Here is a 576,716-nt window from a genome sequence, read left to right as displayed (position 1 = left end):
CAGTTTTGAAAATGACATGTCCAGTACCATGTACCTAAAAATGACAATCATATTTCTCATCATACTTCTTTGGTCCAAAGACTCTTTTAAGAATTACTCCTCTGCAATAAGTTTGCAGTATGTATTGAGACAGTGATTAGACTCTGTTATGACATATTCATAGAGCTTTACACATATTAAATTCACTTTTACATTCAACTTCAAATGAAGCACAGAGAGAAGTGAAAAAAAAATGTGATGAGAGATCCGTTATCCTGCTTTGCAACTTGCACTTTACCACTTGAAAGGATGCAAGTGCTGGGAGGTTTCTTCCCTGCCGTGCATACCTCCTCGTTCTGGTATGCTGTCACAGCTATAAACTGCGTCTCTGGGAAGGAATGGCTGGTGATCATCCGCTGCGGGCCACCAACTCTCACTATATGAATCCTAGGCTCATACTTGTGCAGGGAGTTCAACATGATCTGTGAGGAAATGGATAGAGAAGTTAAGCAGTGATGGAGCAGGGGCAGATCACAACCAATGCCGAAAGCACTTAAAGTAACTCATGATCCATCTTTCCAGCAGAAAAGAAAGAGGCAGCAAGTCTCAGTAAATCCTCAAGTTGAAGCCATAAGGAAAAGAAAACACCTCAGCCAGACACCCGAACTTTTGGCTTCGTTATCATCATCCTGTACTTTTGACAGGACAAATTACAGTCAGAAACATGGTGATAAACAGCCAGGAAGGTGCATCTGCACCACTTTCAGCACCAGACAGTCAGGCCAGAAAGACATAAATAAAATAAAGCAAAACATCAAGGAGCCCACCCTTTGCCAAAAGCTCACTCCTGCTGGAAAAAAAAATGGAAAAAAAAAGAAAAAACAGAAACGGAAAACGCAGTGCTGGGAAAAACAACCAACCAAGCATCCCTCCCCCCCGCCCCCCAAACACGCTGTGACAGCGGCCGGCAGGCGGGAGCGCCGAGGGCAGCCGAAGCGGCGGCTGAGCGCTGCGGGCGCCCCGGGCCGGGCCGGGCCGAGGCGAGCCGGGCCGGGCCGCTTACCTGCCCGCCGCCGTTGAGCTTGTTGGTGAGCTTGACTTTGCTGAAGGAGACGGGCGCCTTCATCCAGTGCGCGCCGAAGTTGGGCGAGTCGGGGTGGATGTAGACGCAGCTGGGCGCCTGCGGCTCCGGCTTCCCGCCCGGCACCCACTCGCCGTTCACGTACTTCCAGCGGTGCCCGTCGGCCGCCACGAAGTCCAGCAGGAAGGAGTACATGGCGTTGGGGTCCAGGCCCGACACGCTCACCTTCAGCACCGGGAACATCCTCCTGCGGGGCGACACGGAGGCGCGAGGCACGGCGGAGCCCCGCGCGGGGCGGCCGCGGCCCCGGGGCCCCCGCCCGCCGCCGGGCGCCCCCCGCCCGCCGCCGCCGCCCCCGCGGCGCCCCTACCTGCCGTTTTTGGTGACGATCATCTCGTTGGTGAGCTCCTTGAAGCGCAGCCACAGCTCGTTGTCCTCCAGCGTGACGCGCAGCTCGCGCTCCGTGGGGTCGCCCTTCTCGCTGCCCGCCTGCAGCTCGCTCTCCACGGCGCTCAGCAGGTGGTCCACGCGGTACTGCAGGGGCTTGCCCGCGCCCTCCGTGCCGGGGGAGCTCATCGTCGTCGCCGCCGCCGTCGCCCCCCGCCCCGCAGAGCCCGCGCGGCGGCCGCGGCGCGGGGAAGCGGCTCCTTTAATTCCACTTGACCTCCGCGGCCGGAGCGAGCGGCGGCGGCGGGGAAGGGCCCGCAATTATACCCCGTCATAAACACCCCCGTGGTGACATCACAATGCCTGCGGGGGGCCGGCGCTGATTGGCGGGCGGCCGCTTTGATGTGTCCGGCCGGCCCTCGCGATTGGCTCCCCGCGGCCATATCAGAACGGGGCCCGGGGAAGCCTGTGATGTTAATTGCAGCCCGCGGGATTAAACGCGGCTATTTTATGTAAATCTGCCCCCAAATGTTTGCACCTCTATCAAAGCCGCCGGAGCGGGGGCTTCGGCAGCCGCGGAGGAAATGGCCCATCTCGGCAACAGCCTCATAACCTGTGCGCAGCATCCTCCTGCCTCCCCGGCAGCGGGCATTAATGGGTCCATTGACACTCGGTGCAGAGCCCAAGACGGCAAACCTGGGGACTGTTATACACATCATTTCTAGACCAGCCAATCCTGAAAAGGAGACACCCCTGTCACGGAGCAATATTTAGGAAAAATGAAAAGTCCTTCTCTCCACTCTTCGGCAGAGAACTGTCGCCGCGTGCTTCCAAAGCCGCTCGCAAGGCAGTTCATAATTTCTCACATTCATATTATCGCAAATTGCGGCACTTCTGCTTAAGGGAGGATTGAAATTAGCAAGGACAAACCTTGCTGATTACTCAATAAGAAGTTAGGAACAAAAATCTAAAATCTCTCTATAAAGTAGATGACCAGAAAAGTGGCATAATAAAAATATCTCCCGCCTCAGGCTACTTGTTCTCACTGAAAACTTTTGCCGTCGTCTCCCCTCCCCCCTTTTTTTTCCTAATCACAAGAGCCCAGTGCGTTACAGGAGGTTTAAATTTGTCTCGTCTCTAATCTAGATAGTGCCTTTACCTGTGAAAGCAGCCGATATGCGCAATCACGACGGTTTCGAGCCAAAGTACCTAAATAAAAAGTATTGCTAAAAATTGGATCGATACTTGGAGGCTTCATTTCTTATAACAGGAGAAACTTCTGCAAGTTTCTGCTGGAAAGACTGAGGTTTGCCTCATGGATGAAACTTCGCAGCGTATAGAGTTTATTCTAAAGTTGTTTGGCGCAAAAGCGAGAGATACGGAGAGGGAGAGGAGGGATATTTTGAAACATTCCCTCCCGCCGATGTTTTTAATAGTTTGAATTCTCAGGGGCTGCGGCGGTCTGTGGTGTGAGGGAAACAGTTTATTACCTTTCTGTGAGAATCTCTGGATAGAGGGCGAGGGGGGGAGAGGTGACAATGAGCAGGAAATAGTTCAATGGGGTCTCTTTAAACAATAACAACTTCTTTAAACGGGAGCAAAGGCGAGGGAAAAGAAGCGGCGCACTGTAAAAATAAGGTTTTCTTTAAAAATGCGCTTATTGCCATGCTCCAGACACTGTGCCTCATTGCTACTGGAATTGTTAAGATTTTATCTTTAAGAAAAAGTGTCAGGAAAGCGGTTACGCTGGCAGGTTCTCGGGAAGCACAAGCTGGAACTAAGGTTTAGTACGGGAAGGTGCGCTAAAGGGGTCCGCCTTACGGGATGCAAATAGCTCGTCAGTCAGGCATATGCTCTTTCTGCCAGCACGTAGGGCTTGTCTATAAAACCCTCTGTTTCTGCTCTCTGTACACATCGGAGCAGCAACCTGAGAGTGCCTACTTTAACTTCAAACAAACCGAATACTTCCGCTATTATTTCCAGTTTCTATTTAGTTTAGGAGCTGCGACTTACGGCTCTATTTTCATTACACAGCACCATCGAGTTAATACAGCATTAACTTACTCGATTCCGAACAGTTTGTTTTTTTCCCCCTTTAAACTATTATTTTAAATGCCGAATCTCAGCTTCTCAATTACCATCCAGAAAAACACCAAAACAATCCCTCTTGTTTAATTACTGCCTTAAATTTTCCTAAAGATTCTTTTTCCTGAATACCTGCCGAGCACTTTTTGTCACCTTTAGATGGGCAAAGCAATACTTTCAAGAGATAACAGGCGAACTTTATTAGGCATTTATTTCTCTTAATGTGCTCCATTAAAAACAAACACAGAGGCGTCCCAACAAAAGCCATGACAAACTTCGAAAGACGGCGGCAAGCTGTCGACCGCCTGGCAGTACTACGTTGCTTTGCGTTTTGTAGTTTGAAGGCGAAATTTCAAATATCTTGACACTGAAAAAGTCCAGCACCATAAGAATTGAATCCCAAAGAGGGACACGCACTGAGACTAATTCTGGGCAGGTGAAGGGGAAAGAAGGAACTTTTAGCCCTCTGGCAAAACCCGTTTCCCTTTCAGGATACGGTCGGGGCGGGAGGGGAGGTGGGGGTGGAAGTGGCAGTTGTTGTTGTTGATGTTAGGGATTCAGTGTAGGGCAAATCTCAGTCTCAGTCCTTCCTCAAATCTACTTCACCTAGCAATGAATATATTTAAGCGCTGAAAGTTACTACTGAAAACCGGAATTGAAAGCGACGGGGCCGTTTTAGTGGGAAATGAACGATTCAGAAAACGAAAAAGGAGTAAAGCTAATCTGGACGTGTATTTAGGAGATCTGAGTTTTTAAAATGTTATTCTAATTCTCCCGAATTAATACTTCAAGGGATTGCTAATTCCTACTACACACACACACACACACACACACACACACACACACGGAATGATACACGGGAAGCGAGCCTAACCCCTTCAGTAACAGAAATGTTAGCTGATTACTATTTTTCGTCCTGATCACTCTCTTTAGGCAAAGAGAGGGGAGTTGAAATTGAATTGAATTCGATGTATTTCATTTTGTCCCGACAAAGTTAATTATTTCATTTTTTTGTCGCCCGAATGGCGACTGAGCCATTCAACCCAGAGAAATCATGTATGCACTCAAAATTAGTTGGTCATTCAAAGTCTATCTAGCCTTACATTTTTAAACTACAACAAAAATGTTTCCAGAAGTAGTCTGTAATCTTTAGAATAGAAAACAAAATACTAAGTTTTTCCCCTCGGCTTGGATTTCTGCCTTCTTTTTTATTTTATTTCCTTCTCCCTCTTTCTGATCTTAATTGCACTTTGGTTCTCAGCAGAGAAAACTCCCCGCTCTCATAGCCTTTTCAGCGAGAGCTGCAGTGCATGACAGTTTACAGCCAAAAAACTTCCTCCAGCCGAACAGCTATAAAGACTCCCGATTTATAGCAATACTTTCCTTCTTACATGGGGTGAGCAGTAGCCTCCAGCTGTTACCCCGGGTTCATAGGACCTGTCCATCACTCCCTACCTTGTGTCCCCCGGGACAGCCTCGCAGGCTGGGAAGCAGCCCGTGTCCGCTCTGGTAGCTCTTGGGCACCGGCTAGCAAACGTGCTGCCAGCAAAGGCTTTACTCGCCTGGGGATGCCAAGCAAAACGAGCGCGTGATTCGGTATCGGAGGTATTTGTTAAATTATCTTTCAACTTGCAGTTCAGGAGGACGCGCAATTCCCAGCGCCCTTCGTGCTGGCTGCGGCTCCCGCAGCCGCCGGCTCCCGCGGCCGCCCCGGCTCCGGCGCCGCTTCCCCCGGCTCCGCGGCCGCCCGAAACCGCCGGCGGCAGCAGCGCGGGGCGCTCGGCGAGCTCCGAAATTCAGACGTGAATTACGCGGGTCAAAACCTCCCACTCCTGAAAAAAATAAACGCCTGCTTCCTCATGACCTGTCTCATTTTTCTTTCCTCTTCCCGGAAAAATGAATATACTTAATATATAATAAATACTTACATCTCTATATACTTCTACTTGTCAGTTGCTTTTTCTTGGGCACTAGGAGGAATATTCAAATGGTACCACTATGCAGGCACTGAATAATAATGTAAATGCCGTTTTCATAAGAAGCGTCTGGATTTTGTTTTGTTCTAGCGTACTTCCCCCTTATATACAATGCTTAAACAAGAATAAACTTAAAGATTATTCTGAAAGAGCTCTTCAAAAAAGTTACTGTTTTGAACCCCAAGGTACTAACATATAGCCTACATAGGAAAATGACGACGTATGAAAGCATACAATGCTTTTATTGATTTTAAGTTTATATACTACCACTGTTAAAGTCTGGAATAATTATGTTTCATGTATTCTGTTGTTAAAAGTGTTTTTAATCTTTACAAATAGGCCAGTTTTTCTACAAAAAAAAGGCCATATTTTGAAAAACCGTGCTTCTCAAGCAGTCTGAATGAAGCAAAACATGTTGATTTTGATTGGTTTTGCTTTCATCCCTTAGCATTTGGAGCACAAGGCAAAGGCAGAGTGCCATCTTGCATTTTCTGTAGGTGGCAAAACTCCCGTTGACTTAGTCAGATCTTTGCTTGAGTACTGCTAAGTACCCTCTCCCCCTCCATCTCAAATGCTCAGATCCTGAGATTTCCCTCATGAAAGTCAACGATCAAACTTCCAGTGACTTCAGCGCCTGCCACATTAGACAGCACCAACTGGGGAAAAACAACAAAATAAACTGAAACTCACTTAAAAGCCCTAATGTGAGAGTCTAGCCAAAAGATTGATTAAATCAGCAAAGCTGAAAGCAAAATATTTTTGCCTGAACCTCAAAATTTCTAGTCAGAATATCCTTTTCAAGATCTTAATGATGTTGCTTAGAAGACTAGAACTATCTAAATCAAATAATCTGGAGTGAGCTGGTGGGGGCAACTAGATGACACAAATAACAGCTATCCAGCACTCTTAATAGCCCATTTCTTTAAAAATTGCAAGGAAGAACAGGCACAATGGAGTCCACTGGGTTGCAAAGAGAAGTAATAGAGTAGGATATTGTTTACTGCCTTATCCTGGCCTCAAGGACAACCTTGAAGAAAGAAGAGTGCCGACCTATTCTGCTTCAGAGACCACAGCAGTGCGACGTAGAGAGTTCTTGCCTGGCCTCATCATAAACACTCTAGCTGGAGTCCTGTTGAGAGTTCCTGTCATGAGCTTCAACCCACACAGTCCCCAAAATCTACTAAAGTCAACAGGGTATTTTTTCTTGCTAGAATATGTTTAAGTGAATTTAAAAACTAATGTTCAAGCCTCAAGTGCAAAAATCCTCAAATTTTCTGACATTTTCATTGATAATAAAAAAGTCTATATTTTTACTGGGAATATTCAACTTTGCCTTGAATATTATATCTTTTTATCAAAGTATATACAGTGCTAGTCATCAAACAGACCATACTTTATATTCGCTCTGCAGTCCTTTTAATATCAGCAAGAGATTTAAGGCAGTAGGGAATCCCTAGTTTCTCCTTTGAGGCTTACTTACAACAAACTAGGTGCTTCACTGCCACAGAATGTTAAGACCTCAAATATTTTATAAATAAGGATAACATTTCTAGTATTCAATAGGCAACTTGTGCCTAAATATTGCTTATCTCGTGCTCTGGCAACAGTAATTGCTTTGAATGTGACTTCAGAGCTTACAGCAAATTCTGAGCCCTTTACTGCTAAGATTATTTTCTGGTTCTGTTTGTTCTGGTTTTATTTGGTTTTTTTTTTACTCTAGGTATCCCCTCATCATACAGGATTAAAGTACCTGGTCAGCTTTTGCAACAAGGGACTGCTGAAATCAAATTCTCTGCCTGTCTCATCAGGGCAGTAGTCGTATGTGTTTGTACTAAAAAAGAAAAAAAATCTAATAAATAAGCTATCTGATAGAAAACTACTTTCTTCTTTTCCTTGTTTGAGTTAATCCCCACTGACTGATACCAACAATTCTGCATAACTCTCATCCTGTCTGTAGTTTTTCATCTTAATGAAGCTAGCTCACAGGAAAGGACTGAAACTTAATCTAGGTATTACCTGGACCCCCAGAAGCATGCTTTTATAGCAACTGACTCACTTTTTAGGCCCATCCGTTGTCTCCTCTATTCTGCTTCTCTGAACCAAACTAACTTCTACTTTCTTCCAAGCTCTGCGTTGCCTAGTTCCCAAACTTTAATCCTACCTGCACCTGCTTCACCAATGAGGACAGCTTCTCCACATCCCAAAAAATAATTTCTTATTATTAAGAATGTGAAAAGTTCCCAAAACATCAAGTTACCATCATATCTTCCTGCAAATCTTTTTTACCATTAGGCATGCAGCATTTACGTTAGGCATCATCCTGTGCAGGTCTCATAAGAGACTGCAGTGGAAGGACCATGCATAGCAGAAGAATAGGTCTGCAGTGCCAACAACCTTAAAATCTGAGCAAGAAATAAATAGGCAACACTCAATAGAAAGCAGCGATTGTAGAGAAAGGAGAAAATTACTCCTTAAAAAAACCCTGTTGGTCTTTGCAGGGAGCCAAAATATAAACTAATGGCAGCTTCTTACTGCCCTACAGAGCTAAGACTTGGAGAGCAGCTTCCAGAATGTGCAAACATGCATGTGTCTCTATTTCATGACCAGTAGTGTATGAACTGGACCCATCAGTCCTACTGGGGCAACATTCAGTCTTTTCCTATTAAACGTACCCATCAAGCTCTGATAAATAGAAATGCTTCCTGTCATTCCCTGTTTTGAGCTCAAAGGTTAGTTGAGTCTTGGTCATTTTTTTTTCTCTGCCTTATGCCACCTAATGTGTTTAGCTCTAGGAAGATTGTTTATTTAACATACAGCACAAGAAACTGGAAATCAGGAAAACTGACTGAGAGCTCCACCACTGACTCACTGTCTCACCTTGGGCAAGTCCTCAGTATCTTTATTTTGGTAAGTAAGCCTCTCTATTTAATACTGAAATTTTTCCATAGAAATTTTTATTAGTAGTATTTTCTGACATTTCTTACAGAAATAAGTATCAGAGAAGCTAGTCACGGACAGTAAAAAATAATTACGTATCAAAATAAAAATTCATCTTCTCTGTTCTCAGGTAATGCAAGTTTGGTTTGGTTCTCTTACAAGGGAGTATTTTGCCTGCTAGATGCTTTCAGAACACCTCCACTTTTGCCAAACTGCTTTTTTTATTCTCACTTAGTTCCAGCATCCTACAGACACTAGTTTGCTTCACACTTCCGATTTGTTAAGGAAAAAACCTCTGCATAGTAAAAAGGGCCATCTCATCACTTGAGCCATCTCATCTTCTCCAGCCTCCAAGCTGTCTGTACCATGTGAGGATACGACAGAGATGACAGCGTGCAGCAGATGATGGACTCGTGGTGATCCCATCCCGTACTGATAAGCAGTGCAGGTGCCACAGGAGGCGGTGCTAGGAATACCTAGCCCACACTACAGCCGCCCTGACCTCTCTTTGAAATCCGGGCATGTTAGACACTTTCCCACAAAGTATTTCTTGTTCTTACTAAGTAAATGCCACTTGTGGCCTAGGACTCATGGTCTATATAGTTTCGTGTCCTGGGTAACATTGGCTAGTTATTACACAGGAACATACGATTCTTCACCCTTGGTTATGCAGATTATTTTGTAATGTTTTTGATCAGACAGGTCTTTGTGGCTCTAGTGATTCACTTACTCTTCAAAGCATGAAGACTTAAAGGTGCTGTACTTCTTGAAAGCCCATTTAACTTTAAATGTTTCTCTTACCCACTTGTATTCTGACCATTATACTAATTAAAACTTCTTTTTCCTGTGTAGCTACTATTTTACATGTAGCTCAAGTCAGTAGATGATCACTATATTCCTGAATTATTGTATGTATAATGTATAGGCACCTTGTGCTAAATCTCTGTATTAAACTCGAGTGGACTCAATTAGTTGCTAACTTTACAGAGGAACAATTTTAATAATGCAATGTACTAAGCTTCTTACTTTCAACTCTGATTCCAACAGCCTAACATCAGATTCTTGGGTAAGAACAACTAGACAGCACCAGATCTAATGGAAACAGCTATTTCTTTTTACACCCTTGGTTTGGAGTGAAACTTCTTCCTCAAGCTTCTTTTCATCATCTCATAAGTGCTCTTATACTCCCCTGTGGACGTGAGATAATTGAAGAATTATGAAGCGAGTCATTTATTTAAAAGTTAACAGCAGAACAACAGGTTAATTCACTCAGATCTCCAAAAGACAAAAAAAAAAAAAAAAAAAAAAAAAAAGAGAGAGAGAGAGAGAGAGAGAGAGAGAATTCAGGTGTACCCAACTTTATTATTGTTAGGAATTTAATTGTATAATATCCTTCAATAACAACATGGTTGTTCTCTCCTCAGAAAGCTGACAAGCACAAGCTGACAATTTTTGGTGGCTTGCTAGTCAATGTTGTGCTATACATTTCTTGCACCAAGATAACTGACTGGTGTACTTGGCTCGCTACCTTGGTGAATACAGGAGTGAACCCTCAAGCCTTGTGCTGACATTTTCTTTACAAATGTGCATACCTAAATTCTGCATGGGAATAGAAGAGACACGATCCCAGTCGTGTCTAGTGTACCAGTACTTTTGATATCTTCTAACTCAACAGGAGTTTTGACATTTGCAAGTTACTTCCAGCAGCCTTAGTGCCCTGCTCAATGACCTACATACGTGTTTGCAACGTCCTTTCTCCAGCTCCACCCCCCCCCATTCTGCGCAAAGTTTATCCAAATAAGCACCGGAAACTTTTGACGTAATTGCGGTGGTGTTCCAGAGCATCATCAGCCAAAAGGCTGAAGGATTCAAAGATACATGAGTGAAAAAAAAAATCCATTATGTAAGAGATCCTAAACATTTTAATTTGTATTACATTTCTGTTCTTCCAGAGGTACTCAGGTATCATAGAATCAGTCAGGTTGGAAGGGACCTCTGGAGATCATCTAGTCCAACCTCCCTGCTCAGCACGGTCACCTAGAGCATGTTAGACAGGGTTGCATCCAGGTGGGCCTTGAAGATCTCTAGAGAAGGAGACTCCATCTAAGAACTCCTCATAACTGCAGTCTACTTGTGCTACCTGCCGTGCTCATTTAAGCTGGTGGGCTACTTTCGATCATGAACTTGCATCCCTGTTGAGGTAATAAGCAAATTAATAATCTTCTAGGTACACAGAAAAACATTTAATGTCCTTCTTGAATTTTTAAAGAGTTGTTAACTCTGGGTTAAATTAAACGAAACCTCAACCAGGATTGTTCTTCTATCCTATGAAAATGCACCACAATTGAAGCCTTTTCAGATTCTATGCCACAGGCAGGTTATTTAATATTGGCTTTGTGAACAGTCTGCTAGAAACCAGAGGGAAATTTTCAGTAATGTCAAAGTCTTTAATTTAAAGTGCATTGATCACTTTCAAAATCTAATGAAAGAAGAAGTCCTGTATCTCTAGGAATTCATTTTTGACTCTACCTTTCTAGATTTTAAGGAGAGGGCCAGTTTATGTGATTAATCTGAGCAGCAGAAAAAGAACTACTTTACCCACTCCAAGGCACCTTGCTTAAAAAAAAAATCACTTAAAGTAGTCCAACACATTGACAGCCTTCATAAAAATAGAGTTGAATTCAAGACTTCACCTTTGGCAGAGGTCTCCTCTCACACATTAAGTTGTCTATACTTATGGTACATAGATTTCTACTCAAATAGCAGCTGCTGTGATGCACTTAACCTAGCCTTCAAGATTTACTCAGGTTTGCTCTTTGAAAAAATTTTATACTTGTTTTATATTTAAAATACACTAATATAGTTAAGTCAGGGTACATGTTTCTGATCAAGAAATTAGAACATCTGCCAACTCATCTTATTAATGAAGTCTTATGGTAGGACAATTCCTATGCATCAGTTAGAACCTATAGCTTCTACTTAGGTAAAACTTCTGTAGAAGATAAAGGAAGTATTTCATGAGTAATACAAGTAAGAAGAAAGCTGAATAAAGAACAAAAACCTCCACAATTCTCTCTCTCTTTTTTTTTTTTTTTTTTTTTTGTTCTCAGAACAACATCTGGTTTTTTATATATATTATTTTGATATATTTGCTCCGATTTGCATCACGAATGACAGTGTAAAGATAACAAGTGTAACAAGACAGAGTGAATATATTCCAAGACTTCCTTCCAGAAAACACAGGATTGAAGTTAACAACTCCAGATTTTTTTTTTTTTTTTTGGCTTTTCTTTAAAACGCCATGTGTTGCCACAAGGAGTTTTTGGCAACAAAAAACTTTTGGGAAGAGGGGGGAGGAGAAGGAAGAGTAGGGGAGGAACCTAGAAATCTCTACCTTTTGGCTGTCTCAAGTACTTGTCTGCCTGGAAGCTCAATATGATGCAATTAATGAACAGCAATCCTCCACCTTCAGTGCTTCCTTTCCTTTCTCGAGACAGATGTGCTGACAGTATGGCACCTTCTTTAAAGGAATTCAGTTTTATGGAAGCTGATCTCTGTCAGGAGACACGAGTGGCTAGAAGCTTTTGGCTGCCCTATGTATTCTCAAGCAAAATCACCAGGTCTCATGCCAAATATCTAGAGAGAATATCACAGAAAAAAGATGAAAACCATTTCTCTGCAGGGTCCAAAGGCTCCTTTTTTCCAGATTCCTTTTAAATGTTTGTGTATGCTGAAGTTTCGTTTGCTTGCTTTTGAAAACCAGTCTCTCAGACAAATATGTATGTTGCTGGCAAGGCATCTTTACTCCCCAATATGCCACACAAGGTTTATTCTGCTTAACTCCCATTCTATTCTTCCTAGACATATTTCCATAGACAAACTAAGGGTAAGCACCTAATGAGTTACCTGTTAATCAGTGGTGCTAGATACCCACAATTCCTACCAAAGTCAAGAACTTTTGAAAAGTAAGATAGTTACTTAACCCCTAGCCCCCAACCTCTTCTTCTCCCCTGCCCCCAGATACAGAAAGGTAAATATATTCTGAACTTTATTCACTCAAGTAATTGTATTAGACTCAGTAAGTATTTGTTTGAGCAAAGCAGCTGCAGAAATTAAGTTCTTAAATTGTATTCGCATACCCAAAGTTAACCACACAAGTTTGATATTTTTGTCTTAAACACTTAAAAAGAATTAAAATGAGAAGAAAGAATACACAATTCTACTATAATTATACCAATATCTTCAGTCAATAGACGTACTTTAAGAAAAAACGCTCTACAGCAAATTCTTAAAATCAACTACAATACACTAATTTGGAATCCCATGAAGTCTACTGGGAAACAGCTGCTGTTGTAGCTTGTAGTGAGGGATGGCAGCAGATAGCACTAACAGAGACATTAGAATCCCAATCTTCCTCCCAGTAGGAAGTACGTCCCCAAAAAGCACTGCAAATATTTCTCCCTACTCTCGCCCAGCTGTCATGAGAGGCAGAGCTACGGCATAGCTGTCACCTCCAGGCTTTGATTCACAGAGCCTTACCAAAGCCATCTGAAGGATGGAAACAGAATAAAATCCTTCCTCCAACACAGCATGTCACATTAGGGATGAGAAAGTTTTTAGCTTAAGCTACTAACTCCTGTGAAAACAGCAAAATACCATCTCTACTAGGATTTTACAGATTTTCTTCCCCTTCCTCTTAACTGTGCACATTTGTGTGCATTCTTGAGTGTACAGGCAAGTCCATAACTGAAAACTGGCTAGTAAGGATGGATTTATAATTAACAGTAGTAGTTCCGGGTTTGCTACGAGGTCTCAGTTATATTTGAAAACCAATAAATGTGAATTCATGAAAAATACATTCTTCCCCCCTCTACATATTACAAGAGGAATTAGACCACTTTCTTCTGATTATGATACACAAACCACTGAAATATTTCTAGGCTACGAAACATCATAAAGAGTTCAATCATACTATAACTGTATGTTATGTGCAAACTTAAGCACCTTTGTTATTCTAATCTGCATTTTTAAATAGATAAGTTTAATAATTTATCATTAAACTGTTTTAAAATGTGATCTGTTATTCTAATTTTTGGAGAATATATGTTTCAAAAAATAGTTACAGCACTAGCTTGGAATAGAAACAGAACTAAAGCAAAAGGAGTTGATTTTTATGTATAATGTAGTGTTTATTTTTCATATTCCACTACTGAATGAGCTTAATTTTTGTACTTCGCTATCTTTCCTCCCCTTTACTTTCATATCCCATTGGGGGTCAGATACACCATAAGTTGTCAAAAGATATTCAGTCTTCTTGGAAATCTAGACAATTTTCAAATTTTCAGACTCCTTTCTCCTCCTTTCCTCTTTATTCTGCATGTGAAATCCACATCAACAGCCAAAGGCAAAGAGCCATGCAGGATAAAAGTCTAAGCTGAACAGCTAATCATAAAGATTTTGACAAAACTACAATTTCGTAATACTGTCAATGTCTTGCTTCAGAGAAAAATTAAAGGAAAAGAGTAACTTCCAGAATATTTAAAATAATTTTGGGGGGATTTCTTTTGTTTGTACATTTTGAAGTCTGGGTTAAACCTCAAGCATTATTCAAAAGAAGATTCATGTTACGGAAACATATTACAAAAAGTAAAAGCTTTCTAGGAATTGTCTCAGATTTAAGCACTGTAAACTTCTACTCAACACAAATAGTTCTCTATAGGTCAGGATGGATCTTTTCTTGAATTAGCATTGAACTATTGAAAGTAAAATATTAGCAGCTTTAGACAAACTGATGCATCATTTGAGCAGATAGACAGAACATCAGTCCCAAAGAAGGGCAGAAGGACATTTTCAGTGGATCTACTTGAGATGTCTCAGTCCGGAGATTATGACACTAAAGTCTCAGAAACTCTATTTTTATTGCAATGTTTTGTTACTAGGCTTCAATGCAGAACTCTTGCAGTGGAAGCAGAGGCACTCTCTTCCCTTCGACGTGTGCCTGAAGAGCTTTGCACATGGCACTGAGGAATTCCTTCACTTCCCAAAACAGTCTTGGTGAGAGCCTCCTTCAAGAGGATACGCCCATGAAGGCTTCAGGTGGGGAAAGGCCATTGCCCCTTTCCCACTTGTCCTGAAACTAATTTCTTCAATCTAAGCAGAGTGTCAGCACTAAAAAGCAATGCATGAGAAGGAGATGTTTTTATGGGTTGCCAGGAGCTGCACTCCCCAAGCAGAACTGAGTGAAGATTTTGCATAAAAAGGCAGTCATTACATTATTCTGAAAAGGGAATGCTGACTTGGCAACTAGCATCCTTTAAATATTAATCACATATAGCAAGGCAATTTTTTTCTTAAATATTTCCTCCTTTTTCCACCAACCTGTCATAAACCGCGGGGGGACGTAGGGGATGGGGAAAGGATGTAAAATTCTTTTACTGGAAATATCTTCCCTCCAAAGCAATGTGAGAGTAGATGGCTTGAGAGCCTTGTTTCATGAGCAGTTATTGTCATTTGAAGGTATTTCCCTTGCCAAAGGTGTCCAGATTAAAGAAAACCATCATCTTTGCTATAAATGTTTATATAATAAACAACATTTTTTTTGGAGATTTAACTTCAGACTTAAAGCCCACTGGGTAGTTTAAGTTAAAACTTAGAAGTTGAGTCAATTCGCATCACTATTCATCAGTAGCCAGATAAATAATTACAATACAGTATAATGAAATACTCTTTTTCTCCCCTTCTCATTGTTCCCTTGACTCCTTTGAGTGTATTCTCTATTAGTCTAGCAAAGGAAGCAGATGAATATTAAGCTCTATTTTTCTACACAGATGTCCTTTTCATTAAAGAGGCTATATTCCAAATTTAGTTTAATTAAAACAAAGTAAAATGTTAAGAAGATACATTAATTCTATTATATAAATTAGAGACTCTCTATAATTTTCCACCTGACTGCAAATTCATTAAAATATCCTATCAACTGTCTCAAATTCACTATGTTTTTTTTACTGAAGTTAGCTAATTTAGGTAAAAATATCCTTCTCTTCAGTGAAAACTCACTGTGAATGATCACTATAACACTCTTTATTTCCAAGTCATTTTCCCAGGAGCGTAACAGGACCAAGTAAGACCAATCTAGATAAATCAGTGTACTACGTCCCGGTTCGCACTACAACATTCAGTTTCCTAATTTCCAGTCTTGCGTTCCTATCTTTGGCTTATATTTGGCAAATATCTGCCTTACTTTCACACATTTCAGAATAGTGAAATGATATGTGAAAAAAAAAATTAAGCTATTTTCTTTTTTCTTTTTTTTTTTTTGCCAATTGTTTCCTGTGAGTCACATATTTTAGTTTTCAATATTATCTTGAACAGAGTTCAATTTGGAGAGACCAGGTTAGTTGCTTGGCAGGGTGTTTGAAGACCAGACCATGGTATGGAGAAGCTCAATACATGTACGTGCAAGTTCAGAATTTAGTCTTACAAATGAGAATATGTTTTTGGCTTCAGTAACACTAGAAGTTACCTAACAACTACAAGTAATGATCACAACCCTTATAGGAATCAACAACCCAGTCTGAAAATCCACCTGCACAAATTCAGGTTGCGTAAACTCTTCAGATACGCGAAGAGTATTATAACATTATAATGTTATAACATGACTCCTTAATTAACACAGTTGCTCTGTTTTAAGCAAGTTGCAGTACAGTAGATCGACTCAGCCTTTCGTAAGTATATTGGTATTTGCTATTTAATCAGATTTTCTCTGTTCTTAAGCGTAAAAGCACAAAGCAACATCTCACAAACTATGTCATCACGTTGAGATGTTTAACACCTAAATAAGGCAATACGATACCAAGATTTGGTGACATTACAAGTCCCTTGACGTCCCTAGCTGTTCACAAAAGAGACATGCAGCAGACGTACCTTAAAACACAAAACCTAGTAACTGAGCACTTCTAGGTGACTGTGCTGGTGGCTCAGCAGTAGTCTTGGGGGTGACAGCTGCACGTTAGTGCAGAAAGCCTGAAAGACATTGACCAAAACCAGAGACCTTGAGGGCTGCACTGCCTGTCAGATAGCATCTCATCACAAATACGCCACCTTCTCCGCAACAGGGTAACTTACCTTTCAGGCAGGGGCTACTCACACATCTTGCTGCTTTCCTGGATGAGCTCAGTGCAGGTACCTTAGGTGGGCTCAAACACACCTGCTGTGGAGCAAGGCTCTCTACAAGCAATGCTAAAGAGTGAAGTTTCAAAGCAGTCAGCCCTGCCAAGACAGTGAGTGTAAAGGTGACCTTCTGGCAATTAAGGAGGTTACCTGCCTTTGGTTGAACTGTATCCACCTGCAGCCTTTCAAATACTGAGAAACCTGGAGAGGGACAACTGAAGTCCATCTTCACTTGCTGTATCTAAACCCTTTGCCTCCGTAGAGATTTGTTTCTTTCCACACTTACTTACGGGTTGTTCTGAGCCTTCTACAGCTCCGCAACACCTCTGCAATTGCTAGCAGAAGGCAAACTCACTGCTGTTGTGCCTGACTCATTATGGAAGCACCACCAAGAAAGGAGAAAAAGGTAATTGCTCCCCAAAACTTTAGCAAATAGAGTGTACTTTTTTCCCCTTGCTCTTTAAATGTCCCTTTTTAAAGCTCTAGCAGCTGGTATTTACATTTTGCACGCAGAGGAATTTGTCTCTGAAAGTTCTCTATGAACTGACTGCATCCAATAGTGAGGTAAGTTCCATATATACATATATTTATATATATATGGGGGGGTCTAAATAATCTGCTGGATGACTGCAATAAGGATCTTTTTTGCTCAGCAGCCCTGTTAGATGACTACTGTATAAAAAAGCCTTGTAGAATTTCCAGTTATTCCAGCATCTCAGCAAGGAAGCTGAGAGTCAAATGTCCAGGGTTTGTAAGACTACAATGGTAATGACAGAGCAGCGACTGATTGAGGAGGAACAGATAGAATTTATGACAGTTATAAGAATTACATGATTTCAAAAATCAGTCCCAAATATATAGTTTGTTTTCTTTGTGATGCTTATCTGAGTTCTAAATTACTAATGTTTTGTTTTGAAATGTATTTTGAAACAATGATTTGTTTCTGGTTCTTACTGATACACAAGAGTAGAAGTTAGAAACAACATAATCTTTTGAAGACAGGATCAGTTCTTGAGTTATATTCTTGTTTTTTTACATTATTTGTCTTCTTATATTACCATCCTTGTACCCTATTTTGGATTACATTTAATTAGGTGCAAATAATAAAAGCATGATTTGAGATTGGTCCCTCAGCTCTATAATAAAAACTTCTAAATTCTCAGTAAAAACTTTTAAACTTTCCTTGGAGACTACTGGGGCTGCTAGGGTGCATTCGTGCAGTCCTGTGGAAATGCTCTCCTAACTACATGAGTGGCTGCAGTCTGCAGTGATTTTGGTTTCCAAATGACTTCAGATATGATGTCAGGGCTTCCAGATGACAGAATAACGGCATACTTCAGCACAACTGGTGATCACTAGAATTTGTTCAATATTGAAAGAGCAGAGGAATCAGAAGATGAGGACATAGTTATCTAGGCAATTTTCTTGGCAATGCAAAATTTTCTCCTGTTACATACTGTAAATTGCTAGGGAATTGCTGGAAAGGATGATGGCATTTTGTCACAGTTGTGATTAAAAGGCTGAGCCAGCTTTGGAATCCATAGGGCCCCTTTAAATTGCCCCTCGTGTTGCCCTGATTCAAGTAGAATTTCACTGTTTTGAATCAGGGTGTGATGATTTTCAGGTGGAAATACTCCTAGCAAATTTCTGCTCTGTCTCAAGGAGTAGTGGATTGCTCCCAAGGAGCAATCAGCAGGAGTGAACTTCTGGAGGAATTCTGTTAGCGCCTCTTAGTGCTTGCCGACTTTCATAGCTACCTAAGGAAGCATGAGAAGTCTTGTAAAAAGTCAATATAACGTGATGTGCTGCGGAGCAATGCTTGACTATTTTGATCCTCGATATTAGGTATGGGCATCTGTGGGCGTCTTCAGTTTCCACAGCACTGCCGGGGAGCCCAGGGGAGCTTGTTCCATAGGAGGACGACCAGTGTGGCGTGAGCACCACTCACTCCGTTTAATGGGTGAGAAGTAATGGGTGGCGATTATCTCAAGCACAAACTGGAAGCAAGCAGGATTTTTAGAACTGCTAGATGAACCTGACTGAAAGGAAAGACACTTCATTTGCAATCATGCCTGTCTTAAATGAGGTGAAATATATAGGAGAGACGCACTTACTTAACTTAACAATTCTTTCTTGGTTGCTTAAGCTTGGTTTGAGTTAATCTTGTAATCTTATTTGGTGGTTAGCAGCTTGTTTTTTATAGTTTTAATAACAAATTTGGAGTGCTTGTATTATCTCTCCAAATCTGGGAAAATGACCGTTGTGCTTTTCCTCAGGTTCGCGTTGCCAATCCGAGGCCTTTCTGTACTCGAACAGCCAGTTCATCGCTAGACGTTCTTAGATGGATTTGAAAATGTGCTCATTCTTTGCACATTTGAAAACTTTCAGGAAACCTGATGAGGTACTTTTAAGCATAAATTGACTCTTCAGTTTAACTCCCGCTCACTATAGATATAAATGCATTTTTTAACGCTAAAAACGCGTTAAACCTGTTACGACAGGAAGGTCCTTAATTCTACACAAACGGCTTAAACAGCAATGTCTCCTGACCGCACGTGAGCTGCATGTGGCCCAGCAATCTGTCTTGGTACTCCTGTATCTCCTGACTGAAAACATGGCTGTGTTTTATAATAGCATTTTGCTGATGCATATGGTGATTCCTTCTCTACTCTGTTGTCCGCTGTCAGTGGGACTTCAAATGTTCCAGGTTCCCCCACTCGCAAAAAAAAAAAGAAACGGGGGGAAGAAAAAGAGAACTCGGCGCCTGCTGCACAGCTCAGGAGCGCTGCGGGGACAAAGAGGCAGCGGCGCTAGTGAGGGAGGGCGGAAAGCAGGGAGAAGAGGCAAGAGAAGGGCAAGAAGGTGGGGGAAGGGGCCGTGGAGCGGGGAGGGACTGCAAGCCCACAGGAGAGGAGCTTGAGCAAACTGAGGAGCAGCCTGGTAGGAGAAACTTCTTTGTTTAGCAGAAAGAACAAAGGGGAAGGGGAAGGAGAGAAGGTGGAAGAAGCATAGCTTTCAGGTTGGGATGAACTCAGTATTCATACCCACTCCTAGCCAGTCTGCCCACCAAGGGGCAACACACAAACACACAGAGGGAAATGTTTAGCCTATGCAAAGAAACGTGTTTCTTTGCTTTGGTGGTGTCAATTATTTTTTTTTCTTTTTTGCTTCTCATGGCACTTAATTCACTTTGGATAAAAACAATTGGATATGAAAATATAAAGCTCAGAACTCATGATAAGGCTACAAATATTGGCTTCTATTGCTCTTGTTAAGCTGATCTAAATAAACATATTTTATCAGCTCACAAATATTGCTTTCTCTTCAATAGAGATAACTGCAGCAAAAAAACCTAACTTGACTTACAGTAATCTGAGTTTCCCATAAATCTAAAACTTAAATTTGTGATGTTTCCTGCTCCAGTTCTCATGATATGCTGGAGGTTTAGCAGGAATAAGTTGACTTTTAACGTCAAACGTTTTGTATCATTTATATATGATGCAAACTGCTCTCTTTTAGGTTAAAAAATCTTTGTAGAAGCCATGTACTTGTGGAAAATACAAATGCCAAATATTAATGGGAAATTAATATATATGCAGTTGTCAAGAAGAGCATCTAAAACAGCAGAAATAGAGTAATACTTATCTATTCTGTGCTAACAGTTAACTAATATTAATTCTTTATGGGGTTGAATGTTTTTCTCCACCAATATTACAGCAGAGTAGTCAGCATTTCAATGTAATCTGCACTACAATGCCCTATGTTAATGCAGAGAGATACTTCAAAAACAGAACAACATGTTAATGGTCCCTCTCATATAACTCTTGGGCTTAACAATTAGGTAGGCACTTTTATTAGCAGTTAAGTGCAGAAATATACCATTTAAAAATCCTACAACCTTTGTTTTGGATTTTAGGTGAATTGACTTAAACAAAGTGTTTCTTTACTAATCCCTTTTGAAATCTTGCTTGTCTGTTGTAAATAGCATTTTTATTCTCTGGCTTGCTGTCTGAAGTATAAGGTAAAGAAAGAGGACACCTTGGTTTACTAAAACAGCTTGCTTCTTTTTTAAAATTTATTTTATGATATGAATAATGGCTAACACGATTTCTTTACTAGATTTTTTTTTTCCCAGTGCCTTAGGTGTTGAATCTGGAGCACTGAAAATAGTAGTTAGAAAGGAAGTTACTTACCTTGATATGACTGGAGTTAAACTCTAAACTGTTACAGTAAAAAGGCCAGATTAAACACATCAGTTTCTTGACCAACCCTGAAAAAACAGCTCAAAGGAGAGCACTGCCTGTCAGCTTCAGGAAGGTTTTATGAACATGGACTATTTAGCAGAGTAACCAGGCTCTTGCAAAGTGAACTAACCAGTTCTACTTTTGTCATTTTGTAAAATGTCATCACTGGCTTCATCTTCCACGTACTTACTGGTTTTAGTTGGTTCTGTCTTAAGGTATTTTGGTTGTGTTCTGCACAAAATACACATAACGAGCAGCCATTCGTGTAAGTAAAGCCATTTTTGCTCTCTAGATTCCTTTTTCTGTAATGAAGTTTACGCTGCACTTACATAGGCATCGCTGGTCCTGCCAGCAGCCAGGGTGACAACAAGCCTTAAAGCCAATCTCTTCTGCGTGGCTGCGCTGCGGCAAACACGCGGCAAAGCTTTGCTCGCTTAGCGGTGGCAACTCAGCTCTCGTCCTTTAACAGCCGCAGAAGGCCCTCTCCCCCCGCGGCTGGACGGGGGAGTGGTGGGACCTGGGGTGGGGACGTGGCGGCGAAGGGACGGCGAGTTGGCCCCTTCGGTCACAGGGACCGCGGAGGGCGCTTACGCACCTCCCCAAACTTGCCCTGCGGTTCCCGGCTGTGACGGGAAGGCGGATTATTCTGAGGGGGCATTTCATGCCCTAAAGAGAGAGGGAACCAACTCGTGTGCATACACAGCTTTGGAGGGGTTTAGGTAGATTAAACTTTTGGGGGGTTACGTATTTGCCTCTCTTTCCTAAATGATTATTAACTTTTTCGACTTTGTTGAAAGTCCCAGCCCTTAGTGGCCTCACTGACTTCTAGACAGCTACTGTGATCCATCTGTGAGGTTTTTTCTTCTCCACTGACCTTGCTTGACTCTCTAAGTATTCTTGTCTCTCCCCTCTGCAGTCCTGTTCTCTCTCGTACTGTTGAGTGTCCTGTCTCCATGGCATGAGTCTGTAATCTGCTTATTTTTCTGAACAGTTACTGAGGATAAGGCAGCCTACTCTTATGAGAGGTGCATTCATTAAATTGCATTGAGAACAGTTTTCTCCAAACCACCAAGAAAATGAGCAAACATCTGAATTCAAGTATGTTTAATATTCTGTTTCCTCACAGCCTTCCTTAATTGTTTCATATTCAGTCTTCTTACGCATACTGGTACATGGAAGACTTTACACTGGAAAACATTTGCCTCTAGGTTTGTAAAAGCACAAAATTTATTTAAAAAAAACCTCTATTATTGTGATTTCCAGTATTGTAAGTGCATTAGCTCAGACTGAGAAATTCTGATTTTATCATATCGATATAATCTTCCAGTTACAGTAATAATCAATCATCCAGAAAAATTATATTGCAGATTTTCTACAGAAGAAGATAACAAAAGCACAGGGAAGGACAAGTTTCAGAGAAAAAAGATCTATTTACCACATTTTGAAATGTTAATGTTAGTTCTTTGATCAAATACAAATCTGATCAGTAAACAGCAAAATTCTTTTCTTCGTGTAAGGCCAGGACGATTGTTAGTAATACGCTGACTTCCAAGTATTTACATATAGTCTGTAATTGATGCAACCTTTTGAAAAATTAAAAAAAAAAAAGTAATTTCTACTGTGAGTTTCTGCATTTTAGTTGTTCAGTTGTTCAGTCGTTCCAGTTTAAGGAATTTCTTCTTTATCTGCATAATTAGTCTGGTAAGTAACGACTGATTTAGCTTCCTAGAGATAAAAAAAAAAAACAAGCAGAAGTTCACCATTGTACTGAAGAATTCAGCCATGTGCATTTATATAATCAGTCCTGAACAAGAGATTTATCATTTTAGTTATAATAGCTTATTATAAAATAATTCAGTACTACAAATAATGTTAGAAATTAAAATTTGGGTCAATGTACAACTTCTGATAAGGGTTTGATGGAATTTCTATTTGCTTATTTAATAAGTGGAAAAGTGTAATATTTGCAGAAGTAAATATTTTCACAGCATGTTCAATTTCACATGGAAAAATCAGGACAAAAAATGCAGTTTTATGTCAAATCCAAGGCCTAACATTTCAGTGGGTTGAACTGGTCCCAACATGGGGGCTAAGCCCAACACCTGCCCCTTTATGAGACACTTCCACCCCCAGATGATGGCTTATTCCCACTGGCGCTGCCTTGGCTGGACCTCACATCCCATTTTAATATGTGATACTGGATGTGGGAGTCTGACACAGGTAGTCTGAGCTTCTGATTTCATGTGAGTTACAAGTCCCATGATCCAGAAGGACAAACTAAGATAATCTAGAACATTTTGTGTCATTCCAACAAACTGAAATAACATATTTTGATCCAGGAACATCAATGTTTCAGTTGCAGGATAGGTTTGTTTGTTTAATCAAAAAGCAGCCAGGCTGAGTCAGAGTTCAAAAGCTGTGCATTCTCATTTTTCATCAGCTCTAATTCTGATGGACCAAATAATACTATAGTATTGTCATGTCTTAAAAGAATTTTAACTCAAAAACAATTGAAATTAAAATCCGTGTTAAAGAGGAAGACATCCTCTATTCTCTCGCTGCAGTGGCTGGTACTGTTTTTAGAGTAAAAGCTAGAGTCTGTGTCTTTATATCTACAATCACACAGGCCGATAGAAGTAAATTAGAGGAGCCATCTTTTTAAATACCATTTCCTCTATGATTAAAATTTTAGATAAGGGAAATAGAAACTAGGTTTTTAACTTTAAAGGAAGTAAGATTTAACAGTTATGAGAAGTAAGGGAGTCATCATGGATACTCACTAAGTATCCATGTACTTCTAGGGTTATTAAGCTATTTTACAGCTTAATAAATTCCTTAAAAGATATACCTTTAAAATCCCTAATATTGTCTTTAGGGAGCTGGTGCTAATAGTGATATGCACATGCCTATACACAGAAAGTAGGGCTGGAGACTCTGTCTTGTCATTGTATTGAGATTTGAGAGCGAAGTCAAACACAAATCTCTCTTTAGCAGCTCAGAAATTGGACAAAGCCTCCAGTTGTGGTACTTGATGCCCCCAGTTTTTATGGAACTGAATATGAAGATGTAGAATAAATGAGGGCCAACATACCAGCACTGGATGTTTCAGAGCCACGTCTTCAAGGGTTAGAGGCACAGCGGTCATTTCACGTGGGGCTAAAGCACTGACACTGGATTTCCGATCCTCTGGACTGCAAGATGCACCAAAAACTTCTCTGAAAATGTTTACTATAATTAATTCAATGGACCCAATTTTCATGTCCACATCATAGTGCTATGTTTACAAAATAATTGTATTAGATACCAATCTTCTGTTATAATATTTTTTATTTTAATTTACTTAAAACATCTCTTCTTAGGTAGTATAATTTCGCACCTTCTCCCCTTCAACTGAAGATAAACTATTAGTAAAATGTTAACTTCAGAACAGCAAAACAAATTTATCTAAAAATGAGCTGTGAAAATTTTATTTGCATGTATTTCTGCATTCAGAGAAACTCAAAATCCATTTCTTTTTACAGTACCAAAGTTGGCACAAATGGCACACATCCCTGGAAGGTAAATATGTGCCTTGTTCTGTTTGAAGAAATCTGGCTTCAAATTAACCAACTTATGGACTTTTTAAAACATGCATCCTGGTTTGCACAGCAGGTTTTTCTTAACTTCAGAAGCAAACACCAGGATGTGATGTTCTGAATATTCACTTCCAGTATATTTGAAAGCTCACACCTACTTGTATTTGAATGTGTGATTACTTTAAGAACTGCATTGTTCTTAATCACAGTTACAAAAGGAAAAGGGGTTGGAGACCTTACTGTTATTATAAAACAGGTTTCTGCTTTCAGTCTGCACAAGGGAATACAGGCGTTTTACTCACAGGAACTATTATTACCCTTGTAGAAATAACCATTAGATAGGGCTTCCTTCAAGAATGGGGGTGATCTAGAAAATACACTGATTCAAATCATTATGTAGGGAAAGCGTACTCACATTTCAGTGCCTCCACTACCTTCAATTCTCATTTCTTTGAAAACTTTGTGTACTTTAGAGGATCTCTTGCGATACTGTTCCTGCTCTTTCCTTCCTGCCAAGCCTGGAAATATGTTTTCCTCCATCTCTCTCTCAGTGGCAGATGGTGATTTACGTTCATTGGGAAATAAATAATTCATCTTGGAATAGGAGAAACAGAAAATCACTGTAAGTAATATAAAGTAGCTCTGCAACTTTGCAGGAGAATACTGCAAACAGCTAAAAAGCATCACATACGGTAAAAATCAACAACATATTCAGGACTGAGTGCATCATTACCTCAAACTTTAGAGTCAGTATTGCAAAAACTATTGCCTGCCTTTGAGCCTGGATACTAGTTTTAGATTGAATTTTGAAATGCACAAGAGCGTACATTTCTGGCAGTTACTACGGGGACATTCACGGCTAACTCAATTAGAAGTCAACCGTCTAAGGTTCCTCATTAGTCAAAGAGGGTGAATAGGTGTAGAGATTCACCCTGCAGAGGAGCCTGCCTTGCACGCCTGCCTCTGAGCGGGGTAAACCGTCCACTGACGCTGCCTGTCTTCCCCCGTTGACTGCAAAATGTGAGGTGTCTAACTTTAAAAAGAGGTAAGATAACTACTGCCAAAAATAGCTGGTTTACGTGGGTTTGCTTTGACAGAGCAATGCTCAGACATAATACCTATGCACGCTATCCCTTATGTACAGAATACGAAAAAAAAATCAGAGGAATCTTTCAGGAGAAGCCTGTGAAAGACCAATGTTGAAAGCTTTTGCTTGTTTAAGAGCCGTACTTCCCTGAATTTAGTAAGAATGTCCCAGAACATCACAGCTCCATTCATGGATTATGCTGGTTTTCCTATTTTTCAGTAAAATATTAAATAAAGGAAGAAAACATTCATTTATTGCTTATTTCTTTTTATTTTCTTCTATTGCTTGAAAAAAATTTGATTAAATATCTTTTATTCATATATAGAAAAATCAGATGTTCATTTTGAACAAAATGGGTCTAACTTTCAAATTCTCCCTTCATCTTTCATATATATTATTCATAGTAAGTATCTAACATTACTGTTTATATTATGTTAAAACCATTGGGCTTACTCCAGGTCCTTGTACAGTTAATATTATTTTGGTTTTCAGAATAAAGTTATGAAATACTGGACTCTTAGATAAGCAGAACTTCTGTAATAGCTTTAAGAACGTAACTGCAGTGTCATAAAGAGGCTTTTAAAATTCTCATTTTAATGCTCTGTGACATACTGTTCTGACAGATTATTTTGCTATTGCATTTTGCCAGAATTTGAAGGAATCTACAGATGGGAAATATTTTATATACATTTTATCTATTTTTCTAATTCACTGCTAAATTATCTATTGGCAAATAGTGTTTTATTTTTGTCCCTCTTTAGACCTGCACTGACCACAGAAGATACAGATCACAAAGAAAGGACTTAAGTTGATCGTACGTACATGGAAAGTGCAAGTACAGTATGGTATGGTGAAATATAAAAAGTTCTTAATAGTTTGTGAAGTCAGTGCAGTGAGTACTTTCAGGAATTTCTGTTAGAAGAACATTTCTCTCTAGAACTATCACTTCCTTACAAATAAAAGGTCTCACAGCATATGGGTTGTGTTCAGTTCTAATAATTAAAATTTGTAGGTGAAAAATGAGATATGAAGATATTTTCACAAAATTTTTTTATGAATCCATAACAAAATATATTAACTGGGGTTATTTTTTTAGGAAACAAACCTCTCTTTCAGTTAACTTTCAGTTACTTCTCAAAGGCACACAGCACCCACAACTTGATTTTTGCTACCTAAATCTTAAAATCATTTGCTTGAAAGGTTTTTAAGTGGACAGTAGGTATCAGTGGATATTAAAACCCAGCTTTAAAGCCTGCAAGTTCTAGACAAATTAGTCACATTTTTTTTTCTGGTTAATACCAAGAATGGAACATTTCTAACATGTAAGGTGACAGAAATGTGAAATTTACATCCAACAACTATTTAAAATATATACCTTGATGCACATGGCCGTTTTTTTTTTTTTTCATTTGATTTCTATCAACACAGCAGAGAACAGATGATGCCATTGAACAGCGGCACCACTAAGCCACCTGAACTGGCTGTAGTTACAATACGGACAGGACCTTATTCCACTCTCTCTGCAAATACCTGTGTAACCAGGAGAGGTTGCAAATAGAAGATGTAAACTTCTGCCCATCCAGTGCTCTTGGCAGATTTACCACTGACTACCAGAAGTGGAATTTCACAAGGAACCTTTAAAACAAAGCTTTTGCTTAATTTTAGCTATGATGAGAACAGGAAGTTTTAAGTACTAGAGGGCATCCAAACTACTGTCCTTGTCTGCCTATGAACTATTCACTATACTTCTGCTGTTTCAGTCCATCATATCAGTTATGCCAAACTGCACAGTGGTCTAAATGCAGAAGTTCTGTGTGCAAACTCTCTGCCTACCACTTACTACAAATCTGTTTGTCTGCTATGAATTTTAATTTGTTTTAATTTACACACACACACACACACACACAGAGAGAGAGAGAGAGAGAGAGAGAGCGCTTAACAATACTCTGGAAAGGTGCTTTAGTCCTTATTCTGCTTTGTAGACTCTTCATTAAAAAGCAGAGGCACAGAAGAAAGCTGTAATCGTTTGATTACTCACCAGTTCACGGACACTGTACTCATTTTCAACAGCTGCAAACTGGTGGTTTTGCTCCAACCGTCTGTTCCGGGTAACACCAATAAAGAAACAGATTTGGAGGAAAGCAGTAAAGGTCATCAGTCTCTGAATACATAGCAGATACGATCATCACTGTCAAATCATTGTCCATTTTGCCATATGGCATCCCTGGGACCTAACTGCGGAGCTACCTTGAAAAACTGCATACGCTGCTTGTAGTGTTTCTCCCTTGGTGTTAAAAATAGATGGCTGCTTTGCTAAAGGGCTAAGGGTCTTCTGTGATGAAAATAAATGCTACAACAGAGCTCAAATAAGGAAACAAGTTTTCCTGGGCTGGGAAGAGCAGAGGGATCAGGTGTAAATTTTAGATAACTTAGCTAAGACAGAACCTCACTGTAACTTTGTGCTTGAGGAAAACATTACCAAGTATGAAGGACCACCAAAACACTAAGCTGATCACCATCTGAAGGAGACAATCTTATTGTCAGGGAAGCTATTTGTATTCCCAAGTGTTTTTGAGAAGCGTAAGCAAGATGTTTGCCAAGAGATCTATCAGCTTTGCTAAAATGAGAATGGAGGTCCTATGAGGAGAAGACTCTCTTAATGAGAACAAATGGAGGCTGTCACTCTAGTCCTCTGGGTTCTGGACTGATCTGTGTTACTTTTCTATGTTATTGCATTAGTAGGTGCAAAAGTACTTTGAAACAGGAATACAGAGATCTGAAATTAATGTAACTGGGATTTTCTGTAAATGTAAATCTGGTCCTCTCTCTCTAAGGCCGTTGAAACTCATTCATTCATGCAACACAGGCTTGAAACACGGCAAATTTATAAGCTTACTTTGCCAAAATTTGTTAAATATGGGGAAATAAATTTGAAGTTTAATCAGTTTTTCATATGCATACTTGTTAATCTTTTTTTTTTCCTTCTGAACACATGGTTAACATGGGGCCAATATAATCATCTCATTTTTAATGATCAGAGGTTTGTGACATTTTAGCTCCATCATTTACGTACTCATAGATTAACAACTCTGTATAAAACCCAGCCATCATTTTTGCAAATGAAGAAGCCAAAATAAATGCCCGTAAAACAAATGTCAGTCTAAAATTCAGCAGAAATTTGTTAAATAATGGAACTGTTTGCTATCTCTGAGGAAACTCAGGAGACCTGAAAATACCTTCAAATAAATTAAAACGAAAACATGATGACAGTAACTGACCTCTTAGATGATGCCATATTAAGAAAGGCACGATGATACATATGATGCAAGTGAAAAAGATGCTTTTTATGATGGAAATATTTCTTACTCATTTTAGAAATTCTATACTGTAGGTAGAAAAAAATATTGCATCATTGTAACACATTATACAAACTGTGAGCTTACTTAAAGGAATTTTCATATTTAAATTAAATAGAAGAAATACATTATCTTTACAATCCTGTATAACCCTTGATATTTTAAGACCTGAATTAGAGTTATAGCAACATAAATCCGAAGTAAAAATACTGAGGTTAAATTCTTTTTTGTATCATATCAGGATAGCTCTAGTAACATTTAATGTTCTTTATAAAATATATATATTACATATATTAAAATAAATGAAGTTTGGAATTTACCTATTCAACCTCAGCTCTATGTTTAACTTCCCCTATTCTTCTGACTAGTCTGGTGAGCAAAGATGACTTGTAACTATATATCTCCGTGTTTCACTTATTTCACTGTGTGACTGTGTCACCTTTACATGTAGTGTTCAGCTCATAATCTGCAATGAATGGATACACTATCATCGTTAATGAGTTTGAGCAGCAATTTTTAATTGTAATAATCTTTAATTTTTGTATGTGTGTGCTTTGGCCAGTTCATCTAACTCTTAATCTTGCCTTTCTATATGAATTCAGCAGTTTTCTTACCTGCTGAAGGAAGCAGCTCCAGTCAAAATCAAGAAGGTATTTTATTTCTAATTAGAGTTATTTGAACTCTGGAAGTCTTGAGCGACTTAAGGACCAACTCAGGTTGGCCCTAAGGCCATAGGAATTAGTCTTCAGGAATCAATGCAACTCTACGCAAGATCCATTGCTAATACATGGATGGACATTGGTGACTCATCACACGGCACCTTTCACATGCTGCTGTTTGCTAGAGTGAACCTAATGCAACTGGTGTGACTGTAAAAATAAAACAAGCGTAGAGCCTAAACCGAGCAATGTGCTTAGTGGGCTGCTCACAGCACTAAGCAACAGACAACAGCACTGTGTGGGCTGGCTTTTCTGTCCCATATACAACCCTAGGCGAGAACTTGTAACAGAACTCCTGAAATAGCAAATGAAATCAGATGCAATAGTATAGCCTGATGTCGTCTTTGGAAATAACTGAAACCAAAGGCTAGTATATTTGGAACTATGTTTAAGAAGAACAAACTTGACATGCTATGGCCCTGAACCTCCAATAAGCTTTGAACAAGTAGAAGCCTGAACGTATGTGGCGTTTGGGTGACTTTAGTGACTTGTTCATGCATAACTCTTTGCAGAGCCTCATAAAAATAAATCTTTGCTATGAAGAACATCAGAATGGTAAATTTTCATCTGGAACTTCTGTTCTCAGGCCTTTTAAAAGTTGTATTCTGTGAGTAGCATATCATAATTATTTGTAGCACCTATAAATTTAAATACATACAGCACTAGTTTTCTGAGTAATTGTATGGACTCCGATAGGGTTGTTCATGTACACTGTGTCTTTGGAAGACTGGGATTGAAAGAGTAAATGCTCCCATATCTGCCTACCAGAAAATATGTTTTTTTACTTTTATTATTATGTTTTTAAAAAGTGTCACCAAAATCTTCTCACACTTTGCTAAATTATTTTGTTTTGCAGTAGCAGACCATATCCATCATTACTAAAATCTCCTCTCCTTTCTCACAATTTTGTCCTTTGTCCCATCTGAAAAGGAAGAAACAAGGTGGGGGGATCTGGGCTCCTGGGAAATAGAGAGTTAATGTAACCCAGGCTTGTTGCCATGAATAGGAAATAGCTTAACCCTGCAGTCAATTTGCCTAATTGATTAAAAGCCTGATTGCATGCCTGAGGGGTGAAATCTCCTGAAGGGATATGCATGCAGAGGCTGCAGGGCAGCTTAGCAGAAGGGGAATCTTTGGTGTTTCTGGAGCCCAGGCTGTGAACCACTTCTGGAACAGAGCTCATGTCCATCTCTAGCATGATGCCAAATGCAAAACCGGCTGGTAGATTTGAGAAGTGGGGGCCAGCAAGAGGTTCCAACCCCTGCCTCCTACACCCAAGTGCCAGGGCATGAGCAGTGCTGTGGGGCCCAGCTGGCAGCCTGCCTGGGAGGATGCTCACCCCCTGCAGGGAGATTGCAAGGCTCTCCAGGAGAAGAAATGTTGCTTTGCCCAGCTCAAACATTCCCCATCTCTAAACAGTAAACCACAGAAAACACTTCATTTCTTTAGTCCTTTCTTCACTTTCATTTTTCAGGAGTAAGAACCAGAAATGCCCTAAATGGCAGAAATCCTAAAGCTTGGCGAGCTCCCCCGAGAGTGAGAAACAACAGAAGCGGCTCTGTAGTTCCCTAATCAGCTTAGTAAAGTTGATTTGTGAAACCCAGTGGCAGGAAGCAGTTTATAGTACAGTAACTCAGCCCATTGTCTGTGCTTTTTCAGTTTGGCTTCATTACTATTACCATGATAAAGGCCAGTACTTTTTTTCTATTTCCCTTTTACCCCTTCAAGTCTCTACTTGCTCTTGACTTTTCTGAATTTCACTTTGATACTTTGACACCTTGGCTGTTCTCCCAGACAGATATAATTACAAGAGCTCAAATAAACCTTGTTTGCTGGTGCTAGTGGTGGGGTTTTTTCTTTTTCTTTTTCTTTCTTTTTTTTTTAGGAAATAAGGAGAAACTAAGGGCAACAAAGGGATATCGTGAAGATTTACTGGGAGAACTCACCTCCTCCTGAGTTTGGAGCAACTCTTCAGGTCTTTTCTGCAATTCAGAGAGCCTAGAAAACTGCAACTGTGGTACAAAATCCAACATTCAGGTTTAGCATATGACAGAAACAGCAAATAGTGAGCCCAACAGGATAAATATAGCTTGCAGCCTGCCTATTGTTTTAGTGTGCAATGCTCCACTGCGGTCCAGTGAGACCTTGCAATTCTTGTGTTGAGAAAGAATTTGGCAACAGTTTAAATTTAAAAGGGAAGAAATGCCTGTGTGAAGGCTCATTCAAAGCATCACACTGTGAAACAGTATGCTTGCTTACAGTCTGCTACAGCACTAGCTCCAACCTGATGTGAAGGAAAACACTGCCTATTTTATCATATCTCCACTATTTGCCAGAATGCCTGAACAGCTTTCCAGTCAAATGCAACGTGCTCCTTTTAACTTGTGGGATTTAGTGATTCCAAGCTACTAGGGCTGCAAGGTAAAAAAAAAAAAAAAAAAAAAAAAAAAAAAAAAAAGTGTCTGTAGAGCCCCTTATGAAAAGAAATATCCTTGATCTAGACATCACAGAACTATACCCTACTTTCCTGAGAGGAGAAAGCGAATCACAAATTTTGTTATTGTCCTCCTGAGAGCAGCTTAAGGAGATTCTCCTTTATGTCAGTAGAAGAAAAGGCGGTCAGCTACACACTCATTACCCAGTCTCTAATCCACAGTGAAAAGAAGAACTATGGGAGTAGGGACTTGTACTCTGATGCCATGCACAAACCACGTGGATCTAAGATGCATGGGAAAAGTAGCCCAGCCTCAACAGAATAATTATTTCTCTTATCTCCAGTTCACTGTCTAGTTCAGTCACAACCACATTATTAGGAAGTGGGGCTGTAATTCCACAGGAAGATAGATCTTGTTGCATTGTATCCTGTTATTACTTCCCAATTCCATCTTTTTTCTAGGCCTCAAGTCCCTGTACATCCATACACTTCACTAGCATAGCTCCTGATTTAGTATTTCAAGGGCCACTGTTAGAACCACTAAACACAGCATTAGTCCTCTCAGTAAAATATATTGCTTTATATTCCCCCCAAATTAATCTTAGAGGCTATAATACATCAGCTGCTGACCTGGATGACAGAATAGTGGATGCATTTGTTAACTCTGCACATGATACCAAGTAGGGAGAGATGGAAACCGGGCTTAGACTCCACAAAGTGATCCTGACCCATTGAAAGTGTGCTCCGAGGAAGCGGCAGCTTCTCCAGCACAGACAAACGCAAGACAATGCACATAAGCAAGGACAGTCCACTGCACGCGGACAGGACACAAAGAGCTGGCTGAAGCATGAGCTCTAGAGAGAGGAAAGACGAGCGGCTCAGAGGGCTGCAAGCTTAGCTAACCCAAATGCTGCAACAGGAACTATAAACGTAAGCCCGCCCTGAAAATCATAAGATGTAATCGTTCCACTATATGCTGCTTTATAGCCTCAAGGGGACACTGGACGTGGCTGTGCGGGAGGCACATCAAGAGAGATGCAGAAAAAATGAAGAGAACCGAAGTCTAGAAAGTGCAGTTAATCAAAATGGTGTTTTAGCTTAAGGAGAAGAGACTGAAGGGAACATGGTACCCTTCTGACACGGCATACTGCCAAGAAGTAGATTGTAGTTTATCTACTTATTCCATGATGGAAAATGCAAAAAGGAAGGGGCTTAAACTGCAGGAAGAAAGTTAAGGTTCCATGTTAAAAAAAAATAATACTTAGAAGAGATCAAGACTAGTTTGACAAGGATAGCAGGTCTCCAAGAGGTCCATGAGACAAGCTTAGACAAGTATCTGTCAGGAATAAATAGGTGTATCTGAGGTTGTGTTGGGCAGAGGGATGGATTAGATTATCTTTTCAGGTTATTTCAGTAAACCTAGAAATTTTGCAGATAATATCATTTTCTGCGATTCTCATCCCTCCCCCCAAATGTGCAGGTTTTGCCAATGTTTTCATAAAAATAAAACAAAAACCTTGTGAGCTAAGCTACCATTTCACCCATAGTATAACATCTTCTACAAAAAGTTGTTATGTGTACATATTTAATTGTAATATGATATCAGGATATGTTTTTTTGCCTGATGCTTGCTAAGCAAAGAGAGCAACAACCCATAAACACCAGATACATTTCTAAGGCCATTCATCTATATAAATGACTTCTTAAAACACCATGAGATCTGTTTACACTGCCTGATCTTAAAAAAAAAAAAAAATCAACACTCCTAATTGTGAGACGTATCACCTCCAGAGAACCAGTTGTCTGCATGCTCTCATGTAGGCTTTTCTGTTAATGCATATGCCTAGAGACAGAAAAACTAACACTAGAGAATGACAGGCAGATCTATTATTCTCTATTAAAGGATTCTGGAGAAATGAATATTAATAAACTAATTTACATAAATAATTTTCTTTGCCTACTGTACAAAATTATGTATTTCAATTATAGTTTATAAATATGAGTTAAAGCATTCTTTTTAATTTTCTGTTTTAAAACTATCATCTGAAAAACATCAGAAGAAAAGACAGACTGGGAAATATTTTCTAAATTAATGTTATTCAATCTACCTGTGTACAACATGCATGCTTTTGTGATCCTTTCGCCCTTTTACAAAGTTTTTAAAACTCACTGGACCAGATTCAGCTCCTGTATACATTTCTATTGGCTTCAGTGGATTTATACCAATATACAATGACTTTTTTTTTTTATTTCCAAGCAAAGAACAGCCTCAGGCCTATTGCAGTTACAAACCACTATGAAGTTTTTTGTCATTAACACTGATTAATACTGCACCCATAGACTTTACTATGCTGACTGCACAGCAGCACAGTAGGTCATTTTGTTGTTGTTTTTTTTAATCTGACAATATTTTTGCAGTTCTAATAAATTCCCAAATAAATTTTCCCATATTTAAGCAATACTGAATGCAATCAGTTGACTGTACAGTCTTTTAAGCATCTCATACAACTTCTCAACTTGGCAGACAGCTCATTCAGATAGTTCTGAATGAAAGTACTATATTTATTACTAAAATTATCAGTTACAACATATTTTGTATCTGCTTTCTGAGAGAATTTGCAGCACTTTAAAATTATTTTGGTTTCCTTTTCTCTTTTCAATTTCAGTCTTCCATTTGGAGCACTGACTATATATGAAGTAGAATACCTTTGCCAAATTTGCAGCAGAAATATAAGACACTTTGAATTTGTAGGTCTCCTAACACCTACCATGAGATATTACTCCTGTTGCATAGGCAAGAATATGCAAATAAATGGAATCCCCCTTACAAGAAACACTTGTTTTATTTCCCTATATGGGAACAAATAGAGAAAATAGATTTCCTTTTTTCTTAAAGCATGTTTAAGTGCAGCTCTTTTTAGTCAGAAAGTACATCTTAGAAAAAGCGCTCCTATGTTTAAGGATCTGACCCTAACACAGACTTTTAGCATCAGTGTACTTACTCTTGATTTACAATCTTGTAAATTAAATAAGTGTGGTTCCTACAGGCATGAACAACTACTGTTTCTATTTTCTCTTATCTGATCCCCTAAATGCACTTTAATGTGAATAGAAAACACACAGAACATACTAGTCCAAAATTAGCTTTTGGCCTCTTGAAGACACATAAAAGCTTGGTCCCTATAGCAACTGCAATTCTTCTACATAATCCTTCAGACTAGGCTTTCAGCTACAATAACGAAAAATAAAAGTAAATTGCTCAAGCTAAGATATTGACCAAAAGTTAACACTTTAAAATAAATTGATTCAAAAAAAAAAAAATCTACCTATGCACCAAGGAGCTATGGTATGGTTGCTCAAGGAATCGTAACTATGAGTTTCCTGGCTAGTGTGTGACCAAAATCGTAACTTTTAACACTGCATTAATGTGTTTTTTCACACTTGAAAGGCAGAGTTAACTTTAGTTCAGGGATTCCCAAATGGAATAAACTGTTTCTCCTGACATTCATGCTCGTATGTTAAACTTAACCAAAAAAGGGTTAGAGAGAAAGAGAGAGAGAGAAAGGAGTTAGATAGAGATGAAACCATACATTTTGCTTACAGTATTACCTTCAGCATTTCCAACCCCCCCCCCTTTACGTTCAAACTGGTGGCCAATAGCTCAATGTACCTGAGACAGCTAATTAAAAAAGGAAGTGGTCAAAGTCATGCCTTTTTGTAGACTTCAAAGGTGATCCCTCTCCTTCCTCCTCTTTACATTTTACTGTCTGGCTTTCTGCCCATCCTGCAGCTGTTGGCTGAGCCTGTTTCATGGCGTCAAACCTGCCTCCTCACGGTCCATAAAGTTACAGCAGGGATCGTGATACGCAGGTGTGGAAAAGAGGGAAGTGCAAGATGGGCCCGTTAATGATTTTTCTGGCACCCCATGCTGAGCTGCTGAAGAAAGAGGGCAGCTTGCAGAAGGCAAGCGACTCTTTGTTTGCAAAGGTATTCGAGGCCATATTACTTCTCCCACAGCAAAGGTGTTGGGTTTTCACTTTAAGGGCTGTTTACAGAAATGATTCACCTTTTATAGAGCTTTTAAAAAATGCTTTGAGGCTTTAATTGGACTTAAGAGTTGCATCACACCAGTATGAAAACTCTTACTTTTCATTTAACCTCCCATTAAATTATTCAATAATTTTGTTCAATGATAGGGAGCCAGTTCCAATTACGTGAACTTAAGAAAGGAAACCAGAAGTCATATATTTTGGGTTTGGCTTATATCACAAACTTTAATCTGGAATTCCTGCACCTATTTACATTTGGATAATGAAGGCAGGGGATACTGACAGTTGAAAAAAAAACAGGACAAAGCACAACAATTTGCTGTTCTTCTTGAAGTAACTAACCAATTTAATAACTAATATCTAAATCTCTTAGTTTATAAAAGTCACTTAAAAGTCTTCTTTATTTTAAACATTGCTCAAGTCGTTGCCTGAGTTGCACCGAGTGGATTTGTATGCTCATCAAGAACAACTTCAAACAACTCCGGCTCGAGATTTTACAAAATAGGTGCCTGAAATTAATTGCCTACAGGTAACACTTTTTGAGAGCACACAGGTGACATAGGGTACTCCGGGCCATTCAGAATCAATGGGACTTAAACTTGCAGATCACCCAAACACTGAAGCATGGCCCAGTTCTAAAAAAATATTTAGTGCCTCAGGCTCCTACTGAGGTTAGAGCCTGAACAGTTGCAGATGGGCTTAAACTCCATTCCCAGGCCCACAGCTGGGTATACGACATTCAATACTTCTACAACCTTGAAGTCCTACGTCTCCTAGCACCCTAATCTTTAGGCATCTCTTTTTTAACTCAGGTCTTTCGCATCAGCATTTTAAAGCTGGGCAGTGCTTTGGTGCTAATGATGGGTGAGCAGATTAAGTGCTGAGGAAAGCAGGAGTGAGCAACATATTGTTGGGATGAGATAGAAACTTCAACAAGAACTGCTCAAGCAGACAAGTGGAGTCTGCACTATGTCATCTCTGCTGCTCATCTGTACATTAGCTATACTTCAAAAGTTTAGCAATCTGCAAGACTGCTGATCTGTAAGAGAGTTACATTTTTTTTAATTCTACAGCTCCTAAAGGTATAGTTGGTGTTGCTGGGCACTGCCCAAAGCTCAAAGATGCAAGCCTAGTTCTGGACCTTCATATCTGTCTTGACCTACAGTATGGATATGCCCCCTAGAGCAAGTAGCAATAAATGAACTTCAGGTAATCATAGCACACATATTTTTTCTTCCTAATATTATATTTTCTCCAAACAACCATTTCTTGTACAGTGGTTCCCAGACTGTTAAACCAAGACTGGGAGCAATCACAAATCTGAAGAAAAAGAGTGCCAGACATAGTTGAGCCAGAAGCAGGAATATTCTGCTGCTGCTATCACTCTAACATTTGCTTGTGCCACTGACTGGAATTTATAAAATAGTTAGGAACTCTATAAAATAGAGTTATAAAATAGTAGGAATTTCTTTAAAAAAGGTCAGTATGGATGAGAATAGTGTTTGTAGTCTGCAACATTGAAGAATGCAGCTTGGTTTCCTCTGTGCCCATAGTTAAAACTTATTTAGAATTGTCATGGCAGGGCTTTGCTGGAAGGAGGATCTGCATCAGGCACACTTTCCATGGAGCTTTAGGAAATGAAGTACATGTGTTTCACGCTGCTCCTAAATCCAGTTCTGACAAGAGAAATTCAAGGGAATTTTATACATGCAAGATGCTATTTTTCCTCTCTTCCAGTAGCCATCATGGAAACTGTGCCCGTAGCTTCAGCACATAAATGTAACACATGCTGCTCATCCCAGAACTCCACAAAGATGAATTTGTGCCTAAATGTAACCAAACAAAATGAAGCTCAAAACCTAACTCAGGAAAAGAACTGTCTACGAATACCTATGTAGAGCAGCAAAATGGAGAAAGAGACATAGTGAAGGTAACAATTCCATATATTTTTGCTAGAAACTTGTTTCCTAGTTGTCAGAAGGAAGAGTAAGGTGAGCTCATGAATAATTTACTTTGCTGGTTCCCTTGAACACCAGACTAATCTTTGCTTACTCATCCTGCAGCAGTTTGTAATGACCTCCCCCTTCTGTTTGAGTGGATACATTTTAACAGCAAAGTGTGAGAAACAAAATCTTTTAAACTCAGCAAAATCTCAGTATGCATTGTGTGTACTCACAAGCCACCTAATTACGTGAACTGGCCTTTCTCATCATGTCTCTGATATCCAAAAACGTCTTCCCGAACGTATGTTATGTGATTCATGAAAACTATTTATTCTGTTGTCAGCTTTCCAAGAAAAAGTATTGATCTTGCAACTCTAGCGTGCCATGAGCCAGGCTTAGTGATTGCAGAGCAAAATAAAAAATGCAACATAGAAACTGAAAAGCAGACGGAGATTGTACATGGTGGGTGGGCGCTACAGGATGCTATGGTAAATTATCTGCTCTGCCCCACACCTCATCAATGGCCCTCAGCATGCTACACAGCCTTTTTGCACCAGAACTCCTCTCTGGTGGGGGCAGCAGTACAATCCCCATCTCACAATGAGGGGCTGCAATGAAACAAACACACAATGATCAGGATTGTGATGCGCTCAAATATTAAAATAATTGAGGCAATAGATTTATCTGAGATTAATTTTCAGGTTCTGCTTTTCTCTGGAAATCTGTAAGTTCTTTTATTTGGAGATTCGAAAACCTTTTTTTTTCTGGGTACTGGAAGCAGCAGTGAGAGCCACAAGCAACATCTGGTTTGTTGCTGCACCACAGTCCCCTTTGAAATGCCTCAGATCACAGTCTGGGAAAAGCCAACTACAAGCCTCAAGGAGTAAGCATCTCACTGAGTCATCTCCAAGTGGGTTCACCCATCCTCTGCAGGCATTTAAAGATGCTGCCTAAATTCAGCTGCTGAGCATCCCACTGGAGCTGCTCTTTCAAGCTCACTTTGCCATCCCCAGCTCTGCCTTCCTCATCCTGCCCAGGGGCAGTAGCAAATGCAGCTCCCAGCCACATGCTACTCTGAGATGACTTGCATACCACCAGTGACATGTACCACAGCAGGGCACCCCCTGCCTTATTCATTTCTATAGGCTGCTTAAAAAACATATGCCTTCCACACGATGGTTATCTATGTTGGGTGCTTGCAGAAAATTTTTGCTGACCACTGTTGCCATTTCCACTCTGTATCAGGATACATGTGGAGTATGTTTTGACTTAAGTACCTCTGTGATATCAAACTCTGACTTCTGCCAGTTCATTCACATTTGTCCAACATTTAATCATCAGTCATGTTATTATGACATGGTCCTTCTTAGTTTCCAATGGGCTAGCTATCAAAGGTTTTAAACCTAAGGCTGTATGAGACACAGCACAGTGCAGTGCAAGTTCAGTCTCACCAGGCTGTTTGAACCTGGATGGAGCACCAGGCTAGCAGGGCCATCCTGCGTCTCATACTCCTGCTAGCTTAGAGAACAAAAAGTTTGTAGTACACAAGCTCAGTTGGTTAGAGCATGGTGCTAACAATGCCAAGGTCATGGGTTCAATCCCCATATGGGCCACTTGTTTGTTCGTTGGACTAGATGATCTCCACAGGTCCCTTCCAACCTTACCAATTCTATGATTCTATGATTGATTTTCCTAGATTTGTTTGCAACGATTTTCAATTAAAAGTAATAGTATCTTGATTTTTTTTTTCTTGAATTCTGGTTGACCAGTTTATAGAAACTGTAAGAAGTGTATGCCTACAGCCAAGACTGTACACTTTTATTTTTAATTTGAAATACTGTTTTAAAACTCTAACAATTTCAAAACTATGAAAATGCTTGAAGTATGTGAAATTTAAAATCAATAAAACATATTGTGAAAAACAGTGGAGTTCAAACAGGTTATAAACTCTTCCCACTTCTTCATTTCCTTTTTTTCAATCAACTCAAATCAAAGAAATGCGGGAAAACATTAAAACTCCATAAATCCATGCTAATATGAGAATGGCTAAATCTTGTCTGATCTGGCTAGCCCAGAGAAATGTGTGGGAGGAATTCTGAGGAAATGGCTGGAGTGAGAAGTGAAACTGTGACCACGTTTCACAGGCAGGACCCTGAGATTGTGACCAAAGAGGACTCCCAGGCACAATGAGAAAAAGTGCGACTGAAAGACAAATGAAGAAAATCTGTAAAAAGGAGTCTACTTTGCGCTAAAATACCCCCAAAGCTATTCAAAGAGTAGATTTTTAGCTGTGTTCTCACGACCCAGTCCAGACAATTTCATCCCTTTGCCTAAATTCACTTTATTTCAAATAATGTCCCAACCTCTAGAGTGTATTTCAATGTGCTATTGACACAAATACAACAACAGTTATGACCACATTTCAGGGGATATCCAACCAATGGGAAGCTCAGAGGCTCGATGAACTGATGTTTGAAAAATGTTTGAAAAATGTTACCTCTAAGAATTTTGAAAAGCAAATGGTACAGCTCCACATTAGTAAGAAACAAATTAACCAGCTGAGGTTCTTATTGCTGCTGACAACAACTACAGTCTCTATACATCAGACAAACCACATGACCACATTCGAATCTCCAAGTTGAGTTGTGTTTTAAAACAATAATTAATTCTGTTCATTTTTCTCTTATCTAAAAAAAATAGACTTTTGTTTCTCTAATAAAATGGCGAGGTTTTCTGAAGCATTTTCTACTATGTGGTGAAACAATGATCCTTTGGGTATGATATAGAGAGATAACATGAAGTGACGGGAGGGAAACAAAGTAAATTACAAAAACCCAACAGCATAATCTTCAATTCTGAAGCTCCAATACTGACAATTGTTCCAAGCCGGCACACTTCAGTTCTGGCCCAAAGCCCTCACTCATGTAATTCTTCTCTGGTGCTGAAGGGAGCAGAGACACAATTCCTGAAGCATATCTGATTTTTCAGGCACTGTAATAATATTACGGTGGGGGGGGGGGGGGAGAGCAGCAGTCTATTCCCTAAAACATTTTTAGTGAAGAATTAATTAGAAGGCTTGTTGGAAGACTTGATCATTTACTCTTTGCTAGCACTGGAATTTAAAATATTAAGACTCTATTTTCTTTTCTGCTCCTGAAGTTAGTCATCTTTTTCTGTGAGTAGCATATACGATTTATTTATAGTAACTCCTATAGAGTAATAACTGCTTTTAATGTTCCAGAAGGAGCTGTCATTCTCTCAGGATGGACACTCAGAGGAAAAGTCAGTGAAGGGAAACAATACTTCAATACTTGCCTTTGAGACCACCTCTGATCAGAGTGGCTGGGGTGGAATATTAGGACGACTGTGGTCTGGGCTCTCTGGATGAGCTCAGGGAACCTGTGCAGTGCCTAGGCAGCAACATAGAGGCCACAATGGAGGAAAGGAAAATCGCTGAGGACATTACAAAAGCGAGGCAATCTGAAATATTGCAATGGAGAAGATAAGCTTCAAGAAGCTTTGCAGATGTGAAAAGATGGGGATCCAGTGAGAGATCCTCCCATGGGAGTGACACAACTAAATCAACAAACCCAGAGATTATTTTCGCTCTTATGCTCTGAAGAATGGAAGAACCTGTCCTTGCAGGGGCTGAAGTTCATTATAATAATCAACGTGGGGCAAAATGCAGGCCTGAACCCCCCACACACTGAGGGCCCAGTGGAACAGAGAAGTGATATTCAGAAAAAGTCCTCTCAACATGTACTTACTGGAGGGAAAAACAAAAAATGTGCTATTTCATCCTCGGTAGCAAAGAAGAAGAGCAGCCACATTTTTAAACCAATATAGGTTTTGCGTTTATAAGTACTGACACTTCTAAATTCTACTGATAGCTATACCTTACTGGAAAGCATTAGAAAGGGGGATTTCACTGGAAGGCCTGGAGGAGGGGACCCAGCACTGCCAGTGGCTGAAAGCCCTCCTTATGAGCAGAGCGTGAGCAAGATCTTCACAACTCAAGTGATACATTAGTCTCACATTGCACAGGCCTGGACTTCCCCTCTTATACCTTATGTGCATATGAATGGAGTATGATTAAAGTCAGAAATTGAGCATGGAATGAATTGCTAAGATTTTTTTAATTTTGAAGGACAAATGAGAGAGTTATTAAAACGGAACTGCCACTTTAACAGGTGGGGATCCACAACTTACCAACATTTTCCCTTTTAGTTCAGATAACTTTTCGCTGCAGAAAAATCAACTGAGAGCTTTGAAGACAAACCAAATCACCCACTGACTTATGAGTAACTTTGCATCAAAATGGGTACCAAGTGTGGCTCCAGCAAGGCCATTAGAAACACCACAGACAAATGTGGACTTTATTCCATACATTCAGCTTAGCAATTTTACAGAGAACATCAGCTGAAAGGACCCAGCGAGGGCTGGGATTTTCACACTTACCTTAGGAAATATTTGCTCAGTTTCTTTTGGGGACTTTGTGTGTTTACTTGGATGATGAAGTGGAGGTTGGCAGCACACTGATCCTGATACATTGGCTGAGCTCTGTGAGCAGCAGAAGAAAGAAAACTCAGAAAGATGTGTTTTCTAAGTGGGATATTCAACTAAAAGTCTACTAACTGTCTCATTAGAGTGTATTTGCCCCTTGATATGCCATCTTAAAATGTCTCTTCGCTTGAAAGAAAGGTAACTAGCTTAATGAGCCGGACTATTTTATAACTTATTCAGATCAAACTCCATTCCACCGAAAGAAAAAAAAAAAGACTGCTGAACAGGGTTACCTACCAGTTATTCTGTCCTTCATATCTTTTCTCATGCAATACTTTTTTTCCACTGAGATAGATTTTCCAGCTGAGGGCTGGATTCTGATCTCATTTACATCAGAGTAGATACCGAATAAATGCTCTAGTTTCAGTGGAATGGGTCTAGATTAACATGGGCATAACTGAAGGAGCCCTTTCACAATATCTCTCAAGTAGAGGGTATTGGCAAAAGGAGGTCCTATCCCCAGCCGCTAGTACTTGTACAACCATGCAGTGAGCCATATCAGGAAACCAGCTCAAAATTAACTGAAAGGAAAAGAAAAAGCAGCAGGGGGAACATGACTTTTCTCCAGATCAACACCGAGATGGGACTCCCACACAGGCTGCATGAGTTCCAGTGACAGCAAAAGCAGGGGTGGGAAGGGGGCAACATCTTCACTTCAAGCAGTACACATTCACCTGAATCCAAAATTATCATGAAATCACAGTCCTGGCCCAGTTAGCAATTGAGGAAAGTAAACTAGTAGAATAAAGAAAGAAATGTTACAAAGGAAAAGGAAAAGTGAGTATTTTTAAGCTCTCTGAACTAGCTCACTTTGGTATCAGATAAGCACAAGCAGGAGACCAAGGACATGAAAGGAAAAAGAGCAGGACTTGGCATAGCTGTTATAACATATAACAGACAATAACTGTTAGATCTGCTTAGCTGTAACACCAGACTATCTCTTACAGCATCTGTGGTAAACTGGTAAAAAAGCCCCAAAACTCCCCAAATGATTTTTCATTACTGGCTAGGAAATTACACTGCTTCTTTCTGACATCTTTCATAATGGGTAGGTATACATCAAGATAAAAGATCTAGTTCAGAGGCCAAAAAAGCACCAGAGCTTGGAAACAGAGAATTAATGTCTTGGCAGGCCATGTTACCCCTTTAAAGTCAGAAAAAAAAGAAGAAAACCAAAAGAAGAAAGAGTAGTCTAGTAATCTTTGAACAAAGACTATTCTGATGAAACCTTAAAAACAATGTTCTTGTTTACTCTAGGTGGCTATTACACTTCCCTGAGATCTGCAGTGGTTCAACTGCATTGTTTCACTGTTCTTCCCAATAGTTTCCTTCACCTGCCTCATATTACTTATGGTCAAGAAGCTGCTACCTGCAGCTCTCAGGAGATGAATATGCAAAGCATCGTATTGGAGTTCCAGCAGTGCCTGGCTATGGCTCTGCTGGAATCAACACAGGAACAAGACACTTGGGCATTTTCACTTCCAGGCACAAGCAAAGGTTCATGAAACAAATGAGGTCTGTCATGAGGGAAGCTGATAGCAAGTCTTACACAAAAAAATCAGTCAATGTCTTTAACAGTTTGCTGACCCTTAGATGAAACAGCTCATTATAATGATTTACTGAGTAAACACATAATGAATGCAGTCATTTCTTCATTATTTGAGAAGCTTATCAGTTTGGCTAGTAATGATAACTTTGTGGATGCAAAACAATTTGATTTTATAAGAGATTTGACTTAAAATTTCCCTGTGAAATTCTGATTAAAGATGCCATTGACAGTGGGCAGATTCAGAACTGGTGTGTCCCAGGAGGCAAGTTCATCTAGAAGACCCTAAGCAACCTGATCTAGATTTGAAGTTGGCCCTTCCTGGAACAGAGGTTGGACTGGAAACCTCCAGAGGTCCCTTGCAACCACATTTTTTCTATGTTTCTAAGTGCATATAGCAGTGTATTTGATACCATCACCTCAACAGAGGCACTCTGCTTCACTCTGGATGACATCTTGAAGAATGCATGGTATAACATGGCTAGGCCACTACCTAGGATAGCCCTAGTGCATCTCAGATGGAACTAGGTGGAACTAACTCAGCCAAGTGGGTTAAAGCCTATTGTGGCCAGTGCATCTTTTAGTCAAACACATCTTCTCATCAGCATCATGCTAGGCCAGTCTACATGGTATAGTACTTCTGGCTTAGGTGGAGTACACGGGAGCAACACGAATGCAGATACACAGCAAGACCAAGATCACTTCTCCAGCCACCTTTGAGCATGATGGAGATGAAAAGTGACTGTTCACACTCATGTGTGTAAACACATCCTCAGAGATGGCAAAAAATGGTTTCTGAAGAAGGACTCAGCATACACCTGGCCTGTCCCAAAAGAAATGTTATGGAGTGTGTCAGTCAGTCCAAGGCTGTTCTGTGACCTGAGAAGAAATATAGCTCAAGCTTTCAGGCAATATAAATTGGTGGGATGATAAAAAAAAATAGGAGGTAGGCCTGTGGAGTCACCTGGCTTACTCGTTTGAATGGGTCAGCTTGACAGTATGCACTGCAACACAGCTCCATGCTTACCTAAGGGTGAGGAATGCAGGTCAAACCTACAGAAATGGGAGCAACACCGGAAAGGAACTGGGGATCATAAAAGACCAGAAACTCACCAAGGGCTCCTTACAAGGAACTGAGACTTAGATGAACAGGAAACAGAGTAACTAACAGTTGAAAGAAGTTTTTCATCTCTTCACACTGGTACCCCTAGAATATAGTTCTGACAAAAGAGCAATGAAAAAGATTCTGAAAAATTGGACTGTGACAGGAGGAAGCCAAACATTTTTTAACTGACTGGAGAAAGTATCTCCAGTGAGAGACTGAAATATTACAAACAATTTCAATGATTAAAGAAAAAAAAAAGAAAGAAAGAAAAGTGAGATGAAATCAGGATTATGAAATAATTCCATATGGAAAATATTCCAGGTACCGAACAGCTCTTTAAAACAGCAAACAAAAGCAGAGTAGTGAATGGAAGGAGATACCAGAAAGAACTCCAAACAGCAACAGAGTATACATTTTGAACAGAGAATGACATCAGCTGCTACTACCAAGCAAAGCAAATGTATTTTCCATTTTTGATGCCATCCAACCAAAACTGAATGCCTCTCTGAGCAACCTATACTGGCCAAACCCGAGTCACTGGAGATCCTATGGGTAGCTGAGCAAAATGTAATCGACCCCTTAACAGGAGACTAGGTCAACAATCTGTCAGGTCCTCCTGGCATTTAAACATGATGAGTAAAGACAGGATTAGATGAGGAGATGTCAGGGAGAAAACACCTTTTGAAGTTTTAAGTCTCCTAGAACTATGTTACCCTCTTACAGAATTTGCAAAATAAAGTCATATTCCTACACTTTTGGTGAAAGTTCTTCAAAATACAAGATTCTTGCTCTTAGTCTGGGAAAGGTTTGTGCAACTCAAAGACTATCTACTTTTTCAAACTGATCTAATTACCGAAACCTACAGACAATCTTGTCTATGATTTTTTGACCACATAACACAACACAAACTACTATCAAGGCAGAAGATAACTACAAACATCCCAGTTACAGCAGGCAGTTTAAGAGGCCAGCTGAGCAAAGAGAGGATGTAGTGTACCAGCCTCGCTGACCTAGTGCCAGATGTTAATTGTATATTGTAGTCTGTAAACAACAAAGTAGTTCTCTCTCTGCAGAAACCCAGCACAGCCTGAAAACAACAGTTAAAATCAAGAAAAGAGAATTATTTCCAGCAATCTCTACAAGCATTCGCACCCTGTAGCTCCCTGTCAGATTCATACTGTTCTTACATTCAGTCTTTACATTCAGTCTTAACTCTGAGACTTTCATTGCTTTAACTGTGCATGTTTATTCTTACAAAGTCGAAGTTAAGGAAGGGTCAATCTCAGAGAAAAGATATTAATTATAAGGAGCTCTAATTAATTTCAGTCATGTGAAAAAAATGTAAGAAAAAAAGGAAAATCTTATCAAAATGTGTAGCTAATATGCTTTGAAAAGGGAACTGGCTAAACTTTTTTAACATAAGTAACAATTGTATTTCCTGTATATAGGAAATGAGGGGGAACACAAGACATTCAAAAGCGAAATGATCAGGCATTTTATTTAGTGTTCTGAAAAAGAGAAGTCTCAGTGAGAACTGATCTTTAGGCTACTTGCTGTACGGTCCTGCAAGTCAATGCAGATGCCTACTTCTTGCTTCAGATCTATTTCAGGAGAGATTTTTGCACTCAGCAGGCAAAGTGTGCCAGCACTGGAGTGAGCAGTGTTATCGGGTGTTAGCTGCAGCACTCTGATACATCCTTGAGAACTAGCACATCATTAGTGATACCTTCACCATGGAATGTGTGGGTCTTAGGTCCATATGCCAGACAAAACGAAGGATGCTTTTTCAGGAGAAAAGAAAAATCAACAACTAAAGAAAACTTTATTAACTGTTCTTTTAAGTGTTCCTTTCGCATTTGCTTTCAGCACTCTTACTGAGGTCATCAAAAAAGTTTTGAAAAAGTGACTCTATGCTTTTCTGCAAATTATCAACACAAGAAGTACCTATTGATTTGAAAAGCACACTGAAAGAAAAACGAATAGGAAACATATTCTGCAGTGCAAATATAAGGTATTGCAAATATAAGGTCTGATTCTCTTGTCTCTGCACCTTGGGCAGTCATTGCCACCTCTCTGAATTAGCAGCAGTTTACACCTACTTGCACTGATGTAAATGACAACACAAAGACCAAGGTGAGAGAAAACAGGCCTGCAATGTATAGCTTTAGCCAAACACACCTGCAACCCTTTTACAGAACAACCTATGTATTACATTATGCCTAACTCTCTGTATATGACAATATTACTAAAAAGTTAAATGAAACTACAACGTAAATGACACATTTTCTATACTGTACACAAGAGATTTGGTAATGACCGATACACAAACAGTATTTCATATTTTCACTTTCATATTTTAAAATGCCACTGGAATGTAATATAGTAATTGCTTATCAGGCTGCCTATGTATTTTTCAGCATAGAAAAATAATGTATAGGAAAAAAAAGTTTTTAAATTGTTCCTATATTCCCAAACTCTTTTCTCCTCTCAGCTCTCAGAATTTCCTGTCCAGTTGCAAATTTGCATTTTGACACAGATGAAACAGAATCTGCTCACCCAGCAGCTGTCCTGATGAGGAAAACAGTGAGAGTTCACGCCAATAAAAGACTTGTCAGCACAAGGCATCACAGTTCTTAGATAGCACTTTCTAATTCCCGCAGGCAAGTACCTGTCCTAGTGACAGAGCTTCATGAGCACACCACAAACTACTACTAGATTAAATATGAAACAGCCTGACCACACTGATGTGTGACCTCAGCAGTTACGATTTGTAAACTACACGCATGAATAACTCCATGTTTTCAGAAAAAGAAATGGCATTGTGACTTTCTTTTTCAGTATGAGGTTGCTGAAAGCATCAAGATGTGGTGCTCCCCTAGTTTTCCTTATCTATACTCCTAAAAATGAGCTGGCATGATTCTTCCCTTCTCCACATCTCTATATACATTAGTCACCTCTGCGGGATATCAAGAGACCGGTAATATCATATCTGTGAACTCCTCCACTCATGGAATATTTGTGGTTAACAACTCTAGATTTTTTTTTTTTTTTTCCTGATTACCAAGACTCATTCCAGAAACACTGGAAATACTTGACAAGGAATAACTTCAAAGGGCCCATCTATGCAGAGGTATAACCTGAATAACTACTTCATACTAACTCTGTTTAAAATAGCTTACTCCTTAATATTTCCAGGACTAAAAAAGGAACAGTGAATTCACAATACATCAGCTACTTCACAATGACTTCTGCATAGATTTTTTTCGATCCGTAAGTCCATCTACTTGATAACCAGCAAGCTAGCACAGCAGGGTCTCCCATGAGCAAGCTTCACCAAGAGCACCTTAAACTCTTAATGAAGAATAAAGCTCAATTTCATGAAAAGGCCCACCCGTGCCCTGCCTCTGATATAGTTTTTGAAAAAAAAAAGATTCTTTGCTGAAACATCACTCCACTTTAAAATGAACTACCTTAAGTTGTTCTAAGTAAATGATGATTTTTCATTATTAAATAATCCTCAAACCTCAACCCTTCCTATGAATCTCTTTTATATGCACATTTCTATTTCCCCCAAATGACGCAGAATATCTGATTTTGATCCATACTCTGGCATCTACTCTGGCTGTACATCTAACTACATCTGCTGCTGAGCTTAACAGCCTTAAACTGAAGTAAATATTAACTGCCTGTTAATCTCTGCTGCTGTATCAATAGATTTAAAACAGGAATGGCTGGAGTCTTGCAGACCCTGGTTTGGAATTACCAGTGCAAGTGGAAGATGGGCTAGAAAGGGAAATATGTACAACTGATTACAATTTTCTGGCTGCCAGTAATTGCTTTTCTGCAATTTCTATACCAAAAAGTGAAAGATTATTTGGGTGGGGAGGCAAGGTTGGGTCCCCTCAGAAAATACAGTTCCTCAAAAGCATAAAGGGAGGCTCTGTCTCCTCCTGTTCCTGCCCTGAGAGACCGGCCCCCACATGCACGGACTCCTGCCTCCTTGCTCTGAGGCAGGCACATTTTGGTGATGCTTGTGTGGAGGAAGAGCCAGAAGCCTTTTCAGGACATGACACATACAGTGATACTGCTTAGGAAAAATTGAAGCATGAAGTGGAGAGATTTGGAGGGTTTTTTTGCTGTAATTAAAAACAGGAATGGGAGGAGAGAGACAGGAGTGGTAGTCTTCACCTACTAACATTCAAGTATATCACAGTATCCACCACACACATGAAAAAACAGGTTCTAGACCTTCTTAGATTCTCAAATTTTTGCCTCATCCCTCTGAAGCCTAATACTTCTGCCCACCATCAATGCTCCTTCTTCCCATCAGTGTATTCCTTGACCCAACCTGGCTTCTTCCTTTCCACCTCTTTGTATCATCTGTGATGAGAACTACATGCATCTCATTCAGTTTTGTCCCCTCCTCAGCCCCATTACATGCAGCACTACATTTTCTCCTTCTTGACTTCTGCCCTTCCTCACCCTCCCTTTTCTCCTTTGAAGAAAAGGTTGGTTTTGGTCCCTTGTTTTAAAGTTACCTCTATGCTGTAAGGTAGAGGTATACAATTTAGTTTTAACAAGCCAGTTCAGATACAAGTAACAGCCGGATCTGAGCTGCATAGAGTAAGCCATGGGCACTTCTGATGCCAAGAAAGTCCTGACAAAGTTATCTCTATGTTATATTACAGCCTAGCACATGTATGGATTCCTCTTCTCCTCTAATGGCTCCTCATTCTCCTCTGTCTCTTGTCTCCTGTCTGTGAGAGCTCTTCAAAGCTCTATCTTGGGTCTCATCTTCTGTATCTTATTCTCAGAGAGCCTCCACTCTTCACACTGATATAACTATTACCTTTGGGTAAATGGCTCACAAATCTACATCTCAATACCTAACAGATCTGCCTCAGTTCAGTCCTATATACCTAATAACACTTCTGATGCGCTGCCCTGGAAAGATGATGACTTGTTTAATGCTAAGCTTTGTCAATATTACTGAACAGTTTATATTCTTCTTTCTGTTAAATCCTTTTCTCCATTGCTGTTAACATCAATATCCTTCCCATTTCTGATTTTTTTTCCTTTTTATATGCTTGCTTACCAATGCTGGAATACTTCCTGCTTTTCAGGTCTTCCTTCACAATACAACAACAACAAAAAAAAATATCCAGAGAGCCAACATGCTTGTCCATATTTTGGTCACCTAGGTCTAGGATCAACATTTCCTTTTTCATTTCTTCCCTACTCCTGTCATTCTGGACCTGTGATGGGCTGAATGTTATATATGCATCACACTTTGGGATTTGGTACACTCAGATATAGCAAGTTAATGAGTCCATAGTGACTTTAATTACATTAAAAACGAAGGGCGGCTGCAGTAACTAAAAAAAATTGCTCCATATCTTCTATGATCACCTTCCCTTACCATAAAATTGCCATTTTCTGTCCATTATTCCTAAACTCTACACCAACAGCTGAGCAATGCTTGCTGGCTCATTGCAGTGCCTATGCTGAACAGACCATCAAAGTGACAGAAGAAAACCCCTCAACTTGCACTTCAGTCCCTTCTTCAGATTTGTGCACTTCAGTCTTTTCTTCAGATTTGTGCCTCACTGACTCACTCTCCTTTTTCTGGATACCCATTTTCACAAATCTTTTAATAATCTAAATATACTTGAGGCCTTAATCTCCCTGTAAAACTCAGATGAAACTGGCCAATGTATTCAAAAGTCACTGGGAAGACAGAAAGAAGAACAAATAGACAGCAGCATTACACCAAACCTCATTTCCTTAAGGAAGAGTCAGACTGAAGAAATGAGTAATATGATCCCCAACTTCACACTTCTTACATATACATTTAGTTCCGTTTGTTTTATGCCAATCTTATATTTTCATTTGTTAATGCAACACAGTTTTTTGTCCTCATGACATATCCAAAATTTTCCCAGTTCAGAATGCGGATCTCAGTACTGAGTAGAGAGCAACAGAGCTTCTGGCTAATCAGCAGGAACTTCAGCACTTTGTGGAGTACTCTATAACATTAGCAGGGCTCTTTAGTTAAAATAATTCCAGTGAAAGAGGCAAAAATTAGTATTTTTAAATTGACAACTTTAAATATATTATATACATCTTTTATATATTAGATCTAATTGTCTTTCAGGAGGAATGAAATGAAGGCTGCTGATTCAGGGCATCCTGCTGTTTCAGAAAGGTAATATCCACTACTCTGCACTTGGCATTTTCAATGCTTTCTTCATGTTAGATTACAAACCATTTTTAGGGGCAGCCAACGGTATGTCAATACTAGTAAAATAAGCACGCCCAAGAAAGTTTTCTAGCACAGAACTATGTGTATATGTAAACAAAATTACAGACCGTTGTTCTGAGTCAGAGATGGATTTTGCTAAAACTCTAACACTGCTGAATGTTTAAGCACAGACAATTTCTCTTAGATATAAAAAAATATTCTTAGTAAGAGCAACATCTATTTTCTTGCTGTTCTCTTTCACTTTCAGGATTTATTATGAATGGTGACTTTATCCAAAAGGAAAAAAAAAACCTCTTACCTACATTTTAATTGTTTTAATAGCTGTAAATTGGGAGGAAATTGCAAAAACAGTTTATTTGTAAAATATTTTACATACTGATTTTCTCTTCCATTTTGAGACTCAGGAATAGCATCAAAATGTAAAAAATAAATTTTGAAAGTAGATTATATGATGCATTATATATTCTGACTCCCGTTCTCCTCTATTTTAGGGTTATTCCCTGCAACAAGGCAAAAAAAGTGTTTGTTTTGAAAAGAATTTCAAAAGAGGAAAGAGTAAAAATATTTTTAATATTTTAATATTTTTTTAATTCATGAGGCTGAGGATCTTCATTTAGCCTATAACTGAAGCTCAAATTTGAAACGTTAGAATTGAAAGAGGATGTGTACATGTATCTGTATGATAGGAATAGGTAATTTAAGGAAAGTGAAACAGTACTAATGTATATAAATGTACATTAGCACCGAAGAACACAAGCAAACCTTTATAAAGAGGTTACATATACATCTCTAACCACAGTGGGCAGGAATATAAAACCAGGAAACGCTCTAGGCAACGTCTATGTAAAACCTACATTGATTGCCTCAATCAGTTACAAAATGCAAATGCATTTAAGTTAGTGCCAGTTTGTGAGCAGACAAGGCTTTTGATTGAAAGCCATTTGCATTTCATGGAGAAAAACGAAAGCTTTCTGGGCCTGACTCTCCACAGACTTGCACCAAGCTAGCTAGCTACATGCTGGCTTTGCACAAGTACATTGTTATCACCATGAAATTGCTCACCATTGTAACTATTCAAAAGTACTTGTGTAAATAGAAATGTATTCCTAAGATGCAAAACACTAGAAAATTTTGAAAGATCATTTGCATATGTGCCATTTTTCCCTCTTGTTTTTCCTTCCCCAACCCAAGAACACTTTTAAGATGTCACAAACTGGACACACAAAAATGAGCCACTTCATTTCAACCAATCTCCTTAAATTCTTGGCCTAAACTTTTCTATCTTTGATATAATGTAAGTCTTCTAAAAATATATTGATGGCACTACATTTTCTTTTGCTGTGATTCTGCCAATATAATTGCCTGAAAAAGTGGGGTTTTAAAATTCATTTTCAAGTGGCCTTTTCCCCTTTTCATGTATAAAACACAGTCTCTCCATTTCTCTGCTTTATTTTTCTCTCACATATTTGTGAACAATCACTTCTGCTGCAGTCAAGCTTATAGTAACAAGCACCGAGCTAAGATATATTTGTCTTGGGTCATGCAAACAGGGCCCATGTGGCCTACCTTTAGACTGGGGCAGGATGAAAGGGCAACCAGGCCTCCTCACGGTTTGGTGACATCTCCACTAATCCTCCTTTCGCTTGGAAACAATTACAAAAAGTCACCTGAAAGTGTCTACAAACAAGCCTCTCTCCAAAAACCAAGAGAGGACTTTACCTCCAACATTCACTACTGGTTTTCTGCTGTCACTTATACTGGTAGAAATTCAGAGTGCTTTCACCTAGAAAAATCATTTAGGACTTACTCTACTAAGGGCATAATTTGGCTTCCTTGTTGCTTATCCAGACTAGATAATAGCTCATGCGTGGCCAGTGGTACACAGAAAAGTAAATTATTTATAGGTTTGGGGTTTTTTTAGAGAGATACAAATGATGCTTCTGTGATTTCACTTTTACTCTGTTTATAGGGAAAAATTCACCTTTCTCCCATCCTGCTTTTTGCCAGATCCACACGCAGGATAAAAGTTAACCTAAGTGCTCCTAAAGGCTGCAGCTGGTAGTTAAATCCTATGGTAGTTCTCTTCATTTAGGTATATTTCAACATTTCCACCTTTTTGGAGAAAAAGAACTCACCGAACTAAAAGGAATTTTAAGAATGGACAAAATTATAGTTTATAGAAGCATCATCTATCCAGATAGCAGCACTAGGCAGAAACAAACTTTGCCTTAAAGCTACTTTTAATGGCAATGGCTTCCAAGTAACCCTTCCTATAAATCTGTACAGTAACATGAAGCAGGTCAGGCCCCACTGCTCTAAGTCATCTCCTATTAATCTCAGCAGTTCACTACAAATTACTTATAGTTTCAGCTTGAAGAGAGTAGCTTTCAGACCTAAGGAAAAAGCGGAGTGAAATGTACATACCTAGGCCCCTTTCCAGCCTACAGCCAAATTATATTGCTTAAATATTTTCAAATATACAACGGGTCAAAGATAAGAAGGCAAATGAGTCAAAGAAATGCCCTAACAAGTCCTGTACTCCAGTGCTGAACCCTACCCAGAACTCCAATAACCGTTCATTTATTAACCAGCCACAGCATGCTGTTGATCAGCGGGAGCAATGACTGAGATAACTGAGTACAAGACAGGAAAGTGCTACTCAGTGAAAGCAGAGATGATACTAAGGTAGAGGGCAGATAGCCAGAGAAGGTGACAGGGCATTGCAGGCACCCACTTTCCAGCAGCTGAGGCAGTGCTTGGCTCTGAAATGCCCTGCTGGTGCTGGGGTGGCTCAGGCGCAGGTGCAGGCAGCAGCGTAGCAGTGGGGTGGCTGGGTGATTTGCCGCACCAGGGGCTGTGACAGAGGTGATCCTGCCCCATGGGGCTACTGCTGGGAAGGGGTGTAAGGAACACACAGCTGTTGCACAGTGCTGGCACTTCTTTCTAGCCGTGGAGGCATGAAAGGGAAGCCCTGGCACTACAGAGAAGGCAGTAGCGAGGTGAGTTGTCAGCGTCACAGCTGAGAAACAGCAAATGGCAAGTGTGAACCAACGGGAGAGCTTAAGTATCTTTTCACCACCTTCCCTGTCCCTTCCTTCTGCACTGGGCAAACCCACACCTGGCAATGATCTTTCATATTCATTTTAACAAAGGGGACTTGCACGACTGTGGGGCTTCACTTGTAGGGTACACACAACACACTCCCGTCTAACTGGAAGGAATGAGGTTGGGTCTCAGGCACAGGCAAGAGGCTGAAGCCCTCTTTTGATCAAGAGACGTGCTCGTCATACCAGATGAGCCAGCTCCTCATTGTCTCACATTGTAGGCCACCTTCAAAGCCTTTTTGTTTAAATCCCCTAGCTAAAATCCAGTGCATCACTTGCATCCTTAAAGAATGTGCTGTCTTAACAACAGCAGCTGAAAGAGACCCAAGTGAAGTCTGCAAGGAAGCGACTGGGTATTAGCAGACACACTCTGCAACACAGAGACAGTGCTATCTCACCCATTTCAGGGTGCTTTGGGACTGCTACCACTTGGTGCGAGAAAAAATTGGGAGCTTCTCTCTTCAGGCAGAACAGCAACTTTATAGAAAAGCTATTACAATTGGTAATTTTGTTACTGTCACCTACATAACAGTGATGAATGCATTAGAAATCATGAGAGAGGGGAAAAGCTGTTCTGATGAGCAGTAATTACAGTGATTTCAGTTGCTCTGCAAAGAGAACAAAAGCAGTATCAGGTAAGAACATCAAACGTTGTCTCAAATCAAAAGCAACCAAAAATGGTTAAAGTTCTGTCTCAAAACATCTCCTAACTCATGTTTTTTCTCCCTCAAACCAGATAAACTTGTTTGCAAGAAAATTCATTTCCACTTCCTGCTCCTCTCCACATCGCCTCACTGGAATCAGGGGGGAAAAAAAGAAAAAAAAGAAGAAGAAAAAAGAAATAGTGGGAGTGAGAGATGAAAATCTCAGCTTCTCTTATCACAAAATGACCTTAGCAGATCAGATACACTAGCTCTCATTTTCCTCATTTACAAAACTACTTTACATTGCAGTAACATTGCCAGAATTCACCAATGGATTCCTTCAAATTTGCCCAAAGGTTAAAAGGAGTCTACAAACACTCTGTGTACTTAAAAATAAAACTTTAAGCCCCATAATCAAATAGAGAGGATGAAACTCTTGATCACATATTCTGTAATTCTCAAACCAAAAGTATATAACTTTTCTTGTCTTTCAAACTGTTTCATTGTCTACATTATAATCTGGTAACTAGGCTCTAAAATTAGATGCGTAGAACACATTAGGTACAAAAACTAGCAAATATATCAACTTATACAGCAAATTATATGCCCAAATCAGACAAATTAAAGCACAGGATGGCTGTGTATTTGCATGCATTAAAAAAATCTGGATTTAAGATTACAAGATTGGCAGGAAGAGACTGAAACTAATCACATTTTTCATTCCTGTAGTAAGAGCATTTTATTTTTGTCTCTTGCAACACAGATTACCTCAGTGTGCCCAACATGTGAAATACCTTTTGGACAGAACTAGCTTTATTAAATTAAAAGATAGATGGATGGAAACATTGAGTTCATAATCATAAGACCACGTTTGACTTTTCTCCAGAGCATGTAGTACTTATGAAAAGAATGCAAACTGAAAATTAAATTCTCAGGTATCCTCAGCAACCTGACAGATTGGCCCAAGAAATACTGCTAAGTCTAGCAGATTGGAAGAGCGATGTGCTCATTGCACAGAGGTGTGAAGAACGCGGCCCACCCCAGCTCATCTCACAGGGCACAGCTGGTGAACTGTACACAAGGAGGGGAGACAAGCGGCTTGAGGGGAGGAGGTGAGAAAGGGCCTGAGGTAAAATTTGAGATATTTTTGCCTTCCTTCATACCCTGCTGCTGTTTCAGCCAAGTAGTTCGTATCACCAACTTATTTGAAAAGTATTTTCTATCCAAACCGTTTTCTGTGAACAGTGGAATCAATCTCTTCAATTAACGTAACTGGAACTAGGAATACTACCGAGTCTCTCAAAGACTTCACACATTGTTCATCACTGTCTTTTAAATATGCTCCTTTTGCAACATCAAGCCTTAGACTGTTTGTGCTGAAGTTTTCAATCAAGTGATTAACAATAAGTAACAAGGCAGCCATGCTAGTAAAGCTCTTTAGCCTCGGGAAGAGAAGACTGAGGGGGATCTTACCAATGTGTATAAATACCTGAAGGGAGGGTGTCAAGGGGACAGGGACTAACTCTTTTCAGTTGTCCCATGTGACAGGACAAGAGGCAATGGGCAGAAATTGAAGCACAGGAAGTTCCGCCTGACCATGAGGGGGAATTTCTTCGCTGTGAGAGTGACGGAGCACTGGACCAGGTTGCCCAGAGAGGTTGTGGAGTCTCCTTCTCTGGAGATGTTCAAGGCCCGCCTGGACGCAACCCTGTCTAACATGCTCTAGGTGATCCTGCTGAGTGGGGAGGTTGGACTAGATGATCTCCAGAGGTCCCTTCCAACCTTATTGATTCTATGATTCTTCTCAGCATTTACACTCTTCCCTTCTCTGTGTCACTCCTCTTCCATCTATATCCCCTCAAACTCTTCCTGCCTGAAGGCCACCTAGTTTTTGTGTGGAGGACAGAAAATCTGGATACCTTCACAAAGGCTCTTTAGCTCTACTCTTATTTCCTACCAGCAGCAGCACCCACCTGAATCTGAAACAGACTTTCCTACTCTGAAAGCATCACCCAAATGGTAATTAATATTTTTCTCCTCTAATTCTTGACAGTTCCTCTGCTTCCCACCATAAGGCAGAGTTATTCCTGCGGTATAAAACTAGATATGACTTCACGCTCAGATCAGTAAAATAGAAGGATCATCTTAAGACACCAGAAGAAAAGACAAGAGTGTTAATTCTTGTTCTCCACAACTTGGTAGTTACAAGGGCGAAACGCAACATGCACCTCTTCCTGCTCATTCAGCAGGACCTGGTACCACTCCCAGCTGACAAAACTGGTAGCTGTAATAACACTCTACCAGTCCACAGCAGGGGCCTTGCAGAGGCTCAAGAGAAGGCAGATGAACAAGTTTCTAAAGCTAAGTCCACCGGCAGCCATAATGGTTAGGAACACTGCAGGGAGGGCAGGCAACAATCCCATCACTATCAGGCACAGTAACACTAGCAAAACCCCAGTGAAGTTATAGCTTGACAGGCAAAAACGCTGCTCTACTGAGAAAAGTTTTTCTTCTCAGGGAACATGTATCAGTGAAAGAATTTTTTGCCCCATATAAGATACAGCTTTATCTGAAGTACAGAGGTCTTTGACACAGACTGAGAAGACTCTGGGGCACTGGGTCACCTGCCAGAGTAGACTGGCTTGCAGCACCTGCTTCCACTATTCTTCTGTGCCAAGCAAAGCTCAGATGCAAGAAGCAGCAGCCTTGGATGACTTAATCTCAGCCTGAGCAGCACTGTTTGAAAGCACAAGTGTTTTGTTTAATATAACAAAAATTGCTTACTTTTTTCAGTTTCTCACATCTTTGGCTTAGAAAAACATCAGTTGGACGTGCTGTACTGGTTCTTACATTGGTATGAGGAGGCAAACTTCTGGAAGCAATCACTGTAAAGTCAAAATAAAACCATAACCAAAACCTCATTGCTGATTTGTCACAGGAATAAAAATGGTTTAGCTATAACAGAGATTTCTAACTCTAGTATGCAGTTTTTAGACTGGCATTTATCATTCATTTTTTAATTTCTTAATATCATAATACCCACAGATTTGTTTAAGACAAGAGACTTTGTACTATAAACAGTACAAGTGCAGAGTAACCTATGCTCTAGATCTACTGATGGAGATTGAGACATCTCTATATAAATCAATCAATTAATTTTCAACTACTGATATTTTAATTCATTTATTCTCTGGCAGTCTTACCAGGGAAATTTAGATGAATGGAATAGCTACAAAGAATGAAGTACACATTTGCAGGATCACGGCACAAATTAAGACACAAAACAACATATGGGTGTAAAATAAATAGGGAAATGGTTAAGAGAGGGTCACAGCAGCAAAGACTGAGAACACAATCTATGTATTTCAGTGACTTTTAAGAGGATCAGAACAAGTAAGTGATATTTAAATGATCACAATGACCACAAGTCATTTCTCATCCTAACCCAGTAAAGATTATTATACTTTATAACCATTTTAATACTGTAATAGATTCAGTCATGAAAACAACCTTTTCAAAATGCTTGTTAAGCAGAGTTTCTACACTCTCTGGCATATAGTCATCTTGCTTATTAAAAGAATTGAAAGAAGATTAAATTCTGGTGTTTTATATCTCTAGTCTTTTGTTTTCTGGAGCCTGAGATCCCCCTTTTTTTTTTGTTTAACCAGCATAAATAATGTGATAAGCAGCATTAATCTGAAGAGAAAATATCATGTTGCTGGGTTTGATTCTCATGGGACACAAATGAGCACTGTTGCATTCATTTTAATGAGTTACATCCTTCTACATCACTTAAAAGTCTGACTTCTTTCTTGCTGCTACTTTTTTTTTAAAAAAAAAAGAAAAAAAAAAGCTAAACTGATTAAATATTCAGGTATGGCCAAATGTGAAGAAATACAACTTTTTGATTTTATGTCCTCAAGTTTTCCTTTGAGCTGTGAACTGCGACAGCTCTGGGGAATCAGTTTCCAAAAGTCTTCATAGTCCTGTTGGTTCTTTAAGACTCCATGCCTAATTAGTTCATTCTGTAGTCCTATAATCTGGAAGAGAGAAAAAATAAAACTACTAAATTATTTAATACACACACAAACACACACACAAAACAGATAAAAATAGCAAATAGCTTGGTAGCTGCCCAGAGATGTGTTAAAAACATATCGGGGAATAACACCCTAAAAAATACTTAGCTTCTCCTCTGAGATGGGGCAAAACCTGTTAACTCCTACCTGTAGTGCTTTTGTTGTTGTTTTGGTTTTGTTTTTTGTTTTTTTTAATCACCATCCTTCTACAAAGGGGGGAGCATTTGGGTAACTCTTTTTATAGAAAAAATGTTCTTTTCATATCCCTTCTGGAATTATGAAAAAGGGTTCCCATCTTAGTTAGATGTGCCCTACCTGAGGTCAGCCTGCAAAACAGAAATCTGCCTGGCTGCTTGTCAATAGCAATGTTAGACCCACCTTCCCTCCCTTGCTCTACCACCCAGACAAGCATAAAATAAATACTTAGACCTTTATATCTAAATCTCAGTCTTTTATATTTGATGAAATTTCCTTCAGCTCTAAGCAGTTCCTGATATAGGAAAGCTCCAAATGGTATTATCTGGAATGATAATACTGTATTATCATAAGATAAAACACTGTGTGGACAGTGCACTGCTAAGTTTATACCAAAACTCATATAGAAATGATATGTATATGAAATACAGCTGAAATAGCATTTAATAGTGATCAAGGAATTCAATTTGTCTTGAATTTATTAAAAATTGCTTCAAGAGTCCTCCAACTATAGCACTTCCTCACTTTTTACTGACCCAAATCAAACATTGCTGTATGTTTGAAACTAAAAAGTATAACAACTGACTGCATGTAAAGAGATGTTAGAGGGGCATAGCTGCTTTCCTTCTAAAACAAGTGATTCAATCAAAACCAACCAACCAAACAAAAAATTAGGATGCTAATGTCTTCCTTTAGCCCAAAAGGAAATATTCTTTCACTTTCAAGACAGGTCCACTTCTCTCAGACTGAGACAAATAAGCTAGATTCTACTGTCATCAGACAAAATTTAGACCATAGACAAATCAAGGTTTACCAAGACAAAACGTGCTATATTTTGTTGAAACCTGCTCCCACGTTCAGTCTTGTTTGCCTCTCAGAACATCTCAAATGTTGACTGAAATCTAACATATTACTAGTACAGAAGTTGCTTTCAAATTAACTTTATTACTAACAATCTGATTTCAATTCTTTGCAGTCATATTATGTTTCAACATATAAAGCTGTGTACACACATGGAGAGAGTACAAAAATCTAGAAGCTCTCTTTCAAATACAGACATGCAGACAGAATCAGTTACTAAAGTGGCATATAGGTATTTTTTCTCAGAAGTCTGAGTTGTTTTTTAGGGTTATTGAAATTAAACTTTCCCTAACACCCCCACCCCCAATTAAACAAAACAGCATAGGGGAAACAAATGCATCAAGATTATGGGATTAGGATGTTTTCTCTAGTTCTAATTCTTTCTTGATCAGTAATGAGTGTACATGGTTATCCGCCACAAACTATTCAGTGTCGTAGTTAAAAACAGGAGTTTCACTCCTTTTCCCAGCAGGGAGGCATTCACACCATAGCTGGCACTAACAGGCAGTATTGTCAGGGAGACCAAGGAAAGAACAAGCAAAAGGTCTGAAGCGTTGAGACAGGTAGTTTTAGTCTCTCTGGAGCAGAACGGAAGGGATATCAATAAATCAAATTGTTGCATCACATGCAGTAACTCTTTTTTGTAGGTAAGTTCTGACCATGCAAGTTTTTTTTGGTTTTTTTGGTTTTTTTTTTGTCATTTTTCACAGACCATTCACAAGTGTTCCACAAAAATTGAGATTTATTGGAGAAATGAACATTTCAGGAAAACAGAGAGACTGATATTATTTAATGTATTTTTTAAATGTCTGACCATGCAGAGTCTTGTAGTAGACAAACGTCTATACACTGATATTGTATAATTTTCTTAATTATACAATTAATATACATTATAACAAGTCAGTTAGATAATTTTCCAATTTCAAAAACAGTATCAAAAGTAAATGTAACTTTTGAAGCATACCAGGTAATTACAGGACTGAGGAATAGACTCGAGGTACTTAGCATCGTGAGACAATTTGCAGTATGGCACTTGATGTCCAGGGATACACTTAAAAGCAAAATAAAGTTTTGGTCAGTATTTTTTTTTCCCCCAGTAGCTGGGAAACAAAGCACAAAACAAATGACAAGTAAACATTCAGCCACAGGAAGCCATTAACAACAGTGGGCACCAATTAGGACCCAGCAGGTATTCTTTACACCGCCTGGTGCTCTAGCTCCTCCTCAAATACTTTGGCATAACACTCACAAACTCAGGCTTAGGAAACAACAGGCTGTTTCATTTACTCAGCAATTTGTAGCCACATATTCCTGCTGATAGGCCCATAAACCTGTTTGTAGTCTTCTTCTGTTCCCCTTCAAGTTTGTGTCATTAGAAACTACAATTACTGCCTGCCCAAAGAGAATACTTTTCAGGAAAGAAAATAAAATTGAGATACTGTGACCCCTTTCCTTTTTGTCTCTTTCCTTTTCAACTTTTCTTTGGGAAGGGAATGCAAGACACAATGGCTGATGTCAGCAAAACCAGGCCATGGAGAAAATATTTGCTAACTCAGATTTTCATCACAGACATTTTTCTTTCAAAGCATAGATTTTTGAAAAAAAAGAGGGAGAAAAGATATCATTCTTAAAATTAAGCCATGGCCTTAAATAATTAATAAAATATATTCTACTGCAGCCAAAAACATTCCATAAAATGTATATAATTTTAATATATTTACGTCAACTATAAGATGTTTCGTATCTGCTATCCAAAGAACCTCAAGAAATTATCCAGGCCTTTTAAAGTCATTCATAAATTGTGCTTCACATCTTCCCTTAGGGTAAAAGTACAAATTGTTTCTTATCTTTGGATCTTAAGCTTGTAAAATTTAAAACAAAACAAAAACAAAACAAAACCTAGGCTGCAAACTCCCAAATCAAATTTTAGCCACAATTTTGCCTACGTTCTTAGCGTTATACCCCTGCAAAAATCAGAGGAAAGTCAGAATCCAGCCCAGAGAACTGGAAGCTTTTTTTTAGCATGTGTCATGATAATAAGGTGATAAGGTGGAAAAATCCACTCAGTTCCACTAAATTGATCTTCTTTTTCTCACTCCCAGCAGCTTAGGTGATCACACATACAACTTCTGCTTCCATCATTGCTGCTAGATAAATTTAACCAAAACATTATGATCAGTTGAAGTCTAGTATTTTCTGGATGCTTTTGGTGTTAAAAGACAGCAAAGAATGTATGAAAGCAGATTGTGCCTGCACTAATTCAGAGTTCCCCTTGTCATTCAGGCTCATGCCTTTCAGGTGTGCCTTTCTTTTTTTAATTTTCCTCCCTTTTTCATCTTTTTCCCCTGTCTCTGCCATGCCAAGAAATCAAAGTGAACATCAGTAGATTAGTGAGTTTGTTTCCAATAGCACCTTATGTTAAACCACCACTGGATGTTTGCAAAGTGTGCTTAGTTGCTTCTCACCTGGCTACCTATCAGCACTTCTTCTAACAGTTCTTACAGAAGTTCCCAACTCCCGGCTGCCAGAGCTGTTCATATACGGTCCCTGCATGCAACAGACCCCTACTTGCACTGAAAATCATCAGTGGCAACGGGATAAAATGCAACAGAGTTCCCAGGACTGCTACTGATGGGTTTTGAAGAATAACCAGCTAGATGTCTTAAGCCTTGTGATGTACATCTTAGTTATGACATACAGGTATGCAGTAAAGAAGTGTCCTTGTGATTCCCAGGTACTGTTAGCCCAAGATGCAGAAAGACAACCAGACCCTGCAATCGCCGTGTTATATCATCACTCACCCTGCCAGTGTTCATGTCATGGGAAGCAGCCAGCAAACACCGTGACGGCACTCCAGCTGAGCTCTCACAAGAACTTCTCTGCAGCTCAGCACTTCAGGGAGCCCATGCAGCCACAGAGGTACAGAAACTCCATACCTGCCTGTTCCTCACAACTCAGTGGGGGAACCAAGTGCTGCAGAGTTTTTGCAGCACTGGTTCCTGGTGTGCTGGAGGCCAGGAGTTCTGCATAACTGGAAATTAGTATATTAAGACTTTACAGGCATTGAGGTTCCCTGGGAATATAGAAACACACTATAAATGGGGTACAGAAAGCCTAAGCAACTGGCCAATTGCCACAGATCCAGACATACCACGTAATTTAATAGAGGTGGAAGCTGCTGACCTGCAGCTCCGTAACTGCATGCAAGTTCAAATATTCTCCTTCACAGCCAACTGAACATAGCTATGGCAGAAATGTATCAAATTTTCATAGCAAGGATTACTTACTGCATCTGAGATTAGCTCAGATCAGCCTGACCCATGTACCAGTCTGGTGGCAGTTTTACAAATTACAGTGACATCTACTCTGTTCCTCTGTGGGAAGGGAACTACCCTATCTGCATGATTCTGTTCACATAGAGTTTTCAGCTCTATGTTGCTACTTCTCAGAAATAAATTTGGGGATAAATTATATAAAAATACATGCTCAAGTTCTGATCATTTATGTATACCCAAATCCATGCACAAAACTCCACTTAATACTAAAGACTGTATTTTGCGTAACTATGTGCATATATATTTAAGCAAAGCTTTCAGCACTGAGAAGACATCTTTGAAAACTACAGTTTATATACTGAGAATAAAGGAGGTAGTCTTCCCGGTTTATAGCCACCTAGAAGTCAGGTGGCTGGTCTAAGGATCCTGTAGTCAAGTAAGAGAGATAAGTTCCTCCAAATTGCAATGTAACTCATTCTAAGATAGATCACTAAAACAAATGAGATGAATCATCCTGCCATTGCCAATAACCGTAGGGGGAGGAGGTGCTTTAGATGAATAACTTAGAAGGGATACTTAACTTTTTAACAGCTAATGTTGATGGGTATCCCATATCCAAGAATCCCAAGAGGCTAGGGAGAATCATATAGATTCACAGTAGATATTTGCACACACTTGCAAAAATTTCATATTATAGTTAAATTATGCTTGGGCTTATGAAGAAAGTCAAACTTTAGACTTTCTAAGAAAAAAATCATTATAGTCTCCCTCATACAAGCTGTAGGTCACTGTTTGACTCTATTGCAGTCAGATTTTTTTTTTGCCTGTTTTTCTAAAAAAAAAATGAAGTTTATGCAGTCACATTCTGGATGTTAAGGAATTATTTGTTCCAAACCTTTTAGCTAATTTTATTCATATATCAGAGACAGACACAGAGACAGAGATAGATTAAAAATATATATAGAGAGATTTTGTGGCAGCAAGTTACCAAGGGAAGGACAGATCCATCAGTGCTGGCCGAACGAAAAAGGCCCAAACATACCATCACTCCAGAGCACAAAGATGAAGCCTTAAGAACCATCTTGAGGCACCAACCCACAGGAGGAACTTCTTTATCTCTCGCTCCAACACCGCAATGTCAACCAGACACAGTATAGTTTTTCACATCAGTTGATCTTCAGTAGTGCAAGGTTTCTATTTAGATTTAGCATAATATTCGTGCAAAGAAAAAGAATGGCTTTTGTTATCAATAACTATCAATGTATCTCTTGCAATACTGAAGCAGATAGCATCACTTCTTTCTCTTCATGCTAGGTAAGTAAATGCAGTGTTCTCCATCCAAACAAAAAACTCAACAAAAAACTATCCAGTGTATCAACTGGACACCAATTGTCTTCCACCTCTCTTAATTTGCAAGTAGTTTTAAATCACTAGTATCTACTTTAAATAATGGTTGATACTTAATGCTTTGTTCAGATTCGCACCTGGCATTTTTTCAGGGCTAACTGTCAAAGGAATCGAAAAATTCAGCTTTTGTGCCAGTAACACACAATCTTCAGTCACTAGCATAGTTTCTCCCTTCATGGGAAAGACAACACCCACTTGCTGTCCTGCTTCACAAGTCCAAAATAAACTAAACCATCCAAACAAGCTGAGAAAGAGACACACAGTGCATTTACTGTTTTTCTATGTTCATATCCTACTGTCTTCTCCATTAGAACTTTCCCTTCCTATGTTACTTATTTGCAAAAAGGGGAAGACTAGTTAGCAATGTGACCAAATGATCACCTGATTTAAAGTAAATATAGATCTAAAAAAATAGCAGAGCCTGATCTCACAAACCAAGTAAAAATATAGACATGAGATTTGCCTTTCATTACATTGCTGTGGCCAGCTGAAAAGATTTAGACATATCTGTCGGCACCATATTTAGTTATTTAGCTGTTGATAAGTAGCACTGCAATCACAACTGAAACTCCAGCCTACACAGTATTTCAAACTATGTTACAACTATAATCCTGTAATGCTAATAATCTTACTGAAAAATCAAAATGGTTGAGGAAAGAGCAAAGAGCTTTCATTTCCTTGTCAGTTCATTACCATTTCACTCTATCTAATCCTGGAGTTTAGTGCTGCCTTCCAGTAATTCAAGTACTGAGAGGGCTAGAGAGATATAAAAGGGCTGTAAAACAGAAACACAGACACTACAGAGATCAGGGCACACATTACATTTTCACAGTCTAGTTTCCAGTGATGCTAGCTCACAGATAGTAAAAGGCGGGGGATCTGCAGGCAATGAGCAGAACCAAGAAGCATATACACTGTATATGCCCACTTGCTTCCACTCCGTAACCTCTTGCACACATACATACACAGAGCAACCTTAAGACTAGGTTCAGAAAAGCAGTCAACTTAAAGAAGCATTAAAGCACATATTTAAATGCCTTTCTTCATAGGGGATAAACTTTGTGGGGGTTCTCCTAAAATACTGCAATCAACAGAGAAACAGATATTGTCAGGCATTCTGCTAGAACAAAACCCTGCTCCTGTCAGCAAGTTCTAGGTGAAAAGACAGACTCAGGTCTATATAGCTAACAAAATTCAGTTTCCTCCTTCCTCCTCAAGAGCCTCTGAAATTTGCTCTTCTGAAAAAAAGCACGTTAGGAAAACTTTCCAAATTTGCCTGTCCTTTACTCCTACACTTTTTTTTTATTATTATTATTTTAATATAGACTGGCACAACCTGGCTTGCTGTCTATGTATTATTTTATTTGCTAGAAATAAACAGCTATTGAGATAAAAATGAGCAAATATTTACTCACATATTAAATCATTACATGACTGAGCCAAATATTTTAAAGACCTAAATACAGTTTTACAGGCTCCATCAGTATAAAAAAGCTCCATGTATCAAGTACTTGACACCATCTAATATGTACTGCAGACACTTCAAAAGCAACGAAATTAGCAGATTCTGGGTACACATCTGTGGCCACAGCTACATGAGCAAGAACCACAGTACGACAGAAGCAAAAGCGTCAGTGCTGAGAATCCAACATCCATGCTGAATTTTCACTTTAGGCTACCTCTAATCTGGATCTATGGACTGAACACTCAGTAGCAACCAGTACACACTAGTTGAAGCATATCCTGTAGTTCAGTCTCACCTTCACCTGAAGTCTGGCCTCACCCCTGCTCCGTGCTGTGAGCCGGGGAGTGCCAAGCAGGAACAACCAGAAGGTTCACTTTAAGTACACTGCTGATCCAAACTAAAATGCTCTTGCAATGAACCAGAACCCTCTGTGGCTTACTCCATGGAGCCACCACCACCTGCTGCGTTAATAAGTCCTCAGAACTTTCAGTCCAAAGCATACTGGCCAAATAATGTAACCATTTTGTACCTGTCTAGTCTGCTCATCTAGGATGGTATTAATTCAACACACTAAAAGAATCTTAATATTTCTGAAGAACTACAAAAATGGGTTTTCTGGTGAAGGAAACACTGATATTGAGTAATTTTAACTTGAAAGGCTTTAGCTACATAAGTGTTCTAATGTATCATCTCAAGTATTTCTAAATAAAACCGAGCGGATGAAGATGATTCAAAAGTTCTTTGTTGGTAACTGTGGCCACTTATTTAAATGTGTTTATCCTCTTTTCCACCACTGTTTGCTCCTTCTCTATCCCTGCCATACCTAAAACACTCTGCGGTTCCCAATATGCATGCAGACACTCCTTCCAATTAACATTTAATTTGGCATATACAAACCTTTTCAAAAGAAGAACTGAACTGATCTACTCATCTCTACAAATGTGGTCTGCAATATAGCTAGATCTTGATCAGAAGAAAAATATTTATCATGATTTTTTTTAGTTCATTTTCAGATTATTCTGGTTAGCTTTACCTCCACATATACAATTCACTGTGGAAGATACTCACTTTTAAAAAGCTTGAGATAGTGGATGAACAGAAAATTTAAGTCGGTGTTTCTTTTTAGACTTCAGGGCCCCAGTGACACAGCCCCAAGACTACAGAAATCTGAACACTTTGTATAAGCAGGCTTGGGCAGAGGGAGCCTGTATTTTCTAGTCACCTATGTACTTAGTTGACATTAACATACAGCGGGAAACAGTGATGGGAAACCCCAGAGCAATAATGTGTGAATAACTCCCATAAAAAGAAGCATTAGCATAGTTTTACAAATCTGAATGACAACTTAGTAATTGGATACAGTGATTTTCCACAGGCTTCTAGACCCATTGGCACACAAGCGTGGGAAGAGCTTGCCTGGAGGCTGCTTCCACCATTTCTGCGTGCAGTTAAGAGAAGACACCAGGCTGCAGGCAGTTCAGGGGACACTTTCACTGGCAGTTACAAGTCAATAAAATGAAGGACAAAATGTTTCTTAAAAAATCCTAAACAACTTACAAAATAGGTTCTAAGGAGGTTTGAACAACATAAAGCTATTAGAAACAATTTTTGAAATGTTAAACAAGATTTGTTTGGACAACATTAATAGCTGTTCTGATTTTAAAAACACACACTTTAGTTTCCATTACCACAAAAAATTCTCATCAACCCTCAAACTTCAATAAAATTTCCTATTTTTTTTAAAAAAAAGAATCCCAACAGTGCATGACACAGACTTAATGTTTCTCTAGGCACAAGGCAAAACAGCACAAGCATGGATCTATCCTCTTCCCTCCCCACCTGCATCTCAGCTTGCTTTAAATAAACGCTTTCCCAAACGCAATTACAATTCTGGCAACAGTTACACTACACCTTTGCCCTGTTCATAGAGTGACACAATTTCTCATGATTCATCTAAATGGAAGCGACATCTGGCTTTTCAAAACAGTTTGAACCAAGAGCAGTTAGGGAATTCCCAGAGCCAGTGGCACTGGACTCCGATAAAACCACAGGTGTGTAATAAATAATAGTGGCCAAGAGGCAGTCTAACTACTACGGCAGTCAAGCATGTACACAGGCATCTAGAGAAAAAAAATACACAGTAAGGTTTAAAATTGATGTTGGAAAAAGTATTACAACAGACAGAAATGTGTTGAGGCTGACAAAAACCTATTTATATTTCCAAAATGTAGTGTGAATATAAAATGATAATTACACTACTTGGGAAGCATCTTTCTTTTCTATCTGACAAAATTAACAGAGTTTCTCTTCATCATCTACCTTGGAAAAGGACAGTGCTAATAGCATTAGACTTCAGTCTACATGACTACAACTGCCACAGACTCTATCTGAGTGTTAAGCTGCACTACTTTAGTTAACACTTAAATTCAGCAATTAAAATTTTGAAATACAGTGTTGAATTTAAGTGTAACCCAAAACTTGTGCAAACCTCTTATTTCAGTTTAATAATAGCTTAATAATTCTGTCTAAATTAACTGCTTACTAGTATAGGCTAAACAGAAATAAGTCATTTTAAGTTGGAAAGAATGCTAAACATAAGATTTTTCCACTGCATTATCTAAATCAGTATTAAACCAGCTTAAGAGGTAATTTTCCAGTATATACAAAGCACTAGGTTCTCAGAAACAAGTGTGTTGCTATTGTTTATATAAATAAAACTAGTAAAAGTGCAGCCTTTGAAGTCCTTTTTTATTTATAAAGTTTCGATAAAATACAAGTGATAATAGTCTCTCCACAACACTCCCCTAACCTTTGCCTTCAAAGAAGAAGGTCCCAAATAGTTCTGTATTTTAAGTGACGGAAATTTTATACAAATAAAATAAAATGTCATAATTAAATGTCAAGATTCTCCCCCAACAGTGACTGTGTTGCTCCAAAAATAATCCAATGCAGTATTCCCCTGTTAAATATGGAGAAAAGCATTTCCTTTAGAAGAGGAAATTCTCTTAAGGAAGTTGTTTTAAGATAAATAAAAGTTCAGGATGAAGCCAGCAAAAGGTGTGAAGGATTTCTCTTTGATTTCCCAGCTTGTGTATTTGGGCTCAGACACAGACTACATTTTATGCACATATTAATAGGATGCTAATAAGCCTACAACTCTACTTTAACATGGACCTGTAGAGACAACCTGATATGTGGCACCAGATATACTAGCCTTCTTAAGCAGATTTACTTCCTTTTCGTGCAGGGGGAGAATCAGACTGTATATTTTTAATTTCTAGTTCAGCCAAAAACTCTTACAAAGTTAAACAATTATTTTTGTTAGAATGTTTGTCAGTTAAAATAATCATTAAAAGATCAAGACAGAAGACAGGTCTTTCAGAGTAACTATTACCAGCTTTCATTCCTTATTGGTAACATTATAGACAAAGCAAGGTCACTCAATTGCAAATCTACTTAAAATTACTAGGTCTGGAAAACAATCCTAGGATGAAAACCACAGAGCACTGAAATTGATAGTATGCATTTAAACAGGTTGCTACAACTTGTGGAAATCTTTGAGAGAGAGATTACTCAGTTATAAATATCAAAGATGTTTCAAAGTTAAATCTTATAGCTTTTTTTAAAAAAAAAACACATCTGCAAAAAGGTAGTAGTAAGGCTCATCTCCACCATGTATATATTCTAGCTTACAGCTACCCTTAAAACCAAACAAACCACCCCTTCCAATTAAAAAATTAATTTAAGCACATACTCAAACAAGTCTTATGTGGAAACATCTTCTCCCCCCACCAAAGCAATTTTATTTTTCACTATTTCAACTTTTTCCTTATTTCTGATACAACAAAAATAGATCAAAACAATCCTGTTTTCATCATCAAACCCTAAAAAAGGTATTTTTGCTTTAAAAACCTCCACAAAACAGAATACCCCCAAATGATTTCCATTTGAACTTGAAAGAAAAATCCTTCAAAATATAAAGCTTGTTCTTAGCCTGTTGACACAAAATTTAATTATTACACTATCTGTTATTTTAATACAATTTATAAAATCACAGATTGTTGTTGATAAAAAAATCTAAATGACATAATCCTTTTATAACATTTTTTGAGAATTTATTTGTATTTCCAACCTGGTCAAATTGTCCAGCATGTAAGTGGCCAGATGCTATTAAAAATATGCACAAATATCTTCTTCAGGTCTGGGAGGGTTCTCAGTGGTAAGACTTTTTTTTTGACAGCTAAAGACTGTACAGACTGTAATGTTGGTCCATTTGATTTCATCAGCCAACAAAAATTAGGCAATCATCAATCATTAGTTATCTTTACTATGTTAGCTTGGAGAAAATCTGGGGCCTTTCTATTTTCAACCCAAAAGCCAATAAACTAATACAGTTCTGAAATTACAAAGCAGTTCAGTATATTGAAAGTTGGGCAGTGTGGGATTCCCCTCCCCAACCCCGCCATTTCTACAAAGCGGCTTTCATTTATACACTTTACCTTTTTCTCAAGAGGATGAAAAAAGCAGAGTCAAAGTACCATCCAAAGACGTCTCATGACCATGTTGCGAATGATTCAAAACGCCCCTGTGCCCATGTAATCGGCTTCAAACAATTCTCAAACAAGTAATCAAGTGTATTCCGAAACAATGCTCCTAGCACTACTTCAAAAACACCGTTCCTCATGTACATGACTGCAGTCATCACAGCACAGTGATTTACACAAAGTTGTTCTTTTTTAAATCTTACCTGCTCATGTGACCACTGTGCTGACAGCAAGTCTCTCACCCGCCTTTCACTGGAGCACCGGCTCTGAGAAGACCTGTATGAGACCTTTCCGAGTTTCAGGCATCGGATTCTCTTGCAGACAGAGGAAGGTAACTGTACGGCACACTCACCGCACCTCAAGAGTGCTGGGCTATGCCGTGATTGTGTGACTGGTCACGTTCACAGAATGGCAGCAAGTAATCGCTGGTACTTCCTGCAAAGCTACTTGAGTTTCCCAGTTGTATGACCTAAAAATCCACACTGCAGGCCTGAGGGAGTAACATCTAAACAAAGGCAAGTCATAACCTAGAGCTCAGCCAATAGCGCAGATTGCGTGCACAGGCTTACACATGCTGGTGTAACATACAAAACAGACACAAGCACAGTACTGGTTGAATTCTGCACTGGAGGCAGTGGGACCAGAACAGTACATGCACCTGCAGCAATCACAGAGGTGTTCTCTATCACTTTGGATGTTTTTCAGAGAACACTCCAAACCCACCTTGCCATGTCTGCTCCAAGCAGTATCTTCCGAAACCAGCAGAGTCTGTATTACCCTTTGCCTAACATCATCCTTAATCTTACGAAACTAGTGTGCCAGTACAAAGTCAAGTCAAGTTTAATTCAACAACTTGCCAACCATTCATACAGACCTTAGTGAGATTAGCTCAAAGCTGGACTTGTGGGAGAGCTGTTACAGAGCACAAGGGAAGAACAGCGCTTTAGTTATTTACCATGACCTAACTGAATCCACTTGACCAATGGCTGTATGCTTTGTGGAAGGGCCTGGGATATTTGAACTATTAGGAAAAGCATATTGTCTTTACGCAACATCAACACTGCAAACAGAGCTGAAAGTACAGCATTTCCAGGCAAACACAAGCTAATTTGATTTCAGCAGCAGAGATCCCAACATCAGAGTGGCTGCAGCAGCTCCAGCATTAGGAAAATCTGTGAAAGCTCACCTGGGCCATGGAGGACACCTTACCATTGCTAGCTCCAACCTGTGTCTTGCCTGCTGCCTCTGGTTAGGCCTGAAACCCGAGTCAGCAAAAGATTATCTTCCTTCACCAGCCTGCTCAGGGCTTGTTTTCAGTACATTCTATCTCTCTCAGCATAAACAACATGTATCAGCCACTACAAGGTAAAAACAAAACACACTGTGAAGATGAGACGCTATAACTTTACCCTGAGGTGAAGCTGCTGAAGTCAGCGTGGAGACTAGCCTTGGCAAATTCACCTCATAGTACCTCAGGAGAACTTAAATTTGTGTTTTTGGATCATGGCAACCAACATCTTTTTCATCAGTGAAGACAAACCTTAGCAGCCCACAGGAAGTGACTTAAAGGATCTGGAAACAGTACTGACAACAGTAGTGCCCTCCTCAGTGTAATCACATCAACTATGAGTTACAAGAAAATGAACTGATTTCTGTGGCTTGCATGATGCAAACAAAAAGCAAGGCAACAACAACTTAACTTGTTTGCTCTGGGGATATTTAGGTTTACAATAATAATGTTGGTTTCATTTATGTCAGAAAAACGCATTTTTCGTCTTGTCAGGCTAGTGGATAAATGAAGAGCAAAAATGTCATGTTGTTTATGGAAAAAGACTATTAATTTTAAAAGATAGGTATTATCAGCGAATAAGATACTTCATGCAATTTATAGATTTTTAAAACCTAGAGGATTGAAGTGAAAGCTTTTCTCATTATTTAAAAATAGAAAAATTCCATCAAAGCAGCTTCTGTTAGGAGGGTTTCTCTTTTTCCTCTGATTTTTGTTCAATTTAACTTTTGAAATAACATTTAAGCTAACATCCAAACAGAAAAAAAAATTGCAACAATTCAAACTATACATTTGTTTTAAAATGTCATAGTATCATAGAATCAGTAAGGTTGGAAGGGACCTCTGGAGACCATCTAGGGCCACATAGAGCATGGTAGACAGGGTTGCGTCCAGGCGGGCCTTGAACATCTCCAGAGAAGGAGACTCCACAGCCTCTCTGGGCAACCTGGTCCAGTGCTCCGTCACTCTCACAGGGAAGAAATTCCCCCTCACATTCAGGCGGAACTGCCTGTGCTTCTGTTTCTGCCCATTGCCTCTTGTCCTGTCACACGGGGCAACTGAAAAGAGTTTGTCCCCGTCCCCTTGACACCCTCCCTTCAGGTACTTATCCACATTGATAAGATCCCCCCTCAGTCTTCTCTTCTCCAGGCTGAACAGGCCCAGCTCTCACAGCCGTTCCTCATAGGGAACGGCTCCAGTCCTCTAATCATCTTCATAGCCCTACGCTGGACTCTCTCCAGTAGCTCCATGTCTCTCTTGTACTGGGAAGTCCAGAACTGGATGCAGTACTCGAGATGAGGCCTCCCCAGGACTGAGTAGAGGGGCAGGATCACCTCCCTTGACCTGCTGGCAACAGTCTTCCCAGTGCACCCCAGGATACCATTGGCTTTCTTGGCCACAAGGGCACATTGCTGGCTCATGGTCAGCTTGTCATCCAACAGCACTCCCAGGTCCTTCTCTGCAGAGCTGCTCTCCACAAGGTCAGCCCCCAGCTTGTACTGGTGTGTGGGGTTATTTCTCCCTAGGTGCAGGACTTGCACTTTGCACTTGCCCTTGTTGAACCTCAGGAGGTTCCTCTCTGCCCAGCTCTCCAGCCTGTCCAGGTCTCTCTGAATGGCAGCACAGCCCTCAGATGTATCAGCCACTCCTCCCAGCTTGGGATCATCAGCAAATTTACTGAGAAGGCACTCTGTCCCCTCATCCAGGTCACTGATGAAGAAGTTGAACAGGATGGGCCCCAGTACTGAGCCCTGGGGGAAGCCACTACCCACAGGCCTCCAACTAGACTCCATACCACTGATGACAACTCTCTGAGCTCCACCTTGCAGCCAGTTCTCAAACCACTTCACTGTCCACTTGTCTAACCCACACTTCCTGAGCTTGCCTAAGAGGATGTTATGGGAGACAGGGTCAAAAGCCTTGCTGAAGTCAAGGTACTCAATGTCCACTGCTCTTCCCTTGTCTACCCAGCCAGTCATGCCATCAGAGAAGGCTATCAGGCTGGTTAAGCAGGATCTCCCCTTGGTGAATCCATGCTGGCTACTCCTGATCACCTTCTTTTCCTCCATATGTCTGGAGATGACATCCAGAATGAGCTGTTCCATCACCTTTCCAGGGATGGAGGTGAGGCTGACCGGTCTATAGTTGCCTGTGTCCTCCTTCTTGCCCTTTTTAAAAACTGGAGTGACACTGCCTTCCTTCCAGTCCTCCAGTTCTCCAGGACCTTTCAGAGATGATGGAGAGCTGCTTAGCAATAACATCAGCCAGCTCCCTCAGTACCCATGGGTGCATCTGGGCCCATGGATTTGTGGATGTCTAGCCTGCCCAGAAGGTCTCTAATCCTTTCCTCCTCAAGCAAAGGAAAGTCTTCCTTTCTCCAGACTTTCTCCCTCACATCCAGGGTGTAGGATTACTGAGGGCTGCCCTTAGCAGTGAAGACTGAAGCAAAGAAGGCATTCGGTAATTCTGCCTTCTCTGCAGCCTTTGTCACTAGGGCCCCTGCCCCATTCAGTAGTGGGCCCACATTTTCCCTAGTCCTCTTCTTGCTGCTGATGTAACTAAGTCCCCATAGATGTTAACTGTTGCAAGGTTTGCCTGCGAGAGCTGAGCTGCGAGAGCACTTCACCTATCTTGTCCCACACTGACTGCCATTCTTCTAATTTTTCAGTTCCTCCCTGTCTCAGAACTAGTGTTGTTTCAAGATACTAACAGCAACAGACATCTTGAAAACTGTGAGAGAAGGCTAAAGCATGAGAAGACTGAGACACACTACTAGTCTTCATAGTCTTGAAATTAAAGACATGGAGCTATTAGAACAGTAAACTGGAAATGGAAATTTACAGCTTCAGTACAAATAGCCTCCGTTTCTAGCGTGTGTATTTCTGATATAGACAGCTTGCATCACTAAGTAAGCAGTAGGGCTAAAAAACACAAGAAGAGTCTGAATTAGGAATGTGCCACATAAGAGGTCTCATTCTAGATAGCATTTCAAATGCTTGCTTAACCTGAGGTCTGTAAGTATCAAAGACTGCCCTGAGTAGAGATACTTTCCTTCCCTGAAAGGAAGTGAGAACGATCTCTCAATTCTATAGCAGATACACAATCAAATATTTCCACTAGAAAGGCATTCCATAACTCTGGCTGCAAGTGCTATGTTGATCTTTTTATTATTTTAAAGAATATACATCATGCATCTGTTTTAGTTTCTTTTCTTCTTATTTTCTGTTCTTCAGAGCCCTGGGGCTTCTCACTTCAGCATTTCTTTTATTTTGAAATTTATTTTTTAGAAAACTATGATGTTTGTAGACTTAAAAATAATGTTCTGTTGATGTCTATGAGAAGATTAGATCTGTTTGAAAGAATTTATAATTGAAATTAGTGTAGTTTATCAAAATACTTGGATTTTTTTTATTTGCCAAAATATTCAAGGTAGATATTTTGAACTTAATTTTTGCTAACACACTAAATTAAGAATATTATGGAATTAGGAGTTTATATCTAAAAGTCTTGGATTTTTGCATTTACTTCCTGCCAGGAAGCATCTTAAACCATATCCCACCATAAGCAATGACATCCAAAGAAACAAAGGACAGAACGGGGGGGGAAAAAAAGAAAAAAAAAAAAGAGAATATCAGTCATGATCTTGTGGTATTCATGCAATTACATGATTAAAACCCTCCTAATCAACAAAACATAGCATGGAAGAAATACTGAAGCTCATCACATTGTTGCATTCAGTGCTGCAAAGAGCTGTTAAGAATATCACTGAGAAAAAAAAAACACAAATGAAAAAAGCCCACATAATCCTGTAGCCCACAGCTTCCATATTGCTGGCACTGAAACAGTAGGTAACACTATCTTCACAAACGTTGTTCTCAAACATCCTCTAACATCAAGAGAAGCACAGACACAGCAAACCCACTCGCCTTGCAGGCTCCCAGAGCACAACCCTGAGAACCCAAACAAAAAACCCAGCAACCATCACCACCTAGTGAAGGTCCAGATCATGTGGGATCCAGGGGAGTGGGACTCACATTGCTGGTCTTTGCACTCCAACCTACAAAGGACCTGACACACAATTAATGGTGTAAATTCACAACAAATAGTGAAACATTATACTTCCCAGTGCAGGGAACACCCCTTGCATCCTCTGCTGGGGTAGCTCAGCTCATACTACTTCTTTATAGTGCTCTGGTGCCTATGGATCCACACAAGACTCACTGCAGGGAGAGAGACAGAACAATCATCTAATATGAAACATGAGTACCTCCTCACAATGAAATTACAAAGTGTTGAGGGCCAGGGCACAGGTATCCCATCAAAATGTAACTCCTTATCACATGTCTCATTAATCCAGTAAGCCACGTTGCTGAATATTGGCTGCAGAAAGAGTCAGCTTTCAAGAACTGCCTGACTAAGGCTGAAGAGTTTATACTGAGGTTAAAAACATAAATATTGGTACCACAATATTATCCATTAATAGATAATAAGCACGATATTTTCACTGCATTTCTTCCCCTCCCTCCCTAACTGACCACTAAGGAATGACCAAGAGTCAGTCCACTTCTCATCCGTGTTTCCGTATATTGCTTACACAGTTTATCTACCAAAACTGCACTAGTCCTCCAAGGCAAAGTCTACAGTTCAGGTAAAAGTGCACAGCATAACCAATTCAATTTGCTATTCATCTGTGGCATCTATGGAGATGAACTGAATTTTCACAATTAAGACACAAATGAGGAAACAAGAATATAATAATATACTGCCTACTTATAATTATTTTACACACTTTAAAGAAATGTGTTTTAGTACAGGGTGACAGTAATTGCTTAGAATATCCCACCCCATCCCATTCTCAAATCCTGGCTGTAAGGTGGGATCAATTATGTGCTTCCTGATACACCACTTCCACACGAGAGAAGTGAAAATAGGAGGGGAAAAATATAAGGAATGGAATGTAAAGCCCTGATGGAGGACAATTGGAAATAAACATATAAGTATCTTACACCTGTTTTAGACTTTTCCTGGTTTTTTTTTTCCATAGAAAGTTGAAAAAAACAAAACCCCAACATCCCTACCACCAAGCCAAATCTAACAATCATAAATACAATAAAACCCCAAATCTAACAATATCAATGAAACAAAGCCAACTGCTACAGGAGTGCTGAGTTTGGACTCTATATTATCCATAGGCTTTGTCTGACGCTTTTCAGAGAAGCTGCTGCTCACACTACTCAAACTTTTTTGTTGCAGGTTTCCTTAAACACTGTGGCCAAAGTTTTCCAAAAAAATAGGTGTAATGGCTTCGGACACCTAGTTAAGCGGCTTGTTTCCCAAAAGTGCTGATTACCCAGGAGCTCCTATTCACTTCAAAGCAAGGGATTTGAGAATGTTTGTTACTTTAAGATTTATGGTCTCCCTACATCCTAACTGAGAGATTCAAGAAATTACAACTAGTAGCTCATCTCCATTAAAATTAGAAAGAAGTGCTAGACTGATTTGTGGCATCTATTCCAGAAGCCAACACATTCGTGTCTTCACAGACCCTGCAAGTGGAATAACTGGTGTGAAGAGATGAGGATACCAAAGAGAAACCTTTGCTAAGGGGAAATTACTGCAAAATCCAAGAGCTGACATAAGCAGCAGCAAATAACAGGAAAGGAAGGCAGCTGTTTCTGCCTGCAGGCTAAAATATCACTCAGATGACTGCTCTGAAGAATTTGAGTTTATAAATGTTGTGAAAACTAACTATATTTCTGCCAGTGAGGCAGCTTAACAAGATTTTGTAAACACAGAATCATAAGCTAGGCAATAACAATCCCAGACAGCATGTGTTAAAATTCTTATCTATATATCTATACTAAATAATATCTGCAGAAGTAAGCCTTCCTATATACAATGTGAGAATTCTTAACATATAATAAGGCTATTATACAGCCAAACTGACAGATCTAAGCTACTAAGCTATATATATATATGTATATGTATAAAAATCTAACGTTTATATACTGATTTCCACTGGAATTTTAAATTTGACTAGAAGACTCCTGAAATAATTGTGCTATTTCACTCAAGGCAGGATTGTTCCCCAGTGCTTATGGCAAAGAGGACATGCTTAACAGTGAAAATTCGAGGGCTTTCTCCTCTCCTGAGGGAAAAAGGAGCAACTACTAAGGAAACAGAGTCCATAAAAGGATATCACTGTTAGCAACTTGAGTGACAGACAGGAAGCAGATTTCCACAATTGGCATTTGGTGAATTGTGAGCTATAAAATCTGTTTGGAGTTTGTTGGGTTATCTGTGGGTTCTAGGCACAGCAGTTTAATTCTGTCTGCTACTGAAAGATCCTGTTTTACTACATATATATATTTCAGAATGTATTTGTCTATTATATTAAAGCAAGAAAAGGAAACACATCCACATTTCTTTCCCTTAGTAGGTTATATTTTCAATAACCGTGTGATAACTAGAGAAGTGGTTTTATCATCTCACACACTTCACTTCTTTGCATCTATCTTTGCAGGGGAAAAGGTTACTTATTATTGTACTTACTGTTACAAAACTGCCTTCCTTCCCTTTTATCTCATTTGTCTTATTTTTACTGTGCAGTGTTTTTTGTTGTACACAATCACTTATTATGCTTTTAAATCTGCTTAGTTTTTACTGTTATGCATGAATTGCTAACACATGTATGCATCTATGCTGAAGTTGTGTCTAAATAATTTAGGCCTCCAGAACTGATCTGTCCATTTTTGCTGAACTGAAGATAGAAAGTCCTTTCCAGCACCCAAAAAATGTGCATTACAGGTAGTAATGTCTGAAGTGTGTGTTTGAACAGACTACATCTGCAAAATCTTTAAATTGGAACAAAAGCTTTCAAAGGAAGACATAAGTAAAGCATTTCTGAAACAAAATTTCTTCCACTAATTCAAAAAATGTCACGCCTCCATTGAAGTGGAGGGAGGGAAGAGGTCATTTTTTTTCCTTGCAGCACAAAGACATTGTAAGAACAGATAGAAATTTTGAGAGATACAAATGAATCTTTAATACTTAGTGTTCAGTCATCAGAAGACAAGGTAAAAAAAAAGTTTCGTTTGTTCTCCTTTTAGAGTTGCTACTGGATATGACTCCACCACTGTCTTGTTATGCAATTCTTTCAAAAGGTAATGCACAGTGACACAGTTCAGAGAAAATCTTTCAGGAACACAAGTGTCATTGCTCTGTTCTGGTGAAGAAAGCACACAGCTTGACCACATCAGCTCTGCTTAATTACTAATGACTCTACAAAGGCAGTTTTTTGACATCTGCTTTCAAATTGTCTCTTAATGGGATTTCTCAGTCTTTTTGGGCATTTTGCTTCTTGCAGCAAACTGACTTTCCAACAAAATTCCCTACCTTGAAAAATACATTGATTTCCAGTAATAGCAAGGACATGGAACCTCCCATGAACATTCCAGTTTTATTAACAGTAATAAATATTGGCTACAACCTTCATGCTATGTCACTCCGTCTCCCAGCATCCTCATGTCCCTCAAACAACTTCATACCTTTTTTCTTCTTTGCTGTTCAAGATTTTGCTTGAGCTTATGATCAGACATTTGAATCTGAATTCTCTGCTTTTGAACTTTCTTATTCAGCAAGTCCCGATAATGGACATACATGGCATTTCTCCATCTGCAGAGATCCTTATACATTTCAAGGTGATGCTGGAAAAAAAATGTATCTCTTATGAACAAATTTGCGGGGGGGGGGGAGTTGTTAAATAGATATATATTTTCCATCTTTTACTGAGATATAGACTGTAGACATACACATCCTGGATAGATAAAAGATTCTGAAACAGAAGGCTGAAGTAGTTCAAGTCATTCAGCAAGTTGAAACTGTTTTCAATTATAGAAACCCTTTGAACAGTCATTTCACATACTCGTTTTATAGTAGCTTTAAAGAGACAAATAGAAATGCCATTCTGTGTTATACCTAGGAAATTTATCTGTATAAAATACAAGAAACAGTTAATATATCAAAGAAGATAGAGTATTCCTTTTCTTCGGTGTTATGGGTTTCTTAGGAGCAGATAAATACTAATGCTTTCATTTAAGTAACTACTCTTTGGCTAAACAGGAAAATCAAGATTTCTGAATGTTTTGGGCACAGATTAGGGGGAATACAAGCAATAATAACTTACAGAATACTTCACAATGAAACACAAAGATGGTACAGATTAGCAGTAACTGCTTGAAGATAATTTCCATAGTTACTTTTTTTTTTTTTTTTTTTTTTCCTGGGGAAAGGGGGGTGTACCAACAGGTTTAGTCTATGAGCTTCATTTTCTTCTCCAACTTCTCTTTAAACTCATCTAGAAAAAGTCTAGGCAGGAGACTTTTCTTTATTAGGTGGCAATACACTGCTGGCTTGTGCACAGCTATCTGTGTATATTCAAACTAAAGAATATAAATCTCCTCTGAAAATAGCATTTTTCAGCCGTACACAACTGTCAAGTACTATGACAATCCTCCAGCAGATGGCAACATTGATTAGGCTTTCATTTAGTAACAGTGGGTGCTTGCCCACCTACCCACTCACAGGGAATATAACCACTGCAACAGAACTTCCCTCCTTTGAGCTTCTGATACCTGCACGCCTTAAAGCCCACTTTGGAGTCTGGATTGTTAATAGCCTTTATATATGCTCTCATATGTCACACATTCCCAGAGAAGATGTAGAGATGTGATTTCAGCTACCTTCCATGCTAAATAGCAATGTGCAGTCAGAGATACAGTAGTCCAACAAAGAAAAGTGATAGTATTTAGCTTTCTGAAGAAAAATACATTTGAACTTTTAGCCAAATGAAAAGTGTATTTTACAGTTACAACCTCTGGCACTCCAAAATCACAGCTGCCATGCTACTGCATGCCACTAGCATGCAAAGTTCATGACGGTACTTGAGGTAAAGGCAAGGCTTTTAGCCATCATCAAAATTTGAGCTGAGACCCAAGAAAGTCAGCTTCTGATTTACCATTCCATTCTGCTGGAGGAAACACTAGAGGAAGGCATTAACCATTAGAAGCAGATAATGAGAGAATATCCCATAACATCAAATGCAAAAGGGAAAAAAATGAATTAAAAAAAATAAGTTTTTGTCATACCACATATTTGCATACGTCATTATGTAAATAAGTATTGATGAATACCATTCCTTTAATGCTTACATTAATCAAGGTCAGTCATTGTTTAACACACAGGTAAATATTCTAAACTCAAAATAGCCACATAGCTCTCTACTGGCCTTCCTCTGGAGATTATCATCTGCAAGCTCTTGGAAACATTGAGTGCTGCAGCATGGTAACACCACAATACTAGACCTAAAAACCTCATCTCCTTTCCCCTAGCCTTAATATGTGCGTACAACAGGTTTTTTGAAGATTGTCTTCAGCATTAGGCTATTTGGTCCATTTTTTCTTCCTCTTGCTCACCCAGAGATAAAAATAGAATAAAAGTAAATGAATGAATTAAAGATATAGGTAAAACAACTACAACTGATATCAGAATCAGTACTCTTTATCAGTTAAACCAAGGAATGACTTTGAAACTCCACCAACACAGAAATTATCTTCGCACCTAGGTACAAAACAGGGAGTTCCTGCCCTCATACAACAGAGCTTTACCTTGGTACTTACTTAGAAATCCTTAAATCTAGCAATTTCAGTTATCTGATAACCTGCTATAGTGGCATTACCTGGTCCAGCAAGGCTTGTTTCATCATACCTTCTTTATCTTCCTCACTAAATGCTGATTTGTTGTTTCTCTTTTTCCTTTTGTCATCTTTGATAATCTCATTCTTCTTATGGTTATTCTGGACAGAGAAATATGTGTCAAAAAAGAGGGGCCATACAGTCCTGACATTCTTTCAGTGGTTCAACGTTCTGTGCCAACAAACATGTGCCACATAGCTAAGAATTTTGATAAAACACATACAATTTATGCATCTGTTTGAGCATATAAGTTACTTCATAAATACTTTCCATTTTGCAACTATGAAGCAATAACATAGGATAAAAAACTATTTCAATCTCTAAAGGATTAGTGTGAACACTTTGTATCTAAGGCTTTTAGTGACCAAGCTCAGTGTGCACGCTTGGGTTGGTACTACTAGGTATAAAACTCAGGGCTAACTTCAGTAAACAACCAGAATGAAGCTAGAATGCAGTTGGCCTTTAACGATTTTTTCCATGCTACATATACTTTTTCCATGCTACATATACTTTAAAAACCAACAGCTTGTTTCTAGTTTTCAGGCATCTCTGTTAAATTGGAGTTTGAGTTGTACTTGACCTTATTAACAAGTTAACATTTGCAGCTGACACTCCTCCGCTGTACAGAACAGAGCCCAAATCCTGCAAGCAGCACCAGCAAACCACAAAGATTTCCTCCTACACAATCTAAATCTTGCTGAAATGCAAGGCATCCTGTGCCATGTGTGATACGCTAGTATTTCAGAGACAAGCACACCAGGGATGCAGATAGAACTGGGAGGTAGGACCACGCTGGGCAGATGAGACCTATGGGATATAGGCAACTGAGGTACCTCTAGCTCATACAGAGGGATATCCTACAGCAGTAAAAGCTGGTTGCTCACATGTCCGGAAGGCTTGCCCAAAGTTTTGATACAAAGGAGAAGTGAACTATGTTATTTAGATGAGTGTATGAGTGTTGTGCTTTTTTTTAAAAAAAAAAAAAAAGTCTAGAATTTTATTGAATATCAAGGAATCAAAGCATTGTTTAGAGGACAGACAAAAGTCAAAATAGGAGCTTTTAAAACTGTTTCATCTAAGTCTCACTAAAGTTAGACTTGATTACAGACCATTAGCATCTTACAAAGAAGTATATGTCAGAAGAGCAACAAAATCAAAATAACAGTATACACATAAAAAGTATAAATACAGAACTGAGATACATAAATACATGCATTTTGCCCCCAAACTGTACAACACATTACACTGAAAAAGTTGTATTACCTAGCTGAAGAAGTTTCTGTCAGAGTTTCTCTAAGTTTCAGAAAACGGAAAGCATTCCCGACAAGCACAAAACTCAGGTACGAGACAAGAGCCTGACATGCTCTGATCTTTGAGATCTAGGCTGGCACGGGTCATTTAATAGCATGAGTGCAAAACAAGATAGCTTTCTGTCCTGCACCAACCTGTGATCTCAGCTCTGGCTTGGGGAACTAACATACCAGATAAAAGAACATTTGATGCAATTCAGTGAATTCTGTGTGAATGTTCTTTTTTGTTTGTTTGTTTTGTTTATTTTAAACTACTGACTGTTCAGCATCTAGCTCTAGCTAAATCTGATACTTTCCAAGGCTTACAAATTTCTTGAAGTCTTTCCGGGAAACAAACCCTTTAGAAAGCAATCCTCTCATCCCAGAACAGAAAGCAAACACCATAATAAAGCAAATTATAAGAGGCATAGCTTCCATGACAGTGCTTCGGAGATGCTCCCAAACCAGCGCCCAAGAGGAAACACAAGTCAGTCATGAACAAGTACATTCACCTGCCCTAGCAGGTGCTATTTGAGATTCAGTCTGAACACACCTTTTCTGTTTGTGTTTGTCTACACAGAAAATAATTATCATCTCACAGAAATACTCGGCATTGTTGAAGGCATTTCTGGGGCAACTTAACTTCTCTCTGTTTCACTGGTACAATTTGTTGCTATGAAATCCAAAAATGGCAGAGAACTGATGTTGAAAGTGGGTGATTACTGACTGATACAGTGTATCCGATGAGAAGCTACACAAATGGTGCAGACAGGGCAATAAATAAAAGATAGTAAAATAAAAGTGACTGACAACTAAAGAATAACTTTTTGGTTTGATTAAAAAACAAACAAAATGCCCCACTACTTTCTCCTCCTGCTTATTTATTAAATCCATCTGCTTGGGTAAACACCAAAGTACTGCTCAACAGGCACATTGCTCACAGTGGGAATAATCCCGCTTGCATTGTAAGTAATTCTTTGCTACCAAGGACACGAGCAAACACATAATCCTGGCTGTTTCCACTCTGTGGAAAGATTTGTAGGCACCTATTAAGTTGAGGAGAGTAGAAGATGGCCTTGGCACAGCAACTCACATCCTGCAGTCCCCAAGTTTAGGCAGGAACACTGCCTGGAGCTTAAAAATACACCGAAGTGCTATCAACATCATGAAGAAAGTTAAAAGCAGAGGGTTAAAGAGCTAGGTTTAAAATCAGTGGCAATGATTCCCTGCATGCCTGCTTTCATCTGATTTTAAAATCCAGCACTTGATTTTGATCAGTGTAGTGAAGCAAACATTTATAGTCCCTGTGAAAAGCAGTGCATGGAATTAGCATCGCTTACACTACAGATGCTGATGACTACACTTCCAGACTGAGTTAACACTGAATGACACAGGGACCTCCTGCCTCAGGGAGGAAGAGGCTGATGGATGGTGTGGGTCCCCTCCCCAGAAAGGCAAGATCACTCTGCTGAGAACCATGAGACAGTACAAGATTCATGGGAGAGAAATGGTACAACGCTGTCAGGGACTGAGGCATGGACAATTTCATTCTGTTCGTAGAATCATAGAATCAGTTGTGCCATATCTCTAAGCACCTGCCTACCCTTCCTCATGTCACCCTTATTTTTTCCATTTTCCCTACCTCCACCCTGCAGCAATTCCCTGATGACATCCCATTTGCACCTTCATACCCGCAGAGGCTCCCAGCAGCACCATTCTGAATGAATCTGCAAGCTTCCAGGAGCAGAGTTCATGCCTGTTGTCTACACTGGGCGTTATTAGTGGAGCAGATGTATAGATAAGCCTAGATGAAGAGGGTCTGTTAGGAGTCTGTGGCTATCTACCTACTGCTATGAATACAGCTTCGGAGTTTATTCCTGATCCATACGAAAGGGACTTGAAGATTCACAGTGCAGCAGAAGTGTAGAAAGCAAAACAAAGAGGCGATTAAACCCCCATTTGAAAACTTTGGAACAAGACAAACCTAGGATTCCTTAAGTTTGCGCAACTCAATCCTCCAGCTGTAATGCTTAAGACTTTGTAGGCAGTATTGTTATTTTTACTGGAAGTTTCCATGCCTCTTTCAGCACCTTCTGAGCGGAATTCAGTCTCAAGATAGATGAGCAACAAATCAATGGCTGCTTGTGAAGGAAGGAAAGGAAATAATACAAGCAATCTGAGAAAGACATCACACGAAAGTGAATTGTACTGTGCACCATCCAGTGTGTACACCAGGAAAAACAGAAAAAGTTCAGCAGATGAATAATCATGTACATGTGTTGGTGTACCCATCCGTCCTTTATGCAACCCAGATTTTACCCGTGGTAAATGCAATTGCTGTGAAGTCATTGCAAATGTACTGTTAAACACAAGCGTGCCTTGGCTCATTGGTGTGCTAACACTCTTACTTGATTAGTCACGTGTTGAATTATTGCCTACTGTATATAAAATACTGTCCTGAATTCACACAAACCAACACCACCCCATGTCAATATTGCTTCATTTCTCCCATTGTGTTAGACAATGCAGTGACTACTTTTCTAAAGAATTTAAATGCCATAGAAAGTACACTTTATAGTCTTAACCTCAGTACTTTATCACTTTGCAAATGCAAGAAGATTAAACACAGATTTCTGTTGTGCAAAAACCGCCTGAAGCACAGCACACAAATTACCGCATGGACCTGAATCCACAGAAGTCCAAAGAGGTGTGTGCTGAAGTGTGGCAACACTTGGCATTAACTCATGTAGTTTCAGGCATTCGGCACACAGACTGGAACTCACAAGTCCAAGTCAGACACCAAAACTCACATCAACAGTGTTCAACAGAGCCTGGGGCTCCAGTTCTGAAGATACGCTCCCATCACCAGTGCAAGGACATTTTCCACACCTGGCTGCAGAGATTAAAAAGAAAATCCTAAAGTAACAAGCAGAAAGTACCCAAGATGAATGTTTCTTAAATCTACACTCACAAGTTTCACTACAAACCCTGATTTAGCCATCTCTGTGAGGCTAGGTTCCCTCATAAATAGAGACATTTTTCTGTCATCGCTCTAATACTGAAAACTATCCTTCAAACTGGCAAGCTTTATGCAGCAGGCTAGTAGTCATATGTTCCTCTGCATGAACTTCCTTTACCCTCCAGGAGACAATGCAACAACCAGGCTGTTGACTAGACAGAGAGTATTTTACCTCTCTTCTCTGAGTTGAATTTATTACACCAGGAGAAGAGCATGCACATGAGGCTGTAACACTAATATATGAACCAGGAAGAGGAGTCTTGCTTTTCATTTGCTTCTAAAACTGTGTAACCTCTCTTTTAATTATAGTAATTTGATGAGAAACAGTAATTCACAGATTTCCCCAGTAAGTAAAAGGGTTGGCTCTTCCAAACCCTACTTTCTTTCCTCCACATGAACATGCAGTTTTCCACATACACAAAGCTGCCCCTGAAAATTTAAGAGTTGTTTTTTGAAACTGGGGCTCCATGATACACTGCAGTTTCACAGAAAAACTGTTTACTACTCACGGACAAGCAATAAAATACCCTTTAGGCAACTGTTCAAACTGTTAAAAGAGACTGGGTCACATGATCTTTATTTGTTCCCCTCACACATACAGATTCCTCAGCAGAAGAAATGCAAGAAAGACCCTATTAGCATGCTCAAGAAGCAAAAGCTTAGGTTTGCCAGCAACACCAAAGAAACTCTTCCCTGACATACAGTAACTCTAATAGGCACCTTAAATTTAACAGTGTTAGAACACATCCACATCACCAAATGGTCTGCATATTCAGATGATTTTTAGAAGTTTTCAGTCATCAGTGCAGGGGCACAACAGATTCCCAGGAATGTAACAGCTGTGCAATGAAGAACAGGTCCTAAACAGTAAGTGAAGCTGAGATCACACAGACAAAAAGTATATGAATACATGACTAGAAGAGATGGATTAATTACTTAACAACTGTTGTGCACTTGACTTCACAATTGAGGTGGGTGTGTGTGCATGTGTGTTTAACTTCCTAGGTTGTTCCTTTCAAAAATAAAAAAGTGAATGCCAGCCTTCTTCCCCTCTTCTCAAAAAATATGTTGTATGGCATTACACTGTCTTCCATACTAGCTGTCAAAAGGAGCAGCACTGTCTGGCAGCCAACATAGACCTGAGTGAAGCAAATGACTCTGTTGGCAGTTTCTGTTTGTCAGACACTGGAGGGGCTGAGACACAATTTACTTCTGGGTTTCACAGACTTTTGCCAACAGGATCTCTGAGGGACTCTAAATTCAGTTCCCAATTCTGCTGGCTCCAATAGCTGCAGTTTCCAGCTATCGATCTTCCTGGCTGAGTCTTTCAGTTCCTCCAGCATAGCTCTATCTTGAATCTGTAACATCCTCTCAGGTATCTTGGCACACTTCTTTCCCCGGATCAGTTACCTTCAGTTCTGGTTCTTGTTGTGTTCAGAGGCTGGCAGAAAGGGTACTAAGGGTTTAGGAATGGCTGCTCATGCTGCTATTTCCCACCTCCTTGTCCCAGGAGGCAGCTGCAGCAACTAGCAAAGTCCTGATCAACTCCTTCAAGTCCTCATTATAAATACATTTAAGCAGAAAGAAAAAGCTTTTAGAAAAACTTTCTAATTAATAAAGCCTTTAAGAATGTGTGCAAAGTAACAGATATTCTTTTTAATGTATCAGTTGGTCAAATACAGATGTATATTTTCCTCAAAAGAGCAAAAAAGGCTGATGCTGGACACAGAAAAGCAACAAGTTAAATGTCAAGTTTTTGTTCCAGAGCAAGGAGATACTATACTTGTGTACTGAAATGGATGCACTTCTTTTGTTCTTTGCTAGTCTCACTCTTGAGAATAATTGAACTATTTCTTTTTTCACTGGAATACATACATTATATATATTTATATATATATATATATATTTAAATCTGAAGCACACACTTGGAATACACTTTCATTTCCTCTGGAGGTGGTTTAGGAGTTAAAAAGATAGCATCAGGATCATTGTGCAATCCTAAATAAACCAATACTTTACCTACTTGGATGTTTATCTGGATTAAAACATATCTAGTCAATACTGCAATACAAATATTTGGCAATAGCTACAACCAACTGTCATTATAGAATTATATTAGAAGAAAAGAGAGAGATATTGGTCTCATGTAAATTTAATGTCAGAATATATTATCTGTGACTGCACTTTGCAGCTCAGCATGGCTTTGTGTGGAAGATAAAATGCTGTGATTTACAGCATTATAAATGTTTGCTAAATACCTTAATTACCCTCTCTTCATGCAAAGTGGCACTTCATCATTAGCTTATAAAATGTACCATATCAGGGAGATCATTTCTTCTTAATTCATTATTGATGCCCTAAAAATCTATATTTTGCTAATATTCCTTTGAATAAGAATAGTGTCTGCTTTACCTGAGCAGCCTGTGATGAACAGCTACATTCATTTCTTTGTTACTATGGCAATATTACGTAGAAGGTACAGAAATGGGCGGATGCTTTTATCTTCTCCCTTTGTACTTAGGATATACTCTCTTTCTCCCCCACCCACTCCTTATTTTTGAACAAAACAGCCACAAAGGGGGATGTGAATCATTCAAAGAATCAAAACAAAGGTTATTTGCTTAACTTTTTTGTTATATTAACTGAAGATAAATTGCAAGGGTATGAATACTATATAAAGGCCAACAACCCTAAAACAGGAACTCAAGAGTATTTTCTTCCCTTTGGGTGAAAAAAAATGAAGCACCCATGAGCCATTCTGCTTCCTTGTCAAGCAAAATAGAACCTCTTTGTTGTTTAACAGTACCCTGGCACTGATGATGGTAAAGAAACAGCTCATACAACTTGCTGTTCCCCCAGAAACAACCACAGCAGTTACCTTACACACATTTGTGAGTGGCAGGTGAAATGAAATCTTGCTTTTATGTGATCCTGTCTAAAGGACAATGAAAATAGACTAGCGTACGACTAGCAACAGTACCTCCTCTGTACCCTTTTGCAGAAGCTAACTAGCAGTAGCTTAAGGCCAAGAAAAGCAAAAAGCAGAGTAATCCCTTCAGGTGGTCAATACAGTATGAATAAAGCATTCAGTCATGCTGGGTATAATCAAGAGGTTTACAGCAAGACATTTCGTTTGCCTCTATTAACTAAGTCATCAGCAGAAACTCTCCCTAGTCATATCAGTCAAAGCAAACCAGATGAGCAAAGATCTCCAGCTTACACTAGCCAAGCTGACTGTGAATGCAGTGGGTTAGGGAGCAACCACATAAGCAGCTCAGTCAGCTGAGCCGAGAGCGAGCCTTTGCCACAGCTGGGTGTCAGTCAGTGGTAGCACAGGTGTTTGCAGGCCAGATTTGCTGTGCTCTGCCCATTCTGGTCAAATTCTGTATTCATTCATTAGAAGTTAGTGATACTATTTGTGCCTGCAAAGTTCTTTTCAGATCAGTCATTTGGAAGTTAGGAAAGCGAGAAGAAAATAATGACATCTTGGTATCCAAAAATCAGCTCTTCAAACTCCAGTAGGAAGTTAAGTTTCAGGATTTCTAACTTCGTTTGTTACAAAAGAGCACTAGCACAATATTCATTCGGTTCTCATTCAGGTAAGAGAGCCATTTGGCAGATGGCTTTCTGTAGTCCTTGATTCTACTTCCACTTCAGTACTGCCTTAGACAACACATTTTGCTCCTTTGCCCAAAGAAGTCTGCAGCTTTGACAGTCACACATTCCTCCTCCCCATTCCTGTAGCTTTCAGGATTTTTCAAATAGCTGATCTCAATAATTTGCCAGCAGAGGTAGAGATTCCTGACTAGCATGTTGAAATCTATGGATCATTAGCTTCCTTTTATTTCTGAAATTTCATGAAACCCTTAGAAGTAATCTACAGATTCCACGTATTTTCCAAGCCTTTCAGTAGAACGAGTAACAAAGTTTGCAATAAGGACGAAACCTATATTCTGCAGTTAACTTTCCCAAATATTCCAGGAAGGAAAAACTACTTCAAAAGGTATTACAAGCATCAATATAAATTCAGCATTTGATATTCCACAGTAACTGCCATTCTGCAGTATTGCCAGGTTTAATTTAAGGACATTACAGTGATCTCTAAAAGTATCTCTGTCAAAGTATTTCTCATTTTGACAGAGGCCTATTGTTAAAACTAGAAAGTCAAGAAATTGAAAGTTGGGGTTTAGCATTTTTCTTGTGTTCATAATTTATAGGAATCACCTGCTAATGGCATCTCATGTATCATCTTCCAGATACATTTGGCAAGGCAAATTATTTCTACTCTAAGATGATCTGCATAAAGACACCACACAAAATTTTTCTAAAGTTACAAGCAGCTCAGTGACCACCTATAAACTGAAAAGTTAATTCTGCATAGAATACACGGTTTAATACAGTGATCAGTAAAAAATATTATCACAGCAAATATTTAACTCCAGAGCACCATAACCATCCTTTTAATTTAATTTGGAGAAAGCATGTAACTGTGTAAGAAAGCCTACTTGGCTAAGATCACTCTCAAGATCTGTTCAGCACTCCTAATAACATACAGCCCTGCACAACAGTCTTTGAGAAACAGTTATTCAACTGTTCACACTTTCCTCGTTTGCTAAGAAGATTGATACTGAATGTGGGGGCTGGTAACAAAAAGGGGGAAAAGATGTGTGTGTGTGTGTTCACTATCAGGAATTACATTAGAAATTACAATACTAATCACCACAAGGAAAAAACTGGGGTGTGACTGTGTCATATGAGCTTCTATTAAAATGGCTGCATCTCTTAAGACCTTCAGGAACTAGGCAGTAAAATAATAATAGTAATAATCACAAAACTATAATTACTATATGAACTGAGTTAAAAAAAAAAAACCATTTAAAGCCACAACATCCTATTGAGAAACATTACCTGATCCCTGCTATGAAGTGGCAGGTAAGTATTCAGAATTGGAGGAAATGTACTCTTTCGGTAGCACTGTAAGTTCGTTGCCATAACCATTACAGTCTCCCTACTGGTCTGTCAAGAGAAAGAGTGAAGATAAACAAGACTGTACAAATAGAGAACAATATAACAGCATCTTGTTAGACTAGCGAACCACAAAGCCAAAGTTAAGCACACTCTGTAAGTATTTATTAGCGTTCTCACTGTACTAGTGGCAGTGCTTCATTTTTACCGGGGTTACCCTCCCCAGTACCCAACTCAGCCTGAAGAAAAAAACTAATTTAGGGCAGCGAGCTTCAGGTTGAGGGGTAAGCCGTGGCCACGTTCCCCTCCAGCCTGGCCACGCAGCACCGAGAGACGCGCCCGGCGCCACCTCGGCGCGGGGCCTCGGGAGCCGCAGCCGGAGGCGGCGCCCGGACATGGCGACCCGCCGGCGGGAGCGCGTTACCTCAGGGGCGCCCGCGAGGCCCCGCGGCCGCGCGCCCCGCGCCGGGCGGTAACGGCCGCCGAGAGCCGTTAGGCGGCGCGTTCGTAACGGCAGCGCCCGCCTCGTCTGCGCCGCCGCAGCGGGAAGCACCGCCGGTGCCGCGAGGGCTTGGCCATTTCCAGGGGTCCCGGCACCGCTGCCTCCCCGCGGCAGCCCCTGCCGCCCCTGGGCGCGGAGCAGTCGCGGTTTACCAGCGCCGGGCGTTTGGTGCCTGGGCGCTCCCGCAGACCCGCTCCCCTGCCGCAGCCTGGGGCAGCCGCTGAGGCAGTCACAAAAACTTGGCGCTTTTGTGGGGATTTTTTTTCTATGTTAATTGCAGCCAAGCGTTTTGCGTGCATAGCCTCCTTTCTTGAGAATTTTGCTTTCATGCTTACGTCTATTCAAATTGTAAATAGTATCTGCCGATTTTTCTTTTTAATTTAAAATATCGAGAGTTCTGGCACATAGCGCTGTTCTCGTTCAGATTTTGTACTCGGGAAATGCCCTGACAAGGAAAACGCTGTATAAATCAGCTCCCTTCGGCTCACTACGTGACTTACCTGATCAGTTGTTGGTAAGGCACTCAAGGGCTGCAACTCAACCAGGCAAACATCAAAAAATGAAAGAAAAAAAAAATAAATAAAGCTACTGTCGTCCGCACTAACCGAGACGCTGTGAGCCAGCTTGTTGGCCAGCTTAGAGCAGTTTTGTCCAGCAGGCACAAGAACGGAGGCAGGCTGGGGGTGGCTGCCGGCAGCCAGCCAGCCCCAGCTCCCGCTCGCCGCAGCCGCCTGCCCTTGCCCCGCTGCTGGGCAAGGCTGGTAAAACACAGCCAAGCACAGAGCTGGTTGGCTCAGGCCGCTGTTTGTAGGAGAACTAGCAATCCAGAGATAACGTTACTTGTCCCTTTCATTTGCTTTATTTCTTTGCTTAAATAGGAGCACTTTTTTTCCCCACCTCTTTTTCACTCAAAACTCAGCTCTTACTTGGCACTCAGAAATGTGGTGACAGGAAAGATCATGAAACTGTGACATCCTTAGTCAGGAGCCTGAAAGTTGAGCATCATCTGGCCCTGACTCAACAGTATGTTTAACCACAGTGTAAAACTAATTTGGAAAATGGAAATCATTTTTCATGATTTTATACACATTGTGCTCTCACCTAAGATGTAAGCCCTCACAGTAAGCAGGATCAAAGATCATTATCCCAAGATACCTTATTATGAAACAAAGACTGGGCATTTTTGATATCTTCAGTTAAAATACAACATTTTTAAATTATTCCAAAACTTTCAAGTCTTTATCATACACTGGAAAAAAAAAAAGAAAAAGAAAAAGACTTAAAATCTGCTTCCAAAAAGACTTTAACAACCCTTTCATTAAAGTTGAAACAGACTGAAATACATCAGTCTACTGTCTATGGATTCATCTTACTGCTATTACGGGGAAGCAGTGACTTTCTCTAAACTCCCTGCACGTTATGAGCTTCAGCTCATACCCATACTACATGCATTTTGCTGGCTTGCCCCTGAAGTTATCTCTATAGTATCTCAACATTTTCCCCATATGCTTAGAAGCAGTGAGAGAATCTATAAATAACAAATTATCAGCACATCTATGTTGAAAGACTGTTGCTCCAGGTATTTTTCACTGAAGGAAAAAGAAAATTAGTGTCCTTCTCGTATCTTGGAGGCAACTTCCTGAACAGTATTAATTTTGACTGAGCTAGCAGAAATTATAGGCAATCAGCATCACTTGAGACTTGCCCGTTATACAGATGTCAGCTGGAACTCGAACATTGCTGTAATTGGTTACTGCAAAAATCAGAAAGTAACAAAACAAAACCTTCTTAAAGGCTCTTCTGCTCCTTACAAAACCACCACTTAGGACAGTGGAGCTTTTCTTTAGCAAGAAAACAGGATGTACCTGTAAGTCGCTGGACAAAAATAACCCCCAAGACACTAACTCCCTGAACCCTTCCCTCTCCCTGTTGGAAAGAAAGTGTTGATGATTAAGACACTCTACTTCTAGTACACTCACAGAAGAGCAACTGAATCCTGCTGCTACCTGCCTACCATCCATCCGTCCATCCATTTGTCCATCCATATATTAGGCTCCATTAGGCACAGCTGATACTGGCATATGAGGCTGTTTTACAGCTCACAGGGAGTAGTGCTTGTCTGGGCTTCTAAAGTGTTTTAGTACGGAAGAGAATATAACGGCTGTGCAATAATGAGCTCAATTCAAATTTGAGAAGATACTAATTTTGTCAATGTATCGGTTTTTCTACTCCACCATTTCCCTTGAATTAAATGTGTTATAAACTCACAATAAAATGTCATTCTTATCCTGAAGAGTTACAATAGTTTAGGAATTACTTTGAGGTATGCTGTATATGAATGTCTTGGTAAGTGATACAATTTTTCTTTCTTAAAAAAACTTGTAATGCTTGTTCATTCCGGAATACAGAATGTGCACTCAAGTACCAAATACTTAAATTGTTTCACCTTCCTCACTGACAAATTCAGAGATGGTGTATATAAGGATTTAACATAAACCATCTGTTTAACATAGACCATCCAAAGACAATCTCATACCCACGAAATTTGTAAATGCTGGATTATCCAATAGCATTGGATTTTCTTCAAGAGGAGAGTTGCAGGACTGGCTGTACTTGGTACTGAATGCTGAAATCATATTGTGAGATTTTACTATTTGTGAACTGTGTTTTTGAGGAAGGAATTCAGACCATTTTCGTACATTACCCTGGTTCTGGGCACGGTCTTTCTTTCTGATCACTGAGTTTTCACTCAGATCCCAGCCTGAATTTAGACAGTGTAGGGGTGGAGTTATCCAGCCAGAGAAGTATGAGGGTTAATCTGTGTCTAGCTTCTCAATGCTTGCCCAGAAACTGCAGTACATTTGACAGCATTTAATAGCTGCCTAAAAGACAAAAGACCCAGAGTATGTTTCTTCACTGTAAATCATATCTATAAGCAAATATTGATTATCTTAAACATCCCATGCTACTCATAATTCTCTTTCAGCAGTTAAAAGGGTTGTGAGTTGGAGTCACAGGTCCCCATGCAAGGCTCCTTGAGGATAACTAATACACTGTAAAAACCAAATGTAGTGAATTCTGGTCAGACTGTTAGTTGTTATGGCAAGAGCAGATGTATGCCATCTAAAAGGTATTCCTGAACACATTTAATCTTTTCAAGTCTTTTCATCAGCGCAGAATAATAGCTTTTCAGATACTTATACTGGAGCCTTTGGGCAGCTTTTGAGACTGAGAAATTGAGAAAGCCATTGGTTTAGGAAAGGATCAGGCAGGTTCTGTAGAGACTCCTGGAAAAGTTCTCTTGACCTTCATTTCATACAGATGCAACAAGACTCGTTTCACAGTACTTCCCTTCCATTTGCTACTTGTGCTCACTAGCATGATGCTGTGAGACCACTGCGCACGCAGGGGTGGTCAGGGACGCTTCAGGCAAACCATGAGCTGCTCAGATGGGGCAGTACTGCAATGGGAGTTCACCAAATGCGTGGCTCCTCGGGCTGCCGTCCATCAGCATGTTTGAAGTCTCCTGGAGTCGGGCCCTTGTAGTGGCTGAATCAGAGTTTTGGTTCTTGACACTTCAAAGGGCTCTCAATCTTTTAGCAAGAAAATGACCCGATTAGTTTGTAGTATCATCTCTCTCAACATATAACTTAAATAATCAATCTTAGATGGCATGAACTGTACCACTAAACACAATGAGAGTATATGGAGAGTTTTCACCACTGTCAGAATCTTCACAACTGGGTTTAAACAACTATTATCCTAGATATTAATGAAGTAAGTAACCTGTGTTATTATGTTTAATTTATCTACAGTTTTGAGGTACTAGAATTAATCTGTTCTCTTTTTAACTGAAAAAAAAAAATACCTAGAGGTAAGCCACATGCAAAATTCAGGAAAGTTATTGTATGTAAAGTATGTAACCATTATTTTTTCTGTCCTTTTTAATGTCACATAAGATTTATGGGTCCTTTGGACAGAGATACTCAGAATACAAGGACTACCATTTGACATTAAAAGAGAGAATAAAAGTTAGTAAATCCTGAAACCAACAATGTTTTGTTAAGTTTTAGTGAACAAGGTAGTGTTCCAAGGAGATGTAAGTTACATGACTCTAAAGAGCTCGGTGTTTCTTAATATCTAATGCAAAATCTAAAGGTCCATCTCAGACCATCTCCAATTTTTATGCACAATGAACTACTCAATACAAAAGCCATTAGCTGCATGATTTCTGGGTATCTTTGCTCAAATTCAACCTTTAGAAAAAAAATCAACCCATGCACTTCTCAAGTTCTCAAATAAATTATTCTAGCATGCTTTGAGCATATTCCTTTATTGTCAAAATTGTTTGTCACCTTTATTTTTTTGCCAAGAGTCTGGCTATTAACTGTTTTTTGCTGCTGTTGTGCATTCATATTTATGGAATTTTCTGTTGCATTTCAGATTCTGAACAAAGCAGCCTTCAGTAGGCTCTTTTAGTACTTCATCCTTTAACAGTTCAATCACTTTTCTTTGCAATTGGAGATACTGATTATATTTGGTATGAAAGCATACAGCAGTTTTAAGGAACTTAACATTTGTGAGAGTCAAAGATGCTCCCTTATAAACCAACATCTCCCCCAAAACACAGAGGCAAACTCGGCTACAGTCCCAGCTTTAGGATTTGAACACAGCTATTTTACATCCATGTTATATTGGTTCATCGCTTTTTTCAGTGGCTGTATCAATGCATTTAGTTACTAAATATTATAAATATTTTTTTCAAAGCATCTGCTGTGCCATTCCTGAGCTTAAGAAAAACATACGGGGGAAAAAAAAAGTTTAATCAACTGATCAAAATGAGATACTGCACACAAGTGTAAGACATTATCACAATACCCAATGCAGCCGTAAAAACACATCCCCCAGAATTTAATGAAACAGCACAAACATCCTCTGGAGTAAGTGATTTACATCTCAATGAAATGTGTAATTTCCGATTTGTAGCACTAAATGGTGTTTTACTCTGCTTGATAAATCCAATTTAACATGATCCTGCAGGCTCAAACATTTCTTTATTAGCAAAACGTTCGTCATGCCGTAGTAAATACTCACTTGTTTCTTGTAACTTCCTTAGAAATAATGCAAGGGGGCAACAGGAGCGCGCGTCCGGGCCCCTAAGACTTAGCCTTTCGAGGTGCAATTTTGCTGCACCCCAGCCCCTCTCCCTCCTCCCCCGGCCCCTGGTTGCTGCCAAGCGCCCCAAAGGCGCGCGCGCCGCGGGCCCGGAGCAGCCCGGCCCATTGTTCCCTGCCTGCCGCCCGGCCCATTGTTCCCTGCGTGCCGCCCGCCCGCCCCCTATTGTCCCTCGCCCACACGACTGTGGCCGCCGGTTCCGCGCACGCCACCGCCGCGGCAGGCAGCGCGGCAACAGCGCGTCGCCGCCTGCATCGAGAGGAGGCCCGTTAGGAAGGGCTCGTCGGCACTTGCTCTTCCTCCTCCCTCGGCCACGCCGGGTTACTCATCTCGCCGAGGCCCCCGTGCTGCATTTGCTTGAAGAGGCAGCAGCGATGCAACTCCCACCGGTATCCACCGGCTCCGGAAGGCTTCGTTTGAAACCAGTTGCCGGTGCCCATATAAGCAGCCATCCTAAACGAGCAAGTGTTTAAGCAGCCCGTGCTCTCCGTTATCAGCCCGTCATCCTCGCCTCGAGAGCTCCGAGAGCGCAAACACACCTCCTGTGGCAAACACATGCAGCCAGGCAGACTCAAAACAACCCAAAGCGCAGCTAGTAAGGTGCAGCTATTGCAACACGGGAGTCCAGCCATTTATTCAAATAAATAAAAACGAACTTTATATACAAATATACAAAAGCCAGTATGCACGTCTTATAAAGTCGTTAAAAGTCATAAGGGAAAAAAAATAAAAAAGAGGTGTGTGGGGGAGGCGGCTCCCGGCTCCTCTCTCGGCGCCGGAGCCCCCCTCGCCGGCGGCAGCTCGGTCCCCGCTCAGCGGCTCCCCAGCGGCGGCAGCGGCTCCAGCCTGTCGCCGCCGTCGCGGCCGGCCGCGCTCTCCACTCCGCGCAGCCACTCGGTGCACTTGCGCACCAGCCCCTCGTCCACGGCCGCCGCCGCCTCCTCCTCCTCCTCGTACTCCTCGTCGTCGTAGCGGTGCCGGTCGTTGAGCAGCGAGATCTTCAGCAGGGCGCGCAGGTCGCCGCCGCCGCCGCCCGCCCGGGCACCCCGCCGCGGCGCCGCGCCCACCGCCGCCGCCGCCGCCCTGCCGCCGCGGGAGGCGGGCGGCTGCCCCCGCTGCCGCTCCAGGCTGCGGCGCTGCAGCAGCCGCGCCGCCTCCGGCGGCAGGCTCAGCGAGAGGCGCAGCGCCGCCGCCGCCGGCGCCGCGCCGAGGCTCTCGCAGGAGCGGCTGCCCGCCCCCGGCGCCCCCGAGCGGCCCCGCGGCTGCGGCGGACCGGGCGGCGGCCGCCGCTGCTGCTGCTGCAGCGACGAGCAGGGCCAGGAGCTGGAGACGGGGCCGCCGCGCTCCGGCGGCGCCGCTCGCGCCTTCCGCGCCGCCCTCTCCTCCGCCGGCCGGGGCGCGGCCTTCCTGGAGGCCGCCGCCACCGCCGCCGCCTTCTTGTGCTGCGCCCGGGCGGCGGCGGCGGGGGAGGCAGCGGGCGCGGCGGGCGGCAGCGACATGCTGCGGGCGGCGGCGCCCTCCCGCTGCTCAGCACGGGCCCCAGCCGTGGCCGTGCGCGGCCCGGGCAGCGCGGCGGCGCATCTCGCCGCGGGCGGGCAGGGCCCAGCTGCGCGCCGTGGCTGCAGCCCCATGGGGAGCGGGCTCTGCTCCTCGCCGCCCTCCCCGCAACCCGCCCTCCTGCCCGCCCCGGAACAGCCCTGCCGGCGCCGCAGTAGCGCGGCGGCTGCGCGGCTCTGCCCCGCGCACGGCCCGGCCCCCGCGGCAGCGGCGCCGCGCAGAACACATCACTCAACACCCCGCTTTGCTGAAGGTTTTTTCCCCCTCCTACCTCCACCGGCAGCACAGTGGTACGGAGATACATCACGAAGTTGCTTGCTTATTGCTCAGATGGCTATGACTGAAAAGGGCAGTCTGAAAGCCCTGAAATGTCACGTTTTTCTTCTCCAAATTTCCAAATACTATTTTAATGAGGGTACTAGAAACATACCAAAGGATGCATAGCCTATATGCAACCTGCAGGGCTAACAAGGATCTCCACAAGGCATCCCTGTCATAAGAGTGTATCTGGTGCTGAGGACCCATCAACTCAGAAATTTAGAAATACTCAAGCACAGACAGACATACACTATGAAGAAACACTAGACACTGATGAATGAACAGAGAACACCTGCTTAAGATGCACATGAAGGAAGTGAATCATAAATATTCCAGAGAAAATAACAAAACATATTGTAATGTACAAATGACAAAATGCATGTGAAAGCACATCAGACTTTATTTATTGAACCATTCCATTTTGGTGATCAAATAGCAAAGTGTAAACTTTGTTATTTATCCTACTGCATAAATAAAAAATGACTAATGTAGTTCTAATTTAAGATTACAGTGAAGATGATCATGTACCTGAACAAGTAGTGGAGAGGTGAGAAAAATTCTGAGGCAAACAACGGCCCAGTCCTGTAGTGCCCACTAGTGGGATGGGATCTCCTGAAGGCCCCTTATGGCCAGCAACCCAAGGAGAAAGAGCAACTAGTGAAGGAGTAACCAGCCATTCCCATGACTGTACCTCTCACCACTGAGGCACATACTGGTTCATCTCCAATGCAAACTGCAAACTAAAAGTAACTGAAGGCTAAGTAGATGAGGATGACGAGAATAAATTCACTGGAGGGCCTCACCATCAGAGAGATATAACAGGCAGAGGGAAGGCTGTGGTTTCTGGCTATGATTACAAGCAGTACAAACAAGTCCAAGAGCCTTTTGCAGTATCAGGACTACTTAAGAACTGCATCACTAGGAGAAAGACTGCCTCACTGGCAGTTCACTAGTCAGCTAAACTGCTAATCAAGCAACACCTTTATGGCAGAAATCTCAGTCATCCGTTAGGCAGTTTCCCCAAAAGATGTTGCTATTTTGTGCAACATACCACAGACTTACTATGACAGAATATACCCTGAGGTTCAACAGAAATGCACTGAAATTCATCAGTTCAGCCTGAATCCTGAATACTAAAACACAGGGTTTTTCTTTCCTGAAGGGCTCACTAAGGCTTGCATCTTTTCAAATTTATCTTCTTTTCTAGTTGAAGATTTTTTTGGGGGGGGGGAAGAAGTCAAAACAACTAGGATTTAGAATGCAAGTAGCATGTTTTCAACATGCACTAAAACATTTCCTGTAATACAATATTAGCCAAACAGTAAGGATTTAACTTTGCTTCTAAATGATTTAATAGCCCTTAGCTGCAAAAAATGAGAAGTGAAAACATCTCACTGAAGCTAGGCAAAGTATTAGAGTATTTCACTTTGACATGTAATCAGTTTATGCACACAAACTCAGCAAGTTTTCTAAATACTAATACAAAGAAGCTCTAAAGTAACTTCTGCAAATCTAAAAACAAAATTGGGGTATAGTTATATGGATATCCATGTTTTATTTTCACACTTAGTCAAATGTAATGCAGGAACTTGCCACCTGTATAATAGCTAGCTCTGGTTCCTAAATTAAAAAAAATTTAGACACCTTTAAAATTCATTTATTTCACAAATTATTCACTTATACATTATCCAGTAAGTATTTAAGTCTGAAAGTAAAAAAAAAATGTTTAAAATATTTTTAATAAAATCCAGCAAGTTTAACAACTCTAACATGTTCTCACTAAACTTTTCCCAAAAAGCACATGTATAGACATTTCAAAGCAGCCCGGGAGTTATAACTTATCAATCTTTACAATGTTTATAAAATTCTGTCTTTGGAAAAGCTTACACGAATATGCAAACATAAATGGTACATTGCAAGTTTCAGACAAAATCGTAAATGAAATCTTTGTGCATACTACCCAGACTCTAGCAGCTTGCCTACATTGAGGATTAAACTGTGTTACTGGATACAGTTTTAAATACTTCTAAGAATACTTTTCACACAGTATTTAGATGTACTTCTGTGTTAAAAAAAAAAAAAAAAAAAAAAGCGCTAAAATATCCAGTGTAAAGAAACACACTTCTCCCAATTTATTTTTAAAACTGTTACTAGTAAAAATGATTTAATCCCCCAACTGCAAAAGGCAAGGACAATGCTAAATTGTCACTAGGTATTTCAGGAGTAGAAAAGTATAGTTTTCTGAGCAGAATTCACAGAAGAATAGAAGCGGTCTTTTAAAGTGTACAGTGGTTCTTGTATGTAATTTACTCTAGACAGGATGAGAAGCATTTAATCACAGCATCCCTACAAAAAGAAAAAAAGTCAGTTAAGGTATTTGTGTAATTTCTATACTACTTGTAATTTTGAAGTATAGTATAAAGAATATTAAAATATGTATATATTTAATGGCTGGTGTGTGTAAATAAAAATACAAAACTACCTTAAATTATGACTTAATACTTCCTATGGCAAAACTGAAGCTATAAAAATCTGTACTACAAACATTTTTCTGTAAGGTTACAGGAACACAACAGGAGAACATGAAATGAAAGGATAAACAGAAAATACTTTGTATTCCTTTCTTCCGTTTACCAGGGAAAACCTCGTTAAGTAGGACATATTAGAAACACTTTATTCTGACATTTAAGAATGCACTGTTAGAAAGATCAAACTGCATTAACCTGAAATATTAGAGAAAAATGCATTCTTAAGCTTGTTTACTTGCATGTAGTTTCTCTAGTTTTCTTTCTTACCTTGTGCACAATAGTTTAAAAAAAAAAGAAAGAAAAAGAGAGCATGCCAAAAAGAAAATTAACACAAAGCATTGCTTTTGCCCTTCCTAAAAGTGAGAGGAATTCATTAGCAGAGTTGGCAGCTGAAACTGTCCCTTTTTGCATGCTTCTAACTAAGCAGATCTCTGACTTAAGTTATCTTTAAGTACTGTAAAAACAACTATTGCACCATTTTAAAAATCACTGGAGAATTAAACAATATTTATTTTTAGTGAAGAAAACTAGAAAGAAATTAGAGCTTTAATGAGGAGAACTACATTACACTTTGTATTTATTATCTATATTAAGTATTACTTTGAATTCAACTGTCATTTTCTAAAAATTAAAACATAGAGGAGGAAGTTATGCTTTTTCCACATACTGAATTTAGGGACTAATTTCCCTCACAAAGGTTGCTGACTTTTATTAATATGGAGGCAATTATGCAGACTCACCTTGCAAAAGGAATATATGACAGACTATACCTGAAAAAGAGCAAAAAATACATATGGAAGAGTTTTCACATCTTTCCTAGAGCCCAATTATTTCACTTTAGTCCAGTATTAAGAAAATCAATCTGTCCTAATAAAATTTCAAACAAGATTACTTATTCAATTTAATGCTTACTTGGAAGAAAAAAAAAAAAAAAAAAAAAAGAGGGGGAATTGATAAGAACTAAATGTACTGCTAAGGTTTTCCTGGTTTGCAGTTTCCTTTGTTTGTTTCTTAATGTAGTTCATAACTTCCATTGCTTGTAAGTGCAGCTTAAAAAAAACAAGTGAGATTTACTTATTGCCATGAAATTCAAAAGCGATGGAAATTTCTGGGAAAATTATGCTCGAGACAACAGAGACAGCTTTTTCTAATTTAGAAATCAGTGTATATAGCTATGTACATACACATCAAATTATATTATTAATGTATGCCATATTGTATCACTTGTCAGCTGACATTCCATCATCATCTGAAACTTGCTTCCACAAACCTAAAGGTTATGTTTTATTCTCATGCCTCTCCTGCTCAGGCTCTAGGACAGTTAATAACACGGATCTGCTGGCTGTAAACACGAAGAACACTGCTTTGGCTAGTGGTCTTCCCTCTATCTAGTATCAAGCATTTACCTGGGTCTAGCACAATGCCAAACAATCCCTATCCTGAATAAATGGTTATTTGTCCTCAGATCTAAGTTCAATGTGGCTCCTGCACTCAGGGCAAGTTCAAACAAGAAGGGTGATCACACTGGATCAAGTTAAGAGTTAGTACCAAATAACTCACCTGGGCTAAGGACACTGAGTAAGATCAGCTTTATCTCCATAGAAAAGTCAGTAACTTCTGAAACTGCATGCCCACATACTCCCAGGTGTATCCCTTGGGTGTACCTTGACGTTCATAGTACCTACTGTGCTAATTTATCCCCCTCATGCTCACCTGCCCTTTCCCCAGTGCTGCTGAATATTCTTGGGAGGGTGGGGGGAGGAGCCCCTATGAAACAGGATTTAATTTCTTCCACTTTAAGAATGAAGGTTTAGTTAAAACTCAAAGGGGGAGGTAATCAAAAGCAGGGCATATGAACATATACCTCATGGTGTAACTTTTATAACAGAATATAAAGCTGTTTATAAAGCTAAGTATAAAGAATTTGTGGGTTTGCATATATAATCTATACAGAAGGCCTAAAAGAGTTCAAAGAATAATACATTGCTGGATATATCCAGAATTACAATTTTGCAAGATAACTGCATACAGATTTTGCCGAAGTTATATAACCTAGCTAAAAACACCCATGCTATTTCAGGCTAGCATCAGGGCAGTTACATTACGCAAAGTGTGTGCATATATATAGAGGTTTATGATCATATGCATACAGGGGCAGGGAGAAGTGAAAATGAATTTCAAGTATCTTACCAGGTCATTGCCAAGAACTGCAATATGCAGAATAACAGAGCCAAACCTTTTTTACCCCACTAAGTCAAAACAAAACAAATATTACAAGTTAGTTTATTTTGCATCAGTCTATACTATAAGCAAGTGAAACAGCCTGTTCAGACAAAAATTTGATTAACTGATGATGCCCCTTGTCTTAATTATCCCCTCCTTCCCATTCTTACAATTGATTCTAGTTTCATTTCATCTGTCATCCCCTTAGCACCCAAGAAAGTCCTCTCTAGTTTTGAAAACGTTTAACACATAATACTAACACTTCCACTTTTGTTCATAATACTATTTCTGCAAATAGAAACAGAAGTTCACTTCAGCTACATATTTACTTCTGTGTAATACATAATGATAGCTGAATTATCAAAATGATTGCAATACCTGAAGATACTTTAAGTTTCACCTCTTTTCCTTTGTCTTATCTGTTTAATGTTCTATATCTGTGGTTTTGAAGGACCACTACACATTTTCTAACAGAAATACAAATCACTTCAGGATAAGAATATATTTTAACTTGCTTTTCTTAGCTGTTACTCAAGGGGTCTGCAGACTGAGAACTGATGTTCTAGGTTTTGCATTCCCATCTGCATCACATGGCAGTGGGAGAGTATATTTGCTTTGTAGCCAGCCTGCTCATTGCTCCACCCAAATTCAACGACAGTTGAAAACAAATGCCACAGATTACAATACTCATCTCTCCTTCACAGTTGAACTGCACTGTAAAGCTACAATACAATCAGTAAACTAGCTGAGCTGTAATGCCTATTTAGAGGAATAAAATAGTCTCACTTACCCAGAATACAGCACACAGTGTCAATATTAGAGAAAGCTGGGGGGAGATGGGAAGAAGGTGGGGAGGGGAGAAACAATGAATATTCACATATATAACAAAGCAACTGTAGCACTGCTTTTATGATTTCATTGGGTAATCAGCATTTTCAAAAACTCATGAAACAAGTAGGCACACAGTGACTATATATTGAATTTGATGTAAAACAATCACAGAATGGTAGAGGTTAGAAGGAACTGCTGGATCAGTAAGTTGAACAGTGTTTTCCAAAGCACAAAGGATGTGCTCCACAGTCAGAGAGGCTGGAAGAAGTGCTTAGAAGAAAAGGGAAGCAGTAACTGACTTCAGGAACCAGAAGCAGTGTAACCATATCAGCACGGCTCTATGCTCTTATCTATTGAGAAGTTGCCCAGGATGATAAAATTTGCTTTAATGCAACAAGATAGTCTAGGAACTGCTTGTTTAGCACACTGTTCCGTAGACAGTATCATTTTGAATCTAGTATTCACAACACCAGTATCTGACAAGATAGGCATTTGCACAATGATGAGCAACCCATTATTAAAAACATTCATTCACAATTACTGCATTTGGCAGACACAGGCCCTACTTCTGCCAGTGGTTTTTTTAATCTTCCAATAATAATAAGAAAAAAAAGCCCATTAGGGAGCAGCTGTCTCATACACAATGAAAAAGCTCACATGAAGCTTTATTCAAGCTACTCATGCAGCTCTTTTATACTTTCTCTCAGCTAGCAATCTGTACTTAAAATTGCACATACAATCTCTTAGGATTTTTAGAAAAAAAAGAATTCCTATACATCCTACCCTTATAGTAGTCTCCTATTAAAATACAGCAAAAGCATCTGAAAGTTGGAGTTTCCTTACAGAATAAGTAATGAAGACTTTTGCTAGCAATGTAATCTCTCCCGTGTAAGATCCACAAATGTATTATATATTTTTTTTTTTGGAACATTTGATGGAACATTACCCTGATACAGTTTACCATGCCTAAATAATCACACCATTTGTACAAGCTTAACTACCACTTAGAACTTCTTTTTTTCACTAAATTTCACCTGGCTCTCACCATCTGTCATTAGAGCTAACAAAGCAAAATTAAGTCCTCAATTTTTTATTTTCACTGAAAAGGAAATTTTGGTATTTTGCTGAGGAGAAAAAGAAAGAAAAAAAAAAGGACTACTATGAATTTTTCCAAACATCTTTGCAACTCCTGAGTTGCCTACAATTCTAGCTTTCTGCAAGGCAACTCAAAAGAATAACAATTCCAGATTCTTCTCAGCCACCAAAGGACCTTTGCTCTTGTCAACCTGCACTAGGCCTGGAACAGTTTTCTGATGGGGTGGTGAAGAACACAGCCAAATTTACCAAAAGTTTGCTTCATATGTTTCTAGTTCTTTTCTATATCACTGCAATTTTCCACCCAAATATTCTTAGCTTGCATTCAATGTTCTTGTTCCCTACCTTGTTGGCACCTTACCTGCACAAGTAAGTGGGTAAAACTGTAACATTTTTGCCTACTCTATTATCCTCCTATCTGCCTTATCTCCTCTTGAGATGTCCTGCTTCCATAGCTAAAGCAGGTTATTTTCTATGGTACACTCTCTGTGCACAATGAATGATGGCTGTAGGATAACACAGAAAATAGTTCCTGTGCTGACTCTTTTAGTGCCTGGCTTTGGCCCTCAGCTTGACCAGCAAAAGGCCGGAGAGCTCTAAGTGCTGTGTTTGCTTCTAGAAACAGAGCTTCTAGAGAATAGGAGATATTCTTTTTACTCCATATGTACGAAACTTAACTTTCCTAGGACTGCCAACTTAGTCAAATTTGCCACGGATAGCAAAAAGTTACATTTTAACAAAGTTCAGAGTCCCAGCAAGGATCAAGAGACCTCTCCAAAGAAAGTGGCAAAACACGAGCTTCCTAAATGAGAAGACTGTCATATTTTTTTCATCTGGGTTTGTGAGAAGAGAATATACAATCCACATGGCAGCAGTCGAGAAAAAGTTCATAAAGGGCTTCTTATCCATGCAGGCTGGAATCAATTAGAAAAGGAAGCTATATGACAGAGAGAATAAAACACTCAACTAAACTTCAAAAAAAAAAAAAAAAAAGCTGAGAGAAATTAAAAAGAACAAAAAAAAAGTAATACAAAATATGGAAAGCAACATGGGAAGACACTTTTTTTTTTTCCTTTTAACTAGAGAGTTTTTGGATAGGGATTGTAAGAAGGCAGGGGGGAGAGTTTTTCCTTCCCTCTGGCAAAGAAAATGATGGTCTCAGAAGTGAAGAGCCAAGGACCTGACAATGGAGAAACATGAAATTGAACAGGTGGTTTCCTGGATTTTGGGGGAGACACAGTTTTTCCCATTGCTCTGAAAGTGCTGAACCACTAAGCTACACAGACAGAGCTGTAACCGACAAACAACTTGACTCGGTCACCACCTATTTGGACAAGAGGTTTAAAGTCTTCCTGCAACCCTGTTCTTGAAGAAATCATTTTAGAAAACAAATTAAAAACCAATCAGCTTAATCCTAACATTTAGTAAGAAATATTTAGCAAGGAAGATTTTACTCCAAATGATTAGGTTAACAAAAGCATAACCAACACAAACCACAGGCTCACAGGAAGGAATTAGGTAATCTTAATATACGTAGCTATCAGCTTGACTATTATCATTCAGTATAAACAAGACGGGGATTGAGAAATATTATCCCTCTAGTAAGGCCTCAAGTTTAGCTTTAAAACTAAATGAAAAGCTTTTCAACATGAGGAAGTAGAGAAAAGATAGTAGAATGTACTTTACCAGCATCACACTTGTAGCTATTAACCTCGTTGGCTCAAACATTGCCTTCAATTGTTTCAGGGGCCCCATCAGGAAACAGGTACTATTAGGGACAAATAAACCGAAGAGTAAGTTGCTTCAAAAAAACTTTGCAAAAGATGACAACAGGTAATTAACCAGTTTTCCAGCAGTTAGATCACTATACAAGCTAAGAAAGGCACTTCAGTGTTCAGTGACAGACGCCTGTAGTATAATAGGTCCTTGGAAGACTGTATGTATTGAGTCACACTTGATTATGTCCTTTGAAAGCATTACTAGTTATAGCATAGGGATATCAATTTAAAGTCTAGTAAATTTCATTTTGACACTGTTTTTAAAACTGACTTGCCAAATGAATCCTAACACTAAATATCTGTAGAAAACTTCCACTTAAATTTCCTATCCAGGTAGCTTGCAAGTAACTACAGTCATGATTACAGAGGGGCTCTAACTCTTTGCCCAAATTCAGCAAGCAATCAAGCACAAGAACAACAAAAAACAACAGTCTGCATTGAATCTTCCAGCTTTCCTTTACTGTGTAGTTATATGAAGGAAAAATGAAAATAATCAGCAACTCTGGGCCCTGCCTGTTCATGCAAACCTGAAGATGTGAGCAGGACAGTAGACTTTGGTCTGCTCAGGAATCTGCTCGGAAGAATCCCATGAACATAATCTGGAAGGAAGAGGGGTCCAAGACAGCTGGCTGATTTTCAAGGATCAGCTCCTCCAAGCTCAAGAACTGTCCATCCCAACAAGCAGGAAATCAAGCAAAGGCAGCAGGAGGCCTGCAGGAATGAACAAGAGCTCCTGACTAAACAGAAAGAGAGAAAGAAAGTATACACAAGGTGGAAGCAGGGACAGGTGACCCAGGAGGAATAAAGACACACCATCTCAGCATACAGGGGGCATGCATGGGGTTAGGAAAGCTAAAGCCCATCTGGGGTTGATGCAGGCAAGGGATATGAAGAGCAACCAGAAAGGCTTCTGTAAATACAGAAGCAGCAAACAGAAGGCTAGGGGAAATACAGGTCTGCTGCTGAATGGGGCAGGGTACCTGGTGACAAAGGACATGGAAAAAGCTGAGGTACTGAATACCTCCTTTGCCTCAGTCTTTACTGGTGTCTTCAAGGTGCCCCCTATCCTCAAGAAAGGCAAGAAGAATCCAGTGAACCACAGACCTCTAGATACGTAAGGGAGGGTAAGTGACCAGGAGCATTTAGCACGGATTTGTGAATGGGAAACCATACTTAACCAACCTGATACCCTTTAGCAACGAGATGATAGGCTTGGTGGATGAGGGGAAAGCAGTGAATGTTGTTTATTTTTAGTAAGGCTTCAGACTGTCTCCTCTAGCATTCTCAAAGACAGGGTAATGAATTACAGGCTAAAAAAAAAAAAAAAAAAAAAAGACAGCAAAGAGGACTGAAAACTGTCAAAAGTGCCAGGCTCAGAGGGTTGTATCAGCAGCACCAAATCCAACTGGAGGTCAGACACTAGTGGTACCCCAAGAGGTTGATATTGGAGCCAATCTTGTTTTAATATTTTCATTAATGAGCCAGATGTCAGGACAGAGTGCACTCTCAGCAAGTTTGCTGATGGCACAAAATCTGGGAGGAGTGGCTGATACACCACATGGTTGCCCTACCATTCAGGGGGACCTCGGTAGGCTGGAGAAATACGTAGAGAGGAACCTTACTAAATTCAAAGGGAAATGCAAAGTCTTCCACTTGAGGAGGAATAACCCCATGCACTAGTACAGTCTAGGGGCTGGCCTGCTGGAAACTAGCTTTGCAGAGATGGATCTGGGGGTCCCTGATGGACAAGCCGGACATGGATGAACAACATGCCCTTGTGGCAAAGGCAGCCAACAGCCTCCTGGGCTGTATTATGAAGAGCTTTACAAGTGGGTTGAAGGAGATGAACCTTACTCTGGTGAGGCCACACCTGGAGCGCCGAGTCTAAATTGGGGTTTTTCAGTACATAAAAGACATGGGCATAGTGGATCGAGTCCAGTGAAAGGCCACAAAGATGATTAACGGATAGAAGCATTTGACACACAAGGGGAGGCTGAGATTGCTGGGGTTGTACAGCCTGCAAAACAAGGCAGGAGTGATCTTATCAGTGTTCGTGAATACATGATGGGAGGGTGTAAAGAAGACACAGCCAGGCTCTTCTCCGTGGTGCCCAGTAACAGCACAAAAGGCACTGGGCACAAACTGAAACACAGCAAATTCCATTCAAATGGAGGAAAACTTTTTCACTGTGAAGGTCATTGGGCAACCTGTTACAGTGTTCAAAAAGGATGCAGAGTCTCCATCCTTGGAGTTATTCAAAACCAAACTAAACATGGTCCTTGGCAACCTGCTCCAGGTAACGCTGTTTGAGCAGGGTCAGTTGGGCCAGATGATCTCCATATGTCCCTTCTAATCAAGGCTCTGTGAGCCAAGAATTCACACTCAAAGCAATAACTATTGTAGCTTCAAGGACATAATACCGGTCTCCTCCAAACCTCTTGCTGAAGCCACTACTTTGCAGAACATATTTAGTAATAGAGTGAGAATGATTCTAGCCTTGTGGTCTGAATGCTTCACTGTGGAGTTGGAAACCTAAATTCAACCCTCTCCTAGGTAATTTTTATGAAGTGAAACAGAGTAATTTAGGGAACGAGAACTCTCTCCCAAAACCAAGCACCTTCTAGAATGGAAAAAATATGTGGATAAACCTCCCAAAGAAGAGATTGAACCATAATCCCTCATACTGTATGCTCTCCTACTAGCAGCTTTGTGAATATATCTCCTTCTCCTTATCTAAGGAACGTAAACAGACCATCCACAGAAATCCATAAATTAAAAAAAGTGTTTTCCCAGTTTAACAGGAAAAAACATTTTAAATTCAGTTCAATCCAAACAAACTTTTCTCAATGTTCTTATCTTGGCTGTTCAGCCATAAAATTAAATTATTGAGAAAGACTTTAAGAGACCTGAAGAACTGGAAGTAAATAATAGTCAGCTAGGGTAGGGATAGGGATAACAACATGGTGGAAAAAGATAGGGAGGTTCAGGCCACACAAAAAAGGCAGAACTATAGAAAACAAAATGAATTGATGCTTGCCTGACTAGCATTGAGGGCTAGACACTGCAACAAGAACATCCTCAGAGATGTGAGAGAATCCATAGGGAGCAGAAAGGCTGAAACAAAAATCTAGGGGTTCTCCATTTACACAGGGTATTTCTTATATAAAAGATGTTTCATAGGAAATTGTCCATAGGCCTGGAGAAGGATCAAATAAGCATCACTTTTCATGTTTGTGGCTAGAAATTTATAGTAAAAACAGATTATATACTAGGAATGGTAATGGCATTTTTGTTTTAAATCCACACTTGCAAACAAACATGAAAGTCAAAGTCTCCTTGTCAGCCTGAGGTTTTATTGTCATTTCCTACTGTTTTCCAAACATGTGCCAGCTGACGATATGTAAGGTGACAACTGAAAGGGAAGGGTGCTTCTTTTTATTTCTAATTCTACTTGGAGCCCAGACTAAAGGTTATTTTCATCATTCTCCTAAAAAGAAATCCCATTCCGTAAAAGCTTTCCTCTTGGTTCACTGAGGACTAAATTTGCTGATTAGTAGTGAGTTTAATTTTATTTGAAGCAGTGAAAGCACATCCTGAGGTACTAGGAAAAAAAAAACACCTACATCCTGTATGAAAACCCACACACACGCACACAGAAAAAAGGCACACATACTGGGATAGAAAGGGAAGACTTAATCTCCAATATTTTTTTCATCATTTAATGAGGGATGCATTAGTTAGGCAAAATGATAGACTCTATTCTAGGGGGAAAAAAATGTCTCCAAACAAATTAGTTGAGGAAAAGCAGTACACTACCACATTTCTCAAACACTAATGTCATATTGTCCAAATTTTAATACAGTAAGTCTACTTTGGCTCAGGAGTTCAGTGACTTGACTGAGGTCACAGAGCCCATAAAAGCCAATACAAGAGGTTGAGTCCCATGCCTCTTCTATGCCAAGATAGTAAGAGAAAGAAGACAAACAGAAAACTGAGAATACTTTAACTGACTCATTATTGATGTTCATTAAGATCTCTTCCTTCACCATTTCAGAGACTCATAAGAAGCAAGATTGTTTTAAGTCCTAGAAGTTTTCTTCTGAAGTTACCCACGGAAAACAATATTTGCTATTCCTTTCTCAGAGAAGAAACATTCTGCAATTTCTTAACTGACTGCTACAGGGTAATATTGCAGAGAATTGAGCATAGTGTCACTGCTCAGTGTCACTGAGCATAGAGAGCAAAGTGAACAATTTTAGATTCTGCTTGGCCTCATATTCAATTTCCAGCACCTCTCCTTTTTCAAAGTGTTTTTCAAGAAAAAGGAAAGCATCTTTGTTAAAAGCAAGAAGATTCTTCTAGCAACAAGAGATGCCTACAGTAGGCAGACTACCAATTTGTTGGCAAAATTGAAGTACCTCTGTAACTAGCAGAAGGAAGCTGCAAAAAAAGTCCAAAACACTCAGTCAAACTTGGTATTCATCCTTCACACAGCAATTGTGATGTCTATGAAATAATCATGTAAGGCATAATACTGAGGCAAGAACAAATGAATATCTGATATTCTTTAATTATCTTAAAGCTATACAATAAGATTTTATGCTATTAGCATTTCAATATGAAATCAGTGCTGTTTATACAAAGTTGCTGATACACAAAATAGACATTTTAGAGTAAAAGGATGTAAAAACATAGATAAAAATGACAGTATTTTCTTATCAATAATAAAGAAAGCATACCTGGCTAACGCAGCAATATTTCCCAGGGTATAGAACACTGCAAAAAGTTTGATTCCCTTTGGAAGCCATAGCAATGCTGTTCCCTACACAGGATAGAATATTTGCATGTTTGTAATTAGCTAAGTCATCTAATTTGAAATGTACAGTCCATATTTATTTTCAGAGACTCTGAAGAATATCATTCTAACATACCAGCAATATACCGTTCTCAGGAATTTGTAGTAGCCAATATTAAGCTTCTATTGCCATCTGCTGGCTAAATAATGTATTGATTTAACATATTGCTAAATAGATTTTTACAACTATGCAATATTTACTTAGGTCTTTATGAGACAGTTTCAATTTTCTTAAGATCTCCTACTATATATGACTTATTATACACAAAGGGAAAATGTTATAAGAAAACACACTAGCATCTACAATATATCCTTTTCCTCCAATCAATCATTTAGACTCAATCTAATTACATACAGAATCTGAAAAGAAATACTCTAGAACTAGTCAAGACACCTTATCTCTTAATTCCAATAAAACACTAAAAAAAAGCCCAAAGTTTGCTTTCTTCTAACCAAAACTATTTTTAAGGTGAGGGAGAAACAGAGCCTAAATTACAGTCAAAACACTTTGGATGTCTGCTGTGATGTGCTACATAGTACCTAATTGCAATTTCAGTGGCAATCTTTTCAATCAATTTGCACAGAGTACAGTACAGACAGCCAGAGAAAGTGGCAAGGAAAGATTGTAACAAGCAAAGGCTACTCTCTGTGAAGACTAAATTGAAAGAAAATACACCACTTGTTTGCAATACTGGTCAGCCAACCACCTAATCTATGATTAATACATCTACCTGGCTGCGGACATATTAGATCTAAAGATCAGTTACAGTCCTGCAAGGAACTTCTTGAATATTTCTGTGAGGGCCTCCTTGGTACTGAGGCAAAGATCCACAGCCTGAAATGGAAATGGGAAGTGGGAAGCTCCCAGTTCCATGTGGCAAAGCTTAGCAGGAGAACTGCCTCCAGAGCTCTCCAAGACACAAAGTCCACAAACACAATACTGGAGTCTTGACTGTTATCTATCAAGCCCCAAAAGAATAGAGGAAATTTTTAAAAAGAAGCAAGTGAAAGTGTTTGATCTGCTATCTCCAAGTCTCATGCCACATGATACAAACTAGGTACAATGCTTAAAGCCCCCCAAAACCAGCAGCAAATAGCAACTGCAATCTGTCCAAAAACTGGTGTTAAAACACTAACCTGTTGGGCACTAAAATTCTTAATTATACTGGTGAAACATTTCTTGCTGGGAGAAGGGTGAAGGGAAGTCACTCAGACATCACTTAAGTAACCCTAAAAGCTATAGATTTTAACCCAAATTTCAGCTTCCTCCTTGAGGATTGCAGCTTCTATACAACAGGCACCTGGCCAGAATGTGCCCTGTGCTTAGTACGGATTCAGAATGAAGAATATCAACCTCCAGTTGCTTTACTGAATGGATTATCACTGAAATAAGACCATCAACAGCTCTGGTTATCTCCAGCTCCCATAAAGCCTTAACAAACTGCAAGTCTAGGTAAGGAATCATAGGCTTCCGCCTGCAGGAGAATCCCATCAAGCCGCTATCCTTTAATATTTACCTCAAACAATAAACAGGTTGCTTCTTCACAAATGCTTATTCCTCCTTGTCAAATATCTCTTTAGTTTTAAAACATTTCATGCTAAATGACAACAAAGCAGTAATAATTTTAGCAAAACCAGATGCTAACACAGACAATGACAGACCAACTCCACCTCATTACCAGCACTTACTACAAATCAAGGCAATCTTCCTGGCAGTCACCACAAAACCTGCACACTAGCCAAAGGGCTGCCTACTAGCTCATATCAAAAGACATGCTCTGTGAAGAACAGACATTCAACTGATCCTCACTGAAAAGGCCACATAAGGAAAGAAAATCAGTAACAACTCTCCCCCTAACCCTCAATCCAAATGCTTTACCTAAGCTTATTTCACCTACTGCTGGGACTTTACATGTAGATGAAGAACTGCTCTGTAGCACAAGTTACCTGTGGCATACTTTGCTAGACTGAATCAACTAAAAGATTTTAACTTTTAACTGCAAACCTGAGCCTCCTGCCAACCTTTCAAGTTCAAGACCAGAACAAATGCTTTGCCAACCACAAAACCAACCACACTGCAGCTTTTCCAAGTGTCAACTCGCTACCACAGTCATTATCTATTGATTTGCAAGTGTGAGGCACAATGCCTGTAGTTTCTTAAGGCTTTCCTCCTTCCATGAAAGCAGGAAAATAAAATTTAGTAATAAGCAGAAGCTCTTTCCTAGTATACCACACAGACTACTACATAAAAACTAGTGTATTTTGGCAGTGTTCAAGCCTTTAGTAAGAAATTTTATTACCCTACAATAACAATTTTGTCTCCTTTGAAAGGAAGAAAGATGGTCAAAAATATAATTTATGAAACAGCAGCCCCTACATGGTAATTACACATTTTAATATCTAATTAAATTTATATATACAAGATTCAGGGTTCAGGAAATAAGCATACACAGAATTGTGTATAAAGTCTTAACACTAATGAGGTTCTGCTACAGAACATTAATAAAGTACTAAACTTTACAGAACATTAATAAAGTGCTAGAGAAAACTTTACTTACTAGAATAGAACACACAATGCCAGCAATAAAACATATGGCAAACCATTTGACTCGAGTACCAAAGCTGAGCGTTGAGGCATCAAGGACCTTGAAAGGAAGAGGGGAAAGGAAAGAAAAAAAATGGAGGGGGGAACAGACATTAGAAACAATTTTGAACAGTTTAAAGGACAAGTTTTCTTTACTATTAAAGAACTTAAGCAAGTTAAAGTAATTGTTTTTGGCTAAGACAAATTAAGAAATATGACTGCTTGTGTATTAATTACTTCCCAGTTTAAGAAATTACATTAGCAATTTGGTAAGATATTTACAAAAACAACAACAACAACAAAAAGACGAGACAAAACATCTAAATGCATGGATGTACATCCTGGTACTTGAGCAATACTGTTCCACTATCAAACAGACTTCTTCAACTAATTACAACAACTGAGAATTCTCACATAATTGTTCCAAAAGAAGAAAATGACTGGACCTTCAAGTAGTTTGCTGATGAACATCTTTATGCAGCACTGTACATTCCTAACAATATTATTACTATCATTTTCTGTTACTAGATAGAAAAACTGTTCCTACTAGTAAAAATATTCAGTGCAAGTAATTCTGCTTCAATTACTGTTCCTTACAGGGAGAGGGAAGGTGTAGACTGATTAAATAACTTGTCTCATCTGACAGCTTGCTTGTGGAGAGGTTTGCTTCCTGCTTCGCCTGTGTAACTCCAGCACCTTCCAAACTCCTCCAATGAGCTGGGTGACTCAGCTCCTGAAGCTAGAAGAGAACAACTGCCCCTCTGATGACTTAGGACTATGCTAGACAAATGAGCAAAAGCAGCTTAGCAAGAGTTTAGAAAAGCTGTAGTGCAAGGGAAGAGGCATGGTTCACACCAGAACAACTCCTTTTAACAGCAGTGACTTGTTAGATCTGCTCATTTTTTTTTTCTTCCTTCCCAGTCACGCTGTGCATTTCAGCTTTCTCCAAGTCACTAGAATTAAATACACTCTTTGTTCTAAGCTAGTCTGTCAAGTAGACTGTTGCTTCAATTTACCTAAGGTAATTGTAAAAGCTAACTTTTCATTTTATTTCAATCACATAAGCAAATTCGACCTCTCATTTCTGTTCCTGTTATCTATTCTACAGCTATTTTCAATTGAGTATTATTAATCAAATATACAACAGCAGAGCTTCTCCAACCAGAAAACCAGATGTTTCTCCCATTCTCTTCAGAAACATTTCCTTCAGATAGTGGTAAGCAAGTGAATAAAACATGGTTACTGCTTAGAATAACATCAAATCTGTAGAAATAAAGAATCCGTATCCAGTTTAATCAAAGGGGCCACATACTACAAACATTTATGGGCTCTGATGAATCAGTATCCAAATGTGCTTCAAAAAACAGCTCACTCTACTTCTTTCTACTTACAAAAAAAAAAAAACCCTACCAACCTTATTAAATTAAATATATGAAATATTTGAGGGCACAGAATCAGCGTACTAAGAAGTCTTTTGCATTTGCATACTCACTGAACACAGTGTCAGAATACAATATAGTATTAATTTTTCTTTTCCCCTCTCTCTGCTCAGACACTAAGACCAAACTTTCCAAAGGACTGAGGATGCAACTTACCTCATTGGGTCCAACTCTTTATCCTTATGTAAGCATTAAAGAAATAGACAAAAATAGTAACTGAAAGATGGTTTAGTATTTGAAACCATATTTGAAAACCATATTCATGAATGTCTGTATGGATGGGGAGTGGAGGAAGAGCTGATTGTACATAACTGAAGACGTACATTTGAAGCATGCTTTTAGCTATATCTATTCATGCAATTAACCATGTGTACTCAAAAGTAGTTAAAATACTTTCGATTCTAGCTCAGAAAGGAAGGGCTGGGTGGGCTAAAACTATCAGTACACCCAACGCATCACACACTTCCTGGAAAAGAGAGAGAATGAAGGCAAAATGCTTCAGTTTTACCACACACATTGTAGCTAACGAAATATTGGGATTGGAAGTAAAACAACAGTAGCATTCTTGAAATATCTATTCCTTCAAATAGCTCTAAAGGAATTTTTCATATATATATTAAAAAAAAAAAAGATTCATCTTCATTTAAACCTGCAATGATTATTTAGTGGAAAAAATGCCCAGATGCAGACAAACGAACCATAAAAGGCCCAGGAAAAAGGTCAGATTTAAAATACGGGTTAAAAACTAGTTTAATACATTTTATAGATTTAATTCTTAAAAGCTTGGATTGGCAACGTCATGTGTACATGAACTGCAGGAAGATAAGCAGCAACACGATCAAGGGCTGACAAACCTCAGCAATACATTATTCACTGTAACGATAAAACTAAAGACGACAACTGGCATTAAAATGAACTCTGATCCTCCAACCATTCCTGATACCATTAGTATTTAAGATAAAGATGAACCAAGTTAATGCCACAACTGAAACTGTGGAACTTCAGTTTCTCAACTGCATTTTCTTAAGCCCTGATGCATTTGATTTGGCGAAAGCAATGGAAGCGAATACCTTCTTGAGATATCTGCTTCACCCTTGTGGAGAGGCACCTTGTAGCAGAAATAGAACAAAAGTACTTAATTCAAAAATTTAAAATACAGATTTCAGCTTGTGTTAAAATGCCAGGCTACAACCTGTAAAAGCTGAGGAACTGACCAATCCCCTATCCTGCCATGTCTACAAGAGCAAAAATATCTAAAGTAGGGGCAGTGAGACAGTCAGGAAAAGTAACAGAAGCTTAGTTTCCTCACAACTCAATTCAACAGAGACTATGAACTAAAAAACCTAAGAAAAAGTTAAGAAGTCTAAGCTGCGTTTACCACAAAAACAGTCAACAAAATAAGGATGATTCGCCTATTTTTCTAGTATTGTCTGACATTGGACATACAGCTCATCCTCGATTTCAGATAAAAATTGTTGGCACAACTCTACAGTATTTTAATTAGCCATAGCTTTTACTCAGCAAAATTGACAAAATTGCAATATAGATTCAACATCTGGGGAAAGATTCCCAAGAAGAGCTGTGACGTGAGGTGGGAAGAAGGGAGGGAATTCCCATAAAATCTACCCTTCTTGCTATGCCACTTAGCAGCTTGTTTCTAAGCAATTGAAAAAAAAATAGAAAAAAAAAAAATCAGCAAACTCTCGGTTTTCTACAGCTAGGTTTTCATGCCAAACTCCCGAACAAGCAGCCAAGATTTTTATTCACAAGAAAATATTAGAGCAAAGAAATGACCAAGAGCATTCAGGAATCAAGATGAAATCCGAAGTAGAAACTGGGATCAGGAAGGTAAACTTCCCAAAACATAAGGAATGGTCTTGCAATAGTTTGATACACAAGTTGCAAGTGACAGAAAACTGTATCTCTACTGAATAGCAGACGCTTACTATGGAATCTCAATAATTATTATCAAACAAACAATAACCTGCAAAGCTGCCTTTCACCAAGAACATTCCTTGCATTGCTGACCATCTACCTAGGCTCCCTTCCTCCTTTAAATTAATAACCTTACAAAAGTTTTCATGAGGGAAAATTAAAAAAACCATCTTTTCTAGATCTACAGAAGATTCTAGCAGTTAATTATTTTTTTCCTTGACAGCAAATTTAAGTAACTGAGAAAACTCAATTCCAAAGAGATGTTCAGTAGAGTTGCAGGATCCAGCTCTTAATGTGCTTTCATAGATGTTAATAAAAACACATTATTTTATTTAAAAATAGTTTTTAGTGGAAACAGATGGTTTGATGATATTAATCCTGTTAAGTTCAGGCTCCACAATAACTGATTTCATTATGAAAATTTGAAGTATTTTATCTGTTTTTAAAACAGAATTAGACTCCAGAAACATCTCTGTGCAGGAAAACTGCCATCTTGGTGTTGCAGGTGATATTAAGTTAAGAAGTCAAAGCATGTGATCTTTACAGCAACTCACCAAGCTGGTAGACATATGGCATTTTATATTCCTTTCTTATCACCACACCAACAGCTAACCATCTGAAGAGTTTAAAAATTGCAGGAAGATTTCATTAAATCATCACACATTTGGCTCACTATAAACTTTTCTTCTATTTCATTTAACAAAAATTACTGCTGATGTCATGGCAAAGGTTCTACAAAAATCCAGAATGAGTAGAACAGAGAACACCTATAAATGTAAAACATATGATGGCTACTACACAACTATCACCGATCCCTAAGAAAGGGCTATGAGTTTCCCATTAATAAGAGGCTTATTATCCAATGTTCTAGCAAATACATACATGTTTTGAGGGAAATGTACAATACAGACTGCATAACCTAAATAAACACATAAATTTCTTCTTGACTGGGTACATACTTACTACTTTTAAGCAGATCTTTCTGATTCAGCTTCTCTGCTTAAAGTTCTTTCTGCACTATGCCAAAGGCATATTGAGTTTCCATGTTTGCTTCTATACCATACAGGATAGCTTTTAAATGTGTATGTATGCTTGCTATTTAAAGTCTTCTAAGGCTATAACAACATCACTACACACAATAATCAAACTACAAATAGCTTCACTACTTAGTAACTAACATTTAACAACTGACAGTCTCAGTTCCTTCTTTCTGAGCATATACATTTCAAATGAAAACTAGTCAATGTTTAAGCATGCATGTTGATCACTGCCTTGAAACAAACATCACACATCAAGTCTCTTCTTCACTATTTGTGCTCCATATGAAATGGGCCTGTAAATAGCAGATTAAGGACTTGTTTTCCTGTTAATCTTCACACTAAAAGATGTCGATTCCAAAATAAGAACCTTGCAGACCAGCAGCAACTGTGCAAAGCCAAATGAGGCACATCAGCACCATGCTGCTGGAACTAGTAGCATGTCATAGACACCAACTACACTAAAGCTGTGATGGCCCAGCAGCGTTTATTAGCTGTAGTCCAGATCCAGCTTGCTCTACAGCCCAGTTTCATCCACCACATTCCAGAATCCTGTTGCAGAAAGTATCAAGATGCTCCGCAACAGGGGGCACTTCAGCCAGCAGTCACAGCAGATAACAGACAGTTGACTGCATAAAGCGTGTAATAGTTAAAGAACAAGGTTCTTTAAGAGCATGCTCAGAACTGCTTCAACCTGGAAGTGAAATCCCAGAAATAAGGTACTCAAATGCATTAATAACTGAGGAAGATTCCAGAGGAGAAGGGGAGGAATAAAAATATTTAATAGTATTAAAGAGTACAGAGGAAAAAACCCTTCAAATCAGTAATATACAAAACTACCACTGTCCAAAGAAAGTATATTTCCCTGTTGCGAGTTTAGAAACACATAAAAAAATCAATTTAAATTATTTATCGTTCAACTGATCATCCACTACCAAGGCCATGCAGAAGGAAGAAACAACCAACACAATGAGACCCTGATAACCGGGACCAGGATGCAGAAAACGAAACCGAAGATTCCCAAACCACCAACACGGCAAAAAACTTCTCACTGCAAAACCTCGCCAAAGCCGCCATCGCCCATTGCGCCCCATCAAGTCAGCACCCAAACGGGACTCCTACTCCCCAGCAGAGCTTGCCCCACCACCGTCCCGGTGCCCGCAGCAACCTCTGGTCTCCCCTTTGCGTCGCCTTCTCCCCCAGGTTCAGACATAATGCGCGTATGACAGACCCACACGCACAGACGCCTGTACCAAACACCTACCCCACGGGCAGGGGGACGAGGGGAGGCCGCTCGCTGAGGGAGCGGACACTAGCCCGGGCCCGCGCAGCGAGGCTTCAGCAAGCCCCCCTCGGCAGCGAGGCCGGCCCCCCGGGCCCCACAGCCCCGTACACACACACACCGTGGGGGTGGGAGGGAGACGCGCGACCTCCACGGGCCCCGTGCGCCTCAGCTCGGCGGCGGTTACGGGCGGGCGGCTCCGGGGCGGCAGCAGCCACTGAGGCCCTGGGGATGGAGAGAGCAGAGCGGTACCTGCGCCGTCAGGCCCTGCTCCTCGTCGTCCTGCCCGCTCAGCACCCGCCGCAGCTTCTCCATCCCGTCGCTCGGGCGCGACTCGAAACCGTTGCGCTCCGCCGCGCCGCGGGCCGCACCGGAAGTCACGAGGACACGCAACGGCCGCCGCGCCGCGCCCTCAGGCCCCGCCTCCGGGCGGAGGCCGGCGAGGCGGGGGCGGAGCGGCGGTTGGGCGCGAGGCGCCGGCGGGTTGTGCGCGTGCGCGCGGGGCGAGGCCGGGCGGTCGTTGTGAACGGCGGCGGCGCGAGGGGCGCGGCCGCGCGGGGCCGTTAGGCGGCGGCGCGGCGCGGCGCGGCGCGTTACAGCCGGGCGGCGTGCGCGCAGTGCGTGTGCGGTCTGCGCTGGAAACGCCGGGGCGGAGGGAGCACTTCCGCAGCGCACCCGTGACTGCGCTGCTGCCTTCAGAAGTGGTTTACCTGGCGGTGATTCGCATTAGCTCGGTAGCGCAAGTTGGCAGTTAAAGCTTTTGTGCAAGTATGCAATGTGAGAGCTGTAACGGTATTGTCATGATTACACACGCTGCTGTTGGTACTACAGTTACTTAGTGATCACACTCCAAAGAAGAAAATGATTTGCTGCATTTGCATGCTCATCTGCCGTGTGGGAAATACTATATAACCCGTAGAGCATAGGTCATTCTGGAACAACAGTGGAGCCTGTGCCTGGTTTAGCCATGATCTTCCCACATAGGTAGTGGAAAGGGAGGTGCATCTGGTCATTTGATGACAAGATGGGAGGCAAGGTGCAAACAGATATCTTTGGTGCCTTTTGAATTAGGAGTGCCTGTTCTGCCATGCACAAGGCCTACGAAGAAGTCAGGTGCTTTTGCATCAGGACTGGAATACTGAAGAACAAGTTTTTTTGGCAATGTTGTGCACAGTGCTTTCTGCAAAGTGGTCATAGCACTCAACAGTGCTTGTGTCAGGGTGCTCTCTGCTCACTGGTGTTGAAGGCTATGACTGCTAACTAGGTAAAAATGCCTGAGGTAGAGGGAAATGTGATTTAACTATGAATGCCTTCTGCTCTTGGGTGTGTGGACATGTTAAGAACAGGTTCTCAGTTTGGCTGTGTGTCATATTTACTTGTGCCCCTAGGAAGATGAGTATAGAAGAGGCCTTCATGCTATCCCATGCCTCACCTGCTCATTCAAAGTGGCATTCAAACCACTAGCCCTTTCGGTCAAGCACAATCACTCTGCTTAAGTCTTCGCTGTACTTCATTGTGGTCTATTTAGATGCTGACCTCTACACCTTTCTAGCCATTCCACTTTGGCATGCGGCTTTGCTGCTTCACCAGCCCTCAGAATGCCTCCCAACCCTGAGTAGTCTGCAGGGGAAATGAAGCTGGCAACAAGGGAAAATTGGGAAGGCATTGACAGGAGGGTGCCCTGCTTTCTGCTTCGCTAGAAGCTGGCAGAAAAGAGTAGAGTGGGTGGGAAGGGAAGGAAGAAGCTTGATAAGGGCTGATTAAGCTGCTGCTGGGCAGGTGAAACTCAGTAAGAGCCAGGGTGGCAGAGGGCAGAGCCTCTGATGAGGCTTCCTCTCCCTTTCTCAGTGTCAAAAAAGTGTCTCAGTGACACAGTTGTTCTGTTCCCCTCCCCAAACATCTTTTTAAGCTCTTGAAGGGCTTAGTGATTTTTTCAGCTACTTTTTCAGCTCTTAAAAAGAGTTTCTCATGTGCCTGATACATAAGCTTTTGGGTGAGTCACTTGGATGCTAACTGTGCCTTTCCAACCTCAGGATAACCCATCAACATCTCAGGTAGCCTTAGGCCACGGTGGAAATATGAGTGGGAGAAACACCAGCAGAAAAGGGTGCCTGAAAGTAGCCAAACAACATGGAAACATTGTTTGCTGAGCCAGCCGGCATGGCCCCTACCTTGTGTGAAGCTGTGCAGGGAAGGGAGTGTGTGTGAGGGAATAACGTGCCCTAGAGCCTCAGAAGAGGGAAAAGAAATGAGGAAAATGTTGGAGAATGGGAGCGGGGAGGGGTAACAAAGCCATCCTTTGTGTCCTGGCATGGCCCGATGGATCTACCATTAACAAAATTTGACTATCAGTGGGCCTCTGGCTAGCAGGGCAGGCCCAATGCTTGTGGTGGGTGGGAGGTGGGTGGGGAGAGGCCCAGGCAGTCATGGCTCCACCTGGAGCTTGTTGTCACCCTCCTGATTTGGCTGCCTATTGGACATGGGTGCCTTACATTCAGTAAGGACTGGAGGGGGTCAGCAGAAGTCCTTGGTGACCTCCTCCTCTCCCTCCTCTGCAGCTGGCCGAACAGTGCCAGCATGGGAGTGTCATTTGATGCTCTGAAGGAAAGCAGTCCCTGGCTAGAGGTGCTGTTCCAAATACCACCCTACCAGAGCCCCTGCTCCCAACTCCCTGCCAGCCAGGGCCAACAACTGCTTCCTGGATGATCATGCCAGTGACTCCACCTCCTCAGGGCCTCCCTTCTTCATCAGGGGACCCTGCAGAAGAGAGGAAAGCAATTTCCCCCATTTGCAGAGGGAGGATACAAGACCAGGCTCTGTGGCCTCCAGCTATCCTCTCATGGCCTGTAGCTTCCTGAGGACAGCACTTTCTGCAGGGTTGTGGGAGTACTAGGACAGACCCATTGCTGCTCTGACTGCTGTCTGTGATCAGTGGGGAAGCCAAGATCTGAAGAGTCCGGCCCGCCAGGGCCTAGAGGGCTTTGTCTGTGCCGTGGCCAGCTTAGGCTGGCTCATCCCAGGAAGCTCTCTCTCCTATGGCATGGTGATTTCTGCAGTAGCAGAACAGTGAAAAGCACAATGCATTGGGTGTTGGAGGTGGGGAGCAGAGCTGGTGTTAGGCAGTGGGAGCACAAGTAGCCTTGTTGGGTTTCTGTTGAACGGAGGGGAGGAAGCTCCTGCTGCTTCAGGTGCCCCTGGCAGTGGTTGGTGAGGACCAGTACAGCAGGGGCATCCATTCAGTGTTTGTGCCAGGCTGAGGAGTGGTGCAGGCTTGTGTGCCACAGGGCACAACCTTTCCCTCATCCCCACCTTGAGTCACAAGATGGGATTTCTCCTCATGTCAGTTTTTCAGTGTTCCACCTCACACTGGGTAACATCATAGGCTGTTTTATGGCTGCACAGTGCCAAGAGTTTTGTTTGCTTCATTGCTATTTGCTTGGGCAGAGGGATAGCAAAAACTACCTACAATTTACTTTTACTTGTTCCTCTCCTCTGCAGAAATGCTGTGGGCTCGTGCTTCTGCTGAAAGTGATGGCATGACAACAAATGTGTCAGAGCATGGCAGTCTCGTCCCCACGTCCTCCCAAGTGACATGCAACCTGCAGCAAACATCTTAATTGTGTCTGGCTGGGAAAGTCTCAGGAACAGGACTCTCTCCTGCCCACTACACCTGCAGTGGCCGAGGGAGGGCCACCATGTGCCTTTTCGTGCATGTTGGCATGTGAAGGGAGACAGGGAGCAGGATTGTTGCCGTGAGTGACCACTACATTGGCTGCTATCTGCTTTTGATTTCCAGTATGCCCCCACAAGCTGTTGGTGGGTTCTGAAGTATTTATATGTGCAGCAGCCTTATCACGTCATCAGCCCATAACCCGCTATGTTTGGGTAGGGGAAGGGGATCCCCGCAGAGGCCTTGGCAGGCTATATTGTCATGGCATAACGTATGTGCAGATAATCAGATGCTGAGGCCCTGGTCACTGGTATGGGGCAGGGTCTGGGTATGTGTTTTCTGACTTAGATAGCTTCTTTATAGATTCCTCCCCCCCCAGTTCCGCAGACAACTTTTTTTTTTTTTTTTTTTTTTTTTTTTTTTTTTTTAAGACCTAATGGTCTCTAATGGTCTTGGTGGTAAAACCAGTGATGTATGTCACCTCCCTATAGCTCTGAGACCAGTGCTATAAGCCTCACACACCTCTTTTTTCCCAATGGGGAATAGATTGCCAACTGCTCTCCACTGAGTATGGAAGAAGCTCAGATGACTAGAGCAGATGCCTGACTTTCATTCTGATGAGTTAAGGGTGATGAATCTCACCATTATTTCCCTTAATTTCAGTATAGAGAGGACCAGCCTTTATGCACAACTTCTGCTTACTTGTACAAAAATACTGTGTAGAGTGGGCATGGTAGGACTGTTACTTTAAGCAATGAGAGGATGGATACAAGCTGAGATCCAAAAAGTCCCTGAAGTATTGATGGCATTGATATATTGCCAGTGACTTGTTGGTTACAAATGGATCTTGACTCCACATCATACGTGAGAACAAAGTACAAAAACATGAGTAAAGAGTAAAGATGCAGAAAGAGCTTTCTTGAAACAAGACTTTTCTCCCAGTTATAGATAGATAGAGGGGCATGGACAAATAGACCTGGTTCCACCTTTCGGGTCTCTGTAACTTTATGCAGGAGTGTTTAGCTGTGCTTTGGATTACTGATGGCTTTCTGCTCACACAGTGAGTATGAGCATTTAAACACCTGGCAAAGACTCTGCTTTTGTTACTGTTATATACCTGTGATCTGGCTGCTGCAGAGCAGAGCAGGGCAGTGGGACACAAGCCCCTCAGAGCGAGGGACACTGGTTTGTGTCCCAGCACTGCCCTCTCCTGGTGGTCCCCACCGGGCTGCAGCTGTTTCCCACTGCACCATGCAAAGGGCTGGGTGTGCTTCTCTGCTATTTGCCAGAGCAGACCATTTTCAAAAGTTACCCGCAATTTATTTTTACCATTTTCTCTGCTTCACTGGTGTTCTTAAATTCTCTACACAGGCATGAAACACCCGAGAAACAGGCAACTCAGAATAGGCATGTGTTTAGAATAAGTCAATAGACATACAGTTAGTAGGAGAAAGAAGCTAACAGCACTAGTGTCTTGAGTATTTTCTTTAATCTCTAATTCAGCTCAATTAAAAATCCCTAAAACCTGGGTTTTTGTTGTTGGCCAAAATTAGGGACTGCACACCTCTGGCTGACTGGCTGATTGTGCTTATGTATCTGCCATTTGCTTCTGTATTTCTAAGCTAAGTCAATTTAATTGACTCTTGACCTCACTAGTTTGCACATCCAAACTTGAAGCTAGCTAGAAAATCTGCTGCGTAACATTGCCTTCCCAAACAATACACGAATTCAGCCAGCTTGCTGAATTGGTACAGTTGGTGGCACAGTTCTATCGTACATAGAGCACTCTCTGTCCACCTCAGTCTGAAAGCTCTTTCAGCTGTAAAACTGTAAAGCCATATTCCTTAAAAATCAATTGCTGCAGTCACACTGTGGGGCTCCAATATCCCATATTCCTCCTTTGTATTCTTCACTTCTGGCAATCACAGAAAAGGGGATGTTTAAACAAAAATCACTGAGGAGGTGGAAACTAGGGGTTACAAGAGGGTTCTAAGTAAAACTGAGTAAAGGATCTTTTAAGACACCTGTGATGATCATGGTAGAAAACTAAAAATCTAGGGCTGTTTCAGGGACTTGCCTATTCTAGTTGATGAGACTACATCTTAATTCTGCTCCGTGGTGCAGATGTCTCACGTCAAAAAGCAGCTTCTGAAGTGCACTGAAAGAAGAGTATGTCAGTGGAGAAGAATGGCCCTTGTGTTTTTTGAAGAGATCCCATGCTCCCAAAAATGCAAGGATTATGAACCTCCTCCAACAAGCTTGCCTTGCTGACAGTGACAGCAATGACGTTCCAGAGCTGATTGTGACTTCTTCAGCATTAGAAGCAGATCTCCTTCTTAGGTCTCTGATGTGGGGAGCCAACTGCAGAAAAACAGCTGTCCCCTGAAAAGGTGGTCACAGTAGCTAGGTTTGTTTTTAGTCCACAGTAGCATCATGAGCTACAGAAAAGCCTTGTAGAGAACCTACAAGTAACAACCTGTATTGGATCCTCATGGCTAATATAGCCAATACAATGAATTAAGAAATAGCCTTGTGAGCTTGTCTCTTCCTGTGGCATGGTACCTTCACAGAGGCTTAGTTACCTGATCAGCTATTCAGTAACTTGCCAAATCTTTGAACCTTAGAGCTTGTTCCTGTTCCTAGCAATAAGCTGGCTGAGAGCTGATGCTAATGTTTAGCAGCTTATGCTGCAATGAACACAAAGTATTAGAAAGGTTACTGATCACATTGCTGGCTTTGTGCTTTGCTCCTAGGTGACCCATAACATCAAATATGTACAAAAATATCCTGTAATTGTTGCCTCACGTGACTTACCCCGTGAGCAAACACAATACATACCTTGGGATTTTAAGTGATCCTGGGGCAAAGAGACCTGAGTGTGCAAGCAAGGAGTGTTTACAAGACAATCTATTCAGATACCATTAGTACAAGTTACAATGGGGAGGTTTTTCTGTACAATGATTTTCAGATACAGAAATGAATCTACAGAATGAGAGTCCTGAGGAGACTAAATCTCTTCTTCCAAGAGTCAGCTTTATGATTTCACAGCACCACATCTTCTTCAAAAAATACTAGTCTCACATTGCTCAGTACCACTCCAAGGAGACATCCCTTTAGTTAATACATCCCATAGGGCAACAAGTTTGACATGTATTAAAGCCATATACAATACAGTTCTTCCTTGAGGTAATATACAGGCTAAATTCTTTCAAAATCAGAAGTGGCTTGCTTTGTATAAGCTATGTATTTCTACACAGCGGTCCAGACTCGGCCATCACATAAACTTGTGCAAGTGCTGCTGTACGTGGAGATACTTGCAGTTATACCAAAGGCTGAGTTTGAGTCAGTTATCCCCATACAATAGTGTCACTTAGTGAGAACGACATGACCCAGATTTCAGAATAAATGAATAGGCTGAAAATTCTTAGGCTGGTTGCCATAGTTACCTGAAAACTACTGTTAAAAACAAAAAGAAGAAAGGTATGAATGAAGAGATGGAGAAGGAAGAGGAAGAGAGAGCAATATCATAGCCAGGGTCTGGCCATGAGATCAGGAGAGAGGTGACGATCCTGAAGAGGCAGAACCTATGTGATAGCACTCAGAGTGAGTTATCTGGGAAGCCAGTATTTCTGCGTTCTGCAACCCAGTGCTCTATTCGCTGTTAGGTTGATTCTGTTGACACTGTTGATAAGTGGTACCACAATGATGAGATGCGGTGCACTGACAGCTATTCGATCAGCAAAAGCAGAAAGGGAGTGGTTGGAAACAGACAGACACACATACAGAATCACACGCAGACTTCACAGTTTGTCTTTATTAAATAAACTGCCTGTGCTTAGAACATGAGTCAACTTTTTCCCGCTTTGCAAAGGAAGTGAAGCATGCAGCAGAGTCTTGTTCAATCAGAATAAACTTCTCTTAGCTTCTGTGTAAAGTGACAGCAGAAATACTCTGGTTCTACTGCAGAACTGCAGCAACATTAAATTAGGTAGTTAGTATGGTCCTTCCCTGAAGGTGGATGGCATCGAAGTATCCTGTGAGACAAGGGCTGAAGACCCGAGAGAGTTGACTGTGTGCGTTAGTCTGTCATATATTACCATTTTATAATGTTGACAGCTTGTCATGATACCATGAAAAACCAAGTTGTATTCATACAGATTTTGTACTGGGCCCACCAATGAATACATCTCATTAGCAGGGGTTTTTATTATTATTCTACTCTCTCATCTTTTTATCTCCACTCTTAACTCCCTTTACTTTCTACACTGCTGTCCTCATTCCAGTGGCACCATTGTGCTTTGTATGGAGAACAAAACAACCCATAATGTTATAAACTAGATTTTCCTAGACTTTTTTTTTCCTCTCCAAAAGCTGGCAGGCTGTATAGACAGTAGTCTGCTTAAAGGTGGTTTTCTGCTGGTTTTAGAGTAGGGAGAATTCGATTAAACAGAAATAGAAGCAGAAGAGGAAAGGAGAATATATAGTACACTGCAGCATTAGCTGAAATGATTGTATTAGTACATGACTAAGCATGGAGTTTGAAAAGAATACACTATTGGTAGCTGTTTTGTTATTCTCTTTACAGAAATTTTGAAGGCAATTTCTTCTCCTCTTCTGACCCTAAGTTATGGTTATTGCTTTTTGGTGATTTATTACTCTACTACCAAATGACTTCCACACTTGAATCGTAAATCAGTAGGCTTCCAAATCAAAGCTACTTAATCTTGCAACAACAGAAGAGACTATTACCTATTTTAATACCATTGCAAGCTAAGCAGTCTCCAGCTCCCCTGGAATACGTGGATCAACTGATCTTTTCAAGCCGAGATTTGAGGGGGTGGGGGATGGGAGATGGAAGGAGGGAGAACTGAGCAGGCACTGTCTCCCACTTGAATTCCCAAGGGTGTCACATTCCCTAGCAGCACTTGCTCAGAAATGTGAGAAATTCTTTTCTGTCTGAAAACATGAAAGGAGGCAGCAGCAGCCACTGCAGCGAGCCCGTGTGCATCTCAGTCTTGCTGCAGTGGAGCAGAAGCAGCAGACATACATATGTTCTTAGTGACAGGATATATGTTACAGTTGAAGAGTTACTAGGATTAAAGCAAGCTATGAAATAAAAACCTAATAGCTATTCCAGAAAAACATAGAGAAACAAGCCCTATAATCTTATAAATTAAATGCAAACAGCACTAACTTTGAATTACTATTAACCAGTTTAGCTGGCATAGTCTCACTCTTTTACCTAATGCTACCTGAGTACCAATGGAAGCACCAAAAGGTGCTCAGACTTGATAACATATAAAACTCTCCAGAATCTCTAAAACATTTCTCTATTTTGGGTTACCACAGACAGCACTGTTCCCCAAATGGCCATACACCAATGTCTCAATATTTTGTACTAGATGAATAGGATGCAGATTAGCTATACAATTACTTACTGAATTATTTTCTTTTTTCTCCTCCTTAAGGCTCCTTTTTCAAGTACCTTTACATAAACAAACAAATAATAGGTAAATAGCTTGATAAAAAATTCTGTGAAGGGCGGAATGGCCCACATGGTGGCACTCTGCCTATATAAAGATTTTGTCTCTAAGCAGATTGACAGGCTATACAATGTCCATCTCAGCAGAGTTCCTTATCCCAGATGGTGCCCTGTCCCTTTACATCTCATGAAAGGTGCTTATCACCATACACAGGTTTCCTAAATAAAACCAGGCTATGAGCTATCACACTTCGAACCAATGGCAATGGTTAATGAATGTCATGAATGGTGCAGGCAGCAGAAGGCTGCTATTTCTTTGCCCAGAAGACTATCCCAGACTGTAAGTTAAGGGGAAAGAAAAAGAAAAAAGAAAAGCAGACGTCTCTCAAATATCTGGTACAACACAGAGGCATTCAGAGGACAATTTAATCAAGCTACTGGTCTGTGAGACCAATCTTACAATAGTAGCATTGTCATAGCCATGAGAGACCAAGAAAATAGTTGATCCAATTTGTGGGAATAGACAACTCACTAAAGGACCATCTCACAGCTTCCCAACACCTGAAGGGGCTGCACCTTGAAAAGCTTGTCTGCTTTTTGCCTGCTGCACCAACTGGTCAGACAGCATGATCTATTTTTCCCCCTATAGGCCTTAAAATCCGCATCAGCATTTCCACTGTTTGTTGATCAGCTCCTGCTGGACAAGCTATTTTATGCTTTTAAACACAGTCTGCATGAAGTCTTTTCAGCACCCCCACACATCCCTCTTTTTTTTTTTTTTTCATTTGATCTTGCTTGTGTAAGACCAGCACATGTTTAACCATGTAGAGTTAATTACTTACAAGTTTACAATCTCCCTTTTGTCTCCTATCTGAGAAGGTATCAAATTGCAGCAATCACAGCCTAGCGCTATCAGCAGCTCACAAGTGCTGCTTTGGCCATTCAGCCTTGCATGTCAGGACATCAGAAGTAGCAGCATTACCTAGGTAATACTGAGACTCCATAACACTTGGAGATGGGCTGCTGCTCCTGTGAGCAGCCTCTGCTCAGACCCCCTCAACACCCCTTTCTGTGGTATCTGAAGAGCTATGAAGCCAGTATTATGCACCTCCACATCCCAAACCTCTATTTTTTCCAGAAAAAGAAGGGCTAACATGCATTTTAAGTGTGTATTACCATGAGTGCACTCATTTCATATTCAATTGAGAAACCACAAAGCCATCTTCCTTCCAAAGTCTCTTCTTTATGAACTGCAACTGTAAAAACTTACCTGTATTGTAACCCTCCTCCACAAGTGAAATTGAAACAGAGTGCAGGTGGACACTGGAGTAAGCCAGAGAGAACAAGGCCCATTGCACTCCCCCTTGTTTTGCCTAAGCAAGGGCGCTCGCTTGGATAACATGAAGTAACAGTGGCATAAGAGCCATGTAAATACAGGTAGATCCTGCTGTCTACATCAGTGACAAGCAACAGCATGAAAGGAGACTTTTTGCCCTCACATCCAGCCCATGAGAGTTAAAGGGAGAGCCTGCTTCACATCTGCACAAAGGCCTCTTGCACAAGCCACCCACAAAGAGGCAGCACAGGGGCACAACTGCTCTGAGCAGCAGCAATAGGAGGTCCATTCTTCCTCCTGAAATACAGCCTGCTAGATGCAGAGAACAAGGAGCACACACAACATCTTTGCTTCCCTCCCTCCCCCGCAAGTCATAAAAAGAAAAAAACCACACACACACTTTAGTTTGAAATGCATTTAGTATCTGCACTGCTGAGAAACTATAGGCAAACAGTGTTCAGAGACAGGTGACTGTTTCCAGAACTACAATGGGACTGAGGAGCGTATGGAATGATTCTCCCCATGGATATACTAGAAGTTGCTTAATAATTCACACAGTGCCCTCTATTTACCAAGGATAGGACCAAACAGTCATCAGCTTGATTAATCCTAGTGAAGGGTGATGTTTTTCCAACAGTACATAGGATGTGCTAAAAGGTATGCCACTAAAGAGGCACCACTTAATTCACCAAGCTGCTAATAGCAGCCCCACTATTCAGAAGTGGGGAACACCCCATTTGACATGTGATCAGTTCCAGCTTATGACAGTATTTTGACTACATTTCAAAGAAAATTCTGCTACAGGTGACCATAGGTATGAGAAACTGTTCTGGGGCAAAGACAGGCAATCTCTCCCTCCGCCCCCACCTCCAAAAGAAAAGATACACACCTTGGGCAAAAATGAGTAAATATGAACACTCTCTCTCTCTCTCTCTCTTCTTTTTTTTTTTTTTTTTTTTTTTTTTTTGGCAATAACAGTAATTTAGCTGGCTTCTCATTTTCATTATTTTAGTAGTCAAATGAAGAAAGCTATTTTTGAGCAGACATTCAATTTTCTCAATTTGTTCAATATCTAAACTTTGGCTTTATTCAATGTGTTGTGTGTAACCTTAAGAGGGCCAAAGAATTGTACAAATTAATTCAGGCTGGTTTAAAACCTGGTACTTTAAAAACACTTCATTTGGAACAGTAGAGTGCCCAAACCCATACAAACCACACCTAAGACCACCAGGCTTTTCTCATTCACATTAAGAAAATTAAACTTTTGAGCTATGTTTCACTCCTTTCTCAGAAGTCTACACAGACTAGATTTTTAAACCAATGTTAGCTTCCTATAATCAAAACAAGCAACAGCCCATTTCCCACCTGCAATTCACACTCACACTGCTCTAGAATGAGGAAACTTGCATGAGGGAAGAAAGGAAGAGAGGAAAGTAGAGGAAAATGCATGAGAATATGGAGTAGGCAGCTGCATATTAGGAAAATGAAGACTATTAAACTCTTGCCATTTCCCTAAGTAGGGAATCACATTTGTAAGACAAATGGCAGCTAGAGAACAGTGAGCAAAGCACCATGTGAATCAAAACCTATTTTCCCATTACTGCAAGCCATTTTACCTCCCCTAAGGCTAAGAGGTGAAGTTACTTCACTTGTATGAAGTTGAAACTTGCATGCAAGCCATTTCTCCTTCAGAAATGCCAAGCTCATGTAAATTATACGTTGCTAAGATAATCTGTTATCTTTATTTGTATGCATCTCATGATTCTCACTTATAAATCTAATGCTTCTCCTTTTCTAGGAGAAGAAAGGAGAGAAGATAACTCCTTTTGTGTCTGAACAACAATACTGAAGTGGAAGTCTTATATACTAACTTTTCTAAAGCAGCACTAGTGTCAGTTGTAATGACTCAGCAGGCCATGCCTATTAAGCTTCCTTGTACATCTGTTACAAAGTTTAGCTATTGCATGATTAGAATTAAATGCCTAGGATTAATAAGGCTTTTAATTGATTACCTTATAACTGGCAAGTCTCACAGTACTAGTCCCCATTATTTCAACATACATGCAGCCAGAACATAGAACATACTGATATTTACTCAGATGCATATTCAGAGCACTGAATTCAAGCTTGCCTATAACAGAAATACTCAAACTCAGTAAGTACTCTCTCCTCTCCAGTCTCTAGTTAAGAAAGAAGTTAGACTCTAGGTATTAGCATCCAGTGGACACTTGCCTAACCTCTTCAATGGATAATACCATTAGTTTTACCATCCTGCTCGTTTCCACTTAATGCCATCAAAATAAAAGGACATTTCATACTCAAATTTTACTTCAGGCTCTGGTATCACAGTATGATGAACAAAACTCTTAAGAATTTTGGAAGGATTTACTGTCATTCAAAAAGATGTTTTATTGTTCAAAAACACTGCACTGAAATAAAAATAAACCACATACATTCTTTGTCATCTCTATCTTCAGAGGTATCTTCATCTTTTCAGGCAGGTCAGGCATGAAAAACTCACAATGAAGTCAAAATATTATTGAAAGGCATCTTTTGTCTTTCAGATCTCAGACTCCCAAGAAATTATGTTTTGCCTGAATAAGAAATACAGGTATCTAGAAAGATCTAACAGTTGGAAGACACTAAAATCCATTTAGAACTTCTTGAGGAATAGTGACAGACTTTGTTGCCTTCCTCCAGTGCTAAGCTTTTGCTTTTTCCAATTTTTCTTTACATAATGTGTGACTTAAATACATGTAAATTAAGTCTCTTTACTGAGACAACGCATGCAGTAATGGAAGAGAGAAAGCCGGTCACTTCCAGGCTAACTGTCTACATATTTGTGCTTCTAGATTAGCAAGCCACTGCTGAAGTTTAAAAAGAGACAATAGGAATGAATGCACCCACATTTAGTTAAATGGCTTTTAAGAATGTTAATATGTAGAACAATGATATCGCCTACAGTTCTCTTTTAGTGACCTCTGCTCATGTTTATTTGAAAACAAGTTTTGTCAAACCATCATGGACCATTTACTTTTGCAGACTGTTGGATAAAAGTTCCTTTCCAAATATTGTTTATTTGGATAAGTAACTCATTAGAAGGATAATTAAGGACTTTAAGGCAGCAGGACATTAAATGCAATGGTTTACATTTCTGGATGATACTTTAAAAAGAGGTAAGCTAAAAATTAGTAGACAATTATTAGGGGGCAAGGGGTCACATTCATAAAGGTGTTTCAATTTTATCCCCATTGTAATCATCATAGCAACTGTAGATGGCAAGTCTTCCTCAGTTGTAATTCAGGATGAGCAGACTCACTGGCTTTATTTCAAGTTAAGAAATACTTAGTTCTTTTTTTCCATCCTGCCAAGAGAAGAACAGGTTTTGTAAGAATGAACACTGAACTGCAACTACTAGCACAAATCCAGACTTACAGTAGGACTTTAAAAATGAGGCACCCCTAGCCAGTTATTTATGCAAAATGCTAGCCCACTTGTAGTTTTGCTCAGTCATTTTTGAATTTACAGTTCAGAAGGCTTCATCCTCTCTTTGTTCTGTGTGGACTACTTCTGAGCAGAGAAGAGCCATAGCCCTAACTCATCAGCACTGCTTGAGGCAGTGTCTGCCCTACTAGCTACACAAGGCTGTGGGACTCCAGTCTGCTGGCTCCATTTCGTATGTACCAGAATAACTGGCTTAGAAAGGTTTGGCTTGGCTTCCTTCTGCCGTGCACCCCTTTCAATTTTATGGATATCTTCATCTTGGAAGCTGCTTACCAAAACTGACACTTCTGCAGTGACCAACAGGACAATAAATTAAGCAAAACAACAGCTGACAGCTGCTGAAAGCCAAACCTACATCCATAAACATAAGGGTCTTCAGCCTTCTGTGTGCACTCCCTCCCCACAAAAGCTTCAGTGGAGGTGCAAACCAGCAAATAACATTTCAGCCTACTGGCAACAAGATTGTTTCTTCACTACCTTTTGCAAGCCTATTAAACCCCAGGAGTCTGCACCATAGTTAAAAGCCACTGACAAAGCACTCCAAGAGCCAGTTTATGGTTTCCCCTTATTTAAGTGGGACTTGCCTGTATTTGATCAGTCGTCCTCCTTGAATAAGTTGTGCAACTTCATTAGTAAAGTGGCATGCAAAGAGAAGCCAGTTTCTTGGCTGTACTTTGTAGGCAAATCTCATGAAAGTCAAGGAGTAACAACACAGTGCTGCAAAACATGATAGATACCAGATTAGTTTTTAATAACCCCATTTTGTTGAAGCATCATTTTCATACTCATGGAATGATTAACATGCAGAGTGCTTCTCAGTGGCATGTCAGTTTTCCAGTAGTCCTAAAAACTTGCCCACTTCGAGGATCCAATGCACAAAAAGAATGCACAACAGTGCTAGCTTTTGTAGCACCACTTACACAGCTGCAGCTTTCTGCAAAAATTCATTTCTTCACACACTTCCTCGTGATGCAACTAAAGTCTATCCAGGTTATCACCCAAGCTATCTCTCAGCAAGGGAATAAAGAAAGTCCTGTTAATCCCAATGGGACACAGCCCTTTCCATACAACTGTTTCAACACATTTTCTAGCACAGGCTATTTTTAAAGTAATAGGTAGTTGTTTTACATAAAGTTCTGGCCAGTAAAGTTCTAATAAAGATTTTAAGAGAAGAAGGTTCCCTTCTTCAGGAAGCCATATACATTCAGAAGCATAACGCTTTGTTACCTACTTTCTAGGAAGGCGAGAAACAGCTTCAGTTTACTCTCTAGTCACAAGAGTATTTAAAATACAGGAAATTACAACCTAATGAGTTATTAGCATTGCAAAGGTCAGTTTTAGTTGACAGGCTTAGTCAAAACAAAATTTAGGAAGGGAGCTGTTTTAGGAAAACTGCCTTTTTCAGTACAAACTCTGTAAGAGGGAAAAATTAACTTTTCATACAAGTAACAGCCTACATAAACCTGTTTAAAAAAAAAAAAGCTATCTACTAAAGGACAGTCGCACAATCTAGTAGTAGCAGCACCATCAAAAATTCTACTGCAGGAAGTAGCATAAGCAGAACCTCTTAACAAATGTGATTTTTAACTGGAAATATACGAATTAGCTGTTTGATTATGTTGTTATAGCCCAATTATGTGATAAGATGTGCAGAAACAAAATACTTTTTAAAAAATCTATTTTTTACATCTAGTATTTTTATTTTAGAAAAGAACTTCCTAAAGATGGGTTAAATGGCTTAAAGAGCCATAAGCAATGCCTTTGCAAGTGAAGAGCCTAAGCTAAACACTAATAAAAGCATAGGTAACTATACCCAGAACTGCCTGCTATATCTTTCTGGACTGATTATTCAGCAAAGCTAGAATCATGTCAGCTAGGGAGATCAGGTCAACCAAGCAGTGGCTTATCAGAACCACAGCTGGTACCAAAACAGTACAACTGCACACACCTGGTACAGAGCCCAAGCTGGTAAGCCCTATTCTTGGACTAGCCTGAGTTTCGCACTATGGCACTGACTTTTTATTTTGAATTCATATTATAAAGTCTTGCTTATTACTGTATTAGACAATTATTTGCACCTAGCACACAGGAGTCCCTTTTAGAAGTCCAGTTAAAGTCTGTCTCCACATTTAGAAAACCTTTTAGTTTAAGGACAGTCAAGCAGCTGCTCAGTTTTTATGAACTTCTAGGTACGATTCAGATCAAATCCAGTAACAGCAATAACTAGTTACAACTGAAGTCATTAACAAGTAGAAACATTGCTCATTTCCTCAAACTTCATCCTGTACATTTTTCCTTTCTGAACATTCAAATTAAAGTCCTTTGCTTTCAAGTAGTTAACAAATCAGCAAATGCTCATCAGAAGGAATTTAACATTTCTAGCAAAGATTTGTGTTTGGAAATCCTTGGGTTTGCTAATTAGTTTCAAATTCTACTGCACTTCAAATAAATTTAATCCTTGGACTGTGTGTGCATCCCAGACAGTTATGGCAGCAGTAACATATGATGCTTTTGTCTTAAGTGTCTGAACTTTACTGAGAAGGGCAGTTGCCACCAAAAAGCTATTTTGCAAAACATAGTACAAGTCTTCCATCTCTAAGAAAGAGACTACGACATTGAATTACTCTAAGCAGAATCAAACAAATATAAGCTATGAATTTCCTTAACCCTAAATTATTTGGTTTGGGGGAAGGAGAGTTACTAAGCTATGAACTGAGTTATGGAAGCAAAAGCTATATATGATCGCCTCAAAAAAGAAAAAAAGCAGAGGAGAGTATTGCTTATGCATTTAAAGACAGTTCTCACACTATTACCCATTAAGAGTGATGCTAGCCTTCTGGAACTTGTAGGCAACTGCATCAATCTCTTAAGGTTTGCACCTTAGAGACTAAATATTACCATTTCTTCACTTTGTTAGTGTTGCAATTTAAATTCCATACTAACCACAAAGCATTAATAGTGACTTTGATACAAATAGGAGAGCTGGTAGAAGAGATGCATTGTGAACTAGTCCATACACACAAGAGTTACTAAAAAACCCTTTCAAAGAGAATTCAGTGACATTCTAGTATCTCAGTTTTTGGGTGGCCTCTGAAGTTATATGGGTAACAAGCATCATGATGTACATCTGCTTTGATCACGAGTTTGCAAGCAATTAAAAATACATCATTGCTTCAGGTGTGGAATATGTTTGGTAGCCAGTTCACTGATAAGACGTCTCTCTCCAGTCTTACCAAACGTCATTCGACCACTGATGATTTCTGGAGATTTCTTCATGTCATTAATAGCAGCAAGAGGAAGTCCCCAGTTTGCTACTGGCCCCCAGAAGTGCTGTAAAGAAAAGAGGGAGAAAAACAAAAACAACAAAAAGAGTTAACACAGAACCACACAGCTTCCTCGGTGTTCTTACAGGATAAATATCTACCTTTGTTTTCCTTAACCATACAAAACACCAGAAGCTCAGGGCTAAGGGTAGAATTCCAAGTTAAGACAGAGACAACTTTTGAAATAAAGGAGAAAGAAAACCCTTGTTTAAATAAGATCTGGTCTTCTGGAAGGAAGCAGGTGGAACATACTCCAAGTCATCTTGCAAACTGAAGAGCAACTACCAGTCCTGTAGGGCTACTAAGATGAAATATAATTCTGTGTAATTCTCCTTCAGCCATCATTAAGCAGTCTCATTGCTCTACTCAGTATAACCTCAGGTTTACAGCTCACTCCTGTGCAAAACCTTAGCCTATATCTCTTTCTGACAATATTTCTCCAAATCCAGTGGAAACAAGGAGTAAGTAAAATGAACAACTGTGTTATACTGAGGATCAAGAAGCCCTCAGCAATTGTATTCCTCCAAGTGGGTACACCATCTCTTTGACAGAGCAGGGCCATCCAATCAAACCAAGGTGTTCCAGCAACTGCAGAATGAAAATGTATGCAACTCAGTGGCTGCCTAAGGCTCAATGATTAAACAGATGTAAGAGTAGGGGATGAATTAGCTACAGTGGTGTGCGCATACAGAAAACAGAGACAAGAACTAGAAATAAACAAGTCTGAAGTCAGTCAGAAAACTGACAAAAGATAATATACTGGCTAAGAGAGCCTAAACTGCAACAAAAAGTTTTAAGTCCCATTTCTACTATGAGAAAAAACAAGGCTTCAGTAGAATTTTTCTGCAAAAGAATGCATGCAGCACTTTCAGCAGCCTCTTTTCCTAATGGTAAACTAAAGATGTGCAAGAGTGACTTGAGCCAGATACGGTGAAGGAGATGCATTTTCCAAAATACAAAGCTTTGCAGATACCAACTATGTCTATTCTTTATTCTCTTTCCCCAACTGTAATACCACAGACATTCTAGTGATTTGGAATTGTCAATGGACAGTAAATTTCTTACAGTTACAGAATACCAGACAGACACTCTTCTGCTAGGCTAGATGTTAGCCTGTGACACTAAGATTTAAATGAAAAGCCATACTTTCTTCCTGCAGGTTTCAGTTGTGATTCAGCAAGTGAACTAGAACAAAATGTAGGCAAAAAACAGTGAGGTTAAGTTGCGCACAATTTTGTTAGCTGAACCTTAGTGCAATATTATGCAAGATGCAGTGTAGTATTACTGTCAGCATCAGAAGGTACACTGGTCCAAACTCTGGTTCATAGCAAAAGTAGGTATTTAAAGGTTGTGCAGTAAATATATTTGGTTTTATTTCATTCCAACTGATAGCAGAAAAAGAAAAAAAGTAAACCAACACTAGGGTTGTTTAAAGCTCTCAAGCAGCTCAGAGATTACAAACACCATTTAGCCATGCAACATTTACCTTTATGTAAACATGTGTTTATATAAAGGTATACAGTTGTAAGGAGAAAGGATTGTTGGAGAAATACCTTTATATAAAGGCATACAGTGTTTATATAAAGGTATACAGTTGTAAAGTATAACCGGAACGTAGCTGTAACACCATTATTACACAAAATATTTCCTGTAACAGACAGGGACATTCACAGCAAGAGAAAGTCAGCTGCAGGTAGGATGCTGCTGTTCTGGAGGCTTTAATGCAACTATTCAATTCTAAAGAGCAGGACAAGGACCAGCAACATACTTGATACTTATATTTATTCAACTGCCTTTAGAACATAAACACACATGCACTATAAACAGACCACTCCAAGCTCAAGTTACATGAAGTGATCTTTCAACTCACATCACTGTTGCAGCCAAACAGCAACTTTCCCCTGCTCAACAAGCTAGATACACAATGTTTCAGCTTGAATTGGCCATCCAGTTTTAAGTGCTCCAAGATACGCAATCCTTTGAAGCTTATGTACACAAGAACTAAATTGTATTTATACAGTTTCTTTGGTTTAGAGGAGAAGGGCAAAAGTGTCTTCCATAATGCTGATTCACAGTATGATAAGCATAAGATACCAATCTCCAGTTTCAGGAGCAATATGAAAGGTTAGAAGACAAAAGTCTGCAGTGAGAGTTAAAATATGATAGCATTTATTGCCTGAAGTAAAAGATGGTTAAAAATAAGCCAGGTAGTTCAGGTAAGTTACCAATACAGTTGTGTACTGAAGAATGATTCCACATTGATCTGATTTCCTTAGCAAAGGGTGCAATAAAGTAAGCTCCTTTGATTTTGAAATGAATTCTTTAGGAGATATTCTGTATGATCTACTGTTAAGTAACCTTTACCTCAGACTTGTAATTAAGTTTTATAAGTATATCACTCCTAGAGGTTAGCAATATGGCTTTTCAGATTCAATCAAGTTCTTAGCAGTGCTAGGGCAACAAGATTGCAAGTTACTTGAGACAAATATAAAGTGAAACAGGAAGCCTCCTCCTCTTTCTTACCGTACTGTTCAAGTGGGCCGTCGTTGTTTACCATTCAGAAAGCACATGGAAGAAAAAAAGAAAAAAATTAGTTTCCTTTATAAGCCATATAGAGAAAAAAAGCTTATCACAAATTGAAGAAAGGCAGAAGTCAGAAAAATGCTGCAGAATTAACCTTGATTAAAAGCAGTATGAAAAACCTGTTTCTTTCAAGAGCTGTCACAGAGACATGTTTGCTGCCCAATTATTTTTACTAATAGAATAAAAATCTCATCATGGTAAGTGGAAGATCTTCCTCTCCAGTGGACTTCCAAAGCAGCCATAATCAAATCAAAGATCCCACCCTTAAACAGTTCAGAAGGATGTCAAAACCCTCCAAAGCTTGACCAGAACAACGTTAAATAACTAAGGCTTTTCTGTGGAGGCTCTGAAGAAGTCACTTTGTGTTCTCTGTATACAAAAGTAGGTCAAGCCAAATCTTGCCAGAGTATCTCTCACTGTCACTAAGTGCAGGCCAGTCACAGCTGCACTAAGCAAGAGCAGCTAAACACTTTTTCCATGGTCTAACACAGTTATGTCCCAGCATATATGGGGTTCACTTGATATAGTAACTATATGATCACTTATTACAGATGTTTAGTTATCTACACCTAAAGTGCTAGACTACAGTATATTTATTTAAGATCATTTGCTACAACATCTTTTAAAAATACTCAGACTTTTCAACATTCTTTTTCTAGCAAAGATATTGGTATAATTCAACTGAATTATGATTTTGTTCTTTAAAGATCAGGTACGATCTTTAACAAAGCTTACTGTCAACCAATTACAGCTCATCAAGCATTGTTTTGAATCACAAAACATTATAAAAATAGACACTTCCATCAGACTATTTTCCCGTGTTCTTTAAGCATATTTTTAAAACTTATTTTTACAAGCAAATATGGTAAGTGAACACTTGCATCTGCTTCGGAAAGCAAACTGGATATGCTTTTCAGTGCTTCTTTGTTACTAGCAGCAGGCTGATTCAAGACGATTTGTTAGTGTTTTCCTGATCCGGCTTAACAACTTGGCTTTTTTGTCATCTTATTACCTAAACTGCAGGAACAATTAATGGAAGCTCGCAAGACAAATACATATTTTACTTTTCACACAACCTTAACTAAACGAGTTCAAAGCACGTCACTCAGCACAACGCATTTTGGCCAACAGACGTCAACTCCATGTTAAAATTGGAAGCTGTTTTCATACAAGCAAAAGCCTAAAATAGAATCAGACTGACTGCTGCTAGTCTGCTACTTGACAGAATAGCAAACTGACAAGGCTAAGGTCTTCCAACTGTCCTCATATTCACATGAGACTGGAATAGTTATTATTCTCTAGAACAGGACAGCTCAAGGTTATGGAGACTCATCCAGAAGCAGGCACACAACCCCAAAGTTCTGCAGCCAAGTTATTTCAAACACACTGTATCTAATGAAGAGATCACTGCAAGTGCATGCATATGCACCTGAAATGATGTTGCCACCACAAATTAGTAGTTTCCAAGATTTACATGCAGTCCCTTGACAAAGTCCCTCCCCAGCACACTGCAGCAACAAAACTGAGGAGAACCTAGTTCTCTGAAATAATAGCTTCAGCATTAGTCCAAGGTAGTCCTGTGTTAGATCACAGACTGCTCCATACAATGGGAAAAGAAAGAAGAAGAAGGAAAAAAAAAAAAAAAAAAAAAAAAGCCACTCCACACACCTTTTAGACCAGATTATAATTAAATAGTGATTTATTTAATTTCAGATCTCAAAGCTCATCTCTTCTTGTGCAGAAGAGATTGTACAAGCAGAAGCTGGAAGGGTGTGTTAGTGCCTCTGAAAACAAAACAGAGTCCACCTGGATTAGCAACTTGTCAGGGGAAGTTAGGGTTCTACCTTAAAAGACTGTTTAAAAGATAAAATCTTCGTTCCTAAATCTAGTAGTCTTTGGAAAGACAGACCCCCAAAAAAACATGCAAAATATAGAACTGCATTGAACTCAAAAATACTGTGCCAAGCATACAACCAAACCCTTTCTCTGGATGCAAGGCTATAAAACTAGACCACCTTTGTACTTTGTGTACATTCCATCTAAAGAGAAAGGCAGGTATTTGTCATAGTTGCTTCATCTACAACAACAGGGACCAGTCAGGGAAACCTCAGAACAGTAATATTAAGTATTTTTTTTAAAACACTGAAGAGAAAGAGCACTTTGTACCAGTTAAAGTTTCTAAAACTGGACAACAGTTGTTGATTTATTTACTCATTTATTACACTTTCTGGATAAGCGTCTAGACATTGCAAGAACCACCAACATATAATCAATTCTTTGTATTGCTACTACAATTACTTCTAAAGGCTATACTGGGGTAGATATATTGTTCCAGAAGTTTTATATACATTTCCTCATTTTGTCAATGGACATATCGGGAGGCCAGAGACCATTCTAGAAATGCAGATGAAGTATTACCATCTGTTCCTTCTCCCCTCCCCGTCCCAAAAAGGGTTTTTAGCCTTCTGCAGAAAAAGGTAACTTGTGGAGTTCTCAGAACATACAGGATCCTGACAGTGTTCAGAGTGTCCCTTAATTTCTAGCATGGACCTCTGAAAGACATTTAAATCCCTGTGTACAGAAACAGTTTAAAGATTTACTAATGAGGAGAACTGAAGGTCAGCTAACTCTGGTTATACTACTGACAGTAATTCTTTTCAAGTTCACTTCAACAAACAAAGTCCTAGATACAATTTTAGATGGCTTAGTTCATTCCTTGTAAAGCATGAGTGCTTTTTTTGAATTATGTATCTACTTCAAAAGTGCCCCAAAAGATAAAGCCTCCCCACCTGTTTTTCTGTCCCCAGAGTATTTTGGGACTATTTTCCTCATATAATGAAACATAAGTAATTTAGGTTTCTACCATGAGAAGATTTGAGAGCTTGTCTATAGTGGCTTATGATTCTTCTCTCTCAAAGAAAGATGAAAGCTGTTTCACTGGACATTTTTCAAGAGATATCATTATGTCATTAGCATAGGATATAAGATGTCTCAGTTACTTAATAGTGTCTTACATAACACAATTATAGTGATAGCTGTCACTTCTATGATGCAGAGGGAGGAAAAAAATGCAACTTCAAGTTCACAGTAGAGAGCTTCTGAGCTTTCATATGCTAATTAGCTGGTTTAAAATGCAGCAGTAATATCCAACAAGAAATAGGGAAATTATTTATAGCTTATATTCCTATTGTTTTTACTTTAGAAGTGTGAAGATATGATTACAGTAAAGCTATATTTATATGATTTAGTGATTCACATCTGGCTTCTCTTAAGAGGTGATTAACAGGGATTTGAAACTGTCAGAAGGCTTAATTACTACTGACAGTTCTAAAAGCTATTTATCTTGTTTCTTTGCGCAAGATCCAAAAGCCAACTCATGTTGTAATGGTATTTTAATGCCAGGTATATCCACCTGAAAGATTACTATTTATTCATTATCCTTACTTGCACGATTTCAACCTAAAGTTGAAACTGAAGCTGCTCATTCTGATAGGTGTCCACGTTTTGACTGCCCTAAGCATAATAATGGAAAACAAAATAGCAGCTACTGTATTCATCAGTTCCACTGCTTTGAGGAATTCAGTTATTCTATTCAGAGTGAAGCTTCATTCTCAAAGCAGAAAAAGGAGATGTCACAGCACTAACTCTGTTCCTTGTGTTCCACAAGGAAGTTACATATTTATAAAGCCTTGCTTAATTGTAATGATTACATGCCAATTTCTAGACCTGACAACTTAGTCATGTTCCAACTAAAAAGCTCCAAAAGTCTCTTGCTTTGTAAGCTGGACAAAAAGGGCATTTTCTTCATGATGGGGAAGCAATAGTGTCCCACAGCCCAGTTCGGTAAGGGCCTTCAAGAATTCATCTAGAGATGCAGTTTGAAAGTATCTGCTGTATTCTTTTATGGCAAAAACAAACTGAAGTCTCTTGTTGACAATTATCTGAACTCTATACTCAACACAGAGCACATCAGCAACTTAGACACCGGTCTCTGAGTACAGAGGAAACAGTGCTAGAAGGTCATACTGGATGGAACAACTGACCTCAGCCCTTCATCGCCACACACAGTAACAGAAAGTACAAGTTAAGCATCTTGGTGTGATGGATCTTTTATGGAAAGGATCAATAGTTACACACAAAGGAAGAATCGTGAGGAAAGCTGGTTTTGTACAATCCAGTTTTATTTAGATAGCTTACTTCAAGACCAGAATTAGGGAGAAATACAGCTGAAAATGTTTATTCCAGCTACCTTCTCAGTCATGTACAGTCTACCTTTAGAAAGGAAGATGATACTACTACAATTAATTGTGGTGTTAAAAAAGCAGCCATTATCACTGCTGGATTCTTTTTAAATTCTTTTTCCTAAAAAAAAAAAAAATGCTGTTTTACTGACCATTTACATGCTTCTATGCATTCTGTCACAGTTAACTACTCATTAAGTTTTATCAGGCTTACACTATGTCCTCAAGATTTTTCAAGAGGTCAGTGCAGACACAGAAGTCTGCCCAGGCCTTTCCTCATTTTGCCGAAAAGGAACAATTCTTCCTTCTCTTACTTGGCTCACCTATTCACGTTCTTTGCCCCACTGCTCTGGTGGGGCTTGCTTCTAGAAGGACCAAAGCAATTTCTGTGCTTACCGAGCCTCTACATTACAGCCTCCTCCACACTGGCTTACATCATTTCCTCATATTTCATGTGTTTCTAACCAAGACCAGCTTTCTCAAATAAGCAGGTGTCCTCCTATGTGCTTGCTCAACATCAGACATCAGATGCAATAGATGTAGGTGGCATTGCAAGCCAACTACTAAACAAAAGGCTGCTCAGGGACCTTCATTAAAGGAACCTATTTTTCGAGTTCTGCCAAACTGCTTGTGAGGCACAGATGCCTGAGCCTGCCTGCCTGAGACCGAGTTCTTACAGAAAGCAGGCTGCTTGCTTAAATCTGTCTGGACTCCTGTACCTCTACTGTCTGCGTTTTTACATCTGAACACCCGGGGTGCCAGGGCACAGAGCCTGAAGTCTGACAGGAGCAATCACCTGTTCGGCCACATTGCCATGAAAACGGGACTCGAAGAAGCTTCTGAGAAAAGCGGCTGCCTGCACAGCCTCAGCGCGTAGACAAGTGGCTTCAAGACTCCATCCGCCACAGATCACGCCGCCGCCCGCAGCCCAGCCCAGCTCTTCCCGCTGCCGTTTCCTCCAACGGCCCGCGCCGCCTCGCCACGGGGCTCCCGGAGCGGGCACGGAAGGTCCGCGCCGGGGCCGGGCCTCGCCGCCTCAAGGTCAAGCACCAGCTCCAGCGCGGCGCCGTCCTTCACAGCCCCACGCACCGCGGCCGGCAGCCCCACGGCGGGGCACACCCGCACAACTGCGTGGGCCGGGCCGGGCCCCCCCGCGCCGAGCCCGCCCGGCCCCGCAAGCGCCCGGCGCGGCGGCGGCGGCGCCCCTCACCTCATCAGGTAGTCCCTGAACTCCTTGCTGCGCACGTAGTCCACGGCCTTGCGGCCCAGCGCCCCCGCCATGGCGACGCGGCGGCAGGGAGCCCGCCCGGCCCCACGCACAGCCGCCACCAGCGCCGGGGACAGCGCCGCGCGCGCGACCGCTCGGCCCCGGCTTTACGGCACCGCCCGCGCCGCCGCCGCCGCCGCCGCCGCCCCCTCCGTCACCGCCGCGCTCTCGGCGCCGATTGGCTGCGCGGCGCCGCCTCCCCTCTTCCGAGGCGCCGAGAGGGAGAGGTGGTCACGGGGGGAGGGGCGTCGTAAAGCAACGCCGCGGGAGGAGAGGGCATTGTCGCAAAGCGCGCCGAGGAGGGTCGCCCTTGGCGGAGCCGCTGGCGTTCCTCTGCGGTCTCTGCGGGGAAGAGCGGGGCGGCGGCTTTCTGAGCCGCTATTGGCTGCAAGGTGCCGCTTGGTGACTTCTCATTGGCTGCCGAGGGGTGAGCCCCGCCCCCCGCGGTGGCTAGACCCACCCCCGCAGTGCGTGTGTCAAGGGCACCTGCGAGCGGCGCCGTCGGCGGCGGGTGCGCGCGCGTGTCGTGATTGTGCGGGTGCACGCGTGTGTGATTGTGTGCAAGGGTGACTGTGCGTGTGTGTGTGACTGTGGAGGTGTATGAGTGTGTAAGGGCGTGTGCGGATGTGTGCGCTTTGTGTGTGAGTATGTGCGTGAGGGGAGGGTGTGAGCGTGTGTGTGTGTGCGCATGTGTGCACAGAGGCAGCTCTGCCATGTCACGCGTGTGAGTGCGTGTGTGCACGTGGCGCATGGTAGGATGGGTGAGGGGTGTGTGTGTGTGTGTGTACGTGTGCGGTGCTGTAGCCCCCTCCCCACCTACGGTTTTGGGCGGTGCGCGCCAGGGCCGGGCTTTTGGAGCCGTGGCCTCCCTCCGCCGAGCAGAGGTGCAGCCGTGCAGGCTACGCTCTGCCCCAGCCAGGGCTGAGCCCCCATGTCAATGTGCAACGATGCATCCTGCTGCTCAGCTGTGATAACTGAAAAAATGAAACAAACCTGTGAAATCCAGTCGATTACATCTATTAGAGAAAAGCAAAAGAATTAATCCAACTAAAAGAGAAGTATCATTGAGAGCTACTGTAATTTTGATATGAGCCTTGCAGTGTCTGGACTGTTACTTTCTTTTACTTGAAACCCTCTCCGAGCATCTCCACGTCCCCTCTGAGAAGCAGTATTTTCCCCATAACCATGAGGGATGACTGCATACGCAAAGCCAATGTCTTGTTATGGCTCAGAAAGCAAGATACAAAAAAAGGACCCATAATTGCTTCAGCGATTATTTTAAAAGATAATCCTTTAATTTTTTTTTTATGAGACTGGTGGATGGACTTTGGTGCTGGGAGTGCATGAGGCTTGAGACATGCATGAGGCATGTTGTGGAGGTAAGCACTGCAGCAGTTCATGCTTTCCCCCTGTACCTGGAAAAGCCTCAAATCCCTTCTCTCACATGCACTTTCCATTTCATACCTGGACAGAGGTCACTTACTTAGAGCAGGAGATAAACTCTAACCTTGCTAATACCATCTCCATAAAATTTGGGGTAGGCAAACAGATACCTGTATGTGAACAACTTCTTTTATCTTTGCTCGGCACACCAGAGATAATGAACACGGACGTTTATCTACCGCAACTGGTTTCTAAAGATTTGCAGCCTCAATTTTATAGACTCGCACTGGACCGTGAGCGCAGGCCGAGGCGTACCTGCACTCTGCAAGAAGCCCTGGGGACCGAGGCCACCTCGTTCCCTCTGCTTCCTCCTCTTTGCCCTTCTCCCCCCATCACTTGCTCGGAGCATGGCAGGTTTGAGAAATGGCAGCAGCTTCTCCTTGTTTCTGTATCCCTAACGCATGACACAAACATCCCTGACTTGCCTCTGTGGGAGGAAGAGTTTGATCCCCTTGACACACTGCCTTGTGAAAAGCCAAAATGTAGCCCTGCAGACCCCTATGGAGGATACAGACTTGTCATTTAGTAAAAGAAATGTAAGGGTGAAGGAGATCTCCAGAACAATTTATTCTAGCGAATTGCACCTGTGCCAATGTGGGGAAGGTCTATGGAAATCGGTTCTGAAAGATATTTGTCCAATTTGTTCAATTAAAACACAATCCCGCATGATCGGATCCCACATCCCATGCATAGCCTATTCCAGTCATTAATAATTTCTACAGTTACAATTTCACCTACATGTAAAGTAGCTTAATTTTTCTTTGTTGAAAATTAATCTTTCTTTTTCTTACGTGTTTTGTAAGTATACCATGTGGGACAGTGTCAAAAGCCATACAAAAAAACCCCCTGTGATTCACCACATTCACAGCTTTCTTCTTACCCACTTAACTTGTTGAACAGGGAAATCAGACTAGATTTGACATGATTTTTTCTTAACAAATTCACATTAGCTATGCTTTTGATCATCTTGTTCTTTGCGTGAACATGAACTAATTGTTTATTAAAATATTCTAGCAATTTTTTGGATATCAGAATTCAGCAGCCTGGCTTATAATTTGCTATGTCACCTATTACCTTGTTGCTTAAGACACATGCTCTTCTCCAGCGCTCCAGGATTGACCTGTGTCCTGGAGGATAATCATTGATATCGCTTCTGCAAGGTCTGATGGATCTTAGGGTAAGCTTCATCATGTCCTGCCATGCAGTATTTCTAAAATACATTTCACCTGTTATTTTTGTAGTCTGAACTATGCTTCTATCAACTCAACAATTGATAGATTTTTTTAACAGTTACTTTAGAATTATTTTGAGCTATTAGAGTACTTTTGCATTTATCTGTTATTTACTCTTTCTGCATTATCTCATGGTTCTGTAATTGTCTTATTCTAATTTCTAATGGTTTTAACAAGCTTCTTTTATTATATCTTTTATGTGTCATGTTAGTTGAAACTGATTTCATGCGTTAGCTGTTCTGACTGTGTGTCCTGCAGACTGACACTGTTTCTTCTTTGCATCTATTCATATGTACTTGTTTCTACTTTTTGTACATTCCCTTTTGATTTTTAGTTCATTAGGTACTTGTGAATGAGCCAGACATTCTTCCAGGTAGAATATGAAAATATTCTGTGAAATATGAAATTGGTATAATATCTTTCAAAACAGCTAGGTTTCCTGCAATTTTTTATCACTTAGATTATCTTCCCCCTGAAACCTTACCTGCCATTTCCTGGAATTTGTTCCTGGAATTCCCATTGCTTTCATTTGTTTCTCTTTGTCCTTGTCCTTCTGACCTCCCTGTAGAGATTTCTCTGAAGTTTACTGGGCTCCTGGTTATTCTTGTTTTCCTGCAGCCTTTGCCCAGGTCACTATTTCTTTTACTCAATTATTGACTTTTCTTTCTGGCCACCTTTAGGTTAAACTCTTCCTCAGTAGCTTAGCAAGCTGCCACCCTTGAATTTTCTTCCTTGTATTTAGTGGGTAAACTCTACCTTTGTTGAGTAGTTATTCTACATGGGACACTCTCTAGTAACTGAGGATGTCAAATGTAGACCCATTTATGCAGCCCATCATCATTTGTCCCCGTCACATCTGTTCTTGCTGGAGCTGTTGCCAGCTGGACTGAGGAGAGCATCCCTGGTTCCTCCAGCTTTGCCCCAGAAAGCTGTGATGCTGGCACACCTAGCACTGGCATTTGCACCCACAAGGACACGTATATGTGGTGGTCAGGGCCAGGAGAGCTTTAGTAATGCTTTCACAGTGTCTCAGATTTTGGCCTGGTGAGCAGGTGAAACATTCCCTTCATTTTAATAAATACCCTTTGTTTTCTCTGTGCAGGGGTGGCAGAGGTGAGCTCGCAGCTGTGGGGCGCATTTGGCTGGATCCCTATCCCAGAAATACAGTTTATGAACTAACAGTTTTTTATCTCCATGGATGCAGAGCCAGCTGCTGAGTAAGGTGCCCTGCAACTTTTCTCTTTTTAGGGCAGCGCGTTCTTTCTCTTGTCCTGCCTCTTCAGGCACATGCATGGTAGCATGATCCTGAGAGGGGGAGAGGAATGTACTACTTATCTGGCAGTAAAACTAGCGAAAAAAATGTTTTATGGACATCATAGACCTAAAGAAAGTGTATTTAATGCTTTGCAGCAACACATGGAAGTAGTTCTAAAGGATGTAGCTGTTAAAGCTGTCAACATACATCTTCAGGGGAAAATGACAGTGCTTTTCCACATTTATCCTGTTACCGTGAAAGACATTACAGAAAAACATATTTTGATTATTTCCTGACAGATAAGGGCAAAAACAGTTAAATAGTTTCTGCAAGAAACTGGTTTTGGGACCTGAGGAGTTATTATTTACCTGCTGTGGTAGCTCCAAAGTTGCAGAAAAATATGAAGAGAAGATGGATCTCCATCACAGTTCTCTGAAACATAGAATGAGATATCTCATTAAACTCAGCTCAAATCAGCTGTTATGTAGCTGTGCAGACTGACCAGAGTCATTGTCTATGATGTTTAAGCAGCCTTTTATATCAAAAGGCTAAATGGAGCCAAGCGAGAACAGTTTTATGTGACACCCGCGTTTGTCTTTGCATCTCTGATTACAGATCCATTTTCTTTAGATGCCCATACTGGCATGATGCCTCAGAGGTTTTGTTCAGTGTGGAGCATACAGCAGTAACTTTAAGTGAAGTGAACATCTCAGGATGCTAACTCAGAAGGCTTCCTTACATTGCTAATGAATAATCTCTTTAAAGTGTGTGGTCATGTTTGCATGACGTGAGTGCAGAGACATCCTGATAGAAATATAGATTTTATATAAGTCTAAAGAAAACTGAAGTAAATGCGTAACAACTAGTGACTTTAGAAGGAGCTATATCTCATTTCAGAAAAAAATTCCAAAACATTTTTCTTAGTACTGAAACATATAGCAGCTAGCAGGTAACTGAGCTCGCTCTCTAAATGTGGAACTGGCACAGTGTCACAAAAGATCAGTGAGATGAATAGTTTCTATGGAAAATATGATAAATTAGGACAGATTGTTGTACAATGGAGGTAGATGCATTTCATCGTTTGCAGCTCTCGGTAGGATATGGAGAAGGATCAGGCATCAAAATACAAACAAGTATTTCCAGCTGAGGACCTGCAAATAAGACAGTGAAGTAATATTTATAAAACCACAACAAAAAGATAAACCCTCTTTTAAAAACTGCCAAAGGAACACTGTGATGTAGGAATTATAATGGACAAGGTCGAGAAGTGAAAAAAAAAAAAAAGTTAAACTGACCTTAAAAAGAATTTGTATTGCAGAGACATAAACTTCGGCAGATCAGCAACGGCAGTAATTAGCAAGTACAGCTGGGCAGCCGAGCGAAAGCCGTGCGGCAGGAACTGAAGCAAGAGGCGTTATCCACAGTAAGAAAAGCCGTGCTTGGAGAGAGCAGCCCAGGACCCCACTAGCCCCGCTCCTGCCCCCGGGGTGCTCCAGGTGCTCCAGGGGGAGGGGGAACAGGAGCATTTGTGTTTTTAGATTTTTTTTTCCTAGTTAAAGCACATTGGTCCAGTTTACTTATTCAGCAATGCTTCAGAGGAGATCACTTCAGAGTCAGTGAGTCATTCACCAGTTACTTGAGCTTCCAGCTGTTGATTTGATCTAAATACAGGCACTGGGATACAAGTGTATAGCGATTACTGTGTAAAAATGGACATTTATAGCAGTATTTGTTTTTAAGTTATAAAATTCTCCTTTCTCAAGTGAAGGAACAATTCCTGGCTTACAGCGATAAATGGTCATTTTTTTAAATAGCATGTCCCCAAGTCCATCTGAGAAGGCCCGGCAAACCCCGGTTTCTAACACCACGCCACTGCACTGCCGGTATCCTTGGAGCAATTGCTGGTGTTTCTCGTGGGCTGGGGAAGAGGGGGTGAAGTCTGCTTGTAGAGGCGGGTGCACTCCGTACTGCGCGTCGCCGACGCAGGGCAGCTGGCGTGAGGGAGCCTCTTCCAGTAACGCTGCCTTGCAAAACTCCCCTCCTTCGCTCGCTCAGGAAAAAGCTGCTTTTACAGTTGAACGGCACCTGATCGCTTCGGCGCTGTAGTTGTCATCCCTGGAGGAGCAGGGCACGCGGGCGGCCGCGCTCCCCCGGCACGCCGCACCTCCGAGCAGAGCAGGGCTCGGCTGGACTGCAGAGCAGAGGTCGGTTCCTCCGTTAGGAGCAACCTGCCTCAGCCCTTACTCCGAGGGGATCGAGAAAATGCAGGAGCAGTTTTCTGGGGAAGGAGCGTTAACGACATGGCAATGAGCGATTCGAGCAAGGTTGTGAGGATGGTCTGAGCTGCAGCTTAATGCATCTTGCGCTTGTTTATTTTTCTTTGTTAATAAAACCCCCAGCACAGAACAGCATTCATTTGGCCAGTGTGGCCTGTGGACCATTTGCAACACTGCCTTGCAGATCGCCTCTTGAGACACTTGTAATTCCCGAGGAGAACTGGGCACCTGACAGGATCTCTCCTGAGCTTTCTGTGACCCTCCTCAAGTGCGAGTGTCTTTTATCAGATCTCCCAGCGGTTGTAAGGAAGAGCTTCAAATCGGATCTCCGACTGATGGCAGAAGCTCACGAGGTTAAAGTTGAGCCACGTTGTTAGTTCGGGATGATCATTCCGGCTGTACAACCTCCCCCCGCCATGAGGGCAAATATACCAAAGTCCTTTCCGAAGCTGCTGGGATCAAAGGGAAATAAACACACTAGGTGCCTGCAGACTTCTACAGGGCCGTGTGCGAACTGGCACGGAGTCATTTGGATTTATATGAGGTCTAGGAGGAAAAAATGCTGCTTTCCAAGTTCCAAGGACTGGAAAGGCGTATCCTGATCTTCTGCGCGGGTCAAACCCTCACGGCCCGGCTGCCACGGAGGCAGAATAGCTCTCATTGGACGGGATCTTGAATATTTAGGGGGTTTTTAATATTTTCCCAGAGTAGTTTCTAGGAGAATTGCTAACATTTGCAATTTTGAAGCTCCTATCTGTGTGTGTATGGAGGTTGTTTTCATTGGGGGAGCTGCTTCCTTCACAGTCACTGTGTATTACTGTCAACAGCTACCTTGGGTATTGATTATTTACTTCCCTTCACTCTCTCTCTCTCTTTCTTTCTTTCTTTTTTTTTTTTTTTTTTTTTTTTTTTTTGTTTAGTACCCATGACACTGTGGCTAGGCTCTTGCAGCCTGCCGTTTTGGGGGGATACCTTACGGATGTGCAGAATCTGTGTGAAGCCTGCGAGCTGACAAACCATCTTTTGGCAGGATCCAGACCCCAGGAATTTTAGAATTGGAGGTTTATGGCCTGATTTTTCACTCCCCTTTAAATAGCTTCATTCGAATTGGATGGCTTAGTCAAGATTAAAGCCATCTTCATCCTTTTGTATTGCTAAGTTTTATGCATGCTTGACATCTGCTTGCTTTAGGCCCTCTTGTGGTTCACAGGATTAGAGCACCACTAATGCTATTGCTACTTTGGTTTTCGGTAGGTACATTTTTTGTTTTTATGAGAACAGCACCTACTCAGTCTTACTATACGTTATAAACATACAGTACAAATGGTGTAAAACAGGATGCTCTAGACTAGCGCTATAGCTAAGTTAAACGTCGCCACAAATTTGCGAAGGGATATTCTACTTCGTCAAAGGCAACAAAAGATCTCACAGTAAAGACGTAGATTTAACCAGCCGTTAAAGTTGATTATTCCAGTTGTTGGTGACCTAATGATCTTCTTAGACTTAATCTTTAGAGCTCATCCATCTACCTTAACCTTTTGGAAACATAAAATATTCATTCATTGCTAACTACTGATGGTGGGGTGGTGACTATGCTGAATACATGATATTTATTAGCCAAAAGGGACAATCACACCACTTACACTGATGTTTACATCACTGCAGGCTATTGGAGTCATCCCCTTGCTCCTGTACTTTTGTCTGCTAAGGTGTGTCCTGGAAAGGCACGAAGGGAGCAAACCCCATCCTTGCTTTGATGGTTGCTGCAAGGAGTAATCAGCTGCACTGTTAAAACCATCAGCGCCTTATCTCCCTTATGAAGGTGCCTGGCTTTTGCAGCCAGACATTTGTCTGTTTTTATGCTCCCATCTGGTTTTCTGCACCTCCAGAAATGGGATTATTCTCTCCCCATGAAGATTCTTGCTGACAATAATCAAATCACCCTCATCATCCTCAGGCTGAGCTAAAGATTAGTGTCTTTAACCCTTGCCATGGAGGGCATTTTTGTGGCTTCTCTACATCTTCCTCATTTATTGAGCATGGATTAAAATAGCTCTTTTGCCATTACCTTTTTAATATGAACCTCAGTATTTATTAGATTCACCTGTTCTCCAGATACACTTCCTCATTTTGTGAGTGTAACTTGCCCCTTTTGTTCCTAGGTTTATAACTGCATTCAACTATATTAAAACAAGTTCTATCTGAACAGGCCATTTTTCTGCCCAGTTTGCCCTGCATCACTACCTTACGTGCTACCCTACATTTTTTTTTCTGGTGTATTCAGATTTTTTTAGCAGTGACCTAAAAAACAACAGTGAAAATCTGGATTAGTGTTGAACTCTGAGATGATCCCATTGGAATCCCATTAGAAAACAGCCCAGTGCAGCCAGCTCGCTCTGCAATAATTACCTGTTCAGATCTGTCAGTTAGCGAGCTCTTAACCCATTTAATGTGCTCTCTTAACACTATTTTAGTATTTGAAAAAAACAAAAGATATCATAACTCTGTAGTTACCTTTATCAGTCAAACCCACGATGGTAGTGGACAATGAAGTCAGGCAAATTTGACAAACATGTTTTGCATAAACCCATATTCATAGCCTTTAGTATTTGGTGAGTGGAGTCTATCTGGCGATCTGTTACTTCACCTGGGATAGAAACTGGAATAACTGGCGTCTATGTATCAGGGTGGATCTGCTTGCTCTTTTCGTACATTGGCACAACGTTAACACCTGTCTTCTGGAATTTCCCATATGGTTTTGTAAAAAGTAGCATAATCAATCTCCATAGACGACTTAATTAGTATTGTATGTATCTGTCTTTATTGATGTAACATTTTTAACACCTTTCTTGAGTACTAATAGACTGGAAAAGATTTAATTACCTTAATGTGATACATTACCCTGCTTCAAAAATACAGAGTAAAAATTTTAACAATATTTTCTGCATCATTATTAATAATATTACTATCTCTTCCTAAGAGTTGGCATGTACCATGGTCATTTTTCCAATGTCTCTACTAGTTTTAAAGAGTTTTTATTTGTTCCAGGCTCTGTTAGCCATGATTTTTCCTTGATATTTTCAAACTCCCTTGCGATTTGCTTAACATATCACACCTCACTTCTATTTCCCCTGTGTTCAATCTGATGTGCATTTAAAAAATTCTAATTGACACTTCCATCACTGATGAGAACAGGCTTTTAATCAAAATTGCTTCCTTTCGTAATTATGCTTCCCACCACTGTTATGCTATATTGTTGCTCAGATAGATAGTGTTTATGGCTTGTCCATTATTAGAAATACAGAGAAACAAGATCTCTTCTCACTGTGTCCTCACTTTACTGCTCTAGCATGAATTGATTCCCTTTAAATATATTGAATAATACTAATCAGTGCATTCAAAAAATGGTGGTTGAAGCCTGAGTGACTTTTTTTGGGTGACATTTACTTATATTTAACATATATTCCCTTAATCTTTTCTTCCAGATTTCTTTAGAAGTCAGACATGAAGCTTCATATTACATCAGTGAGGTTTTGCTACATCCTTATAGACTGATTTTTAAGAGTGTCACGTGCTAGCTGATGATATTAGCCAGACGTTTTGAGAAGAATGAAGCACTGAGTTTTAAGCATGAGACATGGCCAACGGCATCTCACTTGAAATAAAGCATAATCTAGAAAAAATACCTCTGTGACTGAGGGAGCAACCCAGCCTGTTTTGGAATCAAAATTTAGCTGCTGACTGCATGTCAAAAAAGGAGGTATTCCTGACTTGAATTGATATAACCAGTATTGTAGCCTCCAAGATTCATACATAAATTGGTGGGCATAATATGCAACTCAGCCTGGCTCAGATGCCCATGCAGCATTTTTCCTAATGGACTGTGTGATGGTAGAAGAACGTGGGGCTACTTGTGTTGTAGATAAGTAGGCCTTGAAGTTTCTCAACTCAAAGGTAACTGGCTAACCATAACCTTTAAGATAACAACATGAGGTCTTCAATATCAGAGCAGAACAGACCAATTTGTAACACCGACAAGTATGACAAACTAGAAGAAGAGCCAAGTCAAGACTTATATGGAAGATCTGGTCAAGATCTATATGGAAGTTCTGGCAAAAAGTGCAACCAAAGGTGCAACCAGTGGTCATCCTGGTATGACACCTACTCCCCACTAGAGACCCCTGCAACCCCAAAAGGCAGCCCCTCATGGACTCAATGCATGCATGTAATAATATGTAAAAATATAAGAAAATTCCTGGAAAAGTAATGAATACTCAAATTAATTCCAAGAATTGTAATGAATATGTATGAGGGGTATCAGATATAGCCTCAACGAATCATGGTCTCGGGGGGCGTATTAGGTGGAAGGATCCCCTACGTTCCCAGCACCTATTAAAGGAATGCCTGCTTCTTAATGCTACATTGGTGTTAAGGAGTTTTATTTTCTGTTTTTCAGTAACACTAGGAGACTTTGTGTAACTGGGGACTGTGCAAGTTGTATGCATGTGTGTATCTAACATCTGACACAGGCTTTCACAGAAAGCTCCTGTTATTCTTTGGCTTGGGAGAGTAATGAGAAATTCGCACCTGAATTGCAGGATAAATAATCCTCACCTTTGCTCAGCTGAATGTGCACTTTTTTTGTGCAGGTCAAAGTATACATCTCAGCTGTATATACCACTTTATTCTTACCCATAAATACACATTGTTTTGTCCTTGGCAGAGTTTTCTCTCACGTGTATTAATCTGCAGAGCCAATACAAAGAGCAGAGCCCTCTCACTGATAGGCAGCTCTGTTCAGACTTTGACAGATGGTAGCAGACAGGGTTTGAAATGAGAACAGAGGTCCAAAGAGCAAAAAATAGACACTTACAAAAGTATTTAAAATCTGACAAATCACTCTTGTCACTTTTCTGAAGTGAAACACAGGCTGTTTCTATTCTTTATGTGTAAGGTTTCATTATAACAGCTACCACTGCTGAAAGCTAGACTATTTTAGTTCCAAGTGGTGAAATAAATTTAGGCCTCTAGAGAAGTCCTGCATGTTTAATACAACAATGTTCTTTCAGTATATTAATTTCGACTTCAAAGGGACATGGTTACCGTCATTAGGTGATGGCCCTCCCACTGTGTCCCATGGCTGATGATTGGAGTCACTCCAGATGATAACGATTAGTAGAGATTTGTATTTGAAATCTACCCACTTATGCAAGCTGAATACTAAAAAAAATAAAAAAGTAAAAAAAAATCCTCCCTTCACACTGACTACCCAACTGGAGAAGCAGCTAGCCTAAAATAGATAAGTAAAGCAAGGAACTGATTATAATAGAGTTTATAATAGGGAGAAGAGATCAGACAATAACTTGGCAATTGAGAGGTCTGGGTAAATGCACTGGAAATCATTGATTCTTTATTAACATGGTTTACTAAAGGGACTGTCATTAAAATTCAAGTTTGCTTTCCACAGCAGGGAAAATGTGAGCTATTTTTGCCAGTGACTGAAGAACCTGCAGCACAGGAAGAATTAATTAGGCAGGAGCAAGCCAAGCCAAAACAACACACAGCCTCACCACAGACGATGAATCACCGGCCTTTTTATAAACTAATTTCCTCAACAAAGAATGGAATTGAGCTCAGTCCAGTGTCAGTTTTTTAGAAAACAGCAAGAGGACCGAGAGGACTGTGACTAGCTCTCCAGTCCACTAGCTGAATGGAGAGACATCCTCTTTCATCTTGCATCCAAAAAGTGGGAGTATGGCAACTTTGGGGGTCAATGCAATAGTGAGTAATCCATGGTTAACTTCAACAACTGCACATAGTACAAAGTCCTTGTCTTCAATTCTTCTCCACAGCTTTAACACTTGCTACTAATAGCTAGTAGTTGCTACTTGGGATCTTTAGGTGTTAGCTGTTATTGTTACTACCTACTGTTCGCCTCACTGTAACGCCTGAGGCCCTCAGCCAGCTGGTCTGCTCCCTTCCAACACCATGCTGTTCAGACTAATGACAAAGACTTTCTGAGCCTAAAGGACAATTCTCATGGCACATGACAAGTGGGACACAAAAAAGTGGTGAAACAGCCAGAGGTGCGCTGGAGGGGGATGAAGTGGAAGGCAGACTTAAGGAGGAAGTGAATGTTGACTAAAGAGCAGAATTACAAGGCAGGGAAGAGGGAGGGAAGGTTTGCCTTTTTTTTTTTTTTTTTTTTTTTTTTTTTTTTTTTTCCAACAGATGCATTCTTCTCCCTCCAGAAGAAAGCAGAAAGAGATGGTTGTTGATGTAGGGTCCCTTCTGAAAGGGCACTGCCTTCTATCAAACACTTCCAGATTATTCAGGAAAGCTGCCCTCCTCTTCTAGGAGTAGCATCAGTGCCAGTGAGCACTACTCCGCAGAAGAGAGAAAGCACCTAAACATCTCATTTACTCCTCTCCTGGAAGAAAGGTTTGAGGGAAGGACTTGCATCTTCCTGCCTAGAGCCTGCTGTGACATGGTGCTTTGTAATCATGTCTTTCGCAGAGTTACTTTTGTCAAAAGCTGGCTTAACTTGCCTTTTTTTGGCCTTGGTCTTCTCACTTCAATGCTCTTGTACACCATCAGGATTCTCCACAAAAGCCCCATTTTTTTTAACCACTAGGCCTATAAAGACAATAGGAAACACAGGAGTCCTTGACCTTCCTACCAGGTGAGATCATAAAAACCCTAAGACAGCAGCTCGGCAATAGAAGGCAGGAATAATCCATGAAACTGGTAGGCCCTGGGTGGAGGAGAAGATGGGGAGGGAGACAAAAGCACCCTAGTGATGAGGGGCCACTAGGGCTAAAGGCACAGAAGGGATCTCTCCTGCCAGGGACAGAGAGAGGAAAGGAAGGATGGAAGTGGGAGAAGGCCAGGAGCAACTGGCAGGACAACAGAGGTGTGAGATCAGCTATGGTCAAAGCAGAAATCCTATGAGCAATGTAACTGAAGTCCAATTTTGTTCAATTATGTTGCTTAGGCCCAAATCATATGCAAATTTTTCATATCTGCTGTCACATGCCATTCCTGTGGGAGCTCTTCACCACCGCGATGCCTTCGGGGCTGGTGGCAGTGCAGGGATGCAGCAGTGCAGACTCAGGTGCAGCAACTCCAGGGAAGCAGAATCAGCCTCTCAAGGCAGGAGAGGGCAACTCTGCTTTTCTGGTCACCAGCAAGTTCAGGAAGCACAAAAAGCTATGCAGGTTGCTTGCCAACTAGTAACAATTTTCAGAAGAACCGTATCTTAGAAGATCTCTAAGAAGTAAGGAAAATCCATAGCAGGCAGCCAATGTGAAAGCTTTGATTTGTCTGGCAAATCCCAAATTCTTCTGGTGAGCTGACTGAAAGCTCAGCGGTTAAAGGCTTATTTATTTGCTGCTTCCCAAATCAGAGGTTTGAGTATCCAGGCTGCACTGAGGTAACAGCTTTAGGTATAAATTGAAAAGGTAACGGTGCAGTTTTACCGTGACTGACACATGGCATTCAAACACTCCTGGGAACTGAAAAGGAATTAGGCAAAAAAAAACAGGCAGGATCCCTTTTTTCTTTTTTTTTTCTTTTTTTTTTTATTTCTTTATAAAGAAAGGAAAGGATGGGCATGCCAAGCCAAAGTGGCAGAGCACAGACAAAGGTGAGCACTGAGGCTTCTCCTCAGGGGCCATCGGCAGGGAACTCCTGCCCCGGCACGAGCGCGCTCCCCGTGCGTGCTCCTGGCGGGACCCCAGCACGCAGCCAGCCCGTCAGCACAACCACAGCTCTCTGAGGCGGCTTTGCACAGTTTCACAACACCGTCAGCCCACGTCACAGCGGGGTGGCAGCAGCAGCTGAGGCCAGCGACAGCAGCAGCAGCAACACTGGTTACAGTGCACAGAAAAAAGGGAGCAGACAGCTTATTTGCAAACAGTTGTATGTAACAATATAGAAAGTCCAAAGATCATCATTCTGCTATAAAAATATTACACTTCATAAAACCATGTACTATAAAAAAAACCTATTCAGAAACGCTGCTAAACATAATAAATATCTGTACACTGGCTGCCCATTTCATATAGGAAACATAAAAAGCATGAGCCTCAGAAATCATTGTTTGTAAACATGAGTATGGAGCCCATAAACAAAGTGCTAGATCATGGTTCCTATTTTGTCTAGTTCATTAAATACTACCCAAGTACATCTCTTGCATGTATAATCACCTAATGGCCAGACTCCACCACCGTATGTGAAAGAGGACCCTGCTCTGAGCTGTTCCCCTAATTTCTCTGGGGCTGCTTCCAGAATAAGGTACTAACACAACAAGAGTAAGGGAGGCAAGATTTGGCTCCGAATAAAAAGTCAGAAACAATCTTTTAGCAACTGCTTATCATTTTCTGCACGTGAAAATGCTTATTACCACTCTCTCCTTTCAAATTTCTCTTTTATCAAAAAGAGCGTGTGTTTTCCTCATTTGCCTTTCAGGCTACAGCAAATTACGACCATCAAACCACCTAGGAAACATAATGGAGCATAAATTAAACTGTAACTACATATAACTAAGTAGGAATTATTGGTTGTACAGCTCAACATAGAACATCATGATTTATACAGGCCAAATTGTCAAATTTTAGTCTCAATTTCATCCTGCAAAACATTTATATGTGCAAGCCTGTATTTACATGCATGATCAGATGACTGGTTACCTAGCTGACTGGTATGTGCTGTCACTCACTTGCATGTGGAAATGCAAGGTCTGTACTCACAAAACTTGTGAACATAGTTTTCTAGTTGGCTAAAATTTGGCTTTAAGAACTAATGTGACTTTATTTGCTATATAACATTCTTGTTTAGTACAAGCTTCTACCTATCCTTCACCTAAATACTAGGAATTTTAGTTATGTACACAATGAGAACGTTCATTTTAAGTTCACTTTATTTTCTGAGTTTAAGCACTCAAATTACTTTTTTTTCTAAATTGCAGAATATAAGAGGATGTGCAATGAGTACTCTTGCCTGCTGTAGGCAGCTGTGGAGCATGGGAGCCAAGCCAGGCACTGTGCATCTGGGCACCCACAGTGACTGGGGCACCAGAAGCAGGTGAGCTACAACGTCTCAGTTTTAGGACAGCAGTCAGCTAGGAGGAAGGAAGACACACTTCTAGCAGGATTTTGATGTATACTTCAAAGAGAGAAAAGAAAGTGGGCTTGCACATTTTTCTTTGTTATGATCTACATAAATGCACCGTATTAAAATATTCCATTTTTTTTCTTTTTTCTTTTCCTTTTCCTTTTTTCTTTTTTTCTTTTCTTTTCTTTTCTTTTCTTTTCTTTTTTTTTTTGTTTTTTTTGTTTTTTTTGTTTAATCTAAGGAGTATCTGAGCTGGCTTGCCCAGTTGTGTTGCTTATCCATCTTTTAGTATTCAGCTATGTGACCCTGGAGCTCACGTGGCTGTTATTTAAAGGAGCACTCTGCAGATGTTCAACAAGAGAACATTGCTTCCAATTATTTGCTTTGGCATTTTCATTATACACCTTAAAAAATAGCTTCAAAAATCTGGATGAAAATCATTTTCCTGTGAACACTATCTGCTTTCCTGCCATGATAATTTGCTTTATCTTCTATAATTTGCCCATCTTAGTCCTACTGGGGCACTAGAAAGTTGTAGCACTCCACAAACACAGGAATTTTCTCTGTAAAACAAATCCAGGGTTTTTCCTATCTTCTTTATAAACTCAATGGTGGCAATAATATGCACAATCATTGTTATTTCTCTGTGGCATGTCATCTGTAACCCTACCCCTTCTGATTCCTGGAAGTTTACATGAGCTTGCAGCAAATTTTCAGAAACCTGGACTTGCCTTGCACCTCTGTGTGCAAAACCTAGTATTCTCAAGCTTCTGTACAAAAACAAAATCATGCATTGCCCTTTCTCCAAGCTACATCAGAAATGGCAGAGGAAAACAGGTGATGCCAAAATTGTAGCCACACTAATGTTTAAGCCAGTGCTGCTGCCAAAAAAGATGGTGCTGCCTTCTGCTGTCCCCAGCTGCTTGTGATGCACAAGCCTTTACGTTGCCTTAGGACGGACAAGGGAAGTTCAAAGGCACAAATGAGCAGCTACGGTCAAAAGAAAGTGACTGCCTTTTTCAGCATTAGGACTAGCATATGCCATCCTGCACTGTCTGTGGATCAGAGGCATAAGAAACCTTTGTGGGATTTAGATTTGGGAGCGGGAGTGGTTTAGTTAGTGACCCAAGTCCTGACACACTTCATATCATAGATACACAGCAATGGCCACACTGGACTGAAGCCCATCTATCCAGAGGTACCAGAGCCTGGTACAAGCTGTTAGAGAGAGCACTGAACTAAGCAGGCAAAACCAAGATGGCCTGTCCCTAAAATATCCCCATGCTGATTTGTAGGAATCTGATCCACCCTCTAAGTCAACAGATTTATTGTGCCTTCCAAACATAGTCTAGAAGCTGTTCAATCATAAGTCGGGCTGAGAAGAGTCCTAGTATTACACTAGCCAAGGTTAGGTGAAGCCCAGGGACACATGGTCCACACACTTGAGCCACTTTGGCCGGATCTCTGCACCTGGCTTGTTCCCAGGACCCTGGGGAATCCTCGAGGAGCTGCTCTAGCTAATTTCTGGAAAAGCAAATTAGGATTTATTTTTTTTTTCTCCTAGATGTAGAGATTCCTTACAAAGTGCCTGTGAGGACCACTTGTGTTCTGATATAGAAGTCAGGCCTTATAAACGCTTGCTGCAGTTAAAACTTGCTTTTTTTTTTTTTTTTTTTTTAAAAAAAAGCAGATTTTAAACAGGCACAAAATTATGAGGGATTGGGGTGAGGGTCAGTCTCCCACTCCTTTGCCACACTCACAAGCTGTGGTGCTGTGCAGGAACGGGTGCACCTCTTCTCACTGCATCAGGGCTATTCTGCTTCTGCAAAGCCCTAGCCCCAGCTCTGCAAAGTGCTTGGCTGGCTCCGCTCTCCTGAGCTGAGCGACAGCTTTCGGAGCGGCTCTCCAGATGAGCTGACTACATCTGTGACACACATGCTCTAGTACTCCTTGGACTGTCATTGCTTTGCACACTTCGATGCTTCAGAAATTTAACTATGTTATTTTTTAATAGCCTAAGGCACTAGGTCACTTTGTGGACTAATTGCCAGCAAGATGGTATTATCTAATTCAAAGTGATTTTCAGACTTACAGGAGTTAGAACATAACACTTCGTAAAAGTCCCTAAAGATTAAAAATATTCTTGTGTATATAGAGAGAGGCTAAGCCTTTTTCAGTTAAGTTTTCTCCCAGAATGAATAAATGCTGAGAATATTGTTGAGCTGTACTTTAGCAAGGAGTCTGGAAAGGAGCTGCTGGTACAAAAGCAGCTGTAGCAGTAATTAGGCCAGGCACATGCATCTTCTGGGTCCAGCTGTGCTGGGGGAAGTAGTGGTTGCTCTCAGTCTGGGATAGTGAGTGCAAAATGCTTATTCCTCCCCTGCTGCCAGGAGCGACTGTCCCTTGGATCTGCTGATGGCTCTTGGGTTTCAGTCCAAGGGAGCTGGATCAGCAAGACTGACTGTGGAAATGGTTGAACTAGGTTCACCTTGACCGAACTAGGTCAGGACGACCTTCCAGGAGCACATCCAGAGGCAAGGCTGCGGGGTGGGGGGATGCCTGCCTGGAGGACTGCAGGGATGTGCAGCGCGGTACGGGCAAGGCTGGAAGGGATCACTTCCTCCCTGGTCACAGCTGCCTGCTGGGTGCAGGCCTACCCGCACCCCGCGTAACGAATGCTGTTTTCAGTGAGAGATTTCCAAGAATACCACAGACAAAACTTCCTTGAAGCATCACTTCAAGCACTCACCGCCCTTGTATTGTCATTTGGACAAGCTGGGATAGCACTTGTTTGCATATGTACTTACATATACACACATGTGCATAAATATTGATACATCGGCAAGAAAATCTTAATAAGCAAAAATCACTGTATCTCATTTATAAGTTTATAAAGTAAAATAACTAATGAGCATCAACATATAACATTCTGTAGTTGGCCCAATCTTTGTATGGTTAATAGCTAGTGGGTTAGAAAGTGCGAATTCAGGAATAGACTCAAACCATTAAACTTCTGGAGGAGTAGCATCCTGTAAGCTTGGCCTATGACAATATTAAGATTAAAAAAATGTTTTAAAAATTAAGACTGAGTGTATCAACAGGGAATCAAATGTCGATGGATTTGCTGTTCCCATTTGCTATGAAGAGAAATCAAACTTAAGCAATGAAAGAGATAAAAACTGTACATACTATAAACAACACTCTTTCTGCCCATATACAATACAATTACATTGACCATTAAAAATACTTTTTTTTTTTTGAAATAGCACAAATCAGTTGGGACCTTAGAAAATCCAGCTCACCCTCCAGATTCGCCTTAGCATCTTTGTGCCTAACTTGCCTTCCTCCAAGATAGAAATCCAGAGAGAAGAGACCTGGCCAGTGCATATCTGCATCACCCAGGTTCTCATGCCTCTGGGCTAGCCTTTCAGTGCGAGCTGATAGCAGAAATATGTCTTCAATTAACTTCTAACAAGAGGAAAGGCGTAAAGGCAGCAAAAAGCTGATACTGAGCCCAGCTTAGCCAGAGTAGAGAATAAGGGCTGCTGTGTATAGAAACATGGACAAACATCTGTGCATGTTTGCACACACCAATTCAAGCCAATTTATTCATTGTGTGAATCTTCACAGCATTGACTATTCTAAAAAAAGAGAAAGGCTTTAAGGAGCTGCTTTGCAGCATTCCTGTGTGCACAGCACATAAACCTGAACATTAAATATTGGTTTAAATTATTAAGAATAAATTTAAATTTAAAAATAGACTAATGCAAACAAGCATAAAGTCCAGATCAACATGAGAACATAGATAGTTTTAGGAAGCATATTGCTATAGCAAATGCCAGCTCCTGTTCTCTTGGACTCTCTGAGGCAATGATCTGGTGAGTCCAGTTCAGCACCAACGTGCACAAACTGCCCAACAAGAAAAATCAAAATCTCCAAGCATACAAAATTCCATGTTCACATTTTTCTTCTTTCCCTTCACAATAGAAAAAAAACAGCACGTTAGCTGCTCCCACAAAGCATTTGAGGTGACAACATTCACTTGGAAAACAAAAATTAACAAAAGCACTAAAGAGAATCCCGATCAGCTTGTGACCACTATAAGCCAAGATGGTTAAGAAAGAGAACAAAAAAAGTTTCACATTCAGCATCACAAACCTTGCTTACTTTCTTTGAAATAAGAGAATGAGAAAAGATCGATTTTGCTAAGATTTTTTTCCCTATACCTGAAAAACACAGATATTGGGGTACAGAACTTTTGTCACACACAAATACATACATACACACATATGTATGTATGTATATAAGCACGGTATTCTCCTTTTTCTTCTCCTAGTTTAGTAATATTAAAGCTTGTTACACAATTAGCTGGACTCTTCAGAAGTGGGTACTCTTTGCACACACATAACACAGGGCATTTAGCTCTGTTAGAGCAGAAGAGTCAGGAAGCGATGCTGAATGTTTTGTGACTGAGGAGGACTCAGGTGAGCAGCCAGGATAGGGCAGGTGGCGATGACCCACCATGGCCTTGGTTGCTTCAGGATAGCAGCTTTGGGCAGCCAGAGCAGATCTCAAGCGGACGCAGTGGGCGGCGTGGGAGGACAGCTGTGCTAATCCACTTGACCCTCTTCAGCCCATCAATCCACCTACACTCTACAGTAAAAACCACAAAAGAAGGACTTTTTGGCATTTTTAAAAGGAATTCCACTTTGGAGCCTAAGCATGTGCATGTTAGTTCCCTTCAGTGATGCTCCCTGCTACATTGCCATGGGTCTTTTTGCCTGCTGTCCTTTGACTCACCCAAGCCTCTCCTTGTCTGTTTAGCTTTCCAGCTCTCTCATCTAGCTTTCCTAGACCTCCTGCATGCTGACAGGATGTAGTCAAGACCAGATACCTTTCCCCTCCTGATCCATAGGCTCCTACTCACACCGTTTTGAGTGAATGCTTTTGCACAGTCTCATAAGTCCCAGTAACCTTCTCAGATGACCATGTTTCTCAGAGATATTTTGCTCTCAGAGGGCCCAACCTCTGTGTAAGTCAGGGCTCATGGCACATGCCCCTAGACTGACTCTGTTCCATAGAGGGCAGGTGCAAAGTGCAAAAGATTTCTTGAAAACACAAGGTATTTTCACCACTCACAACTCTCCATCCTTCATTATAGCACTTGTTTCAAGTAAGGTATTATATATGCGTCTTCACAGCCTTCACTCTTTCGGGACATCTCCATTTGCAGCAGATCAGTAGATGTTTACTGGTGACTGGCACGAGCCACTTCTTCATACCGCCTGCTGCAGCAGTTGAACGTTCAAACCCAACTGCATTCTTCAGAGCAAAAGGTGCTTTTCTTGAGAAATAAAATGAAATCTATGTTCTCACAGAATATCCTAAGGACTCAAAAATAGTATTTTCTAGAGTGGGAAGGATGGAAAGCACTTACTTTATTTGGCTTTCTCTCGGTAAGGAAATAGAGCTACTGGCAAAATTGGCACATCTTTGAGAAGCTGTTAAACTCAGGATCCTGTCTGGAATGTAAAAGAAATGATAGGGCAAAGGAGAACTTTGCCTTATGCTGGGCTTCTGCTTGCTCTGGTGATTTCATGTGCTAGTTGTCCAAAAAAGTTCTACTAACCGAGTGAAGATGAACCTCTCAAATAATAACTGTGAGTTTTCAAAGAGACATTTTGAGGGTACTGCTACAACCTGGTTGAAGTAAGTCTTTTCATCCCCCTCCGCTGAGCCAAATTGGAGGACAATACAGGCTCCAGCCTTGGTGCCTGAGGTGTTCGGTTTAAAGCAAAGTAAGTGGCTGCCATTGCACCCTGTAAAATAAAAAAGAGAAAATGCTGGGATGAAGTTTAATTCTTTAATGCTTTTCCCCTCCATTTTCCTATTCAATCCCCTGGGTGAATGGACAATTTTCATGAGATGATAACACTGTATAGGCTGGCCAACAGCTGAGTGTCTGAATCAGATGGTAGTACTGCATGCACAGAGTCCCACCAGCTTACGACAATGCAGCTGAAAGTTGAGCAAATGATGGGTCAAAAAGCTGGACTGTTAATACAGTGCCCTATTAAATTTGGCCTGTATGGCAAACAGTCTTCCCGAGTCCTCTCTCTCTTTTCAGGATATTTACACAAATCACAGTTCTTTCTCCAAGAAAAGAAGATTCAAGAGTGTAGGACATACCTTCACCAGGTGAACATCCTGTCTGCTGAGTTGATTTTGAGACAGATGCTCCCTGTTCACTATCCATGGATGCCTTAATACTTGGACTGCTGTGAGGCGCTGATGAGGGTCTACGTGAAGCATCTTAGACACAATATCCTGAGTTTGAAAGAAAGAAAACAGTAAAAGGGAAAAAGTAATTAATACCAGCCAAGGTTTTACTAAGATCTTCCCAGTGGCAGTGCCATCACCAGCATACCAATGGAAAGGGGGATGCTTTTAGATACCCTTTATACTTTTTAAGTGTAAAGTCCAAATTTCAAAATTTACAAGTGTAATGTTCAACTCTCAGCTGACTGTCTAGCCAAAAGATAATCTGGAATAGTATTCAGCCTACTGAGTGAGTGTTAACAATTATTGATGACTTTGTAGAGGTGAATAATTCTGGCTAGAGAGGATGCCAACTGGAGGCATCTCTCCACTGACTCCAAAGCATGCTTACAAGACAAGCCTAAAACAGGAATCTAACATATAGGTGGCTAAAATTCAATAAGATCAGTTCTACCACACCTGAACATCTTGATTTCAAAACTGCAGAGTTGATAAAAATCTCACTGTGTGATAATGAGATTCATATGTGTTGGTAGCAAAATGAACAAGTTACTGCACCTTCCTAAAGTTTTGTGATGAAATATGTCAGTATTCTTTCATCGGAAACTACCAGTTAAAACTGAAATCGCTTGTGGGAATGTAAAAATCCTGTCAAAGTTTCTGATTAATACCAGACAACTGGAAATTTGCCCATCATTGGAAGCTTCCTGCTCAACTACCTATCTCATAGGCTAGAGCACAGCCTGAAGCCTAAAAGTCTCAGTACCCACCGAATCCCAGCTCCTGGGGTTTCCAGCCTTTCTGACAGACAGGCAGTCTGAACTGTGGGCAGCACAGGAATTAAAAGTGCTAGTTTATGAATTTCCTGCTTGTGATTAACCAACCTTTTTATCATGAGAAGGATGATTCAGAACAGATCATGTGCTTAAGGCATTGATTAACCCACAGTTATTTTAAAAGTTGAGTTGAATCAAAAAGTTCTGAACTATTTTAACATTAAAAATATTCATAATTGAGGGTGCTATATTATGCTTTAGTTTAATGAATAAACTACCAAAATTCCTAATGTAATATTTCTAGCAGAGTAGTTTAAACATAAACAAGCATGTTCTTATTTCATAAGGCACTGAAAAATAATGCTTCTGACTATCTCTTGAGTTTACCAGGCTGCCAGCCTGTTTAAGAGAACAAGAAAAATATCTGAGAAGTGTCTGCTGACCTTTGCAGTATCAGATACTGAATCCCAGTTTCCCCCTGTAAGTGCATATTTGCCACTGCCAATCCTGGCCAGAATCTCTTCTGGGGTGTCATCTGGTCCATTTGCAAAAGGAGTAAATCTATTAAAAAAAACAACAACAAGAAAAACCTGTAATTTGCAGGTGTATAATTTCTAGGATCTAATGCTAACTATCACTGATAACAACAGAAATTTGGTTCTAGAACAGACCACAGAAAAGGGCTGCTTAATCTTCACTCAAACTATAGAATGCAATGATTCCTCATATGAAATTATTCTGCATAAGAAAACAATGCTCTGTCCTTCTATTTTTCCCCCTTTTTTCCCTCATTTTTAAGAAATGGCATATTTTTGTTAAAAATAAGTTTCTACTTTTTCTTTAATCCTTTTGACCAGGTTTTATTGTCAGTGAAAAGAACCTTGATAATGGTAACAAATAATAAAAATAATAAAGGAGAAAAACTCGGATCTGAGACAGTGAAAACGAAAAAAAATTTATACTCTATTTTGCCCTCCTTTATTAATCATAATGTGTGATTTTGTCAGGCTAAACAAACAATCTGTAAAATGATCTAACCACTCGGTAAGTACTAGTAACATGTACCCAGCTTTAAAAATTACAGTGGGCCATATGCACAGGGCACACTGTTTTCCTTCATCAAGTGACAAATGATGAGATTTTGCAATTGACTAAAATCTACCAGGCAAAATTTTACTCTGCATTCTTGAACAGTTGTGTAGGTTCAGGAGAACTGGGTATTCTAGATTTTAGACTTTTCCTTCCATCTGCCTTTTCTCTTCCAAAAACTTGCTAGTTTGGTTTTATATTGCTATACAGCCCTCTTGGCTGGGCCACAGCTTCTCACCCACCTGGTTTGTAATAATCTGCTAGATTCCTCACACTAATAATATTTTCTAATTTTCAAAAACATTTTAGATTTCACAAAAGTTCAACCCAAAGGGAGAGAGAGAGAATATTATTCCAGTCCATAACTGTCCGAAAGGATGTGCAGAGAGTTAAGCACTGGCTAAAGCCCCGAGTCTGTCCACACTTGCATTAACAGGATCCCGGACTGCTGCTCTAGTCCCTAGCGTACGAGCACTCTCTGCTCACAGTGGTGATAGAAAGCGAATAAAGCACTGGATGCAGGTCATAGTCGGTTCCTATTGCTAGCACTGTCTTTTTGTGCCAAGAGATTATGTTAGTTTGGATTAGGTACCCGACTATCTAAATAACTGCAGCATGTCCTCACTAAAGCAGCAGTACTCTTGAGACTATCATGAGACTTCGCTGCTCACCATGCCAACTGCCCTCCAGCTCTCAAAAGGAAGAACAAGGACGTCCCTAAACACAGTGATGGCTATTAAAAAGCAAGCAGCTATCACCTACTTGCATTATTCTAGTTTTCTCTCCTAAGTGCAGAAAAAAGTGAGCTACAAGTTAATAGCACCTGCTGGGGAAGTTAATATTCACTAAGTTGTACAATTTGTATTTCAAATTCAAATATATTTGGGTTTCCTTTTAGGATCACATTTTAAAACAAAACAAAAAAAATTATTACAATCAGTCAGACAATCTGATGTTGGTATGCTGTTTTAATGTGTTGGTTTTATTTTACTGATTCTGATTGTATATCACCGCAAATCCACGGCATTAGCAAAGCAGAAACAAGTTTTTCAGAGATCATGACAGTCAGGGAGCTGGTTCCAGTGAGTCACACTGTATTTCAGCTAATGCTGGACACACTTGTACACAGGGATGGGATAGAAACTCCTGGCACTTTTTCTGTAATCCATAAGGCAAGAGACACAAGTAACAGGAAGACAAGATCTAACTGTTTTCTGTATAAATCTGGGAAAGTCGTGAGAGATCAGTGGAAAGTTTCTAGCTGCACTTAGTTACAACAAATGTGCGCGTACCATACCCTGCAGCCAGCAAGATAAGTGAAATTCAATGTTTTCAGGGACCTGATAACTCCAAATTGAGTTTGCACACTGAGTTTCCCATTCACTCCTGCATCTTATTCTTATCCTTCTCTGCTTATTTCAATCTCTCTTTCTTTGAGCCTTTTTTCTGCCAGTACTTAGTGTTAGCCAACACATTGGGAGTTTTTTTTTCTGGTACCCCCAGTAAAAAATTTCTGCTGTCTGTTGCTGTTCATGCTGGTCTATTTACTTTCTCCCCTCTCTGCAGTATATTTTCCAAATAGCATCTGAAAACATTGTTTGGACCTTTTTTAAAAAAAAAATATTTAAAGATGTTTAGGTACCTCAATAATAAGAACAGAAGAAGAATGAAGCTGAAGAGAATACATACATGTAGGAACAGAAATGAATACATCTTCTCTTATGGAGAAGATGAACATATTTGGGCTCTTAATATGTGGCTTCTAACATTACTCTTCTAGCATAAAACTTTCATACTGCTTAAGTGGCTGAGCCTTTTAGAAATCTCAGTGAAAACTTAGGCTGTTAAGGACGAAACTACCTGTAAAGTGTCAAAGATACTTAAGTATTTTTGAAAAACTTACCCTAGCTCTAGATCTTGGCATCTATTTTCTTGCCTTATACAACTAAGCACATTTCTCAAAGGTGCTCAGACAATTCAGTGTCTGTATCTATGACTCCTTTCTGGCCTTACGCAGTGTTGAAGTATGCCCACTGGAGACTGCTGCTCTAAGACAATCTCTTCACTTACCCTGCCAGCATCGTATATAATAGGATCCCCAGGCTCCAGATGTCACAAGCTGCATCGTAACCTTGGCGTTTAAGAACCTATGTCAAAGAAAGCAAGAGAAAAATAGGTTAACCCACATTCCTCAATTTTTAGCTTCTGGGCTTCCATGAGCACCGATTTGTGGTTGCGAACTGCTGACACTTTCAGAGCTTGCCCTTGTATCTGGATCAAGCAGATGGCTGCTCTGGGAGCCAGACGTTTGGTAGTGGAGTGCGAGTGAGGTCAGACCCAGGTGGGAGATAGCTAGTTAGTGTGCAAGCCCAGCGTAACTGTGACCTCTGCAGTGACAGATGAACGCAGTTTGTTGGAGGTGCCAGGAGTCTCTCTGACCACTCAAAGCAACAAAGTAAACTAAACTCCCCTGCTTGCTTCATTTTTTAAAATATGTTCCTTAAAGTAAGCTAATTAATAACTTCAAGCATAATCTCCTAAAGTAGAGCTTACTTAAAACACTAGGGATGCAACAAGTATAGGCCTGAGTGACAATGATAAACGTCTGGACCTTATTTGGATCTGATATAGTATATGGATGCTCACTAACTCTTACTTAATGTCAGACTAGTGAAGACGTATGACAACTGAAAAGATAACCTAAAGGCTTACTCTGTGTTTTACTTCAGTATGAAGAAAAGCAGTCACATTTAGATTAGGCTTAACAGATACCATCGAGAACATGATCACTTTTCCCTGTGGGGAAAACAAACTGTATGGTACTCAGCAGAGATCTGCCAGAAATCTGCTCAATATTGGTACAGGATAGAGAGCTGGAGCAGTAAGAGTATAATCTGGATTTCATTTATGCTAATGTGTACCAGAAGAAATGCCTGTTTGAGTCACTGCAGGTCCACGTGAAAGTGAAGTCCCCAAATGAGCCAGTATTGCTGAGATGGAGGAAAACTTCATTTCTATTTGGTTCAGAAAAGGTCATGGACCACCTCTATGGCTTCCAATTCCTTAAAAAGTTTATTTAACTTCAATCTTGACACATCAGAAGAGTTTTGTCCTCTTCTGATGGATCAGTAGATCTTTTGTGAAAGGTGCGCACACATTCAGTAAATCTTTTTCTGAACTGAAGCCTTGTTACTCAGTGGTGATTTCATCTGTTTTGAAGTTTACTGCAAAAAAATCAAGCACTGCTAGAGAGAGAGAGAGAGGAAAACAAAAACAAAAACACAAGACCAGAAAACGTGTTGCCTCAACAGATTTTACAAATAATGAGTAGTAAAGCAACCATCTGCCAAGTATGCTGCTGAGTGAACATTTGTTACCTTGAAAAAAAATGGACAAAAAGCCATCATTTCTTCCTGTCAACAATTCTGGTAATCCTGCTCCTGCCTCTCTCTCCTGCACATCATATATACTCTCTATGGCTATTTTAACTGTGTCTGGTTCTTAAGTCCCTGCATTCACCCTCTCTCTATACACTGACTTTTATGAGAAAATTTGCTTTGCTATTTGTCAAATTCATTTGCTTCACCCGCAAGATTGAATGCCCACCATCTACTTGTGAGTGCGGGCATTCTTGCTGCCCCTTGACCAGTTAGATTTTCATCGTCATCACTTCCTTCCTCAAATAATCAAGGATAACTAAGTCAATCAAAGGCAAATGACAGAAAAATGAGGCAGTGATGATGGCAGTGGGACAAGGTATTAAGGCAGGGGTTACACAAATCCAAAACAAGGGACAGGGGGGTGACAGACAGCAGGTTTCACTGTGTTCCACTATTACTCAGTACGCGGATGCAGGAACTCTGCTAGATAACAGGTACATTCGCTCTGTGGCAGTGTCTAGGGAAGGCCTTGGTGGCGATCACTTTCCATCAACAGCAACTTAAGCCTGTGAATGAAAGCAGTATCTAATGGGGGTTAATAGCTGGTGTCACTGCTATTTTAAAATGTGTCTAGCAGGTCTATGCAGCTCGGTGGTTAAATCAAGAACACTTGGCTGGCAGGAGCAAGCATTGGAAACTTTGGTCAAAAAGATTAGTATTTGGTTTAGTGGCTAGATACTATCAAACAACACGAGGCATTTGTCTTAAAAACAAATCAGCCAGTGAAAAAGCTTTGCAAAACATGCAGTGGTGTCCTGCTCTTAGGGGAGCTGAAAAATATACCATGTATGAAGGGTGTTAAGTCAGCTAGAGAACTCAGTGGGATTTGAAATAACATGTTTGAACTGGCTCTTTGCTCCACACACGACAGGGCATTTCAGTGACAAGGATCAGTCTTCAGCCGGGTTCATTCAGTTCTGATAACAGCTCAGATATTTGTCCAAAACCCTCTTACCTCTGTGGGTTTTGCATTACTGGATTAACAGTGTTCTGAAAATAGGCTTTTCTCAGCTACATTCTGCTTGCAGTTGTGACACAAGCAGGGAAAGTATGAAAGATAGTAAAAAATCTTATACTTTCAGACGCCACTACAGTAGTTCTTCCTGGTATCTGGATTAAATCTGAACAAACGCCTCTAACTTTATCCAAAAGGACCCTACTGCATTAGTAGGGAAACATGATGCTGTGTTTTCCTCCTGACCGAACCTCGCTATTCACTCTTTGCAAACAACGTTATTCGCGCTAGGTGGCAGACTGCTTCTTTCCCTTAGACCGCTTCCATCGTTTCTGACGTTCTCCTCTAAATCCCAGATTAAATGTTTCCAAAATAAAGGCAGATTTAAGTACGTAAACATGTCATCATTCCTCTGCCACTGTCCTCCTGTGTCATCAGCTCAACTGACTTCCTACCTTCTTGTCTGGCTTCTGCGATAAGCATATTGCAGATACTGCAGCGGGGCCGAGACAGAGCACCTGAGCCAAGTCCAGGCTGGAGGGCAGCAGTGTATCACAGGCAAAATGTAAAAGCAGTTAAAGCTCTACGCAATCTGTCCATCAGTTCTGGTAAGGTTTCAATTGATCTCCAACGTTCCCTGCATTAGCAGGACCTCAGTTACTCAGTGCAGACGTCTGGGAGTGTGATTTTGTTTTCGGTTCAAATCACTACAGTTTAACCTGGCAACATTTGTGATTACAGGATCTATACAAAATAGCCCATCATGAAAAATACCTACACCCGCCTTAGGGACATTGTATCTTGGAGAAAATCTCAGTATTTTAATTCTTACAAGTATGATTAATTTTTGGGTTAGAAATTGAACTGCTATGGTGACACAAAACATTTTTTATTTATTTTGATAAATTTTAAACAGCTCATTCCAGTCTCTAGAATGAAAATTTAAATGAACAACAATTAAATAACAAATCAAACTGATTTGTCAGTGGTAGACTTCTACTGAGAAAAGATTTGTTTTGAATTTATACTGACCCCTGGCAATGGCCTAAATTTAATAAATTCTCTTTTTGATGCTGGAGGGCTATGATATCTATATCTTTTGGTATCACAAGGACCACATACAGAAAGTTCACTCCATGTTTCGCTTTGCAGTTACATACTGCACAGCTGAACATTGGATGGAGGGGAGTGCTGGGTAGGAAAAAATTGTTGAACAGTAACAACTGAAAGAAAGTGATATTTGATAGTAGAGGACAGGCAAAGTTTTAAACGGTAATAGCTTTGTATATTTTTTTTAAGAAGCACGTATATTGCAAATACTAAAACTGCTGCTACATCACTACAACAAATGGACAATTAGCCAAGAAATTCACCCATTGGTACTTCATTGGAAGGAAGCAGACAGGAAGGGCTCAAGTGTAATATACAGTGAACAGAAAAAAACACTCAAACAGCTGTGGGAAGCAAAGCCCAGTGCCGTGAGGAAAGGAACAGCGTGAGCCAGTGACACGGAGCCAGCTCTCCACTTGCTTGGGGCGAGCTGCTTAGTCTGTCTCATTTAATCACCTAGAAAAACAAGAAGTAGCACTTTCCTGTCTCACACAGGTGTTGTCAGGGCAACTGAGAGATATTTAGGCTTAGGAGGGATGGGAACCACAAAGTATTGCAGTTTACAGAGGAAGATAGGTCAGTTCTGATCCACTATTTAAACAGTCTATTGCTCCACGAGCAGCTCCATAGAATAAACATGTAAGAAATCGGTATAGAAGAAAAAAAGTCCAGGGCTTTGACACCACAAACAAATTCAGCTACTATCTCCAAAACAAGAGTAAGGACAAACAGGTAGGCCTGGGAGAGAAGAATTTTAAGGCCCAAATAACTTTCTTATCTTTACTTTAATACCTCCATACTCCATAACAGGGAGTTATGGAGTATAACATACCAGGGGGAGGAGGACAGCGCTAGAAAAGCCTAGGAGGAGAAGCGCTTCTTTAGCTCAGCAAAGTCATCAGTAAAGCTCCCAACAACTTCAATGCAGTAAGGATTTCATCCATGGAGTTTTCTTTGGATTCTTACTCCTGATATTAAGATTTCCTTTATAAGCCTTATTCTGCTGTGACAGCGCACTGAAGAGGAAGCAGTCTTAGGAGAAGCAGCTAGATTAAAGATGGTATTTATCCTCCAGCAATATGTCAAAGTATTGTGTAAGTCAGTCCCAGACAGACACTGGCTTCTGTCAGGAGAAAATCTAGCGGCCTGAGAAGACTGACAGGAATAGGAAAGTGATGGTAGCAGAGGCTGTGAAAGCATTTGTAACCTGATTTCTGCTTGCTCCTCTTTTGAAGGCAGGGAGAAAAAGGCAGAGAGGGACAAAAGATTGCTTTCTCTGCCATACCCATTAGTCACAGCTTACGATCATACCTCAGGGGCGACAAAGTTGGCGGTGTAGCACGGAGTCATGAGCAGCCCATTCTCTGCTCTCAGTTGTTTGGCAAATCCAAAGTCACAGATCCTAATGGAATCGGGGTTTCCTGACTCATCCATGTAGAGGATATTACTTGGCTTCAAATCTCGATGCACCACCTTAACAAGAAAGCAGTCAGTAACAAGTGAAGACAGGAGGATACAGAGCATCCAGGGTTTGTTGCCATAGTTTTAAATTTCTGGTTTGTTGTTTGAGGCAGGTCAAGAGCTGTTGCTTAAAATACTTATGGTTTGGAGACAGGTTGCTTAGGAAGGTCAGGTAAATGAAAAAAAAAGAAGGTTAAAGTCTATTAAGATCAGAAAGAGCATGTTCTGCAACCTTTGCTGATATATTAAGACAGAGGCAGATGTTCTAACGGGCTTTTCTGAGGGTTGTTGCAGAGGACTGCTGTACAAATGCAACATATCCTCCTTGGATGCTCTGGAACCCCTTTAAATGGGGCAAGAACTGCACAGTCGCCTGTGACTGCAGCATGTTGTACTTACCGGCCAAACTGTGCCAGTTTGATTTAATGTTTGCATTCTTCTAAGTTTTAAAACTATTGGTGTCACCTAGTGCTCACATCTGAAGGGAGGGATTATTTTTATTCAGTTCCCTTCACAAAATCCTTTGGGTAGCTACGCAGCTTCAGGTTGCTGTGTTTTACTAGAGGCACTGCATTTCTGTCACGGCCTTTATTGATTATATGAACACTGAAAAACTATCATAAAAATGTACAAGCCGAAGCGCAACATGAACATGTTTTAACTATGCAAGTGAAAAAGAAGCAGCTATTTCACTAGCTACCCAAACTGTTTGTCACCAAAAAGTAGAAAAAGATTTTTTTTCAAATTGCTTTATGTAGAAAGCTCAAATGTTAAAAATCAGCTTTCTAACAGCTTGTAAGAAACCCTTCCAATCAGCTGCACAACTAACACTTAGTTTTGAAAACCAAACATTTGATTCACTATCTGCTTATTCGGATATCCTGTTTGAAATTTTGTTAAAAAATCAGATGCTTTAATATTGATTTTGAGAAAAAAGTAAACAAGTAATATCTCAACAAGGTACCTGGGCTTGAAAACCAGTGTAATTTGGGGAAGAAAATGTCATTTAAACACACTGCGAATCAGTTGGAAAATGGCTAAAAAGCTTATGACCCTATTTCACAAACTAAATGTAATTATATGAATGGAAAAGTATTAAACACGTATTTCTTTCAATACTTTTTGAGGAAAAAACATATTTACGCTTCAGAGAAGCAAAATCGCAGCTATTTGCTTTTCCTAGAAGCCAGATTTTGAGAAGATTGATCCAGAGAACCAAAAAAGCAATGCTTACGCCCTGTGAATGCAGGTAGTCCACAGTCCTAGTGATGGTACATAGCACAGCACTTGCTTCTCGCTCTGAGAAACATTTCTGCCGAAGAATGCGGTCTAGCAGCTCGCCCCCTCGCATCAGCTCCATCACCAGGTACACGTACTTCCCATCATCATAGACCTGGAAGAGCAACAGAATAAGTGTATGCTCTGGATTCATTAACTTGGTGAAGGTTGGTTCCTCAGTCACAGTATTGACTTGCTTGAGCAAAATACGCAAGAAGAAAGCGTGAGCTCATGTGGGGAATCTGCTTATTATACTTACCAACAGGAAAGGCAACTTTACGGTATGACTTAATCGTCACTGTTTTACTATGTCTGTAGCAACTTGCTGATTTGTCTGCACAGAAACGTATTTTTCGTGTTCTACTATCATGTCAACAGAGTAGACCAAATTGCTAAAAGCAGCACCACTTCACACAGCTTGAAATGTCTGCTGGCTCTTACCCAAGCCTCCTTCTCAGTCATGTTCTCTCTTTCCAGTTCTACAGGGTAACATTTGCCATTTTAAATATCAGTATTTCCCTCTGACTCATGATCAGCTAAATGAACTGCATTATACTCTTGGCCAAGACTTACTCCCAATGATATCACATAGTTTATGTTTGTAATTTTGGTGACATCAGCATTGTTGACATCAGCTGCAAAATGTATTTACCTTCTACATCAACAGCATGGGGTAAAAGACATTTTTGTCTAAACTGGAAGATGGCCATTTTCATGTCACAATCTTTTATTTGGACTGGAATAACAGATAGTATTACAGTCATCAGTGCTAAACGTTTTTGGAAGGAACATAAAAACATTTTTATACAGACTTTAAGATACTCTCCAACACTCAGCAACTGGTGAGACTTTTCTGAGGACATGTGATTAGAAGGTTTTTTTATACTTTTCTAAGATCTGAATGATAAAGTAATAGCCACTGGCACAAATAAGATTTTGGTCTTTAAACTCTGAATCTGACACAAGGAAGACGATTCTTCATACAAAATACTAAAGAAATGCTCTTCTTGTCTTCTGAGGCTGATTGAGTCAAGTGTAAAGGCTCCTCAGCACTAAAACACCATCAAAGGAAGCTGCAGCGGCCTTGTTAGTTCTCTTCTCAATTAAACAGACCCCACAGGCTGTGTAGGAACTGCTGTTTCTGAAGAAACAGAACCTCCCCTGACCAGCAGCACCACTGTGTGTGTTGAACAATTTATTCTGAAATAGCAGACTGATGAGATCTCACTTCTAAAACTTATTGGCAAACCAAATACATTTTGTTGCTCTCCAGCACTGCGGTCTTTTGGTTTTATCTATAGCTGGTTAAACAGTATTTGGAGAATATACAGCCTGTCTCGTCTTTCCAAGTTTTATTCAGTAATTTGTTAAAGTCATGTTCTTTCTTTGTCAATGGGTCTAGTTTTAACTTTAACTGACAACTGGAACTGGAAATTTTTCCAGCTATGGAGTAGTAGGTGAGCTTGATATTAAAATAAGAACTGTTTAATGCTGAAGAACTCAAAGGCTACTCACATCCTTCAGAGTAATGATGTTTGGATGCTGCCCATATCGCAAGAGGATCTCAATTTCTTCAGAGGGGTCTCTCTTGCTCTTATCAATTATCTGGAATAAACAAAGCACAGTGTAGTAAGATACCGCCTGGCAACACTGAGCATAAAACAAGCAATTTCTACACTTTAAACAAATTAATATTTTAAATTCTTCTCTTAATCATCATTCTAGGCAAGGACAACTCAAACCCTGTGAAAATGAGAGTCATGCTGACTATCTGCCAAAACCAGATGGAGCAGTAATTAGTTTATATTCAGAAGGCGTGGGCCCTTTTTTTATGCCTATAGTTTTGTTTGCTCATAAATAACAGGAATTACAACTGTCACTTAGAAATCAAAAAGCCTGAATAGTTTTTAAGTAATAATAGTTTTGAAATTACATCTTTGACACAAAAATGCATACATTCATAATAGCGTCATATGCTCACATGTCTGCTGATAAATGAACAGGCATTATTTGTCAGGTGGGTTTGTCAGAAATGAAAATGTATAGGCTGATACTGTCATGAAAGAACTGAGCTGAGCCTATTGGTAATCACTTGACTCTCTGGGCCATGGTATTGTGAAGTCCAAGAGAGTGGCTAAAGGTCACGTAGCCAGACTCTGCCCATTCCTATGCTAGAAAGAAATCCCATCCATACATCAGTTTTCTGTATTCAGCAGAGGCATATATTCTTTGCATTATCAGAGAATATAGCGAGGCATGAAAACATTTTGGTCTAAAAGCAGCAGGTCTCAGAAAAACATTGCACCTGCTGCTTAAATGACAACACTGCATGCTGTTAGCTTGGCATTGACTTCTCATCAACACTCTAACCACCTATATTTGAGATCTCACTCAAAGAGCCTCAATCATTGGCCCAGTTGAGAGCACTGCTTAGTGACTCACATCTCATAGACTTAAATGATAAATATGAAATAAAAAATAGCTACATAATAATACAAGAAAGGTCTCTGTATTTTGGAATCTCAAATCCAACTGCACAATAAATGCCAAAAGACTCATTCTATTAGCAACTTCATTAGGAGTAAAGGAAGTATTTTAGCATGAATTTCTCATTGCTAGAAAAACGCATTGGTGCTTTTGAGTAACTGGGTTCTAGAAGAAGGATGGCTGGCATTTTCAGAAATTCACACTTCCGTTATTGGCTTTGAATTTGAAGACTTCCAACCTTAAATGTGATTAGTTCTATGTAATAACTAGGCACTGAACATAGATTTACAATAATGCCATTAATAGGGAAACATCTTTTCAAAGAAGAAGAAAAGATTTTTTAATGGAAATAAATGCCTGGTTGCTTTTGCATACATTTTCATGACTCAATTACAGTGACACGGTTTAAGCACATGTCTAGAATTTAATGTATCATCAGCTGTAAGGCATGTAGGGCATACTTGAATATACATCACAACTGACATGCATTTGCACTGATAATGATGGCCAGTGGTTGTCTATGATTGACATGTGCATTTGGAGCCATATCAGTGATTCAATTCCATACCAGCAGCAGTGTGACAAGTGAAATTAAAACTGGGAGCTGATGGAGGTATATGTCTGTTATTGGCATTTTAATAAACAAAGGGAAAAAAATAGGTAAGTGGAAAAAAAATCTAGCAATCTCTCCTTACAGTAATATTGTTCACCCAGTTTAGTAGAGATGGTCTCAAATCCAACAAAATCCAGGATGAATGACTCCTCATAAATAGAACCACAGCAACTAAATGTGGTATGTCCCAGTCAACCAACAACTCTAACATACAAGAAGATATTCAGGGCGATTTCCTTGGCTGGAGTAAGCTAATGTAGCTCTTGTGAAGCTAACATAGTTACATAAATGTGTGCCTCTCAGGATCTACCTGCCTGGTACAAACCAGAAAAATTTACTGCAGCAAGTATTACTAGATGAAGTATTATTATCACTGTGCTACTGTAGCAAGTGATATATTCTGGATTCTTTCTCCTGTTATATTTTCTTAGGAAAGGAAATATCTAGAGCTGTGGAAAATTTTAAGCAGCTGCTAATAATGCAGGAATATAAAAGTATATATAGGGCCTAAAAAAAAAACCAAACCAAAAATAGTCTCAGCTATTGACCTAAAACTCAAAATAACATAATATGAAGCAGTCTGCTAGTAATTTAATAATAGCCACAGTAGATGATACGCAATGCTTCTAGTTTACAACATGCTGTATAATTATAAATCTCAAAACAGTTCCGCTAAATAGGCATGCTTTTTATTTTAATGTGTGCACCAACTGCGATGCAGTGATTAAATGGACAAGTTGCTGCAAACCACACAACAAATCATTTTCAGAGCCGTGAACAGACTCCCAAATTCCCGTCACTTGGTCCCCTGGGCAGTCTAGTAGGACAGGCTAGAACAATTTTTTTTCCTCCACCGTAATGGTCTGTCACCCTGATAGTCCCTCTCTCCAGTGCACTTGTGACCTAGCCTGACTCTTGACTGACAAAATAGCGAAGGAGGAGCTGCACTTGCAGCACCTGTAGTAGATATTTCTCTTCAATTCTGACTGACTGCAGTATACACAGTTTCTTTATTCCCATGCTACAGTGGCCGCAGGGACAAAATTGTCATTCTGCCTCCTTGAATATCCCCTGTAGCTTCACTGTGATACCTGACACTTCTGGTTTTCCTCTTCAGAAAGCATTCTCACGTACTCTTAAACTCTAGCCTGATTTTCAAAAGAGGAAAGCTGCCTTTTCCAAACAGCGGATGCTACCTGCTTTTGAAAATGTAGACATCTGCATCACAAGAGGAGGTGCTGCATTCAGAGGACATTTGCAAATCATGCCCTAACTAAGTGCCAAAATGAGCTCCAGTAAACATCTGGCCCAGTATGCTTTATCTAAGACAAGCACAGAGGAAGATGCTTTGCAGGGTTCTGGTGACTTTCAAAATCAGCTTTGAGATTCTCAAAAAACATCAGATATGTAAGTGAAAAGGGAATGGTTTCACTAGACAGTTTTTAAATAAACACATTTTGTGCAACCTTACTTCCTGATCTGAAATATAGGCGCTGCTATACGTTTGCTCCCACCAGCCAGCTTCCAGGCTGCTGGAAGTCCTCTGAACGTAGCATTGCTTGTGCTGCACCATCACCACCCTTGCCCTGGTGAAAGAACATGGCTTTCGCTGTATTAATGCAGTAACCACTTTTTTTTTTTCTTTTTCCAGACAGCAGCACCACTGGGTATCTGGTGACACAGCTACCACACTCATGCAGCTTGACAGCACACACGTCGCTCACCTGCCACCAGAGCTACGGGCACAACTGAGTAAGGGCGAAACGTCAGTGGCCTGTACCCTACGGTGCTTGTGCTGTGTCGTGTGCACAGCGAGCTGCTCCTTGACTGCATTAGGGATCTCGGAGACCCCAGTTGACAAGATGGCAGTTTCTACAGAAACTGGCCTGCCTTAGGGAAGATGCAAAGATTTCCAGGCAGTCAGATATCTCTTTGCAGCTCTGAAACACCAAGCAATTTTTTTTTGTCATGACTCTGTCATTTCAGGATTAGCTGAAAAGGGGAGGACTTTTGTGACCATGGAAAGATGTCTGGGCCTGAGTTTTTCCTCCAGTGACATAGCCTGAGACATTCATGTAAAACAGACCATCTGTGTCACTGGCCAAGGAAGTGAGACACATGACACTCCAACATTTACCAACTTACTTATTGCATTAAAAACTCTGTTATTAATGTTGATCCTGTCTTCTTATTAACTACGACTTTCATTTATCCAAACAGTTATTCAAAGGGGCTTCAATGTGAGTAGAAGCAAAATAGTATCTCCAAAACATAGCCAGAACTAGGCAGAAAACTGCATGAGAGTCTAAGATCAACATGAACGCCTCTTCCACAATCCTACAGGTTTATCTACACACACACTCCCAGTACAAACTCCTACCTGGACTAGATCGATGCCAAGATCTACAAGTAATCTTTACAATAATTTGAAAAGTGTTCACCAAGTCAGATCAATTGTCAGAAAAGGTGAAAGATGCATTAGAAAATACAACACTTGTACTTGGCTTCCAGAGATAAATCAAAACACTCTTCTTGCATAGCCTCCTCCAGCTGGGACCAGGCAAGCTTCTCCCAGTCCTCAGGGCCTTTGGTCTTACTGTCCTGAAGGTGCTCACACCTTCTGTCTTGTATTAAGACGGTCTGTCTCTTCTCTACTGCTCTCTACGAAGGCCCACAAACCTTTCTCAGCTCTTTATGTGCACAGAATTATGTCTTTTCTTTAGGCAACTCATCCTGATTTTAACTCAACTAAAATGTATACACAGAATTAAGAGAAGGTTTTTTTTCTGTTTTCTGTTTCCAGTTCTGAGGTTGTGAGTATTGTGAAATGATGCTGCATTTCTATTTCTCTCTGTGGATGTGTGGTGGAGAACAGCAACTTGAAAAGGCATCATAATGTATAAAAAGCTTAAACAACAATATAACAAAAGCTTGTTTGTTCTTTGTCAGAGGAAAGCTATGAAGCAAATGGGTTTTCTATTGTACTTCAGAAAAATAAGAAACTGAGCAAATGGACTTCTTTCCATGTACTAGACACCCAGGGATTTCTTAGAAACTCATCTGTGTTACTGATGGATGAAACAATCCCAGAGTAAAGTGGACTCAACTCATACAATAGTGTCCTTTGTTTTAACAGAGTTTTTTTGTTCTTTGACTAACATATCCTTTGTGTATTTTACTGACTACCTGAAAGAAAGCCGAATATTTTCTCCTTGGAGAACTGAGGGCAAAAACCTCACGATATTTAAAACAAGTCAGGTTCCATCAAAGAATAATACTAAGATCTCTATCAAGGAAGGAAGGATCTAGAGAGAATAAATATTTTCTAAAACCCAGTCAGCAAGCCTGGATAGTTTTACAGGTCTTTTGCATGTAAAAATCCCCTGATTGGTCCTCTTTAATGGGTATTCAATGTCTTCAGCCTTGCCAGAGTGAACTGACGAGTACAAAAAAGAACACTGATACAGTTCTGTGTGGGTCAAACCTTGCCGAAATAAGTACAGCAGCTATATATACATATGTGTGTGTGTGTGTGTGTGTGTGTGTGTGCGTGTATGTACATATTTATATTTATATAGAGAAATTATAAAGCCCTTTATATAACCAGGTAATGGAAACAGTCACCCAAAACAAGGGAACACATGGGTGAAAGGAATTTGTCGGTTATAATTTTTTAAAGGAATTAGTGTGTCTCCAACTGTGTAGATAAATTTCTCCTTCCGGTTCTAGCTATGACATTAGCAGATGCTACATCCTCAGCTGTTTGATACCACCTACCAGCTGGGATTTATGGTCTTGTCCTGCCATAGAAATGGTATGTGAGAGCGTGCCCAAATCTTCTCTGGGCAGAATTAGCCCTTTTCTGAATTGCCTTTCTGAAATTAACCTGGGAGACTTTGTGTGAGGAGGACTACTATGCTTCTCACACGGCATCCTTCATCACTGCTGTTGGGAAACCGGAAAAAGGCATGAGGTAGGAGGCCACAATTTAACTGCCTCTGCTGTCTGGAAAGTGAATATTTGTCTACAGCCTAAAAGAAAGAGAGAGAAAAGCAACAGAGTGAGAAAGAAGACAGAAAAGAAGCATGAGAGGCACTGATGGCAACTGCAGTGAGATGGGCTGAGGAGAAGGGATGGGGCTCTGGCGAGGTGAAGCTGGAGCTGGGAGCAAGGAATCTGCCTTCTGCTCTTTGAGTCTTATGCTTCGGGGGAAAAATGGACTTTGCACAACTTTAATGAACAAACAAGACTGCATTAGAAAAATTGCTTGGCTCTGATTGATTTTTCCTCTTAAGTGGAAAAAGACACAAAAGCTCTGTCTAATCATATCAGTCAAAATGGGCAACAGTAGCTACATCCCCCAGTTTCCCTTCCTGAGGAAAATCAAACAAGTTACACCCAATACTAGCACTGTGGTTTAACCTTGTGTATGCCACGACCATGGACTGCAGCAAAACATTCTCCATTTTGTTTTAGTGGATTTATTCCACTGGAAACCTTCCACTTGCACAGGGATCAACCAGAAGCATTGGGAAGCATTAAAATTGCACTCCGCAGCACTGACATGGTTAAAAAGTAGGTTGGGAGGCTTTGGCGGAGGAGCTTTGGTGGGTGTTGCAGGGGCCTGAAATACAGCTCTCCTTGGCTGCCTTCCTGGCCCCCAGTCCCAAATGGGACTGGTGTCTGTCCTTCAGCTGCCACAGGTAACAGTGTTAGCCCAAAATGACCTTTCCTGGCAGCTTAAACTAAGATACAAGAGTGTGAACTGAGGCACTGGCAGTCCTAGTCTGCTGCTCTGGTGACAGGAATAGAAGGTCCAGAAGAACGTCAGGGCAGACACCTGGGTGTTGTGACACTGTAGACAGCCGCAGCTGAGTTTGCCCGTGTCTTTAGAAAGCAGGACCTCCTAAAGCTCCTTTTAACTGGCACCAGTGAACATACGACAGCCATGTGGAAGAAGTATGGAGGAGGAAGAGAATTTTAAACACCGTTGAGCTTTTTAAAGCTGCTTTAGCTTGTATCACATGCTTTCAAGTTTTCTTTAAAGTCTGTTTGGAGTGCAAGTATGAGTTAATCACATTTAGGAAGAGATCCATATAGCACAGTGTGATGCTATAGTTCCTGTATAATATCCGTTTTGGGAGGGAGGAGAAGAAACTGGGGGGCGGGGATGAGGAGAGGGAGAAGAATTAATTCTATGTCTTTTTGCACACTATTTCTACACCGTATCTACGATACATTTGAAACTCAGGCCACCACTGATGATTACAGATGGGATCTACATCTCTTCTGAAGAAAAGAGGTGTTAACAATGCATGCAGAGATTTTAAACTGATAGTTTCATCTATAATGTTAATTCCAACAGAAGTGACACAGATAAAACTGCAGTTCTGTGCCTCTGGAAAATGTTTAGGTTTCCATTTCAGTAATATTTCCTTCTAAAAATAAGCTCTATTCATGCCAAACATCTGTTTTAATACGGTTCCTTTTTTTGATGTCAAATTACTCAAGCTGGATGAAAATCACTGCAGAAAGACTAACATTATTTAAAAGGACATGGTATACTTTTACATTTACAATGCTCCAAGGAGACCTATTGCAAGCCTAACAGTTTCCGAGGGACTATTTGCTGTGCTATTAATTTTGATTAGCTCCAGAGATTCATTTCCCCCACCCATGCTTAAATCATCCAGAAAATACTGAAATGAATATAAAAAAAAATAGCAATACTAATTAGCAATAACTTTCTGAAATAAGTACTGGCCAACAAATGAAGCTGTGTGCGTGAGGCATTAAGCGCATCGAGCGTGCCCACTCACTGCCAGTGTTTGCTGACCTAGCACTCCCAGATGAAGACTGCAACTGTACTACTTACTACTTAGCATTTATACACCAGAACACATTCTCTAAGTAACATTAAGAAAGTTGTTCCAATAGCACCTGTGAAACAGAAAAATTCATTTTAGATTTAGACAGAAGAAAACTGCAGTTTTGGAGGCAGAATATTTTGATGGGAAAGGCTCTGCATTGATAATCTACAGACTTCGGTTTTAGTGTGCTTTGCACAGCTTCAGTGTATGTCCTTGGATCAGACTGATGAATTTTCAGTCCTTAAAATGGCTTCAGTGCTACTCCTACCTACTTTTACAAAAAGCTTTACGGATGAAAACTGGTGTAATGTGTTCATATATTACAAAATGGGAAAATTATTACATCAGTATGGAATACAAATACATGAAATAAAGTTTAAATGGCCTCAAATGAAAAACAGAGCCACATAGGACCAAATTCTATCCAAAATACTTAGGTATTTGGCAAGTGAGCTAGAGAAGAGAAATATGATCTCATTAAGCTGTAAGAAAGCTTAATAGAAGCCTGATCTTTGGTCTCAAGAAAGATCTAGTTAGCACTGAGAAACACCATCATCTCACATTCCTCAAAAGTGCAGCAGTGCCAAGGGGAGAAGCACTGTGAGCTTTCTGACCAAATGAGAAGGAGGCTATACAAATCCTTTAGCCATAAGAGATATACATCCCACATGTATCTAGGAGATGCTTTAAAGCAGAGCTTAAGAGGTGATCTGTACACATTTCTGTATTTTTATCTGCCTCCTCTGCTTATCTGTTAAACAACACCTTCATCCCATCCAGTCAAAAAATCACCAGTCAGCAATGGCTCTCACTGCTACATAAAAGCTTGCCGCTTGTAAAAGCACACAAGGGACTTCTGGCTCTCTACCCTGCCTTCTTCTGCGAAGCCCTCAAAGCAGAACCCAGCACTCTGTATTTCTCCATCCTTTCTGAGACAGCAGCTCCAGGGATCCTGCCTATTCAAGCTGTGTCTCCTTGGAGAATTGACTTATTTCTATGGTGAGATTATCTGACTGAAATCTGAACAGGTTCAAATGAAAACAGCAGAAAATGAGACTAAGTGAAATTTTGTATGTATTTGACTAAACCCAAATCTTACAAAATGAGGACAGTGTGTAAATTATACCACATTGCCTCTTGCTGTGGTGCGTGCCATGGGAGTGTCCATGGGAGCCAAGGTCAGTGTGGAATTTAAGTGCTTTCATGAAGTTACTCAAAAGAGGAAAACCAGGAAAGCCTTAAAAAAAATCTCACTGATCAGACATAAGATCATCCCAGAAAATTTTCTCCACTTCATTCCTTTGCTACTTCAGCCCTTTCAGCTCAATTACTGTTCCCTCTCCATCACATCTAGAGGACACTGGTCAATACTGGTCATAACCACTCTTACTGTAGCCTCCATAGATCCAAATTTTAGTCTAAGAATTTTTATGCCAGTCCTTTGGAGAGTGCCAGATAAGCAGCACTCTGGAAGACACGTGCAAATCCAAAGAAGCCTAAAGATTTATGGCTAAATCTGCACTGAAACCTGCATCTCCTACATGGCACCCTATGTTCTACTGATTCTGTTGTCACACTACCAACTTAAGCATCCTTTAGACAGTGACAGGTATGGTTGGGGACAAGGATGTCTTGTCATCTCCTTGAAGTCTGTTTTACCCTATTGCTCTTACCATTAACCTTTTTGCTGAGACTCCCTTTTTTAGCTTCAAGACATTCTGTCTCGTATTGCTGTGTTCACCAACAAATGGTTGTCATTCATCTTTCATATCACTTTAGAGATATTTACAGATTTTGTTAGCATCCCACTGGTCTCTTGTCTGTCCTACATCATATATATTTGTAGCTCTCTTGATGGAGCTTGCCTAGCAATGTTTGCATATTTTCTGCTATTCATTCTTCAGATTTTCTCTACTTTGTTAATATCCTATCTTAAATCATGGATATCAAAATAGCATACAGTCCCACAAGGTCAGACAGTCCTAACCAGGTACTATAGGCAAAATCACTTACAGATACATGCAAGCATGTTAGTAAGAGAGAAATCTATTAATTCAATTTTTGGTTTCATTAATAAAGCTATACAAGCAACCAATTCAAGCTACATTTTTCTGATAGAGGTTTAGATCTTCACATGTCCTTCTTAGTAATTAGCTGTGTATATTGAACAGCTTCATTACATAGCATTCAGGGAATGAAAGCAAATAGGAATGGAGATTTTGAGGCAGATTTCAGAGATGTTTTCTCTCAGTTAAATATTAGACAGTATCTTTCAGAATCATCAGTATGATCTTGCAGAGGCAAGTGTTTTGCTCTTCATAAATAAGCCATCTCAGGAAGACCTGGGACAGTAACAGTGCTTTGGAGATACGGATATCTCATTTCCCATCAGTTGGGTAGCAGTTTTAAAATGGGGTCTGAACTCTTTTAATCACATTATATTCTTCCCGACGCCATTTTCCTCCAGTGTGAGGTCTTACAGATCAGTACTCTCATTCATACAAGCCTTATGCATTAATCACTGAGTGCAGCTAAGGGGGGTTTGCATAACTAAGGATCAACTGAAAACTGAGACAAGACTTCACCAGATGCAGACACATTCAGTCCATCCTCCTCCTTCTTAGAGTCCTGTTACTTCTCTGCTCCAGGAGCAGGTAACTGCTGCAGTTCTGCCCTAAACAATGTGAGACCAGGTCACTGTGAAGCTTCTTTCATGGTTAAATTTGAAATGGATATATTTACCAGTGGCTCTAACCTTAAAATTTCTGCACATATGCTGGGTCCAGACATCTGCACCAGGTTCTTTGGAAGATGGAGTGAGGAAAGGTTGGAAGAACAGGGACTGTGTGAGGGTACTGGCACCTACCAGTGCTGACAAGATGGCAGGCTCAGAGCCAAGAAATCTGTGGTTACCCAGCAAACTTTTATTGACCTGCGTACTGGATTTCTAATATATTTATCCATGACCCACAAGGGTACTAGGTACCCCCTAGATAGGCAAAAAAGGACACAAACTCTCCCTGGAAAACTTACAGGCTGTTTCATTCCAGAGGGATGACTTCCTGTGTTCAAGGAGAAATCAATCTAAGCAAAGCTGTCTAGCTTTACAGGTCCCTTGACTGTCAAGATTTAATGACTTCTAGATTGTTTTTCTTTTTTTTTTCCTTCTCCTGTTTTAGTAAATAAAGGCATATGTGTTTGGGATTCTTATTTTCTCTAAAAGAATCCCAGATGATGCGCCACCCTGCAGTCAGTCTTGGAAGACTAGCTTTTTTTGTCATTCATGCTTTTTATATTCAGCACTAAACTCCTAATATAGTCATGGGTCATGAAGGAAATGCTGCAGAGCTTACTAAATACTACCGCATAGCCTCCTGCCTTCATCCTAGTATGTATTGTATCTACTTATGCCAACTGCCTGAAAATGAGCAATTAGGCCCATGAATATCAATGTAAGGGGAAATGGAGTTTAAAAAATTATGAAACAACTGGGATTCCTACAGCTTTCACTTTTCAGTCTATGTCACTTGCTCTCATTAGCAAGTAAATGGAGCTATATGGCAAGTCTGATTACACAGGCCTGCTAAAAAATCTCTCCAGAGTTACTGACTTCTGTCTGTTGATAGCATGTTGACATCATTTCTCTGATATTGTGTTTTTACAGCTAATAAATATGTACCTTCTCTGCAGTCTGTATCTATAAAACATGCCAAGATACATGGACTTTCAGTACTTACTTACAAATTACCATAATTACATACGAACTGTAGGATTTACTGGAACTCCAGCATAAACTAATTTGTATTCCAGAGGCAGACAGACTGCAAAATTTGGCTTTGCTCACAGCTGTGGAACATTTGCAGCCAAATAGTTTGTTAGTGTATTATGAAGACAGGAAAAAGTCATGAAATTCACATCCATTTTGAAATTCAAATTCCACTGTAATATTGCATCTGCAAAATTGGACTTATCATTTGCGACTATCTCTACTGTATGTTTTCTTTATTAGGGGAGGGAGAAATGTGTATGCCATTCTCCTTGGCTCTAATAGCACTGCAAGACTAAAAATCCATAAGATTTAACCAGCTAGGTATTCTTTTTGAAATGGAGAAGAAAATACTTGGCATGGAGCTGTTGAGGCTGGCCCATATCACCCAGCCTTGCAACATTTGTAGCAGAGAGCAAGCTGGGGGCAGAATGGGCCATAGCAGCACCAATTTAGGTTTTGCTATTATCTACCAGTAATCTATCCTGGGGGAAAAATGATCTATATAAAGAAATCTTCAGGGAAAAGAAGATGCAATCAAGTCCTTTGCAAACTTACTTCATCTGGTATCAGTGAGAAGTACATCTGAGAATCCAGCTTGAAAGCCTCACTAGAAGCAGGGATCCAAGTTTGGATCCAGTACAATGGTTTGAAGGAAAGAAAATCTTTTAGAATGTGCTAATTGCATCAAATCTCTGACAGGCATGAAAAATACCAAAAAATCTGATTCACCACTAACTGTGAACTGTGGCATGTGGCCTTTCCTTTACTTTCCAAAAGAGAGCTTTTAATCTTTTTAGGCTTCCATCAAAGATCTTCTTCCACCTATAGAAATCCCTCCTCTCTGTTCTAGCATCATTCTTTTACTTCAATGACTTATTTTCTCTAAATACTGATCTAACTGAAATAGTTTGATCTTATTTTCCTCTGCTTCTGATCTCACAGTTATTACACTGTTTATACCCACCATGCAATGCTTGTAACTGATTGACAATGCCAGTTCCCTTTGCTATTAAAACCCATTATGTCTGCTGTAGTCAGGATGATCAATATTTTAGCAGAAGACTCTGAAACACAGTAGAGATCTGTCAGATGAGAAATGCTTTTTCTCCCCAGATCTCTTCTTTGTACCAGAATCTTATACAACTTTCAGAAAAGAACAATCTATTTATTAGTATTTAATAATTGTACACTATTGTCACTTGGAAATGAGATGAAAAAAAAGGAGTAATAATAAGATTTTAAAAGTACTTAAGAGTATGTACCTGCAGTGGAATGATATAAAGACTCACTAAACCAACATCTACCCACACTGACCCAAGAAGGTTGCTACTAGCTTCTGAGCAGACTCAGTTTGCAAGAAATCTGGCTGTTTACAAGGTTTTCTGTTGCATGGTATTTAAATGGTCTCACTAGTGGAAACATGTAAGTCTGAATTTTTAAATATTGTACTTGGGAGCTGGACACATGTCTAAAATTGATTTAGAGTTTGGTATTAGCATTCCATTTTTGAAGATGGTATGCAAGAGGGGGAAAGATGTTGCAGGTAAATTCTCTTCTGCTACTGCAATGACTGGATTTACAATGGTAGTTAGCTGTCTAAAGCTGCGGATAGGCATCTAGAGGGATTTCTTCAGTGAGTGACATGCCTGAGTCTCACTAAACATTGAAAGGAGTTAAATTACAGACCTGTTCCAGTGCTTTCATACTGGCAGCAAAGCACTTACTTCCCCTGTTAGACATCTATCTGACTCCGTAAGATGGTTTGTTGCAGAAGGCCAGCAAAAGGAAAAGTGATGAAATATTTTGTATTTTAACAAATATGTTCTCCTCTGAGTTAGGGAAGATTTTATTTTCTGAGCCGATTTTCGGTCTGTAGCTCTGACTCAGTTACTCTGGCTCAGTACTCTGCTGTCGCAATATGGCACTTTACAGCGTAGTAAATAAGGCCTGGTGAGTGCATTCTCCGTAAACCCAGAGCGATTATTCACCCCGTAACATTATGTGCATCTTCCTCTGATGATGTATTTTCCGTAACTCTTTCACTGCTGGCAGGTCCTCTGGGGAGGACGCCTGCGGATGTGTCAGCACTCCGTCCTAACGAGGGAGCTCTTAATGAGGCAGCACCAGGTAAACGGGGCAGCTGCCTGCCACACAAACTACCGCTGTACGCGTTTTTTCCTGTGAATGTCACGTATTAGGGAACACGGAACAAATTATATTTACTGAAAGAAATCAAAAGAATCTAATTACATTGATTTTTATAGCGAGAGTTAAGGGATGCATGTCAAAAGGACTGATATATAATTACGTTAATGTTGGCTGCAACTGCTACCTAAGCACCTGTAACGAGTGGCACTGTGCAATCTTTGTGGAAGTGAGCCACTTTGATAACAAAATGATATAGTCTTAGTATGAAATAAGGACTAAAATGAAAGGAAAAAAAAATCAATCTATTTGTAGGAATAATAATCAAACAGGCAGCATGCAAGGTACTGAAATGACAGTATAAACAAAAACCCACCAACTTCTCCAACCCCAAATCTGTGCTGCACGTTTGACTCACATTATGTTAAAAACTGAGATGCATGCTTGTTGCCTAAACTGGTAATCAAAATTAAGACATAGTAGCATGACAAGAAAAGAGTAGTAGGAAGTGTAGGAAGAAAGGAATAAAAAAACATTACTAATAACAGAAAAGAGCTTAAACCTAGCAATTGAAGTGTTAAACTCTTCCGAAGTTTTGAATTTCTACATGCGTTTGGTCGTGTGGACCATTAGTTTGGTCCAGATTCTCCAAGCTACTCCAAACTGTAACTGCCAAGTAGGTGCTGGATCCTCTTGGATTCAGGCACTCAGACATCTTTAGGGACCTAGATCTTTGTATTTTGGTTTCATGCTTGTTGTATTACACTGATAAAACTGTCAGCAATAGATTGAAATAAAATCTTAAACATACGATTTTAATTTAATATGCACTTTGTTCATCACCGATGTCATTTAATTACACAAACCCCATATCTACTATAATATAATGCCATCTGTTGACAAATGAACTGGACATTGGAAAACTGTGATTTTTCCATTCATTAAATATGAAAATCCTAGACTGTTCATGTGCAAGCCCACGGACCTGCTGGTAGGTCTGTGCTTCTGTTCATGGTGTAGGTGTAGCCTAGAAAACTCAGCTGTTATTTGAACAATGACATCCACAAATTGCTAATTATTAGTGGTTTCCAGACTTCTAGGGCCATCACTGAGAGACCTCAAAACTTTTATGGACCAATATTTTATTTTATTACCAGTCTTGTAATGGAAAATAAGACTGAATAAAATGTTTATTAGTATTTTACTGACTATCACTTATCTCATGGACTGCAGAGTTTGTATCACTTCATTAAGCTGTCATCATTAGCTTTCATAACAAAAAACACAATTTCACTTATAAGCTAAGTTTATATTTCTTTTCTAAGTTTTTTAAAAAACTAGACAGACAGTAGTGAGGAGTCCTTCATTTCCTGAAGGTTCAACAAATATATTTCTCTAGGTACTGATTTCAAGAAATTATTTTCTGTCATATGCTAATTTAAGCAATCTGCTCCCATGAGACCATATAGACTAAAAGGATATGATTTTATTGTCTGTTAGTTTTCTCAAATTCATTATTCACTGATTTAATCAAATATTGTCTCATTTTTGATAAAAGAACAACGCCATTAAATACTTCTCTAATCTATGAGAGTTGTAATTACTACTCCTTTTTCCTAAAGAAACTTTAATGTTTTGGAAACATTAATGTTTGGGACTTTTCCTCTAAGATATATCTTCAGAATCACTTCCCACATACCTTGATCTCTTATGGTCTTTGTAATTGCTGGCTAGCATCTATTCCCTAATCTTAACAGGGATTGCAACGTAGTCCTCTGAGTGTGACCTTCCAAAGGAATCCTACTACAAAACCGTTCTTTCCTATCAGAAAAGATCTCTCATACGCATCCTAGCACCTGCTGACCCTCCTATTGCTGCTCGTCACTGTGACTCTGTTTACACAGTATTTCTTGACCAAGACTCAAGTTCACGGATTTGTCTTTAATATCCAACTAAATTCTCCTAAATTATTATTTTGATTCTCTATTGGATCTTGCCTTTTGCTCCCTTTTTATAGCATGTTGTTGCTGAATGTCAAGGAGACAAAAAGAAACCTCATTATTTGAAGGTGACCATGTTACTGTAGATTGCTATTTCGCTAACAAATTTCTCGAATTGTGATACAAAACATCGGAACTTAATAACTACAGAATGAATGAATGAAAAAAAAGCTATTTTGTAACCACAGAGATTCAACATTGCTATCATTTTCTTTATTTAGGATGATTTAAATTTAGGTTCTGTTAAAAATGTATTATCTAGATAGTAAGGAGCATGGCTGAAATGATTAATAGGATTTCCATGCGAGACTGTAAAGGTTTTTCCATTCTGGAATGTTACTTCATGAGATTATGGTGTAAGAAATAATGCAAGGTTTATCGAAAATCTGTCATCTTATGAAGGAAGAAAAAGGGCCACCTGCACCAACAAGAAATGAGCCAAAAATAGATTAACTGGCCCCACGGCTGCCTAGGGTGATAGAGCAGTCTTAACCACATTTCTGGCATTTACCAGAATGATTTCTTACCTTCACTGCAAATTCTGTTTCTGTTGCTTTATGAACACATCTCTTGCACACGGAATAGGAGCCAATTCCTATGTCCTCCTTGATCTCATATCCATCTGTAAAGTGAATATTGTTCCCATGTAACTGCTATAGGAAACACAAAAGAAACAAGGTAATCAGGACCTGGGGAGATAAATGCAAGGACTAGCCTAGTGTTAGTAACAGAAGTGCTTGATGTCACTTTCTTCACAGAACTCTCTTGTTCTTAGGTATTTTCCAACTCCAGTTCAAAAAATCTGAAACTTCTACTTAAACAAATGTGTCTCTTCCTTTTTTAGCACTTTTCAGTCTGTAAGACGGAGCTGTCCATTGGCAAAAGCAGCTGGGATTTTCTAAACTATTTATGGAATGCAGACAGCCACTTCCCATCTGCAATTCAGTGGGAACTGTGTGCCCAAATCCCCTGATGAACACACATATCTTGACAAGATAAACTTGTTTCTAATTACTAAAGGACCACATAGCTTATAAATCAGTAACAGTTACACAGATTTTGAATGAGATATCTCCAATATGCAAAATGGAGGTTTTGTCCAGGGTACATTTCATTATGATTACAATGTGGAATAAAAGTTATTATTTTAGGTCAATCTCACTTAAGAAAATATATTGCTAGTGAAAATAATAGGAAAATATTTTAAATTTTCTGTTTTTATTTATTGAAAGGTATAAAGCAAACAATGGTGACACTAGCGGATACGATTTTTGGAAAATATTTGGGCAGCAGGATTGGTTAGGTGGTGATGGCTTCCCAAAGCCCAAATCTGAGGCCTTGCTGCAAATTCCATTTGAGGATTAAAGAGAAGACCAGCAGCTCTAGAAAGCCTCCAAGATTCTCTGTCTAAAAATGCACCCTCACTAGCTAAACTCTAAACAAAACCTTCTAAATTATAAAACACACACTTGTTATATGCAGTAAACTTTTACAAACAAAACCAAGAAAAAATATATAAATTTTCTGGAATGGAATTGCTTGGAAAACATTTCACTTTCGGTTCCATTAGAAGGTTTTTTAAGAATATAATATATTCCACCATAAAGTACAGATTTTTAAAATAGTGGTGAAAGCTGATACCTCAGGCAAGCCCTCTCCCCTTAAAGCATGTATACCTTTTGCCATGGGTAAAAGAGGAACTTCCTTGTGAGTACATCTTTGAGCAGCACAGTTCTCTCTCTTGATTCACAGCTCCTCTAATATATTGAGCAATTTGTAGCAATTACTTCTGGTCTACATTAGCAGCAAATTGCAATAACTGGAGAGCACATTGTAGGGAAAAGCAGCAAAGAATCAAGCATCTGGCAACTGTCCTTTCCCCATCAAGTTACTCTGGGCTATGCAAATACACACAGGCTCTTGTGCAACAGCAGGAGAAACATGGTACCCTCGTGCACCGGGGAGCTTGGGCTCCACGTCTGTGGGAGTCTACAGCAGTAGCTCGTTAGGCCCCTCTGCCAACACAGACTGCATCACATAATCCAAGACAAAGCTACTACGAATGACAAGATTTCTCCGAAAAACACTTCGTTGCTTGCCTTACATGCACAGCTAGAATAATGTTTCAGGTATTCAGAAGAACTTTCCATCTGATCTGTGAAAAGGTATGGTTCCTCTTTCCTTTGTAAAGGCAGTGGAGATTGCGAGTATGAAGATAAAAGCCTTTCAGAAAAAATTTGCATTTTCTACCTCCTCCAAGCTATATATAAACAAATGAGGGTTGGATAGCTGTGAAGTACCAGTGAGAATTTAAACTGCCTCACAGTTTAAATGTAACATGCACATATGTCTCTGGCCATTAAACGTGAAGTGTAACATCAGCATCAGTACCTGCACAATCGGATGAACTGTGATTTTGTGTACATCTTGCTGTGCAGGCTCCTGCACCAAGTTAGAGGCAACAAAGCTGAACCCTCTGAAAAGATGATGAGCATTAGCACTTGGAGGAACGCCTGGGGAATCTGTAGGAGAAAGAAAATGACCTCATGAGCTGAACAGAAGACCAGAAAATAATAGCATAGCACCTGCAACAGAGAAAGTCAAATCTGCTAGTCAGCAACAGACCCTGCTAAACTGGTAGACACATGTGAATACAATCCACCTTCACATCAAGACTCTGACTTTCTCCCTCTCCTCTGGGGAATAGCAGTGCAATATTGTTTGCAAGGATCTCCCCTCATGAGGGGAAAGGTTCTGTTCACATTGCATTTTCATTTTCATGCAAAGCGCTGCATGTGCCAGGAGTCTCTGTAGAGAGAGAAGGCACAGGCTGGCCAGACTAGGAAAAAGAAGGGACACCTCAAGGCAGGGCCTCCCTGGCTCAGGAGAGATTTTCAAGGAGGTGGAAAAAAGCTGGAAGCTGCTCTCTTTCCCATGCAGCACACCTTGGCTACAGAAATTACAAAGACTGAACTGCTGTCTGGGTGATGTGGTGTGTTGTATGGCTCAGAAGAATGCAGAGGACAAAAAGTCTAAAGAAAGAGTAAAAGTGTGATGGTCCTCTAGTGGTAGTTCCTGGCTTCATAAGGATCTTTTAAGAACAGCTTTAGGAGCTGTGACCCACTTAACTGTAGACATGTCCCCAGGGCAACAACATGGCTGGAGATATCTTAAACAACCTTCATGGAGATTCTCTCCCTGTTCCTTCCCTGGACATGGAAAACGCAGGGCAAGGAGTGACTGAAGTTCAAAGAAGTCTGAATTATTCTACCATTAGAATCAAACAACTAAAAAGCAGTTCCTGGTACCTATGTCACCACTCAGAAACAAACAAACAAACAAACAAACAAAAACTCACATCCTGCCAAAGCAGGAAGAACTGCACTTTACTTAAAGTTGGAAAATCTTTGAAGAGACCACTTCCCCCCAATATATGTTTTATCTCAAGTATTTTCATAAGCAAGTAAGAGAAGAATTTGCAAACCATTTCTGCATAGCTGAATGGGTAATTATAAACCCTGTGCTACTCAAAATTTCTCACCTTTTATTTGTTCTTTTGATTTTTTTTCTTCATATTCTTCCAACACAACACATGATTTACCATGCCAAGGTTAAGTGCTAAACCGCCTGCAGAAAGCTGTCCCCTTGCAGGGAATGGGGTATAAATATCCAGTTTCAATAGATCAAAGAGAATACACCCACTCTGAACCTTGCATCTGACTCAACTGCCTACACCATCAGCACTACCCATTAGTGTCAAGGGCAATGGCATGGAGGATTGAGGATTGCTTGTGCTCCTGAAAATATGTGAGAATGTAAGTATTTCCATGTATAGACATTTTACTTATAAATCTATTTGCCAGCTGAACAGAGGAAGGATACTCACAGCAGTCCTGAACCAGAACATGGTAAAGAGAAATGATCTATCCAGTAATAAGAGAAACACAGACTGCAGCTAATTCTGTATCTCATTACAAAGCAACATCAGCTTTGGTGGAAGTCAGAAATAAGCACAGCAAGTCAGATCTCCCTCCAGTGTTTGTGGAGAAATGTGTTTTTTGGTAAAATGACGTAGGCTACTTGTTTATCTCAATGTATTGACGGGCACCATGCTTACAAACACAGGGATGAATCACATCAGACCTCTCGCATCACTGGGTGCTTCTCACAGTGGCATATACACTACAGTAATTTTCCAGGTTGGATTAATTAAGAAAAAGAATGCGTGTTTTGAAACAGGAATGAAACTAATTCACATCTGAACACTGCTGCACTTTAGAAAAGTTGTGATTCAGCTCCAAACTGTAAGTGCTAGGTCATTTCTATTTGAAAGTAACTGTTCCTTCATGATTCACTGCCAATGTCTTTATCAATCAGTGTAAAAGAACTACTGATTATTTGGTTTTCCATATTAAATACTGATCACCACTGACTTGACATGCCCAGTGTATGAATGTATCTTTAAAACATCCATGTCAAGTGCAAAATCATGTTTAAATCATGTTAATTAAATGCAGTATCTATTAAGTTATGAAATCTAAATAATTTTTCTAGTTTTGACAAATCCAGCATCATCTGATATGTCTGAGTTAGACCCACAACGAAGCACTGATCTTGTAGAGTGGTTATGTTTCTAAATGTGGAAGTCATCATGTTTTGTCTGATTAAAGCAATTTACATTAGAGCATTTCCAAAGGCCTCATAAATCTTAAATAATTTACTTCAGTATACTCCACTGGGGTTAGCAAGCATTATTATCTTATTCGTAGAAGAGGAAATATAGATAATTGAGGTGAAATTTTATATTCTTTTTCTCATCAGTAAAGCCAGACAAAGATGTGCCTGCCTGTTACTTAGCTTACCTACCTGTTACAGCACGCTGCACCCAATACTCGTGACAGTACAACTCTTTGTGGATTGCACTATAAGTTGGATCGGCACAACGATCTTGGTTTGATCCTTGTTCAAACAGTCTTTTTTAACGTGGATCATTTCAGTCCCGTGTTCCTCGTGAGGCACCATAAACAGCTGATTCAGCACAAATGAATCCACAGCAGTGGACTCGGGAAACAAATGCCCAGAAAAAGTGACTCCTCAAGTCAGATGGATCCCTAAGAAAAAAGGTCTGAAACTGTACCTATAGAGGTACCTATGCAGAAAGTGCATCTTTGGCATGCTTAGAACAGAACTTAGGAATACATGGAAAGCTGTTTTAATCTTTGGTTAAAGAAGGATTTCTGTGATACAGCAAATTACTAGACTGGTATGTTACTGGAGCCAAAACTTTGATATAAAACTGCTTCCAGAAGTAGAACACATTCATAAAGACAGACTGCAAAGTGACTGTATATATCTGTGCTTTTCTTTGTCAGTATCTTTCTGACAGCTTCATTAAAACTCAACAACTGCATTATCATCATGAAACCTATGCAATTATTAAAGTGCTTTTTGTCTAGGTATGTTCTCAGTGACAGACTGAGTTTGCACGTGGCCTATGTTATAGAAAAAGCACAGAATAAAAAGAGTTCTTGTTTGATTCCATTGGATTGCTGATGTGCGCCAGCGTTACAACGCTCTGTTATGATATGCTCTCCTCCTGGTCAACCCAACCAGTCAACATCCACTAAGTCAGAAATTCATTGTCACTTGTGATCAGGGCAAGGTTTAAATCCAGATCTTTAGAGGTGAAATGCTACATTAAGTGTATTAAATCATTCTCTTTCAGATCTCCTACACCTTCCCTCACTGACCTTTTCAGGCAACTGTATGGCCCCAGACAACTCAAAACTTCACAAGGGGATTACTACTTGTTTTTCTCTCTCCCATCTGATGCAATTTTTCAGTGCAGCACTGGCATTAGCAAAGAGATGGCCCTGAGACAAAGACTGTTGCAGACGTGACTGGACTTCACTGAGGACTCACAGCAAGGCTCTGAGTGCAGGCAGGCAAAGCAAAACAGACCAGGGCTGCATGTGGGGAGTCCAAGGGATGCAGAACACATGCTGTCAATTTGCAAGGGTCTTTTACCACTCTGGAAGAGTAAATGAGTTCATGCTTACCATTATATCTATTTTGAAATTACAGGGTTAGATTCTCAGGCCACCTTCCACAGTAGCGTGAAGCAGTATCATAGTGGATCATCACCCCACCCTAATCCCCATGCCATGACAAATCTTCCAAGTCAGTATTTTGCATGAAATATCAGATTGAATCAGGCAATACTACAAACTGGTACAGCATAAAATATAATGCAGTATATCAACACATGCAAGAAGTATAAGGTTTTTCAGGACAGTAAAATGAATGTGACCTTCCAAAGCAATCCAAACACTCAATGCTTCTCTGAGATAGCACCTGCTTCCAGTTCTCACAAGAACAGACTGACCTGCAGTCTCCAATATTTTAGAGAAAAGGGCATATGGGTTCCTCTGAAATCTGAATTGAACCTAAAATCAGCTGTGAAATGTCTAGTATCCGAAGATCACTCTCTTCCATGCAATAGGGTAGGAATACCAGAGATAGATGGATGTTCCACCTGGGCCCAAATAAGCAGAACTGTAACTTTTCTTGTGGCTTGTGAAAGTCTGTGCACCCTCACCAAAAAACTAGGAACCAAGAGTGATAACATTTTTCACTAGGTACCACTACTTCCTACCCCATGAAAGGAGGTTTGAGCTAAGATTTGAATAGAGCTAGTTCTAAGGAGAAGGCTGAAGACAGATCATGAAAAGTCTGAATGAAAACTAAAGGAAATCACAGCTCTGATTTACATGCTGTAATACAGAGTTTACCTTAATAAAAACTCAGATCCTTTTATTTTTACTGGAATAATTCTGGGGGAGTTTGAAGGCTGAATCTTGATGCTTTGGTTAATATTACTTGGTTATAACAACTTAGTTATTATAATATTTACAGCATTTGTCATCTTCAAAGTTCTTTAACAAACAATGGCTAATGACATCTTTGTACTTTGGAGACTATAGTTATGCAATATTTTACAGGAACCTAACAAGGGTAGAACAGAAATGTAACTCATTAACGTGTAGAAAGAGGCAACATTATAACCGAGATTACTATTCTGATGTTACTGATATCCTTACTTTCCACAGAGACAGTTTTATACAGTAATTACCTTCATTTATTTATATATATATATATATATATATATATATATATATATATATATATGGAAATTATAAGAACAGCATTTTCCCTGAAAGCGTTTACAAAACATTGTGGGGCAAAGTACTTGTTGGCATAACTTCACTGATCAGAGAACTTGAACATTATCCATCACTGTTAACCATGTATCAACTCCCAATGGTCTGTAGTCTAAGCATTTTCATAATTAAAGAGAATAACTATGGAATATGTAATTACATAGTAACTTGCAAAGATGCAAAGTTACTTGAAGCTGACCTAATTAAAAACAGTTAAATTCAGCTAACATAAACAACAATAGCAATAAAACAACCAGTCAATAGTTATTTTTGCTTTAAAAATGTGAAATCTGTCCTTCCTGAGACATAATCAATGTGAAGTTGGTAAAACGTTTATGAGCTTCTTTCTTTGGAAATTAGAATACTGTGCATCCAGCTGGATATCGCAGAACCCACTAATCTCGCAGGTGATCGGACTCTTTGATTCAGTTGGAATGAGGAGAAAAGGAAGAATGAATTTGCTCACTAAGAAGACCTATCCACTACATGCCATCTTACTAACCTGTCGGGGTCCGAGATGTGAACTCTGGATCAAAATGGAAGGTGTCCTCTGGCCTCCCCACTGCTGGCTTGAAAGGTGGCTTGATTTCTTTCCTATATAGTTTCTACAAAAACAAGAACAGACCAAAGTTAACAAAATAACAACACTCTGTATGTGAAGATAGATTCCCATACTTTGTTTAGGGTGTCCTCTGTGAGCCACCTGCTACACTTGCAGGATTGAGGAAGATGATGTACCTATAGCTCTGGCTCCCACTAGCCAGTAGGATTAAAATCTGTGCCCTAGATGGTCTCTGAAGTTTATAGTTATGAGAACCCAGGATATAAACGCAGATGTTTCAGGTACAAATTTAGTCTGGCACAATATTCCAGCTGGGGCATCTGGAAATTCACTGGTCTTGGAATGTAACACCAGGAAACCGTGCACGGGGGAGTTCAGTGATGCAGCAACAATGCAGCACACAGAACCACTGGGCAACAGTGACTGTTTTAGCATTTATTATTTGTCAAGAACTTGCAATATGCTTGACACTCTGCCAAACTGAACTGAACAGCAGACCTTGCTGCCTGGTGCTCACAACCTAAACAAAAGACTTCTTCTTTAGACATAGCTGGAGAAATAGAAGAGGAGCTGAGAGGGGAGGCCATTAGATCAAATTCCCACCAAACAGAGGTAGGAAGAAAGCTCTGCAGATGGGTGGGGAGTCATGTTAAAGTCCTAAGCATTCCTTGAGCAGGGGAGCAAACTCAAGGAAAAAAATAAGGAACAGAGTGAGGTATGTAACAGATAAGAACTGTTATAGAAGTGAATTTGTGCTGTGGAGTGAGGGGGCACATTGGGAATGATGTAAATAATAGTCATGATAGATGTATGCTAATACACTAACTTCATCTTGTGGGCTCTTTACGAATGCTTGTGCTTACCAATGCTTTACAAATTGCTTCACCGTGCTCCTTTGCAAGCACTGACATACACACACACTCTGGGAGATGAATAAACTGAGGCACATTATGGCTGGATCTGACCCGAAGCCCATGGAGGTTAATGGAAAGACTGCTATTGATTTCTATGAGCTCGGCTTGAACTGGCCAAAACTGAACATCATGCTGATGGCAGCATGGGGAGCAGAACTCCAGTTTGACTCCCTGCCCCACATTTCAGTCCCTAGGCTGTGTTCCCTTTCTAGCAAGAGAACTTCTGTTCTCAGGTTTCAAAGGGCTGAATTAATTGCAACAGACAGCCCTCAATAATTAACATGCTTGAGCAAAAACACAATGTTTCTTTTGAACCTTCAAGCCACAATAAGAGCTTGAATGTTTGATTTTATGACTGACTATATGTACATTTTCAGGTTAACTCTTAGAACAACTTCATAATGAGCTAATTTTTTTGAAATACTTAATGCAGATTAATATATGCTTGTCCAGCTCTTTGCATGCAGGAAGATTCTTTCTGCATGTGGAACTATTGTGGTTTTTGTGGCAAATTAACTTCTCTAATAGAAAGCATGTGGTCAACCTAAGATATATACCCATCAGCATAATTTAAAATTCATTTTGCATAGCTAAATAAAAGTTCTTGAGGCAGGACATTCTGCAGCATAGCATTAGCATTAGCGTAAAGCAGATGTTTGTGGCTGAATTATGATTCCTTGGAAAAATGGAATGGTGAAGCTGGAAATGACACTGCAATAATTAATGGCCATTTCACCATAAAAAGTTCCTGCTTGCGTAAAACTGCTCCATATCTTCTGAGAGAAAAAGAAACGAATAATTGCTGTGAGCCACAATGGAAAGCCAGTCTTCCAAATAATTAAAAGCCAATTGCAATCTTAAGCCGGAAGTGTCACTCACCAGCTGGAAAGTAGCAACCTAGTAATTAGTGTATGCATTTTTCTGTCTACATAGAAATTTAAAGGAGAACTCAGTACCTTCTGAAGGTTTTTCTGTTGCTAGGCTTTTATCTTGAGAAATCTATTTCCCTCCATCTTCCCTTTACTTGTCTTGATACACAACTACACTCCTTTTACCGCACATAGCAGTACGGTTGCACACTCATGAGTCCTCTCTGAATTAAATGCATCCCTCATCCTGTGCGATCCAAAAACTGGCAAATGTTTTAGAATCGTACAGTGTTCAGGAACGTCACTCTCTTTTCATTATTGTAACCATACTCTCCTTGGCTTCTTATTTCCTCCCCCCTATCTGTAGTTTCTTAAATGTTGCTGGAGCTACATTTGTGTTTTGCATCCCTAGGCCACATCCTCCACTACTAAGGAGAGATTTAAGATTCATCATGAGTCACATGCTACATAAAGATGTGTAATCACAAATCTGCTTGTTGGGAGGGGATGAAAACAAAGAACTCTTTTGTATGAGGTAAAGGAACCTGCCCTGAATATAACTCAGATGACAGCCTGTTCTATTTCCTTTTCCATTAGTGATAAAAATTATTTCTGGGGTTTCTGACCAGATCATTAGGAACAGCAAAAAGTAAATTGCCTAAAACATTTTTCCCCAATGCTTTTGAATTGAGTAACTAAATGAAATCATTGAGGAACAAGAACAAGCAGAGCAGCGTCATCTGTGGGCCTTCCCATCCCACACTGGCTCCCCTTCTCTAGGTGAACCACTACAACCGAAGCCAATTCACTAAAGCAAGCTAAAGCATACAGCAGCCCAACACAATTAAATGTGAAAGGTTGCTGCAGGCAGAACACTTCTTCCTTTTAAACACTCTTATCCTGAAGATTGCAATATACAGACAATATTGCAGATAAAAGGATGAACTACCCTTTAAAATGTTTGTCCTCTCTTAGATTAATGGTACAGTGCTAGTGGCTGTAAATGATAGAAAAGCTAGCAGAATTCATACTTTGGGATCAATTTTTGCTGTTGGTAAAGTCTGCAATTAAATGATTCATATTCTTAGTTTAGTTTGATCTCTGATTAATATTGAAGGAAATAATAGAACTTGAGTCCACTTTTTTTCCCACTCTTTCTCTCAGCTGTATTTGATGGAAGATAGTTCACTTTTCAGCATGTCATTTTCTTCAGTTCCAATTTAGTTTGGCACCTGGATTATCCTAAACAAAAACTACCATTAATGTCTCACTTCTCTCATCACAGCCTGCACCAAGGGATTTCACAAACTCAGTGAAAAGCCAGAAGAAACAGTAATAAAAAAATGAGGGGCTGGACAGTGCTTTCTAAAATAACAGTGATTTAAATTTACCTGAAGTCAACTCCATTCGTGTCTGTTTGTCTTGAGGAGAAAAATGGGTGTATGGTGGTAACCATGCAAAACATGTATGAAGGAGCTGGACATCTATTTCCTTCCTACGAATCCCAGCCTTCATCATGACAGATAGTGCATTCATTTAATAGAGGATCTACCTAATTTGTGCCACCATGGCCTACAAAATGCCTTAAAGCAGTAAGACTAGTATTCACAGAAACTATCATCTATTTTTCACCCTGCAAAATGAGGCCCCAGGGCTGCATTACTTTGTGACAATAGCAGTAAAAAAGAGACTCTTTCAGAGATTAGCATCTGCCACAATTTAGTTGTGGCATAAATACTCTATATTCATAGAGTTTATTTAGCCCATAGTTTATTTACACAATAAAAGTTAAACCTAGACTGACTGGAGACTTGTCCTGAATAACTGCACCCTGGGACACAGCATAAAGCAGTGGTATCCACTAGGCGGAAAGTGATGGGAGCAGGACGAGAGGAGGACGATCATCCTCTGGCCACATTTGCATCTTCCATGACTGCATCTATCACCTTCACATGCAATGGTCATATGTTACCAGCACTGCTGCGCTTGCCACAAGCATCTGCAGCATCATAACAGGGCTCTGTTTTACACTGTGTGTTGTTTCCACCATGTGAGCTGCCTTCATCTGAACCAGCTACTGTGTCTGGTTGTGTCTGTTTTAAGACAGTGAAAGACGGGAAACAACTGGGAAATGAATGGCTCCAACAGGTGGACACTTGCTTCAGTGATAAAGGCAATGATCAATCCTTAATCCAGAACCCAGGAGAACAGCTTTGACAGTACTGTGATCTGATTTATACATTTCTGTGATTCAAATGAAAGCTGCTGTGATATTCAGACATCACACACAACTTGGAAAGAATCAGCTAAGTCTCATTTCTGTTTTGAACCTTTCTCTAAACTGAGACGAAGCAACCCGTTGGCTTGTTCCCTGGTTATCATGCCATTCCTACAGTAGGAAAAAGTTGGCTTAACATATGACCTGCACTGGGTTTCTGGAAGACACTAACCTATTCTGATCCATGGCAATATGTGGGCTCTTGATGGAGGATGATTTTATAACAGTCCCTTAAAGTTTTTATGCTGTCAGGTGCAACAGTCCTGTCTATCATAGCTGCCAAGGTAGCTTAGAAGCTCTCCAAGAGCTTGCCTCTTGCCTACTGAGAGCTTTAGGTATTATGGCATATAATGTATCAAAATTCACATCCTGACTCATCGCTATTATCGTTTGCTGACTGCCTGCAAATTGATGCAAGACATACTTGGCAGAAGAACAAAATGTGAAGGCACCCGGGACTCTTTCCCTGCAACAATATAAAGATTGGCACTAACCATCTGTGCCTGAGCCATTTCTGTTCTCTGACCCTGCTCTATTTCTGTTCATGGAGAACTTGTTAACAGTTGGCTGGATCATCATAGTAGGGCAAAGTCCTGGCTTCAACTCTGACTGAGGCTGGTTCACATCACTCTGAAATGCATGAAATACTGCTTCTGTAACTACACAGAGCTTCCTAAGATCTCCATGAGTGACAGTAAAACAAGGATTGAATGAACAAATACATTATAAAGATGATAATCAAAGGACTGAATGAATAAATATAATATAAAGATGATAATTGATGTGTGTAATAATGACATATTTGTCTCCAAGAGAGTGCAATAAGCACTAATTACATTGGATTAAAATGGGTCTTTACTCTATTTGCTCTATTCTACAGCAAAGTTACAGGGCTACATGAGATATCAAAGGGCCATTAAATCTACCTCTCTCTCTCTGGCTCCAAGATGTGTTCAAATATACCTAGCCCTTCTTGGTAGACATTTCTATAACCTAAGTAAAAACTTGTTTAAATGATGGGGGACTATACAGTCTTCCTAGGACAGGCATAAAGTTACTCCTTAAAGAAATAAGCTTGAGGCAACCACCAAGCATCCTGAGGCAAGGTAGTCACAAGGGGTATCATAAACCAGAATGGACCTTGCTGAACCCTTTTCCAAGATGCAAAGCCTTATTTCTCTGTGATGAGTTACTGAGCTGCTCCACTAGCAAATGCAGAAGGAGAAACCCTGCCACTCTGTCAACATCCCCAATTATGTTTGGATATAGGCACCTAACTTGCATTTATTTTGATTGCAAAGCTGAGGACCACAGAGATGTCAGAGGGACACAACAATAATAAAAGCACTCCTTCTTCTGGAGTCTCTACTTTTTTTCAAATGTCCATAGGGCTGATGCTACCTCTCACCTAATGTTTTCATAAATGGAAAATTCTTATACAGAATCTTACAATTAGTAAGAAGCAAATGAGGAAAGAGAATCTAGACTCCAGAAGGTCTGTAATGGTACTAGGAATCAGTTGGGCTGTAAAGGAAAATCTCAGACTCAACTTCTATTTATCATCCTGTAACACACTTATGAGTCATGCTGACTCTTCCAACATTAAATCCTAAGTAGATTCATGATTTTTTCCAAAATAAATGATTCTGTGGGCCTTTTAAAAGCCCCTTAATTGCCAAAAAACATGGTTTCACAGAGGAATTAGCTTAACTGCAAAGTCCTAGGCAATGGTTTGAGAATGGCCCTGTCGCAAATATTCATAATGTTTTACCAGAATCTGCATTTGTATATTAACATTCACCAGTGAATTCAGATCAAATATTAAAAAGACATAATACCATAACATAGGTTGTACAAAACTAGACCAGAAAATTCTAAAGGATCTGACAAACAGAAGCTCTGATGTGCTAGCAGATGCCCAGATGAAGAACAAAAAGTATTTGCCTCCAGGTTTGTCTAAAAATATGTTGATTTGAACAAATCTGATACTGAAAATGTGAGGAGGTTTAACCTATTGCAAGTCTGAATCAAACAGTTAGCTAATCTCTACAGCTAGCTTTATGAGCTGTAACTGATAGCAATTAAATAAATCCTTGTTTACCATTTTACAAATTATGTCAGATGTCTTATTTGAAGCATTTTACATTTGATGAAATGTTTGCTCTTCCAATTTTGAGTGCTGATGTTAAATTAATGAGTCACCACTCATAAGAGAAATTGCTATTTCCTATTCTATCTGTCTGGCTTGTGCACTCAGTGATATAAAATCACTGTTCTGAAAATTCATCTGTGTTACGCTTTTCCGTAATGGAAAGGCCAGATCTTGGCCTATGGTCACTTAGGGTCAAAAGTGATAAGAGACAGTCAATAAAGCTACCTTACTGGAGGATTTATGGTTCCTATGACATAAAGTAGCACAATTTGCCATACAGCCTGCTACATCAGTTCTGCAAATAGCCATCCAGGTCCAGGAGCACCACACTGTGCTTAGAAAAAGGGGGCACCTAGAGGTCTTGAAGCATCTTGGAGCTACTGCCAGCAGCTGTGTATAAGAGAGGACCTGGGACTACAGAAAGGATTCCTGGAGGTCTCTGACATGAAAAGCACAGATCTAGCCTTTAGCTTAGCTTGCCAGACCTGTGAGAAAGGACGAAGTATTTCAATATGGAATATAAAGGAAGAAAGATGGAGGGACACAGAGTATCAGACTGCTTCCCTCCTGAGTATCTCTTTTAAGCCCAGTCCTTCAGCTTGGCTTTCCTCTGAAATTGCAATATTAAAGGAATTCTTTTGTTTAAAGCTATTAAAGCCTATTTTCACTCCAAACTAGCTCCCACAATCAATACATTACGTTTATTAGAGTTGAATGCAGAAATTATTCTATGAAACATTGCAAATAGCCTTAGATAGTACAGTGATAAACCTGACCATTAGACATAACAGAGTCAAGGAGTTGGAAAAAGCTGACAATGCTGAAAGAATTTTCTATTTCTTTCATTTATGGGTATGTGGATAAACACCTTTATGTATGCAAGAGACAGGCACCCATTAAAGGGCTCTAGCTCCCAAGTCCTCTCTATTAGAGTTCACGTAATCTTTTTTCAAGCATGGCAGTTAGTCTTCAAAAATTTAGCAAAGATAATTTAAAATAAAAAATAATAATGCAGTTCCACTTACATTCCAGTCTATGGTAATAAAGAAAGGGTGACGCTTAATTTCCTCAACTCCATCAAATCCAGCACCTGACAAGAGAATGAAAGAACCCAAATAAAGGCATGCTTAGAAAACAGTGCTTCATGACATCCCTTCTCCAAAATTCTTCTCTCATCCCTTATTTTTTTCTGACAAAGCCAAAGTCACCATCTAAATATTTCTAGTCAAAAAACCTTGCACAGTACAATTGCCATTACTGTACATTATGAAATCCAGAAAATTGCACTTAATTAATGAAAATGTAATGACTGAGGGTTTTTCTTGTTTTATTTTGTTTTGTTGTTTTTTTTAAATGAGGCTTGTGCCAAGTTTGACTAGCTGCTCTCTTCAGCTGGAGTCATAGGATCCAGCTGCGGCATAGCACATGTGCCAGCGAGGCTAGGAGCAACCAAAAGACTTCTTGATCCTCCAGCAGTTTACTACTGCTTCCTGATACTAACCACTGATCTTCTATCTGTAGCTGAATTTGAAATCTTTCTAATCCCCTATTTTCCATGAGCAGGAAAAACTGCACTACAAATAAGTTTAGACTCAAAATATAAAAAAGCTCCAAATGATTTAAGGTAACTTGAGGTTTTGAGTTCCCTCTTTTCAAATACTATCTTCAAATTTTTAGTAGTATCAAAACCATCACTGTCAGTGGTACCTTTCCTTCACTGATACTGTAACGTAAATTTCTCTTACATTATTCTATAGGAGATTTAGTGAAACTCCTTTTAGATCTAGTAATGAATCTAATTCTTTCATTACTTTTACCTTATGTCTTCATTTAAGATTGCTTTTTTCTTCCTTTCAGCTAGCTGAATTTATTTGCTATCACAGAAATCAACAGGTGTTCAGTAATAATTAAACAACTGTCAGAGATGACTTAGTGTACCTTTTTTCTGGTTGAGTTGTGTTTATTAATAGCACCTTTCATTTTTCAGTAGGAGAAATAACACCTGGAGGCAAAGGATTTGCATTGCAATTTTGGCGCCAGTTCCTGACAGGTGCTCAGCACCTTCATTACAAGGATGCTGAGCGTCCTTGATTCCCAAAGGACTCAAGGTTAACAAGCACCTTGCAAAAGGCACTCAGCACCTCACAGGACTTAACTTTTTATATGCAATATTTGTACTTCCTGAAGATCAACACGCAGGCCGTTTTTAAATTTGTCAAATCCGACTTTTGTAAAATGTGACATCTGCTTTCCCTGTGTGCAAGACATTACCGATGTTTGTCAAAATGCACTGATCAGGAACGGCTTCCTACACCCTGTTTAACATTTACTGATGAATGGACACGAAAAACAAACACTTTGTGAACATAACATGCAAGGTTGTCTATCAGGCCTACCAGAAAATAACCGAGAAGGAATGGTCTTCTGATTACTTCCCTGCCCTGGTAATCTTCTAGTATATCCAAATGGAAGTGATGCACATGAGCATAAACACTCCTAGCCTGCCCTACCAAATTATGGGCTTTGAGCTGACCACCTTCCCTCAGGAGTGAGGTCTGTGGATTACGATAGACAGTTCTATGAAAACGTAACAGGAAATCAAATCTCAGGGTCGAGCAGACAAAATAGAGATCTTCACTATGTCACTTTAAAAGTCTATGGCACATATCCAGCTCGAGTAGTGAATGCAGTTGATTTCCTTACCTAGAAAAGGCTATATTAAAGTTGGAGAAATCACAAAAAGGCAACAAGGAATGGTATGGAATGACTTCCACATGAAGAATGATTGAGTAGGCTGGGACTTCTCAATCTGAAAATAGATGACTGATGGGGTATATGATTACAAAACTGTGATTGTTCAGAATGGGTGGATAGGGATTAACTGTTCCACATCTTCTCCTCTAGTAGAACATTGCTCCTTAAATGACTGTAGTAGGAATCAGCTTTAGAACCATCTAGAGATGTTTCTCCATGTAACAGATAGCTGTGTAACATGTAGAATTCCTTGCAAAAAGATGACATGGATGCAAAACATTTACATGATTTCAGGGGGACACTGGATAAGTATGTGGAAAAGAAATCTGTTGAAGATTACCTGAAAAACAAACCACAAAATGTTCAGGAAACCCCCCGAGAGCAAAGCAACTGTAGACTTGAAGAGAATTTGGTGAAGTATCATCACATATGCTTGCTCCCTTGGCAGCTGCTCATGGTCACAGGGTACTGAACTAGGTAGACCTGTGGCCTAAACTTGTACTTATGATCATGGAATTTGATGCCAGGGATGAAAAAAATACTAAGATTTGGATAATAATAAGCCTTGTTCTGTCTTCTTTAGCATGACTTTTCCAAATGCAGTCTCAAATCCTTACTAACTGCTCATGGCAGGCTCATTCTGATTTTAGCAATGACAGTAGAGACATCAAGGAAAATTATATTAAATAACTCTTTAGAGAGGAAGTATCTGTGATGGATATGTCTTGTATTCAGCAGTGACGACCAGAAACTGGTAGTAGTTGTTCTTTACTACATAAGGATGAAACTATACCACCAAACTGATTTCAAAAGGTCAGAGATAAAGGCTTCAGGCACTGTAAATTACTAGTAGCATTCCCTAGGCCGAGCACAACAGTTGATGGCTTTTTTTCAAAAAAAAAAAAAAAAAAAAAAACCCAAACAGAATTCAGAACTAATGAAAAAGCCCACTCCTAGCTACTTCTCTGAGTGGAGGATTGCAGCATGCAGTGTAACATGCAGTTGACATGAATATGTTTGAAAAAATAGCATTTCCCACTTGGGGCTACCTCAGAGCTTGGGCATAGAAAGAATATGTTGTTAGAAATGCTATGACATGATTCCATCTCTGGTTAGCTTAACATATTAAAGACATTTAGGATGATAATAGTCTAATTTTGTAAGGAGGGAAGGACTTCCAATACACAACAGCTCATTTTGCACCACAGAGAAGGTTCAGTGCTTCTGCAGTTTTTAATTCCCTCCTCTTCCCCACTGTGAGACCTATTGGCGCAGCCCACAGCTTCCTCTCTGCCTGTGCACTCTGGATTTAGGCAGTGGCGTCTGGCCTCAACCCCGCCTGAAGTGGAGGAGCCACATGGCCCCGGTGGGCATTTGAGGATAGCTCTGCAATGTGCCAGAGGGGCGACCCTGACCCAGCTGCTGATGTCAGAGGGAGAAGTTAGAGACTAATGTTAATGGCCAGGTTTCTCCAGATTAGCTCAGCACATTTCAGCCATTCATCTACCATCTATAAATCTGCAGTGGTACTAGGAAGAGATGTGCTCTCCTGGAGAAAACAGAAGCTCCAAAGAGGTCATAACCGGCATGTCTTACTTCACAAGGACTGACAGATCTTGGAATAAAGATGAAAATTCAGTAGACTGAAGTGTAGCATATGTTGGCACACCGCAAAACAATCTTTCCATCTTCCTCTAGGTTTCGAGCTTTTAAAAAATATACTTTTACTTCAATTTTGTAACCAAGCCTATCTTTAAAGAAGAATCCGTACAATCAGAACCTACTGGCTGCAAGTATTTCTACAGAGCATATAGTCCCATCAGAGTCCAAGAGAAACAGATGATAAATAATGCTTTGAGATGAAATTGCTGGATTAAACACATTATAGGGTGCAAGGATTTATATAAAAGCAGCCTCATGTTAATAAGTGAGAACTTACTTACAAATAAAACATTCTACTGTTGCTGTTTGCAGCACGTTTATTACAGGCATAAAACAATCTTCAGTAATCATTTTTGATTACTGAATCATTATGGACAATGTGAACTCTGAAATGGACTAGAGAGAAAAAGGGAGCCAGGCCAATTCTAAAAAACTGATTATTTGGGAACTCAAAATGAGTAGAAGAAGTTTCCAGATTTTTAGTTTAAGAGAATAAAATTATTGTGGCTCTGCAGCCTCAGAATCTTTTTATTGGGCAGACATTTTAAAATTAATTCTCAAGGTTTACAAGAAAGATGCACAGCCACTCTGACAGGAGAAACTTGTTTTTTTCAAACTCATCATCATTTCATAAAACAGAAAAATAAAATTTTCTATGTATTAAAGTAGAACACATCTTCCCAGAGAGTAAACAATTATGGAAAGAATAACTACTTGCACTTTTACTCAGAGTCTACTGGAACATCCTTTTACTTTCTAGTTTCTTGTCCAAAATTCTCGGTTATGTGGTCTCTCTACCCTTACGCTGCTCAGCAGGGTATGGAGTTCCTGAAATCTTTACAGTCATTTACCTACCTGAATAGATGCAGGTCTTGGTGTAAATGAGAATTAGACCCTTTTGTTGCCTAAGTCACTGGTAATGTGATAAATCAACTTTCTTCATTGTGCGATTTCCTTTCCAAAATGTTTACTCCTTGTTTTCTTGGGTATCCCAATTAATCTATTTTAAGAATTTAAAATTATACCTGTCCATAATCTGTAACTTGTTGTATTTAATGAGAAGAATACTATCATACTATAGTCTACATAGCACCGCAGACTATTTGTACAGTGAAGTATATAGCTCATACTATGCTTGATTCAGAAAAGGTCAGACAGCATTCATCACAAGGGATGCCAAAGAAAGGAAGACCTTCCATTTATAAAATATTTGTAATAAAGCACTAATAATTTAATGGGCACCAGACATAAAAGTAGAAACAGATGAACTGGATTACTAAATTCCTTCTCTGCTTCTTCTGAGTATCTTGCTCCAGTATCTATCCAGTATCTCCTGAGTATCTAGCAGTTTCTTCCATTCATAAACCAAAGCTTCAAAACAATGTTTTGAAATAAACATTTAAAATAGATATTCAACCTTTAGCTATATCTATTAAAACATCGTGATCAAATGGCAAAACCAAAATGGTAGTCAGAATAAAGTGATTTTTTAGGACCAGTATCTTTCAACTTTCCAGAGTTAGAAACACTCTAGGAATAACTACAAACACTTTCCAGACCTTCAGATTTCTGAAACAATGACTGAAAACAAGTGTTTGATCCATAATATTGTTGCTACTTTATTTTAGCACACTTCATTAATTTTCCAAAGATTTTTCAAAACAGGATGCCTAAGCCTTCTTCTCTTTTGACTTCAGACTATCATTCCTTTCCGAGAAAAAAGCTAAAATCTACAAAGCTAAAGTGATCCTTTTACATACTGACTTCTGTCCTGTAGACCAACCAGTTAAGTATTTGTTTTCTTCATTACCAACAATTCTGTTTTCATTACCCTTCAAGCTGATTCTCCATCTGTTAAGACACAACTTTCACAAGCTCTCTACGCCTGTCCCTGAGATGCTAAGATCTACTTTTCTGTTGTGCTTTTAGGTTCTTCTCTTGGATGTTCGTGTTATAATTAATCTCTCCCTTTCTGCTAATCTTTGCAGTATTTCAACAAACCTCAGGTTTAAAACCTCCGGCCTCAGCGTTCCCCAGTACTAAAAAGGAGCCAATACGGCAGCCTGAATCGCCACGACTGCTTTCTAAAATCAAGCAACCCAATCCCTGTTCTAGTAGCTAACTTCTTTTAATGATCAGTATCCAGAGTCTCTCACTGACCCCCCTGGAGCCTCCATCCCTGAACCCCCTGGAGCCGAGTAACAGCTCGTGGGGAGCCACAGACCGAGCAGAGCAAGAGCAAGAGCAAGAGCAAGGGAGGAAACAGCAGAAGGGAATGGAGAGGGGAAGAGTGGCAACGTTTGTATTTGCTGCAGCGTCTTATTCTCCTGAATAAGTTGACTAAACCCAGAAGTCCCAAGACTCTAATTTTCCCTAATGTCCAGCAAATTGCCTGACAACAATTGAATGCGATGGAGAAAATGTGGTTTTGCCTCCGTGGAGCGTCAGGCTTTAAGTGCCGCCGAAGCACCTCCCTTCCGCCACGCGGCCTGCCGGGCCCGTGCAACACGCTCCTCTCCGGGGCCGTGCGGGCATTTGGGGGCTGCAGCGTGCCCTGCGGTGTCCCCGCGGGCAGAGGTGCCGCGGCTCCCGCCGAGGGACCGCGTCCCCCTGCCGCTCGGCCCCCGCGGGCGGGCGCAGCCCCCGGGCGAAGCGAGGGCTTTGGGCTCCGACCGGTCGCGGCGAGGGGTGGCCTGCTTCACGCCGGCTTCTTCCGTGGGAGCCTGGCTGGCCCGGAAAACCGCTGAGCCGCCGCGTCGTACCTCTGCACGAGGCAGTGGCTCCTGCTGCGTTGCTGCCGTCTCATAAAACATCTGCTCACCCGAAGCATCACAGCCTGCTGCTGCTCAGCATAAAAACACAGCGCTGGAAGAGCGCCCGGCCCACACACTGCCTCACCTGAAGCAGTGGCCAGAGCTATCAGAACATCAAAGGGTCGAAAAGAAGCTCGAGGACACCGAGCAGAGCATCCATCCTCCACACGGGTGTATGCACGCACACGTGGACACACCAGAAACGGCAGGATCCACTGCTCAGCCAGATGGTGATAGAAACATGTTGTCAGGCATTTTGCTGTCTGCTGTCTGCCAGACCACTAATACTGTAACTGCTGTGCAGAGGATCAAAAGCGGCATGTAGCAGACCTTCAGCGGTACCACCTCCAGCATTTGAGAAACACTATGTGGATACTACGAGAGGAAGGGGAGAAACCTCTCTCGCACTTCCTGCTCTTTCCACATTTTTGGACAAGTTATTCTCTAATTTAGCATTTTGCTTCTAACCTTACCTCCCCAATCTGAAATAATGTTACAAGCATAAACAGTTGCAAGAGACAACAGAAAATTGCTTTGCACAAGTTCCAAAACTGAACCGATCTACGCTGCTCCCTAAAAGAAAAGTAATTTATGAGCTGCCAAAATTTCCATGTATGACAAGGTCAGTCAAATATGCATTTAAGTAGGACCACTCAGTTCACTTCTTACGATCCGGTTTATAGAATTCAAGGATTCTATTCCTTCTCCTAAGGTCATGTTTTTACAGCTCCTTTTAGCTTCTAAAAAAATGTATGTTCATCTACGAGCACTGACACAGCAAAGCAGGTCCAGCAATCATATAAGATGTTGATAGCAAAGAATTATCTTAACAATTGATTGTGTGGCAGGTGCATAATAAATCACTTGTTCTTTCAGAAATAGACGATTATTCCAGTAGGAAATCATTTTTATTCTGGACTAGTAAGTTCACACAAGGGAATAAACTTCTCCAACACTACCAGGCAAACATGGCTCTCCTCTTGTGAGGCAACCGAATTCTGAATCTTTAGAAATTCTTCTTCCTGTTTTTCAGATTTGTCCAATACAACCCATACATCTTATTATTAGCTTCATAAAATATCCCACTAGACCTAGATCAAAATTAGAGTGGCTACGTGTTTTGTCACCACAGTCACAGGTTTTGGGCTGCTAGAGCTAGCAAATGTAAATGTAGGTAGCAACGCGTACCTACATTGTACTGCGGTCTCAGGGATGGAGTGCATTAGCATGTGGCATTAGCATGTGCATTAGCATTAGCATCTGGATGTGGCAACAGATGAACAGAGCATTTAAAAATTCGAAGAATATTTAAAAATAAGAAGACATGAATGAGTAGAGGATGGCAGTAATGAACGGGTATAGATAGCTTATACATTTGAAGATAAAGAAAAACAGAAAAAATCCAACACAGGCACAAACGAAAAGGGAACTGACAGTAGTATAAAATGTGTATTTTGGAGTTATTCCCTTCTGCCATCTTGGTTTGTCCTTTTCCTTTAGAAACCAATTGTTCCCTTCTTCACCCAAAACACAGCAGAATATGAGAGAGTTGAGGGGAAAAAAAACTTCAATTTTTTTTCACAGAACTAGATAAGATTTTTATATGAAAACCAATACAGTGGTACTATCTTGATATCATTCGCTTGATACGACTTTTATTTTTCCATGTAAAAACTGAAGACCAAATTATCAATGAAAATTACGTACCAGGCATAGTTCCTCACTTTGCCAACGGCAATGATTTTTTAATACAACTCCTGAACAAAGGTAGAGATAGCATATACAATACAATATCTACGATCCAATGCATCCTTTCAGGTTATTACATTTAAATAGAATCTTTAATGAAGGGTGAAAACACCCTTCATAAGAGAGCAGATAATGCATTCAGGGTAACAAAGAAGAATACCTATTAAAATGTTCCCAGTAAACCAAATGAGACAGCAAAGGAAATTTCGTACTAGGAAATAGAGAGTACACAATGAAATCTACTCCCTTTCTCTGCCCACCTCAGATTTAGAGCTAAGTTACATAGAATTAAAATGTATCTGTCTTCTCTGTTCTCTGTATTACCATATGCAGGAGTTGTCTTACACTCTTTGTAAACGGTGGTTTACTCTCTTCATTGAAAGAATTAAGTATAAGCTAATATCATGCTTTGGATTCCAGTGGTTTGCGTGTGCTCCTTGCTATTTTCTCTACTAATGCTCCAGATTTACTGCCAGGAATGCAAAACGCATTTATAATGATAAGGCTAACTATCAGGGAAGATAAACCGGGAGAAATGATCACCACCTTACAAGCCAGAGCACAAATAACAAATGCACAGATCAAATGCACACTCGTACCTAATCTGTTGGACGGATTCCTTTTGAAGAGGGCTCGCAGCAGGCTCTGGGCTTCTATGCTCAAGAACTGTGGCATTCCCAGCTTGGCTCTGAAAGAACACAACACTTGAAAAGAAAATAGATTTTTCAAAATTTTTCTCCGTCACACTGTAGTTTAGAAAGTCGAATTGTAATTGAGACAGGCAGATGCACACATTTGGTCACCAAAGGCATGATATTACAAACTGGGGGCCTAAACTTGTTCTGTTAAAGAAAGTTCTACTGCCAGTTTCACTGGAGGTAGAAGTAAATCCAGTGCATCTCATGAAACCCTGTGAATAGGTTGCAAAAGATTTATTAAAAGAGATCATTTTCCTATGTAAACTTTTTTCAGCTTTTTAGTTTGCTGGAATAAGTTTGGGAATCAAGAAAAATTTAAACACACAAACAAAACTTCAAGAAAATAGTGAAAATAAACGATGTATCAATTAAAAAGAATGAAACTCTTCCCTTGCTGATTCTCTATTACAGAGAAGAAAACGTGATAGTAAGCAAGGATTAGTCTCAAATCCTGAAACCCTTATATATGCACTGAATATTAAATGAAAGGGAAATGTGAAAAAGGAAGGGTTTTGAAACTCTGGAAACAACAAAACATACACCATCCTGCACAAATATGACTGTTCCCTTTTGTGTGTATATAATGCAAGTCTTTCATTAAGGCAGGAAGATACATTTCTTCGGCAAGCCTCTCTTAGTATTTCACTTCCTGCTATTTATTCTGAAGGCCAGTTTAGATCCACATGCAGAGGATTAGCTGTGCATGCCCTACCAAACTCATGCTTTGAAAAACTCATTATGTACACCATCATTTTCAACCCTTCACATAGCTAGGACCCATAGCCTGCCCCAAGGGTAGAGTTAACTATAACCATTAGAAAAACGAAAGAGATTTCACTACTCACTTGAGAATGAGGGCCATCGTCTCCTTTCTGTCTTTCCCCTGGAACGGTAACGATCCTGTCAGCATCTCAAACTGTCAAATAACAATAAAATGGTAAATCAATTAAGTGTTGAGGTAGTCTGCCCAGCTGACCAGACACTCCACACATCTTCTACATATTTCAAACACAGTCGAACGCTCCAGGAATAGAAATTTCCCAGAAAGACGTGGCTTAGAAAAAAAGGATAGTGTAAATCTGTATTTTGCAGAACATCAAGGACCAACATGACAGTTTAGTTTGAGAGTCTTGTTATAAACCGTCCTCAGCAATACGTTCTGAGACGTTTGGGGATAAGTATTATATAGAGTTGCCTTGTTGTTGCTCTTTCTCTGGAGCCTGCCTTATGGCCAATGCTGGAGACAGAGTATTTGGCCAGATGGACCCTTAGTTTGAACTGGTATGGCTGTCCTTCAGTTTTTGAGCTGTGGTGCAAGCAAAGTGAGTTCATTAGTTCGTCGTGCCATTCCCCATCTTTTCAGCCTGGGTCCGACTGCCTTTGCTCACTGTACATTTGCACCACAGAGAGGTGCCAACTGCTACTCTTGGCAGGAGGAACATGCGTAACCCCACATTCCCAAGGCATTTGAGTGTGCTTTTTTCTCTCCTGTTTTGATTCCCCTGGCTGTACTCGCACTGAATTTTGCAAGTGTCAGGCTTAAGTGCACCCAAATGTCAAAGCAAAACTCGCAATCATTATCAATTATTTGCCTAACTCACACCTGAAAACACCAATCGCTTACGGCTTCTCAGAAACTGAGTAATGCCTTCAGGGAATCTGACAGGAACTTAATTTGTAATAAAAAAAATCCAGCTAAGGAAGCTTGCCTTGCGTGGATTCAATACCAGGCTCTAGCCACAGCATTTCACGCAGGTACCAGCGGACGCTGATTCCCTGAGTAAGGGATGCTGAAGGCCAGGTATCTACAAACACAGCCAAGACCCCAGTTCAGTCCTGGCACGAAGCAGGGCAGTGTCCACTGAGGGCAAAGGGAATTGTTACTTGGTCACATTTGAGACCTTTGGATCCTTTCTACAACAATAGCTACCTCCTGGTTAATATTCATTGCTATAATACCTATTAAGGCAGGAGAGACTCTCTCCCCTTTAAGTAGTTTTGGTATCTTATCTCACAAGTGGTTTCACTGCTCTCAGGAATTATGTTTGTGCAAAAACGATCCTTTCATTAATAAAATCTGTGACAAACAGACACACAGCTCAACTCTTCCCTCCTTCCAGTTTAAATATAGCCTCAGTGCTCTATAATTAAACACAGCATCATGTTCTACTCACATTTTTGTTCAATCTATACATCTTCAAAAGTGTTTTGGAAAGCTAGAGATACAATCATTACCACAAAATGGGGCAACTGAGACAAACAGAAGTGAAGGAAATGTGGCACCACTGATCAAGAACAGCAGCTGAACTTGTTTTCTGTCTTTCTTTTCTCAAAGCTGCCTCACCAGCATATCCTTTTATCAGTCCTGACAAAAGTGACAAGATTTAAATAACCTGATCCTAGTTGGTACTATTCACTTAAGAATAATAAAGGCATAGCGAACATCTGATATGTTTCAGTTTAAAACAAATCAGTATTAGACACTAAATTTAATTTAAACATTTAACGTATTACTGTGACATTCAATTTTGGAATCTAAAGGACACAAAAGAGAAAACAAAAACAGATTTTGAGGGATGGCTGTGCTCTATCTGTTCTGGAGGATACCAGGGGCCATTAATGTAAAAGAAAATTTCACATTTTTTTTTAATCTTACATTGAAAGTAATTGGTATTTTTTCTGCCTTGAAATTTAAGAAAATCAAAACTTAAAATCCCCATTTTTCCCAGGAGGAATTTACTGTGTGCAATTACTTCAGTGGAAGGGAGGTCAGCTTGAACTTCTATAACCATTTTGGCATACGGGGAACAGCTTTTTGTGATGATCATTTCTTCCTCCAGGAATTCACACACACAGCAGGCATATAATGGCACATCATAATGAAAGATGACAAGAAACACTCAAACAAGCTGGATTTCCAAGGAAAACACAGCATTTCTTAAAACAAAAACTTTGTGCGAACACCCTCTGTCTTGGTCCATTTCTCCAGGGCATCACAACATGTAATCTGCAAAGCTAAACTGCGTGTTTTCCTCAACGGTATGTTCTGATCTTTTACAAACATTTCATTAAATGTTAGCTAGTTTAGTCCTTTCTCTTTAGGATTCATTACTAAACCTGCAGTTGTTGAAGCTATTTAAACATTGCTGCTTGAAGTGAACTCCCTTTATCTTTACAGAAACAAAATTAAGCTAAATTCAAAACAGTTTAGCAGACATATTGTAACATAGCTCATTTCAAATCTGATGTTCCAAAGTACTGACCTCAGCATGAAGTTTTATAATGCAAACTAAAACAGTAATTATAAGCCAAATATAACCTTCTAAACCAAAATATGACTTATTTGACAGTCTCCCTAGCAAAGTAGCTCGGAAAGTCACACCAAGCAACCAACTTGCTAAGTTACGGGAGGCCTTGTCTCACTTTGAAAATCAGCAAGTGGAATTAATTTCAGAAGGAGCTGCATCAAACTTGTACTGAATACTACTCCTATATGGGATGAATTATCTTGATAAGGTCTTCTCTCTCCCTGTGACTAGGTAAGAGGAATCTAGAGAAGCATTTTAAGCTATTCAAATAGCCAAAACCAGGTGACATTAATGTCACTTTATAATAAAAGGAGAAAAATCTATCAGTTGCTGCTGTTCTCACTCACAGTACTGAAGCCCCCCCCCCCCCAGGTTTTCCTGCTCAGGTAGAGTGAGCTGCTAGAAATGTCACTGCTGGCAGCCACGAAAAACAGCTTTACCGAAAACTGAGAATCTGAATTTTTGTCTCACATTTGAACTTAGAAAGGCTCAGGCTCACTGAAGATTAAAAAAACATGAGCCCTTGTGAACTGAAAAGGGGTCCTACAGTTCCATCTTTAGCAATCATGCTGATCAGCAAAAAACATACAAACAAGCCAAAAAATCCTATAACCATGAAACTGCTATCCTAGTTCTGTGAAGAGGGTGGAGGACAAGATTAGAAGACTGATAACTAATTGACTATAACTAACTGAAAGAGTAATCTGAATTAATAAGTTCTCTGAAGCTACTAAAACACTTAGGGGAAAAAAAGAAAAAAAATTAAATAATATGCCTACGACGGACAAATATAAACAAGATTTGGAAGGTGTAAGCTCCTGTTTGGGCTAGGAACGTCAAGAGAATCGTTGCCTTGTAGAACTACTCTTTTAGAAGGAAAATGATGGAGGTAGAGTTTGTAAAGCTGCCTAAATGACAAAGGTGCTTAAGTCCCATTTCAAAATAACTCTGGCCAGCAAGAGCCTAAGTCCCAATAAAACCATTCAAATATATTGGAGATGAGAGGCAGAGAAAGTTTCTTCTCAAAGCGGTAAGAAAAGTGCTACGTACTGTAATGAATAGGAATCTAGGATAAAATACAAAAGAAACTTGATACCCCTCAGTTTTGGAGAGTAGAGACACACTTGTTGGAATGGCTGGGTTCCTCTCTCAACACTTCCAGTGGTTTTTCAGGTAGCTGGGAGCAAGTCAGTCACTCGGTTTTACCATTTACAAAATGCATTAAGTATTTTATCACTGTATCTATCATTATTAGCTAGGTGTAAAGCACAATGAATTAGTGTTTGCAATGGGCTTGAGTACCTTCACATAGTATAAACATAAAAAAATAATGTTCATTAAGAAGACCATTCCTTGCACTGGGAATAAAACAGGAGTATTATGATGGGATTTTGTAAAAGAAGATACTATTGCTTTGATGTCTAGTATTGATGTTTCCAGCGATGCTGAAGTGAAAATTACTACAGAGCAGAATACTTTCTGTCTGGTTACCAAGGGGATATTTTCTTTTCCTGTGCAGACTTCACTTTATAACTTAAGCATTGGCTATACTGCTGACAAATACGAAGAGATTTCTTTTTATTTGGGACTTCCAGCTGAGGCATAACACCCTTTCTTTCTCTAATTACGGTCCCCTCCCTGTCTACACGTCTCTCAAAGACATCCAACATTTCTCTTGCTGTGAAGAGAGATACAACTTCCAGGAAGTCTGTGACTTTGTAAATCAGCTGGTAAGATGAACTGCGGAAACACTGTTTCAAAAGCCCTTCTAAGAGACACATGCACGTTGTATCAGTGCAGGGCAGCGCATCTGGGGTTCAGGGATGACCGCGTGGGCGTCGGGGCTCTTGCAGTGCAGCTGAAAAGGTGCTAGTCATAGCTAAGGCTTTTTAACAGTTTAAGTCAATTGCTTATTCAGGCAGATTTCCTGATGCAAAGCTTCTCTAGAATACTACCGAAACAAAACAATGTCCTACCCGAAACCTCAGGCGCAATGAAACAAAATGTGTCTAGTCGTGAGAACCACACAAACTTCCCAGTAGGAACCTTTAGTTGGGTCCAGACAGTTATTATCACATGAGGCAGATACTGTCCTCTGTGGAATGCTTGAAAAGGGTGAATTTCAAGATTCATATAATATGACTATACCAGCTGACACATGCCAAACTACCATGAAATGATTCAAACAAACTGAGCAGCAAAAAAAACAGAGCAGGTAACATTTCTGGTTTTGTGGCCTGTGTCAAAGACTGGTGGTAAATGAAGTTTTACTACTACTGACAGTACAACTCACTGATTTAGTAAGACCTAAATTTTATTTTGTCAGATAAGTTTGTTTTGATATTAATAATAATCACAACATGACTTATATGATGTTGCCTTCAAATATTATTCAGTCTGATTAGAGACTGCCTCAGCCAATATAGACTGACAACGTGCTGCTAGCAGTTTCCTAAGTTCTCTTTACATTACAGCATTAACCCCAGTTCATAACACACAAGAAAGTATTTGGTTTTTGGTAGCTCTTTTGATGGCTAGGTTATGAGTAAGTTCATAATTATCTCTTTAATATGCTCCCTACTACAACGAATGTATTTTCCCTCTATTGATCAAGATTTTAGATATGAAAATTACACTATCACATACACTTCTTTGCAAGCTATGCATATGCCACCAACTCGTATATTTTCCATGCATATTTCACACCATACTGCAAATTACTTAGAGAGAAATGCTAGTAAGTCTTTTGCGTATCATTTATCTCTCTTCAGTTTTTCAGAGTGGCATAAAACCCAGGCTTCCTAGCACAACACATTAGTGACAGAAAAGAAGGAGAGATCAGCAAAGGCAAAAGACAGCATTATAAAATCCTCCTGCACTTTTAATGTATGGATATCCCCTTTTCCTACTCCAATATGTTAGTTTTTAAAAAGGAAAAAAATGTTGAAGTGATTAAAGCTGTTTTTTTCTAAGATGACTGGCAGCACTCAATGGCTTAAAGTATCAGCTTACAGTTGCAATGATTTTACCCTTTTTACCTCATCTCCTTTTGCATGGACTCTTATCTTTTCAAATTCCAGTATGTTGAATCACTGGAGGAAGGGATGGAAAAGAGAAAGATTGGGAAAAAATGAAAGTCTAATAAAACATATGCAAAGGAGTAGGTGAGAGAAAAACAATCCACATGCCGATACACCAGCATTTCTTTTAACTAGAGATGGACAGTAAAAAGGCACAGCTATCCCCCAAAACTGAGCATATAATAAAGTATTCAAAGGTCTGTGTATATCTATTATATGAGACTTAACCCATTGATTTCACTGGATAAAGATAAGTGGTTTAGATGTGCTGAGCATCCACAAATGCATTCATGTCCATCAGAAATGAGGATGTTTTGCTGCTTTCAAGTTCAGGTTATAAATTACAGAAGTTATGCTAGACTATCTGCTGTCAACCAGCTGGACCAATGATGCAGACTCCCAAATAAAAATTTTCTCTTGCTTTCACATTGCTTCCTAACCTTACTTCCTTTGGTGACACTGTCTACTTAGAATAAACAAAATTTTAACATACTTTACGTATTGCAGCACATAGTGCAATATATAGCTACCTAAAATAGTTCGGCTATGAGGAACAGAGCTGTGTCAGCACAGCGCTTTGCTACACTAATTTCTGCTTCTACTCTGGTTCTGCAGGGTGAAGCGCAATGCTAGCCACAGCTGCACTGCTGTGGTATGCTCTTTGGGAATCCACATGAAGCTAGCGTGCACGTTTGTACGTGGCTGGGCACTCCACATTTGGCTGGATCTGCAGCCTGCACACTTCAGGGGAGTGCTATCACCTTTGTTATCTGACCATACTGCTACAAGAGAAATAAATGCATGACATCTACACTCAAGAGACAATGCTGCACTTGATAAAATGACTCTGGGAGTAATAGCTTTAAAAACTTGCTGTTCTTCTACTGATTTTAAAGATAAATTATTCCTGTCACAAACCAACCTCTTATTAAGCCTCCTCAGCAGCAGTGGCATTGTGGACTGGTGGGGGTGGAGGTGGCAGAAGGGCCCAAGTTAGTGCCCAAAGATCAATTTTAGATGGCTGATGTGAGAGCAGTTGAATACCTCTCTAGAGCCTTTTCTGGTGCTGCATCTCAGTTCCAGATACTGCAGCACTCAGGAGCATGTTATCAAATCCTTCTCATAAACCAATCAAGCTCCACTGTACTTAGATTTTCCCCACAGAGCTCCTGCTGGAAAGTGTTTTCCAGGGCCTCACTTCTTTGGCAGTCAGAAGCTTTCTTCTGATTCCCAGGCTAACTTTGTTTCATGATGCATTTGCTCCTGTCTGCTCGTGGGCCAACGTTACTCTTAAGCTTAAATAGCTTCTGTCTCTCTGTGGTGTTCTTCCCTGTGATATATTCACAGATGGTATAGATAGTTCTTGTACTAATGAATGTCTTCTTCAGTTAATGAATAATTTCCCCTGCAACACAGCATCAAATACTTTATTGCAATGCAGGCAGATGAGATCTCCTTCATTTACTTTGTTTAGAAAAAGGTGGTTATCTCATCAAGCAAAATAGCAGGTTAATCTAGTATGACTGATCTTTGGTAAATGCATTTTGCTTATTAACTAATTTTGCACTGATTTCTACGTATAAAAAGTCAATTTGCATAGCTTCTAAAATTTGATTCGTCTCAGAAATAGCTTGCACGACTCTTAAAAAGTTAAGCAATAGCAGAGGAAAACTTTGATTTTTGTAGGGTCAACACAGTGCAAAGACAAGTAAAAAAGATGAATTCTATTTCTCTGTGCCAATTAATGCATTTGTGTCTGCTTCTGCTGACTTCCTCCTTGTGAAGAACAATCATTTAAACACTGTTTCATAATCCTCTTTTTAGAGCATCTTCAAGATGTACTCAGGACAAAGCAAACATCCAAACATCATGATCAAGAAACAGCAAAATGGCAGAGAAGAAAGGAGGATGACCAGGTGCCCATAAACATATGTTTTTCTCTCCCATGGGGGAAAAAAAGAAAGCCTTCAGTAACAGTCTCCCATCCACTAAAAAGACTGACAAAAAATCCACTGTTGGATAGTTCAAAAACTACTGAATGTCATTAATTAATCAAGAGTCACTGATGCTGACACGAGGACGAAAGATGAACGGCAAAAGAACCACTGAGGTACAGTGAAACATTCAGAGTGCTCTCTAAAATACAGCATTTTCATTTATACTTTGCGGAAGAAACAGTCAACCTTTGAGTTTCTCTAGGAGGATGTTTCTAACCTCTGCAAATTGCTATTTGAGGAACGATTCACCAACAGGAACCGTGTTACTAATTAGACAGTTGTTTGCTCTCAAATGTTTGCACTCTTCCGAGGTTGCGCTGCTAATTTCTGAGGAACAGAAATATTCATAGCTTTGATAAACAACCGAAACAACAAGCCAGTAAAAAAATGGAATAAGAGAGAAAATCTGTGGCTAAATATTACCTTAAGTATTGTCTGCAGCAGGTAGCATCCTACTGCTGATGCAGTGAAAACGATCAAGCAAACATTAAATATCTACTTTCCTATCGACCCTTAACTGTTGAAAGTGACACTTTTTTTATCTGAGATAGCTGATCACTTCTACAGCCTCTCCTCCCAAACAAATACAACTTCTTCATTACCATGAGTACACCAAAAGACCACCAATCTGCGCTCTGTGTGTGTCCTCGTCGGTTGACCACCTCTGGGGCCATATACTCTATAGTCCCACAGAACGAGTATGCTCTCTTGTCATGGTCGATGGCTTCTTTACTCAGACCAAAATCTAAACAAATTCAAAGAAACAGAAAAAAGACTTCTCAGGTTTTGAAAAAAGATGATTAACATTTTCATACATTTACACTGTTCAAACAAAACACAACTGGAAAAGAAAAGCACACTAACCAACCTAAAAATCACTCTTTTGTTTGCATGCAGCTTTTGCACACAGGAAGGCCACAGGCTCATGTGCACAGAAGCCCTGGCCAAGCAGAGTGCTTGGCTGGCCGTTGTAACTATCTCCTGAAAGCAGGTGTATTATTTTCTCCATTCGTAGCTGAGGTTCTGGCCAAAGCAGAAGTGAGAGTTGAAATAAGTAGAAATACACAGTTCAGATTTGGTGAAGACATTGGTAAAGATTCTTGCTCAGGTTACCACAACATTAAAACAATAATCCTAGATGGACAACAGTTAAAAGGATGGCTAGACAGCATCACCAGTGTGGCAAAGAGATGTTTTCACAGGTGTCCTCTACACAGCACTAATTCAGAGAAATTAACCTGAAATGAGGAGTCGTGCTGGAAGCATCCTTCCATCCATGGTTGCAAGTAGTTAAGCCTGCAAGCTTCAAGTCAGTCAAGAGCCCAGTTTTACCAACAAAATACAATATTCTCCATATGCTGTACAGCACAGGAGTGCTTGAGTAGTAGCCAGAAAAAAGAATGCCAATACTCAAACTCTTCTGGCTTCTGACTTCTTGCAAGCAAACTTTCCAAGGAAAAATCCAAGAAGCATGGAATATACTGTGGAAAAATCAGGCAGCTTGTAGAGATTAAGTTTTTTGCTCCTCACGTACCTGTTATCTTAATGTGGCCCTCTTCATCAAGAAGAATGCTGTAAAGTAGAAAGCAAGCATACATGCATTAGGTAGATACAGAGTGTATTTAACAAACATGAATAAAACATGTTGAAGGCAGGTAAGCAAATATGCATTACTCAAACACATGTGTAAACCCTCAGTGGGTTCTAGGCCTCCAGAAAGAAAAATGATCCTCCAAGGTCTGGCTAATCTCCTATCTGAAGCTGGTACAGGCTGTGGAAGTTGGATAAGGCGCCTTGGCTTTACTCCACAGCATGCTCAGGATGGATATATGAGCTGAGCTCAGACAGAACATGGTGTTCAAAGCAAATAACTCCAGACTATCTACTTCTAGCAAAAGACGGAGCTACAGGTTTTCTATTCTTCTCATAAAAATAGAGGAAAGCACATAAATAATAATGACTTGGCCTCACTGGACCTCAGATGAACTCCAAAGGCAGGTATGTTCATGTTGCAGTAATAAAAGTGATCACAGAGCATAATGAGTTGTTAGAGTTTAACTGCATGGACCTGAGCCCCTGCTAATTTATTCTCTCTGGAATCATAAACGAATATTCATCCTGGAAGCCAAATTCACGTTTGCCACCTGCCAACATTTTTTCTTCTCACAAAGGCACTCCAACATTTCTGTGAGAAAAATGACAGCAGTTTGCAAAAAGCATTGCTAGTTTTTACAGAAACAAGAAAGAATATTGAAATGGGAAAAGAACGATTTTCAGTAACTTCTGTCTAGTAATACTGATGCAGTGATGAGGGTAGTGTTCCTTCAGTTCTAGTTAGATTTAGTATTTTTCTCTAGCCAAACTGACATAGCTACATTTCAGCTATTTTTATATTCCCATTCTCTTAGAGAACCACTTTAACTCATTTATTAAAAAAGAAAATACGACAGCAGTGAAACTAGCACATTGGCATATACTCTTGTGAAAGGTTGTTTCTTGGCTGAAACGTAATTGAAAAGAGATGATCTTCTGCCATTCATGTGTGCATTTGGAACAGGCTGTTATTGTACAATTCATCAAATAAAGGCCAGCAGATGAGTCACTACTATTTGTTCAATAATTAAAGCTTTTTCTTCTCAATAAAAGCTTCTTTACACTCATTGCTTCCCCTAGATTTCTTTAACAGGCATAATCTTTAAGCACCAGCCACGTAACAGACATGTTTAAATGCATTTTGTGATCACACACCCTAAATATGAGGCTGATGCTTTGGAAGAGAACAGAATAATACAGCCGGCAGTTCAGAAGTGAGAACGAATGTATGCACTCTGTAGATATGGCTCTGGAAAAGTGGCAACAGGGAGCACAGTTCACAGAAATCACCCAAAACAGTGGCCCAGGGCAAGCCACTATAAATAACTGTGCAATTCAAGGAGCGTAGTATTTTCCCCGGAAATATCCATTTAATATTTCATGGATTTCCTACACATAACACATGCTGCTTTTTCCTGTATCTAATATACGGTTTTCATACTTTTACCCTCCATTAGAAATATGGAGGCAATAGCAATGCCGTTATCAGACTGACAATGCTATCTTAGGTCAAGTGAACCAAAAGTATACGACAGACTTTGTCACAGACTCACATATTAAATGCTTGTACAACAGACAAAATGAAAGGATCTTGGTTTCCTATCGATGTGTATCCGGTATATCCTGACTCATGGCCACCAGTTTCTTCCTCTGTCTCCTCTTCCCTAAATACCCTTACACAGTACCCTCAGCTGACTTCAGCTTCCCCTGCCCTCAGCTTTCCCTTGCTTAAGTACCGCTTTGGACAGCCGGGCGTCTCTGCATTCGCCATCTGCCAACCCACGTAACTATGTTTATGAACTAAAAATTACATTTGACGCGAAAATAAAATAATATCATAACAATGAGGAAAATGATAATTATTGCAGTGAATTAGCTTTGAGTGACATAAAGAAGCAAAGAACAACGTACCTGCTACTAGGTATCCAGATTACAACAAATGACATTTTTTCAGTGACTGTGGAAACAAACTTATTCTCTGACCATCCTTTCTGTCTTCTCTTTTTAGCTCTATCATTTTACAATTCCTTTTTATCCTATACTGTCACTAATAAAATTTTGTTGTAACAATAATTATTTTAGCTATGCTATGCAGGATCAGTTAAACTGAAATAAACTACTATTACTTTGAGGTAGAAAAAAAGAATCGGAAGTTGCTGATGTGATTTACAAGAAAAATCTTTCTTCTAAATCAATGTTTTGAAATTATAAAAAACACAAGAAGTAGACTACTTTTATAGGTTAAACTAGGCTATAATTCCATTGAGAGAGAATCTCTTACTACTAGAGTTTTCCATATTTACCTGCTTAATTTAAGATTTGAATGGGCTTGCAGGATACTGTGGCTGTTACTTATTCTGTATTTCAACACAATAACAAGATTTTAGCCTAATAATAGTCCGACAAAAGTCTGAACCACTTTCACTGTCCTCAGCTTAAAGGTACGCCTTGAGAGGAGAAAGGTTATAAAACTCCGTGTCAGAGGCAGGGAAGTTACCCCAGTAGCTGTGGAGGGACGAGCTCACAGGAGAGCTAGGATTGCAACCCTTATCAGCCATTCTTTGCCGTAGCTTCAGCACAAGGCGAGAAAGTCTTCTTTATCAGTTGTTGACATTACTACATTACTCTACAGTGTATCTTAAATTAAGGCCATAGCAATTCTCTCTTGTCGTTTCTCTCTCTCTCTCTCTCTTTTTTTTTCTTTTTCTTTTTAATTTAGTCATATCTTCTGGGCTTCACTTTGAACTCCAATATACTCAAATCAATGTGAAGTTCTGTCAAATCTATCCAAGCTGGAACTCTGGATTTTTTGGGAATGATTTAAGTTTCCTTCAGTGTCAGTTCAGTTTTGCAGAAAATTCAACCCATATTTTGTTTTTCAGAAAATGCGGCCAAAATTTCAGGTCAGAAAGAAAATCTGAAACCTCATAAAGGAGTTTAATTTGACTGCAGATTTCGTTATGAAAGGAAAAGATAGATAGCATGAAGTACTAAGATGTCTTCTAAAAAGACAAACTCTGCATCTTTTCTAGTATGTCAGTGTTTACATGATGCCATACTGTCTCACCATGCCGAAAAGCCTCATGCCAAACTCAGCTCCCATGTACCTTCAGTGACAGCAGGGAAAAGAATTTATATTTATATTTATAATTAATTCATAGCTTTAAATTGTTAATATGAATTTTTGCTTGGGGAATCTTAAAAAAAGACTGTTGAACTTGATATTTTAATGGATGGAGAGTTCTTTCAAATGGTCTTAACACTGCTATTTTCTAACTCGTCTTTGACATAAACAATTCAGATGAGTTGGGCCCTATGAACTTCATTTTAGTCTGTTTAAAGAGATGAGTGAAGCAATCTCAAACCTATTAGCAGATCCTTTTGGGAACTTCTGGAGATTAAGAAAAGCATTAAACAATTAAAGAAGAGCAAATGCAGTTCCTGTCTTTTAACAAAAGGAAAGAAGAGAATTAGGAAATCACAAACTAATTAATTTCTCTCCAATTCTAGAAATAGGTCTACAAAACAGAAGTAAACCTCATGCTCTAGTCAGACTGCTAATGCTTCTCTCAAAGATGTATGTGAAATTTTGGATATTGTACTTTGAGGGAGATATGGATGAAGAGAAGCCAAAGAGGAGCAAGGAGAACGATCTGGTGCCTTGAAACATTGACTGGTGAAGACCAGTGCAACAACTGCATTGCTTAGCCTAAAGAAGAGAGGGTAAAGGGAAAGGATATGCCAGCTATCCCAAGGCTGCTGCTGAGAACAGAGTGAGCAATGAACAAAACTGCAATTAATTTACTGAAGTTACAACTTTAGAAATCTATAACATGCATATTTGTTGATGCTGCCTGGCAAATATGGATAAAATAAAAATTCAAGACAAAGCTGAAACCAAAGAGTTGCTATCAGGCAATGATGATGCAACAGCATGTGGCAACGGCAGCTGTGGCGTGACAGCTGCCTACTTGCATTTCATACTATGTAATAAACTCTCTATTCCTCTAGTTGTTTGAGTGAGAGGATGACTTCCTGCATTTGACCAAGGCTTTGGTCTTCAGTTTCAGTTGCATAAACAGATAGGAGTGGAAATTTCGGTCCCCTGTGAAAAGTCTCTAGCCCAAAGGACTGAGAGCTCTGCTTATGTCAGACTGTATGAGTTCATACACCATTACTACTATTACTATTGTAACAAAAACATAAAAGCGAATTTAAAGTTTAAATCACATAGTACTGTGTTGTAGACAAATACTCTCCTTCCCTTCAACTTTTCACACAAAAATCCACCTTCAATTTGCTCTTGGTATCTTATTTTGTCTGTAAGTGTGAAAGCAACAGCACTCCATTTTAAAGAACTGTCACAAAAGGGAAGAGACTGCTCTGCTGTTATACTTTAGAAGTGTAAAATACAGCCAAACTGACTCCTCTCAGTGGTCATCCTTTTAAATGATTGTGACCGTTTCATTAAAAAGGTTGGTAACTTTGAAATATTGCAGCACATTTTATCAGAGCTGGCACACAGAAATGTAGGCAAAGCATCAGGCAAATGGAACAGAATAAAAACAGTATCACATGACTCTCAGTCATTTTACTGTGGGTGTCATTTAGTCTATTGAAGTCTATTGAAGAAATAGAAAAAAAAAAGAAAGGAAAAAACTCCATTATATCCCATTAAGAATAGCAAATAACTGCGCATATAAACTTGAATTGTTCTTGGGAAAATATTTTGGACAGTCAATAAAAGTGCTTTAAAATGTTGATTATTATGTTTGTCTTGAGCTAGTATGGACAACAACAGTATTCAGAGATGCTCAGCTTAGTGGTATAACTGAAAAGAAACGTAAGTAAACACTTCTGATTTGGACAGCATCGGGTTTCCCAGTTCTTACTGGCTCACCTTTAATAATGGTGCTCACCTACTTTTTTATCTATCACAATACCACTGCCTCAGCCACTACCTCAACGTGTGCTTGTTACTTCAACAGTCCCATGCTTCACTAGGGAAAGGATACAATACCTCCCTAAATTATTGACTTTTGCATAGGGACTAAATTTGCTCTTGATGTTGAAACTCTTCTGTATAAAGTCTTAGATACAGGAAGAAAAGTAGAGTCTCTGACACCTTTTACTTATTAGTAGGACAAGGCGTGGAAATGACCTAAAAGCTCATATATTTATGTTACAATTCACTCCTTCTCATTAACTTACTTTTCTGGTTTTAGATCTCTGTAAATAATTCCAAGACCATGGAGATGATCTAAAGCCAAGGCCAGCTCAGCTAAGTAGAACTTGACATCCTCTTCTGTAAACATCACCTAGAGAGAAAGAAAAGAAGAACATGTCAATTTATTAGATAACGGTAGGCTGGCTTGCATTAAACAGACACGGGGAAGGAACTGTCTAACACAGGAATGCTGGAGTGAACATCGTATCAGGTTCAACTTTCCATAATTTGTCTGAGCTCACATTAACAATTCTTAACAGATTCTCCTTAAAAAACAAAACTCAATATGTCAAGTATTTCTCTCCATTCCTTAAAGCATGCTGCTCTCATTCATCCATTTGATCTGTTTAGATGATGTCACGTGACAATAATACCCTTAGCCTTTTGAAATGAAAGGCAAAACTCAATATATTCAGCACAGCCCTTATTGTTTTCATGTATCTTAATTTATGGAAAACCTGGCATTTGGTTCCCAATTTCCCACAAAATAAGATGCAGAAACCTCTTTGGGGAAGTGAAAGGCTTCTCGTTTTAGAAACCGGAACACATTCAGTTCCCAAATATGAACAGAATATACAGCACGGAGAGACTTAAGAGATTGATTTAAAACCCACTCATTGAGGGTTCAAGGAATGTCTTGCCAATGCCTTCAGTGGCCACTGGACTCTAAGGTCATGCCCAGAGTTCCAAACACATCTGCCTCAGGGAATGATACCTGGCTTCTAGATGAGAGTGAGAAGTGGTTTGCAACCACGTTGCTCAGAGTTAATCCTTCTCAGAGCTGGCTAGCCTCCTTCACATCATGTAGTACAGAGCCTGGGTCTTCTCTACACCCTGCATCCTGAGATACAGACAAATTCTCTACGATCCTAGAGTCCCAAGACACAGATATTGATATTTCTTCATGTCAAAATACCCGACAGAGTGTGCCAGCGCTCCTCAGCATGGTACTTTTACCGGGTGACATTAGGCTGCGTATTAAATGACCTGGGTTATCAGATGAGAATGTGTGAAAGCGCCTTTTGGGATAATATTGGCAGACTGTGTGGGAAACAAACCTGGCATGTCCTTGTCCGTAACACTTGTAGGAGGTAGCCCTTGTGCAAAAGAGCTTCTAGTGACTGTGACGGTGTTTTAACTCTGAGAAAACAATAGACTTGCTCTGTAAGAGAACCTGGGAACGAGCGAATACAGATGCAGTGTATATGATGAGGGATCAGGACATCAGGCTGAGCCTTAAGTTATTTGAGGACAGATATCCTAAGCAAGGATGTGCTATCTACCATATGGGGCCTAATGAGATGCAAACTGATGGCAGTTGCTTCTTTTCTATAGCTGATATGACTATCACAAAAAGCTCTGTTTTAGGTGGGAAGAAACTTCTTTAACAGAAAAAACTCTAAGCTCAGAAAAACTGAGCTCAGATGGCAAGAAAACCCTTTAGTTAAATTTAATTATATCCCCGATGACATTAACTTCTCTTTAAAGTTCAGCACATTCAAAAATAATAATGAAGAAAAAGAAGTTTATACGTTGGCTATACAGGCATGAATCTTACGTATGACAGAAGTAAAATGAATCATCTCAATAAAAATCTACATTTCACATGTAAATATAAATACCTACAGTAGAAACTGCAGTTTATTTTTAAAAATTAGGTCTCTACTCTTGGAAAGCAGCAGCCACAATATTTGAGTGCTTTGAGAAGCTGCAGAAGGCTGAGAATAAAAACAGAGGATTCAGAGAACAGGCAGATGTCACATAACTTAATTAAGAATATCTGTAAAAGCTAGAAGGAACAAGGATATAAAAGTAATAATTCTGATTAAAAATTTAATTGATCTGGAACGTAAAAATGGTGTTAGACATCAAAATAAGTTTAAATTATTTATAAGGTTTAAAATAAATAATGTAGGTATGAGATGAAATCAGTAGAATCAGGGAAAATCTAATCTATACACACTCTTTTCCAACTAAAGTCAGATATCTCAGAAACATAGAGCAAATCTGAAACAAAGCTTTGCATGTCCACATGTTGTAGTATAAGAGATCTGACTGAAAGTCCACTGAAATCAATGCAATTGGAATAAGCCCATAATTAATAACTGCAGCCTGCACAAGTTTTCCTGTAATATCTTTCCTTGTGATACCATGGCCCTAGCAGTTAAAAGTTATAGGCAGACAAGATGAGCTGCCAACACTGAAAAGAGAAGTCTGTATCAGGACTGTCAAGCTCAGAGGACAAATTCTTTAGAGCATAAGGCAGAAAAGGCTTGGGAAAACCTAACTTTTTAATAGAGAATGGAATTGGAGCTGTTCTCTTCAGCTTTAAAGCTGTCTAACTGTACAGAACATACAACTACACTTGGTAGATGAGAAAGACTTTTTCTCTCTTCCCTTATGAAACCTGAGAGGTCCTTCCTACAACAGCCTGCTACGTCATTGACAAAGACTGATTTCATGACAAAGAGGAGAAAAACATTTTTGTTTCCTTTAATCTCTGCCCTGCTACTAAAACTGCCACCATGTACTAAGAACTTCTACACATACCGTTACTTGGCATTGTAATTACAATGCAACATAATAGAGTGTTTTCTCACGCTGGCAAACACATACTGAAAGCAAGGGCTCCTGACCTGCAGCACGCAGAGCAGTTAGCTATGCAAACCACTTCCAGTCTGCAGCATGTCACTGGAACAGGAATTGCTGCAATTGCTCTGAGGCCTGGGATGGGGGCTTGGGAACTTCTGAATTAATGGTTTCACAGCTTTTTATTGCATCAAAAACTCTTAAACTCAAGAAACGCAAACACAGCATTTGAAACATCCCTATCATATTTTTTGAAGATGTTACCTTAGGTGGTTCTTGGCACCTCCTGTCTCCCCACTCTGCAAATGGACCAAGAGCTGAGGGCCTTACGTCAGTGACACCAGATAGTGACCCCCTGGGCACAGACAAGGCTCCAGGACCATAAATGCCTCCCCAGGGTGGCTGTCCTGAGGGCGGCAGGGCTGCCTCTGTGAGCGCCACCCGTACTGCCTGGAAGACTCTCCAAAGTGAAATTCTGAAAGCTGCACAAGCGACGCAGGCAGCTGACTCGGAAGAGGCATTTGCAGAAGCAGGCAAGTGGCAAATGAAGCTAGAAAACCCGCTGCTGCCCCTCTCTACATGCATTAGTGAAACTCGAGTTTGGACTGCCTCCTGACTCCCTTTTCTACAAGCAACAGCATCTCCCCAAAGGCAGGAGTTACATAGGACAGGAGACAGGCCGGAGCCGAGGGACATGCCGAAAGCAGCAGCTGCCCCGGAGCAAGCAGGGGAAAGAGCAGGTGAGCTGCCGTGAGAGCCCAACCGCGACCCCCCGGGGCAGCATATGGCCTCCGCTGTGCTCTGAGCCGCTGCCGCAGGAGACAGCGTCCCGTCTCCCCACTCGCTGGGTCATGCTCTGGCCAGCCCCTCTGCTTGCTGCACCCCGAGCTCCAGGCAGCCTCCCACCTACGGCCACCTCTGCCTTCTGCTGCCAGCGATGGTGTTTCTAGAGCAGTTCTGTGCTCGTGTCCCAGGCAAAACGTACTGGGGGTGGAGTTCTCTGACTAATTCTCATCACAGCCAACATATATTTTGCGAGCAACGAGTCTGGGGCTACTTTGCTGTGGGAACGACTTAGTGAATGGCGCAGTTTTCTACAGCCGTGATGCTTACAAGCTATCCACTGCATTACTTACAGTATAATTCAAATATAATTATTAAGAATCCACCTAAAGATGCAAGATGATGTAGCTCTGTTACATATATACAGCAGAACAATTCCCAAGGCCCTTTGCCACTCCCACCAACTTCATCTGAGCTCTGAAAATCCAGGATAGTCATTCATTTCTAAAGTAAAATCTATCAGCTTACCTCTTTGGAGAGTCTTGTGAAAAGGTCCCCTCCCCGCAGGAAATCTAGTATTAGATACAATTTTCCCTCTGTTTGAAATGCTGCATTAGAAAAGGATGGAAGATGGAAGATTAGGAAGGATGGAGATGTTGGAAGTTTGAATCAAGATAAAGTCTCCAAAGAACGAATCTTGTTAACTAACTGTGTGTTGTTCACGCTATCAGCTCTTCTGTCATTTCAGTGCTTTACTTAGAGAACAGAAAAATTTAAATTCTCTCCACAATTAAGCAAACTAGCTTAGACTATGGGGGAAAAATGGTGTCATTTGAGAGACAAAGATGTATTATTAATATATGCTTTTTCCATTCTAAGCACCTCTGAATTATTGTTGTTTTCCGCTGTGCCAGATACCAGGAGAAACTGAGGGCGTAGAGAGAAGCTCCCCAACTGGTGTGAGGTGAGAGCCCAAAACGTCCCCAGAAGACCCTTTGCACTAACAGCGGGGCTCCTCAGGAAGTCAGGCAGCTGGCTAGGCGGAAGGAAGCAATTCTACTAAGATATCAAATTCACATATACAAATTCAAACTGATGATGATCATTAAAATTAGGTTTTATTTAGATTCTCTGGCTTCCTAAATGATTCTTGACTGTAGGTGAGGGAGTTAGCAGATGTATATTCACCAGCTTTCCCATTATCCCACCAGCACAATATATAACATTATATCAAATGTATTTTGATAGAGGAAAGGCTAAGGCCTACTTCTACTGAAATCCTCTTTTAGCATAATGGAAGTATTTCACACAGGTAACCTCTATGATTTTGCTAGAGATACAGTCATATGCAGGCAGGGGGTATCTGTATGAAAGTATAACAGATCTAGTTACAATTCCCCAACCAATTTAAGAACAAACATGACTTGCATTTTATTATAGTTACCATAATGAAGCTTGACTATGAAAGGATGATTCACTTCTGCCAAAATATCTCTCTCCATTTTTGATCGTACCCGATCCCGAACTATAAAGAAAGAACAATAAGAACAGCAACATATTAAGAAGCAGCATGATCCACTGGATACAACACTGGAACGGGGCTCCGGTGATCTGCATTCTACTTTTCTCCCGACAGTTTGTGGTGCAACCTTTGGCAAACCACATCACTCTCTAGGGTGCCTTTTCTCTGTCTTGCCTACGTAAAGTGTAAGTCTTCAGGAAGGGACGGTCTTCCTCTGTAGAGATCAGGCCTTACTAAAAGCACTACAGTATTACAAGCAACAGGCAAATGATTATGTTTTGCAAAAGACAAAGTCAATGTGAAAAGTAAAACTATATAAAATTAGTATCTCATTTAAGATCAAACAAAATTTACCAGCTCTGGAACTGTTAGGTTAACCTTGAATAAACTAACTTATTGCAGCATTGCCAATGCTAGCAGCGTGGATGACTTGCTAAGAATCACTCTCTGATATTGATTTAAATGAAGTATTTTAAGCTTCCAATACCTGCCCCTCCCAAACAATCAGTAAAAAAGGAAAAGCAGTCGCTGTGTTAAAAATAACATAAGAACTATTTTCATGTGTAGAAATAAATTACTGTCAGACAGCAGTGAGAAAAATACTTTTTGTGGTTCGGAGGAATGGAGAGGAATGGAAAAAATAATTACAGAGGTGAACTGAGTTCAAACTAATCAAAACTGAGGCTGAAGATTTCCTGGCAAATACATTTCACAGAATGTTCAGATATTGAGAAGGATTCAAGTTCCCAAATTTTCAGCTCTTCATCTGATAGATGCATTTTTTACTCAAACACTGTTTAACTATTTTTTTAACCAAAGTACTGAAACTTTCTTACTTTTCTCCATTACACAATGCCAATATGTTTTTCAACTGCAAACATCCACAAGGAATGCTATGAGACTATTTTAGGTGGTAACGGCAGAGACCTTACTGAGATTCTGTCATCACCTGCATGTGTTGTGGATCTGCTGAGAAGCTGAGTACTCTGCACACCCAAGCAATGAGCATACCACAAAGAAATCACATATTTTGTCACTGCACTTTGAAAACTGATGCACATAAATAGGACCAAAACAGCTGATCCGAAAACTTTAAATAGGAGTGGAGAGACACTTGGATTTCTAGCTATTTTGATGCTTTATTTAGGTCAATAGCAATGGAAGCCTTACTAGCTCATGCAATCTAAGCCAACTCTTAAGATTAAAAGCAAAACAAAGACAAAGGGAATCAAGAAGGATCTCAGTCTTATCCTATGAGTAAAAATCACACTGCATGCACTCATGAAATGCTTAAATTATGTAGAGGTAGAGTATTTCTCATGTTGTCAATCCAGATTTTTGTGATAGGCAGAGATGTTCCCAGGCAGGCATTCTTGGTGGACAGGTGGGCATTGCTAAACACTTTGTGTAGCTTACTCCCTGCTAAGCTTGGTTAGATAGCCTAATACAAGTGCTTCCCTGCAATCAGATTTACAAAATACAAAGCCCCACCTAGTGACATACACAACATCCACGATTTCGTATGCCAACTGGGTAGTTTACCATGCATGGCGGGGTAACAGTATAAATCACTCTGCAAGGGCAAAGAACAGCTCTCCTATGTGACTCACACCATCATTCATTTACCTGTACTATCCAGCACTTGACTATATGGCTGCATAGCCATGTATTTTGTTTACCTTACATGCTGGATCTTGGTAGCAGCCGTTATCCTACCAACAGTCCAGTGTCAGCAGAGAAGCTGGTGTCTTTCTCTCTGTAATGCCAAAGCACGCTCACACTGCACTAGTGGGAGAACAGGCTGGCAGGAGGGCATGGTTCCCTCGTACCAGAATAATTTCAACTTCTGAAGCGTGTCAGAGCACAGTCTGCTGAAAGCTACTTGCCCCATGCCCCAAGGCCGCCCTGCAGTTGGCCTCGTGGCTTCCCTACCCTGAGGCCAGCAACTCATGTATAAGGGGAAGAAGGGACTCACACAACTATCAGCCTTACTTATTCCCATCCCCAGCCAGGTGGACACCTGAAGGACAGGACATCCTTGGTAAAGCACTTCCAGGCTCCTGCTGTACTGCTGAGGCCAAGATATCTGAGGGCAATACTGAAAGGTAGAGGTTATTTTTCCAGGGGCAAGGAGTTCAGTAATTCAGCTGGGTCTGGCTTGTAGAGGTTTCCAATAAGATTTAAAACAGTGTTTTCTTGGACTGCAGGTTTGGTCATCCTTCTTATTCTCTATTAGACAATGTTGCTTCAAAGCTGATTTTGAGGCTTGGTCAGTCACCAGTGGCACAGCACAGCATATGGGCTGAAAGATCACCTGCGCCAATCTTCCCATGCCCCATGGGACACAATCATCTCAGATATTATCAGATTATTATTACACATAAATGGCTCAGCTTGGTGGTTAGAGGCTGTGGACCTGTCTGGCTGCAATATCACCTTCCTCTCCACGTGCAGACAGCAACCGAGGAGGCACAGCAACACTAAAGAAAATGCTATGTCACAGCAAAAGATACCATGCTCTTTCTGCAGGATCATGTCCTGACAATCCTTTCAACCCTAGTCTCCCCTAGTCTCCTCCAAAGTTGCTCTAATCGCCACTTTCACAGCTACTGCCAAAAGTGATAACCAAAACCTGAAATCAGGGTTACACTTTGACACATGAGTTGGTGGCCTGCCTTCCTCATCTTCCAGCATTGTTCGGCCTGATGTAAATGCTTTGAGGGCAGAAGTCATAGAGACATGGCATCCTACCACCAAAGAATCAATGAATCATATTCTGTAGGAAAATAAATCCATTCTCTTTCTCCCACTGTCCTTCTCTTACCCTGTTGTTTTGATATGCTTGGGCCATGCCTGTTTTTTCATTCCAAAAGAGCCTTCCTAGACCTATCTACCTGCTTGCATCAGCTTACATACCACAGGGTGCCAGTGCTCCGTCACTCTCACAGGGAAGAAATTCCCCCTCACGGTCAGGCGGAACTGCCTGTGCTTCAATTTCTGCCCATTGCCTCTTGTCCTGTCACATGGGACAACTGAAAAGAGTTTGTCCCCGTCCCCTTGACACCCTCCCTTCAGGTACTCATACACATTGATAAGATCCCCCCTCAGGCTTCTCTTCCCCAGGCTGAAGAGGCCCAGCTCTTGCAGCCATTCCTCCTAGGGCAGGTGCTCCAGCCCTCTGATCATCCTCGTAGCCCTACGCTGGACTCTCTCCAGCAGCTCCATGTCTCTCTTGTACTGGGCAGCCCAGAACTGGATGCAGGACTCGAGATGAGGCCTCCCCAGGACTGAGTAGAGGGGCAGGATCACCTCCCTCGACCTGCTGGCAACAGCCTTCCTAATGCACCCCAGGAGACCATTGGCTTTCTTGGCCACAAGGGCACATTGCTGGCTTATGGTCAACTTGTCATCCAACAGCACTCCCAGGTCCTTCTCTGCAGAGCTGCTCTCCAGAAGGTCAGCCTCCAGCTTGTACTGGTGCCTGGGTTATTCCTCCCTAGGTGCAGGACCCTGCACTTGCCCTTGTGGAACCGCACGAGGTTCCTCTCCGCCCAACTCTCCAGCCTGTCCAGGTCTCTCTGAATGGCAGCACAGCCCTCGAGTGGATCAGCCACTCCTCCCAGCTTGCTATCATCTCCAAACTTGCTGAGGAGGCACTCTGTCCCCTCATCCAGGTCACTGATGAAGAAGTTGAACAGGATGGGACCCAGTACTGAGCCCGGGGGGACGCCACTACCCACAGGCCTCCAACTAGACTCCACGCCAGTGACGACGACCCTCTGGGCTCTGCCTTTCAGCCAGTTCTCAAGCCACCTCACTGTCCACTCGTCTAACCCACACTTCCTGAGCCCAATCTAAATTAGTTCTAGCTCCTAACTTAAACTACTGAACCCTGGCTATATAGGGCCTCCTGAAACAGCAAGAGGGGAGATGGACAAGCCCTGAATAGCTGCCTTAATGTCAAGGATGATAATGCCTGAACATTACAGATACCTACTTCTATGCAGTTGATCAAACTTGCATGTCTTTGTTTAGTCTTACTGGGGAACAGTTAATGTGCATCATCATGAATTTCCAAACGGAATTCATTTCACTGGAAATTCATTTCATTGGAAATTAATTTCCAATTCATTTCATTTCCATTCCAATTCATTTTTTTCCATTCAATTCACTTGGAATTCATTTCCAAAATGACTGGATCACCTAAAAGGACCTATTTGTATGCATTCTTTTATGAGTGAATCCCTTTTCTGGTCTTATTAAAGAACCATAAAATAGAGCTGGAGCTGAGTTGGGGAAGAAGCCTCAGGGAAGATGACAGGACAGCACTGTTTAACATGCTCTCACCAGACGGTGAGACGGTTCTTCAGGTTGTGGAACATCCTGTCTGAGTTCACTACTTCTACCCATCTCTTGGTAAAGGGATGTCCATCAAAGACACAGATGAAAGCTCAAACAATGCAGTTGCCCATTCTTTATTTTGCCATTTGTAGGGGTCTCAGTAAGGCACACAGAGTGCAGAATGCAGAAGACTTTGGTGGATAATGCTTCTGGTAAAATAAGGTGTTTACCTATGTAATTAAAATGCTCATTAGTAATACTCTCATTCGCTGAACTCTCACTGACACAAAGTTCTTACGCTTTCTCCCTAGTATCAAGTTTGGTCTGAAAGGTGAGTTTTGCACCTTGTCTTTAAATTACACAACAGACAAAGATGCAGAACATAATCTGGAACAATGAACACAAAGACATGAAGATTGTTTGTTTCCTGGAAAATTAGGTATCCCCTGAAATAATCCCAGGTGCTACAAAACAGAAGGGAGTAGACTAGTGGAACCTCTAACAGCTGAGGAAGCACCTGCTACTTTAAGATGAAAACAATTCCCATTTCCAAGTATTCATGTCGTATGAAAGAGAAGTGGAAGCAGCTGAGGATACATGCAAATAAATATAGTTCATCCACTTCTCTCCGTCTAGCTCTGAATATCAAAGAAGAGGATGTTACCACTTTTTTTATTTAACACTGCATACTTAAGAAGGTTTGTTTGTTTGTTTGTTTGTTTTTTCTACAGAATCACGGGTTGAGGTGGGAAGAGAGCTCTGGAGATCATCTAGTCCAAACCTCCTGCTCAAGCAGGATCACCTGCTCAAGCAGGCACATTGCCCAGGATCACATCCAGACAGCTTTTGAATATCTCCAGGGAAGGAGACTCCACAATCTCTCTGGGCAACCTCTTCCAGTGCTCAGTCACCCTCACATTAAAGAAGTTTTTCCTGATGTTCAGATGGAATATCCTGTGTTTCAGTTCCCATTGCCTGTCATCCTGTCAGTGGGCACCATAGAGGAAAGTCTGGCCCCATCCTCCCTTCACCTATCCTTCAGGTATTTACACACTGTTAAGATCTCCTGTCAGCCTTCTCTTCTCCAGGCTAAAAAGTCTCCAGCTCTCTCAACCTTTTCTCATACCAGTTGCAAGATTAAGTCAATAGACTGTGAAACATGCGAGAAAGTGAGCAGGAAATAGACAGGGCGTTCTTAGGAACCGTACTGCTCCCTGAGTCCCAATTCCCTGCTGCAGGGGAGTTGCTGGAGGATTCTGTGAAGAGTGAAATAGTACAGCACAGCACTGTTGAAGAAGGTTGGAAGCTAGCTGCTTCTCGAACAAAAAGAAGAAAGGCCCCTAATCCTCCTGTAGACCTGGAGTTACAGTTGAAGAACAGGTTTAGTGCACTCCAGGATGAGGAGAACCCAGAGCTGGCCTTGAGGAAAGCAACTGGGCTCTCTGACCCTGTGCCTTGCGTGACCACTCGGAAGAGGCGACGAGTGGTTGTAGTGGGTGATTCCATGCTGAGGGGGACAAAGGTGCCCAGGCACAAGCAGTCCAGGAGGCTCCTGCAATGCACTGATGATAACTTCTTGTCACAAACGGTGGAGGAGCCTATGAGGAAGGGTGTCCTGATGGACCTTGTCCTTACCAACAGAGAGGGACTGGTTAGAGATGTGAAGGTTGGGGGCAGCCTTGGCTGCAGTGACCATGAGATGATGGAGTTCAGGACCCTGCAGGAAAGAAGTAAGGCAACAAGCAGGATTGCAACCCTGGACTTGAGGAGAACAGACTTTGGGCTCTTCAGACACCTAATTGGTGGAATCTCTGGGTTAAGGTCCTACAAGGAAGGGGGGTCCAGGAGAGCTGGCTAGTATTCAAGCATCACTTCCTGCAAGCTCAAGAGCGGTGCATCCCTATGAGTAAGAAGTGCAGCAAAAGGGGCAGGAGACCTGCATGGGTGAGCAAGGAGTTCCTGGCCAAATTCAGACAGAAGAAGAAAATACACAGACTGTGGAAGAGGGCACAGGCTGCTTGGGAGAAATACAGCAGTGCAGTCAGAGTATGTAGAGATGCAGCGAGGAAGGCTAAGCCCCAGTTGGAATTGAGTCTGGCAAGGGATGTCAAGAACAACAGGAAGGGCTTCTTCAAATACATCAGCAGCAGGAGGAGGACTAGGGAAAATGTGGGCCCGCTCCTGAATTGGGCAGGGGCCCTGGTGACAAAGACTACAGAGAAGGTAGAATTACTGAATGCCTTTGCCTCAGTCTTCACTGCTAAGGGCAGCCCTCAGGAATCCTGCAGCCTGGACGTGAGGGAGAAAGTCTTGAGAAGGGAAGACTTTCCTTTGCTTGAGGAGGATAGGATTACAGACCTTCTGGGCAGGCTAGACAGCCACAAATCCATGGGCCTGGATGGGATGCACTCACGGGTACTGAGGGAGCTGGCGGATGTTGTTGCCAGGCTGCTCTCCATCATCTTTGAAAGGTCCTGGAGAACTGGAGAGGTGCCTGAGGACTGGAAGGAAACCAGTGTCACTCCAGTCTTCAAAAAGGGCAAGAAGGAGGACCCAGGCAACTGTAAGCCGGTCAGCCTCACCTCCATCCCTGGAAAGGTGATGGAACAGCTCATTCTGGTTGTCATCTCCAGACATATGGAGGAAAAGAAGGTGATCAGGAGCAGCCAGCACGGATTCACCACAGGGAAATCCTGCTTAACCAACCTGATAGCCTTCTATGATGGAATGACTGGCTGAGTGGATGAGGGGCGAGCAGTGGACATTGAGTACCTTGACTTCAGCAAGGCTTTTGACCCTGTCTCCCATAACCTCCTCCTAGGCAAGCTCAGGAAGTGTGGGTTAGACAAGTGGACAGTGAGGTGGCTTGAGAACTGGCTGAAAGGCAGAGCTCAGAGAGTCGTCATCACTGGCGTGGTGTCTAGTTGGAGGCCTGTGGGTAGTGGCGTCCCCCCGGGCTCAGTACTGGGTCCCATCCTGTTCAACTTCTTCATCAGTGACCTGGATGAGGGGACAGAGTGCCTCCTCAGCAAGTTTGGAGATGATAGCAAGCTGGGAGGAGTGGCTGATCCACTCGAGGGCTGTGCTGCCATTCAGAGAGACCTGGACAGGCTGGAGAGTTGGGCGGAGAGGAACCTCCTGAGGTTCCACAAGGGCAAGTGCAGAGTCCTGCACCTAGGGAGGAATAACCCCAGGTACCAGTACAAGCTGGGGGCTGACCTTCTGGAGAGCAACTCTGCAGAGAAGGACCTGGGAATGCTGGTGGATGACAGGTTGACCATGAGCCAGCAATGTGCCCTTGTGACCAAGAAGGCCAGTGGTCTCCTGGGGTGCATTAGGAAGGCTGTTGCCAGCAGGTCGAGGGAGGTGATCCTGCCCCTCTACTCAGTCCTGGGGAGGCCTCATCTCGAGTCCTGCATCCAGTTCTGGGCTGCCCAGTACAAGAGAGACATGGAGCTGCTGGAGAGAGTCCAGTGTAGGGCTACGAGGATGATCAGAGGGCTGGAGCACCTGCCCTAGGAGGAATGGCTGCAAGAGCTGGGCCTCTTCAGCCTGGGGAAGAGAAGCCTGAGGGGGGATCTTATCAATGTGTATGAGTACCTGAAGGGAGGGTGTCAAGGGGACGGGGACAAACTCTTTTCAGTTGTCCCATGTGACAGGACAAGAGGCAATGGGCAGAAATTGAAGCACAGGCAGTTCCGCCTGACCGTGAGGGGGAATTTCTTCCCTGTGAGAGTGACGGAGCACTGGGACAGGTTGCCCGGAGAGGTTGTGGAGTCTCCTTCTCTGGATATCTTCAAGGCCCGCCTGGATGCAACCCTGTCTAACATGCTCTAGGTGACCCTGCTGAGCAGGGAGGTTGGACTAGATGATCTCCAGAGGTCCCTTCCAACCTTACTGATTCTATGATTCTGAGATATGCTCCAAGCCCTTAATCATCTAAGTAGTCTTTCGCAGGACTTGCTCTAGTAGCTGCATTTCTCTCTTGTACTGGGGAGCCCAAAGCTGAATCCAGAACTCTAGATATGGCCTCACCAGGGCTAAGTAGAGGGGAAGGATCACCTCGCTTGACCTGCTGGTACACTCTTTCAAATGCAGCTCTGGATGCATTTTAAATTACAAATTTCTACTTCTTGGGCTGTTTTAATTTTACTATGAGGGTCTGAAAGGAAAGAGGGGCAAAAGAATATACTCAGAACATCTTCTATGGGTTCAAAATGTTCCTTCTCAAGAAAAGACTAATTGAATATTTTCTGCATAAGAATATAAAACTGTAGTACTGCTTCTCTGTCTAAAGATTTCATAATATTAACTTGGTTGATATTTAAACATGCAAATAAATATTAATTTTCAGTCAATGAGCCTCTTGGCCATATGTCTCACATAAAAACTAAAAGTCAGTGCATATCTAGCCATGTCAAGGAATGACTGGCAGGCAGTGATGATCTAGGGACATTCCTTGATGCAGAGGCAACAGAATTGTACCAGTTCAGAAGGATGTTGAGCCAATCCAATGCAAACTTATGAATTAATGAAACCAAGGTCTACAGGAGCTGTAAAGGGAGAGTCACACTATCACTATCACACATATCACCACAATACTGATAAAAAATGTATAGCTAATTCACTATTACGAGAAAGTAGCTTGTCATACTTCTTGTAATTAGATATCTGAGCTGAAGTCACAGCTCCATGGAAGGTAAACAGCATTCAGCCACTAACTTGAGTGGAGCCAGAATATTGTTTCTGGGATCCTTTTGGCCAAAGAATACCTTCCAAACATTTTTATTCAATATTAGCCTTCTCACTACTGCAAATTAATTACTGCAAAGTAATTCTTAGTTCTACTAAAACAAAATTATCCTTAAGCTATCATCTGAAATTGTGTTTAGTGTGTTGCTGGCCTTTTCTCTGCTTTCAGTCTAATCTGGAGTAAAAGTTGATGTTTCTGCTTCAAGAGAAAAAAAAATCTCTTCTAACTTGCAGGTGTTCTAATTTTTGCATAGGGATTTGGTGTTACAGAGCATGAAGCTGTTACTCAGCCATATATAGGCTAACACATGTATTAATTTATAATGATTGTACATTAGCTTCAATTCTGAAGTGACAAACAAAAATGAAATCACTTTCGTTTACAAAATGCAACTATTACAAACTGATAAACAGTTGAACTGGAGGAAGTTTGTATACATATGTAGGAAAATACACGCACTTGTACGCAGGATACACTTTCTGCTTACAGTGACAAATACAAATAATGCTAAACTCCAAACAACCAAATCCAGCAACTCTACTTTAGTTGCTCAAAACTTTCTCTGACAAGCTCCTGTCGGGGCTGAAGTTTTCTTAAGCTTTGCCTTAGCCTGCGGAAGAACTTGTTCGAAAAGCACGGACATAACCACCTCCACTTTCCCTTGGCAATCATGGCAAAAATCATTTGTTGTGGGACAAATGACCTCTCCTGCCTCTCCACTCCACTCCCTCCCTCCCAGCTTGTTTAACTCCAGAAGGGAAAATGGAAAGGAAGCAGCAAACTGCAAGTCTTCTGGTTTAAGAGCCCTTCCTGGGACAGAAAATCAAATACGAAGAAACTCATTTCTGTAGCTATTGCATTATGGGGCTGTGTTCACTTTTTTGATACCTGCCTTTTGCCAGCATAAATCAGGTTAGCGAGGCAGCCAGAGGCTCAGTTGCACTGTGGGTGGTCACCTGCTGCGTACGGCGGTCCTCAGCCCGGCGTGGGGCCAGCCCAGGGACCTGGGGGCACCTCTGTGCTTGCCAGATGCCAGGAGCACCTCTCACTGGCAAGGCCTTTGATGAGGGTGGGCAGCAGCAGAAACTGGGCCTGCCCACCTCCCTAAGACAAAATCTATCTGGTGCCCGGCATTTATCACTCTGTGCTTCCCCTGGTGCCAGCTGGATCCTGTTGGTACAAAAATGCTTTATGCCAATGCTCCTGTGACTGATACAATTTTCCACTTATGGCTTTTCTCTTTTAAAGGTATTTGTTGAGAAAGATTCAGCTGGGGAGTACTTCTTACAGACATCTTAACAGTCTGCCTTGGCTAAGGACAGCTGATCTGCAAATGGTGAAGTTACAGACTTGATAAACCGCAAAATCTCTAGTGCAGTAAAATCCATCGCAGGCTTCCACACGGGAGGAATTAGAGACAGGAAACATTCAATCCTGCAGTGTGGTGTAGTGGTGGTAAGGGACAAAAACTGAAATACGCTTCTGTTGTGAAGATCAATGCAGGGTAAGAGAGCAGATGTGCCTCCAGACTGCCTGTTTTGGCAGTCTAACCTCAAGAAATCAATAAGCAATTCAGAGCGCCTGTTATTCAGGGCTGCCAGACTTTGCCTCCCTATGCCGACAGCGAAGAGACGTATGTGATATATTCAGGCTTCCACCAGAAGTGACTAACTTAGGTATTGCTCTTACATCTTTCAGCCAACAGCATAGGGAGCCAAAGCCTCTTAGTGGAAATATTCTCATACCTGAACATACTAGTTTAGGTCCAGCACAGTTCTGTTCTGCTTATGACCACAGGCTTTTGTGTGTTCATTTTCCGTGAATGTCTGTGACTCACTAACGCAGGCTCACAAATGCAAACAAAGCACTTGGATGCCCCTGTACCTCCCCAGAGCAAGTTTCACAACATACAACCAACTGCAAAATGCAAAACTCAAACAGGAGAACATTCCTCACAATACTTAAATGACTTCTAGCCTAAATTCTGTTTTAAAAAGTAGATGGAGATAAATTCTGTGAGCTCTGCAAGGTACTTAAAGATGAAGACAGTTCTACTACTCTTCAATAGTACTGAAGTGATGACTCTTTTATTTTATTTTTTTTGAGTGCATGTTAAGCCTATAGATCCCTTTATAATCCTGTTCCCAAGGTGAACTGCATGCTGGCATGAGGCAAAGGTGCCTGGACCCTCCTCAGAGTCCTCTGAAGGTGACAGAGCAGGAGGCTGCTAGGGTTGTTCAGGTGCCTTCTCAAGGTGGGCCAGTCTCTCAGGTGACCAGGCTGAAATTGGCCTTTCGAGTATCCTCCAGAAAACTTTTTTTGGAACCAGGAACAGGTGGTAAGACAGCGGGTGTTTGTTGTTACTGCCCTCTGTCCTTTTTGACAGTTCTACCTAAAGCGCTGTTTAATCACCTGACATGCCACACTGGGGAGAGGACCCCCCTGCATACTCGACACAAGTTCCAGAAAGCTACTCCTGTAGGAGGATACGTACAGAAAATACGTGTATGTCAAAGATTTAACAACCTGGTCAGAAACGTTTGGTGCAATGCACTATTCATTATAAATGATACGCCTGACCCTACCTTTCAAAAGGACCTTCTGAAAAAAAACGCCCCTGCTCGGCCAGGAGCTGGAGCGCTTATTAACTAAAAAAGCAAGAACTATGGGAGTCAGAAACTATTTTAACTGAATCAAATATCGGTAGCGGGAGAAAAACAGTAAATAAAACGATGAATCTAAACTTCATCCCTTACTCTCATCACTTCCCTAGAACTCAGTAACGTGTCTTGAATGTAACAAAGGCAAAATATAACTCAGGCTCAGGAAGATACAATTCTATTTCAAAATTTCCCATGTAGCACTAAAACACACTAATTGTATAGCAAAATTATGTGCAACATTCTCGTCAGTTCTGTCACTTCATTTTGTTTTTAATGCAAGCTACTGCAGATAAAAACAGAGGGCTAAATTCTAATTTTAAATACACATTGCGTTTGTGGAAGATAAAGTACCTCTATGGTGACTGAATATATAGCATACATACAAATACAGGCTTTCCAAAAAAGGATTATAATGTAGCTTTAAGGATTTTGCTTGAAAATACTGTTTGCATTACTATGTTTCTGCTTAAAACTCCTAAACAGTGGCTTTCCATGTTGTATCTTTTCAATGGAGCATATTACAACACAAAAAACACCCAGAAAAGTGTGCTATTGCTACCTAAATGTAGAATTATAATGATAATGGCATGTAGAGATTTTATATGCGTTTCTTTTTCCTTGGAGGAAAGGTTACTTTTCTGGAAGAAAGATCTCCTGTGCCCCCAAATATAGAACCTTTTAGAGATGAGGAAAGAGCCATTAAAAACAGACCTTTACTGCTTAGCCCTAAAGCTGCTGCTGCAAAGGGAAAAACAGATTTACAGAGCATGAGACACTCTTTTGTAGAAGGGCACTCTGAAAAATCAATAAGAACTCAGGCTAGTTTTTAGTAGCGCAAGGTCCAGAGGAGGTCATTTTTTTCCCTGTTTTTTTACATAAAAGAACACATTTGGCTTTTAAGAAAACAGACTTTGGTTTTGTTTTTTTAAAACACAGCTTCAATGCTTCAGTGTTGAAAATCTGGAATGACAGGTGCCTCTGAAATAATTGCAACTTTCAATATTGAACTTCTAGTTATGTTATTTATTGCCTATTCATGAGTCTTAAAATATTTGGGAAAAAATAATTAAATCTCCCAACATCCCTGTGAAGTATCTCTACTAAATTTTCCACCAGAAAAAATAAAATACAGAATGATGAAGTCTAAGACTACAAAACAAATCAAATGGGAGATGTCAGGAGTAAACACAAGTTTCTGTGTTTTCCGATCTAAACACTGGTCAAGCTTAATTTTGCAGATTTCTTAATCAGGACATGTTAACTCCATTGAATACAAATGCAACTAAATGGCAATCCCCTAATCCCCTGCCCCTCAAAGTCCCAAACAACAAACCATAATGCACATGCTTGAAAAAGCTGCACAAACTATTTAAGTGATAATGAAAATGAAGAACAAGTTGTTCCATGAGTGGGAGAGCCAATAAAGCCCATTTCCTACAGTTTTATGACTTATGCTTACAATGTTTCCCCTCACAGTAGTAACCTAAGCTCTTTCCCACATTTTTACGACACGCAAGAAGCAGCCTACACAGGCTGCAGAGCGTATGGAGCCACGTACCTGCTGCTTGGTGGGCTCGCTACTGCCAGATGGAAGGTCTAATGACCGCGACCGCCTTCCCTCTCCTCACGGGACACGAATTTGGATCTCTCTGCCTGGCCAACAAATCTCACAGGCCTTGTTCGAGCTTAACTGTGTTTCAGATTTTTATCCTTCTTTCTTTGAAATTAGCTAGGGGGCTCAAGTATCATTAGAAAAGGACTGACAGACAGATGAACAAAATGATTATATAAACCTCACGTCCTTATGCAGAGGTGAAATTTGATTCTTTATGTATTCTTGAACAAAGATGGACCAACTGAATACACACAGATGCATTTGCACACCACTCCCAGATGAATCCATTCCCACCTCTCCCAAGCTCTGCGAATAGCAGATGTACAATTATATCTAATAAGCCAAACCCTAGAGTGATTTATAACACCAACAAAGTCAGAATTACACCCCGTATGATCACATAAATCAGTTCTAACTAACATATTTACAAGCATACTGAATAAAAGGCTTGATGAAGAGCAGAAAAAGCTGCCAGTTGCTAGCATGGAACATCCTCAAAAAAGCCTAAAATCTACAGCTGGAAATCCATCTGTCCATGACTTGTGCAAAATTGGAAATCTTTAATATCTCTGCATAGCTGCACCTTCGTCATCTTTTTTGATGTAATGCATTTGTTTTATTTAAAATTATTTATCTTACTGGACATGATTTTTCTGTCAAACGATGCATGAAATGATATTTTTGTTTCTTGAAATTTACTGTAAGCTACCTCTGTTTTGTACTGCATTTGCTTTAGTTGAATAGTTTATGATTATTATTATTATTGAAAGCAATAGCAGCAATTACAGTATTAAATCTCACTGACAGGTAATAATTATCCATGCTCTCGGAACAGGTATAATATCAAAAAGAAAAACCAACAAGAAGGCCACCCTTAGTGTTCAGACAACCCAGTAAACACTGTTCATCAATAACTATGTAAAGTGTGATGACCTGAAGGGAGAAATTGGTAGGTATTTCTGAAATAAAGAAAAGTTGCTTAAAACAGCTGTGAGATAGGTTGGCCTCTTTTCCCTCCCAAAATAGACACTTAGCATTTAGTACTAACTTATGGGAATTCAGCAGAGAAATACAGGTACATTTAGTCCTCAATTCTATTCTTAAATGCAGCCAAAAAACGGACTAACTTTCTCCACCAAACTTCTTTGGCATCCCTGTTTCTCCTGCTTACAGCTTCCTGTACAGCTACTGTCATGGTGCAGCGTTGGCTGGTTAGCATGCAGCTGCAAAGGAGCGTCAGCAGCAAGCCCAAGTGTTTCCTATCTGTTGGGCATTCCAGTATTGAGTGAGTGTTTGGTTTGTGTTTGCTATTGCGATGTTGCTAAGTCAACAGGAGAAATGAAGAAATTGTTTTTCTCTTGTCCTGCCTGAGATGGAGATGATAGAGACATCCAGGAACTACTGGGTCTCCCAGGGTAACATGTTTCACCACGGCTTTTTAAGCTGTAAGCCCAGCATGAATTAATCAACTGTCACTGCTCTTTGCTCTTAAAACATACCTGCTTTGTAGATTTTACAGTCAGAGCTGAATAAAGTCAGTAGATTACTTTAGTCTGAAGTGTGAAAACTGACTGTGCTTTCGTTTTCACCACAAATATTCTCTGCAGTGTATCATTAAAGGCAAGAATACAACTGTTATGATTGAAAAGCTTTTAGGAATGACCACTGACTCACTGGTGAAAATGCAAAGAAATGCAGGGTCTAACACTCCCTCTTATACTAGCCCTACTACAGAAAAAAACTTGATCCACATATTTAGACCCTCAGGGACTAAACAGTCCATTCTACCAAAAGAAAAGCTTCTTTTCCATCAGGATCTTTGAGCAACTCACATAAAGCTGCCTTGCACCGATTTCTCTTGCCACTCCTGGCACAGAGCCCACGCTGGCGCTGGAAGGGGGTGGTGAGGTACTCCCAAGACAGCACCCTGGCACGCTAACTCGGTGCCAAGTACCACTGCACAGGAGTGACTTAAGGCCCACCTTAAGCCCCTACTATTTTCCTACGTGAGATCTGCACCGTGCCTTTTAATGGCACAGTATGGCACTTCATGCCTGGGCCAGCTGAGATTTTTATGGACAAGACCAAAAATCTTTTATATAATATTGAGTGAGAATTCCTGGAAGGACTGGAGATGGTGATATTCTCTCTTTCTGTGGAGACTGCATGTACTGGGTTTCTGTAATACGCCACCAAGGCAGTTTTGCTCATAAGCTGAACAAATCCTGGTAAACGATTGCTATAGAACAGCTTGAAACTTGTAATTTTGAGCATTTTCAGAGATGCTTTTGCTGTGGCTTTTGTTCTGAATTGGAACAAAAAGCCTACATTCAGCAATTCTTGCCAAAATGAAATAATGAAAAATTGTTTTGGATGCATCAAAGTACAGTTTTGCTAAGGCTTTTATTTTTCATTTTGATCTACTATTTTTTAAACAGTAATTATAACATACAACTATTAAATCATTTTTAAAAAGAAATACACTCCAAACTGAGCACTCTGTCTGCACTGAAATGCTTACTTTCAATGTTTTCTCAAATGAAATTTCACTTAACAGCCACGTTCCTGTGGACAGTCACTCTACCAGAAAAGGTATGTTGAACTGCATATTCAGAGGAAGACAGAATACCAAACCATGGACTTCATAGGTGCTAGGAGAAGAAAAATATTCACCAACCCCATCAGAGATTTTAAACAAAAAAACAGTATTTTCCAGGTGTAGCTTAATCATACTGAAAAAAAAAAGCCAGGAAAATAAAAAATAGTGGGTTTTAATTACCTTAATTTTAGAGCCCTCTGACAGTTTAGTTTTGATATGGCTCACGCAAGGCTCTGACTGACATGTGTGTTTCAAAACAGAAGATTTTGAATGGATTTGTCATGGAGCACCAGGCAAATGTTAATGTTCACATCGAGCGAAGCAGCAGCTCCGCTCATGACCACTACGCTGACTTTCCACACTAAACACTTGTTCCATTAGGCTGTTTGCACTTGGCAAACACAGAGTCAAACTTATTTCTCTGACAAAATGCTTTGGATGAGCATTTCGGTTACTAAATTCCAAAATCTGTGAAATGAGTCACAAGTATACTTAAGGCATCACTAAAAAGAAGCTGGGACACTAGCTTACATCTAAAACTAAGGACCATAAAGAGACCCTGATACATCTTCTCTTTGTAATCCATACAGGCCCAGGTTTATTAGATTGATTATAACTCAGACCTCTGAACTACTTGCATATCGAGTCAATGGGAATTTCAAACCCATATGTTTCAAGCAAATTGCAGCGTTTACAGTCAACACTCAGGCAAACCCAGCGTTAACTTTGCCCAGCCCTGACACACGGCACAGACCTTCTTAATGAGGCTCAGCTGGTATGTTTGCCTCGTAAAAGTAAATAACCACCTGCAAGACTGCTGCTGTCACTAATGAATCCTTCAATCCAATCAGCAAGTTGTGTGTGAAGTCAAGGCAAGGTCATTTCCTAAACTAGAACCTAAGGAAAATCCTGGTCTTGTGTAATTACTGCCACACTAACTAAAGTTTTCCAATCAACATGCCTTAGGCAAACAAACAGTAAGAATCTGCTTTAAGGGAGAAAAAAAAAAAAAGAAAAAAGAAAAAAAAAAAGAACTAGTCTTTTCTCCTGCAAGGAGGGAAACACAGTGCTCAAACAATTGCAAATTATTTTTCAGCCTGGACTCCATTACTGTATAGGGAGCCTAGTGGAAGATATGACTAAGTTCAGAGAGTCTCTGGCTGAAATCAGGGCCTTAAAAGAGTCAGTAGTAAAACTGCTGTTGACATTAATAGGATCTCACCATCTACATCTCAGACCCTGTGTACAGTTCTGAAAATATATGTAGCTGCTTGAACTCTAACAGAATACCTACCAGAAATCTTCCTTTTTTCTATTTCACTCGGTAACCATCAAGATCTAAATATAAACCTAACTAAGCAATGACTAAAGAGGGACAGGAGGAGATAAGATAAATATTTAAAGGACATAAACATGAAGGACAGAGAAGAATTATTTATCAAAATAAAAGAGAGGAATATAAATAAGAGAAGTAAGTGAAATGAAAAAAGAGGAAACGTAGGCTATGTTAGGCAAACCTTAACAGGATGAACCTCTAGGAGTAGAGTGGAGGGATGTTATTGGAGCCCAATCATTTTACACATTTTCAAATAAAACTAGACAGAAAAAGTTAAACAATGATTTAGTAACAGACCAGCCTGCTCTGGCACCAGGGGAATGAGGCTGCATCTTTTACCGTGTGTTCCTGTGCTGCAGGGATTCCATCCCAACACAGTACACTTAAAAAACCCCACAAACTTCTAGATTTCACTATTATGCACAAGTGTTTGTGTGACTGAAATGAAACAGCCATTTTTACCAGGATCATAATCTGTAAAATTGTGTTAGAGCATTCTGTCTAAGTGAAAGAAAAATAGCAAAGTAAAAATTCATATATGGAATGAACTGTCTTACTGAGCACTGGAACAGGTTGTCCAGAGAGGTTGTACAGTCTCCATTTGTGGAGATATTCAAACTCCATCTGGACATGGTCCTGGGCAACCTGCTCCAGGTGATCCTGTTTGAGCAGGAAGGTTGGACTAGACGATCTGCAGAGGTCCCTTCCAACCTCAACTGTTCTCTGACTCTATGATTTGAAAACCCTGTTAAGAGTATGAATGAAAAGTTTAGTTTTCAGAGTGCTTTTAAGTCCTAGATCTCAGTATTACTAAGAAGCTTAGATCATTACCTCTGTTACCCTACAGGCAGTAGCTGAAGATCAGAGGGCTAATACAGCTTTTCTAAGGTCACCCAGCACAGTGGCCAACAGCCACTGTGGCAACAATTCCAGTGACTACTTGGACAATAGTACTCCTCACGCACGCCGGACAAACCTTCAGGCTTCCTCAAGGGTTTACTTGCAGGAGGAAGTTGCTTATTTTGTTCTGCTTGTGCAAAAGTGCTCTCAAAACCTGTCATGTGACAATCCTCTCTAGCAAACATTCTGAAAAAAAGGGTGACATAATGGCATGGCACGATTTCTGCATATTTCTAATGAAGACACACAGCAAGTGCCCTCTGACTTTGGCAAATCTGAGGCAATACACCTCATGAGAGCCTCCCTTTTGCTCCACCACTCTTACTTGTTGCCATACTTCAGATCTCTTACACCCACCTTGGCAGTGGGGCTGAAGACCATCACCACCTGCCACCTCCTTCTCTCAAGACAAGCCACTGCAGCACTGCCCTGGTGGTGAATAACCCCTTTCCTTCGAGCCGCCCTCCTGGAGTCTCAAGCAGAAGGCAGCCAGAGGACGGGGGAGGCACTGGAGAAGCAGGCAGCCGGCTCTCACCTGTTTCCCAAAGTCACAGAATGAACGGAGGCCAGCTCCAGCCCTGCCGTTTCACGTCTCTGTCTAGCTCATGCCGCCAAGATCGCTCTTCCCTTCGTAATGCCACCTGGAGCCACTTCTGCCTATGATCTGTGATCCTCCTCCTTCCCGGCCCTTCACTTCTCCAATGTGACTCGCAGCTTTGCCCCGTTCGTTGCCTTTCTCTTGGCTCCGCATGAGCCAGGCCATGTCCCCATGGCACTCACCACCCCCCCGTCCCTGGGGGCTCTGGGGATGGCAGCTGCCCACTGTCCCAGCGGTGTCACTCGGGAGCTCAGGGGGTGCCATGTGCCACAGGCAGACCCGTTCAGCCGGGAAGACTGAGGGGCTTCTGAAAAATGGACTGTCCAGATTTTAGTGGGTTGAAGAGTCAGACAAACGAAGAAAGCCTCTGCCTGTTATTCGACTGCGTGTCTCCCTCAGCATGCAACAAGATTAAACTCCTGCAAGTTGCTTCTAATGCCAGACTTCCAGGGAAAGGCCAAGGGGGTTTTCTGCAATGCTTGTTAATTATAGAGAATTGAAAACACTGAAATCCTACTGTATTTGCCTCAGCAATACAGCTAGGCAGTAGCAACACTTTTATCTTCAGAGAACACCCATCACCATTAAACACTTCTCAGGGAAAACAGTGTGGGTGAACATGAGGAGAGCACATTTCAGATAAGCCTGCTGTGAAATAGCAGCACCTGCACCCAGGGCTATGCATCTGGTGCGATGGTTTAGGGACAGCTTCCTGTGTTCCTTGATACACAAAAATGTGCCGCTTAAGAGACTACCCTCCAGGTAAAAGTCTGCCCCAGGCGCTTGCTGGAGCTGCTGAGCAAATACCTTGGCTGGTTTCCTCAACACAGTGCATGCAAGAGCGCACAAGCTGGGGGGATCATCCTTCCCCTTGAATGCAGAAATATTCTAGGAGAGGGAGATGGATGGCAAAGGGGACTCAAAATGTGCGGATGACTGTGCAAAGAACAGAAGTATAATATAAATAGTCTTTCTAAACTCACATTTTAAAACACTTCTTTTGACTGGTAACACACAAAGTTAAAGTTAGCACCTGTATCTATTTATATCCTACCTAGATTTACGACATTCATATTTTACACTGTATAGCTTATTATATCCATAATGAAAATAAAATAGAATTGATTAGCCCTGACAAAAGCTATATAGTTGTTTATCTCATAAACTTGAAACTCCTCCTGAGTGTGAAAAGTAGCTATGAGTCAATGTTGATGATCAGAAATGCCCACCGAATGGGAGCTATCTCACAGCACAAACAATGGCTGAAAGATGACCTGGGACACAGCATAATTCTCTGAGCAATTCAGACTTTGCCCAAATTTACAAAAATAATCTAGCACCGCTTTGAAAATCTCAGTTAAATTACTGCACCACGGAAACTTTTTTAGTTTGTCAGTCACATTCTCATACAGATAGAAAATGCTATAGACCAAATAGAAAGGAGAGGTTGCTGTCGGTTGGTCTCTCTTTGAACATCATTACAAATCCCACAGCCATGAGGAAACCATAACTGACATGGGTAATCCATGCGAACAGTATAAAAACACAAGAAATAACTTGGTTACCATTGAAACAAATCACGGAGGGTAGTCTTCCACACTGTGTAATCTAACTTTTATAGAGAATTAGGCGAGTACCAGCACACCTCCAGCTGCAGTTGTGAGCAGAACGCCTGACGAGATGGTTGGTGAAGATTTACGAGTGATCAAACAGCCATGCTGTGCAGCAAAATTTATTCAGTGTAAAATCTCCTACCTTCTGTGGTCACTCTGACTCAAAATGGCATGAAATGGCAGTGTTGACCTTCCTGTTAATCTACCCTTATGCCTGAAGAGAGATAACGTTTTTTGTTGTATTAGGGGAATCAGTAAAAGCCGTGGGATGCAACTCCCAGAAGATTAATGAATTCGGTTCCCAACCAACTATAAATGTACTGCAGTTGCAGGCAGCTGAAATAGGTTAAATGCAATTATGTTGGATGCTCCAACTGATGCAATTTATTCCATGAACAGAACAACAAGTGCTTTTGCACTACAGATATACATACAGATAACTGCACTACAGCCAGAGATGTTCAGAGTGCATCAATGAGGTTAAAAATCCAAAGGATATTTTGCTATTGTATTTCAAATTCAGTTTTCCACTAAGCCACAAATTTATACGTAAGGGCATTGATTCATAGTTCTGATTATTTCAAACCAAATGCATTATACAGACAAGACATCTCTTAACAATTTCTTGATTTGGATTCTTTAGCCATTAAATTCCATAATGTAGCAGATTGCACTTAAGTAGGGAGCAGTGTTAATAACATCATTAATATCTGGCTATTACTTTCTGTAAGAACATCAAGCGCTATGAAGAGGAGGTTGGCACGATTAAGTTAATTTTACAGATAGGGAAATTGAGAAGAGGAGCAGCAGTAATAGTAACTGGTTTATGTTCATGTAGTGAGCTAGTGGCAGAAACATGAAGAGAATCTAATTCTTGCAACTCCCAAACTGAGATACCAGCTCCTACACTAAATACAGCTTGCCATGAAAGAACAGACTACAAGACATAAATTCAAAAGAGATAAAGATTGAAGCATCTGAGCCTGTATCTGCTGAAAGAACAAATTTTCTATAGTTTCCTGCAATTCATATAGCCTAATGGTATCAAGAGCAAGTTCTTGGGCACAGGGCAGGATTAAAAGGCTCCCAATAGTTCCCTCATACTCTGTGCAGCTGACTTCATGGGTCACAAGCAATAGTTTTGCTTTCTCAGCAGCAGGTCTCTTAAAAGTACAAGCAAACAGAAAGCCTAAAGGTTCCTTAAGGAGAGCTCAGGATATACAAGAGGGAATAAACAAAACCTCGAGGCCAAGCCAGAAGAAAACCAGTAAAGCAGACTTTCATGTGAAGATTCCCATTTGACCTACAGGATGTCAGCCAAAAAAGCAAAGGATAAGGGCAGAAAGCAAGCTAAAAGAGTGACCAATACTATGTTAACACTGGTACACCCAAACTCCATGGGACATGTCCTGCCCACTGATGCTACGCTTAATTAAAAAGCTAACTATATGACAGAAGGGGAACACAGACCAACAGCTATAAACAACTGTGAAAAGCTGAAAACTTTCCTCCAGAAATGTTGCTGTCTCAAACAGCAATGGAAAGAATTGTACTACAAAACTTACCCAAGGATTGATTTTTCCTAGGAACTTTCTGTGAAGGAGACTCCCCAGATTGAAAAACATTAAACAGGTCAACAGCATGACCACTCTACTTTGTTGCAGCAGGACATTTATATCAGTTTAATTAAAAAAACTGATGTGCCAACAATCTACTTAGTACTGAGGGGGCACTGCTGTTACTTCTATACTGATGAATATTCACAGAGAATCTGAAATCTAGAACCTGCAGCCAGAGCAGAGTGCAACTGGTTCAGCAGTTACCTCCGACTGTCCAACTCACCTACTGCTAGCAAGTGAGCCCCAGGGTATAACTAAATCTTCTAAACCAGACATTTAGAAAACATGAACTCTGAGGAAGCAAAGGAAGATGAAAGATCATAAAATCATAGAATCAGTAAGGTTGGAAGGGACCTCTGGAGATCATCTAGTCCAACCTCCTTGCTCAGCAGGGTCACCTAGAGCCTGGTAGACAGGGTTGCATCCAGGCAGGCCTTGAAGATCTCCAGAGAAGGAGACTCCACAACCTCTCCGGGCAACCTGTTCCAGTGCTCTGTCACTCCTTAGTCTAGAGAAGATCAAGGGTACATGTGGTAACAAGCTTCACTGATGATTGCAGAGAGGAAACTGTTCTCAGTGGAAAAGATGTGAACTTATGGTTTCAGCTGCAGCAAGGGTGATAAGGGATAGATGTTAGGAAGTTTTTCCTAATGGTAAGGCTAGAGAAAGCTTAAGAATAGGTTAGGCAAACATCTGTCAGGAATGACAGTAGCATAGCCGAGCCACCCTACGGCAGAGAGGTAATAACTTTTGGAGGTGCCCTCCCACCCCCTGCTTTAGTAGTAGTCAACGTAGAGGTTGCTTGCTGCAGCTCCCATGCTTGTGGGTTTACCTGGTGCAGAACCAGCAGAAACATGAGCTTTTGTCCCACAGAATAGTCGTGCCACCGTGGTTGTTCCTAGGATCAGATGGTCCCTGCTCCCAGGTGCTTGGCACAGTCAAAGCACTGCAGAGAGGCAGCCACACTGGTCTCCCTCTGGACTAGGTCATTCAGCATGAGCTGTATGTCACTCTTCATTGAACTGAACTGTGCTTTTCTCTTTTCTCTCTGTGCTTCCCAGCTATTGCAGGTGAGAGGTGTGAGGCATGACAAAGGCCATCACATTCCCCCTACCTCCGTTCTTTCCTAGTAAAATTGGGATTTCTGCAGAGAAAATGGAATTACATCACTATTGTAAAACTAGGTTAAATGTTTATGTTTAATTTCTGGCTTCAGGACAACTGTAAACATAGTCTATCAATTCCTGAAACTACACCCAACACAACTAGCAACAACCTGCTGCTTGACAGTAGAAAATATCAAATGTCATCTTTTCTGTAGAACAACAACTGATTTGAGATTTATTACTTCTGCAAATAGCTGCCATTATATATACAGCTCAATGATCCTAACAAAAAGCAAAATCCAAGGGAAAACAAGCAGTAGTGATCACAAGCCTGTGATCATGTCTACTCCTTACACTTTAAAGAATGGGTTTGGCTCTGAAGGCTTTCTACTGATGGCCTCTCTAGCAGCTGCAGCTTTAAGTGTTTCCACCATGACTTGTTCACTGTGTCAAGCATATCAGGATCAACTGAACATTTAAAGAGGCGGATGGCAAACTGACTAAAAACTACAAGGTGATTTGGAAAACAACTTTTTATTAATATCAGTGAAATGAGTATGATAGACTACTCACTACTAAATAAAGGGCTACCATTTGGCTGGCTAGAATTGCCAGCGGATAGATTCAAATGCTGCTAGTTTTTTAGATTTTTTTTTTAAAAAAAAGATTCTTTCATATTGCACTGAGAAAAAAGTGTGACTCAACACACGTTTAGAACAAACTTGTACAGTTTGATCACTTGCAAAATATACAGAAGAATCAATTTGTATTGTTTTTGTGCACACACGTTTCTCCTTCATTCTTAGATTTTCCCCATTTTATTGAAAATTTAGTATACTCCTAAGTTTCACCTTTTTGCAGAATGCATTATGCTTTCCTAATGTTCTGCGTAGGCTTGCACTCCCTCTGCCTCTGCCTGAGGTCAGCAGCACACGAGCTGGCCCTGTGCAGAAGCACGATGCTCTCAGGCTTTCTGCAGTAACTGCGCACAACACCCTTGGATTAGAGCTCACTTGAATGAAGCTGGCTTGGAGTGCGGTGGAGCAAGCACAGGCCTGCGTAAGACACACGCCAGGAGATGCTAGACTGCAAGCAGTCTTTTTCTAAAAGCACTGTCTTAAAAAATCCACATCTGAAGCTCCCCAGAGCATACTCTTCTTTTATGTTGTTATTTGTGACAATACAGTCTATATTACGATCAGGACAGTTTAGGTAAAGAGGTTTTTTTTGGTGTGTGTGGGGGGAATATTTGATGTGGAGAAGCTTTGGGGCTGGAGCAGAGGGTCTATGTCGCAGCTGGATTTTGAAAAGTTCTTCTGGGCTCAGCAATGATTTTATTGAGCTCAGAACCAGGACTTTCTGCGAATTAGCATTTTGAGAGGAAAGAAGCCCATACGTAGGCAGGAGCACATAGTGCAGAGGTTCCCGAGGATGTATAGCGAACAGTCTTTCCTCAGAAGGAAGTTCTGCTGGGGGGATCTGGAGGCAGAGGAAACCGGATGTGTCAGGACTTCTCTGGTGAATTGTTTACAAGAAGATAAGAAGAGGCCGAGGAGGATATGAAAAAAATTGAAAAGGCGCTTTAAGAAAAGATAATAAACCAGACTCTAAAGGGTGAACCAAGGGGAATAACAGGGCCTCACACCAAGCACAACAGCTGAGGACAGTAGGAATAGATCCTTTAAGAACCTGGGCACCAAAGAGCTAAGTTTATTCCAAGTGAAAGCTGTTTGAAAGTCTTGCCTTATAAGGTTAAATTCTCTTAGGCTTTTGTTTTGTTGGATTTTTGGTCTCTCAAAACATTGAGAAAGCACTGGTCTTGGATCTAAACAGCACAGTCATTGGAGGGCAACTGAGTCACGTGAAAGGGAAAACTGAGGGAGCTTCCTCAGTTGATGTTTAGTCTAGGCAGCCACTATTATATTTTATCAATGGTGTGGATGAAAATTACTCCACCCAGGTGTTGGCACCTACGTCTAGTTGTTCGATTTAATGCCTAATTAATACCAATGTTGTAACATGCCTGAGAACACCACAAAGTCTTTGTGCGTTAGTAAACCTCCTCTCACAGCTTATTGCATCTATAAACATCACACCCCTAGTCAGCACAACTATAAACCCATAAAAGCCTATTGGCTTAGACTGAGGGAGATGATGCACTGCAAAGCATTTCATCAGGGTGCAAATGCAGAGCATTTGAGAAAACAGATTATCATTTCTAAATGCCATAAGCAGAAACAGGTAGAATCTCTCCATTCTCAGTGTCAAATAGCTTCCTGTGATGAGAGTTAATAGTTAATTACCAAACAAATGGGTAGATCCAAACTATTTCCTTGTGATCCATCACATATTTTTTTTAAGATTGTGACTCAACACTGAAATATTTACAAACTCTGTAAGCATTATATTAATGAACTATGGCTTCATGGCTCTTTCAGTGAGATTACTTATCTTCTGGAGGGATGGGTCTTCACTTCTCGAGCTTCAGGGCAGCCTTCGTTTTCTAACCCAGCAACTTTATGAGCACTTCGCATGTGTTTAATAAAACTTATATTTTAAGCGATCTAAACAGTTCTTGTTCATCAAATCCAGAAGCACCTCCAGTAAAGCTGATGGAGCTTGAGAGAAAGACTGAGTGAATCAAAATAATAAGCCTGTCCTTTCCCTGTGCCTTGGTTTGCTAGTAAAGACAAGGCATACATATACCATACTCAGAATAAACAGCCCCTGTTTTATTTGTTTCCTCACTCTTCCTGTGTATTCAGGCCAGAGAGTCAAGACTCACTGACCTGCTTCTAAGTTTATAAACATACAGATAAGCTTTATTCTCTTTCAATCTTTATCTAAAAATCTGATTTTCAAGAAAACAAAAGTTCTTAGAGCACTAAGAAGACATGAAAGCAATGCTTTACGATGAGATTTAGTAACAATATTTAACAACATTCAAAAAGCCAGAGTCTCATTCTTTGAAGGTTTTCAGTGCCTAAATGTCTTTGAGCATCTGGACTAAAATAAAGGGGTTTATATTTGGAAAGACAGGTATTTAGTATATTGCGTTTCAACAAACAGTGTTTCAAAGTCAGAAGAGTTAGAGTTATACATACATATAGCCTTAAATGTGGTGTAACCCTATCTGGCACCTAACAGACATAATATTTTCAAATGTTTTTTGGACAAAGTTTTCCTAAGATTAATATTTAATAAATGAGATTTGAAACTCCTATCTAGTTTCTTCAGGAAATTTTCTGCTTTAAAAAAATAGACTCCTTTGAAATGAAATGAGGCATGAAGGAATAAGCCTTTTTTTGATGTTTTCATTTACAACCAAGAAGGGGAGTAATGTTTCCACTTTCAAGGATACATGCTGTTGCAGATCCTTATACAGATATACTCAACATTTAATATAAACTTTCATAAGGTAAAGATTAATTTTATTTTCACAAATATTTGTGATTATTTACCACATGCATCTCTGCAAACTTTTACAATCTAAGTCTAATTCTGTCTTCACAGCAGGAGTGGCTCTGCTATTCAGCAGATTTTTCAAACTTAAATCTACAAATGCAATTGGTCTACAAAGCCTATTTCATATCAAACAACTTTTCTGAGCTCAATGAGTTAGAAAATGCTGCTTCTGATTGCTGTACCCCTCTTATGCTAGCTTTTGCTGTTGGTGAATTTGAGGTCATGCTAACAAGGGATAACTAACTACCCTGGAAGGAGGTAGGAGCCAGCAGAACTCACTGGAGGAAGCACTGTTTTGTACTTATGTTTTTCCCTAAACATTCAAAACAGCCACTGCCAGAGTCAGGCTTTTGGGCTAGGTACTCCTGCGTACAACCCACGTTTCCAGAGCAAAGTACAAAGCATGTTTTAACCCCTCACTCCTGAAGGCATTTAACTTCTTCACACTCATCTTTATCCAGTACTGCAGAGAAGAAAAAAGTGTTTGTGATGTTTCTCCTTTTTTTTTTCCATTTCCCCATTTTACATGTTTTTCAAATTTGCTTTGCTATGAAAAAGACCTGCTGCATGGCTCTGTCATAGCACTGGCTCCCAGAGCTTGGACTTGCCCACTCTATGCTCTACTGTGCAGTACAGGTTAGGCAGCAAAAATCATTCAGAAATGTTTCTGGTAGCACATCTTTTGTCAGTAACTACTCAGTAAACACTTTTGTCAGTGAATGCTGTGTTAACAAGTACTTAAGGATTTGCTCCCATTACTTGACACGGTAATAAATACTTCACGTTGGAGTGACTTCCAGCTTTTCTGAGTGTGGGTGGGCAGCAATAATTCAGCATTCTCCTTTAAAGATGAAATTAAGCTGTCAGAAATATTATCTGTGTGCCAAAAGTTACACGGAACCTTACTGACAGCAATTCTCATTTTTGCTCTTTAATTTCTCACTTGCCCTGTGCCAACAGGGTTTTGCCTTCAGTATTGCACTTCAAGTTAAATAGCTGTCAAGTTTTAACTGTTTTGTAGAAACTAGTTTGGACTTTCTCACATGTACAACCTAGGATGCATGTGCTCCTCTTGCACTTATATTTAACAGTATAGTAAAGTTTGTTGCCTGGATCAAACAGCAGTGACATGTCTAAAATAATCCCCACCAATGTGCTAGGTATCTTGAGACTAATGGGAAATCTAGAGCTACTAGTCAGAGGAGTAGGTAGTCTGAGTAGGAGAGAAATGCAACCCAGCTAAGATAGTAAAGCAGTCTCAACTTTGGAACTTGTCACCCATGCTGGAAAAAATAATAAATAGTATGCTGCAAAGGCCAAAGGATGAGAGCCCCCGTGGTTCTGTGGTATACTGAACTGAGGAACATAGGAGGCATCTGCAGGTGCTTATTTTTGATGGAACAGAAACTAAACCACTTTAAATAGTTTAAAAACACCATTTAAATTCTAAGATTTTCTAAAAACTGCCATAACACAGAATATTTTTTTTTCCAGGGGATCTAAAATTACAGATTTAGCTATCACATATTGAGCAACAATTGTGTGTCTGAGGATGCATGAGAAACCCTCCCCAAAGCTCTTCCTGCTAAATGGGCCTCAGAGTTATGTAGAAAAAGAGAGAAAACCCGATTTCCATTTCAAGTGAAAAGTTGTGGGTTCACAGAAGAAACAGCAACAAGCCTGTGATACATGTTCACATCAGAGCAGTCATGTGGTCCTGCTTCAGATGACTTGCATGGCCAGCGATGTTTTCCCCAGTGGCAAAACACACTGACAGTTCAGTTCAGGTGAGGTACTCTTGACCGAGAAGTCAGAGATTACCTCTGTTGCACATATTATATACACAGGCTTGATCTTTTACTTTTTATGTATTAAACCCAGTATTATTTAAGCTGGTATTTACACCATGCTGCTCTACCAGAACAAACTTTCCTACCTATACTCTAAACAGAAAGATCAGCATGTCAGCATCATTTCAAACTAACGTTTCTATGTAAGGTTTTGTTACTGGAAAACACCGAGTAAATTCCCAGCTTTCCATTTCCTCATCTCTCCTAGTACTCAGAATTGGTGCTGTATCTGCCCACCACCAGCTGGCAGGAACATTACTTTACAATTACGGATAGTTTAATTCTTCTTTTGTTCCCCTGCACACTAAAGCAATCTTGATTTTGAAATGGTCAGAACTTTCTGAAAATTAGCTCTCTTCACATTAGGATAGACACTTAGACACTATTATGTGCAAATCTACATCGGCCAAGAAAAAGTTAAAGAGCTGCTCTGGGCACAATGAACACTGTTCACTTCATCTGCAAGAACAGTCAGAGTTTGGAGGGTGAGAAACAAGGTATGGTGCTAGGTTAGGGAAACAAAGTTGGAAGAAGAATGCATCTTTCTCCCTAACTCTCTGGAAGAACAACACGGGCTTCAGCTGAGACCAAACTTATCAGGTTTGCTTTTCAGTCCAGAATGTCTCTCCATTTACTAGGAACTTTTTAATGGTCTGAGTGAGGCCACAGCAGCCAGTGACACAGAAGAGGACAATCAGCTTCAAGCCTCAGTCATTTGCCCTCTACCTATAGAGAACATGCACAGAGTGATCACAAGTTAAGAATACCATGATCTCAACCACCTCAGAAGGATACTTGAAAATATGTTCTCAGAAAATTTTAGGGATCTAGTGAGAAGCATCAGTTGAAAGGCCTTTCTGTCCAATAGGACTCATGTTTTTATTTCAGCAATATACTTATTTAAAAGTACTACAGTGTACTGCAGCAACAAAAAGATATTGACACTCAGATGCAAATTAATATAAACCCATAGGAATTCCTACAAATAACACTTAATAAGTGAAGAAAGCATGCAGTTAGCAAACACAAAATTCTTATCTGTTCTCATATTCTCTACACTGTATAGCCAGCAAAGGTAAAATGACTTTTTTGTGTATTTTTTCAGAACATTGACTACAATGAGGTGGAATTTCAGAGGGTGGCAGAAACATATTTTTGCTTACTTATACTCTGTAAGATAGCAGCAATTCAAAAAAATGACAAAAAAAAGTAAAAGCTAAAATAGCAGAGAGATAAAGACTGCAGCCATTGTCCCAATTCTTACCTTTCAGAGTTGCTTTCTTAAGTACCTTCATGGCATAAAGCTGACCCGCGTCAGATCCCTTGATCTTCCTCACTAGAAATACCTATGAAAAGCAGATACCTCATGTAAATGAGAACTGAACTCTTAGTTGAGAGCATTTGTTGCATTTGACAGAGTAATAGATACTAAGGCTCAGGATTTCTAATGAAAATTATTAGCTGTAAGTATTTCATTTCTATTTTACCCACAATGGCTGAACTAGCTCTGGAAAGCTGCAGTCTTAAGCCAGTACTTCTTCTCAAAGAAGGTACGTTCAACATTATTAATTGCCATTACACAGTAACTTGAAGATGGGTCAATGGGCATAAGCACTGTGTGCACATTTCTTCATTTTCCAAATAGCTCTACATGAAAAAAAGTTATGCTTCATTTGTGCTTAGGAATGTCCAGTTTCTTAAAAGTACTGCCACCAAGGAAACTGAGGAGAAAAAACAGTTTGATGTAATTTATGTCTCAGAACATGAACTGTGACGAGCCTAAGATGCACCTGAAGCAAATAGTTCATAACCACTGATAAGCTGAAATATGTTTGTACATATTTCTCTCAAAAAATGACATAATTAAATAAAAACCTGAAAATCTGTACATGAATATTTAAGGAAAGGTAGGACTGTATTTGATCTATCTATAATCTATAATCTCCATGCAACTCTTTCTTCCTATTTGACATCAGTGCATCTGAGCACAGGAGGGATAGTGAATAAAAGAATCAGTAGTTCAGTTCTGTCCATATAAGCCTTTCAGTCTTTTAATGACTGAAAATAATAAGAACTTTCGGACAGTTTCCAGGACTTACTCTGTCTGCTGAAGTCAGAAATATCAGACAATGCTGTCTCGTTTTTTATTTCAGCACTTTTCTTACTGGACCGAAGCAGGAAGTAAAGCCAAATGCAAAAATAAACATAACCACACATTTATAAGTATGCTTTTTTTATAATATACATACATACATATATATATATATATATATATATATATATAATGTATAAATTAACAAAGGTAGGCTGAAAATATCTAATTGGATTACAAAGATGTGTGAGAATTATTTTAATCATTGCTTTTTTAGGAATCATGCTGCTCTAGCAAATTGCCTCCATCCAAAATACAAAAAGCCGCCCCCCCCCCGAAAAAAAGAAGAGGTGAAGGAATCTGTTTCCAGCACATTATTTGCAAGTTGAAATACTCCGTCTTCTGCAAAAAAATCTATAAGCATATTATGATTTCTTGAACACTCTTTAAGGAAAGGTTTGTGAGGAGAGATAACTTCTATCTAACCAGCTGGAGAGGTTGAAAAAAAAAGGGTAGTTTCTCTCAGAGCAGGTCTCTCCTATCTGAACAGCATCATAGCTGTAGCTACAACACTTCTACACCATGCTCTGACCCAATTTGGTGAGACTTCTAAATTATGAATTGTTCTCAGGATGTTTCCTGTGCATACGAGAGATGCACAGTTCTTCAGCTGAGCTTCCTTGCCTAGCTGGGACTGGATATGTATAGCTTGGTCCCACTACCTGTTTCCTAGTTTGATTAACATGTAAGTACCTTTGGTACTCACAACTGTAGAAACAAATTATGAAACTTAGATGCAACAGGAATGCATAAGACTTTCTGAAGTGTTTTCCATTAATATTCATGATAAAGTGAGCTCAGTTGCTACTGTATTAACAGGAAGTCAATTCATTTAGAAATTCAGCTAAACACAGAGAAAAGTTGGGCTACTTTTCCACCCAGTCCAAGTAGAATATCTAATTCATGTACAACTTTGAAAGGGAAGAGAAAGTCACAAAGCAAGTTTATTCAAACACTACATCTTCAGCTTTATTATACTTCTGTAAACATGGTTATAGGATCTCCATATTAAAAAAAAACTCTCAGACTAAGATAATGCTTTAAAGATGTATTGCACATCAACCAGCACAGCATACTGCAAACAGCAGAAGTATTATTAGGCTCTAATTCTAGAAGTACTGAGGAGAAAAAGTATGTTATCTGCCATGTAATCTTGCAAAGCTTATAATACCCCTGGGGCTGTAGTAAGCAAAATTATCCATTTGTGTTACTAGTCACTTGTCACCTGTTCCCTGTAGCACGTGATAGGGCGTTTGGTCTGCATTCCCTCCAAAACAGATGAGTCAAGAACACTGTGTGCCGTTTCAGAGGACATCAAAATAATCATCAAACCAAAGAGGAAACAGAACAAATGAAAATGAATTGTACTGCAAAATGATGGTGCCCTCTTGATTATTCTTAAAGGAGAAGTCACATCATTCTTGAAACTGTAAAGTGGTCCTAGAGTGCTTACTTGACTGTTAATATGAGTTAAATTACACCAGTTGGCCAGGATACCACAGATATGCAGCTAGGCCAGGATATCACAGATATGCTGCTAAACGTGATTTTCATTTTTTCAGTTTGATATGTATACAAGCACACCTCAGACTATTAATAACTGGCTGCAGAAACAGAACTAGCAAAACTCCCTTTAGCTGGAGCAATGGGTACATTACTCAAATCCCAACCTAGAGAGCTAAGCAAGTGCTATGACTTTCGAACAAAGGCTTCTTCCTTAATCCTATATGAAATAATTTAGGCTGCAGGTGGACAACTTGAAAATCAGCAGCTTGCTGTCTGAGGAGACTGATTTGAGCCATCACCTCAAATACTGAAGTGATGAAAATTTAGCTAGTTGTGGACTGCATAAGAACTACAGACAAGACTTTGCTCCCCTGTGTCTGTGCTGCCCTGGAGAATTTACTGATTTGTTTCACATAAGACAGAAAAGTGACTTGCAGTCACGCACAACCCCAGAGAGGTATGAAGTGTACCCCTCACGTGCAGTGCCATTGAACTAGGTGCAGCGTGTCCCAGAAATCAGATCTTCTTTTGGGAAGCAGTGGCAGAGACCAGACTTTTCACTTATAAAAAGTCTAAAGCTAGAAAGTCAGCACAGATAATTAATAATGAAATGCATTCGTATCTTCTAAGGTACCCAGTGAGCTGTTTCTAAAATATTTATTGCACAAAATCTGAAAACTGGCTAGTCTGCTTCTGCTACTCTTTCAAAAGGGCTTTCTTTTCCTTTTCCTTTTCCCTTTCTTCTTCTTCTCCTTCTTCCTTTTTCTTCTTTCCTTTCTTTTTCCTTTTCCTTTCTTTTTTTCTTCTCACATTGAATCACACAAGAAACATCATGCTGGGTTGTCTGATCTTTCATCTTTCTTTAATATTTGAAACTCAAATAGTATCTTTTCTCCCTCTTGCAATTCTCCAGATCAAAACTTGGAAGTGAAAGCTAAGTCTTCTGAATTCCCTCATCTCAGGGAACTTCTAACAGACTTAATAATATAAGTCTGGAATAGTGAGGAAGCTGCTAAATACTCTAAATACAGCTTCTTTCAGGAATAAAACTGAAGGCCGTCATTTATTATCATGGTGTTCAGCTTTGCACTGTTCACCTCAGCAGATTTTAGATATGAGTCAGTTCCTCAAGTCAGCCAGAATGATCCACTGTTCAAGGCTGGGAAATATTAAGAAAAACAGAAAATAACACACTTAAAATGACAAAGACTTCCATGTCTGGTTTAAATTAGGTTCACTACAGTGTCACCCTTCCAGAGGCTTCAAAGTCTGATTTAGCTAAACCATAAAAAGAATTTAAGACTGAATTGATTCTTCCTCCTTTTTTCTCCATCCTTTCTCCTATTCTCATTTCTACCAGAAGCAACCTGCTGCAGTACAATTGCCTTTGGGATAAAGCAAGTCTACAATTTGTAATGTTTTCTCTCCATAACTTAGCTTGTGGTCACACATGTGGGCAGTTTTTTAATACAAATGCTACATATATTTATATATTTATAGATATACATGCACATGCAGAGGCATATTCAGCAATGAATTATATGAGGAAATATAGGTCTGTGTAGGCATCAAAATTGAAGTAAAAATGAAAACAAATTGTCTCTTAGTTAACTGATGAAAGCTCACAGCTATAAATTGCATCTAAGACTCAGACAGCTGTAGGTCTCACAATACCGCTGTGAGGTAACTATCTATAGGTAGGGTTAATGATGGAGAAGCTAAAGCACTGAAAAGATAGGGCCAACATCACACCCACCTGCCTTCAGCAGCTGACTTTAAACCTCTGAATGTCCCTATTTACATCCTCTAACAAAGCAGCAATAATGAACTCATCTCACTGAAGGCCAGGCCAGAAAAAAGGTGAGGGATCTAACTTAACAGATGATGACAAGCTAATGCTCACTTGTGCTCATTAGTCCCAGTCCAGTGCCATAAGCATTACTTTCTAAACTTTTTTACATATAGGACTGAAGCAAAAGGGCAAAGTCTTTCCGAAATGAAAAGTGGTTTAGTTTTGCTAATCTGCCTTTACAATATAGTTGATAATATAGGCAGTGGTGCCAGTGTAAACGATCTCAGAGAAAGTACATGATAATTTAAATATTACCCTATGTGATTAGACAGCATAAACAATTACCTTTCCATATGAGCCTTGTCCTAACACTTTCAGCAGCTCAAACTGAGAAGGATCTGCTTTTTCAAAACCTTCCTTCACATGATGACTGATGTCTATTTCCTTCACGATTCCTTCATCCTGCAAAGGAAAAGAAAACAAAATAACCCGAATCAGAGCTGTTATCCTAAGCAAAAGTATTGCGTATTAAAATCTCATCTTCTGAGATGCTACACTCACATGTGAAGCTGTGAAATAGAAACTAATGCTTTTCCAAATATCCTGTGAGCCTGTTGTTGTCGGGGAGGAGAATGGCTGGACTGTCAGGACGTCCAAGTCTATTCCTTCTGCTTATGAAACATCAAGACCAGACTAGATAGACTGTATAGATTGAAGCACGGAAATGCCTTGCTGCCATTGCAGAGCTCAGTGTGCTCCTCACAGACTTTGCTAGTAGTGCAATGTAGCCACACCTGTACTACAGAGCCTCCAGCACACTCCTCTCCACACACTTCCTCAGTCTGTCTGCAAGCATCATTTAAATTCATGTCCAAAAGTGAAGCTCTCCTGGTCTCAAGAAGCAATTCTTCTTTTAAGTAGGCAATGAAGAAAGGATATTATTAAAAGTATCTCTTCCTATTTACCTGGAAGCATGGAAAATTACTACCAGCAACCTTCTAAACAGAAAATAAAGATTTAGATGGGGTGATAGTGGGGTGAGAAGGAGAAAAGAATGACACACACTTTTTTTGTTTGCAGGAACTAGCTTTAAACATTTTGCATTTTCCAGTTTCTTTTGTTGAAATATTTCCATTGTCAACAGAGGCACATCCCTTAAAGATGCCAACGGAACTAGGACTTTTTTCTTGCAAGCTGTGACATATGGCATTTATTCATTTGTTCTGTGTTATTATAGCATGTTCCTCTAAAAACAGAGTGACTGGGTCAGATGAGACCCAGAGGGACTATGTAGAGTTTGCAGCAACCCAGAAAGTCACTGAGCTGAAAGGAAACCTGAAAGCAAGGAACTGTTCTTCAAGGACACAGTGGCAGAGGAAGACTATATTTATATGCCTTTCTTATTTCTGTAGTGTCTCATGTACCCGATTATGAAGTTTTAAAATCCAAACTAATTGTTTTAGCTTCTGTTGAACTAAAATGGGGATTTGAGTACCAAAACTTTATTTCCCAGATCTGAGGAAATGGCTCATTTATACTGAAGGAATAGGTCTGAGTATGCCTGTACCTAACAGAAGCTGCTGAAATCTTCTGAACAGTATTTTTAAATAGGACTTTTACTATAAATTCCCTTTTCTCCCCAATAAAAAAATCTCAGTAAAACCTGGAAATGTAATGTTTCCCTCTCCTTCTTAAAAATGAATGTGAGGAAAAAAGAAATAACATTCTAAAACAAGAACACTTTCACAAAGCCACCTGGTCAAAACACATCCATTTTTCTAAACAAAAATAAATTTGACTCCTGTCTTCTCCAAGAAAATTGGCATCATTTTGGACCAGCTATAATGACACACCTGATGCAAGATGCATTACCTAGGCTGCTCTGTACACTGCAGTCTCATCCTCTCTCTTCCCTACCTCATCTTTTTACCCTCACATACTTTGAAAAAGGGTGTCCTTCTGATTTTAAAAACATTTGTTAGTTCAAATTTTTATTCAGAAGAGAAATAATAGTAAACTGATACAAATTTGACACTTTAGTTCTGTTTTTTAAGGAAACCAAGGCTTACGTTGATACTATGATCAGAGGCTCCAGCAAATTATGAAGTAATGAGCTTTCATACTTAGGGACACATGTTTTTACGTAAACCTGAAGCAAGTGAGGGCCTCACACACTGTTAAAAACATAATTTGAGCTAAGCCTCCCCCACAAACACACACAGCTCAAGTCAAGCATTTGGATTGCGTGGATCAGCAGCAATCTCGTTAAGGTGCTGCTCACAAAAGCTAAAAATGACTCCCTGCAATTGCCGGGGGCTCCTGCACTGACCCACCTTTTACTCCCCACGGCAGACTTGACATGCTCGGCAATTCTCCCTGCAGCGACCGCAGACAGAATTTGGGAGGACAAGCTTCTGCGGGCCAACCTTTGTGAACACCCCCCAAAACTGCTCTATGAATGACTTTGTAGTCAGGGTGGCTTAAGAGCACTCAGCCACAGTTCCACAATTTCACCCATCTCTTTTTTTTTCTTGCACAGAAATACAGCAAGTAAAGATCATCCATCAGAACGAGAGGAAACAGGAGCTAGGTCCAAATTTCACACTATATCCAGGAGAAAAATCTCTGCAAAAAATAATCTAACCTCAATTTCACATATATACCAGGTATCTTTCTCAGAACTGTTTCTTCTTTTCACTAACATCTCATCTTTAAAAACTGTAGGTAAGATCTACCTCCTTAAGGGAACACCAAAACCCTTTTCCTTCCTGTTTAGCTAGTATTGAAGCCTAAATCATGTTAATAATTACAGCTACATTTTCAGGTTTAAACAATGAATGAGTTTCAAAATATCCAGTCCTATTAATCATTAGAGTCATAGGTCTACAACCTTTAGCAAGTTTCCCTCTGTGTTATTAAACTAACATAAACTCTTCAGTTTAAAGTGTTTAGTTACAGGAGTATATCAGAACTATTAAGGTGACGATGAGTCTGCTTGCTGGAAGAATGCTGAAAAAAATGAGTATTCCCAGAGAATAGCATAATTAATTCATAATTTGCAATAAAAACAACACTTTAATTATATACACATTTAATTTAAACCACAGAAAAAATATTATTAAAAAGAACAAACTCAGGACTGAATACAAAGCCTAATGTCGTATAGCAGAGAAGCACAGATTTTAAAGATGACTAGAACCCTGTTAGATTATCTGATTTCATAGCAATATACAAAAGGCTGGCTAGAAGAGGCTTCTGGAGGTCATCTGCTCCAGCCTCCTGCTCAAAATGTCACCAACACTTGATCAGGCCAGCTGGTTTTTGTCCACTGTAGTTCTCAGTGTCGCAAACAATGAAGCTTGAGGCATTTCCTACGAAAGATTATTCTCCTTCCATTTGCCTGGCTCAAAAATACCCACAGTCATGTCAAGCTGCAAGCTCCCTGTGTTCTTAGGAGGAAGCAGGATATTTTTCTAGGAAGGCAGAATTTCCTGTGCATTTCCTGTGGTCTCCTCACTAGAAAGGGGAAGCGAAGCAACACTGAAGAACATGCCAAACCGCTCTTAGTAGCTTTACTTGTGAGTGGCCCGAGAGGTAATTAGCATGTCAGCTGCTATGAGAAATCCACCTCCCACTGGAGTAAAAAGCAAACCTTTCAGTGCTTGAGACTGAACACATTCTTCCATTAAGAAAATACACTCGAGTGCACTGTATCTCTGGGTCTCTGACACCATGGGACGAAGTATCTTAAGTTGAGCCAGTTATAAACTCTAGCCAGGCATCACCCAAACCTGCAAATCAGTCCTACTTTCATAGACCCATCAACATGAGGGCTGTCTTCTTAAACCTGCTTAGGAAATGCAACTTGCTGGAACTAAGTAGAGGGGTAAGAAGAATGGGAATCAGAAGTAAAAGCAAAGTAATGACACTAGAAATGCTCCTAACTGAGCTTCCTCGTAGTATTTAAATATACTTTAGAAAGAACCATAGCAATCTAAATTAGCTGTAGTTGCAAAACAGCTACAGCTGTATGTTCCTGAAAAGGTGCTAAAAGAACTTTTGTTTCCTGATTTAATTAGTGTTCAGACAGGAAAGTGTAATCTTATAATAGGACACAAGGAATGAAGTACCTGAACGTACCCTAATTAGTCTAACCCTGCTTAGCTCTTTCCTGAGCTGTTCAGTTGCCTTCTGTACATTTTTATAACAGAACCGGTTGCTAGAAATTGTCACTGGTATTTGTCTGAAGCTATTCAACTTGTTTAGCTAAGGGTTTCTTTTACCTTACTTAAGGGCTTATTTTATCTTACTAGAAAAACAACAGCAGTTTTATAGTTCCATTTTCACATTTTTACTCAGTTGGATTTTGCCCTATCATTTATGTCTTCTTAAATCCACCTGCATTAAAATAAGACCAACTATGGCACACTACAAAGAATCATTTTTCTGGAATATTGTTGATCGGAGTCAAACTCAAGGTATCCATGCACAAGAACTGCGGGCGGATTCTCCTAGCTGTTTTTGCTTTGAGTTGCATCTTAAGAGACCTCTCTTACACAGATTTTTTCACCGGCTCAGGCAGTGCTGTACATATGCATTAGAAATTTGCATTACAACAACTACACTGAGTTAACAGTTAATCACAATACAGATTATGCCTGTCTCTGTGGTCACTACAACTGAAATCAATGCGGCTATTAGCCTAGCAAAGTGCCATAAAAATGATAAAGGTTGGCAGAATTGTGGCTAAAGTATGTCATTTAACCCTATATGGAACAAGCCTTCTGATATTATAGACCACAAGAAGTAATGTTAGACTAGATAAATTGGCTGCACAGTATTTGGAAAGGCTTGTCCTTGATAAACTCAGTAAAATAAAAAGAACTAAAGAAATTTTCAGAATGATACTTTGGAATATGAGCTGAATAGAAACCAAATTGATGCGGGAATGTAACATTTCCAAATCAGATTTGCAGCACTCAAACCCGAACAAAAAGTCAAACTTAAATTACAATGAAGCTTAATCCAACACCCTTCTGTTATGCTTATAAGCAATGTCACAACACAAATAAGCAATGAGTAGGATGCAATTTATTAATTCACAGGCATAGATTATTCACATATCAGAGGAATAGAAAGAAAGATCAATCAATAGTTAGCAAATAAAGCAGAGTCTAAGTACCACCAAGCAATCTGGGCTCTCAACCTCAAGGAGTTTCCTGGTCAGGCATCCCCAAACCAGGGAGGAGGTGACTTGTATCTGTCTCTCCTAGAGTAAGTCCCCTTCCCTTACCTATAGATATATCTGACAGTGATGACCACAAGTCATATGACAAAGCTTTGTTCAGCCGGTGGAACTAAGATGTGGTTCCAGGTGGTCAGTTCTTGGCAGATTGTCCTGCTCACAGGACAATGAAGCTGTCCAAATTCTGCTCACAAGACAATGCAGCTGTCCAAGTCCTATTAATAAAGCAAGTTGTATCAGACCTCAGGTATCTGCTCACATTAATAACAGTGACTGGAGGGCAGCCCGTGGAAGCAGGTGTACTTAATCAATATAACAACGGGGTTCAGCGTAGCCTCCCCTACACCTTCGTGATAACCCTTCCATGTTTCTTGTGGTGTTGGATGCAGCCTAAGGGAATGGACAGTGAAGAAAGTGGGCACACAGTGAAGAAGCTATTTTAATGAGGAGGATTTCAGTTTGGAAAAAAAACAGGAACCAGCTTCCAAAATGGGTGTTATCAGTGGACTTGGAGGAGTCAAAATGAATGTTCCACGGCTTGGTCTTGCAACAGCTGTGCACAGCAGCCTAGGCTCTTGCTCCATGCTGACTTTTCCCAACAGTGGATAAGCAGGAATGCTTGACCTGATGAAGCTTAATATTCTGTAAACTTCTGTAAATATTTATGTTTTCCACAAAAAGCATCATCCTGTGTCAAAAGTGAGATGGATGTTCTTGGCAACTTGAAGAAAGCACATGATAGAGCAGCAAAAACTAGGGAAGAGAGAGCACTGAACTGGAACCTATGATAAAAGAGGAATGGAGAGCGATTCTCTGAGACTAATACAAGAACAACCTATTTAGGGCTTGATTCTATACTGCATTATTCACTTACCCCCTCACTGTCCCTCCAAGTTAGTAGAAGTTTTAGATAAACAAGTAATGCAGGATTTGAATGGAGGGGCCTTTTTTGATTTCCTTTCCTTCGGGACATGGGAGAAGACAGACTCGGTTCTTGCCCTGCAACTGTAGATGACAGAGATGCATCTGTTTTGGTGCTTCCCGGACCCAGCAGGGGTAGAGCAGAAGGCCAGGTGCTCTCTCTAACACTGTTCTCACCTCAGATTTCCTCACACAGACCTTGGAGAAAGAGATTTACTAATGCTCAGTGGTTGCCAAAGAGCAACTACAGGGAACTCTTACAACTATAAAATACTTCAAGGCTCACCGTCACATGTCTGAACAGGGCAGCAAAATGTAAGGGTGTAGACCAGGGAATGGGATATATGGAGCCACGTAAAAGTACAGGCCTTCCTAAAGAGTAGCTCTTACCTCTTCAGCTATATAGCCTCGTATCTCGCCTGATCCACAACCTCTCAGCACACACCTTGGAAAACATTTGCTAGAAAACTGTGGGGTTTAAACTATTTTTCTCACTCTTCTGGCCCCTCCCAAACAGGTTTCTGAAGGACAGGACCTTCAAACCCAGAGACTACCTTCACTATGCATAGTAATTTCAACCACACATGAACTCTTTCCTCACTAAGACTTCCTGAAATGGTGCGAAACATCTGGAGGGGGTCACTTCAGAATTAGCTACTTTTTAGATATGTACAGTTTTACACAAACATGTCACATAGGAGGAAAGGTATAGTGCTAGTGTAAGATGATTATACTTTCACAAAATTTCTATGACAGCACAGAGATTTGTGATCTTTATTCCTTGCCTGGCCTTGTCCCCACTTGTGCAGTATCAGAACTGGCATGCAGGTATTCCTGTAAAGAAGCAATTAGCTTCTTTAAGCAATAGGCTTAATTTCCAAGCTTCATTTTCCAATTAAAATGTGTGCAATTTTGAGAGAAAAATTACACAGGCTCTCCAGTCATCAGATCTGTTAGGCTTGCATGATTTCTGGAGTGAAGTCAAGGAGGAAATGAATGAAAATGTGACAAGAGGAAATACGAAATAATGGCAACTCTAAAGAGAAATATTGCTGTTTCAGAGAAGCATTACTAGTCTATAGCATATGTTCAAGATACAGACTATATTTTGTCACCAGTCTTGCTATTTGGCAGGTTACCACCTAGCACGAGACAAATCACAACTATTTAATGTCCAAGTATCACTGGCAACGTAACATTCCAAAATAATATAGTTCATCAGGGAAGTATAGTTAAAACTCTGATACAGGAATAGTCAGGACAGGTTATGTCTGAAAATGATGAGACCAAGTTTTCACCTCTGTTTTACAGGTTCTAACTTGGTTGAAGCCATAAGAGAGCAACTTTTGTTAAAACATAACAGATCATTCAAATGCTGCCTAGTACAGGAAATGAATTGCTGGCCTGTGTTAGTTCTTTGAGGACAAGTAGCCACATAATATATATATATGTGGACATTTACATATAAGCATTTTCATCAGCTTCCTCCCAAGTCAGTCTCCGGTAGCTGGCATAAAATTTAAAAAAGAAATCTTCCATTTTAAATGGCTTATAATATAAATTCTGCCTTCTGTCATGGTCTGGATAGCTGTAAAATGAACAGTAACACTGCACAAACTTTTGCCCTCTACTCACATTTGGAGTACTGAGTCCAATTCTGGACTCCCCAGTACAAGAAAGACATGGAGATACTGGAGAAAGTCCAGTGCAGGGCTACTAAGATGATCAGAGGGCTGCAGCACCTGCCCTATGAGGAATGGCTGCGAGAGCTGGGCCTCTTCAGCCTGGGGAAGAGAAGACTGAGGGGGGATCTTATCAATGTGTATAAGTATCTGAAGGGAGGGTGTCAAGGGGATGGGGCCGGACTCTTTTCAGCGGTGTCTGGTGACAGGACAAGAGGCAACGGGCACAAACTGAAACACAGGAAATTCCGCCTGAATATCAGGAAGAAGCTCTTCACTGTGAGAGTGACTGAGCACTGGATCAGGTTGCCCAGAGAGGTTGTGGAGTCTCCTTCTCTAGAGATCTTCAAGGCCTGCCTGGACCCAATCCTGTGCAATGTGATTTAGATGACCTTGCTTGAGTAGGGGGGGTGGAAAAGACAATCTCCAGAGGTCCCTTCCAGCCTCAACCATTCTGTGATTCTGTGATTGAATCTTCTAAGCGCTTAAAAAAACCCTACTCTAAGGTGTTAGAAATAATCCAGGCATTAGGACCACCCCAGATTTTGCAGTTCAGGTAAATTAAACATTATCTCTTCTTTCTTCCCCATCTGAAAAATGTGAATAGTTCCCTTCTGTTACTTTGTAGGGATATTGTGAGAATTAACATAGCAAAGATTGTGAAGTTCCCTTAAACTATGTCCCTGCTGAGCAGGGAGGTTGGACTAGATGATCTCCAGAGGTCCTTTCCAACCTGACTGATTCTATGATTCTATGATTCTAATGGATAGTTTATCATTTACAAACCAGCTGAAATGCACAGTATATGATAGTAAGTAGCTTGTAACAATATTCTTATTTAACTTAGATTAAAAACATTTAAGTTATTTCATCTGAAAGTGTCAAGGTTGGTCTTGGAAGATTACTGCTCTTTACTGAGTGATTGTTGTGTATTTACAATGTCAGTTCCTGATTAGCACAAATTCATCCATCACTATGGTTGTGAAAATGCACAGGGACAGACAGCTTCCTATTCAAAGTGCAAATATGCACTCAATTCTTGGTCTAATTTCCAACTCTGAACTCAAATCATTAGCAAAAATAACACTAATTTTTTATGTTAATTTTGGTGCAAGCTGCAAAGGTTTATGTATGTGGAGTGGGAAGTACAAACAGCTCACAAAACACTATTGAATGAAGGGGTTAAAAATCAGAACAAAAGCAGAACCATCTGGTAACAAAAAATACACAGTTGGCCAGCCTTACTCATACAGCAGCAATCTACAAATACTCAAATACATTTGTGAACTTTAACAGAAACAGTCTCAAAATGAGTCACACCATTAAAGAACACAGAACTCGGCTATATTGCTCTGAGCTACAGCAAATAAGAGCAGGAACATTTTCATCAATGTCCTACTTGGCATAGTTCACGTATGTGTCTTTGGTCTTACATCTCAGAAGAGCTGTAAGGTCCGCAACAGACTATTTCTGCTGGTGATTATTCAAAGAAAAAAGCATGGCGCTCATTCACCAAGGAAGAAGAGTAATTAAGGCTGGATCCAGTGCCTAGAACAAATTGTAGTTACTCCCAGAAGGGAAGTATTCTTAACTCCTTAGGATGTTATGTCACCACTAAATAGTGTTACAAAAACCAGACGTGATAGTCGGGACAGTATACATCATCACATAACATACCATTTTATTTAAAATGGCCACTTCACACGAAGGAAGCTAGAATGCCAAACGGCTTTTGTTTTTTACTTTCCCCTGTGACTCAGGTTGTGCTCTCAGGTCAGTGACTGGCCATGTGTGCTCTGATCAGAGCAGGCATCTGACCTGCTTACAAACATTTCACTAGTGCCTTGAGTGGCTCCTGCTGGAGATTATCCCAGGAGTACCGCTGCCTTCCACGACTACCTCCTGCTCCCCAGAGCTGTCTGCCAGCTGCTGCTGGGCTCCAGCACTCACGAGGGTAGACACAGCCCTAGAGCTCCTTCCAGATCTGCACCCAAAGGAAGCCAACACCAGCTCCAACCTGCTGTCTAACCCCTGCACACGCCACCCACACCACCTCTAACTGCTCTCTGGTCAGTTCTTAGACTTCCTGTGGGACCTACTGCAAAGTCAGCTAACTTTAGGGGAAGCCAGAAGGTCTATCTTAAGATATCTAAACAAGGAGTCTAAATTCAGAGCCGAGGCTGCTCTCTATTTAGTTGACAGAGCTGGGCATCCTGCACGGTCGTGATGACAACCTGTTGTCTATGCACTTACGTTACATGGTATAGAAGCCCCCACATACCTCTGGGTCGCAGCTTTCCAGCTGTAAACTGCAAGTAAGAGCATATTCCCATTTCATGGGGGAATAAGGTCACCAGAAAGATTATGAAATGCTCAAATACCATAGCGTGAGGCTCAGAGAAGTAGAAAGGCAGACAGAAAGGTCTATCCGTTCAGGACACTATTCATTCAAAAAACATAAATACTTATTAAACAGTTTTGGTTCCCTGATTGCTATACTCAGTTACTTCACAGACTAGGAAAAAAACATGCCTGATGTTTTACTAGTGCATTTGTGCATGAAATAAAAGCTCCATCTGTACTACGAAGATAAACTGCTTAAGCAAAACACATTTGCAACCATTTCCTCACCGTTTCTCAAATGATCCAAATAAAACACTGCTCACCATAGCAGTGTAAATAGCAGCACAGCACAGTAAGTACAGAATACTGCCACAAGGCCATTGCACAGCTACATGCATGGTGATTTTAAAGAACTGAATCATCTCTAATATGCGTATTCCAGTAAAAATACCACATTTGGTCTTGAACTGTGAGGAGAGTGAACAAAAGACAGCAAGAAGAGTTAATAACATTACTGAAATGTCAGATAAGTCAAATTAGAAAAAAACACTGCAGTCTGTTTAAAAATCATTTGTAGGGTGTAGTAATTTTCATTTTCTCTGTAAGGAATAGTTGCCTGCTAGCACATTTTCCATCCTCCCAATTACTAAATTAAGCATCAACTAAGAATTCAACCTGCTCCTGTCTCACAGACAAGAATACTGTTTTTATTAAGTTAGAGGGGAAAAAAATGTGTTGTAACAAGTACATTATCTTAGTAGTACTTTACAGGCAGAGCAAATAGACTAACATGAGGCCATTATGTGATCGAGGCAAATACAAATCAGTTTTAAAGCTATAGTTCTCAGCTTGGGGGTGTTAGTGAAGGCACTGAAGGAGAGAGAGTGATGGAGCTCAGTCAGGCGGGGAGACGACAGTATGAGCAGAAGGGAAATTCTGCAGAGAAAAAAAAATGACAAGATTAGCAACAAGATGAACAGAGGGACAAGCACCAGAGGACAGAGAGGAAAAGGCACTGGAAAGGACACTGAAGTTACAGCACAAGGGCCACTGCAGCTTTTGCCTGTGCCAACAGAGAAATAAATTGAGGGAAGATTGGTAGAAAATTGTTTTGACATTGCAAACTATCATAACTGTAATATGTATCAACTTGAAAGGTAACACTAGACAGAGAGGGACTTGTGCAGAGCAGGAACGTGCTGCAGCACAGTTAACATAATAGCAAAAAAGGCTAATTATATCGGAAGAGAAGGCAGAAGAAAAAGTGGCTGAGGATTGTCAGCAGAATGGTGTAAGTGGAGAGACCACTGGGACCAGTGGGAAGCTCAGCATCATATATATCATATCATATCCACACACCAGAGTGCGTAGGCAGAAAAAAGGAGAACTGCCAGAGGAAGGGTGGAATCAAACCATGAAAACAAGCATAGGAGAGTGCCTCTTCCACCTGAAGGGCAGATGTTGTGCTGTCTGCTGTCAGGGTAGTTTGTGTGGGACAGGAGACAGTATATTAAATGCAGAATCACACTTCCGTTCTCTCTGTTTGATACGAATCTTCATTTCCTGTTTCCAGGCACAATAACACAGACAGCACCTGAAAATGTACATTCCTACCGGCTAAGGTTCCCTTACCTACAGGAGATCTGTAGATGTGGCAGAGTCACATCACTTCATACCCACCAGCAGTGCATTATAGTCCAGCAAAGGACTATAAAACCTCCCAATTACAGATGACATGGAGGTTGCAGAAAGGCAGATGCTGCAGGCTGTGGCATAAGCCAGTTCACGCCTTCAGCAGACACTGGCATCTCTGAGGGAGGAGTACTCACACCCCTCCACCTGATCACTCTTATTCTGTGGCAGATCGGTAAAGTGTTTATTAAGATATGTTGAATCACACTAAGTTCAGCTCCAGATCCCCAGCTGGCACCGGGATCAACCTGTTTCCAACAGACACAGGAGTCAAACTGAAACATTTCAGGAGCTAGATGGCAACTTTGCAACCAGCCCGGAGCGTGCGGTACACTACAGCAGAGATGTGGTGCTGGCGGTGTCCAGGTTACAACCACGGGCTCCAGTGCTGGTTTTGAGGGAAGGATGGAATATTCCGCCACTTTTATGCAGCAGCTTAGGCCTGCTCGAATACATAGCCATGTGCCCGTCCTGACTGGAGAGAGCGTGGGCAAGCATGTACATAACGTGAGCATCCATGTGGAGAGACCCAGTCGAGAGCTGGGACTTTCTCAATGTGGTAGACTGATAAGCTGCTCTGGCACATTCAGATCTGTTCCCAAAAGAAAAACAGAAATGGAGACCTGGCTTCACTGTACAGCCAGTAAGGGCTCTGAAAATCCAGCCTTACTTAGTAACCCAAGCGTGTTGCAAAAATACAACCATATATATTTAGAGCCTCTGTATCTAGGTTCTTCAACTCAGACAAAAAGCACACAGATAAAATAAAAGATACACAAAGTACCTGACAATGCCTCAGCTCTTGCTGGGCTCCAGTTTTAAGGAAAAATATTTAACAAGAACTGTAGCTCACAATTCAAGCATATTTATACCTTCAGCTGTGTGCTTTTATTACATCCACAGGTGAAACCCAGGGCATTATACACAGAAGTAAGTGTTCCAACGTCTAAGGACTGTTATCACACACAGGTACTTGTCTGAACAGATTTTCAGCAATCTACCAGAAAGCTGGCCTAGAAAAAGGCCCATTACATTTTGTGGTTTTGTAAAACCTCAAGCATACAAAACCTTTGTAAATGCCTCTAGCGCAGTTCTTGTCACTCAAAGATTCATACAGTGAATCTCTAAGGAGCTGGCTTGCTAACTGGTTATCACACATCATCTTTTCTGTGAAGGCAAAAATTGTTTACAGTGTATGCTATACATGCTATACAGTGCCATACAGATGCATATATTGCGCATATACTCCACCACAAATAGATGTGTCTTTTAGGGATGCAAATAAATATAAAGCAGAACATTCACACAGATACAAAGAAACACCTTTGCAACATTGTTCGGAAGACTCTCTCATTTCAAAAAGTCAGATTTCTGCATCAGTCTCAGCCTTTTGCGAAGAATTCCAATACACCATATGCTTTTATATAACAAAAAGAAGGGGGAAATTTGATGGTTCTCAGCTGAATGGGGTCTTGATGAGTTTAATTTATCATTGCAGCTTCACGGCTGCAAAAATTGAAAGCTTTTCATACAACATTGTAACGCCAAATTCCTAAATATCAGCAAACAAAATATTTTTTAATTTTAATTATATTTATTTAAACATATATATTTAAACATAGAAAAGAGCCATTAAAATGAATGTGATCAAATATAGAGATGGATCAACAGTTCAGCCAAAGCTGATCCAAAGTCTGCTGAAGTCTAGAAGGCTTTCCAGGGTAGGCTACATTCAAACATATGTCCACATCTGAGATAGCTGTCTAAACTTCTTTCTAGCTGATAGAAAAATAGGTACTTTCAGGCTTTGATTCATATCCCATAAAAGCAGGCCTTTAAAACAGCTCAGATACAGTACTCTCATTTCTCTCTGCTGACTATAAAAAAAGTCTAGACTCATTAGTTCAGACACAGACTAATTCTCCTTTTCACAGTCCCTCCATGACTCCTCTAACTTTGGCTGGAGCATATGTGCTTTTCAAAAGATGTACATACTGCATTACACTGGATGTTTCCAAGCTAACTTTTCATTTAACACACCTTTTTCTCTGTGGCTTTTCTATAGTCTCCAACAGAACAATGTGAGGTACTCCTATCACTTAATCTCTTTGGCTTGACATATACCTATACCAGCTACAGCAACATCCTTCTGCAGGGAAATTCTTAAGCTGCCTGACTAATGCCATAATCTGCCAGCACAAGTCAGTGAAATCAAGGCATGTCATTGCTCTTTTCAGATTCAAACTGGAGGAAGCTTCAACAAATATGAGAAAATACTGGTTTCTTCAGCCTCTTAATTTAAAATATATTTTATTTTTTAGCACAATCCTGACAATATTCAGGCCCATTAGTTTTACTTATATCAGTCAGGGGACTACCAAGATAGCTTAAAATTGAGCCCAATCACTGTGTTCACCACTACCCATTTGTAAAATACAGAAGACCTGACTTTCAGCAGGATTTTTACTATGCTGCAGCCATGTAAAGGAACCTTTAACAGCTCTTGAATCTGATATTCAATCACTTTATTCACAAAGCTCTGCTGAAAGCATAAATATATGATGATGAAGGAAAGCACTGGAAAAGAGCTCTATCTGTTTAATCCATTTCTGTGGAGAACCCTCCAGTGGTTTAAAGTGTCAAGAATACCAGTTTTGGAGCTCTAGTCTCCATTGTGCAACTATACAAACATGCAGAATGTCAAACTGAGATTAACAAATTCCTGACATGTATTTTTCACTGACCTGTGGACAGTTCAATGTTCTCCTGTTCTAGCCAAAACCTGTTACGACAGATCCATACATCAAATGGATGTCAAACTAACAAATAGAGGGTTTTGTGAAAATAAAATGTAATCCAAATGGCTTTACTGAAACTAATGAGTGGCCTAGGGTCACAAACATTTGCCTCACAACATAAGGCCCATCTTCAGTGTGCAAACAAGACACACACAGTTTTACTGTAAAACTAAGTGATTCCATGTTTTGAGCAGCAAATCCAAAGCCCTGACCAGTTCGAGCCTTCCAGCCTTGCCATATATGTGGGATAGTCTCCTTCTGGTTCACTGAGGCTACTTCAGTCCCAAAGGACAAGCACACTCTGGAGTCCCCTTTGCATTGTAGAGTTAAGGGACCAGGTGGAAAGTGAAGACCAAGCCACACCTATCGTTCTGCTGAACAGATGGATTCGCTCCCAGGTGCCACCCTTACAGAAAGACCAGAGAGCAGACACAGCTACCCCGCTTCTCGGAACGATCGGTGGAGTGGTGCGCAGCCCCACGATATGACCTCTCACATAAGCATATCCCCAACCAGCTAGAGGAGCTAAACACCGTGAGACAGCTGACTGTGCAAGATTGTTCCTATGTCCAGAGCAATCACAAAACATTCTGGGACTTCTGAAACTGGCTAGTTTTCCACTCAGAGAAAAAGGAACGGGCATATACTAATGGCATCTTCCAGTGCAATTATATTTCACTTGAAATATAGCTTCAGTTATCAACCTGAACAAAGATGGATGAGCAGCAAAAACCAATGACATGCTTCACATATACCTAACCCAATCTTTTAAATTCAGGCTAATGAAGGAGGGGAAAAAAAACCACTCCTTGCTGCTCTCTATGACAAACACCCTCACATCGACAGTCAAAATCACTGACTGGCTCCATATGGCTGAGAGCCAGTGAAAGCCTTAACAAAGCTGGGAGACAAAATTCTGAAGGAAAAAATGATGCAACAGTATAATCACCAATTTTTCTGGCCACACAAAAAAGCGGAAACCCACTTGAACTCAGTTATCATCTATGACACTCGGAAGTCCAAGCAATAGCTGCTCATGTCCATTTACAGATAAGGATTTAATGTATTCCTCAGTGAATTCTGAATAATTATATCTGCAGTAGGTTATAGCATTTATACTGAGTCTTGTTTTATAATCTAGTCAAATTATCATATCTGCACCACTTGTAACTATATTAAGTATACACACTTAATATACTGTAACTATATTAAGTAGTAATATCTTATAAATAATAGCATAAAGACAACTGAATGGTAAGTGAAATAACTCAATCAGCAATGACAGGAAGCTGAAATTAATATTATAGACAAAGGAAAACTAAATAATACAATCAGAAGATGGCAAGTGAAAGCCAAAGAGGAAAGCTGAAACCATATGAAAGCCTGACTTCACAGAAGTGCTTGGTCGAACACACGAGCCCAGTGCTCATTTGTTTTCCCCATTTGTCCTGTCATAAGCAATGAGCAATGGCACAGATTTGACAAGAAGCCATAGGAAGCGGAATTTATGTCATTTAAGCCAACAGGGTAAGGAAAAAGTCTTTAATGAAAAACAGTGAAAACTGATTACCGATTTGTCACAAATTTTGCATTGTCGGTAGTCTTAAAGCTATTTACATTTAAAAGACTGTTCTTGTTTTATACTGAACAAGCAGAAGGGACCTGCTGTGCCTAAGCAGAGTTCCAATTTGCTTTGTTAAATGCTCAGCATATTCTCAAAGACATCACATTTGGACTGAGCTTTTTCTGACTGGTCTTTAATGTTCAGTGTTCAATGTTTAAAATATTTCTTTAGCTGTAAAGACTTAGTAAATTGACATCTGCTATCCTTGAACTTTATCCAAGCTTTATAACATATGCTTTTCCTATGGGGTAATATAAAAATCTTTGCTCCTCATAAAACTCCCAATACTTCCAGAGATACACAGGGATATTAGCATTGAGCTACAATTAAGCTGTGTTGCTGGATTCACCTGAAAAGTGAAATAACCCAAGAATTATGGCCCTGCAAATTTGCAATACCTAAACCTCCAGATATGTCAAGCAGTAAGTAAAGCTGAGTCACAGATAATACTGCTGTGTAAACAATCTTGACCTGGAAGTAAGAACAAAAAGAAATAGAAATTCACATCAGTCCCAGGTTTCTATAATGAATTTCAAGTATATTTTAAGGACAATGGAGGTTGATTAGGTGCATTTAGAACTAAAACTCCTGGAATTGCGGAGAGCAGAAGAGCAGTCTAAGTCATTTTTATCACAGTAAAGGGTACTGAAAATAAGCCATCCTGTTGTACACAGGCTGCAAGTTGATCCACAGTGTGTACCAAACATAGCGAGTATTGCAGGAAATACACAACATTATTTCCAATTACTGACAAATAAAAATACATATAACATATGCATGTATATGCATATGCTTTGTCTTATCTAGGGCAAGTTAAGAAGAAAACAACTGATTTTTATTTTTATGAAGAGTTTATCTGAAAATCTAAGGAGTTTGTCACAAACTAAGCAGTGTGTATTAGCTGAAGTTAGATACCAAACACCTCTTCCTCGGTAGTCACCAATGAAAGGCTCTGGGGGGGACAGGTTGGCCTGGTGGGGACAGGCAGGGTGGGATAGGGAGCTCTGCAGAGGAGCCTCCATGCAGCTCAAGAGCAGCACACCAGCCCTGGGGAAGACTCAACTTCAAGTAGGTCTGAAGCTGCTCAGGGCGCTGTATGTTGGAACAGGCTCTTAAACCCTACCTTGAAACCAAGCTGCAGAGTGGCCACAGCTCACGTAGGGCACTCTAGAGCAACACTGATGAAAGGACTTAACAGGTACGGTATTGTGGTAAGCTGTGGAGCAGGCGTAGGACAAAACACACAGGGCACATTCCAGTAAAGCAGCCTCAAAGCAATGGCAAAAGGGTTTGAATTGTTACGATCCATCACTGAACAAAACTGTCATAACCTCCTGGCCTGCAGCAACCATAAATCAACGCTGTTGAACCCTCCAGAGTGATCCCTTGGTTGCTATATATACCACAAAATCCTGAGCAAAGGCAACAAACAGTTTTGTAATCTGTGGGAACACTGAAGATGGGGTACCTAGGCAGTGCTCAGATTTGTTCTTCCAGTCACTGTCCTGTCCACTCTAAGGCTTTGGATAAAACCAGGAATACTGCTGGTCTACACTGGAGGCCATTCCCAAACTTCTAGTCTGTGCATGGAAATTGCAAGCCCTGAAGAAAGCCTATTACAATGCCTGCCTACACCATATAAACTGACTGTGAAAGACTGGAGATATGCACCGAGTTTTACCTACTATATTGATAAAGTCAGAAGCAATAAACAGCATGAAAGATTCAGATTAGACATCAGGAAAATCCTTCTATAGCAAAGGCAGGAAAACGCCAGAGAAGATGCCACTTAAACAACATGAAAGTAGCTTGCTTCCTATCTCCTTTCTACTGCCCCTTTTCTGTTTAATCTTACCATATAGTACATTTTTTTCTGTGTTTCTCAGGTGTGCACAGGGTGTGCACATGGTTGTAAATATAACAAGTACTACTAAGAAATGGTGGCTATTACAAGATTTATAGCAGATATTCAGGATCCACCTTACAAATATAGAGATGAAGTCTAAAAAACCCCACTTTATTTATAGGCATAGCTCTTACTTATGCTTTTAGCTCCATTATGAGCAATATAAGTAGATATTTGAGAAGAAACTGCTCTTGCAATAGTTCATAGGATCAAGCCCTAAAAAAAGGATACAGATGGTGAACACAAGATTTTGAGTGAAAACAACTCTCGCTTTCCATGATGGCAGAATGCCAGTCAGAGTCTGTTGATGATGGTACAAGAAGAGGAGGAACTGTCATGCGTATGTGCCAAATTTACTCATTTAAAAAGTGAATTGGGCATCACCGTCTGTTGCAGCTAATCAACAAAATGAGATAAGTGGGGCAACAAATTATGCCCTTTTTAATCAACTGCCACTGTCACCTCCTTTGTAAACAGGGAGCAGTTATAAATCTGTTTTTGATAAGTATGAAGCAATAAAAGAGGATGGAAATATCCTATTATCAAATTACTAGCTCAATTCAAATACCATCAAAAGACTTCTACAGCTTTAGATCAGGATCAAAATAAATAAATAGCACCAGTCCAGGCATGAAAGTCAAGGATGAGTACATTAATCACTCAGGTTTTTAAAAGTTCTTTGAATAAAGAAGAAATAATTAGATCCTGATTGTGGAAAAGCATACAAGTGAGTTTTACAACCATGTGACTACAATATATTGATGAAAGCATACAGTTTTGAAAAATTAGGCCTTTCTTTCACTTGCTGCTGGGTTGTACCAGTCCAGATAAAAGCCAGATACACTGTACTTTTCCAGATCTTTTTGAAGAAGTACAAAGAAAAACCCAGAATTCCACTCCCTTATTTCCATTTAGAATACAAGTCTCTGAAAAAGATAAATGCTGCTGACTCTTTCTATCTTCAGAAGGATGCGCCTGGATGCACCTGGACCCTGTATTCCTGATGTGAGTATGTGCAGGGGGGAATTGTCAGTGCTCCTGACACAGCACCCCAGACAGAAGAGCTCCAGCAACTTACCCATTTATATTTCAGTACTGTTCAACATGAACCAGTTCACATTCAGAACAGGACAGTACATGAAGAGTACATGAAGAGAGTACATGTAGATAAACTGGATATTCCTGTAGTATGTCCATCCATATATAAATCCATATATCCATATCCATATACATATATGTGTGTGTGGAGATATATATATATATATATATGTATTTTCATACACACAAACACACACACACACATATATATAAGGAAATATATCCATGAAGGTGGCCTAGGCATTTAAAAAAACTTTTTCTGAAGCGATACATGTCTGAACACACAACCAATTAACCCAAACCCTAGATACAGAAAATGGCAGTGAATATCTAGTTTGTCATCCAGATTTGAAAGCTTCTTACACAGAATGCCAGCTGATGCTGCAGTCTTATCTATGATATGCAGCTTTATCAAATCCTGTAAGTCAAAACTAATTTGACTGAGAGGTAAATGAGCAGCTGTACGGTTCGCCTGGTTTACTGACTTGGAATCTTTAGCAATCCAGTAAAAATAGTTTGTCAAACAAAACTACTTTACTACACAACTTGAATACATAACCATAACTTATAAACACATAAGGTAACTGCCTGGGAAGCAGCACAGCTTTGCTTTAGTACCACCATGTCCCTTCACTTGTGCCTTCATTTGCTTTCCCTCTCTTCAAGTCCCCTTCAAAGCTTCCACTATCACCAAAAAACATTTCAGCAGTTTAAATACAGGATTTACTGTGCTCTCCACTAATGCCAAAGGCCCCCAAACCACTTACTCTGAAAGAAGATGAATTTTGCAATTTGTAGCTGCATCTATAAAGCAATGAAAAATTGATGATTTCCTTTTGACTATCATGAGAGCGCTGCTTTGTACAGTTCTTTCCTCAGGGAATACATTGTTAAAATTTTCCATTGGAGAGTTTCTGTATTCCTGCATTGCTGAAGTGCCTGCAACGCTGATCTTATTTGGGTTGTCAAAAATTGGTCACATTTCCAAAAAAAAGAAAACCCAAATAAAATATATATTTGTTACACAATTTTACTCCTTTGATTAGCTATAACTATTTCTGTCAAACACTATGCAGTGTTCTTAAAATTGTTAAAACTTGGGGGCTTTAACTTATGCATTTTTTTTGTCTATAACAAATCAAAAAAGATTAACCTATATTCCATTTTTCTACACTGTTATTATCAACAACACCACCATGCATACACATGGAGGACATCATCCATTGCAGGATGTCCAAGTAACAACAGAAATATTAATCCAGTCTCAGAAAACCCTGCAAGATAGGTAACTTTTAACCTCAGATGCTGTGAGGTTAAGCTGCTCACCTATGGTCACACAGTGAATCTGACAGGATCGGGGATAAAGCTCAAATTTCCTGATTCCCAAGCCCTGTCACAAGACCACACAGATTTAATTGCTAAGTTTTAATTTAACAGTCCGTGCAATTCATATTTCCAAATCTCCAGAGCTTGTAACTGCAAGCATTAATGTTTCACTTTAGGTTCAAAAGTGTAAAACACACTAAAATCTGGTTTTAGTTTAATGGAAGTGAAATGGTCTGGCTCAAAGCATAGTGCTGTTTAGAACATACTTATGCTTACAGGACTATATGGAAGTGTTAGGTAGGCAGTTCGCTAGTTTGATTACTCATACCATTCCAGCTGAGGATCCACTGTTTCGTTCAGCTTGCACAGAGCCACCTCTGATGTTTCTGTACAGCACCTCTTTACATAATATACGCATAACCTTGAGGATGCTCTTCTCCAAAGGCACAACTTGCTTGAAATGCAAGAGCGCTTAGTGAGATTTTGCAGATCTTCAGCGTCTGATCACTAGGTTGTGGATAAGCACCCAACTCAACTCCCTGTCTCCCAATCCGAGCTCTGCTGACAAAAGCATCCCCAGTATCTCTCTCTCTGGAGGAGCCCCAAACTCCTGGTGTTCAGAGGTCCCAGGAACCCTCAAGCACAGGGCGCCAAGGCCGGCTGTGGGCACCCAGCCCATGCTAATCTGTCACTCACACAGGTCACATAAGCACAAAGCAGCACATACACCCCCACATCACCTCAGAGCTGGACAAGCCTTTCGGTACTCCAAAGCTATCGCTGATTAGACAAAAGGTCTTTCCTTCTGGAAAGCTTTGTATCTGCAAAATACTGTTTCCAAATCTGTTTTTAGTTTCCTTGCTTTCATTATACCTTAATCTGTCATGCTGGCTGACCGTCCTTTCCCCATCTTCTTATTAAAACATTTTCCTGAGTTGCGTGTTATACTGGTCTTTTGAATCTTAGTTGTCCTAACCATTTCTTGGGATAAGCCACATCTGCTCCAATAATTAGAAGAAAAGAGATTAACAAGTTAGAGAACAGTCGTTACCTGCAGACATCCTGAAAATAGCTATGCCCACAAATCCAACAGACAGAGCCATCAATTAGGGCAAGCCAGGCACTACTTGCACTGAAAGAGTATTTTAGTTTTACAAGTGCAACCCATACTGAAATATATTTCTCTATTTCTAAAAATGTCAGCTGCAATATTTTAGAAAGCAGATGGTGTAACTGGTGCTTGCAGTATCACTATGTGTAGACTGTGATACGCTTCCACTGATTAATCAGTTCTGCAGTAAGGGACTATTTAGCATGATGAAAGGAAAAATTATTTAGGCAGTAATGGCTGAGGTTCTTATTTGACGATCACCTCTTCATGAACTTAACTTCTGGGACAACTTGCTTGTACGATGTCATACCTGTGTTCAGCATCATAGCCAGAGGCATCAACCTATTCAGGTTACTTGGATAATTCTATAATAAAGACACACTTTCTTGAAGAAATTCAGCCTGATTGTAATATAAGAACACTTTTTTTTTTTTTTTTTTTTACTTCTCAGATTTTTTTTTTAATTTGAAAAATCTTATTGGAAAGAGTATTGTACTCAACAAAGAATCTGTTGAAAATTTTGCTTGATGATCTTGTTTTTTGTTATGAAATTCACTCAGCGTACACGAATAAAACTAAAACTAGACATTTTTAAATCAAATGTATTCTGAAAACATATTTGAGATGGAGTTTCCAATATATTTTAAGAGATGCTGTAAAAATGCCTTTTTCATTTTTAAAAATTCTGTTTTTATTTTGATTTGAAATTAAGCTTAGAAAACAAAAGACTTTGCCTTTTGAGAACATTGTAAGACAAAAACTGAAAAATTATATACAAAAAGCTTGATAAAGTTTGTGAGCAAAAAATCTGACCAAGTGTTGGTAAAATTAAAGTTTTAGAAAACTGTAATAAATGTCATAACTTAGTGACTTCCAAAAAAGTCCCTTCTAGTTAAATAAAAAATGTCCATTTGGAAAAACATGCTGGCTGTTGTTTAAATTAGATAACGCAGCGGTAAACATAGAGTAACAGCAAGAGGCATGGGTAAGGTAAAGATGGAAGACACACATGCGCACACAAATCTGCCAGGTCAGTTGTTACCTTACACGACGGAGTTTCACACTACCTCTCTCTACACAGGGCAGCAGCACAAGACAGAACAATTCATTGCAAAATTAGAAAAATCATGATGGACCTAACAACTCGCCTTGCCAGAGAGCAGATCGGTCATGCTACTGGAAACACTTGAAGTTTCAGGGCATCATCTGGATCGTGCTAGATGACTCAGTGGTTGTCCTAGGAGAGAGCGATATCGCTGTGCAACTGTGCACTCGGTCAGCTCTCAGGTGAGAAAAGTCGTAGATTCACGGAGACAGGTACTTTGCATTAATATTAACGGAAAGCGGGGGGGGGGGAACTTAAAGATCTAAGTAAATTTCAACTTTTTGGAAAACTGCTGCAACAGCCTGGGCATACCAATGTGCATGTTTAAAACAAACAAAAATCCACTGCCTGCCATGCTATACGTTGTTTTCAAGAGACTCTGCACACACAAACCTGTATTTAGGAGATATCCCGCAGAAGTGACTTGAGGTCAGTTAACATTGCAGAAAATATGAATTCTCTTCTTTCTCCCTCAGACTAAAAGTGACAGCACGAAACATTCAAAACCTGCTCAGCCTGAGCTGAAAGGGCCATTTGGAGCTGTGAAGTGATCCGAAGGGAATGCAGGACAATGCTACTCTCGCTCATCTTGGATGAAACACGAACATCCATTTTTAAGCCGGTATAATAGCAGCGATGCCTCTTGGGAAGAGGCAAGTCCTACTAGTAAATAACAACAGGAGAGAGCCTTTAAAAAAAGCTACGTGAGCTCTAAAGGGCAAATACATACATTGGATGCCATATGGCAACAATATAAGGAACCTGATGCAGAGTGACTTAAAGAAAAAAAATTAAGTGGCTTATATAAACCAGTGCTCTAAAACCCCTGAATAAACATAGCTGAAGGCAGCATCTCTCTCACAGTGAGGTTTTGCTGGCTGAGCACTGTGAAGAGAATGAAATTAGGTTACGTAATACATCTCAATAGGCCCAAAATAAATAGTCTAAAATCAGGACTTGCAGTTTGACAGTGATGTGAGCCAAAGGAAGTTTGTGCTTTTGGGTAAAGCCTCTGGGTTTCTTGCTATTACTGAGGCAAACTCAGATCGATCTGGCTCAGGACAATCTGGCAATCAGGCAGCTTTGGTTACAGAAGGGCCAGCGTGCCCAAGACAGGCTGTGCCACCAGACATGGAGCCCTTCCACCCACAGCACTCTCCTGCTCTTGACTCCTTTGTCAAGAAGCAGTTCATCCATGGCCCAGCCTACAGCATAGGGTAAAAGCAGCAAAAAAAAAAAAAAAGGGTTCAGTACAGCCAGGGAATTAAGGCCTGAACTGAAGACAGCTGCAGACAGTCAAGAATAAACTCAGTGTCTTCAGCAAGTTTTCAGTCAGGTCATTGCAGAGCTGTCTTAGTGGGTTATGAACATCTCTGATCACCATCATCTACGTCTCTGATAACCACCACCTTCTTTCATTTCCTCAGGTAGAGATCAACCTGCACAGCCCAAGATTTCTAAGGACTACGCGTTCATTTCACAAACATAGTGTTTCCCAAATAATTCTGAAGATTCGTGAAATGGTGATTAGACTTTCGGACACTCATGTCTACCACAATATCCAATGACTGCAGCTATTGTGTTGAGTTGGCAGCATACAGTTGGGCAGCCTTAGTAACAATGCCGCTTACTGCCCCGAGGCTTGTATCACACAGGCCTCTTTCCAAGGAGGACAGCAGCTAAGAAGCTCACAAATGTGGAAGTGTTTAGAAAAAAAAGTTTATGCACAAAATAAGTCACAAAATTCACTAAATCTCACTAAACCAATTTACTTCTCAAGATGCTTCTTTCTTCTTTGCCTATTCTCGTTTAACTTTTCCATGCAAGTCAGTCAGTTGGCCAGGTGCAGTCTCTGAGCCTACTGTAGCACCTTGTCCTGGTGAACTTGTGGTATGATTCAGTTTAGCAGGGGCCATTGCCTTGGATGTCTTCCCCATCAGCAACCATGCCTCTGCGTGCCATGGGGGAAAGAGCTTTCAACCTCCAAAAGCTTCATCATTCTTCCTCTGCTCCCCACCCAGGAGCTTCCAGTTTCAGATAATGAAGGAGTCAATCAGCACAGCTCTTTAGTGGGAATATGGCCATTTCCATATCCAGGCACGATGGGTTTCCCAGGGAAAACTCAATCTTCCAAAGGTGATGTCAAGACCTATACCAATTATTTGTATAGTACATTCCTCCAATGCAAGTCCTAAGTACTCAGCTACAGACAACTTGTGGTTCAGATTGCTGGAAAAAAAAATCTTTCCCTGAAAAGGGGAAAGTTAGGCAGCTTTGGCTAGGAAGGAATCAGTCACAGAATCAGTTTCTATGTAGTAAAGTCCCTGAAGTATTAATTAATGCTTTTTATTTTTCCTGTGAGTAATGTACTATGCAGAAAACAATAAACAAGCAGTTCACAAGACATAACACATCTAAAGAATATTATTTTCTACATTTTTCTATTGATATAGTTTGTTGCACAAAGTTCATTATGTGGTACTGCTTCAGTTTTATCTGTTGTAGTCAAACACTATCAAACTCATCCATCTTCACTCCTAGCAGAATTAATGAATTTGGTAACTTTTCAATCAGGTAACATTTAAATAACACACACACACCAATTTCCTATTAGCTTTCTCTATAGGGAATTGAATTTAACACCAAAAGAAAAAAAAAGGCCTAATTAAAAAACTTCTACTGAGTTTTCAAAGCTCTGTGCAGTTCCTTCAGACGATTGCTCACAAATTCAATAAAGCACTAGAGATTACTCATGTCTAGCAGCATTATCATCAAGGGCAAAGTAACTTTCTTTTTCCTCTTAAAAAGAAAATGGACTTTTATTATTCTGCTAATCACACCTACACTTTGGGTACCCATCAGTGTTAGAAGCTGAAAGCTATGAGCAAGTTTTAGTTCACATTTTTAGATGATGATAATCTTTTCAGATCACTCCCTCAGACTTTAAAACCAAGGCTATGATTTTACTAAGAGTATCTATTAACTCAATATTAAGTGCCCTTAGGATCCTGTAAAGTATCTTTTTATTTAAGGTTACACTTGATCTCAAACACACATTGAATAAGAATTTCCAATTGCAATTGAAATCTCTGAAATGGAATCTGACACAAAATCTGCAATGTTATATTTGGGAATCATTCAAATACATTACTATCATTTCTTATAAGAAATGAATCATTCACTGCTGAAAATTTCCACTGCACTTTCCAGAAATATATCAGAGAAATTAGAATATCCATTAGGTTCCTTATAGCATCAGAACAAAAATGTTAATGTTTGAACTTGTAATTTTCATCACAGATAAAATTAAGAGGAAGGAAACTCTTTCAAGACCTATATGATGCCTCTTAATCACTCACAACCCTTGGTCTGATTTGTCACCTGCAATGCTGACAAGAAACATTCCACAATAGGCAGCTAACCATGTCCAGAGGAAATTCCTCAAATACCCCCCAAATTTGTTCGTAAGATCTACTACTGACATTCCCTTACATGCTGTCATAAGAGCTTAAGTGGCTTTCCAAAGTTACCAAGATAGAAAGAACACCACTTGCAAAGCAGAAAGGTCCTCAAGCTTTTCTGCAAATCCAGCAGCCGCTAACTGCATCACACACAGCCTAGACACGTCGAACAATGTTCAAGCAAGTCACTGACGAGAATCACAGCATGAGGAGGCCAAGGGTGTAAATGAAAACATTTATTTCCCTATTCTGGACCATCTATTCTTCTCACAGAGTATTCTTTTCTTTTCTTAGAACATTCTTTCCTGAGGTAACTACTCAAAACTTGCCAGAGGTACATTTTTTACTGAGGTTTTCATCTTTTTATTCATTCTCTGAAGCAAGTTTTCCCTGCTTCCAGTTTAGTATTTTCATTTTTCTGCCAAGTATACTATGCTCAAGATAAGTGTCAGGATTTAGTATGGATTGACACAGAGGATGAATTGCTGACAGCAATAACATGCTGATAAAAAATAAAGAGTATATCAAATACCTATTTTATGAAAGAAATAGTAAAGGAGAACAAAACTGTGCATCAGTTAGGTTACTGGTGGTTGAGGATGCTGCTTTTCAGGTTGCTCAGTTTTATCCCACTGTTTCCTTGCTCTCCCCTGCCTGCCCTCATGCCCATCTGTCTCTACCTGCTTCCTGCGGTCCTGCGTGTCCCTGGCGAGCTCCCTGGGCAGGGCCACCCTTTGCCCTGTGCTTGTGGAGAGCCCAGAGTAGCGGACCATGGCTCCTGGCAAGGGTGGCTGCTCACGGCAGTGGTACACGCAATAAGCAATAACATAATGCTGGAAAATTCCATTCGTGTTTCCTGTAACTAATGATTATTAGTCTTCTGTGTTTATATTAGTCTTCTGTCCCTAGGCAAAATCCTGCCCCAACAGTGCTGTCTGGTAGACTGCAGCTGAGCAGAGCAGAGAAAGAAGGTGGCCCCTACAGAGAAGCTGGAGAACTTCTTGCTCATTCGTATCAAGCACCCAGTGCACCTTACGGGCCTTTTGCCAGGTTGTTGATCCTGGGAATTGGACCCCGTTATTGCAGTGAATGATTGCACTTGCTTAGGAGTTCACTGGGTGCTGATCTGCCCATCATGACAGATCTAAATCCAGTAGAAACAAAATGGTTGTATGCATTTTAAAAATGGGCTGTTTATCACACCATATATATTGACTACCTCTTGGAAACATTCCAAGGGGCACCACTTTGGAAGTCTATCTGAAATAAGTATGACCTGAATTTATTCAGAACAGCTTAGATGACGCCTTATTACTAGGCACCTATCTTTTTTCTTTTTTTTCATCCCAAGTTGCACGTGGTTAAACAATATATAACTGTACACATATTAATATCACAGCCTCTTGGCACTTATGAATCATTAAACAGAATTTTAATGTGGCTTATTTCGCATCTGTGCATCGATATTTGGAAAAGTTCAGTTCCCATTCTCTGAGTACTAGACTGCCTTCCAAATTTCAGAACTTGTATCAGCAAAGCAGCTAATGTATGCAGTGAACTAACCCCAGCCATCCATCTATGACCCGCAAAAAAGACTGACAAACGCTATTAGGCTGTAAGATACAGCCTGCAAAAAGGTCATGAGTAAACAGAAGTATCATTCAACACATTGTGAAAGAGAAGATCAAGATCAACAACCCTACTGCTAATAAAACTCTAACCCTCAAAAGTTCAGCCTTAGTGTCCGACAGCGCAGCTGCTTCAGCAAATTTTAGTCTTGTGAAGCTGGGACAAGGGAGATGCACTAGGCTTTGAAACAGGCAATTTTCACAACATTCACTGCTTGTAAAAGGTTGCCAACCTCAGATTTTTTGTAAATTAGTTGCTTTGCAGGATTGATTGCTGCCCCTATTCACTGCTACAACTTGGAAGTCAGTTTTTTCTATTTAGTATTTGAACATATTTGCAGTCTCCAGACACCGAGAAAATTGGCTTTGTTTTCAGCAGTCTATCTCAATGCCCTTTCCTTGCTGGAATGAGCTGTCGATAGGTTAGGTATTTCTTGCGCAAATAAAATTACATTATATACCTGCTTCATTAAGGCTGCTCATGAATAAGGATGAGATGTCATGGCAGAGAAGGACAGATAATCTCTAAGAAAGGAAGGGAATATGATTCTGGAATAACTGGTTTCTGCAATCAATAATTTATAACATAAATTATTATAGGACATAAATTTTATAGGATATAAAATTAGTGGCATAAATTAATGCTACCTTATGGCAACTGAAGATTAGAAAGCTGTTCTCAGTTTCCTCTTTCTGTCCAAGCAGAGCTCAGACACAGATAACCCAGCTCTTTGGACCTCCCTAAAGGACACCTGAAGTGTGGGACATCATCCTCAGAAAGAGGCATGGAACAGCTTCAGTCTACTTAGACTTTTCTCTTGTCCTCCACAAATGACCAGGATAAGGATCTATTTTATCCACTAGATCCAGGCAGCAATACTACACAGCTGGGAGAGTAGGAGGAAGTCACTGAGGTCTCACAAAATTGCCTTTCATGACCTTTGCTTAGCCTGAGATCAGGAGCTGTGATCTGAGGAGCCCTAATTGCAGGTGTGTTGGCAGATAAAGCTAATCATCTCTGCGTGCTGTGTTAAGGCTAGAAGCCATTCAACCTTTTAAAAATATCTTGTAGTTTTCCTCTGCCCAAGCTATACTCTGACGCAGCAAGCAGCAGAGTCAGGAGCAGAAAGATTTGTTTGCAACCTCCTGAGCTGTAAGCACCATTTTTGGCAAAAGTGAGAGCAGCAGCTGCCAGTAGAGGAGCAATACACTCACTCCACCATATGTTCTGCCTCACCTTCTTTATACCAGGAGGGGGAAAGAAGGGGACACTCTGTAAAAGAGACCACTGTGCAGATGGATATGACCCTACTAAGGAAGAGATTTCCAGGAGGACTTCCAGTTGCCTGCCACATTCACAACGTACCATGTTGTATCGAGCAAAGAAACTTGCTGGAGTGGAGCATCCAGCCCACTACATTTAAAAATGTTGGTAAATTGAGAAAGGACCATGCCACTTCTCTCCATTCCTTCCTCCTTCTGTCCCCCCACACACCATGAATATATTTTGGAAGAAAAGAATACACCTACTACTCAAGCAGATTCTAAGTATCTCAGAGATTGTGCATGTCAGGGAGGAAATAACAATATATATGATTTTAAGAAATGTGTAGTGCTCTGTGCCTATAGAAAAACATCAAGAATTTTAGCAATATAAACACTTGGACAGGAGGTAACCTTCCCCATGAAGTACCTGAGTGCAGCAGCATCTGAGACCTGCCTTGAACAATTAATGACATTTTATCAGGCAGTGACTTATGCCTGGATTCCTAAAGGAAATAGCCTACTTACACTGGCTTATTAAATCTGTTTCCCAAGGAAAAATTCAAACTCTATTTAATGAACCAATCTGACCAATTTGTGATGTATTTTCCTCCCCTAGTCCCTCATTGTGCTGTCCGAAGCCATACAGCAGATAATTAAATCAAGGATGGCTATAATATCTCACTTGCTAAATTACTATACATTTGCCTAATTAGCAATTACAACCCACTGTTGCCACAGACATTTGCTGAGTAATACCTCTGTTCCTCTGCAGGCTCGCAGACAACTACAGAAAGTAGCAACACACACAAAACGCTATAGTTGGAACCTTAACAAGCATCTTGAATAAACCAAATGGAGGGTCACAACTTCAAAGTGGCTGAAGCTTTAACATACAAGGCAGAGATTAACCACCTAATCAAAAAGAATTATAATAAAGTGAAGGGGAGGAATTGCTCAAATCCCCTACCCCACATAGCCTTGGGAAACGCAAACAAACACCAAAGCAAAATCAAACGCTGTCTGAAATGCTTTATTGGTGTACTACGCTTCTGATCTGCGGCCCAGGCCCCCTGCCCATTCTCCCGTCAAAAAAAAAACCAAAGATATTACATCAACTGCATGCTACAGAGTAAGATTTCAAGAGATTTTTGTTTTCCTGTGACTTAAGGAACAAGTAATAATAGCATTAAAACACATAAAGAGATTAAGTCTCATTAAAAACTCCTCCTGTGCTTCAGAGGCACTTCAGCGTATTAAAGGTAAGAAAGAAGACAGTATGTACACCTAGAAATACAACACGCATGCAGAAGAGATCCCACACCGTACAAAGTGAACTCCTTGCCACAAACTAAATAGTCACATAAAATGGCAAAAACACTTTTTTGAAATGCGTGGATTTTATATTTTGGTTGAGACTTGATAACGTTAGGGTAACTTGACGCATCTTTCACAGAAAGGATTTGAAAAGGGGTAAGTGTGAAACATCTCTGCACTCAAAAGATTAGCACCTGCATCTGTAACACGTCCTGTAAGCAAATGCTTTTGCGACGTGAACACCTGGCATCGCAGCAGCTCAGAGCATTCGCTGGCCACGAACCCACTCCGTATAAACTTGTCTCCCGATCCACAGGGGAGCCGCACGTTACAGGACCCTAATTAAGTCTTGGAGACGTTGCCCAGAAGTCCCCAGAGCCGCTGCTCTGTGTGCAACCCATAGCCAGTTCCTGGCTCCCACCTTTCTGCCGAGATTAATGTACCTGACTTTGGGCCAGATAATTCTCAAATGTTTTATGGCGTTTGGAATTTCTGGCTTTATTATGTATTTTTTTAATATCCTTTCATGAACTGAAGGGAAAATAACGCCTGACCTTTAAGAGAAGAACGAGGCAACTGTCTGCAAAATCTTTGCAGGAATCCTGAATGCAATTCTATCATATCTGACCTCTAAAAAGACAGTGAAATAAAGATATTTAAATTTAATTCAGATCTTTACAGGAATTACTCGGACTACAAAGTTCAAATAATTTAATAATCAGGTAACTAACAATTACTGAAAACTGGATGCAAGTCTGAATAAAATCATGTTAATATACTTGAAATAGTAGCACTGACAAGCCCAGAAACACAAACGAAGATTCAACAAACTGAAGGATTTATAAAATGTCCAAATACATAATATACACATTTAGATCTATTACTTTAGTCATACCTTTATAAACACCTTTATACATAGATATGCAAAGCGAAAAAAATTATCTTTCTTCATATCAGCTTGTCAATAACCTCATTTTTTCTTTTCTTTGTGAAGGATATGATTAATGTTGTTATCAGCAAAACTCTTAAAATTCCATAAAAAATGCGATGCACAAAACATGCCTTAATTTTTGTTACAAAATTCACAACAAAAAATTCTCTGGCTAAAATTATAATTAATTCTCTAACGGACAACATTAATCCTGGTACGATAACAATGATTGATAAAATTATTAGCAATGAATCTTTTACTGTTCAACACTATCCAGGTCAAATTTAGCTAGAGACTGACCCTAATCCTAAATCAGATTTCCTAGTTAGCTTCCATTCTGCCAGTACAGAAAAACTACAGATGGCAAAACACAGAGTACGGAATGATACTAGATAGGAACATTCAATTTTAAAGGCAACTTAAAAATAAATTTCTCATATGTATTTATGACTTTGCTGTTAAGCAGAAGAAATATAAAATAGGAAAAGATAAACAAAACTCCCCAGTATGGAATATTTATGAAAATATATCCCTCCCACTGAAGCCAGCTCCGAGGCCAGACAGGGTAACAGACTGGAAGAGACTTGATGTTGAGGGAAGTACTGTCATTAGGGGGACTTTTCTTCATAAATTCTGCTCTCCCTTCTCAATTCCTCTGCTCTATTCAACACCATTTTTGATGGTGCTTTTTTTTTTCTTTTCCTTGGGCACGTAAGTATAAATGAAAGCAATGGCTACAAGGGTGCTTCTGTTTACCAGTTAATGCCATTCCAGTGTTCCTTCACATCACTCTGGAAGTGGAAAAAGGCCTTGTAGCAGGAACATGTTACATATATTCCCAGTATGGATCCCTTTAAGCTGCAACAGCAGGACACACAAGGGTAAGGACTGACTGCCTGAACTACAGCAACTCCTATACAATAACCTATTACCTATTGGTAAGCACATTTTGTTCTGAACATTTATCTTTACAATTTCATACATTTAGAAGCTATAAGAGCATACCATAATAAACACTATTTCTCATTCCAAAATTAACATAATTCCATGGATTATGCAACAACACTGTAAATCCAGGCAGATTTTTTTCACAGTTGCATGTTTGCAAGGTGTGATCTGTGGGTTTATCAATACCATTATTTCTGCAGAAATTTAATTCACTGTCTATACTTATTTCACAATTCATTTTTTAAACAGTTGAACATTATATTTTTTATTTCACCCATGTGAAAACGTGTCCCAGCAAATTTTTAAATAACGACAGACAAATAGTCCAGAAGGAAATGTCTTAGTCACTGGGCATCACAAGAAGAGGCATCCGTGCTGCAGAGGCTGAATTCAAAAAGGTCTCCAGGACATTTCTCTACCAAACACTGGGGCACCAGTTACAGTCTAACACAGCAATAAGGTTAAGTCCTTATGGCAAGAGACCAAAAGCAAAAGTCATTTTGAGTGTCATCTTTCTCCAAAACATCCACCACCTATCCCACAAACAGCTTCTCGGGGAAGCTTTCTAAACCTATACTGAAACTCTGCTACCTTTTGAGGGCATGACCCAAGCCAAGCAGCACGGAAAAGTCTGACCAAAGAGCTGTAATTAGTGAACCTCACTGTACTGAAGTGCCACTGTTTGGACCTAAATGCCTCAGTTATGGAAAATATTTTCAGCATATTTGTGGATGTTGGTAGCAAGGCTCTGACAGCATGACTTGGCCATCAGAATTTGAATTTATAACCAGGAAAATGTTTGATCCAACTTTACACAATGGCTGTTCATTGTAGTAGTATAGCATGTGCAAAATATGCTACCATTGCTAATGTATTTGCAAATATGCTGTTAGCTGCTTTGCAGATTAGGATGCTAATTCACACTGCAACAGAATTAAAATCCGTTCAGCTATAAAAATGAGGCAACGCATCTCTCATTAGCACATCTCTCTTTTTAACCACATAAAAAAGTCTCTTTCTCTGACAAGACTTCTATAAATGGCTTTCCAGTTTTTCTGCCTCAAGGGTTAGAAATTTAGTCAGGTCATCAAAAATACCCTCAGAATTATATATAGAGATATGCAGAGACAGAGCTATTACGATGTTGTGAGCCCGGAACCCGACGTCGGAGAAGGCCGTGCATTCTACCCCCAAGAAATTTGTAAGGAAAATTTATTTGGCTACTGTTGGAGATGAGGAACTGACTGGTCTGGGGAGTATTGTTTGTCACATCTGGGTGCATTTTGTGTTAACACCAGCTAATCTGTAAAGCCAGGGGAACTATCACATACATAATCATACTCAGAAAGACAAACCCTGCTGTGTCCGTGTCCCAGTGCTGAACTGCTACTGTCTGCACTGTTAGTATGAAGAACTGCTAGGCAAAGTCAGCTCTAAGAATCTTTTTCTCAAAGAAAAGAAAAAGCCCTTTATTGAAGAAGATTCCCTTCCCCTTCAAGACAAGAACACTGTGTAGCTCTTACCCTCTCCCAGGCTGGCTTTGCCTAGTGGCCAGGCACACTAAGGTGGAAGCAGGGCAGATCAGCCTGTGCAGCTATGAAGAACACCCATGAAGCAGAGAGCTCTATGAGAGGAAATGTTGAGCAACCAACATCATTAGTGACTAAGAGCAGACACTGTGTTATCAGGACCAGCAGCTTAGACCACCAACTCTGGCTCAGGGTTCCAGTATCCAACAGCAAAACAGAGACAGCCTAAATCTGGGATGGCTGTAGACACTCAAAAAGTGAACCACCTGTCCAGGGTGATAAATGAACTAACCCACCAGATGGGCTTCTCTGAGGTGAGCAATGGACAGTGAGTTGGGAGAAATGAAACGGAGGCAAATCCCTAGGTCTTTTTCTGCCCTGGACCATACATGATTTTGGTAGCTGCAGTTGGTACTCAGGCTTTTTGCATCCTCACAGCAGGAGACAGGAGATTTCTTCTTAAAGGGCAGCCAAGAATCGAAGTGGTGTCAGTGGCTGGGGGAGTTCACAGTTGGATTAGATGTGATATACAGGGCAGCAGCAATGGCTGCAAAAAGGAGCAGTAGCAGCAGCAAAGCAGCAGAGGGGCAACATGGACATGGACTGAGGATCCTAGGATGGTGAAGCTGGCAAAGGAAGAAGCTTGCCAAGAAGAAGCTTGGCACTGGGGAAGTGGTGCAGATGGGCAGAGACTTGGGACTAGGAGTAAAAATTTGGAGTAGAAAACCTGGGAGGGATCTACAATGGATGAAATTGTGGGGATTCAAGTAGAGGGATATTTGGGGCAACATACAGAACGGGGTATCTTTGGGCTAGGACTAATGGGGAAGCTCTAAGACAGTGTACTCGAGGCTGGAGTGGGGAGAAACAGGAGGGACTCTAGGAGAAGAGGACTGGGAATCTGTTCTGAGTATAGCTGCATCCAGTACCTCTTTCTGTGACTTCAGCTTGGGGGCAGGCTGCCCACAGGACTACTTTCTGCAGTGCTGCCCTCTTCGTGTTTTTCACTTTGTGTAGGTCTGATGAAAAAGTTTCTGGGTTCATGATTGAGACTGTCTGGCTGAAGTGAGGAGTTTTTATTGCAGAAATCCAGACAGGTATGTCGAACACCAACACCATGCTCTGCTGATGTCATGCACATCAACACACTCTTCAACATCATCCTGTAATGAATATAATGCAGCTAGGGACTGCAGAAAGACAAGCTGCAGACTTTATGGAGATCTTATTGCAGAGTCTATGGGCTCTCACCTTCCTTGTGCTATGGCAGCACAAGTAATGAATAATACTAGGTGCCTGTATCAAAACACCTCTGCTTGACTTTCTGAGATGCTGAGAACCTACAGAATCTGTTCAGTGAGAATGACCGATTACCTCCTCTGAAAACTGACACCCCTCCCCAGAAGGACCCCTAATGAAAGACACTTTTGAAACCATTAGCTCTACATCAACCTTCCAAAATTGATAGAGGCATTACAGCCTGAGAATATCAGTCAACCTGAGCTAATTTGTGATTAGGACACTGTATAACTGTATAAGATTTAGAGGGAGAAAACACATTCCTCAGGCATCACTTAAGAAAAAAAGCTTAAGTAATGTGCTTTTTACTGCATGTAACAAAACGTAATTCATTCTGCAACCTTAGCAGCTTGTGTTAAACTGAAGCAGTCACAGCTGACCTTTCTCAGTCTCTCTGACAAGTCTATATTAGTTTTCCTCATTACATAAAGACAATCAATCAGAAATCGGAGAACAACGGCCTTACGAGGGTTCATAAAAATTGAATGCAAATCCTCTATGCCACTCAATCGGGGACAAGTTATTCCCAGAGCTACAGACACATGTCTGGGCCAAAGGAAACCTGATTTTTTTCCATGTAGGAACTTGGCCTGAGAAGGTCACTTGCTGACTGCATGAGGTACAACTGTCAGAATGCTATTCACCTTTTCCTGTTCAGTGTGAGCCCTTCACCCTCTCTTTGGCATTAACATAGCACAGAAGAGGAAAGGTGTTTATAATACTGCTAGCTGCTATGAATTATTTGTTTGGAGTATTCTACTCCTCTGATGCACATGCTCTATGCCAACACAGCTAATGTTTATAGGAATTTCATTTCAGCAAGTTCCCCATTACTAATGGCAATTGTTAGAGGAGGGAGTCTGTGCAAGGACCCATCTACTTTCCATCCTCCAGAACCTCTTCCAGTGTGACAGGCCAAGCTGGCTCTGGGTTAGTGGTTTTTAATGCAGAGCATACAGACTGCCGCTGTCACACATGATTGAAGCAAGTGAATACCTTCAATTTTCAAGGGAGACATGCGGCAGAGAAACAATTATAAAGGAAGAAATGAGATCCTGGGTGCTTAAGTCATACAGGTCTGCTAGAGGTCACCAGAACTGCTATTTCTCATATATCTTCAGAAAAAAATAAAATATATGAGGTCTTGTTCAAAATAGTAACGGGCTGCTGCATATCACATTTAGAACTCTAGAGGTCTATTAGAAGACTAGATAGCTGATATTCAAGGATTCTGTCTGGTATACAGGAAAAGCAGCTGTTCCTAATATACTTAGTTAACTTGACACCATCAAGCTTATTTTCGGTCACTGCTAGGTCAACTACCATTTCTTCCTCATCTCACAACTCCACACATCCCCTTCCCCAAATAAAAACATTGTTGCCCTCAAATCAAATGGCCTTAATCAAAGCGTAAATTACTTGAGCATCTTTTTATTGTTGTTTTTACAATCCTACATGCAGACTTAAATCAAGATCCCATATTGCTTTTGGTCCTGAATTAATGGGACAAAAATTCTAGGTGTGACTCTAGAAGCACAGTGCTATCCTACATGGTTCCCTTTCACATAATTTGCTTCTCTAACTATTGCACTTTTGAAGGTGCAGTTAGTTTTCAGGGGGAAAATTGCTACACACTGAATATATTTTCAGTGATTAACAAAACAGAATAGTCCTTTGTTACTTCTACTGTTTTTGTTCTGTTGGGCTGATCTTCACCTGAAAGACTCTGAGAAAAGGGTGACTGTATTTGTCAATTTTGTTTGCTCTGACCACACATCTTAACTAAGGTCCTTCACTAGGTATTTCTGGAACCATCTAAGCAATTCACATATCACACACAACCCCCAACTCCACACACACACACACACACACACACTTCTGATACTGCATACTGTATCTGTTACTGTATCTGTTAGCTTCTACATCCTCCTCCACAATCACACGTAAATGTTCTCATGCATCATTTCTTCACATATCTCCAAGGTAATACAGGAACAAGCATAACTGATTGGCAAAACACTGATCTTGTTTTCACTACTGAACGAGGATAAACTAAAGGAGCTAATACACAAACGACTTTGCATATAAAAAAAAAAAAGGCCAATGCTGTATTCAGATCTGAAAGCCATTATATTTTCTGTTGATAATAAGATATATATTTACGAAGTCTCCCAGTTTCAACGTGCCATCCAGCCAAGAGGCATGGTACAGTTACTGTTAAATAATGGTAGAGCCAGGAGCCCACCAGGAGGTGTTGACAAAACCCTAACGTCTCTGCCTCAGAAAAGACAGTAAGATAAGCCCTATGACATCTAACCAACAATCTAAGAAAACTACATTTTTTAGTAACCAAAAAGCCCCACCATCTTGAACAGACTGTAAGTCAAGTGCAGTCCTTTCAGTTTCCATGGAATATGCTCACTACTGCCTTGTTAAAGTTTACCTGGATCCTCCGGTGCAAAGAATCCCAAAGCATATGAGCAAAACCTCACCTGTATTCAATCCCCGTACGGGCTACGCTGAGGGTTGGACTAGATGATCTCCAGATGTCCCTTCCAACCTTACCATTCTATGATTCTGTGATTAAGGGGTTATATGGGGTTCCTGAATTCTGTCTCTGAGCATACTGAACGCACATCTCTCAGAGGCAATACAGCTCCTGATGAACGTGCTCCCAGGCCTTTCTCTGCCTTCTTCTCTCAGAGATGAGGCTATGAAAGCACACTAACGTATACTGGCAAAGTTAACACTGATTTGGTTCCAGGCCTCCTTGAACTGGGAAATAAGGCAACTCTGGTTAACACACTGTAGCTACAAATGTACTATTAATGAAAAGTGAATAAACTGCATAGGTGTATGGAATCCGCAGAGACATTTCTGCAGAGCCAAAGAAAGTGCAGTAACACTATCCAGACCTAACAGTTCCCTGGCCAGGAACATATATATATATATGTATATGAATATGTATGCATATATGTATATACTGCCAGCCCCATGGACTTGGAAGCACTTGGAAGTATTAGAGTCACGTTGGCAAGTTAGTTTGAATTAGTAGCAAGATGTACACATACTCACAAACACATTTGGCAAATCAATCCACAAAATGACCCAGTATTTTGATGATGAATATCTGAAATATTTAATTTTGTGAAGCAGCAGCTCCACCCTCTAAGCACAGACTTTTCACAGAAATGTCATATATGTTCACAGTCTCATAGATCACTTAGCTTCCCACTTTTTGTGAGTGTGGGGAGTTAGGGAAAAAGGAAGCAATATGTTGTGCAATGCAGAATTTGTAGCCAAGCAAATAAAAAATGCATTTGACAACTAACTGCATGGAGATAGTGCTGCTACTGTTTAAATCTATCTTTAAGCATGTGCCTAAATAACAGATTTAGAGCCTATCTATCTCAAACATTGAAGTCTATGGGTCTCTCTCTTCTTGCTTGCTGGGAGCAACGAAGGTCATTCATACACAAGAAACTGAAGCAGGTACACTGCGCTTTATTACAACACCTCTGGTCCTTAACACACATATTTACTCACTACACAAGTACTGTTCTCTGGAGAGATAAAATTCAAATCACAATTCACATTCTTGCAATGTTTGCAATAGGCCCAAAAGGCAGCAAGGATTAAGGCACAGAAAGCCTTGAATTTCATGACTTGTACAGTTCAACTGCTTCTAAACAACATGTGCCTATGCCTGCCGTTATGTTTAAATTACTCATTGTATCTCAGAATGTGGCTAGCTGTAAATATGCAATTAAAAAGGTAAAAAGGGGCAAAAATGTTTGTGGGACTGTGGCTTCAAATGTGATGTTAAATCTAATACCTGGATTGCTCCTGTGCTGAACATTTTCAGAAGGCTGCACATATGTTAATCCAGCAGAATTAATATAGTTGCAGAAAAACATAGGAAACTCTAAGGCATACTTTAAATATAGCTATGCACTTGAGTTCAAAGCAGAGATTTTGTGACAGATTCTGTATCTCAGACATGATGGGAAAAAGAATGACAACTACAGGATTTGATATATTTTAAAACTTTTGGTGTTAAAGCCTGTATCCATTTTAATTCCATGTTGGAAAGATGGCCTTTGAAAGCTGCTTCGCAGCAGGAATAAACTATTTTAAGTAACAGTAGGTAATTTTAATTAAACTCCACTTGAGCATTTAAACTTGAATACAAGCAAAAAGGCCAACCCCTCACCCCCAAGTTCACACACTATAAACTTTACACAGCAGTTGGCCATCTGCTTAAATGCCCTTGTTCAGCTGACATTAATTTCTGATCTAGATTTTTCTTCTCCATAAAGAATTCCAAAAAAGTACTTCTAACTAAGGTCAGGCCATGAAAACAAAAGGGAAAAATTATACACACAGGTAGACATATACATTAAAGTCTGCGCCGTAGAACTTTGGGATTTAAGTAGATTTAGAGCCTATAGTGATTTATCTGTGCTCCCTTTCATCCCATGAATGATGACAGTTTTCCTCCACTCTGGTTTGAACAACTGACTATTAACTGCATCAGCCAAAGGGATATTGGGAGCACGTGGCACATAATTTGGATGGATTTTGGAATGATAGTACTTTGGTTACAAAGATAATTCTGTTTTCTCTGATCTCTCAACACCCCCCTCTGCAAACCAGGCTTTATGCCTCCAGAGGGACGAATCTGATTCTCCAGCTCTTTGGCTGCCTCCTGGATGGCGCCTTCTTCTGTACCAATGGGCTGCAGCAGCAGATCTATGCTGGGTCATCACCTCTTTTCCTTAAGAGCCTGTGATCAGTACAGAAGAGTGGACAGACACCCTTACTGAAAAGCTTCTCAGGTGACTTATGACCTGAAGAAGAACTTGAAGTCACTACAGGAGAGTCATGTGTGCTAGGTAGGATAATTTAGAATTAAAATTGAAACTTTTAATAAAAAGGAGGTGCTCTCAAGTGCTAAGGAAACAGAGAGACATCACAAAATGAGACTGGACAGCAGGGGTGAGAAATACCTTTTTGAAAACCGCTATTCTGAAAAGCTCTTGAAGGGCGTAGGTAAAGAGGCACAGATCTGAATGCTATTTTTGTTACTTTTTTTCCATTCTGCATGTACTTCCAAGGCTTCATCTGACCATTTGCACTATAAAGTATATGCTCAGTTTCCTTCAGGGATGAGCTGCCCTCCCACAGTATAAGGACTTGTGTACTGACAATGATACCCACAAAATAATCTCTGTATGTTTAATCCTCTTCAGAAAGACTGAACCATTTTAGCTGCTTTATTTTAAGGCTAATTTTACCAGTCTATGTTCTGCTACTGTCTCTGCCAAGAGTCTACCAAAAGGGGAAGAAAAAATCCTGCATCTTGTATCCTGTCAATTATTGAAAAGATTTATTACCATCTGAGTGCAATAAAGCATGAGTGGTATATAGTAGCATTAAGAAGATACCATGACGGTGCTATCACATACCAGGACAAAAAATTCTTTCTTCTTTTGTCTTCTTTTGTCCCCTGTATCATTTATTAGATAGTTGATACTGGAAATAGTTTTCCAGTTGATACTGAAATAGTTCTCATTCCTGTAACTTATTTCTCTTCCTTTGTTGGCTTCCTTCTCTCTCCTGCTGTCCTCCAAAGTTCATTATAGTACAATAGAACTGGGATATGTTCTTCAGTAATATTTTGATAAAGGCAAAACAGAAACCAGCCAAGTGTTCTTCCCTTTCTTTCTTCTGGCATCACATCCTTCCTTCAGATGGACTGGTACCAGAAGTAAATACTGATTCATTTGCCTGTCACTTTCCTATTGGTTAAGCACTTTCTTTCTTTCTTTCTTTTTTTTTAATGCTGAAACAAGCTTTTTTTCTATGTGTATTTTATCCATGAGACAGAACTTCTAAGGCTCACTGCGGTTAGCTTCAGATCTGTTCTCTTCTGCAGACTGATCTATTTATTTACATATTTCCCCCACCCCAACCCACCCTCACACTGTCATTGTCACTCAGCAGTTCTGTAGGAGAAAGCGTATGGGATATATTGTCTTTACTGAATTACCAAATGAACTATTTTAAGAAAGATGAGTCATAGAAGACACACTGGAAAAAAAATCAGATATAAAATACAATGTCTTATATAAATACAATGGCTAGGATTTTCAAAAGGGTTAGCTGATTCCTGTGGGCCTTCTGTAAATCATATGCAACATGTCTGTTTACTGTAACTCATATATTTAGTGCTTCAGCTCTGCTCATTTCCATTACCTTTTATACCTTGAAAATGTTTTGTAGGAAAATAAATTATGCTATCAAGTTCCTCTATTAAAAACCTAATAATAAAAAACAAAATGTATTTTACAAATATTTGCCTGCCCATCAACCTAAAAATGAAATTTAGAGAGCACTTTACACATGCATATCAGATTCAAACTGCCAGAGTAGCTGAATCCACATAATCAGTTTTGATGTAAATGTATACTGCATCAGGTTCCTCAATTTAACGCAGTACAATGGAAAACTGGTAGGTTTATTTAGTAATATACATCTTTGACCTCTTTCATTCAAGGAACAGCTAATATTTGTGACTGCATTTACTAGAGGAAGGAAACTTAAGGAATTAGGTACTCTGTGCAATCCTACCTACAAAGTAAATGCAGTCGTGCTCCCTGAAAACTGAGAAGAAACTGAGCTTTTGTTCCCAAGCCTGGCCAGCAAGTCCTCTGCAAAGATTTGTGAAGCTGTGTGGGAAGCATGAGTCAACTTCTGAGATGCCTCCTCTGTGGGCCTCTCTATCATTCTCTTCTCATACACACAGGTTCCCTCAACTTTATCTATTCCTCTGAATTTAGGCAAACCATCTCTGACTGCTTTGTGTTGCATGTAGTTTGTAATTATGTTAGAGATCGTTACTGTTTTAGCTTTGAGCTCAATGAAGGATCTTCTTTTCTTGCCTGCACCCTAAAGGAATGGTAAGTATTAAAGCAGCCTCAGCAAGATTTTACCCAACCCTTCACTGAACACATATTTGAAATCCTCATGGCTTAGCCCCACTCTCACATTTCATTGAGCACCTCTTTGTCTTCAATTCACGAGATATTTTGAAATGTTATAAAAAGTTAGGGCTACCTGAAAACTCACAGAAAACCTCAGCCAAAACCCAAAGCCTCCAGCCAAATTTTGCACTCTGATAAAAAAGGGCTTTGAAATTTTTGCACTCCTGGGATGGTGTAATTTCTCAACTAGAATTCATTTGTTTCCAGGTAAGAAACCTAGAGAAGTCTTTCTTGGTGAAGAAGAAATAATGATAGTCTGTCTCACATTACTGTTGACTGAGTTTCTGCATGGAAGCAACTGGAGAATGTCACTCTTTGGGAGACTGGGTCCCTGTATGTCCCTGGTTGAACAGTTTGGTAAGAAACTGCTCACATTTACTTGCTCTGTGCTTTGGCTCCAAACCTGCAAATACATGGGCAGATCAGGAATTCCATGTATTTGAATTGTTCTATTAAATTCAATTGGACAATTTATCTACGTAAGGTTTTTTGCGTGCCTAAAGTGTTTGCAGGTACTGAGGGCTTTTGTTTTAAAAGTCAGAACATACATGTTCTATATGCTATTCTTATTTGAAGTGTATCTGACCTTGCACTTTAATGTGACCAAAACCGTTTTACCGGATATTTCTAGTATTTGTATAAATATCTGTCACATATATTCAGAACTCTAACGTATTCATTGCTTTACTTAACTCACCAGCTAATGTGACAAATCTGAACAGATTTTTTGCATCACAAGCAGATTTTTCAAGATGCTATAAAGAAAAGGTTTCAAAATTCTGTAATATGTGAAATGAATTGACAAAAGGCAACAATTTAGAAGTTCCTCCTCCCTTTAAAAATAGAAACCAAAGCACTGATCACATAAACATTTATGCACATGATTAAATATAAGCATGCCTACTCATCTGCTACATCTGCATAAGTGTCTGCAGGATATGGGCCTAATTCCCAGTTTCCTGTCAATTCACTCTTATTTCCAATCCCTCCTTTGGAACAAAAATAAATAACTCAAGTCACTCACAGTATGCTACACCTCCAAATCACTACATGAACAATTATATGACAATTACAGACATAGGTACCTCACACAACATAGAGCTAAATAAAGATGCTACTTTGGGACCTGGAAAGCATGAACCACATTATTGCAAATACTATGCCAGACTCTTTAGTCCTGTCTCTATACAGGGTTAATTAGTCCATGTGCAGCCCTGTGCTGATGATTTATAGTGTTCTTGAGATTCAAGCTAGTATACGAACATGGCAACCCGCTGTGCTTTCTTCCATATATGTCTGAAAATATTTAGCACAGTCCTACAATAAAAATGGCTCACTCCATACACCTCTTCCACTGCCTTAAAAACAGAGCAAAACCCATAAAATCAATATCCTTATTGTAGTGAAACAAAGCCCTCAGATTTAGTAAGAGAAACACTCAGAGGTACGCTGTGTTATTTCACCAAAAGCATTTTTTCTCCTCCATCGAGCCAAAATTGTGTTACCTCTCAAAAGGTATTTAGTCCTTCACAGGGACAGCATAAATATTTCTGTGTGTCTTTAAAAACATGAAAATGTAAAAAACACACTTTTCACATGCAGGGGTCTCTTTATAGTGGCTGGCATCCTCTTGTACCTCTTGATGTGGGATTTATATCCTCCTTTAGAGGTTCATGGGTATCACAATCGACACAGAGTTGGTAGGACAGACCACATGTCGTTCATCCAGGGCCAGATGACTAACAATCAGAATTTCAGATCCTGATCAGCTTTAATGCATGTCCCTGCTGACCGACTGTCAGAGAAAACCTGCAGTGCAGACTTACAGACAGAGAATATCAACACTTACTAGTGCCTCAACCTTTTTCCATATGATATATATCATATATCTTGGAAGCACATAGTTACAACACGTTGAGCATTTGCATTTCATCTAGATTCAGGTTTATTTTCTAGCCCCACTGAAGAAAGTAATCAATTGGAAATCAAATGCAGAAGAGACAATGATGACCTCTGACAGTATATTGTCCCACAAAAGGAATGGTTGGTACAGTCTTCAAGCAAGGTTTGAAAACACAAATTTGATAATGGAAAGAAAATCTATTGCAGAAACAGTTGTATCAGTTCCACAGTTCTGCTTAATTTGGCTATTCTGAGAGCTAGAAATGTTCAGGACACAAAATCTCATGAGCACTGAGTGGGAGAGGCAGAGCTCAGCACTTCTGACAAAGAATATCCCTAGTCTTCGTATGCTCTGCCTAACTAAGCTGCTAAAAATCACCACTAAAATCAACATTTTAAAAAAATTAAGTCAATGTAGTGAGTCAAAGTCTGTCATCAGTTCCAAGGGGCACCTCCTATTAATCATCCTCATCCATGGAACAGATCAGTAGACAGCTAAGATACCTTTTTTCCTCGACCTTTCACTGTTTTTCAGTGCCACTAAGCAGATAAAAGAATTCCAGTGATGTAAGAGGAAACCGAAAGCACTTCCCTCTCTGACTTTATGAAAATACTGGCCCAATGGTTCCTATTTGGCTTTTGTTGTTTCATGCTGCTGTTCTTGCCAGCAGGAAAGTGTATTTCCACTTTTTCTTTTTTAATTTGGCTCCTGTTGCTGAAGATAATTTTATTCATCATCTGGAATCTCTCCTGACCATTGCATTAAAGAGCCACTAACAAAGGATAAAAAGCAAGTGCAAATTTTGTGCTCTGGCTATGGTTGCTTTGAGATTGTGATCAGTTGCTGTCACCTTAGATGCATCGCTAGCGAAGGGAGACAAACCTTCAAATGTCTGATTTCATTTGCAAGCCCAGACAGCAGACACAAAAAACTAAAGTGTTATGACAGAGGTCACCATCAACATACGACGTGCCTTCAAAAGAGTACTGGTAATGAGCTGCTATCCATCCTGGAGCCACTGAAATAAAATTGCAATGCCTTCAAGTGCTCAGGAAGGTTAAATAGAAAAAAAGAAAAAGAAAAAAATAAAAAGCCCAGATGTTTATGGGCAGTTGCCTCAAGGTGTCAAGTGCTCTGTTTGTAGTTTTCACACAGTTTATCAGCAGCAGCTGTTTCACCAGACCATAGTGAGGGGGACAGTAACAGAACATGTGAGAAGGGAAATGAAAGACCTAGAGAAATCACAAAAATAATACAGGAATAGTTTCAATGCTTGAAAAAGGCGTTCTTTTGAGGTAGCTGCAGATGCTTTGTGAGATTCGAAACAAAACTCACCTTTCAGAATATTGAAATGGAGGTATTTAGGAGAGGAAAACTGGAGAGATCAAGGCTACAAAACTGACTAGACAGATACCTACTTTTTTCATTCACTAAAATGCAGCCAGAAGGAAACTGGCTCCACAATGATTTCCTCATAAATGTGCATGACAGGTACTGTCCTCTTGGTATGATCTGCAGTAATCAGACTGGATATAAAAACTGAGTTACTATCTTGTCTTGTTTCTACTAGGTCTGAAGTGCATTGGTAAAGCAGCAGAAGGATGCTTGATTCCATCGTACATAAGCAAAAAGACTTTTTGGTTTCCAAAGCCATCAACTCATCAGCTTTCTTCCCCATACTAAATTCTTGCAAGAATTGAAGGAAAGAGCAACTGCTGATAAGGTTTGGACAAGCTTCTGGGAACAACTGAACAGCTAAGATAAACTGCACCAGTTGAACATCCTCCTTTTCATGAAGTGGACACTTGACTGAATTCAAAATATTCTGAAATTCACCCATCATAACCAGAAATTTGAAATTTCAACTCACTGCTGTAGCTAGTACAGTTCTTCAGTGCCCTTAGCATACCAAATATTTTGCTAGGCAGAGAAAAAGATGCCAGTACAAAAAGCTTGTTTTCTAAACTGCACGTATACCTGCAGTTCCAGTGCAAGTAGACTTGGATGAACTTTGAAAGATCAAACACAGGCTGACTCCCCTCCAGTTTTTGAGGGGGCATGCTGTTTTTTTTCATCAGCACATTAGATGACAGTGAGACTCAGCCTGTTGATCCAGGCATACAAAATTTGCACTTGCTTTTTATCCTTTGTTAGTGGCTCTTTAATGCAACGTTCAAGAGAGCTTCGAGATGATGAATAATCTGGGCATATGTGAGTCAATTTGCACATTTGTACCAGGCCTGCTGTGTCTCGGACTCATTGGAGTTGTTTTTTGCACATCTGATCTCTGCACACACAGTTTTTCTGAGGTCAGTGTTTTGTGTTGTTTTTGTCTTTTTAACCAGACAGATGGCAGCTCCAGCTGTGAGAGGCATTACGAAGACGGGAGTGAGAGAATATACCAAGAAAGGGATGAAGAATAGAAAGGAGAGTGCAAGACTAGGAACCTCCTGCACTTTCCAACATTTTAATAGCTACATTCCCACCCGACTCTCACAAAGAACAGGCATCATTGCCTAAAGGTTACTCTTTCTTTGAAAACTGAAGTTCCTTGATTATCTGCTCCACACACTGCTGCTCTTTTCACATTTCCCAAGTGATGCATTAAAATATGTCATTCTGCCATGGCAGTTTTGGACTGTGCTACTATGCACATGTCTACTGGAACCAACCTGCTGAAAGACGGTCAGATATGACATGTCACCCAGAAAATTGTTTCTTCTTGCTTGCAGTTCTTCAAAAAGGGACAACCCCCCCCCCCACACACACACACACAAACAGAAAACAATAGGCCTTACTATTGATGGAAAGACTAGAAATGCATATTTGCCCGGCAGATCTCTATGTTCAACGATTCATGACAATTATTACTGGAGAAACATGTATTTCTAGTAACAACAGGAAGAAAGTGGAGACTTGCAGGTAGTATCTGACCATTTTAGAATTCAGATTTTCCTAAATACATTTTTTAAAATAGTTCATTGAACTCAGAATCTGATCTATAATACTTGTAGTTAAGAGTACATCTTTAAGGTAAGTAGAACATAATTTTATCTATCAAAAGAAACTATCAGTAAGAATTACTATCATTTTTTTCATTGTGATTTTTGCCACTCAACCTAAGAATTAATTACTTGTTCTTAGGATGAAGGCATAAATTAGCCTATTACTTGCGCTCCTTCCTTGTGATCAGCTAGGTGACCTCCACTGTTGTGTGTCAAGGCAGAGATCACAGCAAAGCACACAAGAACTGGAAGTGAAGTACTCCTGGATGAGAAGTCTGAGTTGTTAAGTAAGTTGCCAAATGGGATAAGGTCAAGTGGAATGGGACCACTTTTAAAACACACTATAAGACTCTCTTAGACAGATTTTCATTACAATTTGTACCTTCCCCTAGGAAAAAACCTTTAGCTGAAGACAGAAGAAGAGTGGAAGGCTCCAGGCAAACTTCATCATGAAGGCATAATTTACCAGCTAAATGCTTAGATGCATTTGTGACATATGCTGCAAGAAATCATTGGAAAGCTGGAGAAAGGGGAAAGACAGAACACCAGGATCCAAGATCAAGACATAAATCCTTTCTGTCAACCCTCTCCTTTTTCAGCAACCTTCCAAAATTAAATCTCATTTACTTTCAAATTATTGTTTTATTGCCAATATAAACTATTCAGGTCTAGTCTTCTACTACCTTATTTCAAAGGAAACCTCAGGAGATTGAAGGCCAGTATGTGTGCCTGCTGAAACCTGGGACACATTGATCGAGCAAATTCCCTGTCATCTGTAGCGTGTCAGTTATGCGGCAGGAGATCAATCTGTGTATAGCAATGGCTGGGGGTTGGCTCAGGGGCAGATGGAGAGAGATAGGTGGACTCTCTCTCTCCAACCTTGTGACATAAATGAATTTGAGAGTAAAAATGGGGAGGGGAGAGTGCTGGCTTGAATCCACTTGTGTCTCTCTGCAACAGCTCTTCAAATATATTTCCTCCTTCCTGGCCCTATACTAAGTGGTCATGTATACGGCTGGTAAGTAGCTTGCACTTCACACAGGCAGCCTTCTTGGGTTAACACTGTGTCCCTCCCTGTACGAGAAGCAATGTTTTTGTCCTAAGGGAAGGCGATAGAAATTAATAGTGGTGAACGCAGAGGGGAGCACGCAAGTACACAAGGCAGCGAAGACTGGCTGAAGTAAACAAAAGAACCTGGAAAGAAGTAGCAGGTGGTGGCAGGGAGAAATAAGAGCTACAGGATGTGGAGACCAACAATCCTTTTTCTTCCAAGAGCCAACAAGCATTATCTAAGAGGAAGTTCATTTACTTTGCTGAAATAGTTTAAATTTTTGCAAAGAGTGAGCCACAACTAAAATACACAGTACTGTCTTATCCATAAGCATTTTAGCAGTCTTTGCCTGGACTTGTCCAGTGACTGTGATTTGTATGACAAATGCAGTGGGGTAACATTCACATTCTTTTCCTAGTATGCAATAGGTTATACCATTAATAATAAGCATGCAAATAGCACTACAAGGTCACACATTGCTTTTCAAGTAAAACATACTCCATATCTTCTACCTACCTACCAAAGAGAATACAGTTCCAATGACACACTTCAACACAGTTTGTATAAAAGTATATATTATGATTGGGGAAAGAAACTCTTTTGTCTTTATTGAAAGCTGCTCAGTATGAGTCACCTTTGGTCTGTGGCCCCCGCTCTATACCTTCACTGCCCTACTTGGACTCCATGAACTCTTCCAGTAGGCCTAGGGGGAACAGAGCTTCAGCTGCTGTCTTCTCCTGAGTACTCCCCAAAACAAATAGTTATATCCCTGTATCTTATATTCTCCTTTGTAACAGCCTGTCCTCCATGGACCAGCAGTGGTGGTGAAATGGCCAGAGACCCCAGTTGTAACTCTCAGCGGTAAGTGAAGATGGCTGCATCTGGAGAGTTACCAGTTCAAAGACCACAACTTTTCCCTGTTTTCCACCCCATAGTCAAACAAAATGAAAAAAAAAAGGGGGGGGGGGAAGGAACTCCTGACACTGTGGAATAGAGGCTGGGAGCCTAAACCATGCTCAGTGCAAGTAGTAAAAATGGAATGAGAGGAATTAGCATAAATTATTTTGACAAACACCAATAGAAGAAATTTATTTAAGGGGATAGAATCTTACTTTCTACCTTGGAGTGAGTACAGATACTCATCTCTACCTTGCTCCATTTTGGTAGATGAATTAAGACCAGCTCACCTATTTCTTAAACTTACTCCATTTTAAATCATTAAAACTTACAGCCCTTTAAAAAATCAGGCTAACCAGGAGTCATATTTATCCCAAACATAACAAATTTCCATGAATTTCTGCATGCTGGAGACCAGTAACCTTTCACTTTCCTAGATGAATTTCTGAGCTTCGTGTAGATTACCATGGATTTTAAAACAAACTGCACTGCTCCTCAAGGGGAAACTGTATTTTTACCCTACCTTAACCACTCTCTAAAAATAAAATGAGGAAGAAATTACATTCTAACCTCAAGACAGATTTCTACTCAGCTAAATCAACTGAAATCAGTTCTGCCTCTGGCTGCTGCAGGTTAGTATTAATAAACAGTTTTGGGGACTGCCCCCAGACCTCCAAAAGTTGTATAATTACCTTCGTTGTTTAGATCTCTATTGATTGGAGGTTATTTTTACAGTATCCTGTCAAGGGCAAAGGGACAGATGTGTCAGGAAGGAGATATGTTCATCAGGCTTTTACATCAGCTAGTGGTAAAACTAGCATCCAAGATAACCCAACAGCTGGATATTTTACTTGCTCACACAAGTGTGCCGTGGATTACTGTTCTGTTTTTCCACATTAATGCTTAGTTCCTGTGACATTAAAGATCCAATGACCTAACAAGACTTATGAGGAGAATCACAGTCTGCTAAAAATACTGGGGAAAAGTTCCTGTTTCCAGATTTTGAGTTGGGAAAACATTGACTATGGTGTTTCTGCCAGTGAGCTCACACACCAGCCCTGAATCACTCGCCTGGGCAGCCCAGCGAGCAACTGCACTGGGACACGTAATTCTAAGAGAAAATTGATCTCCAGTGTACACCTCATGCTCATAGAAAATAATTCATTCTCCTGACTTGTCATAGGAAATGCTACACAGCACCAAAACCCAGCTTGCTATCAGATACTCACTGACTTGCATCCAACTGGAAATGCTTGCCCATTACACGTGCAGGACTGGGAGCATGCATTTGTAGGTGGCCATTGCTATTTTACGTGGTTTGTAGTACTATATAAAGAAACAATAGGAAGAAATAAGTTCTTTTTGGAATGAAAACTTTATCTGATATGCCATCACATCAGTTCAGGCACTCAAGGCCTCAGAGTAAGTTTATAATAGCTAAATCTTAAGTGTTAGCTCTCACTGTTCTCTTAAGTATTAATTTTACATTCTACGCTAAGTGGAGCCTTGTCTCAGAAAGTGATGTTGGCTTACGTCCTGAAAATGCATGTTCTAATTTTAAATTCAAGATCTAAATTTTATGTTGCAGGCCTTGCTTAAACCTATCATCAAATGAAACAATATTATAATATATTTTAAATTCAACAGAACCGTTTTTGAAAGAAAGTTCAGAGCTATGGTAATAATTTTAGTAAATGCAATAATTATTGAAAAGTTAAATAAATTTTCTTTTTTTTTGCACTGGTCCGATAATTTTTACTGAAAAATCACATGAATATTTTTCTCTATATAGTTCTATATATTCTACAGATATTAACAGAGAGTTTTTGGCAAAGCTGACATGGGCCATGTATTCTCAGTAGCTGGTGACCTTGACAAATGAATGCTTACGTCTCTGGGTCCATTTGTTCCAATAAAACTAATACAGTGGAGCCTACTGTAAAAAAAGAAGAAAAAAAGGCAAAATCTGTTGGTTTGGATTCATTGTTCAAGCTTAGGGAAATGCAAAGTACATGAACCATGTAAAAAGCAAAGTGCAAATGAGATTTTAAGAATCATTACAACTTTTGTATTACAGAATGATAAGAACATGATCTGGAAAAAACATAAGGATAACAACTTGGTAACCTCACGTTAGTAATATTTTCTGGATCACAGCCGTAGCCCTGTGACCATGCGGTAGATGTCTGTAAAGGGTAGGTTCTTCTTTGAGTAAAGCACTTACACAAAATCTTAACTGGCAGATTGCCATCGATGCTCTGCAAGACTTGCAACAAAACAGCGCTGTCTAACATGGGCAAGATGGCATTGAAAATGGGGCACAAATAAGCTTGCTGGGCTTCTCCCTAGTGTGTTAGGCTTGATCTACAACCATAAGCTTTTGCTGGCCTAGCACTGCTGTTGGAGAACACAAAAAAGAAATGCTGCCTGGTATGCAGCTTAGGCCAGCCACAGTCCTTCTCTTGGTTTTGTTTTCATCTTTCAGAGATAGTTTATCACGCTCCCATGTAATAGTGCTGGTGCAAGCTGCGGGTTTGTTGCTGGCCTTTGCTAGCACAGCTACACTAGAGAGAGGGCAGCTCTGTGGATTAGCTATCACTCACCGGATTTCCACCCCAAAACCGTAAACGCCAGAGGATATTAGCATTTCTCAGGTCAAGTCGCACAGTTAGAGCCGGAGTTACCAGCAGTGATTCACCCATAGTAAACCCCGGGGGGAGCAGCGGGGATGGATTTGCAGAGTACAAAACCAGCTGGCAGGAGCAGCTGCTGAAGCAGTAAAAACATTTTCTCCTCCCCAGACATCCAGTGCCGTACGGTCCCCACCAGACTTTCTCAGCCTTGTGTTGAGTGCTTGTTTGCCCCGACCCTCTCGACACCCTTGCTTCCCTACCTTTCACTTCACTCTGCCTCCTCTTCTCTCTGTTCTCTCTCTTTTCAGATTTTCTTCAAAACCTTTCTCCCTTCTGAAATAATTACAGTAATGCAAAAATTGCTGAGTCCTTCAATCCATTTCAGTTTTGCTGATTTTCCTCTCTTTGCTGCTGCAGCCCCTCACTGCCCCTTCTCCCCCTCCCCACCTTGTCTACCACAAGCAAATGAAGTCTTCAGGACATTTTCTGTTTCACCAGTCACAGCACCTAGCACAGTGACGTGCCATCCTTATTTAGCTGGTAGGTACCAACACAAAATAACCCTAGTCACAGTTACAGCTCCTCAGTCGAACTGAAAGCCCATCGCTCTTACAGGTTTGGCAGGACAAAATGTTTTAGAAAGAAACCTTCTTGCAATCAACTTCCCGTCTCCCCTCCCAAAACCTTCTTCCACTGTGAGGGCAGCTCACACTCGACGAGGCTGCCCAGAGAAGTTCTGCAGTCTCCACACTTGGCGACATTCGAAACTTGACTGGATGCAGCCCTGAGCGACCTGCTGTAGCCGACCTGGCTGGAGCAGGGCTTGGTCTAGGCCATCTCCAGAGGCGCCTGCCCACCTCTGCCATTCTGCCAGCTCTTAGGACAACACAGCTGGGTGCCCGATGAACCAAGGCACAAGGCGGATAAGAAATATGGCTGCCCACCACTGATGTCTTCCAGCTGAGAGTGCCTCTTCTCCAGGGGCTCAAACACAGCCTGAAGGGGAGAGCACCCTGCAGCCGCAGCGGGAGGGCTGCCGGCTCCCCAGCCCACGTCCCAGCCTCCTCGCGGGAACGCCCGGCGTCACGGCGCAGGCCCGGAGTTGGGCTGCGGGACCTGCTGGGCTGCAGGGTGGCAAACGAGCGGTCGGGAGTACGGGCGAGGTAGGAGAGGCAGATCTAGGGGAGCACGCACACCAATCTGTGGATGCACACCAGTGCGGAGCCGGGGAACGCAGCGAGACCGCTCACGGCGGAGCCGGAACTGGGAAAAGAAGAGGTAATGTGTCGTGTGTGTGTGTGTGTGCGTGTGTGCTGGGGAAAGAAAGACGAGAGTTAAAACTCAACCACCTGATTGTCAGCTTGCATAAATAAGTATTTAAAGGTGCTTTCCCTGCACTGGGTCTTCTGCTAGGGGCACCTTCGTGTTAAGAGGGACAGGAGAGGCAAGATTTACAGCCTTTTATAACTGTAATCTAATCAGTCTAATCTTTTCAAACAGGAAAGTATCCGCTCTGACCATCTGAAATCGGCGCAGGGCAAAAATCAGCCCAAAACCTGGTTGCATGCCCTTAGATTTTATTGCACTGAGGAGAGTACAGAGTGGAGACTCTCCGCAGTGCTACCGTTACTGAACAGATAACGCCAATCGCTTTTACTCACTATAATTTTCTACTGTAACATAAACAGAATTACTAGTTATTCCTCAATGTTAAGCAGTATTTTTGAACAGTCCAATTAAAAAAAATTAAACTCATTCTGAAATATCAGACTATGCAAATCTCTAAGTTTGATTTAAAAGCTTGAGCACTTACAAGCAAAATACAGTGTTTTAGATTTCAAGTTATATTAACAATAATCTTTATAAATGTTCCAATCCTCCCATTGGACTGAGAATGAACACGTGCAGAGCTTCGCTGACCCGTATATAGGACTGTGGGCTGGATTTCATGATTCACTGCAAAAGAGATATTACTATAATGATTTAATGGCTGGATCCAGTAAATGACTTAAGCACGTACATTGTATGTTGTGCTATTGACTCCAAAGGAACTATTAACATGCTTAAAAGGAATCACGTGCCAAAGTGCTTTGCTCAATTGAGTTGCAAAAGAGGATTTTCTCAGAATTTGATCTGAAGTAAGTCAAAAACCTCTGGAGACTTCTCTCTTGGACAATTACAGTAATGCATGGAGTTTTAAGTCTCCGATGGAAACCCAGTGAATAACAGTTATTTGCTAATGCACTATCAGAGAACTCTATTTTACCAATTTATGTTTGCTCCTGAATGATACCAGTTATTTAATTATGGATTTTAATGATGTTTAAATATTCCAAGACTAAAAACTCAAAAATTATCAAAATTAGTAAGCTTTTTATGATCACTTCCTGAAAAACTGAAGCTTGAGGTACATAAGTAAAACAGGTCTCAGTACAATGCTCTCTGTTCCAATCCAGCATATGTAAATCACTTTACAGGAAGATGTAGTCTCATTAAAGATGACAAGTCTTTGCAGAATCAGATGACTAATAGACTTAGCCATCTAGTGGTCTAAATCCAACCATACTCGCATAGATACATTCAGTTTGCAAAAAAAACAAACAAGCAAAAAACTGTAAAATAATATTCTTCTGTAAAAGTTAGAGTAGAAAATACTTATTACAATAATAAGAGCTAAATTATTTTCCTGTTTTAGAATATAAGATGCAACCCTTTCTCATTACCTGCTCTGTTTACTGAAGTCCCAGAAAACTATGCCTCTTATGGCTTTTCTATTATGATTTTATTTTTTAAACAACATTTATTTTGTTACGTTCGCTCATATAACAGAAAAAAATAAATCCCTCAAATGAACATATGCTTTACTTTAAGGATAAAAGACAGGATGAGCCATGTTTCTAAACATTAAATGGGACATGGGACAGCTATTTTCTATCACTGTATTTTTTTTCCAAATATGTTTCTAAAGAAAATATGAGTAATTGCAGACTTAAAATGCAGAGGAGAAAGCAAAACAGCATAAAATTGCTTGGCAATATAAAAAGCCCTATGTAATCATCATAATTCCAAAAAGAGCTCATCAACAACTAAGAGTTTAGCCTGTGCAGAAGATCTGTTAGGATTATATTGGAGAAGAGAGAGAAAGCTAGCAGTCGGTTGTAAAAGTTGCTGCTTAAGCACTGTAAGGAAGAACCAGAAGGCTTTGAATCCAATCCTAATTAACACAAATCCCTGGGCGTCCTTCCAGAAGCGATTGGAGGCTCCCAATGTCAGGGTTTGGTGACTTCGCTACGGTTCGTGAAGATGCTATTGCTTCCCACCACTTGCTCCTGCTCTCTCGGAGGTTACTACCCCTATGTCAAAGGGAGCAGAATCGATTGTGCATCTGCCCACCACTGCCCTAGGTCTCAGTCTGACATAAGTGCGCCAACCCACCTTCATCCAAGATCTGAGCATGATTTATAACAGGCAGTAATCTGCAGGCTGCTGCAGCACACCATCCATTCCCTCCTGCTCCCACCGCTGCAAGGCAGATAACCCACCTTGGGGGCACTTCACTTTCCCAATTTATGGAAGCCCTCCTAACGGTGCCTGCCTGCTAAGATTCGTGGTAAGTGGGATTTGGAATACGCTTGGGTCCTGGCGTGTAAATATACAGGACCATGCTTAACAGCCACTGCCCACCCTCTCTGCTTGTGAACTGGCAGAAAGGAGAACTGAACGGAAGAAGCCTAACAGTTGGCTAAGGACTGCAATGAGAAGGAGAGATAAGAGACCCCTCTTTCTCCTTCTAAGCCAGTCTTCAGACTAGAGTTTTCTAGAGTTCTGTATTAGCAGAAGGACTGACCCCAGATCAGATAATAAAATTAAAACAGCAAAAAGCCAAGATAGGAGGATGTTGGAAACAGCATCTCACTGAATTTTTCAGTTTGCCATTCCATTAGGTAATTTTTATGTTCTTTTTTATATGAAGACTAACTAACCTTCCCCTGCCCTCCCATAAGCTGTCTAGAGTTAGGTGGCTGCAGTATTCCAGGACTGTTCTGCTGACCAAGTTGTGATCAAGAAGGCAGATACTCACAAAGTAAACACAGTTTCATGTCTATTTTGGCCTCTGTTCTCTGGTCATGCTAACCCACCTTATTACAGGCTGCTCCAGGGAATAAGAAGGATGTTCTGCCTGTTTCCTTTCTCCCATACTCCCATAGACTAGTTACACCATAGGTAAATCTCCTCCCCGCCCCCGTATCTGTTGTTCACTCTCATGACTCTTTTTCTCTCCCCAGATTTCCTCTAGGCCCTACATCATTTGTCTAAGCACTTCTCTTTATGCACACTGTTGCAGTCTATTCCTTTTCTTTCTGTGATCTATATTTAGTTGTTTTCCTGTTTATATACCCCTCTAGTGAGGGGTATTGTTGAACGTGACTAGTCAGGAAGAGAAGCAATGTGGTCAGAACAGAAATCCTTTCAGAAGAGGAACTGGGATGAGAAGCCGCATATGACTGGGTAAGATATAAAACTTTTTTCTAGGATTAATCAGAAACAGAGATCTGATTACAAGTCTGTAAAACCCCTTAGAGGAGTCTGATCAAAGTCAAATAACACCTAAGCAGGGGAAGAAACAAAAGCAAGGAAACATATGCAGACTTTTTTCCACACACACACACTCACTATATTCTTTTTTTTTTTCATAAATAAGATAAAGAGCAATTTGGTTTTAGAGACTTTATAATATCTGTGTGTCTCTGTTCAAGCTACCAGAAGCTGTTAAATGTGAACGCAGCGTGCATACATGAAGGGAGCTCTGAGAAAAGCATACTTAGAAACTTCTGGGGAGTTCCCCAAAGCAGTCCAGAGACACTTAAAACAGCATTTCAGCAAAGGAGTAGTAAGCATAAGGCTGGTTCTCAGGAGCATACAAGTGAGACCAATGAAAGAGCTGGTATTGCAGCACAACTGAAATCAGGACTGATAAAAACACACGGGCCCATGGCAGTGGGACAATAAAGAAGAGCAAACTGGTGTCCACGCTGTGGGGAGAGTCTGGCTGGTCTGAGTGGCACTTTTACAGCAAATAAATACAGAGCATTTCTCATCTTATAGGTTTTTCCAAAAATACAGACATAATTTGGTTGTGAAACACAACACACACTAACCCTCGCAAAGTTTGATAGTGCAAGTATCCTAGATTAAATAAGAGCTATTTATCATCCTGAAATGGCACACTTCAGTGCAGAGCATAGGAATCCATGAGCTGAATCAGAAGGAAAAGTCCAGAATTCTGTTTTGGAGTTTTACCATTATAATCATGCAAACGTTTTGGTATGTAGTTTTATCATACACCATCAATAACTGACAGTCTTTAACATTATGCTACTAAATGCACTGGCAGCAGAAAAAGCAAAGAGGAGAACACTAGGTTGAAATCACAGGTTTCTCTGATACCACTAACTATAAAAGCAAAAGCCAGAGGACTTTGAAAAACATCATGGTATGTGAAAAACTCCACAAAGGCATGCAATTATCAACTTCACCTTTAATTTTGCTGGGTGAAAACTTGTGCATTACTAGTGAATGGAGCATAATGTGGATCTATAGAATATTTGTATGATGATAACAACTCTCAGGATTTGTATAGGAACCACTTTCTACTCTCAGTGAACAGCAGACATTCCATGACCAAAAGGGGCTTACAGCTTTTGCCTACTACAACACCAGAAAGGAGAAGAAAGGGAAAGACTACAGAGCGGAAATGATCGCAGCAGAAGGATCACATGAATTTGAGGAAAGCCCCCCCAGCATGACATTTTCTTTTGGGGTTTGTTTGCTTCAGTTCATGACAAGAATGGGTGTTTATAAAATATTCAAACACAGGGAGGGAAGTGGCTTAGTGTACAGGATGGGTTTCAGCTGGGCTTTCTTCACACAAGGTACAGCAGAACAGAAGATACATCTGAAGCAACTGGCAAAAAGATGATTTCATGCCCACTTTTCAGGGGCAGAAAGAACCTCTAGAAGACCAGAAGGGAACTGCCAGCACCTGGGGGGACTGGAGATGATCCTAACCTAGAAAACTGGCTCCATCATCATGAGAACAGAAAGGAAGAAATAAATTCAGAAAATGTATGCTCACCCCCCTGAAAATCACTCTGAGAGGAGTGCAGATACTGAAAGAGAGGAACAATTTTAAAAATAAATGATACAGCAACATTTCTAGAGGGACTTCCAAGTATAAAAATAAATGTGAACTTTGCAGTAATTTTCAGATAAAAGGAATGTCAACAGCAAAAAAATGAGCTACTAATCTGTTTGGTGTCCAGCGGAATTAAACAGCTTCTACCCTGAATCAATGAGAGGTTGCATATGGCATCGGAAAATCAACCTCTAATCCTCTTAGAAGCATTTTCCATGAGAAAATTGCAGTATTTTATGTATTCACACTGTTACATATAATTCATATAAACACTACACACATAAAAAATATGATTGTAATTACAACATATTCCTTATGTGCGCTTAATCTGCATCCCCAGAGAAACCGCCCCAAACAAGGACTAAAAATATCACGAATTATCGGCTTATGTTCCCTTCATTGTGAACGTCAGAATGACTGGCAAAAATATGTGTATGATACGCTGGTGTGTATAGAACATCTGTTATATATGCCCACATAACTCCCTGTCTTTCTTGTGTGTCTTGCTTGTAATTCAGAGGCAAAGCATAAGGACAAACATAGAGAAATACAGAGAACAGGTCAGTTTAATTCCAGGCTGTGGGATACAAGTATATCGTCAGGGGTTGACTAAGAAATTCAGCAGCCCTGCAGTATGAGCATGTAGATATCTTACTGTACAACTTACATACCCTGCAACTACCAGGAAATCTGTTATCTGTATTGTCTTACTTGACCATTCAGCATGTAAATAAGAGACATCAAAGTACTTAAGTAATTTGATTGTGTATAAACAGAGTCCCATCCAAGTTTGTAGCAATTACTATAATGCATTATTTCAAGGATAGCATGAAGAAAATACAATGTTGTTCTACTCCAAAGATTCCTGCCTGAGGCCTACTCATTGCACACTCTAAAGCCCCTCTTACTAGCCAGTCTAAATATCCACTCATATCCAGATAAATTAATTATTCATAACAGCAGAGTCAATGCCTTGACTGCTATTAGCTACTTCTTGTGTCCCAGTCATTAGATTAGAAGTAGGAATTGCTACAACAGTGTAACTACCTTATTTCATATTATGGTCAAAACATTGATGAAATTATGATAAATATTGTCATCGTAGGAGACTACAGTATTTCAAAGCCCAAATATTTATATAGATAAATAGACCGATCCACTTGTTTCTGCAGCAAATTCAAAGACATTCCTCACAAAAAATCCCAGCTTGCTTCCTGGGGTTGAAGTATGGAAGCAGAGAGTTACATAAACAGTGCAATGATAAATCCCAGTTTCTTTCCAAGTTCTCCCTCTCTTTCCTGCCATCTCCCCCTCCATGTGGCTTCTTTAGCAGATAGAGTACACACTTCCACTCTTGTTGATCCCATTTCTGCATTTGTTGGTACTACTAAGGTCTCTTTGCCTCTTATTTTTGTGACTCGTACCATATAAACACGATGTCTTTGAGAATACTATTCTTCTGCCTTGGTCTGTTGAATTTGGCAATGGTTTCAAAGCACCTGGGTAATAAGAGGGAAAGGACTATAAGAAAATTATATAAAGCCTCATTTCTTTAGGAAACAAGGCTAAAGATGATTCCAAACCAACAATTCAGGTTTTCTTTAATTTCCTTTATTTATACACTGACAATCACCTTCAGATAACTGTACTACAGATACACAGTACACAGATCACTGTTTCACAAAAGTAAATGAGAGATAATATAAAAACCACCTGACATTTCAGTTTGTATAAAATGAAACTGGTCTCACTTTGGATAACAGAATATCTCATTCTCCATTGGTCAGGAATTTCAGCAGCTCAAAATTCACTTGTTTGGGTTGTATTTAATGCATACAGAAAAATAAAAACATTCCACAAATAACCTGTTGAACATATACAAAGAGCCTGCCACCTGTAATCCTACTGCTCCTTTCTCTTCTGCCTTGAAGATTTTTCAATTTAACAGGAAAGAACGAAGCACTTATTATTTAAGACCCACTTAGAAAGCAGTTAGAATTACCCTGAGAAAAAGGAAAGATTCCTGATTTAACGTTCCCAATATAATTTTAGAGGCCATATGTGTAGAATGTTCTGATTTCAGTTATAAATGTATTACCCTCATACAACTTAATATCCAGCTCAACCAAATTTAGACTGCCAGGTTCACAGGTTTGGCCTGGGGATGGGTCCCCTTAAAATGTCACATTTTGAGGATACCAGCTTTGTGCTAGCCCTGAAATTGGTAAGAATTTAGGACATGCTTAAACAGAGTCCAAAGCCAGAAGGTGACATCTATTTGAGACATTTATTTGGCAACTTGAGGCCACAACCAGCAGATACACAGAAGCCAAAGGGTATTTACCTAGGGTAGGCTGTTAATGCATTTTATTACACTTAGAATTTTGGCAGAGAAAAAGGAATATTGCTGCATCGACAACCCCAACAACAAAAAGGCCAATCTGTGTTAAGCGTCACAACAAAAGCAACACAAGTTTTCTTCTGATTCAGATCTGACTAGAATTCCTTAAAAAAAGGGCAGTTTGGATTTGCTTTTCCTCTTGCTTTGAATTGCACAGGTTTGCACTGTGAAAGATTTAAGCTTTATAGCATTGTAAATTTAAGAGAAGTAGCCCTGAACTACCGAGGTGAGGTGCTTTGAATGGAACAGTTCTGTATCATAAATATCTAATTAATGCAGGCTAGCTTGAAATTTGTCATAAAATTCCCGAGAACAGCTACACAAGTTTACACTTCTCAGTAAACTGAGAAAGATAATGACTGAGCAGAAACCATGCAAAGCCATCGGGCTTTGTGTGACTTCATGCATCTGAAATGACAATAGACCAAACTTGGCAGCTAATCTTCACTTTGAGGTTTTGCTCTGGTCCTTCAAAATAAAACCCTGAGAGTGAGAATACACACAGCAAAACAGGAGGTAAAGTGGGCATGCAAAGCAAAACGGAAACATGGGGTGCTTTATTGCACTATTTTCCAAGATACTGTAGATGTCATAGCAATCATGCTTTAGATACAGAGTACAGTGCTGTGAAAATGGCACCGTATAGAGCTAAAATTCCAGACAGAGGTTCACGCTCAGATGGAAACTGAGTTGAGTCATAGGTATGAAATGCTCAACAATACATTTGGGAGCCTGTGGTTCGGGGGGACTTTCTAGGCGTTTTTGCTCCTGCTGTCTCTGAAGGAAACAACCAGAAGACATATGAACTGTGGAAAGTCAGACTGTAGGGCTATTTGAAGAGAAACAGGTCAGGATTAGGTATACGAGAGGGACACTTCTGAGATACGCATTAAGCGCTGTATCTGGGATTGCTTTGGAACTTGCATTTGTCCAGCCTCTGAGCTGCCTCCTCTGAATCAATGCTTCCTAAAACAAAGCTTTGTTTTAACTGATGACTCTTGAATTACCTCAGTAAATTGACTGTGGAAAGTACCAAAACAGAGACATACAAGAAAAGCAAAAACATGTGATTCCCATTGTCTGAGTCTACAGAGTAAATTAAAAAAGCTGAATCAGATGAACAGAGGGAGAGGCAGAAGGAAAAACCAGAACTGTTACCTTACAAGGGCAACAGCTGAGAAGGCAAAGTAAGAGTTTCAGGAGGCAACAGGAGCCAAGAGCCAAGGCTCAAAGGCAGGGTCTCCACGCACACGTAGTTCGGCATTTCAGCAGTCCGGTTGTGGGATTCTACCCACCAGCGCATAGCACATTTCAAATCCTCAATCTTTATTTATCAGAGAGTAAAAAAGCCTCAAAATGAGAGTAAAGAATTATATCCCAGGAGGGGAGAACAACTTGATTTTTTCGCCTCAGCAACTGGAAAATGGGGAGCTCATCTGCCTCGCTGAAGAGCTGGTACAAAATATCAGACAGTGACAGCTCTCTGGTCACCAGGAGGACACAGGAGTGCTTGCAGACTATCTGGTTCTCCATGGTTAGAACTCTATTCTTATTTCTGTCTCAGTTCCACAAATGTCACACTAGCAAAAGGATTTAAAAAGCATGAGGAAAAAGGCAAACTTCCTCTAGGTTGTCACGTATACAGTATGCCAAGTGTTCTGTAAGCCCACAGTTCCCCAAGGATGGGTTATAATAGCCACTGTCTTGGTTGTGCATGTCAAAAACAACAGGAAGGAATGGATGAGCACAGGAAGGAGGGACAGAGAAAAAACTAAGCAAATAGATCAATAAAAGAATGAGTGGTCAAGAGGGGAAGCAAAGGAATGACCTATTTTTCATAAATGAGACTCTACAAAAAGATCTATTTTTAAAATGACCCAGATTGTCTGCTTTAGAAAAGATTACATTTTTAATCTGCTCATTTGACATATATTATAAAAAAGATGGAAATACTAAATCCACAACATACAGCTTTCCTGACAACTCTAGGCAAAAGCTTCCATGAAAAGAAAGATTTCCAGGAACTTCTCCTTCCATAACATCACAAATGTCTGCCTGTTGTATCATTTCTTTAAATAAAAATATTACTCAAATGAATTTTATGGCTTCCTTTAGAAGCCTTTTACAGAAGAAGAAATGGCTTTTAAAAACCACACAGAGGAAGAAGAGGTAGTGGCATCATTCACATGATCATCTTTTCCTAAGAAAACAGTATGATTACATGTAACCTCTTTAATAGGAGAATACCAATTTTTGAAAGTAAACTGGCATGTGAACTAAATTTTTGAAAGAATATTTTCAAGAAGCTAACCAGAATAAAATGATAAAATGAGTACCTTTAGGCTGATAACCACTATAGGTAGCTTATGCTTTGAAAGTGACACTCCTCAAAACTGTTAACTGTGCACCATCTGAGATCCCATATAGGATTTCCCATCTAGGGGAAAGAAAATTTTTGCTAAATTATGAAACACTTGGTGTTGAGAATGCTTTTAGAAATTCATTCCATACTATCAAGCAAAAGATGCCAAAAGACGGTTGTTTAAGCACATGGCCATCCAGACAAAGGTAAATACAGACTAGATTTCACTGCTGTACAGGAAGAGATGCTACAGCATCTCTTAGCATTAACAGCCACAGAATGGGAAAAGAGAGCATCCAGATGCTGCCATGCTTGTACTGTTTGAACAGTGGGAAGCAGATGAGCAAACTCTATCTACATTGCCAGGGCAAGAGTAGTAAGTTCTGCTGCTCATGATTCATTCCAGTATTGTCTCTGAATACATTCTTTTGATGACGTGGCATTATTTTTTTCACAGCTTCCACAAAAACGTGGGAAAAAAACCCTGCAAGTTCAACCTGGAGGATGTTTTCTGAAAGGATACTTCAATTCAGCAAATGTAAAAGAAACTGAAACCACAGGAAAAAAACATTTCCCAATTACAAATCCTGGGAAAGCACGGTTCCTCTCCAGCTCTGGTAACACTGTGGTGGGTTTTTGTTTTTGTTTTTGCTTGTATCAGTCTGCAGTTAATATGGTACTCATACAACTGTCTTATTTTCCGACGTGAGCTAATACCTGAAAAGTGCTCATCCTTATTACATTCAGGAGCTAAGGCTAACTAAAGCTAATGTACTTCCCAAGTTTTTGAAGGAGGAAGCAAAGTCATCCCCTCACACACATGCGCTCCAAGCTTAGTCTGACCAAACTTTTGCGTTACATATTTTCTGCTTTAAAATTGCTCAACCTTCTCCATGAATGAAAGAGGCTCAAAAAGGATGAGGAAGCAGTGTTACTGCCTCAGACTGCCGGTGTCATGAACACAGACAACTCTGCCACGCTGCCAATACTGAAAGGAGCTGAAGGCTTTCCTGCATTTAAACAACACAGCATTTTTTCTGTGTGGGCTCATATAAACCACTTTTTAAGCAAGTCTGAACACTGGGTCCTCCACTGGAAGGAGAAATTGAAGAAAATTTGACTGAGTACTGAAGTAAGGGCTGACTAAGATTAACTACCACACTTGCTTTTCCTCCTTTTGGGTCCATTTCACTGGTCACCACATACCCGGGGGAAGGTAACTATGCAGGGTATGAGAATCTGGAGAACAAGGACAGATGCATCCTCTTCCTCTGAGAATTATATATTCTTTCAAATTAAGGCTGCACAAAGCATTTGAAATCAGCTGTAAAATGTGAGCATTTAAAATTCCTTTGTATTGCATTTACATGAGTATCAGTCGCATTTTGAAAACATCTCAGTTTAGGGATCTCAATAGTATTGATTTAATGAATGGCTAAGGAGTTCATTTTGGAAGAAAAGTTGGTGATTTTACTTGCCAGAAAAAAGCTTCAAGTCTTTTCAACATAATGAAATGTTACTAAGATACTTCTTAAGTAACCCTACTTAACAGCTGCACACACTTAGTAATCAAAAATTCAAATTCACTGATGTGAAACGGTCTTGAACTGTGTCACGGAAATAACCTAATACAAAGCTGTGCTTTCAAATTACATTTTAGCAAGAATTGTAATATATAAACATGCAGAGAAAAGCAAAAAATGTGCAGGCTGGCAGCTACAACGGGGTTTAAGGAATTTAGACAGATGATTTTAAAATCGATACATTTACAACATCCACTTGCTGTCCCAGGCATTTTCCCATCACAGATTTAGATTTTCTCATACAAGAAAGACTGGCATGGAGAAATGCTGATCCAGAAGTTAAACATATCCACCAGAGTCACAAAACCTGCCCACTAGCTGCCTTCAGCATGGAAGCTGGAAAAGACAAAGTTTAACTGCTGCAGGGTTTTCTTTGCTACTCAGTAGCAAAATAACAGAAACTTCCACTAGAACATTTTCCTTGTGAGAAAACTTGCTTGTAAAATTGTATTTTGTGGAGGTTTCGTTCACGTTTCTATCAGCGCTCGCCAGCTCCATACAAATTCAGCAGTGCACTGGGCCTCTAGGCAAAGAGCCAGCGCAGCCCTGGCAGAGCGCGTGCTCGAAGTCCTGGGCGCAGGGAAGAAGCAGGGTTGATGAACGCCAAGTGTACACTGAAGACGATCACCTTCTGCTCCCAGGTGTCTACTTCTCCAGAGCCTTACCCTCCTCAAAAGGACTCCATCCCAAAATACATGGAACACCCCAACCTTTCAAACCAATAGGTTTGAATATTACTGAACGCTTTTCAACTGCTCTCACTGCCACCTAGTTCATTCACTGTATTTGGCATCTAGAAGCCATTACTGGATTCCTTCTCTCCCCAAAAGAAAGCTAATTTCTTATTATTTTAAACTAAAAATGGAGAGAGAGGGGGGAAAAAAAGTCCAGAGGCACAGCAATGCTTTGAGTATGGTCTCTATGGCTTTGTCTTGTTAACAGCAATAGAAAAGATGCATGAAATTCTGCAGAGTAGCTTCATGGTTTTCAAAAGCAACCTCTAATGCTCCTCTGCAGCATAAGTGTCATTCTTCACTTTACGTATTGTTTTATTACTTTTAATAGAAACAGTACCCTCTATTAAATTTTGTATTTTTAAACTAAATTTCTATAGACTAAATTTCTATACGGTCTTTTAAAAATTTCTACCAGTTCTAATCATAGCAATCTTATCTCTCTTGAGTTCTGCAGAATTTTGAAAATGCACAACATAAAATTCCAGGCACTGAATGTATGTATATGCATAAAACATATCACATATGTGTACATGACACTTCAGGGAAAAGAAAAATACTCAGGAAAAAAGACCACTTCTTTTCCTGCTCACTGTCACTCACAGCTCACCAATACGTTTTATTCACAGCATATAACAGGAACAGATGTTCCAATTACCCGTGCTCAGATAGAGATGTCCCATCTTGCAGCACTCAGCTGACATGGTTCTACTGCACATCACAAGAGGGTACCAGATGCCTGTCTGAAAGGTGGGTGCTTCTGACAACAAGCAGGACTGGGTAGCCTCTACTGTGTAACAACAGGTAAAAGTGAATTTTATAGGTAAAATCACACATTCATTTTCCTTCCTCTTATAATGCCTTCAATTTATTCATATCAAGCCCCTATAACAGGGCCAATTACTGTCCTGAGACAATTATGCATAGGCTCCAATTCGGCCCCGCAGTAAAGAAACACAACACCCTTTAATTCAAAGTAGCTAAGCAATATTCACAGAATTTCATGACAAATAAGGTATATTTAGTTACTTCATATAAACACATATTCCCTTTTCTTTTGGACTGTTGCAGCTTAATTACGAAGCTCCTACCATTATAACCTGCTTACCTATTGAGAACACAGCAGAGCTGTTTCCCTACAAGTTCACATATCAATTCCTGCTTGCCTTTCTGTTCACCTCACCTTACTAGCAGGAAGTGCTGCCAAGCAGACCTTCAGCCTTTTTCCTCTCCTGCTGGAAGGCTGCTTTGCTCATCTATTTAGGCTTCATAAAATAGCTGGCATGTAGCCAATTATTGTGATTATTTATCATCTGAAAACATGCTAGCAACACATATCTCCCCTCCTTGCCCTGCCTAGAGTTGCAGCAAACAGAGAGAGCCAGCACAGGCAAGAGCCGTGGTGCCTGCAGCCCATGGAGGGCCCTCTGCCCATGCAGGCCATGCCACAGGCATGGCCAGGGCTGGGGGGCTCCCCGCATCCAAGTCTGCCCCTACATTAAATGACTACCCACACACAGTGAGGGCTTTCTTAAGCTAAACAAACTGTAGTACTGCCTGCAGTGAAACATTCCAAAATCTGAAATGTATAAATAGCACCGTATATAAAAAAGACCATATAGCAATGGCAGAGATTCAGATTACTTCCACTCTGGGATTACAAGCACTCAACTACCACGCAGAGCTGCACATTGCAACACAGCGAGAGAGCTGTAACAGATAAAGGCTGGTTGCTCCCTTCAAGGTCTTCCAAAGCCACGTTGTGGCCACCCCCACCATGCTCACGCTCACTGAGGAACCTGCACGCAAAGCCATTTGCCCTGTGTGTGAATGATGGCTGAACCGCAAAGACCCTGAACTGATGTATTGCTTGCTTCCTTATGTATCCAAAGCCAGGAAGTTATCCTCAAGAAGAGCGACTCAGTGGGTCTAGTCATTCTTTTCCATTTCCTGAGACTTTGTTCTTCAGGAAGCAAAACTGCACCCTGTAAGAGCTGATGGCAACATACACACACACAAACATATGTAAATATATATTTATACACACACACACACACATATGTACATACATACATAGAGACAGAGGGAGAGTCCTGAGTGAAGAACTAACTGCTGCCTTCCCTGCAGTTCTTTGAGCCTTCCTTAACAGCAAAGTCCCCTACAGAACCATGCAAAACTGGGCCTCTGAGTCTTGTTAAGTGAAGAAAAAGAATGACTAGTAAATATTTAGATGAAAAATATTTATAATGGAGTAATTGGTAAAAAATAAAAATAAAAAAAAGGAAAAAATTAGTTTTTTTGTTTTCATTTTTGTTTTATTTAAAAAAATATTTTCACTTACTTGTGAGAACACAAAAAAAGCTCAAACCAAAGAAATCCTCTCCTAAGAGACTGGTAGTAAAATGAATGATTTGAGTGCCATCAATAAGAAAAATAGGGACAAGAGAGCTCAGCCTTCTGATAACAGACTTTTTGAGCCAGATAGGCCATAACTTTGTAAGTTCAAACCTAGAGTAAAATCATACATTTTCCACTGGCCTAACAACAAGTTTCTACTACCACCCGTGGGCTCAACTGCCCACTAGTTCATCAGGTTCATCTCCCATCCCACAACCAAATGAAGACATTTTCTGCTGTGTGATGAGAAAAGGCCCCTGCCCTGTGCCCAATCCTACTTTTGTGATCAGCCTGTGTATAAACACATGACATATGTCAGAATTGATCTAATATCAGAGCCCAGGGCCAGGGTTAGCCAGCTCTGGTCTGGGTGGCAAATATCATCAAATTAAGGCATCATGCAAACATTTGTATGATAGAAATGGAGCACAAAATAAAAGTCTGAAATAGTTTTTGATAAGATAAGAGCCCTTTGAAATAAGACTGATTTTTATAAGGGACCATCAGTATGCAGAAGGAAAGGAAGAACGTCTCCCTAAGAACACAGCTTTGACTGGCACAGGGTGATGATCTTGGAAGACCTTAACTTTCAGAAAGGAGGACAAGTATTTTTCCCCACCCTACAAGCAAGAATTGAGAAAGGAGATCTGAAAGCTTTTAAAAGCTTAAAAAATGTGGCCGCAAAGAAAAGGAAATGATCTGTTTTTCACTATTATGACAGAAAGAACAAGAAGGTAGCCTTCAATTCCTGTAACACAGATGTGGATCAGACACAAGAAAAGCTTTCAAACGCTGAAGATAATGCTGCAAAATATATCTCCATAGGGAAGTGATGAAATATTTGGAGGTCCTTAGGAAGAGGTTAGACAAAAACTTTGGCGAAATTTTGAGATAGCTGATGCTGCCTGTCTGGGCAGGAGACAGGGTTGAGATGAGTGTTTTAGATCTCTCCTTGTGTTATTTTTCTCTGATTTTTCTGTGAGCAAATGATCCCTGCATTTACTTGCTCCATTTGCCTTTTCTGTAGCTCAGCAATTAGTTTGAAGCTTGTGGGAAGGAGCAAATAGTAGGCCTGGGGCATAAGATACTGCCTATTTGGGGAGTTAGGCAGTCACTTACTAGGAACATGTGCATGATTAAGTGCTGTTGCCACCAAAAACAAAGTAAACCTGTAAAATTTTAATCAAAGAACTTGAATAATCATCGTCATCTTCATTTTACAAATGGGGAATGCAAGGCACAGAGGTCTGACCCATCCATAATGACAGAGCAAGTTGTAAAAATGAGTCTGGAAGCTAGATTTCATGGCTGCTTGTCAGGTGACCTGTCAAATGGACTCCGTTCTCCGATTGCTCTCCCTCCCCTGCTCTGCCTCTCCTCACCAAGAAATTCAAGGTTACAAGACCTGTAGCATTTCCTCACAGTTTTCCTGCAGCTGGGGAAAGTCAGACTTACAATAGTGTTGGTAACTTCTGCTATAACAAGAAAACCATCAGAAAAATCATGACCACGAAAACAAAGCTAAAGCTAGTTCAAGACTTGCACATTGCAGAGCTGATTCGGACTGCCAGTCCCTATCTCTCTGTCCTTTAACCTACCTCATTCTGCCTAACCTTTAACAGCAAGAATATTTTCCTCTAAAAGACAATCATCTATAAACAGAAAGAAAAATAGAAGAATAAAGGACACACTACTGATAAAATCAGTTTTGCTGGACAAAAAGAGGAGTTCATAAGTGTTTGCAAGTGAAGCATCATCATTCCAGCATACTGCATCAGAGAAATAGCTTAGCCAGATTCCAGCATTTACTAACCACTCTCTTAAGCTGTTCTACTGAAACCTGCAGCAAAGTAAAATTTAAGCCAAAAGTAAACTCAAAATCTCTTGTAATAAAGTATCATATTAATATGATATGAAATATTAGTCCTTCTGCAGGCTTGCTTCTATTTCCTATATGCCAGTTTGGTAACCCAAGGAGGACCCACACTTCAATCACCCACAGCAGGTCTTGCCTCTCTCAGCTGACTACACCTAGGGACAGCAGGCCCCAAACTAAATTTGAGTAAATTTGCAAAAGCTCTGGTAGACTCTAGGCCCTATACATAGATAGAAAACAGAATTTGGATTGACCATTATCAATAAGAAAAAATCCAGAATTCAAACTATATCGAGACTGCAAAAGTTGACAACATCTCCCTGAAGAATATATAGCAATGTTTTAATTGGACATTTTCTCAAAAAACAAGGAAGGCTTCTGCGCCACTAGAATACGTATAATCAAATTCATTGCATGCTTACGTCTTTTCCAGCTTATTGAAATGGCTTATTTAACTTTTAATTTATAAATCAAAGGATATTCCTCACTGCTGTAAGATGCATTCCACTGAGGCTCAAGGTCTTTAGCAGATCCACACTCTGTGTATTTTCTCCTGATGGTTTTATGTTCATGTTCATCAACACTCAGCAAGAACCATAAACAAAGCCCTGCTCTCAGATGCACACATGCAGTTTCCATTGACTTCACTAGATTTTCAGCTGACTTCAGTAAGAACTGCATGTGCATGCAGAAGGGCAGAACTTGGCTCTCCACATTTAATAAAATTACATCACTAGATACTCTATAAATGAAGGGCAATGCAGGTCATACTGAAAAATAATATAAACTGAAAACTGAAAGTGCAGCCAAATAAGTTCCACTTTCAGCCAAGTTTTCCCAGAATAATAATAAGGGCATACATTTTACAAAAGATAACGCAAAATTCTTATATCTTAGTCACCACAGTGTGCTCTGCCTCCCTTAGCAGGACTATAGTGTGAAATATAGCCATCTACATAAGGCAATGATCTCGTCTCAAATATAGCAGTGGTATTGGCGTATGAAACTATTAAGTAAAGGTCAAGTTATAAGCTGTGATTTGCTAAGTCATTTTCTGCATCTGTATCCCTGCTCTGGAAGTTAGGAAACTCACTGCAACTAGATTTAAAGCACAGAAGAATACCATAAAAGTAATCAATTATATGACACTAATAACAAATATTGTATGATTTTTAGCCTACTGTAATGGTGGTATTTTAAAGATATCAAATGCTTGAATCAAAAGTATCTATCTTAAAGCCACTCCTCCCCCACGAAGAATCCCCTAACAAATACCCACACGACCTATAAACAACTCTCCTCTTCCAAATTTCAAATGACAGCCAGCAACACACAATTTCTGTCAGGTATATGAGCTAGTACACACTAAGAAAAGCAATGCCACATGCGTTTTCTGCAAACTTCTTCCCTTTTACTCATTGCATGATGCAATAACCTGTGCATTTTTACTGCCTATTTTAAAATATCTGCCTACTAGGATGAAGAACATTCTGATTTCTAACTGTCCCACTACCAACAGGCTTCTCTACACTTTCTGTTTGGCTGACAAATGCACATTAGCCTGCAATTACAAACTTATACACAGCAGTACTCAGGGATGGAAATCACACAGGGGGCTCAATGTTCATGTTTGGTTTTTCCCTCTAAGCAGGAACATCTCAGATGATTTTTCACACTTAAATAGCAGAACAGATTTTATGAATCATTTTTTCTTTCTGGTTGGAACAACCCCTATTCCCTGTTGCATTGTAATACTGAGTCACTTTGCATAAAGTGGGTTATTATTGCCAAGTAAAGGGAGAGAAGAGGGAAGTGGATGTAATACTCAGAACTTAGATGTGCTATAGGATACCTATCAAGTTGCTTCTTGAAGGAAATTATTTAAAATTTAAAAATCTCCTTACAAGGCAACTCATGTAAGAAAAAATTACAAATATTCAGTGGCAAAAAATCTAGTAAATCTAATGTGATAATGATGATCAGAAGGATTGTAAAGATGACTTTGTTTTTAAATGAAGGAGGGTCTGGTCTGGTCTGGTCTAAATGCTGAGTCGTTGTACTAGTCATTCACATTACACTATCCAGTAAGTTCAGTAATTAGTGTGGTAGAATCTGTTTCTCCCATGCTATAATACTGTCAAATGAATAGTTAGAAGGTCTGGCGGAGCTTCGCTGTCTCAAAAATCCCCTCCCCTCCTAATGTTGTGCCCTGACACTGACAGCCCATGAAGACACTTTTTTTCTGTGACAGAACAACTCCATGTTAATCAGCAACTCCAGATCTACTTTGTGGTGGCTCTGAATGAGCATGAGCTTGGTAAATTTATAGTGTGGGCAAGAACATCTATTTCAGCCTAGCTTTTACAATTTGGGGTTCACAACTGGGAGAGGAAGGGATTCCCCTGCCTTAACCCTGGAGGGGCAGGGCTGGTGGAAGGAGGGAGCCTTAATAACTGATGTCAACTTTCATTTGTTAGTTTGTTTTAAATGTGTGACATGACTATTTGATGGGTGAAGTAAAATTAGGTACGCTGCATAGTCATTTTTCCAAAAAATGATTTCAAAGAGCTAAAAGAAAAGAAAGGAAAAAAAAACAGCAAAAAACCTCTGCTTTTCTGCATGTCCTGTTTAAGCAATGACACATGAAGAACTTTACGTTCAAACAATTACCTGGTACTTTAAATAGGACACCAAGGGAATAAATTTTTTTTAAATGTATTCACACAGTATGAGACTAATCCTCCTCCAGGGAATACCGGTGCAAATCAGAGTAACTCCTCGGAGGTCAATTGAAGTACACCAGCATAAAATAAATGTTAGCCAGAGGAGTATCAGGCTCCATATATCTTTATTTTAATGCAGAGGTTGCAGATCATCTGCAATGATAAAGTGAACAACATAAATATAACTGACATTTACTCAATTGATCTCACTTCCTGCTGACTATTCACAGCTCCAAATATAGGGCCGCAGAACAATGGTTCAAGGAAGGGAGGCAGAAATCCTGGTTCTAGCCCATTCACACATCCCTATCTGCTAATACCTCTTACTTGAAACGCTTTTAATTTCCTTCTCCTGCTAAATCCTTTCAGGTTTAATTTGACATTATTTTCCCCCTTCTCCCCATAGAACAACTTCTCCTCATCATAAAAAGAAAAAATACCAGGATGCATAGGCTGAAGATGATTGCAAAAATCTGCCTAAGCATGAGAACCTACAGATAAATAAGCAAGGAAATCTCTATTTTACATACAGTATATATGAGGCACTGGCAAATTAATTATTTAATTGGAAATTGAGAAAGAATGATATGGGGGCAGGGAAAGAAGACTAAAATAGGAGGCTATTACAAATTACAGTGCCATTTGTGCTAATTTAAGTAAATCTGCAATTATTTCCTACAACTTCATGAGGTCCTGAACCAGGTTTCCTCTTCCCATTCTAGGCTGACAAAAGGAACCTTAGCAACACACTAAATATATTATGCAATACCTTGAATACTACCAAGAAAAGGCACTGAATTACACTGAAACAAAGAACATCAGGTGTGAACACCACCACCTCTGGGGAAAGATCACCTTTATTTATCATGCCAGCAAGCATTCTCCTGTATCTCTGTTACCAGTACATAATGATATTTGCTACCTATAACAAAGTTACTGCAAATTTTACCTCAAATCTACTTAGGCTCGAGCTCTTCGACCGAGACTTCTTGCGGAGATACACTGAGAAGAACCGACGCACTGTGAACTTCTTCATGTTCATTTCCATTGCCCCGTCCGAGCTACAGTGCAGAGCACGAAGGAGCTGCAGTGCTGGAGAAAGCTAGCGCATCCCAGTTGCCCCCTATTTATATCCACAGGCAGGAGATCCTCCGAAGGGTCTGTTTCTGTTCATCAAGGCCAGCGCAGCTGGATGTGCGAAAAGTACGTTGCAAGAGCCCCAAGAGCTCGCAGCGTGCTGCGTGCTGCTCGGAGCATAAAGGCTTTATACTCTCTCTTGCTTTCCACTGTTTACATTTCAGTGCTGCAAGCCGAACTCCCTCTCCACTCCCTCTCTCCCTCGCCTTAGGTCCTACTACATCCAATCAGGCTCTGCTCTAACTGCATACATAATAAGCTCCAGCAGATGACAGCTCCTAAGTCCCAGGCATAGCAGGTTTGAGACGAATATTAGATGTGTCTATTGCTTTGCACTCCTTTCCTCTCAGTCAGGCTTTTTCAATTTCCTGGCTCGTGAATCACATGGGGAATAGGCACATGCTGCACTTCTGTTTTTAGCTTGGAATTTCAGCATTGCTATAATTACTGAGGGCTACGGTGGTCAGATTTGAGAAGAAATGAGCTCCCGTACAAGAGCCCCTCCTGGGAGAAGGCTGAAAGACGCCATGAACCCACTGTCAGAACAAAAGTGTCTGAATCTCTTTCTTCTTGGGACTTGTTTTTTGATTTTTGGTTTTTAAATGTAAAATAACATTTTCTCCCACCTTTAAATCAAAAAGCTTAACATCCTATTCATATATTACCCACCAGCTTTACATCAAAATACCTAATGCTGGCATAGCTCTGAAAATAGAAAGCACAACCTAAATGTAAGTATTACCATTCTTGTTGTGCTGCAGCAGGGAGCTATAGCCCTTCTAAGAGGTTAAATATGTACATCTATTTAACAGGCTATAATTTTGAGCAGCTCACTATATTGGAAGCGTGCAGACTTACAGCTCCCCTTCTCCCCTCCCAACATAAACACATTTTCAGCTTTTCTTCAAAAGCTAATGAATCTCAATGCAATCCAGAGACTTGAGAGCTCTCTGTCTGCCATGCACAGCTCAGGCTCCTTGTCCTTGGCAGCCTTTCCTTTCTGACTACCAAGGAGCATCCAGACATGCCTTTCTCTCATATCCTCATATGGAAAATGAACAACTCTGATGACTTATTAATGACTCAGTTGAACAAGCTCAGAGAGAGCTGACACTTCTGCAGCCTGAGAAGACTCTCAGAGATTAAATGACAATACCACATCAGTCAATCTGCTTTAAAAAAAAAGAGAGAGAGACAGACAGACAGACAGAGAGACAGACAGACAGATTTTGCTTTAACTGCATGTCTGGACTGTGCTGTGAACTATACTGGCTGGTCACAGCTGTCACTACCTGCTTTATTTACAGGTTTTCTCTCTCTCTTTTATCTAAACCTCACCACAGTCTATACCTGGAAGAGCAAGAAAACAAAAACAAGTAAAAGAATATCTTGGCATTTATGGTTTTGTTATGAAGGAGGCCAGACTGAAGGATTCCAGCAGGTACCTTCAGCATCATGCTCTATCATCTTCTACAGGCTCCAACTGTTGACTGTTACTGTCTCTCCCACCCTTTGCATAGCACAGTGCAGGCAGCAGAGTGGAAATTCTCTGCTTTATCCCCTTCTCTGACCAGTGCCTCCTCCTGACCACTTCTCTACTTCTTTTCCAAAAAAGTTTGATCTTCCTTTGGTGCTGTCAAGGTGCAGCCCCAGTGTAAACCACAGCCAGCCTAGGAGTCCTCCAGCCCTACAGAGGTATTGGCACACAGTACTGGCAAAGGCTCTTTGGATAGAGAAAACTACCTCAGAAAAAAAGCAAGCTCTATCTAGATATACCAAAACCACCTTTGTAAGCAAACCAAAATAATAGATAGGTAAAATGTCGTTTTATAGGTAAAACTGTCAATGCCAAAAATTTTTACTGATACAGCTTATCTAGTCAGGGATCATTTCTCCTCATTCCTCTGGCTGACATATCTGCACCAATAAAATCCTAAGCAGAGCCAAGGCCTCAGGCACACACCTAATTCTCTGATCCTCACTCCTCCTGCTCCCCATCCTCTCCTGCTCTGCATACAGTTCGCATTACTGTTACTTTTTTCTATGCCCTCTCCTCTGCCCAGAAAAAAGGTATCGTAACATGAGTTTCAGGCTGACGTAGGCTTTTGTGAGCCACACACACATTCTTAAGTTTGTAAGTCATTTTACCTTTAAATAGTAACCAGTCAAAATCATGGTAGCTCTCTGAACCCTTCCACCACATTCAAAGAAGTCCTACCTAGGATCTACTGACCTCTTTTTTTTTTAGGCAGAGGAGAAGATCATTTTCCAGCTTTGAAGACACATGGTATTAAGCTGCTCTCTAATAATGAGCAGTGTATGAGAGACCATCACTACTTACATTAACAGATTTATCACAGCCTTTATGTTCCACTTTACAGCCAGTACTTGAACATACAAGTGCATGCAGCCATCATTAAATATATGTGATTTGCAATAAACTTCCAAAAAGATCACACAGGATAGGACTTATTACATAAGTATCAGGTACACTTACTACATTCAGAATTTTGTTCCTTACCAGCTGCACAAAAGGATAAATACATATTCTTTCAGTTATGATGTATTGCGAACATCAGAGTAAAAGCTGGCCTTTGATGCTAGAGGTTAGACTGTAGCATGACCAGCACACTGAGGCAAGGCGGTAAGTCTCATCTTACATCCCTGCCAGGACTCAGGCATAGGCATGGAAATAAGCATGATCTGCTGGCATACTCACTCCCCTTTCAACCAGGTGATTAGGGATTAAGCAGAGAAGGACAAACAACTATCACATAGAGATATTGGGGATTGTATCTTCCAACTGGAACAGCACAACCAACCAACTGAATTGCAGAAGTTTACATTAAAAAGAATAAAATATAGAATTTAAAGATATGAACATGGAAAACTAAGCATAGGGATAGATACTGAAAATCAAATTCTATTAAAGTTGCATTCATATGGTATGCTCCCAAGATACAGAATTTAACTGCTTCAGAAAAACAAATGAGAAGAAATCTCAAAAACATTAACCTTCTGCTAGTAAGACAATATCCAGGTTTCCCAATCACTCTAATAAAAAGGTGCAAGCCAAAAAATAAACTAAATTGGAACATTCATTGTTGTATTTATAAACCTGCAACCTTCAGACCAACCTACAAAGTGAAAAATTCATTGCACTTGGAAATTCATGGGGGTAAATTATTTATCAGCTCCCCTCAGAGCAATTTTAACTGCCAAGGAGCTTAATGGAAAAAGAAATCCACCAAATGTCTCTGTTTAAGACCAGAATAAACAACAGAGTTGGGGGGTGGGAATATGACGCATTTGCACCAGCCAGTAATATTTATACTCTGCATTTTGATTTACATTTTTAAAAACTGGAACTATAATTGCTGTAACACAAAATAAATAAATAAATAAGAGTTCATGGCTGCTCCTGCTCCCAATGAAGTGAATAGCAAAACTAAGTTTAAATCAACTGCAAATGGGCTACCTGTGCACACACACTCTCCCCAGCAACCAGGATTCAAGACAAATTCATCAACAGAAACCACTCAAAATTATTTATTACAAAGCTTAAGTTCTAGCTTTTAAAAGTCAAATGGAGACTGCATATGAAAGCTAAACACCCTTTCCGTACGTGTATAGCTAGACAATACCAAGATTAGCAACAGCTCGGAAGCAGGGACTAAAGGATGCCGACGTCTGAAACCTACACAGGGCAAAAAAGCAACTTGCACTGAAGCAGAATGAGGAGGATGCCCGTGGCGGATGCCAGATGAATCATCAATTTCCAAAAGAAACACAATAACTTGAGCTAATTATTTATATGAAAGAACACACAAGTCCAAGATATCAACCACAAACCGTGGTTGGATGATGAAATTAGAGAGCAATTCTATGTTACTCTATTACGCAGCATGTCAGAGTCCATGACAAAGGAGACCTTTTGTATGTGAATCAACAATCTGAGTAAAACCAGAACAACTCTGCTACTTGAGCAAACTTAGAGATCACTGTGAAAGTAAAAACATAAGACTTGATAGTATCTTCTTTGCAAATGCAATCAGTTTTACCTATCTTTCCTCAACAGAAAAATACGAAACTCCAGAGAGAAGCAATGAAGCATCATACGCAAGAAACAGATACCACACAGAACAAATAAGATTAGCAGAACATGGCACATGGAGAAATGGAGAATGAGAATACCACAACAGAGGCACAGGAGACAATATCACAAAAAAAAGTAAATTAAACATTACCATTTACACTCTAATTAAACAAAAACAGGAGCAAGGGCAGGTGTTTCCAAGAAAAACTAATGAAGAGATTGAAGAACAGTACCTTCCCTAAGGTGATTAGATGGTACATGACACTTCGAATGATTACCATTTCCTGATCTTGAATGCTGGGCAAATTTCCATATGGCTTTTGTTTCCTCAGTGAGCAACTAAGATGCTTATTTTTCTTACTGATGTTTCTTTAAAAACCAATGATGAAATGCCTGAGTTTTGATCTTATTAGATCAGAGAATATGGATTCCAGGCTTTTCAGCTGCTGTACCTGGTTAAACACATCATCCAGTTCAGAGTGCCATTAACTTCACTGGAGCTGTCATGGGGAATATATATATATATATGCACATATATATATACTGCCCTGCCCAGCCAACATTGTGGAGTATGTGCAATATCCTGTCATATCAGGTATGTTTCTCACCAGCAGTGATCAACAAGGTTAGTTGGATGGAGAGGTAAGGGAATAGGCAGGAAAGATCATAGAATCGGTGAGGCTGGAAGGGACCTCTGGAGATCATCTAGTCCAGCCTCCCTGCTCAGCAGGGTCACCTAGAGCACGTTAGACAGGGCTGCATCCAGGCAGGCCTTGAAGATCTCCAGAGAAGGAGACTCCACAACCCTAGCCCTTAGCAGTGAAGACTGAAGCAAAGATAGCACATATTCTCCCTTCTCCCACTTCCTCCTGCGCATAGCTATGTATCATGAACTTCATTAATTTTCAACTTTTCCATATATGAATTCAAGTTTCCAGTGGTGCTGCAGGCTCCTTCAGCCATTTTGCCAGTTGAAGTCACTGCTTCAAGAGAGGAAAAAAAATCACACATCTTGTGCAACTGTGTCTAACAAACCAGCAGAAGCAGCCGGGAACACCAACTCCTCTGCCACAGTCTTCTCTGCTCCAAGGAAGAACATAAATGACTCACAGTATCTGTTCAATCTTGAACTTGCAGTCTCAAGGCCTGGGGAACTTGGGCAAAACAGAAGATCCCTTATACACATACACCTTTAAAATCCTTAATTACTAAAAGCATTGTCCAACACACTGGCAATTACACGAAAGGTGACTAAACTAAATACAGCTGCAGCCATCACAGGAGAGAAGGGCTTGCTCTGAAAAGACCAGTTTTGCTCAACGTGCTCTGTAAGCTCCACAGCACAGTCCCAATAGTCTTATTAGCGATTCCATCCAACAGCTTCAGATGTTCTTAAAGAAGAGACTGTTCTGAGTGAACTTGAAACCAACATTTTGTAGAGATGCAAATAGCTTAGATGGAAAGTCTTCTGTACTTTTCTTTCTAATAAATTTTGCCTTAGCAGATAAGATTTAAAAAATACATACTTATTGCCATTGGGAAGGCAGGCTGTCTCCGCATGTGCCAAGCTGATGCAGCAGAGGTCTTCTCTTTGCTGCACTGCCTAGAAATTTACCTCCTTAAACCCTCCTAAACACCCGTTAGTCCCCTGATGATAGAGGGCTGCTACTTTCAGAATAATCAAACAGGGAGCACTATGAGGACACATGGCCTGTTCTTATTTGTGGAGGGAGAACTGGGACTGCTGCAGAAGTAACAGCTCCAGGACAAGGTAACAAAATTTAATTGAGTTTTCAGCAGATGACAGATGGTTTAACTCTTACAAAAGTGATCTGTGTTAGTGCTTAAGCATCAGATTGGCAAGTTTCACAACTGCTATACTGACTGCTCCCAAATGTGGTTTGTTGCTTATAGACTTTGTTGCTTATAGACTGTTGCTTATAGATCCAACATCACTGGCCATATACAAGTCAGTTTGCTGTGAACTATTTCTAAAATGGAGATTAGGTTGTCTAGCAGTCTGCATTGAAAACAGGCCAGGGACAAGAGTGTCAGTGCCATTCCTCCCCCCCCCCCCCTTTTTTTTTTTACAGATATCACTGAGACTTTTACTTTCTTAGCTGATATTGTATATTGGTCTTACTTGCCTTTTGATGGCTTAGACAGAATTACAGGGCAAAGAACTGAAAAAACAATCTCCTCTATACTGTACCAGCTTCTACTCCAGTGTGGTTAAAGGAGATTACTGAAGATAGAATTCTGCTTCCTTGCCTTTGGATATTAAGCAGAAAACCATACTGCTCTCCTGTAACAGACTAGAAGTTTTACAGAAACAAGGATACTTGGTAAATGAAATATGAACAGTCTTATCACATGAATACGAACATACACTTTGAATGATCATTATACAAAAGCAAATTCTGCCATCTAGATTTGTAATGCACAGCATATGCTTACTGTTTATTCAGATGAGCCATGAACAATACTAAGAAGGAATATCTCCATTAGAGATCTCTTAACATGCAAATTTACTTTGATAAGCCCTGAAAGATATTATGCACAGGGGAAAAATAGTGCATGGTTTTGGAACATTCACTGAAAACCTTATTTTTTACTGTTACTAATTACTGAAAGACCAAATTGACACTGCATTAAGCAGTAAAGCCAGATCACTGTTTGGCCTTGAAGCCCTGAAAGAGAGAGAAACATAGAACAGGGCTTAGAAACTTTTATTCAGAAAAATATCAATAGCAGGTAGAACTTTTTCCCTTCTATGTGCTTCTGTAACAAAACTAGATATCAAGGTACAAAGGTGGACTAAATAGATAAAATGCATTGTCCTTAGCTGGATGACCCAGATCAAAACTCCTCTTCTATATCTGAAATTTTTTGGTGTGCCCTTGAAAAGCCACCTTAGTCTCTCTGGGTATACCTAGCTCCAGCCTGTGCACACAACCCAGTCACTCCTGGTTCTCTGTTAGAACAGGACATAGATTGCACAAATTTTCGCTTATTCTTTCTTCCTGCATCTCATGTCCCTAGAGAAGGAAATTTTAGCCAGAAAGGAGCCAGAATGCACTGTGGCCAGGTTCCTGCTTTTGACAAATATGTATGTATGTTCAGGATACCATAGGTGTGTACCTGCACCGCAGTTCAGTTACCATCTCTGTTTCAATCTCCGTGCATAAAATGGAGCTGGAGTACTCTGCCACTTCATGGGAGCTCTTTCAGAGTAAACACCATGATCATCATATGCGCTCGCAGCCAAAATTTCAGTGTAGGCTTGGCACATATTTGCTAGCTTTGCTTGCAAAAACAGATTAACTTTGAATAATGCCAAAAAAGAATAAACAAATGAGGCATGCAAATTTACCTTGGTAGGCAGTATAGCTGGCAGGGCAAATGGTATATAGGATATTTTCAAAATAATCTGTGACACAGCTAACACCTGCCAAAAGTCAGTCTCAGGGTTGTAAGAACGTCTACCCCATATTAGACACCAAAAATGAGATTCATAAATAAAAATCAGTAGTCATTCTTGAAATCTTGAGCCTATTTTTTGGACATATTTTGAAGGCATGCTTCAAATTGCTGTATTAATAGTACTTAAATCCAGATTACATTACAGGCACAGTTCTCTCTACAGGCCAGTTTTGAAATAGAAGCTGAAGAAAACAGAGCAGAGAGAGAGAAAAAAAAAGAGTTGAAGTGTTGTAACACACCCCCTCTTTCTGTCTCTAATACAGCTACATAAGAGTGAACACTGGAAAAAAAGCATGCAAAAATATTTCAACCTTCAAAAATCTGGTTAGATTCCATCTGATATCTACAAAACCAAATCCTGGTTTCTTAATTCACCTAGAACAATAATATCCCAGTGTCCCATTTTAATGCTAACAAACTAAGACCTTATTAAACTCTGCTTCCATCAATTTGATATAGTACAGCTAAAGAAATTTGTTTCAGGATTTCGTAACACCATTAACAGAGAAAGCTTTGGGAACAGTACCAGCAAAATGATTACATCAGTGCTTCTACTCTAAGATTATATGACATGATAAAGAAATAAAACCTGAGTTTTTATAGCCATATTGACAACATCCACATGCCCTGGGCTCACCACTTAACAGTAGTGGCGTACACATGGACAGAGCTCTCTCGGGATCAAAGCAAAACAGCCTTCATCCAGTCGCCATCCAAAGACACAGGATGAACAAGAGGGCTCCCTTAACCACAAGGACTGTGTGGGCCCAGTGACAGCTGTTGCAGTTCAGTGAAAATATCTCAGGTAAAGGCAAGGAGAAGGTCCAGTGCAAGAGCAAGAAGACAAGCCATATGAACGCCTGCTTATCTGGTTTAGGACTGATAGCTACTACAAAGCTGGAAGCTGCTACAGTCTGGATATGTTCAATATGGTAGATGATCTTTTCCTATAATCGTACTTGAATTCAGCTACATAAAGTGTCACTTTCTCTTAAGTATAGTGCCACTTACCTCACTTAAGCCATGAGGCAGAAGGAAGTACACACTCTTTTTGCATAACTGTTCCTGCCCACACTGGAATGAGTCTTAGCTGATGCTTCAACAAATATCTCAAAATTTCAACATCTTGTATATGTCTTCCTACATATCCAGAAAGTATGTGAAATCAGTTGTAAAGAGCCTGTAGTAGAATATACGATATCCAGATGCCTAATAAATTTAATGTCAACCCAATAGGCAAAGAAATGCCAACTCATCTTATTAGGTCACCTAAACTCTCTGACATCTTAAAGTGAATTTAGTATTTGCTTTCAAATTTTGAAATAGCCCTATAATTCAATTTGAAGTATAGACAGAAAAAAGCAATACTATGTACAACATAAACACACATGAAATAAGAATCTATTCCCCAAATATGCAGTGCCAAGTTAGCACTTTGTATTGTCTGTTTTTCATCAACTAAGGATAAAAATGTACAATTAGCTCTACCATAAAATAAGTCATACAATTTAATAGATGTTTAAGTGCTTATTTATACCCTCTGATGTACTGATTAAAATTACATAGAACTTCTGGTGTCCTCCTTAGTACACTATGCACACTCTTGGCCAGGAGCCTAAATACAATGACATGTATTCAAACAAAATGCAACATCCTGTAAGACACAACACAAATCTTAAATTCATTACTACACCAGTGACCTGATGTGGAACGCTTACATTTTTTGAACCGATGAAAAATCCTACAGGAACTACCTATCTCTGGAGCAGGGAACTTACATTAATGTCACAATACAGACATCTCAAATTCATAAAGCATGCTGTGTACAATGTGCAAAGTCCACACACTATACGTGCATTGAAATGTGACATCGTTATACTAATATGTTATTGGGATCAGTTTCTACATTCTGATACTTCCCTTGATGTCTGATATGCAATCTTTTCATGCAAAGTAATGTAGGACAGACCATCTACCCATTAGGAGGCTGGCAAAGACTGAGATTGCTCTTTTGCTTCATCTTCCAAAAGAGAAAATAGATTTTTATCCCTGATATGAGGAACAAATTCATATATCCCCTTTTAATAAGCTTCTCTCTCCTTGTATTACATATACAAGAGACCTTTTACATATTCCAGACGTTTTTCAGGTGCAGCTTGCTCTGATAATAGCAAGGCAATTAGGCTGCATTTCAAAAGACACAGTAGAGTATAAAGAGGGCCTAGCTGAAGACTAAGACACTCCCTGAAAGCGATGGCCTCTCTGGGTCTGGGTGCCAGGGAGCAGTGGCAGCTGGCTGCTCCCTAAGGGCAGGTGAGCTGGAAGCTGGGGGTGACACCAGCATGGGTAGTGCCCTCACATACGCGGCACTATGCCAAAGGGTCTGAATGCAGTAGTCAGAGCCAGGTGCTGGTAATAGGGTCCATCAACAGGCCCAGACACAGTGAGGGGATGAGACAGGACCAGGGTCTGTCCAGGAAGTCCAGTTAGCAGGGATAGGAGACAGGGCAGAGGATAAGGCTACACTATGGGTCCAGAACCCATGTAGGAGACAAGGACCAAAGGCAGAACTTGAGACAAGCTACAACAGATGCATGAGTGGTCCCATCCAGGATACAAGCTACCTACAGTGCAGGGCCAAAGTCCATCCAGGAGGCAGAGGCAGAAGACCAAAACTCCTACACTGTGGCTCAGGTTGGGACCAAAGGCCCAGGGCTGAGATTAAATAGAGCCCATGGGCAGGGATGGTGGTCCCAGATGAGGCTGCTCAGTGTCCTTAAGGCCCTTCAGAGCCCTGACACTGAGGCAAATGATGAACTGTCCAGAGTGCTACCCACTGCCAGCAATTTCAGAACTTGGACTTTATGTTAAAGGAAAAAAAATTTGTTTTACCAGAAAATTAGACAATCACTGAAAATGCAAAGGGCAAGCCCTATAACACCTCTGACAGTGGCCATATCAACCTGAAGAAATATTCACAAATTCAGATAGGAAAGAATCCTGGAAATATTAACATCATAATTGCACTAATCATGTAGTTTATATAGTGTATCATACTGAAGAGCAAAAGAAGTTTATAGAGCCCTATTTGACTTAGAAAAATCAACCAAACAGTTCTTTTAACTGAGTTTTCAGGAAGCTCTGATATTGGTATGAATAGCCACATTTCCATTTGCTAATCATAGCTTTTAAAATACTATCATTGTTAGTAATTCCATAATTAAGGAAAGAAATCTGTCATGAAGATCCAAACCACTTCTCACAAATACTAGGTATCCCCTGAAAGAACAAGGAAGAACCAGCAAAATGTGGAAGGTTTGGACACACAACTATGCTATGGGAGTACAACTCTCTCATTTTCTAGAGCAAGATCTAATCTTATAAAAGCATTGCAAATGCTTAATTATTTAATGGAAAATATTTTTTTCACACCCCATTTGATTATTCAGTGCTCCTGACACAGAGCAGGTTGGTGCATTTTGCCTAATCATTGTTTTAAGGCAAATAAATAAATAACCTAATTTTCCACACAACATTCAAAATGATCTGATCTCATATGCAGCAACATCACACACATATAATTCAGTAGGAGCTTTGTGATATCATACCATGGCTTTTTAAACATAGTTTCTTCTCTAGCAATGACTGGGACAGAAATAGAGTTAGGACAAGATCCACAGAAGTTGCAAATACAGCGGTTCATCTTGGGGATTCAGAACTGCTCTATTTATTATTGTAATTTTACTATGTTCTTAACATTCACAATATCTTCTCCTCCTCCTTCCTTTAATCCATAGTTCTCTCCTCATTTTCTCACTCACTTCCAGTCCCTCAGATCTCTTCAAATGTGTCACTCACTCTTCTCTTCCTTTTCTTCATCACTCTTACCATAACTCAAAAAAGCCAAACTAATAAATATAAATTTGATCTTGAGGGGAGAAGGACTGCCTTCTGATATTTGATTTTTACATCTGGAATTCAGAAGGTATAAAAACAGACAAGAAGATAGATGAGGGAAAGGGAATCAGAGAAGAGCATTCAGTGGAGCGTACCTGTCATGTTGTACACTTTGACTGGGAAAAGAAAGACAGAGAGCAACCCTTTCAGCAGCATGACTGACTCTTTCAATTTTATTGTGGGTCTCTTGGCACTGCATTTTAATGTCTCTCAGCTTATGGAGTCAGGACAATATATGAGAAATATCATACTTCACTGAGGAAGAAAAGAATGTAATTGGCTGCCCGGGCCCAGTTAACCAGCTGCAAGGTGAGTGCAGATGTGAGAGATGCTGAAAAACAGGAACTGACAGAAGTTCTTCACATGAAAGAGGGCTGGAGCTAATGCTAGCAGGGCTAGCAATAGGTACTTAGGCTATATGGAGGTTTGTTGCATTTTAGACAACAAGATCTTGGCTTATTAGATGGATACCATTAAGTCCTGGCATAGGCCATTGCTTGTGGCCTCACTCTGCCATCTCCAGGTTACCATTTCCTTCCTCCTCTGTCTTGGCAGAAGTATTCACAAAGCCAGTGGATGAACTGCATTAGAGAATTGGTTCAAATTAAAATTAGCCAGGCCATCAAGCACCTCCAAAAGTTAATTTTAGTGCAGTTAGTTCTGTGATCTGATTCACTGCGTGGCTGTACAAATGTCTGTGCCACCTCAATGTTTGTTCCTGTGGTAGAGGCAGAAATGTGTGCTTGTGAGTGGCTCTGTCTTCTTCATTGGCACGGTTGAGTTATGTCAGCATAAACTGCCTACTTCCCAGATAGGAAAGCAGCATGCTGTTGCTGCTTGGCCCAGCAGAGCTGGAATCACTGAGTAGAAAATGTCACACTACTCTTTGGGTCATAGTTAAAGTTAATAGATGGAGCATTTAAACTGTCCTGAAATATTTATCTCATTTATAAAATTAGTAGAAGTAAGTTGGCTAAAAAATTAAAATGAACAGAAATCATTCATTGTCATTGGACACTGTCATTGTCCAAAATTGACTCTAAATGATTCTCAGTCTGTTTAGAAGGGAAAAAATCCCTATAGGTGAGAAAATGTAACCTAACTTTGCACTGCAGTAATTCAGCAGTCTACACCACTGTTTAATTGACTTGGCTTTCCTGGTGAATAGACTCAATACCTGTAAGAACCCTACTGGAATCAACTGGGCTCCCTGTTATGCAGAAGATCAACCATTTGGAGTCTAGCGCAGAACTAAGACTGAAGGTTACAGAGATGTTAATCAGCTCCACATGAATTCAGTATAATTTTCTGAATAACATTTTCTTGCCATTTGTATGATCTACTCTTCTATGGCTCCTAATACTTTTCTTATCTGGCTATTCCATGTTCTGCTGTATCTGTAGAATTGTGTGCATGCACACACACCCATCTTACAAACCTCTGCATATAACTATAGTATTTATGCTAGTATATCCAGAATTAGTGTATGTGTTAGTACATGACAATGTAGTATTACGGGACTGAGACATTAGTGACTAAAGTAATTATTGCCAGTCCTACAATATCTGCTCAGAGACTCTACTAGTGAAATTAAACAATTCGGTGGGAGTCTCAGGGATACAGAACTTCAGAAGGCTTGCCTGATCTTGCACCCTTACCATCAAAGAATAATCTGTCAGGTATGACTCGAGTTCATACATACGTTCTATTTCCTTGCTCCTCTGCATTGCCTATCAGATTGCACTCAAGCTCAATACTGGAGCAAGCCACCTGGTTCTCCTAATGAAGAAACTCAGAGGCAGAACAGGCATTGAGTCACACCACTGGGCCTCATCCCTGCAGGAAGGGTGAATGCAAATGGCATGATCTGAGCTCTACAATTTGAATTATATCTGTTTGGTCTACATCACTCAGCGAATTTGAGAACTACCATCAAATGCAACACAGATGTAACCACAGGCAACATACAATTCATCAAACTCTACCATACAGCTGATTAATCTCCATTATAAAGTCATCATAGAAATAGTAAACCTTCCAGCACCCACCACTTTCCCTGGATGCAATCTAGGAACTCAACTTCTCCTAATGGTTAAAATTCTTATTGTAGTCTAGATGCATCATAGCCAACTTAAAGTTGGTAGCATCTTTCTTTAGCCTAAGTACTTCTTTTCCCTACTTATAAGCAGGTTGGGTGGGTTTTTTTTTTTAAGTATAGTCATATACTCTCTCAGTCTTGATTTGGTTATGCTAAACCAAGGTAGGCTCTTTTAGCCTCCCCTCGCACAACCATCTCTCCATGCCTGTGGTCCAGCTGACAGCCTTGTTCTAGACTTGTTACAACATAAATTCATATTTCTTGAGGATGGTGTGAGCAAAAAGGGCTTTTATCAGAGCCCCAGTAACAACATTAAACAGAAGTTTTTCATCTGCAGAAGCACTTTTAGACCATTCCTTATTTTTCCATGACCATTTTAGATTGCTGGTTCATTGTGGTCCTGTAACCAAGCAGCAGAAAAAGCCAGTCTGTTCAGTGGTGTATTCTAAGCTATGTTTCTATACCTGTTGCATACTCAGTGGAGAGAGACAGAAATCTCTGGGATCCCCCCTCTTTACTTTAACTATAGGGTGTGAATACACATCTGCTGTTTCAACATTCATTCAATAGATGGGCAAGAACAAAATAAAAGCAAACCAGCCACTCTTCAACTGTTCTGTCTATAAACCTTAAATTTTCTCTCAATTCCCCCTTTATCAAAGAACTCCAAACAATAACCTACAACCTCAGACACGTAGGAAGTTAGAAGAGGTGGACGGCAAAGCAAGGTTTGCTATGCTACCAATTCTGAAAACACATTAAGAAAAATGAGGTTATTTGATAACACTAATTCTTGTTATGTGGAACTATCGAGTCACTTGCCCTAATTATACAGCACTAGACCAATTGTATCTAGATGTGAAAACACAGTATTTTCTTGCGCAGGTCTCTAGTCCAGTCTCTTGCTCAGCACAGGACCATCATCTATGCTAGAATCAGGTCAGCAGTGGCTTTGTCTAAATGAGTCTTAAACATCTACAGATGAAGACTTGTTGATGAAGATGAAGACTACAGGCTTGCTGGGTGATATGCTCCAGTGCTGTTCTATGCTACAGGTGAAGAAGTTGTTCCTAATCTCCAGCCCTGGCCTCCCACGCTGCCTTTTACGGCCACTTGCTCCTACTGTCTTGTCTGTTACTATGAAGAATTGTTTGGCACCTTTATCTTCTGAGTGTCCTTCACATAGACATAGGCTGCTCTTTTTACCACCCCTTAGCATCTTCTTTGCTAGACTAAACAAAAAGCTCCCTCAGCTTCTCCTTGTAAATAATGTGCTCTAGGCTCTGGCCATCTTGGTAGCCTTTCCCAGTTTCTCAACAGCCCTCTTGACTTAGGTCCCCCAAAAACGGACAGCAAAAAACAACATATATATATATATATATATATATATATATATATATATTTCCACAAAATTTGCCAGTATCAGGAATATACATTATATGTTGTGGTTAGTATCATGAAATACAAAACAGCATTACATTTACTTCATTTAGAATTGCTCTAATATATGTAATTTTCAGAAGTTTAAAAATAAATTTTAAATTCAAAATTCCACAGTGAAATCATTGCACTATTAACTAGCTGTAGTTAACACTTCCTTTTGACCATGGCTCATCATGAATACATGGCTCATCCCAAATACATGGCTCATCCTGTCTTAGCTGACTTTTAGATTGCTTGATTCTTACAAAAGTGAATCAGCTCAAGTCTTTCCCAGCTTCAAGCACCTCAGTATCAGAATTCAAACATACGCTACTATGACTACTAACAATAGTAGCATTTCTGTTGCTTTCTCAATGCACATTCTTTGAATCTAGCACAAGAAGTCCCTGGAGCTTTCTATCATTCTTGAGCCCACAATATTTCCCTATTTTCTCAATTCAGTGAGTTTTCAAGTGTGCCCTGCAGAAGGTAATGCAATTCAGCAGCTCCTTCAGACTTTTATACTTTTATACAGTATTGCTTTATAGACACAGACATAAAGCATTTGTCCCTGAACAAGAATTATGATTGGTAACCTTTATGTAGTCATGATAAGCAATGAAGTTGTGGAAACACTACCCACATTATTTAAACTGATCTACAAGCTTACATGGGATTTCTTGTCTTGATCAGATTAATGTTCCTTACAACTCTGTAAGCAATATCTTTCATTGACCAATAACTAATGCTTCAGAAAAAGGAAACAAAGCCACAACTCACCTAGCCAATTACTAACACCCACTGGATTTTACCATGCGTGTGCTTGAACTGCATATATTCTGAGGAATAAAGCAAGATTACCTTTGTTTGGGTTTGTACAACTGAAAGCAGCCTTGAAATAAATTGTCCTTCTCTTAATTTCTTGACACAATGGCTGTTTGCTGATAACATCTATTGACAGCAGGTTCAGTGTATTTCCTTTGATCAGATCCAAATTTACTGTCCTTTAATTTAATAAGAATTTTCCTAAATTTATGGTATTGTACAAATGATGAGGTAGGATGGGTGTTTTGTGCTTCATGTGATTTTGAAGACATTTTTGTTCAAGACTCCCTCTTTCTTTCCCCAAGTTAGGTAACCTTAGCAATGCCAAGATTTATTTAAGAGTTTGGCAAATCTCCAGTCCTTTGCATTACTTTTTTTCTGGACTTTCCTTATTTCCACAAGGATTATGTTTTCAGATAATGTACACAGGACACTAGGTGCCTCTCATACTATAGCTTTTTGTAATTTCTGATGATTTCTGTATCCCTCTGCAACCCTTTCCCAAACATCCTACTTTTTCAACTGATGGTGTGCACTGGGCAGCGATAGCATCATTCATAGTTTCTCCATTCCTGTTCATCAGTGCATACTAAAGCTCCTGTTAGCAGAAAAATGTGTCAAAATGGCTAACAATAAAATATGTAATTTATGGAACGCCCCATTTCAATTCCCCCCCCCCCCTTTTTTTGAATTACAGTACATTAGCATTGTTCTAATTACCTCCATCATCCCAAATTCATTTTCTAAGCAGTTGGCATCTAGCCCCTCAGATCTCAGGGAAATACTATAACAACTTCTGAGACAGAACAGCATATTGGTCCCATAGCCAGGGAAAACAAAACCAGCCTCCTTTGTGCTGTCCTCCAATTCTGACTTCATCTTCTGTAGTCATGGGAAGATTATCAGTAAATGACACTTCGTTTAAGAGAGACAGGGAGGGAGAAGAAAAAGTTCCTTGAAGAATTCACATGTCTTAGGAAAGAAGAAGAAACATTTGCAAATCAGAGGTTGCAGATTTAGCAAATACAAGTTGGAAAACACAAGAGAGCAACACAGGTAGACACATCTGGTCCTGGCAGCTGCCAAATGGGACACACTGGCTATGTAGGAATCCTTAGCCTTCAATGACCTGATGTGTCATTGCCTAACCAGATCAGGCCCTCCTTATGAACACTTTTGTGCACACTTTTCATTCTATTATTTCTAAATCAACAGGCAAATGATACATGATTTTTATAACTATTAAATACTGACAGATGAATTCATATCCAGCTGAGCTTGAATTCTTCAAATGCTGAGACAATTGGCTTCTGAAGCTAGTATGCACTGTCTGTTCAGACAACTTGTTATTATTGGCTCATATTCACTATTTACAATTACAGGAAAATACGTATTTATTTTTCCTTTCTCTCTCCCCTATTATCAAACTCAGTAATTTATCTTTTAGGAAGATACAGCATGAAGCCGCATCAATTTCTTCCATTTGTTCACAAGTTGCAAGTATTTGTTCTCAATTCAAACATAACTGATTTCACCTTCTTCTTTGCTTTTACTTGCCTCTGAAACCCAGTACACTTAGTGATGACATCTTAGCTGAAAATGAACACTGGATCTAAAGCTCACACAAGTAAATTGCACAGAAACTCCACACCACCCAGTCTGCCAGACATCTATTCTACTCAGAGCATTTGGAGGCAAACTACCTGCTTTTATTTTCCAATGGCAACTTTGCTCTCTGGAGTTCTTTGGGAGGCAAAAATCACAAACAGCTCTTCCAGAATATTGAAAATAATTGAGATAATGAAAAGCTAATAGACTTCAGCTTAGAGGGTTGCAAAGAATAACCTGCCATTGTTCAGACAACCCTGTAACAGAGTACTTGGTTAATTAGAGATGATTCAAATGGCTTGCAATAGATTCTGGTAGCTCTGAATAGCAATGATATTTTCATACTGAGCCCTTATCTACTTAGAAGTAATGAAGCTTTAAACTTTAATTAAAAGAAAAGCTCCCTTTTAAAGCCTCTTAGTCCAAGTAACACTGAAGTGTAGAAAATTACCATGCCTTTTATTCATATTCCATATTTAGAGCTCTCCACTTCATGGTTTGCTGCTTTCTTAACATTTCCCACCAGAGAAAATCTAAGTACCTGAGTAACGATTGTCCACGAGAAGGCAATACTATTGCCACTTTACATGGAGAAACAGGCAAAGAGAGAAAGCTGTTTGCTAAAGGCCTCTCAACCAGTCTGTGACAGTTAAGAACAGAACTGTAACTATCTTAAAAGCAACATCACCCCCTTACAACTCCACATGCCTCATCACATGGATGGGCACCCACTGCTTTGTTTCATGATCATTACAATAGTATAGTTTGACACTACAACACCTTGTTGCTACTGACAGGTAAGTTCCTACTCTATCACCTTTCTTCCTGCTGTCTCTTGACACTTTATTTTGCCTTTTGCTGGCATCAGCAAGCTTGCAATGGATCAGTCCAAGGAGCTAAACCAGAAGAACAGCAACCCTACACATACAAGCTCTTTGCTGGTTTAGCTCTCTGAACTGGCCCCTGCTGTGTTGGATAAGCTTTGGTGTCTGAGCAAAGAGAGGTGATGGGAACATACAGGAGAAGGCAGAACTGCTTCCTTCCACAACAGCTGGCCATGATATCGGTTTAGCTGCAACGCTAAACAAAACCTTAAGTTGGTATTACCTGGCACCGAGTCTCAAAACCTTCAGCTGCGTCTGGCTGTATGGTTTTTGCATCTCTTCACTGTACATTTTCCTTGTAGCCAGGTCCTCTCTTTAAGCTGAAATGGACAGAATTACTCTAACTCCTGAAGAAAACATTTTTGGTTCTAGAGCTGTCAAATGTCTATCCAGAGCTTTCCACAGGCAAGAAAAACCTGTTCATGCAGCCAGCAGCCCACAGTGGAGTCACACTGCTAACACCTTTAGCTGTCTGTGGCTTGACAGCTCATACAATCCCAGGGCAGACCATATGAAGGCTGGGGCTCCCAGATTTCTGCCTCAGACTTCCCATAGCAAATACGCGCACGCGCCTACTTACAATGTGGTTGTAATGAAACTCAACTCACTAGTAAAATTCTCGGTGGATGAGCTGTGCATATGCAGTGTGGGGGTCCAGGGCAGGGCTTGAAAACACACACACACACACACAGACGCATACATCCCATCAGCAAGGTCTTCTATCCATTCTGTTACCATATCTCTTTACCTGTGAGCCTAGGAAACCTCAAAATGTTTCTGAACTTGATGGTTGCCAGGCTTTGAAACATCACTTAAAGTATCATTAAGTACTATTCAAGACACCTGAAGATAACCTATTAATTTATGAACAAATATAGGCAATAAGCCAATTCCCCTTCTCCCTCTCACATTTTTTATTTTAAGGAAGGAAGGAAGGAGGAAGGACAACCTGGATCCAAAAATGGCACTATACCTTTGGCAAGTTCACCACAGAATTCCTTCAGAATTCTTGCAAATAAATAGATTTGTTGGGCTCAATATTGTGAATGATCATGAAAGCAGATATGCTGTAACTTTTAAAACAAGGCAAAAAACCATGCAATTTTCCACATTCAGTAACTAGAGAATGCAAAAATATATAATCACTTGCAGATTTATGTCTTCAATTAAGTGTTAAAGAAACTACGTGCAACATACATACATACAAATATTTATAGTCTTTTCTCATTTAGAGCTCATGGCAAGTATATACAAACGTATCTGTGCAAAGTGCATGTTTACATTTAATTCAAAAAGGAGAAATGTACACAAGAAGTTTCTTTGATGGGTAAGGGATTACTTGTCTGTAAGAAGTTATCTGCATAATTCACCGTTCTCAGAATCAAGACCTTTTCTACAGTGAAATCCTTGGGTAAGATGCATTTTCTCTGTATCAGCCTTGAGCACATATTAGATTCTTGACTAATACAGAAATAACAGCACAAAAAAACAATAATTATTGCATCTTAATTTGAGGAACTAAAACATTTTGTAAATTATAGAAAGAAGCTAACAAGGGAAAACAGAAAATCATAGAGAAAGATATCAGAGCCTTCCCTCATTTCAAATATGGAGAACCAGTAACATTATTAAATAACAACATGCTCCAACAATCTGAATTTCATACAACCAGCTTCACTATATATCTAATAATACAGTGTTAAAACATAACAGCCATGAACTTTTCTTTTTTCCTACTCACCAGAACAGCTGTTGATTGTGCTTTCAAAGTTGCATTCATTGGTCTGAATTTTAGCAGCTCTCAAATTTAAGAAAATCTCTCTTTAACATAGATTTAGAGCAAACTGATTGTAATTCAGGGAAGTCTAAGACAATGAAAGTATGCTTGTTTGAATGTAATCTGTACTCAGCTTTTGTCAAGCACTCAAAGTAAGGATACTAGAACCTCAATAATCAGCAAAATCATCACCTCATTTTACAAGTCTACAAAACTCTTTAGCAAAGTACAGCTGAAGTTCCAAACTGTTACTTTACCTTGGCAAACCTCTGACGACAACAACAAAGAACAGTAACAATTCTACTATATGAGGCTCCTTGTACGTAAAAACTTCTATTTCTCAGTATGGCATTTAGGATTTCCTATGGACCTACTTCTGTCAGCTCACCTGGGTTTGTCAGGCCATGCTGAAGAGACTCATGAATATAAGAATAAATACGAAAACATTTCTAAAAAATATTTTAGTAGGACTTTTACTATCTTTTTAAGATACTTTCTCATATATACATACACACCCAATCTATCTCCACTATATGATGACAATCTGAGAACTTCCAGTATCACTCTACCTGACATGTCGGCCTCTTGTCATTCCAGTATACAACTCTTATAGCTTCTACTGAGGTTTCTTAAAAACGTAAGCCCTGAATGTTGAGCATGCAGAAGGTTTTAAGACTGAAAAAGAGCAAAGCTTTTGTCTTGCTTTTTGTAAATTAAATATAGCATCTCTCACATCTGAGGAATGAGATGGTATTAAAACCTATTTTGATTAGCATTTTGTTTAAAATTCTCTTTGCGAAACTCTATCCTACTTTTACCTATACTGTCTGTTCCATAATACTTCCCAGGTCTAGGTAAGATGCTGTTCACGTACTTTGTAATGAGTCTTCCCACAGCAATCATAAAACAATAGACAACATGACACAAATCTACAATAACTCATTACTGTCTGTGCTTCTGAGCACAAATTTTCTCAAACCATCCACACCTTCCTTTTCCTATGCATAATTCTACTTTCCTAAATGGAAAGGCCATCATTCTCTATCAGATGAAACACTTCATAGCTATTATCTCTGAAGGAGTTACATTTTTTTGTAAAGGATACAAGATATTAAAGACTCTTCCTTTAGCAGGAATTTCTGCCCAGTGACATAGATATGGGAGTCAGTGACTGTGTGCAGTCACATACGGTCCAAAAGCAACAGCTACATGTATAAAGTAGACATGTCCACATTAAACAATACCAAGGCAAGAGGAAATCAAATGGAATTCAGAATAAAGACAAAGGTTACTTTGTAACTTCAACCTAAATAATTGGTAAGTGCATAATTAAAGAAAAATTTACTCATTAAAATGTGTGTGAAGGGAGGTTGTACTAGTGCACTCCTACAGCTGTTACACTGGCTATTTGGCTGCTACCATTGAGCGTAACCATTACGTCAAAATATTTCAAAGAAAAATTCTTAAAAGTTCTGCCATTTCTTTCATTCATCACTAGCATCAATTGGTGGGGCTGAATTAAAATTATGCAAAAGCAGGATTAACTTTACACTCTGCACTACTGGGCTACTGCTGGCCTGAAGTAGAAAACTTACTCTGTGTGTAGTCCACTTGAAATTAAAATCAACTAGTACAGTAAAGGACCATTCAGTTGAACGTGAATCAGCATACCAGTAAGGGGAGCAGTAACTTTACTTATTTTGTTTCTGACTGCACAATACATTTCAGTTAATTTAACATTATCGTAAGTATGTGGAAAACCATGCACCTTACACCTCTTTTATGCCTGCAATCTAAAAAAGCCTGCTGCATCTAGAGTTTCTGTTGAAGCAATGCTACGACTTTGCACCAACAGCAGTCTCCTCTAAGAATTCCCCCCACTGGAATGGCAAATCCTATTTACAACATACTTCCCTCCCTCATTTAAACCACAGATATCTTGACATGGAATCAGCCTTCACAAATGACTGTGAGGGAAGGCATTAACACACCCCCATCTCAGACCTGGGGCAAGAACTTGCAGAACTTCATCACATTCCTGGGCCTCAGGCCTAGACAGAGGCAGAGATGGAAGACTTACGGGGTGCAGGACAAGTTCAGTTTGCATTCAGAAGCAAAAAAACCCTCTCTGAAAATAATGCTGCGAACAAGCCTTTGTGCAAAGGCTCTAGCTGCTTCAGGGTTGTAAGTATTTCCATAAAAAATCAAAATAGTTCACAGTAAGCAAACAACATAGTTTTTCTCCACGTTGTACGTTCTTTTCAGCAACAGGGTAAACATAAGCAATTCAACCATCCTCAAATAATCTCATTGGATTAGATTGCTCAGGAGGTTCAAACTGTAATTTTTCCTCAATGCCACAGCTTTCAAGGGCTACCAAGCAGCTCAGTCAGTTGGACTTTCTGTTAGACTAGCATTAGGGAGAGTAAATTTTGTATTGGCCACTGACGAAACATTATCCTCTTTTTTTTTTTTTTTTTTTTTTTTTTAATTATTGATTTTATTCTGTTTTGCTTCAGGCATCTTAGGGAGGGGATCAGAAAAAAAAGAGAAGAATAGAAAGGGAGTTCCAGAGAGAGGAAGAATTAATTTAATGGACATGTTACCTCAGGAATATTATTTTAACTGTATGCCACTGATCTCTACCATATAATGAAAGTGCAAACTTCCAGTGTTCATTTAAAAAAGATCGAAATAGAAATTTAATAAAACAGAAGGATGGGAACACATGTACACATGTCAGAATACAATACTTTGTATTTTTTGGAAACAAAAGCTGAGAATGGGTTACTAAGAAATTTCCTTATCATATAAATTTTGTTCCTAGAACAGAACTAAACAGATGACATCACAACAGTTATGAAAGAGAGCAAAATGTTCCATGTACATCTTTGTCAGACTGAGCCCCATAATACTCTATCTCTAATTTTCTGAAAGACTATGAAGATGACATGGTAAAATTACACACGCGTCATCTGAAATGACAGTGGATGATGCTATTACTGAGACATGTAGAATTAAAATTGGGTTAGGACTCAGTCCTGTATCATCCAGTCTCACAGACTTACGTGCTTCCCTGCTTATGGATCTAGGAGATGAGCCTGAAATGCACTTATTCCCCTTGCACCTCTACTTCATGTAAAAGAAACTCATGTGCAAAGGCAATGAGCTGAATGATGCTCAGGGGAGCTGGTCTGTGGGCGCCTGCAAAAAACTCACTTGCCATATCCATTTCAGGCGTGCTTTTTAGCGTCTCCTGAGTTCTGCCCCTTCCCTAGTCAAAGCTGCTTTATAAGTATTGGCCATGGCTGTTTCTCAAGGAAGGATAGTAGATGACACCACCTACAGCTGACAAAATCTACATTCAGACCTCAAGTCTCTCCTCATTAAAATAATGTAGGGCAGCACATTATAATTAAAGCAATCATTATCATTTAACTACAACCCCCCTTGACCTGCCCTGTAAGCATTTAGAGGCCTAAAAGTAGGTGGAAGTACATTTTACACTAACTTCTAGTCCTCTTCATATCACCAGAAGAAGGAGAGGGGCCACAATGTAAACAGATGCAGTCCCAGCATTTACATAGACAAAGAGAAACTCCTTTGACTTCTGGAAATGAAAACTAACCAGTTTATACTATTGGATTAGTTTTCTTGCAACATGTGTTATTAATTTGCTCAGCTGTGACAGAATGTTTGGTCCTGTGCAAGGCCAAGAAAGATTGAATTGCTTAGCTGCCATCTGTGCCTTTGAAAATCCCATGCAAAGTCTTTATCCCAGATACTTCTGTATATATGCATATAAACACAAGCTCTTTTAAAATGCAACAACTGGTTAATACACAATTTTAAAAGAGGATTTGTCTTTGAAAAATTCTTTAATATCCTCCCTATTTATTCATAAATCCAAAGGAGGATCCTCTCTGAGGAGCAACAGAGGCTGCATAATGTGCTTCTCAAAAGTTCCATCAAATCAAAGGAAGGGGAAGCATAAAAAATTCAGTAGAGCCAAAGCATAAGTTATTGATTAATCATAAACATTGCAAGGGTGGACGCTATGGCTCAATAGACTCAAAACTAAAGCAGGCATACCATAGAAGCAGCATTTTGATTTTGAACACAGAAGTTTGATGACTTCTATTCTTCAGAGGAACACTGACAAGACTGATAGTATCTCTAAAACAGAATGAATGTTTTTAAAAAATTATCCAAAGTATGCTTAAAAACCTGTATATCATAAAAGTTTTACTGGATCACCTTCCCCTCTTCCCCCCCCCCCCCCCCTTTTTTTTAACCTCAGATGACAGAGCTCTTATGACCTTGAAAAAAATTACATGGAAGGAAATTCATACCACTGAATGAGGTTTGGCACTTTGGGCCATGCTCTAACTTTTATCCAATATCTATCCAAGCAAAACCAATATGAAATGAGCAGAACTTATTTTGTATTTTACATATTATTACATTTTGTAGATTGCAGTAAGACATCATATTTGTTTCATAGTAATGAAAACTCTTAAAACAAGGAAATCATATAACGCAGTTTTATTATAATCTGCTTAGGGAATGCATAATCGTTTGCTTTTATCCTCATCTAAGTAATATATTCATCACAAACAATGTTAACATGAGCTGTTAATAGCATACTTTGCATTCAAACAGGCTCACAGGCAAAATCAAACCAAAACAAGAAAAAGAATACTTTATCCAGTCGTATGACAATGAGCTAGATTTGAGGACAGACTTTCCAGAAACACTGAACTTTGGGCTAAGACAAAGCACAGAAAACTCTGCCCTCAGAAAAGCCTTTGGCACAAGGTTAGTAGTGACTAGGAAGGAAGAGTTTGGTGGAATGATGTTCTGTATTTAACTCTGCATACGTTTGCCTATCTTCTCAGTGGCAGATGAAAAGATGTAAAGGCCAGAACTCATCCATCCCCTGCAGTGATACCAGGACACAGAAGATAGCTACATCTCTGCTTTTAAAAACTGAGAGTGGCTGACCATGATTTGGACAGATACCACAGCCTCCGCTCCTTTCTGCAATTATCATGAGCTTCAGGCCCCATTTCTAGTGGGACTAAACTACAGCAAATTCTGATGAAATAGAATCAGTCCCAGGATGTGTGAAATGGAGAAAAATCATAGTTTTACCACTGCCAGGTTATATCAGTCACCTCAGCCTCACCAAAGAGATCTCAGTATAGTATATTCCACTTTCTAAAGCACCACCAGGGCACAAAGCACCAAATATACTGCTTGGAGGGAGACTGCCACAACTCCCCAGTACATCACCAGGTCCCACAGGAGCTCTGTCCATCGCCTTTAACAGCAGGTAGCATCTGACCCTCCTTACACTGAAAGAACTACCACATGCTGTAATTCTGTACCATATAAGACTAAAGCAAAAAAGTACAATAATTTCCTGCCAAAGGTGATTAAGGATTAATCTTCTCTGATGGCAGGAAATAAATTGCTCACACTCCTTGGAAATGTTTGTTTTCTGAACCCTGTCATTAAATGACTGAATCACAGGTGACATGGCTGGGAGAACAGAGAGCTCATTAGCATCCATCAGCATGTGGTATAAAACATGCTAACTTCAGATTTGTCATTTGTACCCCAATTCAGTCATACTCCTCTAGTACTTAGCCACCTAATGAAAAGTACAGGAGTCTGGATGCTTCAACAGAGAAAGACGGAGATAAACTCTGCAGTGAAATAAATTGGCAGTGACACCAATGCAGAGCCATTCAATGAGAAGGAGGAAGAAAGAGACTGTGCTGCCCAGTAATGTTGGTTATGGATTAAAAAAATCTGCCCAAATGCCAGCGTTGGCTGATACAACTCTGCTCATGACCTCAGCCCCCCTCTCCATGAAGCAGGAGGTAGTACCTGAGACTCTGGAAACTGGCTCCTTTTGCCCTCTATCACCTTTAATGTGCCTGAAAGAGAACGTCTCTGAGAATACTAGGGGAGAACGCTGTTCTTCTGACTTCAATATATTAAGGTTGCTACTGAAAGGAAACTGATATTCCAAAACTAGGCTGGGGCAGGCAACATACTTAATAACCTGCACAAGAAATCTCCAGAAACCAAGGTGCAGATAGAACGTTATTACATGCCTGGCAGAGCTTCAGGAATGCTTTACAGGACAGAGGCATCAGGCTCCTCAGTTATCTGTGGCACCACTCTAGATAGGTCCAACTATGGTGTGTAACAGGTCCCAGGGACTTTGACATAATCTACTTTTTGCATCATTTCTTCCCACTGTATGGGATTCAGCTTACTCAGCAAAACCAGCACAGCCCCAGTGCTGGCCCTGTGGCCTTACTCTGCCAATGCAAACTGTATTAGAAATATTTTCAGCCTGCTCAAGAGACAAGGACTTCAGAGCAAGAGCAAACTGTGTAACATGCAACCAGGAGCTATACTAAAATGTAACATGTATATACTAGAATATAATATGAAACCAGGACCTATGTTAAAAACTTTCCAGATAGTCAAAACGGAAGAAGTGAGACATCAGCAGACAATATTTAAAATGTCTAAATTCCATTCTGTGACACATTCAAATCAGCTCCTCTCCAAAGCAAAAGAAAATGCCAGGACAAGCTACAATTTGACCCCTTGTTGTTTCAAATATGATGAAAATAATAGCTTGAACCAAAATTTGCCTTAAAGACTCTGGTCTCATCTCCAAAGAAATCAACAGTGAAAAAAAACCTTCTACCTTCTGATAAATACATACCAAAAGAGCATTTTTAAATTACTTATCTCCAAGAGTTTCAAGTAATTTCCCTACAGCTCATTACAGCATGAAGTAATTTCTCTGGGTATTTACTTCCTCTATCTGTGAGTCAAGTTAGAAATACAAAGATTCAGTCTAGAGAGCTCAGATTGCGAACGACAACATGTGCATTGCAGGCAAAACCAAAATTTGCTGCTTGGGAAGCAGGAAGAGCAACTCTCTATGTGGGTCATATAGCGGTTCACCCCATTTACGCTTACCTCTCGCGACAACCATACACGATGCTTTAGAACAAGCACTGTCGGAGGCAGCGGACGTGGCTGAGGGTAACAAGAGCTGACTGACTGTGTGCGTTACAATTAATTTTAAGAATTCGAGAACAATTTTCAGAGCTTAGAAGTATATGCAGTTCGTTGTGGATTAAGCCACAACAAAAGCAAAAGTGGGGTGCCTGAATTACGAACACGGACCTCTCTCTTTGCCAACTACTTTATTAATCAAACTGCAAATGAAGAGAGATGCACATGGAGTTAGCACACTGCTAGAGATGCATATTTATGAAAGTAGTAGCATTTAGAGTAGAGTTAAGACTTACTTGTAAAAATGTGCTTCTAGAAAACTAAAAAGTAACTTTCTCAAGAGCATTTTTAATATTTTTGCCATTGGACAGTTATTGATTCTTCAGAATGATACAGATAAAGTGAAATATTTTCTGAAATGTATGGCTTGCAGTTTAAAACAAAGTAAAACAGATCTTGCATAGCTGGTAATCTATACATATACATATACATGTCTGTATACATGTCTGGTCTGAAATACACTTTTCACATATAATCCCTATAACCCTGACATACATACACAAATTCAGTTTATAAATCCACTGTGTAGAATAAATATGACATATAAAGTGTTTTTTCTGTGCTTATTTGGACAATTGCTTTTTGGGATTTTATATTGTAAATGACACACAAGAACAAGAATCACAATATTCAGGACTAAACATCAGGATGTTTGTACAGAAAAGACATAGGTGTGAACCACAGTGAAACTCCCACACTCCAGTAGCCTAAAGTTAACAAAGAAAAAAGCAAACAAAAAGTTATCTCAACAGTTCTCAGGAGGCAATTTTTCTTCTTCAGAACACAATGGGAAAACAGACAAACACAAAAAATCCCCCCCACACACACACACTCCAAATCAACAAACCTTTGGTTTTTTGGAGTCCTCCCACGCCATCAACACAGATGTTTTGTGCCAGAATGTTTGCTTTGTTAGTAATCCAACTCTCCACTAAAAAGAATTGCAATGAATAATTTCCTAGTAACCCCAATAATTAAGCTTCCGCTATGGTTTAAAATTTAAAAAAATGTCAACTGTAAGGCTACCAAACTGGAGAACAAATAATCTCCTAGACTGATGCAAGATCTTATAATTGCAGACAAGCTATCATCTATTTCAGCTAGAGTTTTGCCTGACTAAATGTGCATATGTGGCTACAGGATTTATCCCAATATGAATGCTTCAGCTTAATTTATAAATTGCTGTTTGCTCCTAAGCAAGGAAGGAAGTTTTTAATAACGACAAGTGGAAATTCACATCTGCTACTACCAATTTGTTAGCTTGTACCAGATTACATTTCCCTTAAACTATCAAAGAAAAAAAAAAAAAAAAAAAAAAAAGCTGTGAAGGTGCCCCTTATTCTGTGGCAAGTGCTTCCTATGGGCTTGGTGAGCGCGAGGAGGAGCACAGCTCTGGGTACCTGTTGCTATTCTTTTCCAACACAGATGAGTAAGAAAGGGACTAGGACTCGCTGAAACAGTGAAGCACTTTTCTTATTCTTTACAGCAAGGAAAAAACTCTTCTGAGAGCACATCTATACTATCCAAAAAAATTATGATGCAAAGATGTTTGAACTGAGGCCAAAATTACATTCCCTACCCACTTCTGCAGGTGAGAGCTGCCTTTCATATACCTAAAATGAGAGTTTTACAATCGAGCCCCTGGCTAGCTCCTGTTGTGAGGAAGAGCTGAGAAAAGAAGCAAAGGCTTTTTAGCTTCCCGAAGCCGGGGCCTCTCCTAGCAAGACCCTGCACAAACCGGCTCCCACAAGAGGAGGAGGAATTAGAATCCCTGTGAGCTGCACGACGGAAGTCCCCAGGCTGCCACCCCTAGATCAAGCTACAGCAGAAGCCACTGCTAAACTAACGCACACGCCAGCCGGTGATCCTGCGGGAAGCTAGAGAGGCCCTCTAGGGAGGAGACTAGGGCTAGTGGACTCGCTTACACGTACACTTCCATTCAAACAGTGGGAATTCGAGATTGTTTTCTTGTTGGCTTTTTAATTATCGTTAAGACATTTTTTCTTTACAATCAGCCTGCAAAACAGCCCAAGCAAAAACCACGAAGTGCTGGTCATTGAGCAGTCTTCCCTTTCAGTATAATCCTTCCAGTAGTTTTTGAAGCATTCCCTTAAAAGAAAAGCCGAACGGTCTCTGCCCATCTTTCTTTTCTTTCTAAATTGCTGTTCTTTCTGCTCTTTTTAATTAACTGCTTCAAGCACAACGCTTGGGTCAGGCAAACCTGTGATGTCAGGAGGAAGCAGGTGAAAGCTGATGCAATTAAGCGAACCCAACGAGCACATGAGGAACAGGCGCGTGGGCCACAGCCTGGGCAGGTCAATGCGTCCCCACCGCCACAAGGGCATTTGCCAGAAACTGAATCTCAGACGCTTGTTGCAACTTTGTTGCCGCACCGCTTTGTTTGTGTTGTGGTGTAGGAAAGCCAAAACATGCTATGTTAACAACGTAACTGCATGACTCCATTTGCTGATATATTTGAATATTTATTCTGTTTAATGGACTTTTTGGAAAACTAAGCCGTTGATCAAGTGCCATTTAGTAGATAAAGACAGAAATCTAATGTTTCTCTAAAGATCTTCTTAGGAAATGGCATGATGCATTTTAAACATAGCTTTCTTCTAAGTAAGCACCCATAATGAGGTTATCATATCCCACCACCGGGGACATGCTGGTTCAGTTTATCTTTTACATTTCAGAAATAAAACAGCAAATCGTTTGTACTTGGGCTTTTGCTATTAACTTCTCTACCTCCTCTGCTTTCTCAGGTTAGAAAACAAATGGCCTGACTAGGAATGTAAGGGTTTTTTTAGTTTTAAATAGAATGTACTACCTTGAAAAGCCTGAAAACCGGACTGCTCTACCCAGGGAGTACTATGAGTCCTGAGAAAGGATGTCCTTAAAACTACTGAGGAATCAAGACTGCCATCAGTGCTGGTGGCAAAAGATACCCAGACCACAACGTCCAATTTCCACAACAGAAATCCAGGAAAAATTTCCAGGGAGACAAAGTTAGAGCTGCATCAACAGATGCTACAAGCCACAGGTGCAGTAGGGAAACACCTGACACCAACAGAGTGATGTTGAGCATCCACAAAAGGGAGACAAGAGCTAGACGTTCTCTCGTCACACTTCAGAAACCTGGTGGCCCAGTGAAACAGATGGTTTTCCACCAGCGCAGTCTGGGGGGAAAGCCTTCCATCTGCTAGCATGTGCAAAACACATTAAGATAGGAATTACAAGACATTTATTATAAACAACATTATTAATACTCTCTGAAAAATATTTATTTGATTCCAGGTTAATACTGATGAATTCAGCCTATATAACCCCCCAAAATACTCATGATGGGCTGAAGGGATTGGAAGCAGCAGCAGATTACTTCTTTCGGTGTGTAACGTAATACCTATCATGTAAGCTGCAAAAGAAATTTTAGCTGTTAAAATTGTTCTGATGCTGCTGTTTTCTTTAAAAGAAATTCTAGGTACACACAGAAAAACACACGTTTATTTGGTATACATAATACTTCTTCCTTTTTTTTTTTTTTTTTTTTTTTAATAAGGGAGGTTTCTGTGTGTAGAACCATATTTGTTAGCTATTTCCTTACACAGTGTCGCCTGATCATTGTTTCCATAGTTTCCTGAAAGCAAAATGACTAATGAAGTTTTAGACAAAGAGGGGGCCATGGACACAACTAGCTGAGCATCTGGCATAGGTTCAGTATGGTGATTCTGTAGTTCATTTTTTCTTCTTCAGCTACTATTATTATTCTGTGCTTGTGCTATCAGAATTGTTTAAAAGATCACACCAAAGCCGTAGCAAATATTTAGCTCAGTATGTTTTGTGCAACCTTGTTGTGCAACTCACTGTGACACTCTAAGATCACATAAGCTAAGAAGGGCTGGATCATCACCTCTCGGAGAAAAGCTCGAAGTGTTACTGGAAACACAGTTGAGCAGCCCCTAGGCAGCATCTGAGAGGAGCAGATGTCACCCTCTCTCAAGTCTCTGAAAAACCACCTCAAACAAAAGCACAAGCTGCCGCAGCTCTGGGTTAAATTCTTGGGGAGATGCTATAAAACTTCCTCATTGTGACCATCCTCTGACTTTTGATACCCACCACACCTGCCACAGTATTCAATCCAATGCCACTGTCCTCTGTACAGTCTTGTTGCTGCTGGAAATCCTCATGGAAATAGGTAGGGCGACAAGATTTCACAGACCTGCGGTCTGGGCCAGGGGAGCACTACGCTGCTATTTCAAGAGCAGAGATTAGCACACAATCAAATGAGAAAAAGGCAATTTTCTTTTACTTTTCCATTTATTTATAGAAAACTAAGAAATAGCTAAAGGAGGAATTAATTAAAATGTACAAAAGCAAGGAGAAACTAATTGGGATGGTAACAAGGGAGTATTAGAGAAGGTCATGTGCCTCAGAACTAGAAGGAATAGGATAAAACTAACAGGGAATATTTAGGCTGAATATCAGAACAAACTTTTCAACAATGAGAATCTGGAAAAGTCTTTAAAAATTCATGTTAATAGCATGCATTTGGAAAATTTTATATCAAATTTTATCTGCTTGGCACATTATTATATCAGTCAAACATTTAGAAGACTCCTGCTTTGATAAAGATATGAATTACTTAAGTAAGAGGCATTTTTCCAGTTGCTATGCATTTATTTTTCTGGGTGAGGCACTGCTTACTGTGGCCGGAAATCCATTCAGCATCAGTAGCTATTTCCTGAACCAACTGCTTTATGCTAATGGCATTTTCAAAATAAGGGACAATTTCAGTTTGCATCTTACGGTCAACGCAATATTCAATTGTTCATGGCTCCTTCTGCAGTAAATTCTCTCATACCACTATCTCCAGTATTCAGGAAGGGGAAAACTTAATTCAGAATACAAGAGATGATTGGGGGAAGCCATCTATGTTTATACAAATGGTTTGTAAGCTGAAGACTTTTTATAAAACCTAGACGTATTTTAGAATGCTTAATCTCATGAATATATTCATTAAGCTAAAGCTCAAAACAAGTGACAGTTCAACTTTTTCTTTGCAAAACATTTCTCCTATACTGTCATTGCATTACTGTCTAGCAATACACAACACATGAAAGCAAACAAAACAATAGCTGTACTGAGAAAGGGCAGAGGGGAGAGAATAGTGAGGAAAAGCTACTTGAGCAAGATCACTGAAATAGAAGGAGTCCTCAACATATATTTAAATGTCCATCCTAATAAGAGCAGCAAAGAGATATTTAACAAAGGAGAATCCTAGAGACAATTCAGAGTTTCACTCAAGCATCCGAAAGCATGGCATCTACGTAATTTTCTGGATCAGACAGTGTCACCCTAAATTCAAGCTGCATAGCATCTTTAACCACATGTTGTTCTACCAAAACAAGGATTATTCCCTGTGTAGAGTATTGGTCAGCAGAAATCAAAGAATAGGAGGGTGAAGGACAGAGAGCCAGGTCTTCAGTAACCCAGGACTCATGAAAACTCCCCTTTTACAAATCCTCAGACAGACTCCCTTTTTCCTTACACATAAGGAAAAGATCTATGAAGGAAAAAATGCAAATGCAGTGACCTGAAGCATTTTTGCAGTTAACTAGACTTGTTAGCAGCAAATAGTGATGTCTAAACTACGGACTAGTGAAGAAGGAAATGAATATTTTGCTCCCTGAGATAAGGAAACCAGGCCAAATTAGTTTTACAGAGAGGATACTGACTGTCATATGTCAATATGACATATTAACAATGCATAGTTAGGTATGATGAAGTGTCTGTCATCTACTGACCAACCTCAGAACGTAGGATAGAGTTTGCCAAAGTAATGGCATCATTCTCTGATCACGTGGCCAATTCACAGCGGAAGTTGTTTTCTGATGTAAGTTGTGCCAATATGGGGTTTGTCCCAAAAGCCTAGTGGTACAGTTGTATGGATATCCCAACACTCATGCAACTTCAGATGAATTAGGCTGGGTAATTCCTTCTTAATAGGAAATTATCAAGAACTAGGTCTAAAGTTCAGGAACAGGCACTTCTGTTTCAAACAGGTTTATGGATTATGTACGAATTCCCCTGAATTTTAGCCAGAAATGTTTGGCTGTTTTTGCATAATAAGCTAATGGTTAAAAGACTAAATGGTACCCAAACAAAAGGAAAGTGTTTTAAAAATGATCCAAATCCTCCCAGACACTTTTTTTTATTTTGTTTAAGCCTCAGGGGACACGTCTGAAGGGGTGCACAAGCCAGGACAGATGGCAGCAGCACACTCGTTGAGTCATACATCTCTGCTTTCACTAGGTCATGACAAATGCTGCAAGGCAGTGAATGTGAACTTCCAACAAGTCATGTAAAATATGCCCAGAGGGTACCATCCAACGTTCATTTCATACAAATTAACCTACCAAAAGGCATATGAATGACTGCATTACTCTTTTGTTCTTTATAGTCAACAGTTCCTAAGGGGAGCTATATAAAGCTAACCAACCTTCGTGGCAGACTAAGGGTTCCCTGTAGTACACTCAGCAAAACAGCTGTGGCTAAGGTTCAGCGTTCACACACTCAGGGCCTGTAGAGAACAGCTGGATGATAAAGCTCCCAGGCTCAGCAATCAACAGAATACCAGCACAAGACACTAAAGCTTGGAGCGCACATTAATAAGAACTAGTTTAAGCCAACTCAGCAACAGAGAAGTACATAGGTTACTACACATGCTGCATGGCACCAAGGAATCTCATTCATTCTCATCATCAGACACTGGATATTCCTCACGAATCTTCTACATTCCTTGCTCTCGATTATGAAATCTGCTCCTGCAAATTACAAGGACATAGATGCCACTACTTCCTCCTCAATATCATATTTTGTAGAGATAAAGGCGTTGTTACCACAACAGCAAAATATTTTAAGTGAATGTGAAACAGTCACAAGTGAATGTTGGCCTAAAGTAAATGAGTAGCTAAACTTGAAATATACTTGATATCTAGGGTATCACTAGATATTCAACATGTCCACATGTAAAAAGCTCCAGATGCGGGAAGGCAAGTAACAAAGGTTGTTGCAGAAAAGTGAAATACAGTTTGCCCCAGCAAGAAATCAATGTAGTGGCTGCTGATGCTTGGAATAAAAGTTCTTCTCTTATATACACCATGAAAGAAAGAGGTCTAGTCCATCAACATCTATGGAGAGTAACCAGATCAACACAAGACCAGAACAAATGGCAGAAGTAGGAGAGTGCCCTCTATGCCAACAGCAGAGAGAAGAAAGCAGAGAAATACAGTACTTTGGAAAAAAAGGAGGTACAGGTTCATATATTAGTGCATCTTCACTTAGTGATTGAAGACAAAGCAAACAAACAATAAAAACTGACTTCAGCATTTCACATCATCACTTATTAATCTGTAAACTTATTTACATACACACATATCCAACATGGGAAGATATCTTGCTATAAAGACAACAAAATCTGTTAAAAATGTTGCAACCATAAAAACATCAGAGGTAAGAGTCATTAATTCCACTTAACAGATGATGTCTTTGAATACAACAGATTGCTGGATTACCATGATGACCATCACCTGGTAGGAAGTGGATCCACACTGGAAGCAGACAAATTACAAGCTTAATGAAGAACAATGACGAGGGTTTTGGAAGTGAAGGCCCTCTCTTATTCTTGTAATTATAAAAACAAAAGCAAATTTACAACTCTCTGAAAAATAGGAAATTAATTAATTGCCAATTAGCAAAAGTCTCTGTGGAACCTTCTTTCTCCTCAGGGCCAGAAATACAAAGATAAGAGTAGAAAGGTGTTAAAAAGGCAAAAAATTGAATTCAAACTAAATTCCATGTTTGAGTAAGCTGTTACTACAATTTACTTACTATTTTGTGCAAGGCATTCTGAAAAGATTTAAATGGCAATGATTAACTCAAAATATGTTACATTTTTATAGAAAAGTATTTTATTCTTATGTATCACCTTGCTTTTAACTTGTAGGTATACCCATATTTTCTAATACATAATAGTAATTGGGCTAATAACAGTGACACATAGAAGTATATTTCCTCCCTGAAGGATGAAATGTGTCAAGAGATAAAGTATTTTAAAGGACCGCCACACAATTCAAAATGAAAGTACTTTTGGCAATACATGACAACAACTGAACAACAAAGAGAAGGCAGAATGATTTAAAATGCAACAAGCAGAATACAGTCACCCATGGAAATAAAAGTCAGAGGGAAATATATGTAGACAAGCATGCAATTTCCTAGGCTGAAAGTTGGCCACAGTACTGAGTCAATACAGTTTTACTTTTGCAGAAGCAAATGGGTCAAGAGCTGGGTTGATACTGGATTCTGCAGCAATGCAGTGGGTCACCGGTTAAGCACAGATTGGGGAAATAATTAAGACCAGCAAGAGGATTTATATTGTTATGTTATTTTAGGAAATATTCTGCGTAGACTGTACTCTGCCTAAGCAGGCTTAGAAATATCCTGTGCACACTGACAATAATTTGGGCATGATTCCGCTCTCTTTCCTGGAAATCGGGAATAACTTCATCAAAGGCAACCTGGTAAAATTTGTACAAGGTCCACTGTGAACTGCAACTAATGCTCATGAACTCACTAGACAGAGAAAATGATTGCCTATTATCAAATTACATATTTACAATCTATGCTGTAAGGTAACAGCTGTTTTCAGAGAAGCACTGCAAAACACCAACCTCATTGCTTTAATTGTTAGCAATGGATTTTTAGCAGTAACATTAACTGGATTCAGACAGTTGCTTCAGGTATTAGCTGTCACAAGAAATATGTCATTATTCTCTAGAGGAACCAACCTGGACGGTTGTGCTACAGATTATGTTCTCCTAGTCACAGCTTTCAGCTACAATTGCAACAAATCCCAATAACTTGATAACATATTGCCAAACCATGGAAAATTTGACAGGCCAGTGAACTAAAAAAAACAGTCCCTCTCTCTCTCCTTGACCTTGCCGTTTTTCTCTTTTGACTAAATTTCCTATGAATATATGCTTCATAGATTACACGTATATTACACTTCGATTTCCACTGTGAAAACAATAGCAGACAGAAGTACTATAGATAACTCTGAACAATACTGAACAGGCAGCTTTACTGTTTGGGAGTTGCTACTGATCTACTGAAGGGCATCATCATGAAGATGTAAACTGCCTAAAAAGTGATAATAACTGCTGGTGTGATGAAGCCCTGATGCAACTGTTTATTGAGCAGGGCAGAAATAATTTGAAAACAGAAGCACCAGTGACATAGCCTACAACTTATTCATGGCAAGGTAGCAGTTTTACTACTTGATTTACATTTCAGCCCTTCATTAGCCTCCAAAATGCCGAGCATCCCAAACTCCTGGAGATTAGATTGGCTGAACATTTCCTGTGGAATCAAGTTCTGTTGGAAAACATCCATTTGCTGATGCTCCTTATTTTCTTAGAAATAATTTAGGTTTGAGAAGCTTTTGTTGCAGCCAAAAAAGGAATTCCATTTGAAGTATTGGTAGTCTGTCCTATAATACCAGGTATTAAAGCTCCCTGGCAAATGCACAGATCTAGAAACCAATCACGAGTTTTGGAGAGGTCTGCTACACCTGGAGAAAAGGACACTGGAAACACGGAATTATCAGCCTTGGAACAAGGCACACTGGCTCAGAACATGGGTCCACAGAGCCCAACATACAACCATAGCCTATAGCAATTGCCCAAGAAGGAAGAGGAGGACATGGCACAAACAAGTTGATATTCCCTGAATATGACCCTGGCATTGAGACATGGGTCAGGAACTACCTGAACTAAAAGTAGGATCTTTACACTCAATGCTATGATGAATTTTCTTTCTACTAATTTGTCCAATCTCATTTTTAACCCTTATACACAATCAGCATCTACAACATCCAGTAGCAAGGAGTTCCACAGCTAATTACACAGCACATAATACAATAGATCACTCTACTGTTTCAAAGGTGGCTCTCAATAATTTCATTTGATAGACCCTCAGTCTTGTATCAGAAGAGAGGCTGACCAACCTCTGCTCTCCTCCAAGCCATTCATCATTCTGAAATTTCTATCATAGTCTTCTCAGCTGTCTCTTTTTCAAGTCAAAGAGTTCTAGTTGTTCCTTATATAGAAGCTCTGCCACATCTTCGATTATCTTAATTGCCCTTTGTACTGTAATGTGTTGCACATTACTACTACTAAGTTGTTCCCCATATCTTGTTTCAAAGGTTCTTCCTCGTTTTAACCATTTCCTGATCACTTGCTGAACTAGATTAGCATAAAATACCAGTATGGAAAGGAAAAGTTATCTGTACATTTGGGATTTATTTGTGCCTGAAACTTGAATATTCTTAATACTACTTCTTTGTACTACATAGCACCTAGGAGTCCTCATCATTGATCAAGATTTTACTGTGCTACATGCAGCACAAGACAAGAGAAGCTGTTGGTAGAAGCTTTGCTGATCTAAACTAGGGCAAGAACAGCTCATCCTGTTTACCATATGAGGCTCTGGCCAAACTTCACACTGATGGCTGGACACCAGTGTTTGAAATCAGAGCAATACTGAGAGTGCACTTGCCAGACTGGTGAAACTGTGAAATGACACCAGACATAGTGGAGACGAAGAAGAGAAATGAGCTGTTCAAAGTTGCATATCTAGAAATAGGCACTCATAGTCACTATACTTAACACATTGGCTTGAACAACTCAGAAATATAACTGCAACATTTGCAACTTACCTAACAATAAGAAAATACTGCAAATACCAATGTCATTATACCCTTTATTGAACACAAAACTGGGACATTTCAACTGACTGTGATAACTGGCACACAAGAAATTCATTAGGTAGTTTTTATAGACAAAGTCAAAATGGAAATCTAACTCCTCATTTCTATAATGCACTCTTAGATAAACTAGGTTTTTGAATCTGGCTATAAGTAGTTCTAATAATAGTAAGCCAGAGAACTACTTAACTACCTTTTCTGTGCAAATAAATTGAATCTAACTTTGCTGGATCATAATAATATTCATCCACAGGTAAGGGGGAAGCTTTCACATCACTTGGCTGGTCCACTTTGTCTCTGATGGAGAAATTCTTGGAAAACTAGCACTTAGGAAATCAAAAGGCTTTCAAAAGACTGAAAGGGAAATTACTACTGGATTACTATGACCACTTCCTAAGCATTTGTATGCACTGCACTGTAGATATATGCAAAAGGAGAATATGAAAAATTAATGGGCTAATGCTGATGTGTTCAGGAATGACAAAATGTACATTAGAACAGTGAATATGCGTGCTTTTCAATTAGTGCCCTTTAATGTGTACATTTAAAGCTGTGTTGTGACCACCTGAGCAATTGGACAGATAAAAAAACATATAATGTTTAACAACAAGTTTCCTGTTCGGCTTTTACTCTGCAGTTGCACACTGCCTATGGTACCACTTAGTGTGCTTCCTATAAGCAGTATGCAAACAACACAGTTTCGAACTGACAAGGATTTCATTTGTTAGCTGGCTGTAGGAAGGTACAGTTTGCTTCCATACTGATAGATCTCCTTTGCTGAAAATGCCAGGACAAATAATTTTATCGACTGTTTTCATTGCAAAAAGGAGACTATTTTGCCCTCAGGATAGCTGGAGGGCAAGCTTAAAGCCCCCAGGCTTAAATGGAAAGGCACCCTCACGGTGGCTAAGGGCAGTTCAGCGATGCACCCAGGGGCTGTCGGGGAGAGGGGCTGGGTTTGTTCGCTCGGGCAGCTGTGTTCGCAGGCGGCTGCTGGGGCTCCAGGGCTGCACACGCTCCGGAGCCTACTGTTAACTCTGCCGCAGGTGAACTCCTGCTAGCCATAATGGTACACTTTTTGGAAAGTTAAGGGGAAAAAAAAAGGAAACTAATGCAGGCAAGCCTTGGGCCTAATGGAGAGGTATGTACGAAAGAGAAACTACTACATTTTCCAATTAAAAGGCAATTACGTTCATATTTACTATTTTTCTCTCAGGCAGTCGAGCAGGGGGAGTGTTGCTAGGCTGGTGAGTTGAGGCAACAGCAGCTTATTGATTTCCAGCACAGGTCTCCCTCTGAATGTCCTTCCCCTAACGTTACCGGGAGCTGGAGCATAAGAACGCTCTGAACTCGACCTGCCAAGCAAAATGAGGATGTCTACCCTTGCAAACCCCTTACAGAGAAATAGGATACTTGGGGGAGGCACAGATATCAGTTGCTTTAATGGAATATTAAGCACTTTAAGTCCCTAATAGTGTTGCCTGGAAAAGCACAGAACTAAACTGAAATTTTTATGTCATGTGAGAAGTGCAGTATGAACACAGACCTTAAAAAAATAGGCTGATCTTCAGTTAGGTGCCATGAACAAAAACTTCACAGTATACCAATGAAGAAATGGATTTTTGTTTCCAAATACTTATTGCTGCAACATTTAAGGCATTCTCTTTAAAAAAAATTCTTAAAATGCCCTTAACTACAGCTAACACCTGCAGCCTCATTTTTCCCTCACCTGCACTATTATTTATCCCGGGCACCATACCTCAGAGCTACAGTAGTATAAAAGCAACGTGATATTAATTTTCAGAAATACCATATTGAACATACTGTGTAAGATGAAGTTTTCTGCTGTGTAGAACGTCTTATTAGGTAGCCTAATGGTCCTATCTGGCCTTAGTATTTGTGAGCTGACAAAAAGCATTAATCTAACCATTGCCTAAAGATAAAAAAAACTTTGTCTCACATTTCCAGAAAACTATCACTGAACAAGCCAATGATACATCTACACAACAGTGATAACTGAGAGAGCCTTAGAGGAGATATCTACAGTGATGTGCAAAAAATACTGAACTTACTTCCGAAAAAATATAACTTTGGTACTCAGGAGCAGGTACCACGATACCCCACAGAGCTAATTCACGCCTGCTTATTTTTGACTTTTAAAATAAATCTTGCTTTGCTAGGTTTGCCTACCTATTACATGCATAAAAACACATGCTATTATCACTGTTCTGCTGTCTCAAACAAAGTAAGCATTCAAAGCAACCTTGGCTCTTCCACTCTATACCAGATTTCAAAGAATAGACCCTGAGAGCGTACGTTCATACCTAGAGTTTTGCCAAGTGTTTCTGTTGCCAGTCAGATTAATAGGAAATAAAATGCAAGAGTTCTAGGAATAATCTTCCTGATCATGCTTGAAGACTTTTGTGGTCTCAAAGTATTCTGGATTTTTCTGCTAGACAGGAAATTCCAGAACTCTGCATCTCTTCAGTCTGCTGTAGAGGTCTAGACAGTTTTCTAGAAGACACAATACCATTAAAGATACATTATGCTCAGTAAAGAGCCAATAGCTTAAAATAAAATGAAAGTAAATTCAGATGATCTAATGACCCATTCCTGCTCTTAAAATTTTTTAGGTTTATCAAAAAAAATAGCAATATTTCTGGCATTTGAATTGGAAATCTTAGCCTGCGATGTCAACATCTCATAATACTCCTTAATATTTCAATCCTCTCTTCCACCTTGCCTGGAATAGCCTGTCTTCCTTACAAACCAACCTCCTTCCTTCCCCTCTTCTGATGTTTATCTTAAATTGCCCTGTTACTTGAAGTCTATTCATCTTATGATGGTAGAGGTGGCATTGCTGAGATAGTATAGATATTTTAAGTTCAAGCTGCTTTTACATCGGTCATCAGAATGTATTTCTCACAGAAAACAGAGTTTCCACAGCGAAAATCTCAATTTTGTCACAGATTTTCTATTTTCTTTCAAGAAAATAGAAAGTAATATTGCAGTTAATGTTGAACTTTCTAGATCAATTAATTTATTTGAAGTAGCTTCTGCAACTCTTCAGCAAACATTTACATATGCAAACAAGAAAATATTGGATGTGATTTTAACATTTATATTGCTAAAGTGAAAATCAGAGAAGATAATCTCAAAAACAGCATCAAGTTAATGGTTTATGACTGAAAGTCCAAAACATAAAGGATACTTTTCAACTTGAAGACTTAAGGGTCTTGTGATAACCACAATTATTTCATAGAAAAGACATCAGAGAAAGTACAACTAGCAAGTACAAAGGCTTTTCCAATCACAATTAAATGAAAAAGGAAAGAATAGGCTTCTGATGCTACTTTGGTAGCAATTAGAGAAAGAAAGAGAAAAACAAGCAGCAAAAAGCCTATAGGGATATGAACTTAGAAAAAGTACAAAAGAAATCAGATAAACTTTGATACAAAATATCCAGCAGTTGAAACCTGGTAAAAGATGTAGATGTCCTATCTACGTAAGGCTAATGGATGTGTTAATTAAACAGCAAATGGATGTGTTATCGGCAGTATTGGCAGTCCTATCAAACACACAAATAGATTCTTAGTGAACTACAAGAACAAAGAAAAAGCAAAGGACAAGACATATATAGGTTATCTTAAACAGATCAGACCTAAAAGATAGACAAGATTTGGTGATAAAGATCTGACAGAGTCTGACATTGATTTAAAGGTTCAAAAGCATCAGAAATGACAGAGTCAGCAAATCCAGGGAGGAAGAATGGTTAGAAAGCATCTTTTTAAACAAGTGACAAATAGCTCTTCAGTTATTTCTTGTACAAATAAAAAGAATATGGAATTTGCAAAAGAAACCAAGGCAGTCAAAAAAGAAAGACTCAGAGAAAACACTTCAGGTGACAGTAGCATTATCACCTTCAACATCTAGAAAAAAGCTGTATTATTTTCAATGCCAGGGAAAAATCAACATCTATTTTCTTCTGTAACATGTTAAGACACAACTGTTTCCAGACCAAAAAGCACCAGATTGTAAATAATCAATATTAAATGGCTGTTCTCATTTCATAGAAATGATGTGAAGTGGCAAGCATCTTCATGAAAAATATTAGAGATTTCCAAAAGGCTTTTCATAGCAATTATGTTGTCAAAGAGTCCAACTGTCTGCAATGATAACTGTTGTAAGACAAGAACGTACAATGCTGCCGGTATTGTTAATGTCATGACCAGGCTGTGAGAAAGTTAACTACAGCATACAACTGAGGAGTTGCATAGACAAATGATACAACATGTTTGGATGATTTTCATTTCACTTCCCAGGTGGAAGAAACAGCACAGTTATTAGCAGACACAGCAAAACGTATCGTGCAGTTCATGAAGACAAAAAACATGACTATTAATTATAAACTTGAACAACCCCTGAACAGATAGATGAACATTAATAAATGTATATCATTTTATCTTTTAAGGAAATGCAATATCTAATGATGATTAAACTATCCAAGAATTCAAGTACTGAAAACTAAAGCGGAGAACAGCCTTTATAAACTTGTAAAAGTCAGTGGGTGGGGATGGGGTAAAAAAAAAAGCATGAATCAAAATTGATATTAAATACAAATTCTTAGCCCTGATTTTGTATCTCCTCTCCTTTCTTGGGGCAGTCACAGAACTCCACAACTTTTGATAAGAAAGGATTAACTCATTTCAAAACAATTCTTCACAAGAGACCTTCAGAAGTCATTGGACAGAATCACAACATCAGAGATTGCAGGCAGAGCAAATGCACGTAGAACATTAAAGTCTAACAAGGAGGAAGTGGCAAACATAGCACATATTTCAGAATGCCACTGATATGAATCTAATATCTAATGATAACGTGAACATTACACTAAAGCAGAAAAGAGAATTAAAATAGTAATACAGAGTTAGAGATGGATCCTCTAGACAGATCTGTTCACTGATAGAGAGAAAAAGAAAGGTAGGGAATCGTGACATATTAGAGAAATTATTTCTTTTCCTGAGTGGTCCAAAGGTGTACAAGGAGAAATAACCCTCATCTGAAACTTGGGAACATTTCAAATAGGGATGTGAATACACAGAGCACTAGACAGCTAGAAGTTAGAATAAAAATACCAGAATCATCTACCTTGCCACTGAACATCAATCCATCTGTGGCAGTGGACCTACACGTTACTTTAGTGCTTCCAATTGCTGAATATCAGAGGAGAGCAGTTAACCTGAACAAGGCTTCTTCAGCAATGTCTGCCTTTGTATGCCAAAAAGAGGAACTGCCAAAAAAATAAAAATGGACTGCCACAGAAAGAATGATCTACTGTTTCTCTATTGTATTCAGCTGGCTGCTCTACTCAAACCTGGCGCAGCTTCACGCACTCGCTTAGGTGGCAGACACAGAGTGTATTTTAGGATGATTCACCAGCACCGGACAACACAATGGAATTTCCATTAAAAAAAAAAAAAAAAAAAAAAAAAAAAAAAGAGGCTCTCTGCAGCCATGAGGATTTGCAGTTAAGGACAACAACAAGTTTGATTTGCAAAATAAATATGCAACATATTATGATGGAAATGTAACTCCATCTCACTATGTTCATTGATTCATACAGATTTGGGAGTAAAACCATACTTGCAGGCAACCAAAATAGGCAATGGAACAGACAACAGATTAAAGAATTTAAAGTAAATGTCGGAATGTTAAAGTGCAATTTTACATGAGTAGAGTTATATAAACTGTTAAATGTCAAAGCCAGTAATTACGCAAAAACGCTTACACTCTTTTATCCAAGACACGACACAGACTCTTTGGTCATACATAGACAATGTGAATCTTTATACAGGACAAGAAGATTTTCTGTCAGTTCACATTCTGCTAAAAATTCTGTAAGGAGTTAACATAATCTGGAGTTTAGTTTATTGCTTTGTCTGCTATATACAGTTCCATCTTATTTTGGAGAGTGTTCTCCATTCATTCCAAGAGTAAATATAGTCATGAATTTGGGCAGCACAAGCTATCCCACACAGTTTTGCCAATATTCCTCACAGCTCAGGCCTGATTTGTAGAGAACATCTGGAAAGGAACAGCCAGCATCAGAACTGTCTGGGACCTGTCTGCAGAGAGTGCCAACAGGCATGCAAGCACTCCGGACTGTGTAAGGAGGAAGCCTGTCATATCCTATTAACAACGGATAGGTTGCAACGTTTCCTAGATATTTGAGCTTTGTTTTCCAAAAGGAACTGCTGTTAAGTATGCAGAATCTATTACAAACACAGTGCTAAGGCTTTTCGATAAAACTGATGCCTGGAGAAAGAAAGATGTCTAAGCACTTGGAGTGACCAAGACACAAATTGAGGCCAATGAAAATACCATGTTCCCCATTGTCTACTTTTCATATCAGCAATGTGAGCAACTTATATTATGTTTTAAGGCAATGGGATAATAATAACAAATTAATAATTCCAGGAGTTGTTTACTAATTTAATGCTAAGATTAGTTCCTTGCCTATCTTTTTCTTCTTCCTTTTTTAAAAAAAGTTCTTAAATTTCTTAGGCACTGATCCTTAATAGAGCTACGTGAGAGAAAATTGTTCTCTTGTGCTACAAAAAATTTTAAAGATATATTTTTCTCTTGTTCTCCATCTAGAGATACACAAAACCACCCAAAACCACCAGGTTTATGAGTAGATCTCCTACAGCCTAGGTGCGTGCACTCATTACCAGGCTATTTGCTATTCTCAGATGAGCTGCTCCCAATTGTTCTACTGGAGCAACCTCATCTTGTATAACTAATTACACCTTCACCAGGCTAACACGCCTGGTTTTCTAAGCCCACTGGTTAGGGGACTCATCTAAGTCGTGAAAGATCCAGATTCAATTAGTATTTTAATTACTTTCATAAAGCAGAACTGTTTTCACCAGAGAGACTGAAATCCTAACACCTGACATTGCCTCAAGGTTACAACATTCACAGAGGACATGGGTGATGATTTCAAGCTCACAACCTGAACTACATTCATAGGACTTAAATATTTGATTTTACTAAATATATTCTTGGTGTGCTTTGCTAGGGAGAGTGTTCACATCTGGACAACAGACACTTTCCATGTTCAAAAGTGATAAATTCTGATGCTGACAGACTGTCCTAGACTTAGCTATAACTGTAACCCCCCAAAAAAATATATATATGCACACATGTATGCACGCATGAACAGTATATATCTCAAATTCTATTACACATGGAATAAATACTTTTATTTCTAAAGAAAACAATAGAAAAATAATCCCAACAGAGAGCCTGGTAATTCCTTCAGATGCCTAGGTCTCATCTATAATGGGTATTTTGCAATTCCCAAATACCTTTCTCATGATGCCATTAGTTTCAAAGAGAAAATATAACGGAATTGCATTTAAAAACCCAGAGCCCAAGAGTTCTTCATCCATGCTCCCCATTGCCACAACACACACAGTTTTAAACTGCAGGTCATATGCTATAGTGATTAAAAGAGTAAATAAATTATACTCAACAATGGAAATAACACATTTTTCTCATACTGTTGAAGCTCACTATTAAGAGGTAGCACTAACATTTTGATAACTGTTATTAAAGGTCTTGTTACTAATTTACTCTTTTATGCTTCTCAGAAATTCAATGCCTATTACAATTTTAAAAGCATACCAACTTTAAAATTGTAATACAATTAGCAAAAAGCAAATAAACAAAAAGATTAGTTTTGCAAAATAAACAAATAAAATAGCAAATAAACAAACAAAACAAACAAAAAAAGACCACCCTGCTCCTGGCATAAATTCCTCTATAGCCCCCATTATATCATGGTTGCTGTAGAAAAGTAAGTTTGTAATTATACGTAATAATGATAGCATGGTTATCTGACTAATATATTGTTGCAAAAGAAGTTTAGCACTGAATGTTATTCCAATCTGAGCTAAATGTACAAAGAACAGTAAAAACCAGAGCAGGGCTTGTATTACATAGGAAATGAAGATTCTTTCCCAAAGATATTGGAATAAAAGTCTGGAATGTTTCTTCAGAATCTCGGTTTCCTCAATAAATGCTTGGTCTATAGAGTCGGAAATGAATTTATCTAATATGTGTGTGTGTGGGGGGGGGATGTACATATAATAAAAAGCATGTGCTTGTGTAGCAAATGAATATATGTACATCATATATGGTGTCCTCAATCTGTTTCAGTCTCTCAAACTGTGCTTTTACACAGCTTATACACTGTCATGGCTCGCTCTCTATATAGTACAAACAGATACTTCATCAAGCTATCCTGATCAGTTCATCTATGGTCAACTTCTGCCCTATAGATATAACAACAGGAACTGACCAACATTTTATCCTGGAAATCCTGAGAATGTGAAACATTTTCAATTTGCTCTAAATTTAAGCTTTGGAATTTTTCTCTACGAAAGAATCAAGTATTTTGTTTCAAGAACTCTATACTTCAAAATATTGACATTCTGAAGCATAATATTTCACTTTTTAATGTGAACATTTCTGACGCTTTGAATGTTCTCAGGACAAGAAACAAATATCGAAGCGTTGGAATTTCTGCACAGGATAAGAGTTCCATTTGGCAACTACTTCAATGATTTTGCAAAGGGGAATCATTCCAGGCATCTCGAGCTCCACAGAATGGATTAGATCAGCAAGACATTCTCAGCTCAAACCTTCTTAAAAAATTTGCCACTCAATGGCATGTATAGCTGCCTCTGTTCCTAAGGAATCTATAAATGGAAGTGGCATTGGTACTCATGACTCACATACGTTGGCAGCACTGTGTGGGCAATTCAGCACAGCATGTTCCCATCCCAAGACTGATCTACCTGGCTGGAACCTGTTTTCACTTATCTCCTTCTCAATAAAACTAATATTCACATTCTTCCTTTAACAAAATAAGGTATGCAAGTAACAGGATTCAAATAACATGGATTTGATACTTACAGATTATCAATACCTTATTTTTACTGAAGCACTACAAAAATAATAATAAAGAAATGTTCCCAGACTCAGAGACCATGAAATTTTATGAGATATCCAGCAAGTTCATAACTTTGTTGGATCTGACAGACATATTATTTGTTCAAGAACTAATTGTCTGACCCTTCCAACAACTCAAAGCTTTGCCCATTCTTCTAATGTTTTTCCAATACTATTTTAACATATGTAAAAATTATATGTGGTAGAATAATACGCTTTTTTATTATTTTAGTTTCTGGTTCTACACTTTATCCTCCCTTTCGTAACAACACTTCAAATGAGCAACTTAATCAAGCTTTCCTATCCTGCACTACTTGTTCCCTATTTGGTCCCCACCAAAGTAAACCTGGTCAACCAAGACTCACATCCCTGAATCCTCCAAAAGTGTGTGGGGGGATGTTTTGAATAGCTTTAATGTAGTGTGTATTTTTTATTTGTCTGTCTTGTTTCTCATTCTACAGCTAGAGCTGTAGGTGTCTGTATTTATTCCAGAGTAAGAAAAAAAAATGATTATTTTGTTTGATGCTGTACTGAAACTGTCACATGCAGTGAGCACTTCTCAGACTTGTTTGAGGTGCTGCCTTCCTCCCAACACCTCCTAGCAGACACAGGCTAATTCCTATCCCTGCCTCTGCTCCTCCACTGTCACAGATTTGCTTTATCATTTGCAATCAGACTAGTTCTGCTCAGATACTACCAGCAACCCCTCGGCTCCCACATGCTCACCCCTGCACCTCCTCAGAGGTCCTACAGGGCACGTGGCTTTACTTGGGCACCAGCAGAGCCTTTACAAAACATCCTTGAGGGGAACAAGATGTTAGCGACCTCTGCAAGAAAATCCCTCAAATACAGTGTGCCATTTAAAACAACTGCTCCTTGGCACACCAATATAGACAAGCAGGTGGAGAAGGAAGAAGAGGCTCAGACTGACTTTCGAAAAACATGAACATAAGCTACCCCACAGCTTGAACTTGGAGAGCTTGGACAGGTATAGGCCACGGACAGGGAGATCTTGCTAGGTCCATCTTTTCTGCTTTTTTTGATATGTTCAAAAAAAATAGTCTAGTCAAAATTCACTAGATAAATGAGCATCAATTGATAAGATAACACCAAAAAATGAGCAGTAAATCAGTATTCTTTGTAAAGTAGGAAAAGCCTAAAAATAACAGTGAAAAGAATACAAACTCACACTGTGCTATTGAAGATTGCTGAGACCATGAGCTGAGCCAGCAATGTGCCCCTGTGGCCAAGAAGGCCAATGGTCTCCTGGGGTGCATTAGGAAGACTGTTGCCAGCAGGTCGAGGGAGGTGATCCTGCCCCTCTACTCAGCCCTGGCGAGGCCTCATCTCGAGTCCTGTGTCCACTTCTGGGCTCCCCAGTACAAGAGAGACAAGGAGCTGCTGGAGAGAGTCCAGCGTAGGGCTACAAAGATGATCAGAGGGCTGGAGCACCTGCCCTAGGAGGAATGGCTGTGAGAGCTGGGCCTCTTCAGCCTGGGGAAGAGAAGACAGAGGGGGGATCTTATCAATGTCTATAAGTACCTGAAGGGAGGATGTCAAGGGGACAGGGACAAACTCTTTTCAGTTGCCCCGTGTGACAGGACAAGAGGCAATGGGCAGAAATTGAAGCACAGGCAGTTCCGCCTGACCGTGAGGGGGAATTTCTTCCCTGTGAGAGTGACAGAGCACTGGGACAGGTTGCCCAGAGAGGTTGTGGAGTCTCCTTCTCTGGAGATCTTCAAGGCCCGCCTGGATGCAACCCTGTCTAACATGCTCTAGGTGACCCTGCTGAGCAGGGAGGTTGGATTAGATGATCTCCAGAGGTCCCTTCCAACCTGACTGATTCTATGATTTTATGAAAACAGGAACCAAAAATACCTCACATTGCAGAAAGGATTATGGCTACTCTCACTTCCTGGCCTGGAGCCCCTTTTGCTGACAATTTTCTATTCTCCCTTTTCTGAGCTGAGGAAAACCAAGAGATCACAGGGATAACTTTGGTGCTCATTAAAAAGAAGAAGAAGAAGAAGAAGAAGTCGTTATGGGAATCTTCCCCACCCTCCATGCTATTCCATCCTAGTCTATTCTTTTCTCCCTCTTTCCTTCCCAAGTTTTGAATGAGTTCAAACATAAGTCATTTGAAATGATTTTAAAACATCCACTCTTCTAGCATTGTAAAATCCTTATCCAGATATCTGCAAACAACAAGTTGTTAATCCAGTCAAATTCCACTAGGAAAACAGATAATGATGAAGAAAGAAAGAAGAAAGCCTAAAGAAATGTTAATAAGTACAAGAAAAATCACCTTTCAGCAGTCACAGGAAATTGAAAAAGAGAAAGACTGTGGTTTAATTGAGGAGATAGAGCTCTCAGGCATATGGGTCTCAGGAGAAATCTGAGACATCCTATTGCATGAAGTTCCAAGCGTTTCAGGAAAAAGAGCTGATACTCATTTCAAGCTCTGAAGACCTAGCCCCATCTTCAGCTTCAAGAGAATGAAGTCAGCAGAACTCAAGCTCACTGTGAGCAAAATGACAGCACCAAAGTTAGAGGGCTGCTGTCTCTGTCCACTTTACAGAGTCATGGTATGCGCTGGAAGCAGGCTCTGGTTGTCTGGTTAAGTGGCTAGATGTTAAGTGGTTAAGTTGGTTGGATACTGGCTAAATGGTATACACAGAATATTCTGGGTGCAAAGGTCTGCTAAAGTCAGTTTATCCTGATGCTTAACACTTTTGCAGCCTTTCTAGCTATCCTGTATCTTCTTGTACTTATAGCTGCTAAATGATGTGCTCCTCTCATATTCCTCTCTTCAAATCCACTTGAAAGGCTGCATGAAGAAACAATTAACAAACACTTATGCCAAGAAAGAGTAAAGGCCATTAACTAGTACCTCCTGCTTTTAATAGAGGTCATCAGTACGAACCAGAGATTCAAGGGTCCTTCATCCTTCATCGGTTATTTGCAAATGTGTCCTGAGGTACGCTGGCCACCAGCAACAATTTGCCGTCACTCTTAAACACACTCTGGCTTCCAAGGACTTACATTGAAACCTTCCAGTGAGAGGCTCAATAGGAGCAGATGAGGCGAGTGAAGAGGAAAGAAAGGCAAGAAATATTTTCTAGCGCCAGATTAATTTGTGATAAAGATTTCCATCCACAGTACAACATCATTTCCCTCAAAAAACCCCAGTTCATTCAGCAGTCCAAGAAAGAGGCCCAAATATTTTCTGATAATATATTTGCCTAACTAGGCCAGTGAGGCAGAAGCAATAGATTTCACAGAGCTGCTAAATGTTTAAAAAGTTTGTTATGGAGGGGCAGAGACAGCCATAAAAACACAGCACTTCTGTAAGTCTTCAGCTACAACAAAACAGAACATTTTATTTTTATTAATATCAGATTTGCATAGAAAGCTACCCTCTACACTTGACTGTCACATTTTTCCCTTCTTCAAAAATCTTTAACATTAGAATTACAAGAGGAAATAAAGTGCACTTGAAATTCATAAAGCGTAGCTTGTACTCAAACTGTAAAGTTTACATGCAAACCAAGAATTTTTCTTGTCAAAAAATTCATTCCATTTAAGATTTTTTAAAGATGACATTTCACTTCACAGCCATTGTTTCTGAACCTGCAGCATCTCAGAAAAGAATATCCCAGTTTCTATCTGCTTTAAATCGGAGGGGAAAAAATAAATAAAAATAAAAGCATTTCTCTACTTCTGCTACTCAAAACAAATCGCAAGCAGGAGGTCTCTTCCGGCTCCACAGATTAGTCTGAGGGAAGACAGGACGTCTCTGTGGACAGGACTCCAGCCTCTTGTTCAGAAGGCTGAGCTTCAGCTCCCCATTCTGGCACAGGCTTCCTCGTAAAACCCTCAGGAAGTCACCTGGGCATGCCTGTGGGGCCTAATTCCAACAGCCGGACACCCTGCTTCCCCACAGGCCCCGGTGAAACAAGCCACTGCTAGTCTTCCCAAGTCTGGAGGAAGCAATCTGCAGTTCCAGTGATTCACCCAACAGAGGTTTGGCATCACTGTGAACGGTCCCTATTCTTGCAGGGAAAAATGAAGCTTTTATTCCTGAGCTCTACTCTGCAAAAAACCTTGACGAAGTATCTAAAGGTATTCCAGACATGGAACAGCACTTAAGATGCCTTATTCAGTATGGCAACCCTAGCATTTCTTCGGATCAATTTTCTCGAGTTTAAGCAGTAAGATCATGGATCAAGGCAGTAGTTGCTTAGACTCTACCATGTTCGTGTAACCAACTTAACAGAATAGAAAAGTCAAACATTTTAATGTATTTATAAGGATAAGTTTAGCTTCTGTGCACCTGACTTGTTTAAATCAGTCAGACTCAATAGATTTTTGGCTCCCTACTCTTCAATGTTGAAAAAGCATAAGCATGAGGGTGACAGGATGAAGTGATATGAGACAAAATACAGCAGGTATTGCAAACAGCACAGCATAACCATCTGATCAGTGTATGTCCCATGTTCATGTTAATAGTTTAAAAACAAAAGTACAGCATCCAACACTGAGAACAGTCACCAGACTCATATTGTACAGACATGTTATTGAAAAGGATTTGAAAGTATATCCTCTTATCTGTGTATTACATAAGTTAACACGTATGATGCATGAGTCATCTCTTTCATACCCCCGCATCATTAAAAATATTTTTTTTTCTTAAATACAATTCCTAAACTGGTCTAGCTTCTACCCTAGGCAAAATATACGGAGGAAAATATTAAAAAATGTTGAACAAAATACGGTTTATGTTAGAGAAGCAATAACTCAGTCTGCTGCGGCTGTTACCGGCAGGGCTACAGCTCTATCTATTTTGCATCACTACGATGTTTCCTTTACCCGACCTTATTTTCAGCTGCTTGGAACTTCAGCAGACACTGGCAAGAGAAGTTTCCCTCTGAACAGTCAGTTTTCTGCTGCAGGATTCTTTTTGTAGGAAAGTTTAAATTAAAACAGTTCAGATCAGTTCTGAAAAATTTTCAGAATATTTTCAGTTTTATATCATGCCTCCATCCTAAAGTTGGGGGAAAAAAAAAAAAAAAAAAAAAAAGCCCCATCTAACATCTATCACATAATGGTATTTTTGCTTAAGCAGCCCATATTCTACTAACGCATACTGTATAAAAGCACCTAAAAAAAATGAACAACATGGTCTTCAGAGCAGGCAATAATAACATATAGTAAGTTAGCCATTCAAACATATTTTCAAAGAGGTTAAAGGAAATAATCACAGATGCTAATTAAGTGAACATTCTCTGTTCTCTCCAATAAATAAGGTACTGCTAAAAAAAAATAAAGAAGACTGAAAGTTAGTGACAGCATCAGACCACATAGTCACAAGTATTCAGAATTATAAGTGAGTTTTTTTTCCTGTAACTTTTTGAATGTTTTGACTTAGAACATTACATGACTTCCTTCCAGTGTCTTCTTTTAATTAAAACCCACCCAGGTTCTAAACTGGTCTCTTTGTTTCTGAGGTCACTCGAAATTAATCTCCCTCTGCAAATTGAAAGTAGTTGTTTTCTGAGCAGCATTTGGAGAAAATTTTCATTTTGGGGGTGATTTTCCGTATTGTTTTTGTGAAGTGAATTCTTCCACGATTGGTAGAGGGCTATGGCTGTTAGCTGGAATGTGGAAGGAGCCAGGTTCAAAGCCTTTGCTCTGAATGGGGCAGTGTTCTCCATCCAAGTGTTTTCCACGAACACTTTGGAAGGTCTCTGCTTCATTCTGATGTAGGTCGAAGCAAGCATGGGCAGAATACTTGCATGCTGGTGAGGCCTGCGCCAAAATCTTGTCATGGAGGCAGCTACAGCAAGCACAAGTTCTCTTTGCACTGTAAATTAAGTCTGCTTAGGGCAGATCTACTTGATGCTTCAGTAGCCTTGTTCTCACTAAGTCTCTCAATGTTGCTTTATCCCTTTATCATTTAATTAAATCACCAATAATTGAATTTTGCAGACAAAGCTGAAAAAAAATTACCATGAAAGATCAAAGTTAAAAGACACTGAAGGCATATTTCAAAAACTGGGAGCCTGGCAATTAAAGTCTACCAACTCTGCCTTATTTTGGCACATTTTTGTGAAGAAATATGCTACAAATGGCTTTTGGGTGTATGCAGAAGCCCTAGTCATTCTGAGATGTGTACAGCAACAAGACTGCTGATTCAGTATCAGTATGATCTACTCACAACCGTCCAAGTCATTCTGAAAGAATAAAGGTTACTGGCCTGATGTTGTCTTACCTCTCAACAGCTGAGAGAAAGAACGCAAGTGCGTGAGGGAGAGATCACAAAAATCTGTAATGTTTACAAAGACATTGCAAAAATAATCCATAGAAATGTGTATTTACCACACATCTTTTTAACTGTCCTCTAATTCGCATCCAAAACAGCAGATACCACCTTGAGAGATGACTAAAAGATTCCAGATATAAAAATCTGGAAAAAATCTATCATTTTTTTTTACCAGATAGTCTGATTGCTCGAAAGGTTGTGATGACACTTGCCTGATTTATAAAGATGCTGCACAGTTTAATTATGGTTTTTAAAACTCTTTGTGCCTTTAGAGAAATCATATAACACCTAATTATCATTCAGATTAATACTAATACGCAAATCAATAGAACAAAAAGCAGAAGACAATACAAAGTAAAAATACTCCACTTAAAATTCATGTTCTATTACAATTCATGTTCCTCTAAAATAAAAAATAAACACGTGTGACAAATATCCGAAGATCTGTGGGAATCTGTTTTACCTTGCTCTGGAAAGATTAAAACAAATTAAAACAAGATACCAAATTCATCCTAAGTGCAAGTTTACCAACTTCAGTGGAACTGCACCAGGGACAGATTTGCCTCAGAATGTCATACTGACGAACTAAAAAGTACAGAGTGCTCAGAAATTCAGAATAAATTTGCATGTATTCCTGGACTACTGTGCAAGACTTTTTGGGGAGTGCGAAAAATACCATGGGTTTCATTCTGAACTCCCTGAGATATCTTTTAGTCTATATCAAACTCCACTGATGTAGAGAGCACTACTCCTAGTTTCTCCTCATGAAAGCAAGATCAGAATCAAACTCCAAGTTTCTTGCCTTCTGGTCTGAGACGAATCCCTCCTCACAGTCAGCCAGCTGTTGCTCCCTGAAAAATTTGAAATAAAGGCAAAAAAAAAAAAGGGCTACTAGCATGCTAGTTTATAAGCTGAAGTAGGTTGCAATAAGAAAGATGAACTGAAACAAAAAGTACTGAGGCATTGTTATCTGCAACACATGCAGCTTTACTTCAAATGCTCTCTTCTGAACAAGACAGCCATGCATTTGATACTTAGAAAAACTTTATCTCCTTCAGCCAACCAAGCTGAGGAGCAATTGCATTTTTTTTCACGATGTAAGTTGTGAGTTACAATCCAACTTGTACAACCACATCTATTAACCCATAGTCAGAATGTTTTAAAAGTCCTCTCTCAAACACACAAGATATACTTATTTTCATACTTCTCATTTATTTATTTATGTTACAGTACATTGATAAATGGCCAGCATCAGAAAAACATTATAAAAATATAAAAATATAAATCCCAATACTTTCCCATATATATCTTGTCTATATGATAACTGCATAGGTCAAGATAACCTGTGACTGAATTCCTCCAAGATACAATAGGAGATATTAAATGCTTCTGGTTTTTTTCCTTTTTTTTTTTTTTTTTTTTTTTTTTTTAAGATGGTTGTATTCCTTCTCCTCTTCATTGGGGAAAACTATTGTATTTCAAGTATTTTTTCTGAAGAGCACATCAACCTGTTACCTAACTCTTACTCACAACTTTTACACTGACTTGTATACCTCTCAGCACTGATTTCCAAGTTGGTTGTAGCTACCCAATTTTCAGGCACACCAGGAAGGTCATGCAAATACATTTACTCAGTCTTGTCAGGTAATGACTCCTTCATCAGCCCTTGGAAGGGCACCTGGTGAGAAGAGCTTGAACTCTCAGGGATAAAAATATTATTTTGTAGGCCTGAGAATTAATGACACTTCTGATTTTCATCTGCATAGGGATCCTTCACATTTTCCTTATCTGTAAGCACTAGGAGATGCTGAAGCTCCATTGGTTTAAGCACAAAGGATAGAAAAGAAACATACAGTTATAGGTGAAAGGAGCATCAGCATTTCAGTGGCAATGCAGTCAAGTGCAGTTTCACAAGGGGCCGAAGCCAAGTTACAAGTTCTGGCTTTGAAGGTCAGACCAAAGAATTTCAGAGAGCAACTGTCCATCTGGAGACCCAAAATCCATCCCTAAAACATGACCTTAGCAGATATGAGGATACTTCTTACTCTTTACTCCCTGCCATGATGGAAAAAAAAACAAAACTTTAAAAACTAAGCAATAAAACCCACAATGGGTTGACACGTTATAGTTTCCAGCTTTTAAAAAGACATTTTGTTGTGTAATACTCTGCCATATCTTTGACATCAGAAGAAAAGCACTGTAAAATAAACTATATTACTCTTCTATTCTGTAGTATAAATATTTACAGTAAGCCATAGTAGATTCAGATTTCTTGCAAAACAGTTAATTTATCTTTAGCATGTGTCTCATCTATAGTTCTGATGATACATTATATTTTCAAAAGACTGTAAATCTCTTGGTTCATATACAGACACATTATATGCCTCTTGTGAGAGTCTAAATACTTGGCAGTTCCCAAGGTAGAATGTTTTCTGAAGGGACATTTATCTCTTAAGAATTATTCCAAGACCACCAACCAATTTTTCATCAACAGTATGGTTGGTTTGGGGAGGTAGCTATCTTGAGACTTCTGCTACAAAGCATGAGCTAAATAAACCTACATTACTACTAATGGAAGTTCCTTCTTCATAAAATGAATGCATCATATCATACACAGTTAGCATGCAACAGGGAATTTCATTTAACTCCTGAGTCAGGCTATTGAAACTGTACGGAGGAAAAGTACACTACTGAAATTTGAATTCTCTAGACTATCTGACCTTCCAGGAGAGAATCCTAATTTCAGAAAATGATTATAGGACATCGAGGCCACAGTCGTGCTCCTGAACCCCTGCACTGCATGCCTAGAACTACACAAACAAGGACTAAGGCAGCTAATTACGTAGTACTGAACTTGGGACATGGGGAGAGGGGAAAGATCAAAGGAGACAGCGAGAGGCAGTTTTTTCAATTGACAGAATCTTATTTCAGTAAACCAAGCGGCAGCTTCTGTTTTTCTAAACTGATGGATATTATAGTTAACAAATTGTGCTGGCCAGCAAGTTTGTTTTTAATTGCAGAAGGTAGTTTAATGATCTTTCTCAAAAACACTTCTGCTTTCAGGCTATTTTAAAAAACTAGTTACAAGTAAGGTTACAGAATATTCATCACTACTGGGCAGACTTGTACTTAAAGCAGATGCTGCAGAGCAGATGATCATCAGTCTGACTTCCTCAACTGAATGCTTTCTCTGGCGAAAAAGAAAGAAAAAAATGAAACTACTTTTTTTAATAACACTTTTGTCCTTCTCCTGGGCTATGGTAGGAATTCAATGGATCAGCCCCAAACAGCCTTATAGGGTTGCTCAGGTAACTTTCCTTTCTCCCATAAAATATTTCATGTTGCGGTTTCCCCCACCCACTCTTTCAATTGCCCAGATATCACTTGGAAAAAGGAGTTATCCTGTTTGTCCAGTAAATAAGAATTCTTTAAGATGTGCTTATCTAGTCCCCATAGGAGATCACTTGGTGATTTCTAGTTTAAGCTTCAATTTTACTAGACTTATTTTGAAAAGTGTGAGGCTACACTGTCTCCCTCCTCCCTTCCCAACAGGATCATAGATAAGGATTTATGTGGAGGGAGACTTCCTTCTGCGTTACCATGCCCTGGCATGTGCACACCAGACTAAATAGCAAGATAGCAGCTATTCATCTAGTCTGCTTCTTGCCACAATCCACATTCAACTGGTTGGTGCAGCTATCTCTGGCACTCTGTGTTTATTATACGTTACATCTTGCAAAAGTACCTTAAAGGTAAGCGGAACAGCTGTGTCAAAAATATAAATGAGAATAATCCTGAAGGAAACAAGTTATTCCCCTGAAGGCAATAAAAACCTTTGTGGGTTTCAAAAAATACATTTTTTTTAAATCCTACCTCTTCTTTCTGCCATTAAGTTCACGCTGCATCACATACAGCAACAGGCACACTGTCAGTACTTAAAAGAAAATGCTAAATATAAAAAACTGCATAGTTAAACTGCAGATTCTTTCCTAAAGATGTGCCTTCTCTGTTTTTTGCTTTCAGAAGGAAATAGCACAATCTATAGAATTTTTCTTCAGAGATTATTACATAGGTTTACAGCCATCACTGTAACTGGACTGTCATCAGTGTTTACTTCTAATTTTGTTAGCTAATTTCTTTTTCACATTCCTTCCTTACCTTTCCCTGGAAAATCTGAACTACACCTCTACTCTTCCCATATGCTAAAAAGCAGCCTGACAGATGCCTCATATTTTTTAAGTCACAATTAAACATTATCTCTGGAATTAAAGGGCTTAATCTTCATTAACTAAGGATTAAAAAAATGCTTGAATAAATAATCAGATTATTATAAAACCCATGAGGCAAAAATCATTGCCTAAAAATTGCCTACAAAACATATATAGTTAATGAATCAAGATTTTTATTAACAATAAAGTATGCAACAACTGCATTTATAGTGGTAAAAGGTTAATGTGTGATTAATACATTTACAAGTAGCTGAGACATCAAGCCATAACTAATATTGCCAACAGGTAGGAAATATGAAATGGTGTTCAGAGAGGATTATTTTCCTCCTAATTTCAGCAAATCTCTTTGGTTATGCCTATGCAACACAGACTACTCTATGAAAGAAAGCGTTCTCTTTCTTGGTAAAGCTATTTCATTAGGTAAGGCAGAAAATGAAGAAAAGAAGGCTTTTTGCATACATCTGTTTTGTTTCCCTTCAGTCCTCATGAACTTAAAATAAGTAGGAAGAGAGGACACTCATTTCTTCAGAGATATATGTGTGATTATGAACACAGAACAGATCTTCCTGGAAGTCTTCCAGCAGAAATAGTTCTCCTGTGTTTCTTCAAAGCATCTTAAGTTTTTAAGACAAAATTTTTACTAGGAATTACCACAATATATTATTGCAGGAGATGCTCTGGAAATACCTCAGTCATGCTGATAAGCTAATTAAATCCATCTAAATAGAAAAAGAATAGCATCCCACGGTTCCTACAAAGAGATTATTAGGTTTGTTCCCGCCTGTGCTGGTGGTTGGCTATACACTGAAATTTCATCCACTGATAAAACCAATGTAGTAATGTAAAATTTCAAACCCTTCTGGGTCCAGTATTGTTCAACTTATTCATCAGCCATCTGGATGAAGGGACAGAGTGCCTCCTCAGCAAGTTTGCTGATGATGCAAAACTAGACATCACAGGGCTGGATGCGATCCTGTACAACGTGCTTTAGGAGATCTTGCTTGAGCAGGGGGGTTGAACTAGATGATCTCCAGAGGTCCTTTCTAACCATTCTGTGATTCAGTGATATTGTGAGCTCTCTTAAAAATGTTTGATAAGTACACTTACAATCTTGAATTAAAAACACTGTAACATTTTAAAAAATCTTGTATCTGATGGAGGCAGGGGAGACACTCTGCACCATCCTCCTGAATTATTTTTAAACATTTACAAATAGGTTGCTTCAGTCTGTAAAGCTCTTCCTTTTTTCAACAAGCATAGTTCTCATCTAAGAGAAGACACTATAACTTCACTCTTGAGGACAGATTCTGCAAAATGACCTGAATGACACAGTCATCTATGAAATACTGACCATCTCCCCCTACCCCACCCACTTCTTTCAAACCTGAGCAAGAGAAGGAATGCTCATTGTCATTACTAAAAAGAAGGAAAAAAAAAAAAAGGTCATGGAAACAGAACTCCTGGCTCTTTCCCCATGCCTTGGTGGACGATACTGGTCAAATCTTAGCTATATTATCTTTTGGAACACAAAAACAGTGCAAATTTTAAAACCTAGACAAACATTATGTAGTACAGTGTAATCACACTTTTCACCCTGGTCTGAGTACCACAGGAGTGCACTGATGCTTAATTAAATTTATACATATACTATTTAAAAATTCTTTGGTGATAAGCCACCAAAGTGTCAAGAGGAGCTTAAAGTTAGTAAGAACACACTGGAAGAAATCTATTCACTCCTCTCAACAAATGGCCTTATTTATATACACAGGAGTATACATAGGGATAAAACCAAAACCAAGCTTATCAGTGCACAAAAACATCAGACTCTGCTTTGACAAGATTACGAACTTGTAAGCGATCACACAATAGAAATATTCTCTGAGGTTCAGAGCAGCAGCAGACTTCCTTTCACCCAAATCTTTTGTCATTTGATCCAGCGCTTGGTGCACGTGCCATATGCAGTACCAACTTGCAAGGCCTCTGGGTGCCCATTCCTGGAGACATGAGAGGTACTACACAGTAAAGAGGAGTCTCTGGCATAAAGAAAGGGGAAAAAGCAACAGGCAAAACAAAAGGATCTGGACAAAGTCTAGACATGTAAATCACAGATTTCAACATAAATTCCATATCATTACACTGCAAGCAATGGCATACTGTTTATACAAAGAAGTTTATTAGGGGCAATAAAGGCTGACTACAAATCCTTATGAAGGATTCTCCTCTTCCTCCCAAATTTTTTCCTAGAATGAGAGGGCGATACAGAACTTCTTTAAGTACAATCACTCACTCGTCCGAGCACCCTAGAGAGTCTTTGCTCTCAGACAAAACTCATGAAGCAACTTCTCCTCTCAGTCACACAATCATAAATCTGGAATAAATCAACAATTTTCAGTTAGGTTATGATTTACACTGGCATAAATTAAAGCAAAATCTAACATTTTGTTAATACAGAGATTAGGATTTCCAAATTATGTGGATCTCTACAGCCAGTGCCAAGTCCTAAATTTCTGATTTTTGTCATGTGTTTAATCTGAATATTTGAAAAGCTTTTTGTACTGCTTAGGCAAAATGATGCATTGACGTTTATATGTAGACAAGCTCCAAATTCTAAATCCTCACTCTTTGTTCTAAAACAGCAGATTTCAAATATTGTTAAGGAAAAAAAATGAGAGGAAAAAAAGCTACCAAACTATCAGCCAACTGCCTTTGGTAGGCTTGGAAACAACCCCACTCTGTAAAGCAACACAAATGTCACCAAGAGCCAGGACTTTTAAGAATTTTATAAACTGTCCAGCACTAGAGAAGGAATGAGCTCTGATGTTCTTTCTACTCCTCTGAAATTTGTATAAACAGAACAACTCCATCATGTCTCTCTTGTCCTGGTAGAATATATCTAATTTGGAGAGGAATCTCTCTCACCATAGCAGGAAGAAAGGCTTATGCTCTGAGAAGACTGGATTCAATTCCCTTCCCAGTGTTTCACAGGGAGTTGGCGACTGGCAACTACCACTTGCCTGTGCCTCAGGTCTCCGTAAAACTAGGGCAACATCCCTTCCCATTTCAAAAGGGCGTATGAGTACACTAGCAGTTTGAATAACAGGGGATCAAAGCATCCAAAATAATACAAATGTGTATAACCTAATTCCATGATTATCATAGTCATCAAAGAAGTCATTTTGTTAAGTGATTTTCTTTTTTGTGCTTTTAAAATAAAAATATTATTAGTAAATGTTTGGAGAGGGAGTAGGAAATATCTCAAAATGACAATCAAAATGCTTAATTTTGGCCAAAGCTGTTCATTGAATTCTTGATGAATTTTTATTTTTACAGTTCACATCTTGCCTTCATGCATAGAACAAAACTATATCTATTACCTGAGAAGTTAAAGTACATAATTTTGGCAGTATGCTATTTATTGTGAGGATTATGAAAGAGAAGGAGTCAAAATTAAGACTATAATGTTTTGACAGAGTTATGATTTGCTCCATAAATTATCAAATTTAAAATGTGTGCAAATATATCTTATTAGAGATCTGCAAGTAGTCTTTAATGGATCATAAAAATTACAAGGAGCATTTTTTTTATACGTTTCTCGTTCAGTGGTATTACTCATGCAACTCTGAGTGCTAAATACTCCGTACAATTCTTATTTTGGCAATGGTTTTAAACAGCATATTCTATCCAAAGTCTCCTGCATGAGTGGTAGATAAATAGCAGCTGTTGTATAAAACACCCAAAAGAAAGAAGTTACCTAACTGCTGAAACGTTTGCCAACTCAGTAGCAACCAGTAGCACAAGCAGCCTCTTCACGTTTCACTGAAACAAGGCAGGCAGAGAAGTGCACACGTGCACATACACCATCACAAGCTCTTTGAGACTTCACTAAGAACCATACAGACATTAGCAGTTGTGTAGCTTTTCCTTTTCCAGAAAGTCTCATAAAAAGGCTAGAAATCTGGCTTTATTCCTTTATTCTTTCCTTTAGTATTTTTCATTCCCTGGCTAGGACATTTTGCCTCTTCCCAATCTGACAAAGAAGTGTTTTTTCGAAGTGGTGCATCTTCCATAAAACTGTGATGCTCTGTAGAGAGTACACTATCTCTGGGACACATTTTCAAAACAGATGCTCCTCACCAGAAGTGGGTGAGCAAAAATATTTTACCAAAAAACATTAAGCTATGCTTGCAGGTCACAACTTCAAAAGGTGAATGACCAAAAAGAGTTAGATATTTGATTAAAAAAAAAAAAAGTCCCTCATGTTCCTGTAGAAATTATTATTCTAAAACTAAACAATAAATGTCAACTGTACTTTAGGCATAGGTATGCTTTTTTCCTTCTTTTCATTGATTACTTCATACTTGATTATTCAAGCAATAAAATAATCCACCCAAACAGCTCAATAATATCCAAAATCCAAGTAGTAGAAAATAACTATTTCTAAACTCTTACTATCAGAAATAAACACATACATGAATTTTTCTCATAAAATTTCAAACCATTATATAAAATATCATAAAAAATCTTTGTCTAAGATACCTTGGTACCATTCTGAGACACAGGTATGTGTTCTCATGGACAAGCTAAAGCCATAGTGAACAGCCCAGGCTCACAGGAAACCACTTTTTCTCTTCATATCCAAGCCTGGATCCCTCTTTCACTATTGTACCTACTGAACAACATCTGTCCATGATGAAAGGCTTTCAGATCTGAAACAAGGAGATTTGATTAGCTATTTAAATAAAAGTTGGGAGCCAAACAAGTTAAAGTCAAATGTTAATGAAAAATCTTTCAAGATGTTTAATAATTGCTAGATCAAGAAAAAATAGATTCAAACTGCTGCAAATATATTTCAGTCACAAAACAAGAAGCTCCTGAATGTTCTGTGAAGGAGGGAATGAGGTGAATCAGTGGTGCAAAAATGATGGAGGACACTGTGGACAACAAATAATACAAAGCTACTATCGTACAGAAAAAATGTGTGGCTCAGCAGAAAGAGATTTAGATGGAAAATCTGGAATCCCATATTATCTTTCCTGCCACTGGTCTGTTGTGTGAATTCTACCTTTGCAAATGTGGCTGATCCAGAGCAGGTGTCCACATTTTTAGAAGAATTTAGAAAAGCCAGAGAGGCTGCATGAAGTATGAATCAGCTAGAAGAAATGCCATACAGCCTGAGAACCATTTTTTCCTTTTGATAAGTTTAATAGGCTGAGCTCTTTAAGGAAGTATCTTGACTAAACAAAATGCTTTTCACCTGAGCTGGAAACAATACATAAAGAAACAATGGTGGAAGCTATAGCCCAACATGTTCACATTTCCAGCAAGGCAAAAATGTTTTCAAAGAAGTTATTAGATACAGGAACAAACCATAAATAGACTGACAGTAATGCCTATCTCTTGAAGTAGTTCAGTGATGCTTGGATGCATTTTTAGACATTCTATTTTAAGTACAAAACAGCCTCTACATGCAATAAGTGAGGGATAACTAGATGACCAGGACTCGCACTGTATGAATTTGCAAAATTAGGAAGCAGCATAACTTACAGAAAAGGTGCTAAATATCAGAAAATGCTAAATCACAGTAAGCATAGTTGCAGTAATTTACTGAGTGACTATCACCACTGTGGCAATCAGGGGATTTGGTAGAGTTCTGTTTTTTTACTACTCTTTATCAGTGACACACATGCTGCTCCTGGAACTTTACATGGTTTTCAGAGACATTCAGTGGTTGAACAACATATTGCAACTCAACATTTTTTTTAAGAACTGAAGGCGTAACATCACATACTTCTTTACATAGCAAAAGCTATGAAACATTTTGCTCTGATCAAGATATAGACAAAGGAGTAAGAAAACAGCTTCTGTTTCTGCTTTCTAACACAAGATTTTGTTTAATAAAACACTAAAGTTCATGGAAGTATTTCAGAAAAGTAAATATCCTCTATCCTACAGAGCAACATACGCAGTTGTTTAACGGTTACAGAGGGACCCATACCAACAGCTTTGGAACACTGTGGACTGCCAGCACTACTGAGAAACCCGGGTCGCGGGCTAGCATGCCCTTAAACTGATGAAAGTTACAATCGTGACGAATTACCACGTTTGCAGCAATGCCACTTCACGTTACCGAAGAGACTAGAAAAAGAGGTCTCTGCCTCTGAAACTACATCTTCCTAGCATGGAGCTCCTACTCACACAAAGATGAGTGGGACCTGCAGTCCCTTACTTGCCATTTAATCCAGAAGCTTCGGGCAGATTCAACCCTAATGAGCTGGCCACCTACCATGAACTCGTAAGAATTTCAGCATCAAGATTTTACTACATTTGTAAAACAGGGCTGCAGAAGTGTGTCTTCTGAGGCATATTCACACTGTATGCATCCTACAACTGATACTTTCAACAAGTTTCTTCTAAAAATCTTTGGTTTAATTTTAATTAGACCTCCTTCCTTGCGGCTGCCAGCTTGCCCAGGGGTCCGGCAGCGAGCGAGCAGCTCACGGCTCGTGACGGCCCCTGCAGAGCACACAGCCTGGAGCACCCGCGGCCGGGGCCGGCAGGCAGGGCCCGGAGGCCCGGCCGGGAGCCCGGCGCCGCGCCGCTGCCCCCCGGTGGCGGCGGCCGGCAGCGCGGCAGCGCGGCGCGGTGCGGTGCGGCGCGGCGCGGCGCGGTCTTCCCCGCTCCTGGACGCCCGAGGTCAAACCGCGGCAGCGCGGCTCCCGGGAACCGCCAGGCTCGCTCAAAAATAAGGAGCTCTTTCGGAATCTAATTACTACTGAGCTCTTTTTATTTGCCTTCTGGCTTTTCAGACGATGCTGCACCTGGTTCACATTTTCAGAGCTTCTTCTGGAAGTGCAAACGTTCTGCTTTAAAACGATAAATAAAGCCACATTTCTTATGCATGCACACAATTCCAGCAGCTGAGGTCTTAAAGATAATGCTAGAAATTACAACAGCGAAAAATAAACACATGCAAAACTTAATTCATAGTTTTTGAATCAAAATCTTAAGTCTTATTTCTCCCAACATCCCTGGAAACAGAATAGCTCATTTGAAGCTAACACTACAGATCTGTGAGCCCCAAAATCCTTCTGGTAAGCTCGGGCAAAAGTAGGATTCAGACCAAAAGTGCATAGAACTAGTAAGCAAACTTCATTCCACCTAAGATCAGCCCAGTGTTAACGCCATTGCTGGTACACACTTACCTAACAGATTAAAATGATAACCTGTTACCTAGACAGCTTGTAATATGAGATCCACTAACAAAAACGACCAGACAGAGCTAAGTAATAAGTGGGGAGATAACATACCAGTTCACATGGTAGAAAACACACAGCTAAAAGCTGGCTGCCACTGAAGGGCAGGCACCCTCTGCTTCTGCTGTTTACATGGTGTTGCCACTGCCAGCAGACTGGCATTCATCTGGCACCAGATCATTCCAGAGATAAACTGGAAGAAAAACACTGATTTCACTTTTGTAAGCCCTTCACTGGTTTAACATCCTGAATCAGTTCACAGAGAGTTCTTGCAAGCACTAAAACTAGTAGAGCACCAGAACCAAAGAAGCAATGAGAGCACAGAGCCTGGGCACAGTGAGGAATGAGACAACTTCCACTCTTCTCTGGCAGCTACCCAATAGACTATAGGGAAAAAAAAATCACTGATCTAAAAAAAAGGTTTCCTCACAAGTTTATGAAGTTATCGTATCATCTGAATATTAGACCCAGTCTGAAATAGGCTCATCATCTCTCAGACGCATTAAATGACAAGCCAAGCAGCCTCCTGGTGGGGACTGAAACATCCCTTCAGTTGCGACTGAATCTTTCTCTTCTTTCTTGTTCTTGCTGTTGTTGCGGCATGATCAAGCAAAACATGTGAGATTAAGTAAAAGGGTCAGTTATAAAAAGTAGGCAAAAACCAAGACTTCTCCCCATTATTTAAAATTTTAAAATTGACTTTGTATTCTACCTCCACCAAGAAATAGTGGAGGAAGAATACAAACACAAAGTGACAACTACATCCTTTTTAATAGCAATGTGTTTTAATCAATGTCTGAAAGGCATTCAAATATTTTGTGGATGGCTGCCAGATAAGCACATATTTTGCAGAAGGTACGTCATGTATGCCACTTAGAAGCAGGCAGTATATTTACAAAAGAAGACAGCTTACTGCGAGCAGAAAAGTAACCCTGAAGTAAAACTATTAGGTTCCAAGCAAGACCAAGACACAAGGATTTAGGCAGCTTGCTTTGGAGAGATCCAGAGGAACTGTGCTAAATTCAAGCAAAAGTCAAGTCATACAAGAAACAAGGCTCGAATCCGATTACAATAGATTTAATGACTCAAAACAGAGTGGAACTATGAATTAAAAGGTAACTTTTGAAGAACTCAGTATCTCTGAAATCAGTTACAGAAAGGAACCAGGAAAACCAGAGAAAGATTAAAAGAAGAGAAATAGTAAATCAAACTAGATGTGCATATTAGCTAGGAAATGAAGTGCACATAGAAGCCAGAAATTGTACACTCTTCTCGTACACACTTTCAAAGCCTGGATGTCCAGAATAGCCGCCTTTCTAAGCAACACATTCTAGTTCAATCAAAAGCTGTTGGACCTTGTAGAGGAATCACTCAGTTAAATCCTATAGCCTCAGCTACACAGGCAGGCAGTCTATTTGTTTATAAAAACTTGTGAACCATTCATAGAATCATAGAATCAGTAAGGTTGGAAGAGACCTCTGGAGATCATCTAGTCCAACCTCCCCGCTCAGCAGGGTCACCTAAAGCACGGTAGAGGCCCATTGCCTCTTGTCCTGTCACACGGGATAACTGAAAAGAGTTTGTCCCCGTCCCCTTGACATCCTCCCTTCAAGTATTCATACACATTGATAAGATCCCCCCTCAGTCTTCTCTTCCCCAGGCTGAAGAGGCCCAGCTCTCACAGCCTTTCCTCATAGGGCAGGTGCTCCAGCCCTCTGATCATCTTCATAGCCCTACGCTGGGCTCTCTCCAGCAGCTCCATGTCTCTCTTGGACTGGGGAGCCCAGAAGTGGACACAGGACTCGAGATGAGGCCTCGCCAGGGCTGAGCAGAGGGGCAGGATCACCTCCCTCGACCTGCTGGCAACAGTCTTCCTAATGCACCCCAGGAGACCATTGGCCTTCTTGGCCACAAGGGCACATTGCTGGCTCATGGTCAGCTTGTCATCCACCAGCACTCCCAGGTCATGCTCTGCAGAGCTGCTCCCCAGAAGGTCAGCCCCCAGCTTGTACTGGTGCCTCGGGTTATTTTTCCTTAGGTGCAGGACTCTGCACTTGCCCTTGTGGAACCTCAGGAGGTTCCTCTCCGCCCAGCTCTCCAGCCTGTCCAGGTCTTTCTGAATGGCAGCACAGCCCTCAGCTGTATCAGCCACAACATCCACTGCTCTCCCCTCATCTACTCAGCCAGTCATTCCATCCTAGAAGGCTATCAGATTAGTTAAGCAGGATTTCCCCGTGGTGACTCCATGCTGACTACTCCTGATCACATTCTTTTCCTCCATATGTCTGGAGATGATATCCAGAATGAGCTGTTCCATCACCTTTCCAGGGATGGAGGTGAGGCTGACCGGCTTACAGTTGCCTGGGTCCTCCTTCTTGCCCTTCTTGAAGACTGGAGTGACACTGGTTTCCTTCCAGTCCTCAGGCACCTCTCCAGTTCTCCAGGACCTTTCAAAGATGATGGAGAGTGGCTTGGCAGTAACATCTGCCAGCTCCCTCAGTACCCGTGGGTGCATCCGATCTGGGCCCATGGATTTGTGGATGTCATGCTTGCCCAGAAGGTCTCTAATCCTATCCTGCTCCACCAAAGGAAAGTCTTCCCTTCTCTGGACTTTCTCCCTCACGTCCAGGCTGCAGGATTCCTGAGGGCTGCCCTTAGCAGTGCAGACTGAAGCAAAGAAGGCATTCAGTAATTCTGCCTTCTCTGTATCCCTTGTCACCAGGGCCCCCGCCCCATTCAGTAGTGGGCCCACATTTTCCCTAGTCCTCCTCCTGCTACTGATGTATTTGAAGAAGCCCTTTCTGTTGTCCTTGACATCCCTTGTCAGACTCAATTCCAACTGGGCCTTAGCCTTCCTCGCTGCATCTCTACATACTCTGACTGCACTGCTGTATTTCTCCCAAACAGCCTGTCCCCTCTTCCACAGTCTGTGTATTTTCTTCTTCTGTCTGAATTTGGCCAAGAGCTCCTTGCTCACCCTTGCAGGTCTCCTGCCCCTTTTGCTGCACCTCTTCCTCATAGCTTGGAGGAAGTGATGCTTGAATACTAGCCAGCTCTCCTGGACCCCCCTTCCTTCTAGGGATTCATGAGATTCCACCAATTAGGTGTCTGAAGAGCCCAAAGTCCATTCTCCTCAAGTCCAGGAGACTTGAGCAAGGAGCAAGGCTTGTTGCCTTGCTTCTTTCCTGCAGGATCCTCAACTCCATCATCTCATGGTCACTGCAGCCAAGGCTGCCCCCAACCTTCACATCTCTAACCAGTCCCTCTCTGTTGGTAAGGACAAGATCCATCAGGACATCCTTCCTTGTAGGCTCCTCCACCATTCCTCTGTTCTTTTCAGTTGCTTCAAGTGTAGAATTAGTACCTGAAGTTGTATCTGTGTATTTAAATACTCACTATAACGGGGTTTGGGAGTTAGTTTTTAACGGTAAATTCTTGATTAAATTCGTTTCAATCCATACTGAGTTTCTAAAACTGAACCATTTTCCATTTTGCAAACTATCTTCATTGGTGTATGTTTACCTAATAGATGCTTAAAAAACAACAGATGCTCAGCTGCCTATCTGGATACATGTATTACAAACTTAAAATTATCTCATCCCACTCCACACATTGTCACCCATTTACATTGCAGAGATCCTGCTCTCATACATACAGCCAAACAGCTGGCAATATATTAATTGTGATGGGAGCTGAATGTGATGATCCCTCAGTGGCCTAGAGGTATCAGCTCATCCTTTTGATTTCTCGGGGCCCAAGGCAGATTAGGCAACTACTGGCAAGCTTTCCTACAAAGTGTCAATGACCTGACAGAAGAGTGAGACACAAATTCAGTATAGTGTTTATGTTGTCCATTTTCCTTCCTCCTCCCAAAGGCTCTTGGGCTGGAACACTATACTTCAGGATCAACAGGTAGGAAAAATAAAGCTAGAGGAAAAAGTTGACCTAATTTAAAAGAAACATGAGCCAACTTTTCATAACTGCAGACCAATTAGCTTGTTTGCCAGTCACAATCCAGCATACAGGCAGAAGCTTGGATGTTTATTGTATGAATAGCTGATATGCAATTTTAAGATCATCTCACCCCACTCCCTCATAAGACATCCAGAATAAACAGTTCTTAAGCACATGCAAGGTAGATTTACGCAAAATAATACCTTCCATCCAGGTCCTAAATATACACATCAAAACTACATTAAAATTACAGTACCTTCAAGCCCAAAACAGCAACCCCATGTACATCATCAACCTCCCCCAGAGCTGGACAACTCTACTGGCATTTGGCAGGAGAAACACTCGCTGTGAGTAGACCAGACAGCAGCACTTCCAGACTGTATGTATGAACAGGGAGCCAAGGGGGACTTTGGCACGACGGGCAGCCACCAACCCATTACCCAGAGATGCAGAAGGCTTCCTAGGAGGATTTAGGCAGGGCATACCACAAGGACAAGTTAGGTGTATGGACAGCCTCAGTACGGGCTGAGGGCAAGCTGCCTGCAGAGGTGTGGCATCACAGGGCATCTTCCTAAATATGTCAGTGGTCCCCCTGAGCACTCTAGTGGATCCAGGGCAAAGAGTCAAGGCGGCTCTTCGAGCAAGAAACTCTTCCTGCTGCTGCATGTGGAACTTGGGCTTGTAGCTTAAATCAGAATTTGACCACCTCTGCCTAGAAATAAGACCTAAATGCCCTAAATCCTCAGTACTACATACTTGTTAAAAAAAAAAAAGTTTGCAAAACCAGCATTAAAAAGCAAGCTCCTAACCATTAGTATTTAATCACTGACATGAATTCTTCAGAGAAAATGGTACTTCTCCACTTTCCCAGCAATTTTAGTAAAACATGCCATTTGATTTTCCCCATAGGGAACTTGCTTCTTGTCTGGAGTGTGACTTCTACTGTAAAAGCTCCTACTGGATTGCAGAGGTCATAGGGCAGAAAGATTTTTATTTCATTTTCTGAGGGAAATCCATTGACTGTGTTGACAAATGGTTTGACTTCTCCTAAGCAATTCAAATAGTAATATACAAAAAAAAATGGGAAACTTCCACTGCAGGATAACCCACTGACCAACACCATAGATTCACAATGGGCAGGGAGAACTGATGAAAGCTAATCCGTTTTCTTTCTTTCTATGGCAGCAGCAAGTAGAAATGCCTTTTAAGTGAGCTTGTCTGAAATAAAGTATCAAACAATTTATCATATAAATGTCAATTACTTCAGAATTCAACCTGCAAGTGCTGCCAATCAATATGGAGCTATACTAGTCTGAAAGATACAGCTATTACACAGCAAACAGAAGAATTAATTTCTAGTTATCTTGTAGTGGATAATACAAAAACAAAACACACAATGAATATGATTTTAAAACAGCTAACAGGATAAACATTCCTCCTCCTTGAGAACTGTGGAATACAAATGGAGATTGTTACAATTTCAACCACTGTTTGAAAATAACAGTATGTAAAAGGTAAAATTAACACTAATGTTAAAAAAAGTCTGCATAATGGGTACTTTTGAAAATAAGGGTATATCTGTATCTTGTGTGGGTACATTTCTGCCACAGCAGCAGAAATCTCATGCCATTTTAAATCAGAATAAAGCTACATCAAGCTGAGGAAAAGCACTGAAAAGAAGAAACTTTTCTGCCCTTCAGGAAAAAAAAAAAAAAAGAAGAAGAAGAAAAAGAAAGGATTAAGAGTAGTGTAATAACTCCGAAGGAACAGATCACTCCAGTACACATTGAATAAAGGTAGTGCCTAACAGCAATAAACTAAAAATTTGCAACAGCAGCAATCTTAATGAAAAGGTATTCAAAAAGGCTGCATGAGTTATGTCTCCCTTAGGCTCATATTTAAACTCTAACAGATAGTTAAGAGACTCTCATGTGATTACAAAATACAAAAGACATTCAAGAACCAGAGGATACACAAGGTCAGACCAACTAGACCAGTATCCACCTCAGAGTAGCTAGTACAAGGGGCTCAGGGAAACAGCACAGCAGGACAAGTACGTAAGGTCTCTCTTCTCCCTTTCCACCTCTTTCTGTAGAGCTTCCCAGTTGCTGATAACAACCAGTTAAATAGATTGCCTGAACCAGCAGTAGCTTTGGCATACACTAATTTACCCAGGCTACTGTTAAAATTAATGTAGTATTCTTACAGTAGATATATTCAGGAACATTATTTTAAGGATACTGCAGATTGTACCATGTCGTTAAATGTCACAGATGTCCTAGTGGACAAATTAATGAAATTAAAGAATCTTTCAATATCAGGTATATGTATTGGCATCAAAAGCAAGAGGCCTATGAGGAAGGAAGCCGTGAAAAGCATAAATGACATTAGATAAACAGTGTTCAAGTGCTGTCAATCACGTCACAAACTTCAGTAGGTGTTTCCTAGTTGCTGCATCTGTTTGAGAATCTCTCATTCATAAAAAGCATTTATTAGAGTAAGTGTGTATTGCTACTACTACCACAACTCAATAGTTTAAATATAGATATCATCAACAGGAAAGTGGACATAAAAGTTCAACACCATCAGATTTACGTTTTATACTGCATATAACAGGAATAAAAATTGCTAACAAATAACACCAAAATAAAAAACTATAATAAAACTGTTAAAGAACAAGAGCAAGGTTACGCCATTATCTTCAACAGCTACCACAGACATTCTTTAGCTTAGAAGACATGTAAGCTGATTTTAAAATATTGCAGTAGATATTTGTCAGAACTTTTTTGACATTTGTGATTAATAGTTATAATTTAATAGATAGAAAGAGTCCTAATGAAAAAAAATAAAACTCACTGGGAAGAATATACTGATCTAAACTAGATATTAAATTGGAAATTCAATTTGAAAAAGTGAAGAATCAGAGATGATATTCAAATAGCGGAAAATCATTCTTCTTTTTATTAAAAATATTTTATTTGGGTTTTTTTCCATTTGCTTTTCGACAGAGCTATCAGCAATATATAGTTTATAGACTTCTCCACACTTCCAAGAGGACATGCAAAGAAATGATGGCTCATGTTTGACTTGGAAGTTCTGTCGAATCTCTCTGAAAGCTGGGCAGTGAAGTCCATAACAAAGACTTACATTCTCAGGTAGCCAAGACCTTATTTCATACACTGTTCAAATATAACGAAGAAAAAACAAGTTTTACAAACTCAACTTAGGCTTCCTCTACGTAGCAATACCGGAAGGAAATACAACCTCCTACCCTATACACAGACCTCATGTGGAGTTTTTTTGGTTTGTTGTTGTTGTTGATTTCCATTTTTTAACCCTTTCAGCTGTAATACAGCCTTCTGGATGGCACAGAATGTTCCCTGATAAGGCATCCTCTACCTAAGTGAAGGCATATGACACTGGGTAATACAGCATATTCAGACATTAGTGTAACTTTGAGTATGAAACTAAGTATTACCAAAGGGAAACTAACATTGATTCTTGGCATAACCATTGTGAATGATAGGTAAACTTGAAGCAAGGAACACAGAATGTTCTGTCCAAAATACCAAAAAGCATTGGTTTCCTGCTAAGAAATACAGTGTTCTGAACCAGCATGCTATTGTTATATATCAGTAAATAAAATCATGTCAGGATAATGTAGCAATTCTCTCTCATTCTTTTCTACAAGAGACAACCTACCTCCCAGTTCCACATGGCATCAGGCTCCTACTATGCCACTTGTATTCTTCTGTGGTTTTATTCTGAAAATTTTCAAAGTAATATTTGGCTCATAGGAAATCAATATGCGATCACTGAGTCTCTATCTGCAATAGCAGCAGCTAAGGACTACTTAGTTTCAAGCAGTCTAGGGAACTTGTCATTTACTCTGTTTCTGGGGCAGCATCTCTGACATGGCAAATAAGGGAAAAGGAAGGTGAAAAAAAGATGACCATGTTGCATTATTTGAGAAACCTAATTTTGCTTTTTCAATATATATCAAGTTGCCAGACTTGCGTCAGGTTGTCAAACTCTGGAAGAGGACTGTCTTCTATTCTGAATGCTTGTAGCATTTGGCACAGTGAAATTCCCATCTTTATTGATACCATCAAGCTTTAGCAAGTTTCTACTCATCTCGTGTGGCAATTAACACTGCAGAAAAAAGAACACGTTCTTCAGTCGTGTTTGTGGTGCCCCGTACCCTGGCCCAAAATACAGCCCAATCAGAACACACTGACCTGCAGTGAGATTACCAGCTCCAAAAGCTACAAGGTACAGCAGAATCTGATCTTTAATTTCCATTGTTTCTTGTATTTGAAGAATTATCTTGGTTTTCTCCAGATGGAAACAATTGTATGCATGCAAGCTGTGTTACACACAGTACGCTTTCAAACTCTACACCATGTAGAACTGCCAAAGCTGTCTATCAGCCCATGGCCTCTGAAACCCATGGGAACTCAAGGCTTCCTAAAAATATTTGCATCAGTGTGCTTCAGTGGATAGTATTAAATCAAAACCCATCTGAAATACAGAAACTACTGTATTCTTTAGGCACTTCCTTCTGACAAGAAAAGACAATACAATAAAGCTATGAAAAATCCAGCTACTTCAATAGCTGAAGCACACAAAGGGAACATTCTAATAGTTCACTATGTAAGTTCAAATAGCAAAGCTCAAACAATCTTGAAAGAAGATATTATTTTGTTCAAAAATGTTTTCCTGAAAAGCAATCTGAATTGAAGTACTTTAAGTTTTTCAAATGTTCCCTGGAATTATTCTAAGAAATGCTGCCACATAAGTCATTCCACTAGGTTAACACTACACTCCTTTATCCTCAAGTTCTCTTCTTATAAATTTACTGATCTATGCTCAACAGATGTGTATTAATTTTAAGTCACAAGACATGGCCAACCTGTATGAACAAAAATAGTATGACTTCATCTTACAGAAAATAAGAATTAGATCTGTGGCCAAAACGAAATTCTTCAGAATTAATATATCTTTAAATAGAGAGAGAGAAGTCCTAGTTTATCTATGAAGCAGTAATAAAATGGGTGTAGCGTGAGGAAGTGACAAAATCAACAATAATTAAATACCAACGTTCAAAGATCCTCCTAACTAAATTAGATACGATGTTTCACCTAAGAAGTGTCGGTACACTATGCATGAGGTAAAAACTTAAAAGACACCAATCCCCAAATACTTATTACTCCATTTTAAGGAACCATCCAAAAAAACACAGTATCCTTACAGTTCACCACAGTGTTTAGGATAATTACCTCAAAGTCAACCCTACAAAGAAATGGTGACTTTCTAGTTGGGGTAAATTTCTGAGAAGCAGAGTGGATATAAATGCAACCCAATCAACCCTTTTCTGCATTCCTCATGACCAAGCTCCACCTCTTGCTCACTTATAAAGTAAAAACATAACTCAGTTCTGTGACATTATGTAGTTGCTATTCAAGCAGCTGAATCATAAAATCATTCTAGGATGAGAGCAGCAATTTTTACTTGCCACGTTATCAGAAAATCTGGAAGAAGAGTTCTGGAAAGGATGGTGATGCCTAATAAATTCATTACATTTTGAGAATCTACAGAAATAGAAGAAAATCAGTTCAAATCAATCAATTCATCCATCCATAAATGGATCAACAATGTATCAACACTTTTCAGCAAAGAATTTTGTATGCTCGTCAGTGAAAAGCTGATTATCCTGGTAGGTCAATGGTTAAGTAAACTGATACAGAACATTTCAAAAGAATGAGGTAGAACAGAATTTCATCATTTATATTTTCTCTGTTCATATGTATTTGAAAACTTTGATTAGCATGGTATATTACGCCAAAATATAAAAAGGAATAAGGAAAATATAACAGAAAAAAACTTTGCATAGGTTCTTTTCAAAGATGACTTTCAACAAACCTATGTACATAACTAGAAAACATGTCAGAAAGGGGGCTCTTCATAATCGTTGGATTTTACTGAATATTTAAAATAGGTACGGACATTCATTATTTCACATGCTTGTTTCAGTAGCACAAATCTGAGAAAAAATATATATTTACCTTTTTCCTTGAATTTCTCTACTATTGTGACTTCAAATCCACTTCTTTCTCTTCTCAGCTGAAATATCTATGTTAGCAAAATACCACATTCCTTAGTGCTTACCCAGCACTCTGCTAACATTAAACTTTTCAAAGAAATGGTTCCCTGGAAAAAAAGGGTTTTCAAAATAAGTAATAAAAAAGAATCACTGCCTTGTTCTAGATGTACTCTAAATAAGCAGGCACATAGAAGTGAAAGCCTCACTGCATATATTGCTGACTGATTGATGAACTCTTAGAAGAAGAGCATGAAAAACAAGTATGAATGTCAGACATCAAGGCTGTCAACTCCTCAATAGCAAAGCTCTATACCCCAAAGCACTCAATACACATAGAGGAACAGCATAGAGAGTCCAGAAATAAGAGTTTGCTATGCAGATAAAGAAAATCAGTGGTGAAGAAAGGGAGAACGGTGTAAAGCTCTCAGCTGGTACTCAGTCCTATAAAACTGGCAAGAGACAGAGTTCTGCAGGGACTTCTTCCATCACCTTGTAGAGCTTGGCTTTGCTATGGGAAGTGACATCACGTCAATGAGGCTTGGAAGTCATATTAAACAGCTTACAAAACTCCACAAAGTTAAACAACAGAAACAAAAAAATCAGAAGAGAAGAGCATTTTCTTTTACGTTAACACACATGCACACACTCCCTCACTCACTCAAACAGCAAAGTTGCATCCATTCGCAAACCACCCACCCCCGACTCTCGCTCCTTGGCAACAAGTCGATAATTTCCTAGAGGATTTGGAATCCAAACTAGATTGTGGCCAAATTCTGCAACAAGTAGCAGCTTAAGGCTCATTTTTAATCAAGTATCAATATGGGAAGTGTAACAGTAAAGTAAGCTAGTTATCTGAAAATATGCAGCAAATTATTACCTAAATAGTGTTATAGGGACAAAATAAAAAGAATAAATAAAGATGTTAACACATCAGAAGAGCATAAGATGCCATGTTTTTTATGATTTTATACATCTAGGTGATGTTCCTACATTAATTCTTCAGAAGTCATTACTCTTTTTCCCCCTCACCAGGAGCTACCCTCTCCATTGGCTGACTACTAATTCTTTGTAGAAAATTTGGTCTACCTAAGGAATACTTTCAGCTCTGTGTAGTTGTAGCATTGTATTTTTTTTTTTTTTTTGATAAATAACAGCTCTCTCATAAATGAATCTCATCGTACACTTCAATCACATTTTATTCATTGTACATTACGTCTCTGATGGCCTAGATCCCCAGCTGCAATACATCAGTGTCACTCTTCTGCAAATTGAAGATTGTGTGCATGAGAACATTTTCACTCCAGCTGTCACACAGCCATTTCTGAAGTGGAAAATTGTAGAGTGTTCAGCCACCCCCCAAACTCAGGTCAATAACTTAAGTATACTACATCAAAATAAGACCACAGAGAATTCAGGGAATAAACAAGTCAATCTGTATCATTACATGTGTGAACAGTGGAGTTATCAATCCATGTGCTTAATTTTGCACAATATAAATAGTTGCTTAAAAAGGAGATCACAGTATGTAAATTATGAAGGAAGAATTCTGCCCAGGTTAGCCTATGGGAAACAGAAGCTATAATCTTATTGCTAAAAAAAGTACAATGTGATTACAACATAACATTCATTCCCTGAGATTAGAAAACACTGATTCATCTGCCCCCACTGCTGTGCCTACATTAGTATTGTGTTTCAGAGCAGTAATGTGATTATGAAACAAATCCTCCCATCATCCATACTAATTCATGTTGATTTAGATCACCCAATGATTTTGGTGCATGTATACATACTCCTTTCAGAGGCAACTAAACTGTACTATCTTCTCCAGTCATGCACAGAACATGTTTCAGTCCCTAAAGAGAACATAAGTGTTTGAAGGGACTGATTCTTTGGACCACATAAAATACTACTTTCCTTTGATAGTCATCTTGAACTGCATGAAAAGGGACATAAAGCTGATGACAGACCACTGTAAAAACTGAATACTACTTTTTGCACAAAGAGAATTACCTGTAAAAATCCATTTTTAACACTGTTTGAAAAAAGCGTCTAGAAATATTAACAAGGTAGGAGAAAGAAGCTTTTTATAACTGTGTCTGACAGTAAGCATGAAGCAAAGAGCTGTTAAATACTGCAACAGCTACAAGACCATTTCATCACCATCCTGTAAAAAAAAAAAAAAAAAAAAAAAAAAGAGAGAAAGAAAGAAAGAAAGAAAGAAAAAAAAGCCTTCTAGCACTCATTTTTTTTCTGCTATCTTCGCTAGCCGATTAGATTCCTGGAAGTTCACTCAGCAAATATTTAATGTTAGTGGTCATCAAGAAATAGACCAAATAGATCAAACTGTTACATCCACATTGTACATCAAGTCAGCAGCACATTTGGAAAGCTCATCATCAGCTCTGATCATTAATGCCTTAAATTCCTGCTTCTCTATACATCACAAATCCAATCTCAGCGTGTTAATGTGTATTTTCAGCATTCTCAATAGTGCAATTGAGAGTGAAGAAAAGTATAGTAATGGAGAGCAATGAAGGAAGCTACTACTGCAATAAATGAAATTAAAAGTTAAGTGGGCTATGGGAGAATCACAGAAACTGTTTAGATACATCAGTACAAGCATTACTAAGGTATATAAACATTTTATGCGTGTAGTCTCATTGTCAGAACAAAATAGGTGAGTCAGAGGCATCAGAGAGGGCAAGGAAGCAATCTTTGGAAGAGATTAAAAAGTTTCTAACCATATTACCATTGTAACCATACTGACAGGCTGGAGAGTTGGGTGGAGAGGAACCTCCTGAGGTTCAACAAGGGCAAGTGCAGGGTCCTGCACCTAGGGAGGAATAACCCCAGGCAGCAGTACAAGCTGGGGGCTGACCTTCTGGAGAGCAGCTCTGCAGAGAAGGACCTAGGAGTGCTCGTGGATGACAAGCTGACCATGAGCCAGCAGTGTGCCCCTGTGGCCAGGAAGGCCAATGGTCTCCTGGGGTGCATCAGGAAGAGTGTTGCCAGCAGGTTGAGGGAGGTGATCCTGCCCCTCTACTCAGCCCTGGTGAGGCCTCGAGTCCTGTGTCCACTTCTGGGCTCCCCAGTACAAGAGAGACAAGGAGCTGCTGGAGAGAGTCCAGCGTAGGGCTACGAGGATGATCCGAGAGCTGGAGCACCTGCCCTAGGAGGAACGGCTGTGAGAGCTGGGCCTCTTCAGCCTGGGGGAGAGAAGACTGAGGGGGGATCTTATCAATGTCTGTAAGTATCTGAAGGGAGGGTGTCAGGGAGACGGGGACAAACTCTTTTCAGTTGTCCCATGTGACAGGACAAGAGGCAATGGGCAGAAATTGAAGCACAGGCAGTTCCGCCTGACCGTGAGGGGGAATTTCTCGACTGTGGGAGTGACAGAGCACTGGACCAGGTTGCCCAGAGAGGTTGTGGAGTCTCCTCCTCTGGAGATACTCAAAACTTGCCTGGATGCAACCCTGTCTAACATGCTCTAGGTGACCCTGCTTGAGCAGGGGTGTTGGACTAGATGATCTCCAGAGGTCCCTTCCAACCTTACCGATTCTGAAATATTTTTGGAGATCTATCTTGATTCTCATATTTTCCCAGCCACCATTACTAAGAATAGGAATTTCTAAATTCTGAAGATTAGCCGATCATCATTTCTGGGGCTTATATGGGGCTGCAATAGTATCTCTGTCCGCACTTCCTTCAGTTCAATCTCTTTAGACTGGCACTACAGTTCTGAGTCACAGACAAGCTGGAAAAGTCAGCAAAAGCAATACAGTATTTTTTATACATCATTATGTGTTTGATCCTCTGATTTTTAACTTTCCGTGAAAAACCTGAGGGTTATTCATTAACAAACAGAAAATAAATAACAAAGAAAAGCTAAGCACTTTTCATTGTCTGTTTTTCCCATATCATACCAGTTGTTTTCAATCTTCATCTCCTTTTCACACTTTGCCATACATCCACGGGTCCCCAAAATGATATAGCATAAGTAAGAGAAAAAAAATGGAAATTGGATCATCTGCTTTATAAATAAAAGACAATTTTGAGAGCAATCGTTGACAGAGATAACAGATACCCATTTAGATATAAAAAGCAGGTTCGTTCTTTGTTTATGAAAAACAATGCAGGTTTAAAAGCCTCTCTGTATTTAATATTAAACACCATAGTTCTAAAAGTTGGTGACTTGAGCTTGGCTTAGATCAAAACTGCTTTAAATATTTTCCACATGCTGTACAGGGCAACAATGAACAGTTTATAAGAAAAAATCTTGTATCTTTAGTACAATGTTAAAAAGCAAGCAAGCAAATTCACACACTACCTAAGATGTATGATGCGTGATCATTTCTCCCCATTCTGCTTTTAAAAAAGTCACCATTGCTAACGAACCTGTAGCAGAGCTAGCTGCCTTCCAGGTGCGTAAGAAGGACCCCATACAGAAAATCATCAGCTAAACAAGACTCACCAAGTCAGTTTTGCAGTTTGGATAAAACTACACTAATGCTTGGGTCCCATCCCTCTCGCCCCACCCCATTCCTCCTTTTTCTTGGTTTTGTATGTATGATTTAAACTTTCTTAACAAGTTTAGAGATGGCTGTGCCCTATCATCACTGCAATTTCTAATCTTTTCTGACAAGTCCTTGGGTCAGGCGGTTCTGCAACCTGCATAAGCTATTGCAAGTCATCCATATGTACAAGATTAATTTTTCGTCTTATTTCTCTTCCTAACTTCCTAAATAAGACATCTCACTAGATATCAATTGCTTCCAACTGCATAAAAGCCTTTTATTTATATTTAAATGCTTTTTTCTTTCATCTCTACTGCAATATATCAAAGATCAAATGATCAAAAGTCCAGAATGAGGCTGAGAACACCAGTTAAGTAAAAGAACCATCTAATTTCAAAAATCTGGATAAGACTTTAAGAAATTCCCATTATCACTTGTCAGGGCTGTTGGGAGAAGATGAAAAGATGTTGCATCAATTTGTTTTAGTATTAATACTGTTCCCTCACCCCTCCAAAACCAGCTAAATCATTCATGCCCATTCTCACTGCTGATAAAGCAATCAGGAGGATTAAACAGTATACCATCTGTCTGTCTGAACAAGTTGTGGTAGCAATGATGCTAAAGCTTAGAAGAAGCTATTTGGACAGAAATCAGGGCTATAAAGAATAAACAAAAGCTCATGAAGCTAAGCTGTAACTAAAGTTGATTTTTAATTAATTTGTATTCTCAATGAAGCATTGAGGTTTCAGCTGTGCCTATACCTAAGTATACCCCCACATCCCCTTCACTTTCCAGTGTGAAGAAAGGTTCTGAAGTACATATCCATCTTTTGAAAACAGAACTCATTTAACAGTAAATGCAGACACGAGTGAAGGAAGAACAAAGTGCGCGTGTGACAAGACAGACAATCGCCTCTAGGTATAACTGAAGAATCCTTCTAATTGCTTGCTCCAAGTTGAGGGTTTGGGTTTTACCATATGCTTATCTTGAGAAATATTTCTAAGTGGCAGGGTGGAATGCGAAAGGAAGGGAGTAAGAGGAGGCCATGGTGGCACAAACTTTTCAGGAAACAGATCATTATTAACCTTCTATTTCTAATAGTTTTGGTAAGGAATATCAAACTTCAAGTAAACAGCCCTAGCACACTACTAGTAAAGAGATGGTATACATGCAGATAGTTTGCTTTTTCCCAGCTAACTACAAATTTTCCTGTTTTCAAGGTATCTATGCTTGACTGAATATGAACTAGATGAACTAGATAGTCTGTTTCTTTATGCAATTTGGAAGAATATGTCTGCATTCTTTGCATTGTCTGAAGTAACAGTTCCTTGAGGAAAGCTAAGGCAGAAGACAAGAAGAAAGAGACAGATGATGTGGGTACTTCTAAATTTCAAGACACTGATATTTTGGTCAAATAGGGAAAAAAAAATAAAAGAGGTGTAGTATAAGTTTTGAAAAGCACCAGTAGGTACAAGCAACACTGCAAGGCTAAACCTCATGCTTATGACTGTGCTCCACATGCTGTTTTTGGTGCTGTTTCAAAGGATTATCCACAATCACATAGATTAGTGTGGGTTTAAAAGGAATTAAAGGGATTTTATGTGTTTCTGTACTCTTCATTCTGTTCAATTCAGTTAATGTGAAACATTATCCCATTGCTGACCTCTACTAACTGCCTACAGCTATGGGTCACTTCCAGTTTGCATTTTTATTTACAAAGCTGTACAAACATTAGAAGCTTTTCATAGTAATAAAAGGTCCAAATCTGAAAGGTTCTCCAAATGAAGCACACACGCAAATTCAGTTATTTTATCTTATCATACGTTACAGTTCCTATAATACAGTTTACACAAAGTAAACTTTGTTTTGCCAAAGTTACCATTGTACTTCCAGCTGGTCTAGTTCCAATCTAACACCACTTTAAGGACTAAACTTGGTCGTAAGCCTCTTTTCCACATCCTAAATAATAACAAAAAAAAAATCTAATCTTGAGTTAAAAGACAATGACTATCTGTTTTTCACAACAAGCCTTTCACAGAGAACATGAGAGAGGAAAATTAAAAAGTCACCATCTGTAAATGCTGGTTCTCAAATCGGCTTGTAGGATTCCAGACTAAACTTCTTAATTAAAATATACGTATATAGATCCTTCTAGAATGATGCAGGCTGGAAGAGGTTGTAAAGCAATAGTGAGCAAAAGCATTAACTTCCCTTCTTCTCTATTTGCATTCTGCCTAGGCATCTGTCAGTATGAGAAAGGACAGCTCACAATCAGAAGGCTGCATGAACGGCCATCACTCAAACCAGTTCCTTACAACTCGCAGATGCTCCCTCATATCTTCATTTTCATTTTTCCCTCAAAAGACATCCATCTCCTCTCAGGTCACCTTATTTTCCTTTTCCAGCTCAATCCTCTGAATTTACCTTACAACTCATTCTTGAAGCCAGCTGCCTAGATCTCTCTTTTCCCATATCTTTTTGAATGATCACCTTGGGTCTGTCATCCATGTGTTTCTCCGATAGCTCTTCCATCCCATTCTCACTGTACTCCCCAACTTTTCTCTCTTCTGACAGTCTTTAAGCTAATTTCCATAAAGACTAGCTGTTTCTGTAAGAAAAACTGCTGCCCAGAGAGCCTGGGTGGGGATGCTTTGCCCTCTCACTCCCTTGGCATATGTACAAAATTGAAAAAGGAATGACCAGCCTACTTTGAGGCCAGTTTGCTCAGCCGTATCACGCCACTGTGCCCCATGCTGCCATGGAAACAATGGCCAGAAATAGGACCCAGGCGTATTTTATTCAGCAGACTGTTTACATTTTGCACCCTTAACTAGCTGTCCATTAGACTGGTTGCAAATCAAACCCTGCTAGTTTCAGCAGCTGTTTGAGACAAACATCTGTTACTCTGTTTCAACAACTCTCCTAAGGATACTCACTGAGCTGCAAAGCAGCATTCATATTCACATACATGTATGCATACAGAGTATCTAGTATTCATCATTGCTAATGTTGAATAAGCAGTTGGATCAGATGTTAACCAGTAAATAAAATCTTTTTTTCAGGTCCATCAGTAACTGCATGCCATTTTAGAGCCAAGAATTGTATCTGCCCTGATCGGAAGCAGAAACAAGGATGTTGAAGTTTAATGGAAGAGCTGATAAAACACTCATGACCAGCTGCCACTGAATCACACGAACAGCACTTACAGAGTTTCCATCATGGACTACAAATACTTATTTGCTTTCCTATTTTCTCCATGGTAGCTACAAGTTGAGATTTCATTACTAAACTGAACCTATATTCTCCTGCCAAAAAAAAAAACATGTTGACAGCATAAAATCGGACATTTACATCAAACTTCTGAAAGTGCAAACATTCAACAACTGCGACATCTTTTCTCAATTTTATTTACCCAGCAGCTGTTGTTAGCATCTTAAGTTACATGATTATTCAACATTTTGGTTAATATTATGATTGAAAGCTTTAAGTTTTGAATGCTATGCCTGAGATGCTGGAAATACTTTTCATTTCTTCCTGAAGTTGTGGACATGGTGAACTGAGGAGGAGGAAAAGCCTAGAAGTACTTTGCTCATTTAACAGTGTTTGTTCAAGGTCCACTCATACAGACTAGTCTTACTCAGTTCAAGAAACAGCTTCCAAGGCCAGCTCTCTTCCAAAATGGTTTAAAAATTAAAATCAAACATAAAGTATTAATCTCCAAACACATCCCTTTCGAATTAACTATAGAACCTTAGTAACATAGGTTTGTCCCCCTTTTCTGGACCTTTCCATCCTGTATTGTCACTTCTTTCACTGCAATGCACGTGAAATTAGATTAAGTTTTTCAACACAGAGAAATGTAACATGCCAACTGTACCTTACTGAGTGCTGAAATAATAAAAGCCACTAACAAATTGTGTTTTTGTCAAATTTCCAGTGAGGCACTTACATGTAAGGATGGAGAAAAACACCTGTCTTTGGTAACCAGTTTTATTCTCTGCAACCACTGACTAATCATTCCCTCAAAAGACGTTCTGCTGAAAGGCCAACTTTGGCAGCAAGCTCTCTGGCAGCTACAGAAAATCATAGGTTTGTTGCCCTGATTTGTGTAAGTGGGCAACAAACACAGCTGCATAGAAGCAGGGCTTTCTATGTTTCAAATTAGTTGCTTTCTACACTTGAATTTGTCTTTTTCATTACAATTGGATGCTAAGTTGAAGAGTTCAGATGCAACTTTTAAGAGGATAAGGTTATTAAAAAATGCTGTTTTGATGCAAGATTGGTACTCTGTATGTGTTAAACCAGAAGGCCATTCAAGGAAAAAAGGGTTAAACTTGCATTCTATCCCAACATCGCACAGAAAGGCAAAAATGGAACCAGCAAAAAACTTCGACTTTCTTAGACTTACCTCTGTTTTCTTTTGCAATTTCTCTTTTTATTGGAAGGTCTGCTATCTCACAGAGGTTTTATAACATTTGATAAATAATATAGTCTATTATTGTCCCAAAAGCTGAAATTGTGAAGCAATAGCTTTTGTCAAAATTGAAAACACTAGAAAACCTTTGGATTTCCAGGGAAAATAAAAGTTTTAGTGCAAGGCTGTGACAAATGCATGGTTCTTTGAATTATTACAAACTTTTAAATTCTTTTATGGTTTCATGAATAGCTCATTTTCCTCTGCATAACCATGCAATTTCTATTGTCTTGTTAAACAAAAGAAAACACACACAAAAAACCCTGTTACTCCTTGAATCATTAAGTGTCAAAAATGATTTTTTTTTTCCTAGTCAGTTTTCATTCTGACTACCAAAGCTGTTAATTTTGGACGAAGATTTCTCTCTTCCCGACCAGACTCAAACCTGAGACACAGTGGGATGCCTTCTCTGTGTTAGCTGGCTGTTCCTTGGGGAGGAGGAAACAAAGGACTCCCATGGCTGCAAGATCATCTCCTTGCCTTTCGGAGCTGATCAATGTATTCTGTTCAACCTCCAGATATTCCCCTTGAGATGAAATTCAAATAAACACTCATTTTCTTTTTTATTAAGAAGCTTAAGCAAAAGCCAGAAAGTCTGAAGCACACACTCTGGGCATTTCAGTCTAAGTAAATATACTTTTATTTTCTGGGCCTACAGGTACATTTGAGTGAGCAGCGGAGAAGAAAGATTAATTCCCCTCGCCCCATACAGGGCTTTCTTTTATCTCTGGGGGAAAAAAAAGGTTCAAATATCTGACACAGCAGAATAGGAAGGGGAGAATAAAAGGCAGCCAAAGCCTACAGAATCCTCTCATAAAAAACAATGTTTTGCTTGCTGCCTCAGCCTTCCACACAAATACACGAACACCTTGCAAATAATATCTAACAATTACATCGAATAAGTAGGCTCACCTGAGCTCTTGATTTTGAAAATCTAGATTCACTTTCCATTTTCCTGGCTTGAATTTCTTGCAAAAATATGTGTAAACAGGTATAAGCACTATATATCTAAAAAAGCCAGCAAATAAAGAAAAAAAGAGAGTATCATGAAACATTGCTATATGTTATACTGAAATCCAGAGAACAGCCAGTGAAATTCTAAACTATTTGTGGAAGAGAATAACATTTCACACAGGAAAGAAAGAGACTATTTTTTTTTAGCAGTCAATAATTTGGCTTGTATAGGTTCATTTCAAACAGTGTCAACAATGGATTGAGACGACAGGAAAAAAACGATCATTTAGAACAAGAAGTAAGTGTTTTTAAAATGTATGTAGGATTTTTAGTGCAGTAGTTTTTCAGAAGAGGGAAATGAAATGTAATATAATGGGGAAAAGAAAAAGAAGCATACAAAAATAGCAACTAAAGAAATTCCAAAGAAAGAGACAGATGAAAAGCCACAATAGAATCAATTCACTGTTTCTATGTCACTTACAGTCAGAAGGGGTGGAGTGAGGAGAGGGGAGAGAAGATACTTCCTAATCTTATGGTTTCTGCTCCAGATTAATTCTTTGAAGGCAGTAATATATGAAATACTGAGCACTCTGAGCAAAACAAAGACTGCACTGAAAATTTTGTGGGAAAAGAAAAAAACTAACCATGGTTTCACGCTGAAAACCTGCACTGTATCTCAATGATAACACTTCCACGTGTCTATCTGATATCATTATGTAGAAAGGGATTAGCAATCCATTTTAACACTCAGTTGCTTGTGAGTCCATTACAGACTGTATTAAGACTTCCCTCTCCCTCAGCCCAGCCTACTTCCCTTAAAGTTTTAAAGATTGCATAGCATTGTAACACTCAGTCCCTCAATCTTAACGCACACACCAGCCCACTAACTTTTCCTACATGTCAGTGAGCAGCAGATAACATCTACATCGAAGGAATTTAACTGTTCCCTCTGGGATAAGAACCATTTTCACCCTGTTACTTCTCTCAAGAACCCGTGAGCACAGCTGAAAGCAAATCATCTCCTGTGGAAAGCAGTTCCAGTTTCCAATTGGCCAGAAATCTGATATTCCTTCAACAACATGTTATGGTGACTTCACGTCAGTCAAAAACTAAAACAATGTATTTAAAACAAAATTTGTTAAGGAAAAAAATGTCAAATTAAATGCAAAATAAGCAGTCTGTATTGCAAATCTCACTTAACTCTCACCCGGAATTCAGATTTAAAAAGATACACCTTGGATTAGTGCTAATAAGGTAAATTTTGCATTCTAGAGTTTACTTTCCTCTTTTATATCTCTCTATGACCCTCATGACACTGCCCTTTTCAGGTAGTTTGTCTGACATAATTTTGTCCCTAAGAAACCTACTGTTTGGGCCAAAGAAAGAATCCACAACACCTGTGAGGTCTTTATTAGATCTCAAATGTTGTTCCTTTTAACCACTTACCTTTCTGCACCTCTGAAAATATCTTTAAGAAACTAGTCCAGTTTGAGAAATACAAAAATTAGATCTACTAGATCTACATAGTACATTCTTTGGAATTCTTTAATAGTAGCATATATGCTAAGTTACAGATGCACTGTGAATAATGATTTTTATTACTTTTGGTAGAACATCATTCAGTTTGGTACACAAAACCGTCTAGATAGAGAGGAAATACAGACCAGTTGATGGGGGAGCTGAAAAGGAACATATAAACATATAAAGAGTAACAGTGTTACTTTTTCAGGTTAAATTAGCCTGTACTGAGCTGAGATGTTGGCTAGTATAAAGTATGTATTTATTATTCTCAAAAAAATGTGGGCTATATGCTTATAATTTCTCCAAGACTCACCTAATTTGGTAGTTTGTTATTCACCTAACTTAAAAAGAGAAAAAAACAAGCAAAAACAAACAGTTAGGCCTGCATGATATCTGGAAACATACAGGTAACTATCTTCATTACATGACTCATACTTTCCTTTATATAGCAGCACCAGAAGTCATTGAGATTTGTACCAGATCTGCAGCTTTTGCTTCCTGAGAGAGTTTCAAAAGGAAAAACTTGCATCTTTCTTCCTTTTAAAAACAATTTCTGAAGGTCAGCATTGGCTGCTGGTAAAAGATGCTGTATTGCACTCAAAAGCTACAAAAGATGCTCCCAGTAGCAAAATTGGGAGAAAAAAGTTAATCTGGCCTGAATGGCATTCAGAATACTGAAGCAGCTACTGACAGGAAGGCTGGCTTGTGCCTGCAGCAGAAGGTGCACAGCATGCACACTTTGCTGTTGTTAGCTACAGAGCTGAATCCTGGCTATAGACAAAGGAAATGTGAAATCACCCAGAAATCAGCCAGGGAATACAGAAGTCACACCGAAGCACAGCAAACAACCTAAGGATTTAGCAAAGAAAGAGGATACAGCCATTTAGGTGAAGAAAAGGATGTTCTATTTTTCAAAAAGGTACCCTTCGGATTGTAATAAAAGTGGAAGGGGCAATAAACTTGATAGAAAGATGATGACATTGAGCCACTAGCAGGTTTTTAGGGGAGAAACACACGAAAAAAATGTAGTTTAAGAGGGTTCCTTAAATTCAGCAGTAAAATGAACTTTCTCCGAAAAGACAAAGCCTAAAGAAGCAATTTTTCCAAAAGAGCCTACATCCTAACACAAGCAAGAAGGTAAACAAACAGTGAGTCAAATTCCACTTGTCTTTGCAGAAAGGCTTTCATACTGAATGATGGCAAGACAGAGATGTTTGGATTTTGACAAACAATTTGCTAAAGTAGAAATTTTACAATTCCTCTATGCTCACCGTACAGCAGAAGAGGGCTCAGTAGTTAACAGTAAGCCTGAATCTTACAGCATTCAAAGGACCCAAACTCATATGCTGCAATGCAGACACGTTCTAAGTTCAGCAACTATAGCATAGACTTTGGTAGGGGCTTAACAAGCCCAGGAGAGATCCTCATTTCATTCACATATTGTCCCACCTTCAAAATATTATCTGTCTTAGAGTAAAACTAGTAAGCTTTTACTTTTACTGCACAGACATATTATATAATGAAGTATCTTTGCTCCTACATTAATGAATTCCTGTTTTATTAACCAACACTTTCCAAAATTCACTTGCCATATGACTCAATCTAGAATGGATTGTAGATTGTGATCTTGAAGATCAGCAGATTTACTTAAATAAACTAATTTTGTTTTACCTTTAAAATTCAGCTTGTCAGAACCTATTAACATGATAATGACATGGATATTTCTGATAACTAGGTACTGAAATATAAATGACAGGTTTTATTTCCTGCATCTATAAAAGGATCCTAAATAATATAAAAGAACCTCTATTATAAATGACAGACCTCAGGTGAAAGGCTCAGATTCTCCATATCTGTTATAATAAAATAATTAAAGCAGAGTGACACGTCATCTTCAGCATAAAACTGGTGATAAGTAGAAACTTAATCAGGCAGAACGATGTGCCCTACAGCAAATGCAAAATACAAAATGTAAAATACAAGACCACAAAATGTTAGCAGCAACTCACAGCAAATATCTTATTTAAATAGAAGTAGGGGAGGGGGAACAACACAGGAGAACAACGAATTTTTAGCATGTACATTCTATAACAAAGTTATCTAGCCGTCTTGCTTTAGAATAGGGGAGAAAATGAGATATTAGATTGATTCATTATCTATTCAAAGCTGGAATGAGGGAGTCATATACCTCTGTTCAGACAAGATTCCCCTGAACAAGCAGGCCCACTTGCTTTCAACAATGTTCACCACTAATTATTCCCAGAAAAGCTGGACTAAAGCTAGGCTTCTCAGAGGGTGAAAGAAAAGCAGAAGAATGGACCGACCACAATCTTCCCTAAGATCATATTTGAAAGGTTGGAACTCAACACCCCCTTGTCTGACCTGCAGAAAATCACCCAAGGCCCAAACCACTCACTAAAAAAACTTCATCACCCATGACCAATTTGAAATGAAAACATATAACAGAGCTTTTGCAGCCCCTCTGTAAGCTCTGTTACAAACGGAACTCTGATAAGTGCAGTTTCCAGCATCACAGTGAACAAAATGATATCACATGGAACTGCAAATGCCTACTACTGATGGAGATAGGAGGGAACAAACAATCCCCAGGCATCTGCAGGAGAAAACAAGGATGGAGGCACAAAACCACTCGTAAACATATCTGAAAACATAGTCATTATCCTCCTTACTCATCTCATTTTTCTCATAGCTATTAAGATTATTTGCAAAGCACAAGTACTCCAATTGCTCCATTCTTTTACATGTCTGCAGAAGAATGAAATAGAAAAGACAGATACTCTTTTCTACAATAGGATTTTTTTTTTTCACTGAGATCATCCCTTCACTGATGTTCACTCCTGCAGTACTTTACAGGACAACTGGGGCAAATACAAAGAATGTGACAGGTACTTCTAATTATCTGATGGTAACTGATAGAAAACTGAAGCAGACCATTGCAAAAGATTTTGTAAGATATTCCTGCATGCCAAGAAGATTGCTGAGAAAGTGAGCTACAAAGATTTCAGATGTTGCAAGATCTGCCCTTTCTGACAGTCTCTCTCCTGGAAGAGGAAAGTCCAGCTCTGAAAACATATGAGCACTGAAAATGCACCAAACCAAACAAGAAAGGTCCAACGGGAACTAGAGATGATATATTATTCTCACAAGTCTCTGCCCTTTTACCAGCCAATACTGCTGAACTGAGATGTCTTTCAGAAGCAAATAATAATTGGCAAGGGAATCATGCACAAAGAAGAACAAATAAAACAACCTCAAAATTTTTTAAATATTAGAAGAGTTCAACTTCATCTCCCTTGCATGTTACCATGCCAAAGACCCTTCTCAGCAGACAGGCCACAAGTTTGCTTCCTCCAGAGACAGTAAAAAATAGCCCCAAATAGAGATACTTGATGCTTGAAACAAAATTTCTGGTTCTCAGTACCTCTGACCTGAGGAGTTCGGTTCTACTTGTTTTAAAAGACAGGAATTGCTCTTTTCTCCTCAGTTTGGAGAATGCTGCTTTAACCCTACTCCCAAATTCCACCTGGAGAAGAGACAGAAGCAAGTAAAGAGGAGAGGAGAAGGAAGGGAAACTACACAAATCTTTTTAAAGTTTTTTTCAGTGCATCTCATTTTACAAAAGAAAAGCACAGTGAACAAAGTAAAAGTTGAGGATGCTGCAGCCCAGAATACAGACACATTCAACAAAAATAACAGAACAAAGCTTGGAACGGTACCTCAATCTAATCACTTGCAGCCTAATCCCTGCCTCTCATTCAGGATCTACAAACCTTATAAAATTAGGTGAACTTAGCATAGCTTTATTGCAAGATCAGAAATTACACTACTGCCGTACCTCCCAGAATCCCGGGGTCAGTACAAGTCATCACAGTGTTAAGGCTCCAAGCCCTCAGGCATGTTGCCAGCTACTGAGCAGAGCTAGCGACTGTTCCAGACTTCAGCAGTGTGAAGCCAGACTTGCTATTTGGTAGAAATGGCCATCCTGCTGCACACTAGCACTCTTTACCACAGTTACACATAGTATTCAAATAGCAGACCATATAACAACAGATTTAAATAAATCTTCAAGGTCTTTATTTTTGAATTTCTGCATGCTAACACTCCTCTCCTATAGGTTTACCTTGCATCTAATAAACATGTATTTTTAATATGTAATATTTCTAAGTGCAAATGTTCAAGATGACTGTGTGTAAAATACTCTTTGTATCTTACAGTAGTTGAAATTCTTTCTTTTCCCTCCCTAATCTGTCCAAGTTTATTCAATGAATCCTATGAATAGCACCATAGATTATGGTACAAATTTAGAAATGCTTCTGTTTCTGATTCACGTGCAGAGCTAAGCATAGCCAAAGAGATAACCAAAGAAACGGTCAAACATTAAGTACTAAAGAAAAAATCTGAAGCCTCCCTAAAAGTAATTCTGTGACTTGTACAATCAACTCTCAGTTATCTCAAATATAACATGAAGAGACAAAGAGAGTTTTCAAACACCATCAAATTCATGAAGCACTTTCTGACATCCCTGAAGGGAAGCTACCAAAAAGAAAACTAGCAGAGAAGGCAGCACAAGTAAAAGGACTCATAATTAATTGACAACACATATATTTTGCATTAACAACCTGTAAAAGGCTGTTTTTACCAGAATTCATAATTCATTGAAACATACTATTACTAGCAATTTATTGCTTTCTAGAATTACAGCTTATTTGCTAAAGAAGATAAGGAAAGAGAGATTGAGTATACCAGACCAGAGCTTTGGGAGAAACATACTGAACAGCCAGGAAATGAAGACAGGAACTTCAATATATTAAATTAAAAAAAAAAAGAGAGAGAGAGAGAGAGAAGGGGGAGAGGGGGAGGAGGGCACATTACTACTGCTATTCAAGATATGCAAGAAACAAATGATGGTGCTGGAAGCAAACTAATTCACACAAGGTACTCATGAATCATTTATGAAGCTGCTGAGAGCTGATATTGCCCTCTAAAATATTTCATGGAATTTGCAGTTAAGCAAAGGATAAATAAGTTGAATGACAACAGCATAGGAAGCACTAGCAGGTACATTCTCTGGAGGACATCAAGAATTTTCATGATGGAAGACTTGTCTGGAACCATCGAGCACCAAGCCATTTGTTAATGCGAGAAAGTTCAATCTGATTTTTGGAACAAGAAAATGGTATTTATCATCACATGGTCTAGCTTAAAAAAGAAAAACCAAAAAAGACAGAAAAACAAATCAAACAAAAATAAAACCAAGCATACTACCTGTGCAGAAAATAAGAACTGGCAGTCATATTAATATGAAGAGTACAGAGAGTGGATAAAAATCATTAACAAGTATGTGAAAGCATGAGTATGACTAGGCAAAATCCTGTTTCAAAAAAATCACTCAGTAGACCTGAAAACTAAGAACTTATACTAGAGGATACCTCTCAACTTAAAAATTAAAACAACCACTACCATCCTTGTCAAACTAAAATCTTTATTTCCTTAAGACTTACTTCTGTAAAGAGGAGATTATATATTTTGGACATCTTTCATGTAAGTGTCACTGCCTATGCCTCAGACTCCTATACTTTGCCAAGGCTGCAAATTTCCAGATGTGTAAAGATTACTTTTCTACTAAAAGTTTCCAAGACATAATACATTTCACTTTTTTAAAGAGGCAATATCAACATAGTATTTGCATTAAGTTCAGGTATCAGGCTGCAGAAAAATTCAAGTGCACAATGAATGGGAGGAACGTTCACCATTTATTTCATACTGGCTTCCTCCCCACAAAGGCTGCTGAGCTACTGGCTCCATATCCCACTGCATCATGCTCCCACAGCAAGCACAGACACCCCACAGGAGCTGGGGACGGCTCCAGTGTGACTCAGCTGTTTGAACGAATGCCAAGCCTGAGCAGTTCCAAATACAAAGTTCTGCTCCTCTGCTGTGCTCCTTTCAACTCCCTTCTCACCAAGAGCCCCCACTAGCTCCTCAGTGAGGTCTACGAGAGTGGAGAGATGGGAAGTGCATTTCAATAGTGATCATAAAGTCTGGGGCCTACCTTGGGGCCTTGGAAGAAGGAAATATCAGGTCACACTAAGTAAATTATTTTTCTGTGTGTGCAGTGTGGGACTGCTCAACCCAGAAAGAATTGAGGGGTGCATCACAAGCTAAGGCATGCACCAAGCACAGCCAAGCCATAGGAGCAGCAATCCCTAACAGAATATGGACTGCTATTGCCTCAGGCCTTTGCAATCATGGGAGCTGGAACGTATGTCTTGGGACGATTCTAAAAGGGCTGTGACAGGAGCAGAGTTAGGCCCTAGGTGCTGAAGGCAAAACGCAGAATTCTGTGTACCAACTCGTGAAAAAAAAAGGCTCCAGCGTTATGTACTGCAACAGCTAAAATCTATAGTAGGAGCGGAGCTGCACTAATCTGACCTGAAGACCAAGACAGGCAGCAGTGATCAAGCAAAAGAACTTCTCTTTACAGAAAACCACATTCTTTATTTCTCTCCTCCTTTCTCTCTCACACACATACACAGACTTTTATTTATTTATTTATTTTTAATGTGGAGCAAGTAAAGACCTGATGTGAAATGCAAAAGAAATGTCAGATATTTTTCACAGATATATCCAGCAACTGCAGCAGAATTACATTTACAAGTGCACAGCATCAAGGGCATTGAGAATTCGTATCTTCCCATTGATCGAACATTCAAAAAAGAGTAAACTGGGGAGAAAAATTGGTCATATGAAATAACTTTCCTAGCCCTGTATTTTCATCTGCTATCCTGCATGGTTACTTGCAAGATTCTTTCCAAAGACAATTATATGCCCACTATGGAAGTATTGCAAAACTCAAGGATAATTTTCTCCAATTATGCATCTGAAAAAACAGAACACACCCTTTTCAGACTAATTCCTGCAGCTCTTGCGTGTTTCTCTGATTCGAGACTTAAAACGCATTTATAGTGTTTTGCGTTTACAGCATATATAAGCTTTAAACAGCATTGATTTTATTTTAAAAGCAAATACTCATCCATATTCATGCACGTTTGGTAGTAAAACATAACTAGTCAGTGCCCCCAGGAGCATGCAGCAGACAGCAGCAGTGCAGCCATGAATCAGCTGTTCTGGGCATTTCTTTCTGAAAGTCAGAAGAGCTTCATTATTTAAAGGGCTTATGACACTCTGGCACACAGATTGCAAGGACATACTTGAAGTCCAGAGGTGTTTTCCACATGCCAGTGGTAAGATTGTGCAGAACAAAAGATCAAGACCTGACTTTAGCAAGAAAAAGAACAGATATTTAAGGTGAGGCCTTTCATGAACAAATGGACCGACAGTGGATTAGTCATACATTCTCTTTAGACACCGTGCAACTTCAAGCAATGCATTAATATAGAAGAGAGCTGATCAGAAAAGGAAGAGTGAAGGAAAGCTGTGATATGCCATTACATTGCTCCCCCTTCTCAAATTTTTGTTTGACTGCACATTTCAAGAACGAGCAGTACAATATGAAGATCTGTACAATAGTGGAATACCTTGTGTAATAATAAAGTTTGCATTTGTGTGTGTGTGTGTGTAATCAGCACCAGGCCCTTAAGCAGTAGTGTTGTTACAGCAACTAATACTCAAAATATCTTATTACTGTCCCATGTACTCCAAGAGAGTTGTTATCACTTCTGAGGAAGAAGAATTTCAGGTGGACCAAAGAGAACATTTCATATTATTTCAACATATACCTATAGTATATATAACATATAGCTTAGTATATATAAATGTGTGAATAGACACAATTATTTTCTGCTGTTTTTCTTTTGTCTAATTCTAAAACAGTGCTTCAAGTCTTCTTCCTCTTCACCTACTAATTCTGTAAACAAGATAATAAATTGCAAGACATACTTAATAGACAAATGGACTAATAAGAGCAAGTAAATTCACATCAATTTTACAAAGGTTATTGTCAAAAATCTCTGCGTCTTTCTTCACTCTTTCAGTGCTCCATTCCATCTTGGAGTCAAAAGCAGTATTCCTCAGTTGGACCCTATTCAACAACCTTTGCAATCTTACTGTAACAAAAGCTCACTGGTAAAAAGTCACCTACCACTGTAGATGCATAAGCTTCAGGGAACAGATCAAGAGGACCTTCATCCTCAGCCAGGGAGGCGAAAGCACTGTCCACTGAAAGAATATCCATGTCCCAACACAGCAAGGTCTCAGTATCTTCTTCAGCACTCTGCAGGACATGCCAGTGGGTCATCGTTGCAGAAGACCCGTTAGCCCCGTCTTTCACACCACACAAAGTAAGCTTAGCAACTGTCAGACATTACTGCCCAAGCTGGGCTGCTGAGAAGAAACAAAGCACAGTTGCAGAAGGCTGAAAATGGAGCTCTCCTGGTAACAGTTACAGTCCCCAGGGTGTCTTCTCATTCAAAACACAGACCTAAGTGGTAGGGCTTTGAGAGAAGTTGTTTTGTCTCAAACTTGATCAACAGCTAATTGAAGCATTAAGACAGTATTAGGCTTCACATCAGCAATTTTGTAAAAGTTCAACGGGTACATGTAGGAGGTAGGAACTGGCAGTAACTTCCTTCCACAAGTTTTCATGCACCACTGTCAGCTACCCCCCACAAAACAGGGGGAAAAGGAAGCCTGCCAGAAAAGAGCCATAAATCAGCTCCACCCATATGGACAAATAGGAAAATACAGGTGTTATTTCACTCCCTAAAATTATGATACAAATTAAGAAAGTTTTTTTCACATTACAGAAATCAGTTGCTCAGAACTTCTGCTATTCCATTCGTTAGGGGCACTGTGAGTCTCAAAGCAACTCATTTCCCTCCCATCAAGTACAGCTGTAAAAAGTTTCTTGTCCATATACATCTCTATTGTTTTTAAACCTCGAAGTGATTGCCATATCATGCACAGCAAATAAAATGCAAAGAACCTCACACAGGCTGCATTGATTCACATTCATCACAAATTCAAGAACTGGGCTTAATCTTCATTCACATCACATCTGGGATTCAGTTACAGAACCCCTGGATAATGCTAACCGTCCCACTGCCTTCAGTGGAAGCACTGATAAAGTGGAGGTGTGCTTGCAAGTACACATTCTTAAATTGTGCTCACAGGATTGGGCACCGCACTGCTCAAGACACATTAAAGCCGGGGAAAAAAAAAAAAAGTTCCCCAGCAACTGAATGGTCCCTCAGTATTGTGGTTTCCCTACCATCAGCATGAGTACCACCTTCTTTTGAATTTACTGACACATCCTATCACAGGATTATGCTTCAGTTGCTCCTATTTCTGCCAGATCAAGTCTAGTTAGAAAAAGGTTTCCATGCCAGAAGGCTGCCTTGGGCTGAATTCTTTTGCGAACTTTCAAGCTTGACTGGTTCAGCTATTTCTGAGAACAAGATAGATGAAAAAATACAGACACTGCCTACCTCAAAACCAAACCCTTCCTTGCTTCCCTCAGCTAGAATACTCCTTTCTCTGCCATCGATGCACATGGCAGGAATATGTGCAAGTCTTGTTGCTTAGGGGAAAAACAGAACACAATCCTATGAACTAAATATTAGCTCCCAATACCCATTTTGAAAAACAGCACAGCATTTATATATATAAAAGTATTTTACTTTCAACCTAATCACTGCTTTAGTAAGAGGATACAATTTTTGGTTGTAACATGCAATATATGGTGCAGTGTTCTACATATGATTGAATGTCGGTATTAATATACATAGTTCAATTATAATTGCTGTTAAAAACAGAATTTTAGTGCTTTGATTTTAAAAGCCTTTCCTCGACTCTTCTTTTATTTTTGTTTTTTACACTACCTAAGCTACAGGAAAAAGATGTTCAAAAGCATGTTTGTCCTGTTGAGGTACACAAATTTAGAAGGCTTGCAAGCTTTAGAGCTTTTGAAAACTTCTCCCTACAATCTTTCAAAATATGCTACAAAACAAAATACATGATTGCATCCTCTGCCACTCTCCCTGCAGTAACAATTTTGGGGCCAAAGACTCAAAAAGCATTAATTCTTGCCTGCTAAGAAGCTCTGTTCGAGATTGCCACCAAACTCCACAGGAAGTAGAAACTAAACATCTACATAATGGATTCCCGCCTTCACACAGGCAGGAAGAGACTTACCTTTTGCAATTTCAGAAGACAAGTCTCTTTAAATGAGCTGAAAGAAATACTTAAAGGAGTTAGAGGCCTAGACTGCTCCGGTTTTCAAGTTTTCTTTTTTAGTGCTGCCAAAAATGTCTACTTGCCTATGCTTTCCTTTTCTCAGAAAACAGCTGCTTCAAAATTTGGTCTGTCAATGTTTTCTCTGTATGCAATGACTTGATCAAAGGGGTGTGCCTATCCATTACCCATTCTGAAATCTGGGGGATCTAGATTATTACAAGTAATTACATAAACTTCATGAAGTATAATTTTCAGCCAAGTTCCTTGCAAAGACATCTGTGGACTTGTACTCAAATATTGCATGTTCAAAAGATCACAGTTATTCACTGACACCAGTTTACAGCTGGGAGACTACTCAGTCATGGGGTCAGCTTTAAGCATAGACAAAGCAGATAGTTGCGTAGAGGAACAGGCTGCTGTATGGGGTAAAACAGTTTTTTCCTACTTTGCTCTACCAGAACGCTGGAAAGAGAGCACCAAATGCTGCTGCAAAAAGGAGATTTAGGCAATGCGGAGGAGCAGCTGGTCCCATGTATGCATGAGTGATGAAGGGAGCACTCTCCAGGCTGCCCCACCTCTTGGGTCCCCTGGCAGCTGCAGCAGCACTTGCAGCTTTCCAGTGCTCTCTCCAAAACCTGGTGCCCCAGCTCCAGCTATTCTCTTCCTCTTGCCACTTGGGGAAGGAGACTGGTCAGTTCCTCATATTCGGACCTGTCTGCCACCCTCCCAGCAGGACGTCAGCAGCTTGTCAGGCTGCGGGCCACAGTAGCTCCACTTAACAGTCTGAGGTAGTGCAGGCTGGCATATTCAGCCTACATATTCAGGCATATGAGAATAACATTGAATAAATAACAATAACTCAATTGATTCTCATGTCCTCCACACACTCCAAGTTATTTAGACAAATCTATCTCCTTCCTCTTCTAACAGCGTCCCAGTCATGAAACATGGAGATTACTTGCTGAAGGTGGCCTATTTTTATACCTTACATACATAACACCCAGTAGTCATATGGTAAAACATGAGTCAGTTAAATATCACTAAAATTCCTCACAGTCCCTCAGGCTGACAACATACATGACTGATATTGTCCCAAAGGACAGAAACGCCAACACTGAAGACAACATTTGGGGGGAAGGGAGAGAGTTATTTGAAAATGCTGGTGCCAGCTCAGCTCTGTCATTCTAAAAGGTACCAAACTCCTACTCAAACCAGGTGAGCAGCATCACTAAAATAAAACAGCTTCTAAGTTCCACTTACATTCAGACTGCCTGGATCCCTCAGACTGCACACAGTGCTTTACCATAGACAATAAGCATCCATATGACAAAGACCCATTTATGTCTGTAAGAATAATTTTACGAAACATATTGCTTTATACAAAATAAGAACATTGAAAACATCATAAAGATAACAAAAATATCTTGCCCATATGTATGAATGTATAGACAGACATCTAAAAGATCTATCTACAATCAGACTCCTTTGGCACTGTGCATCTTTTCATTCTTCTCTCCCTTTTATCAGCGACTCAGCCATATGTTCCCAAAGGACAGAAACTTCTATTGGTGGCAATGGGGAAAAGGCAAAGACATTTTTTGCAAGCTATAACAGATCAATATTCTACCAATATTGCAGCGATTACCAGATCATTTTTCACTACACTGAAAAAAAAGACCCTTCTTAGCATTGTAAAGATCATATGCACTTCCATAAATCATACAATCGACATTTACTGCACTAGATCCCCAGGAAAGAGTGCATCAGTTGAGGTCATAGCTTGTTTTGCTTAAGTGCTTTTCTCCTATTAAAAGAAATTACATGTTGCTTTTAAACAGCAAAACTCTAAATTACTCATTTTTAATAAAACCTTTTTGTCTTCCAACATGTCATTCAAAACAAATAGTTTTCCACTAGCTTTTTATTCTTCTGACTCAATTACTGAATTATAGTTTACTACAAGCAATGATTTTCATATCCATACCTGAAATCAAGCAGCTTATGTGATGTTGATTTTTCTATGCATACAAATTTTATAAAGTACCCTAATTTGATGGTCTTTATTACATTATAGCAAGAATATATCTCTGCCATTCTGTTTGTTTCTGACAGTAATCTTGGAAGAAACTCTGAATTGCACAAACAAATTTATATGGAAAAACATTCACACTTAAGAATAAGCTCTGAAAGACTCTCTCATTCCAGTAATTGACTTTCATGTCATCCTCTAGTAAATATTTTTCAGAAACACACCGGACTGCCCTAGGGCCTGTTTTACATATTTATTTTAAAGAAGCTGTCAATTTGGGACATTAGAAGTACATATGATAATCAGGTAAACTAGCCATCAGGTGGACTGCTTCAAAATTGCACCCACAAAAATAGGGAGATGCAGGTCCTTTTCAAAACTTGCTCCAAAAAGATATTGCAGTGACAGTGGCTATAGACATAAAGAAAGCAATCACCAGCTGAATTTCACGTCTGACAAAAAGAACCAAGTTTGAAAACATCCATTAAGAGAAAAAGCAATTACCACAGCAAAAAAAAATCCAAAAAATATCCATTAATTCTCCCCAGCCATCACTCAAAAGTATAATTCACCTAATTCACCTTCCAATTATTGGGGATGATTTTCCCCTGCTCCCCCCTCCAACACTACTTGCTAGTACGTGACAGTCATTAACAAGCTGTGTTGAGAATTTTGTTCCCTCTGACTAGCTGAAGTATAATCAGGTAATACTGAGATCACATAGTTTATTAACTCCCATGACGTAAATCAAAACACAAGACCATAAAACTAAGAGCAGATTTGCACACCTGTATTAATCATTTGGCAGCTTTCAGCGCTATATGAAGCAGTGCAGTAGAAGATCAACTGTTATAACTATACTCGGGGTGGAATTATGACCATTTGATCATTGACCATTGCTGGCAATAAGCAATATATACTCTATTATATAGAAGAGGAAAATTCTTTTTAGTTTAAATAAGAAATTCCAAAAGGACAATTGAACAGTGTAGCTCTAATGTCAACATTTAAACATCGAAAATTTGCTCCAAAGGAAGGATAACCACCTTTCTGCAGTTGTGAAGGCACCAGAATTGGTGATTTACATGCCAGAACCTGAATTGCTCTAAAATGCAGCTCTTGCCTTCCCTTGTACTGCTTTAAATTTGTTTAAGGGGAATATAACCTGAGTGTTTTGTTTATGAGATGAAATCACATGCATATGAAATTATACTACATGGTGAAAATGCAAAAACTTCAGTGCACTACAATTGACAGCCCTGCACTAATACTAAGAAAAATCTCCTGAACAAACAGACTGTGCATCTGACCAAGCAGTAATAAATTACTATAAGTAGCCAAGAAAAGGGGGGGGGGGAGAAAAAACCCACTATAGGTATTTTCATAACTGATGGAATAAATGTTCATATGTTGCCAGAAAAAGACCTATATATAACACAGACATTAAGGAATGCTGTTTCAGATAGCTGGTTACCACAATACTCAATACCTATCTAGTATTGAACAGGAAGGTATGATTTAGGTGTAGTGTTTAAAACTTCCTGAGTTTTAGCTTAAAACAGTTCTAGCTGAAAGCTTAATGTGCTCTCTATCATGTCTCTCTACAACTTTACTGATTTGCATGGGCATGTTTGAAAACAGAGCAAGAACATACAGTTTAAGTGTAAAATATGCACACATCTGCTTTTAATAACATCAACTTCTTCCTTTCATTTATTTATTTTTTGAACGCGCACCAGTGAATGAGCAGCATTCTTTCTCTTACATGGCAAAAACTACCAGAGCACACTAGAATTTAACTTGACAGATTCAGAACATATGCTGCCACTGAGTCAAGGAACAAGGTTAAAAGGCAGCATAACACAACAGAGTGACAGAACCTGTAAACTGCAAGTATAATCAAACTTAGCTCATGTAGCACACTGTATTTCTTGGTATAGTTTTGATAATTTGCATCATATCCCAAACAACAAGCCAGGAAAAGCATTACATTGAGAAAGTAATTTATCACATCTCAGTGTAAAGAATTCACAAGGCTGACTGCACCAAAACAATGTAATTGTCAAACTTTGTCATTAACCTAATTAAAATGAACAAACAAGCAAGCAAAAAAGCATTTTACCTTTTTAAGGAACAATTTCTGTAACTTCTTGTGAGGCAGCTTTATCATTTTTTTTCAGCATTCAGAAGCGTGATGCAGGTCAGACACAGCAAATACTTGAGCCATTCTGCAGGGGTTCGTCACCTTTCGTCTTCTCTATTAACTCACGGCAGCCAGCTTAGCTCAACGCGTCACCAAACACCAGCCCAACACAGCAACAGATTAAAAGGCAAGAGCTAGTCTGAATCTAATCTTTGACTCAAATCAAGAGGCAATATACAGACATTCTAGTTCCAGCTGAAGCCTAGCTGTGCTTGTCAGCATGGGGGGGGAGAAGAGAACAGGTCCAGGGTCTACATCTCTCCCTAGAAAATCTGCAAAGTTATAAAAGGTACTTATCTAGAGGTAAAGATTTACAGAAAAATGAAAGAGGAATTTAGAAGCTCAACATCTCGCTGATCCTTTCAAATCCTGTGCTACCGTAGAAACTAGCTCCGTATTGAGGACTCTGAAACCTACCCAGCTTTGCCTGCTGTGTGCATTTTGCCACAGTGCACCTGTTAATTGTGTACATTTCATGTGACTCAGCCAAGCACAGTGAAAGAGCCTGTCATGTATATTCTCTTTTTAAATAGCCTGGAGGCTTATAGCCTGTGAATAGTTAAAAAAAAAAAAAAAAAAAAAAAAAAGGTGCTATTAAAAAAAATTTTAGGAGGACAACTGCTCACAAAAATGTTACATACAGATACACACAGAGGTATTCACAGAACGTACAAATACCAAGTTTGGTTTGATGCCATAGGAACCAGAGATCACAGGCGTTGCTGCCTTCCTTTCAGAAAGCTGTAGCAAAGTTTAGCTCTGGATTCAGAGGAACAAGTGCTCAACAGCGTAACAGAAAATGCTGCATCACCCGGGTCGCTGGTGTCCTAAACCAGCAAGGTGCTTTAGTACAACCCAATCTGAAACACAGCATACACTCTCAATTAAATCAATGGGCTAATCACTGCATTTAAGAATTGAGCAAACCTTGAAGCAGCTAGTTGAATCAGAGTTTAAAAACTTCATTCTCATCTAGCCTGATCAAGCTACCTCTCTAACCAGTACTATCCCCTTTGAGGTACTCTGCAATGGAAGAAAACTTCCCGGTGCTGCATAAAGGCATCAAAATACAATGCCCTCCAGCAAGAACCTGCTGTCTTGAGTTACATCATTAAAAAAATGCTGTAAGTCACTACAGCTAAGAGTTAGCTTTGGGACAGAACAAAGCTTTATTCCAACCACCTTCATAGATTTGCGTGTGTCAGAGCTGCCAGTTAGCACAGCTGTACTGAACTAGAATCTCTTATAAAAACAAAGAGGTCTGAAGAGTAAAAATTTTTGAGAGTACGTGTAAAATACTACAAATGGAATGTCTTCAAAAAACTAAATGCAATAGTTTCCCCCAAGAACGGGCCAGCTTACTTTTGACAAACGGAGTCCTTCAAGTTACACAGTAAAAAAACAAACAACTGCAGTTACTGGTTATGTACTGACAGAACACATACTACTTTTGAACTTCAAAGGCATACAATTGTTACTCCAATTCTCCACAACTCACTTAAATTCTTAGTATTTTGACCTTTATCTGGAAGGTTATTAAGAATCTCTAAATGTGACAGGACCTAAGAGATCAGTAGCCTTTGTTCATTTATGTTTCTACAAAGAGAATTTATCAGCAGTTATAAGAATTGGAGCTCCTTCAGTGTAAAAGAAAGTAGAAGTTGCATGAAAGCTTCTGTCTGTTGAAGTTCCCCCACTCCTTGTGTATCCACTTGGGCTAGCAGCTCCTGAAAGTTCTTGCTACATTACAAAAGCCTGTTTTTCTTGGAGAATTTTCAGCAGCAATTTCACTGAGACTTAGATTAATTTAACTTTAGTCTCTTCTGTGTCCATAAACAGCATTGAATTAGAATTCTCAATTCTTCATACTATAATCATTTGGTTCCTTTTTCATTTCTGCACTGGCACCAGTAAACAATGCAAGGTTTCCTCAATATATGTAAATTAAAATACTTTGAAGAGACTTGTTAACAAAAGATTCAAAGGCAGCTACTTCCTTCTTTTGAGAGAATGTCTCATCATCCAGGCCTCTGAGATGAGCCAGTTCTTTAAAGAGTGTAGCTCAGACTGAACAATTAACTCTACCCTGGGAGTTCCATGCAGGTAGGTGTTCCTTCTCAATACATGATGAGTTTTGGGAAGATAATCATATTAGGTAAAAGATAACAATCTATAATTCTGAATTTCTGCCCCAAAAATAAAAACACCTTTAAGACTGAAGACATACCTTAACATTATTTTTAGGTATTCGTGTGTGTCTGAATATGTTTTAGATCCTGCCATGATTACTATGGTGAATAATTGCTTTTATTAAATATGACAGCCAACAGACATAACATATACAGTCTCGGCCTACTCACAATCCTTTCAGCCAAATTATCATTTAAAAAGCAAACAAAAAAAATCCTCTAAACACCATATGCATAACATCTTTACATCCAGGCACTGCTATATGCCCTTTTGAGTGTGTATATTGTTTTGTCCTATATAGGCTTTGCTTGTGCAGTTTCAGTACAGACACTTCCTCTGAGGAAGAAAATTGTTTCATTCACTGATAAACGTGTATCCCATCCTATCTGACCTAGCCACCATAAGAAACACAACATCTTTTAATGACACATTTTTATGCATTTATTTATGAAGTACACAGTTCTTAGCAGGCTTGCTCCCATCAAATCCTAACTCCTGCGGGACAGATGGCATTTAGCACTTCAAGAGAAACTAGTTAGCCTTAAGCAGTGTTTTTAAGACTGAAGAAGGAATAAAGTATTCTGTGGCTCTATTTAGTTCCTCTGCCCTTGTTTTGTATATATAGCATCATTACTATATTTAATGCAAACCTCACATACAGCTCAGATTTTTCTTCATCTAGGCATAGTGCAACTCTCTACTAGAGCATATAAGAAGTTCCATAAAAAGGGTAGGTGGTATTACACATACTGCATTCACTTTTATTTTTCAGTTACTCTTCTAATTTCTCTAATAAATCTGAACAGATAAAACATCTTCCTACTTTAATTTAAGATGATAAGAAAATGTAAGGAGAGCACAAACTTAAAAAAAAAAAAAAAAAAACTAGTGAAAACTTTTCTTGTCAGTACTAAAATTCAGTGGATTCTGCCTGAGTATCAATCCCTGTAGCTGACAGTCCTTCACTTTACCTTCTGTTTTGAAGGGCACCATTATTTTTTGTAACACGAGAGCACCCAGGAGCCACAAAAAGTATAGAAACACAGTAGTCAGTTCCACTAGGATCTATATCTGAAAATTGATAAAATGTTGGGGGAACTGGTTAATACAAACCAGTTGGTTCCCTGGCTAGCTGACCCCTTGTAAATCAATCATTAAATCAGTAAGTCTTGAATTGAGTCCACCAATACTTGCCTGTACTTAGAAAAGCGAAGAACAGTCTAAACAGTTAAGTGTTCTCTTTAGAGCAACATCTCCTGATGTGCAATTTCTGGTAACCATAACACTCCATTACTGGTAATGAAGATCCAGACCCTCATTTCCAAAGGGAAGACCCACCAGCTCTGCTGACAGGCAGACAAGTTTCTCATCAGATGCAGAAAATCTACTTAGCGCCTAACTCCCGGCTCCTGATGCAAGGCCCTTATTAACAAGGGGAGGAATTTCCCCCCCAGTATCAGACCACTGGACCGAGTCATGGCAGCACCTTCTGAAGCAGCAATTAAATTGCTCCTTTAGGATTCAGAAGATCCATTTGTTACAATCCTACCAGTAGAACTATAAGAAGGGTAGCGTGGCAGCTAAGGACAAGCATGCTGCCATTAGGGCCTAAAAGCAGGTAAGCAGGAGGTGGTGACAGGAAGGTGTCCTCCATTAAGAGGGAGCTAGGTTGTCCAAAGGACTTTGCTCATGCTGCTGCTCAGCTGCACATGCAAGCAAAAAAACTTAACAACAACACACCAAGAGTTTTGTCAAGTTTTCTTCATCAGTTCCTCAGAGTCAAGACACTGAAAGAGGTGGATTCTTTCCTTCATTGTGCAAAAAGGATTTATTTCTTACATTCTGGACAACAGTGCTAGTGCAAAGCTACTCAAGATTGTGGGGGGGGGGAGCAGTTAAACAGTAAAGGAACTGATACTATTCTTTCATCCTAAATAACTAATGATGGATAAGAAAGATACCAGCATGACTATCAGTTTTCAGGCTGTTTTCTGAAACGGACACTTAAAATGCATCTGAGTACATTTGATCTGGAACCTTGGCTTGCACATTTTTTCTCATTTCTCAAAAAAAATCTGAAAGCATGAGACACCCTTCCTTTTTCCTCCTCTTGTCCTGATAGACCATTTCAGCTCCTCAAGAGCCATCTTGAGGGGAAAAAGAGGAGGTAGAGTGCAGGGGATATTACCTGCTTTCTGGATATAACTTAATGTTTGGTAGCAAATCAGCAAGTGTTAACCTGGAAAAACAGACTCCCACTTCCATTCTAAAATAATGAACTAACACTAACTTGCTTTGGGCTTGGAAGTGCCCGTTACAGGCAGTAGCATTTGTGATTTTTTCCTCCTGTTCTGATTACCGCACATTACTGCCCAACAGATCCTACTCAAACTTCTAAAACAAACCTCATGTAACCCTGCCTGCACCTTCCCGAAAAGCTTCCACAAAGCTGTTTCCTGGCAGTCCAATATGAAGGAGTGCACATAAAAATTAGCTTTTTCTAACTTCCTACGCAGTGTTTAGATCCTGTTTCTCTACAGGACCTGCTTTCATAAGCTCCCGTAAGTTACTCTTCAAGATGCTCTCAGGCAAGAAATGACTGCACAAGCTTTATATCCACAAGATAAATATAAAAAAAGTCAACTTTAATTTTAAAAAAACAATCTCTACCCCTCCAAAACTGCTGCATCATTGCTGGAGAACTTCTACATAAAAAAGCACTGCCAAGGGAAATGAGAGCAACTGTCTAAAGAGATGCATGCCTATTTTAGTTTTTGAAACTCTACACACAAAAGCTTAAGGACTCTTTTAGGCAAGATTTTAAGGAATTGACTCCAGGTACTGCTGTGAATTTATGTACTGTGATCAGAAATGGATCCACACTTTTCTTTCCCCTCTCCACTACAGAGTTTTGTCAGGGTTAAAACAGCTCCATGTAGCTTCTCTGAATTTTTATTATACATCCAAACCATTTCTTTGCTATTTTCAAAATGGTTTCTATTTGCAAGCCTTTTTAAGTTGCCAGTACAGCAGCCTTGAAAGAGGCGGCTTTGTTTAGCCATTTCCAAATCTTTCCAATAACAGCCAAGAGCCTTTTCAACTGATTTCACACAAACTCGCAACAACTCATGCTCTTGCTTTCTTCTCACACTACCAAAAAAAAAAAAAAAGAAAAAAAGAAAAAAAAGAAAAGAAAAGAAAAAAGAAGAAATTCAGGTTATATTCAGGCTATATTGAAGAGCAGCATTATGATTCATGGGTTTGCTGGAATCTGAGCCTGCTTTTAACTAAGTCTGAGTTATTTAGGATTTCACATTGTGCGCAAGTCACCAAGGTTAACCATTGCTTACTAGTTTGTTTAAAAGTTTTTCACATGACAATTTTACTGGGTGCAAGATTCGCATTAGTTAAAACATGAGATCACCCAAACTGGTTGCTAGTATAGTCAAGGTTGCGCATAAGCTTGGAAAATGCAAGGAACCTTTGCCTATATGCCAATATAGGGGATAGGGTTAAGAAGCGCCGGCAGTGGAAGTGTGTAAATACCTAACTTCTCCCCCTCCAGCTGCATGGAGCTCCGTGGCCATTTCTTACAACCTCCCTATTGCTTCACACACATTACTAGAAACACCCCTTGAGGAAGCAGAGGAAGGAATTTACAAACATAGTAACATGATAGCAAAAGGTTGCATGTTCTAGATACATCATTATCATTATACTTCTCCACACACATACACTGTTCATCTGAGCACCAAAATCTCACACCCATGTCTAAAGTTCATCATATGATGACACTCAGTGATGTTTTACTCTGGACTTTCTATTGCATTCATTGATAAACATAAAATAAATTACTACATTTGAACATAATGAGAAAATTGTCAATCTGTAATTACCTCTTACTTCACAAATGCCGTATGTTCAACTATCAGAAAAGTTTTTAATACTGCTCTCCAGAACGGATGTGACTTACATTTAGAAACCTAATTCTGTGCCTCAAATAAATGTCACACAAAACTTCGTATAGCAATATTTCCATCATAATCTTAGAGATAGGGCTAATTTTCCAGCAATAAAAACAAAGTTATATCCATATTTAGCACTTCGATGCAGACATGAACCCCTGTCATTATAATGGATAGAAAAACAACATGCCAACAGGTCAAAGAAAACAACATTGTACATTCAAGTTCTCACACAAAACTTTGTATAGCAATACTTATGAGCAAGGAGTACTTCAGTGAATTGGTTTGTTAGATCTGTTATAAAAAAATACTATGCACTTACTATTATAAACTATTATTTTTATTACAATAGTAGCTGAGTGTTAGGAATGTCTGGAAAACAACAACTTAATTTGCAAAAAATGTTGAGGTTTTGACATTTGGTTTCCTTTCACTTAAGGACAGAATTCAGATCTCTCCGAACACAAATCACTGCCAGAAGATGTATTTAACTGCTGCAGAATGTGTAACCAACTCAGCTGATGAGGCTGTAAATCAGCATTCTACAGGGTTTCTATGCTTTGGGCAAATAGCTGGGTTTTACCATCTTTGTGATAGATGCATCACACAATATATAGAGCTAAACTTGAAATGTGTCATTCCTGTAAATTGTTACTAACCTACAAACTCCAGCACTTCCAACAGCAGTAGAAGATAGGTTTTGAACATAGGTTTTTCTTCATAGTAGAAGATAGGTTTTGAACATTTAATTTCTCATGATTTTTACAATAGGCAGTATAGATCCAAGTGAAAAATTCTGCTCATTTTGACATGAGAATAGATAAGGTTTTATACTATATATCGTCCTTATTACAATAATTCTTCTAAGAATTCATTCACATTGTGACAGTGATTGTGGATAATTCCATACCACAGTTAGAGAACTAAGAAAGTTTACTGACTGCCTCATATATTCAATCTTACATTTCAGTATATATTTAGAGTATTAGAGTTCTCTAACAAGCTTTTATCTATTGGGCACTTTTTTGGACAATCTAATTATTCTAAGATTACATCTAGTCAGACATGTACATTTTCCGAGTTACAATAACCACTTATTCATCTGTAACTCTTAAGCCTTGCTCATACCTATGTAGCATATGAAAGCAGAGAAATAATATATGGGGTCAGCCACAGAACTTCAGAGAAGGACAGGAGACAGCCCATAGCTGCAACTGAGTCACATCTTGCCTTTTTAACAAATGCTTTTTAATTCTCTTCTTTTTATTAATTAGCATCCATTTGAATTTCCCTGTATTTCAATGCTATTTTGCAATTCTTACATACTTTACATACCTATACAGAAGAAAAAACACCTCTTAAATTGGTTAATCTTCACCTCAGTACACAAAAAAACCCCACAAGAACAAAAGAACCATCTCTCATTTGTCTCACCTTTAGCCTACAGAGATTTAATATTCTTCCCATCTCCTCATATAAATTTTTCTCCATTCGTCTAATCATTTTTCACCAACTATCTGGTCTCAATATTTTTTTCATTATTCTTTTTTCCAATGATGAAATGACTGGAACTGAGTATAATATTCCAAATTAGAAATAACAGCATGCTGGCACAGTTCTGCTATTATATGCCATTCAATTCCTTATGCTTGCAGTACCTCCTGTAGACTTCACAGGCAGAAGGAAAATAGTGAGGTAAACGGCATTATGCTCTGAAGTCTATATTTTGCATTCTCCCATAGGTACTCACAGATGTACAATAGTTGGCACAACAATACTGTACATGCATACTGCTAAGCATTTTTAAAGCCATTTCTAGAAATAGTTAAACTACTGGGTTTTTTTTTTTAAGTCTTTTGTGCTCACCCTCAGCACTTTTTACTTTCCTGATCAAAATCATTATTTTTTTATTGTGACATTATATGGATATGCCTAAAACATGCAGTGTATAATGTCACAGCGATGATGTACAAGTTGAACTTCTTTTCATAGAGGTTTCATGAAAACCTCCCCTTTAGCTTTGGCTATTATTACATAATCTCATGTAAGATAGTGTAATTATACATTTTTTTCCCAGGCAGTTATTTATGTGATAGGATTGTTTTCTTATCAACTACCATCTACTGCTGCAACTACTGCAATTACAGCAATGTGCAATTGGATTAATACTTAGAAATTACACAGTTTCTCCTAGGTAGCACATTTTTTGGGGGGGAAGAGGACCAAGAAATGACAGAAACTAGAATTTTAAAAGCAACAAGATAGCTCCTGAGCACCTTGCAGAGACAGAGGAGACCTCCTTCAGCTCCTCATTTTTTATTCACAGCATTTAATGCAGTCACACACATTAAGTCATGTGCTAGGATTGCACTTGCACAGTCGCACATGTCCACATCCATAATTTTGCACTGTAAGTTTCCTCAAGATTTCTGAATTGACAAACACTTAAAGATCGATCATTAAAGAGCAAACTTGCTGATTTTCAACACAAGAAACCAGCTCTTCAGCAGCCTGTGATCTTATAGAAACACCTGTACCTCTTCCAAATGTTCGTTTGCAAAATTAAAAAAGGAACGTAAAATAGGATTTTGAAAACCATATTGATCAAGAGCAAACATAGATTGAGTTTGGATAGCAGGCAAAAGTGCCATTTGTACCTTGTATAGTTACCCCAGTTACGGGATACTTCATTCACGAAACAACTAGCAGGAACCACCATAGTTTTGACTCAAACAGCAGAGTCCATGTTCTGTCTGAGGTCACTCAACTTCAGAAAAACCAAAAATAACTCCCAATAGCTCCATGCAATAGAGTATTATAGAGCACCTTAGAGGGAATGATTGTACCAAGATAGTAAAACCAAACATTTAGGAAGGAAGGATCTTGTATTCTAATAGATAATGATGCCACTACCAGCGGAGGTTCGAGTTATTAGTAATGCTGCAGTCCTGTAGTTTTTAGAGGCTTGTGAAAGTGAATTTCTAAACTGTCCAGAGTTCCTCCATTCGTAGGCCCAACAGTACAATTAGAAAGGGAGAAGACTGAGGCTGGAAGTAAAAATTACGTCAAAAGTTTTATAATTTTGTAAATTAAGGCTAGAAGAAACAACTATGGCCATCCACTGTAACAGCTCCTGTCTATCACTAGTCATGCACTTTCATTCACTTGTGCCTATCTGAAGCCTGGTAACTGAAGTTCAGCTAAAGCATATTTTCTATAAAGACATTTTGTCCTTCTCCAAGTCGGGACTATCTATCATATCCCATTTGCAGTTCATCCTAGTGTTTAGCCATCCTCACCCTTGAGAACCCAGCTGTGGCTTCTAGCTTTTTTATTTGTTTTCAGTTATTGGTATTAAGGAGGACGTATTGGCTTAAGCTTCCAGCTTTATTTCTTGCACCAGGTCCATTACTGGCAGCATCTCTTAAACTACTGGCAAACATGATACACTGAACTGTATTGCAGCACTTTTAGATCAGCTCTTACTGTCATAAAAATGTTTAAATTTGCATTCAAAGTGACCCCCAAAAGACCCAAAATGACTGAAGAGAAACTCTGGCTTTCTTGTGGTGATTCATTCTTAACAGCTAAAAAACTGGCTTTTTTTTCCTTCAGATAAGACAGACCTCTAGTGTTCGACATAGCTACTGCAAGCTTAACTAGTTTACCTTTTGTTTCTGATGGTGTCACTTCATTGGTCTAGTTACAGGTTACAGAGCAACAGTGTCGCAATATGTGAGCCATAGCTTGAAAGCAGAAGTAGCTACACACAAGGATGAGGTGAGGTATCCCCCCGACTAAAGCATTTCTTCCCCAAGGGCCATCACCAAGTAAAACCAAACATGCTCAGGATCTTATAATCAGCTCCTCTTTGTGTTAGTGATACTGCTCTTTAAGAAAAGCAGCTGTAGATCTGAGCAAAAGGCTTAAAATTAGAGGAGCTGAAAGTCTCCTGTGAAAATTGGAAAGAGTAACATGAATCCACATGCCATAAATACCAAAATGTCTTGCTACAGCTCTGCTTTAGACTGACCTGAACTGAGCTCTATGACACTGGGACTGATTTATGTCACTCAGAAGGATTTAACACCACAAATAGCATGCCACTCTGTCAAAATTAATGACATTAGTGACAACCGTATCCAAGTAAACTCATTCCAGTCTCACTATCAGATCTCTACACTGCATGACAGTTGTTACAGTGATCTGCAACATTGGTATATCCCTATGACTGTTCCAAGTGCAGTACTAGAGCTGATATTTATTTAGTTAAGAAACAACTGAAACTTCTTTTCATCTTCTATTTAAACGACAGACTGATTTAAAAGGAAACATAGCATAGATCTTAGCTCATACACTATGCTAGAATAGGATGAAAACAGAAGCTAAAATATTGATTCTTAGAGTAAATTAGGCAGGGAAGGACCTCTAGAGGTCATCTGATCAAACCTCTTGCTCAAACCAGGGCCAACTCTGAAGTTAGATTAGGATCAGTCTAATCTGTGGCAGAAATGTCATGATTACACAGCTACTTACTATCAAGAATCAGGGAAGGAAAGCTAAAAAAAAGAAAAAGTCACTCCTATGTATTAGCATTTTTGAAAGTCCCTCGATGCTGAACCAAAATACACTCCATAGCATTTCTTTTGACTCTGAACTAACTTCCTAAAGAAAGAAAAAAATGCTCCATGATTTATCTCAGCTTCCTTGTTTAACATAGCCCAGCAACATGTCAAATTTGTTCATTTTTCTCCTGATAAGTGTTAAATACATAAGAAACCTACAAATAGATGCAGGATTTTCTTGAAAGGAACCAAACCAAACCCACTAGCACAGCTTATTAATTATATTCCACTCCTCCTGCAGAATACACATGCAGGCTCACTACATTTGCAGTATTCAAGGAATTCTTGACTTTAATTTTGAGCTCTGTAGCCAAACTTTCAAAGCCAGAAAATGGTGACACATCATCCTTCCTTACATAGAAGAAGTAAAAATGGCTGCATCAGGAACCTCAAGACTACAAGCAACACCCTTGCTTTTTAACCCCTAATAATGCTGGTTCCCTTAACAGGATTTAGATTTTATCTTTTTTTAAATAACAACAGCAACAACAAAACTAACTAGATTTTGGTGTCTCCATTTGTAAAAAGGATCAGCAAAATTGTATTGCTAGGTTTTGGGGGTGGGAGTAGGGAGGGGAAGGAGTTTTGATTTTTTTTTAAGAGAATTAATTTATACAGAGAATTAAGATAAAATCTTGTTACAATGATGTAAATAATCATTATTCATTATAACTAAGAAGCATCTCAGAGTTATCATCTGCTGCAGACTTGTACCACATCTAGTTTCTCAGCATAGAAGGATACAACAGGAAGGAATCTACAAAATCCATTTGGAAACTCTGCTGGAATCCATGCAACAGCTTAAGTTCAAGACCAAGAATACACTGTTGCCACAGTTACATTTCACCCTGTTTTGGGAATTTGTTTCAGCTCTCCAAGTTCAGACAACTCAACAGGAACCACTAATCGAAGACACAGTATGGCATTAGGTTTAGTAGTACTAGTATTATATCAATATCCATAGCGTGGCAGTAAAATCATTCAGGCAAGTCCAGCTGTAGAAAACATCAGGAGGATGGATATCTGCCTTATATAATGTGGAAAGTTGCCTTTGATCACCTAAATTCAGCCATGCAGGGAAGGAAGCCACCACAGGTACAAGGGCCACACAGAAAAACATCAGGCTCCTGAGGCTGCCAAAGAAGAAGGAAGACATTGTACTGCTCACTGGAATAGTTGTGCTGGCTGCTAAAAAGATATGAGTGAGGGATATATATAAGCTCTTAGTCTAGATGTTAGATTTAAATTCTTAGAAATTCTTTGGTCTTAGTGATCTTTGTCTTTCCTAAGTCTCAGCAGTAGCTCACAGTAGATTGCATGTCCTCACACTCCTCTTAGCTTCAGTCAGATTCAGAACACAAAAGAGGTCTTCGTGGAAGGACATTTAAAAAACAAACAACACAGCCAACAATGTTTTGCCACTATCCACGTTGACAGGCGCTTACTGAAGCCACCATCACTGATTGCAGTGAAATATAATATACAAGACAGAGGATTTGGCCACATGTTTTCAATTAGGACACAGACAGCATCTCTAGCACCCCTTAGCAGGTATCCTTGCAAAACAGTGCTGCATGTAGATGCTCATTAATGCCTCAGAAGAATCACACACTCATCACATCACGCTATGCACAAGTGCACCCTACCCTCTTGCTCTAGAGCCTGTCTGGTGATAACAAATGAAGATTTTTATAGTACACCACTTTATATTCCCCATCCTTAAATAACAACAGATCTCTGTTGATGTTACCTTTGTCTGAAAGCTGATTTATCTGGAGTTATGAAAGGCTCAGCTAGTCCTAAGTAAATAAGCTTATTAGGACCTGAAGCACTAAATCAATGGAAATGCTTCTTTCCATGTTAAAGGGGAGTGGAACTGACCACACAGACTGCCCTTCTCTAGATTTTTTTAGAATACTGCACAGGCTGACTTTGAACAACAGAGTACAGAAGTGCTTCACCCACTTCCTTAAGTACCTGAACACTGTGCAGTTTTCAGACAGACTGGGCATCATTTAGTGCTTGATGCATTGATTCTATTCAGTACAAGTTAGAAAGACTGACTTGACAAAATGTTTTGAAGGGTTGGAGGTGGGGTGGAGAGAAGAGGGAAAGATACTGTGGTCAACGTGTTTATGAAACGCCTTAAGAAGGCACGGACCCAGTAAAAGGGACCAACTTAATCTTAAGGCAGCTATATTTTCCTAGGGCTACATCTAGAGTTGGACAAAAAAATCCTTCAAAATGTCAGTTTAGTATACTTAAACTCCTGGCTTTGTAAAAGTCCTCTTAAAAGTCATTTCCTCCATTGACCGAAGTCTCTAAATTTTCTCTTCACTCTCACCAGGCTGAAGTTAGACTATGAATGTTCTTTACCTGCATAGTGTTTGTTCCATCTTGCTCTTCCAGGAGTATTACCTCTGTGTCCATCTTCATACACCCTCTGATCATCTCCTCTCCTCCCCTTCCCTCACCATCTTCAACAACTCCAGTTCCCTTTCCTTTTTCTCCATTCTTTAAAGATGTGTGACTTCTAAACAACTTATTCACTGCTGGCCAGCCCACCCCTGTTATGATGCAGAACACTTTAATGCTGTAAAATAACAGCATGACCGAACTGAGTTTGAGACAACTCCAAATCTTGTAGTTAAATCAGAGGTGCTATCCCAATTGGTAACTTTTCAAATATCAAAGCCTTCAAGACTTTCTAAATTTAAAGTACATTCTTTTGTGCTTTGCAAGAGCTTCAAAAGTCAGTTGTTCAGTTTTACTTAAGCTGCACTAGGTGTCAGTATTGCCTACAATATAGCATGGCTGAAACTAGCTAAGTCACAGGCAGAAGACTGGTATTTGTTAAATGCTGCACAGTGCCTCCCTGCTAACAAATAAGATTCGTATTTGTACAGCACTGAGAGTTAGCACGAACACAATCTGCTTTTTGTTTTCACAGAAAAATGCTAAGTAATAACATGTTTTCTTTTAAAATGTATTTTCTCTCAAAGCTGATCTAGTCTTGCAAAGAATCAAAGTAATGCAAAAAAAGGGAGGGGTGTTGAGGGGAACAGCATGTACACAGAGCTGCAAAAAGATCCTGCAGTCTGGTTCTGTAAGGACAAAAAGCTGGCAGATTTCCATGCTTATTTTTGGGGAGCAGAGATTTCCCACTCATGATTAGTGAACTGAGAAAGAAAAGCAAATAAAAGCTGTTCTGCAAGAAACAGAACTAAAAGAGCCTGTTTTTCAACAGATATACGGCACTGCCCCTCACACTCCTTCCTTCTCCTTTCCTTTTTTGGAGAGTCACAGAGACAGGCAAGGAAAAAAATATATATGCTAACTGATCAGACCTTAAGTACCAGCCTGCTGGTTTTTGCCAAGTGGAGCTGCACCTTCTCCTCTCCAGGTAGGGCACTGTTTTGAGTCTCTCTCCCCCTCATCTGCTGATTTTCAGAAAACTTGAGAATAGGGAGCTCTCTAGGGTACATACCCCACTCAAGTCTGACTGAATATTTAAAATATTCATTTTAATCATAATATTTAAAAATTACTGTTGAAGTCAGTGCAGTCATAAGTCTTGCTCTGTTAGGAAAATACTAAAGACTTAGCAAGTGAAATCCTATTGTTTGCACAGATTAAGTTCAGAACCTATTGACCTTGACATCTTTTAACAACAAACTGTTGCATAACTGTTTGCTTACAGGGCAGGCAATATCAGACTATGGCAATTTTAAATATAATTCTTTAAACAAGGATCTTCTTTGTCCCCATGGAAACAGGCTGTGGGTATGTCTACATTGCAATTAGAATTTGACTGCAGGTTTCTTTGCTAGCTTCTGTCTAGCTAGCTCAAGTCAATACAGCAATGTAGCCAAATCAGCATGGACTAGGCTCTTCAGAAAATGAGTACGCATCAATTAGACAAAATTTATGTTGTCATCCCTTAGCTTCTTTTCATACTGAATTTAACCTATCCCAACAGCCACTTAAGACACGTACATTGTCCTCTCTGAAATTACTTCAGTGTTTATCATTCAAAAACTTAATGTAGTATTAGAATGACTTTAAAAGATACTTTTTTTTTTCTTCTAAACAGAGTCACTTAAAATGTTTATCAGTAATTTAAGCATAGAACAGGAGAGGTGACACTCCCTCTACCACAGATGGAGATAGCCAACAGATTTCTCTGATTCAATTAGTACTTTCATCTATGGATGCTCCAAATATCACGTTACGCTAAAATATTCCTTGGCCAGAGTAAGAACATGTCTGAATCCCTCTGATAAGGGTAACAGTCAAAATCTGAATTAAAGCCCTGTTTTAACTTAAGCAGAAGTGGTATCTATCCATCTAAGTCTGATAGCCCTGTGAAATCCTATGCTGTGTCACCGCTAAACACCATGAAAATGGTTTTAAACCAATTGATCCCAAGTGCCCAAACCCCTGGGTGCTAGGCTACTTTTACGCCTACTCTGCTTCAGAGTAGGCATAAATTCTTCATAAATTCAATTCTTCAAATTGGCCAACAGATCAGGGAAAAAATTCCAATTGACTGACCCCCAAAATACTGTATACAGTTAGCATCATCTTGAGTCACTGAATATCTGTGCTACCTCACACAGCCTAATGAATGCCCCAACAGTAGAGAGCACTCAATTCCCTACTAGCCTATGCTCCTCTGACAGACCCTCACCTGGGGAGCAAGTTATGCCTATTCCGCATTTCAAAGGAGGCAGCTGACCCTTGTCTCCGGTCTTTTTCTTCTGACAACTGGAGGAAGCTCTTCTGTGTCTACTCTGACAAATTCAGTCCTCTGTTTATTTTGCCATATATGAAAGTAAAATCTCTCAGAAACAAAGAAATCATTTGTTCCACTTTAAAATTTTTTCTTTGTTACAGTAACTCAGCATATATAATGCAAAATCCACGCAAATGTGGAAGTCTGCATTTTTTTTCAGTAATTATCTGATTCTCTGGCAACATTTTGACAAACTCTTGACCTTTTTCTTTAAGCATCAGGAGGACAATCCTTTTCCCATAACATCAAAGGAGGCTGCTGTTATTCTAATCTACATGCTCAGCTCTAGGCCCTCAGGCAGGCCTACTTTCTTCATACAGAGGGCAGCAACATCTCTCCCCCACTGAACTGCAGGACATATACACAGCCTTCACAGAGCCCACTACCAAAGTCAGTCAGCTATTCAAAGGTCCACAGAGACTTCTTAGTCCTGACCCTGGAAAATGAAAGGGTTTTGTAGATGAACAGCCCACAGGACAGGAGATCTCTGCTGTAGAAAAACCTATACTGCTAACTCCCCACAAGCAAGCCTTGTACTAGATCTTTTCTATAGCTCTGACTGGTTGAGTCATGTGATTAGGGGAAACTTCAATTTGAAAGGGGGTTATTTTTGAACATTTCTAACTTGTTTGACTGTGAAGAGCTTAATGCGACTCAGATCAGGTTAAAAAAAAAAAGAAACATAACATGATTACCTACATGATATTTATTTTTACAAGGAGATGAAAGATAGTTTCAACATCATGAGTTAGTGACCCTCAAATTAAGTGACCAAGAACAATATATTTATATATAAAGATAAAATATTTATATTTATTATTTATTTATTAAAATATTTATATGTAAAAAATATGGTTTGTATATAAAGATTACCAATATTATCTTGGACTGTACTAGGAAGAGCATTGCCAGCAGGTCTAGGGAAGTGATCCTTCCCCTCTACTCAGCACTAGGGTGACTGCATCTGGAGTGATGGATCCAGCTCCGGGCTCAGCTGTACAAGAGAAAAATGTACATGTTGGAGCAAATACAGTGAAGATGATTAAGGGATAGATGCATCTGACATAGAAGAGGAGGTTGAGACAGCTGGGGTTGTTTAGCCTGGAAAACAGAAGGCTTGGAGGGAATCAGATCAATGTTTAGAAATATCTGACAGGGGCCTGTAAAAAAGCTGGAGCCAGACTCTTCACACTGGTGCTCAATGGCAGAACAAGAGGCAAGAGGCACAAACTGAAACACAGGAAATTCCATCTGAACTATGAGGGTAATAGAGCACTGGAACATGTTGTCCGGAGAGACTGTGGAGTCTCCATCTTTGTAGATGCTCAAAAGTCATCTGAATAAGGTCCTGGGCAACCTGCTGTAGGTGACCCTGCTTGAGCAGGGGGGTTGGACTAGACAATCTGCAGAGATTACTTCCAACCTCAACCATTCCGTGATTCAGACAGTGCATGATAGTCAGGTGTAATTGAAACAGAAGAAAATAGGAACCAAGAGAAACAGCTTCTCCAGAACATTTTTTTATTTGTTTGTTTTTCAAGACGCTTCGAGAGGATCTCTCAGCAAACCAATGGCAGCATAGAATTTCATAGGGTTTCTCTGTCCTTTTCACTGTGACAAAGGAAGACAAAGCCCAGGTTCCCTCTATCAGCTTGTGACAGAAACTCACCCAACATTAGTCATGCTATAATTGCTACAGGGGAGGCATTCAGCACTTGTATTTTCTGCTACAACAAAATGAGCAGGATTTGCAGGTACTCCCCATCCTCCAGAAGATCTTTTCTTATAGCGAAACAAACACACTAAGCTGAATTAGGTTTCCTCCTCAAAATCGCACAGGCCATTATATACATACAACCAGGGAAAACAGTCCTACACTGTTCCCCCCTGCAGTCAGCATCTGCCTTGTGTAGTACTTATGGCATAGTTGTATGCTCCCCCAGCTGTCAGCTAGGGATAAGGAACTGCTGCATCTAATTCTCTAAAGAAGCTCTTTCAGTTGTTCACACAGGGTATGTTTACATTAGTTAAAGGAGAAAGAGAAAAGGCAAGAAGAGTGAGCTAGGTATAGTCTGATCTCATTCCAGCTGTACAGTTGAGATACAGTTGCTCTGCTCAATAGAAAGGATCAGCAGCTCTGCTCAAATTGGCCTGCATAAAAAGCATACTGTACGCATTTACTCTGTACACATACATTTCCTTCTGGGCAGTGACTTATTTATAAGTAAATGCATAGCTGGCCTTCGACCAATAAAGCTGAAGGGTAAGACTTTCAGCATGGCAAGGATTACCATATAACATTTCTGCCAGGCATAAATTATCATATTTAAGAGGAGGTTCAGTAGACTGCCACAGAGCAACAAGCTCTCTCCCTTAATATCTACAGCAAAAGAATATTAACAGGGCTAAATAGAGTTACCTTTATCTCATTCATAACTGTATGTCATAAGAAGTTAGAAGACTCGCATGTGTTCACTAATACACACAGTTGTTAAATCATCAGATAGTAAAATTTTTTGTCCACTTGTGGTCTATGTCTGCAACATACCTTTAAAGGCCAGTTTAAACACAATGAACCATAAATACTATGTAATGCCCTGAACACAAGCACAGAAAAAGAATTATACGGAAATATTAGAGAAAAGATACTAGATATATGAAAGAAAAAGGGGGAAGGGAGGAGGGGGGAGGGGGAAGGAGGAAGTGTTTGATTTTCAAACCTGTTTCAACTTATTCTGCAATAGCCAGAAGCATCTCCATCTTCAGCCACTGCAAAACAAGTGAAAAAACAAAAAAAATCCCCAAACATCAGCATCCTACACTAAAGGTCAGTCAGTTCCTTGAGGAAACATCCTTGTGGATATCCTCTTATGTTAGCTTGCAAGAAATATAATATTCCCCACAGACAAAACATAGTAAGCACTGCCCATCAATGTAGGTATTCCTGTAAGTGAACTCCACAGCAAAGATGATCCAATTCATAGGAAAGGGAATCAATAAAAATTCTGTGCCAACCAACCTACTCTGTGTCTGTCATCAAAACTTATTCTACAATTACTTAACTAGCCTCTAAGCTACTACAAAAGTTAGAGATGAAAAACTAAGGTCCTTACTGTAACTAAGTTGCCAGTTTAACACAAAGCTTAAACAAAATTTGGAATTAAATGTGTATTTCAAGATTTACAAAAAACTGAGTTGAATTGTCTCATTTTCTCCCAAATCTGATGCAGTAACTCAAAGTTCTTTAAGAGAACTGTTCAAAGAAGAGCTTATAGAATCTGGTAAAATCTGTACAAACCAAGAAGAGTAATTTCATACTGATCTAGTCCGTCACAACAGTGAATCATCCACAAGTTAAGAGATGAATAGTTATTCGAAATGAATGCTGAACTTAAATGAATTTTCTTCCAGTTAAGACATTCTAGCTAGTTTTCCATTCCTTTTCACAGTTAGAGCTTAGAATATTCTGTTTGTTAAAAGTTACAACTATAACGTTTTAGTTACTATAGCGCTAAAGAGTCAGGGGAGTCAAAGTGAGGCCCTAGGAAGTCACAGGGTTAGAGTGAGCCTCAGCTGATCCCATAATGTGCATGGGAACTCCTACTTCCCTCACTAAAAGAGAATAGCTTTTACATTTGAAGAGAGTGTGGAACTACTGGAGAGAGCCCAACACAGGGCTACAGAGATGATTAGGGGACTGCAGCACCTCCCGTATGAGGAAAGGCTGCAAGATCTAGGCCTGTTTAGCCTGGAGAAGAAAAGACTGAGAGGGGGTCTTACCAATCTCTACAAATACCTGAAGCAAGGGAGGGTGTCAAGAGGATGGGGCCGGACTCTTTTCAGTGGTGCCCAGTGACAGGACAAGAGGCAACAGGCACAAATTGAAACACATGGAAGTTCTGTCTGAACATGAGGAAAAACTGTGAAGGTGACAGAGCACTGGCACAGGTTGCCCAGAGAGGTTGTGGAGTCTCCTCCTCTGGAGATATTCAAAACCTGCCTGGAGGTGATCCTGTGCAATGTGCTCTAGGTGACCCTGCTTGAGCAGGGGTATTGGACTAGACGATCTCCAGAGGTCCCTTCCAACGACAACCACTCTGTGATTCTGTGATTTCTGTTCAAATTCAGGGAAGTTGCATAGTTCCAGGAACAGGAGCTGAATTTTGCCTAGCTTCTTCATCAATATGATTACATAAGCTTCAGCTAGACATCAAAGCTTTGTAAGTGTTTAAATCCTATGACAAGGACTAAGGAAGCAAAAACATACCTTTTTTTATTTGCCCCTGGAATTTTTTTTTATTTAAATAATTTTATGCTGACTATTCATAAATAGTATGTATGCCATACACCTTTTCCTCAAAAAAAATGTTTATTCAAAGCTTGCTCTGAGAACAGAAAATTGTGCAAGTCTGACAGTTATACACAGCATGACAAGCCATATTTCAGGAAGATGATTCAATAAATTCAGAATGTTTTACATAGATTTAATTAAGCCTTACACTAAGCAAGAGCATGAATCACAGAAGCTAGTCACAGGAGCAGCTTGGAGCAATACCAGAATTCAAATGCTTACTCCTAGGAAGAACAATGATTACTACTGCATGAACCTAGAAGGTAACATCCTGCTCCATATGAAAGTATACTATAGATAAGAAACAGGGAAAACCACCACTCAGAGCACAGGATGCTACACTGACCAGTGCTAGTAGTGGCATTGCCATCAAGTCCTTTTCCCATCCTCAGTATGTGGCCAACAGACCCTGCAATACTCATCCATCTCCATAGCACACCTAGGTCAAAGACCAATAAGAGGCAGCAGTGGTGACACAGTAATTGCTCAGCTTCAGGAAGATCACAATATGTCATTAGCATGAAGTTTTGTACCATCTTTATGTACATCACTGCATTTACAGTTACCATACTGCTCATTGTTATTTGTGATCATCTTCTATACACCTTCTGTAAAACACTGCAGCATCCTGACTTTCTTTACTTAACAAGGATAAGCCCTAAAATGCAATACTGAGCTAAGCTACCAGAAGAGATCCAACTTGTACAATACAGTTCCAGTGCTAAACTAAGTTTTAGATATACACACACACACACACACACACACACACACACTGTATTGTCCTGTTACTTTCAGGGCTGCCCATTCCCAGTGCTGGTTTCTATCAGCAGAGCTAAATGAGAAAACAGAGAAGAGAGCTCTAATGTCAGAGGTCTCACAAGACCACATAAAACTGAGCACGTGAGTTCAGAATGATGCACAGAACATTTGTAACACTGAGCTTTAAGTCACTTCCCATCACCCTCTACCAAACTTCAGGCTGATAGATTCAGAAAAATGCATACCACCACTATTGTGTTACAGGAAAACAGAACAAGCTTAAGTAAAGTATATTCATTATCCTTTGAGCTCTTCCACTGGATGAATGATACTTTGATAAGTATATTGCAATGAAATAAGTTCTTCTACAGCAGTGTAATTTGCATATCCTATTTACCGCTGTTTTGCTGATGTGAATGATGACTCTAGGTCTATAAGGGCCCCTGAGTTCAAGCGCCCTCCCAAACACTGAAAGATGTTAACTGAAATACCTTCACCTGCTACTTGCATCCATCCTCAAATTACAAGATGGGCACAGTAAAAGCAGTGTTATCACCTTGCTGATCAGGCCTTAAAATAAGAGAAAATGAGAGAGAATACTAACAACATTTGCCACATTGTTGTCATTTATTTTCCATATCATTTCTAATAGGACTATCAGAAAGAAAAGCAAGGACCAAAACAGAGACAGAAATCTCTGTGCTTAGCCAGCAAGCCTTAGGCATTGCTGCATTTGAGGAAAATTGTCAAAGTTTCTTACTCAGACCACAGAACAATGGAGTGCACTGGCATTAGCACTGACCAGGGTCACTTCATTTAGGAGTCTGTTGCCTTGTTTCAGGATCTTCCAGAATAGCAGCTCTGAAAATGAATGTGTTCAAGTCATGCCACTGGCAGCAGTAGCTTCTACATTGTTCACAGTGTCCCATCATGGCTTCAGTCTCTAGCATCTTGCCACCATACCCATTTCCACCACTCAACTCTCTCTCACACTAACTATTGTGAAAACAGAATCACAACCCAAAGTAAAGGTGATTTGGTTTTTGTTTGTTTGTTTTTTCCCCCTTCTAGACCTCCACACAGAGTCAGGAACTATCACTGTATCACTGCTGTCATTTCAGCCAGCACTAAGTTGTACCACAGATGGCATGTTGTTCTGCAGATCAAAGACAAAAAGATTAGAGGTTCCTACTAACAGATGGATTAGGTCATTTGCAGGTATGTTTCACTCTGCTTCCGGAGGCAACTTGAAGCCCCTATGAAATGCGCTGGCAGACAGCTGCAGTCCTTCCCCCTAGTCAAAGAGCACAAGCATCACAAGTGTGGCTAACAGAGGTAGTTGTAGCAGAGGCTATACTGACTTCTAAGACTTGTCCCACAAAGGGAATTCAAGCTTCAGCCAGCCACACCTGTTCTGCTGGAAAAAAACAGATAAATCCCTCAGCTATTCCAGCTCTGCTGCTATGCTCTACCAGTCTGACCAATTCCAAACTCTTCAGCACAACTATCAGCACAGAGCTCTCAAATGGTAAAACCTTTCAGGCAGCCCTGGAGCAAGTGTAATTCAAACGAGTAGACGGGAAGGGAAAGGCTCTGTGACACTCAACGCTTTTTATTCTTTACTTTCACAGTAAGAACTTGCATCAGGTGTGCACCATGCCTGGTCTTCAGCTCATATTTATCTGACATCATGCTTTATTGCCTAAATATTTGTTGGCTATTGGACTCAGATTTGATTACACTGTGGCTTCATTTGCTTCTGTAAAGAACTAATTGCACACAGAATACAAGCACTATTCAAATATCTAATCCATGTCACACTAATTCACTCAGCAAGACTGTTACCTATAGAAGTGTCAATTCCTGCAAAAAGATTTTTTTATACCCCAGTCTGGAAAGAAGGAATTCTCTGAAACTAGAAGCAAGCTGTAGAATTCCAGAATCACTCCCCCAAGCCCTCTAGTGTGATGAAACTACATGCCAGGCTAGAAAAACTGACACCACAAAATTCAAGAAGGTGAAGTAATAAAATGATTAAAAATAAAAGTAATTCCAGACACATATCATAGGTTAACACCCCTGTCCTGAAGAGTCTTTTGACTCCATTCCCTGAGTCAGCTGTTCTGTCTCTTGTGCAAGTCTACAGCAGCCCTATCAAATTTAAAGGAAACATGCATTTCTGCATTCTCCCATAAAAGTTAATAGCATTACACACATATGCCTAGATATCTGACTTTGACATTATCTTCTCCACATACTCAGTTGCTAACAGTGTGAGAGATCATTCATGCATCTGTGGAAACCCTAGCAGGTGGTTTGAACTGAAGGGCCTTCCCAGACACACCTCTGTGAATCAAATCTTGCCTGGTGCCTAGCCCCACAGGAATGGTGCTCTAGCCTTGCTTGGCACCCACAGGGCCAAGGAACAAAGGCCACTTTTGGACTGTTTTCTGTGTTGACAAACAGGCCAGCCCACAGGAACCTGCACTAAAAAACCTAATGTAGACTTTATCACTCCACCCTTTGCAGTGCTCCTGCTTTACACAGACCCACATTTCTCAGGGGCTCACTGATGTCAGTGCAGACAGGAATACCAAGTTTCGGAGGCTGATGGGTGCTAAGCGTCCCAATGCTGTAGGGCTTTATTACTAGAAATACCAAATAGCCCTTCTTCTCCAGTTATTCCTCCCTTTCTAAGGAGCCTCCCAGAATAATCTGAAAGAAGAGATCCAGCATTTTAAAGATATCCTTAGCTAAAAAGCATATGGGGGCAAGGGGGCAACAATTATTGCCTTAGTCAGTCGAATTAAGTACTCAAGGTATCTTCCAAGACCACAGCTGTGGTACTCCAAGAAGGGCACTCTGCACCTTCAACTATCAACACTGCAGTCTGTAACAGACAAAGAAAAATCCTAGACAGGACTGAAAGAATTTAGTAATCAGTTTGCTAACTGCCCATTTCACAGCAATTAAGATGCGAAGCAAGCAGCTATAAAAGAGGCAAAAATAGTGATCAGAAAATCCAAATCCATTTTGGCAGGGTCAGAATTTGTTCACTAAACTCTTCATTCACCCAGAATAAAAATATTCACCAGAAGAGTTTTAACTTCATGTAACTACTAAGAGGTTATTTAGATCATGATACCTAGTTTAAGCAACTTAGATATGCAAGCAATTTTATATAAATGCTGAACCAAAGTTTTGAGCATCTGGGAATTTGAAATTAACTTCACAGAAGCAATACTTTACAAATTTCTACCTGCAACCCTAGGTGCCAAATATTTGTATCCAGCCCCACAACTTTCTGGTATAGATGCAACCCTCCATCTTCCATAGAAGTGTTCATACAGTATAGATTTCTGGTATCTGTTAAAAGTACCTGGACAAATAAAGTTCAGTCTCCTCTAGCTTTAAGCATCCAGGTGCTTAAGAAGCAGGCAAACTGACCTTCCCCCTTAACTTCCAATACATACTAAAAGTAACAACAAAATAAGCTTACAGATTTCTCATGCCCATGTAACTTCCACCACAGTGTAATTCTTGCGAAAGCCTGAAAGTAATGAAGATGCACTGACTAGAGGTCCTTCGATCAGAATTTCTGATGTCCTTAGAATGATTTCCTCTAACAGCTTTGCAGATTGCTTTTCCTAGGTTAAGCAGCAGAGCCTACCGAGTTGAGCTTTTTGTTGCTTTGTCCTGAGACACACTGGGATTAATAGAAGGATAAGGTTTTCCTCTCTGATATTTGAGTTACTTTTTCTCATTTACTATTATATATGCAGTGCCATATTGCTAGACGCTGCTCTCAGATGACAGAGTCAAACTGAAAGCAGATGATTCACTGTGAAACAATTCTTCACAACAAAGAATACTCAAACAATAATTGAATGGAAGCATTAAGAGGGTAGGAATCAATTTACTGCTCTGTTTGCAGACAGTAAAATCGCTGCCCACAGCAGAGGGCAGACAACACACCTTCAACTGAGTTCACAGCACACAAACTTGCAGAAATTCTCGGTCTGACTCATTTGGATCAATGGCAGTCAGATGAATTATCATCCAAGGCTCCCTTCCTAGTCAACAGAGAAAACTAGTCAGGTCTTGAACAAAATAAATTGTACTCCAAAGCATGCAACTACTTAGAAAGAGAAGCCTAATTCTGGACATTTACAATGAAGATGAATCCCTCTGTGTCTAGTCATGTCCACTTGAGAATGTATTTTTGCTTTTCGTGGTCATAAATGTTGGGGCTACTTCCAGATTTCTTCTTATCATATCTTTGAAAGGATTCAGTTAGAGGAAGGTGGTGAGCCCCTCCACTCCATTAGTGAGCTTGTGGTTCTTCATTCATTCTTTGTCACATCACCTTTTCTTGGGGGAAAATTATTTATAAACCTTGGAAGCTGCTAAAGTGAAAGAACAGCTGAGTGTGTAAGGAAAGAAGAGTAATCAGGGGAAGAATTCTTACTTCAGGCTGGAAGAAATATCGCAAGTACGTTTCCATGACAGAACAAACTAGAGTGAGTAAGAAAATTAGAGTAGGTGGATGGGGAGGGAAGAGAAAAGAGATAATTTCCCAGCCCACTAAAACAAAGAAGAATAAGGGGCTTTCTCACCCTAGAATTGCAATCATCTGTGCATAAAACTGTAGTTTGTTTCCACTTAAAAAATAAACAAACAAGTATCTCTCTGGGAGGCACCATACTCCTCACAGAAACAATTTATCCTTGACTCTAGGGACTGCCAAGTGACTCATCTCTCCTGATGACACAATTAGTTCATAGCCAGCAGTCTCTGGGGCACCAACTGCCATTATGGAACAAGTTCATTTTCACAAGGGAACAGTTTTCCACAAACTTTCTATCTGTCTTAAGTAATAATCCTCACTCAAAATCAAGAAGCCTAATTCTATTAAGTGTTTTGCAACTTGCAGATAGCTTTCCCCGCTCCACTCCCCCCATTCAACATAATATTTCCTTAGTAATGACTGCAACAGTCCAGACTACAGAATTCATTTAAAAGTTTCTGAAAGCATGTATTACTCTGTACCTGATTGCCTGCCTGATAAATTCAATCATAGTTGGCTGTTTTAGTGCTCACTTGGTGAAAAATATGGTCAGTTAGCTAGTTAGTCTACAGTTAAACTCTGAGAACTTGAAAAAAACAGAAACATATATATACACGAAACCTCTTCCTTGCTGGCCTTCACACACTTTCCCTAAACTACGCAAATTGCACTATCCCACTGCATCAGTGCTTCCGAGACATAAAGAAATACATAAAAAAGAAAAAACACAATTTTTCCTCTTTTTGTACTGGTTTCTCCCCAAGAAACCAAGAAACCTCAGACATTCTGTTTAATACCTTCCTGCCATAGGGAAAGAGCTCTTATTTATAATTAGCAACAACCAGAAAACCCAATTGTCACAAACCAGCACAGAAATTGTAGTTAAGTGTTCTGAACACTCTCAATACACACACTAACCTGTGACCTGCAAGATTTACCACTCTGAGACATGAAGTTTCTGCTTTGCTAAGCAGTCATTAGGATCCGTATTAAAAAAATCCACGACATACAATACCACCACAGATTTCGTAATGAATTGTACAGTTTATACTAGCTATATTGAGACCTTCAATCAGTTGAAGCTGGAGCAACTAAGCACTATCAAAAACTTCAATAACCTCATCCTATATTGCAATGAAAGCAGCTTTTGAATGGTAAACCAGAATGTTCCAATCTGCACAATTTGTGTTAGCTGCTTTTTTCAGGCATTGAGAAATACTGAGATGTACCAGCAGTTCCAGTATTGACAGAATCGCAGAAAAGTTGTGATTGGAAGGGACCTCTGGAGATCATCTAGTCCAATACCCCTGCTCAAGCAGGGTCACCTAGAGCACATTGCACAGGATCACCTCCAGGCAGGTTTTGAATATCTCCAGAGGAGGAGACTCCACAACCTCTCCAGGCAACCTCTTCCAGCTTCCTCTGTCACTCTCATAGTAAAGAAGTTTTTCCTCATGTTCAGAGGGAACTTCCTGTTATTCAATTTGTGCCTGTTGCCTCTTCTCCTATCACTGGGCACCACTGAAAAGAGTCTGGCCCCATCCCCTTGACACCCTCCCTTCAGATACTTATGGACATTGATAAGATCTCCTCTCAGTCTTTTCTTCTCTAGGCTAAAGAGGCCCAGCTCTTGCAGCCTTTCCTCCTAAGAGTGATGTTCCAGCCCTCTGATCATCTTCGTAGCCCTACGTTGGGCTCTCTCCAGTAGCTCCATGTCTTTCTTGTACTGGGGAGCCCAGAAGTGGACACAGGACTCAAGATGAGGCCTCGCCAGGGCTGAGCAGAGGGGCAGGATCACCTCCCTCGACCTGCTGGCAACACTCTTCCTAATGCTCCCCAGGAGATCATTGTCTTTCTTGGCCACAAGGGCACATTGCTGGCTCATGGTCAACTTGTCATCCACCAGCACTCCCAGGTCTTTCTCTGCAGAGCTGCTCTCCACAAGGTCAGCCCCCAGCTTGTACTGGTGCCTGGGGTTATTCCTCCCTAGGTGCAGGACCCTGCACTTGCCCTTGTTGAACCTCAGGAGGTTCCTCTCCACCCAGCTCTCCAGCCTGTCCAGGTCTCTCTGAATGGCAGCACAGCCCTCGGGCGTGTCAGCCACTCCTCCCAGCTTGGGATCATCAGCAATCTTGCCGAGAAGGCACTCTGTCCCCTCATCCAGGTCACTGATGAATAAGTTGAACAATACTGGCCCCAGTACTCAGTCCTGGGGAACTCCACTAGCAACAGGCCTCCAACTGGACTCTGTGCCACTGATGACGACCCTCTGAGCTCTGCCTTTCAGCCAGTTCTCAATCCACCTCACTGCCAACTCATCTAAACTGCACTTCCTGAGCTTACCTAGGCGGATGTTACGGGAGATAGTGGCAAAGCCTTGCTGAAGTCAAGGCAGACAACATCCACTGCTCTCCCTTCATCTACCCAACCAGTCGTTCTATCACAGAAGGCTATCAGATTGGTTAAGAAGGATTTCCCCTTGGTGAATCTATGCTGACTACTCCTGATCATCTTCTTTTTCTCTTCTTGCTTGGAGATGACATCCACAATCAGCTGTTACATCACTCTTCCATGGATGGAGGTGAGGCTGACTGGCCTGTAGTTTCCTGGGTCCTCCTCCTTGCCCTTCTTGAAGACTGGAGTAACATTAGCTTCCTTCCAGTCCTCAGGCACCTCTCCTGTTCTCCAAGAGCTTTCAAAGAGGATGGAGAGTGGCCTAGCAATAATATTCACCAGTTCCCTCAGCACTTGTGGATGCATTCCATCAGTGCGCATGGACCTGTGGGTGTCAGGTTTGTCTAAATGATCTCTAATCCTATCCTCCTCGACCAAAGGAAAGACTTCCTTTCTCCAAGCTCTCTCATCTCCAGGCTCTGGGAATCCTGGGGGCCAGCCTTAGCAGTAAAGACTGAAGCAAAGAAGGTATTCAGTAACTCTGCTTTTTCTGTACCCTTCATCACCAGGGCACCCATCCCATTCAGAAGCAGGACCACATTTTTTCCCAGTCTTCCTCTTGCTACTGGTGTATTTGAAAAAGCCCTTCTTGTTGTCCCTGACATCCCTTGCCAGACTTAATTCCAAATGGGCCTTAGCCTTCCTTGTCGTATCTCTGCATACTCTGACAGCATTCCTATATTCTTCCCAAGTAGTCTGTCCCCTCTTCTACACTCTGTGTACTTCCTTCTTCTGTTTGAATTTTGTCAGGAACTCCTTGCTGACCCATGCAGGTCTCCTGCTCTTCTTACTCATAGGGATGCATTGCTCTTGAGGTTGGATAAAGTGATGTTTGAATATTATTAACCAGCTCTCTTGGACCTCCTTTCTTTGTAGGGCCCTAACTCAGTGGGATTCCTCCAGGTAAGTCCCAAAGTCCACTCTCCTGAAATCCAGGCTTGCAATCCTACTGATTGGCCTGCTTCTTTCCTGCAGGATCCTGAACTCCACTATCTCATGGTCACAACAGCCAAGGCTGCCCCCAACCTTCACATCTCCAACCAGTCCTCCTTTGTTTGTCCATACAAGGTCCAGCAGGACACCCTTCCTCGTAGGCTCCTCCACCATTTGTGACAAGAAGCTATCACTGATGCATTGCAGGAGCCTCCTGGACTGTTTGTGCCTAGCTGTGTTGTCCTTCCAGCAGATATCAGAGTGGTTGAAGTCTCCCACAAGAACCAGGGCCTGTGATCTTGAGGCTACTTCCAGCTGTCTGTAGAAGGCCTCATCAACTTCCTCTTCCTAATCAGATGGCCTGTAGTAGACACCCACAACAGTGTCACCCATGTTCACCTGCCCTTTAATCCTTACCATAAGCTCTCAGTTTGCTCTTCATTCACCCCTAGGCAGAGCTTGATGCATTCCAGTTGCTCTCTCACATTAAAAGCATCTCCACCACCTCACCTTTCTGGCCTGTCTTTCCTAAAAAGCATGTAGCCATCCATGACAGCATTCCAGTCATGTACGCTATCCCACCACGTCTCTAACTGCAATGAGATCATGGCCCTGTGACTGCACACAGATCTCTAATTGTTCCTGTTTATTCCCTGTGCTGTGTGCATTGGTGTATAGGCATTTCAGAGAGGTAGTTGTGCATACAGGTTTCCCAGGAGGGGTACAAGAGGATTCTCCATAGCCCATGTCCCATGTGCACTTCCCTGGCTACATGCACTCACTGGATGTATCGCAACTTGTGTTGCATTTTGCTGACTGCCCTGTCTCTATAACTCTCCTCTTCCCCCATCTTTTGGTTTAAAGCCCTCCTTACTAGGCTGGCCAGCCTGTTGGCAAAGACATGTGTGCCCCACTTAGCGGGGTGGATCCCATCTCAACCCATCAATTGCCAGATGGTTGCACTGCCATTCCAAGAGACCTCAGACTGGAGTAATGAGCCAACAGGAACCTCATGAAGTTCAGCAAAAGGAAGTGCAAGAGTCCTGTACCTGGGGAGGAATAACCTCATGCACCAGTACAGGCTGGGGGCTGAACAACTGGAGAGCAGATTTGCAGAGAAGGACCTGGGAGTCCTAGGGGACAGTAACTTGAACATTGGCCTGCAATGCACCCTTACAGCAGAGAAAAATGCAGCCCAGAATGCTGCTGTTTAAGCACAGCATTGCCAGCAAGTCAATGGAGGGGACATCTGGAGTACTGGTCCCAATTCTGGGCTCACCAGTATAAGAGAGATATGGGCATACTGGAACAAGTACAGTGAAGACTCACAAAGATGATTAAGGGATAGAAGCATCTGACTTATAAGAGGAGGCTGAGACAGCTGGGATTGTTTAGCCTGGAAAACAGAAGGCTTGGTGGGATCCGATCAATGTTTAGAAATACTTGATGGGGGCCTGTAAAGAAGCTGGAGCCAGATTCTTCTCAGTGATGCCGTGACAGAACAAGAGGCAAGGGCACAAATTGAAACACAGGAAACTTTATCTGAACATCAGAAAAGCCTTTTCCTACACTGTGTGGGTGACTGAACACTGAAACAAGTTGTCTGAAGAGGTTGTGCAGTCTCCATCTTTGTAGATATTCAAAATCCAAATGGAAACAGTCCTGAGCAACCTGCTGTAGCTGACTTGGCTCTGAACAAGGGAGTTGGACCAATCCCCAGAGGTCCCTTCCAACCTCAGCTCTACACTATGAATATACCTATTATCAGCATTGTAACAGTAACACTAGAGTAATAAATCAAGCTTTCATTGCTGTGGAAGGTTTTGTGCTCTCCTGACTATGATTATTAAACATAGTAAGCTTCTGAATGCTGCTATCACATCCACATATAATCTGCAGAAAAAATGAGAAATACGAGCTATTACTGCTATTTCTTATAAAGGCTTGGTTTTCCACTGAGGATCCAGTAAGTTCATATCCCACGCAGATAGGTGTAGAAAGCCTGCAGTGCATGCTCACCATGAGACTACAAAGAGAGCATCTACCTTTTGTCCCTCAAATTTTATTATTCACTTTTGCACAAGTGTGCACAGTACCAGTGAAAGTTGCTGATGATCGTTGATCCTTCTGCTGATGCTGGATAAACAAATGCTGAAGAGCATTGTTTAAAAGTATGTCATTTCTGGTCTTTCACAGCATTACCAGAATGATTTCATTTCAGTCCCCACTTTGGGCTAGATACAGAACAAGCCATCCAGGAAAAGCCAAAGTAGCATGCATCTTTGGAAGCTCAACACAGGAGTAAGTAATAAACTCTGGTCGAGTCATTTTCAGTTCTGCCATGTAATTTTCATGGAACAAAACTTGCAGGACCTACCCAGTTCTGTGTCTGGATGACTACTTAGCACTTCCACCACAGCACTCTCCTACCTTCTTGAGAGCCGCATACAGGCTTTCAATTAGAATATACAAAACCCATTGAGAAAGTAAAACAGCTCAGGCAAAGGAACACTACAATCCAGCATCTGAATGCAGTGATTTCAAAGGAGAAAAGCAACTTGTGCTGTAAGCTGCATTGCACGTACTCACTACTTTAGAAGGACATGATAAAGAACACTGCTGCTAACTACAGCTTTGAGAGGAATTTAGATAGAATGTGCATGCTTTACTTTTCCCTAGGCCAGACCATAAGGCATAGCATCCTTAAGTACATTTTCCAGCTGCTAATAATTACAGGTAGTAAAGCATATAAAACCTCTTATTAAAAAGGCCAGTTTGTCAAGAAGAATCATTTAATTGAAACACTGTTTCTCACAAATCTAAGTGAGAACTGTTTGAAGTTCTCTCTCTCGAGGGAATTCCTACCAGCCAACCTACTTGTCTCTGTAGCAGCACAATCAGGGGCCGTGGCTTTGGGAGGTCCCACTAGGAAAATGCCTTGATGATAGCAACTCTAAGTAATCTAGGTTACGAGATTCTAAGGCAGCACTATCACACACTGCTCTGGGACTCGGATGTGCCTCAGAAACGCTTATTGCATCCGACAATCCCATTAGTCATTTATGCCCTCCAAGACATTTAAAGAACTTGTTCATAAACAGCAAGATCAGACCACAGAAAATCAAAAAGTGCAGTTCTTATAATCCCTTTGCCACTTCATCTCATTTGTGTGTGCTACACACAGGAGATAAGAAATAGGAGAAAGCCAGCACAGCCTAAAGTTATTTACAAGAATATCCTCCTAGTGAATGCAATCCGTTGCATTACATTAATTCAATTCACCCCTTAAGTTTTGCTTTAATGTTTCCTGATCATATTGAGTTTGGGCATAGCACAGCCATCACCAAAAAAAACAAATACATACACATTCCTCCAAAATCCCACAGTCCTTTTCTACAAGACAAATACAGCTAAAAGCAAGCTTCATAGAAATAAAGTGGTGGCTGCCACTGATTAAGCCAGACAACCACTGAAATACCACAATGCAGCACAGCAAGGATGAACATCAGTTTTTCTTATTGTATTCGTCTGTTGAACCTGTCTGTTGAAACATTTGGGAAAGTTTCAAGTGACAGGTCAAGGCACTTTTATGTTATCTCACTATCAATGATGATTTGTTAGCGGCATTGTGTGTATGTTTTATAATATACAATCACAGGAGGTTACTGCTCAGTCAGACATAAGTACACCCCTCCCATTTGGAATACAGACACTGCAATTGCCTTGCTGACCAAATAGACCAAAAAAAAGCAGGTTCTTTTAGCATCTTCAGGGCTTGAAGCATGTGGAAAAGAAGCACTAGAGACATTTTATTTCCATAAACACATAAGATTATATTATGATCACACAAATATTAGAAAGTTATTAACAAATACATAGCTTACGCAGAGATTTACCTCTTTTATAGGTTCTTCATCCAGGGTAGCATCTTCCACCACAGGCTAGTGGACACAGAAGGGAAAAGAGGGGAAAAACATCTCATAAATATAGTTTATTAGGACAAATAGAGTTCTAAGCCAAATCCTAGCACAAAATGGAATCCATTTACTTTTAGTCAATAAAGTCATTCAAGATTTGCACTATTACAGTAGGTATGTTTAATTATTCAAACTTAGTGCAGGTAACAATCTTTGAATTTGGGAAGATCTGCTTTCTCTAACAAATATGAAACCATGACAAAACTATACACTATTTGCTAAATCAGTACATCATGACTATTTTGTTCAGTTGTTAATGGCTTAAAAATTAGCATTTACCTTTTCATCTGCTAAAAGAAACAGCTTCTTTAAAGAAAGAGCACACAGAAGAAAGAGCACTATTACACAACACTGCTGATGAACAGTCAAAATTATGTTTGTCAACAGAAATTGCACAAGAACAAATGAAAGAAATAAAACAAGATTATTCATGAATAAACTAAATGAAAAAATGGAACTACACATCTTGTTGAGGAAAAGAAAATACATGTATTCTTCAGGCCAGATTTTCCAAACACTCAACTCCCTTTTCAGATACTGCAATTTTAATGGGTGCTCAACTGAAATCTGTTAACTTGTGAATCCTTTGGGAAAGGGGTAGAAAGATTACTTCAAGCTTGCTCACGCAACCCTTCCATAGGGAAGTATTCCCAAGGCTATAATTCACTACCCCATTCTTCCAAATTGGGAGGGATCAATAACTTTGCCCAAGCACACAGGAATCTCAGAGCCATTAAGTGTCTCAGTTTCCTTGCTTACTTGTCAGACACAATTAATATCCTCTAGAGTCAACAGAAGAAGAATGTAGGATTTTGCTCTAATCTTTCCTTCTGCACACATAATACAGAACATGTCCTCCCTGCACTCCTACTTACAGGGGAATTGATTTACTATAAATGCTGTCCTTAATATTTGCAAGTCATTCACCTGAGTCATGCACAGCCACTCATAAAAGCATCTATTTTAAAAGGGGTTTTGGCATTAAAGGGAGGGGAGGAGGAGGTCCATATGCATAAGAGAAAGAAATCGTCTCCCTCCTTGTCTACTCATCTACTAACTGTGAAAAAGCTTCAGCAAAAAAGAACAACTTGCAGACAATCATGAAAACATTTTATCCCACACAGATTCAGAGCCTACGACAGCTGTTTAGTAGCAGTCCAATCACTAGTGTTTAGGCTGCATTCAGCTTACTTAAAAAATAAATGTCATTACTGTTTGAAAAGAAGAATGGTCTTTGTGGATAATAGGCCACAAGAGAGAGAATTCCTAAAGCACTGTTTGCGTTAATCTAATTTAGGTATATTAATTTAATTCCATCTACAGGATTATTTAAAGGATTTTATCTTTAATATGCTTCAAGATAGCAATAAATAAAAAGAGTAAGTGGTGCTCTATCTGTTGCTCTTATCTAAACTCCAAAAGTTTATACCTATCATTCTTTAATCCTCTCTAAGGTCTTGTAAGGGAAATCTTGCATCAAGAGTGACAGAACCAACTGTGTAGCTCATAACTATAGTACTGTTTAAAGCAGTACAGGGTGGAAGGGTGGGAGCAGAAATCAGACACATGACTAACCAGCTCTGTACAGGGTCAGTTAAACTTGGTAAGGAGAGCCACATCCTTTCTTTCTTCCATTTAACTGGAAGAAAGGCCTAATTCTCCTCTACCAACAAGAGAGGTGACAACAGAAAGCTACTATCCCAAGCAATGGACACTGGGCTTCAGGGCCAAGCTGAAAGCTTCACCTATGATCCAGGGAGGTTTTTCCCAGGGGTTGCTAGCAGATACACCAATCTGAGCACTGACTTAAATGTTTTCTTTCTGGATGAGAAAGAAAAATACTGGACACGCACAAAACAAACTGATTTTAGGAGAGAGGGAAGGAGGAAAAAAGAGAGCAAGTATGCACATGCAACTTAGATACTCTGCTCAATGAAAAGGCAGATTTTGATTTTTTGGCAAAGGAAAGCATCATTTCCATCTACAGTAGAAAATTGTTTACAATAAATACAGTGCTACAGATGCATATTACAGATGCATATTACACAAGTCCCCTCATCGGAGATGTGACTGAACAAGGAATCAGCTAAATATTCAAACAGTCTGAAACAATACGCTGTTACCTAGATATAGCATGTTTGTTAGGGCAGGTTTCTTGCATTACACAAACCAGAGCAAGTGACAGCATTTAAAAGTAAACTACACAACAGAAACCCCTCTAAGCCCACTAAGCTCGTTTCTGATGCAGAGACCCAGAACGAGTTATAGTGATGTAATACATTAGAGTATTAACTTTTGTATCGTCTTTTATGTATTTAAACTAATGCTTTGGAATGAAACCCTCTTCCAGAGTTCAGCAACTTCTTTTCTGAGATAGAAGTTTGTGTTCCCTGTAACCTGGCCGTTCAAGTTAAACAAAACAAAACAAAAAAGTTTAACAGAACTCTGATCAAGTCAGAAGAATATAAATGAAAATCAATGTTAAAAAACTAACCCCCCAAACCTCAGACTTCACAGATTTCACTCATCTGTTCACATCACCTGTTACAAAAATGTAGCTTGTACTGGAAATAATTGACCAAAACCACAATTTTTATTGTGTTCCTCAAGAGCCCCAGAATTACTCAGGAACTCACTGTGCCTCTATTTGCAGAGGCAAGATGGTGACACTCTTCTTGACACAAGTAAGAGAATCTTAAATTACAAGTAATGAAAGCTCTACAAGAAAAATACAATGATCCCATATGATACAGGAGCCAGCTAGTTCTTACAGCCTTACGCGTTCCCAGCGTGATCCTGAAAGCATGGTCTTGTGCTTAGACATAAAAGAGGAGGGTCCAGTTTGCTCTAGTTTTGTGCTGATGTTAAATGCAAGGAAGCTCGGAACCAGAATCTAACGTAATTTTAAAGATGAGTCATTTAAGTAGGAGAGAAGCAGTCAAATAAATAATCAAACCCAGCCGACCAGAGAACTATCCCAGCCTCAAATTACAGATTACACAGGCTTACATTGAAACATTAAGTGAATCCCACTCGGTCTATTCTGCGGGTTTCCTTCCGTTTTACATGTTATCACGTAGAGCGGCCTCAAATCCCTCGAGGGCAATTCCGATTCCGACTCGTTACAAGGACAGGTCTAGCAAGAAACCGGCATCGCTCAGCCCCTGGAGCGGGGCCGCTGGAGCCGCTGCCGACGGCGGGATCCGCCCGCGGGGTGCGCGGCACCTCCGCGGCGCCCTGCGCTTCAGAAGCAACAGGTGCCTCGGCCTCGCCTCGCCCCCCCCCCCTCCCCCCCGCGCCCGGCGTTCACCAGAGGGGATGAGGGGCGCTGGTGACACCCGAGACAGCCCTAAGGCGATCTCTCCCCGCGGGAAGGCAGCCCGGCGGCCCCTCTCCCCTCCCCTCCCCGCCCCGCTCACCTCCGTCTCCATGGGCTCCACCTCGATCCTCTTCCATAGCTCCAGTAAGTGGGCAATCGGCATGCTGGACTAGTTCTGGCAGAAGCTGAGGAGCGAGATAAAACAGAGCAAGAGCGCGCAGGTTATGGGGGGCAGGGAGAAAAAAAAGAGGGGGACACGGAGGTGCGCGGGGACCCCCGCCCCGAGCCCCTCAGCCCGCTCGGCAAAATGGCTCCCTGCGTGCCTGCGGCCGCCAAGACCGGGGGAGCCCGGCACGGAGGGCGCCGCTCCCGCAGCCGAGCCGAGCCGAGCCGAGCCGCCGCCTCCCGCGGGCGCGCACTCCCGCCGCCGCGCGTCCCCGTCCCCACCGCCCTCCCTCGCTTTTAAACGTTTGCGGGGCGAAAGTTGAGCGCGAGGAGGCGGCGGGCGCTGCTATAGCAACGGCACCGCACGGCGCAGGGCGGCAGCGCCGCGCCAACGGCCACCAACGGCCGGCCGCGACCCGCGGCGGCCCCGCCACGCCGAGCCGGGGGCCACCAGCGCTGCCCTGCCCCTGACCTAGCATTAGTCTGGTCCTATAGGGGAAAAGAACAAGAAAACCCATAAAATTAACGTTTTTATTCTGTGATTAGTATGCCAGTGCTGAGACTCAGATTAAGCCTGTCTACTCAGATGCCGTTTCCCTCTCGTTTAGCACTCGTGACCTATTGTAACTTCAATACCACTAAGAGGACGTGTTGCACTAAGTACCTAGCCCTCGAGACCACAGTTTATCCAGTGGTTGTGGGTTATGTTTCTAGGCAAACTGAAGATAAAACAAGCAAGTTTCCTTTTCCTGGTAACTTTATGGTCATGTCCTGAGAGACACTGCTGCTAAATAAATCACTGCTGTTCAAAGAACCATTTCAGAACAAATAGTGTGCAAAGTGCATTTTTGCTTCCGTTTCATGCTTAAAAAGCCACAGTGTATTTCCATAGCAGCAGTGCTGAACAAAGGCGGCACAAAATTTAATGAACAATAAAAACCTCTTTGCCAGTCTATAAAATGAATGTTTAAGCAATGTTCTTCCCTCCACTTCTGTTTCACCTCCCTCAAACACTATGACATGACATGAATAAGCTTCCCTGCAAGGCTCAATGACAAGCAGAGTTGGGAGAAATGGTCAAAAATTCAGCGATTATCAAATAAATAAATAAATAATGATTAAAAATAATCAGAAGTTAGTCATAGCCACAAACAGAGCTGTGTGTTTGGGTATTGCTGCAAGAACACTGTATTTCAATTCTGGAATATGAACACTTTTCGTAATATCTGTGCCAACAATGAACAAACAACTCATAACACCACTTATGCAGCTTCATCTGTTTTACAGGTTGAGCAATTAAATATCTAGATTATTGGTTTTAGTTAGTACTTGCTAAAAGAGGAAGGGGGGAAAGAAAAGGGAAAAAAATATAATGAGGGTGATGTAAAATCACATACCAGGCACATACCTGAAACCAGAAGCTACAATATCCAACTGTTACCCATTCCCTTGCTCTTGTTGCCTGTCCCTGCTTCTCCCCCAGCAACATGAGACAGCAGCAGAGATATTTACTGCCTTGTACCCAGTACCCAAATCTGCCAATGGCTGGGAGACCACAGCCAAGACCAATTACAACATGAGTTTGGGGCACAAATCCTACTTGCTCTGCAAAATCCAAAGGTCTTGACTGATCAGATGGGCAAGTGTTCCCAAAGAAGATATGCAAAGACTGTATTTGACAATATCATACATGTTAACTCTGTATTTATCTCTTACAGGATTGCATTCTAGCCTTTGGGACACAAGGCTTGGCTACCACAAACCAAGCGCAACAGCAAAGCATCTATAACATCAAGAACCTGGGCAAGTGGGCCATGTTCAGATAATCCTAGCAGAGGCAAATCAAGGCAATCAGTCTGAGACCTCTGCATTTGCAGTCAAGTTAGAAACGTACATGTTGAGCTAATGTTTTTACATCTGTTACTAACAGATTATTCTAACTCTTGAGACCTGCAATTACGCTTTACCCTAAATATCTACTCTATAACCAAACCAAGATATTAAAACCAACACATTTCCAGACCTGCTCAGTTAGTCTGAAGATACATAAGGTAGAAACAGGAAAGACTAAATGATGAGACCTTACTGTTCCTTTAGCATATATTCTTTTGTTGCAAGTATAACATAATGCTATAGTATTCAGAGTAGTTTCACTGAATTCAGTAGTACGGAAAAATGAACTGGGTCTAACATAAGTGGTAAAATTTATTGAACTAATCAAAATGTATGTATTGTATTCTACCCTTTTCCCCTCAACCAAAAAACAGATTTTTTTTAAGCTGAGATTGAAAAATTATTTCAAATAGTGTGGTTTTCTGTCCTATTTTTCTTTTATCTTGCTACATTTGCACTGAACTCTGTGGAACTCCTTTGATTACGAATTCTGTGATAACAAGATCTCCTTCATTGATTAGGACACTGATTTTCTTGGCAATTTATGTATTCTACTAGAATCTTTATACACAGGGAAAACATTTAGATGTCCGCAAGCTTAAAATTCCTAAGTGTTTGGCAAAAAAAGTTCTCCCATTTTAGAAAAGGAACTTGAAATGGAGGTTAATCAGGCAGTGCTACAAATAATTGTCATGTTTATTCCAGTAGCATCTAATGGACAGCCAGGATTGGCTTCCTTCTCCCTCCCCCCCAACATGAAGAGTAGTGAAAAATCCATACTTCCCTCCCCAAATCCTTATGGTCCATTTACAAGGATATTATGTGGGAGAAGGGATTGAATGCTTTACAGCTGTGAGCAGTACACTTCCAAAAATATAACATTAAGAGGGGAGATAAAGAAATAGAAGGAAAAGGAGAGGAAGAGATATATGGAACACAGTGGAAACAGCAAATAAGCAAGGGAGAAGATGAAGGTTTGAAGCATCTGGTCACTGAGAACAGGAGAATTCCGGTCAGAGCAAGTAGTCATGAGAAGCAATAGTTACGAGTTATTGATTTATAAGGAAAGAATAGTTAACCATATTCACAGTTCAGTAGTAGAAGTAATATTTTCAAATATGCTAACTAGGTCAAGAATTGCAAGAGGATTAATTTAAAAATACTCTTGAAACCAGTTCTCTTGTATAACAAAGCACTGGACTACTTACATGGTGGTTTTTAATCTATTTTTACCTGTCTCTTGAGTACTAGCTAATGGCTGCTGCCAGATGCAGAATTGGGGATTAGATTTGTCAGTATCCTGCTGTGTTATGGTAACTCCTACACTGGCAGGAGATGGATAAGCAAAAAAGAAAATTTCTGAAGAGCATTGTCTATAAATTGCATCAAGATACTTGACACTAATGATTTACACCTCCACTATTTTGAGAAAAAGTACTATTTCCCATTTGATACATAGAAAGGAAGAGATGCAGAGAAATATTATTTTCTGTTAGTAGCTTAACAGTACTAGGCTCATAAGCTTAGTGTTTGGTTCTTGCCAGAACTGATGTATTTATCCACACACACCCCACATCTTTGTTTAAACTTGAGCTGGATAGCCTAGCAGAAAAGGTTATCTGAAGCCAGAACATTGCTGAAACTTGTACCACTTACACAGTAGGGCCAACAAAGTTCCTTAGTGCCTTGAATGCCTCAAGGGCATTCCCCAAGGTCTCCCTCTGCCTTTTTTTTTTTTAAAAAAAAAAAAAAAAAAAAGAAAGTTCAATCAGGTCGTAACCAAAGTGAACCCTCCTTTCCTGCACCTGCACACAGCTTTCTGGTAAAGGCTGACGCTCACCTGCCCATTCAGCTGTAGGACCATGCCAACAAATCTCAGACTTCAGACTGAGTACCTTCCAGGCACATAGCAGCTACAAGAAACACCTTCTTAAAGGATGGATTGTCCTGAGTGCCAACACTGGAAAAAGTTCAGTTCTCTGAGGTGTCAATAGCATTGTACAAGGTGGGAGAGGGGGAGACACAGATTGCTGGGAGCAAAAAAAAATAATGATCATCTCCTCTCAGATGTTGCACTAGAGAACATCCAGTCATTTAAGAGCATCATCTGTCTGATGGCATTCTTGGCTGCTCAAGCACCACCAACCCTCCCCCCCCCCTCCAAAAAAAAAAAGCTCAAATACGAAATGCTACACTGAAACAGGTGATGAAGTTTCACCAAAGCATGCCCAGGAATTAAATAAGAGCAAAGTAGGAGCAGAGTATAATGAACATTTTCTACAGACTACTTAAGACAGTTTCCTGAAGTGTGAAAGACTTGCTTTGGTCCTTTGCAATGACTGCTGCTGCTGCTGCATACTAGAGCCCCAGAAAGATGAACCTAATGAGGAACGAGGAATTGTGATCCCTACATACACAGATTTCAAGCAAGTCACCTTTAAATTCCTTTACTCTATAGCATAGTTGTACCTGTGGGTTTTGCATGTTCTCTGTGGTTTACAGCCACAGATTTAGGAGTAGCGCAGTAAGATTGAAACATGCTTAAACAGCTCTTCAAAATCTATCAGCTGACAGTAAAAGGTTGGCCTAAACTGTAGGAAAACAATGTAGAAGACCTTGATGAAGGCTCATTGGCTAAAAAAGTATCAGTCAGTGCCTGCTATGAAGGCCAGACAGTACACAGTGGCAAGATGTAGTACACAGAGCCAGGCCTTGTTATGATTTGTTTTCTATAATCTATGCAGTCCAACACTGCTCAGATGTACTTAAGTCTGTATTATATGGATAAAAATTCTGTACTGGATGGGCAAATGTCAAGTGCTAAAACTAAGCTAGAGAAACTAGGGTACTTTTTAAACTGCGTATAAACCATGCATCATTATATATGAAGGAAGGTTTTAGTTGTCTATGGCTTTTTGTTTTTATACTAAAGCCATCAGAAGCTGCTTTTCCTGATTGAAAGCAAGCAAACAAACAAAACCCCCCACATTATTTTTTTTCTCTGAGAGCAGATGTTGAAATGCTTTAGCTCATTACTAAAGCAAGATGACTACATTGCCTCAGCAGAAGCTGTCATTGTTCAGTGCCTCAGCATTAACTACTCCAAGTTCAGTACTTGGATATTCACCATCACTTGTACAGAACATGGAGAGAAGCACAAAGCAGCGTTTACAGATTATTAATAAGCAAAGCACAGGGGAAATGTTGCTTACTGCAACACAAGAGGGATCCCTAGCATTGATGAAACAGTTTATTATTGAATTGTGAAGTGGCAGCTCAAAGCATGGCAGTGCAGAGATGCAAGGATATCCCTTAATCTCTACACCACTTATTAGCCTGGTCACACGTGAGGAGCCCAAAGGAACTGATGACAGATGCACTAAGGTATTCAGTTGCAAAGTAGTGTGCAGCTTAATATTTTCATTTTAAAATCCTCTCCACTATATCTCCTTCTGAAACATGAAATGCTAAGCATCGAAGAGAAGGTCTAGTTAATTCTTAACCTTTGCAATGTTCTAGCTTGCCCATCTGTTTTTAATGGGGTCTAGTCTGAATATTAAAGTCTATTTTAGAAGGCAGTAACGTTAAACAGTCTCCTTCAGTTTAAAGGAAAGAGACTCACATTACCAACCAACTTAGTGGCCCTGCAGATTAGGAGCTATAGAAAATAAAACACTCTTCACATTGATTAACTATTTGTTAATTATTTGCATTCAGACTGCAGGTACTTATCACATTGTGTATTTTTCAGTTCAATATTATTGAATAGTTGAATACTGGAAGAATTATATTGTACAACAGAAAACCTAAGTCAGATATCTGGAGTAGGCCAACTCCTTCACTACAGACATGGCTGAGCCAAAGATAGCCTGGCAGGCTAGCACTGACCAGCTAGCCCAGCAGAAGTTCTGTTTTGTTCCTGCCCTGTACCATCAGTTTTAGCTTAGGTACAGTGTTGGGCCTAGCCACCTTGCAGTCCATGTGCCTGTGAGCCAGTGCAGGGCCCTGGGACAAGCACAAAGTGGTTCTACATAAGATCAGCCAGGGTCTATCTCAGCTGCATGCTCCACCTGAGTGCCACCCCACTAAACCAGATACTGGCTGGTTTCTCAGAGAAATTCAGATATATACATCATATTCGGGCTGGTGGGCCCAGAGAGTGGGAAGAGCTGAGCTGATTTGCTGCTATTTTGCACAACATCCATCACAGCTTGTTAGTTTTCTTGGCATGTGAGGGCTAAACCACTTGCAGAGCTGAGCTACTCAACACAGGATAGTCTTATTTGACGCCTCCTGTATCTAGCATGAAATTAAGGGACTCCACAGAAAATATATTGACTTTCAGAAGCATTCAGTCAAGTAAATGTTTTAAACAGCAATCCCCTGTGCAAGCTTCAGGAATATTCCCCATGAAGACGGCACTCCGTTACACTGGAAAACGGCAGGTAAACAGGTTGAGTAGTTCAAAAATTACCTGAGATGAACACTTTCCTTCTGTAAAAACCTAGGGTAATTTTTGTGACTATTCCTTCTTCATGCTTTCAGGTCACAAGTACAGAAAAGACTGTTTTCCTCAATGTACACTACTATAATTTGAGATGCTCCTAGAAAAGTTATGCAGTGCAGAGAGTCCAAAGACACACCCCCATCTCTGCACCAGTTACTATTGCAGCAGTAATAACTTGGCTGAGCAAAGGGGCTTCTGTTTACTTGCTGCATGCAGCCAGTTCCGTCAGAGGCAGAACAGCTTGAACACAGTAGCTTGAGTCAAGCTGGATCAATGCTTCTCAGCTGCTTTGGCAGAGCTTGAGCATTTGCTGCAGCTAAAACATGGGTTAGGAAGGGGAAAAAGGGACAATTACTGTGTCCCTAGTTTGAAGTTAAATTTTTGGCTTGAATGTGATAGAGCAACTTAGTTTGGGAGGCAGAAGGAAAGCATTTGAGCCAGAGGCTCCCTTCACTTACCCTGTCTTCCCTGTTGATCTGGTGTTAGAGAGCAGGACCCCCCAGAGATGCTCGCTGCATCCAGAGACACATACACCCTTCCCCAAGAATCAAGGGAAGCCTCAGGCCTGTCACCCTTGATGCCACAGTGGTGGGATGCATTGCTCAGCACATAAGGCACCAAGAGGTGATAGCTGTAACCTGCCCCCTTGGAAATGAGCCTCCACCTCTAACTCTCTCCTCATTGGAAGCAGCAGTAACTTCCCCGTCTCAATCAGACTGTGCAGAAAGCAAGCACAGATCAATGTGTTAGGCAGAAACACCAATGAAATGCTAGGTTACAAGTCCGTATTTTGCCTGTCATTGAAGAATAGCTGTACTGAAAGACAATAAGACTAACTCCAGTGCATGTAGGGAGAACTGTGTCCAAGAAATGCACTTCGATGTTAGTTAATCTTCACTAACAGAAGAGAGTACTCTTGCACAACTCACCATATCTGTCAGTGGTTACATTTAGAAGTACAAGCAAATCAAGGTGCTTTTCTTCAACCCAATTACCTCACAAAATTAGCACTAGCTATTTCAAATACAGAGATATAGAGAGAATAATGTTATTGTGGTAACGGAATACTTCAGAACTGATTTTCCTCTCCAAACTTTGAAAATTACAGAAGAAAAAAATTACTAGAATCCACATCTAAGCTTATATTACAGAAAGAAAATTGAACAAGTAGCCTGGGAAGCAGTATGATGCCATAGAAGGTAAAATTGCCTAGATGTATATAAAGAAATACAAGGAGATTGCAAGCAATTCTTCTCAAACATAATCAACAGTAATGGCAATGTTAATGCAACAAAAAGATTACACATTGAGTCATAGAAATCCACACAGTAATTTACCCAGTAATGTGACACAAGCATTTTAAGTGAATGAAGACAAGTGCTCCAGTTCACTTTTGGACACCTTTTCATTTTGATTCTGCTAAAAGATTATGGAAGGATACAAGACATCAAGACAAAATAGAGAACTGTAGATTAAAGTGCTTCTAAAAGAAGATTCAATTTACATTAAGAAAAGTAGAAAAGTCTCAGGCAAAGGACTATTTTACATAAGGCTAACCAATACTTAAATATAGCATGTTACATTCACCAACTGCCCACTTTCCCTTTAGTGTGTCTATACAAACGGATAGAAGAGACTCTTAACGTTTAACAAATGCACAATAATCTTAGCAAGTGTAGTAATATTTGCAGGAACTGTAAACTAGCAAAAGAGTTCAGAAGACTCATGTGGCGTCTTACTGGTTTTGGCAAATTTCAGAAATTTGCTCCCCTCAGCGGAGGTAAGTGTAGGACTGACTTCTGCATGTTGGTCAGTCTTCACTCCATAAATCATGATCTCACCCACTCAGAACAAGAGTGATTCTAACATTGACTGAAGTCTTTGTGACATACTTCATCTTCACAAATTCCTCTTTGAGAAATCAAATCTACAGTCAGGAAACTAATAAAATCTATTCAAACAGCACCAACCCTCTATTTTTACAGAGGCTTTGCAACATCAGGTGTCCTTAATTTCAAAGAGAATTATTACATCTCAATCAAATAGGAGTCATCACATTCAAAGCAGTGAAGAATGCAGAAAGCATACACACAAAAGGAATAGGAAATAAAGTGCTTCTAACCCCAAAAGAACATGCAATATGATTTCACCCCCTTAAAACATGACTTTAGCTTGAAAACAAAGTGCATAATAAAAACTATTCTAATCCTTTGCAGTACCAAATATAGTTTCTGATGATTTTAATAAGCAGTAAAGATGTTTGGTTCCTACAGGATCAGATCATTGAGAATAGCAATTTTTATAAGCAATTTGTTTGGTGTTTTGAAGTTTAAGCATGCAGAAGAAATGCAAAACAGTATTTTTTTAAAAATATATCACATATTTCAATTACTTTCCTCAATAAATGCCTTAGTAGCTGCTTATTTGGCCAGACAAATGTGTAAGATCATAGAGGTACAGCCTCAAATATCCACGTTCAAGAAATAAAGCAGCATACTGTGAGTGGTCACTGAAGGCTTTTTAAGTTGTAGCCCAATTTGCATCTGATCAGTTGTGCAGTTCCAGAAAAATTCGCCATTGTTACTATTAGCAGAGGCAATAGCAAACTGAAAATTACTAGCAGGACAGTAGCAAACCAGGCTAGGGTGTGGTGGCCACAGGTGAGCCAGTCATGCCACACAGGCCAGCTTCTGTCCCCAACTCCTGCCTGCAGCACAACAGCATGATATATAAGATAAGATAGCAAGCCTGCTTGAGTAGAACTCATATTTTCCAGCACCCAGTGTGCTGGTTAACATCTTCTCTAGGTGACTAAACCAGGATGATAGCACATTCCTTCCTACCTCTGGTTCCCCTTCTTCTCCTACCTCAGGAGCAAAGAGGATATGTGGCTGCTCAAAGCCACTTTCTCACCTCCACAAGTCAGAGCTCAAAAATACAACAGCTCCACAAACACATACTGACAGTGCACTTTGCTACACATGCACAGGAAACTCTCCTGCCCAGGGAGGACACTGCCTCCATGGACTTGCAAAAAAAGACAAAAAGCAGACCAGCGATGACGAAAAGCTGGTTGTTGTACTTTAGTAGCAGTACTCAACCAGAGAACACAGGGTGACTGGCAAGCAGAGACAAACCAAAGGTCTTAGCTTTGACTGCATAAACAAGGCACAATTTTTCTCTGTGAAAAACAGAGGGCTGCAAGAGCAGTCACACTTCTAGATTTCCAAACAAAGCTCCCCTGCCTTCATTATGGGGATGCACAGAGTATGTTGTAGGCTCTGAGCTGCTGCTACCCACTAGACTTGCAATTTGCTTTTCAATGTTTACACAGCTTGTGTAAAATCAAGGTCACAGCAAAAAGAGTTAGAACAAAAGGTTCAAGTTTAGCTGGATTGCACAGACTCTCAATCACTTTAAATCTGTAACAGTTTGGTAAAAGTTCCTGTTAGCATTTCCATCTATCTTCCATAAGCAGTAAAACAAAATGCAAGAGGTAATTCCTCCCTTACCCCCAGCTTCATTTAATACATCTACACTCACACTGTTTTTCTCACAGGTCTAACATTTTCCCATTTCAGCTTCATTACATCTATTTGTGTCTTCTGGGCCTAATTAACTCCTATACAGAATGATTGCCTTCAGCTGATTTTTGAGACTAACACTGGGAATTAATGCGAAATGCTCAATTGTTCAGCTAACTTGTCCCATCCTTAAGAATGTCAGTGGTAAGGACTTCAGGGCTTTTTTAATATTGACAGAAATCCTGTGAGCCTTCTCTCAGGAGTGCCACACTCAACAGCTCTCTTCCCTTGTCCTTCGTGAGCAGCTGGTTGCACTGATCCCTTTTCTGTACTGCCTTTGACCCATGTGAGCGCCTGCTTTTCACCCCTGCTCCTACACACACCAGAGACCTGGCATTTTAAGGAACATCAGATGAGCCCTCTTTCAGCTTTATGCTTTCCACTGGAAATGGGCTGTCTGATACACGTGACAAGTTCTCATTCCAAGGGCTGTGGAACCTAGTGCTATGGATTTTTCCAGTGAAAGATTTACTAAGTCTCTTTCCTTCCTTCCAACTGATACAAAGCATTCTTAAGTTTTCTGGAGCCAACTGTCACAGTTCAGTGAAGGGAAATTGAATTCTAAATTATTTCCATTGCAGAGTGACATCCTTTATAAGATTAATGAAAGAAAAAAAGGGAAAAAAAAGACGAAGAAAAGCACAGGGAGACAGGAAAAAATAATGTTTATCTATAATAAAATAACAATTATGAAAAGATGAGCATCTCCAGATAAGCTAACATGTACCTATTACTGTATCTACAATACTAACTCACAGGTCTTTTTACCCTGCACATTTTCATTTATATGAAAATGTCTTTTCTGTGTCTTTGTCTGGACAGCTGACAAAAAAGAAAGAAGTGCATTGCTTGAATTGCCTTTCCTTTTCAGAACTGCAGGTCTTCAGCTGTTTCTTTGCCCTGAAGATATTTTAACTCACACTTCCTACTCTCCACACACTGAAAAAATGCCCTAATTTGTTTTTCTCTGAGTGGAGGAACACTTTGGTCTTTCTGAAAAAGCTGCTTTACCTTGTGTAAAACAGCTAAAAATTCACTGAGAAGTGGGGAAGAGACAATTAATGACTGTATTTAGTGTATCAGACGTTTAGCAGATGGATAGGAGTCCTGAGACCCAGTCCTGTGAGCAAGGAGTGTTGATGTAATGATGTAGTGCAACGGGAAATAGCAATACCAACAACTGAAACGATCCAACCCAGACTGGCTTGCCAAGTAGGGGGACTTTTATGAGTTGTAGGAAATCTGGATCTCACTGGGCAAAAAAACTAATTAAAGGGAGGATCCCTACATTCTCAGTGCATGTTTTAGCTCCATAGCTGTTAAATAAAAGGAAGGCAAGGACAGCCCTAACTCTAGCTGTGTTGTGAATGAAAGTGTCTATCAGAATTTCTTTGTGAGTCCCACTCCCCTGTGCTATGCAGGGAACCAAGCCACCAAAAATCCTAGCCAACTCAGGCATCTCACCCTCACTCAGGGTGAGATGCCTGAGTTGGCTAGGATGGCACCTAAGGTGCTTTGTGAATCTGGACAAATGCTTAGGACCTTAAAGGCTAGATACAAAAGTCCTTTCCAATCTCACAAATGATAAAATATCCCCTTGTAGAGGAAGTTTTTAGGTGTTTATGTTTTTTTTTTTTCACGTTACATTTCCTTACCACCACATTTACAATAGTATTTTGTTTTTTTCAAATGACTGTGATCTCATGCTATCACTCAGCATTAACTAAAGTATTTTTCCACTTGTATGGATCATAACTATTGCTCTGTCTCACAGACCCTCAGTCGTCCTACAAAAGTTGTCCTAATTTCAGGCTTTGTTAAACCACCGTAAGCAGTCTTCAGGCAGCAGCATCATGCAGTACATCTGTATGGTCAAAGCATGATCAGATCCTGCCTTTGCTGACCTTGCAAGTAAGTTTTAAGACTAGGTCAGATCATAGGATCAGAACAGATTACAACTAAAAGATTGTAAAACTAGGTTAACTACAGAGAAAGTAAGCAAGAATTTCTATCAAGTGAAAGACTCCTAAGGCCACTGTTTAACCACAATCAAGTGAAATTGCTATCTATATAAGCCATCTCCATTCAAGCTGAAATCAAGGTCCTTTTTTAGTTCTTGGACAAATTTTATACATATATAAAAGTTTATACACACTTTCCCAGTACTGCTGAGTACTACTACTGATCAGGTACGATCAAGGAAAATGATGCTTAGAAATCCTCAGAAGATTTGAAGTTTAATGATTTGATTGAGGACTCTATGAATAGGACTTGCCACTGAAAGAAAAGAGTCCCTTTATCAGATGATTTAGTATTTTCAGTGTCTACCAGAAATACAGCAAGGAAAATAGTGAGTTTTAATGATTTCACTTTGTATGCACCGTAACATCACTGCATTCACAAAACTGTTTAAAAATTATTTTTTTGAGTAAATAATTCTACAGTATCTTGCATTGAGTCCCTTAAATATTGCAATATGTTAATGTAAGTATTTTGCACTATAACCAAAAAATGCAGATTTATTAAAAAGTCTTGTCCTCTAAATTCTAGAAGGAAGAGAGACCTTGTATATATGCTGGAGAGTCTGTTGTGATGTATGAATAATTTTTTCTAGATATCCTGATTTTGAGTTTGGTGCAACCAAAAGACCTTTTCAGGAGAAATATAACCTATCACTATACATATGTTCCCTTCATACCCAAAAAAGCCCTGATTGCCTCAGATCCACAAACATAAAGCTGCATACACCTTAAGCAATCTCATTCTAGTTAGCCAGGTCAGTGTTGTACCCAACATTTTTCTGTTTAGATAGTATTTCTAAAATATTTTAAAATCCCTACATGATTTACAACAATGATGTGTATCATCCATATTGGACTGAAATGCAGTAAAAGTTTGTCATTAAATGAGAGAGATATTTTGGGACTGCTGAGCCACAGATATATATATGCAAGAGAATGGTTGGCCTGCTCAAGAGAAAACATAGCACTTAGTTCAAGATTCATATTGCCTTAATGATCTCTTGAATTTTGGCTTGAAAAGGAGAAAGTGCTATTAATGTGATGAGAAACAGTCATTATTCTACTTCCTTCCTGGTGTATCTAATATTCTGTGCCAACTATTGAAAAAGTATTGTGTTCTTGCTGAGATGCTTTAAGATTTACACTATTGCTGAGATAATAATTAGTCCTTACAGATAATCTCCTGACCTTGATGGCCTCATGATAAATAAAAGTGACCTCCGGGGTCACCTGGACAGCCTGGACGGTATGAACTGGTTTCACCTCTTGCATTTAAGAGCAGAGGAAGAGAAGCCAAAGCTCTCTGGCAAGCCAGACTTGCTCTAAGCATGTAGTGAACACAGAACTGCAGTTATGCAATTTAACAGAATTGGTTAGATTAATATCCTTCAAGAGTTTTGGCAGTTCGTATACTTCTGTGAAACCTAATATAGAATTACTCTGACAAATAGCTTATGCTACCAACTAATTCTTGCTACATACCTCATTTCTAGTCCATAAACCTATAGCAGAAAACAAAATCAAAAGGACCAGAACTACTCTGCTGGTAGCATGAACCCAATTATAAAATGAGTGGGCACATTCTGTTCTGCTTTAATTGCATAGATATAATGAAGGGTGGAAAACAGCTCTTTTCCAAACAAGGACACAATCAGTTTTTCAGAAACTAGTTTTGCCTCATTCCCTCCGAGCTCCTTAAAAGGTCTTCCACTTAAGGTTTGGGGTTTTACATTTTGAATAGGAAAGGTCATCTGGGATATAGGTAGATGGAAAATAGTCAAGGAAAGAGAACTACAAGAAGTCCAGTATTACCTAAAGTCACCAGAAGTTTAGAAAATAATTTGTGCTGGGTATGCTTATCTTCATTTCCTCTCATTCCATTCCCTTCTTTATAATCCTTTTCTTTGACAATTAACCCAAGGTTGATTATTATGCAAATACCATTTAACAGAGGTTGCCACAGCAGTTCTGTAATGCTTCATATTCATGTCTGTGTTGTTAGGCACTTTCTTTGAATATAGCTGCTGTACGGGTGGTCATCAAGTGTCTCTAATTTATCCTCATCTAATTTTCCCACCATAATGATGGCTGACCTGCATATGGTCTAAAGGGAGAAGAGCTGGGTTTTTTAGCTACTGCCACTGTGAATGTGAATATTTTCAATATTTAGATTATTCTTAAAACTTAGCTTAATCTTAGAATTTTCAGGTTTTTCAAATGCTGGGTTCTTACATCACAAGCTTATGGTGTTTTAAATACTTATTATTGCTACTAAAAATGCTTCCTCTGCTTAAATATCTAAAGTAACTTCTAGCTTATACCTAAAATAACTGCTAGCTTAAATGTTCCAGAAATAATCGCATATATCATTTCGTTAAAGATAATGTCTCAAGAAGATCAATGTTAAGTCTTGTATATATCTTTGAATCTTTGTTTGGCTCAGTTAAATGGGAGTTGGAAAATATTAATTTTTTATGTCAGTATATTCTGATTTTACTAGTTGCTGATGCAGCTTCCACAATAATACCACCAACCTTATTATAAGCAATAATAAAGTCTCCCAGTAGCCTGTTGAAAAATAAATAAATAAATAAATAAATATTATCCTTAATGGGTAGCTATGAGAAGGAGGCACATGATATTATTTTCAAATGTCTTAATCACCTGTCTGTTATCACTGAAAAGGTAAAGGCTTACCTAAATAAGCATGATAGCTCTGTATCACTAAAAATCAACAAGTATTTTTTATGACTCTAGAGTCATCCTTAATCATTTGCAAAACATTTTATAAATTTTGCTGCAGTTTGCCTTGTGACACTACTGTGACATGATTGACTAGAAGTTTCTTACAGAAAGCAATTTCAATCATTTCTATGACTATATTATCTTTCAATAACATGACCAGATAGCTAAAAGTCATGTAGCAGAAGCCCCTCCAAGCAAACAGCTGCCCTGCATTAGATATATATTTAATTACTAGATCTCTCAGACAGTGCTCTCTAAATAGCTTTAATAGAGACAATTTTCCTCTCTTAGCTCCTGCTCTGCTTGGTTGCAACCAGGGAAATCTGTTCTTGATCAAAACATCCGGGCTCCACCATAGATTGCCAGTGAAATAAAGCACCTACTTCAGGCTTGGCTCATGCTCTTTGCTACTTCATTAGATTTCACAAAACAAACAAAAAGTTGTCACAAAGTTCTTCCATTCATTTACTTCTTTCTCTCTAAATCCTATTGATCAGATTAATCCTAGTTAATCTGCTGTTTTCAAACCTCTGACACTCAAAGCCTTAGAATCAACACCAAAACATCCACCAGGAAGACAGATGCTTTCTGCAAACTGGCATTTGCTCTCAGTTGCAAAACAATCTCCTGCCTCACAGCAACTTTCAGAGCACAGAATTTGTTTTAGAGAAAACCTCAGACCTCTTGCAAAGCTCTTGCGAAAATGGCTTTGCTGAAATTCTAGCTTTGGACAGATGGTGCAATCTCTACTGACATTTGGGGGAGGAGGGCTGTGCATACATGCGTCAGGCTTCCTGGCCTCTAGGTAGGATCTCAGTTTGAGAAGAGCCAGGGACAAGACCTTATTCTACATGCTAAGAAGGAAAGCGTTCCATTCCTCGATATGCCAAATCAAGCCAAACAGAAATTTCCGTGGGAGCAGCATCTCCGTGAGATTCAAGAACTTTTTCCCAGGACCCGAAGTTCTTAGTTGGTGGGTGCAGCATCAAGACCTGCTCTGCAAAATGACTGGACAACACAGTTTATTTGGATGGAATTTCTTCTAGTTGCAAAACATTTCAATGAACTCCAGTTTACACGGTTTTCAAGCATAGCATAAATTCATCTCTACATGGGCAATACACATCACTTGGGTAAAACACTGTAGCTGAAGTAAGAATCTTTTTAGAAGTGCTCTATAAATGCATGCTAACCTGCCTTGCAGTTGTAAATTAGTACATTTTGAAATGAGATATGTAGCACTTTACTTTTAGAGTTCTGTATTTCTCCTACAGTCATTCTATTTGTAAAGCAGCACCTGTAGACACAAAACATTATTTATAACTCAGCTCTCTGTCACACAACCAGCTTTCTGCCAAATACCTAACAATGCTGTGCAGCAAATAGAGTGAATATTGCTGAAAATCTAATTTTGCCTAATATATGTAGGACTAAACCAGATTCTGGCCATGGCTCTTTCTTAATTCTCTATGTAAGCTGCAGCGAATCACTTGGTCTTTCCGTTTCTTTCCTCTATCCATACAAACCAGGGTAAGAAGGTTTATGTAAGTTTAGAAGAACAAATAGGTCCGAAATTCCAGAATTGATTTTTCTGAAATACAGCTGAGGCTTTAATCCAGTTACAAAATAAAGCACAGCCCTAAACCACAATACTCTTGGAATTGCAGATATCTTGGCTACATTAGGAATACTTTTCAATGGTTGCTGAAGTCTAGAAGTTGTACTCCTAGACAAGGCTCACTAGAAAATAAAGATTCTGACTTGCAGAAAATGAGGTCAAGTTGGGAAGTTGTTCTTCCAAGCCAGAAATGAAAATGTAGCCAATGACTACAATGTGAGCAACAGAGATTCAATAGTGTTTTGGATAACTTTTGGAACGAATTTTCTCTTGCCATCATGAACAAGACTGGCATGTCAGCTGGTTTGAGATTTTCTTGTTCTGATCAATTCTCACTTTTCACCTGACAAATTAGAAAAGGTTTTCCAAAACCAAAATGTTTCCCAAAAAAATCACAACTAGCAGAATCTAAGATGCCAAGAGAATGAACTACTAATTGTCAATAACAGCAGGTATACATTTTTTTCTCTATTTTAAACTAGCCTGAAATGCTTCTGAGAGCAGTTCACACAGTAGTTAATTCCTGTATAAGTATATAAAACCCAGAAAAAAAATCTGGAAATAAACTGCCCGGTGCAATGAGACTGCATCAAGGCAGGCTCACTATCTCTGAATCTTTGTATCTAACTCACTGCATGGAATGAAGAAAATTAAGACAAAACTGCTGCCTTCTTCCATTGAAAATGTAATTACTTTTATAAGGCAAAGCTACTCCATTAGCATGCATTTTTCTCTGCAAAGCTTTCTGCTCTGATACTTAAATACATATTTAAATTGTCTTGGAATACCAGTATCTCTTAACAAAAATGAAGTTGAGTGTTTTTTGAGATTTCAGCGAGTGGTCATGGAAACAGTATCTTCATAAAGAATGGGTACAAAAAAAACCCAACTCAGTGCAAATATGAATAATACCAACAAATCTAGAAGAAAAGATTGCTGTAACTGAAAACAGGGAGTTGAAACTGGAACTTTACTGTTAAGTCATTCATGATGCAAAAGTTATTGATTAGTGAAGTCTGGCTGCAATTTGTTCAAACAATAATAAAACTTCACCTTACAGCAATAGAAGCCTCTAATGCTGTAACTGAAGCCAATAGCATTGGGTTGCTGTGCTGTAAAGAGTTCCAGGAAAAGAAATGCTAAACAAGTTTCTGAAAAGCAGCCTTGGTGTGTGACTTTCCTTCGCTAAAGCCAGTCCTGCTGCTAATTAATATTTCACTCTGAAATCCTTGGCTGAGTGGAAATAATTTAATTCCAGTTCCTTGGCTACAACGTGTTAGTATTACCCTAGCACTAGTAATTGGCTTTTGGCTGTTTTCTTACATTGCAAAAAAAGATAAAGATGGTACAAAACTTACAGAGAATGGGGATTGGAATTGGAATCATAAAAAACTGAATCTGTGTATATTTAATTAAGTGTAATTTGTATTCCTTATGTCACTATCCTGGAAAATTCCCAACGTTTTCCACATTAAGCAAACACGACAAATTAAGCATATCAAATATTACTTTTTCTTGCTTGTTTTTTTTCTGCCCAGTCTACTGGAAGTCACTGGCTGCTGAATCAGTTTCTATTGCATGATATAGAGTAAAACCGTCTCTCATTCAAATCATCACAAAAGCAAAAGCTTAAAATAGATTGATAAGAAATTGCCAATATGAGATATATTGTCACAGTCCCTGTTTCGTTTCATGATGATATATAATGACATAGTATACAGATTACCATAAAACACTAGGACTGAAAAGAGACCTCATTAGAAATTCTTTATGAAGAAAGCAGTACCTTTAGAGAATAGCAAGGAAGTTCTTTTTTCTCTAGTAAAGACTCTTTTGAGAAACTGCAAATGAAGTTCATGTGATTCTTCTTCTATGATTGACTGTAATGAGTCTCCATTTGTCTTGTAAACTGAATATTAATCACTGTGTTCAAAATGACATCAGGTTATTGCAGTGTTCAGTGTGTCTAAAACGAAAAGCTATTAACTACGTAATTTGCAAATCTGAAGAGACTTCAGAATTTGTACTAAATAATACGTTATTTGTATTTCAGGATTATGGAAATTACTCCATCTGGCTCTCTTTTGCTTATAAAATAAGCTGCCAATAATTAAAATTTCCACCACTGACTGGTGGCTTCCAGTAGAGTTCAGCTGGACAAGTGAAAAGCTCAGAAACATTGCTTATCAAATTTGAAGTGTAAGATACAGAAAAAGGATGGGTGCCTCTTGTGAGATTTGAGGGAATTCAGGTACACCAAAAAAAAAAAAAAATCTGATCTTGGGAAACTAGGTCACCTGTCACGTAGTCCTGCAAGATCCTCGCTCCCACCATTGTACTTTGATGTGCCCCAGGCCCTTAGAGTTTTCCTCCTGCATGAGGCCTGCCTGGGTGAGATGGAGAAACATCCTCCGCCCTGCTCCTGCCTGGCCAGTTCCTTCCTTCACCTACAAGTGCTGTCCCAACAGCCCATCTCACCTATGCGAAGGGGATGGATCTCCTCACTAAAGAGAGCAGCCATCATTTTTAGAACAGAGCAGGAAATGCAGGTGCTGGTGTTGTATGAGCCGCTGTCGAGTGGAAGATCAGTTCAAGCCATGGGAGACAAGGCTGCTGCCCTCTTCCCTCTGCAGGGTAAAATAGGGACAGGGGCTCCTTTTTTTTCCCCCCGTGAGTGCCCAAACCACCAGGCTGGGGCTGTTTTGTGAGGAGGTCCCTGTGAGTCCCTCCTTATGCAGCTGGGAAGAAATCTAGCCACAATTGCTTAAAGCAGTGGGAAGTCTTGGGTTTCCATCTCTGCTTCAAAATCTGCTTCTGCATTTTCTCCAGCAGCTGTTTACAACAACAGAGATCTCTTCAAGGTGACCAGAGGAGGGTGGCTGTGCCATACAGCTCAGTGGCACGTGCTCCCACCAGCCAGTGCTGTCCTGGCTCCTGCCCAGTGCTTCAATACCTGTTTAAACCCCAAATGCCCAGGAAGGGAGGACCACCAGCCTGGTGTGCCCCCGTGCCACCCTGGGAAGGGGCTGGGGTTAAGGCTCAGCCCAGCTATCATATTAGTTATCCCTCCGCAGCGCCACACATTTCCCAGAGGAGGCATCTGCAGCGGTAAGCTGGGCAGTGTCAGCTCACCGGCTGCACAACACACCATGGCTGCCCGCACCACATAGCCAATAGTCCACGCTCCGAGCCAGCTGGCAAGCTCCCAAGCCTGTGGGCTAGCTGGGGGGACCACAGCAGTGCCATGGTGGAGGCCAAGCAGGACTAACCCAGCAGCTCGTGCATCTCTGCACAGCCTCCACATCCTGAGCCTGCTGCCTGGACTGCGCAAAGGCATGCATGGGCATTGCACCACCAACACCTCCTCATCCATGGGGACAGGGTAGCAACCCTACCACTCCTTTCTGGGGCAAAGGAGAGTCTCAGTCCGCACAGCCGTTGGGGGACGCCCAGGATGGCTGGAGCTGGCCCAGGCCTCTGGGAACAGCCAATGTGTAGAAATGGGGAGAACTGGGAGTGACCCAGGTGGGTCCACATCCCCACCTGTGCTGACTTGGCCCAGTCGCCAGGAGAAGAGGCCATGCACAGCTATGTAGTGCTGGTGTAAGTCAGGCCTAGCTTGCGCTACAGTCATACCAGATCTTTCCCTAGAGACCCCCACAAAGTGTGGGCTGTGCTCAATCACAGACAGGAGGCTCAGCTTACTGCACCACCCTCTGATCTGACCTCCTTTGGGTCTACAGCATACAGCAATACGTATATTATGTATACTATATAAGCATGGGTACTGCCTGAGGAGCTCATCTGCTCAAGTTGGAGTTTTGATTCCACTGCAGGGACCAGATGTTCTAGTTGTCTCCAAAAACCAAGCTATTTTTAAGCATTTAGACTCTAACTGCTAGCCCAGACCTATGGAGATGCAAACAGCAAGCCCATGGAAGTCCCACTTAATTTTTGTGGGACTTAAAACAGTCATCAGACTTCAAGTTGAATTTCAGTTACATAGGGATAGCAGCAAGGCTAAGTATAAAAGAGCCCACATATTCCAGTTTCCCAATTTTCTCTTCTGCCCAGAGAGATGACACTATCTAAGTAATTTTTCTGTTTAAATAATAATTTAGGTGCCAGATTGTTAACTGATTTAGTGAATATCCGTTTTGCCATCTTTTTCAATTATTTTTTTGAGACGTGGTTCTTGGTCAGGTGTGAGTATGACAGCAGGCCTGTTAATCAGGCAGATTTGCCAAAAAAACAAATGCCATCAGCCAGAACAGTTTTACTGTAGCTCCAAAATACAAGACATAACAAATAAATGATTAAAAGCTATTGATGAGGACACCTGCCTTCTTCCAGACCTCCAGTGATCCGAGCATTCCAAACGTCTTAAAACAGAAGGCTAAATAGAAAGACTTTCAGAAAAAAAAAAAGTATTTCACATGTTTTTGTCCAATGCCTGTAAGAGAGATTTTATTTACTATCTTCATCTCTAGTGGAGATACTCTCCACTATCTTCTAAGTTTGATTATTTTGAGAAATGTAACTTGAGAGATTACTTCATAATAACAGCATGAGCAGTTGTTACTTATAAAATGCTTCTTTTAGTGAGATAGTGGCATAATAAGTTGAGAACACCTGAGTACCCAAGAGACGAGTGCTGTTCCCACTTTACCTAACAACCACTCTTCAGACTGCCAGCCTCCTGGCTCACATCCCTTCCACTAACCTGTGCCCCAGCCATTTCCTGAAAAATAGGTTTATGGGGAGGTGAGGACTAAAGGAGCACTGCCCTCCCAGTGCGGCTTTGGACACTAACCTGCAGTAGCTGGCACTGGGGTAACAACAGCACAAGACACCTGGCTGCATGCAGTCTTCACAGTCAGTTTAAACGACGAAATCTCGACCTGGGAAATGCATTTAGACCGATGGGCTGAAGTGAGAGCACTCAAGTGATCTGACCAGCTTTCCTGCCAAGAGGGAGCATTACACCCCTGGCAGGAGGAGGCAGATCGTCTTCCCTCTTAGCTGAGAGCTTTGGAAACAGAGAAATGCCTCGTGCTGAAGCCAACAATGACAAGTTTTAATGAAAAACCCTAGCTGGAAGTAAGTGATTTAACAGAAAGTACCTACTGGGATGCATCAGGCTTGTCTATACTGATTACATTTTTTTATAGGGTTACTGCTATGTTTTTAGTTCTTGTTAATTTTGTTTTGTGTTCTTCAGGTGTAGAGCATGGGGTTTTAATACAAACAATAACTGCGTGAGTTACAGAAAAATCCTAGGTAAATAGCTTGTTTCCTAAAAAGTGAGCTTCTTCTCAGAACAGCATTTCTTACAAACAGCACATAGTATTCTTGAGCCTGCTCAAGAATCTTCTTAACAAGTTAGCTTCTTTTTTTATAAAAGATTTTGGAACATCAGTTCTTCCAGCTGAGCACTGCATCTGAATGTCAGTGCTGTGATTTTTGCGCTGAATGCGTTGTTAGGGATCATATCATCAATCTGTGCATGTTTCTGGGCTTAGTTGCTCTCAAGGTCTATCTAATCCTTGCCCTATCTGTATTTCCTGTATTTTGGGGGAAAGTAATAACAAATGCCACAGCACATCAATATAAAATAATCTGCCCATCTCCATCCGGTTTTATTTATCTTGTATCAAAACACTTAATCTCCAAAGCACAAGGATCTGAAATCTTTCCCAAATGCATTATATGTATCTGCTCTGAGTGATCTACGTTTCCCGCAGGCCCTTCCAGGCCCAGCTTCTGGCAGCCTTGTGAAGGAAGCTGCCTAAGCAGCAAAGCAGTCTGGATTTAGAAGAAATTTAGTATTGCTTGTCATTGATTGCTCCACTGCTGGGACGGTGACGTGCAAAGTCTTGACGTTCTCCCCCTGCATCATCAGTTTCACCATTAAGCAGCAATAACACCGCCAGCAGCGGCACTGCCCTTCTACAACATTGGCTTGGTGGAGCTCGGAGCCAGATCCAACCAGAGCACAGGTGCCTAAATCACAGCCCCAGGAGCACCGAGGTGCCAGGCTTAAGAATGTAACTCCCCAAATCCCCCTTCTTCACAGCAAGAGCCAGCACCTGCCTCTTTACTTTTATAGATATTTAAACTATTTACATTTGCTGGACTTAATCTGCAGTGTATTGACTGCCTCTTTGGGCAGCACACTCCTGCCACCTTTGTAAGATTTGTGAAAGACAGGGGCCTCTTTCCTCTTTTTCTTCCAATGGACAGCAGCTGAGGCAGGGACACAAGCACTCACCAGCCACCATAGGACCTGCATGGAGTGGGGACACTCCAGAGGCTTGTGTCACCTCCATCCCAGCCTGAGAGATAGGGCTGCATAACAGCTGGGTAATGGCAACAGGTAGCTGCCACCACTAGGAACTGAAAGGGAGACCTTCACTTGGCTCCTCCTATCTTTTGTCCTCTTTGGAGCAGATCAGCTGTCTGCTGGTGGGAAGAGTTGGGTCATCTTCACTTTGTATGTAGTCCTGAGTCATAACTTATCTTGCTAAGCTAGGAGGTTTGGGGGCCCGAGTTATGAAGCTGTGTGCCAGAGCAGGGCACCGAAACACCACATCTCTGTGTGCCTACAGATGTTACACTTTTGACTGGGTTGAATGTCTTAAGTATCTAACTATCTGCCTGTGTTTGGGATTCACAGGCTACAGCCATGCCTGAATCCCTTCTGGTGTCAATCTAATAGGCATGGACCTGGAGCTCACCTGGTGCTCCCAAACCACTCTGTGGCAGAAAGTACCACAACTCTTACACTTGGAATCAAGTCTGTACTGAGGCAGATAAGGTGCCCGTGTTCCAGCCAAGCGGTCGGGCGGTATTTGTTTTGGGAAGCAGGGTGTCTCTGTTCTTAGCCTACTGTGGCTCAAAACCACGTCCTCCACTTCCACAGGAGGCTGCCATGCTCATCTGCGAAACAACTCAGTGGTAGCTGCTTTTTGCAGCCCCCTAGTCCCAGTTCCCGCCTCCCGACTTGGCTGAAGCTGAGCCCCTACACAGCCCAGAAACACGCAGTAGAAAGAGCGAGAGAACAAGGAAAGAAGAACCTGCCGGTGGTCCAGGAAAAGGGGCTCTGCTTGGAAAGGGGACAGCCTGTGCGCTCTCCCCAGCCCAAGGAACGCCTGGGCATTTTGCATGAGAGAGCACGTGAACACAGGATAGGAACGGGCTAAGGCCCTTCGTGGAATTTATGACTAGTGTTTTAAAGCACTGAGACTGTACAAACAACTCCCCCGTTGGGATTTCGTCAATTTACTTAATGATGCAGAAAAGAATAAAGCTCCCATCTTCTCCAGGCTGTGTCGAATCTTCAAGGCTGAGAGATTTAATTGTGTTCGAAGGAGCGGCCATATGCTTAAGGAAGTGAGTGACACTTTTCAGAGCTGGAGTGATTTTTAAAGCTCTCAATATCCACTTACTTTTTACCTCTAGTATTTAAATTGGGTTAATTCAACTTTTGAAATTACATACACTCTGATGAAAAGCAATTGCCAAGATTGGTAATTGGCTGTGAGCCATTATTAGAGGCAAATACAATACCTCAGGTATGTCCCTTAGAACAGGACTTGAGTCTATGAGGTTATTTTTCCACCCATTTTGACTTATTATTCATTTATCATTTATTCAGTAGCAGGGTGTTGCTTAGCATGCAGGTTTTGTTACAGCTCTCCCTTCCTCTCCCTTTCCCATTTCAGATTATACAGTTTCTCCGCCAAGTTTTAACATTTATCACCTCCCTCACATTCCTTGCATTTGAAAATTAAGTTGAAATACGCACGGAAGTTATGCTATCTACTCTGTCACAGAGGTTGGTGCTTTCTGGCTCTTTTCTATATTTGCTGACTCTGTTTGGCAAGAGTCAGCTTTATCTTTGAGTATCTCACTGCCAAGTCTGTTAGTGGCTGTGTCACTTCCTTTTAAAGTATGTATTTGCACTTGTTTGCTTGGCTTAAATTAATATATTACACTTGAGAACTGCAGAGAACTGCAGTACAGTAGATTTTGTTTCCCTAAGCATTATTTGGCATTATAAAAGAATATATATTTTATACTGCAGTTAAAGGAATCCACCAGGCTATTGATTCAAGCTTCCATTAAACAAATATCAGTACAAGAACCAGTAACTCTATTATTACTTCCTAGTTTGAGCTTTCCTTGCAACTGATAGGCAACTGTGAAGAGGACTGAGGAATCGGAACATAACTGCAGAAAATCAGGCAAAACCAAATCACTTCTTTGACAGTAGAGTATGTGACTATGAATTTTATAGGATTTTTTCCTACTGCAACTTGCTCACCCAAGATGGCAATATTTACAGTGAAATTTTGAGACTTCTATTACTCTCATTCAGAACTGTTTGTAACAGAACCAGTGACTGGAAAGTGTCAACACCAAGTGGTCAGTGTCAACGTGTCAGGTCAAAGTGTCAACCGTGGTGTTTGTGAGATCGTCTGATGGTACTTACCAACCTCAGTTCCCACTTCCTCACTGCTGATTAGCTTAACAAATGAGGATACAACACAGCAGCCTGAGAACTTTGAAAGGAAAAACAGAACAAGGGATTTCAAGGGATTAAAATAAAAATTCTAAGACATAAAAAAGTGTGATTTTGAGGAACAGATGACTCTTGTTTCTTTAAAAAGCTTAAATGGGAGTTATAAGTTAATGTTCATAATGGGCTTTCACAGAAAACTCAAGGAAGAATTTAATCATTTTTTTCAGTTCCATGCATTTAGCACAATGTTTAAATTCGGGCTTGCAACAGGTGATCAAAAAACTTAAAAAAAAAAAAAAAAAAAAAAAAAAAAAAAAAAAAAACAGCCTAAATAGAAGAACATGGAGTTAAAATACCTTTTTCTGAAGGTGATCAAAAAACTTCAAAAAAAAAAAAAAAAAAAAAAAAAAGCCTAAATAGAAGAACAGGGAGTCAAAATACTTAAGAAAAATTTTAAGTAGGACCCTAAAAGTAGCAGGCCATGTTTCTGTCATTTTTTATATATATATATATATATGTATATGTATACACACACGCACACACACATACATATACATACATATATATATATACACACACACACTGCCTGTGTACATACACACACATACACACACAAATACACAAACATATACATACTTTTTTTTAGCTTTTGAGCACTGACAATTTCATAAACGATACCAGCACAGTTCCTGAATAAAGCAATTCAGTACTACTGCTCTTGGTTGAAAGCAGATGTGTTATTATATTCAATATACACACAAACATATATACATACATACTGAAATTTTAGAAAGTTCCCCTTTTATTATTAGAACATTACACATGATTATTAAAATTAACACTGGAGAAACTATTGAATCATCACAACATTTCCAAAAGGCAACATATTTTTCTGGTTTCACTGCCTCTCCCTGAAACATATCCAAAACAATACTGATAAGCAAGAGATTATTTCTGGTCTTTGATTCGACTGCGTGTGCTCAGGATACACACAGAGCTCCCAGTGAGCTCAGCGGAGGTGCTACAGACAGGGTCAACAGCATGAGTCAGCCTGTTACACTTCGAAAAAAAGATTTAACGGGGAAATGCAGCCTTACCATCCGGAAGTCACTTGAAAACACTACTCCGATTGAATATAAACAAACAGCACTTGAAGCCAGTTCACCCCAAAATACAAGCCTACTTAAAGTAGCGGTGAATTCACTGCTATACATGCCAGGTACCACATGTTACATTCTCAGGCTTTTCCCTTCAAAATTCTCCATTTGTGACTGGTAAGATCAATTTCAAATACTTCCAATAAGACCCGAACGGCAGAGGGGGAAGAACAAGATATTCCTAAGAACTGAGTTGATTTTAAAGGCTATATAGCATACTTTAAAAATACATTATGTTAGTATATTCCCCCTCTTAGGAGGGAAGATAAATTTAAAAAGAGAAGCACTTGCTCCCCTGAAAGGTACAACTGAGTGCAGAACACATTCCTTTACTGTAGTTCCTTTCCTTTCTTTCTTTCTTTTTCTTTTTTTCTTTTTTTTTTTTTTTTAAGAAAGATCTCTGGGTTTCTCAAAACCTGACAGCATTCTGGAATGGCAACGTACCAGAGCCTTAAATGAATAGTGGTACAGAGAGAGCGGCACAGAAAATGGGTATATATGAATGGTTTCTAAAAGCAAGACAATATAGTAATTTTTGTTTCTAACACTGCATTTTGTGTTTTTCAAGTAATATTTTTCTAACAGATGGTTCCTTGAGCCACAATTTCTTTGAGACACAATTGGGACACTTGCATCAACACAGCTTTGCATAGTGGATGTTATCCAAATTTGGTCCTATCTAGAAACTTCTAGCTTTGCTGCACATTATTATTATTGCATAGAGATACACTATTGCCAACATTTCTTCTTTTCACTGAAAATTGCACAGCATTTACTGTTTTTCTTATAAAAAAGCTGTTTCTTGGAACCAAGCGATTATGTGAAAATCTTGTATTTTTAAATGAGTTTCAGACACTCATACCCACGTAGAAATGCTAAATGCTCAAATGGGATGAAAAATTAAGACTAAACACCATGTTTCTATGGCATAACATTATTTTCCTATACTAGCATATAAGTTGTAAGATTGGTAGTTCTTTATGAGTGTATGGAGTTACTGAGACAAATTCAAGTCTACAGATAGGAGAGCCTGCAAATAAAAAGCTTCTTGGGGTCCTGAGAAAGGCACCCATAACCAGAGGTGCTAAAAGCTGGTGAATGTTATTTCATTCAGTAAGAAGCTGTGCAAAAGTTGTCATCTTCGGTCCTCAGTGACCTCTGAGTAAGAAAAGGTTTAATGCCTTGGAGGACATGTCCTCTGTTCAGTACTTCTGGAGAGCAATTTTACAGCAAGCAGTGGGTATTTGGTTTGGAAAAGGACTTCCAGGAAGGTCTTGAAGTTCTTCTGTATAACAATATTTTTTTCCCAATAAATTGTCATGTCACCTGAGAGAGCATCCTTTCAGAACAAAGGATGACTTAATCCCCCTGGTACACTGGCAAAAAATAGAAAAAAAAAGTGGCTAATGTGGCAGACTTAACTCCAAATGAAACTAAGAAGTCCTAGTTCTCTTTTGAACACTGATTAAACTGTAAATCAGATTCCAACTCCATCAATACCAGAACAATAATTCAAGACTTCAGCCTACTGTAGCTGATAATACAATGTGGATCTTCTCCTTTAACAGGAAAAGGAGCATATTCTGCCTCCAGTAGAAATCCTCATAGCATGCCGAACAGGTTTTGGTAATATTGCTAAGTCAAGACCACTTTCTAAGGTATAATGCTTAAAGGGCTTTTGTTTAAAAAGTTTTTCAAGCTCTTCTGGTTTCATTTGTGACCTCAGACCTGCAAAGGGTAGTAGGTAGGGAGAGCATCACTGCAGACAGACAACTCCCCCGTTCCAAGCTGTAAGTCAGCCTGCGTCCGCTCGGATCCACCCTTCGGTTCTGTGCAGTTTCTCAGCTCCAATTTTTTGGTGAAGCAGAATTCAATTTGGCCAATTGTTTGCGCTTTTTCACCCTAGAGACAGTAAGAATGAGATCAGCTTGCTGTGGAGAAGAAAATAAACTAATACTTCAGATATATGTGCCTTAACTATAGTACACAGTAGTGCTTATTTGTAGGTGTGCCACTTGAAAAATGTAAGGGAGATACCGATAATAGAGGTAACCTCTCTGAACAGCTTAGAGCGCGCTTGTCTTTAAGGAGCAAGCACACAAGGAAACACATTCCGGCATCACAATTCAGTAATGTTTTGGGAAATCCGACTAGTAAGTCTCACTATGAAATGTTGCAACACAAATTGCATTTAGCAAGTCTGCCCAGTACTCAGAAGCTGTTCATCTTAATGATGCGCTCTGGCTGAATTCTAGGAATATTAAAGGAAAAGCATGATCTGGAAAGCCTCCTTTCATCAACTCTTCCATAGCAGGATGGGAACTGAGGCAAAGAAAATTCTCCAGAAATGAGAAAGGAAAAGTTTTACAGAAGCTTTTACTGAGAACACAAAAGCAGTCTGTCAAAAATAGCAGACGTCATTTTTGAACTGCAGGACAGATGAGGAAGAAATATGTTGGCCTTAAAAAATGAAAATAAGGCACAGAAGCCATATGCAGGAAAGGAAATCATGAGAAAAACCCAAAGAATGGACAGATGTGACAAAGAAGTGCATACAAAAAACATTGTTTTTGCAACTGCTAAGCAGGACAAAATCTATGTACAAAAGAAAAGTAACACCTCAGGCAACTACAAGGCTGGATCTCTGAAAAGGGCCATCTTTAAATAACTGGAATGTCCTTTTTCCTCTCCAACATCCATTAGCTTCAGCTGTTAAGCACAGAAGACTCAAACTCTTAAATTACTTTCACATAATTTGAACTGTATCCCAATTATACTAAAAGCAATGGTAGGAATACGGTGAATATAAACAGAGCTAAAATCTGGGTTTTGTGTTAGGTTTATATTTCTTCAATATCAAGAGATGGGTGAGTATGCAACTGACATTCCTCCCATATTCTTTTGGCGCTTAACTATCCAAATATACATTTTTAATTAGTTTTAACCAATAATTCTTTTTCACACAAAGCAATATTTGAGTATAAAAGCCTCAGAGCATCGCTAAAGCAAATGAACTGACAACATAAGAGCTATTAAACACCAACAGCAACTGTATCTTGGCAAATTTTCTTAAAACTGCCATCTGTGTATTTGCAATAACTCTGTAAAATGTTTTGCAGTAAACCGCTTTTATCAGCCGGAGACAGTAAGAGCCCCTTGTACGAGGAAGATCTACCTTCTCTTAAAAAAATGAGTGCTACACTGCCTACCCGTGTAACTGTCTCAAGTATTATTTTTTCTCCCTCAAAGGCGCTTTGGGTTCAGTGGACCTGTAGGTTATGTGGACCTGTATTTTTGGCAGGGGCACACTGTCTCTGTGTACCACGTTTTCCACTGCATTGTGGCTCACAGCCCAGTCACAGGCAAGGAAAGGTGAGGGAGATGGAAGTTTTAGACAAAGTTGCTGGAAAAAAAAGAGTATGGTATGGTCATCTTGAGCTACACTGAAGCTCAAAATACCTTTTTATATGTCCTCAAGTAGGGTTTTGGAGAACAGCCTCAGAGACAACTTCTGAATTGCTTTATTACTGAGGGCTTCTGTTCACTCAGTAACTTCTTCAAGCAAAATATATGAACAATTCCCAGTGAAGGAAAGACAACCACCACTTTGATGGGTAGCACATTTGTCAAGGCTTGCAGTCACAGGCTCCTTTCTGATCTTGGATGATAGTCTTAGTAACTTTCCTTACGGGGATTAAGGTCTAGCAGGAGGAGCAGAGTACTCTACTACAGCCTCGCCTCTAGCCTGATCATTACAGCATTCACCCAAAAGCTGCAAAAGAGATGAAGGTTCAAGTCCTTTGAGATGAAGAAGGCTTTCAAATCCAGTGCGCCCATTTTCTGGGCAAGCATACTAACAAGGTTATTAGATGAAGAGTGGACACTTCCTTCATTAGTCATATTTATGCATCAAAAAAAGGTTCCAGCAAGTGTAACATAAGCTATGCCGATGCATAGGCAACATTTTTACGAACTCGACTCTAATAACTCAGCAATATCTAATTTGCAAAGAACAGGCAGACCTAAGTTTCCACATGCTTAACATCTGTTACTCTTTTTTTTTGCTTTTGTTATTTGGTAAATAAGGTACATTTTTAAGAAAAGGGGGTTTTGTTATTGTAGGTTTTTATTATTATTATTATTATTTACCTCTTCTGGAGGAAGACATTGGATCTTTTGTGTTACACCATAAAAACTTGTGAGAGCTTCTTTTATGGCAGTCATCTGAAAAATTAAAAAGCTCAGATAAATTAAGAAGTCACCACTAGCACTTCTTCTGACAGTTCCCACATTTGCAATTTAACAAAAACTCTTAGATAAAGAACAACTCTGAAGAGCTATACAATAAAAAGAGATCACTTCCTCTTTAGAAATTACTTGACTTCTGCAGAGAAAAGTACATACACATGAACTTGTTTTATAAAAGATTGCCTCTTACCTGGTAATACGTACTGCCTGGCTTTATCCCAGCTTTCAAGAGACAACTGAAACAAAGACAAAACACTGTCCATGATTCCTATATGCAAATATAACTTTGTAAATACTAGGCAAAGGGACAGACTTAGTGAGAACTTGGCAAGCACTGCAATGAGGGAGAGCAAGGGAAGCTTGTTTTGCACCCTCTGCCTGGCCTAGGTGAGGCTCTCTTTTCAGAGATGCCTCCCTGCTACCCTACTTGGCAGGGTCACCAAGAACTCCCTACCCTACCTATTCAGCAGAGCTGGAAGAGGCAAGTCTTCAAACATAGCTAGGGAGAGGAAAATACTGTTTTCATTTGATGCATCTTCCTAATGCTCTGTAGAGTGCCAGGTAGGAGACAGAGTTTAATAGCCTCCTTTTCCCCGAGCAGGAAAAGGTATATGGTATGCAGATCTCAATCAGCATTATCAGTGCCGTGGCAGAAACATTTTCATGATCCTTTAGTAAAAAAGGTTTTTGAAGAGAAACACTGCTCATATAAGAGAAACAAGGTAACTCTCCAGAATATGTAGCCTATCTTCTCTATTTCTCTAGACCTGATCTTGAGGAAAGCACAAGCTTTAATATGCCAGCAAGACTCAGGACCCAAGAGGTGCTTAAGGAGTTAAGTCCCAGCTTCCTCAGTAAGAACTGGGAATGTTCAGTACCTCTCAGGATTTAATCCAGCGAATGCAAATAATGCTCAGCCCATCCATAATCAGATTCTGCGCAGTGGAGATTTAACCCAGTTAACTACAGGTCTGTCTGTTTGTCATAGTCATTTGACACTGGATAAAAGCAGGGCAGTAAACAGGATTCTGTCATTCTTACAACAGTCTGTATGATGTCTTCTTTTTAATAATTTCTTTTTGGAGACCAAGTTTTAATCACCATAACACTACCCTTTTCTCATGAAAAAATATAAACAAAGTAGAGACAGAACATTAGCAGTCTTTATTCTGTTCAGTGAAGATTAATTAATTATGTTCACTTTTGCAATGAAGAATGTGCTATGAGCAATTAACTTCAACAAGTTTTCAATCTCTTTCAGTGTTACATATGCTGATATAGAGTCACATAGTTGGTCACTGCACCATCTGTAAAATGTTTTAGTCACACCATCACAGCTACTTAGGCAATTGACTTATCAGACATTATTAATTTTAATAGTACATACAACTCTTAAGTGCTGTACCTAGAAAAATCTGATTAAGATTCTACAAAAACATGATGGAGGTTGGCATAAAGACATATTTCCTTTTCACATATGCAAAGTGAGTAAGACTTTGATAAGACATTGTTTGGACAAGGCTGTGATAGAACATGAGCTGTTTTTTCCTTTTTTTTTTTTTTTTTAAGCATACACAATTCTAGATAAATATGGAAAACCTATCTTTTCCTCCTCTTAGGTACTGTCTTCTTCTATAGAAAGCCAATTCATGATCTACAAATCCAAGACCAATGTTTCCCTCACTGCGAAGTACTGATCAGAAAAGGACTCTTGGACTTTTGGCACTCATCTGCAGTCTCAACGTATAAACAGTGCTCGGACAAGTCAAAACATGATCATCATGTTTTTGTATCTGGAATTGCCAGAGTTTTGGAACCACCAGGAAGAATCAGCTCCTAAGCAAAAAGCCATTATGCTACATCACCATTCTTTTGCACTTTTGAAAGGACAACAGAGGATTTATGCACCAGTTAAATTTCATCCTTTAGAGCCATCTTCTGTTGTTGTTAAATCTCAGCCTATTCCAGACTGTTCAATACAGTTTTGTATATGGCTTGTTCTTTTCTTTGAGCAAAGCACTGTCTTTTTTAAGTGTTTGGGCCTCAGTGTGACTCAGAAATTTGTGAGTGTTGTCACTTAATTTAGAAGTCTGCAGGTACTGGAGCTTTTTGTTAGATATATCTGATAAAGGCCTTCAAAATTTACTGTCTCACATTGTCTAAAAAGATGTTGTGAAGTATGCTGCTGGCTCCCCAGGCTCCAAAGTAGCCAGAAGTGTGCTTGTCAGTATCAGGCAATCCTACCTCTGAAATCCATTATTAAAAATAACTTATGCTAATGCTCACTTCTCCTCTGTTATCAGGTTTTCAGACTTTTTTTTTTAAGTTAGGTTGGAAACTTTTAGACATTGATTGAAACAGGAGACAGACCAAGGAGTTTATTTATGCACCTGTTAAGATCAATGTGGTGGTAGAGTTCCAAGGCTTTACCAAAATACTTCTTCTGAGAATTAAGGATCTGAAGTGTGGCTGCACAAGTTCCATGCTTCTCCCACTCATGTTTCCTATAGATGGCAAGAAAAATTCATGTTTTAGAAAACATAATTTGCAGAGATATGGCCTGTGCAAGCTAGCCAATGTGCTTCAATTGAGTAACTGAAAGGCTATTTATGTACACAAAAAACACTGCACATGCAAAAAACAAAACCAAAAAAGATCACTACCAATTCAGTTGTTTCAAGACACTTATTTTTTTCTATTAGAAGTGTTTTCCAAGAGATTTTAGACCTAGGAGGACAGTAGGGAAGAAGCCTAAGTCGTCCCTCATTATGGTTTGTAACATCAGACTAAGAGATAATTCTTTCAAGAAAGTAAGTCTTATTAAAAGTTGCCCTTAACATTTGACAGTTGCATGAGAGAGACTGTTCAAATTAATGTAATAGTGGAAAAGAAAGGAGAGGATGGTTCAATTGATAGGATATTATTATGGGCCTGGAACATCCAGAATCAATATTCTGTTTTGCAGTAAGTTTTGTATATGTAGGCAAAAAGTCACTTATTTATAGTTCAGCACTCCACACATAAAGGATCACATCCTTTTTTCCCCTCTATATCTTCACAAGAAGATAGATATCTTCTTAAGGCTGAAGACTGCAAGGTGAGGAGATACGTAATGATGTGTGAAATCGTTACTTCACACTTAAGCTAAGAGAATTCTGTGACACAAGAGCATGACAACACTTTATCAAGCCAAGAGGATTGCTCAGGTGCTTCTTTAGACTAAGCCCAAACTGTATCATTTTTTTCGAGCTGTCTCCTTCTGAATCAGCTTATGTTTTTAATAGTTGAAAGAAGGAATTTATGAAATAAATACATATCACACTCATGTGATACAAAGTTACTGTATTACTAAGAGATGTTTGGAGGTAAGAATTTGCCAGAAAAGTACATATTTCTAACCTTTATTTGTATAATTCCTAATGGAACTTTTATGCTACCTGAACTTCAAAACACTGAAAATTTTTCAGAACTGAAGAATCTGACCCTTATTTTGGGTGGATCCCTGAAACTGCACAAACTGCTAACACAGAACTGTTGCCTCAGGTTTCACTCCGGCCCCTTGCTGTATCTAGACAGGCCTGTTCTGAAGTCTTGCATCTATTGCACTATCAGATCTACCAATGCCATGGAACAGAGTGCAAAAGAAAACAATTTGTGCAGTATTATGAAAGATGTAAGTTCATATATGACAGAAAAAACAGGGCAAAGCTCCAAAGACACTCCTATGAATTCTGAAGTCTACTGACAGACTAAGCAATTGTTAATACGAACATCTGTTGTTTTATTTCAGGGTTTCTTTTCAGATTTTCATGAGTCACTGGTGTTAAATAAGTGTCAGTTAGCAGACATGCACAAGAAGTTATCATCTAATCACAGATATCTGCCCCTGCCAGGGCATTCTCTGACATTATGATGTCTTAATACTTCATGGAGAAGCAAAGAAGCACAAGGCCAATTATTTTTCACCTGAAAGCATGCCTTTGAGTTGTCCATTTATAATGAAAACTAAGAATTCTTCTTAACGAATTAAAGCACTTTATGTAAGTTATCCTTGGAACTAGAGAAACTGAAACACTACGTTTGAACAGAAAATGAATAAAGCAATTGTAGGTTCAAGAGATTTGAAGAAGGAGTTACTGGAAGATTTTCACTATATGTTCACAAATTCGGCCTTGTGAAGTGTTCTACTCTTGGCTGTAACACATCTAATGTGAATCTGACTTCTTTGTTTGGGACACAAGCAGGGATGAAACAGTTTTGATTGCAGTACTCACCTGGTAATCCTTTTACCTTTATATTACAGAACTACCAAAACTATGCAACAAGTTTTAACTGGAACACGTCTGGTTCAAATGCAAGAATAGACTATATGTCCAGTGAACTGTCCACTGCCTGGAAAACTCCACTTCTAAGCTGTCCAAACAGCAGATTTCCTGACAAGGTACTTGAAATTACTGATGAGAAAGGAAAGTACAATTTTACAGAAGATGAAAACTCTTTTAGAGGCAAAATTGGCAAGAGATATAGGACAGTTATCTTGGAGCAGAGCAAACAGTCAAATCCAAAAGGCAAGAACAGCAAGAAGCTGGGGGCAAGGATTTGCATGTTGGACGCCAATATATTTCAAGGATTATACACATGTATGTGTGTAACTAAGGATAAAACATCCATCTTTTCGGTTCCCATCTTTTGCAGGCTTTCCATAGCACTTGCATTTAATTTTCCTGCTGTTTCCAGGAAGAAGGCAGCCACAGAGGGCGACAGATCTTACGATGCTTTAGAAGCATGTTACTGCCGACATGCCACTGCTATTGGAGAGGTCTGGTCCAGCTAGGACTGACTGCAGGGCCCAAGCAATGGGACTGTGGGGTTCCCAAAATGAAAAGTCACAGAGTTATCAACAGACAGTGCCGATGCTTCACCAGCTGCAGAAAGCCAAAAGCAGACACAGCCCAAGTTTTCAAATCAGTACTGTGAACTTTCAGAATGGAGGGCTAACTCAGAATCACTTCAAAACAATTACAGCAACTTCAAGGTGAAACTTCCTTTGACAGTGTGACTTGATTTTTGCAGCAGAGCCATATGAAAAAGCGGAGTGATGAATATGCATTCAATTCTGACTGTAAAGCACATGCATATGAAATTTCACCTTCACCTCTTCCACTTCAATGCAGACTGAAGTGGTTAGGAAACGAAGGAACTGTAGGTTCCAGGGAAGAAGAATAATAATTTGTGTTCAGAAATCAAAAGAATTAATACCTCAGTGTTATTCAAGTCCTTCATGTGGGCCACAATAAGACAAGGTCCTTTCACTTAAGACTCAGCTCATGCTTGTGTGGTATGTGGATAAAGAACATAGCTTACTGTATTCAGAAAGACCATCCACCCTTCTGCACCGCTCATATTCATAAGCAAGGCAGCAGTGCAGAGCACATATGCTAGTGAAGAACTTTGCTGGACATTTTCCCTCCTTGTAGGACAAAAGTATGTTGGCAAGCACACAGGAGTGGGACTTACCACATTCAATTGGGTTCTACTGTATAATTTGTCTAGCTCCACCATTTTCTCTATACAACAGTTAAGAATAAGCGCTACGCTTGCATTGCTGAGTTCTACAAACAAAGTCTTAAGTAAAAAAGTCCTTTGCAAAAATGCAAAGGAAATGCAAAGGAATGAAACTGGTAGAGTTCAGCTCTGTGGAAAGGAACTTGAAACTCATTTGCTTCCTGTTGTGTACACCAAGGACTGAGTTTCCCCAAGCACTAACTCATGTAGATGTGGCAGACAAAATTGGAAGCATATCACGTGGGTCTGAGGATTGCAGAAACCACCCAGCTTGAAAACTGGCTTATTTTTAGGGTAGGAAGAAAGATCTGCAAACCTACAGTAGTGCTACCCACAAAATGCAGAAAATTTGGGACACCCAGCTGTCCTATGGGCTAAAGTCTGAGGATTCCTTCCACCAGATCACATATGTAAGCTGATCCTGAAGGGAGTTCTCTTGGTCTGAAATTGTGATATGGTCCAAAAGATTATTAATCTAGAACTTCTTTAAAAGTGATGCTTTCAGTTTATAAATCTTGAGATATAAAGTACCCATATACCTTTCTCCTGTATTAATGCATTCTGTCCTATACAGCTCAAACTCCTGGGTGGCGATTGTCACAGTCTGTATGTTAACAAGGTAAGCAGTGTTTTTAACTGAAATAGAAGTACAACTGGATTTTACTGACTTTAAGTTGGCTCAAGAGTTTTCATTTACAGAATCTGAAATTAGGGCTGCCAGTTACAGAGTACTTTTCACCTTACTGAAAGGGACTGAATTGCTTTGCCAGTCGATTAGTTACAATGTGATAATCTGTTTTGTATTGCTTTTATACTAATGATGTTTCCAGGTATTGAAATAAATGCTGTTAGTTAGCCTTGAACTGACAGGAAAAAGAGTTTGATTGTATTTGCTCATACCTGCTGCCTACCAAAATATCTCCATTAGTAAAACAAGGACTGCTGTGCATATATTTCAGGTTAAATCACTTGTTTTCAGGAACAGGTGGTCACAGCATGTAGCAGTGCTAGTTCTAGGAGACACTTCCCTTATTCTAATTACAGAAACAGTTTAAATTGGTGCAAAATGGTGCTACAACTCAAAAAGGCTCAGTCATGCTCTCTCTGGGACAGAGAGATATTACAGTGCAAGAATAAAGGAGTAGAAGGAGAAATACCTGCAAGTATTACAGGTTTAAGGCACCTGTGAAACAGGTTTAAGACTCTGAGGACTAGGACCTTTTGTAGAGTAAGGACAAGACTAAAAGAGACAGTCACTCCCATCAAGGTTTTTCCCAGTGATACTGGGAGGAAATAGTCATCCAAAGGAAAGCTCCCCAGCCACTGAATTAACTGAATAGCTGGGAGAGTTTTAGATGTTACTGCCCCAACTATACACTCTGCTTATTATCTGATGTTACTGCTTTCACAGTACATCTGGAAGAACAAATTGCATACCCATACCTTAGCCGATGCCAGCTCACAAAGCAACAAATTAACTTCTTTTAGTTTAAAATAATGCACTCAAACCAAACACAAATAATATCCACTACTCGCTTCTCTTCAGTCCAAGTGCCTGATTACTCAGAAAGAAACAGAAGCTTGGAGAAGAAGGAGAAGAGGACCGTTGTCAGGAGAGATCAGAATCTCCTTCTCCCTTCCGATTAGCCTGACAAGTGGATCTCTTGGCAAATGCCCACCTGATCTGGGTTTTGGCAGCTAGAAAAATAAACAGTAAGAGAAAAGCCTGCAGAAAAGTAACTAGGATCATCCAGTCCATCTTATTTTTCCATTCTCTCCTTTGTGAGGAAGCCAGAAGAAAAGTTTCCAAAGCCCAGCAGCACAGTGAGGCTGAGTAAAGAGGCCACAAAGCTGTTCTTGCAGCTAGTTGTGACGTCCCAGGAGTGCTTCTGCCATTCAGATTTGAATGTGTCAACAGCAGCTGCTGCTTCTCCTTGGGGACAAAGAGAGCACTTTCTCTCCCTCTCTCCAAGTTCTACTTCTCAGGAAGCTCTGCAATAGCCCTCTCTTTAACAGCCACTTTTTGCAAGCGTTCCAGCAAGAAAAAAGGTTTTGTTTTGTTTTAATAAGACTGAGAAGTCAAGGGGTACTTTCAATGGTGTCCAGGAGGCTGCTTCTCAGGCACGTGCTCCTCTCTGGATCCAGCGTACACATCTCACCTGAAGAATTCCCAAGTCATATATACTTTTTGTAAAACAATAGCCAAAATACGATGTAGTTTTGTTTCAACTCACCAGAACTGAGTGCGATTCAGAGACGAATGAAGCACATCAGGCCAATAGTGTCTCATGTCTGACAAAAGATCCTAAAAATAACAGAAATAAGGAAAAGCTTTTCAGCTCTGCAGGTGCTATTTCTTACATAATTTACATCAATTGATGATTTACATCATATTTGCTAAAACAGAAGTCTCATCTTTCAGTATCCCTGACAGAAATATTTACTGGTAGAAAAAGGAAAGATGCCCTTTCCTGGCAATATTCTGAAAATGCTGTTGTTGGAGGTAATAGGTAGGTGCAAATACCTAAATATCTCAAACAATGTATTAAAATACTGATCCTGTTTCCTTCAACTGTCCTGCAGAAATTGTGCAGTCATGGAGCTTTTCACATTTGTAGACTCAACTCCCATATCTCTGTTTATAAAACAGCTGAATAAAATGTAGAATTATTCCTTTTTATTTTGTAAGACGACGATGCACTGCAGTTTCCACTCTTTCTTATCTGTGCCTATGCCTGGAGATATTGGAGAGGACTTTCATTTCTCTTAGCAGCTGCAGCAGAGGAAAAGGGCTTAAAACAGCTGATGCTCAGTAACAGCCCTGGGAGAAGACATACAAAATGTGCTCTGAATTAGGTCCTATTTTATGAGTTCTGGTTTTCCAGCAGAAAATGATTTGCAAAGAATATGAATTAACTGTAACCTTTTTTGCAGGTACTTGTTTTCATTGCAGACCTGCAGCCTATGTTCTCTAAATTTTTTCAGCAGAAAGTGGCTGAACATGTCAAACCATATGTCTACAAAATGAAATACAAAGGGCTGCTGATCATCAGAGGCACTACAGGCTTCAAGTAATACCAGAAGCACATATTGAATGTTTGGAGCCTTTAAAAGAACATAGCTGTCAGTAAACTGCTTTAGGAGTAATATGAGTTACAGACTTTGCATACAGGATGTGCAGAAGTAATTGCACTCAGCCCCACTCCATATGACTGTTTTGATTTAAATAAATACCTTAATCTCAGTGACATTGAAGTGCCATGTCCTATTACATTCTTCAGCATTTTTAGGCCTAGGGAAGAAAAATAAAAGTGAAAGAATGACGCCTCGCAACTCAGTATGATTGGTGAAAACGTATCATCAGCCTAAATTTTAAACATGCAGGATTATAACTGGAAATTTGATATAAAAAAATGCAAGAAACCTTTCAGCATCTACAGTGTTTTACAACTAAAAATTTGAGACATTAATCACAGCCAGAATGTTCCCCAAAGAACAGAGGCTTTGCTAGGCAATCCAGTCACTCACATCCTGGGTAAAGGACATACAGCGGAGAGCGGTGATATGGGAGGGTCTTGCACATAATCCCACTACTGAAGTTGACCTCCCCAACCACTGCACCTCGTGACAACTCTGCAACATTGTCTAACGTCTAAACACCACTGAAATCTAGTTGTAATGCTGCCACCCGTCCAGGGCACAGAGATCACCTACCTCCTCTATTGAGTTTTTCTCCTCATTCGTCATTACGAAAACCTTTCAAACTGCTGCCATTCATACCAGTTCCTGCAAGCTGATTTTTTGGAAGTAAATACATTTTCTTATGCCTTTACAATATTTGTGCTAAGACTCTTAAAGTCACAGGCAGTCATGAGTTCTGGACTCACAGTAGGTACTAACAAGTTCTGCGTACTCAGAGAAAGAAAGAGGGGAAAACATACTTCCTTTTCTGTTTAACAAAATCAGTGATTTTATAAAGAGATGTATACGTAAAATGCTTACGTGGCAACAGGATTTTAGGTGCTCAGTGAGTCATGAGCTATACAGGAATGTTTTTCAGTTTTTGTAACAAAATACAGGTTTTTGATTTCCAACAGAATGAGGGCTTTGTTTCAAGCAATCATAAGATAGAACAGATTGACTGAGCCCTCAACAGAGAAAGCATTAAATATTCTAGTGCAAAACTTCATTTTTTCCCCCTAAGTTGAACTAAAAGCACTCTATGATCATACCATAGACCATGGATTGTCCAGTACTCTGGAGGGTCTTGACAATCATTAGCATTCATCTGTGGAAAAGAAGAATATGGGGTATTTATTGTGAGTGTCCAGGGGCAATGGTTTAGTGAGAAAATAAGAGCTCAAGGTACCAGTGAAAAAACGAGAGCTCTGACTTGCCCCAGAATTGGTGAACTTCAGTTACTTGAAGCTGTCATGGATCGTCCCACTCACTTGAGATCAACTGGCACTAAGGTTTTGAAGCACATTAAGTGAATACCAGAAGCCATTCTGAATGGGCATGGTAAAAATAAGCCAAAGGTCAGGTTCTGAGTTAATAGAAAATAGCCTGATCCATGCTACATGAATGCATTTAAATCTACATTTATCTTATGATATTATGCCTGCCAGTATTAAGTGTTTTTCTCAGCATCATACTTGAAGCTGAAAAGCAGAGACTCCCCTCTGCAATTCCCCTCTCCCAAATACTCTGTAGTTCTCCCCTCTCATCCCACCTCTCCCTTGGGTTGAAGCTAATCACTCACTGTGGCTCAAATTTAGAAAACTGCTGAAAAAAAATCTGGAAAGATGGAAATAAAACAAATTCATTTTTTGTTGAATACTTTTCTCTAGCAGAAGCTGGTAAGTTCAAACCTTTCATGTGTTTAGCACAACAAAAGACAACAAAGACCCACAAAAATACCTAAAGGAGAAGTTATTCATAAGGAAGTTGGTTTCATTAGACCACAGACTACAAAACTGGAGCTAGAAATAGTCTCACCAGAAAATTCACCCTGGAAATAGAAATTACCTCTTTATATTTATTAAAAAAATATGGTTTCTCATGGAAGTAGGTTTGAAAGTACTTTCTTGCTTCATGTTGAGTCTTCCAGAGATGGAAGACTTAGCTTAGTCTTCCTGCAAACAAATGTTTGATGGAAACATTTACAAGGATAGCAAAGATGACATATTGTCTCTCATTCAATACAAGGTTAAAGAAGACACTAAGAGTTATCTTAGAAGTTATATTAGCATTCAGGAAAAAGTTTTTTCTTTCATTCCAAAACAGTGTATGTCAAGAGCTGGACTCACTTAGAAATAGCTTAGAAAAACACAACCATGAAAGCAATAAAGGTATCCTATAATATAAGCCACTTTCTGATCTGATGCTAGATGCGACTGTTTTACTGCCCACACCTTAGTCCCTTTAATTCTTTCTGTATTATGTGACTACTATTTTTATCAAAATAAAACAAAGCAGTGTTTCTATTCTTCCTTTAAGGCTTTACTATGGAAGTATTACCAGAGCCTGAGCTTAGGAGAATCCTTGATCTCATTTAAATAAAATAAAATAATCTGCGGCCTACCACTACATTCAAACTTGAACATGGGCTGGTCTGTTCACCAGGCTCTTCTGTTGTCCTTTCCTTGATCCCTCCATCTGATCAGCATCTACGTGCAGCACAAAGCAGACCGCAGCAGGGCTTGCAAGCCATTTCCAGATCATCCTTCCCATTCTCACCAGTGCAGGAACTGAACAGCCTACACACTTGCATCTGATTTTCCCCATTTCACACACCTACTATACTCCTGCAAGGAGCACCTACAGAATTTTTTCTCTTTTTACAATCTCCAAGACACAATAGCTGCAATAATAAAATTTTCCCCTTTATTGGTTCTTGAATTAAAGATCTTCACAACTCCAAGAGGAAAAGTCCCTCTTTTTGCCTTTGAATTGTTACTATTTCCATCTAACAGGATTCATATTTATTTGTGAGAAGAAAATTCAAGTCTGACCCTATCAAAGTATTTTTCATTTCTATCAGAAGTGAAATTGTTAGGGAAAGCAGAAGGGTTGAGGTAGTTCTATCCACCTACCTCATGTAACGAGTTATCATTCATATAAACACTCTGCAAAGGCCAACTAATGGGACTTTAACAAAAATTAAACACATGAAGTTTAATAAATTTCACTATAGGCAATTTAATAAGGGGTTGTTAAACTCATCCAAGCTCAATTCACAGACCTTGAATGATGATGTCTTTTACAATGACATAGTCACTTACAAGATACTGGAATTCATAGTTACTTCATGATGAGGAAGACCATCTCTCTCTCTCCTTTACTTTCTTACTATAGTAGCTACTAGTTCTAGTCCTAGAATCTCCTTCAGGACACTCATTAGTTAACCAAGTTTTGTTTTAATAGGACAGTTTAGAAGATATAATTATAAAACATGTACCTCCTAGTTTAACCATGCAGAACACAGTAAGCAACTAAAGAAAAAAAATAGCTGAACACAGTTCCTTATAGCTTAAAGGTCAGGAAGAGCTTATAGATATATATTCTCAAATTTCTGGCACGTGAACTGTGTCCATTAATTTTAAAAATGAAGTTGCATTTCTTTTCCTTTGAAAGCCTGAAAGTCTTCCCCCCACCCTCCTTGCCCCAGATATCCAAAACAGGTAGGAATTAAGATGTGGTCATCCACACACCTACAGTATGCAGCAAACTGCCCAGTACATAATCAGATTCCTTTACACAGGAAGTATAAACGCTAATAAGTACTTGCATAAAACAGTTTTGCAAAGCATGGCTTTGTAGTTTGCTTTATCCAGCTATTTTTCTTTTCAATATGGTCAGCAGTTTTAAATTGAAGAATGACATTTAAAGTATTTTCTCATTGAAATAAAATAACAATCATACATGAATCATATATAAATACACTGAAGATGCAGAAGAATCTACATATTAAAAAAATAATAAATAAAAGCCCATAGCTGAACTTTGGAAGTCTTCTTAAGTTAACATACAATGTTAATAAATAGGAAGTTGGTACAGGAGTAGAGCTGAAAAATCTGTTTCTTCGTGTGACTCAGTGATGTGAAAAGGTACAAAAAAATCACTTAACGTGATATTAATTTCTGTTTTTCTTCACTCATTTGGGATGTTTCTGTCCATCTTCTACTACAGAATATCATAAGGAACTAAGATAAAGTGTAAGAAAATCTACATTCTTTGATACTTGATATCTTCACTTATGCACTGCAGTGTCTTCCCTTTAAGATTATAAGGGTTATTCATCTAGTTATCAACAGTATCACCCTAGAACTAAGAGTAGTAGCCAGCACTACCATATCATAGGAAAAAGTGGAGTTTTGGGGGACAGTTTGCCACTTTTATTCATATAAGTAGGGGTTTGCCACGGCTTTCAGCTCTGAATGTCCAATTATGCCAGGCAAAACAAACTGCAAAACATCAACAACTCTGCCAGTCTGCAACAGCGGTGTTTGCTCAACACAAAATCAGATATGAAGTACATCAAATCTCCTTTCCTCCCCCTCAAAAACAGAACAAAAAGACAGAGCAGCGGCTGCTCCTTGGCCTGCATTAGTCCTTCACGTTGGAGTTCGCTCTTGAGCACCCCCCAACAATCATTTAACTAATCCAGAGCGCACCTACTTCTAAACAAAAATTGTTAGCAATATGTAAGTTTTGCCACTACAGCTTGTATACATAGTTCCAGAAAAAGGAATTAGAAATAAAGAAGTACTTATAGCACAAAAGTAAGATTCTATTATTACATATCAATAAAAAAGCCTAAATGTCCCAGAAGTGGGATATTTTGGCTCCAGAGAGCAAGCATTTGCCCAAGACCGAAGTTCCCTTTACTACTCACAGGATCCTTCATCCTTGTGCCAATAAATCTGATCACATTTCCCTTTTTAAGGTAGAATATATTTTTAACTTAGCTCATTTCAAGTATTCAAGGTTTTCAAGTATTTCCTGCGTAAGAAGAAAGTTCTCTTTATCAGATGGTAATAGGTATTTATTAGCAAAAGGAACATAAAAATTGCATCCCTTAGTGCTAGTGCTACATAAAGTTGGACCAAGATCAACCAATGCCTTTATAGATAAAAGGGTGTAAACAGAATTAAACACCTAACGGGCCTGGTTCATTCTGTTTTCAAATACATAATACCCAGTTTCCAAAGCTCCCTTTGTCAGGATAAAGGAAAACAAAAATCAAAAATCTCACCTTGCATACAGTCACTGGCCAATGATGAGCAAGATACAGCTTTTCCCAGCTATGGGGGTGACTGTCACTGGAGAAAGAAAAATAAATCTCTTTTTCTCAAGCATTTTAAAAAGAACGTCACCTCCAGCTAGCAGCACAATGCTTACTTCTGTAACACATTGATTTTACAGTTGGTTACTGTTTCTAGTTTCTATTGAGGTATTTGAGAATTACAAGCACAGCAGGAACAAACCATAACAAATCACAGAGAGGATTACATATTTAGAAACTTGCAAATACCCCCTTATTGTTAAACAAATTTCCTTTATAGCATCCTATCTCCATACGTTTGCTGCTTCTTAAAATATAGAAAAAGCATTGTTCTGTTTTATATTTAGGAGAGTATTTGCTATCAAGCTCTTATAACAATAAACAAGATGTCTTTGCTTAGTATGTCAAGAATCTTTTAATTCTGCTTGATGAGTATATCAGCCGAAAAGGAAGTATACAGCATGCTTGGAACTACAGGTACTCCTAAACAGAGACTGCAAACAAGCAAAAGCAATGTAGTTGACACTGCAGGAGGTGCAATTTGATCAGACTAGTGTCACTAGCCTTTCAGGCCAAAAAAAATTAAGGAAAGTAAAATGCAGGGCGCTAAGCAAACATAAACCTCCAAAAATGCTTAGTTTATTTCACAGATATTTACTGCAAACACTGCATTTTTAAACACTTTAAGTAATTTTTAAATATTTAATAATCAAAATGTGGCAGTTTTATGGTTTTCTGAAAAAGAGCTAAAGAAGGAATAACCTGTATTTTAAAAAAACACAGGTGTTTCAAAGCTTCTTAGAATAAAGATGTGTGTAATTCACAGTGGCACCACTACCACCTTATTATTACACAGAGCAAAAAGTTTAAAACTTTTAAGTAGTGCGGGAATCCTAAATCACCTCTTTGGCACTTCTGCAGAGGCATTTTCATTTTCCAACAGTTCTGAGCAGTCCTCATCCAGATATACTAGAAGTGACAAAAAAAAACCCTGCTGCTTCATAAAGTATGACACACATACGAAGCTAGGAAGCAACCACATTAAATAAGTAAGTAGAACAGCAAGCGTAACCTCATCAAAAACAAGAACAAGACTGGAACTTGCTCAGGCTGACAGCACCACGCACAGAACTGTCAGGAAGCTGGTAACCAAGCGGTCACACGTCCTTTTTGTACCTAGTGCAGGTTTAATAAAAAAATAAAAAAACACACAATCACATGAGAAAGCTAATTATTCCTAACTTCACCTAGGGGTAGTCTCAAGTTATATCGCATTTCAGTCTTTTCTCTGGTTTTGCTAGTTCGCAATATGCCATGCTGTCTCTTAACCACTCACATTTATCTGTGGTTTTTAAATAATTTAGCTAGGCATATCTGGAACAAATCAGGCACAGCCACAATGAAAATCATTAACATTTCTAACTGATCTTTGCTGCTGCTGTGGAAACCTGAAGAGAAGAATTGCATAGTATTATACAGTAGTTGATTTCCTTGCTTAAAAAAAGTCTTTGATTAAAAAAAATCAAATTTTCCAAATTTTATTGGGTAGAAATAGAACAGAGAAAGGATTTACGTTACCAAAAGAAAGTAGGTTTTAGGATCTAAAGCACATAACTGTAATCCAAAGAAAGCCATGTTAAATACCTGCCCAGCTTCGGGGATATCTCCCTTTTTTTGATCTAGCAGCTATCCTGCCTTGTGCAGTTCAACACTGTGCCTCTATTTAAAGCAGCCTCTGCACCAACAGGCCAGGCCACAACCAAAGTCCTGGCAATCCAAAAAACCTCGGCGTCAGCAGAAGGTTGCGTTTTACCCATTACACAAAGTTCAGCACTGATCTGAGCACCCTTAGCTATTTTCCTGCCAAAGCATGGAAAGAAGGAGAAATGTTTATCTCCTAACATAAACCAATGGACATCTGAGCATTGACCAGGGAAGCAGGGTTTTGGAGCCTGGGTGGCCCCGCAGCCCCGTGGCATGCAAGACCACATCTTGCCAAGTGCAGCAACCGCCAGAAGGCTGCCCACTACTCAGCCAGCCATAGCTGGGATGCTGTAGAGAAAGGAATGTAAAGTTAAAGGTGCTGAGAAAATGGCAACCAAAAAGAAGCAGGGGTACACAGTGTAACACAATTCACGCCAGAGGGGCGATTCCAGGCCTTTTTCATTTCTCTCCAAATTATTTCTGATTTCTGCCCAGTTACTGCATTGTGAGTCTGAACGATTCATCTAAAGCAAGACCATAAAATTTGTAAATTCAAAAGACAATTTTTCCTGCCTTCTCTTAAGCATGAACACCCCCCTCCCCTCCTCCAGCAATGCAGGTACATCATTTTACCAGTTCCTAAGGAAAGGAAAACACACAAAAAATATAACATAGTAGAGCAAAAATTACTCTGATTAAAAATTCAACTATGATGCAAAAATATGTGCTCTGCATTTAAGAAGTAACCAAGATGTCAGAGACTTCTTTTGAACCTTCAACTTACCTTAGAAGGAATTTATCTGAAGCACACCCACAACACAACGCCATAGAAAAACAACCCAGAATCCAATAGTGCAGCTTAGCTGGCTTCATTTTGTTAATCAAGTAGCTATAAAAAGGTGTTAAAAAACAAACAAACAAAAAATGTTAGTTATCCAATGTATTAAACTGCAAATTTAAAAAACAGAAAAGAACCACAAGCCTCTCAAACAACAGGTACTGCCACCTCTACAGTGGATTTAAAACCCTATATTAAATGAGGATCTCTTCCAACGCTGTGCCTCATTTGTGACTCACATATTTATTGCCATACTCGCCAGTAAATGATGGTACATACATTTTCTATGTAAACGTACTTGAGGTAATACAACACTCCACTTGCGGTCAGCTGAACTGCCCAAAGTGATTCATTAATGAAACTTTTAATTTAACATTGAATATTCGTCTTGGATTCACTGAGGTTGATACTAGAAACTCATTGGAAGGGAAGTATCATGTCTGTGGGTGCAATTCTCCATAGATTTAAGTCAACTCCCAGACTGAGGTCAAAAAAAATTGCTACTAAAAACAGATTAATTTCTGTCCTTGCCCTACACCTCCACAAAAACACGTGCCTGCCTGTAATACGCTGTGAACCCGAGAAGTCAGGAGAAGGAAAAACAGATCAACTTCACTTTAACCAGGGCACTTTCACTTGGCGCAGCTCAAAAACCCAACCCCTTCGGTACAGACAGACCGCAGCACTTCAAAGGTTACTTCCTAGACGCCAGAAATAGAAGTGCGCGCACATATTTACATGTTACTGTTTGTGCCTCACCAAACCTTCTTTCCAACTTTCGCATTTTGAGAGAGATGGCAAGAAAGCCCCGCAGAACGCCCTGCAAGCCCTTCTGCGGCCATAGCAGAGCCCCCTCACTACAGAAGGACGCCGAGGGCAGACCCCAGCTTCCAAGAGGTGTCAAAACTCAAATATTGGTGAGGGGTTTGGGCCTCACCAGCCGTAATAGCTAACTTTCTAGATCTACACAATCTTTTGATAAACTGTGCAGGAACTACAGCCATTACCTATTCACCTGTTTCATATGTTTATGTCTATACAATTTGTAATAGATATATGATCAAGTAAAACAGCTCAGCCTACTATAAGATCTCCTATTCCTAGATAAAGGAATCAGAGTTGATAACTTCTCATTTTCTAATCTACTTTCTTCAAAAAGCTCTGAAGAATTTCCACTAAGCATGCAAGACAACCACAGAAACTTCAAATAACTCAGAGCATGCTATTTTGCATACAAAACTGTTCAATAATATAAAACTAATCCTTAGCAAAGAGAGAGAAAGCAAGACATGCATCTTATATTGAAGAGATTGCTATATTCCCATAACGTACAAAACCTCACAACTAACTAACTAGCATAGGATCCAATTTCCCTGGACATTGTGCATTTAAAGTCATGTTGAGTCTCATCACTGAATACTGAGCTGTACAGACCCTGTTCATGAGTTCATCAACTGTTTTCAACTGATAACCAACCAAGCAGAACTTTTTATTTCTGCATGACATTTTATCTACCCAAGATAAAATGTTCAGAGATGTAAGGAGTATTTTTGTTATTTGTAAAGGACATAAAACTCTGTCCTATCTTCAAAAAGCACGCTTCTTCACATGGCAGAAAGTATCATTTAAATGACTGTAAGTCATAAAGACTTAAGAAGTGAAGTCATCAAAGAGGCTACACTGTAGAAGGGTCTCAAGAAAACATCTTAAGGAAGTAGGTTACAGAGGAAGATAAGCCAGCAAGCATTACAGCTTTTCTTCTGCAAATTGGTGTGACTTAAGATGGCAGGCATGAAGAAACAGGATTTTTCCAGAGACTGAGTTGCAAAAAGATATAAAAGCAATTATCTCCTTGTCTCATTGGATCCCTAGTTTTCATTAGATTTCAAATAACGACCAAAAAAAGAGGCAGCTTCAAAAATGCTGTTATCAGATCAATATAACGTACAGTTTTATTTTGCAGCCTGCCCTGCCTCCTGCAACTGGACAAAAGGGACAGCGAGCAAATCTGGCCTTCCCTGACCTGTAACCTTCATGTGTAACTAATGACATTTTTCTGCTGATACATAATACAAAAATTCCCTCTACACCTTTAGCTAGGAAGACTCCAGTGGAAACCCTGGAGCAAATAACACAGTTATCATGACACACTGCTCGAGGTACCTATATTAACCTTTTACCAATAGAGCCATTCAAATGAGGCATTTCCAAAGAAATACATATGCAAATTAAAACAGCATTAACAACGAAAAGTACAAAGCATATTCACCTTTTAATTGAAAAACACTGGTTTTGTTTCCTAAAAAATATGTTGGATTAGTAATTCTTATGAATGCAAGATAAAGAGACAGATTAGCAAATCTTAGACAAGGTCTACTCTAATAAGAATAAACAGGGGGTTCCTAGTATTGAAAGTTAGTTATAAGAAAGTCCTAACACTCCAACAGACTCTGTAATTAAGGGAATTTACAGCTCAGAAAGTCACACACATATATTAAAGTAACTGAAAAATGCTGTAAAATAAAAATGGTAAAATCATTATTATCATTTGAACCTGTAGTCTCCTAAATCATTTTAACTTCAGAGAAAATTCAAAAAAAAAAAAAAAAAAAAACATTATAGTATTATACCTGAATAGCAATGCACAGCAGTTTTGTGTGTGTCAGTAAAATCAACTTAGGGCAAGCTCATTCTGAACTGAGCTAACATGGTTCAACACTGATACCAAAATTACCTGCCCTGACTAATAAAGGACTGTGGAAAACTTGCTCTTGTAATAAATGGCAATAAAATCTTTACTTAACAGATTTACTACGGTTTGTTTGAATTTTAATATGCCACCTTGAGTGGTACATCAACATAGCACATGCTTTTTTGGGATGCTAGCAGTTAACCACCTTTTTTCCCCCTCCTTCTTGTAATTTCTCTTTTGCTTTTCATGACTAGTTTGACTAATAAAACTCAAATTTATAATTTAATTAATCCTCGTTTACAACTTAGTTTGGGAATATAGATTTGGAGAACAGAGCAAAGGCTGCAGAAGACCCGTTCGGTATTCGTGGGAAGTCTTCTATCGTTAACAGCAGATCGCAAAGCTGTTCAACGGCTTCAGCAATGCTTAGAGAGGAGAACTAGAGCAAGCAGAAGGTTTGGCATCTAACTGCCCCAAAAACGAACCCACAGGTTTTGGTGCCGCCTCCCACAAGGCAGCACACGCTACCTCCACCGCAAGAGGTTAGAAAGCCAGGTTAAAACCTATGTGTCAGAGGCACTAATCTAGTTTGTAGCAATGCTCTTTGCCCTAGCAACTTTAACCCATTCTGGGCAAAGCACTCTTTCCAAGCCTGGCGCTATTTAAACAACCAGAGGAAAGTCTTTTCAAATTTTTGAGATGCAACGCTCTCCTCTGTGGTTGCTAGCTTTTAGCAGAAGTTTCTCATGATTTTTCCTGGCAAACTACCAAGCAAAGCAGAACTTGCACACGCGGGGTTTCGGAACAAGTCTGGCACAGGCCAACGTGTTCAGCTCTTGCACCCACTTCCTGAGGAACTGTGGAGCTGGGCTTTTCCTTGAGTTCTTCACGAACTAACTGTTCACCTTTTAGCATACTGCTGGAAGGTTTTCATTTTGCTGACAGCATAAAGTGCTCACTCCACAGCAAAAATCATCATATTTTATTGCACAGACATTTGTGGACAGGAATGACACAGCTGATGTCTGCCGAGTTCACGACGGAGAAAGCAGCTTTTCTCCAACTCTGGGAGCCGCAGTTTCCTCCACAGGCGAGGGAGGGAAGGCAGCACGCGGCGTCTGAGGCGGGCAGCGCACCGAAGCCCACCTGGTTCCCGCCCCGACTTCTCAGGGGTGCCAGGGCTGCAGGAGGAGGGGGGCGAGCCCTGCCCGCTGCCGCCCCGCTCCCACCCGCACGCCTCGCCGCCTGCGGCCCGCGCTTTACCTTGCCCGCCGCCTCCGCGCCCGCTCCGCTCCCGGCTCCGCGGGCCGCCCGCGCCCGGCCCGGCCCGCTCGGGCCCCGCGGCCCTGGGCGGAGCAGCGCGCGGCCCCGCCGCTTCCGCCGCTGCTCCTGCCCCCGCAGCCGCCGCAGCTCGGCCGCGGCTCCCCGCGCGGCGCAGCCCCCGGCCCGGGGCTGCTGCTCGCTCTCACGGCTTTGCCCGGAGTTCCTGTTCTCGCCCGGGGCCTTTCGGGATGCGTGAAACCAGCTTGAGTTTTGGGGGTCTTCTCCTCTTTTTGGTGCGTGTAGAAAATTCTCACACCATTTATACGCGTGGCTATGCTCTGGTTCTTAATCAGCGTATTCTGTATTTTAATTATTTTGATCTTCTTTTAAAAATCCGTGCAACACACAGGTCTTTGGGAATGCAATGAGGATACTTCCTTTTTTTAATTTTTAAATAGCATGCTCAAATAGCATACTATTGCGTAAAGTAACCCCAGTAAGAGAAACAGAGGAATGCTGACACATTCTTCTGTGGTGTACTGCCACAGCATCACGAGGAAGTTTTAAATGCTTACATCCATGTTTGAAAACAACAGGAAGTTTTTAAGGAAGAAGGAAGATAAAGGACTGAATCATGAATATCCTACACAAGACTGTTCAGATACTTGCTCAGTACTTTGATAAAATAGAAAACAGATTCTAACACCTGTTTCTCAGTTGATGCATGATTCACAAATACTAAGTGTGATTATTAATTACTACTGTGTAGTTTCAAACTATGAGGCATGTGTCAAAACCATCCTCCATTAATGCACTTGTGAAATAATGTGGGCAGATCTGCTTCCACAGGCAAAACAACATTTGTTTTTATCAAATTAATTACAGTTCTTATAACAAAGTCTTTTTCAAAGTTATATTATTGTTCACAGGTGAGATTTTCTAGTTATGTTTACAAATTTACACGGTAAGGAGGAGGATGAAGCAAAACTAATCTCTCTTCCCACCTTTATATGGAAACAGGCAAAGGTCATGTTAAATGGAACGAGGAACCCATATGGTCTAGCGTCATCTCTGACAATGTCTGAGAGGTCCCAGAACTTTCAGAAACTTTGTTAAAGAGTTAAAAATAGTGAAGTTCTCAGAGCTACACAGTCATCACTGTTCCTCCTCCTCCTCCTGCTGAGGGCATCACTGCTCCATCTGGCACTGGTCTTTGTTGCTACCCATGAGCAATCAGTGGACACGGGCACTAAATTATTCTTACTGCCTCAGAAGTTATCATTGCAGACTAAGGATGAAAAGAGTGGGCTGTACTGCATGTATGATACAGCTTGCAAGCTGTATCATATTGTGCTTCAATGTTAGACCTGTTTTGAGGAGCAATAGAGATTTACACTCTGAGGCTGCCCACTTTGAAAAAAATAAAGATAAGTTTCCCATTAAGGTGATTTTAAAAAGAGATCCAAGCTGCTATGAAATCATGTAACCTATTAAGTTATTAAGACAATGAAGTCAGATCTTTTATATCACAGTATCATTACAAAATGGTACATGTTGACAGAAACTATTAAAGAGCTAATATTTTGATGAAAATGAGAATGGAGAGCTACTTTGAATAACTATCTCCTTAAGACTTTCAATTTAATATTTATTTATATACTGGTAGCACAGAGAAAATTTTTAATAAATCAAAAATTTTAAATCAAACATTGTGTCAGATCCAAATGCTGACATCTATAATGAGGAAGAAAGACAAGTTATACTTTCAGTGTTTTTGACCTTTTTTGTGGTAAGACATAAGAATTCCATTACTCAGTAATGTGAACAACTGTTGTGGCAACCTGTTTAAAAGACAAAAAAATCATAAGACAGTTTTCTCAAGTAATCATTTGTGAGTAAAAACTGTCCATCTTTCATTAATAGCTGGCAATTACTCAGAAAGACTATCTTGATTCATCTTAGAACATCATGGAATGTTAACAAGCGTATACAAATGTCCAGGTTTATGAAATATAAACTGGTGCCGAGACTTGGATGAAATTTAATATTTCTGAAATTTAATATTTCTACTAGGTTTTGACACAAGTATAATAAGAGAGAAATTTGGAGGCTTTAGTGTGTGTGAGCAGTACTGTATGCCACTGGTGGCCCCCACTGACTTCATAAAAGACTATTCATTATGAGTAAGGCAGAAAGAATTTACAGCATAAGTAACAAATTAAGTAGACTGGATGATAACCAGAAATATTTACATAGAAGCTATGGAAGTTATTCGGACTTTTGACTGTTCCTAAAGTCTATCAATATCCTTGCTTTAAGATTTGCCTTAGCTGTTTACCTAATGAAGAGTGCCAATCCAATTTGCAGCTCAGTATCTGACAAATATCCATACCCTACATTACAGAGTTGTTGCTCCACAAAATTGCACACACTGAAATCCTAGGGCACAAGCACATACTAACAAGCTTAGAATATTTTCAACTGCTATTCTGAATTGAGATAAAAATAAACAGTACCAAAGTACTCTCCTGAACTAGAGCCTTAATCACCAGACTGATTTAAATTGGATTTTTAGTATTCTATATAATTAAAGACAAGCTGGACTTCAAAATTTGAGAAGCACTGTAATGAAAATTGACTGACCTCATTTGGGGAACCTCTCATTATAAATAATATAGTCTGTTATTTCTGTACTCACTTTTCTCTCATGTTCACTGGTTATTAACACTCATGATGACATGATTATACTTGGTGGAAAATGGAGGGAGAGAATGCCAAAACAGTTTAAAAGTTTCATTTTCCTTAAAAAATTCTTAACAAATTTAACTGTATCGTAGATGTAAAAAACATCAGTTTATACAGCGAAGTGTGTTACCTGAAGAAAATAATAAAAAAATGAAGTTGGCATGCTTCCACTTCTTACAGCATTTTATATCAAACATTTCAATCCGAGACTTTAAAAATACATTTTTGTAGAAGCCAGCAGCGTACATTCAGATTGGGATTTCAGAGTTGAGAAGGAGTCTTTCTTATTTTGTCCCTAACAGAATGATTTTTGTTTTGATTATTCTCATTGCACAAACAGAACTCACAGATCTAGCTAGATTTTATTCATTCTTTTTGTTTTAAAAAGAATAACCTACAAAACTCTGATCAGATACACAGATTTTGAGATGTACATATATTTCTGTGTCCTAACTTTAAATCAATGGTTTTGGTCAGTGCATGGTTTTTGAAGCCTAAATTGGATTTATATTGTGTAAACAGCATGTAGCGATGCTGCCACTACTTTTCTTTTTTTTCTCTTTTTTTTTTTTTTTTTTTTTGAATAATGCAGTGTTAATTTCACAGCATCTTTGCAAAGCTATATTGGTTTTCCCATGAAAAATACATTTTCTTCTTACTGTGGTAAAGTGTTCTCCACATTTACATTTCTGTAGAAACAGTAAAAATAATTTTGGTAAAATCTCTTGTGCTGCAGTTAGATGATTTCAATAAAGGTAGACTTTTGAATTAGATATAGATTTTAAATGATTACATTTTCTTCAGAATGGGACAGCAGACAGTTTGAGACTGGTCATTGTGCAGGTAGGAAGTTGGACTATCAGAATGCTTTGCTGCCCTCTAGGTGATGTGGGTTTTGTCACAACAATCAAACATAATGCCAATACCTATGTCACATTCATAATTTGAACGCTAGTACATTCTGAGACATTTACTTGGGAGGAAAGATTTGTATCTGACAAATATGTACTGGAAAGCATAGTCATGCGAATAAAGAAATACTGGAGACAGTATTTGTTGCTGAAGAACAAATTGAGAAAACATTCCCTTTGTGACTGATCTAAACTGCAGTTGATAAAATGAATAAATACTGTCAAATAAACATATAGGTGAAAAGCTGGTTTGCCATTGGCAAAGTAGCTGTAGTTCAAAATTGTAGATTAGGAGTATATTGTTCTTTGAGTTAATGAAAGTACATGTTTAATTTCATTTTATCCCACGGAAATCTCCAGTGCATATACATGTATAGCTGTGTATAGTGTTAAGAGGATTGCTTGCTATGTTACCCAGCCAAGCAATTGTTTTGCTGATTTTGATACCAGCAGTATAATTACAATGTATTTACACACTTCCTTATTGATTCCCATTATTGATTTCCTTCCTTCCCTACTATTTAGTTTCATACACCTTTAAACTGTTATCCTGGTGATCATTTGGACCTGGACTGGCACTCACACAAGCAGAACAGCAGTAGGGTTTGAGGTGACACCATGAAGAGATACGTAGCGGTATAAGAGGGAAAATAATCTCTGTGGGGTTCTAGTAACAATTTTCCAAAACTGCTGGAGGCATGCAAGTAAATTAACAGACCTTTGGGTCTAGGTTCCTGCTCTGCCTGTCAGCTTGCAGGGGAAAGTAGTGTCTTTTCGACTGTAGAACTGGCACAGAATACAGTCCATCTGGATCTCTGACAAAAATATACCATTTGTGATTACTACAACAGGATCCCAATTTACTCCTGTAGAAGTGTGTTTGTTTCTGCAGTAATGTTTTGCTTCTAGTAGGGTTTTGAAAAGTTAGATCTAAATTTTATTTATTATTACTGTTTTGTTTAAAAAGTACACTGTTGTAGGTTTACTGTATTAAAGTTTTGTGTTGAAATAAAAAGTTGATAACGTTTCCAAGATTTGTGATTTTAAAACGTAGTGCTCTATTCTTTGTGCAGCTATGGAAACAGACTCAAACATCCAGCATGCCTCTGAAGGATTTAATAAAAGCAGGACAGTACTAGTGACACCTGACTTACCGGGCTTGATTGATATTTAAGACATCACTGCTGAATTAGTGCCACCTACTGCATGTTTTTGAAAGTAATATCAACCGCCAACAATACCCTTATCATACTTCATCTATGAGGAACACCTGCATACTTCTAATATTCGTAACTTCTGAAAATCTTCAATATATAATTGAGTCTCTTCAAGAAAAAATCGTAGAAAGTTCAGGAGATAAGGTTCAGTCTGAAAGAAAAAAAAGAGAGTAAAAGATTTTACCCAAAGCAATGTGTAGTGCTGCAAGTAACACTGCATCCTAGAAAGCTTTGTATCATTTTTAAGAAATGATAGCGTTGGAGCCTCCTGTTCCTGAGGCACTGCACGGCGCTTTTAACATACTGGTTATAAAATAAATATTTAAAATTCTTGTCAATCCCTGCTTTGCTTCTGCTGAATGGAGCAGGTACACATACTCAGAGGATGCGAACTGCGTCTTGCTCTTTACTGAAAGAAGTCTCAGCACCTGAGAAGGGAGGAAAGGTTCTTCGCTCCTTAAAGTGCTTTCAGCGCCTCCCGCCCCGCACACAGGCGCACTCTTTCTTTCAGCGCTGGCAAGAACCGAGGGCAGGAGAAGACCGGCCCCGGGTGACCTCGCTTCCCCTCACCCTCCTGCCAGGGCCTGCGGCTGGCGCGGCCGTTAATAGCCCGCGCGGCCGCTGGGCGCGAGCGCAGCCCCGAGTGAGTTCCGGGCGCGGTGCGAAGGGCTGCCGAGCAACAAGTTCGGAAGGGAGAAGGGCCCAAGACTGCTGACAGGGACCTGGCAGGTAGCGCCACTGCTGGCCCCGCCGTCGCGATGCCGTTAAGGACCAACAACAGCATAGTCCAGCCGTTGGCGCCATCACCCGCTTTAAACCTCCCGCCCGCCAAACGCGGCGCCGCCGGCTGCGCTGCCTATTCGCTGCCGCACTTTCCAGGCGCCGCGGCCGCGGGGGCACTGGGTGGTCGCGGCCTCGCTGCGATCCCCCCTCGGGCCGCCGCTAAGGGCGACCACCGGCGGGCTGCGCCTCGTTTCCTCGGGTTCGCCGCTGGGTTAGTGCCTCCCTCGGCCGCCGAGGCGAATCTGCCGCGCTCGTCCGGCCGCTAGCGCAGTTTGGGCGGTTGTCAGGGAGAAGCAAGATGGCGGCCGCAGCGACCGAGGAGGACACGGAGCTGCGGGACCTGCTGGTGCAGACGCTGGAGAGCAGCGGGGTGCTCAACAAAATTAAGGTGCGAGGAGGCAGACCCTGGGGCCGGCGCGCGCGCCTCGCGAAGCGCAGAGCGGGGAGCAGCCCTGGCGGGCGGCGGCGGCAGCTAACGGCCGCGCGGAGCCGGGGGAGGGGCCGGCGCTTCGTCCCCTCGGCGTGGCGCGGGCGGCTGGCGAGCGCGGCCGGGCCTCTGCCAGCGCCCTGGCCTGCCCGAGGCGGCTGCCGCTGCCGGGGCGCTCCGCGGCCGCTCCGCCCGCGGCTCGAGGCGGAGCCGGTGTGTGCTCGCCGCGGGCCGGACGGGAGGCCTGAGCGCCGCGCGAAGTCTGTGCGGCGGCCGCAGCGCTGGCGAAAGCGCCTAGGCGGGCAGGGGGCGGGGAGCCCGCGGGGCGCCCGGCGTCCTGGCTGCGCGCTTTCGGGCCGCAGGCGCGCGGTGGTCCCGGGAGCTCTGTCACTCCTGCCCTGCTGCCGCTGCTGCTAAAGCCGCTGCAAACGTTCAGCTGCCGGGTCGTGTTGGATGGAGGGGACAGGGTTTCTTGTTTTTCTTATTCGGTCAAAAAGCCCTCACTGAAAACTTTCACCCAGGAATTCCTTGAGGGTTCCTACTTAAACATGGCTCCTTTTAAGTAGAGGGCTGGAGCTGTGTCTTGACGGTCTGCTAGTCCACGGACGTGCCTAGGGATGCTGCCTAGCTACAGGGCACAAATACTACTATGTTAAGAAGTAACGTAGAAGGCAATGTTGTAGTGCGGTGTAAGGTTCTCTCTCTTGTAATTGCTTCCATGCTTGTAATATAGTCTGGGCTTGTGTCAGCAGCGATATGAAAACTGGTTATAAGGATTCTTATTTTAGCAGTAACTATTGTGTATAGCAAAGAGCCATGCAATTATCACAGCATATGAGCTGTTGGACCCCTTTCCAAGCCAGGAGAGAAATGAAGTTTGAATTTCAAATCACAGATGGTGATATCCCCCCCCCCCCCCAAAAAAAAAAAAATACTACTTGAAGTATTTCAAGAGGTGGATGATCACTAGCATTTCAGGAACAGTTTAATGACTGAAGCAATTAATGGAAATGAGTATCTGTGTGTGTGTGTATGTACAAAGGAAATACAAGGTCACTACAGTGAATATTACAATACTACAGTGTAATTTCTTGCTATTTTGTGACTGTTTTTAAAAGCAATATCAGAAAGCCAACTAACTCATTTACTGGAATCAAGGGGAAAAATAATTTATACTTAACAATTATTTCTATAAATTGCTATTTTTAAAAATAACAATTTATGTTTACTTTGGTTAACTGAAATTCAATGTTTAAATGCGAGTACGGTCATCTCGCTGTTTTGGATGTATCCTACCTTTTAAGAATGAGAGTGAAAACCGCTTGTGATATGCGAAGTAAGAACTTGATGAACTGTGATAATAGTTGCTGTTATGTAGAACTCTCTCAGATATTTACTGCTTCTCTGTGATACGATGTTCTCTCTCTGTTTTCCCAACCAATTTTCCTTTCCATTACACAGCCAGACAAGTTAACTTACTGAGCCAGTTAGGGCTGCTTAAACTAAGTTGAAGGATTTTACCCTGAGGTGGACAAAGAACAGGCATCCAAACTACTCTCTACGCTTGAAGATGAGAGAACATCACAGACTTTAAAGGTGGGGAGTGATAGAAAAGGTACTGAGTAGTGAAGTTACTTTTTCCAGTTTGGTGCCAGCTTTGGATTTGTGATGCCCACAGACTGGTGAGAAAAGGTCCTGGTTTAGCCTGAGATGATTATGAGCGATTAGAGAGCTTACTGCTTTGCCAGTCTTGCTCTGTATCTAGCATGGTATGTGGCAAAATGAATATTTTGGAGTTGGAAGTTGAGATGCTGGAAGTTACAGACTGCTGTTAGGAAGATGCCCATGTGCCTCTTGTACAGTTTCACATATGGAAGAAATTTTGTGGGGGGGGGGGGGTTGTTTCAGAGCACTGAAGCAGGGAGCAATGACATATCCCTTTTCTTTGCCTGGAAGACCTGTAATCAATTTACATCAATAGCAATGCATTTTTCTCTTTTACCCTACAAAATCTTATTGATTACTTTAACCATGTTGCTGCCCTAAATATACATTCAACCACAGCTGTCTGCTGATGCGTGTATATTAATAATTGAATGCAAGCTTGCAGAGGGAGAATTTTGTACCTTCAGCTGGCCTTTTGCAGATCTCTGAAGTGCAGGTCTCCTTTATTGATAACTGTTGAACGTGCCTACCTTTTCCTTCTTAGGGAATGCACGAGTTGCCTGTGTGTGGCTTTAACAGCTCTTTAAGTGTTCAGCTACCTAAGTGGAATGAGAATGGTGATAGTGTATGCATTTGGCAACTTGAAACTTCTATTATGCTTTCTTCTAATGGGTCCTTGATGAGAGGACCCATTGCTTCCTTTGCAAAAAAAATCCCAGAGCTTCCTTTGCAAAAGCCACAGGACTTTGTTACTGAGGGTTTTTAGAAATAATGTTGAGAGACACATGAAACAGCAAGGCCTTGTCAAACTGTTTGTAAAAAGTAGAATAGCCAGGAAAGCTCTAAGAGATTATATATTCAACTGTACTATGCCTGTATTTATATGTACATATAAAGCATTTTATGAGGTTGAAGTGATCACCTTTTCATCATCAGTGTCATGAAACCTTTGTTTGTTAATCCAAGCTTTTGCCTCAAAAATAAAAAGTGTGAGTAAGTTTCAATAGAAAAAATAATTTTGCTCTAGTATCTTCAGGAGGTGGTGGACCTCAGGATGTTTGCGTGTGAGATGTGGAACTATGCAAAGGAGACCTGTGTGTAAGCAGTAGGATTGTATTTAAGCTATATCTACATTTTTGGCTTCGTGCCTGTTACAGGAAGAGTCATCTTGGTCACTCTGATGTGGCTATGTGCATTAAGGAGTAGAAATGAATTGGAAGTCTCCCAAATACTTTCCTGTTGCAAAACAACGTCTCAAGTTTGGTCCCAGAATGATAAGCTCCCTTCTCTCTCCGTTAAGTGCTGGACAAGTGTATTCCCTTTCCCACAGTAAAAGTTAATTCTCCAGGGGTGTGCAACTTATTTACATAGTAGAGTCCACAAGTAGAGGACAGTTAAAGGATACAAGTGGATATTGGTAGGTTGGGCCAGGAGGTAACAGTTACCTTTCCTAGACAGTCTCTGTGTGCCATCAAATGTAATGTATATTGTCCATTTAGAATTCTCGGTGAAAGAAGTAGAGGCACTGAAGCTTTAAAAAAGTTGCCAAGTCTTAAATATTCCAAAATGCCTTAGAAGAAATATGATTCTTGAAATTAAGATATACAAAAAAGATAAAAATCTCATGACAAAATATTTGAATGCTCTGAATCATACTGTCTTTTTCTTGTGGAAATTCCATTTCTTCAAGTACGATCTGGCAAGAAATCATAGTAATTTGTATATTTCAATGTTACTTTTTTTAAAAAAAAAATGTATTATCATAGCCTATTTGTATGTGTTTCCTGAAAGAATTGTAAATCAAGAGTACAAGTTTCAGAGCAGCCTCAAAGAACTGGATTTCCAGCTCTCAGAAGAAACAAATAGGAGGTAACATAGGTAGTTTGGAATATTTTTGTGTGAAGAAGCAATATAGTATGTTTTTTATATATCAGACTTATTTTTTTTCCCCAGGTTTGTTTCTTTTCAGGCAGAAAGCTCTTCTTTCTCAACCTCCAGTCACATTGCCTGTAGTCTTAAATGTGTAATTGTAGATTACAATCACTGCCATGTTGCTTGAGGAGAAACAAATGGAGGTTAAGCTGTTTGCTGGCTGTTTGCATTCTGTTTGCATAGTGAAAGACTGTGCTGGTAGAAATATTGTTTCTTTTTAATTTGGTAGGCAGAGCTACGAGCTGCTGTGTTTTTGGCGCTAGAAGAACAAGAGAAAGTAGAGGTAAGAAAGTGGTGTTTTTCAGTTTCTTGTCAGTGCTTTGTGTAAAATTAAAAATAATAGTCTAAATACCTTCTACTTATGAAAGGTATCAAGAAAATTGTATGTATTGCTGTGTAAGAGCATAACGCTTTAAAAAGAAAAAAAGGGAAAAAAAGAATATAAGGATTTCCTGATATTTAGAAATAGGAATTGCTACTGGCCTTTTAAAACTGTAGTTCTAAGTAACTGTTTATCTGCTGTTTTCATATTGCTTCTGTCCAGTTGATCGGAATAACCAAATGTTTTTTTCCAACGAATATTTCTTTAAAAATATTTCTGGTTGAATGATCAAGATTTTAAAGGATTTTGAGATAAAAAATATTATAGTGGTTTGTTTCAAGAAGTATGTTGTGGAAAAAAAATGGATACGGACACTTGGCAAGTACACTAATGCTTTTAGTATTTTTTCTAAGGATGTTGCAGGTTTAGTGCAGGATAATTTATTTATTTAAAGAAGAAATCTGAATTAGTGATGGCCTATAGGTTTAGCTCAGTTGGTCAGCGTGTGGTGCTGCTAATGCCAAGGTCGTGGGTTCAGTCCCCGTACAGGGCTATGCTGAGGGTTGGACTAGATGATCTCCAGAGGTCCCTTCCAACCTTATGATTCTATGATTTGTATTTAGCATGAGTAGCTGGAATGATGCTGCATATGGTGATGCTGTTCAGTAAATTAATTGGGGGCAGGTTTAGCTCAGTTGGTGAGAGTGTGGTGCTGCTAATGCCAAGGTTGCGGGTTCAGTCCCCGTATGGGCTATGCTGAGGGTTGGACTAGATGATCTCCAGAGGTCGCTTCCAACCTTACCATTCTGTGATTCTACATACTGATACTGTGGCAGTATCACAACTTTTAGGTATACATGATACCAAAATGATTAAGCAGCAGTACTGCTGTGATATCTAGATGCTAGTTTTATGTCCCTTGCACCTGCTTCTCCCAGATCCTCAGTACTGCCAAGTTAGCTGTGTCCTTGCCCATTTTCCAAACCTGGAGAGAAAAGTGAAAGAACGGAAAACAGTCCTTCCCTTTCTTCTGTGGCTTAGTTGGTTCTTTTCTTTCTGGAAAAATGCATGAGCGAAACAGGCATTACTGGTTAGGTTAGTAAGGAGGGGAAGGGGTTGTTTCCTAATATGAGGTTTCATGTTATATCCATGTAATATGGATCCCTTTGCCATCTCTTATCGCAATTTTCAACATGTGGTAAGGTAAGGAGGGGAACAACCTCCCAGGCTATCTGGAGAGTAATAGGGCTGGAGAGAGATGAGGAGAAGGAAAGGGGGCGGCGGGGGGGAGAGAGAGAGAGACTTGCTGTGGTTAGTCTCGGCTGACCCTGTGATCAAAAGGTTTAAAAGTATTACCATATTTTAATTTTACACTCTAGAGACACTAAAGGTGTAGTAATATTTATCACTAATCCAAATTCCTAAAAATTAAGGAAGTAAAAAAAAAAAAAAAAAAAAAAAAAACTTTATTGTCAAAGAGCTTCCTGTGTGTTAGTACTTATGATTGTAGTGACTACTAGCTATACCATATCCTTTTCTTAGAGTTTCTAGAAATCATTAGTTAGACACATACCCAGGATGTTTTGATATGTTAGGAATGGCATTTAGAATTTGGCTTTATCAAAAATGTGCAGGAATTTCCAAACTAAACATAGCAAATTGATATTTTTTTTTCTTTTTTCTCCCCCGGTTTAAATATCAAAGTTGAAGAAGACAAATTAACAAGGGAAGAAAAATATTTTCATAACTTCTTGGAAAGTCTTTTAATTAATAGAAGATTAGTACTAATATGTGAACGGTTAATTAGCGTAGTCCACATTTTGTCTGAATCATTTGTAAATATACATTTTAAAGATGAAGTTTTCTTAAATAAACCTGGCACTATATTTTAAGAGCAGTTTGGCAAATTAACTGCAAAGTTTACCTCTCTTAATTCTAAAGTAAATAAAAATCAGAAATGCCGTTAAGCATTTGAGTACAAATCTTCAAGTTCCATAGTTTTGACAATAGAAATACTGAGACAATCTTAATTTGCCCGTGCAAATACGTTGCTCTGCAGCTTTTGCTTATAGGTAGTAGAGTTAATACAGAAGTGAATTTTAGTTGACGTGAATTACGTATGACAGGCATTGTATGGAATCTTGTGCAGCAAAACACCTTTTTTTTTTTTTTAATTTCTTTGTAGTACAAGGATTTTGTTAATTACCTTTTCATTTTCATTTTTTGACAGAACAAAACGCCTCTGGTGAATGAAAGTTTGAAGAATTTTTTGAGTACAAAGGATGGTAAGTATTTTGTTTATTCTACCTCAAAAATAAAAAAAATAGATTTAGAGATGAATGAATTAAACCTTTGAATATTGTATTAGCAGGACAATCCTAATGACTTAAAGCATGCTCCTATTCCTGTCAAATAAATGTCATAATTACTGCTCACTTTATTTTCAGAATAGAATGTGTTGTAGAATTTTTGAAGTTAATATTGATAAAATTGTTCTGTTTGTAACTAAGATTACTTAGCGTAATCATAACTCATCATGAAAAATGATAACTTAGTAAAGCCATTCTAGACCAATAGAAATAGTGACCTGTGAAAACAGACTGTAGAGGTACAGTACTGAACACAAGCCTAGGATAAATGCTAAAATAAATAAAAATAGCTCAGTAGGTTAAAAAAAAGAAAGAAATCTTATGCTTGAATTTTATAAGCAACCTCGGTTTATGCTCCTGCTGTATTGCTGGCTGAAATAATTTACATCTGATGGATTTAATTTACATTTGATGACTTACTGATCTGAGTTAGAAATTAATGAATTGGTACAGAAATTATGAACTAGAGCTGGTGTGAACTTGCAACTGGAAAACTGTGTGGTTGTAGCTTGCTGCATGTCTAAATAATGTTTGTAGGAGAGTTTGTTCAGTGTAGATGTGCATGCTGAAGCCAAATTAGTGTTAAATATTGAAGTAAGAATTGCTTCTGTCTGGTATATACTTACTTTCTCATTTCCTTTTTAGGTCGCTTGGTAGCTGGTCTCGTTGCAGAATTTCTACGATTTTTCAATCTTGACTTTACATTGGCTGTTTTTCAGCCTGAATCGAGCACAGTAAGAAAGACACTGTTTTCAATCTATACTAGACTGATTGTTTGGAGTGGATGGCAAAGAATACAGAAACTAGTACAGATTTTTTTTTTTAAGCCACTTGTGTTTATTCTAACTAATTTTTGATATTCAGTTTATAAAAGGTACATGTTGCAGTAGAGACACATGCTTCAGGAAAATGTGCTAATATGAATGATTATTGCCTTTTCAAAAATGACTGCTTGATAAAATGTCTATTTTGAATTAACAAATCAATAAATTTTGTGAAATCATAAATGGAGTCTATAAGACAGAAAAAGAAAACACTTGCAACATTTTTTTACCAATAATTTTACCATGTTATGGTATTAACTTAGTATTGTTGCACAAAGAGTAAAATAATGTCAGTGAATCTGCTTGGAAAGAAATTTCAGTTAAATAAAAGGTTGTGCAGATACAAATACCAAATGCACTTTCTTTTAGGCTTACGATACTGATTTAGAGTTTTTCCATAAGAGAATGTGTGTGTCTTTCTCTTTACAATGTGAAAATTTTTCTATTAAGCTTTTGGTTAAAAAGAGTCGGTTTCATTTATCTAAAAAATTTCTCTTTACCCGTTGAATATTCATTTTTATTCTTATTGTCAGTTTAAATATTTTAATAGAGTCAGGTATTTAATAAATCAATTAATTGACTTCTTCTTTGAACAATAATTTTTTTTTTCATTTGATTTGGGTATTGATTTCATGGTTTTTAAAAAAATAACAAGGGAAATGTGTTGAGCATGGATTAAAACAGTTGAAAACTGTGGTTATATAAATGGACTTTACTGTTTCTTAGAAGTCTGTTTCTTGTCGGGGACAAACATACAAAATCCTATACTTTTTTTTACCCTTTGCTAAACATCCATAATTTCATTTATCATCTTAGGACAGATCTATCCTAAGAGGCATCCTCTGTACTAAGGAAAGCTTTTAAACAGATTGTATTTTTAAAAAGTATTTTGAACAAATGGCCATTTATATCACTCAAGTCCGTTGTCATTTTTTTCCCAAGTACGTAACACATGTATTGAGTTTAGTAATTAAAACTGCTATTTGATATTTTTCTTTATTAGCATAGGATATAAACTTCATTTGTTCTAGGATATAAACTTCATTTGTTCTTGTTGTGCAATGTGATTATTTTACAAAATGATGGTTATGATTTTTCAAACTGTGGAAGCAATGAAATTTTACATGTATAAGTAAGAGCATCATTTCTTTTGCAGAAGGCTTCCTGTAGATACTGATGGAAAAACAAACTTACTTTCAAACCTAGGTTGAGTTTTCAGGAAGATCTTAACTCATAGGCGTAACAAACTCAATTAAATTCATTGAAATAAAATGAACATAGAATCTTACGATGTTACTTTGAGAGTAACTTCTCAAGCTATGATCTCCTTTGAAATTGGTTTACTTCTGATTTGTTTACGCTATTTAATTTTGACAATTTCTGAAAACATACTTGCCACAGAGAAGTTATTAATTGAAAGCTGGATATTAAGCATTTCTGTAGTTATAGACCAAAAGTGACTGAGTAGTTTGAAATGTCAATTGCAGTCAAAGAATTCTTAGTTCTGAGTTTTTTGTTTGAAACAAGTTTTTATGCATTAAATAGTTTAAAGTCTGATGGCTTTTAAATTCATATGAATAGGTTACTTGGTGATTTTTTTGCTTATTTAACATTTGGAAGCAAGTATTTTCAAGTATTCTAATGGTCTTTAATGATGATGCTGGTGGTTTGGAAATGTTACTATCTTGCTAATTATTCTGGACAACTACCATCATACTTATCACTGAAGTGTATTATAAGATTTTTTTTTTAGCCTGGATTTTAGGACAGACCTAAATGCCCACATGGAATACTTGTAGGTTCTTTGAGTCTAAAATATGAAATAGGGCCTTTCCAGTTACTTTGCCATCAGTCTTCATTGAAAACTTTGTGTAGTATCTCTGTATTACCTCATTTGGGTTTATGCTACCAAGTAAGAAGAGTCATAGTAGTTGGTAAGGCTGAAAGGGACCTCTGGAGATCATCTAGTCCAACCCTCAAACGAGTGGCCTGCGCAGGGATCGAACCTGCGACCTTGGCATTGTTAACACCACACTCTAACCAACTGAGCTGAACCATCTACGATTCTATGATCATGCTTTCTTTCATGTTGCCACTCACTGTTGAGGGGGGGGAGTGCTTCATTTACCTCAGTAAAGACACTTCTTGCTCCTTGAAACGCTCCCTTCTTTTTTGCAGTAAAAGCATCTTGTGCTATTTGAAATGTTTTTTCCATATTGCAGTGCATATATGAAACTTGGCCAAAGCGAGGCAAGTTTGCTGAGCCTGTTGCTCAGAGTGCTGAACAGTGTGGCTCTGTTTTCTGGTGTAACCCCCTTCTCTGTGTGTTCTGTTATATTGTCTGTGTCCTCTGTGTAGCAGTTATCAGAGTGCAGTGCTGTTGCTTGACAGGTGTTTTGGTAATAACAGTGTCATTAAATCACGTAAGAGTTCAAGATAAACTGGTGCCATTTGCAGTAGTGCCATCCTGAGGTTATGCCAGCCAGTCTAGATTTGCTGCAGCATTCTGTTTCTGCTATAATGTGAAGCTAATTTTTAGAGAAGTGTCTTTTTTCTTTATTTTTTTCTTATTAATTTGATAGCTTTTTGCTGATACTGAGAGTTATTTTTATCCCTCTGTCTGTCCAAAATTATGGTTCTTTAAGTGAAACAGAGACTAAAAGTGTTGCTGAACTTCTGTCTGCACAGAAACAAGGACCCTCCATCATTACTGAAATACTGCTTTGAATTTGCTGAAACCATTGACTACATATGCTAGGATTCACTTTTAAAGATGATAGGCTAAAGTAATTGGACCATGTAAATCTTTAAATACTGAAACATGGTCATGATGAGTACTTGTATATTGAAAACAGCTTTGGTCTTTGATAAATTCGTGTACATATCAGGACTAAATGATGCAACAAGCTATTAATACTAGACTCTACATGCAACAGGAAGTCCTAATTACTATTTAGTCAGATTATTGTTGTGTTAAATCAAAAAGCTTTAGGAGTTATATTACAAAATATATTGTTTTCAAATAGTTATTTCTGTGTTGTATTTTTTTCTAGCTAAATGGCCTTGATGGTCGAGAAAACTTAGCTCAAGATTTGGGAATTATAGAAGCAGAAGGTACTATGGGTGGTCCCCTCTTGTTGGAAGTTGTTAGAAAATGTCAGCAGAAAAAGATTTCAGGCACAGAAGAAGTAAGTACTGTTAAGATGTGGTATTCCTTTCTTTATGCATATTTTTAATTCATTTTTCTTCATAAATAAATGTAATCCTTTATTTTTTTGTCATCCCTTGCATGTCAGAGTTTCTTTTTGAGTAATAAAATACTCTATAGAAAATCAGATGGCTTTTGATCATGATGAAAAATAAACTGAAATTATGAACACTTGACTAAAGCTACTGTATTAAATTGTTCCAAGTCTTTAATAAAAATAAATTAGTATAATGGAAAAGCCTAAAACATACTGTATCAGGATACAATGTTGAAAGATAGTGACCACGACTACTCTTAAGTGACCACGACTACTTCTCTTTAACTGCTAGTATTTTACTACAACATGCTAACACAAAGTGAACTCACATAAACTCAAAAAGACTATGCCACTTATTTTCTAGTTTCTAGTATGGTCAAATAACACTCATAACTGACATCTGTTTTATCTTTGGCATATTTCTAATTTTAGTAAAACCTGAAAATGCTGGCCTAGAGTTGGTTTTATTAAAACTTTAAGTAGTTCTTTAGATATTTTTAGTTTTTAAAAATATGTATCTATGTTAAAAAGTGTTGAACTAGCTGACAGCAGTGAGAGTGATATTTTTAATGGAATATGTAATAAAGTTGTCAACTGAAATCCAAATAATAACATTTGATGAGTCTCTGTCATGATTGTGGTTTGAAAGGAAGTCCACCCCACCCAGGTTGTATTTGGTACCTCAACCAAAGTTTAATTTGAGAAGAATTGTCGTAGACTTCCTAACATAGCAGCATAGTGTCACAATTTGCATGTGGCATGTGCAGGAATGATAATCTTGGTTTTTATTGGATGGTATTGTGCCACAATTCGATACATTTTATTCAGTGTTTTTGTGAAACTTTTTAGGTGGCTCCAGGTTTAAATGATAGTGTGTGCTTGTCATCAAAATCATCTGATGGAAGATCAAGTATACACCCTGTACCAAGTAAGGTAAGGTTGCTTACATCGAATGAGAAAGCTGTGTAGCGTATTTGAGATAAGAGAAAGAGACGACTCTTATGAAACTGGAGATACGAGGGCATTCCCTTAGCAACAATCTCTTTCAGTCATTATTCTCAACTGCTTTGAGGCACCCACTTTTTAATATTTGTAAACTTTTTGTCAGGAATAGGTAAGTGTAAATACTGGTTACTTTCTTCCATGTAAATCAGTTTTTTAACTGTGTATACCTATGTTCTAATGCTGTTCTGCTGTAGCTATGATGTATATGCTACTAATTAGAATTTTTCAGCTTATGGAGTTAGAAGCTTTCTGTGCAGTCTTTTACACATGAAATTGTAGACTCTCTTTTATAAACATTTTGAGCTTTATAAACATCTGCTCTTTATTGACATAAAAGTTTTTGAGAGTTGACTTAAGTAGTTCAACGTATTATTTGGATATCAATGAAGAGTTTATAGTGGGATGATGATTCGTAGCCGGAATGTTGATATTTTGATAAGCCTGGTAAGGAGCAGTTCCTCATTACTGAGGAGGTTTTGAAACATATATTTGGTTTGTTTAAATCATGAGAAACATTTGTTGCAATTAATGCTGAAAAACTTGAAGCTATTACAAAAGTCTGTGTTCCTCCGAAGTTATACTACTAATTTCTCCTTTGTTAAGATGATTTTCCTTCATAGCTTAATTTAGATGTCTAAAAATTTAATTTAGCTTTGTTTTTATTCCAATTTCTGTGAAAAGAATATTGAAAATTTTTCAGCAATATCTTCCCTGATTATTTTCTTTCATTTATATTCAACTCTTGAGAGTTGTACTACACAACAGTTAATTCCTCCTATAACTATTAAAGAACTGAGAACCAGCAGGAACTAGGACTCATTTTTGGTATGGTAAAATAAAGCTTAAACAGACAGTAGTACTGTCGATTCTGATTCATGGCAGACTAAAGAAAGGAGCAACCTGGGATAACAGGAAGGGCTGAGATGTTCCTATAGCAAAAACTGTTCAGTTGGAACTCCACTGTAGCTTTTAAGCAAATCTTTATATTCAAACTCCATGTAGAAAAATACAGTGAATTTGAAATTAAATTTCATTTGAAAAAGTTGATGGATAGGAGGCGCTCTTTTTGCATGTGTCTATAGTTGCAATAATTAGACTGCTTCTCTATATCAAAGTAGGTAAAATGCATGTTGGTTGGGTTTAGTTTTCTGTGTTTTCCCTTTCCTGGCTGTCAGTTGTGTAACAGATAACATACAAACTTCCACTGTAATAAATGGATGGCTGTGCCAAATCCATCCTAGCAACATATGATGTACTGCATCCAGTTGTCATCATTTTAAAACAGTAAAAAATTAAATCAGTTGTTGTAAAAGGTTGTCTTAATAACATTCTTGGTTATTTGCATCTTATTAGAGTAGGCTGAGTGTTGTCATTTTAATCAAATAGTATAAATGTCTGAATAAAACTGATACATTTTAGCATATTGAATAAAAATGCCTGCCTAGGATTCAAAGCAAGAAAATAATTAGCGTTTTGGAGATTTTAGTGGTGTGTGTGTGTGTGGTGTGGGGTTTGGGTTTTTTTTTTTTTCTTCTTTTTGCTTGTTTTTTAGCATTTCTGGCTATGTGAATTATAAGATGACATTAGGAATTCTGTGCTTGTTTAGAAACATGAATTTTTCATGATAAACAAAACAAAATGATAGCTCAGGATTTGGGATGCTTATGACTACTTTTGCCCATTAAGTATAATTTCTTACTTGCTGATTTTTTTCATATGCTCATGTATTTAGCTGTCCAGCTGTTCTGTTTTTGACCTTCAAACCCCACAGGAGAAGAGGCCAGGCAGAGGGGTTTTGTGCAACTATAAAGATATGTTAACATTCAGAAAAATACACTTTTTTTTTTTAATCGAAGTTCATAATTGTATTCATTTGCCATTTTATTTTGTGCCACAGCTACTTTTGTAACACTTGTTACAGTTACAAAATGGAAAAAGCTAGTCCTGAGCTCTTCTGTGGAACTTTGAATTCAAATGATTCAAAAACAGAATATTTATAATCCTACACCAAAATAAGCCTTATTTTATGTGAAAGCTACTTGTCATTTAATCAGTACTTCTCACCATAAATACTATTGTTTTGGGGTCCTTGTTTTCAGTGATTTTTTTTTTCTTAACTCAGAAAACTTTTTTTGGCTTGGGGAAAGCAAACTGATTAGCCCTTTGTGATCAGTAACATAGAGGATAATAGACTATCAAAAACAATTAGATGATTTGGTATATATGGTCTAGTAGTGCTACAGAAGAATAGCATCTTCCTAAATTACGTTAATAAAATGAAGTAAGGGATACAAAGGAAGGCTTAGTTGTATTGTTTCAGTAATTTAGTTATCTTTCTATATAAATGGAGTGACTTAAATGATCTATACTTATCTTTCATTTTTCTGCACTTTTACTATTCTATTTTTGTGCTCAGATCCAAATTATAAAGGACTTCATAAACAGAGAAAGTGTTTCAACAAAGTAGATGGGCAGGTAAAAATGCATGAGAGGAGAAGATGGTAGCTGGTGTTTTAAACTTTAGAGGAAGAAAAAAAAAAAAAAAAAAGAAGCCCAGCTTATACTAACAAGTTGGTTTTGAGCAGCAAAAAGTATGGAGCCTGGTTTCTTACAGAGTGGGTCCTATATTCTGTAGTACTCTGTTGTCTCCCTTCCATGTCCTTAGCATGCTTGTGCTCCCTGAAGTGACCTCAGGGTCTGCCCCTACCGGACTGGAGAGGGGAGAGCGCACACTGTGTGTGCTTGTGCGTGCGGCGAGTTGGATCTGCTCGTCTGCTGGTAGATGGGCTGGTGGCCGCTGTTTGGAACTGATCAGCTGTTAAGGTAAAACTCTCTGTCTCTCAGGGCCTGTGGCTTTTTCTTCTCTCTATCTTCTTGCTTACACAAAATCTGTAAGAACTGATATCTTCCAGACCTCTACTGCTCCATTACCTTTGACTGGAGCTGATCAACAGGTTTGGAAGTTACTGAGAAGTATGGGGAACAGAAAAGGGCATAAAGAGCTTCTCTTCCGTAAGACACTGGCTACTCACCACCTCCAGCAAAAAGTGATTGAAGTACTAAAGTTTTGTTCAAATTACTAATGTGATCTGACAACATCAAATGTTTGAATAAATGTATTTTTTTAGATTATTGAAAGTAACTTGAAAGCTTTTAACTCGCTAATAAAAGCTATAAAAGAGGAAAGCAGCATTGGATGGGATTTGTTGTTAGCTGGCTCATTTGGGAGAGAGTCGTAAGGATAAAAAGAAAATGACAGCTTGGTTTTTAGTCCACTTTTCTGTTCTTGCATGGCAAACAAGTAAACTACATAATTAGAAAAGCAAACTTGATTCAAGGTTAAAAGTTGCTTCATTAATTGCAGAGCTTGTTGATGGTATCTTAAACAACTGGTGTTTCTGTAACAATTGACCTTTTAAATGGAAATTTTAACTCGGTAAGTTCTGCCTGAGGGAAAAATAATTGATTGTCAACACCCTTTTTAAAACATCTGAATGATAAAAAGATCTGAATGTTGTTTATATATCAATCTTAATAGTATGTTTGCTTGAAGGTATGTAGCTGAGCTCATACTTTTGTCTTGGTATGGTTCTAGATTAGTTAAGTACTACTGAAGATGGATGTAGAAATCGTAAATTGTCCAAGCTCCCTTGCATAGACTGCCTTTCATGTTCAGGTTTGAATTACTTAATTTGAAGCAGATAGGAAGAGAAGAGCTAAGTGGTTGTTACATGGCTTTTCCTCAGAAATAAGAACATGGTTAGAGTACAGAAAAAAAGTAGTTTCAACAGCTCATGAATTGAGCGTGGTTCCATGTGTGGTTTTGGTGGAGGGAGGCATGTGCATGTCTCCAAGCTGGTCAAACCGCTGGCTAATAAGAATCTTATTGTCGTGTGCCTGTTCTTCATGAAGCTTTTTACAATGCATTTTAAAAGAAATTTCTACACGTATGTCAGTGGTTGAATTAGCCGGACAGTCCGAAATATATCATAGAATCATGGAATAGTTGAGGTTGGAAGGGATATACTGTATGTAGCTCATTTGTGTTCTTCTCTGGGTTGAGGCTATCAGAATTCTTTATCAAGTTACTATTGAGTATTTAGATGAATCAGTCCACAGATACAGAGGCTTCTCTGACTTTCTGTAGCCTAATGACAGTGACTGACTGGTTGGTCAGTAGTGGCATGATTTTTTTTATTACCTATGCATTTATTTATTTTATAATGTGTATGTATTTAATCCCCAGTAAGTACATAGTATTTAACAAGAAAGTGATTCGAAGGTTAGTTTCTTAATAGAGATATTGCTGGATGAGGAGTATCTTATTCTGAGCAAGAAGTATTAAAGTCGTTCATCTTATTTCCACTTTAAGGAAAATGTTGTGCATAGTCAAAACACTATCATTAGCAGTTGAGGTAGCAGCAGCTGATATGGTGATCAGAACAATTTCATTTATATGCTGTTTCCAATTAGGATTTTGTGATAAGACTGCGAGTAAAATGTAATTTCCCATAAGTAAAATAAATTGGAACTTATGATCAGGCTTTTTGTACTCTTTATACCAAGAAGACCTTAATTCCATTGCAGTGATAGATGAATACATTCTCAAAATGCTTTTCATAATACATTACTGAATCTTTCATGAATATGTATTTCTCTCAGATACAAGCAAAAGTTGGTTTCAATATGGCTAGGTTTTCCCATGGAAACAGCAACTGCTATTGGTTGGAGTACATACTCCTTTAAAAATAAGCAGTTGATATCTTGAACTGATAAACCGTTGTCCGGTTCGCTAGTTCACTTGCTACGGGGCAGCCAGATGGGAGAATATTCTGCCCAGGTAATGTACTTGTCCTAAAAATATTATAGAAAGAGGAAATTACAACCGATCCTGACTGGCACAAGGTGTAAGTTATCTGAACAGTGTAAACTTTCTGAATGAAACTTGAGATTCTCTGGCGGTTTTCCAGCAAGTCTGTAAGCTAAACTGGCCCTTTCTGTGGCTCTGCAACTAACAGATGTAATGTAGAAGGGAGCATGCAAGGAGAGACCAAGACCACAGCTCTTGGAGCACAGTTTTATTTTATTTATTTATTTTTTTTCAAGTGCATGTGTGAAACCACACTTTCATTTATCTTATTAACAGCATCAGGCTGAAACCCAAGGTAGATGTGTTTTTCTTTGAACCCTTAGCCATGGTTAACCAATCACTACAATTTGAAAGTAGTCATTTCACATTAGCACAGCTTTAAGATATATGAGTTCAAGCAAAGACTAACTTGTGCTTTCAGTTTCTCAGAGCAGATAACAGCAGTTCACTCCTTCCAGGGCCCAGAATGGAAGAGGCTGTCACTGCTGTTCTACACCAGTCAGCATATCCCTAAGCATTTCATTTTCTGACAACAATTCTGTTCCTCTAAGGTGGAGAATTAAAATATTGCTGTATCTACTACTTATAAATACTCCTTTTTTCCTTTTTTTTTTCCCCTGGAAGAACTGAGCTGCTGCCACAAATTAAATGTGGTTCTGTGGTTTGTGACTGAGGTAAAATGGCCTTGGTAGGCCTCTGAATTTTATGGCCTATGGTTTGAAAAACTTACTTTGGTCTTTGGAATGAAAGATGACTGATAAAGAAATGCATGGGTCAGTCCAAGATGTATCTTGGTTGTTTTGATTAAACAATAGTTTTTCTTTCAAAATTGTTGCTGTTCTTATTTCACAAATTCATTTCTGTGCACTAAGTCTTTTCACTGGCTTAATTTTAAATAACGTAGGAGAAGATAATATTGTCTCACTGCTTGTTACTTAGCAATATAATGTTATTCAAAAACAAAAAATCCATTTTGTCACAACGATTTGATTATCTACTTAAATGTTCTTCTTTGGGCCACAAGGTTTTATAAAGATATAACTTGTGTAACTTGAGCTATGTTACTTGATAATAAAGTTAGTGTATAGAATAGTCCTTACAAGCAGAGTATCTGAAGGAGTGAGCCATAAGCATGTTAAAAAGACTGAAAGTTATATACTTTAAGTATTCTGTTGCTGTGGTTTGTTTGGTTTTAATATTTGGAGGGAAAAAGTGTAATTAATTGCAGTCTTCTGATGCTTACCACTTAGAAACTAATATTACATGGCAGAGGTTCCCATTTACTTGTGTTCTTCATTCAGAGATGCTCTTGAGAAGCAGGAGGTTTACCAAAAACACTAAAAACCATTGTATGGTTCTCTGTGGCTTAGTGTATTCTAAACTTTTCATACATGCAATTAAAAATTGTAGTCTTGCTGAAATTGAAATAATGTTAGGGTTTTTTCCACATTAAATTGAAGGTATTTTTTGAAGGTACATCGAATGAATTTAAGTTAGTGGCTTTTGGATGGGTTTAAACTGATTTCTTTTGAAGACTGTTTTAACTTACCTGACAATATGTTTATAGAGTTACAAAATACCACTAATAATGTTATTAATACATTCCACACATCTTGTAATTTCAGACTGTAAAAAGTATAGGAGGCAAGAATCAGAGCTTGTATGTAAATTTTTTTGATGACCTACATTCTTCAAAACTGGCTGCTTTTATATTAGATCTAGATAGCACTATGCAGAGGACAGGTGAAAAAGCTTTCAAAAAACAATAGCAACAACAACAAATACTTCCTTTGTGAAGTGACAAAACATTTTTCTTTTGTGTGATTCCTAATTAATACACAGAAGTACTAATAAACACTTTTTTAAAAAAAAATGGTGATATATGTATGTATGTATCTATCTATCTATATATATATATACACACACACACACTGTGTGTTCATACTACTGCTTACAGTATTTTAAGAAATAGAACAGTTTATATGGGTTTTATTCAAGACAAATTACTTTTTCTTTTCAGTGAGTGCTTTTTCTATATTTGTTTAAGGTTTCTGAAACCACACGAAGTGATACAAGTGTCTCATCAGGAGAAGCAACCAAAAGTAGCATTCATTTTCTGCCTAATGAAACAAAGTTAGATCCTCAACTACAAAACAAAGACTTAAATACCAAAGAAAAAAGTGATCCAGGTGTGGATGAGGATGATGTAGAGGGAGATTCCTTTTTTGATGATCCCATACCCAAACCAGAAAGAACTTATGGCTGGTAAGTAACCTGGATACTCCAGTTAATGTGTGCCATGAGTGACAAACCTGCATCTCTTAACAGTGCATCAGTGGAACTGTATAGTGTCTCCAGCCTGTTCTTTGGTGGAAAGAACACCTCTGAGGTGCAGACCCCTGTGTTTCTTCCTGCAACGGAGCTGCAGTTGTGGTTAGCGCTAAAAGAAGTGAAAAAATGAGAGGGATAGAGCTCTAGATATAAGCGTAATTTTTGTAAGCAGCACAAAAATATATATATTTTTTTCCTTTTGGTATTAGAAATATCAAGATTAAAGTTGCATCTGTGAGTACACCGAATCTTACTTATCGAAGAGCTTGGTTAACTAAAATCTAACCATTATAGTAACTGGCTGTGTTACCAGATAAATGATAGTTGGGAATATTGAAAATCTAATTATTGAATTTTAAACTGAAAACTCTTAAAGGAATTAAGTTGTTCAGATACTGTATCTGAGATTGTTGTAGAATTACAGAAAAAAAGAGAAGTTACTTCAAATTATTATGTTTCATCCTGCAAATTCATCATGTTTTTTGAGGGTATATGTTTGTTTGTTTGTTTTAAACTGATCGCAGGTGGTGCGGGTCAAGTAATGGAAGCAGAAAAGGCCGAATAATAACATTTGAATAATAATATCTATTAATTTCTTATCATTTAAGCATTTTCATTTGACAACAACGGAAATGCACTTTTGAACTGGGTAAACTCTATTTCTTTAATAGCTATTTTAAAAAATGCATCCAAGAAAAAGATTCTTAAACACTCTGTAAAATAAGGCTTTTCTTAATCCGGAATCTCCTGGACTAAAAATGTGATTTCGAATTGTATGTCTGTAGTCCCAGTCTATAAATTAGTAGGCATGTACCTCATGATTTAATTGTGATATAGAAGTTACTATAACCTCCTTTTTTTTCCCAAATAGATAGATATGTAAGTATGATTTGCTGAATATGTAAATAGTAAATGAGCTAGCAACTAATTGTAACTGAGCTGTCCCTGCTGAGCCTTTTTCCTACCATCCTGGCATCTCCTCTAGAAGAGGAGAACAACAGATTCCTCGGGTGAAATCCCTTTTATGCTGTATTGTGCTTGTGGCCTGAGTCTCAGGGGCTGAGTAGACAGAAGAGGTGCCAGCATCGCTTGGTTTACGAAAGGGTGAATTCCTTGTGGACGGTTTTGTTCCTTCTCGTAGGAAGAGCGTGTTGGAGAGGAAAGGAGCAGACAGTTATCAAGGAAAGACTTAAGAGATGATACTAGCTCTGCCTTTCCTCACTTTCTGTGACCTGTTGTTCAAAAGTTTTAAAGTAATACATGATATATTCTTCTTGATAAGTGATTCCAGTGATATTGCCTATTACTAACAGGAACACAGTCACAGTAACAAAGAGTACTGGTAATACCGAATGTGAAAATCTTGGTCTTTTTTCTTTTTTTTTTTTAATAGTGTTTCTTCAACCTTTATTTGCAAGTAGTATTCAAACTTGACATTTTAAATGTGTGAATGGAATAAATGGTAGGTAAGTGAACTTTAACAGATGGTGATGAGATCACTCTTGCTATAATTTTGAGAGGTATTTTCATTCTGTGGATTCAAGGCTCTTGGGGTTAATAGGTTTGTCAGACAAAATCTTTTAACTGTAAAACAAACTAGCTTAAAAATGGATTTGTATCTGAATCTTCCTTTCTTTAGCTGCATTTACAAGTGGGGCTAGTAGCCCCTAATTAAAAAAAAAAAAAAAAAAAAAAAAAGAAATGGTGGTGCTGAAGAAGGTGCAGGTGCCTTATCTGAAAGAAGGCAGAGAGAAGTCTTGGTTGGCATACGTGAATTTCTCATTGAATGTCTTGCTTCACACTTTTGCTAGCAAACTACCCGTTATTTTTCAGATTGCAGAATGAATAGTCCTTTTCACTTGCTTTTATTACTGCAAAAATTGCTGTTTAGTTTCATGACAATTTATGAATAACAGAAAAGAAAGTATATATTTTGAAGATCCACAGAGTATTTATTTATTTGTTGGTTTGTTTTAGGAAAACTGAATCCAATAAAGCAGGAGGTTTAGCATCTCTTTCTGATGTACCACCTTTAAAAAGTGGGTTAAGCTCCTTGACTAGTACACCTTTGCTAAAGGAGCCTGATGGTAAGTTTTCACATATAGTTTGACAAGTGGTGAGAATGAGCTACACATTCAGATAAAACTGTGATGAAGTAGCCTGTATTTGGCCCCCTTCTGGTTGTAATATGCTTTGCAATAATGCATTTTTCACTAAGTAATGATATACTGTTTTTTTGATAGAATATATATATGGCTGGGGTATCTTATATTTTGGAGTATCAAATATTTATCTATACTTTTTCCTGAAAAGCAGTTTTTGGAACGATAAACTTTTACTGTTCTTTTTTTAAATGAAATTAATTTAGTCTTTTTTATTATTATCCTGCATTGTTTGTTCAAGAATATTTACCTCCACATTGTAAAACCCGGTCCTGAATACACTCAAGGAGATTGTTCCTGTTTGTTATTTACGTCTTTAAATGTTGGCATAGTTTAGACCTGAAAGTAGAATATAAAATTATCATATTATATTATAAAATTATGTAGGGTTATTGTGAAAGAACACTTTTTATAAATGGTGATTGGTATATTTAAGTAGGGTCTCACTGTCAAAGAGTCACAAGCCGATTTTCTGGTATAAATACTTCTTGTTTTGTTACAGATTTGAACAGAAACTCTATTTTGAAAGACCTGCGGTTAGTGAATGCAAAACTCGGATCTCTAGAATTAGGCAAGTAACTGCTATACATGAGTAAGCTCTGATATTTTTAACTGGAAGTTTCAGCCTGATTCTCAGGGAAATCTGAGAAACTTAAATGTCCCTTTTGAGCTAAAGTCTTCAGCTTTTACTTCTGTCACTCTAGTTGACATTGTGAGACTTACTGGAGTTACAAGAGCCAGATCCAATGTAGAGGAATATAAATGAGTACATGCCAGTCAGAACTGTGGAATTTTGTGTGGAGATTATTGTCTTATACATGCAGCAAAACTTGAATTCTTTCCATACATATGTTTGCTAGTATCAAGTGATGTATTTTTGTCTAGGTATATAAGAGAGATGGGATGTTTTTTGTTGTTGTTGTTCTTTTTTAACTTGCATAAAAGGTAGCCAGACAAGTCTTACTGTTTTTCAGTGGCATACGTATTTGCCTTTTCCAGACTTTAAAGTTGTCTCGTGTAAGTTTTAGCAGCAACATGATGATGTTGTGGTGTCAGCAGTATCAACTCTGTCTCAAAAAAGAGCTGCCAAATATTTTAACCTTGTCTTCAGCAAAGGAACCAATCTACTGAAAGTTTATGTTGAATTTCAAAGCTGTTTAACTATGCAAAAGAGACTGAGATAAACTGAATTTATGTTTGAGATTAATTTATCTTCCTAATCTGCACAAGTTACTTAACCTACTACGAGCTATTGCTGTCCATCAAACTCTATTTTGGTGCGGGAACAAATTCTCTTGCATTTCCTGAAAAGAAAACTTTTGATTAACATCCTTTAAAATTTATTTAGGAAATGGAGATGAAGACGAGTATGTGGATGACTTCAACAGGTAAGAGAGGGATAATATTGTAGCAGTGTACTATATCATAGATTATAAACATATATATTGGCATATTTGAATTATTTCATAATATTTCAGCTAGTCACTATTGCTGGACTCCCGCAGTATCTCTAGACTCCTTTGAACTTTGGTTTGTTAGTTAATACAAATAATTAAAATTAAAAAAAATAAAGATTGCTTTTCTCTAGATGGTAATGAGTTCCTTAAAAAACTGGTATTAATTTTTAGAGGCTGACAAGTTGTTGCCTTTTTAAGGAAGTTATTTCCTTTTTTTTTTCTCTCTCTGAACCATGCACTTAACGATGTTTTAATATTTTAATTAATGCTGTTAGTGAATGTGGTCTATGCTGAATTATTCAAAATATAAAAAATAAAGCATCATGACTAGTCAATAATAAAATATTGAAGAAGCTCATCCTTACAATGTATTTGTGCTGTAAATTTCAGGATTAGGGCCTGAATAAGTATTGGTCGTGGCTTTCTCTAGGTAAAGGGTCCTTGGTTGTTTTGGGCTTTTTAAAAATTGTTTCATATTTAACTTGCTAGGTAGTTGAATCCAATGCCCAGTATAGATATATGAAATGAATTCTTGTAGTTGGAAAAGAAAGTCCTATTTCTACCTTTATGCTTTTCTTTCTTACTAGTACTAGTCATCGCTCAGAAAAAAGTGATATCAGTATTGGTGAAGAAATAGATGAAATTTCTGTGGAAACAGAAGACTTGAATGCCAGTGATAAAGTATGATTCTTAAAATTGTATTTTTGTTCTTCTGTCTTTTTTTAAAAGCCTTCTATGAATAAATTGCCATTACGATAAGTTCCTTGGATACATGCTATAGTTCTATTATTTATGTTCTGCATTTTTACACCGAGTAGTCCCATATGATGGATACTTTACTGATTTAAAATACAGTAATTGCTTAGTAAGACAGTCCACCATCTGTTTCTTGGCATATAAAATGTATTTGAGAGCATGTTAGTATTCAACGCATGAATGTCTCATCCCTGTATCTCAACATCTTTCTTAAGCACCTCCTGAAGGAACTGATGTCCCTCTGAAAGATAGGGCTTTAAGGCCAAAAGGATGGGGTGCTTTTTGTAGGCTTATATAGAGTAATACTTCCATGACTTCTGAATTTGTAATTTCATTTATTTTCCAGCTTGAAGACATCACACAGGACCTTACCATTTCTCAGTTAAGTGATGTTGCAGATTATCTAGAAGATGTGGCATAGAGTTGGACCGCAAAAAGGTTTCATTGTGTTGGATTGGAAGACTCTTGTGGACTGTTAATTTCAGACAATCATTTTTGCTGGAATGTCCACTTCCTATTTGTGCCTTGTGTTTCAAAAAGACTGTTGGTGGAGAGGGCTTTCAAATATTCTTCACAAGAACTAAATGAAACAACGTGTTCCCATTTGAGTCTAATATCGGAATTATTTTTTTCATTTGATTCAGCCACACTTTTCACACCATAAGTTGAATTTTCCCAACAGAATGCCCACTGCTGGCAGTGGGCATAATAATCCTGTCTATAAGAGAACATCTACACAGAAGCATGTGGCTTTATAATGAACTTACACTGTTATTGTAACAGTCTGAGTTTTTTTGTCGTTGTTGGTTTTTTGGGTGTTTTTTTAAGATAACCAAAGCAAGAACCTTCAGACGTAGTGCTTCAACTTACACTTCTGTTAACTCAATTTTGTCAAGGCAGCATGAGTTACATAATTTATGGTAAATTTATCCAGAGTACTTAATTGCTCCAGACTTACTTGAAACTGCTGTTTTTCAGAATTTTCTGAAAGACTTTTTTTTCTAAAAAGGCATATCAAGTCGAGAGCATCTAAACTCACAAATCTATTCAGAGGAGCTGAATTTTCATGTTAATCTTAGTAACTCAGAATATTCTTGTTTAAATATATTTGTCAGACCATTGATGTTAAGACCTAAGCTGTTTTTATGTATAATTTCATCAATGTTAACAGTTGTTAAATTGTATGAAGTAATTCTGTAAGGATCCACAAATTATTTATACACAACATTAAAAACAGGACAAAAACACAAGAAAATTTGTTAATGATTTGTGGAGCTTTTATTATTGAGAGCTCTTCATTTGCTGTTGGCTCACTTTCATTCTTTAAAATCCTTGTAATGTAAAAATGAGCACCAAAAAGCGTGAAACCACTAACCTTCTGTTTTTCAGATTCTGACTACTGTATACTTTTAAATCCAATTATTTAAAAATACCATACCGAAGACATTATGCACACTAAGTTCTAGTTAAGAGCAAATTTTTCTGTTTTCATTATGCCCTTGAAAAACAGGGTTGGTAATGGAAACGTTGACAGTTCCTTAACAATACTGTTGTGCTTGGCGCTGCTATAATATATAGGTCATGGACATTTGTAATACTGAAACAAGACTTCAAAATGAGCACTTTCTGAAAATTGTGAACACGTTTGTTGGAAAATATACATGTAAGTGAATATAAATGACTTAATCACTTTCTTAAGCTTTGTACTTTTGTTTCAGGAAAACTGTTAGCCTCTCATCAACGTCTCAGAAGTAGCATGCTAAACTAAAGCCATTGGTTAAGCATATAGAGCAGCTGCTACTAGCATTGGACACAGACTTAGATCTTTTTTGCACAGGGCCAGCAGGCATGGAGCAGTGCTGGAAAGTTATGCTTGTACAGTACATATATCATTTGAAAGGAGAGAGGAAATGTGTGCCTTTTATTTATGTGCACCCCAAAATAGCCAGCAAAAAGCAACAAAGTATTAGTCAAGATGTTAACTTCTTTTTTTGTGCCATATTGTAGTAGCTGAACACAGGACAGACTTTTATTTTTCTTACTCCAAAAATCTATGTGCCATAGACTTCAAAGAGCAAAAATTTTGTAACATATGATACACCTTGTGTATAAATCCCTGTAAGTGTAGGAGAACTTGTGCCTCGAGGTATTATGTGTAAGTTTGTTTTGTTTTGATTTTTTTTTTTTTTTTAAGGAGAGCAACAGCATCTGAAGGATATTAGCTTCCACTTGAGCATTTGAGAACAACTGCATTTGTGACATTACATTTCTAAGGTGGATGAAATAGCATCTCTGTTTGCATTTTACATGTCTCTGGGAAAACGTGATGTTCCATTGCCTGTTAGCTGTATGATTTGTGGCAGTTCGTTATACCAAAAGAATATAAGTTAATTAAATGATACCTAACTGCATTTGAAGATTAACTGCATTTGAAGATGTGGCCTTTTAAATAACTGATTAGATATTTTAAGTGTTAACATGACTATTAACAGCAAAGTGTTGTTCTCTTACCTTGGGGATTAATTGGAGACCTTGCACTTAGGTTCTAATTTAAGCAAACACCAAAAAGTTGCAAGTCTCCATACTGTTTATCCTGTGGGCTTTTATTCAATTGTGTATAATAGTTCAAATTGCAAAATAAAGCTACTCTGCTGGCTAAATTGTATTTTTGAGACTCCTTGAATTGAAAATCTTGATGGTTAGGAAATGCAGGAAACTCTGTGGGGTTTGAGGGTTTTCTTCAAGTATGTGATATCAGAGTTAGCCCAGACTGATTGTGCATATTTGAGGTTGTTAAGCCCAAAGGATTCTGCAAATCTTGATGTTGATTCGTTCAGTTTTGTCTTAGACTTTATCGGTTCCAGTTATCACTCTTAAGTTATCAGATAGTTTGAGGAAGAAAAACAAAATCCTATCTTGATTGGCAGAATTTGTTGTTTCCTGTGTTAGTTCATCTGAGTTATTTAAACATGATTGAAAAACTAAGCCCTCTTGAAAGTGTGATTTGCTATATATTTCAAACCATGTTGCTTGATATTCCAGATTAGGCTTTATCTCTGAAGGACCTAATGCACTGAAAACCCAACCTCATTTGTTGAGGTTGTTAGAACAACCTGTTAGAACAGGACTCCAGTTGTTAATTCATAGATGAGAATGTTCCTGTTCAACTTTCTTACGTGTTGGTTCTCTCTTTTCCCAGGCCTCTTTGTGGACAGAGAAGGAAGCAGCTGAGAAAGGCATTTATGACTGGTCTGTGCAGTTTTGTAGCAGTTAGATCTGTTTAGAAACATGCTTTCTTAAACTCTCAGACTCTGCAATTTGTGTAACTTGATATTTTTACTTCTGTAAATTTTGAAGGACAATGCTATTGCTGACAGTTACATACTATTAATATGGTTGTGGTGAGGCTGAAGAATTATAAAAATGGTGCCTGACAGGTGTAGGGTTTTTGTTTGTTTGTTTGTTGGTGGTGTTTTTGTTTGTTTGTTTGTTTGTTTTTTTGTAGTGGAGTTGCTAGTTCTGTGGAGTCTGCTAGTTCCACACTTCCTGTAGCAACAGCTAGACCTCCAAGACATTTATGCTGACTAGAATTCTGAAACAGGAACATATTAACAAAAAACTTTTAGAAAGACTTACCAAACTGTAGCCATTCTTGCTAGGCAGATCTCCTAGTGCTTCCTAAAGCAATGTGGGTCATATTTAGACTACATGTTTAGCTCTTCAGAAAGCTTAAAAAAACACTTATAACTGGTAAGGATGAATGAGGTGGTGATAAAAAGTGAGAAGTGTTTTTTCCATGTTTTTTTTTTCTTGTTGTTTTAAGCATGGTAATTGTTACTGAAGAAATATTTTCCACAAGGCCCAGCCTTCTCTCTAGGAGAGAAAACATCCCTGGCTATTTCTGCTCAGTTATAGATAGAGCTAACTTAAACTTCTGGTTTTAGTACTGTCTAGGCAGCAGGACTTTTATCTTAGCAAGATGACTGCAATGTTTAATGTTCATTTCTGAAATACCACACATAGCTTGTATCTTTTTGGTAGATATTTTTGATATTTTCTTTGTAAGCTGAGGCCAAGTGAGACACTTTAATTGAATCATGAGAGATGCAGTTTTGGTTGACTTGTAATTGACATCCATCTTGAAGCAAAATTCCCTACAGACTAACTATAATGCAATATTGCAGAAAAGTAATTTGAGCTGTGACTATCTTTGCTTTCAACAAAAAAAGGAACTTCGGTATTCAAGGTCAAAGAGTTACCCAAAATTTGAACCTCTGAAAGAACTGCAGTGAACATTGAATGTGCCAGTTCCTTAGTTCACATATCATGAACAGTTCTAAATTTTCCTAATTTTGAAGGAAAAAAAGCCCACTGGCTTTTATAATTGCTGTTTTCATGAGTGCTGAGGTACTAAAAGTTACAGCTGTGATTTTAATACAGAAGAAAAGGAAAAGTACATTTAGTTTTGCATGCACAATGTATTGTTCATCTGTAATGTCTTAAAATCAATCACAGCTCTAAACTTTCCATATAGCTTTTTTCCAAATCATTTACTCTCCCAGGCCTTGAAATGAATGACCCCAGTAGCTAAGTCCTGTGTGACACTGAATATATATCTTTCAGGAGTAAGATCACTAATAAATCAATAGCAAGCCTCTAAGTAGGGAAAGAAGATAGAAGTTCATTCTTTCTTGCTAGGGCAGTCTTCAAGCATTGTAGAGTAGTTGGGAAGCAGTACAGAGATCACAGCAAAGATGAGCATATAATTAAAAGGTTACTTTGCGGGACATTTGCTTTTTTTTTTTTTTTTTTTTGCCATTGGCTGCTCTTAGTGTTGTGTTTTTTTCATCTTTCAAAGTGTGTGTGTCATGCAAGTTAGGGAAACAAAAATTTTAACAGCTCATTAAAAAAGCTTTTTAAAGCTTTGTAAGCACAGTGCAGGGGAGAGGATGCAGACCTGATGCTCCTGAGGTGAATGAACCACAGCTGGGAACAAAAAAGCGACGTGAGGAGTTGCATGTTGAGCAGGAAATGTAATGGGGACGAAGCAGGTGTGTCAGGCTTCCGCTTCCTGTTCTGAGCACGGTGGGAGGAAGCTATCTGCCTACGGGACACAGCATTCATGAGGTGGGAGAACCACAACCAAGAACTGAGAGACTCTGAGAAGCTCCTTGCTGAGTAGGGGAGAGCAGAGCAGGCTTCTGTTCAGCTTCCTATGTGACACCTAGGAAGCACTGCGACCAGGATGTGCCTGTGGGAATAAAGGAGTTAAATGGGAATGGAGGTGAACAGGGAGGACAGAGGCAGTGCTTGAAACTGGTAGAGTTGGCACAGTGTTGAGGGTGACATGTCACAGGACACAGTGGCTTGTCACCACTCCAGACTGGCCAGAGCAACCAGCCTGGCATGTTGGAGGCTTCAGGCCAGGCAGAACGCAGGAGAGGATGTAGCTGTGCACATCTCACGCTGCAGGGAGGGCCTGTAGCTCCTCCAGGATTTTGAGGGTGACAGCAGGAGGTATGCTTCTGGTCAGGTTAGGGAGCTACCAGGTGAAGCAGACTGGATAGCATCAGGGAGGGCCAACAGGAGGGCAAAGGTACTTTAGTAGGCACTGCAGGAGAAAGAACCCGTTGCCTGGAAGGAAGAGGTGACCAGAGGCAATGCTTAAGCAGGGAGAGGGCTGGGATTCCCATGACAGGAGAAGCTGTGACTTCTGGCAGCAAGAAATTTTTTTTCTCTAGCTGCATGTGTTTACTTGGAAAACTGTAGGGCTCTGACAATAGGACAGAGGGACTAAGTTCTGTTGGGGGATGCATCTAGCCAAGCTGTTGGAGCCAGTGCTACCGAGAGAAAGCAATAAGCAATCAGGAGCCTCCTTCGGCAGGGGATGAAGGCATCCACCTGTCAGTCAGACCTGCTGCTTTGGGAGTTTGCTGCTTGCCTGAATCTGTATCTAGTATGTTGCAGAGAGATTGCAGAGGCTTACCTGTCTGTCAGACTACTACACTTTGCTCACCAGCATGGACACAAGTGATAGTGCCAAAGGAGACCTGGAGTGGATCAAGGGTAACTGCAGACTCTGGAATAAACCGGAGGAACAGGAAGTCTGTGCAGTCACAAAGCTGCACATCACTGGGATGACAGAAACATGGTGAAATAGCTGGCACTATTGGGAGTGCTATGATGGATGGATACAAGCTTGATAAGCAGGAAAGAAAAAGTTCCAGAAAGAGGTAGTTTGAATATGCAGAGCACAAGTAGACTAGAATAAGTGACAGGCCTGTCAAGAAGTTATGGTCAGGATTAAGGGCAGGCCAACAAAGAGGATATTATGGTGAGCACTTGCCACAGACCATCTGATCAAGAAAAGGAAAAGGAGGAAGCCTTCTTTCAAAATTTTGAAGAAGCCTGCTGATTGCAGACTCTCATTTTTTTCATTGGGATTTGTAACCATTCTAGATCTGCATGAAGAGTAGTATGGCAGGACAGAAACCAGGAGGCTTCTGGCCAATTTTTTTGACTTGAGTGCTAGACAGGATGTTTAGAGGGTGGTGGTGTGCTATCAATCCACTAGCCAGGGAATAAAGAACAGGAGCAATAGCTGATGACAACTTTGACAGAACTAAAGATACTGAGCGAAGTAAGGAAGACAAGTAGGAATGACCTTGAACTTCAAGGGAGTAGACCTCGGCTTGTTCAGGGATCTGCTTGGCAGGATCCTATGGTAGGTTGCCTTGAGGGGCAGAACGGCCAGGAGGGCTGGTTATTTTTCAAGGACATTTGTCCCTAGGAGCTTAAATGTTAAAAAGAAGTTTCTGAAAGGTGGAAGTGGGGATGGGCTATGAAGGATAACTATAGAAACTCTGCACAGGCATACAGGGATGATATTAAGGAGGCCAAAGTTTTGCTAGAGTTGAAAGTAGCAAGAGATGTGAAGGCAGCAAGAGGGACTCCTGCAAATAGGATGCTGGCAAAAAGGAAGAAAAAAAAATGTGAGCCTGATACTGAATGAGGTGGGGGTCCTAGTGATGAAAAGACTGAGGTACTGTTTTTTCTTTATCTCTCTCTTTACTAATAAGGTCTACTGTGAGACTTCTTTAAAATGCTGTGAATAGGGGAGGCTCCTGATGACTGGAAAAAAGAAATTGTCACCGATTTTTATTTTAAAGGTAAGAAAGAGGATCCAGAGCTACAGAGCAGTCAGCCTTGCCTCCATCCTTGGCAAACCTGATGCAAGTCCTAGACATGTGAAAGACAACATGTGTTTACTGAGGACAGCCAACATGGTTTATGAATGGCAAAATGTGCCTGGCGGACCTGATTGCTGTCTTTCATGAATTGATTGGCTCTGGGAACTGCAGTGGATGTCATTTGCTTTGATTTCAGCAAAGTATTCAAAGTCTCCCATAGCATCTGTGTAAGCAAACTGTGGAGTTACAGATGACAGAATGGGCAAGAAAATTGCCTAACATCTGGATCAAATGGTAGTAGGTAATGGGTTAAAATCCAATTGGTGACCAGTTAGATGTGGCATTCCTCAGGGGCTAGTATTGGACAGATACTGTTTTAAGTCTTCATCAGCATACTGCCTGATAGGATGGACTGCCCCCTCCTCACAGTCACAGATGACTTCAGTGGAGGACAGCAGCTGATGATATGCTGGAAGGCAGAAATTCTGTTCAGAGGGACCTTGACAGGCTGGAGAGACAGGCCACCTGGAATACAGCAGGAAGGAATGAAAAGTTCTGAACCTGAGAGAGATTAAACGCATTCAAGCTGGAGGCAACAGGGTGAAAAGCACATTTGCAGAAAGTCCTCTTGCAGCAGTAGAAGTCGATCACACATGGGGCTGCATTAAGCAAGATTGTAGCCAGCAGGCTGAGGGAAGTAGTTGTTTCCCCTATACCCTTCTTACTTGTGGGGACCATACCTGGAAAATTGAGTTCAGTTTGGACTCCCGAGTACAAGAGATGTCAGCAATGTGGAAGGAGCCCAGGGGCCACGTGGGTAGTGATGGGGCTGGAGCATGTGGCATCTGAAGGGCAGGTAAAGGGGGGTTAAGCTGCAGTCCCCCACACCTAAGACAGGGGGAGGCTACAGGGAACACAGACCCAGACTCTTTTTCAGAAGCGTTGAGTGAAAGGACAACTAGTAACAGTCAAATTGCACAAAGAGAAATTCATTTTATACATGGAGAAAAAAATATCACTAGGAAGGTGATTCCGGTCTGGAGCAGGTGCCCAGAGAGGTGAATTCTCCATCCTTCGAGGTTTCCAAAACTCAACAGGAGAGGCTCCAAGCAACCTGATCTGGCTTTGAAGTCAGCTCTGCTTTGAGCACAAGGCTGGATTAGAGATCTACAGAGGCCCTTTCAACCAAAACTATTCCATGATTCTAGGAAAATGAACCTTTGTATGGAAGATCAGTTACTGTGAGGATAGACAGACTCAATTCGGCTGCTGTGTTGTGCATGCAGACTATTTTATTTGCACATAGAAACTGTTCTGCTACCTGGTTTATTTATGCAGATGTTTCTGTAGATGCTAAATGTGCTGCTGAGAAAGGCCAATTTTCAAAAATAGTTTAATGTTGGCCCTAGTATAATGTTCTTAACCTTCTAAGAGATTCAAGCTCAGAAAACTGCAATTTAGAGCATAATTGGATGGTGTACTGTGCAGGTAACTGCAGCTGATCCTTATGGTTTGTTTTTAAACATAGATCCAATATTTCTAAAAGTTGTTTTTCGGTTACTTTAGCAGCTTTAATTGTTTTGCTTCAACTGCTCTAATGCTATTGGGAAACCACAACAGAATCTAGGTAGTAAAATCAGGTCATTTGCTGCTTCATCTCGAGAAGTAGTGCTTCAGTTTTTGCTGTGAAGTGGCAAAACTTCCACCTCATGCTCACAACACTGCATTTTGGTTGACAAATGTCCCTCAGAGCATGCTGCAAGATGTGTTATTGGGAAAGGCATGGAGTGTGGCAGAGCAGTGTTTTTAGTTACATTTGTGGCATGGGTGGTTGTGTCAGTCTCTTTTAAACTGAAACTCGTGTTACCTGTTTTAGGTGTATAATTTAGGTGGTTTGTGTTAGGTTATGTGATTAAAAGCTCATCTTCACAAACAAAGGAGCACAGAGGAGCACGGTAATCCTCGCAGGCCCTGGTGAGACTACCTGGGGCTACTCTGATCCTACAGCTGTCCTTCTGGAGGACTGGGACTATAAGACTCAGTTAACTGGATTCATGTAGACCTCCAAGCCCCTTAGAAGGTACCTTGCAGTACCCCCAAGTCTTCTGCTCCAGGAGCATAGCCCTCCCTGGAGGTGAAACAGATATGTGAAGTGCTCTGCAGGGAGAGAAGATGGTGCAGCCCTGTCTGGCTTTGCTTTCACGTGCGGAAAATGTTAGATTGTGCGACTAGAGCCTCACCTCTGTGAGCACCAGTGGAGCCCCTGCTCTGGCTTCTCTTGGGGCTGTCGCGGGGGAGCTGTCAGTCTGTGGTTCCCCAGATCACCTCACAGACTGGGGGGGGGGGGGAGGGGGGGTTTAACTGCCTGCAGGGGTGTGGGACTCATGATGGGATGCAGGAGAAGAACATTTGGGGATTGCACAAGGCTTCTCATAGGATGTTTAAGGGAAGGAGCAAAAAGGGGGGAAGGGATGGATCAAGGCAGTTTGGAGAAGAACAAGTTTGGGCAACAGAAGGAATAGGTGGTAAGAGGGGCTGGTCATGCATAAAGAGGCTGCTGGCCAGTACACTTGCCTGACCATGCCCCATGTCTGGTCCACCTCTGCCTGTCCTGTCTTATTAAACTCCATTTTCGTTCTCCTGGTTGAAGATGCTCTCTATTTTGGGTGCACGTGTGTGCATGCAGGTCTACGTGCAGCAACTGGAGTCGGCCCACGAGTCACGGGGGCCAATGTGTTGGTGGTGCCAGCACCGGGCGAGACCACAGTGTGTGTATACTGTGTGTGCGTGGGGGGGGGCCAGGGGTGTCAGTGCATAACTGTTGGCGAAAACTGACCTCAGTGAGCCAGCTAGTAGGATAAGAGGCTTGGGAGCCAGGTGTTGGAGTGGCCCTTAGTCTGGGCCAGATACCAGAAAGGCCAGAGGATCTGAGAGTTGGCTGCTGGAGGGACCAAGAGGTCTGGGGGCCAGTACTGGTATGGCCATAGGTGTGGATCGGCTAAGGGAGAGATCTCTTTGTGTGTTTCTGAGCATGAGGGAACTGAGAGTTCAGGGGCCAGCTACTGGGTAGGACGAGTGCCTGTGGCCAGTTACTCAACAGAGCGGGAGGCGGGGGCAGGGAGAGAGGGAGAGGGGGAAAAAGAAAGTGAGAGAAGATCTGTGAACCAGCAATTGAAGTGGGCTGCAGGCCTTGGGGGCTCATATGCCCAGATGCCAGGAACTGGGGATACCGGGGGACGCAGGGGCCATCTACTAGCCAGACTGAATGTCTAAGGACTGTTACTGGAAGCATCCTTTTTTTTTTTTTTTTTTTTTTTGTGTGTGTGTGTGTGTGTTTTCCACTAACAAGTTTTCATCCTGATCAGCCAGAGAGGAAACAGGATCAGGCTGTTATAGCACTTACCCAACGCAAACAGCTACGTTTTCTGCCTGTTGATCTAGGTGGCCAGTCATGTGCCTATGTATATACATCTCGTGTCCATGTGCGTGTGCCTATTGGCAACGCACACTCAGCCTTGCAACTGGCTGGCCCTGGGGACACAGCACTGTGGCAGCCTTGCTTCTATTGGGCTACTGCATTCTGCAGTCCCTTATAGTTTGCCCTTCCCCAGAGATACCTGCCACTCTTCTGTGCCAACTACTCCAGCTGAAAGTCAATTGACTTCTCCCTTCCCCAAATTTTTCTTAATAGCTCAGGTTTTCAGCTAGATATGTGTGCAAGGCCCCTTGCTGCGCAGCCCCACCGATGCGAGTGCTCACACAAGGAGGCAGTGGGCAATCCTTTTTAGGACTATTAAGTCCCTAAAGCAGATACAATGAGTGCTTTCAGTCTATCTCAGTTAGGCATAAACACAATACTAAAACTTTCTGATTGCTTTAGAAATCTACTAAGCGTAAATGATTTTAACTCCTTTTTAAATGTGGATAAAGACCTTGAAATTAGTCTAAATGATTTGGTGTTGTGAATGAATTGAGGCTGTATTTAGGCCAGATCTTGAAGCATATTTTTCCTTGAAATCTATGTGATAATTCCCAACGTAAGAAATTAATCTTGCAGTTCTACAGAGCTAGTTTTTAACCTAAAATTATTCTGGCAACAGTTGTGAGAAAAGGCACCTTTATATTGTTTAATGGGTCACATGAGTGACTGATATGCTGATTGATGTTTTCTTCATCATTCAGCTGCAAAAGCAGGTGAGTTATGCTCTGTTCATTAAAAGGAAACTGATAAAATTTGAAAGATAACTAGTTTGAAAAATTCTTAGCAAACTGAGAAGGTATTATAACATGTGGAAGGTGTCAAGGGGATGGGGCTAAACTCTTTTCAGTCATCCCATGTGACAGGATGAGAGGCAATGGGCAGAAACTGAAGCACAGGAAGTTCTGCCTGACCGTGAGGGGGAATTTCTTCCTTGTGAGAGTGATGGAGCACTGGACCAGGTTGCCCAGAGAGGTGGTGGAGTCTCCTTCTCTGGAGATCTTCAAGGCCCGCCTGGATGCAACCCTGTCTAACATGCTCTAGGTGACCCTGCTGAGTGGGGAGGTTGGACTAGATGATCTCCAGAGGTCCCTTCCAACCTTACTGATTCTAGGATTCTATGATTCTGGTTTTCAAAGAAGAAAGCAATCCTGGAGATTATTATTATGTAGAGTTAAACTTCATAGCTTAAAATATTAATGGGAGAAATATGAAATTTAGAAAAACTCTTTAAGGAGTAAATTGTGGGTTTATAAATAATGAGTGTTGCCATAAAATAGCAACCCCACACACTCTAGCTAATGAAAGTGTAGCTCTGCAAAATTAGTGTTTCTCAGTCACACACAGTTAGTATACTTAATGTGACATTTTATAATATGTATCTGAATTAGAAACTGGTAAGCAGAACTATAAGAAAGTGAATTTTGAACACGTTTTAGCACTGCACAGCCTTTTACAGTATAATTACAGATACCAGAAGTAGGCTTTACATGCTGACATTAGAAATCCAAGGGTCCTGGAGAAATATGAGAAGCCTTCTTATGAAACTTCTGTGAAAGGAAAATTAAAGTGCACGAATACCTCCTTTTCTCCTAGTTTCAGATTTTAGTAAGTGTGTGCTAATCTGATGCTACTTAATTCGAAGGAGTTGCAAGTACCACTAAAAAAGCAAATGAATGCAGTGGGGGGATAAGTCTCATCTAACCCGAGAAGCTAGTGCAGCATGATGTTAATGCACAGGAGCTCTTCTTGCATGAATGCTCTTGGTTTGCATTATATATCAAAATACATCAAACTAAACTGCGAAAATACGTATAGACAAGCCCAGCGAGGTACTAAAAATATGGGTAGAAATGAATGCCAAGTACCATTTTGAAAGAACTCAAGCTAATTCTGTTTATACAAAGAAAAAAAAAATCAAGCACATACCCATTAGTTGGAAGAGACTAATCTGGAAAACAACGAAGCTGAAAGGGTGGTAGTAGAGAGAAAGTTATGTAGAACTGTTTGAAACAGTAAGAGTGCCAACAAGTAAGTACATGAGAGACATGGCTTGGTGCAGGAAACTCCCTTTACATTGCTGAAAGGCCAGCTGAAGTTCTATGTTCATTCCTGTGTAGGAAGTTGCTATGTTCTTGGCAGTTAATCAGATACTGTCTTAGGCAATGTACAGAAGTGAACAGCAGATGCAGGGATTAATTTGAGTAAAAACAGAGGGGAAAAAAGATGAAAAATCAGTTAGCAGCACATTAGAGATTAACTGTGAGAAGTACTCTTATTTTTGAAGCAGAAAGTCAGTATCCCTTCTAGAAACAAAAATTTAGGAGGTGGACTTTTATATTTAGCTGTGATATAGTACTATAGGAAACATGCTAGAAAATGTACTCGTTGGGAAAAGATGAAGAATGTAGCTACTAAGATGGGCCGCGTGATCCCATTGCTCTCATTCATTGGTTTTTGTGCAACAGAAATACTGGGTAACCCATCAGCTCCCAGGGCTAGGGGAGCACAAAGGGAGTACAGCTCATTTGCAGTGCAAATAATTAAAAGAGTAGTTCTGCCTGTGAAACCCACCATTTTTAGGGGCAGCAACATAAATGTTGCTTACTCCCCTCCCTCTGGTTAATGGGGGAGCAGCATCTTAGAAGGCCTCTTCCTGCGCTGTGGTATGTTCACCACCACAGACAGCGATAACCAGCTCTGCTGCAGCTCTGGGCTTCAGCTGTGCAGAACAGCTCAGGTCTGGGTGCACTTTAGCAAGAGGCACTTGAGTGGGCTGCTTGCTTCTTTCCATTCCTTGCTTTGTGCAGGATGTTGTATTGTATCCCTTTAGTGACGAATAGCATTTAAGATTCAGTTCAGATTTAGGGCCAAATGAAAGTTATAAAACAAAATGCCTCTGAAGCGTATGGGGGTGAAGTCTCATTCAACATTCCCTCTATCTCCAGCACTGCTTGCTCCCCTCCTTTACAGTGAGGGCTTTGTACCAAAGGATTGAATCTCTGTAGTACAGCTACAAACCTGAAAGTAAAATGAGGTCACAAATATAGGCCAATTACCCATGCATCACGGAACAGGAAATCTTGCAGAATGGTCTTTTTCTTTTCATTTGCTCGTCTCCCAGTGCGGTTTGCTTTTGTGGTCTCTGAATAAAAAAGGATGCATCCTAACTCATGCTGTTGTGTAACAACATGGTTACTGATCACCAAGGATTTGATGGTCATGGGAAGCAAACTGAAGACTGTGCAGTAGCCCAGTCCCTTGCCTAGCATCTATTCATTCTGTTGTCACTGATGCACTTCTGCTCAGGTTGGCTGTTTTTCTTTCCATTTTCTTTCCTTTTTCTTTTTTTTTCCCTGCAAGTAGAGCTGATTCTGCTAGGTAATCATTCTCTTTGTGGGGTTAGAGAAATGAAATGAAACAGAACAGCATCAACAGGTAGGAACATGAAAGAGATCAACCAAGGTCAAGCAAATCTAGTCAGTTGGAGCCTGCGTTTTCCCTCCTTGGTTCTAACAGTGTAGGAATTCAGAAGCAGAGCAGCGATAAGCCAACCACATAAATGAACAGTGCTTTCTTGAGTAAGGGCTGTCCCTTTTCTCCCCCAGTTTTTGATTTTAACCTGAGGCTTTAATCTGAAACCACAGTAATTTATTTTTGCTCCCAGCCCAAGGTATGCAGTTATATAGAATGATCATTAGTCAACCATGGCCATTATTTTAACAACTACAATAATTCAGAGAATTTAATGCTGCTGCTCAAAGCTGTGACAGTGTTAGATAAATAAAATAAAAAAGAGAAAAACACAAAACAGTAGAGAATCTGCTAGAGCTTTGTGGAAACCAGAAGCTTTGTTACTCAAGCCACTATCTGCGTTCTAGGGGGGAACTGTCCCCACCACATGTTCTGACTGTGAAGACCCAGTGCCTGTACTGCATGCAAGATTGCACCAGGAAGAGGAATTTAACAGTGCAATATTAAACCTAAGTGAATAGATGTAGGACACTGACTTCTCTTAAAATCTTGTATTAATC

The 576,716-nt window shown here is 39.8% G+C and overlaps 7 protein-coding genes across 10 annotated transcripts in view; 1 reads left to right on the top strand and 6 right to left on the bottom strand.

Annotated features, from left to right (window-relative positions):
- The window catches only part of TBXT (T-box transcription factor T), a 7,125-nt gene extending 5,489 nt beyond the window's left edge, over positions 1-1,636 (bottom strand). For all 3 annotated transcript variants that reach the window (XM_062573697.1, XM_062573698.1, XM_062573700.1), the window contains exons 1-3: positions 1,431-1,636; positions 1,043-1,307; positions 327-461 (exon numbers count right to left, since the gene is read on the bottom strand). In XM_062573697.1, coding sequence (XP_062429681.1) covers positions 327-461; positions 1,043-1,307; positions 1,431-1,636 — 606 coding nt within the window. The remainder of the gene's footprint in view (positions 1-326; positions 462-1,042; positions 1,308-1,430) is intronic.
- A 96,047-nt stretch (positions 1,637-97,683) lies between these two features.
- Positions 97,684-98,720, bottom strand: PRR18 (proline rich 18). Its single transcript, XM_062573696.1, has one exon. It carries the CDS (start codon positions 98,690-98,692, stop codon positions 97,874-97,876), a length of 819 nt encoding a protein of 272 aa, XP_062429680.1. The 5' UTR covers positions 98,693-98,720; the 3' UTR covers positions 97,684-97,873.
- A 598-nt stretch (positions 98,721-99,318) lies between these two features.
- SFT2D1 (SFT2 domain containing 1) lies at positions 99,319-120,938 on the bottom strand. The gene is made up of 8 exons (XM_062572301.1): positions 120,776-120,938; positions 114,805-114,891; positions 112,131-112,213; positions 107,300-107,381; positions 104,478-104,513; positions 103,655-103,713; positions 102,205-102,234; positions 99,319-101,282 (listed from the first exon to the last, which is right to left on the bottom strand). Exons 1-8 carry the CDS (start codon positions 120,836-120,838, stop codon positions 101,243-101,245), a joined length of 480 nt encoding a protein of 159 aa, XP_062428285.1. The 5' UTR covers positions 120,839-120,938; the 3' UTR covers positions 99,319-101,242.
- A 10,473-nt stretch (positions 120,939-131,411) lies between these two features.
- MPC1 (mitochondrial pyruvate carrier 1) lies at positions 131,412-146,038 on the bottom strand. Its single transcript, XM_062572300.1, has 5 exons — positions 145,873-146,038; positions 144,430-144,433; positions 137,749-137,845; positions 135,100-135,232; positions 131,412-134,375 (listed from the first exon to the last, which is right to left on the bottom strand). Exons 1-5 carry the CDS (start codon positions 145,941-145,943, stop codon positions 134,357-134,359), a joined length of 324 nt encoding a protein of 107 aa, XP_062428284.1. The 5' UTR covers positions 145,944-146,038; the 3' UTR covers positions 131,412-134,356.
- A 20,805-nt stretch (positions 146,039-166,843) lies between these two features.
- Positions 166,844-482,345, bottom strand: RPS6KA2 (ribosomal protein S6 kinase A2). Of its 2 annotated transcripts, XM_062573694.1 has the most exons (22): positions 482,283-482,345; positions 478,783-478,827; positions 272,545-272,661; positions 268,014-268,095; positions 238,214-238,294; positions 237,298-237,377; positions 233,382-233,488; positions 228,112-228,149; positions 227,180-227,322; positions 219,038-219,108; positions 218,094-218,182; positions 209,542-209,606; positions 202,244-202,346; positions 196,913-197,043; positions 195,049-195,174; positions 179,153-179,242; positions 177,594-177,752; positions 176,210-176,371; positions 171,464-171,540; positions 168,748-168,865; positions 167,439-167,576; positions 166,844-167,068 (listed from the first exon to the last, which is right to left on the bottom strand). In XM_062573694.1, the coding sequence occupies exons 1-22, from the start codon at positions 482,343-482,345 to the stop codon at positions 166,943-166,945; spliced, it is 2,211 nt and encodes a 736-aa protein (XP_062429678.1). In that variant the 3' UTR covers positions 166,844-166,942. The 2 variants fall into 2 exon arrangements, with proteins under 2 accessions (XP_062429678.1, XP_062429679.1); XM_062573695.1 differs by lacking the exons at positions 478,783-478,827; positions 482,283-482,345 and adding an exon at positions 345,183-345,381.
- A 25,675-nt stretch (positions 482,346-508,020) lies between these two features.
- On the bottom strand, positions 508,021-533,065 carry RNASET2 (ribonuclease T2). Its single transcript, XM_062573693.1, has 10 exons — positions 532,994-533,065; positions 528,985-529,089; positions 526,467-526,533; positions 522,442-522,497; positions 521,444-521,501; positions 520,444-520,514; positions 515,035-515,148; positions 512,835-512,880; positions 512,546-512,620; positions 508,021-510,298 (listed from the first exon to the last, which is right to left on the bottom strand). Exons 2-10 carry the CDS (start codon positions 529,071-529,073, stop codon positions 510,119-510,121), a joined length of 756 nt encoding a protein of 251 aa, XP_062429677.1. The 5' UTR covers positions 529,074-529,089; positions 532,994-533,065; the 3' UTR covers positions 508,021-510,118.
- Positions 533,066-538,947: 5,882 nt separating this feature from the next.
- Positions 538,948-564,674, top strand: CEP43 (centrosomal protein 43). The gene is made up of 12 exons (XM_062573692.1): positions 538,948-539,037; positions 542,903-542,956; positions 545,226-545,280; positions 546,010-546,098; positions 549,242-549,376; positions 550,283-550,366; positions 557,356-557,573; positions 559,617-559,726; positions 560,304-560,372; positions 561,150-561,189; positions 561,846-561,939; positions 562,361-564,674. Exons 1-12 carry the CDS (start codon positions 538,948-538,950, stop codon positions 562,433-562,435), a joined length of 1,113 nt encoding a protein of 370 aa, XP_062429676.1. The 3' UTR covers positions 562,436-564,674.
- The last annotated feature ends 12,042 nt before the right edge of the window (positions 564,675-576,716 follow it).

This window comes from Rhea pennata, chromosome 3 (genome assembly GCF_028389875.1).
Source record: "Rhea pennata isolate bPtePen1 chromosome 3, bPtePen1.pri, whole genome shotgun sequence".
Taxonomy (NCBI): domain Eukaryota; kingdom Metazoa; phylum Chordata; class Aves; order Rheiformes; family Rheidae; genus Rhea; species Rhea pennata.
Note: the sequence above shows the minus strand (reverse complement) of the source record. Positions and strands in the feature narration are given on the sequence as shown.

Excerpts from the sequence above, each read along its gene's own strand:
- CEP43 (XM_062573692.1), top strand. The coding sequence starts at position 538,948 with ATGGCGGCCGCAGCGACCGAGGAGGACACGGAGCTGCGGGACCTGCTG. Across the intron at positions 549,377-550,282 it reads AGATTTCAGGCACAGAAGAA|GTGGCTCCAGGTTTAAATGA; the intron begins GTAAGTACTGTT and ends GAAACTTTTTAG. Across the intron at positions 559,727-560,303 it reads TTTGCTAAAGGAGCCTGATG|ATTTGAACAGAAACTCTATT; the intron begins GTAAGTTTTCAC and ends GTTTTGTTACAG.
- SFT2D1 (XM_062572301.1), bottom strand. The coding sequence starts at position 120,838 with ATGGAGAAGCTGCGGCGGGTGCTGAGCGGGCAGGACGACGAGGAGCAG. Across the intron at positions 104,514-107,299 it reads TAGCTACAAGTGTGATGCTG|CTTTCTCTAATATTGACACT; the intron begins GTAAAGTACATT and ends ATCTCCCCCCAG. Across the intron at positions 103,714-104,477 it reads CACTGTGTGCTGTATTCTGG|TGGGGTAAAAAAGGTTTGGC; the intron begins GTAAGTGAGACT and ends GTTTTGACTTAG.
- RPS6KA2 (XM_062573694.1), bottom strand. The coding sequence starts at position 482,345 with ATGCCGATTGCCCACTTACTGGAGCTATGGAAGAGGATCGAGGTGGAG. Across the intron at positions 218,183-219,037 it reads ACGATGGCCCTCATTCTCAA|AGCCAAGCTGGGAATGCCAC; the intron begins GTGAGTAGTGAA and ends GTGTTCTTTCAG. Across the intron at positions 209,607-218,093 it reads GAATCCGTCCAACAGATTAG|GTGCTGGATTTGATGGAGTT; the intron begins GTACGAGTGTGC and ends TTCTCTTGTCAG.
- PRR18 (XM_062573696.1), bottom strand. The coding sequence starts at position 98,692 with ATGGGGCTGCAGCCACGGCGCGCAGCTGGGCCCTGCCCGCCCGCGGCG.
- RNASET2 (XM_062573693.1), bottom strand. The coding sequence starts at position 529,073 with ATGAAGCCAGCTAAGCTGCACTATTGGATTCTGGGTTGTTTTTCTATG. Across the intron at positions 522,498-526,466 it reads GGCCAGTGACTGTATGCAAG|ATGAATGCTAATGATTGTCA; the intron begins GTGAGATTTTTG and ends TCTTTTCCACAG. Across the intron at positions 521,502-522,441 it reads TGGACAATCCATGGTCTATG|GCCTAAAAATGCTGAAGAAT; the intron begins GTATGATCATAG and ends TTTCTTCCCTAG.
- MPC1 (XM_062572300.1), bottom strand. The coding sequence starts at position 145,943 with ATGGCGGGGGCGCTGGGCCGCAAGGCCGTGGACTACGTGCGCAGCAAG. Across the intron at positions 135,233-137,748 it reads CAGTGGTCGAATGACGTTTG|CACTGTGTTGTTACTCCTTG; the intron begins GTAAGACTGGAG and ends CATGTTTTGCAG.